The sequence below is a fragment of the Schistocerca piceifrons genome, chromosome 2, assembly GCF_021461385.2.
Source record: "Schistocerca piceifrons isolate TAMUIC-IGC-003096 chromosome 2, iqSchPice1.1, whole genome shotgun sequence".
Lineage (NCBI taxonomy): Eukaryota > Metazoa > Arthropoda > Insecta > Orthoptera > Acrididae > Schistocerca > Schistocerca piceifrons.
The window spans coordinates 154,338,117-154,914,832 of NC_060139.1; the positions used below are offsets into that span (position 1 = coordinate 154,338,117).

A 576,716-nucleotide genomic window follows, 5' to 3' on the forward strand; every position below is an offset into this window, starting at 1 on the left:
TGGAAGAACACTCAATGCTAAAGCTCCAAGTCTTCATGGGACGTCTGGAATTTGTCACAAAAACAAAGCAAAGTAATAACGTAATGTTTAATCTACATCTACATTTATACTCCGCAAGCCATCCAACCGTGTGTGGCGGAGGGCACTTTACGTGCCACTGTCATTACCTCCCTTCTCTGTTCCGGTCGCGTATGGTTCGCGGGAAGATCGACTGTCTGAATGCCTCGTGCGCGCTCGAATCTCTCTAATTTTACATTCGTGATCTCCTCTGGAGGTATAAGTAGGGGGAAGCAATATACTCGATACCTCATCCACAAATGCACCCTCTCGAAACCTGGCGAGCAAGCTACACCGCGATGCAGAGCGCCTTGCAGAGTCTGCCACTTGAGTTTGCTAAACATCTCCGTAACGCTATCACGGTTACCAAATAACCCTGTGACGAAACGCGCCGCTCTTCTTTGGATCTTCTCTATCTCCTCCATCAATCCGATCTGGTACGGATCCCACATCAGTCCGATCTGGTACGGATCCCACACTGATGAGCAATACTCAAGTATAGGTCGAACGAGTGTTTTGTAAGCCACCTCCTTTGTTGATGGACTACATTTTCTAAGGACTCTCCCAATGAATCTCAACCCGGTACCCGCCTTACCAACAATTAATCTTATATGATCATTCTACTTCAAATCGTTCCGCATGCATACTCCCAGTTATTTTACAGAAGTAGCTGCTACCAGTGTTTGTTCCGCTATCATATAATAAAGGATCCTTCATTCTATGTATTCGCAATACATTACATTTGTCTATGTTAAGGGTCACTTGCCACTCCCTGCACCAAGTGCCTATCCGCTGCAGATCTTCCTGCATTTCGCTACAATTTTCTAATGCTGCAATTTCACTGTATACTACAGCATCATCCGCGAAAAGCCGCATGGAACTTCCGATACTATCTACTAGGTCATTTATATATATTGTGAAAAGCAATGGTCCCATAACACTCCCCTGTGGCACGCCAGAGGTTACTTTAACGTCTGTAGACGTCTCTCCATTGATAACAACATGCTGTGTTCTGTTTGCTAAAAACTCTTCAATCCAGCCACACAGCTGGTCTGATATTCCGTAGGCTCTTACTTTGTTAATCAGGCGACAGTGTGGAACTGCATCGAACGCCTTCCGGAAGTCAAGAAAAATAGCATCTACCTGGGAGCCTGTATCTAATATTTTCTGGGTCTCATGAACAAATAAAGCGAGTTGGGTCTCACACGATCGCTGTTTCCGGAATCCATGTTGATTCCTATAGAGTAGATTCTGGGTTTCCAAAAACGACATGATACTCGAGCAAAAAACATGTTCTAAAATTCTACAACAGATCGACGTCAGAGATATAGGTCTATAGATTTGCGCATCTGCTCGACGACCCTTCTTGAAGACTGGGACTACCTGTGCTCTTTTCCAATCATTTGGAACCTTCCATTCCTCTAGAGACTTGCGGTACACGGCTGTTAGAAGGGGGGCAAGTTCTTTCGCGTACTCTGTGTAGAATCGAATTGGTATCCCGTCAGGTCCAGTGGACTTTCCTCTGTTGAGTGATTCCAGTTGCTTTTCTATTCCTTGGACACTTATTTCGATGTCAGCCATCGTTTGTGCGAGGATTTAAAGAAGGAACTGCAGTGCGGTCTTCCTCTGTGAAACAGCTTTGGAAAAAGGTGTTTAGTATTTCAGCTTTACGCGAGTCATCCTCTGTTTCAATGCCATCATCATCCCAGAGTGTCTGGATATGCTGTTTCGAGCCACTTACTGATTTAACGTAAGACCAGAACTTCCTAGGACTTTCTGTCAAGTCGGTACATAGAATTTTACTTTCGAATTCACTGAACGCTTCACGCATAGCCCTCCTTACGCTAACCTTGACATCGTTTAGCTTCTGTTTGTCTGACAGGTTTTGGCTGCGTTTAAACTTGGAGTGAAGCTCTCTTTGATTTCGCAGTAGTTTCCTAACTTTGTTGTTGAACCACGGTGGGTTTTTCCCGTCCGTCACAGTTTTACTCGGCACATACCTGTCTAAAACGCATTTTACAATTGCCTTGAACCTTTCCATAAACACTCAACATTGTCAGTGTCGGAACAGAAATTTTCATTTTGATCTGTTAGGTAGTCTGAAATCTGCCTTCTATTACTCTTGCTAAACAGATAAACCTTCCTCCCTTTTTTTATATTCCTATTAACTTCCATATTCAGGGATGCTGCAACGGCCTTATGATCACTGATTCCCTGTTCTGCACTTACAGAGTCGAAAAGTTTGGGTCTGTTTGTTATCAGTAGCTCCAAGATGTTATCTCCATGAGTCGGTTCTTTGTTTAAATGCTCGAGGTAATTTTCGGATAGTGCACTCAGTATAATGTTATTCGATGTTCTGTCCCTACCACCTGTCCTAAACATCTGAGTGTCCAGTCTATGTCTGGTAAATTGAAATCTCCACCTAAGACTATAACATGCTGAGAAAATTTATGTGAAATGTATTCCAAATTTTCTCTCAGTTGTTCTGCCACTAATGCTGCTGAGTCGGGAGGTCGGTAAAAGGAGCCAATTATTAACCTAGCTCGGTTGTTGAGTGTAACCTCCACTCATAATAATTCATAATAAGAAACAAAAGGACAAAAAAAATCACTAAAAGGCCAAATCACACTGCCCGTCACATCACTTCCCGTCATATTCCATCAAAACATTCTGCAATGCATTTCAAATGGTGGTATCCTCACTGGTAGACCCGCCACGTCACATCGCGTTGCGGCACCATGTAAGTTTCTCGGGGAGAAAATTTTGAAAGCTAACTTCATATGCCTCATCGATCCGTGATCCCCAAGCTCATTTTCTCCCAACACACAGCCCTGTGCACATCTCCATATTTCACTTCATCATAATTAATGTCTTTGATATTAGTTGTTTGTCATTCGTTATTTTTGTTGTCGGTTATAAATTTTTTCGTTCGATTATTTCTTTTGATTAAATTTATAATTTTATTATGAATGACGAAAGATTAATTGCAGAAGCGAAGCAGCAGTCGCAACTGTACGACACTAGCCTACTAACTTACTTGCCCCCTGCTACAATTATAAAGTGGATTTTATTTCATACCAGTAATGTATTTAATACTTTATAACAACAGGATTGTAATATGGCTGCTACTTGAAGTGAACTGTGGGCAGAATCAGTTTGCTTAGTAAGTGGAATTTATTTGTATGTTGTCAGGCATCTGTAATGTTTCATAAAGAAATAGACTGAAACCTTCAGACACAGGCACAATGTCAAAATGCTTTTTTTGTGAAGCATGCATCAAGTAGTGTATTAGCGTTATTTTGTGTCAAGCTTATTTATTGTTAAGAAGCTCTCTGAATTGTGTATGAAACAGTTTTATAAGCATGTGTGATCAGTATTTACGTTTTTTCACTAGCTAAACTCAGTACAGATAAGGCGCTTGAACCATTAACATTGAGTAAACGCAACTGTGTTTAAAGTGCACCTAGCACAAATAACATTGTCTTGCACTGTTCCATTGTCGTTTCACAATTGTAAACCCATATCTACTCCTTCATTACTGGCTCAGTTAACACAGTAATTAGCTTGGTGTCATACATCCAAATAAAGCACTATAATATAAAATAAACAGCATACTACGTGACCCGAGCAAGAAAAGTAGTACAATCCCACAGTGAGGCAGGTGTCTATGAAATAATTAGTGATCACACAAGCAGTTGGGATCTGAAGTAACTGCACTGTTTATTGCATCGACTGTACCATACCTGTGGGATAACACTTGTATGTGCTAACAGAGTGATATAATGAATATTTATTTTAATATTACTTAATTAAACAGTACTGTAACTCATATAATGTGAGTTTATTGTGTCGTTGTTGAATCAAACTGAGATTAAACTGTGATATTGCTCATACTGTTTACCTTGGTAACATGAAGACAGCTATTCTTTATATGTCTATGAAGTACGCCGCATACTTGTTCCTGTTACAAAAAACAGCACAAACACTCGAGGGTTAAAAGCCAAATGCAAGACAAAAGAAAACTTATAACTCTTGAAGGGAAAAGTGTTGAGGGAAATACAACTTCTACACAAAAATTTGCTCTGGACTGGAAACTAAACTTAAAAAAAAAATCATGGTATGTGATGGTAGCTCATAAAACTGTGTATCTGTTATTAACTTTGGTTGCAATTTATGTAAAAATAAAAAACCTGGTGCTTCAACTTTCTAAAATATCTATAAAATGCAAATTCCTCTTCCTTGAACTCCTTGTATAGTGTGTGAAATTCCCCTTCTGTCCATGTAATGACATTTTTTGGACCCATACTTTTTTAGGGTTGTTTTGCAATTCTGCCTTCCTTCTCTAATATACAAGCTATCCCTGCAAGCTGCAGACCATTTGAGACCAGTGTCATTTTCGTGTAAATGCAGACTCCAGCATCTATGTATATATGCTACCGTGTTGTGTATGTGCACTTCATGTGTAAAAACAGTTGAAAACCATCTTGCGAAGATCGCAATTCCCGGACAAAGACGGCTAAGGAAGGCCATGCAAGTAAAGATCATATGACTGGAATTGACTTGTAATGCTGTGGCATGACGGACAGTGTGATTACACTCTGACGTGACAGTGCCATATACGGGATGGTTCTGTGAGGGTCAGTATGAATTGGCCTGTGGCAGGAACGAGCACAGGGAAAATGGCTAACTTTCGGTGATAGACAGTCATGACATATTTTCCCTAAGCAACCTCACCATCTTGAGAAACCTTCATGATGATGTGACCTGACATGATGTGCCAGCCTATGTGAGTGCTGCCATTTGAAACGTTTTGTGGAACTGATTGACATAAAGTGACAACTAGTGTAAACTGGCCTTGGTGGTAACTACATATTATGGCGGAACCTGTGACAGAATTGTGTACAGTGAACATAGTCTTGACAGTAGGCCTATCTGCTCGAATATACATGACAGTGCAAGAAATATTTGTAGTGCAGTGAAAACCAGTGTATGCAAAGAAATTTAAGTTGTGCTAAGCACCACCTGGGGAATCGTGTCATATAGTTGAAAGAACATGTGGGACACTGATGGATATGAAAGTCATTGATGTACTCTTAGAGTTCCAGCCCAAAAACAACCTAGGAAATCGTTGCAGATTCCGGAAAAACGCTGTTCATTGGTATTTCAGCAACCCACCACAGTGTAGAATGTACTGCTTGTCAGGCATTCCTTACTTCCTTTTTCAATAAATCTGTTTTACTAATCTCTCTAATCCCCAATTCTTATTTTTTGTAGAAAGTTATTTCTTGGTAGAAAATAATCTTGTGAGTTTCATGCATATTTTTTCCTTGTAAATGTAAGTTAAATTTATTTCTTACTTCATGGTCAATAGAGATGTTTATGCAGTTAATATTAAGATTATTTTTTGATGTTTAAAACTGATGATAAATGTGCTCACATAGTGTAGCTAAAATATCAAGTCCTTTGAACATTTCTTTACAATGAGCTCAATTACTATTCTTTGTTCTATTCTTATAGCTCTTTTCTACAGTTTGAAAACAGTGGTCATATTTTGTAAATTTGTTTCTCAGAATATATTTCCATTGACTGTGCATATGAATAGCACATAACTAAAAAACGCTGGTTATTACAGACTGATGACAACACTGCTTCAGCAGTATATAGACAAAAAGGTATATTTGATAAAAACTACATTTCTTTACAATAGCAAATAATGTTTTAATATAAAATAAGAGTTTTACAAATTTTACTGGTACAGACAGTTCAAGGAAATGTTCAAAAATCTTTTGTGACAGAAATATATTTTTAACAAAAGTCTCAGAATTCAATTCAGTTCATGGACTTTTTGTAATACAATAATGGAATCTAGCAACAGTCTGAATTGCAGTCTGGGTAAGTATAAAATATAATGAGATACATCATAGGAAGTACTTTAGTTTTGGTACTTCATCAGGTATTTGTTTGCTGCAAAAGTAGATGACTTGCTTTCTTAGTGCTCCCTGATTTCCTCTGCCTTGTGCATGAAAAACTGATGCAACACTGCTCATCTTTGGCTCACTAATGTAGAAAAAATTCAAGTAAGTAAAAAATGCAAGCATCTCACACGTTTATGTATAAGCAAACTTCTAGATTTTCTTTAGTGTAAGACTGCATTGCCACACAAATATATTTCGAAATTCTAGATTGACATATTTTTCTGTATCCATCAGTTTCCTATAATCTTTCATTGATTGTGAAAGGTATCTTTGTAACACGAAATTTCGTGTATTTCTGAACATTGGTAAGTTTGAAACGTCCCCTTTCAACAATTATACACGACTGTGCTTAAACTGACGCGCAATCTGACTTTCAAAAATTCCCTACAAAAGAATGGCCCTGACTAACATTAAACTATACCTTTCACAAATCACTTACCTCACAAAAATCTTCGCTGCTCAAGCTACTGCAATACAGCGAGCGCCACTACTGCCAGCTAAATAAGAGATTCAAACTATGGAAGGCACTAACTACTGATAGGGACAGTTAGCAAATGAAAGATATTAATAGAGAACAAACAATGTATTTACCTTGATATCATCATATATAAATATAGCAGTTCATGACAAATTTCAAAACTCCGCCATCTCTCTCCCCACATCCACCACTGCTGGCGGCTCACCTCCAACTGCGCAACGCTACGCGCTGTTCACAGCCAGCTGCCGCTGCCCAACACTACAATGGCGAGTATTACAACAATGCAAAGCAGCCACAGACTGCACACAGCACAGCCAGCGATTTTCATACAGAGGTGGCGTTACCAATAAAAAAACCTAAACAGCCTACTTACATAGCCCCCATGCTCCCCACAAAAAATTTTACAAATTGGATTGGGCAGTGGCCAATACAGATTTGAAAAAATTTTTCATAATTACAATAACAAAGAAATCAAATGCACACACTTATTGATACAATGTTGGTCAAAAGCTAAAATTTTCTCACAGTCCATAAAGACAGTCCTCATCATTCGTCACAGTAAAATTGCAGTGTTTTTCTCAAAGTCTGACCAGTAAAGGAAAATGCACACAGAAGTAGTGGATTTCCATGCATTCTTGAAGAAGTAGTGTTGTCCTTCCAACGGAATGACAGTGCTGACTCTTGACATGCATGCAGGTAATGGGCCACAACAGAGCAAACCCACAGCAGAGTCAGTCGAAGTTTTGAAGAATATTGGTGGGTAGGTCATCACAGAGCAGACCCACTGTAGTCCTGGTAGAGATTACGGTATTGGTGGGCCACCAGAGGTGCAGACCCACTGCAGTCCTTGTAGAAATAATGGTATTGATGGATCATCAAAGATATAGACCCACTGTAGTCCTTGTAGAGATAGCCAGCAGCCATGTGTTGTGACTGTGCAGGTGCACAGTCACCATTGAAGAGTCTTGCGGATAATATAGCAAGTCCATAAACCACCACTTGTGCACTCACAAAGTTTTTGAAATTGTCCTTAGAACCAGCAATGCTGTTATCCAGTCCCTTGCTGAATCATTAACACACGTGCAAACACTATCAGTCCCTACTTCTCACATATTGTCCATATACTATGACCAACAGAAATGTGTGCAGTGAAATGAATGCTTACAAGTTACTTAGTTTGATAAACTGGTGTCAATTACAATTTTATAACATGAGAATACAATAACAAAGGTACAGAATACATCATTAAAAACATAACAATACAGATAACATTTGTAGTACAGGCTTTACAAAAGAATCGAACTAACATATACATCAGTGGAATTATGACATGAGTACATACATAAAAGATCACAATAACTTTTGAAACATCAACTTCACACATGAGCATTAAACCAAAACCGAATAAATAATGTCTAAACATCTTTACAAGGTAAATAACATATTATTAATGCCAATTATATTCGAGGATAGCAGTATTCCTCATCATAGTGAATGTAGCTTAATATTAAAAGAAGAAAAAATTCTATGAAACTACACAGAGACAGGAAGAAAACAAATACACAAGGGTACACAAACACATAGTGGGATAACACCAATAGGAAAGGACAGGGTTCGTTTTCAGTGTAACATGTGGTACTGCAGTCCAACCCAAAACTTCATATATCTTTCCTCTTATTTCATCCTTTGTTTCCACCAAAAAAAATTCTATCTAAGCATGCTTTCTGTATTTATATGTTCACACATTTCTTACCTCAACATTTATTTCCAAGAAAATCCTACCTAAACCTGTTTTCTGTACTTTTTTTTCGTATAACTTCTCAATGCATTTCTTCCAATTCATCGAAACTCATTCTCTTAGAGGCTACCCCCTCTTAAGCTAACTTAAATCTACTGAGCTCAGATGCTAAACTAAGGAACGAGGCAATGCAGCAGCACAAAATAAGTAACACAAACAACAATGACAAAAAAAATGGAAAATTGCAAAGCAAGCTACAGTAAATCTAAATTACCAAGCAATGCAACATTACAACTAATATGAGATAATGTGCAGCAACAAGAAAAATAAATGAGTAGTAAAATTGGCTTAGCAGAGTAACACAAAGTCAAATTCAGTAACACCACGCCTGGCAAACAGCAGTAACTTATACCTAAACATGATATAGCTCAAGCAGAAAAAATATTACAGTAAAAACAACAATGCAGAACAGGAAAATGTATATTCACATCTTAATGTCTATGTAATTAAAGTGGTGCACCACAACAACTGATTGTAAAAAGAAATATTGCCATGTACTTGAAAAGAAAATTATGTGTTACTGTTACTAGTTCCTTCTTATTGTTCTTTCCTTTCCAAGTGCTCCTTCTTTAAAGAATGTGGATCATAAAATAGTTATTTAATAGATCTGTTGACAGAAAGTGTTCACATTAGCAAATGCATTTCATTTTATAAAAGCAATGCTGCAACACAGCTGGAAACCAGATATCAAATGAAATAAGCAACTATGAAAAGCAAAGCATAAAAATATCATTCAGTAGTCATGTGATATTTCATAAGTTAGTAGAAATTCTCTCAACTCTCATAGAAAGACGCTTGTCATAACCAGGTGTACAGATGTAAAAATATTTCTTGTCATTTTATTAGGCATTTCAGTAAATATCATAAATTACGAGCTCCACAGTATGCTTTCAACAAGGAAATGTCAGTAGCACGGACAATGGCCTCCCCTTTTTTTTTCTACCTGTGCCGCTGAAAGGCTAATGGCTTTTTTTTTTTTTTTTTCGGGCGTCTGTCGCCCTGGTGGGTGCCCGCGACACATTACGTGCAGGTGGTCACCTAACTTTCTTACGGAAATATTTACGACAGCAGTTTCCGCTACAGTGACAGTCTCACATAAAAATATTTCACAGGTCAAGAATTAGCGTTGCAAATCTGTAGAAACAAAATCCTATAAATATAAGTGTCCAAAAAAATTTTCGCCGGCATTGTGATACATTCACGCATTTACACACATTTCATAACTCTTAAAGTACGATTCTTGGTTTCCAACATCCTGTTTCACAAGTCAAGAGTCCCTACCCACTATTCATTACTCCTTACCTTATTCGTCGACACTTCTTCAATATTTCATCATAACAGATACGTAGCATATTCAAATAACTCATATAGCATCAGCTTACTGATCATAAACATACCGCAACAGCATAATACACATAGTCATCGTAATAATAACATCATAACACATCAGTCAACTCTCAAAATCGTCGTAGCTTCCTCCAATAATTCAAAACCTAAAAAAATTCTCTGCTCATGTCAAAAGTGTCATCTGCCTCAAACGTACTTTAAAAATCATGAATCCATACCAAATACATCATTCAAAGCTCTCATAGTATCACAATGGTTCCGAAAAAATATGAAGAGTTCACACAGTACAGACAAAATACAATTTCATAAGTGTGAAGTTATCGAACTGTGTAATTGCGTAAACATCTGTCACTGATGTAATAAAAAAAGTTTATCTCTCAGTTACATGATCAGATAGCTGTGTAATTTGTGTGTTAGAGAAATATGGTACCGATGTGTAAATTTGTATAAGCAAATACCATATTAGCTAGGGCTCCTTGTGTTTGCCAAACACATGGTACACAAAGTAAGTGTGGACCCCCCTGAGGATAAATGTAATTATACTCCCAGGTGTTACAAATTACAGCAATGGAATGAAATGTATCACGGAAAACTTTCTTTGTAATTAAACAAATCTTTAAAAATAAGTGTTTTAAGTATAAGATTAATCACTCAAATGCGTGTACTGTAGCGCTAAACTGTGCATCTTGTCGCAACATAATCTCTGTGGAAGTGTCGTAGTTATCGTCCTCCGAAAGCTAAGTTCTGCAGAAGTCAATGTACTTCCCACATGATAAACAAAAGTGAAATGCTTTGCGTATAGATATCTTAGTTATTACGCTTATTGCCATGATGAAGAAAGTACTGTGCTGTAACGTATTGTTGTGCTACGAAAAGGCTGTCTCATTGTAGCTATACCACAAAAGTTACTACTAAAACATATTTTACTTTCCAGAAGAATTCAAAAAAACTGTGCAGATATAAAGCAGATACAGCACAAAAGCAACAATGTAAATTGTGTCACACATTAGTAGCGTCGTGATATAATTGTGTAGCTGTCAAAGAAACCAAGTGCTAAGTCATCTTTAATCCCACAGAAAGTACTTCAAATAAAGAATGTCTTTTCAAGTAAACCAAAATGTTACATGAAAATCTCATTAGCAGTGCCGGTATATGTTCTAAGTATGTGAGCCTGATAGTTGTTACGTAATCGTGCAACTAACAAGCAAGAATGTACACACACAATAACACTGTGACGTCTGTTCACTATAACAATGCATTCGTCATTTCTGTTTCAATAAGTTCTCTTGGTTCTTGACTGGATATTTAACTTCAAACATTGTTGCATGTTAACAGATTCTAAGTCTGACAAGCATACTAGTAATCTAAAGTGAAAAGTTTTATGGCAATGACAAAGTTAAAAAGTAGATTATCTTTCAATAAACGGTTTTACATGTGAAATGTGGTGTAAACCTTTACTCTTCCTAGTACGCAGAGTTTCAACTTCAACGCAATTATCATGTGGTATACGTCGGTAAAGAATACTGGAATTTTTCTCAAGGTTAGCGTCTATGTTATTTTTCTCTGAGCCAGCCGGCGCACGCGGATGCCTGCGGTGCGAGTCATTGTCTGTTCATTTGTTGGCGCGCGTCGTTATTGGGATTAGGAGACCTAACTTCTACAAATTCACCTTGCCGAGAAGGCCCAGCTCTGTTAGAATCCCGCCAGTTCTGATGAAATTCACGTCTGTCGTTTTGTCGGTACTTTACATAGTTTCTTGTTTGTCGGTCATGTGGTGGAGAATTTCTCCCTGAATCGTAACTCTGCGCCGAACTGTTGCGTCTGAAGTTATTCTGCCTCCCTTGATAATAATTGTTCTGGTTCCCATATTGTCTGTTTCTCTGATTGTCTCTGTGATAGTCATTACTACGGAAATGCGATCTTTCTCTGTAACTATTATTACTCTGCCAGTGGTTGTCATATGGGTGGTGTCTGTTTTGGTCACGATTTGCGTTGTAAGAATAGACTTGTCGTGTCCAGTTATTGTTTCTGTCGTCACGGAATTGTGACGGATGTGACCTGTAGTGATTGTTTTCCTGTTTTCACATCCCGCGACTGTCTGTGTCAATTTCTAATTCCTGTAAGAGTCCTTGAAAAGCTTCAATGTCGTCTTTGCAACGTCCTGCTAAAATAATATGTCGTAAATGTTCAGGCAATTTCATTAAGCAAATGCGGATGAGTTCTGAAGGGCTGTATGGGTTTGAAAGATATTGATTCTTATGCAACATGTCTTCAAAATATTTTACTCGGTCTTGTGTGGCTTGAGACCAATATGCTGAGAGGAAGGCATGGTAAAACTCTCCTTCACTGTGGCAATCGTGAATGACCGATCGCATTCTTACAGCTGGTTCATTCTCTAAGTAGCCACACATAAATTCTAATCTGTGCTCTAATGACCAGTTGGGAGGAAAACAATGAGAGAATTGATGGAGCCACGCTTGTGGATTAATGTCGTTGCCAGAATTCTTAAATGTTTTGAATTTACGTGTAGTAATGAACAGCTTATAGTCAAAGTCATCATGTCGGCAAGTCGCATGTCGGTCATTGTTACGTCGTTTCGGCGGTTCCATCTCAAAATTCGGCGTACCTTGCCAACTTCTTTCACAATATCCGAAGTGCCCTGTGTTGTTATTTTGTGTCTGTTCCGTATTTCTATGTCCCTCTTCCCGTATTGGGGCGCGAGTGTCCTCTGAAATACGTAATTCTTGTACTACTTGTGCCAACTGATCTTGCACTTCCCGGATTTCCCTTTTGCACTGTGTATTGATTTGATTTTGATTTTGTTTGAATTTTCTAATTTGTTCATACTCTTCAGTGTCCGTGAAGGCTACAGGTGTTGTGTCATTCAGATCATCATCTACCTTTGTGGATAAGTTAGTGAACTGATCTGAAAGTTCAGCTACTTTATCCGATAGTGAAATCATTTCCTCTGTATGTTTTTCTGAACCAAGTTTCAGAGTGTCCATTTGTGTTGAAATCGTATCTACTGTGTCCTTTAAGTTTTCCTGAGTTTTTGCAAGTTGCATAACCGTATCAGTAGATGCAACTGAGTCAAATTTTGCTTGCAAGGTCTCATGATTTTCATGAACAATAGTTTGCAGTTCTTTTATGGCTGCTTCGTGATTCTGTAGTGCATTTTCATGACGCGAAAAAATAGGTTGGAAATGCTCACAAATTTGTGTTTTTACGTCATTACAGACTTTTTGACATTTAGATTCAATGTGATGTAACACAGTAGTTAAATCCTCACGTGCTTGTTCAAGAGTTTGCTCCAATGAGTCTAACTTTTGAAGATTTTGTTCCATTGCGTCTAACTTTTTAAGATTTTGTTCCATTGTGTCTAACTTTTGAAGCTTTTGCTGTGTTTGTCCCATTTGTTGTATTAATTGTAATAACAATGCATTGGTGTCTGAAACATGTTCCTCAGTGCTTTTCGGCAGTGAATTTACACCGGAAACATTCACATTTTGACAAGCAGAAAATGTGTCTTGACTTATTTGAGAAAACGGTGAGGATCCAAAACCTGAATCTACAGTATTTGCGAGATTGTGTCCTGTCATTCCCGATTCCTGAGGCGAGCTGTTGCCGACCGATCGATCGATAATGCGTCCCTCTTCACTAATTGTTTCACTGTCCACGCCATTGTTTGCCGACCGCTCCATTTCCCTATGCACAGTTACCAAATTACTACTTTGAATGTCTGTTAATTCATTACTCTGCGGCGCTAACACACTGCTTTCGTCTTCACTGTCATTTCTCAGTTTACTTTGGAGCCTAGTATTACGTTTTTCACACGCCATTATTGTCACAGTATTTCACACGACAACACAGAAGAACACAATTTGAAGAGCAAAAATAGGGGAACACATTAACATAGCACTGAAAATAATATCTAGTTAATTGCAGCTGCGAAATACTTGGTGCAAATCTACATGCATGCCACACCTGTTTTACTGTACAACAATGAAAGACTGCAACTACAAAGGAGATTCTCTCTACAGTTACGCACTAGCAATAAACAAAATCTACACTAATTACACAAACTACAAGAAAAATCAGAAGATTCCAGTGAGGTATCCTAGGCTAAGGGTCGACATATGAAACGTCCCCTTTCAACAATTATACACGACTGTGCTTAAACTGACACACAATATTTTTAGCGCAACGCAATCTGACTTTCAAAAATTCCCTACAAAAGAATGGCCCTGACTAACATTAAACTATACCTTTCACAAATCACTTACCTCACAAAAATCTTCGCTGCTCAAGCTACTGCAATACAGCGAGCGCCACTACTGCCAGCTAAATAAGAGATTCAAACTATGGAAGGCACTAACTACTGATAGGGACAGTTAGCAAATGAAAGATATTAATAGAGAACAAACAATGTATTTACCTTGATATCATCATATATAAATATAGCAGTTCATGACAAATTTCAAAACTCCGCCATCTCTCTCCCCACATCCACCACTGCTGGCGGCTCACCTCCAACTGCGCAACGCTACGCGCTGTTCACAGCCAGCTGCCGCTGCCCAACACTACAATGGCGAGTATTACAACAATGCAAAGCAGCCACAGACTGCACACAGCACAGCCAGCGATTTTCATACAGAGGTGGCGTTACCAATAAAAAAACCTAAACAGCCTACTTACAAGTTCTATGTGAAATTCGTACTATATCATCGATTACAAACTAAATACTGATTTTTAGAAATTTTTGGCAATATCATCCCCATTTAAAATCAATCATTTCCTAATTTAATTGTGTGTTTTGGTGATAGTAGAAATAATTTGAGAATTTTTGGATCCACATGAGTGTTGTGGCCAACATATTTAATGCATTCTGTAAATTTTTGCAGCAGTATCTTTTCAGAAAGCAGAAAGAAAGCAGGTGTTGACATGTGAAAATTACTGAACTATCAGTTTAATAAGTCACGGCTGCAAAATACTAACACGAATTCTTTACAGATGAATGGAAAAACTGGTAGATGCCGACCTCATGGAAGATCAGTTTGGATTCCCTAGAAATGTTGGAAAACGTGGGGCAATACTGACCCTATGACTTACCTTAGAAGATAGATTAAGGAAAGGCGAACCTACGTGTCTAACATTTGTAGACTTAGAGAAAGCTTTTGACAATGTTGACTGGAATACTCTTTTTCAAATTCTGAAGGTGGCAGGGGTAACAAACAGGGAGCGAAAGGCTATTTACAATTTGTACAGAAACCAGATGGCAGTTATAAGAGTTGAGGGGTATGAAAGGGAAGCAGTGATTGGGAAGGAAATGAGACAAGTTTGTGGCCTATCCACGATGTTATTCAATCTGTATATTGAGCACACAGTTAAGGAAACAAAAGAAAAATTCGGAGTAGGTATTAAAATCCATGGAGAAGAAATGAAAACTTTGCAATTTGCCAATGACATAATTCTTTGAAAGACAACAAAGGACATGGAAGAGGATCTGAATGGAATGGACAGTGTCTTCAAAGGAGGATATAAGAGGAACATTAACGAAAGCAAAATGAGGATAATGGAAAGTAGTCGAATTATATCAGGTGATGCTGAGGGAATTAGATTAGCAAATGAGACACTTAATGTAGTAGATGAGTTTTACTATCTGGGGAGCAAAATAACTGATGATAGTTGATGTAGAGAGGATATAAAACGTAGACTAGCAATGGCAAGGAAGAGCAATTTGTTAACATTGAATATAGATTTAAGTGTCAGGAAGTTTTAAATGGAAGTATTTGTATGGAGTGTAGCCATGTATGGAAGCGAAACATGGATGATAAATAGTTTCGACAAGAAGAGAATAGAAGCTTTCGAAATGTGGTTCTACAGAAGAATGCTGAAGATTAGATCATGGAACTAATGTGGAGGTACTGAATAGAATTAGGGAGAGGAAGAATTTGTTGCATAACTTGACTAGAAGAAGGGATCGGTTGGTAGGACATGTTCTGAGGCATCAAGGGATCACAGGTTTAGTAATGGAGGGCAGCGTGGAGGATAAAAATCGTAGAGGAAGACCAAAAGATGAATACGCTAAGCAGATTCAGAAGGATGTAGGTTGCAGTAATTACTTGGAGATGAAGAAGCTTGCACTGGCTACTGTAGCATGGAGAGCTGCATCAAACTAGCCTCTGGAAACAATCTCTTCAGAAAATCGTTTCTCGTTATTGAAATTTAGGTATGTATGACAATAGTGCAATATTACCAGATTTTCTGGTCATTGACCAGTTTCCTCTACATCACATTAACTTTTATGATTAGTAGGTAAACTTAAGTCTTATGAATTCAATAATTGTATTATAATAGTTTATTCTTAGACGACTTTATTACCAAGCATGACCTTCACAGAACTTTGAAAAACATAGTTACCTTTATGAAATTTGTAAATTTTATACCATGCTTTTCTCTCGTTATTTACACAAACAACTTTCTTGCATGTCATAGCATCATTTCCTAAAGGGAATTTGCAATCCTTATTGCATTAGGCCCATATTACACACTAAAAGGTTTTTAATGGAGATCTTAGAAGCACTTTAAGTAAGACAGCTTTCTTCAAAGATCTTTCGAAAAAGTTAGAGCACCCTTGTAATATCACGTTGTCAATTGACAATTTTTGTCACTGTTATTGATAGTGTGAGGGCGCTTCAGTATATTGAAGATTTGACAAACTAGTATTGTCAATAAATACTGAATGTGTGGAGGCTCCTTAACAGTTCGACATTGTATACTTGACATTAGGTTAATCAAGGAATATTATTCTAACCTCCTTGATTACAGTACAACTTGTGTAATGACTCAAAGGTGTATCTGCTGTGTAGCTACCACCACTGAATAATTTTAGAATATGAGGAGTAAGAGATTCTCCCTAAAGCAATCAAGCAGTTTACAGAAACAGTAACAAGCGATTAGAATCATTCTAGTAAGCCCCTGATTCTTTAATGAGTCGAATTCCTGTGTATAATACAGCTTCAAACTGCTAATTATTTTACAAATAAGTAAATGAGTTAAATATTTGACGTCAAGGATATAAGTGAAAAGAAGTTAGAAAATACTTGACATTATATTTAAAATTTGTTAGAAGTCCTTAAGTGTTTTCATTACCAAACATTATATGAGTGTGGTCTGGGTAACTTGTTCTCAATTTTAATCAAAAGCTAGCTTTTCACACATTTCAATGTTTATTACATCGTATCTCTCAAATTATATGTCCTGCAATAATATAATTTTGTAGGTACATTCAGTGGTATATGTAGACCAGCTGAAAAATGCTCCTGTTGGAGCACAAAAAGGTGAATATGCTCCTTTTAAAATGACTGAAAAGTAGGGAACCAGTTGCCACATACATTATTCTACCTTTCTCACTAAAAATTTCGGCTTGCAAACATATTCATGCTCTTTTAAGACAGATTCTCAATCCTTTTACCTAGTCTTTCTTTGTAGTGAAGCCTTCCTATTCAGCATCTCCCTCTCACTATCGCTCTCCCACTGCCAGTGTATACGTTTCTCCCCCACTATATCCTGTTTCTCCCATTAGCACATTCACCAGTGTGTCGCTCCCACAGTCCCTATCTTCATCCTTTTCTCTTGCTCTTCCTTACCACTACTTCCTTCTCTGTCACTTTCACTCTCTCTGTATCCCACTGGCACAGCCTTTGTCCTATTCTTTTTCTCTTCGACACACACTATCCATTTCTTTCTCACTTACACTTCGTCACCATTGTGTCCTCACCACGCATTTCCTTGGGGATAGTTTGTTCGTGGTTTTGAACCCTAGACCAGAAAACTTTAAGACGTGGGTATAGATGATGGGGGAAAGTGGGCTAATTTTTTCGTGCTAAATTTCGCCAGTATCCTCGCCTCTCTCTCATTTTCACTGTCTACTCACTCTTTTTCTCCCACTGCTGCTATCTCCACCCATCTCTATTTTTCTTTTACTGCCACTGACTCTCACTGACCATCACTATCTCTTCTCTCTTTGGCTCACACTGCTATTGTCTTCATACAACTCTTTTTCTCTTCCACTTTTTCTTTCCCACCAGCAGTGTCTCCTCTCTCTCTTTCTATCCCACAGGCACTGTCTGCTCTCTCTTCCACTGCCACTATCTCTCTGGTACATTCTTCCAGCACAAAAAAGTGTGAATATGTTCATATGCTAAAATTTTTGATGATGAAGGGAATAACATATACCGAGTAAGTTGGATCCCCGCTTTTCCGCCAGTCTTTTAAAAAAGAGCATATTCGCCTTTTTTGTGCTCCAATGGGAGTATTTTTCAGCTTATTTTCCTTGTTACAGCAGGGTATGTTGCTTATATAAAACTAATTCTGTAGGTCAGCAAATTTTTGATAGTTCATTTATACACTTCAACACATTTACATACTTTGACATATACATAAAATTAATAAGTATGCATAATATGATGGTAACAAAAAATCGTGCGCCATCCAATGCAAATTCAGTTTACAGTACATAAAAATGCTCAACACGTTTAGGCTGCACCTGCAGTACATAAAAAAATGTGTTGTTTGATTCACGTGGACAGAGAATTTCGTACCACGAAATAATTCTTTGTAAGGAGCTTACACCACCAGGTGGCAACATCATATAAGCGACAGGGCAAGACAGCATGTTTGGGCGTGAATTGCCCATCATACAGAGACAGTGTGTCATAAAGCTTTATTGATAAACGAGAGCTGACTAAAAACATAGTTTGGTGACATTAGGACCCTTGTGATGACTGCAGAACCGTTGCTACATGTTCACTACATCAGTTAAGACTAAATTTACACCACCTGAGACCAGATATTATGTTCATATTATGTACTGTAAAATCCTTAAAACAAATTATTCTAGTGTTTATGGTAACATATCAACAATATTAATCATTGAGTGCTCATGTGAGTTGAGTTGTGTAATCAGTCCCTTATCAGTCTAACATTTCCAGACTGGCTAAAATATGTTAAAATTAGGCCTCTTTACGAGAAGGGGGATAAAGAAATAGCATCAAATTATCGACCAATTCCACTTTTTCAGGATTTTTCAAGCACCTTCTTAAGCATCTGGATGCAAATAATATATTGTCCAAATCAGATTTTAGGTTATTTATGGATTCTGATATAGAGTAGGCTATTTGCATGTACAGTGAGAATGTACTTTATTCATTAGAAAGCAAGTTAGGGGAAACTAGCACTTTCTGTGGTGTGTCAAGTACCTTTGACTGTGTGAATCACAACATTCTCTTAATTAAATTAGAAAATCATGGTTCCAAAGGCATTGCTGCAAAATGGTTCGAGTCTTACCTAACTAACAGGAAAAAATAGTGTCGTTGCAAAATACCTGTGGATTAAGCCACCAGACTTCATCTTTTTGGGAATTAATTACATATGGTGTTCCTCTAGTTTCCATCTTGGGTCCATTTCTTTTTCTACTGTACATTAATGACCTCTCATCTGTTATATTGCTTGATGCTAAGTTTGTTTGTTTGTAGATGATACAAACATTGCAATAAATAGCAAATCAAGTACACATTTGCAAATGGCTGCTAATTAAATTTTCATTGAAGATAATAAATGGTTTAAAGCCAATTCATTGTTATTAAACTTTCAAAAGACCCACTATATGTAGTTCAGAGTCTGTAAGAGATTTCCATCCAGCATGTGTATAACATGTGAAGACATGCAGATAGAAGAGATTGATGGTGTTAAATTTCTTGGATAACAAGCTGACAATAAATTCAGTTGGGAAGGGTGTACCACAGAATTCCTGAAGCACCTGAAAAAGTCTGTATTTGCAATGTGAATGATGTCAGATATAGAAGGTAAAAATGTTAAAAGAACTTGTATACTTTGCGTACTTTCACTCTATTATGTCATCTGGGATCATATTCTGGAGTAACTCATCAAACCGAGCAAAAGTTTTTAGTATGCAAAAGAGTGTAATAAGAATCATTTGTGGTGTAAATTCAGGAATGTGATATAGAAACCTGTTCAAGAAACTGGGTATTCTAACGACTGTTTCTAAGTGTATTTATTCCTTAATACTGCAGCAGCTGCACCATTTTTTGTATCATTAGTAGTCACTGTGAACTGTCTGCATCTAAATAAACATAGATGTATTATTAAAAATCAACAAAGTAATTGTGAATATATGATTGAGTACATTTAAATTTTAATGGCAGCTTGGAATTGCACTTCTGAAACAGGAAGATAAGACAACAGGTGCAACAAATCTCTTCCCCTAGTGCAGCTGTATAAGTTGTTAGTAGCATGAATTACTGAAGGACTGATATCTTTAAGAGTCAACAAAGAATAAAATATAACCATAGGCCATCATTAGGTGTGTCTTGTACATTGTAAATGTCACATATACTGTTACATATGTCTGCATTTCATTTTGTCTTGCTGAAAGTGCTTGTCATTTCTGCTGTGCACATTTCTTTATCAACACTATCATCATGGTGGAGATCAGATATGAGGACAACAATTTTACCATTCTTAGGAATATGTGATTTATGAGTACAAGATTTTCTGATGACAAACATATATGAATCCTCTGGATGCTTACTTGACTTCATAAATTCAAGTCACAATTCCATTCTGCAACAATTTATAAACAGAACAATTAACTAGCCTGTACCTAACAATAACTAATAGAAAGTAACTCTGCAGTAATAAGACACCCTAGACAATAAACTATGTGGCTATAGTGGCTTCCACTTTACTGTATATCCTAAATGCAACAATGCACATTATATTGAAAGCTGTTGCTCACATGAGACTGTCAGTCTGCAGTTACTGACCATTTCACCACTGCTGCTCTAATCCAAATAAAACAAAGGAATAACATGGTATTGCTGATTGCAGGAAGGTACATGGGTCATGTGACCCGAGGGTCCAAAAAGATTAAAGGCAAAGGAAAAAATACACTCTTGCACACTATCAGTCTGCGTGTGACAACTGCAGGTTAAATGAAATTTGTTCCAAATAATATGTCTCTATTTCCAACCAATAGCTGATCACATAGTATCAATTCTAGGAATAAGAACAATCTACATAAAGACTTAAAATTACTTACCCATGTCTAACAAGGGGCCCAATATTGAGGAACACAAATTTTCAATTAATCGCCAGCAACCATTAAAATGTTGGTTTCAGATAAAGCGCAGTTTAAACAGAGTTCGAAATACTTTTTGCAAGGCAATTCCTTCTGCTCTTTGGATGAATATCCTAACAAGGACTGTTAGAACAGCTTAAGGGGACATTGTATGTTAAATTCGTTGAAATTTGACATTTTCTGTTTTCTACTCCATAATGTACTTTGGACTTTCCTGGACGTTTTGGTATACAATACATTAAAATCAGACAATCGTGAGACCTTCAAATAATATTTTGATTGTTGACGTGTGACTGTCAAATTTCGCGGCTACGCATATACTGCCACAATTCAGCAGTCATATCTTGGGATCTACACAGTCTAGAAGGCTGTGAATTGCTTTGTTTTGAGCCTCCTGCTACGTCTCAGAAGTTGACATTACGAATAAACAAATCAGTCCTTTGTTTCTGATACTACTTGTCGTTGAAAGTAGTGTGATTTTCGGCTATTTTTGTAGTAAGCTAACTTCTATTGCTTTTTATATGCAAATAAATAGACTAAGCGCAAAAGTAACTTCAAGAAACGCAAATTTGTGGGTAACAGATATGTGAGACCTGCATTTTCTTCTAAAGTACTTGAAAACACGTGTGCTAGCAGTGAAGGAAACCATGATAATGTTTCTGAAGTGACCACTCCCTCTAGTGCATCGAAAAGGAAAGTAACTTTAGAAACGGATGGCAGTGGTAAAAGTAATGGACAACATCATTATTGATCTGCAAATCCTTGCACAAATTCTTTCTGAAACTGTCTCTTGTTGTCTTTGTGGTGGTGAAGTTAAACTTTATGAGGATATTGGTGCTGGAATAGTTGTTGTGGCTAAATTAATTATTGAATGTCTGAAGTGCAAAAACGCAAAAGCTTTTCTTACTTCATCAATATATATATATATATATATATATATGTGTGTGTTGCAGGACTCCACATTAAAAATAATGTGGCAGAACTTGTTGTCAGGGGGGAAGTTCATGACCACAATATCAAGGCTAAGTCGAAGTTAGATATACCTAGGCACAGGTTAGCAATGACTGGAAATTCTCACAAAGTAAACCCACTCAGAATTTTCAATAAGTTCCGAGTCTTTGCTTGGACCATGGATATAATTCGTTTTAAACATAAGTGTCGCAATTGGTTTATAATATTAAAGAATACTTTGATTTATCAGATTTTATATTAACTTTTAAAAAGTGTTACTTTGATTGTATTATTATGTACTGTATAAACTTTGTAGAACTAATATTTAATGCTACACATTGTACTATTGTGCATTGTATATACTTTATTGTGTATCAAATTGACAAAACCCATATCATTATGAAATGATTTATGGCGAATAAAGATTCTTGATTCTTGAGACATCAGCATTGTTGTGGATGGATCCTGGGCAAAAGCATGGGTTTAGTTCTAAAAATGGTTTTACATTTGCAATAAGTACTGACCCTGGAAACGTTTTGGATTTTGATGTTCTCAGTAAGTACTGCCAAGGTTGTACAGTGAACCAGAAGAACAGATTACTTCATAAGCAGCAGCATATAAAAAATTATGATGGCAGAAGTGGAGGAATGGAGGTAAAAGGAGCAGTTAACATTTTCCAGCGTTCACAGAAGGATGGAGGTGTCAGATACGTGAATTACTTAGGTGATGGAGACGGCAAGGCTTTTATTGCAGTACAAAACAGTAAGCCATATGATGTTCCTATACAAAAACTTGCGTGTGTAGAACATGTCAAGAACAGGATGGGAACACGCCTGTGTAACCTAAAAACCAAGCTGGGTAACACAAAACTGTTTGATGGCAAGACAATAAAATGTGGTAGAAGACTAATGGACTAAGTAATTGACAAATTACAGGAATAATATGGGAAGGCCATTAGAAATAACTGCGACAATTTAGAGAAGATGAAAAGAACTGTGTCAAGCACTTTCTTTCATTGAGTATCAACCGATGAAAAGCCATGTCATGCTTTGTGTCCACCTCCACTAAACACTTGGTATAAATATAGGCAAGCTGAATTTTCTGGCACCCTGCATGAATTTACACGTAGCATTCTCTTCCTTTGGCAATAATGGAAGCAATCGAACCTTTTTACTTAGATTTGGCAAATCCTGAGCTAATAAAGAAGTGTTTACATAGGAAGACCAAGAATGTGAATGAGTCCTTCAGTAATGTTGTGTAGTGACGTGTACCTAAAATGTAGTTGTTGTCCTTATGACCCTATAGTTAGCAGTGTCTGATGCTGTAATAACTTTTAATGGTGGGAACTATGAAAGACTTAAGGTTCTGGAGAAGTTAGGGGTACGTTTTGGACAGAACACAGCTAAAGGACTGTAGGAAATGGATGAGCTTTGTGTATGTGAAGCAGAGCAAATAACAAAAGAAACAAGAAAGAAATGGAGGAGGTAAGCGTTGGACTGTTGTGACACTGAAGAAGACACAGAGTATTGGCCAGGGCAATTCTAGTGTATAAAAGACACAGAAATATAACTATAAGAATTTGTAATAAAAAAGTTTTAAACCTCAATACATCTGAACTACATTTTTTGCAATAAATGACCCATTTTCTAAGAAAGTATGGATGGTAGAGACATGAAATTTTCACAGCATGCCAAGTGTGTGATTCAACACATATGGAACTAGACTAATTAAAATATCCTGAGTTGTTTTGTTTTTATGTTCATTTATTTACAAAATTCTGTCAAAAAATTGAGTGCTTGAAAAAAAAGATAACATGCACCACAATACAGTTTTAGTAATAATTCTAGTTCAGTGTATCTAGAAAGTTGCATTCAATAATTATGGAAAATTGTAAATTGGTGTCTTAAAAAGTTTCCAAGATAATTTAACATTGGTGTCATAGGACACACAATATCCCATTAAGCAAAAATGTCTGTTAGATTTCAGTTTTGTCAGCACTTGGTCACAACAGTCAAGATTAGGTAGTGTGTTTGATAGATAAAAGTGCATAATCAAGTTTCTTTTTGAGAGTGTATTAATTTTGTATATATTAACAGTTGTACTTCACTATACTGTATTCACATATTTTGTAAATCTCCTGACAAATATGTATATATTAACAGTTGTACTTCACTATACTGTATTCACATATTTTATAAATCTCCTGACAAATAATCAGGGGAGTGAGTGTTTTATTCAAATGTTCTACATTTCTTGTGTTATACTTTCTGTCATGTTCCACACCCATGAGAATCACCTCATTTTTGGGTCTGTCGAACGAAAACTGAATCTAATCTAACAAATGGTGCTTTTAATAGCTGTCTAGGACTCAGCCTGGACCATACATGAAAGAACCAACCGATTTGCTCAATGTGCCTGAGTTGAGGGAAGTGTCTAATGTTTAAATTTTGACCCTATACTGTAGCTATACAAATGATTGATGGGCAAAGGAATATCCAAAACACTTGACCTATTACGTCTGTGATCAGAAGCTGAGATATGACTGCCTGAAAAACCACATTTTTTCTCTCAGCTTTTAGGAATGTATTAGTACCATGTGCTCTTGTGCATGAACTGATAATGCCTGGAAAATGTGTTGAAAAAAGAGTTAGTAGTATAGAAGTAATAAATTAAAATTTAATGTCTGACGCTGAAAGATTGCTGCATGAACAGCGAAAATATAGTAAATGCTAAACTTTTTTCCTATCAACATTTTGTAGTCGGTACAAGCGATACAAAGTCTCGTAGAGGTTTGACATAATATGCACAGAAAGCCTGAAGTCACTAATTGATCTTATTTTCAAATACTGGATGAATACAGACAGGGCACTTCCGTGTAGTGAGCTATGCTGCTGCAAGGCATATACACAGTTCCTAACAATTATACTTGACTTATTGTGTAACCCTTAAGTATAAGATTACACTTCTTAATGAATAGATTACGACAGCATTTTGAATTTTTAAAACACTCAATAATTATATGAAATACTGAAAATAAAAATTTTCGTTGCTCCTGGAAGCATTTATATAGGCAACATGGAACTGCCACTGGTTGCCAAGAAGCACGTTACCCATTTATTGATATAAATAGGCAAGTAGCTGCAACTATCAGATGCATCCAATGTAGCTTCATTGTTGATGATGCTTAAAAAATGAAATTGGTTAAGGGGTCAATATTTGCCAGAGAAATTGGACACAAGTACACAGAACTGCAGTTAACACAGTAAATACGAAAACTACGAGGCGTGTTTTTTAAGTAAGTACCGTTTTGAAATTAAAAAAAAGACGTGCTAAGAATCTCAATAATTTTATTTTTATATGAAAGCCTCTACCTTAATCTACTATTCTACATAATTTCCGTCAATATTGAGGCACTTGTCATAATGTTGTACCCGTTTTTGAATACCCTCCTCATAGAAGTCTGCCACCTGACTTGTTAAACACTGTGTCACCACTGTTTTGACTTTGTCATCGTCTTGAAGGCGCTGACCGCCCAGGTGTTTCTTCAAGTGCAGGAACAGATGGCAGTCACTGGGCGCAAGATTGAGGCTGCACAGAGGATGATCTAGAGTTTCCCATCGAAAAGATGTGATGAGATCTTTGGTCTGATTCGTCACATGCGGACGGGCATTGTCTTGCAGCAAAACGATGCCCAATCTCAACATCCATGGACTGTTGCTTTGATTCTGGTGTGATGTAGACCACACACGTTTCATCGCCCGTAACAATTTGGCTTAAGAAATCATCATCATCGTTGTGGTACCGCTCAAGGAAAGTCAATGCACTGTCTAAACGTTTGGTTTTATGCACATCCGTCAACATTTTCGGTACCCAACTTGCGCACAGTTTTCGGTAATTCAAGTGCTCTGCCACAATGCCATACAAAACACTACGAGAAACATTAGGAAAGTCATCCCGCAAGGAGGAAATCGTAAAGCGTTGGTTTTCTCTGACCTTATTGTCCACTTCCTGCACCAAACTTTCATTAACGACCGAAGGACGCCCACTACGTTGTTCATCATGCACATTTTTGCTGCCATCTTTAAATGCTCTCACCCACTTTCTTACAATTCCATCACTCGTAATGTTTTCTCCGTAAACAGCACAGATCTCACGATGAATATCGATCGCTTTTAGGCCTTTAGCACTAAGAAATCTTATAACAGCCTGTACTTCACAGTCGGCGGGACTCACGATCATCGGAGGCATCTTAAACACTCAGTACACAACGTAAACAAGGAAGAATCAGACTGTAATGGCGTCAGTGCGTAGACTAAGGTACAGACTTTCATGTAAAAATAAAATTATTGAGATACCTTAGACGTCTTTTTTAAATTTCAAAACTGTTTACTTAAAAAACACGCTTCATATATATCTACATCATGCAGGGTAATGCATTACAGCAGACTGTCATCATCAGATCAAAAACTTAAAGACTCAGTACATCGTGTTATGTCAAATAGTGCATGACCATATAGAGCACATCCATGGTTTGAGAACAATACTTTGCATCCAAATAATATGTTGCAAGGGAGCGCCACATCACTTTGCAGTTTCTGTACACACTATTTGGAGAACTTTAATCAATTTTAAAAGTCATTGCCATGAGGCAGTATGTGGAGGGAAATGCAGGAGAAGTGAAATGAACTACCTAGTAGCGACATTAGGTTCAAGGTGGCGGCTAGTGGGAGGAGGTTAATTTCACAAGTCAAGGTGACATGTGATATCATCACGAAACATACACACTGTATCAAAGACAACAGAGGGCATGCATCGACTTTTTTGATTGTCTGAGACACTAAACTGCAGTAGCCATTCTTTCACACGAATTAAAGGAGCAGATCATTATATCGTCAACTGGCATATTCACTGCAATTTTAGAAGCTATTGTTGTCTTTATTTTCTTTGGAAGTGTGAACCTGCCAACTTTCGGAAAAGAATGACATCGCAAAACGATGTGTAAATAGTGAAATTGTGGCTTTGGAAGCAACATTGTTGTGGCTCAGTCAGTCTACCTGCAGTAGTGACACAGAGCAGAACATGCATGAGAACACAACAACCTCTCACTGGTGTGTGTGTCTTGGCTGTTTATTTATGCTGATTTAGCCAAGTGTGTTTGAGGTGTTGCGAATAACGAATATGATGGCACATTCATATAGATGTTAATGTTAAAATTTAGTTTCCATAATGATTATTCATGACTGAAGGCTTGTATGACAGAATGATTCCTGAGAGATGAAGTCAGAATAGAGTGATGAGAAATAGTGGGGATAGGATACATTTATCCACTGTATCTAGCACTGTCTATGCGAAGCTTATAAAAGAGACAGGAACGACTTCTACAGTGATCGAAGGACAGTTATCAAATCTGCTATGATGAACATTGGCATGGTCACAGACGATCATGCAGGAATAGGGAATATATACAATATGCATCCTCAAGCTTCTGTGTGAGCTCCTGGCAGAACTAGTGATGGGCACCCCTCACCCTTATGGGAAAGTGCTAGACCATATAGCTGAAAAATGAGCGAGCTTTGACACATACCCAATTCTTAATGGGGTGAGCCAACTGTGGCTTGAACTCAGGAAGCATGTTCCATCCTATTTGTATATAGGAGTCCACCTGATTAGTTGGGTGGTACAGTGCTCGCCTCCCATGCAAGTAGGCCGAGGTTCAATTCCTGGCCAGGTTGAAGATTTTCTCCACTCGGGGACTGAGTGTTGTGTTGTCCTCATCATCATTTCATCCTCATCACCAGTGCGCAAGTCACCCAATGTGGTGTCGACTGAAATATGACTTGCACTTGGTGGCCGAACTTCCCCGGATGGGGCCTCCCAGCCAACAATGCGTTCACTTCCATTTTTTTTTTTGTATATAGGAGGGCGCTGGTAATCATAATTTATTATGGGCAGCCATGCACGTGTCCTAGGTTCGGGTATGAGGGAAACATACACTTGGCCTGCATACAGCGATGACTGGTACAACTTCTGTGGGATGACTTCCGTCTGACGCAACATGTGACAGCGCTATCATTGACGTATGTGGAGGCACTGTAATAGGTGAAATTGCAGATGTGCGACAGTAGAAACGATCAGTGATGATCACGAACATCAATGGTGTGAATCTCCACTTCCTGGCTCACCAGTGGCAGCCACTGAACCAATTTTGCACACTACAGCTGCAGATCGCCCCTGGACAATTGGCAGTGATGGCTGATGCATCCTATGTGGGAGCAGCAGCATGGCAATAGGCAATGGAAGTGACGACCAACCTGCGGATGTGGAGATGAGACAGCGAAAGCAACGTGTGCCAAGGAGGAGGTAGAATAACAGATTACTTTCTGCTGATGACAGCATCAGTCATGAGGGGATGGCAGACTGCAACGATGATCCCAACCCATGTCTGTGTGACACTACAGGCAATTAGTCAAAGATGCATAAGCTAAAGAGATGATGATCTGGATGTCCCAGCTGGCAGCCAGACTGCAGAAATGGAAATGACAGACACCCCAAACAAGAGTAATACTGTTGCATACCATCCTCTTGAGGCAGGGACTGGAGGCATGCTGCAGCTTGGGCAATAGAGATGGAAAAACAGCAAGGCAATGAAGTTATGGCAGAGGCATCCAGAGTTCCTCCAGACAATACACTGGAGGGGACTGATATGTGATGAGATACTTGAGTTTGAGATTGGTCGACTAGGAGAATCAGCACAGGAATGCCATCCAGTTCCTAGTCGACACCCTCCCCCCCCCCCTTTTGATGGTGTCGTATGCCTACTGATAGGTGTACAAAAGTATACCAAATTTGGACAATCAATATAAATGTTATATGGACACTGCTTAAGATTCAAATGCTGAAGTACATGTTAAACACAGTGAATGTGGACATTTCATTCCTGCAAGTAGTGTGTTTCACTTCTCCACTGGAATTTTATTCTTAAGGCGCGCATTACACAGTTAATGATGAGGGTGGCTGCAGTTCTGCTATTCTCACCTCGGAAGGAATATGAGTGGCGGAACTGATGCCCCCCTTCAGCATGAGAAATAGATGTCACTATCGATGGTATTCACTTCATAAACGTATATGCCCTGTCTGGTTCCATGAAAAGATGGGAGACGGCAGACTTTTACACTGCATGTGTAGCACCATTGTTCGCCAGACGATATGGCGATTGTGTATTGGAAGGTGACTTCAGTTGTTTCGTCACCAGGCAGGCCGAAGTACTGACTGACATTCCATGTGAGGAATAGCATAGTTCGGTCATTGAGATCGCACTTTTCGACACCTGGGAACTGTGATATGGTGAGAATTCAGGATTGATAGGGTGTACGTGACTGGCGATGCTGGACATTGAAATCTGACCCACGGCATTCACAGAACATATCGTGTACATCTGTACAGTATCCTTTATGCTGCAGACGATACAGCACAACAGGTGTCAGTGAAAATTAAATATCATGCTACTGCATCATGAAGAACTCCGATGTTCCAAAGCAGAGAGCTGGGAAACCTGTGAGTGCGCCAATAGGCATGCACCTTTGTACTATGATGGTGGATCCAATATGTGAAACCAGTGCCACAATGGACTTTAATGCATTACAGACAAGAGAAGTTGCAATGGCACCGCATGACAGTTGACTTCTATTTTACAGCCGTTAGAGAGTTGATGGTTCACACCCTTCACCGGAATGGCAGGCGAGCATGTATAAAATTCAAGCCTAGATTTTGCAATTAATGAGACGATGAATGGAAGTGGTCATGGTGAGGGAGAGGATGACTGACTCGCCTTCATTACTGAACCCCCTCAATGCATCATGTTGTTTGAGAATGCCATCACTGTTGCAGGACTTTGATCAAGGAAGTAGAAACTCAAGTCAGGCGCCATTGTGTGACACAGCATGACATTGCGTGAGTGTTCAAAGACCACTTCCATCAGTTCTTATGGCAGTGAAATAGTGGACTATAAGCTAGTGCACAAAGTACTCTCCGAATTGCCAGACAGAGTCCAGCCGCTGGAGGAAGAACCTTTCCTCCCAGCGATCAAGCAGGATGAACTAATGGTGGCCATAACTCAGGGAGCATCAAACAAATTGTCGAGGTAGGATGGTTTATCGATGGACTTTATTGTACATTTGGTTACCTTATGGGCTGCACACGGATTTCGATGTACAATGAACTTCTGTCGCCAGTGGTCGAGACACCCAGTGGGAGTGACAATGGCAAACTTGACCTTTCAATGTCACACTTATGCCAATTATGTGATGTTATTAGTGTGGACAGCAATGAAGTATGCACAGCAATGTGGGATGGTTGTGTGAAGCATACTCAACCTCTGCAAATCGCTCTGCTTGGAATTTGGTTGATGGTTGTGACATGGGGATGAAGGTCCTCTCAAGTTTGAGCCAACCGCTAAATGCTCAGATATAACGTTCCATACAGATATACAGCAAACGTTGGCAGAGAATTACCAGTGTATCTTGAAGATGATGTAGAATTTGGTACATTTACAATGTTTGTGGGAGTTAGACATGGTACATAAGTCACTTACGAAAATGTGCACTTGGCACCAAGATTCACGCATCCAGCTCACATTCTATCTTCAATACCTTCAACGTGCACAGTGGTGGTGGGACTGCAAGTGATGTGCGGCACCTATGCGAGTGTGGGCCATCTGTTCAAAATCCAACTCTCATGCTGCTTCCAGGTGAGAGTAGCCTTGGACTGCTGAATATGTATGGAAACACATAGGATTTATATGTCTACATGATGTCCTGTCTGCAGCATGTGCAATCACAGTCTCACTGGACTACTGGCGAAAACACGGGTGCCCACATCAATAGTGCCAACAATTACTGTGGGTCATACACTGAAGACCCAAAGAAACTGGTACACCTGCCTAACATCGTGCAGGGCCAACACGAGCACGCAGAAGTGCTGCAACACGATGTTGCATGGACTTGACAAATGTCTAAAGCAGTGCTGGAGGGAATTGCCACCAAGAATCCTGCAGGATCATCCATAAATCCGCAAGATTACAAGCGGGTGGAGATCTCTTCTGAAGAGCACGTTGCAAGGCATCCCAGATATACTCAATAATGTTCATGTCTGGGGAGTTCGGTGGCCAGCGAAAGTGTTTGAACTCAGAAGAGTGTTCTTGGAGCCACTCTGTAGTAATTCTGGACATGTGGGTGTCACATTGTCCTGCTGGAATTCCCCAAGTCCGTCGGAATGCACAACGCACATGAATGGATGCAGGTGATCAGACAGGACGCTTACATATGTGTCAACCATCAGAGTCATATCTAGGTGTATCAGGGGTCCCATATCACACCAACTGCACGTGTCCCACACCATTACAGTGCCTCCACCAGCTTGATAGTCCCCTGCTGACACGCAGGGTCCATGGATTCATGAGGTTGTCTCCATACCCGTACATGTCCATCCACTCAATATAATTTGAAAAGAGAATCTTCTGACAAGCCAACATGTTTCCAGTCATCAATAGTCCAATGTCAGTGTTGACTGGCCCAGGTGAGGCATAAAGGTTTGTGTTGTACAGCCATGAAGGGCACACAAGTGGGCCTTTGGCTCCGAAAACCCATGATGCTTCATTGAATGGTTCACACATGGACGCTTGTTGATGGCCCAGCACTGAAATCTGCAACAGTTTGCCGAGGGGTTGCACTCCCTTCCCGCTGAACGATTCTCTTCAGTCATTATTGGTCCCATTCTTACAGGATATTTTTCCAGCCGTAGTGATATCAGAGGTTTGATGTTTTACTGGATTCCTGATATTCACAATACACTTGTGAAATGGTCGTACAGGAAAGTCCCACTTCATCACTACCTCAGAGATGCTGTGTCCCATCCCTCTCACACTGACTATAAGACCATGTTCAAACTCACTTATCTTGATAAGCTTCCATTGTAGCAGCAGTAACCGATCTAACAACTTCCCAAACACTTGTTGTCTTATATAGGCGTTGCCGACAGCAGTGCCATGTTCTGCCTGTTTACATATCTCTGTATTTGAAAACGCGTGCTTATATCAGTTTCTTTGGCGCTTCAGTGAATGTCCCCAGTGATGTCTCACTACAAAACGTTCTATTTGGACCTAAGCTATGTTATGTTGGACTTCCCAATGACTAGACCACATACATCGAATGATATGTACTGCATTCTGCAGCAATGCCACCCAAGGAATGTAGTGGATGGCAAATACCCAGATAAAAATTGGGGACAGAAATGATATATATTACGAAACATTTATCTCCCAACAATGGTTGAATTGTGGTGGCCCATAGTGGTTTATTCCCTATTATGTCTCAGTTATGGTGGTCCATAGTGGTTAACTGAAAATTCGCCAGTAAACAACGGTTAATGCCGAATTCCCCGTTATGTCTCAGCTGCATTATGGTCGACACTGATAAACATCACTTAGTCTGAAGTGAGGCAGTAAAGGAGCTCCATCTGGCCAGGCAGATATTGGATTTCTTCTTATGTACCGTCTCCACAAATGTCCTTTGCCATATTGGCTTCCCCAGTGCTCCACACTCTCACTTCAAGGGGGGGGGGGAGAGGGGGGGTGAACTTCACCAACGATAGCAGCAGCAGAGTAGATGAGAGTCTCTGACCAGCGCAATAGTGGCTGTGAGTGGAATATCTTGAGGAAAAGAGTGGGATCTGAGCTGTTGCCACTAGAAATAATGAAGTACATTTTACACGTAATATTATTTGTTGGCTTTGTCCTTTCCTGGAGTAAAATCTGCACGTTAGATGTTTGGTTAAATTAAAAAACAAGAGCATTAATTCAATAACACAAAAAAATGTGCAGTAGATAGCACATACAGGGTCTAGATCCATTTCTGAGAAATAATGGGCATGATTACATAATACATAACTGTAATCCAATTCTGTGACAGGGTGGTCCCACTGGTTTTCTTTTTAATTTAATTAAGAAGAATGTGTCAGTGTTGTTAGTGGGTGATAATGTGGATTGTCTTATCTGGAGATGTAACAGGATTTCTCTCGGAAATTCCACAAGCCAGCACCAACAAAAACAAACATCCAATAAGTTCCAAAGAATTGGAAATGTTGCCGATGAGTCACAGTCTGGAAGACCTCCTCTGCAACAAGAATCTTTTCAGCGAATCAGAGATGCACCCGGAAGAAGGCCAGATGCATCAACTCGTCGTCTAAGCGACGTGCATGACGTGCCAAAATCAACGGTTTTGAAACTTTTACACTTTACGCTAGAGAGATCAGCGTACCACATTCAGGAGCTCCACAAATTAGATAACAAAGATTATGCAGCTCGCCAAGCTGCGTTTCATGATTTGATATAAGATGTTTACTAAAGAGGCCACGTTCGACATATGTGGAAAAGTTTCAAAAGGAAGTGGAGCATAAGGAGTAACAAGCTACCCCTCGCTACCACTGAATGGCAAAGAGGCACATCAAAAGCGAGTATGTAGCTTGTATTCACAAAGACTACAGTTTATGGACATTTCATTGCCGCAGAAGAGACTGTTAAAAGAAACATTTACCTTGATATGCTGGAGGAGTTCCTGAAACCACACTACAGCAAGACGATATTGCTGGTACTGTTATCTTCGAGCAGGATGGAGCATCCTACCATTTTACTCTCATAAGAATTGAGTACTAGTACCTAAATCGCAGATTCGTCAACAGATGAACAGACAGAGATTCGGCAAGATTGTGTTCATCATGTTCACCTGATTTGATTTCCCGGGATTTCTTCACTTGTGGGTACATGAAGTCAAGGATGCGCAAAACATCAGTAAGAGATCTACAGGATCTAAGAGCTCCTATCCAGGATGCAGCGTCGGCTGTTTCACAAGATATGCTTCAGAATGTGTTCTAATCTTACTTCAAAGATGGAAGTAATGCTCTGAAATGGACGGAGCCGGAGACATTGGTATCGGTAATTTGTAAGTTACCGTTGGTGCCTTGACTTGTGGTATTTGGAAACTCTGGTATCTTCGCATAAATGATCTATAATTGTTTTAGAAAGTTATGGCGTGTGTGGTAATATTGCTTTTTTTCTGTTTTAGAACTCTAAAACTTACTTGTTTCATCATACCTGTCTCAATCTGGTGGGAAGGCCTGTTGAGGCCTGTGGTGAATGTAAACAACTTTTGTACCAGCTTCTGGACGAAGGGATGATTATTCAAATTCATACATCTGCTATTGGCGTGCTGTTTTAGTATTATAATTAAACTGCGGACTTTTTATTGGAGTTTTGCCAGTTACTAGTTTTGAATTAATTGAACGCTAAAGCACAGAAATCCTTTTAAGGGAAATTATTTTGATGTTTAAAGTTTTCATTTACTTGTTGGTGAGTTTATATTATACAGTAATTACCTCAAGAATTTTTAAATCAATGATTAAGTGTGCTTAAGTTACCAGTGTGTGTCTTAAGTAATGTTACCGATATGAAATAAAGTGTGAAATTTTATGTTGCTTGGTGTGGGCTTAGCAGCTTACCACTCCTGGATCCCAATACCCTTACCATTTCAATGGCAGCATAATGCTTAGTTTTCAGTATGTGAACATTCACACTCGCTGGTAGTGTGCAAATGGTGTTCTCAGTGGCTATTGTTCTGTTTGTTTTGGCAGAGAAAATGGCGATGGGAGCAAGAGGTGCGGTGGAGTTGGCTCATTTACGGAAAACTGTCCACAGTATGAGATAAATATTCGTAACGAATCAGAGGGCGGCAAACTCGCTGCTTTTGTCAGCAGTTGCTGGCTGAATCAAGTCATCTGGTAAACATCACAGCGGAGACAGCATGGTATGGAGCCGCCTGCTCCGCTTGCAGGACGTTGCTTTCCTGATGAGAAGGGAAATGTTAATCTATTAGTTGGCACCTCACCATCTCGCACACAAATGTTTCACTTACAAGCGCTCGTAGATCTTGTCGCAATTAGAGTCTGAGATGTGTGTGTCTGCCTAATGTGGATTCCCAAGTTCTTGTCGGAAATTCAGGCATTGGAAGAGGAAGTTCTATTATTGCCAAAACGAATTTCTTTTCTCGGTTCACAGGCAGAGAACGAAGCACTTAGTACTGATTATGAACAATATTTCAATATGGTCGAGGGCCCAAGACGGGCCACGGGGAAAGAATTTAGTAAACTACCGCATCCAGTGAGCTTGATTTTTCAGAATATTTGGAGGTTATTTATTGAATATATAAACCAACTCTCTTTCAAATTCTGAAGGTGGCAGGGGTAAAATACAAGGAGCGAAAGGCTATTTACAATTTGTACAGAAACCAGATGGCAGTTATAAGAGTCGAGGGGCATGAAAGGGAAGCAGTGGTTGGGAAAGGAGTGAGACAGGGTTGTAGCCTCTCCCCGATGTTATTCAATCTGTATATTGAGCAAGCAGTAAAGGAAACAAAAGAAAAATTCGGAGTAGGTATTAAAATTCATGGAGAAGAAATAAAAACTTTGAGGTTCGCCGATGACATTGTAATTCTGTCAGAGACAGCAAAGGACTTGGAAGAGCAGTTGAACGGAATGGACAGTGTCTTGAAAGGAGGATATAAGGTGAACATCAACAAAAGCAAAACGAGGATAATGGAATGTAGTCAAATTAAATCGGGTGATGCTGAGGGGATTAGATTAGGAAATGAGACACTTAAAGTAGTAAAGGAGTTTTGCTATTTAGGGAGTAAAATAACTGATGATGATCGAAGTAGAGAGGATATAAAATGTAGACTGGCAATGGCGAGGAAATCGTTTCTGAAGAAGAGAAATCTGTTAACATCGAGTATAGATTTAAGTGTCAGGAAGTCGTTTCTGAAAGTATTTGTATGGAGTGTAGCCATGTATGGAAGTGAAACATGGACGATAAATAGTTTAGACAACAAGAGAATAGAAGCATTCGAAATGTGGTGCTACAGATGAATGCTGAAGATAAGGTGGGTAGATCACGTAACTAATGAGGAGGTATTGAATAGGATTGGGGAGAAGAGAAGTTTGTGGCACAACTTGACTAGAAGAAGGGATCGGTTGGCAGGACATGTTTTGAGGCATCAAGGGATCACAAATTTAGCATTGGAGGGCAGCGTGGTAAAAATCGTAAATGGAGACCAAGAGATCAATACACTAAGCAGATTCAGAAGGATGTAGGTTGCAGTAGGTACTGGGAGATGAAGAAGCTTGCATAGGATAGAGTAGCATGGAGAGTTGCATCAAACCAGTCTCAGGACTGAAGACCACAACAACAACATATAAACCAAATTTTGGAATTACTGTGGCGAATGTTAGACTGTAAAAAGAAAAAAAACACACGTGCCGACGTGTTGCAGATTCTGCATGGCATTCTGTTCCAAATTATTTATCCATTAGTGGTCAGTCGATTAAGATTCCCAAAGTTTTGCGAGGTGTTAGGTCACTAGGTGAGCTCTGGAGGAACATTCTTTTACGGGCTCGTAAACGATAGGAACACAGTGACCAGCATTTTTCAGCGTGCAAAGGGTAAATGAATCTTTAGGGGATTATATTGATAGTGAACATAAACAATGATGGAGGAGCGCTGGCGAGGAACATTAGTCGCGTTTCGCCGACGAATGGCTGTCGTAATGTGTATGCTGTTGATAAAGTGCGTCTGACGATTGTTTGTGCCACGCTCTGTTCGCAACCAGTTTGTGCATCCTTTGAATCTGGCAGCAATGCCTCTTTACTTGATTATCGCTCGTATTGTAGCTATTACCGTGTAGGGAAGTTTTCAGGTTGTTTGTGAAAACTGCCGATCTGTTTCACGTGATTTATTATGTGTACTAAGGCAGGCTCGTTTTAATTTAAGAACTGGAGATTTTACATCGCGTTCAAAATTTCTTGTAGCCAAAGGGCTTACAATTAAGGTATTGTTGGTTTGAGATTTTTGCGTGCTACTCACTGTGAGTGGTGTTATGCTGGGAAAAGTCGTTCTTTTAATTCCAGGACGAAAAGAGATACTGATTCAGAGATACAGATTCTTTAGTAATGTCGAGGTTGCTAATGTATTTAGTATCCTGGCTAGCAACCCTAAATTCAAAGTCGTTCATTTAGCTGAACCTGAGACCGCACAGTTATTACAGCTGCTTGCTGAATTTCTTGAGGTGTAACACTAGGTGCTACCAACAAGATTCAATATCAGATTTGGCTGATTAGATTCTGGATCAGTAGAATCCACACCGATTTTCGCCACCAAAGATGAAGAAGTCACGTAAAATCGTAGATGAGCTGATGGAAGATGGGGTTAATAAACCTTCTGTTCCGCCCTTACGTGGCTCCTATGTTTTTGTTGGCGAAATCGAATAATATAGGGTGTACACCAGTCATCGATTACCATGCTTTACATCAGGAGGTATTGTAATCTATTCCGCTTCCTGACCTACATAACTGCTTTAAATAAGGAAGTACTGTAAACTGTTCCGCTTCCTGACCTATGTAACTGTTTTACGTGGTTTACAGGGGTGCGCATTTTCACCTTGCTGGGTCTTAACCAAATTTATTCGTATTACCAGATACACCTCACCGAAGATTCCAATCCTTTAACAGCATTTTGCACTGACTACAACCGTTTTGAATTTCCTTTTAGAATTTGGGTTGGGGACCTTAAGCTCAAGTCTACGGTTACTTAGATCAGACGACATGGGCAATTAAATAGCAATCTTTGCTGATCATTCAGAACTTCTTAGCCAAGTGTTGGGGCATGTGATGGAAGCGGGCTTCACTGTTAACTCGTCTAAAGTAAATTAGGTCCATAGGAAAAGCTCATTTTTGGGCCATATAGTATCACCTGGGGAGGAGGGTTAGGGATTATTAATACATCAGGGCTGTACTCAAGCTGTTTATAAGATCCCACTGCTCAGGTCAAGAAGTGCGCTGCTCAGTCCATAGGCATGGCGAACTGTTTTGGAAAATTTATCTCCAGCTTTGGCCGCGCTTAATCAACTGCGTCCGAAAAATGACAAATTCCAATGGGGAGATTCCCAACACGGAGCCTTTGATGTCTTAAAACATGCGTTGAGCAATGCTCCAGTACTGGATATTCCAGATTTCAATTTGCTGTTTGTTGTGCAGACAGGAGCTTCAAATTCCAGCGTTGTTGCCTAGAGCATAATAAATTTAGATTAGAAACTGATAATTGGGCGTTGAGCTACGTCCTTGCTGGGCCCTCAAGACGAGAAGAATTATGCAGTGGGCGGTTTGAATATCTGCCTTCCAGTTTGATGTAGTACATTTACGGGTGAGCGCAAAATCAGGTCGTGGATGTGCTTAGTCACATGTTTCAGGAGAACATACCGGAATCTGTGGAAGAAGCAGAGGCACTGGAATTGGTGATACCCACAGTAGTTCTCTCTGAGATTCCTTCACAGTCTGTTGATCTTAAGGAGAGACCACAACAAGATAATGTTCTGTGTGAAATTTAGGTAAAGCTGAAGGTGGATAATTAGATGGAAGGCAATTCCTTGGAGAAGGCAGTGCTGTGGTAGAATACTCGTTATGACAGGAATTTTTCATCGTTCATTGTGCATGGGGCACTTGGGGTTTTGTAAAACCGGGATGAAGATTAAAGAAGGTCTGACCTGGAAAAGTATGAACTCAGATATTAAGAATTTAGTAGGTCAATGTCAGGAATTTGAGACTGCTACTGTATCACTAACACGAGATGTTTTTGCAACCCACTATGGGACATCAGCCCAGGGATAAAATTTTTATTGGTTATTTAGGACCCGTCATGCATCCCAAACATGGTAATACACACATTTTAGTGGTGATCAGTGCTTTCACAAGGTATATGCAGTTGGTGCCTAGTAAAGGAATGACAATTGCGCTTAGTATCCAGCGCTTAACTGTTATTTTTGCCAGTTTCGGACCTTGGTAAGTGACCACACGCCTGCATTGACGCCATGTGAGTTTCAAAAAATTTGTTTTAATAATGGCACTTTTCAGGTGATTACTACTCTGTATTATCCTCTGCTGCCTTTTTCAGTGCCTATTAACAGAAATTTGGACTAAGCCTTAATAATTTAGAATTCTCGTTGGCAGTAACAGTGGCCAGTTCAGTGAACTAGCTTAGTCTTGCCTTTAACACCGGCTGCCATGAGGCACGTAAGAAAAGACGTGCCACACTAAATAATTCGCTGTTGAGTAATCTGTGGGCGTTGAATGATCTATTACCAGAGCGTATTGACGCTGAGGTCATCAGGGCTAAATAGGTGGCAGCGAAAACTAACATTTCTCTTGCACATCAGAGAGAGGCTCATAGGTACCTTCAGGTAAGATGTACAGCTTTCAGTGACGGTGGGAGATATTGTTTATGTGCAGAATATCTGGGGCACAGGGATCACAGGGAAAATGTTGTCTTGATTTCTCAGGGCGTATAAGGTTATTAAGATTTTGCGTCTTGTCAGCTTCTTGCTCCAAGACCTTGAAACGCCTAAGAAAATCAGGTCTCATTAGAATCACCTAAAATTTGGTAGTGCCAAAGCAGAAGCTGGTAGCCAATCAAATAAAGAAACTGCGCTGCCCTCCCAACTTGAGTTTTATTGGGGGATGAGGGGGGGACTGATTTCTTCGTATCGATATACTGTGGTAGGCTAGCCTCATTGCCTTCACTTTTGGTGTCTGGAGTTAATTTGGAGCATCGCGAGACAGTGTGATTTCAGCGTGCGCCTGTTTTAAGATGGTGTACAAGCGTGGTACGGGACGTGAGCTATGATTGGTTTTGTTTAGTTTTGCTTTAGGGTGCAAAAAACAACTGGGGTCATACGCCCCAAGTCAAAACTATAGAACACGAAGCCAGAGAGCAGTTAAAAAACGATTATACGTCAGTCTCAACTGACATAATAGAAAACAGCTAAAAACAGGCACGTGGAAAAGGGCTAAAAAAGACACCATACAGAAACGGAGGTCCAATACTAAAAATTAAATGGCCTTCGCCATATTGCTTTGGCGGGTAAAAAGTAAAACGCGGTAGACAGCCCGCGCGTCATTTGCTAAAACGACCGATAACACAAACGGCAAACCCAGGCGGGAACGTAAACGGTTAAAAAATGGGCATTACATCAGCAAGTGGAGGGCAGTTAAGGCTTGGGTGCAATGTGCACAAAGTAGCGACATTTATCAAAGTACGATGACTAAAAAGGCAGTGCCCAATACGCAGCCTAGTTAAAAATGACCTCCTCCCGGCTAGAGAGCCGAGAGAAGGTCGTCCAAGCCGCTGGGAGAGGCTTAATAAGCCGGAGCTTATTCCCGTGAAGAGAGGACCATGGGCAATGCCAAAGGGATACCACCTCTTGACAGACGGCAACACAGAGATCATCGGAGGGAATATAGGAACTCACGGCCTGAGGTACGACGACTGCAATCTTGGCAGCAGCGTCGGCAGCCTCGTTTCCTGGCAGAACGACATGACCAGGAACCCACAGAAACATCACACTGGCTGCAACAAGAGTGAATAAGTGACAGTTTTCCTGGACCTGCTGCGACCAAGGCTCTGAGCACTATGGGACTTAATACCTGCGGTCATCATCCATATCCGAGGCAGGATTCGAACCTGCGACCGTAGCGGTCGCGCGGTTCCAGACTGAAGCGCCTAGAACCGCTCGGCCACACCGGCCGTCCTGCACTAAGGGATGGGCGGTGTACAGCGTACATAGACTTTGAAGGGCGCTGAGCAAGTCTGAGCAGAGGACACAATCGGAAAGGCTGTGTCGCCAGTTGTACTCCGTGGGCTGATACATGACGAAGAGCTCGGCTATAAATAACAAGCAGTGTGCTGGAAGCCGACATCGAAAGACACGGGTGCCAATGACGAAGGCACATCCGACCCAATGTCAGTCCGAGAGCCATCAGTGTATACAAAGGTGCTATCGCAAAGTTCCATGCGAAGGTAGTGAAACTGAAGGCAATAGACCGAGGCTGGAGTAGTGTCTTTACCACTTTACGAAGCCAAGGTGGTGAAGGGTTCACACCCACCTCGAAAGTTGCAAGTAGTGTGAAGTTAAACCGCTGTAGCAAGTGCCGAAAGCAGACTCCAGGAGGTAACAGAGAAGAGGGACGCGCCTCTTACTGGTGATCAAAGGAATCATCAAAGAAGGAGGCATAGGATGGGTGGCCTCGTGTGGCAGATAAACGGCATGCATACCTGCTGAGGAGAAAGTCACGGCAGTGGGACAGTGGTAGTTCAGCACACAGACTGACAACCGGGCTAGTGTAAAAGCCGCCCGTGGCCAAACGTATGCCACAATGGTGGATATTGTTGAGACGGCGTAAGAGGGATGGGCGTGCAGAGTACATTGACCACAGAGTTTCCTGGCAGCGGCGAGCACGTCAGCATAGCCAACAAGCAGTGACTGTTGCCATTTGGAAAGGCGGCTGGTTTTTCAGTTTGGAGCTGGCTATGTGATGGGTAGCAGAGGTAAATTCTGTAGTTCTTTAGTTGTGTTTCCACTGCTGGTCTGGAACATTTCCTTGCAATCAAACCAGGTTCGGATCCTGCCAGAAAAACAGTTCACTGAGGTGTATCTGCTGTGAGACTGTTGTGGCAGCCATTATCATCATCATATAACAGAAGTTACGGATGAGCTTCCATCTGCTAAGTTACATCTTAAGGGGCTCTGTTGTACGAAAGCAAATGACCATACTAGTACATCTTGATAGTGCTCGGGCGAGATCAGTTGTCCCATCATTTAAGCATCCACGACAGTTGGTTCTGTGTTTGGTGTATTTTATCACAAAAGTTGACAACTGATTCCTATCTGGTGTCAACTTTTGTGATAAAATATGTTAAATTTATGTGTTTCTTTTATTTCAGACTAGATTAATACCCGACGTTGTCTGGATATGTATTTATTTCAATTCCATTAGTCCATCTTTTCTTTCCCCTTCTCCCTGGCTGTCTCCTCCCAGCCCTCTCTCTCTCTCTGTCCATATACTACTCCCCCTCTGTCTATCTAGTCCTCCTCATTTTCTCTGTCCCTTTTCTCCTCCTCACCCTGTGTCTATTTCCTCCTCTTGTTCCCTCTATCTCCTTCTTGCCCCTCTATCTCCTCCTCCCCCTCACTCTGTCCATCTGCTCTTCCCCCTCTTACTGTCCATCTCCTCCATCTGTCCATTTCCTTATCCCTGTCTCTCTGCCGATCCCCTCCTCGCTCCTCTCTCAGTCTGTCTCCTCCTCCACCTTCTAAGTCCATCTCCTCCTCATCTTTTCTATCTCCTCCTCTTCCCTCTCTCCCTCCACCTCCCCTTTCTCTGTCCATCTCCTTATTTTCTGTCCCTCTTCTCTTCCCTTTCTCTGTCCATTTCCCCCTCTTCCCCTATATCTGTGTCCATGTCCTCCTTCCCTCTCTCTGCTCCCATTCTCTCAAAACATTACCATCTCCACCCGAATAGGATGATGCTGGATCTTAACTCCATAGTATTTCTTTCCAGAGAGTAAATCATGCACTATGTGATCAAAAGTATCCGGACACCTGGCTGATAATGACGTACAAGTTCGTGGGGTCCTCCATCGGTAATACTGGAATTCAGTATGGTGTTGGCCCACCCTTAGCCTTGTTGACAGCTTCCACTCTCGCAGGCGTACGTTCAATCAGGTGATGGAAGGCTTCTTGGGGAGTAGCAGCCCATTCTTCATGGAGTACTGCACTGAGGAGAGGTATCGCTGTCGGTCGGTGAGGCCTGGCACGAAGTCGACGTTCCAAAACATGCCAATGGTGTTCTATAGGATTCACGTCAGGAGTCTGTGCAGGCCAGTCCATTAGAGGGATGTTATTGTCGTGTAACCACTTCGCCACAGGCCATGTATTATGAACAGATGCTCGATTGTGTTGAAAGATGCAATCGCCATCCCCAAATTGCTCTTCAACAGTGGGAAGTAAGAAGGTGCTTGAAACATCAATGTAGGCCTGTCCTGTGATAGTGTCACGCAAAACAACAAGGGGTGCAAGCCCTCTCCATGCAAAACACGGCCACACCATAACACCACCGCCTCCAAATTTTACTGTTGGCACTACACACGCAGGCAGATTGATTACGTTCACTGGGCATTCGCCATACCCACACCCTGCCGTCGGGTCGGCACATTGTGTACCGTGATTAGTCACTAAACACAAGGTTTTTCCACTGTTCAATCGTCCAATGTTTACGTTCCTTACACCAAGCGAGGCGTCGTTTGGCATTTACCAGCGTGATGTGTGGCTTATGAGGAGCCGCTCGACTATGAAATCAAAGCTTTTTCACCTCCCGCCTAACAGTCATAGTACTTGCAGTGGATCCTGATGCAGTTTGAAATTCATGTGTGATGGTCTGGATAGATGTCTGTCTATCACACACTACGAGCCTCTTCAACTGTTGGCGGGCCGGCCGCGGTGGTCTAGCGGTTCTAGGCGCTCAGTCTGGAACCGCGCGACTGCTACGGTCGCAGGTTCGAATCCTGCCTCGGTCATGGATGTGTGTGATGTCCTTAGGTTAGCTAGGTTTAAGTAGTTCTAAGTTCTAGGGGACTGATGACCACAGATGTTAAGTCCCATAGTGCTCAGAGCCATTTGAACCATTTGAACTGTTGGCGGTCTCTATCAGTCAGCAGACGAGGTCGGCCTATACGCTTTTGCGCTGTGCTTGTCCCTTTACGTTTCCCCCTCACTATCACACCAGAAACAGTGGACCTAGGGATGTTTAGGAATGTGGAAATCTCGCGTACAGACGAATGACACAAGTGACACCCAATCGCCTGACCACGTTCGAAGTCCGTGAGTTCCGCGGAGCGCCCCATTCTGTTCTCTCGCGATGTCTAATGACTACTGAGGTCGCTGATATGGAGTACCTGGCAGTAGGTGGCAGCACAATGCACCTAATATGAAAAAGTATGTTTTTGGGAGTGTCTGGATACCCTTGATCACATAGTGTATGTGTACCAAGTTCGGCTAAGTTCATCCACGGTTTTTTTTTTTTTTAATCCGAGGATTTGCCCACATTCACATGACACATATATTTAACATATGTGACCTGCATCTCTAGAGAATTGCGCACTGCAGCTTCTTTTTCACACATCTCAGCGTTCATGACGTCATATCTCGTGAATTATGGGTCGTACAATTATTAAATTTTGTCTGTACAAGCAGCGGCATATATGGATACTGTCTGCGAAACGTGTTGCGAATTGATTTAGTGGCAAAGAAGTATTAATTTTAAACGTAATGCAAAATGCGGCAGTTTTTCACGCACATCAGTGTTTATGACGTCGTATCTCCTCAACTATGTGTCTTACAATGATAAAATTTGTTAGGTACATTCACCGGCATGTGTAGATACTGTCTGCAAAATGTGTTGCGAGAGTTATAACCAACATTTATACGCCATGCATAGTGCGGAAGTTTTTCATGCAGCTCAGACTTTTTTCCTTTCATCATTTTGTGGGGGTTGTTACTGAGACAAAGTTTCGTAAAGATTTGAAATTACGTCTAAAGTATGTTGCGTGAAGCTAAGTGCTCTCATTCTCATGTACTGGATGAAGAAAGTCTGGGAATTCGCGAATCTTGGGCTATACTTCTTGTTCACCCCGATCCCTATCCCTTTGATAGGTAATGGTTGTTGCCCCTACGGCTTTTCTTTCCATACAGTGTGTGATGTATGTACCAAGTTTGGTTAAAATCGGTCCAGTGGTTTAGGAGGAAATGTGGAACATACATACAAACATAAATATGTATACATAGACACTGATGTAACAAAAGTCATGGGATTGCGATATGCACATATACAGATGGCGGTAGTATCGGTACAATAAGATCAAAAAGGGCACTACATTGGCGAAGTTGCCATTTGTACTCAGATGATTCATGTGAAAATATATCCGACGTGTTTGTAGATGCATGACGGGAATCATCAAATTTGAACGCGGATTGGAAGTTGGCACTAGAAGCATGGGACATTCCATTTCGGAAATCGTTAGGAAATTAAGTATTCTGAGATACACAGAGTCAAGAGTGTGCCGAGGATGCCAAATTTCAGGCGCTACTCCTCGGCAAGGACAACGCAGTAGCTGACGGCCTTCAGTTAACGACCGTGAGCAGCGGCGTTTGCGTAGAGTTTTCACTGCTGACAGACAAGCAACACTGCTTGAAATAATTGCTGAAATCAATTTGGGACGTACAACGAACGTATCCGTTACGGTATAGCGGCGAAATTTGGGCTATGGTGGCAGACGACGGACGCGAGCGCCTTTGCTAACAGAACATTATCGCCTGAATCACCTCTCCTCGGTTCGTGATGACACCGGTTGTATCCTAGATGACTGGAATCTGTGGTCTGGTCAGATGAGTCCCCATTTCAGTTGCTAACAGCTGGTGGTATGGTTCGAGTGTGGTGCAGACCCCACGAAGCCATGGACTCATGTTGTCGGCACTACGCAAGCTGGTGATGGTTCCATAATGGCATGTTTGCATTGAATGGCCTGGGTCCGATAACTGACTGGAAATGATTATGTTCGGCTACATGGAGTCCATTTGCAGCCATTCATGGACTTCATTTTCCAAAACAAAGTTGGAATTTTTATGGTTGACAATGCGTCGTGTTATCGGGCACAGTTCTTTGTGATCATTTGAAGAACATTCTGGACAATTCGAAAGAATCGCCCAATATGAATTCCATTGACATTTACGGAACGTAATTGAGAGATCAGTTCGCGTACAAAATCTTGTAGCGGCAACACTTCTGAATTATGGACGACTGTAGAGGCAGCATGGCCCAGTATTTCTGCAGGGGACTTCCAACGACGCCGAGCAAAAGGAGGTACGATACGATATTCGAAGGTAGCCCATGACTTTTGTTACGTCAGTGTAGATGCGTATGTATATCTGAATGGTGTACGACGCTCAGGGACGTAGTGATTCATGTAATACTATGTAAATGGATTTTCTGAGGCGTTAAAATCGAGGTACATGAACGTACACGTGCTTCTCATTCGTATCCGGTGACCGGAATGTACTCGTTCAAAGATGCCTTTCTTGTTGAAGTTAGTATGGTTAGCTTTGTGGCGTTCAGCGAGCTTGTGATCTAAGCAACTGCCACAGAAAAATTCAAAAGTAAATGATGCAGCATTTTATCCGCAGACCGTTCCAATGACGAAAGTACCTGCAACTCAGTGAGGTTGGAATTTTTTTTCCAGCCCATCGTTACTTTCATTCACAATTATTCGTATTCCTATTAATTATTCATTTTAATTGAAGTATTTTGTAAATATAACATAGGAAATTATTTTATATTTCTTAGGTGCTTGTTCCAAAGACCGTATTCTTCAAATGAGGTAGTTATTTGTAGTAAGAAATATAAAATTAAATTAAGGGTGCTGTAATACGACGCAATGAGTGATAAACATTTCTGATCGTGTCTCATGTTGCGTAGTGCATTTAAATATGCGTACAATTATTATTAGCAATTAATCGTTCGCTTACACAGAGAAGACAACAACACTTCGTCAGGCAACTACAGTGCCGCAACTTTGGACTCTGAGGGCGGCAGCAATCTGAACAGACAACAGTCGACACGAAGTGTTCCAAATGGTGACGACGTTTCATGATCACTACCTAGGGACAGGTGGAAAACTTAACGGGCCCTTGAAATAGCTAGTCTATTGAGGGCTTGTAATATACCAGTTTATGTAAGTAACCAATTATTATAAGAGCTGTACGTATGCGGTGGTAGGTACCGCCCACAGTATCAGTATTGGCACTTAAGCGAAAAAGTTTGGCGACTAATCATATGAATGTTTCAAAATATTTCTAGCAATGAATGGCGTTATCTAATAACGCAATTCACTGACATTGGGTGTGATGATGATACTGAAGAACGAAGCAGGTATTTATCACGTCTCATCTCTGTCATCCTGTAGCACGGCGCGCACCGAGGCAGACTGAATAAAATGATAGGTTAAATGACAGCTCCTACAGCTACAAAGTTAGAATGACAACGGATGGTGAAGCAGCAGAGGTACCAGTATGTTTTAAAGCATTTCAGTCATTCTTTGGGATTAAACCTTTCCGTTTACACACAATTAAAACATCTTTAAGAAAAACTGGCAAGTCACCTGTTGATGGGCGAGGAAACCACACTAATCTACCTGATAAGTCCACCGAACGGGCTCGTGAAGCGCTAATGCAGTTTTTGTGACTTAACAGGAAGAAAAGCACATTACATTGTAAAAGACTTAAAAAAACCGTTTCTTCCCGTCGACTAAAATGTCAAGAACCTCTTTCAATTTTTTGACCAAGTATCGCAGATACTCGCATTTCTTATGATACATTTAGACACATTTTTGTTTCAAAGTTTAACATCGCTTTTGGCTTCCCTCGAAGCGAAAAGTGATGTTGGTGTGATGAATGCAAGGCTAAGATAATTGATCTCAACAAGCAAATATGCAATGCCTAAAGAGAAGGAGATAGGAAAGTGCTGCAGGATAATCATAGAAAGCTGGAAGATGAAAACATATTGCAGCGTAAGAAAGCTGAATGGGTCTACATAAAGAAAAGAACTGCCAAAAAGGCGGCTCAAATGGTTCAAATGGCTCTGAGCACTATGGGACTTAACTTCTGAGGTCATCAGTCCCCTAGAACTTAGAACTATTTAAACCTAACTAACCTAAGGACATCACACACATCCATGCCCGAGACACGATTCGAACCTGCGACTGTAGCGGTCGCGCTGTTCCAGACTGTAGCGCCTAGAACCGCTCGGCCACATCGGCCGGCCAAAAAGGAGGCAAATCAGTCACCAACTACTCAGGCCATTGAAATTGATTTCGGTAAAAACCTCCCTGCACCAAATTTAACTTCAAGTGAGGTGTAAGACAGCTTTTTTTCTACATTTTCAATGCCCATATTCTATCAGCTGGCTCATCATTTATGACCATATCGCGACAAAGAAAGGATCAGATTATGTTGCGTCAGTGCTTCATCATTTTTTCAATAATTATCTGAACAGAAAGGTTCAAACGCTTCATTGCTTTCGGCGACTCGTGTAGGGGACTAAACAAAAACCACACCATCACTCGGCTCTTGCACTACGTCACTGTTGAATTAATGTGACGTGAGAAGGTGACCTCTACATATATGAGTGCGAACCATTCTTTCAAGGGGATATAAACATGGCATTGATCCTCAAGTGTGCAAAGCCTGAGACTACTCATAGTTGGAGATAAGTGACCGTTGGGGCCAGAGTCAAGCCTAGTCCGTTTAATGTTGTCCGTGTGAACAGAGCATGTTTAAAACCCAGAGTAAATTTTTTTCTTCTAAGTTATACAAGAAAAAGGTTTCTTTTACTGTTAGGCCGGTGAAGAAGTTAATATCCCTTCAAGTAAAATAAAGAACCATAGAACATAGAGACACTTATAACGGACCATTCTTCGTAGCGTTGATAAAGGAGCAACGGAAGAATCAGACGAGTCAACAATGTGTTCCAGATCTTCATGAAAGTGAGCCCAGGCGCCTATTCTTCTGCCCAGAGGCAGGTACAAGGCATTGAAGATTCTGGGTCCGTGAAGACGAGGGTTCCAGGGAATTCTACAGCCAACTTCTTGCTGCCCAATAGCTCGGACTACTATCTGAACGAGGCTGCACAATAGCTAGGACTGCTATCTGAACGAGGTATCTCCGATGGTGAATGTTATTTTTAAAGTTATTGTCATTTTGTTACATACGTTTCCTGAACTTGGTTTATTTTCTGAAATTTGACTATAACAGGCCAAAAATTTTACAGACTTAAATAATACTCACTGTCAACACAAGATCATGTAGTCTCAAACAGTGTTATAAGGAGTTCCAGCTTCTTAATTGCAAACTGCAAGGGGAAAATCAACTGGGTTCACTCATTATTTATACCGTTAATTAAGTATTGCAGTAAAATAAAAACTTAATGCTTTTATAATTTCGGAGATAAACAAGAAAGAATTCAACGTAAGTTCAAAAATATTGTTGGACAAAAAGGTACAAACATAACACAGTTTAAGCATATGAAAGTTTATTTTACTTCTACCGCAAAAATTTCAGTTTTTGGACTCTGTTTGTCTTCCTATACCCTTCAACTTCACCTGCTGTTTGACATGGAACCCTTCTTGCTGTTCCACAATGTAGCGGTCATCTGCTGCTGTAGTTGACCGTGGCAGCCACCTGCTCTTCTTCGGGAACAGTGCCTGTGGTTTAGAACGCTCCCCATGCACATGAAACAAAGCAATACGCAATACCTAACTCCTGGGTTACAATCGTTACACTTCGTCCTTGTTCCAGACACCCGGCGAGTATTTCTCGTGTGAAATCACCTAAATGTTGTCTCCAGGAAATGTAATGAAGAGCACCACCATGGTTTCCTGCAGTCACTCGCTGACTGACACATATTGTCTTTTCGCGTTCTTTCAGCTGAGTCATGTCTTCGGGCGAGCCCCATTTAGCGCTGTTTCACGCCATGTGACGTTTGTTCAGCTTTGTATGGACTTTTGGCAACATGCTCCCGTACTTCTAATCATTTGACTGAGTTGTTAGTGTGTTATCTTACTTAATCCATTTCGTCCTTAAGTTTTGCAGAGCAGGAGTTTACTTAGTTGAGATTGGTTGAAAGTAACAGTGTTTTTGTATTGCTTTTCTTCACTAATAATAAAAGTGGTTATTTTACTGTTTATTAAAGCTCATGAAATTAATACCAGATGCAGACTTATCAGCTAACCGAGAATGTAACTACTGTTGGTTTTTATGTCTGGAGGTGTACACCATTGAGAAGTAATTAAATGATTTCAGTATTACACAGGAAGTAAATGACATGTTATTTGGTATTGCTAAATGACAGCAGTATTACAGAGGAAGTATAAATGATATGTTGTTTGGTATTACAACACTGTTAGTGTACATACACATCTTGAAGTTACTTGAAGTTACTGTATGACTGTTGCTTTTGCTTGTACACGACACACTGTAGTAATTCTCAGTGAGTCTATGAAGTTTAACTTCCTTGTAGCCTCACATTCTTAACTTCGCAAGTAAATACATTGCGTTAGTAGGCTGTTAAATTCATGGTGAGAGATAGCTTTAAAGCCCACATAAATTTTAATTGAAATGGTATTGTATTTAACACAGAAAACAATAATTCAGTATTTTCACATTCTGAGACACTGTAGTAGCTTTCCAATTCATAGCTAATGCTTGTTTACACAAGGTTTATGCCACTTTTCAGAATTAAAGTTAACAACTATAAGCAGATTCTGGCACAGTCATACTTTTCAAATAAAAGACTTTTACAATATTTTTAGCATCATTTAACTTTTAGGTGGATGGTTTAATGGTAAGTACTGGTTTCTGTCTCGGCTCTCTCTGCACTGCCAGAAACTGTACTAAAGAAGGATAAGAAGGTTGGAAGTGATGGTGTTGATTAACAGCCAATTGACAGTGTATCATTGTGTCTTCGGATGCTGATACCTATTGGTTACCTAGATCTCCGTCTATGCACACAGTAACCCTTTCAAGAGTTAACTAGCTAGCTGGTGTGAAAACAAAGAGCTCTCGCGCATTTATTCTTTTCTTGACCTGAAGTAATTAACTACATTACTTTTCTTTTATCAAACAATGTAGTTTCTTTAAAACCGCTCTGTAAAGGCGACCGTTTATTTAAATTGATGAGAGTGATTAATTAACTTACTCAAGACCACAGTACTAACTAAGCGACTGAGATTTAGAGAAAGAAAAGCGAGATGGGTCGTTAGATTTGGCTGTCGGTTTATAGAAGAGTTTGGATATGGCGGTTAGAGCATGACGAATTTATGTCCAATAGAACCGGCGTGGCGAATATTCGGCTACAGCAAATGTAACGATTGATGTGCCTTGAGCAATATTCTCACTGTACAATACAGATTTTTCAGATGCATTCAAAAGTACTACCAGATTTCAAATATTTTATAAGGCAGTTACTAATGACCAATAAATATTTTTTTAAACTTCATGGTACATGAGCTGTGTGTCTTGAACTTCACACGCTGTTCGCTATCCATCTCGCTAGTTACAGAAAATCACCGTCGCTAGATTGTAATAAGGAAATAAAGAACGACTTAGGTGTTTTCTTTGGCGTACTGAATGAATGTCAACTCTCTTTATATACTGGTGAACATATGGCAGTGCTCTTAAGGAAGAAGAACCCTACTGTCGTATTCGATTTTAAGATCAGTGGTTATTTTAATGAACCTGTTAAAATATCCAGCTTTCATAAAATTAGGCGACGTGGACTTGCACGAATACTAGAAATCATTAGTAGGCAAGGCGAATATAGACACAACTTTGCAGGCAGCTTTCTGGAAAGGAGCTGCTTACCAGGTCATGGAAACCGAATCAATAATCTAGAGATACCTAGATTACCTTTGTCAGCATTTGGAGTTTGTGTCAAATAGAGATAATGGAAAATACCTAACGAAATCAGAGATGCAGTGCTAGAACCAGGGTCAGTCCAGCGTATGGAACTGAAATGACCGATATGTGCAGAAGACTATACAACATATCTACTGCATTCATCACATATTCTGGGTAGGAGTCGTGAAAATAATGTAAGCTAGACGATGGCACGTATGGGGAAAAGAACAGCCATTTTCCTTCGCTTTATATGTGTATGGAATAAACAGACAAAGTTGCTAATGCCTCTATCATGCACTTCATAGCGTCTGAAAAACTTTTGTGTGGACCTAACTGCACTCAGTGAATTTCTCGACATGCAGCAAAACAATGCGACGTAGTAAATGATCATTTGGAAAATTAGAAACACAAATTATTTTAGTTTCCTGTGTTAGTGGACGCAGCACTTCGCACTACATAGTCATACGGACTAAAATTAGAAATCACAATATTCCCAAGACGCCTAAAGTCACTGGAATTTTAAACACATTTTCTTAAAATTAGTGCGAGTAGAATACTTTTATATGGTACTGAATGTATGATACATTCACCAAAATTTCTTTGTCACTGTATGTACATTTATGCCATGAATATATTAAAAAAACGGAGAAATAGTTCGTAAACTCAATGTATTCATCTTGTTGGTGTCTCTTAAATGTGCATCCGTCTCATTAACAGGTACCAATATAAATAAGCTTAGGCCAATCTCATCTTCAGGGGAGCAGCACTACGTAGATAGCAGCCTTTTTTCTTTTAATTTGCACAAATCTTTTATTTTTACGAAGTAGGATTTGTGCTTTGATTAAAACTGAGTCCTTAGTTGGGAATGGATTGCATTAGACGATATGGCCAAAATACTGAGCACCATATCAGACAACACAGGAAAATACGCTTTAACGAAAAACAGTGTTTAAGGAATTCCTACATTGCGATATTCCATAGGGGTTAATAAATGGACTCATGAGCTACATTTCGAGACACCTTAAAAAATCGTTTAGCAGATGAAATGTTATTTGACTGTTAACACGCTCTACCGAAAGCACAGACGTACTACAGTCTGAATGTAAACACAGATAGATGTTCGTTTGGTTCCTGTCAGAATCTTTACTTACCGCTGCGGTACCATTTTCTATAGCCTGTGCATAAGAAACACAGTGAGCATTAAAGTTCGCAGACCTTTGTTCCATATGCAACAATTTTTTTCCAGAAATAGCGTCTGCCAAAGGTTTCTTAAACCAGAGATAGCATTCGACGCATTGACGAACGCTTAACAGTTGAAGAACTGGGAATGTATTCGCTGAATAAATCTTTAAAAAAAAAAGGGGCGTGGCCAAATGGAGCAGTCAACAGTACAGAAAGTCCAGCTGACTTCCGAACGACATACAGGAAAGAAATCTATAATAGTTTTTCCTGTCTTTTTCATCTTTTTTCTTCTTGTATTTCAGCTGCAAGTGGATTCTCTTTCTCTGTTTCTCCAAAGCTGTTACCCATCCTTAAGCTTGCATCTGCTGATCACTGTCATCAAGAACCAGAGCATTGCTACATCGCAAATAGTAACAGACAAGAATAAATACTGTTTCTATCAAAGACTGATTAGATCAAGGACTGAGTTCTATTCCTTTCATAACTTCTTAATTCGAATATATTGCTAAAATCATTAAAGACAAGAAAATTCAGCTGTAGCATTTATTTCGGAATATATATTTTACATGAATATTGGCTACAGCAATTGGAGGATGTTTCCAGTTCCGGCATTCGCCTTACAACCAAGGAAAACCTCCAGAAAACCTTGGTCGGAACTGACAGTTCGTTGTTGACACATTCCCAGGAGACATGAAGCTATGGATGCAGATGCGCAGAGTCGCCGCCATCGTCGCCATGATCACCGACACTGTGTGAAGCTCACTAGCAGTAGATTTGCAGCTCTGTAGACTCCTTGATGTGTACACTCCCAGAGGCATAAACTGAGCAGGCATGTAGACAAGCAGACAGGTGTGGCCTAAGCATGTATGTGTGGACTAAGCAGGCAGTGTCGACTAAGCAAGTGCATGTAGACCAGGCATGTGTGGACTAAACAGCAATGTGTGAAATAAGCAGACATTTGTGGAGTAAGCACATATTTCTGGACTAAGCAGGCATGTGTAGACTAAGCAGGCATATGTGAACTAAGCAAGCATGTGTGGACTAAGCAGGCATGTGGGAACTAAGCAGGCATGTGTGAATTAAGCAGACATGTGTGGACTAAGCAAGTGTGTGTGGACTAAGCAGGCATATGTAAACTGTGTGTGCATGTGTAAACTAAGCAGGCATGTGTGAACTAAGTAGACATACGTGGACTAAGCACATATCTGTGTACTAAGCAGGTATATGTGGACTAAGCAGGCATCTGTAGTCTAAGCAGGCATGTGTGGACTAAGCAGGCATGTGTGGACTAAGCAGGAGTGTGTGGACAAAGCAGGCATGAGTGATCAATGCAGACATATATGAACTAAGGGGACATGTGTGGACTAAGCAGACATTTGTGAACTAAGCAGGCATATGTAAACTAAGCAGGCATGTGTGAACTAAACAGACATGTGAGGACTAAGCGAGTAATTGTGGACTAGGCAGGCATATGTGGACTAAGCAGACATGTGTAGACTAAGCAGGCATGTGTGAACTAAGCAGGCATATGTAAACTAAGCGGGCATGTATGAACTAAGCGGGCATGTGATGACTAAGCACATATTTGTGGACTAAGCAGGTATGTGTAGACTAATCAGGTATATGTGGACTAAGCAAGCATGTGTGGACTAAGCAAGCATGTGTGGACTAAGCAAGCATGTGTGGACTAAGCAAGCATGTGTGGACTAAGCAGGTTGTGTGGACTAAGAAGGCATGTGTGAACTATGTAGGCATGTGTGAACTGTGGAGGTATGTGTGAACTATGCAGGCATATATGAAGTAAGTGAGCATGTTTGGACTAAGTAGGCATGTGTGGACTAAGCAGGCATGTGTGGACTAAGCAGGCATGTGTGAACTAAGCACACATTTGTGAACTAAGCACGCATTTGTGAACTAAGCAGGCATATGTAAACCAAGCAGGCATGTGTGAATAAACAGACATGTGAGGACTAAACACATATTTGTGGACTAAGCAGGCATGTGTGGACTAAGCTGGCATGTGTAGACTAAGCAGGCATGTGTGAACTAAGCAGGCATATGTAAACTAAGCAGGTGTGTGTGAACTAAGCAGATATGTGTGGACTAAGCACATATTTGTGGACTAAGCAGGCATGTGTAGACTAATCAGGTATATGTGGTCTACGCAAGCATATGTGGACTAAGCAGGCATCTGTAGACTAAGCAGGCATGTGTGGACTAAGCAAGTATATGTGGACTAAGCAAGTGTGTGTGGACTAAGCAGGCATGTGTGGACTAGCAGGTGTGTGTGGACTAAGCAGGCATGTGTGAACTATGCAGGCATATTAACTAAGGGGACATGTGTGGACTAAGCGGGTATGTGTGGACTAAGAAGGCATGTGTGGACTAAGCAGGCATGTGTGGACTAAGCAGGCATGTGTGGACTAAGCAGGCATATGTGAACTAAGCAGCCATATGTAAACTAAGCAGGCATGTGTGAACTAAACAGACATGTGAGGACTAAACACATATTTGTGGACTAAGCAGACATGTGTGGACTAAGCTGGCATGTGTAGACTAAGCAGGCATGTGTGAACTAAGCAGGCATATGTAAACTAAGCAGGTGTGTGTGAACTAAGCAGATATGTGTGGACTAAGCACATATTTGTGGACTAAGCAGGCATGTGTAGACTAATCAGGTATATGTGGACTAAGCAAGCATATGTGGACTAAGCAAGTATGTGTGGACTAAGCAAGCATGTGTGGACTAAGCAAGCATATGTGGAGTAAGCAGTTTGTGTGGGCTAAGCAAGTATGTGTGGACTAAGGAAGCATGTGTGGACTAAGCAGGCATGTGTGAACTATGCAGGCATATATGAACTAAGGGGACATGTGTGGACTAAGCAGGCATGTGTGGACTAAGCAGGCATGTGTGGACTAATCAGGCATGTGTAGACTAAGCAGGCATGTGTAGACTAAGCAGGCATTTGTGAACTAAGCAGGTGTGTGTGGACTAAGCAGGTGTGTGTGAACTAAGCAGATATGTGTGGACTAAGCACATATTTGTGGACTAAGCAGGCATGTGTAGACTAATCAGGTGTATGTGGACTAAGCAAGCATATGTGGACTAAGCAAGCATATGTGGACTAAGCAAGCATGTGTGGACTAAGCAAGCATGTATGGACTAAGCAAGCATGTGTGGAGTAAGCAGGTTATGTGGACTAAGCAGGCATGTGTGAACTATGCAGGCATGTGTGAACTATGCAGGCATGTGTGAACTATGCAGGCATGTGTGAACTATGCAGGCATGTGTGAACTATGCAGGCATGTGTGAACTACGCAGGCATGTGTGAACTATGCAGGTCATATGTGGACTAAGAAGGCATGTGTGGACTAAGAGGCATGTGTAGACTAAGAGGCATGTGTGGACTAAGCAGGTGTGTGTATACTTCAGGTTCGTTGACTCACCAACGTCACTCATTGACTTCTCTCGTTGCTGGACTGGTCTGAACTCTGTGCCTGTTACGTTCTTTATATAGCCTCTGTGCTCTGTTGAGATGTCATTTCCTCGGTAACCAATCACATTATTGTTGCTCAGCCAACCTTAAAATAACAATGGACAATACGATTAGCCTGCAATCATGCTATAATTTCCTATTTGCTTACACTCCATCTCAACAGTTCTAATAACGGCGGTGTTAAGTGCTGTTTTCAATTATTAAGTTGCAAATACACAGCGATAATATACAGCGTTCGTAAATGTTGGTAGCTTCTTATGTCAATACTACGAGAGCCGTTAAGCTACGTTTTCTTAGCTGCGGGAATTTTCCGCATCGTGCTGTATAAAACGCCTGCGGGACCGCGTTCTCCATTTGCACAATGCAACGAAAACGAGACCGTTTTCCTAGAATGTGAACAACTTCATTATTACTGACTCAACTGGTCAGAAAGCTGCAGACGTAATCGATATATCTTTCTAAAGGAAACTTTAAAATTATGTTGTTGTGCGACACATAGTTTAGGAGATATGGCGTGATAAATATTGGGTAACTCGAAAATTCAACTTGTCTTGAAAGCTTAAATATACCTCTATTTCAATAACAAGAAATTTTCATCGAATTAAAAGAAAGGTGGCTGAAGGCAATGTTCCTATCAATCTATTGTGTACTAATCGCAAATTATAAAAATCATTACTTTCGTTTTTTACGTTCTGATGCGCGCCGCCCCGCGCCTAGGAAAACGGGCGGTAAACTTCCGCACCTAGGAAACGATAGCTTTAGGTGTGAGCTTTGATTTATCTTATTTTATATGATGATTATTTCTCCGTAGGTTGGCGCCAATAAAATATTTTCGCAATAGGAGGAGAAAGCTGGTGATTGAAATTTCACGAGAAGGTCCTGTCGCAACGAAAAACGCCTTTGTTTTGATGACTGCCACCCCAACTCACGTATCATTTCCGTGACGCCCTCTCCCGTATCTTGCGAAAACACAAAAGGAGATGCCCTTCTTTCAACTGTTTCTTTATCCTCCGTCAGTTCCATCTAAAGCGGATCCAACACCGCACAGCAATAAACCAAAAGAGGACAGACAAGCGTGGTGTAAGCAGTCTCTTTAGTAGACGTTAAGAGTTCTGCAAGTTATCTGTTGTTGTAATCCCTAAGTACATTGTTGAATTTACAGCTTTAGATTTTGTGTGATTAATCGTGTACCCGAAATAAAGGGCAAAAGTTGTTAGTGAAAAACCTCGACCCGTTTATTTCAAATTTTTACACGATAGTACAATAAATGTTCAGACAGAAATATGTTACATATTTTAATACATATGATACATAACAGTGTATGCAGTACTTAAAGGGGAAACGTTGTCAGAAAGTCTCGGAAAGTTCTTGACCAATTTATTTAAAAATTTTTACTCGAACCATTAATAAACATTCGGACAAATGTTACCCGTATATTTTTAAGTACGCGTAATATATAAATACATATTTGGTATGTAAAGGGGAAATGCTGTTAGAAAAAATCTCCAAAAATTCTTGACAGTTTTATTTCATGTGATTAGGCAATAGTCTACTACCATTCAGACAGACATATGCTGTGTATTTTTTTAAACAACGGTATACAGATTTTCAGTTGAAAGTAACTGCGAAAAATAAAATGCTGTGCTGTGAAAATGTGCAGTTTCGTTTTCTTTCTCGTAATCACTTTTAACTAAGATATCAGTCATTTAAGCCATCAGACAACAGTTTCTTCCAGATATAGTCTTTATCCTTATGTAAAACTTTAAACAAAAATCATTTACACTGCAGCGCACTGTCTGGTGTTCTTCATCGCAAGCAGTTTTATGAGAAAAGAAGAATCTAGTATTTAACACTTATCGACTTATGATTAGAATACTACTATGGAGTATGAATCATTCGAAACTGTGCAATCCGTTCCGTTCACAGTTTAAAACTACGATAAATACTACTGATTGAATCTATTATCCTCAAATATCCAGCAGCTAGAGTGATCTCTCCTGTACGCCTTATATTAATTATTCCAACCGATTTACCAATTCATTTTAAGTGCCTTCATTTTACAATCGTGATTTCGTTTGCAATAACAATAAACAAGGCTAAATGCCAGAGAGAAAGGAGGAGGTGGATAGAGAGGGGGAGAGGGAGAAAATGGACAGAGAGAGGGTGAACGAGGTGAGAGACAGAGAGAGGAACGAGAAGCAGATCCAGAGAGAGGAGGAGATGCAGAGAGAGGATGAGATGGGCAATTAGAGGGTGTGTGAGAAAATGGGCAACGAGAAGGGGAGGAGGGGGGAGGGGGGGAAGAGCAGGAGATGAACAACGAGAGGGAGGGGAGAAGGAGGCTATGACTGATACGCAATTCCCATACCTATTCAGCCATCACGATGACAAGTCGTTTAAAGTTGTTGCCAAACATCACTGAAAGTTCTTGACCAATTTACTTCAAGTTTTTACATGAAATAAAGTTTCGAACGGACCACACGCACACACACACACACACACACACACACGCCGATAAAGGAAAAGTTCTTAGCACGAATCTTGGATAGTTCTTAACCGATTTACTTCAAATTTTTACACAATACTGTGATAAACGTTCAGACAGACATAAGTTACACATTTTTAATGTATATGGTATATAAATACATATGTATATCATGTAAAGAAGAAACTTCGTTACCAAAAATCTCGAAAAGTTCTTTACTGATTTACTTCAAAATTGTACACAATATTCTAATAAAAATTTGGACACACACGAAAAGAGTAAGAAATTTCGAAAGTTTGTTTTTAATTGGAGGAAGTTTAGCCAGCATACACTTGGCTGGCAGAACTTAGTTTTCTGATCTTTCCCATTATATGAACGAGTTAAAAAATAAAATCTTCTGCCTCACTTTCTGCAAGACGTAGGCCTTTTTCTGACAGTTTGGACTAACAGAGCTCGTTTTCCGTTTGGAACGCCTTCGCCGATTCTGATTTAAAGTATTCATAATTGCATATTTGAGGAAGAAAGGTTCTCAAACGCTTGACTTTGCATCTACAGCGGAGGCCATTCGCCACTGTTTCTATTTTTTTTTTTTTTCAAATTTAGCGGTTTCTGTTCGACATTAAAAGTAAAGTTTCCGCCTACTATATTTTCGTCGGTATTGGCGTCCTGCCTGCGTGTAACTAAAGAGAGCAAAAATGGATAGGGGGCCTTCTTCGTGACGTAAAAACACTAAAAGGTTTCTCTTTGATGTGTTTATCGTCGTAGACATCTTGCTCCCTTGTGAAAACAAAAATTATTTTCAGGTTGGTCTCCGTCATCTTGATCGACGGTTGTAGTATAATGTAAAATCGACTTAGCAATTGTAAAAAATGAAACTGAATGACACTGATTTATATGTATAATCCGCTCCTATTCATTACTATAAATTTCTTTGCTGGTGTTGCACCAATATTTGTAATTTACTTATACTGTATTACACTTTTAAAAAATTGGCACTGGACTGGTGCACTGGGGGTTCCGTGCAAACTTAATTGTATATATATAGTTCATCCATCCTTGGAATCGAGAATCTCAACGATTTTTGCCTGTTTTCGGCATAGATACTGGCGAGATATCGGTCTCGGGAGTTCCAAGACCATATCAAAATCTCCACTGGTTTATATATGTAGATAAAAAAGGTTTAATAAAATATTTTAAATTTACTACGACTTACTTTTAAAGTTTGCATGCAGTACTGTTCGTCTATTGTGCTTTTGATAGCTGATGAATGCAATGTGTGTTTTAATGACAGAAAGATTTTTTTGTGGTATCATTACAATGCAACAATTTTCAGATTTTTTTTACTTTACTTGTTCTGTGAAACCTTGCTTCTTGCCAAATTTCATGAATCTACGTCAGCGGGAAATACCCCATAGGTTTTGATGCTTGAGTTTGAGAGTATCTTTTGATTGCATTTACTTAGAAGATTAAAATTTGTACAGCGCCAAGGATCTATAGACCTAAGTATGTGACATAAATTTGAATTTGATACGATTGCCTATTGAAGAGAAAAAGTGGTCTCAACAGACGGACAGACGGATAAAAAATGACAAAAAATATTTTTCGTGTTGTGTAATTACAAATTAAAAATTTTCGGATTTTTTCTTAAATTTTTACTGTGAAACCTTGCTTCGTGCCAAATTTCATGGTTCTAGATCAACGGAAAGTACCCCGTAGGTTCTGATGAGTGCGAATTTCGAATATCAAAATATGTGACATAAATGGCCACACCTTTTGATGACATTTAGTTAGAAGCTTAAAATTTATACACTGCCAAGGTACCACAGACCTTAATATGTGACATAAATTTGAACTTGGTACGTTTACCCGTTCCTGACGAAAACTGTTATGAACAGTCGGACAGACGGACTGAAAGACAGACGGGCAACAAACCGATCCTATAAGGATTCCGTTTTTACAGATAGAGGCACGGAATCCTCAAAATTAAGACAGTTTTCCGTTTTTTCGTAGTAAAGTGAATGCTGAAGAAAAACTGAAGGGAAAAAAGATGCACGACGGCGTCAAATTTCCGTTCCCCTCTACAGCTGAATTTAACCGTCGGGACGAGCACAGGCAACAAGTTTCCGAATGAATCTAGTATTATTCCGGGACTTCTCTTCCCATGCGGCATGAACATCTTCGGACAGCGCTATCTTGGCTATTGCTGCAGGTCTTCTAATAATTGTCTCCATCTATTCCCAAATGCTCTACAGGACTCGGGTCAACACCTTTTGGAGGTCAGTCCAAGGATCAGCGTCTCCGTTGATTTGAAACCAGTGTTTTACACAATTCTCTGTGTGGGCTGGGGAAGGTCGTAGTGGGTGATTATTCTGACTCCCGAAAATCCCTGGAGAACAGAAGGAAGCATTTTGTTCTCTTGTATTTGGCAACAGAAATCACTAGAAATCAGCTAGTCCTGTTCCCACAAAACACTGCAAACATTTGCTGATATCTATTCCCAAAGTGTGACAGATGTTTGACGACACCTTTGTCTCTGCTTGGACATATTTATGGTCGAAGCTCCTTCCAGTTGGGCGACATACAGGGGCTGACTATTTGGTTTAGTATAAAATATCTTCTCGTCCTTAAATAAGACTTGGTTCCCTTATGAAAGCGGCTTGCATCCGTTCGCCAGTGCAAGGGTTAATCTAATAGCCTTACGTTGTCCTTTCGCATTTCCTTAACCGCTGATTTTCGTCCATAACTGCTTTTGTCACTGAGACGGTGATGTATGGTCGGCCTGCTCATGCTTTAACTGTCAGATATTCTTAATTTCTGTGCTGGTCCTGAAAGGGTCGTCATAACTGCAGTGGAATTTATTACTGTCTAGATCCACCGAGGTAGTGCGTGCACGTCCAGGGCGACGACGACCGTTGATGTGACCTTCACCCGCCTTCGTCTTCACCCAGAGATGAATCGTAGCTTTGCTGTATGATACGGTATCATAAATAGTAATAATGTCATCGTTTTCAGAGAGCAGAAGAAAAATTTAGATTCACATGCTGACACTCTGTAATATTGCTCCGGCTATAGTATGTTTTTAAGCAAATGTGTTACCTCACACATTACACAATACACGACGGCAATAGGAAAGCACCCAAGTCGACGTATAGCGTGGGGGTTAAAACGGCGATTTTGTAGTCAGTGACTATCGGTTGTGTCCTGCTACTTCTGTAATTTTTAAATCGTTGTAATCAAAGAATTACATGTTTAGGACCACAACGTCAATTACAGTGTTCAAAGTATTCACTGTATCGCATAAATTTTGTGTATAAGACTTCCAGTGCTCACTGGAGGAAAGCAAGGACAAACCGTCTCATAACTTCTGTGTTATAAATACAGCACGCTGCAGTTTGAGAAAGAACTCGACATTTGGTTGATAATCCGCTTGTACTTGCAGCAGTACCACATTTTAAAGTGTTAAACACGGTTTCAGTTAATGGTTTCCACAGCTACAGAAAAACAATTTGTCGTCTCTCTTAGGCCAAATAATCAGTTAGTGCTATTAGTCAGATTAATCCGCCCAGGAAGTTTCGCATAAGAGCACACTCCGCTGCAGACTGAAAATTTCATCCTCTACATCTACATATATACTCTGCAAATCATATTTAAGTGCCTGGCAGAGGGTTCATCGAACACCTTCACAATTCTCTATTATTCCAATCCCGTATAGCGCGCGGAAAGAATGAACACCTATATCTTCCCGTGCGAGCTCTGATTTCCCTTATTTTATCGTGGTGATCGTTCCTCCGTATGTAGGTTTGTGTCAACAAAATATTTTCGCATTCGGAGGAAAAAGTTGGCGATTGGAATTTCGTGAGAAGATTCCGTCGCAACGAAAACCGCCTGTCTTTTAATGATTTACAGCCCAAATCCTGTATCATCTCTGTGACACTCTCTCCCATATTTCGCGATAATACAAAACGTGCTGCCTTTTTCTGAACTTTTTCGATGTACTCCGTCAGTCCTATCTGGTAAGGATCCCACACCGCGCAGCAGTATTCTAAAAGAGGACGGACAAGCGTAGTGTAGATAGTCTCCTCAGTAGGTCTGTTACATTTTCTGAATGTCCTGCCTATAAACCGCAGCCTATTTGCTATGTGTTCTTTCCAATTTAAGTTGTTCGTAATTGTAATACCTAGGTATTTAGTTGAATTTACGGCTTTTAGATTAGACTGATTTATCGTGTAACCGAAGTTCAACGAGTTCCTTTTAGCACTCATGTGGAGGAACTCACACTTTTCTTTATTTATGGTCAACTGACACTTTTCGCACCATTCAGATATTTTTTTAAAATCGTTTTGCAGTGTGTTTTGATTTTCTGATGACTTTATCAGTCGATAAACGACAGTGTCATTTGCAAACACCGAAGAAGGCTGTTCAGATTGTCTCCCAAATAGTTTATATAATTATATAGATAAGGAACAGCATAGGGCCTATAACACTTCCTTGGGAAACGCCTGAAATCACTTCTGTTTTACTCGATGACTTTCCATCAATTAACACTAACTGTGACCTCTCTGACAGGAAATCGCGAATTCAGTCACATAACTGACATGATATTCCATAAGCACGCAATTTCACAACAAGCCGCTTGTGTGGTACAGTGTCAAAACCCTTCCGGAAATCCAGTAATACGGAAGCTATCTGAAATCTCCTGTCAATAGCATTCAGCACTTCATGTGAATAAAGAGCTAGTTATGTTTTACAGGAACGACTTTTTCTAAACCCATGTTGACTGTGCGTCAATAGATCGTTTCCTTCGAGGTAATTCATAATGTTCGAACACAATATATGTTCTAAAATCCTGCTGCATACCGACGTGAACTATATGGGCCTGTAATTTAATGGATTACTCCTACTACCTTTCTTGAATATTGGTGCGACCTGTGCAACTTTCCAGTCTTTGGGTACGGATCTTTCGTCGAGTAAACGGTTCTATATGATGTATAATGCATCAGCATACTCGGAAAGGAACCTAATTGGTATACAGTCTGGAGCAGAAGACTCGCTTTTATTAAGTGATTTGAGTTGCTTCACTACTCCGTGGAAATTTACTTCTACGTTACTCATGATGGCAGCTGACTTTGATTCGAATTCTGGAATATTTACTTCGTCTTCTTTTGTGAAGGCATTTCGGAAGGCTGTGTTTAGTAACTCTGCTTTGGCAGAACTGTCCTCGAAACAGCACGCTTTCTTTCAGGAATACTACAGGGTTATTACAAACGATTGAAGCGATTTCACAGCTCTACAATAACTTTCTTATTTGAGATATTTTCACAATGCTTTGCACACACATACAAAAACTCAAAAAGTTTTTTTAGGCATTCACAAATGTTCGATATGTGCCCCTTTAGTGATTCGGCAGACATCAAGCCGATAATCAAGTTCCTCCCACACTCGGCGCAGCATGTCCCCATCAATGAGTTCGAAAGCATCGTTGATGCGAGCTCGCAGTTCTGGCACGTTTCTTCGTAGAGGAGGTTTAAACACTGAATCTTTCACATAACCCCACAGAAAGAAATCGCATGGGGTTAAGTCGGGAGAGCGTGGACTCCATGACATGAATTGCTGATCATGATCTCCACCACGACCGATCCATCGGTTTTCCAATCTCCTGTTTAAGAAATGCCGAACATCATGATGGAAGTGCGGTGGAGCACCATCCTGTTGAAAGATGAAGTCGGCGCTGTCGGTCTCCAGTTGTGGCATGAGCCAATTTTCCAGCATGTCCAGATACACGTGTCCTGTAACGTTTTTTTCGCAGAAGAAAAAGGGGCCGTAAACTTTAAACCGTGAGATTGCACAAAACACGTTAACTTTTGGTGAATTGTGAATTTGCTGCACGAATGCGTGAGGATTCTCTATCGCCCAGATTCGCACATTGTGTCTGTTCACTTCACCATTAAGAAAAAATGTTTCTTCATCACTGAAAACAAGTTTCGCACTGAACGCATCCTCTTCCATGAGCTGTTGCAACCGCGCCGAAAATTCAAAGCGTTTGACTTTGTCATCGGGTGTCAGGGCTTGTAGCAATTGTAAACGGTAAGGCTTCTGCTTTAGCCTTTTCCGTAATATTTTCCAAACCGTCGGCTGTGGTACGTTTAGCTCCCTGCTTGCTTTATTCGTCGACTTCCGCGGGCTACGCGTGAAACTTGCCCGCACGCGTTCAACCGTTTCTTCGCTCACTGCAGGCCGACCCGTTGATTTCCCCTTACAGAGGCATCCAGAAGCTTTAAACTGCGCATACCATCGCCGAATGGAGTTAGCAGTTGGTGGATCTTTGTTAAACTTCGTCCAGAAGTGTCGTTGCACTGTTATGACTGACTGATGTGAGTGCGTTTCAAGCACGACCTACGCTTTCTCGGCTCCTGTCGCCATTTTCTCTCACTGCGCTCTCGAGAACTCTGGCGGCAGAAACCTGAAGTGCGGCTTCAGCCGAACAAAACTTCATGAGTTTTTCCACGTATCTGTAGTGTGTCGTGACCATATATCAATGAATGGAGCTACAGTGAATTTATGAAATCGCTTCAATCATTTGTAATAGCCCTGTAGTTTTACAAAGTTCTCAGGAGGGCTGCTGTGAAGTTTGGAAGGTAGGAGACGAGGTACTGGGGGGAGGAAAGCTGTGAGGAGGGCTTGTGAGTCGTGCTTGGGTAGCTCAGTCGACAGAGCACTTGCCCCCAAAAGGTAAAAGTCCCGAATTCGAGACTCGATTCGATATACACCATCAATCTGTCAGGAAATTTTAGATCAACGTGACTTAGATTATGCAGATTTAGGTCTCAAACCTCTTTCTGTCTGGTCAATGATCTTTTTTATTCGAAAAGCTTTTGAAAGTTGTTGGTTAAGTCGTTTTTAGAGGAAACAACACGGACGGAAAAAATCGCAGCACTGAGAAGGAGTTGTGCGACATAAACGGAAGTTGGTGGGTGTGTTTCTACATCTGAATGACGATGTGTATCAAAATTTCGCGCCAGTCGGATAAGACACGTGCTTGTAGCGCCACTATGAGATGCAAACCAGGTTTGCTTTAAATACAAGCTATCATTCCCCTGGGAAGCGTCCTAAGACCTCTGCTGTTCCTGATCTATATAAATGACCTGGGTGACAATCTGAGCAGTTGTCTTAGGTTGTTCGCAGATGATGCTCTAATTTACTGTCTAGTAAGGTCATCCGAAGACCAGTATCAGTTGCAAAGCGATTTAGAAAAGGTTGCTGTATGGTGTGGCAGGTGGCAGTTGACGCAAAATAACAAAAAGTGTGTGGTGATCCACATGAGTTCCAAAAGAAATCCGTTGGAATTCAATTACTCGATAAATAGTACAATTCTCAAGCCTGTCAATTCAAATAAATACCTGGGTGTAAAAATTACGAACAACTTCAGTTGGAAAGACGACATAGACAATATTGTGGGGAAGGCGAGCCAAAGGTTGCGTTTCATTGGCAGGTCACTTAGAAGATGCAACAAGTCCACTAAAGAGACAGCTTACACTACACTCGTTCGTCCTCTGTTAGAATATTGCTGCGCGGTGTGGGATCCTTACCTGGTGGGATTGACGGAGGATGTCGAAAGGGTGCAAAAAAGGGCAGCTCGTTTTGTATTATCACGTAATAGGGGAGAGAGTGTGACAGATATGATACGCGAGTTGCGATGGAAGTCATTAAAGCAAAGACGTTTTTCGGCGCGGCGAGATCTATTTACGAAATTTCAGTCACCAACTTTCTCTTCCGAATGCGAAAATATTTTTTAGCTCAACCTACATAGGCAGGAATGATCATAAAAATAAAATAAGAGAAATCAGAGCTCGAACAGAAAGGTTTAGGTGTTCGTTTTTCCCGCGCGCTGCTCGGGAGTGGAATGGTAGAGATAGTATGATTGTGGTTCGATGAACCCTCTGCCAAGCACTTAAATGTGAATTGCAGAGTAATCATGTAGATGTAGATGAGCGTTAGTTACCTTTGAGATCGGACGTGATGAGCTGATGACAGTCAAAATTGCCTTTAAGGCGACAAAGATGCCACTATCAACACCTCACTGAGTTTGAACGAGGTCGTGTAACAGTACTGCGAGGAGCTGGATGTTCGTTCTGCGATATTACAGAAAGAGTTGGCAGGAATTTAGCCACCATACATGACTGCTGTCAGAGATGGTCACGAGAATGTACCATCGCAAGAAGACCGGGCTCCGGAGGGAAGAGGGAAGACCATCATGTTCGATGTATGGCTCTGGCGCATCGTACTGCATTTGCAACAGCAATCTGAACAGCAGTTGACACCACAGTGACACAACGAGCTGTTACAGATCGGTTACTTCAAGGACAGTTTCGAGTCAGACACCCTGTAGCGTGGATCCCACTGACCCCAAACACCACCATTTGCGACTTCAGTTATATCAAGCGAGAGCTCGTTGGAGGACAGAGTGGAGGTATGTTGTGTTTTCTGATGGAAGCTAGTTCTGCCTCGATGCCAGTGATGGCTGTTTGTTGTTTCGAAGGAGGCTTGTTGAAGACCTGCAACCAACCTGTCTGTGTGCCAGATACATTAGACCAACACGTGGAGCTACAGTCCGGGGTGCGATTTCATATGACAGCAGGAGCAGTCTCGTGGTTATCCCACGCACCCTGACTGCAAATCTGTACGTCAGTCTGGTGATTCGATCTGTTGTGCTGTCATTCATTAACTGCATTCAAGGTGGTGTTTTCCAACAGGATAACGCTCGCCCACATACCGCTGTTGCAACCCACCATGCTCTACAGAGCAGCGACATGTTGTCTTGGCCTGCTCAATCATCGGATCTGTCTCCAATCAAGCACACATGCGACGTCATAGGACGACAACTCCACGTCATCCACAAACAGCATTAACCGTTCCTCTATTGACCGACCAATCAACAGGCATGGAACTCCATTCCACAAACTGACATCTGGCTCCTATACAACACAATGCATGCACGTTTGCATATTACTGTCTGGCGTTTAAACCGATTATTAATGTACCAGCATTTTACTTTTGCAGTGGCTTATCTCGCGCATACATTATCTTGTCATCTTACCTCTGGTCGTAATAACGGCCTCGATACGCCTGGGCATTGAGTCAAACAGAGCTTGGATGGCGTGTACAGGTACAGCTGCCCATGCAGCTTCAACACGATACCACAGTTCATCAAGAGTAGTGACTGGCGTATTGTGACGTGCCAGTTGCTGGGCCACCATTGACCAGACGTTTTCAATTGGTGAGAGATCTGGAAAATGTGCTGGCCAGGGCAGCAGTCGAACATTTTCTGTATCCAGAAAGGCCCGTACAGGACCTGCAACATGCGGTCGTGCATTATCCTGCTGAAATGTAGGGTTTCGCAGGGATCGAATGAAGGGTAGAGCCACTGGTCGTAACACATCTGAAATGTGATGTCCACTGTTCATGGTCGTAACACATCTGAAATGTGATGTCCACTGTTCAAAGTGCCGTCAATGCGAACAAGAGGTGACCGAGACGTGTAACCAATGGCACCCCATACCATCACGCCGGGTGATACGCCAGTATGGCGATGATGAATACACGCTTCCAATGTGCGTTCACCGCGATGTCGCTAAACACGGATGAGACCATCATGATACTGTAAACAGAACCTGGATTCATCCGAAAGAATGACGTTTTTCCATTCTTGCGCCCAGGTTCGTCGTTGAGTACACCATCGAAGGCGCTCCTGTCTGTGATACAGTGTCAAGGGTAACGGCAGCCATGGTCTCCGAGCTGATAGTCCATGCTGCTTCAAACGTCGTCGAACTGTTCATGCAGATGGTTGTTGTCCTGCAAACGTCCCCAACTGTTGACTCAGGGATCGAGACGTGGCTGCACGATCCGTTTCAGTCATGCGGATAAGATGCCTGTCTTCTCGACTAGTAGTGATACGAGGCCGTTGCGATCCAGCACGGCGTTCCGTATTACCCTCCTGAACCCATCGATTCCCTAGTCTGCTAACAGTCATTGGATCTCGAGCAACGCGAACAGCAATGTCGCGATACGATAAACCGCAACCGCGATAGGCTACAACCCGACCTTTATCAAAGTCGGAAACGTGATGGTCCGCACACGAGGCATCACAACAACGTTTCACCAGGCAACGCTGGTCAACTGCTGTTTCTGTATGAGAAATCGGGCCGGCCGGATTCGCCGAGCGGTTCTGGGCTCTACAGTGTGGAACCGCGCGACCGCTACGGTCGCAGGTTTGAATCCTGCCTCAGGCATGGATGTGTGTGATGTCCTTAGCTTAGTTCGGTTTAAGTAGTTCTAAGTTCTAGGGTACTGATGGCCTCAGCAGTTAAGTCCCATAGTACTCAGAGCCATTTGAGAAATCGGTTGGAAACTTTCCACAAGTCAGCACGTTGTAGGTGTCGCCACCGGCGCTAACCTTGTGTGAATGCTCTGGAAAGCTAATCATTCGCTTATCACAACATCTTCTTCCCGTTGGTTAAATTTCGCGTCTGTAGCACGTCATCTGCGTGGTGTAGCAATTTTGATGGCCAGTAGTGTATTATTGAACTGTGGGACGTGTGGAGCCGTTTAGAATATGGTAATACACACTGAGTGGTTGAGACAGCTGGTGAAGTCCAACAAAATTGTACAAAGCCAGGAAATGAACGTACTGAACAGGCTGGGATCCACTTCTAGCGAGTGAGACATAACTCTCATACATTGTCGCTTGTCTTCCATTGCTACACAGTAAGAAGGGTGCACTACGAGGACTTCAGTATCGTGGTAGATTGATCCTCGAGTGATGTGTGCAGAAATTTGGCTCGATTCCCACTTCAGGCATCCATTTTTTAACAGCCATGAACAGACCCCCTTCAGCTAAGGCAACGCCAAGAGTAGAATGTCAGGTTGCACCATAGTCCAGAACCCACATTAAACATGATATCATTTTGCTACCGACTGAGGCTACTTCCGCTTTGCTTCAGGCTGATCTGCGGCAGCTGGGTTGTGTAGGGTTTACTCAGGAGCATTTCCTACTTCTCTCTGGGGGGTGGGGTTGTGTGTAACATCTTTATTTGCTTGTGTGTCTTGGGGGTGGGCGGGCACGAATTATACCCTGTCTTTGGTGCAGATTCCGTCTTATTTCGGATTATTTACATTACCGTTCCAGCATGGCAACGGGTCGCGCATAGCCGTTCCCTTGGCTGGTGCGGCGCTCCAAGGTTTCGTATCAGGGGATTGGCGGAAGTTCCAGTCCTGGTGCAGAATCTTCGTGCTATCTGTTGATGTCGTTGTGGCACTTCCAGTTCATCTGCAGCTTCATGGATGTACCGGTGCGGGAACTGCGGGGGAACGTGGAAAACACGACGAAGTACCTTATTTTGTAGCGATTGAAGGCGCTGAAGACGTGTCTTTGTCGTGTTGCCCCATACCTCGCAGGATAGTCAAAAATGGGGCGGATGTACATTCTGAATATCAGTAGACCGTTTGCTATCGAGAGGTCCGAACCTTCGTTTATGAAGGGGTAGGGCAGGTTTAGCTTAAGCCATGACATGGCGGAATTCGTGGTTAACTGAAACTCTTTCGCCGGGAAGTTTTCTTACTCTGAAATTTTATTTAATAAACCGGCCACCACGAAAACCATTGTTCACGTAAGATCACAGGATTTCTTATTTTTTATTTTTTAACTTGACAAAATTAGTGGAGGCACAGCTCCACGAGATACCATCACTGTCGGTCGAGGCGGCTCTGGCACAACAGACTCTCTGACTGTCAGTTGGTCTGATGACTTGATTGTGTTCGCACTCTTATGTATGTATACTCTTAATAAATATTGTTCTACAGTGCATAAGGACCATGTAGTTATTCGTCGTAATCAAACCATACACCCTGTTTAGCTACATAGGTAACTCCCGACGATCGCGATCGCATATAAATTCGACAATCAGTCTATTCCACAATGACAGTGCTGCCGGCATGCTCACGTTGTGCTGCGCAGTTTTCAATGGCAGACAGTGTTTCTTCAGGCGCGGCGCTAGCTACTATGGAAAGCACCTCACAAGCAACTCTTGTGATAAAATGTAACCTTGAGACTCTCTTGAACAGAGCTACACTAGTGCGCAACAGCACCGATCAATGGAAGGTGACAAACAATTGGATTGGATTTTTGGGGAAGGAGACCAGACAGCGAGGTCATCGGTCTCATCGGATTAGGGAAGGACGGGGAAGGGAGCCGGCCGTGCCCTTTCAAAGGAACCATCCCGGCATTTGCCTGGAGCGATTTAGGGAAATCACGGAAAACCTAAATCAGGATGGCCGGACCCGTGATTGAACCGTCGTCCTCCCGAATGCGAGGTCAGGGTGACAAACAATGTACTCTGTGGTTTTTTCGCCAACTGGGCTACAACCGTGCCATGGCAGTCCAACAAGTTGGATGCGTATTTCATCACTTTCGATGAGACAACTGCACCACGCACGGAACTCATGCATCCGGCCCCATCACCAACCACATCATATTCCGTGCATCATGTACCGCCACTACGGACTATACTTTTTCGGCAGATCTTCCAATGTGAACATCGCCCAGATCAATATATTTTGAGGTGCACCGTAGTGATCGATATATTCACATCGAGTGACATCAGCGATGACGCCAAATTCGTTATGTTGTTAAACCACTTCGGAGAACATACGGACACAATACGTGAAATCATCTTCGCCTCTCCAGCAAATAAGAGACAGTCAAAACTGCTCTTCTCCGCCGCCTCACCTGCGCCCCACAGACGCAAATTCATATAATTTAAGATGGAGTTTTACGTGACAAGAACCCATTACAATTATGGTGTCGCCTATTCACACAGAACGACATTCGTCTCATACCTGAACGCACGCTGTGGACTTCGCGGGTTGTGAAGTTCCTCACACAAGAGCAATTAGCAGTGAACTCTTGTAAACACACCTAAAAGCTTCCCGATCATATACATTCGCTCATGTGACACAAACAACACATTAATAATGCCAACAATAATGGCAACGGGCGTAATGTATTAAAATTCTGAAATCATCAGTAGCATTTATTGTTATTATTATTAGTATTAGTATTACAGTTTTTGTGATTACTTGCAACATTAATAATGTCAATCACAATAGCAAAATCAAAATTATAAATTATATAAAAAGTTTTCCTTGTTTGTATATATCGATTTCATTCTGAAATAACAACTTCGCATAGCTAACTATATCTCTACTCACTTTTTTTGTTTTTTTTGTGCATGTCTGTGGTTGTGAGACAAGTGCGTTGAGGCCTGATGTGCGGACATGTTTGTTGGAAAGTTTTGAATTTTGCAGTTGTGTGTATTGTGGATTGTACTTCAAAAGGAGTCATTAAAAATGAAAAGGACCATGAGAAAAGTCTTCCAATGATTCATTTTTTATGTTCGTGCATATCTTCAATCGCAGTCTTAGATTTTTCTTCTTAAAGCAGGAATTATCAAGCCTAGAGACGTACTGTGCCAACAATAAACTATGAATAAGAGAAACAGATAAGTAGCAAACAGTTTACACAAATTTTGAGAATCATTAAATCATGAAACGTCTAACCAGCAATCTTTTGTGTTCTAGAGGTATTGAGAATTATTCGAGCAGACCACAACACTGTTCCCAGTCAGGTTTACTGAACATTATTAAATCTTATTATTTTCATGCCATTACGAAAAGTGGGTTAGACGGCAATCATTGTACCAAATGCTAAAAATCTGAGTCTTTCTGGATTTTACAACAATATTTTTTTTCAAAATTGGTATCTTGTATAATAGTATCATTCATAAACAGTCTCATAAAGCTACCGTCGTTATTTAGTAAGTCATTCGTACATATCTGAATAGCATCAGTCCTCCCATAATTACCTGAAACGATTCTTTTGGTTATAACAGCTGCAACCCAACGAACCCTATGCGTATTGGGAGTGCTAAACCAGAACCGCACAAACAGGTACACAGACTTCTCGATCTCGTGAACAGACACGATTGTGGATCGCGTATTATGAGTGGCTTCCTACATAAAAATTTGTTCGCCCTCCTAAATAGTGCTCGTATGGGAGCACCAAGGACGTCTCAAATTCTGCGATAAAATGGCGAGAGCAGTAGAATTTGCTAATTTGGTGATCTCTGCAACCATTCTTAAAAACAAGAATGACCTGTGCCAGGAAGCTGCCTGTGCCCTTTATGGGACCGACCCTGCGTTGCCCCAGTGACCTTTGATAAACAACTGCTAGAGGAGAGGTCAGTCTTGTTGTCTGATCAATAGGAAATGTAACAGGCGGTACACACAAAGTTAGTGGCCCTGACATTACAGTGGGACTAAAATTGCTTTTGAACTCGGCAAATACTTATCTTCAAAAAGGAAGAACAGATTTCAGTTGTTTATTATAGACAAACTGTGAAAAATGGAAACACATTGCACATATCAGTGTATAGTCTTATGTTCTTACAGACACTATATCATACACTCAATATGAGCACCATGCGTTGCTCGAGAAACATCGAAACGTTAGTCTATTTAATTCCGCACCCAAATCAATATGTCCCTCTTTATTGAATCGACAGGTTCAACAATTCGATTTCTCAGCTTTTGAAGTGAAGTGTAGCTGACATAGGTGGTACAAAGACTCTGTCTTTTGTGTGCTTCCACAGAAAATAATCGCAAGTAGTGAGGTCTGGTGACCTGGGAGGCCAAAAGCATTGAACAAGATTTTGTTGTGCACCTCTCCCAATCCAGCGTTGTGGGATGATGTTAAGATAACGTCCCACCTCAAGGCGAAAATGAGGCGGGGCGCCGTCCTGCATAAAAATGAAATCGTTGGAAACTTTTTACAGTTGGGGTGAAACAAATTTTGCAGCGTTACCAGGCGTGAGATTCCTGTCACAGTTTCCCGCACGAAAAGAAAGATCCTTAAACTTTGTGAACAGAAGCGGCGCAAAACACATTCAGTTTCGGTGAGTCTCTTTCATGTCCGACGATAGCACCAAGATTTTGTGATCCCCAAATTCTTACATTATCGCCGTGTATTTTACCCGATAGATGAAATGTCGATTCGTCCGAAAAGATGAGCCGGTCGAAGAAAATGTCCTCTGCCATATCCTGGAGAACTGAAATACAAAATTCGTACCTTCTGTTATCGTCACCGCGACGTAATTGCTGCTGTAACTGTGCCTTGTAAGACTTCACATGCAGACTGCGTTTCAGGACACGCCACACCATTATCTGAGGACGTTGAAGCTCCTAGCCTGACCGTCTTGTGGACTTCCGAGGGCTCTGTATCAACGCATACCGAATAAGATAAACATTTTCATCAGAGCTGCGTGGTCGATCAGTGCTCTTCCCTTTGCCTATACACCCAACTTCCAAGAATTCTGTATGCCAGTCATAAATATGGTTGTGCAGACGTGGCTTCTTGCTGAATCGACTGCGAAACGCACGTTGTATTTGAACAGTGGATTGATTTCACCCAAATTCCAACACACAAAATGATTGTTATGCAGTCGCCATGTTGCTACAAAAAAACAAGAGCGCAGCTATTTCAAAACTTTGAACGTCCGTCTGCCCACTGATATGTGCAATGCGTTTCTATCTTTTGTAGTTTTTCTGCAATAAACAACTGAAATCTGTTCTTCCTTTTTTGAATCAGCCGGGTGAAACTATGATTTAGACCTATTAACTGAACTGAATAAGACAAAAATTTCCTAGGATGTTTGACAATTTATTAAACTGAGCTTTTGTTTCTGCTCGTTTAGTCATTCCATTATAGCTGTGTTAATGCTTGAGTTTAATTCCTTTTAGCGTTTCTCTGTTATTAACGCTTTGACAAAGTCGAAGATGTGGCTCTCTTCTTCTTCCAAGTAGCTTTCTAATTCGATTGTTAAAACATGATAGGTCATTGATAGTTTTGTGTGCAAATGCACTGTGTGGTCAAAAGTTTCCGAGAACCCACAGTGTTTGTACCATCTCGGTGCAGGCGCTTCAGCTTTTATCGAAGACTTCTCATTTGGCCTCACAGGGCTGTAGGATCCTACTCCCCGTTTCCGCTACAAAAATTTGAGGTGGTAATGGGCGTCGAACCAAGAATTTCCACATCAGCTGCCAACAAGGCTAAGCATTTTTTTCTCGTCCTTTAAAGATACAGGGGCGGCCCGAGAGAAGTATTAAACTGCACCCTTGGTGTTTCATAATCATAAAAGTGTTTTCCATCAGCACAACTCGCTCGAGACGTTCGAATGATTATAGCGGCTCTTGTTTTGGCATGTTGTGAGAGATATCACAGAAGTCAACTGTGCTCAAGTCCACAATTAGAGACTGAACATCAGGAAGCACTAAGTGCAGTTGTCCACTCTGGTGGATGGTGTCATCAGTCGCACGACTGCTCTGCAGTAACAGCTCTACAGGATGGTCTATCTTATGCATACCTACGTAACAACTACATCTACGAGCGTTGCCCAGAAAGTAATGCACCGCATTTTTTTCTTCAACAATTCATTATTGAACATAATGAGAATTGCACACACGAAAGAATGGTGTTTTATCTACACACCCTATTTTTCCACATAATCTCCATCCCGGTCTATGGCCTTCCCCTAGCGCGAAACAAGGGAGTGTGTGTGGCCTGTGCCGGCCGGGGAAGCCGAGCGGTTCTAGGCGCTACAGTCTGGGACCGCGCGACCGCTACGGTCGCAGGTTCGAATCCTGCCTCAGGCATGGATGTGTGTGATGTCCTTAATTAAGTTAGGTTTAAGTAATTCTGAGTTCCGGGGGACTGATGACCTCAGAAGTTAAGTCCCATAGTGCTCAGAACCATTTGAACCATTTAGTGTGCCCTGTCGATACCAATCCTTGACCTGGTGGCGGAGCCAGTACTTCACTGTGTGAATCACCTTCTCATCATCCTCAAAAATTCTTCCTCAAATGGCACCCTTTAATGGCCCAGACCAGTGGAAGTCCGAGGGGGCTACGTCAGGGCTGTAGGGAGGATGGGGTAACATTGTCCAACCCTGTTGTGCGATGTGTTCAGCAGTCCTCAAACTTGGGTGGGCCTGAGCATTATCGTGTTACAGCAAAGCATCTCCTGGCTTGCTGTAGCGCCGAAGTCGCTGGAAGCGCGTCTTGAGTTTTGTTAATGCCTTGACATACGCTTCTGAATAAATGGTACAGCCTCTTGACATCATATCAATGAGAATCTCGCCTTCACAGTCTCAGAACACGGCGATAATTACCTTACCGGCGGAAGCAGAAGGTCTCGCCACAGTTTCAGAATGATGCAACAAATAAAGACATGGTTTTCTGTGCGATTTGTGATCCACCGTTAGACACCGCGGGACCCATCTTGCACACACTTTTGAATATCCCTGAATGCAGATAATTGCATCCTCTCTTTCTTTGCTGATTGACAGATGCAGCGCCAACTGCCGAGTCGTAATGCGTCTGTTCTCACGAATGACAACATCAGCTCGCTCCAACATGTATGACAGCCGTGGATGGTCTCCCCCACAGCTGCAAATCGTGGAGCTCCGGCGAACGCCGTCTGATGACCTCACCCTCCGTGCCCAGTGACTAACTGTACTTCTGTCGACAGCAGATTCTCCATAGACTTTGCACAAGCGTTTGTGAATATCCCCCACAGTTTCTTTCTCTGCAGTGAGAAATTCTATGATGGCACGTCGCTTGTAACGTACATCACCTACAGACGCCATTTTGAAACTGTCGTATGCTATCTGTCGGAAGTGACGGAAACTTGGCGCGCTCACTCAGGAGACTTCATATAATACGTATGTAACGTTTGGCGTTCGCAGCATTATTTTTGGCTGGGAGTAAAAAAAGGTGCAATGAGCAACCCTCGCATTTTACCCCGCTTACTATAGTCAATCTTGGCCCCACCCTCTTCCGTTATCAAATTAACAAGTCCTTGTGGCTTCAAGATGTTTTTGTCATCTACTCTTTCTTTTAAGCCAATCACCTTCCCGCAGTGGTAACCCCAGTTTCCGTCAGATTACCGACGTTGAGCGCTGTCGGGCTGGGCTAGCATTTGAATGGGTCCCCATCCGGTCTGCCGAGCGCTGTTCCCTCAGCCCTTGTGAGGCAAACTGAGGAGCTACTTGATTGGAAAGTAGCGGGTCCGGTCTGGTAAACTGACATACTGTAGGGACAGCGGTGTGCTGACCACATGCCCCTCCATATCCGCATCCAGTGACGCCTGTGGGTTGAGGATGACACGGCTGCCGGTCGGTATCGCTGAACCTGCATGGCCTGCTGGGGCGGGGTTTAGTTTAATTATTCTTTCTTTTAATTAAATTGTTCATAAAGTCCTTTCCACTCCAATTTTCTTTAGTAACTCTTATTAGTTTCTCGATCAACCCATGTCACCCTTAGCATTTTTCTGTAGAACTACATTCGGGTACGCCTGAGAAATTAACTTGTGGATACCAACAAAATCCAAAGAATACGGGAAAGTTGGATAAGATGGCGAACTTAAGCTTCGGATGTTTTTTCCGAACTAAATGTTTGCCACTAAGAGAAAGATTCTTCTTACTGGTTTAAATTAATACTTCTTAAAAATTTCATTTCCCAAGTTGTGTACTCTAAAATTTAGTTCTTCAGAAAAAAAAATCAAATTCATCATTTCACTTCAACATGTACGTATGATGACGAAGAGAACAGGGTAAGATTGCACGTTAAGACAAAGATTTATTTAGTTCGGCAAAGAAGTACAGTGACCTTTCATCTATGCTAAGTTTTCGTGACTTAAAAAGCAAGCCCTAAAAACACAGTGAATCAGTTAGCGAAACCTAATAAATAAGATGACTTTAAAAATCTGGTAGGGTCTGCGAAGTGCTTGTCACTCCTGAGCTATGCCGCTTCCCAGAAATATGTCCTTTGCCGCATGTAGCGACGAAACTCTCAAACTGCCTACAGCAAGTCACTTTGGAGCTCTTAGTGGCGCATTATAATGTCCCGTTCACGTCAACACATTACGAAGAACTGAGCCTTGTTTTCCATCAACTAAACTGACGCAATTCTCTTTACTACATTGTGGCTAAAGCCACAAGTATCTTCTGCGTCTGTTCACCTCCTGGCGTATTCATTCGTTAGGGCTACGAGGCCAGATAAGTGTCGTGGGTGTGTCAGCGCTTATGTGTGATCTGAAGGAAACTCTGTCTTCAGCACGTTGAACCGTAATGAACAAAGACAGGCAGAGTCCATGTGCGTCGAAATACGTCCACAGATCCAGAAGTGTTTAATTGGTGCCGTACATAAGCCGTCAAAAATCAGTTCAGTGACGTTTTTCCAGTCAGAAAGACATTCACTTCAACACAGGCACTGCATCGTAATGCCAGATGTAACATTGGTTTAGTGAGAAGCACTCCCTCCACAGTAAACCTAAGAAAATTGTTTAACTGCAACAACTTCACCACTCTTCCATTGCAGCACACACAACATTGGACGCACAGTACTTTTTAGATGTCATCGTAACAAAAAAGATTGACAAAGTAGGACATGAAGGTCGAACTTTGGCTTCAAATCTCACACAATCAGCACGTGATGTAATATTCTTGGACTATTCCTCACAGTCCCCAAAGCCCAGATACTGTTATGTAACTTGTAGGAACATTAAACATGTATATCATCAGAAATCCAGTGGCATAAAATAATCACAAAGCCCATAGTAGACGGCAAAATTCAAGAACTCACTAATAATCTCATGGTTATCTATGACAGACGTGCTGCTAGATGTATACACTACTGGCCGTTAAAATTGCTACACCACGAAGATGACGTGCTACAGACGCGAAATTTAACCGACAGGAAGAAGATGCTGTGATATGCAAATGATTAGCCTTTCAGGGAATTCACACAAGGTTGGCGTCGGTGGCGACACCTACAACGTGCTGACATGAGGAAAGTTTCCAACCGATTTCTCATACACAAACAGCAGTTGACCGGCGTTGCCTGGTGAAACTTTGTTTTGGTGCCTCGTGTAAGGAGGAGAAATACGTACCATCACGTTTCCGACTTTGATAAAGGTCGGATTGTAGCCTATCGCGATTGCGGTTTATCGTATCGCGACATTGCTGCTCGCGTTGGTCGAGATCCAGTGACTGTTAGTAGAATATGAAATCGGTGGGTTCAGGAGGGTAATACGGAACGCCGTGCTGGATCCCAACGGCCTTGTATCACTAGCAGTCGAGATGATAGGAATCTTACCCGCATGGCTGTAACGGATCGTGCAGCCACGTCTCGATCCCTCAGGCAACAGATGGGGACGTTTGCAAGACAACCATCTGTACGAACAGTTCGACGTCGTTTGCAGCAGCATGGACTATCAGCTCGGAGACCATGGCTACGGTTATCCTTGACGCTGCATCACAGACAGGAGCGCCTGCGATGGTGTACTCAATGACGAACCTCGGTGCACGAATGGCAAAACGTCATTTTTTGGGATGAATCCAGGTTCTGTTTACAGCATCATGATGGTCGCATCCGTGTTTGGCGACATCGCTGTGAACGCACATTGAAAGCGTGTATTCGTCATCGCCATACTGGCGTATCACCCGGCGTGATGGTATGGGGTGCCATTGGTTACACGTCTCGGTCACCTCTTGTTCGCATTGACGGCACTTTGAACAGTGGACATTACATTACATATGTGTTACGACCCGTGGCTCTACCCTTCATTCGATCCCTGCGAAACCCTACATTTCAGCAGGATAATGCACGACCGCATGTTGCCGGTCTTGTACGGGCCTTTCTGGATACAGAAAAAGTTCGACTGCTGCCCTGGCCAGCACATTCTCCAGATCTCTCACCAATTGAAAACGTCTGGTCAAAGGTGGCCTAGCAACTGGCTCGTCACTATACGCCAGTCACTACTCTCGATGAACTGTGGCATGGTGTTGAAGCTGCATGGGCAGCTGTACCTGTACACGCCATCCAAGCTCTGTTTGACTCAATGCCCAGGCGTATCAAGGCCATTATGACGGCCAGAGGTAGTTGTTCTGGGTACTGATTTCTCAGGGTCTATGCACCCAAAGTGCGTGAAAATGTAATCACATGTCAGTTCTAGTATAATATATTTGTCCAATGAATACCCGTTTATCATCTGCATTTCGTCTTGGTGTAGCAATTTTAATGGCCAGTAGTGTAATACGATTAAGACAAACTCGTCCTCCTTGGCTGACAACTAACTTCTTATGGTACATCAAAGGATGGGCAACAAGAATGTCGCTCGTTCACACCAATACAGGCAAAATCGAGTTACGCCAGAGGCAGATGCAGGAAGCGAGCCAATATGTCGTAAGCGGGTCAGATCGTCGAACATTACAACACCGTCTGTTGAGTGAGAATACACAAATCATCAGGAAGGAAACTGCGACAGAAAACCAAAAGAAGAGAGAGAAGCACATTCGTAGCTCATAAGACATGTTGCAAGAACGAGACCGTCGTGCTCGTTAGCTCATAAGACATGTTACAAGAAATTCTATCACTTTCACAAGATCACACAGTGAGGAACTGACAAAGCAGTTAACAGCCTGTTAAGTGAAAACAGCTGAATAAGGAGGAGACATACAGCCATTATGAACCTAGCCACCAAGACTTGCTTCATAGTTTCTTGCTAGCTCTCTTTAAATACCCGAGCTCTCCAGCTCACGTGATTGGCATTGACGGCATTCGCAGTAATAGCACTCAATTCCAGGATTACAATACTGTAGTGGATCTGTGTCCTAGATGCTTCACCACAGTCTATGAACTAGCCAAAGATGTACTCAAGATGATGGTCTTCACCTGCTGAACTTCACGCAGCTTGCCGCCTACAATCTACTGATGGAGGAAGTGACTGTCTTCCAACAACATCACATCACACTTTACTGACAGCACCGAACTTCAATGTCGGAGCCAGCAACAGGGAGTCTTGGGGTCCACGTTCCTGTACAACATATGGGTGCCTTTGGATGCTGAAACCAACGAGGATAGAGAGGAGATCAACTGACCACATGACTATCGACACCCTGTACATCGCAGATGGGTCATCAAAATTCATCGAAGAATTCGGAGTGGAACCAACGACACTTCTGTGGGATTACTTTATGCTCAGCTACGGCTTCCCCTGCTGGCTGACAACCCGCCTCTGCGCCGATATCGCTAAATCTTGCCTGGGAGTGCAACTACTGAGCTGACTGTACAGACGTCAGCTAGAATCCAATATGCAGCTGAATGAGCAACAACCGAGGCTGATGTGGAGAAACGCTGACTTGTAAACATTGAGAATAAACTATTGAACTCAAGCAATATGTTACTTGCGTTGTTAAAACTTCACAGGTTCCCAACAGCTATCCTCACTTCACGCAACAGTATCGCTACTTGGCCCTCTGATAAGCTATTGCCCACAACAACCATAACATTTTCCACCTAAAACGCATTACAATAAACACAACAAAAAAGTATTAATGAGAATCTCTTCTCGAAAGACGTTATCAGCGTAGCTATGATCAAGAATGCCGCAGAGAAATTAGTACCAGACTTGACAGACATACTCAGTTTTCCTCTTACGAATGTGCTATATACCCCTTAATGCAAGTAAGCGTGGTTTGATCTCTCTTTAAGAGTGAAAACTCACAATCACCTTATGGTCACCAGCCAATCAGCACCTCACTCAGTGTATCCAATGCCTGGGAACACGAGAGTATGTTGGAAACTAATGTCTCCGAATTATTTTTTTTTGTAAAAATTCTTAAAGCTTTTCAAATGAAACAAACATAATTAACATTCAATATCTTTATTCTTAATGTCTACCTATCTATGTCTCAACATAGCGATCCTGGTGACAACCATATTCCTCCCAACAACAGACTAATTTGTTGACACCGTCAGTGTAGAATATTTGATATTGATTCATCTCTGCTTGCACCGCTTCATCACTATTAATGTGAAGCCCTCGAAGGTGTTCTTTAAGTTTCAGAAACAGGTGAAAATCGGATTAGGCCAAGTCTGGACTGTACGGAGGTTGGTCGAAGACAGTGAACTCAAGGCGTCGGACGGTTACAAATGTCGCAATGCTCGTATGTGATATTAGCATTGTCATGGTGAAGGAGAGGGTGCTCCGTGTGCAGGCGAACTCTCCAAACTCGAAACTCGATTACAGTTCGCTGTTTCTCATGCACCAACATAGTTACGTTACTCACCGCCATGCTACAATACGAAGCCCTGTGACGGCACAGGGCTGCAAATATGTAGACATGAAGAAAAAGATGTACAATGTTAAGAGTTTTCACATACAAAATTCTGAGGCATTACTTTTCAGCACGCCTTCGCATGGTAGTCATGATAAACTGACTGAATACTTTCACAGAGCCATCTTATGTCACAAATATCAGTCCTGTTGTCAGGCTAATGCCACACTAGGTGATATTTTCCGCTGAAGATCAACGATTTGGAAATGGAACTCCATGTTGCAAACGGAAGGTGCCATACTGGGGTGTAATTGCCGCACCGTTAAGTTTCTTCGCGCGACTGTCGCTGTCGAATGAGTCCTGGCCTATTTCTGGGGCGGCAATAATCGTCGGCATCCCTGCCACACTTGAATGTTATTATTGCCAGTCGCGTAGCAGCCACAAGGATACTGCACTCAGTTCTGCTTCGTCTGTGTGTAGCAATGTCCCAAAACTCTGTAAATGTCGTTCCCATGGATCATTTGGACAAATGGTTCAAATGGCTCTGAGCACTATGGGACTTAACTTCTGAGGTCATCAGTCCCCTAGAACTTAGAACTACTTAAACCTAACTAACCTAAGGACATCACACACATCCATGCCCGAGGCGGGATTCGAACCTGCGACCGTAGCGGTCGCGCGGTTCCAGACTGTAGCGCCTAGAGCCGCTCGGCCACTTCGGCCGGCGATCATTTGGACAGTGAACTGATAATAATTGAGTTGGAGAAATATCCCTGTCTCTACAACATCAAATCACAAGATAATAAAGACTGTCTGCTGAAGACACAAGCACGGAAGAAGGTGTGTGCAGATGTTGTTGGGGCTGAGAGGTGGAACTCGTTATCCCTGGATGCACAAAATGCAATAGGTAAGATGATATACGTACATACTTGTATATTGAAAGACTTGCACCAGGCGAACGGTCTACCCATCGGGAGGCCCTAGTCACACGACATTTATTTGGTCCATTGATAGTGACCGGGCCAAATATCTCACGAAATAAGCATCAAATAAAAAAACTACAAAGAACGAAACTCGTCTAGCTTGAAGGGGGAAACGACATGGCACTATGGTTGGCCCGCTAGATGGCGCTGCCACAAGTCAAACGGATGTCAACTGCGTTTTTTTTTTAATAGGAACCCCCATTTTTATTACATATTCGTGTAGTACGTAAAGAAATGTGAATGTTTTAGTTGGAAAACTTTTTTCGCTTTGTGATAGATGGCGCTATAATAGTCACAAACGTATAAGTACGTGGTATCACGTAACATTTCGCCAGTTCGGACGGTATTTGCTTCGTGATACGTTATCCGTGTTAAAATGGACCGTTTACCAATTGCGGGACAGGTCGATATCGTGTTGATGTACGGCTATTGTGATCAAAATGCCCAACGGGCGTGTGCTATGCATCCTACTGGGTATCCTGGACGACATCATCCAAGTGTCCGGACCGTTCATCAGATAGTTACGTTATTTAAGGAAACGGGAAGTGTTGAGCCCCATGTGAAACGTCAACCACGACCTGCAACAAATGATGATGCCCAAGTAGGTGTTTTAGCTGCTGTCGCGGCTAATCCGCATATTAGTAGCAGACAGATTGACCGAGAATCGGGAATCTCAAAAACGTTGGTGTTGAGAATGCTACATCAACATCGTTGCATCCGTACCACATTTCTATGCACCAGGAATTGCATGGCGACGACTTTGAACGTCGTGTACAGTTCTGCCACTGGGCACAAGAGAAATTACGGGACTATGACAGTTTTTTGAACGCGTTCTATTTAGCGACGAAGTGTCATTCACCAACAGCGATAACGTAAACCGGCATACTATGCACTCCTGGGCAACAGAAAATCCACGATGGCTGCGACAAGTGCAACATCAGCGACCTTGGCGGGTTAATGTATGGTGCGGCATTATGGGAGGAAGGATAATTGGCCCCCATTTTATCGATGGCAATCTAAATGGTGCAATGTATGCTGATTTCCTACGTAATGTTCTACCGATATTACTACAAGATGTTTCACTGCATGACAGAATGGCGATGTACTTCCAACATGATGGATGTCAGGCACATAGCTCGCATGCGGTTGAAGCGGTACTGAAAAGCGTATTTCATGACAGGTGGATTGGTCGTCGAAGCACGTTCACCGGATCTGACTTCCCCGGATTTCTTTCTGTGGGGAAAGTTGAGGGATATTTGCTATCGTAATCCACCGACAACGCCTGACAACATGCGTCAGCGCATTGTCAGTGCATGTGCGAACTCGCTGTTGAGAGGAATGTCGTTACACGTATTGCCAAATGCATTGAGGTTGACGGACATCATTTTGAGCATTTATTCCGTTAATGTGATAATTACAGGTAATCACACTGTAACAGCATGCGTTCTCAGAAATGATAAGTTTACAAAGGTACATGTAGCACATTGGAACAACCGAAATAAAACGTTCAAACGTACCTACGTTCTGTATTTTAATATAAAAAACCTACCTATTACCAACTGTTCGTCTAAAATTGTGAGCCATATGTTTGTGACTATTGCAGCGCCATCTATCACAAAGCGAAAAACGTGGTCCAACTAAAACATTCGCATTTATTTACGTACTAGCGAATATGTAATAAAAAATGGGGGTTCTTATTTAAAAAAACGCAGCTAATATCCGTTTGACCTATGGCAGTGCCATCTAACGGGCCAACCATAGCACCATCTGGTTTCCCCCTTCAAGCTAAACAAGTTTCGTTCTTCGTAGTTTTTTCGTTTAACGCTTATTTCGTGAGATATTTGACCCGATCGCGATCAATGGACCACCCTGTATTGCGAGCTAACATCCCAAGGATGTTCGGGGTCACATGCAGTTCCTCTCCATCGAAATGTCTTGGCTCAAACTCGTCTAGAGGTTGAACCACAAGTGTCGCATTACACGCCCTAAAGTAGACACTTGTGACAAGTGGCTCCCAGAGAGACCTGGTTCCCCTCCCCCAGCACATCCGACCCGAATCCAACACCACTCCCGATGTGGTCCTTGCCTCTCCCAACCTCCTTGGCCGCATCACTGCAGATGTCCTTGACCTCATTGGCAGTGACCATGCTCCCATTCTCCTCACTATCTCTAGTGGTCGCCATCCCCGCCCAGCTCCTCGCCCCGACATCCCTCCTAAACTTGTCCATGATTACTCCCGTGCCAACTGGGATGCCTACCGGGACTCCATTCACACCCAGGTTGAAGGCCACGAGCTTACCCTCCAATCTCCTGATGAAATCTCTCGCACTGCTGCCTTCCTGCACCAGACCTTGTTGGACACCATCGCCCCCACATCCCCACCAAGGCCATCCACACTCACCGCCCAGCCCCGCCCCCAAAGGCTGTCCTTCTCCTTCGAGAATCCCGCCGCCTCTTCCGCTCTTTTCTCCGCACTCGTGACCCGACACACTTACCTGCCACCAGCAATTACGACGACACATCCGCAACCTGCTTACTGCGAAGAAACGCTGCACCTGGCGCCAGACATGTACACAACTCAACACCATGCTTTTAATAAACTCTTCCAAGTATTGGTCTGCTTCCCACCGCCTTACTGGGATCTGCCCCAGCCCCACTACCCTCTCCTCCTTGATGACCATCCCTTTCCTGACAACCTCAGTAAGGCCAACCAATTTGTCTCTCACCTCTCCGATGGTTTTCCATCCCAGATGATCCCCAATTTGATTATTCCCTCTTCCCTGACATCATCGACCATACGAATACCTCTGTTCCTCCTCTTGCTCCTAACTTCCAGTACTTGGGCCACACACTGCCATCTGAACTTAACACTATCATCACTACACAGAACATCAGCCTCACACTCCGCAGTAAACGCAACACTGCTCCCGGCCATGACCGCGTTACCTACCGCCATCTCAAACACTGCCCTCCCTCCTTCCTTTCAGTTCTTGCCACCCTCTACAACGTCATCCTTGCCACCGGCTTCTACCCCGACCTATGGAAAACCTGCCGTATCCTGCCTGATGTTTCCAAACCCAACAAGCCTCCAACTGATGCCTCTTCCTATCATCCTACATGTCTCACATCGGTGTTCAGCAAGCTCTTGGAATCCATTCTTATCTGGCTCATCCATCACCACCTCCACCGAAACCACCTTTTCCCCAACACCCAATGTGGCTTTCGACCTTCCTTCTCTGCGGATGACCAACTCCTATGCCTCACTCATCTCCTCTCCCTCCAGCTTAACTCCCATCGCTCCGCCATTTTTATCTCCCACGAGCTCGAAAAGGCCTACGACTGTGTCTGGCATCCCAGTCTCCTGTTTAAACTCCAAACCCATGCCCTTCCTGTCAACTACATCCATCTGATGGCCTCCTTCCACTCCCACTGCCCCTCCTATGTTACCATCCATAATGCCCATTCCCACACCTTCTACCCCTCCGCAGGTGTGCCCCAGGGCTCTGTCCTCCCCCATCTCCTCTACCTCCTGTACATGGCAGATATGCCCCAACCCCCCCTCCCCTCCCCACCAGTACACCTCTTGCAGTATGCTGATGACACCGCATTCCTTGCCCTCGCTTCTACCCTCCAATGGTCCCAACGCCTTCTCCAGAATCACCTTGACCTTTTTGCCGCATGGTGTAACCAGTGGCTCCTGAAAATCAATCCTTCCAAGACCCAGGCAATCATCCTTCTGGCTCCTGGATTTCTCCCTTACCGCCTGTGCCCGTCCTGTCCACCTCTCCCCCACCCTCACCTACCTTGGCCTCACCATTGACCCTCACCTCACCTGGATCCCTCATCTCCACTCCATCCAATCCAAAGCTCACAACTGACTCCGGCTCCTCAAACGCCTCTCTGGCCAGACATGGGGGTTGCACCCCTCTACCATCCACCACACCTACAGATCCTTAATCCGTCCCATCCTCTGTTATGCCAGTCCCACCTGGATATCCGCCCCCCCCCCCCCCCCCAAATTATATAAGTCCCTCCAGATCGTTGAGCGTCATGCACTCTGCCTCACCTTTCATATATGCATCCCGTCCCCCACACGGATCCTTTAAGCTCTCATTCCTTTCCCTCATCTGCTCCTATTCCTCAAACATATCCACATACTCTATACCTCCTGCCAACTTGATCCCCTTCACCCCCTGGTTTCTCCTCTCTTATCCTGTCCCCGCCCTCTGCCACGCCTTCACTGTTGTGTACCCCCTACCCTCCACCTCTACACCCTTCATCTCCTTTCCCAAGGTGGCTTCCGTCAACTCCCCCTCCCAGATGATGCCCTCTCTCTCTCCATTTATCCCTCCTATCAACTCTGATCCTCACCCCCCCTCCTTTCCTCTGCCTGTCCCATGGGCTCCCTCTTTCCCCCCTTCCATCCTGTTTTCTCCCCGCCTAACCTCTCCCTACCTCCCTTCTCCCCCCCAAGTCCTCTTGTACTCCACTCCTCTGCCTTTCCCCAATCCCTGTCGCGTCCGCCCAGCACCCTCCCTCCTTACGGGTCCTCATCCTCCATCGGCTCCTTTCCCCCCTTCCCCCCTTCGTTTTTCCTCTCCTTCTTCTCCTTCCCCCCACCTGCCCTCGGCTGTGGTATGTCATATTTGCCAACTTTTTAGTGCAGTGTTCAAGTGAATCTTCAGTGTTGTTCATCTTTCCAAAGTGTTGCGAACAGAAGTCATGCTATCGCTGGGTGTGAATTTTATGTCTCTTGCAAACAGAAACCAGACTGTCGCCGTGTTTTTTAATTGTCTGTCTATTATTTTACCTGCCTGCTTCATACGTATTTTATTAGCACCATCATCCCCTTGCTCTATGTTTTTAAGTTCCACGATTTTTCCCCCATGTTACCATGTAAGTCTCCATTTTTAACATCTGTTTTTATTATTTAGTATCCTCATCTTTTTAAAACAAATTCTGTAGGCTGAAGAGCGGCATACTAAGCCGCTGCCAGCTCGCCCCATTCGGGGGGAATTCAAACTCAATAAATAAAAAAAATAAAGAAAAAAAAAACAAATGGCTCTGAGCACTATGAGACTTAACATCTGAGGTCATCAGTCCCCGAGAACTTAGAATTACTTAAACCTAACTATCCTAAGGACATCACACACATCTATGCCCGATGCAGGATTCGAATCTGCAATCTTAGCAGTCACGCGGTTCCAGACTAGAGCACCTATAACCGCTTGGCCACCCCGGCTGGCCGCACTTGTGACCCTTTGGTTAAATTGTCTAGCTGGTGGCAAGTTTGCGAAATTGTATGAAACACACAACGTTAATATAACTTATAACAACAGTAATAATAATATCAGGAGTTAAATTAACGACCCATAAAAGATGTAGGCCACACAATTGCAATTCGGTTAGAATAATCTTTATTCAGAAAGCTAGCTAATAGCGAAAGTGGTCGTATCTAGAATTACAATTACACTCGAGTGCATATCGATTTGACACAGTTTGATCATTCGCAATCTCATTGTGAATTACAAATCCAGTGCTCCACCTCGTTAACTATGTGAAAAGTTAAGAGTTCACACCAGGCGCACAGCTTCTCACCGCTCAGAAACTAAGTCCCGCGATATCACACAATGCAAAATTTTCTAAGTCGTTTCACTTCCTAGCTGCCTAAAGACCGACCATCTGCTTTCGCGTCTCCACCAGCACTGTCCCTCTACTCATCTCCCAGCCGCGTTTCCAGCACGCCGAACATCCTCGCTCAACTGACAAGGGCAGTTCCCTTTCCTGAAGCCGTCCATCTGATTGGCTACAGCATACTCTACATTATTTTACATTTTAACATATTTAAATAACCAAAGCTCGATTACTTTCACGTTCTATATGAAGTCATATGAATAATATCCATTACATAATAAACGTTAAATTCTTTTACATAAAACCGATACAATTTCCTTCTTAGCTTTGAATGTCACAGCCAGCAGACTTGCACCAATTTGCTTTCTGATAAATAAATGAAGAACAAAAGTAACTATTATGCACTAAACTTTACAATAAATATCATGTTACCTAATGATTCAATAAGGTGTCATGCTGCCATGGTTCAATGTGTTTTGCGTGGAGGAAATGATGATCTGATGCTTAACTGAAAATACTGATAGGCTAATTTAAATTTAGCTATGAAATCTTCACGTCTTCTAGGTGCAATGTTTCAATGGATTTACTGTATCTTTTAAACAAATAAAGTTACAGTGTTGATGTTTACATCTGTCATTTTAATGATGCGCTTCCATATGAAATGCTAACCGTTAAGATCGACCAAAGCATTCAGATTTTAGCATTCAAGTCTTTGTTACAAAATATAAGGAGTTTGTTTGTGTTATTACCCCCGGATGATAATTACACAAAATATTTGTCAGGATTCGTAAGCAATGGGTCCCTGAAGTACAGAATACGCAAACACCAAGAAGAAAGTTTAAATAGTTTATTAACAAAAGACTGATTATAAAACACGCACACTACGCGCACCCATCATCACTGTGTCTGACATCCTAACACCAGCTAATTACGGTTGTATCGAAAGGCTCCATGGTGAACTAAGAAAAGACACACATTCGCGCCAGAGGCCGCACTTGTTATACGGCACGCTGTGGACGGCAGCCTGTGGCTTACTCCCTTGTGGCACGCTGCAGCCGGAAACACGTCTACTGACCAAGTAAATTGTCAGCATTCCAAGAAAGGTTGGCTGGCGAGCGCGTGAACGTACTGTACAGCTACGTGCAAACCTGTAGAACCTTACAAAACCTTGTTAATTTCTCTTTAACAGTAAATCTTAAACTATTATAGATACGATCAATACGAAAGTTTTATTGGGATCACCATGAAAATTTATGAAGGATGGTAGATTAAAATTATTGTGGCTTAATTCCCTGAATTACTACAGAATTAAATTGTTTTCGTAAGTGTTTCCCCTTAGGTCCGCCATATTTAATACTGTTACGTCTCCCTGGCCACAGACAGCTTCTACAGGATTTCCCTATGACATCGGTTCTCGTCTGTCTCACTCGCACACTACAGTGCTTAGGCCTCATTCAGCACAATAGACGCCTGTGAATTGCCCCATCTCATGGCAAATCTGCGCTCTTTGTGGCACACAGTCCTGCACGACATGGTTCGTTTCACAATTCTTGAAGGCTGATTCTTTCCGCCATAAATTTAAATGAGAGCGGAATGTTCGTTAATTCACAATGTTAATGACTTACCACTCTATGCTGGAGTCTGTGGCTCGTGGTCTTGCGGTAGCGTTCTCGCTTAGCGCGCACGGGTCCCGGGTTTGATTACCGGCGGGGTCAGGCATTTTCTCTGCCTCGAGATGTCTGGGTGTTGTGTGTCATTCATCATCATTCATCATCCTCATTCACTCACAAGTCACCGTAGTGATGTTAAAGAACTTGTTGAGCGGCGGCCGAGGGGTCTCCCAACCACCTATGCCATACGCTCATTACATTATTCTGTGCTGATGAAGATTCAAAGCTAGTTCTTTTTCTGATGATACAAGTATACTTATCACACTCAACAAACAAGAATTAATTGAGGAAATTGTAAAGAATGTCTTCCAGAAAATTATTAAGTGGTGCTCTGCAAATGGACTCTCACAAAATTTTTAGAAAACACAGAATAATCAATTCTCTACAGTAAATGGCATAACACCATTAATATGTATAGACTTTGAACAGAAGTCTGATGCTAAGGCAGAATATTTAAAGTTTCTGCATGTGTGCACTGCCGAGAAATTGACTTAGAAGAAAGGCGCTGACGATGTACTGAAACGGTTAGGTTCAGCAACTTATGCTATTAAGGTTATTGCAAATTTTGGTGGTAAATACATCAGTAAATTAGCCTACTACGCCTATTTTCATTCACTGATTACTTGTGGCATGATATTTTGGGTAATTCATCATTAAGAGAAAAAGTATTCATTGCACAAAAGTGTGGAATGAGAATAATAGCTGGAGCCCATCCAAGATCACCTTGCAGATATTAATTTAAGGAACTCCTGATATTCACAGTACCTTTGCAACACATATATTCACTCATGAAATTTGTTATTAATAATGCATCCCAATTAAAAAAAAATAGCGAAGTGCATATCTAGAACACTGGATGAAAGGATGATCATCACTGTTTTGGGTTAAATCTGACTTGGTACAGAAAGGGGTGAATTATGCTGCCACAAAAATCTTTGGTCATTTGTGAAAAAGCATTAAAAGTCTGACAGATACCCAATCAACATTTAAAAACAAATTAAAAGAATTTCTGAATGACAACTCCTTCTACGCAATAGAGGAAGTTTTATATATGGAGTCGGAACTGTGAAAAAAGCGTAATGAAAACTTATATGTTAAACTGACACTTTCCACATCATTATGAAATGTCGTATTCATGACCAGTGGAACAAGTGTTAATGTAATGTGTATTTGATACATAATCATATTGAGCAAGCACATACTTCATTCATCTGATGTTTTTTGCGTTTTTGTGTTTTGGAATGGTTCAAATGGCTCTGAGCACTATAGGACTTAACATCTGAGGTCATCAGTCCCCTAAAACTTAGAACTACTTAAACCTAACTAACCTAAGGACATCACACACATCCGTGTCCGAGGCAGGATTCGAACCTGCGACTGTAGCGGTCGCACGGTTCCAAACTGAAGCACCCAGAACCGCTGGGCCACACCAGGCGGCTTTTGTGTTTTATGAGTCTGTGACCGCTAAATAACATTATATTAAATAGTTACTTCTTATATACCCATGCAAGAATGCACAACTTTATTTCTCTTTTTGGTAAAACATAAAAGCGAATAATCAAGCATGGAACATTCTAACTCCGTGGAACAAAAGCAAGAACAAACAGTACTCAAATATTTAACGTCTTTGCCGCCGACTGATGCACTGTGCGTAACTGTTTATTTATTTTGTCTATCTTCCCGCTCCCACAAGTCCTCTGCAGATGAAGGTTTCATCATAATGTGTCATGGGTCTCATGTGGCTCTTGTAATATTAACCAACTGTATCGTTTGGGTTTCGATAATCAACTGAGAAATAATCTTTTACATTTCTTTGCAAGTCGTCCCCTAATCAAATTAAGTATAAATGTAGATTAGATTAGTTTAGATTAATTATTCATTACATAGACCCATAAAAGAGGGAATCCTCCTGGGTGTGAAACATGTCATATAAACACATTATAAAAATGTAATCAGAAAAACTTGAGTTTCATTAATTTTGATGATCCTCAGTCAATAAACAGTAAAATTATGTACATGAATTAAATTTAAACTTCTAATATTTACAGGTTTAATACTTACATCTGCTTTCGTTAAATCCATCATTCAGACATTTGCTAGTTTCTTGGCTATTACAACCAAGTATTGTCAAAAATTAAAGTAAATTATTCATTTCAGTGATCCTCAAGTTAAGAACAGTCAGATTATGTACAAGATTTAAAATTAAACTTTCACTATTTACAGACTGAAGACTTACATGTGCTTTCCATACATCCATCATTAACACAGTAGGTAGTTATTTGGCTGTGACAACCAAATATTGTCAAAAATTAAAGTATAATAAATTTTCATTAAAATGGTCTACTGCACTTGTTGAGAAACTCATGGATGGAATAGGAGTTGGCCACCAAAAATTCTTTTAAATTATGTTTATATTGTGCCTTGTCTGAAACTAAACTCTTAATGGTTGCTGGTACCTTATTGAAAATATGCGTTGCTGAATACTGGACTCCTTTCTGGGCAAGAGTAAGTGATTTTAAATCTTTATGTATATTGTTCTTATTCCTAGTATTGTGCCTGTGTACTAAGAAGTTAGCTGGAAAAAGAGATGTATCATTTACAACAAACTTCATTAAGGAATAAATATACTGAGAAGCTGTGGTTAATATGCCCAATTCTTTGAATAGGTTTCGACATGATGTTCTTGGATTTACACTACTCATTACTCTTATTAAATGCTTCTGTACTCTAAAATTTTTTTCTCTGTTTGTGGAGTTACCCCAAAATATGATACCATATGACATAATGGAGAGAAAATAAGCAAAATATGCCAGTTTTTTATATTTATATCTCCAATGTCTGACATCATTCGCATTGCAAACACAGACTTGTTTAGGTGCTTTAGCAGTTCTTTAGTATGTTGCTCCCAAATGTACAATTTTATAACATGTGTCTTTGAAGATCTATGACCCTGTATTATACACAGTGTGCCTGTGTTTACAAGAAGCACATTTTAAAGCCACTGACACTCCTGTGCTACGCAGCTATACCCTTCACCGGAAGGATGACCTGACTGGAGACAGGGCCAAGGGGTGTGTTGCTGTGTTTGTCAATAATGTGCATCACTCCTGTGTTCTCCCCCTTGCTACCAACCAGCAAGCAGTTGCTGTCGAAATTCATCTGTGTCGGAGGATCACTGTTTGTTCGCTGTATCTCCCTCCACAAGACGCGATCGACTCTTAGGCTCTCATAGATCTTGTAGAACAACATATTTACGTATGTCTGCCTGTGTCTGTATATGTGCGGATGGATATGTGTGTGTGTGCGAGTGTATACATGTCCTTTTTTCCCCCTAAAGTAAGTCTTTCCGCTCCTGGGATTGGAATGACTCCTTACCTTCTCCATTAAAACCCACATCCTTTCGTCTATCCCTCTCCTTCCCTCTTTCCTGATGAAGCAACCTTGGGTTGTGAAAGTTCAGATATTTCAACAGTGTGAGACTGCTTACAGTATTCTAGTAGATTTCTTTTAGGTGACAGAAGGTAAGTTTCCACCGAGAACTTCGGGCCAGCAGTGACAGTGCCATGTTTCATGCAATGTTCTAGGAAAAATTATGTGTTCTCAGCTTGTTCAAAGAACAGTGTTGTGAATTACAGTCTGCAGTCAAGCATGCTCCTTGTACCTTGTTTGCCAATAAGGCATAACATAGGATGTGTTTGTAGGATCACATGTTGTATTGTATTGTATAGTATGTTAACCGGGGGCCTAGAAACAATGGAGAGACTCCGTCCCCGCCACAGCTGCAGTGGTCCACAACCCCACGATGACTACTGCAGTCCACTTCACCCCTCCACCGTCCAACGTATGTGGAAAACTTTTTTGTGCAGTAGTCACCGACATAGTGCAGGTGAGGTGGAATAAGGAGAACCAGCTCACATTCGCCGAGGCAAATGGAAAGCCGCCTAAAAACCATCCACAGACTGGCTGGATCACCGGACCTCGACACAAGTCTGCTGGGCGGATTCATGCCGGGGATCAGGTGCTCCTTCCCAATCTGGAAAGCTGTGCATTAGACTGCATGGCCAATCAGGCGGGCAGGATCACATGTTAGATTCTGTGATAGGAAGGTTACTCACTACAAAACAGTAAGTAATTCAGAAGCCCAGTATTATCATGGTGGCTAGTGTGTTTGTATGTGCTAGATAATTCCTGAAGGGTAGTCATTTTGTGGTATGATATTATTTTTAGGGTCAATATTCTTAAAGGAAAGAAAGTATCTTTCATCTGGGCACTTTTCTGTGGCACTTCACTGCCCGCTAATCCAAATCAGTGGAACTCACAGAAAGCCTGCTAGTTTTTGTAAACACCATAGCCCAAACAATGCACCAATTAAAAGAACTGATATGCTGAAATATGCCAAGGAAGCCACGAGGTCACATTATTGACAAAGCACTTGATACTGTCACCTATGACTTACTGTTGAGAAAAATGCGACAGTGCAAGTAGCAGGAAGGGCTTAGCGTCAAAATTAGTTTTTCTGTGTAGATCCTGCAATAAATCTACCTCAAAAATTACTTTGAACATTGTGCATAATTCATATGATATGTATGCAATGTGTGCAATAGGAAAAGGAAAAAAGACTACTCAAACATTTTGTGGTTTGATGGACCTTCCTCCTCCTCCTCCCAGTAGGTTCAGCAAGTACATAAAAATACTTTTAGGTGCCTTGGCATTTGTGTCTAAAGCATCTGTGAAACGTGCAGTAGAAGAAACTGTAAATATTAGTGGAACCAGGGACATTGCTATTGCACTTGATGGGACATGGAAATGCCGAGGACATCGTTCCTTGAATGGTGTTGTAAGTGCTACTTCTCTGGAGAATGGAAAAGTTGTTGATGTTGAGTGCTAAGTACTGCCACACCTGCCATGGTAACAATGAAGGACATATTGAACATCAGAGTTCTAAGAATTATGATGGTTACAGTGGAGATATGGAGTGTGATGGAGCTATAAAAATATTTCCCTTTTATAATGTTAGATATATGAAGTACCTAGGCAATGGGGGCTCTAAAGCTTTTAATACAATTAATGAGTTCAATATTTATGGTAATACCTAGGTAACAAAACTGGAGTGTTGTGGACATGTGCAAAAGAGGATGGGTGCTTGATTGAGGAAGCTACAAAGAGAAATTAAAGGAAAGTTGCTATCTGATGGAAAATCTCTGTCTGGCCATGGCAGATTGACAGAAACTGAAACAGACCTTCTTCAGAGTTATTATGGACTGGCCATTAGACCAACTGCACCTCTGAATGATGTCATAGCAATGAGAAAAGCTGTATGGGCCACCTACTTTCGTAAGTTGTCCACTGATGACCACCATGTTCACGACTTTGCCCTAAAGGTGCAGATTCTTGCTGTGGTTACCAAAAAGCAAAAAGAAAGTGGTCAAATATACCATCATAAACATTCTCTTCCTGAGCCTGTTATGAATGAAATAAAACCAATTTTTAGAGACCTGAGTGACCCTGTTTTGTTTAGTAAATATCTTCATGGGGGCACTCAGAATACAAACGAAAGTTTCAACCACTGCATATGGGAAAGATTGCCAAAGAATGTTTTTGTAGGACTAAATACATTAAAAGTTGGTGTTCTAAATTCAGTGATATGTTTCAATGATGGAGTGATAGGAAGGTTGGAAGTCCTGAGAAACTTAGGCATAAAATGTGGCTCTAATATTGAAGATCATTTGCTTGCGTGTGACAGACAATGGGTGCATGAAGGTGAAAGATTCGCTCTTCGAGTTACCAAAGAAGCAAGAAGTGCTAAAAGGAAAGCCAAGAGGAAGCTTGAAGATGAAAAAATGCTGCAGGATGATGACTATGCTACAGGAATGTTCTGAGGCACAGTTTAATTGGACTCATATCTTCATTTGCAATTTCCTGCAAGTTGTATTTTTCAGAATTCATGTACAGATATTTCCCAAAGTTTATAAAGCATTGCTCTAATTTTTTTTCTGTAACTTGCAATATTCCATACTTATGTAGTAGACCTAAGCTTTATTGCAATAAGTCTAGTATCTCAGCCATCATGTCATGCATATATGCCAAAAATTTGGTCTCCTTCAAATGTATAACATTGGATTAAATGGTACCTCAATTAGAGGAAGCATCATTTCTTTGTAATTTTTTAAATAATCCTTAGCAGGTTCAAAAACATTCTAAATGCTTCTAATTTGTTTAGTAACTGTGCTGCATTACCTGATATCAACAAAAAATCTGTAAAACATTTACATTATAAACAGTGCCTGAAAAATAGGTGTTGATTTTTACATAACATTGAGCCATAAAAGTACCCTGTATCCTTAAATCCAAGATTTTTTAGAAAATCTTTTCTTTTCAGTTTTTGCTGTGATTTACAAGGAATAGGATAAAAGTATTTATTGCTGCCTAGTCCAGTATTCCATAAAACATCCAAAGTGGCTAGCGTCATGTACTCCTCGAAACAGAGTATGCATGTACCATTTTCTCAAATACATCCACATCTCCTTTTGTACTATCATAAAATTCAATAATCTCAGGTTTATTTGTGATCTGATCAACATCAGGAGCACTATGCATTGTAGACAAAAGAACAACAGATTTTTCTTTTCAAGAGTGAAGGAGACAAGTGTTTTTTCTGATGGAAAGCAAATTCTGATGATAGCACTTTCTTTTTTCTATTGGGTAGGGAGCTTGGAGGGATTTCCACCTTATTTTTACTCAGCGTACCAACAATTGTCAAATTCTCTATCAGCAACATGTCTGCCAAAGATATAGATGTGAACCAATTGTTGACCTGTCCCACAAGTAGTTCTGGGCAGAGTTTTCACATAGTATGATGGCAGACTTTATTTGTGTTTCTGTTCTCCTTCACAATGTATGGAATAGCATATATCATATAGTATGTTCTGGTGTCACACATTGAGCTTATTTTTGTGCCATATTTGTCTGGTTTCAAAACAATGTAAACACAGAATGGGCATTTGCCATGAAATCCTAAAAGCTGCTCATCGATTATTAGATACATTTGAGGAGAATAACTTGAGCAGCAGTTACTAACAAAAGCTGCCCAGAGCTCACGAATACGTGAAAATTTGTCGTCCTTATTTCTCTTGGTCTTATCATCAAATCTCAGACAATTTATAAGAAATTTGAACCTCATTTGAGACTAATACATTTGTACACAGATGAGCCACACCACATTTCTTCATTGTTGAGATGACCATCTTTTCTACTACCTGACATAAAGCAAATACATTAGTGCACATATTTCTTCCTTGTACGTATCACCAAGAAACCTCTGGTCAGTATATGTATATTTTTTTCTTTGGGTCTCCTCATTTGTATGATCTACAGTCGTATCAACTATCCTTGTATCTAATAATATTTCCAGAGCATCTTCCTCTGAGTCAATGTTTTGACCAAAGTTACCCGCTTTAGGAATTTTTGCAATGTTTCTACTTTGGATTTTGCCTTTCTTAGGCGGTATTTTAGACCATAAAAATCCATTCTTACCCTTGATTGTGTTTGTTGATGATACCTCCTCCTCTTCCTCATCACCATCTTCTGACATCATAGCTTCACACTCAGAACAGTGAGAGTTGAATGTAAAGTAATGCTACCACCTTCATTAATTGGATTTGGATGGGAGTATTTTAATAAATCAAATGTAGAAATAATCCTTAGAATATGATCTTTAATTACCAATATTCACTTTTCCACATAATCACCAGACAATTGGATACATTTCTGCCAACAATGAACAAGTTTTCTGAAGCCATCTCAGAAGAAGTCAACACTGTTTCTGCAACCACAGTCTCACAGTTCTCTCAACATCTACAACAGAAGCATAATGATGTCCCCACAGATCGTCTTTCATTATCAGGAACAGATGGAAGTCATACGGTGCTAACTCTGGGCTGTATGGAGGATGCCGTACGGTGGTGAGATTCAGTCTCTGAAAGTTTGATGTGGCGGCATGTGAAGTGTGTGGTTTGGCATTGTCATGCTGCAGGAAAACATTTCCCTTTTCCTTTCGGACCCTTGTTACCCGTCGTTTCAGAGCATTGTGATGCAATGCTCTAAATTTATTGTTGTTCCACAATCAAGGAAATCAACATGGACAACACCATCTGCATCCCAGAACACTGTGGCCATGGTTTTTCCAGCTGAGGGCTGCGTCTTGAATTTCTTTTTCTGGGGTGAGTCTTTGTGTCAATATTCCATAGACTGACGTTTCGTCTCTGGGTTGTAATGATGTACCTATGTTTAATCTCCTGTCATAACTGAATGGAGAAAGGCGTCACTTTCATTCTTGTAATGCGAGAGAAGTTCCTGGCAAACACTTTCATTTCAGGAGTCATCATCTGGGGTACCCATTGTGCAGAGATCTTACGATAGTCAAGCAAAGCAATAATGTGACCCGTACGTTCTTGTGAAATGCCGATTGTGCTTGCAGTTTCTCTCTGAGTGATAAGACAACTGTCCTGAATCAATCTGTCAACATTTTGTTTGTGAAACTCAATGGTTGCTGTCACAGGACGTCCAACTCTTTGTTTGTCATGCAGGTCAGATATTCCCGCCTCAACATCTTTAAAATTACTCACCCAGCGATGTGCAGTACTCACATCAACACAATCGCCATAAACTGCTTTCATTCTCTGATGAATCTCCTTTGGTGTAACACCTTCTGCTGTCAAGAATTCAGTGACTACACATTGCTTAAATCGCATTGACTGACCATCTGTGCAGGTTCCATACTTTACACTGTAACAACACAGCCGTTCAATGCTAAGGTTTCCCACAACTGGAGATGTAGAGAAGAGGCTACGGAACAAGCCAGTACCTGCTGCATACCAATGCTGTCAACTGTTGAAGAGTTACAAAGATGGCATTACTTTTCTGTCAACCCTCATATGTTCAGATTGTATTTCCAAAGTATTTTCCTCGCTTGAAAATAAGTCATTTTCACTGCAGTCGTCATTGTCTTCCTCCAGAACACTTCTCACAAAGTCCTCAAACCTTGGATCATTCACATTTACAGATTCCATACTTGAAAAGCTTATGAAATCTAACAAATATATTTCAGCTAGGTACGAAAATGGTAACAGGGGTGACCTATAACCCCAAGAACTGTTCGATCTCAAGTAGCAGCTGAACACAACTGACCAGCAGCATGACAGACCAGTAACTGATTTATACAACAATGATGAAAGAATACACAAGCCTGCCAGAAAAAATACCATTGTTGTCAGCTTAACAGAAGTAACAAACTACCACTGGGGTGATGCATCACCCCTGTTACCATCGGAGAGTTGAGTATCGAGCAGCTACTGTCCATATCATTTCATGTGACTTACATGTAATAGGGTGTGTCGTCAGCACTGAAGGCAGCAATTAACATGAGTATTGTTTTCATCAGTGACGTCTCCTGGGAGTGCACAGGTTGCCCACCAACATCTGAATAAAATTAGGGAATTATGATGTCATTCTTAAACCTGCTGTTCTGTTCAGATCTATACGACCTGAAATGGTTATATATTTCATTTCTTATTATTTAAATATCACAATAACTTTATGAAATTTGGTAATAATGTCTGAAAATGTGAGGGTCGTACGTGGTTTAAAAAGTTTTAAAATATTTTAAATCATCTGGTCATAAACATCGAGAGTTACATATGTAATGCTCAGAGCAATGTGATCTGACATTAATATGGTTACTCTGAAGTCAAATACTTTCTGGTTCTCTCTTATTTTATAATAGTAATGACTTTCACTGTTCATACTTACTCTCAACATTCAACAAGTCAATAAAGGCGCTGCATTTACAGCAATGGAGTTCTCATTATGACTTGTGAACTGTTGTTAGCCATTGTCTCTGCTCAGTTAGGGTTCTCTATCGTTTGTGATCAGTCTGAATTGCAGCATCATGGTGATTACATCACTGACTGACACTGAGTTGCAAGAATTAGTAAATAGCTCAACAGGCCAAGGATCACTTTCTGGGTTTGAAGATCGTGTCAATAATGCATCTGAAACAGAGTGTTTTGATGACAGTCCACAGCCTGTTCAAATTAGTGAACACACTTCTATTTCTAACATAGAATGGTTGTTGCAACCACGTCCATAACATGGCCGCTTACCTGCTTTGAATGCCATTAGGAGTACCCTGGGAGTGACCAGGTATGCAAGCAACAAAATAAGAGACGTGAGGTGGACGCTCGGGTGAGATGCACCAAACAACACCTTATAATCAGGAGTTCATTTATTTACCTCTTCACACAAGTAAGGCTTACAGAGAACTGGATGGCGGAACTACACAAAGATAATGTTTTGCTAGGTTCAAAGATGATGCTCAGATTGATACTGGTGTCAATCTCATCAGCACCACATAGCCGGCCCCCCTCCCCACAGTACGGAGTACTCCTGAGAGGCCCGGGGGGGGGGGGGGGGGGGTGCGACTTTGGCGTTGGCAGGGGTGGTCCGTCCGCGGGAGCCGAACCATGGTCAGCTTGACAGTGTCGTCGGGGAGCTGTGCTGGTAGATGACGTGAAGGAAGGTCCGGCCACCGAACCTGGAAGTTGTGGAAGCGCCCCGGGTGTCGTACTGGGCGTGCTGGTCATGCGGTGACAGGTAGGCCAGCGGTTTGCGGGAGGAATGGAGCGATGACGACGATGTCTCCTGTGGCCGTGGCGAACACACGAAGCATGTCAAGGTTGACGTCGGGTGAGAGGGGAACACATTTCATGAGGTGGCAGGGAACGGCAGAGGTTGTGTCATGAGCACCGGATGAAGGGAAACATATGACAAACAGTGTGCCATCGCGTAGTATTATAGAGATGTCATGGATTATGTCCAGGGGGACAGGCACTAACACCTCGAGCGAGGGCATGTTCAAGATGGGGGGCCGTGAGAAACCTCGACAGGGCGAGGCAGGCAACGGGGGAGAGGTCGAAGGGACCAGAGAAGGGCCCAGCGGCGAGGGCGTGATCGTAGGTAAGCTCGACGTGGGGAGCATGTGATCACTCGATGGAGTGCGTGAGACCGGAGTAGAGGGCGAGGTTGGAGAAGAGCTCGAGGATTGGAGCTGGAAGTCACTCGACCGAATGAGTAAGTCCAACGTAGAGGGAATAGTTGGAGCGTCGTGAGTCACGACAGTGAGTGGTGTGGTCGTGGCCTGAAGGGGGGTAGAAGCGGGCTCCACATGAGCAGGCTTAAGTCTGTTGAGAGAGGCTGTAACAGCTGAATCTTTTATCTGGATGTCATAGGTGTTGGCTGAGCGCTGGATAACTCGATACGGGCCAGTATATAGGGGTTGGAGGGGAGCACGGACAGTGTCATCTCGGAGCATGACGTACTAGCAATTGTTCAGAGATTTCAAGACGTGAACCTTAGGGTGGGAATGACTGGTGGGCGGAGGGATGTGGAGGTTGATTAAATGGCGTCTGACATGGTCCATGAAGGAAGGTAAGTCAGACTGAGGGAGAGAAGCGGAATGCTCACAAGTTCGCCAAGGAGAACAATGTTCTGGCCGTATGCAAACTCGGCTATTGTGCCTTTGAGGTCTTCCTTATAGAGTACACGAATGACGAGTAGCACAAGGGGAAGGGCCTCTGTCCAACGAGAGTCGTGGCATCGAAGAGCCGCTTTGAAAGTGCGGTGCCAGCACTCAACTAGCCCATTACTTTGCGGGTGATATTCTGTGGTATGGATGCGCCAGGTGCCACAAATGTTACAGATCTCATAGAACAGGGCTGACTCAAATTGTTTGCCCTGGTTAGCCGTGATGATAGCAGGACATCCGAAACGTGATACCCATAACTCGATGAAAGCTCGAGCAACAGTTTCTGCCATGATATAGGGGAGGGGGACAGCATCAACCCAGCGAGTTGTTCGGTTGATAGACGAGAGAACATAACGAAAGCCGTTAGAGGGGGGGAGCGGGCCGACAATGTCAATGTGAATATGATGGAAACGCCCAAGAGGGATTGAAAAGGCGCCGAGGGGAGAGGGGGGGGGGGATGAAGTGTGCTTGTGTACTTTGTAGCGTAGGCACGCGACGCATGAGCGTGCCCATTGCTAGCAGTCCTTGTTGACATTTCTCCACACAAAGCGCTCCACTACGAGGCGGGCGGACGCACGAACACCGGGTTGGGCTAAATTATGCAGTGCGTTGAAGACAGCTCGATGGAGCGTGGTTGGGATGAGGGGGTGTAACCATACTGTTGTCGCACCAAATCTCACCAGAAATGCCAGGGAAGGGGGTGCGGACGAAGTGTAGTGAAGTGGTAGAGTCTGAAATCAGGTTTTGTGTGTCCTCATCAGCGGGTTGGAGGTTAGGCAGGTCAGAGAGGTCTAACAGCGAATGAACGGCGTCAACTCATGAAAGGAAATCAGCAACTATATTGTCAGCATCCTTTATGTGTCTGACATCGGTAGTGAACTGAGATATGAAGATCATGTATCTGAAACGGCGAGGAGGCAGGTCAGCTGGCGGGTTTGAAATGGCCACATCCAGGGGTTTGTGGTCTGTTAAAACATAGAAAGGGCGACCCTCAATGTCGGTCTTAAAACGCTTGATCGCTTCATAGACCGCGAGCAACTCCTGGTCAAACGTGGAATATTTCTGTTGTGCATTGGTGAGCTCGCGCGAGAAGAACTGCAGAGGCGAAGTTTGGCCGTTGACTGTCTGGCTAAGGACAGCGCCGATGGCAGTATCGCTCGCGTCTGTGGTGATGAAAAGCTGCGCATTGGGATGAGGATGCGCGATGGTGCAGGCCTCGGCAAGAAGATTTTTGAAGGCAGTGAAAGAGTCAGTCATAGCAGGGGTCCACGGAACGGGCCGAGATCCAGAAGTCTTGGTGCTTGCCAAGGCGTCCGTCAGTGGAGCCTGAATCTCTGCAGCCCGAGGTAGATGACGGCAATAATAATTAACCGTCCCCAGAAAGCGCCAGAGCTCTTTGAATGATGAAGGTCTGGGTAGGTTTAGTATTGTTTGTACTTTGTCAGGGGGCGGTGAAATGCCATCGGCAGAGACCCGAAAACCAAGAAAAGTGACAGCGGGTTGATGTAGCTGCAATTTGTCCTGGTTGGTCTCGATGCCAGCTGCCGCGAGAGTGTCCATAACAGTTTGCACATGTTGAATGTTGTCCTCAACAAAGGAGCTGAACACAAGAACGTCATCAAAATATGCAAAGCAGAATTTTAGGCTGAATAGCACTTCGTTGATGAAACGTTGACAGGTCTGGGTTGCGTTTTTTTAGCCCGAAGGGCATGAATCGAAACTGAAATAACCTGATTAGGGTGGTGATTGTTGTCTTCTCGATGTCTTCAGGAGCCATGGGGATCTGGTGGTAGGCCCGTTTGCAATCAATGACAGAGAACATGGTCGCACCTACGAGGGAACTGGTAAAGTCAGCAATGTTGGGAATGGGGTAGGTGTCCATAATTGTTCGTGCATTTAGTCGACAGTAGTCTCCGCACATGTGCCAGGACCCATCTTTCTTGGGTGTCATATGAATGGGCGAAGACCAGCTGCTGGCAGAGGGTTCGATGACGCCGGAGCTTAGAAGTTCATAAATCTGCTTTTTAAGGTTGGAGAGGCGCTCGGGACAAAGTCGACGTGGTTTACTGGAGATCAGGGGGCCTGGCGTGAGGTGAAGCTTGTGAACAGTGCAGTTGGTTGCGACAAAAATGTTGCCGACGGCACGGGAGGCGGTTTGTTTACAATGTGAGGTGGGCGGGACAGGCGAGGCGAGGTCGTGGTGTTCGGAGCCACTCGGCAGATCCGACCGGAGCCGAGGCGGCGAAGTGTCCCAGGAGTCAATGTGACAAGATGGCCACCGGCCCAAAGCAATGGCACCGTGGTCGGGTGAGCCCAGTAGAGCTCGTGAGCCGTAGTGAGTCCATTGTCCGAGGGCGCGGCCTGTGGCAGCACGGTCGCGGGCGAAGCGCTTGGCGAGACTGCACTGTTTGTGTTGTCAGTGGCGTTCGCACGGCGGCGCGCAGGAGCCGAAGTTGCATAGTTTGAGGTGCTGTCCGCAAGGGGAGGGGTAGGAGCTGTCAGTACGGGAACACGTGACACTCGTCACGCATGCGCACTCGTGTCCGGCCGAGTGTCAAATGCTGCCGTGTTAGGGGGGTGTGGTCCTGTGAAACTGTCAGTACACGTTATGGTAGACTTGATAGCACAGTTGCGAGGGGTAGCGGGCGGTAAGCACTGACCTTGCTGCAGTGTAAGTAATTCCTTTGCTGCGTCGGATAGCTGGAGCTGATTTTCATGGAGCCGGAGGGAGAGCTCGAAGTTTTCCTTGTGTAGGCGAGCGACGTTTTCAAGCTTGACAAGGCACTGGTGCATTGTTTCTTGTAACGTCGTTGACAGAGCCGAGCATGTACAGATGAGATGAGCCCGGACCGACGTGTCACGGGGGGGGTTTGCTCGACGGAGAACAGGGGAAGTGAGTTTTGGACGGGTGATGAAATACGGTTTTACGGACTAGGTCCGGTGAAAGTTTGTGATGTCGCAAGAAGTCAATGCCTAGTACAGGTTCCTCAATATTGCACACTAAAAAGGTCCACTCGAGTTTGCAGTTTGCGGAGAGTGAGACGACGTGGGAGGTTGAACCTGAGCATTGTAGTTTAGTAGAATTCACAGCTTGCAGTGAAGTATGATGAGGGCGACACTAAGGACGTAGGCAGCAGCGAAACATCAGCGCCTGTGTCCACTAGGAAAAAGTATCCCGACTAAATGTCTTTAATATAAAGTCGTCCATAATTATCTGATTGTTCGCGGACAGAATGGAGCACTGGGAGGTGCCTGTCATGTTGTGCGCAGGAGGCGGTACCCGGACCTACCTGCGATTGGTGTTTGGTAAGCAGCAGGATGGTCTGCAGTTCTGTGCCACCTCACCAAACCGTGTGTGGAAGTAACAGTATAAGTAGTGCAATTGCATTTCCTGCGGAAAGTTTGTTGCCAGAGGCGGCGGTTGAGGTTCGGTGGCCGCAGCCGGTTCGGTTGCAGGAGGGGGCGTGACCAAGGGCGGAGCCGTTGATGTCCCAGCTGCTTTTTTACTGCGTCCCAGAGTGAGCGGAACAGTCGGTACACTGCAGCCCCAGTCGCGTCCGGCCACAGGACGAGGAGCCTGAACCTGAGACTTGCCAGGTAGGCAGTGACTGGCGAAATAGAGCAGAGATGCCACATGTAGTTTGTCGGCAATTGTCATTCGTTGCTTGACAGGTTCGGGAGACCTCTGAGCCAGAGCAAAGCGGATGTGAGGAGATAGTTTATCTGACCAGATGACCAGGAGAGCTGTGTCAGAGAGTAGATCATCGCTGACCAGGGCACGTAGCCGTCTCCAAAGTTGTGAAGGGTTGTCATTGCCTAGTTGCTCGACGTGGATCACTTGCTGGCACAGAAATCTGGTTGATTCGTCGAGTTTGAAATGGTCGAATACTTCGTCCACAATTTTGAACCAGGTTGTTGCCCTGTCAGGATTGAATGGCGGCAGCGTCGGTAAGTGTCGTAGAACGTTCAGAAGAACAGGGTGAGTTGAATTTGTCGGGGCACTGCCTGAAATGAGCTGTTGTTGCTGCAGTATTCCAGGAGAGTGTGTTCCAGGGTATGTGGCGACGACAGCTGGTTGGGTGGCAGCGTGAAGGTGACGCATTGTGGATGAGCGCGATCTGTCACGACGCGGAAGGCCGATACCGGTGAGACACCGTAATGTGTCCATTGCGATTGCGGAAGTTCGACTGGAGCCAGCGCAGGGGTGATAGGTGAGAAAAAGTTCAAAGTTTGAAAACGCCTGCCAGACTGTGGAAAACTTGACGTGCGATCAGAGTCAGAGCCACTTGTGTTGCAGGGAGGCTGCGGAGGTGCGGACTGTCCAAAAGCACAGTGAGGAAAATGATGTCGAACGTTGGGCGAAATGTGTGAATGTTCACTGTTGATAGTCACTTCACTCAAAACAGTGTGCGGAAAAGGTGAATGTCGTGGCACAAAACACTGAGGCATAGCAGTAGGACAGAGATGGAGGTCAAGCACAGATGACAAGCCATTGTTCCTGTTGCAGGCCAAGGTATTGAAGCAGAAAGGCATGTGCTGATGCTGAACCGAGGCAGGCGTGGGCGTGGTCGGATGCTGAGGAGGTTGACCTGTGAACAAAGCAGTTCCGGCCACGTGGCAGGAATCCATGTGGTACTGCATGGATTGCGGCATGGCAAACCATTGTCCTGGCAGTGGTAGATTATCCAATGGAGCATTTGCAGAAATCAGCATTAATCCTGCACTGCACGGAGATCTGTAAGAGGTAACTGCACTGTCGATGAGGGAGGGCACATGTGGCAGGAACAAAGGCATCTGATAGCCAGAGTCATGCACACTCCTAACCTCACTTATTGTTGTAGGCCCGAAAACGTCTGACGAAATCGGCGTAATCGACGAGTGAGAGGCATCGTGTTGAAGTCCTGGTGGGTGTACATCGCCCACAACACGATGCATGTCAATCACAAAATCGGGTGTTAGGCGTTGGGTCGAAGCCATTGTTTGAATGTTGTGTTGATGTAATACATGCAAAAATAACTGACACAGAGGCCGCGGACACAGTAAAATGGCGAAAACGGAATACGTTACAACTCGGAGTCACCAATGAGGTGGATGCTCGGGTGAGATACACCAAACAACACCTTATAATCAGGAGTTCATTTATTTACCTCTTCACACAAGTAAGGCTTACAGAGAACTGGATGGTGGAACTACACAAAGATAATGTTTTGCTAGGTTCAAAGATGATGCTCAGATCGATACTGGTGTCAATCTCATCGGCGCCACAGACATAAAAAGTTCATTTGAAGTTCTGTTATCTACAGCACTTCAGAATGAAATAATAGAGATATCAAATATTTAGGGGCAACGAGTTTATGGTAAACAATGGAACAATTGATGATTCTCTTTTTCACACATACTTAGGAGTCCTATTCCTTGCGAGTGTATGTCGCTCACATGGGGAATCTACAAAAGTTTATGGAATAAGGATACTGGGCCATGTCCCTAGAAACATTCTGTAAAACATTGTGCGACTTCTGATTTGATAAGAAATCCACAAGAGAGGAAAGATGACATACTGATAAACTCGCCGCAATTCACAGTATCTGGGAGAAGTGGTTAGAAGTCCTCCGTAAACAGTATGCTCCAGGAGCAAATGTGACCACCGACGAGAAACAGGCAGTATTTAGAGGCCCCTGCCCATTCAAGCAGTACACACCAAGCAAACCGGCAAAATATAGGATCAAGCTATGGATTCTGTGTGACAGCAAATCTTCAGATGTACTGAAAGCCCAAATTTATGTAGGAGAGTGGAGCAGCGCCAGAAAAAAATCAGGGTATCAGACTAGTTGCTTATCTTACCTGTGATACGCGAGGTGAAAATGTAACATATGACAATTTTTTTATGTCATACAATTGGGGACAGCTGCTCCTGAAAGGAAAGTGGCAATGTTAGGAACCATACGTAAAAATAAACCAGAGCTTCAACAAAATATGACCAACAAGGAGATTCATAGCTCTTCATTTTACTTCACAAGTGACACTAAGGTGGTCAAGAGAAATGTGAATGTTGTACTAATGAGCACTCTCCACCATGGTGGGAAAATAACTGACAGGCCTGATAAGAGGCCAAAACTAATTTTAGATTATAATTCAACCAAAGGGGCTGTAGACACACTCGATCAGCTAACAGGTAAATATACATGCAAATGAAAAGCCAATAGATGGCCCATGATAGTTTTCTACAATATTCTTGATGTTGCTGCTTATAATGCATATGTCTTGTGGTCTTTGATTGACCCTGACTGGAATGCAAGAAAATTGACTAGAAGAATATTTTTGGAGGAACTTGGAAAGTCACTGACTGCAGAGCACATTGCATCAAGGAAGCATTTTCCAAGAACAGAAGATTCTTTGAGAATGGTCAGGAGCTTCCAAGACCCTGAAGGAATGGCAGGTGTGGCTAAATCAGTAGCAAGAAGAAACTCTACTAAACGTGCACGCTGTAAGTTCTGTCCTTCAAGCAATGACAATAAAACAAACATGTTATGTGGAAAGTGTAATAAACATTTATGCAAAACATAGGTCACCTATTTCTGTCAAAACTGTAGTGAGTAAGAAGGTTAGAAAGTGATGTGGGCAGACAGACAAATGGTTGTTGAGAATGACTTTTTGGTGGAAATGTCTGCTGTTCCTAATATACCCTACATGAATATTAAAATAATAAATCTTCTTTAGTGAATTTCTGTGTATTATTATAAATATTACTATTATTATTATTGCTATGATAATTAACAACATAATGTAATATAACAACAATGTCGATGGCTTACAACTGTACGAAAAGTTTTTTCAGCATCATATTGACCCAAAAAGTTCATTTGTATAGCAAAAGTGTACGGAACAGCAGGGTTAATCAGTATAAAGTAGATTACGTCTGTGATTTTGCAAGATAATCCTTCAACTCAACTGTTTACTGCCAGTGTAGCCCTTGGTGTATGCAACATGCTCAACATGAGCCAAGGCGTTGGGGCATGGGTTCGGTTTCGCCGCTGAATCCCTCACTGTGCAAGCTTCGTCCATTGGTCGGCCAGATCGCAGCGAATACTGCAGCCAGGATGTTGTTTCTTTTATGAATGACTCAGCACGTTGCTGGCTGGGTGACTTCTTTTGTGCTGATTATGTCTTCTGGTTCTTCGTACTTGAAGATCGCGGTAGTTCTGAAATGGGTAGTGAAAGCACTGTGCAAAAACTATTAGCCAGCACTTTTTTGTTACTATCTTGCACAGAGAAGAAAAAAATTATTGACAAGTGCTGACCATGTCCTAACTTAACAGTATCAATGTGTGTAAGGGCAAAATGTGGTTCTTCTGGAAAGGGCTGTGAGAGGTATTTTCGTAAGGAGTTGTACGTGTGAGTTATCGAACCAGCTTTGCAGCTGTGACGTGACTAACGGATTTTGTTGTTGGACCTGTCTGTTATTTGCTACAAAGAAAACTATTTGGAATAAGCGAGGGTATTGTTTGTGATTTAAATCATTTAATATTGCGGTGAAGAAACATGGTGAGTCTGAAATTTTTATAGCATACAACCGACTTTTTGCCTGCTAGAATTGATGATGTTGTGAGTTTTCAATGAATGATAGAAATAGAACTACACAATGAGAAAGAAAGAAATAACAAGGGAATATTGAACAGGTTAATTAATGCAGTTTGCTGTTTAGTGAAAAAGGGACTATTCTTCCGAGGCCACGAGGAAAATTCAGAATATGTGAACAAAGAAAACTATATGAAATTTCTTCTTGCAAATGCCGAGTTGGATCCTCTGTTGAAAGAACAATTAGTTACCGGTGCATCTATGGTTTTCTGTGGCACATTGGTAAGCATTCAAAATGATTTAATAAATACAGTAGCTGACAGTTTGAGAGATGAAGTCTGTAACAAAATTAAGAATATGGATTTTGTGGTTACTATGCTTGATACAATATCAGATATAAGCAATAAATCACAGTTTGTACTTCAACAATCATTAAAATGTAACAAGGACCTCAAAGTATTTTTTCTGATCATCACATCCACCAGAGGGGACAACACTCGTCCTGTAGTCATCATAGTTTTCAGCACCAAAGTGAGATTGTAGTGATGTTCACTTCAGCCAGAACTAACTGTGGAGATGGACACATGCTCAGTAGTAAAACAGGCGAGCGAGTGAAAAAGGTTTATTTAAGCCATTTCGTTGTCTTCACAAATACAGCAACAGGGGTGCTTTCAATGAAAAGATGGGGACAGCCTAATAGTGACTTCAACTGACCAGCTGATGTTCATCGTCGCCATTCCTGAAAACCTTTGCTTAACTGCTGCTGAGAGAAAGAATACCACGCTTAGTGGCACCGACTCGCAAGTTCATCGGCGACATCTCGTTACAATCCACAGCATAGGTCTGGAGTTTCCTAGTCTTGCTGCTTTCAAATGAATAAGATCTCTGCTGATACATGTTATATTGTATGTAGGCTTGTTTGTAATGCCGAGAATTCACATTTATCAAACAGCTTCATAGCTTTGGCTCCAGTTCATTCAAATAGTCTGTCAGTTAGGTATGTAAAACCATCTTTTTGTAAATAATAATCTACTGGGACCTCACCTGTTTTCAATACCGGTATTCATTTATCGCAGGCGCGTGCGCACGTGCCAGAAAGAGAGAGAGAGAGAGAGAGAGAGAGAGACCTACCATAATTTTTGTTGAATGAAATTAAGATATCACTCACTCACCAAATATGAATAATTTTTGTATTCTTACTGTAGATGTAAGTCCAGATTTAAGAGCAATAAAATGTTGCAAAACTTCGGTGTCTAAGAAGTTTTGGCTGTTTTACTTTATTTTATCTATATACATGTGTTGAGAGTGTATCCTTGATAAACATTATTATATTGTAGTTTAGTAGGTCAGATAAGTTTTCAGGAAGCCCATCCTGTAGGTTCAACTATCCTACAAAATGCCTCATCTTTGTTTTATTTTATTAATTGTACAGTGACGATCTGCATTAGTGGACTAAAATGGCCTGGCACACGATTTCCTTGGTTAAACTCATTGTTCTTTATCCACGTCTCCAAGAGTCAAAACATCGTCACATCCGTTAAATTTAGATATAAATGTGTCCTCCCTTCCGTGGCCATTTACACCACAGTTTTTGACCTGCGCTGGATCATAATTTTGAGAAAGTTTTGCAGTTAACCACACGGGACTGGGAGCCTCTCAAAATTTAACGCTATTTATCCTCAAAAATAAGATTCCTCCGAGTCTCGCAAAAATAGATCTAAGCTGTAAAGCATGATCGAGTATTTTTTTCTTTGGCAATGCTTTAATATCCAAATCACAAGATGCCACTGGTTTTCAGTATCTCTGTTAATTGAGGCCTATGTTTGAGGTTGTCCTCTCAGGCGATTAGCTTCATTAGTGCATTGAGTTGAAACTTCCAAGTATCTGTCATTGCTCAGGAAAATTATTAACCTGTTTAGTATAGTGGTGGCTAGAGCTGTGAAATTGGTTTAAAACATTTTTTTGGTGGTGTGTGGCCAAGGTCCAGATTAAAAAAAAAATTTTTTTTGTGGTATTACTGAAGTTAAAATGGCTTATGCCGATTCAAATTGGTGAATTCATTGGAGAGTTTAAAGACAGCTAAGTGCCAAGTTAAACTTAAAATGTAATCTGGTTGTGTAAGCAGCTTGTGTAGTATGAGAATTTAAACCGGTAGGCCGATTCAAGCTGATTCAAAGGCAGCTAAGCTCTGAGTTAAACTTGATGTTTTGTTGTTTATGCACTCTTTAGAACATTAGTAAATTTATCTCATTTCATATTGTATGTACTTTGCAGTTTAAGTGGTTACTGCTGGCTCGAGTAGGGAAGTCGAGTTAAGAGTTTTAAGGTGGCCACACCTGATTAAAGTTTTAATGTTTTTAGTGTTGTGTAATCATACATAGATGCTTACAGCTGTTGCTGGTTTAAATTATTCTATGGCTTATAGAGCGGATAGGGCCAATTAGAACTGAGAATCATAAATATTCCTTTAAGGCAAGACTGCTGAGAACTGTGGAGAATATAGTGGTCATATTGTCTTGTAATTATTTAGTAATGAAAGGCCAGTCAAATGTGGATTACTTGTTAGCTTGTGTCATTTGTTTTAAAGGCAGCTTGGTCTGGTTGAAACTTAAGAAACTTGGTTGGTCGGGTCTTGTCGAATTAAATTGAAAACTAGAATGTGTTATTATGTAATGTGGCTAACAGCAATTGTATGTTGCTTTTATTAATAACTGTGTGCATTGCTCAAGTGCCAAAGTACAATTTTGTTAATAAAGTGAACTTCATTTTTTGTTGCTAGTACCTTTCATTCCATGACCCTTGTATCTTAGCTACCCTGCCCCAAAGCATGTCCACATTCCTTGTCTCCATGGTAGGACAAATGGGAGAGAGGGGGTGAGGTATGGGAGGGTTTCAAACAGAATCAATGTTGGGCAATGATCAGATTCCAGCAGGCAAGAAATGTTGTTGGATATAGAACAATTTGTCTACAAGTATTACTTGTTGGTTGGAAAAAATATTCAAGGATAGTAGGAATTCAGTGCACCTGAAAGCTTGGCTTGAACAATTCAACCAATGCTTCCCACAATTGTGCTCATTAATGCATTGGTTAGAATTTATCTGCAGACTTCTGGAAGGAGACACCACTCTGAGAATGTGACTGATCATATTGCTGTGCTCTGCATATAAAGAATTGTGAGATACATCCTTAGGAAACTATCGGTTGGAAGCTGTACAATAAAGGATGAATGTGAAAATAATTATGGGATGTGATCTCGAGGGATCCAGAGCATGAAGCCCTGTAAAATTCCTGGAAGCGATGCTTAAGAAAAGTCAGTCCCTGATGTGCCATACAGGCCCTCATAATCATCATATTTCGCTACCAAAAATTACTGTCACATTTTCAGCAGATCCGTGGAGGACACCAACAACAGAGGAGAAGATATAGAGACTTTAAGAATCTACAGTTTGTCTAGCTTAGAGGCTGTAGTTGGCAACAACCACATGATTCAAAATGCAGTTTTTTGGGCCTGTAATAACCGCATAATGACTGTAGGATCAACTGGGTTCAACTGAACTGTGGTGGCAATTTTCAACAGCCTCAACCACACTTGAGCAGATGGAATGGTTTCTAGTGTCACAACAAGACAAATAAACAGGGAGAAAACCATTGGGCACCACCTTGATATTCAACAGAGATTGTTGAAATATGTTCACCCAACTCGCAATCAAAACCTGTTGTTGGCTCATAATTGCAACATTGCTGAGGAGTTTGCATGGGCAAGTGGAAGAAGCATTCTTGCCAGACCTCAGAGTAAACAATATAAATGTCTTGCAATAAGAGGATTCATGAGAGATGTTACTAGAGGAAAAGGAGAACACATCTAAGCAAAATGTACACCCAGGGGTATTGGTGCTAATAGGTGATATGGGGCTGCCTGAGATTACAGGTGATGGGAGCCAAGTGTCAGCAATCTCAGAATCTACATGTAATAGATTCCTTAAGGATTACCCAATTGGCCTTCACAAAATAAAAACATATGGAGTGCTAGTAGAAAAAAGTATGGGTGTAAGACAGCAAGTTCAACTAGAGTTCTTGCACCAGGGGTCCAAACTAGAATGGAGCTTCTTGGTCAACCCTAAACTACCCATTTCCTGATCCTAGAATTGGATTTCCTCCATGAGCATGTGGCGCTAATGCATATAGGACTTGGAGAATGTGTGCTAAAGAAACACGGTTTAGAACACGTTCATTATGAGGAGCAAGTACCTCAGGGAACAGCTTCCCACTGACTGTTTGAAACTGTGTTTAACATTGGAAGAATTAAGAGTTGAGCTATGCAAGTATTACAGTAATTGAACGGACCACCCATTTGATGTATAGGATATCACAGAGGATGAAATTAAAGTGAGAATTCAGGAGAAGCTGGATATAATGACGAAATAAATCTCGGGTGAACAGCCTGGTATGAGTGTGCATGGGACAAAAAGAATCACATCAAGGTGGATACAGTCCAGAATGCTGGTGTAAGAGAGAAGGAAGAATTATATGGAATTTTACATGAGCACCTGTTACTATTTTTGCCAAAACTTGGAGCCATTAAGCACTTCCAATATAAATTTGAGGTCAGGGAACATATGAAGTTCTTCATATGCCATTCCATTGGCTTACAATTAGAAGTTAGAAGGTACGTGACAGCAGGACATCATACAATAATCCATTATGCATGGTGGAGAAAAGACAGCATGATCTGGTTAGAGCTCAACTTGCAGCAAATTAACATAATAATAAGACCAGAGACTGATTGGTTGTAAAGCATGGAGGAGCTACTCCAAAATTTCCACAAAGTACATGTCTTTTCCTTGTTGGATCTTTTGTAAAGTTACTGGCAGATGAAACTGGTGCTGTCTTGCCGCCAATATATGGCGTTCCTAGCTTTTGGACGCTGCCATCAGTTCAAACATTTGCTTTTTGGTCTGAATGTGTCATAAGTTGCATTTATCTGCAGACTTGACAGCATACTATATGAGTTGTTACATTACAGAGTGACACAATATATGGACGACATGTGGAAAGTTCATGGACCAAGCCTAATAAAGTGCTAAGGGTCTTACTCAGTACTCTTGGTAGTCATGCAGTCAATGCTAATACAGAAAAGTCGAGCTTCAGTGTGTCCCAAGTTAAGTTTTTGAGACACCTAATCGTTAGAGCTGGAAACATATCCCGCCCATTGAAATTAAAGGCAATAAGCCAATATCTGACACCAAGGATGAAGAAGCATTTGCCTGGCTTTCTTGGGCTTGTGGACTTCCACAAGACATTTATCAGCATGGAAACTTTGTCGACACCACTATTTTGCAAGTTGCCAAGAAAAAAGTCACTTTGGATATGGGATGATGCCACAGAGCATGACTTTCAGGCAGTGAAAAGAGTACTGATGGAACCACCTATCCTTGTGCATCCCTCTTTATCTGGGGATTTTTGTATGATTATGGACAGTGCAAGGACTGGATTATTAAAGAATAGCTTGTGAGGAAAGCAACTGCATAAGGAAGTAGAGTCCTGTCAAAGTGTGAGAAAAACTATTTCCTTACACAGCTTGAAGCACTTGCAATCAAGTTTGGAAGAAAAACGCGAGTCTTTACTAATCACAAGGTGCTATAATTCTTGTGAACTGCCAGACTATCTCATGGGCGATTACTTCATTGGGCATTGTACTTGCAAGAATTTTCATTCACCATCACACACATGCACAGGACAGTGAACATTCTAGGCAGTGCACAATCTCGCTCTCATACTGAGTTAACAGAGTTAGAGAATAACATCTACAGCCATTCTTATATGAAGAATGTGACATTCAAGAACTATATAGCCACATCACTGCATGACAAAACACGAGAGAACAGGATTGAGATCTAGCCCTTAGAGAATTGAAGAATAAATTTCAGAACAAGGAGGAGATGGCAATTCAGCAATTTCTTATGATGCACTAGGCATTTTGTACTTGTCTGCGAAATATTGATGACACAGTTTGGCTACTTTGCATAACTGAGGAGCTAATCAACATGCTTATCTGGTATAATCATTTGAGTTATGCCCATTACAGACTGTGAAGTTGTTTCCTGAAGTTGCAATCCATATGTTACTTTAATAACATGGAGCAGAGGATCCGGAAGGTATTATCGGTAAGCAAACCATGCCAGAAGGCCAAGTCATCAATTGTTTCACATCAGACATTCTGGACAAAGCACAGTCTAACACTCCAATTGGGTTTCCACATATACCACAGAGAATGTATCAGCTGGGGAAAACTTATCTCCTAGGAGCATTCCCAAGGACAAGAAGTGGATTCTGCTACGTGTTGGCCATGATGGAGCTGATGTCTAAGTTCATGATCTAGAGCTACTTGGAAAACTGTAACAGAGGCACTTCAGAAAGAATTTATGCAGCAAGTGAGGAGGATGGAGAGACTGACCTCCAATAGTGGTTCACAGTTTTGATCCTATAAGTAAAAGACAATGTTGAGGACTTACAAGATAAGCCCTGTATTCATCTTTACTTTCCACCACAGTTTGAATGCCATGGCAAGAATTATGTTTGGATTGGGTAGTCTTTGCCAGTTTTATTGTGCAAGATATCATACATCTATCTAACTTTAAGGATGTAATCAACAGTCTTCCCCATAGCATCATTGCTCTTCCATTGACATGGTGCTTAAGAAACAAATGGCAGAAGATAGAATTCAAGAGCTGGTGGTATTCCCACTTGATCAATATCGACAGCATAAAGAAGAGATCTCCATGGCCTTATAGAGAATGCTTGAGGCTGTGAAGAAGAGAAAGGAGTGAGCTGATAAGAATGAAAATTTTTGACAATACAACACTGGGCAGAAGGTGCTTATCAAATCACATAAGTGGTCCAACAAACGAAGGGGCTTGTGCAATGTTTTTTCCACTGTGCTATTGGCCATTATGTATTCGTTGATTTGTGCACACAAATGTCATTGAAATTGAATCTATGATGTACTGTCAAACCCTTCATGGAATACGTATGTTAGAACTAAGTGACAAGCATTTAAGATGGTTTCATTATAGAATTAGGCTAGTGGGGGTTAATTAGTTAATAAGATATGTCAATGCTGATTGAAAGTTGATAGTAGACTTCAAAAGGTACAAGGTGCATGTGGTAAAGTATATGTTCTTCTGGTTGAGTTGGGCGATGATTTTTCAAGAGCATTTAGACTGATTAGTGCATCAGTTGACCAGATATATCTTGACACCAAGTTTGTCACTGAGGTTCAGTCTTGAGTGATTCATGGATATTGTTTTGTTGATGGTGGTGGTGTGCATGTTGTGAGGTGAAGCATGTAGTAAACTGAGTTGTGTTCAAGCCACACTAGGTGCGGACTTTATTAAGATTGAGAATGTCACAAAATTGTGGTCATTAATTATAAGAGGTGACGAGGATGAGTGCTCAAAAAGGTTAATGGAATGAGCACTTAGTATTGGTGTTAACTATGATACAGGGTAGTCTTTGTTGGCTCAATTGCATTTTTGGTTTTTAGATCTGATTAGGTGATGTCTGTGAGGTATTAGGATTTAAGTATTAGATGAGGAAGAAAGTAACTGAGCTATGGCTGCACTACAGAGTTTGAGGTTTATTGCCCATGTCTAGGGATGCATGGACTGTGTCATACTGAAATTTTGTTTTAGTTTCAATGAGCTAGTAAAAGAGTAATGGGCAGGAAAGTGACTAGTCATATTGTGGAGTAGTCATTGATGAGAGAAGAATTCAAAGAACTTAGTGAGGCTTCCAACAGAGGCATAGGTGTGAGGTTTGATGGTAATCATTTAACACTGTAATGTCCTATTTCTTTTAGTTCTGCAGTAGATGCAAGAGAACCACCCTACGAATAAGTTAAGGAGAGGGAAAATATACGAGATAAAATCAGGACAACCATATTTTGAAAGCATCAGTAATTTTCATCTGTGAAGAAATCAAGAGATAAAAGTTTTATGAAGTGAATAAAGAGTCAAACAAAATGTTTATGAGAAGGTCAAAAAAGAACAGAAAAATGAGGCGACCTGGGGTATAGTAAACTGTTATGAAACAAAAAATTGATGCTTGTCATATATCTAAAGTTATAACAGGTTTATGAACATTGGATCGGTAGGGCGAAGATGATTTGGTCACAAAAAGAAACAAAGAAGCTAATCATTTTGAGGATGTTGGTTTGTGTGACAAGTGTGTTGCAGGATGGAAGCAAGAGGTGGAGAAGCCAATGCAAGGCATACTGACTGTAAGGAGGATGATTTATAGTAACCAAAGGAAATTACAATTGTTTATTCAGTGTAAGGTCTATGTTACAGTTGTGACAGTTTGGAAAACTGTAATTATGTTTATACACATGACTTGAGATCAGGTGCATGAAGTGGCATCACATGTTTATGATATTGGCAGTTAAAGTAACATACGAACATTTACACATTAACCACTAACTTCATTGCAACAAGTCCCTTACGAATGGTTGATAAGAGCCATGTGCTCACTGTCTGTTTGTTTTAATCAAAGGCTAGTGCCAGAGTCGCTGTAACATTTTAGCATTGTGTCTCTTAAGGACTGAAGAGAGCCAGAAGTTCATGTTCATTATTGTAAGTGGGCAAAGTTGTCACTTTGAACATAATAATTTCATTTTCATCACACAGAAATTAGAAAGAGGTAGATAATAAATTTATATGCTTTATATATAGTTTTGTTTCAATAATTTTCAGAAATGTGACAAACTGTAAAGATAAGTTACTTCATTGTTGTAAGATCTGGGCAGGTGATGCACTGAGCAGTAAATACTATGGCCATTAAAAGCAAATGGTATGGTGCAAAATATGAGCTCGCCTTTGGGTGCAGTGGACTCGGCATGACATGGGGTGCCAAAGACATGTCATTTGAACCATGTGTGTGTGAGTGGATTTTTAAAGAGTAGTCTTGGAATCAGCTGCTGACCCAAGAGCCTGACTACCAACAGCTCACAATGTCTGACACAGTGAGAGCTGCAGCTTACAGTGAGTGCAGTGAACCAGGCCAGTACACGTGTCGAGCCACCTGTCAACAAACGACCCAGCTGGGGCATCCTAGGTCATAACATGGCTTGCTACGGAATAACTGAATATTCTGATGGCAACTGCTAAACCTCATGTGAGTGCAGAGACTGGGCATTAAATTTGCATCTGCAAGCATCGCTGAGTCTTGAAGTTTTGGCCACCAAGGGATACACATTTATTCTGTGGTTCACGCCACAACTGTGCCAAGGGCTTTGATCTGTCATTCTTCTCTGTATGGGAAGAACCACCATCTTTTCTGTCGATATGTCTGGTGACTGGTGAGCAAAATGTATGAGACAGGCGAAATACCCTCAGACTTCAAGAAGAATATAATAATTCAAATCCCAAAGAAAGCAGGCGTTGACAGATGTGAAAATTACTGAACTGCCAGTTTAATAAGTCACGGCTGCAAAATACTAACGCAAATTCTGTACAGACGAATGGAAAAACTGGTAGAAGCCGACCTTGGGGAAGATCAGTTTGGATTCTATAGAAATATGGGAACACGTGAGGCAATACTGACCCTACGACTTATCTTAGAAGCTAGATTAAGAAAAGGCAAACCTACGTTTCTATCATTTGTAGACTTGGAGAAAGCTTTTGACAATGTTGATTGGAATAATATCTTTCAAATTCTGAAGGTGGCAGGGGTAAAATACAGGGAGTGAAAGGCTATTTACAATTTGTACAGAAACCAGATGGCAGTTGAAGATTAGATGGGTAGATCACATAACTAATGAGGAGGTATTGAATAGAATTGGGGAGAAGAGGAGTTTGTGGCACAGCTTGACGAGAAGAAGGGACCAGTTGGTAGGACATGTTCTGAGGCATCAAGGGATCACAAATTTAGCATTGGAGGGCAGCGTGGAGGGTAAAAATCATAGAGGGAGACCAAGAGATGAATACACTAAGCAGATTCAGAAGGATGTAGGCTGCAGTAGGTACTGGGAGATGAAGAAACTTGCACAGGATAGGGTAGCATGGAGAGCTGCATCAAACCAGTCTTAGGACTGAAGACCACAACAACAACAACAACAATAATTTTTGTAATCTGTGCCAAAGTTAAGTGCAGGAATTTAGAGTCTTGGCCAGTGGATTTAGTCATTTAATTCAGTATTCCCTATGTCACCTTACTTTGAGTGCCAGAAATAATGTACTACCTGTACCACTGACTTGTGCTCCTCTTCCTGTTAGAATTGTGGGTGCCAAATATTAGCAGGGCTTCCCGATCTGCCACAGCAGCATGCTTTACAATTATCAATCATAATTTTCAAAATATAAGTATATATATATTTATGAACTAAACCGGCAAAAATATAACTGTCAACAAATAAAGAACTACAGTTTTAAAAGTATTTTTTTTTCTAATTTCAGTTTATTTGCTTTTAATTTGGTTACTAATTCTGTGTTAACGAAAGGCTTATGAGCTTGTTGCTGTGTGTTAGAAATTATATAACAGAAGCTACTCCGAAAAAGGTTGTGAATTCCACACATTTCAATAAATTTTTTAAAACTTTTTTGTCTAAAATAAAACACATTTTTGCAATTGTTTGATATTTTTAGTATCAAAACAGCTTAAAACAGTAGTTTTTGAAGGTTTTTTCCTTAACTTTCAGGGAGAGGATCCGTGGGTCTTCTTTCTCTTCTACGCCATCTCCACCCACGAAACTTCATTAATCTGCCCCTGTCCAGACATCTGCTGAGGTGACATATTTGCGCAACTCCACCCTCCTTGGTGCCACCTTGTTGCTGTACCCACCGCCTTGTTGCTGTACCCATGATGAACCCATTATTAGAACAAGCACATGAGGTGTAGCTGAGCTTCACATCTCACCATGGCGATGTCGTGAGCCTGGTGCCTACACAACCTGCATCACTGGAGGGACTGCAGCTCCTACTACTGTGGGCGAGTGATCGTCCTTACCCCATACCCTTACGCCCACAGTCTGAGTGGCTTTCCCACCATAGCAAGAATACACGAGGGGGAGTAGAGCAGTCGTACTTAACATATGCATTCTCCCTACACAAGAATCCACCACAGCCACATCTTGATGCCAAAAGGCTAAAATCATGTGTAAGAATCTTGTTCTCTGATATTGAGTGATCAGAACTGCTGATGATTTGTGTATAGCGTAAAATGCACCAAAACTTACAAAGCCATCGTAAGTGAGGTATTACATATTGAACTTAAGTAATTGCTTTTGCTATCTATTATTGTCTTGTCCACACCATCATATTAGTGGGGGCACGGGGTGGAAATCAAGTAACGAGCAGAGATACACATTGATTTTAATGAAACACACCAGCCAGCTACTGGCAGAGACCATTTCATCACCGCCTCCATACGACTAAAAAGTGTGCCAATGGATGTGTCATATGTAAACACTATTTCATCACTATATTATTATTTTGTTGTTAGCTGTGGTCAGGTTTAACCTGCCACCTTATCTGATTGGGGATGAGACTGAAGGAGTGCAGTCCCACATTATTTTTATTTATTACTTATTCCTGAATACTCTTTCATTTACTACACCTGATGCTCGGAATTAATTTACAAATACAAAAGCATAGCACCAGAATATGATCTCATGCACTCAATCACTCACTTTTACGATGTGTACATCATTCATACCAGGAATATCACATTCCTAATTCTTGAATTCCAGTAACCATTTCACAAAGTGCTGCACCCTTACTGAGAACAAACACATCCACACTTTAAATTTTCCTTTTGTTATATCAGCTCTCTTATCCATTCATTAAACATTACAATTTTTCCATTCATATTTTGAGTATAGATTATGTACATACAATACACACCTACAAAAATGACAAGCATATTACAAGAAAATTAACCATCATAAACAACAGAAACACAAATTACGTTACTAGTACATTATACAACTGTGGCACCTGAAAAATCATTTTTTACAAAAATTTACATATCGCAGACATCAAAATCTACAAAACAATCCTTCTAAGGGAAAATAAATGATGACTTTTGGTCATGAGTATCTGCTAATCACAATCTAAACTATGCCTAAATAAAACAATACATGACATTGGTGCCCTTCCGGCAACATTATCAACAGGGAAACCTTTCATCATGAAAACACTAGGCCTAATAGAATAATACATTACAATCATGGGTTCAAGCAACATTATTAAAACGGAAACTTATGTCATGAAACACTGCACGAAAACATCAAAATATTCCAGGGAATGGCTTCTTTAAAGAAGTGTAGTGGGTAAATACTCATCAAAAATATGACTGTGCATGTTTTCAACAGCAGCCAGTCAATGAGAGGAAATATCTAATTCGTGTAGTTAGTGATGTCTACAAGAAAAACATACATTCTACATCTAAATATGTAAAGTTTTAAAATTTTTGCTAGAATTTTCCTGTAATAAAAACGCAAAGATCAGACTAATCCTCATACAAAGCTCATAATTATTAGTTTGCTGTTTAATTTTACAGCAAGGTTTTACACTGTCTCATTCAGTATCACTCATCCAAGTCCCTCCCTGTCTCTAACATCCACTTCACGATACTACCTGATAGTCTGTGTGCAAAAGGAAGTCACATCCTAAAATTCTGTTCAAGCAGCACACTTGCATGAGTTTGGCACATAGACACAGTACCTTTGCAAATGGGGACCAGAAAAATTGATTGGTTCTGATTGAAACAGTAACAAATGATTCACTTCAGAGTGTGCTGAGAGAGTAAAAATGGGATGTACGATTTTCCTGCAACTTGGTTTGCAGTGAAAGAAAGAGTAGGTACAAATTAGTAGTACATTGATCTCAATGATCTGTTAACTCAGAAAGTTCATCACGTGGCTCAAAGGCATACACAGAAGAATAAACAGTAGCCTAGTAGTTTGACATTACATAAAAGGTATACAAGCAGATTTGTATTGCTGGTTGGCATCTGAATTTTACATGTCAACCATTAAACTAAATGACGTTAATAAAACAAGGAGGTGTGATATCTATTTGAAGACGAGATGTAACCAAATATGATCATTACATCAAACCAAATGGTAACTTCTTTCTTGACTGAAACTTCCTGGCAGGTTAAAACTGTGTGCTGGACCAAGAGTCGAACTCGGGACCTTTGCCTCCCACAGGCAAGTGCTCTATCGACCACAGCCAAACAAGAAAGTGAATCTAGCATGTCTGTTTACATTACTGTGCTGTTTGTATGTAATGAACAGGCAAGTAAATGGTAGCTACCCTATCAAGTCAGGTTCATATTTAACTACACTACCATACAGACACAACAAAAGTGCATCAGTGGGCACATCTCTCCACCTTACTGCAGCCAACAACTCTCCCCTTACAAAATGTGGTGAATGTGCAGTAACATTTGTCCTGGGTTTCAGTCAAAGGTTCAAATGGAGATTTGTGCTAGCCGACGGTACTGAGCTACTGTTAGCGGTGTATTTCATTTACCACCAAGAAATGGAAATAAACCTCCACATGGCACAGATCAAGATGGGCTGCGAGGTGGTCACAAGTAATATAGGCAAAAGTGCTACTAATACCATCACATCACCCTACAATCCCAAGTTACTTGCCACTTAGGAAAAGTACCACGTACCACTGTGCACCACATTAAGACAGTACTGGACCTACCAGTCTCTCAGTGGTCCTGGAGATTGGCAACTGACTATTTTTTCATGGCAAAAGCAGAATTTGAGGAAATGTTACAAATGGATATCATATGCAGATCTGACAGACTGTGGGCATCACCATTACACCTAATTAAGAAGAAAGACAGTATCTGGACGGCCCGTCGGAGATTACCGTGCTTTGAATGCATTTAAAATCACCAACTGCTACCTAGTCCCTACCAGGGATTTTACAACTGCATTGGCTGGAGCTGTGATTTTTAGCCTGATTGACTTAAAATGCTTATAACCTAATTCCTGTGACAGAAGACGACATCCCCAAGATTGCAGTGCACTTTTCAAGTACCTACATATGCCATTTGGTCCAAAAAATGTGTCCCTGTCATGGCAGTGTTTTGTAGATGAAGTTCTAAGGGGACTGAATGTATGTTTTGCCTATGTAAACAATATATTGGTGTTTCCCAAGACAGTATCATTACACAAGAGACTCCTCACTGCAATGTTTGACAAGGTATGAAAATGTGGTTTGATAGTTAGTTAAACAAAATGTCTTCTGTGCCAAAAACAAGCAACAAGCCTTGGCCTTACGATTTCTGCAGCCAGAATTGGTCCACTTAAAGAGAAGATATAGGTCCTCCAAACATCCCATGTAAAATAGATTTTCAGCAGATAAGAAGATTCCCAGGAATCATTAACTTTTACAGTCAACACCTGCCAGGAGCAACACCATTGAATGGCACTCCTTGTCATGGATGCCAGAGATGCAACACATCATTGAGAAGGTAACAACCAGCTTACAAAAAAAAAGTTATCAAGTCTCACTTGGTCTGTAATGCGTTGTTAGCATCAGCAGTAGACACTAGCCAGTAGGCTATTGACCTAGCCCATCACCAATATGTTGAGAAGTATTGGAGCCGTTCAGATTTTTTTCCTCCTGGAAATGGATGGAGACAAACCAACTGTAATGCAAATGACTGAGAGCTGCTAGCCATCCATGATGCTGTGTGGCACTTCCACCCTCATGCTACATAAAGCAATGTTAGTCAGCATTCACAACCTCGTTCACCCCAGAGCTAAAGCCACCCTTAAGCCAATAACGGAGAAATTTGTGTGGCCCAGCATCAAAAAAGACTGTTACCAGTTGTCAAGAATGTATATTGCATGTCAACAATGCAAAGTTGGCAGTCCCCTAGCCAGTGGGAGAATTTTCAGAAGCAACAGGCCACTTCTCACATGTACACACATTCATAGATCTTGTGGGCTTGCATCCATCATTGGAGGGGTATCGATATGTATTATAGCTATTGATACATACACCTGCTGGGTGGAGGTGATACCAATTAGTGACATCTGAGCAGAAACAGCAAGAACACTTTTAATGACTTGAATTTCCCGTTATGGCTCTAAGGCCCATATCATTATGGCCCAAGGGTGGCAATCTGAGTCGACACTGTTCCTCAAACAGCCCAAGTTCTATGGGTTCCAACAAAATCATATGAGCAGCTACAATCCTGCAAGCAATGGGATGGTAGAGCTTCGGAAAAGGACATTAAAAGCTGCACTTTTGTGCCATGAGAACAGCTTTACCATTGTGCTGCCCCTGGTTCTTACTGGGCCGCCACAAACTTTCATACCACAGATACTGGAGCATCGACAGTGGAAATGGTTTATGGGGTGACGTTATGCCTGTTGTCAGTTTTTTCATCACAACAGATGGCAGTCAAACCAGGACTGCCATTCTTACTGATACAGTCTCTAAGCTACAACCTTCGGCAGCATCCCACCATGGAGACCAGAAAGTTTTTGTCCACAAGTATCTTAAAATGTGCTCACATGTTACACTAAGGATAGATGCAGTGCTCCCACTATTAAAACTGGAGTACTCTGGACCTTTCCAGGTACTCAGATGTGTTGAATGCACTGTGAAAATAATGTGCAATGACAAAATCACTGATGGTATCACTGGAACATGTCAATCCAGCATACTTGCTGACACCAGATGACCCCCTGTTCAACAACAGAAAACCTCAGACTCCATATCAATGACTTCAAACCAACCCAGTAATTGGATTGGTCATTCAACCCCACTGCGGCCCTCGCCTCAGATAACAAGCCTGTAGACAGCACCAGAGACACCAACAGTTTACATTAGAGCAGGCACATGAGTGCATCATACATACTTGCACATTCTGCTAACTCCATTCTACTGCAGGGGAGGAGAGGGTGTGTGGGGATGGGGAGGGATTTGGGTTGGCAGTGAAGTTCGGTGTATATATTGTGCTTTGGTCTACCAATCAACTTTACTGATGTGAAGTTCTTTCTTTGTTTTTTTAATGTGTGGTAGCTCCTGGTTTACTTTTCATTGTGAAGGTGTATCTTTGTGATTGTAAGAATAAAATGAATTTATTTGGTTACTTGTGTATTACTGTATTGTTACTACTGGTATTACAAAAGAATCCTATAGGTATATCTGGTCTAATAAGATCAATTATGTATACAAAAAAATGATTTTGTACTGTGTCTCAAAATTGTAATTGATCCTGCTGTTAGTAACTATCAAAACTGTTTGACCCTGATGAAATTATTATGTGTGAAACAAGGAATTGTTTAGAAAATTTATTATTTTATTGGCGAGCATTATTATTTACTTCAAATTCTTCTTAAGTTTAATCCATTAATTTGTACATGATGCCAACATTTCAAACTGTATTTGTTTAACATAAAGTTGCATGTTGCAGAGGTGTCGCATGAATTTGTAGTAGTTATACTGGTTCTAACTGTGACCATGGTCGGTCATGCCATACTCCCATACATTTATTGAACCATAGTACACCACGAAATTGGTGCTTATTCAACCTGCTTAAATCAGTAGACTTGAAGTTAGCATTGACAAATTAATTTATTCCCTGACCTGGATACCAAAAAACTGATGTCTCATAAGATGTGATTGTGTGACGTACAACAACAGATTTCAATGAGAGTGATCATTTCATGACAATACTAGCATTGCACTTGGCCTACCTGGCTATTATTGGAAACATACAGTGATATTACAGTAAACAAATTTAGTGGTGACTACGGAAAATGCATCACACCGTGAATGCTTTCAGGGCTGTCGTACATGTATTATCAAGTGGTTTGTTGTGTCCTCCTGAAAAATCATGATAAGCTGACCCAAGTGCCCTCACTTCCAGGTGTAATAACATTGTTGCTGACTATTAATTATAAATTCAAGACTTATGTTCTCTTCTTCATTGTTAATTTGGGATCACTGAATCATCCATCTGGTGTATTCCTTGAAGCTGTGGATGGCGATGAGGAAACGCTGCTGGAATTGTGCTGACGTCACAGCATCGGCTACTGTGGCCCCAATGCCACTAACAACCCAACAATACCTCAAACAGAAGTAGATATAAATGTTGTATACAACACATATAAAACTTGGGTTTGCAGAATAACATCTTACATAACATTAATCATACAAGAACAATGCCATAACATTTCATGTTTATTCATTCATACACAACTTTGGGGGAGCAGAAATTTCAGCATAATATCATTCATCATATGTATTTTAGGGTTACAAGTACACAAAATTCCTGAACCCTTTCCCTGTGTGTTTTTAGGAATATGCAACAATGTATTGCTACATTTTAAATCCATTTCATTCCTGAAACAGAGAAACAATAAAGGTTTACTGTAAGCACAGAATGTGACAGAACAAATGTGAGCGACGCCAAGTAAAAATTAAGCAAATGGTTAAGGGAAAGGGACATAGATAAAAGAACTGAATGGGGTACAGGGACAAGATTGTGGGGAAATAGGGGTTAGCACAGTAGTACAGGGATTTCCACAAGTTGGAGAGCAGTGATATAATGGTAGATTTTGATGGAACGAAGTAACAGAGCTTATTCATGGAACTTATACAGGAGACTATTTAATGAGTTATGGATTCTTACACTGACTTCACAGTATATCTGCTTGTTTATGATATTTGTGGTTAGCAACATAAACTTGTTTAAAAGTAACAGCAGTGAACACATGACAGAAAAACAATGTGTATGCTTAACTATCATTCAAGCAAGTGTGCATGTGGGGAAGCAAGTAAAGCTTTCTCCCCACTGCCACAAGTTTTTACAGCCAATGGCAATCGCTCCGTGTCAGCCATCTGTGCCCACAGCTGAGCAGTATCACACCATGTTGTGCAAACAGTTAGCCCCATTACAGAAAGTTTATGCAGATATATTCAATATTAATAATGCATAGAGCAGGGCTGCCAACAGTTTTTGGACGTGAATAACTATGTTTTTGCTCACTTAGACAACTTGGCACCTATTCCATCCTGCTTGAAGAATGAATCACTTCTCACAAAAAAATCTGCCTGTTGTCCTTGGGATGATGCACAATGCAACAGGTTGTTGCAAAAGGAAAAACGACAACTGGGAAGTCTGACACCACACTTGCAAGCCCCAAGAATGTGTAAATGTTTTAACTTGCAAAGATTACCAAATTCAAATTTGCATGAACACTTTTCTTGTAAATAAATTATTTTTACTGTCTCACTCTTGCTCTGCTACCATGCTATCCAAATCACTCCAGAACGCAGAAAAAGTGACTTCTAACAAGAAAAAGTAAATAAAATTGAGCAAAAAACATTTTGCCAAGTAACTTCAAGATTAGAAACTTACTTTAGGAGGTATTTATATTCTTGCTATTCATTAATGACCAGCATTGGCTATCGTTAGAGAGTGTAATTAAGAAATAATGTGTATTTCAGTAAGCTTTGCCATGCACATTTAAAAATATCCATTTTGAGGAATTTATCATGCAGTAATTGATGTTTATTAAATACTGTAAACATCTATTTTCAATGCTTGACACAGAACTTTGCAAGTATTATATATTGGAGAAATTCCTATGGATGTATGAATCTATAGAGGTGTTAAGTTAATATTCCAGCTTCAATGAAGATTTATTGCAGTCCTTTCAGAGACTGCAGGTGACCTAGTTGCATCTTCCCTATGAGTGATTTAATTGTTAGGATTGTCTGGATTTGCATGGGGTCGAAGCAGTTACTGGTGCAATGAGAGGGGGCATCCCTTTACTGTTCACTCTGTCAAATGGAAGCTGAACCTCTCACTGGCAAGTGAAGAGTTGTGGAGGGTAAGGATGCCATTACTACATCACATCCTGGAAATCAAGTGTCGCGTGTGCATTTACTTTGAAAATTTTTCATTATACTAGATGGTGGACTTACGATTTGAGAAGAGTGTATCTGTGTTCTGACTTTTTTATGTCGCTGAAGCACTTCAATAGGTTTCTCATGTGATATCAGCATGTGTGGCAAATGGATTCATTTCCTTATTCAGGTACTTTTTTATTTTAGAAATATCCACTTTAGGGAAAGCTCTTAAAATGAATTTTATTGATGTAATTTCTTCATCAGGATGTAAACCAAAGGCAACTGCAGCTTTGAAAGTGAACACTGAACAAAGTACTTTGTTGTTTTACTGCAGAAACAGCTCCTGTAAATAACTTGATCGCTTTACGTGTAACTGAAGTATTTTTTCAGAATATATGTAGTGTTCTACAGAGTGTGTCATCTTCTAGTAGTTAGTGCCACCTTACTGAAAGCATTTGTCACAGAACTGCAACAGAGGAGTTGTTTCTCATTAAGAAGCCAGCAGCTAGGTAGGCAATCAGAGCCACTGTTTTCCCAGTCATTTTCAAGTGAGAACACCATCTGTTTGAGCTGTCCGTGTAGCTGTAGTTACCAAAGTGTTTATAACATGGAAGTATTGACAAAACTGACCTATCAATAGAACCAAATGCATCTCACATTAGTTTTCAATACATGTGAAGGCAGTTTTTGGGACCTGCAGATTTTTAAACTCAAGTTTAATGCTTTCCTTGCAAAGTCCACTTAATTAAGGTGTAGGACTGTAATTCACCAAACTGAAGATAATAATGGTCAATACTGTTACACAAGAGTACTTTAGATTCATTTGATTGCAGCGAATTGAGAAATATGAAAAGTTGGTGACATAAAGTTGAGTCTGGAATATTTCTCTGACATTATAGCCCAGTTTTGGGTTTTTGAAAACCATTTTAGGCAAATTATGGATGATACCTATGCATAGGCTGTACCTTATGTGGTCCTCTTGGTAATGAGAATTCTCCCACATTATTTGGAAGATGCAAATCCTGATACCTCTTCTAACTAAACACTCATTTTCAGAACTCCATTTTTATTAACAAAATGTGTAGTTGTCTAGAAGCAACTGAAAACTGTCACACTGAAAGATTATACCAAGCAGAGCAGTAATGACACTGACAATTCTTCATCAACATTGTTTACTAAATTTCCTGGCAGATTAAAACTGTGTGCCAGACCGGGACCTTTGCCTTCCCAGGCAAGTGCTCTACCGACTGAGCTACCCAAGCATGGCTCGCTACTCATCCTCACAGCTTCAATTCTGCCAGTACCTCGTCTCCTATCTTCCGAACTTCAGAGAGGCTCATCTGTGAACCTTGCAGACCTAGCATACCTGGAAGAAAGGATGTTGCAGAGACATGGTTTAGCCACCACTGCCTGGGGGAAGTTTCCAGAAAGGTCCCAAGTTTGTGTCTCGGTCCGGCACACAGTTTTAATTTGCCAGAAATTTTCATATCAGTGCACACACTGCTGCAGAGCAAAAACCTCATTCTGGGGACATTGTTTCCAATCACTTGTGAACAAAGTGTCATACCTTTCAACATGTTCAAAGGAAGCTGCTGTGCAGCAATATTTTCATTTTGTCTATGGTGGGTAGGCTTTTGTGTGTTCAAATGCCTTTGACTAATTTCTGGTAGTTTCTAGGTGACATCATTTATTTTCTCTATGTTGTGGCCTCATAAGCTGATGCCATCCCCCTCACTTGCCCCCTATTTAGATTTATAAAATGCAGCACATTGTTATGTTGTATAATTATTACTATTACAATGATATTATTACTTTTATTTTTATTTTCATTCTTGAATTTCCTTGTTCAGAGATTTACTAATATTCTTTTCAGAAGTTTTGGATGTGTAACTTGCTCTATGAATATGTGTTATTGATATACAGGTTCAACTGAATAAACAATAGGTACATAAAAAGAAATTTAAAAAGATAGGTGACCTAATTTGTCAAACATATTAGTTGTATGATTTTCTGAGAAGAATTCAGCAGTGCAATTTGCTGGCAAAGCTTGCATTCACTTATAAGGGGCAGTAACAATATCAAGGAGAGTATTTCATCCAAACACAAGAATTATAGTTGTAGGGATCAAAGTTTACCACAAGCGACAAGGTCAAACAAACAACAGACAAAATACAGTAAATAGATTTGAAACTTTAGCTTAAAAGATTAAAAACCCACATGATAAAGTGAGAGAATGCATATGCACTGCTATGGCTATACAGTGGCTGTTTCAGTTTTCCATGTGAAAGGAATGTAGTGTTACGGGGAAATGGATGGAAAAAAGGGAGGAAGTAAGGGAGGATTTTCAGTTTCAATTTCAAACCAGTATCCGGGTCAACTAAGATGCAGCACAAGTTCTAACTGGTCAAAGATGGCCAGGGAACCTACAGTGAGCATTCTGGAGGACTTATACTAGTATCTGCCTGCAGTGATTTAGGTAAACTACAAGAAATGTAAATCTAGATAGCTTCAAGGTGATCTGGAAATCACTTCTCCCAAGAATGTGTTCAGTGACTTTAATTACTGCATTGTCTCACCTGTGACTACTGAAAAAGACAATATGAACAAAGGGAATGGAAGTGAGCAGATGAGAAAATGCCCTGAGAAAGTGCAACAAAGAGCTAACAAGATGTACCAGAGAGAAAATGATGGCCATATGAGTCAAAGAAGAATTGGTTACCTAATAAACTATTTGGACAAATGTCAATAAAAGAAAATGTTAATGTACACATTTGAGATATAACTGATTTTGACTAATAGTACTCCATTCAGTGCTCAAGTCTTTAAATAGAATGTGACCACAAGCTATTCTTCAGTTAGATATTCCCACATTTCTCATGATTTCCATTACAGTGATATGATTTTATGAATATGAGACTCATTATCTGAAGATGAATGGTGGACATTTAAACCAGCCATGAAGTAAAGAAGAAGCCACCAAAAGTAATAAAGGTCTAGATCACTGCAATTACCTTACAATATGCTGCTGAGGTTACTGTCAAACATTAAAAAAATAATACAATATATTTGAAATACTGTTTATTAGTTTAGCAAGTAAATAACCATGATCTCTATTAAACTGAATGTTATCTAAAATAAATTACAGCAACAAACAAGACTATTATTCGTCATTCAGATTTGTTCTGTTACATGTGTAAATGACTATTGCAAAGAAAAAAGTGAGACAAACAGCATACATTTTCAATATTTTTGCTGTGAAAAATGAAGGCAATGAGTAATAACAAAAACAAAAATGCAAGATTGACTGCTAATCACATTATAACATTAATCATTATCCACAGTTACATATAAAAATGTTATTGTACTTTCAAATTTAACACTTGGAGTCAGATGTTAAATTTATTCCAGTTCTATTTGGGTCACAGATGCTTTGTGTACATTAATATTGCTGATTTGATCTTAAATTAAAACATGCACATAAACTGCAGAATAAAATAGAACTGCAGAATGTAAGGGTATTTGACCTATGGCACAGAGAAAAATAGAATTAGTCACATTTATTTTCTTAACACTGGCTGCTTTAAATTAAGATGCTCATGAGACAGAAAAATGTCTTATACTTCATTATACAATGCTAATGATTCACACATACAACAAGGATTTTATACTTTTACTCTGCATCATGAACTTTCAATAACTCTTCAAGTATATTTAAAAATCATTTGTGCAGGACATACAAAAATATACACTTAAAAATAAATTTCTGATCACATATAAATCTGAGAGTTACAGACAATTTTTGCACACAGTAACAAGGGATATTGTGCACTTGTTTCTGTTTTGGAACGAAGAGACTAGAGGAATGGCAGTGAGGAAAAAATGATACATCCATGTGGGCTTACAGAAACATTAGTAGTAACTGTTATAACTACTTCTATTACAAACTCATTTTTTTTTTGCAAATGGCAACTGCTTTTCCAAGGTTTCAAGTAAAACATCATACAAATTACTTTTTTTTTTTTTTTTAAAAAAAAAAACCAATCATACAATTAAAAGATTCAATAAAAAAACATAAATCTTAAAAACTTTACCTGAACAGTTAGCCAAGACACACTAAATAGAAAAATTATGGTTTGCTAACAATGTCATTATAAGGTAGAAACTGAAAATTGAAGAACAGAAAATGCTGAAGAATGAAATATGATGTAGAAGATGTAAATGCATATGCAGTTAATCTAGGGAAGTACGTGTAAGTGCAGCATCACGAAGTAAATGTGAATGGTATTGTAGAGAGATACTCAATTACCGAAGAGAAGTCTTAAAAAGAAAGTGAGTATTTAGTAACTGATCAATTGACAAACTCTATGGAACAATAATTTTGTGTAGAGAAAGCCAGAATTATGAACAAGGGGAAAAAAGGAGTTAGCCACAATGGGTGCAAAGAAATATTTGGGAAGAGCAGAGGGGATACTATAAATCTGATATAACTACATGAACAGTCAATATTTGTTCGATATTTTAAGGATGTTTCCAATATCTTGTATTGTGATGAAATATAAACCATTATACCCTTCTGTTTATAACAGCTATAAAACTATGATGACATGAATCATTTAACACCTGGGCACAATGCAAGCCAAAAACGGCAGATCATATTTCACTTATGTTGCTGGCTGCATTATGAGAGTGTGAGGTGATGCTCCCTCTCTTAACTTCAACACCTCTGCCCTCCTTGCCACCTCTACAAAAAGTGTCAAAGAAATAGTGCATTTTATATGTCTGTCAAGTATATCATTTAGTGGGTATGTTTGCCATGATGTTCCATAACATTCTTTACGGAGAATAATGAAGGCAGATAATTTACACAATAACAGAATCACAGCAGTATGAGAAATGGGACTAGTACACATGGTAAGGAAAGTTCTGGTAGAATGTAACTAACTTGCAACTAAAGGAGACTATTCACCGAACAGTAGAAGCATTGAGGCATCAGCAGACATACAGAATGAATGAAAACTTGGTAGCTTTTAGAAAAATTCTTTAACCAGCTAGTGAAAACACACATATGTGCAATGTGCATGCACATGCCCCCCCCCCCCCCGCCCCCCCCCCACACACACACACCTCTGCCTTCTTCCTTGTGCTGGCTCAACACACAATGCTGGGATTGCAGTTCACTAGGTAGGGTGGAGTGAAGTGCTGTGTCGAGTAAGGTGGGTAGTGTGAGAAAGAGGCAGGAAGAAGGAGGAAAGGTTTTGGAGGAGTAGCTGGCAGCTTGGAAGGGAGGCAGCAGGAATGTGGGAGGGAAGGCAGCAGGTGTATGTGACAGGAATGCGACACAAGGGCACCGCAACCGATGAGTGTGAATGACACACCATAACAATGGCATGAAGATGTCGATTGAGAGTGGGTGATAGGCCATAGGAAGGAGAGACTGTTAGGTAGAGCATTTGGGTGCCGTGTGTCAGCTTCTGCCTGCAGTCTCCACTTAATCCTCCTGACCTTAATTTTTATTAACCCATTGCACCCACATCCATTGTCAAACAGTCTCCCTATCCTCTGTCCTTCCACACCTCCCAATCCACACCTTCATGTCATCTTCACAAACCCACAACCACAGTACCTGGGAGTTGCATTCCTACCTCAAAGCATCAGCTGCCTCTCCCTCCCACATTCCTATCTTATGCATCAGCTTCACTTTCCTGCATTCCTATCCTGCACACCTGTTGTTTCCCTACAAGCTGCCAGCTACCCCACCTCAATCCCTTCTCCTGCCTGCTGCCTCTTTCTACCTCTACCAAACCCACCTGATACAATTCCTCACCTCAGTCCATCTGCTAACCTGTAATCCGAGCACTGTGTGCTCAGCCAGCACAATGTAGCTGCACAGGTGTGTGTGTAATTTTGATTAATCAGGACATGTTAAAAATAAATTTTTTCAAGAAATCTCTTGAAAAACATGGGGATCATCTTATACTCAGGTAAATACAGTAATACCTTCTTACATCGTCTTACCTCATGCCTCATCTGTACTGTAGTACAATGTCCTTCAAAAAATGGATAGTTACACTGGTTTTAAGAATGTTGAGGATAGGGAGTAAGAACTTGAGGAACTTTCTTATGGTACAACTTAAGGGCTTTACAGAAATAATAGACCTCAAACATAGTCAAGAAAAATATTTTAATCCAGTTCCTCCTGAACACTGAGGAAGATTTCAGCAGTGTATTGTTATACCATTTCAAGTGAAAGGAGATATAAAGTTATAAACACAGAGCACGGAAAACAACAGAAAGGATATAGGTATGAAAGAGTGCTGAAATACATAATGAAATAATGATGAGAAACACACACAACATCAAAGCTACCATTAGTGTTTTGTGTTACATACCATTAGACGTCATTATGCAGAACAGGATAACAGTACACAGAGACTTGAACCCAGCTTTTCACATTTGTGTATTTTGATTGTTATAACTGTGACTCTGCAAAGTAAAACTACAGAAATTTAACAATTCAGTGGTCACTACATGTTTGTTCCAGGGACATCAAGGAAGAAAGTGAATCAGAAATGAAGATAAAATTGAGAAGCAATGTGTGTTACCAGGTACAGAGTTACAGATGTGTTATAAGGTTTGCTAGGGACACAAAGTGCAAAACATGTTTCCAACTGCTGGATCATGCAGCACCACAGAGAAGTACTGCACTGAACTCAAGAATAACCAGAATATAACAATAACAACTATAACTGATTGTTTTGCAGTAGTAATATAATCACTGAACTACTGTTTGACTGAAAACTAAGTTGGTCAACACTTAGCCAGTATATTATCTTCAATTTTACTACAGCTCCCAAGAGTGGTGTTTACTGATAAACACCGAGCGAGGTGGCGCAGTGGTTAGCACACTGGACTCACATTCGGGAGGACGACGGTTCAATCCCGTCTCCAGCCATCCTGATTTAGGTTTTCTGTGATTTCCCTAAATCGTTTCAGGCAAATGCCGGGATGGTTCCTTTGAATGGGCACGGCCGATTTCCTTCCCAATCCTTCCCTAACCTGAGCTTGCGCTCCGTCTCTCATGACCTCGTTGTCGACGGGACGTTAAACACTAACCACCACCACCACCACCACCACTGATAAACAGTTCTGCAACTTTTCAGTAGTCTCTATGACACTTAACCAAAGGTAAAAATTACATGTAGACCAATGAATTCAGTATTGGAGAATTTAAATAAGCCAGGTATAATGGATCATAATAGAAATGAAACAATCCCTGCTCAGAATACAACGTTTAACAAAAGACATACTGCTAACTAGGTAAACTCCAACATGAATGATACAGACATGACATTATTAAAATGTAAAAATTAACTGCAGTCTAATAGAACTTACATTATGCTAACAAATACAAATACTTTACAAAAACTGACATTTTGTTGTACAGATAGTGACTAACTATTTAACCATACAATTAATATTTTATCTTTGATACAATCACAGAAAATGCTTCATATCATTAAATAGTACTGGCCACCATTGGCTATCAACAGAATGACTGAAAGCAGCATCTGATGGTCAGCAGGTAATGCGTAATTCATTACTGTTTGACAAAGCATTACTTGGTGATTGTCTGATGCACCTTCCAATCATTCTGATGATAGCCATTGGTGGTTGAAGTCAGTTAACAATAGGCCTATAAAACATTTTTTGTTACTCTGTCAAAGAAAAAAACATGAAATGTAAAAATACAAATAGGGGGACATAAGTTTTTAATATAGATACAATTAAAACATAAAAGGAATTATTCAAGAATCAGACAGAATATCACAGACAAAGTTTACATTACAAGTCAGTCATTCAGTTCAGATCAACAGAATCTTCACTGTTTTGTACATATACACATGGATTGATAGTTATGGAGTTAGACACCTGGTGTTGTTTGAAGACACCCACAACCCTGTGAGCAAGTTCAAACATGCCTGAACGCAAGGAGATGATGATGAACTGAGAGTTTTTCACTCTTGTCTGTAAATAAATAAGCAAAGAAAAATATTCACAACTGTGATATTTAGAGGTACCATGCAAAATTTCATATAAATGATGTCACATAAATTTATATGAAAGGCGAATGAAAACTTGTTGTTATATACTGTTCTTAGAAATGGATTACTACTGCCTTTCTGTTAAATGTAGAGGACATGCCATACAAGATTTTTTAAAAGAAATTAGTCACACAGAAAGTATACTAGGCTGCTGTCACAGTGGTGTTTAAATAAAATGAAGAGCTAGAAGGAAACTTTCATAGCTACTATGTGGGGAAAACAGATGATTTTGTATGTTAGTTATTCACTCAGCTATGTAAATACTCTGTAATTGCAAATTTCAAACATACCATCTACATCTATGACAAACACTGCACCACAATTACATAGACTGTATGATTTATGGCAACAATGTTCTATTTCATTGTAGCACATTAAGTGTGGATTCAGAGTGGCAGGACAAGCCTGGCTCCACAAAAGCTCTGATTAAAGGAGCAGTAAGAGAACTGCAGAGTCTACCCTACACATCAGAGAATGTGCCTAGACATGTAGGCATGGCTGTTCCACAGAATCTACAGATGAAAGTTTCATGGACAAATGAAAGATGTGGTAATCATTCTGGAAGTTTTTATATACTTAAAATTGTGATAAAATATAATTAATTGGAAATATCATTTGTTTGTTAATAATAGGACACAAAAAAACTGAGTTTACTGTATGAATGCTTGGTCTTGCAGAATTATAATGAATAACATCGCCACGAGCTTCCAACCATGTCGAGTGGTTATACAGTCATGAGCTATTCCTCAAATATTCCTTGGCCATTGCCAAGTCTTCAATGACTGCCATGTAGTTGCTGGCCTCATCCTTACATAGCTGTGATTCTGGCTGTGAGATCACTGATGATCAGTCCATCACCATACAAGACAATGCATTAACCCACTTTAAACTCGCAACTGCCAGGCTCAATGCTGTGCTTAGCTTCAAGTCACTGTCTTTGCTGGGAACATTATTAGATACTGCAATTTTGTCAAATGATGACATGATGGATACCGTGGCTGTTATTTGAAGACAAATGTTGATGGTGTTAGGATATGTATGTAAGCTCTTTGTATGTATCAAAACATGTGGTGTGTGGTAGAAATCTCGGTGACAAATCTAAAGTGTTCAGTGAGAAAAATTTACGCGTGCAACAATAAGAATGCAGTGGGAATGTATTCACATCTGTTGGACGAATGTTATGAAAACAAACACTCCAAACCGACATTTCACGGCAATTAATCTGTAAAAAACACACCACATGTCATAAGGAAAGCGTGTAAACTGTCTGAAGATGAATCACAATGATTCGAAACCAGTAACGGTACCCTTTGAATAAAGGAACTGAAAGTAAATTTGTGGCTAGTTGCTGTCCTAACACCATCAACATTATTAGATATTTTGATACTTGTAGCATATTTCATTACAGTATTCCAGAAACCAGCCAAAAGCTTATGGACGTATAACCCAATTTTATAAAGCTGAATTTATTGTCTTCAAAAGTTAAAGGTGAAGATGGGTGGTCAACTTGAGTACATAATGACCAAGATGGAGCTCATCAAATGGATTTACCATGCAAGAACCTCTTTTTTCATTGTGAAAGTGTGAGCAGAGGAGGAGAAGGGGAAGGTTGATATTGCCTCAGAAAATAGCAAGATAGTAGCTATGGTATCTATTGCGACTTAAGGAAAATGACAGAAGACAAATATACAGGTCACAAAAGTGCAGTTACCTTAATGTAAAGCCCCACAAGTGCTGTGTTTCTTGAGTCTAAGGCAGCATCAACCTCATCCAGGATGTAGAAAGGTGATGGCCTGTAGCTATGCAATGCAAAAACTAATGCTAATGATGAAACTGTTTTCTCTCCACCAGAAAGTGTTGAAATATTTTTCCATGATTTCTGAGGAGGGCGTACACTGGAATAAAAACAATAAACAGAACAATTATCATAAATATACCTCATTGCTTCACTGACTGTATACACCTTACATTAGTACACCAATGAGTTCTTTGATGACTCAGTGTAAGCCACTTTGGTCAAGTATTCTTGTTTGATGAGACCAATATTCTACCTTGATTGAAATTTAAATTGTCTTTTTGAAATACATTCTACATTTTATAAATAATCTGCTATAAAACCAGGCAATTTTTTATATACATAAAGTTCAGCAGTAATATTCTTTGTTCTCACATAACATTTCACTTACAGCATTGGAGTTTGCTGCTTTGACAGCCTGAAGGAAAGCAGTGACCCAGTATATTATTATTATTATTATTATTATTTATGATTGAAAAAGGGATACAGATAGCTTTCATGCTTCACAAAAGACTTCGTTGAAGTAGTCTTGTTCTCAGAAAAGCCTAGGTTCTTCTGGGGGAGGGGGGGAGGGCAGAGAGAGAGAGAGAGAGAGAGAGAGAGAGAGAGAGAGAGAGAGAGAGAGAGAGAGAGAGAGAGAGAGAGAGAGTATGAATTAATGCTATTCCAGCCAAACAACTTGCCAGAATGTGTTGATACATCTCACAAGCTGTCAACTATTTTCGTAAGGGAAACATAAAGGTGTTAATGAACAGGACAGCTTTCAAACCTAGAACTTGATCCTGTCACCTCTGAAGTTCATCAATAACATACTCTGTGAAGCACTGGACACCCAAATGAAAAGATGGATCTTTTTCTTATGGTGATCTAGTGTACAGAACAGCTTACTATGGCGTGAGTGTAAAGGTATTCTCAGAAAGATTCTGAAGAAAGGGGATGTCCAAAGAACTAGAAGTGTAGATCATTGTCATTTTTAAGGAGGGTGGTTAGGCAAGTGCACATAAACACAGGCTTGTATCACTGACGTAAAACTTTGGAACGTTGTTTATGCTCTCGTAACTTGACCTTCTCTGTGACCGATAACCTCTTCTGCAGGTATCAATATAGATTCAACAAATGGCAATTTTGTGAAAATTAACTCTCTCTGCTCATGCTCATGGAACTGAAGCTAATGGTGCGTTCTTCGAATTCCAGGAGGCAACTGACACTGTTCTTCACTGTCGCCTTATAAACAAATTAAGAATGTGCAAAATTTTGGATCAGCTTTATGATTGGTGTCAGGATTTCCTAGCAAATAAGAGATGAAAATGTGTTCTTAATGGGGAAAAATTGTAAAATGTAAAAGTAACTTTGGAGATAGACCAAGGGAGTCCCACGTGGTCATTACTTTTTATGATAAACATGAATGATGCTGGCTGATAACATCAGAAGCTCTGTGATACTGTTAATGGATAAGGCAGCTGTATACAGGGCAGTCACAACACTCGAAAATTGTAATGAAATTCAGGATGACCTGTAGAGGATCAATACTTGCTGCAGAGGCTGACAATGGACCCTCAGTATAAATAAATATAATGCAATGTGCACGAAAAGATGAAATTGTTTGCTTAGATGATTGGCAATCAATCAATGGAGACAGTAACAACCATAAAATACCTCGAACTATGAGTGCAGAGTGAGCTAAAATGGCACTACTGCATAAAACTCACCATAGGCAAAGAGGACGCTTGTCTGAGATTCGCTAGAAGAATTCTAAGAAAGTGTAATCCATTTGTGAAAATTGTAGTTTAGAAAATCCTTGTTTGACTGATTTTTTAATATTGCACATAAGTTTGGGACCGTTATGATGTAAAATTATTAAAAGAGAGAGAGAAAATTCAAAGCTAAGTGACACATTTCCTCATTGTTTGTTTACATTCATGGATGGAAAGAGGACAAGTGGTAGTGTGACCCAAAGTACTTCCTGTAATACAGCTTGTGAAGTGTAGGTATAAATGTAGATGTAGTGTAGGTCTATAAATCTGCTGTTTATCCACAGTTAAAGTCTAACAATGATGCTTCTCAAAGTGATGAACAGTTAGGATCAAACAAGCTGGATTTAAGAACAGAAAATCATCTAGATCACATCAGTACTACACAAAGCAACAAAGAACTTTTTTCCTGAGTTTCAAACATATCTATTTTTAATGCACAACCATGAGTAGGACACCAGTGTTTATTGATATCAATATTGCACCAATTGGTAACTGGACACTGGTTTGAAGGAAGGAATGAGGATTTGTCAGGGGAATCCAGCATCAGCAGAAAAGGTATGGAGCAGGTAAATGTTGTATGTTAACCTGCCAGCTGCAATGCAGGCTGTGATAAGCATTAACATATGTTCAGTTTCCTACCAAAAAGACAAAGGGCTCCTCCACATAACTGGGACCTGCCTGTAAACCACCTTTAACAGAGTACGAATACCAATGATAAGTCAGAACTCCATAATAGACATGAATTTTGCAAAATTAACCAAAGAAATAATTAACAAACTCAAAGTCTACTTGAACAGATGCTTGAGTTCCATAGCTGGAATAAGTGGCTAAGGCTAACCTCCAACACAAAATTTTAGTAAACTGCCAACCAGAGACTAATAAGGAAAAAGAAGAATGACAAGCAGTTTGATACACCCTAAGATAAGGCAATGGATCAGTAGCAAACAGTCTCTTGTTTAGAATTAGATGGGAATTGACAGCTGTGAGTAATATGCAACAGTTTGTAAAAGGTACAGGCAACAACAGAGGTGGATTGATTTGGAAATATTTAGCTGGAAATGAAAGGTTACGATGACCAGTGAGCAAGCATCTAGAACTGGCTGTGCTAAATCATAATGAGTATTTTGTGCAGCTATTCTAACGAGTCGGTCTCAGAAACTGACATACGGCTGGGAGAGCGGTGTGCTGACCACATGGTCCCTCCATATCTGCATCCAGTGACGTCTATGAGTGGAGGATGACACAGTGGCCGTTTGGTACCGTTGGGCCTTCATGGCCTGTTTGGGAGAAGTTTAGTTTAGTTTTTATTCAAATGAGATTGAGCAGTTAATTTATGAAGCAGGTACCAACATCTACTACGATTAGAAAATGTGTTTTGCTACAAAGTATGGTTAACCATGGCAACTAAGACAGAAACAAGCAAGACAAATATGGATAGCATCAGATACCTTAATGTCAAAAAGAATGTAGATCACAAATGGAAATTTTAGTTAGATAAATAAGTAGCAGCTTTAATTTAAAAAGAACTAGCACAAAATGTTAACTAAGATAAACATAGATCTTCATGGATGAGTTCCAAACAATGAGATAATGTTCAGGAATGTATATGCAGAGTCCTCCAGAAAAAATGTATACACACGCTAAGGAATGAAAAGTATTACTTATGTGATTATTTTACATGTAATAATTGATCACACATGTTGTACAACCTTCAGTTTAGCACATGGTTACTTTAAATGTTCAAAATGTTTACCATTGGCAGCTATACACATAAAAGAATGACGAGCGTCAGTCAATGTTATAGTGGAGAAAAATGCACATGTTGCTGTGATCTCCTGGTGAAGTTACTTCACCGTGTGTGGCTTACGTCGATATATGTTATCTTTCACAGTTTCCCACAAGTAAAAGTCCATAGGTGTTAGATCTGGTGACCGTGGAGGGACATCCAGGAAGGTTCGTACGGTTAGGTGGTAGTGTGGTGGCGCCCCATCCGGTTGGTGGAAGACCTCTTCATCAGCTCCATAAAGCACATGTATACATGGTAAAATTGATGTGCGTAACATTTCCAGCTACACTTCTCCTGTGACAGTAGCATCAAAGAAAAAGGGTCCTACAAAGTCACTAGCTGATAGTCCACACCACACATGAACCCCTGGTAGATGGACCACTTTTCCACATAAACATGCACATTTTCCAGTGCCTAGTACACACTGTTATGCTGATTCACAGTTCCATTAAGTTCTAAATTGTGCCTCATCACTCCACACAACCTTTGCCACAAATTGTTCGTCATCAGTTACCATTTGCTGATACCATTTGCAAAATTGCATTCAGTGATCAGAATCGTCATCATTAATTGCGTGTAGTAATCACGGAATGTAATCTTTTCACTCTGCAACTTTCAGAATTCTTCGTACACTTGTACCGCTAACCCCCACTTCAAATGCACATTGCATAGCAGACTTCTGTGGAGAATTAACAAATGTTTCCAACACGAGAGCCGATAAAACAGAACTTGTAGCTGTATGCTGTCTTCCCGATCTTCCTTTGAGAATATCACAAATAGTTCCATGCAATTCAAACTTGTCTATGACGCAGTTAATTGTTAGGTGGGTTGGCGCTTCTGTTTCAAACTCCCACCTCCACTGACGTTGCACTTCAGTGGCATTATAGAACTTGAGAAACCACTTCACAATACATTTTTGTTGCTCAAAAGTCAAGTGTGCTCCAGCCATCTTGTTTTCTCAATACAGAGATGAAAGTATTCACATCTGTTGAGCCAAAGACCATACTACAACAGACTCTTAATTCATATCGAATGACAATATTGATATCTCGATAGAGCCTGACGAAGAGTGTAGTATTTTTTGGTGGTCTGTGTATTAAAGTTAAAATTCTGAAAAGGAGTTTAGCAGAGGTAATACAGGAATATTAAAATAAGAAGGCTCTAAATAACAGATCACAGTACAAGCAATGCAATTTTATACGGCATAACTTCCTTACCTGTACCCAATTCCTTCAGTAAATGGGTCCCTTGAATCAACCAACTCAAATTCTGCTTCTCCTCCTAGGGAGATAAGCTGATAGATCTCTTTCAGTTTCACACAAAGAAACCGGAAACCATTCATAAATCGTACAAAACGTTTCTTCCAGCGTAGCTCAAAGCACTGTTGTAGTTCATCCCTCTTAGCAATGATTTCTTTATATTCTGAATCTAGTTGGTGAAATTTTTTTTCCTGATCCAACAGATTGAGAAAAATTACACAATAAATTAATATACACACAGACTTATGGATAATGAAAATAGGTTATGAACATCCAACACAATATAAAGTCAAGTCACTGAGGAACGGCAAGAATTGCACCAAATGTTCTAGTCTGAGGGGGACAGCGAAAGAAAAGACAAGATGAAAATGCAATAATGGTACTACTCAGCCACAGTGTTATTGCTCTTGGCCATTATCGGAAAAGTGTGGTGGGATTATAATAAACAAGGACAGTGGTGATGAAGGAAAACACATCTCACTGTCAATGCTTTCAGATCAGTTTTGCATCAACTCCGGTTACACACTGACTCACGATACACCGACGAAATGTCCTCACTCTCAGTTACAATAATACTGTGGTAGACGAATACCGGAAAAGTTAGAAGGTGCAGTCAGTAAGCCAAAGTTACAGGAATGACAGACTGGAAAAAGGAGCATGTTAGAGACAAAAAGTAGAATCATGCAGGTGAAAGAGGGAAAATAAATGAAACAGTAGAGCAGAGAACGATAAATCAAATACAACAGAAACAGTAAACCATTGAAAAAGAGGAGCTTCAACTAACAACCAAAGAAAACATCACATGTGTTTTTTCGGTCCTGCAAGAGTTATTTAAATAGTGGTTTAAAGTAACTGTTACTTTAATTGAAATCAGCAGTACTATAGTTTAGTTCATGAGGGTCCCAGCAGTGTAGTTAGTTTTAGTGCACGGGCTAATGTTCCTGTGTATGTAACCTGACTATAGAAGCTTTGTTGGCATGGTGAGCTTACCAAATGGTTACAATGTGGTGCTGCACCAAAGCTACAGTCGCACAGAAAGAGTGTACAATTGAAATCGCCATGACCCAATCACCTCAGACAACACCAGCAATTTTGAAAAACATCTTGTTTCTGTTGAAAAGCAGTTTCATCAGACATTCTGAGTATTATTCACACCACATCTTGAGTTCATTTTGGTTAGAGAAACTTTGTCTCAACATAGTACAGTTGCAACTGCTTGGGCTGTACTGATCTTGAATTGAACAAGTTGTTGCTACCACAATGAAAAGTCTGTATCAGCAAGCATCCCTTGCAAACACGAATATGTGTTTGTTTGTGCCAAATTTCACTCAGAGATTTAGTTTTGACTGTGTAAAGTCTGGATAGAAGAGGGGGTGGGTTTTGATCTGACTGGTCCTTGTGATTCAGATGCCTGGAGATAATAGGTGACTCATTGGGTTATTTTTGTTTCTTGTTAGTGTCATGTCAAATGGCTGGCAGGAGAGTTGAAAACAGTACCAATGATCTGACCTACATCATTGTAACAATCTTGGGAGTCAAATAATAAGACAGCAAAGATGTTGTGATAAGTGTTTCATTTGTGCTACAAATATGTATTTAAAAAGTGTGATGATGTAATTGGTCAAATTGATATGTAAACACAAGAGAAAGGACAATATGTAGAGAACTCTAAATAATTTGAATGTGATACTGCAATCACAGCAGTTTAATTTTGCTTCTTATTTGTTTATTGTATTTGTGAGGTATGTTGTACTCAGACATTCACACAAAAACATGGGAATTTAGAAGTATTAGTTATGCAGGATTTTGATGTTTATGTTTTTATTCACATATATGTACTGACTTTTTGGTATGCAAAGGGTTACAGATGTTTAAATATGTTTAGCATAATTTTTGTGACAGAAGATGCTGCCACGTAAGTTAGCGTTTTCTTAAACTGTTAATGTGTTTAAAAAAATATGAATATAATTTTGTGGGTATATTACAGACAGTGTTTGGTGCTACTTGCTGAAGTGAAGAACATCTCCAGCTTCAGAAAACAGTTAATGATATATCTATTGAAGCAACAATGACTACCATTGGCCCTGTACACACTAGTTAGCCGTGTACACCCTCCTTTTCAACCCTATCTTCCTCTTTTTCCAGTCAATTTAAATTTTATTTCCTCCTAACTCGCTATATAAGAACACATTTATGTTTTACACCTCTAAATTCTTTTTGTATCTGCCACTACTATTATTATCAGCAGTAGTAGAAGTACTGCCAGTATTAACTTTTTTAGTCCATAGTCACTATTATTTACTTAAACTGTCTCTACAGACAATCAGATCAATTTAATACTATGTATTTGCCATATTCAGATTGTTATTTTATAGGTAACTATGATGTGTGTGTCCTCTCACCCCCCCCCCCCCCCCCCCCCCACAACTTGCACCACCCACTATATGTATGGAGTAGCAAGTGGAGGCATAGAGAGCATGCCTGTTACTGAAAGCTGAGGAGGAGTGGAGGCCAAGCCAGATGGAGCTCAGTCGCCACACAAGTATCACAGTGTCATCAATAGATGGCAACACCCTTTGAACCTCAGTGATTGGCAGACACTCTGACTATGAAAGTTACCACGATCACAGGACAGCAGCTAGCAGATAAGCCCATATTCTGGCCATCGGACACACAGCCACTGGTGTGAAACATGGAGGCATAATCACCGTGGCAGAATTGAGTGTCCAGAATAAATATCAAGTAAGATTAAACCCAACAACAACTGAAACCAACTAGATACAAAGAATCCTGTTACATAGTTACAAAGACAAAAATAAGATGAATGCTTGGGTGAAAATGTGCCCTTGATTTGAAGAATAGTTTTTAAGTTATTTCATGTTAAACATTTTGTGCATAACATGAACTTTGAAAATTGATATCTCATCACCACCTTAAGCGAATATCACAAAGTGTCTATGGATACGTCTGACTAAGCACTATTGGTCTATCATAGTATATTTTTTTATGAACATTACCTATTTTGAATTATATGCAAGAATGTGCATTCCACATGTGACAATTCACTATTCACATAAATAACAGATGAAACATTAAAAGTAGCAGCGACATTACTGAGTAAACATAGACAAGAATTTATGAAGGTTCTTGGTTTTAACTGTTAACAATATTAGTAATGACACAAGCTATTTAACTTAGAGAAAAAACACAAACAGCAATAGAAAGCTGAGGAAATTTATGTATTTTTGATGTATGATACGTGTATATGATATTAAATCCATAGTCTTTAAGTATGTTGTGGAAGTTAGACATGTTTGTGTTTGACTCATGTCAAACTGCGGGGGTTAAACAGGGTCAGCCATCTTGTGAGGAACACTGTTTAGTTCGCACTTGTTTAGAAGTGATTGAGATCTAGGACACACAGTACGTATATGCAGCAGTAGGTTGTGTTTCTAATGAGGTGGCATTTTTCTAAGTGTTGAGTCTTGGACTGGGATTATTTGCATGTGTCAATATTCTTCAGCTTGTGGTCTTAAAATATTTCATGTTAGGCAAATAGTCTGAACTCTAACACTTTACTGGGGTTGTTTATGCGCGTGATTTGCACTTAGAATCTAGTCAGTTCACAACTGTGGAACTTTAACTTTATACTTACACTAAATGAACTTTGATTATTTTTGAAGATTTTTCCAGAAATTTATGTGGACATGAGATACTGCTCCATTTTGTTTAAGCCCTTCCTAAAACATTCACTAGTTCAACAATTATTAACCTGTCATGGGTGTTATAGTAAGTTAAACTCAGTTTTCTTAAAAATTTAAAATGTTGTGAGTAGTCAACATTATTTTTCACCACAAACTCAAACATTTATTTGAACTTTATGACTAGATTTTTATTTCATTTTATTTATTTATTTATTTATTTTTTGCAACAAGTGTGTTGCTTGGCCCCTAGATTGTAGCATCACAAACACTTAAAAATCTAACCACGCATTTGGAGGCATTATAAACAGTGATTTTCTAACCTACAATTTATTATTCATGCAGTTGCATAGGGGGCCCTCATGTGCTAGAAGTTTACTGAACAATTATTTTTGTGGTACCAACAAAATAGTCACAAGTGTCAGCTTCCCCATTTTTTATCCATACAGTCACAAGATGCTCTGTGAAAGAGAATGAGCTGAAATTATCAAAGGGCCAGTCACAAAACATTTTTTCCACTGTCAGCTCACCTTATGATTAATTTAACTGGGCTCAGAAAATTGAGGTTTTACTACTATCAGTTCAGGCTAGTTACTAGTGCTGCTCGAAAAATAGATCAGAGGGTGACTAAACTGTGATCAGTCCTTTCATGGCTGTCGCACAAACTTAATAGTGTGAGAGAAGAGCTAAGAAAAAGTATTACTGAAAAGGGGTCTCATAGACTTAAAAATGCAAGAGAAGATTATTACTGAAAAGGGAGGCTGCTGGTGAGTTGACAAACCAATTTATGTAAAACTATACATGAACAAATTTCACAAATTTTGTAATATGATAAACTGCTCCAAGATATGAATTATTTTATTACTCACTGAAGTAAAAACCACTGTTCTGTCTTAAAAATTTATGTACCATATTAATGTAGCAATGCAAACTGTTTACCTGCGCAGGGTGACAGCACTGTCATGTTTACACCCAAGAAGCAGCAAGGGCAAGTGGTAAGAGGGTACACTCCAGTATTTTTACAGGTGGAGCTCTGTCACACATTACATATCTGTAAGTGCCACTGACTGAAGTTCCCGTGTGGAACCAGAGAAGAAACAAGAGAACGGATGTTCACAGTGCTTCACAGGTACCAATTATGAAAATATATTCCCTGGGGAAGTGGCTATTTTTCATAGCTGTCTGTTGATTCATTGTCTGCTCTTTGAGTTGCAGATAATAATGCTGACTGTTTGAATCTATGCCAGATTACCTTATTAGATTTTCAGTTTTCTCGTTCATCAATATTTCTCTCCTCCATTAGTCATTACACACATTTTTGGTATGAGATACTGTACATCTAGTATTCTAATGTTACAACAGTAGAAATTAAACAATGGAAAATCCAGGATGGAATGTAGCAACATTATGAAAAGGAAAGTTGCTACTCACCATACAGGGGAGATGCTGAGTCGCAGACAGGCACAACAAAAAGACTGTCACAATATAAGCTTTCGGCCAATAAGGCCTTTGTCAAAAATAGATCTCACACACACACACACACACACACACACACACACACACGATTGCAGCCACAAAGTGTGGTTTCAGCTGCCAGAGGCTGCAGTTGTGTGTGTGTGTGTGTGTGTGTGTGTGTGTGTGTGTGTGTTTCTTGTCTATTTTCAGCAAAGACCTAAGGGCCTTGTTGGTGGAAAGCTAATATTGTGACAGTCTTTTTGTTGTGTCTGTCTGTGACTCAGCATCTCTGCTATATGAACATTAGAAATTAATGCCACCACAGCAAAAGTAAACTGACTGCATGGTCTACTGGTTAGTATTTTTGGCAAGTAACGGTGAGGTCACAGGCTTGATTCTCAGTGGCGGCCACAAATTTTGTTTCTGGTGGAAAGGTCTGGAAAGAGATCTACGCAGCCTTTTGAGACCAACTACTAAGCGACCTGAATACAAAATGTAGTACTTGCTGGTTACTACACCTACCACCCACAGCGGACATACGAGTATGTTGGGTCACTATGGCAAGCTTACCGTGTGCCAACATTCAAATGTCGTCCCTGCAAGTGATTCAAGCGGTCTTCAGAAACAGCCCAGCCACTGACAGCCGTCTCCAGATCCTCCATGTGTGCGCAGCACTACATCAGCAACAACTGATTTAGATAGCAGCCTCATAAGAGCATGCAGGGGTCCTGAGCCCTCAGTTGTTAAATGTGTTTGAGATGTTTAAACTACATTTGAGGGGCGAATATTTGTGTGTTTTGGATTCTGTGGTTTTTCTGCCATTCGGCTCTACTGTAGAGGCTTCACTTAGGTCACTTCTGCTACAACAGCAGGCACTTAAAGCTGTGTTGGAATAGTTATTGGCTACACTGACCCAGCTCAGGGAAGGGCAAGGGACGGTAGTGTATGGGTGGGGAGAGAGAGAAACACTGTCTGGTGGAGTGTGCAGGGACTAGACTGCCAACAGGCACAGCATCAAGAAGTTGTGGGGCAGGGAGGCAGGGAAAAAAAAAAGTAGCAAAAAAAGGAGAGGAGCAGGGAAAGACGGGCAGATGCGCTGGCAGGGGACTGCAAATAAACATGGTGGGAGATGAGAATGGGGAGGAGATGATAATACAGAGGGGGTGGAAACTGTTGGGAGGAGGGTGTGAGAACACTATGTTAGCATAGGTTGAGGCCAGGATAATTACGGGAACAGAGAATGTGTTGTAAGGATAGCTCCCATCTGCGCTGTTCAGAAAAGCTGGTGGTGGAGTGAAGGCTCCAGATGGCTTGGGTAGTGGAGCAGCCATTGAAATCAAATGTGTTATGTTTAGCTACATGTTGTGCCACAAGGTGGTCTACTTTGCTCTTGGCCACAGTCTGATAGTGGGCTTTCATCCTGGTGGACAGCTGGTTGGTAGTCATACCAGTATAAAAAGCTGTGCAATGATTGCAGCAGAGCTGGTAAATGACACGGCTGCTTTCACAGGGGGTCTGGCCCTTGATGGGGTCCTGTGACAGGACTGGAATAGGAAGTGCTGGGTGGGTGGATGGTACAGCTTTTGCAACTGTGTCTCCCACAATGATATAATCCTTGTGGCTTAGGGATGGACTAGAATGTTGTGGAGGTTGGGTGGGCAATTCAACACCATATTAGGTGGGGTGGGAAGTATCTTCGGTAGAATGTCTCTCTTTTCAGGGTGCGATGATAGGTAATCAAAGCCCTGGCAAAGGATGTGGTTCAGTTGTTCCTGTCTGGGGTGGCACTGGGTGATGAAGGGGACATTCCTTTGTATCTGGTTCTTGGGGGTGGTGGGATAATTGGGGGTTTAAGGGGAAATGGCATGGGAGATCTGTTTGCGGACTAGGTCTGGGGGATAATGCCTTCATGAGACACTCAGAACACTGAGCAAGGGAGTTTTTGTCACTGCAGGTACACTGTCCCTCGGTGGCCAGGTTATGTGGGAGTGACTTTATGGTGTGAAAGCACACCTCCTCAACCCAGCATCCCACCTTCCTAGATGTTGACCTCCTCCTCTCTGATGGCTTCATGCACACCTCTGTCCATATTAAACCCACCAACCACACCAGCTGTCAAAATGCAGGTGTGGTTGGTGGGTTTAATATGGACAGAGGTGTGCATGAAGCCATCAGAGAGGAGGAGGTCAACATCTAGGAAGGTGGGATGCTGGGTTGAGGGGGACCACGTGAAGTGGAAGGGAGAGAAGGTGTTGAGATTGTGAAGGAATAAAGATGTGGTGCCTTGGTCCTGAGACCACATCATGAGGATATCATCAATGAACCTCAACCAGGCTAGGGGTTTGGTGTTTTGGAAGGCTAGGAAGGCCTCTTCCAGATGTTTGTGATGGACAACCTGTGTCACTTTGAGCAATAAAATGCTCTGAAAAGTATAAAGGCATATTTTTTACTCAATTCACTTACCATGCTAAATGGATTATACATCTAAATGGTCCAACTTCTGGAGCAATATTTTGTGATCAACATAATCAAACACCTTAGTTAAATCAAAAAAAGATACCTAACATTCAAAATATTTTGATTTAATCCATCCAGTACCTCACAGAGAAAAGAGAACACAGCATTTTCAGTTGTTAAACAACTTCTGAAACCTAACTGTACATTTGATAGCAAACCATGTGCAATAAATTTATCAATTATCCTTACATACACAGCCTCTTCAATAACTTTAGCAAACATTCATGGCATAGAAATATGCCTAAAATTGTCTACATTATCCCTTTCTCCCTTTTTATAAAGCAGTTTTACTACTGAGTACTTTAACCGTTCAGGAAACTGACCATTCTTCAAGAAAAAATTACAAACGTGGCTACATAAATGGCTAAAATGTGCAGCACATTACTTTAATATTCTGCTAGGCGCTCCATCATATCCATGAGAGTCCTTTGCCTTCAGTGATTTAATTACTGACTCAATCTTCTCCTTGTCAGTATCACAGAGGAGTATTTAGACATCAATCTTGAAAAGGCATTTTCCTAGAGAGTTATATGATCCCCTGTTTTTATTTAATTCACCAGTAATGCCCAGAAAGTGACTGTTAAATACTGTACATATATCTGACTTATCAGTAACAGAAATATTTTTACTACAAACTGACTTTATATCATCAACCTTGTGCTACTGATGAGACACTTCCTTCATGACTGACCATATGGTTTTAATTTTATCCTGTGAATTAGCTATTCTATTTGCATAACATGTACTCTTTGCCTTCCTAATAATATTTGTAAGCACCTTGCAGTATTGTTTGCAATGGGCTACTGTAGCTTGACTGTGACTACTTCCCGCTTTGTTCTACATGATATCCTTATCCCACTAGTCAGCCACCCAGGCTGCCTTTTAATGCTAGTACCCTGCTTAGAATGTTCTAATGAAATGCAACTTTCCAAGAGTATGAGAAATGTGTTAAGGAAAGCATTGTACTTGTCATCTATGTTACCAGTACTCTGAACATCCTGCCATTCTTGTTCCTTAACGAGGTTTAAAAAACTCTGCATTGCTGTTAGATTAGCTTTTCTACACAGTTTGTAATTATATTAAACATTTGTTTGAGTACAAAAACGTTTTAGAGTTAAAATTTGTGCATCATACTCTGAAAGGCCATTCACTCTTTTACTAACAGAATGCCCATCTAGTAATGAAGAATGAATAAAAATACTGTCTATGGCGATGCCACTGTTCCCCTGCACCCTGGTTGGCAAAAACACAATCTGCATCAGATCATATGGATTTAGGAGATCTTGCACACCACATATAACTAATTTCTAGTACTTCCTATAAAGTGAACCAAGAACACTTTCTAGCTGGAGCAGAAATGCTCTGAAGTCAGAGTTCATGGACCTATAATAATAACAATTAGAAGTTTAGTTTCATTAAATTCAACTGCCCCTGCACAACATTCAAATACCTGTTCAGTGCAGTGCTGTGATACAGCTATGGACTCAATACTGTTTTTACGTATCACTCCCCCACTCTGCAATGAACTTCTTCTGCCCACCATTCACCACTGATACAAGAAGGGAAAGACAATGACAATACCAACATATGCCACAGATTCAGATACTAAATCTCAAACTTTCTCATATGATAGTTCCTTCATCAGGCAAAAATGGCAACAATGAAAAATTCAAACATAACAGCCACGCCTTAGTACTTGTGAATGCTCAAGGTTATTTCCGTACCTGACAGTAATAACCCATCAAGAAAAGAAAGCACTTTGTGCTGGAAAATCTACAAACAAACAAATAAGTAAAAATACTCAACTGCGGTTTTATTTGGTAACATGCAGCAATGTAGTGTACCTGCTAAGAGTAACGTCATAAAATGTTAGGGCAATAGCTTCGTGATAATAAGGATAAGGAAGGAATGGGTCACTGGCTCATTGCAGCAATCATCACTGTATTTGCCAGTGTGAAAACAGGGAATCAGAAATGTTGGCAGCCGGTTCCTCTTAGATATATATATTCTTTGTCAGATATTTTTTATAGAGAGTTACAAACACAAAATCACATAATGTGTGACTGTCATTATGCACATGCATGGTGAAAAGACTAGCTAATATTAGTCATTATCTTACCTTCTGGATGAACTCTTCAATCACTGCTACATTTACAAGTTCAGAACCAATTCTGCTTTTTAACACTGCAATGTCGTTTTCCAGTTTTGCCTGGTTTATGTACTGTAATTCATCTGACATAAGAAGGCTAAATTCCTCTTTGACCTCTATACCAGGGATAACTTGTGGCTTTAATGACTTTAGCTAAATGGAGAGCAAATGATTGCATTACTTTATTTCAATCGAAGTGGCATCTCATATAAACAAAAGGACATAATTTTATAAAGCAAGATCAATCAAATAGAGAAGCATTATGTTCAAACAAAGGAAGATAGATTGGCCAAAATTTATATTCAAAAGATATCTACATCAATTCAGCCAAAATAAAACACACATGAAAAAGAATTATAGGAAGCCTAGCTTTTGAAACCACAATAGCAGAGGAAGAAGCTGAGGGCATGAGGGCGGCCAGAGGTGAGAAGGTCAGATCACTCAGAATGCAGAATTAAAATGAACACAAAATGTGCTTGGAGAAATGGTGTCAGAAATCAAGGGACTAGGAGAGGGTGGGGAAAGGGATCAAAAGATAGGTATACATACAGTACAAGGAATGAGCACGAAATGGAAAGGTGGATGATTAACACAGATTTAATCTGGAAAAGGGGAGGCATGGGATGTGATGAAGACCTATTCTTGATCTCTGAAATCCAGGGAAACTGATATTAGGTTGGATTAAATGGGTGGCTTTATGGCCCAATAAGTACAATGCTTAACTGTGTATATGGAGTAAGATATATGTGTCCAGACTAGAGTTCTGTTTCTGACATTTATGCGCGCTCAAAATTGTTCAGTGCATGTAGTTCCATTTATGTCCAATATACGCCAATTTAGTTATTTTGTTCATTTGGAGCAACTGTATTTGACTTCCCTCATGCTAATTTGAGCGTCTCTTGCTCAAATGGCCAGATCACTTGCTCGAATGGCCCGACCATCTAGGTGAAAGGGGGGAAAACCATTTCTTTGATTTTAATGCTTTAAAAACACTTGAAGGTATGTAAGACTACACCACACTGTATTATGAACTTATTTTTTCATCAAAAGCCTTACTTTCCTTGTGGGAAAAGAAAACTGCTAATTTTCATTTTACATGATTTCTTAGTTCCATAACTCTTCTCAAGTGATTTTGAAGAAAATAAGCAGTTATAAATATGATTTTTTCACACCTGATAGTGTGAAATCTTAGCTTCTTAATAAACCATTTACCTTTCCCAAAGTCCTAACAGTCATTGTGAAGTGGTGCTATTTGTTTAGCACATGAACCAGATTTACAAGTCTCATGTTGAAAAAGAGTGATAGCGTGCAATTTATTGATCCCTATGACATTGACCCTACACCACTGGGAGAGAAATAAAGCTACAAAAGTTTTTGAAATGGTAGTGACACTGACATCCGTCATGTTTCCCAAGTTAATGTGAGTTATTAAATGGCATCAATGCAGTGAGCGCAAGGTGACGGAGTTCACGCAGGTTTAGTGTAGTGCAGGAGAGAAAAACAAATAGCTAATGAGCAGTGCGGGTCTATTATCAGACTGCTGTGATTTTAATCCCACATGTTCAGAAATCTCCAAATATAACCAATTTTCCCCTCAGTGGTGAAAGATTACACTGGAGAATCATCTGCTATGGCCTTACAGAAGCCCACACATTATATTATTAAAGCAATTAATTCTTGTCCGTTTCTTACAACGCAGGAAAAATATTCACCAAGCTCTTCCTGCATCTCCCTTTTCAAGTGGATGTTTTAGACCAATCCTTGTCGCTGACTAGTAAGCCGTTCAACATACCACTCATGAAGTCAAAAATTTCTCTTCTATGTGAAGTAGATAAGACACTAGTTCTTTTTCCAACTCTGCACATAATACAAGTTTTCTTTCAATTTTCCGTGATTTTTTTTTAAAGGAGTAATGTTGCTCATGGCACGTTAAATATTTTAGCACACATGTCTATATAGTTTTATTTCTGATTGCACAAGTTTTCTGGTCATATTCATTTTCATCCCATTTCCTTCTTTTTACCTATGGGATGTTTTGTGACTGTTCTTGGCAGTCTAAAACGGAAACAGCACAGGTTATAATGTTGACAAAGTAGCCCAAGATCTGCCTATAGCCCAAATTTAGACTATATGTAAGTGCCCAAATTTAAAACTCATGGCCTAAGCAAACCACAACCTCATGATGTGTAATTTTTATCTGAGAAAATGGCGATCAACAGTCTGCAGCAGAACTAAAATCACGATCGCTTTGTTCACAGTGATTAATGCTAACCTTATGAACAAACTCAAAACAGAAAAAAATCAGTTTCAACACTAAAAGCAAACTGTAATTTCTTTCTATCATTGGTTCCCTGAAACTGCCCTTAGCTTAGCTAGACGAGCTGCTGCATTACCAACAGATGAGTAGGCCTTGTTGGCTCTTGGTTGCAGAATATAGGTGACATGCAGATTCCAAATGACAAAAGAATGATAGAAAGAAAAATAATACAAATACAACAATGAAAATGAAGCAGCAGACAATTAGAAAGAAAAACATTACATTTAAACTAATTAAGTAAATAAAAATAAAAGTCTTTTGATTAGATTTACAAATTTTAATTCACTATCTTTGGCAAGATTTGAACCGATGAACTTCTACATGTGAGGCTGATACACTAACCTTTACACTATACCACAATGTCAGGAGAAACAATTACGTTTATGATTGTGGTGCTCCAATCACAATGTTGAAATTGCAGCCTTCAAAAATTCGGCTTCATACAATGTCATGCAAAGATTATCTAATGTAATGATAATTGTATATGTGATACTGAATCATGTCTTGCATGCAAGTGTGTGTGTGTGTGTGTGTGTGTGTGTGTGTGTGTGTGTGTGTGTGTCATTTTGGTGTGGGTATCATGTGTGATGAAATATAAAGTAAAAGTGTCTGACCAATGAATTAGAATCCAAACACATTAAGAAAGAATGATGGACATGGAACTGGAAGTGAAATGACCAACTGTTGTGGCAGTTTGGCAACGGTGAACGGTTCAGGCATGATGCTGAGTGGTCTGATTGGAGGAATCCAGTTCCAGTGCATGAAGTATCAACTACCAAGTAACTTTAATTGGACTATAGAGAGAAGAATATTCATAAACACAGAAACTGTATGGAAAGATAATGAATGTGTACATGCAAAAGTTTTCAGATGGTTGAGATGGAGTTTATGTTTGTTCACAACCACATGCGACAGTGAACTGATATGGTGATTTTACAGAACAAGTGATGAGGTCCGTGAGGCTTTTAACTGTTTCCACAGCAGTAGACACTAACATGCAGGAATATATATGTACAGCATAACTAAACTGTCAGTATAGTTCCATCAGTTGGAGGAAGTATATCAAAAGAAACACCAGTCTGCAGTCACACAGAACCAGCAGACAAATCAGAGCAACGAGCGCACCATGCTGGGTGGCCTCTCCCTCCCCGCCCCAGAGCAACTTGTTCGACCTCAGCCTGCCTACACCAAACATTCATACTTGAAAAAGTCGTGCTTGAGTGGCGCACGTTCGAGTCAGTATGAGCAAGCAAAATCCCCAACCTGCAGACCTCCAGTCATGACCTTTCATAGTTGTCCATTCCTGTAGTCCACATGTGGGTTTGCTTACAAAAGTTTTTGTCAGCACAGGGGCTGAGATACATAACTGACAGTGGATGTGTAAGACATATGTAACTGGCCGCTTTCTTATCTGCCAATGAATCAATGACACATAATAATTCCAAGCTCTTGTACATTTCTCTCTGAACAACCAAGACTGCCAAACTGCGAAACTTATCTTGTGTCACCGGAGTTCTTACATCATTATTAGCCATTTGACATCAAACTCTGGATAATGGCCACATCTATAATTTCCCATGCATCGCAGTCTTCAGCTATGCACATCCCTGTGGCTCTTGCACTTTTTCTAACGTCATCTATCCATCTTCCATCAGGCTGTCATCTCAGCCTTCACTTTAGTCTTCGAAATTCCTTTGTCCATCTAACAACCATGTGCCTGGCTACATGACCCATTCATTTCCATTTAATTTGCATCAGTCATAATTACATCTTCCATTTCAATCTATTCTCTGATCCATTTGTTTATTTTCTTATCTCTCGTAATTCCCTATGTGCATATCTCCATTAGTCACTGGACAGCCCTCTGTTTTTGAATGGTTTCTGCAGTAAACGTCCAGGCTTCACTACCATAAATCAAAACTGGTGATACACAATGATTGTGAAATTGAGATTTCATGCTCACTGGAAAACTTTGTTTTGAAAACTATATTTAGTTTCACAAAATTAGTCCAGGCCAACTTATATAGTTCTGAAAAGAAACAACATGTGAAAAATGCACTTGGCTGGGGAAGCACATATGTCAGGGGCTCACATAATGGGCAGGAATGCGTAACTCATACAGGCCAACAAACACCGCTTTCAGCACAAAGTTATATTTTTAAAATGGCACATGTACATTTTTCTACTGAAATGAAACTAGAAGTACAGTTACAGTAGGCAGACTTGGTTTCAATGTTGTAAAACTCACACAGTATGAAACATTAAACTTTAGAGGGCAAAGGTTTCCTGCACTGTCCTGCAGCCTGTTATCAAGGGTTCAAACAACGGGCATGAATGTACAGTCCATAAAAGTAAACAAACATCACTTTCAACACAAAGTTACATTCAGATAAATTGCACATGTATGTTTTTTCTACGGAAATGAAAATTAGAGGTACAATTTAGTGATAAGATGTGGTTCTAGTGTTCCAAACACAATTATTAGCGGCATATAACCCACAGAAATTTCAACTTTGTGCCTGACATTGAGCACTTAAAACAACTCACAGATAACCAGTAAAGTCATGTCCAATGAAACTGCAGCGCCTCAACAGATGTTCAAAGTGCTCACTATTTGCATCAATACACTTGTGGAGATGATTAACAAGTAAGTAGTGTACATTTTGTAGTGATTGCACTGATATTGCTGCACACACACACGCAGCAGTAATACATTGTTGCGTATGCTTTGGTGGCATTGGGGGTCCTGCACGCCAGAGAAAGAAGTCTTATAATGTCACAACAGGAGACTGGAGTGGCCCGCTCACAGGACTTTCTCATCCTATACATCTATTTGGAAACATTGCATTCACAACTTCCTTGGAAACATATGCTTAGTGTGTGGGGCATCCATCATGCTGGAACCATTTTGATAGATGTGTTCCCAATCCCACATACCCCATGAGAAGGGGCTGTGGGTCTTGCAGAAATGATGCATACTGCCATCTGGTTATTATTCCCGGATAAAAATAGGCACCTACAATATGGGTACCAATGATGCCACACCAAAAACTGACATCGCACTGTTATTGATGAGCAATTGGAGGAAGCTAGAAGGGATTTTGTACAGACCAGTAATGCATATTCTGCAGATTTACATGAGAATGATTTGTGAACGAAGCTTCATCCATAAACAACATTTCACATAGGAAGTCAGGACCACCTTGCAACTAGTGAAGTGCAAAATGACACAATTCAGTGTGGAGTTCAGAGTCATTCCTGTACAGTTATTACTGGAGCGAGATATGACACAGATGAAACATATGACTATGCAGTTCTCCACACACTACTACAGCTTACTGTAGAACTGCGTGCAACCTGTCATACTCTCACCTCGGCACCAGAACAGCAATTTGTTAATTGATGTATTTGCACGCTGACACTTTCTGGGTGCCCAGCTGATTGTTTCCATGAGACTTGTGCAGATGTTGGAAATGGTATGATCAGCCTGGGTAGCGTTCAGTATACACGGTTACAGCTGCAGTTGCATTTCTGTGACATAGCCCTGTAGGCATCCTTTAAAGTCTAATACTTCAAAATGTATGAGGTTAAAACAGTCTACATCAATACTCTGTAATCCTCCTTACGACATGTGGCAGAGGGTATCCCATGCCACAACTAACCATTTCCTCTCCTGTACCACTCAGAAATAGAACGAAGGAAAAGCGACTATCTATATGCCTCCATATGAGCCCCAATTTCTCATCTCTTATCTTTGTGATCCCTACATACAGTGCATATTGGAGGCAACAGAATCATTCTGCAGTCAGCTTCAAATGTCGGTTCTCTAAATTTTCTCAATAGTGTTCCTCAAAAAGAATGTCACCTTCCCTCCAGAGATTCCCAATTGAGTTCCCGAAGTATCTCTATAACACTTGCATGTTGTTCAAACCTACCAGTAACAAACCTTAGCAGTTTGCCTCTGAATTGCTTCAATGTCTTCCTTTAATCTGGCCCAGTATGGATCCCAAACACTCAAGCAGTATTCAAGAATAGGTCATATTAGCATATTATATGTTGCCTCCTTTACAGATGAACCACACTTTCCTAGACTTCTCCCAGTTAACTAAAGTCAGCCATTCACCATTCCTACTACAATCCTCTCATGGTCCTTCCATTTCATAAAGCTTTGCAACATTACACCCTGATACTTAAATGACGTGAGTGTGTCAAGTAGGACACTACTAATGCTGTATCTGAACATCACCGGTTTGTTTTTCCTAGTCATCTGCATTAACTTACATTTTTCTGCCATTCATCACACCAACTACAAATTTTGTCTAAATCATCTTGCACCTTCCAACAGTCACTCAACTTTGATATTTTGCTGTACATCATAGTGTCATCAGCAAACAACCATAGTTTGCTGTCCAACACTCTGCCAAATCATTTATTTATATAGAGAACAACAGCGGTGCTATTACACTTCCCTGAGGCTCTCCTGATGATACCCTTGCCTCTGATGAACTTTCGCCATTGACAACAACATACTGGGTTCTATTACTTAAGAAGTCTTTGAGCCACTCACATATCTGTGGGCCTATTCCATATGCTTGTACTGTCTTGGGGCACCATGTCAGATACTTTCTGGAAATCTATAAATATGAAATCTGCATATTGCCCTTCATTCATAGTTCACAGTATATCTTGTGAGGAAAGGGCAAGCTGACTTTCGCACAAGCAGTGTTTTCTCAAATCATGCTGATTCATGGATATAAGCTTCTCCTCTCATGAAAGTTTATTATATTTGAAATGAGAATATGTTCAAGGATTCTGCAGCAAACCAATGTTAGGGATATTGGTCTGTAATTTTGTGGATCCATTCTTTTGCCCTTCTCATACACAGAAGTCACCTGCACTTTTTTGCAGTCATGCTGGGTGAGAGATTCACGATAAATGCAAGCTACATACGGGGCCAATGCCGTAGAGTACTCTTTGAAAAACTGAATTGGGATTCCACCAAACCTGGTGACTAATTTGTTTTCAACTCCTGTTGTTTCCCTATGCCAGGGATGCTTATTACCATGTTGTCCATATAGTAATCTGTTCAAAGGTCAAATGATGTTATGTTGGTATGGTTCATCTGCATGAACAATTTCTTGAATGTGAAATTTAAAACAGCAACTTTTATTTTGCTATCTTCAACTGTCACTCGAGACAGGTCAATAAGTGATGGATGGAAGCCTTAGTCCCACTTAGCAATTTTACATAGGACAAGAATTATCTTGGGCTCTCTGCCAGATCTTTTACTAGGGTATGATTGTGGTAGTAGTTGTGTGCTTCATGCGTAGATCTTTTCACAGGGGCACAAATCTCTAATAACCTTTGTTTGTTGTCATTTGCGCATACTCTTATGAACCAAGAGTGCAACAGCCTCTGCTTCCTCAACAGTTTCTGAATCTCATTATGAAAGCATGGCAGGCCTTTTCTGTCCTTAATCCACTTATTAGGTACATAATTCTCTAGACCAGTGAAACCAAGTCTGCCATCACTAACTGTATCTCTAGTTCTCATTTTTGTAGAAAAAGCACAAACATGCCTTTAAAAAAACCTAACTTCATGCTGACAGTGATGTCTGTTGACCTTTGTGGATTATGCATTTCTAAACATTTTGTGAGGCCCTGAAATAGGTGCACCCTGGCCAATTGCATTTTTAACATTTTTTATCTTTTTGGAAAGGTGTGAAGTGACAGTGTTAGTATACAATAAACAAAGAATGGGTCTACATATTATATTTTCCACAAAACAAAACTGGTTAAAAAAGAGATGTCACTCTACACCAGAATGGTGGAGAAATGTGGTAGAGGGTAGCGGGAGAGAGGAAGGGTTGACAAAAGAAGATTGTACGTTCTGTGATGAAAATGTAAAAATATTTCCAGTTAAAAGATACAATAAGGCTGTTTTTAAAAGAAAATAAGATTTTTATTATTATTATTATTGTCATTGTCATTACAAATCACTACTTTTTTGCAAGATTTGGTTAACAAAAACAGTAAGACAACCAACTTATTTCTGATAGAGACAGCTTTCACAGAAATATTTTTGTTGAAATCAGCATCAGCAGAAATATGTCACATCTGGAAATGGAGGGAGACTTAATCAATCATTTTTAAAAATAAGTAAAATATTTACTGATGATCCACTTCCAGTTTGTAAAATTGTTTCTCTATGCAAATTCACATTACAGTACGTTCTACCATACAGAGAACTAGGCTCTTCAGTTTTCACCTGCAGCAATTACAGTGTAGTACAATGAATTGACGTACCTTTTTACTCAAAAAATTTATTGTATTTTTGTGCATCTCTGAGGTTGTCTTCTTCTCATTAAGCTTACTGGTTATGTCTAAAATCTTAAAATTCAGATCTCCCTCTTCATCAGTGAGGAGTTTTAGGTTATGGCTATGTACAGAATCTTCCTTTTCAATGTTCTGTAGTGCTAACTAAAAAAAAAAAAATATTTATATAGTTTTTCAATTGATCAAAAAGACAGAGTACCTTCAACTGAAAACTGTATAATAAAACAAACAAAAATAAAAAAATACAAATGAACTCTGTAATCTGGAATGAAGAGTTGTTAGTGCTTCAGAAATTCAAAGCTCTAGATATTAACTGAATATTACGTACGTGAATCACCTACCAGTAAAAAAAAAAAACACACCAAACATGTAATAAATATTATAATACATCATAAATGAAGTATTCAAAATATACACATATTTAACTAAAAACTTTCATACACAAAGGGTGTCCCATAAGGAACGCAGCTTTTGAAATGCACGCCACTTCTCTTCTATTTAGTTCACAGCACTGAACACTACACAATTTTCATCTGTTTTTTCTGTGATTAGTAACGGAACAATTCACAATAGAACCCAGTATTGTCACAGTGAATACGTATTACAAATGTGGCGAACATTTTGCAGAGATTGTTAGAAAGCTCAGTGCAACATAATGTACCAATAAGTGAATTGTGATGAGACTGATTGCAAAAGTTGAGAAAATGATTTATTTGAGGACATTAAACCCACAGGCCATCCTCGTGTAAGTTGTTCCGGGGATGGGATAACATTGCCACCATGAGTGACAATTTTGCAGGAAGTCTGATAAAATCTATTCACTGACATTCAGAAGCAGTATGAAATGAATTCTGAATGAAGATCTGCACCCTTGGACCTATAAAATCCACCTGGCACATAAGAACTGCAGCCAAATGATCACTAAATGTGCTGAGCATTTATCCTTTGGCGCTTGCAAAACAAAGTGTGGACAACAATTTCACCAAGAAAATAATATTCTCTAATTAGGCACACTTTCCATTGAATGGCTTAATGAAAAAGCAGAATCACAGGATTTTTGGCGCAGAGAACCCTCAGGTAGCTACGGATAAGCCATTATATCCACAATGGCTGTTTAGTGTGGCATTTGGGCTCAAGACATAACTGGACTCCACTTTGTTGAAATAGAGCCGGAAATGCAATAACAGTAGATAACAACTGCTGCACTATGTTAAGAGAGTTTTGTCTAAATTGGATCGCGTGAATGCTGAAGAGGTTTGGGCTCAACAATATGTTGTAACCTGTCACACACTGATTGCAACAATCAAGCTCAGTGCTGAATGATCAGACACAGTTACCTAACTCACAACTTCTAACTGTAGATACTACTCATAATCCTATTCAGGCCATGTTGTAAATTACCCTGCTCACTTATGCCACATTTTCCTTTATTTCATTTACTATAATTTCTCTCAAGTTAAAAATTTTACTTCATGTAATCACAGCTGCATCACTCACCTGATTAGTATCACTATTATATCTTATATGTTTGTAATTTAGGACCTATTAAAGATAAGATTATTTTGTTCAGCCACACCTTTGGAATACATCACCTAAGTTTATTGTTCAATTATTTACTTCCATGTATAACTGCTGTAATTTGTCTATGATTCATTAGTTAAAGGGTCACTTACTTTATCTTAGTTAAATAATTTTACATTGCATTTACACTGAAATAATTGCTTTGTTTTATTCCTGATTCTAACATTAACATTTTTCATCTCTGCAAATGGAGATACTCTGTAGATGCACTAGTTTAAAATCTTTGACACAACAAAATATCTATGAATGACATACTTATCTTTCTCACTGTTCGTGTAACAAATAATAAATACTGAGGAATATTACACCAGTGTTGTGTGTGTTTCATTCATATGGTATAAAATATTCTATCAAGAACCAATGGAACACTCAATCAACACAACAATTAGTCCAGTCAACAAAGGAAAATTAGAGGGAAAAATCATGTAATCCCCAATTTTTGCACAGTGCTAGGAGGAAGTATCCTGAACAATAAACTAAAAGTCCTGAACAGTGGGGTGTTAGCGTTCGGGTGGGTGTGCATTTTAAGATTGCTTTTTAAAATGTTTTTCTCAAATGTCTCCAAAACCACTGCTTCCATCAAAAACGGTTCCCAGTACAAAATTAACCTACTTTACATTTCCTACAAGAAAAGGTCCTATCCATTTTTTCTCAAGGACTAATAGTTTTTGCATTGGAGGGGATGGAAAAATCACAGATTATTAAAAATATTGTTTTACCACTATAAAATTAATGTTTATTGTTAAATGAAGTGGGTTACACACAACTATTTAAGGTACGTACTATGCCTAAGTGCTGAGAGCTGTATTACGGGAAAAATTGTGTTCGCGGGGATGTGAGACAGATGTGCAAGGGATGACAGATCACTGGATTGTGTTCCTTTATTAAAAGATTGCTTACTTGTCCAAGAATCATTTTTAGTACATTGTTTATACATGTGATATAGGACAGTGGCAAACCTAGTTAATTTATGATACAGTAGTCATTTTGACTGCATTGTTGACATAATCAAAATCATAATAATGTAGGTTGGTGTACCACATTGCTTCTACATGTGATAATAGCACTTATTAACTGAGATGACATGATAAGCACAACATAAACTATATTATGAATTGACAATTAGTAAAATTTGGTAAATGAGGTTAACTTAATATAGTGTTCCATAAATTCCGACAAAGAATAGAAGCAATGTTCAAGTGCTTCGCTTATTGCTAGGTCGGCAAAATGAAGATCAAGCAGATGATTCCCCACTCTGTCTACCCCACTAAGTCACAAGAAGCAACTACAAGGTTTCTTACAAAGTTAAGCTGACCCTTCACCACACACCTTATGAACCACTGACTACACAGTGTGCAGACATGCCCAGAGGATGTTGATTTTCCACAGAATGCATTATCACTGCATGGACAGTAGATATGAGTTACTAATAACACAAACGCAAGAAACACATATTGAAATCTCCCCACAGTCATCTACACTGCTAGAGGGGAGTATGGCAACTGTAGTGTTCTGCCGGGAGAGGCAGCTTCCACCATTACGAGAGCCGTTCGATTTTCAGTTTACACAGAGAGTATACCTCTCAAGCATTGCCTGTCCAGTGCCCTTATGTGAGCACAAAAAATAAATTCACTCAGCTCATGTTTATATAATGGTGTTACTTTCAGTTCATTAAATGAATACTTTTTTTGCATACATTCAGTGAGATTTTATGTAAAATATGTTTCTGTAAATAATGGCTAGGAAGTGTTTATTTTGTAAATGTGAGGGATTGCAGTCATAAGCATATTGTAATGACATGCCATTTTGCTGTAGTCTCTTGGTAGTGAATTAATAACAGACCAGAAAGTTACTGCACATCTCTCACCATTAATTCAGTTAGTGGTAGACTGAATAAATCTCTTCCATTCAGGAATTGGTGGCACATGCAGAGGGGTTACTCTAAGTGGAGTCACTTACCACACATTCACAGTACATCTTTCAAGATGAATGTGAATATGTCTGATGGAATTGGACTGATCATACACAAGTCTGGAAAAGTAATCTACTGCAATGGATTGCTTGCCTTACATTGTACTCTCTGAAGTTCTGTAACAGGTAGGTGACCTCCTTCTGTTATAGAGGTACGCAATTTAAACCTCTGGTCTCTTCAGATGTTGGGAGAGCTGAGGCTGGGAACATGAATTTCATACTCCTCACGCTTTGCAGGTATTTCAGACAGTGATAGTGGAGTTAGAGAAATCTACATTGTCAAATACATAACCAATAGACCTACATTGTCAAATAAATACTGACAGCATGTTACACCTGGGGCAGACTCTTCAGTGTGCTAGACAGTTGACAGCTCCAGTTGAGGTTTTTTACATAATAGCGCAATTAGCAACTGCAAATAAGTACTCACTTAATAAACCGAAAATAACTCCACTATACAAACACGAGCTCAATGAAGCCATGTCTACTCTCTTTGGAGAACTGGACAGGAAATGCTGGAGAGGCACAGTTTGCATGTAAACTGCAAACTGGGCAGTGCTCATAGCGTTGGTATTTGCACTATCTGGAAGAACACTATAGCTGCTATACAGGACAACTACAAAACAGTTTCCCCTTTAGCAGTGTAGAGGGGTGTACAGAAATGTATATAGATTCTGTCCATATGCGTTTCTTGTGTTAGTGTTAATGCATTTTGTGGGGAAAAGAAATAGCCACCCGGCATAGCTTTGTGGGACACCCTCTAGTTGCCTTTTGTGGCATAGTGGTGTAGAGAGTATGTGGAATCACGTGCTCGATCTTCAGTTTGCAGACCTATGAAGAAAGGCAGTACATGACCACAATCTAGTGACTTACCTTCCCTTGAGCTTCTACCCCACATATATTCCCCTTCAGCCTGCCACACCCCTCAACTGATTCCTCAATACAGCTCTTGGCACTTCGGTTCAGTAGACATATATAATATTTGTTTTTAATCCACTTAATTTAAAGATAAACATTGATTTCATACCATTAAAATAATATTTTTAATAATCTGTGATTTCTCCATTCCCCTGCAACGTGGAAACTATTAGTCCTAGAGAAAAAATGAATAGGACCTTTTTTGTAGGATATCTAACGTAGTTTAATTTTGTACTGGGAAGCATTTTCGCTAGAAGCTGCAGTTTTTGAATTATATGAGAAAAATATGAAAGAGTGACCCTTCAATGCCCCTCCTATCCCAAAGTTCACATTCAACTGGTCAGGATTTTTACTAAATTGTTCAGGATGTTTCCTCCTAACATTGCTCAAAAATATGGGACTATTTCCCCCCCCCCCCCTCCCCCCCCCCCCAACTGCTACAGGGCAGATACCTCATTGGGTGATTTCTTGCAATGCTGATGTGAATGGACCAACCAAATCTTTTTATTTGACACCATATGATTTCTTTCTGAGAAGGCATTTCAAATCCCATGTGTAGACCAACAAATCATGATCATTTCCAAGACCAAAATTCAGTATGTAATTTCAGAACTAGAGGGTAAAGTATGTTGATAAGTTATGGAAAAAATTCATCAAAAGATGAATGCAGAGCCAAGGAGGGCACTTGAGTTACAATGTATTTCATACATAATCACAGGTAGCATACACTGCAGTAATTAGTGGTGCACTAATAACCCTGGTGCTAAGTGCCCTGTAAGCTTCAATAATGTGTAATTTGCTTTATGTTATCAATAGATTTGTATGTTGTTATGCACTCAAAAGTTGTGTTTTTTATTGATACCTTTAACACATAAATGAAAGTGTTTATGGGTAAAGTTAGCAATACCCTGAAAACCACCCATTACTAATGACTGCTTTTCATGTTTGGTGCTAACCTTCATTCCTCATTGCGCACTATATTGGTTACATGGTGGCAGCTGTTGTGACTGTGGAGATGTGAGTGTTTAAGGAGGTCCCTATCACATCTTTTGAAACATATTTTCCAATGGAAAGAATTGAGATTATAGAACAATGTTCTTGTGATTTTATGAATATTCTCAAATGTTAACAAATGTTCTAGAAATTGATACATTTCAGCTAGTCTTAAGTAAATATGTAAGTTGCAGTTATTATCTAATATCAGTCAAGAATGAAAACTGTAAAATATACATAAAAAAGATGCCATGTTACGCTGCCTGGGAAAAAGAAACAACACAGAAAACAACAATAACTAGCCTTTTCCCTGCAGCTTCTGTTTATCTCCTTCTCCCCCCCCCCCCCTCTCTCTCTGTCTCTTTGTCTTCTCCTCCTCTCTCTATCTATCTATTTTCTCCACCTCCTTTTCTGGCCCTCTCCCCTCTGTCTGACCATATCCTCATCTCCTCCTCTTCTTTTTCCAGCTGTCCACTACACCTCCACATCATTATGCACCTCCCCCTCCTCTCCTCTCTCTTTACATTTCCTCCTGCCTCTCTCTCTGCTCATTTGCTCCTCTATCCATATCAACCTGCCCCAGAAGTGCTCATCGGTACATGTAGCCCCTGCAATACAGTGCAATAAAGCAGGCCAATGCTACACCCACATCACACGTGTCATGCAGGGCAGGCCACACATCAGGGGCTCAAAAATTATTTATTTACCACTGGCTTACACGCCACCGCACAAAGCTGGACGATAAAGAAGACCAATACCACTCTAACACAACATGCCTGTCATGCAGGGCAGCCCACATGTTGGGACTCAAAAAGCCACTTCTTGCCCTGACATGTAAGCTGCTATGCAAAGCAGGTTGATTTGACAGGTAGCCTACACAACATTCCTGCCAAGTAGGGCAGCCTATGTTCTGGAGACTGGAAAAATACGTTTTTACCTTTACCTCTGCCCCTATTGGAGCTAGGAGGTTACAAACCTCATACTTCCGAGTCTCTTGAAGCCTGCTATTTTTGGCCAAATCTCGTTGAAATCAATCCAGGGGTTTCGGAACAGATCCAGGACTCTCACACACACACACACACACACACACACACACACACACACACACACACACACACACACACACACCTTACTGTCTGGCAACAATAGCTGTGGGGGTAAGAACCACCTTACCTGTCAAAGGGGTGGGGGTGGAAAAGAAGTGTAGACCAAGACATGAATTTCCAGACTTCATTAATCCAGTATTTGAGAATGAGACACTTGCGTGCTTGCAACAAATTTTATACATAATTCCAAACCATTAAAAAATGTTTTCTTAATGACAACCCCTACAAAATAATGAAAGGAGAAATGTTTATCACTTACTACTTTTCTGCTGTTCATGCAGGAAAAGTACCACAAGAGGCACAATGTTATAATTTATTACTTCTTTACTACTAACTGTATTCACGATGCATTTTACAAACAGTAAGTAAATGTTCCACTGAACATAAACGCAAAATTATATCACTGTACAACACCTAGCTCAGGGGATATGATGTCATAAACAATGAAATCGTGAAAAACGGACACAACCAAGAATAAAGTTTAAATTTATTCCTTCTTTGCTTCGAACTCTGTTCGCGATACATTTTGCATACAGTATACACGTATACCACTGAATGAAACTACAATGTTATATCTTCGTACAACATATAGTTCAGGAGATATGACATCATAAACATTAAGCACACAGCCAGATGCTGCATGGTACAGATGCAGACACACAGCTAGAAATAAATACCTCGGTAACTGGACAATGCCAGATATCTCTGCTAACCCACACAAACACACATACAGAAGTGAAGTAGATAATGAGACAACATTAGTAACTGAAAAATGAGTAAGTAAAAAGGACCAGATATTCAAAAATTTGGTGATAAATAAAATTTGTATGGAAGAGAACAAAACAGGGGAACAGAAGTGGTGGCAGGTGGGGTGGGGGGAGGGGAGAGTGGGGATGAAGAGAGAGGGGGAGAGGGGGAGGGGGAGAAGAATGAGAACTAGAAAATCAGTCACATTCAGTTAAGATGTCATGTCTACAACAAAGTATTGCTTCCTCCCCTCAGGGCTAAGACATTAAAAACTTTGAGGGTTTCTAAAATTATTCATAACATATACTGCTTTTACAAGAAAAAGAATATAATTATGAGTTAAGGTGGCGACTGTATTGAACCTTGGAGAAAAAGTGAAGGTCCATTCAAAGGACTGGTATTACCTCCATCAATTTTCAATTTCTTCACTGTAGACTTCCACAAAACATTTTATCTCTCTACCAAGGTGCTATGGTATGCTGATAATATATTCAGCTACCCAACTGGCAGGAGCATGTCGCAATGAAGACAAGAATGTGTCCGGCACAATGCTCGTTTGTTGGATCAGTCTGAACTCATTAAATTTATTTATTTATTGTATGGCTCTTTGATACATCAAAACAAAAAATACATACAGTGTAGAGCATAATATTTACAATATAAGAAGCTATAAACATTTACAGCACTTATGTAGTGCCTAGTCACCAGCAGGAAGTTTTCAGATCTACCATCATATGATTTTGTGGGTTATGTCACATGATCTGTGGTTCTCTGCACTCACAAAATTGGGATGGTTGCTTTCCCCGTTTTTGTATTAAATGTGAACATCTGCTGTGTCAGGCTCTAATTCTGTTTAATACTGACCATGTTTCGCATGGGAAGTCAATCCTGGTGGTTTTTGGGTGGTTCCTGAAGAGGGGCAGCAGCCTTTTCAGTAGTTGCTGGGGCAACAGTCTGGATGATTGACTGATCTGGCCTTGTAACACTAACCAAAACGGCCTTGCTGTGGTGGTACTGTGAACGGCTGAAAGCAAGGGGAAACTACGGCCATAATTTTTCCCGAGGGCATGCAGCTTTACTGTATGGTTAAATGATGATGGTATCCTCTTGGATAAAATATTCCGGAGGTAAAATAGTCCCCCATTCGGATCTCCGGGCGGGGACTACTCAAGAGGATGTCATTATCAGGAGTGTGGAATGCCAGATCCCTTAACCGGGCAGGTAGGTTAGAAAGTTTAAAAAGGGAAATGGATAGGTTAAAATTAGACATAGTGGGAATTAGTGAAGTTCGTTGGCAAGAGGAACAAGACTTTTGGTCTGGTGAATACAGGGTTATAAATACAAAATCAAATAGGGGTAATGCAGGAGTAGGTTTAATAATGAATAAAAAAATAGGAGTGCAGGTAAGCTACTACAAACAGCATAGTGAACGCATTATTGTGGCCAACATAGACACGAAGCCCATGCCTACTACAGGAGTACAGGTTTATATGCCAACTAACTCTGCAGATGATGAAGAAATTGATGAAATGTATGATGAGGTAAAAGAAATTATTCAGGTAGTGAAGGGAGACGAAAATTTAATAGTCATGGGTCACTGGAATTCGAGAGTAGGGAAAGGGAGAGAAGGAAACATAGTGGGTGAATATGGATTGGGCGAGAGAAATGAAAGAGGAAGCCGCCTGGTAGAGCTTTACACAGAGCATAACTTCATCATAGCTAACACTTGGTTCCAGAATAGAATCATGAAAGAAGGTTGTATACATGGAAGAATCCTGGAGATACTAGAAGGTATCAGATTACATAATGGTAAGACAGAGATTTAGGAACCAGGTTTTAAATTGTAAGACATTTCCAGGGGCAGATGTGGACTCTGACCACAATCTATTGGTTATGAACTGTAGATTAAAACTGAAGAAACTGCAAAAAGGTGGGAATTTAACGAGATGGGACCTAGATAAACTGATTAAACCAGAGGTTGTACAGAGTTTCAGGGAGAGCATAAGGGAACAATTGGCAGGACTGGGGGAAAGAAGTACAGTAGAAGAAGAATGGGTAACTCTGAGGGATGAAGTAGTGAAGGCAGCAGAGGATCAAGTACATAAAAAGATGAGGGCTAGCAGAAAGCCTTGGGTACCAGAAGAAATATTGAATTTAATTGATGAAAGGAGAAAATATAAAAATGCAGTAAATGAACCAGGCAAAAAGGAATACAAACATCTCAAAAATGAGATCGACAGGAAGTGCAAAATGGCTAAGCAGGGATGGCTAGAGGACAAATGTAAGGATGTAGAGGCTTATCTCACTAGGGGTAAGATAGATACTGCCTACAGGAAAATTAAAGAGACCTTTGGAGAAAAGAGAACCACTTGTATGAATATCAAGAGCTTAGATGCAAACCCAGTTCTAAGCAAAGAAGGGAAAGCAGAAAGGTGGAAGGAGTATATAGAGGGTCTATACAAGGGCGATGTACTTGAGGACAATATTATGGAAATGGAAGAGGATGTAAATGAAGATGACATGGGAGATATGATACTGCGTGAAGAGTTTGACAGAGCACTGAAAGACCTGAGTCGAAACGAGGCCCTGGGAGTAGACAACATTCCATTAGAGTTACTGACGGCCTTGAGAGAGCCAGTCCTGAAAAAACTGCCATCTGGGGAGCTAGATGTATGAGACAGGCGAAATACCCTCAGACTTCAAGAAGAATATAATAATTCCAATCCCAAAGAAAGCAGGTGTTGAGAGATGTGAAAATTACCGAACAATCAGTTTAATAAGTCCCTGCTGCAAAATACTAACACGAATTCTTTACAGACGAATGGAAAAACTGGTAGAAGCCGATCTCGGGGAAGATCAGATTCTGTAGAAATATTGGAACACGTGAGGTAATACTGACCTTACAACTTATCTTAGAAGAAAGATTAAGGAAAGGCAAACCTACGTTTCTAGCATTTGTAGACTTAGAGAAAGCTTTTGACAATGTTGACTGGAATACTCTCTTTCAAATTCTGAAGGTGGCAGGGGTAAAATACAGGGAGCAAAAGGCTATTTACAATTTGTACAGAAACCAGATGGCAGTTATAAGAGTCGAGGGACATGAAAGGGAAGCAGTGGTTGGGAAGGGATTGAGACAGGGTTGTAGCCTCTCCCCGATGTTATTCAATCTGTATATTGAGCAAGCAGTAAAGGAAACAAAAGAAAAATTCGGAGTAGGTATTAAAATCCATGGAGAAGAAATAAAAGCTTTGAGGTTCGCCGATGACGTAATTCTGTCAGAGACAGCAAAGGACTTGGAAGAGCAGGTGAATGCAATGGACAGTGTCTTGAAAGGAGGATATAAGATGAACATCAACAAAAGCAAAACGAGGATAATGGAATGTAGTCGAATTAAGTCAGATGATGCTGAGGGAATTAGATTAGGAAATGAGACACTTAAAGTAGTAAAGGAGTTTGCTATTTGCGGAGCAAAATAACTGATGATGGACGAAGTAGAGAAGATATAAAATGTAGACTGTCAATGGCAAGGAAAGCGTTTCTGAAGAAGAGAAATTTGTTAACATCGAGTATAGATTTAAGTGTCAGGAAGTCGTTTCTGAAAGTATTTGTATGCGGTGTAGCCATGCATGCAAGTGAAACATGGGCGATAAATACTTTAGACAAGAAGAGAATAGAAGCTTTCGAAATGTGGTGCTACAGAAGAATGCTGAAGAGTAGATGGGTAGATGACATAACTAATGAGGAGGTATTGAATAGAATTGGGGAGAAGAGGAGTTTGTGGCACAACTTGACAAAAAGAAGGGACCGGTTAGTAGGACATGTTCTGAGGCCTCAAGGGATCACAAATTTAGCACTGGAGGGCAGCATGGAGGGTAAAAATCGTCGAGGGAGACCAAGAGATGACTACACTAAGCAGATTCAGAAGGATGTAGGTTGCAGTAAGTGCTGGGAGACGAAGAAGCTTGCTCAGGATAGGGTAGCATGGAGAGCTGCATCAAACCAGTCTCAGGACTGAAGACCACAACAACAACAACAACAACATGGCATGTAGTACAGTACATTCTCGAGTCCATGCATCAGTAAGATTGAACACGTTTTCCATGGTGAACTCTACTATTCTTGTTAGTGGTTGTCCACAAAAGAGTCGGTTATTGTTTGCATCATCAACATTTTGATGGATTGTTAGATTTTTATTATCCATGATCTTTTATTCTCATTTGTAAGAGCACTGATGCATATTAGTTGAGAGGATGGAATGTGGTTTAGTACTGGCAGCCATTCTGTAGGTGTTGATTTGTTTTATCAAAGTGAGGCATAATATTTAGCAGCTGAAAAGGCAAGTCACAGAGCAGAAGAATGTAAAGTGGATGCCAATGTTTCCCAGGTCATATCATACAGCTTTTGAATACAAAGTTTCCTGTTTTTAATTGTTCAGCTGTTTCCATTATATGCTCTCTGAAAGACAGAGTTCTATCAAGGGATCCTCCCAGATACTTTGGAGATTTATTGTAAGTGCAATGTTTTCAAACTGTATGTTCGGTTTTCTTCTAGCAAATTTATTTTTTAGGTGGATGCAGGAAACCTCTATTTTGGAGGCATTTGGTTGGAGTCTCCATTTGTGAAAGTATTTTCCTCACTACATGTAGGTCCATTGTTTGGATTTCTTCTGACTGTTGAACTAAAGTACACCTTGTTGAAATTACCCAGCCGTTGGCATAACCAAACTTCCTTGGATTTGTTTTTGGCACATCTGCAATATACAAGCTGAAGAGAAGTGGTGCAACAACTGTGATAGACCATTTTTTAATTTCTTTGGGGAGCTGATGTTGAAACACACAACTACTTGAAACAGTCAGTTATTTAGCATATTGCTGATTAGGTGAGTGATTGGTTTGTAAGGAATTATGTGAAGAAGTCTGTGTATCATGCCTTCTCTCCAACTGCACAGCTGTTACTGAATACATCAGATGAATTCGCAATTACGAATAATGACTACCATCAGCTATAGAATGGAATGACGACAATGAAAATTTATGCCGGACCAGGACTTGAACCTGGATTTCCCGCAAATCGCTAGCGGTCACCTTACCATGTGGCTATCTGTGCACGACTCACGGCCAGACCCAAACTTCCATACATCGTCAACCATACATCTACTATCTGTATACGATCTGTACTTGCACATCCATTATATGAATTCCCGTACAGAGCAGATGCTGTGCATGAAAGTCACATGCCCGGTATTGGCAGATAAATACGATATTGCAGTGTCGGTATTATTCTGATGACGATGTACTGCAGCGACCACAGCCGTTACTAAACACATCAGATGAATTCACAATTGAAAATAATGACTAACGTCAGCTGTAGAATGGAATGACAACAATGAAAATTTGTGCCGACCGGGACCCGAACCTCGATTTCCCAAACAGTTGCCTTACCATTTGGCTACACCAGGCTCATCCAAGAATTGCGCCCGGGGCCGCAAGACAGTGTAGTTCAGCATCCCGTCTGCGACTGTGTGTCGCTAGTGTTGGCAGAGGAGCGAGAGAGAGAGAGAGAGAGAGAGAGAGAGAGAGAGAGAGAGAGCTGCAGAGCGAGTGAGACCGCACAGCACTGCTCTGCGCTCGACTGTCCCGCGGTCAGAGCTAACGGAAACAAAATATTCTATTTTAGAATTAGATTTATGTAAGGGATATAGAGTCTCATTGTTACTGTTAGTAGTTACAAGTAAGTATTTTTTGTTATAGTTCGTGCTACAATTTTTTGTATCCCTTTTCATAGTTTACAAATCGGATCCTTAGTTTGCTGTTTTCGACGTAATAATTTTAACTGATTAAGTTTGAAAACTTATTAAAATAGAATTAAGGTTACAAAGCTCTTTAATTCTTACAGTCAACATTGTTAAAGAAAACAATTAACATTTTACATGTTTTTTCTTTTTTGAGGAAACGTTTTTGTCTAGGCTTGGTACAATATTCCGTGAAACTGCAAACCTCAAAGAATTGGTCAAATTTTTATAGTCAAGGAATGAACGGTTCTTAGTTTTAGCAAGCTTTGAAAGAGAGAAAAAGCGCTCACAAATATACGTGGAACCTAACATTGAGAGAACTTTGGCCTCGTGCTTCAGCAAAAGAGGATATTTCTCTCGTGGAAGACAGCTGTAAAAGTCATCCAAAGTTTTACATATAAGAAAGCGGTCCTTCAGGTGGATATGGCACTGTAGGTCAATCAGCTCTAGTTGAAGCACTTGTGAGACGTCCTCCGCCCGAAGGGAAAACGGGCGAACAAATGTATCTATCGGCTGGCGTTCAGGCGGTCCGCACGCCCAGCTAAGCGGCACGGCTGGGCCGCTGCAGCAACATACGAATTCGACCGGGGCGCTGGCCGCGGGCGATCGCGCCCCAGGGTCACAGTTTGGACGAGCTTGGGCTACACAATCACAACTCACATAATGGATGTGCGAGTACAGATCGTAGACATATTGTTGACGACGTATGGAAGTTTGGGTCTGGCCGTAGTCACGCACGGTAGCCAAATGGCATGGTGACCATTTGTGATTAGTGGGAAATCCGGGTCCAAGTCCTGATCCGGCACAAATTTTCATTCTTGTCATTCCATTCTACAGCTGATGGTAGTCATTATTCACAATTGCGAATTCATCTGAAGTGTTCAGTAACAGCTGTGCTCACTGCAGTGCATTGTCATCAGAAAAACACCAACACTGCAATATAGTATTTGGCTGCTGATACCTGGCATGTGACTTTCAAGCACAGCATCTGATCTGTACGGGAATACACATAATGGATGTGAGAGTACAGATCATAGACGTATGGTTGGTGACATATGGAAGTTTGGGTCTGGCCTTGAGTCGTGCACGGATAGCCAAATGGTAAGGCGACTGCTTGTGATAAGCGGGAAATCCAGGTTCAAGTCCCGGTCCGGCACAAATTTTCATTGTCATCATTCCACTCTACAGCTGATGGTAGTCATTATTCACAACTAGAATTCATCTGATAACTTCTTTTTGTGTGACCAAGGAAAAGGAGTAGCCATTGCCTGTCTTTCATCTGTAACTTTTTTAAAAATTTCTTCTGCTTGATTTAATGGCTCATTCTTAAGATAACTTTGAATCTGCACTGTAAGGAAGTTTACATAAAACTTGTGATTTTCACATTTCTTCCAAAAATAAAACAAGACGGGGAGGCTCTTAGTAAGTAAGTAAGTGCGCCTCCATGTTGTCAAGTGTCCAGTCACCAGTTGTAATGCATTGATGGCCATCGCTCTTCAGAGAAGCGCTCACATATTGTGCTTGTAACCTCTGATTGATGTAAGCATATGACCTCCCCTTGATATCTCTGTGAAATTTGCATGTTCTGACATGTACGACATGAGTTCAGCAGTACAGATTTCTTTATGCCCAAGAAAATTAGGGGGCTCAAAATATTTATCTTTAAGGTTCTATAAGCAAATTGGTAAAAAAAGAACCCCTATAGGATCAATACTTGCAAACTCACTCATCAAAACCTATATGGTACTTCCCGGTGATGTAGAATCATAATATTTCAAGAGAATCAAGGCTTCACAGCACAAGTACAGGAAAACAAAACTGAAACATTGTTAATTTGTACTTATATCACACAAAACATTTCTTTTATAACAATGAATCCATCTTTTATACACTCCTGGAAATTGAAATAAGAACACCGTGAATTCATTGTCCCAGGAAGGGGAAACTTTATTGACACATTTCTGGGGTCAGATACATCACATGATCACACTGACAGAACCACAGGCACATAGACACAGGCAACAGAGCATGCACAATGTCGGCACTAGTACAGTGTATATCCACCTTTCGCAGCAATGCAGGCTGCTATTCTCCCATGGAGACGATCGTAGAGATGCTGGATGTAGTCCTGTGGAATGGCTTGCCATGCCGTTTCCACCTGGTGCCTCAGTTGGACCAGCGTTCGTGCTGGACGTGCAGACCGCGTGAGACGACGCTTCATCCAGTCCCAAACATGCTCAATGGGGGACAGATCCGGAGATCTTGCTGGCCAGGGTAGTTGACTTACACCTTCTAGAGCACGTTGGGTGGCACAGGATACATGCGGACGTGCATTGTCCTGTTGGAACAGCAAGTTACCTTGCCGGTCTAGGAATGGTAGAACGATGGGTTCGATGACGGTTTGGATGTACCGTGCACTATTCAGTGTCCCCTCGACGATCACCAGTGGTGTACGGCCAGTGTAGGAGATCGCTCCCCACACCATGATGCCGGGTGTTGGCCCTGTGTGCCTCGGTCGTATGCAGTCCTGATTGTGGCGCTCACCTGCACGGCGCCAAACACGCATACGACCATCATTGGCACCAAGGCAGAAGCGACTCTCATCGCTGAAGACGACACGTCTCCATTCGTCCCTCCATTCACGCCTGTCGCGACACCACTGGAGGCGGGCTGCACGATGTTGGGGCGTGAGCGGAAGACGGCCTAACGGTGTGCGGGACCGTAGCCCAGCTTCATGGAGACGGTTGCGAATGGTCCTCGCCGATACCCCAGGAGCAACAGTGTCCCTAATTTGCTGGGAAGTGGCGGTGCGGTCCCCTGCGGCACTGCGTAGGATCCTAAGGTCTTGGCGTGCATCCGTGCGTCGCTGCGGTCCGGTCCCAGGTCGACGGGCATGTGCACCTTCCGCCGACCACTGGCGACAACATCGATGTACTGTGGAGACCTCACGCCCCACGTGTTGAGCAATTCGGCGGTACGTCCACCCGGCCTCCTGCATGGCCACTATACGCCCTCGCTCAAAGTCCGTCAACTGCACATACGGTTCACGTCCACGCTGTCGCGGCATGCTACCAGTGTTAAAGACTGCGATGGAGCTCCGTACGCCACGGCAAACTGGCTGACACTGACGACGGCGGTGCACAAATGCTGCGAGCTAGCGCCATTCGACGGCCAACACCGCGGTTCCTGGTGTGTCCGCTGTGCCGTGCGTGTGATCATTGCTTGTACAGCCCTCTCGCAGTGTCCGGAGCAAGTATGGTGGGTCTGACACACCGGTGTCAATGTGTTCTTTTTTCCATTTCCAGGAGTGTATGTGTGTTCTGCAACTGCTCGGTGAGTAGATTTTTTTATCTATCCTGTAAAATATTTCTTTTGTCATTAGTTATTGAACTTCAGATTTAAAAGTTTCTTGAAAGTCTTGAAATTCTCAGTGCCGATATCTTGCCAGTATCAAAGTTGATAACAAGCAAAAATCATTGAGATTCTTGTTTCCTGGGATTGAATACATATTTAAGTTTGTATGAAACCCTCAGTGTGTGATTCCTGCTCACACTTACCTTTTTTTTTTTGTTGATGTTCTTGCTGACGTTGAAAATTTATAGTTTGTCACTCAAAGTTTGAAGTAGCAGCTCTACAGAAATTATGTATAATGGATTTTGTAAAATTAATTCAAATTAAGAAAGGACCATCAGTTTTAGTAATTTTCAAAATTTACTGTTACTTCTGGCTCCACTCACACTGAGGTGAGAAAAGTCATGGGATAGAGATAGGCACATATACAGATGGTAGTATTACCACGTACACAAGGTATAAAAGGGAAGTGCACTGACCGAGCTGTCATTTGTATTCAGGTGATTCATATGAAAAGGTTTCCGACATGATTATGTCTGCATGACAGGAATTAACAGACTTTGAAACTGGAATGCTAGTTGGAGCTACACACATGGAACATTCCATTTCAGTAATAATTAGGTAATTCAATATTCCGAGATCCACAGTGTCAAGAGCATGCCGAGAATACCAAATTTCAGGCATTACCTCTTACCATGGACACTGCAGTGGCCAATAGCTCACTTAATGATCAAGACCAGCGGCATTTGCATAGAATTGTTAGTGCTAACAGACAAGCAACACAATATGGCATGAAACCAATGTGGGATGTACAACGAATATATCCATTATGACAGTGTGGTGAAATATGGTGTTTAGTTGGCCATAGCAGCAGGTGACCAAAGTGAGTACCTTTGCTAACAGCACGACATTGCATGCAGTGACTCACCTAGGGCTTGTGACCATATTGGTTGGACCCTCAATGACTGGAAAACTGTGGCCTGGTTAGATGAGTCCCAATTTCACTTCATAAGAGGTGATAGGGTTTGAGTGTGGTGCAGAACTCACAAAGCCATGGACCCGAGTTGTCAGCAAGGCACTGCGCAAGTTGATGGTGGCTCCTTAATGTTGTTGGCTGTGTTTTTGTGGAATGGACTGGGTCCTCTAGTCGAACTAAACTTATCATTGACTGGAAATTACGTTCGACTACTTGAAGACCATCTGCAGATGTTCATGGACTTCATGTTCACACACAATGATGGAATTTGTATAGATGATAATGCGCCATGTCACCAGACCACATTTGATCGCAATTGGTTTGAAGAACATTGTAGACAATTTGAGTGAATGATTTGGCCACCCAGATCGCCCAAAATAAACTTCATCAAACATTTATGGGATGTAATGAGAGGTCAGATCATCCACAAAATTCCACACTGGCAACACTTTCACAATCATGGATGGCTATAGGGGCAGCATGGCTCAGTATTTCTTCCAACGATTGGTGGGTCCACACCACATTGAGTGGCTGCACTACACTGGGCAAAAGAAGGCCTGACATGATATTGGGAGGTATCCAAAGACTTCTGTTATCTCAGTGTTTGTATTACACACAAAGTTCAAACATGAGTGCTGACATTACTCAAAACTTCGACACACACTGAGATTACAAAACATTTCTTTCCCTTAACACACCTGACAATCAACTCCCTTCTCAGGATCAGACACAAAACAGCTTCACAAAGTCAACACAGTTTTTATGCATGGGCTTTTTCTTATGGTCACCGTTAATTGTTCAAATGCAGATTAAATACCAAGCAAACGTTGGTAACTTTAACGTAATATCTACACTTCTGTGTTATAATCCCGTTCTACATAAATACAATTAAGCATTCCAATTTCTAGAGGCCCTAGTTATTTGACTGGAGTAGATGCTGTTGATATCCTTAAAGACAATATTGAAATTTAATGTTGTCTTTTTTCTGAATGTGGATTTTTTAGTTTCTGAGTAGTGTTTTAGTGTTACAAAAATCCAAACATGTTAGTACCAGTATTTGTATGGAGCATGTTTCTAAAATTTAATTTGAGACACAGTTTATGTATCTACTCAAATTTTATCCCAACTCAACAGTTTAGACACAATGTAAAATGGACTGTGTTTACTCTGCCCTCTAAGCTTTGCACTGAGACACTAATTATGAAAAGTTTGTAACTTCTGTAAACAAGTAAATTTTGAAGCTATGTGTTTCAGGGGATTGTGTATAAAGTAGTATTCCTTATTGGCAAAGTAAATGAAATATTAGTCACAACTAAACTGCTTCTCAAAATATGATAGTTATATATGTATATAAGAGTAGGTGAGGATGCTCCAGGCTAAATACTGGAGAGTGCGAATCCTATGATTTCACACTATATTACTATGTGAAGATACATCAGAGAACATGTATACACTACATTTAGCTCCGAACAGACTAGCTGATGGGGTGTATATGCAGACAAGGGAGGAAAAAATTTCCCTGGATGGTGACGGAGCTGCTGTAGACCTTATCTCTGTGCATGCATGACCAGACGTGTCGTGACTGGCTGCTTATGCAGAAGCATGACTGAATCATTTCTTGCTTCTCTGAGTATGTGGCATGTGCATGATTGGCAGCTGTCAAAAAAGATGGTATTGTGGATATTGTTTGAGGTGAGGGGTGTTGTGGATATTGGGTGAGGTGAGGCGGTAGCCGGTGAGATAATCTGAAACGGGGGTAGAAGTTGGAGTTGGCAGGTGATGGAAGCTGAGGTAAGTAAGGCAACAGTGCCATAGTAGGGATTTTGTCTTGCTCTGGTGGTGAAAGATAGAACTAGGTATGTTTTCTATCAGCCATGACTATGATAACTCCGTCTGCTGAAAATGATGGAGTGATGCAATCTGGATCAATTTCCAACGAGAATTTTCCTAGAAGTGTACTGTCATAGACACGTTGCTCATATTGTTCTCCTCCAACGAGATCACTGATTAGTTTGATTGAGATCTCCTCAGGCTGAAAGTGCCACAAGTCAAGTCGCACAATAATTTCATTGCCATCCAGGTCACTGTGCAGAATGTCACCTATAATGTTAATGCTACTTCAAAACGTGTCAGTGGTGTTTAGCAGTGTCCATGCACGTTAAGTCTGTTGGCTCCAATAGTAGTCACTTTGCCATGCAGTAAAATGTCACTTTGCCATGCAGTAAAACGTCAAAGGTGTTGTCGCCCCATCTAATCACTTTATGTGGACCTGAGTAAGGTGAGTATAATGCCAGTCAGACAGTACTGTCTCACAGCATGATGTGGACACAGTCCTGCAGAGCTTTGTGGACAAAGATTTTAAGGAAAAAGATTTTCTGAGAGCCACACATTTGCAGGAGTGGTATCTCAAGATTCACAATGTGTTGCTTGACTTTGCAAATGAGCTGCGACTGTTCTTTGTCTGTAGGCAGTTGGGATGGCTCTGTGAATTTCGCCAGAAGAGTGAGTGGTTCTTCATAAAAGAGTTGTGGCAGTGCGTCTTTCCATTTCCCTCCATGAAACATGAGAGCTGTTTTAAGAGTGTGGTACCAGTGCTCCACCAGTCCATTTCTTTGTGGATGGTAAGCTGATGTTTGGAAGTGCTGAACATCGTGTAAGAAACAGAATTCGCTAAAAAGTGCTGACTTGAATTATCTGCCCTGATCTGCTGTTATTGAGGCGGGACAGCTGAAACTAGAAATCCACAGAATGACAAATCATTTACAGTGATCTTAGTAAGGAGGTCTGGAATTGGTATAGCCTTGACCCAGCATGTTACTCTGTCACCACTGAAAGTATATGGCAGTAATGATTTGAATTGGGGAGAGGTCTAAGTGGACATGCTGAAAATAGCTGTTAGGGACAGAATAACAGTCGTGATGTTGTTGTGCTTTATGTTAGAGCATTGACATGTGATACATGCTTGCATCCAAGATTTACAGTCTTTCTCGAAACTTGTCCATATGAAGCAGTCTGTCACAAGCTACATTGTAGCTTGGATCCCAGGGTGTGGTAGGCTGTGTAATTTATTGAAAATGCCTCATCTCATGGTGATTGGTACTAGTGGATGAGGGCAGTTTTGTGAGACATTGCATAGTACTTGTGTTGCATAGTACTTGTGTTGAAGAGCTGGTAAAATCATTGTATTCAATGTGCAACATGTTGCCATGTTGGAATTCATGTAACTGTGCACCCAGAAGCTGCCTTGTTGCAAGGGTGTCAAAATCAGTACCTACAGAGAGAGAGTGCTGATCCTTGAAGGGAAATCAGCCACAACTTTATCCAAGCCATGAAGATGTCGGATGTCTGTTGTAAATTGCGCGATATAATACAAATGGTGGAACTGCCATGGGCAACAATATTGTGCTGGGTTGCAAACAGAATACCTTAGGGAGCAATAATCCACAGACTGTCAAAGGTCTGCCATCATTTTTAAAGTAACGTATTCTTTCATACACTGTCAACAGTCTCCACCAGAGGCTGGACACTTACATTGGGAGTCTGTCATCCTTTCCTTTTGCATGTGTGTGTGTGTGTGTGTGTGTGTGGGGGGGGGGGGGGGGTACGCAGTGGCTGTTGCATGCCTACTACTGACTGTTGGAGAACAGCACCATTCACAAAATTGGTCTCATCAGAGATGATCGTCAGATGGGCAGTGAGTAGTGAGTGTGCCAACGTTGTACCCTGAGAAAGGCAGTCTTTAATATTTTCAAATGCTCATTGATCTCTGTGGGGTACAGCTGATATTTGGCCTGAGGTGTGCTTGCCCGGTAGTTTGTTTAGAAGAAGTGCCTGGATGGCAGCTGCATTAGGCAGGGGGTCCATGATAAAAATTTACCATGCTGAGAAATCAGCATATTTTGTGGGTGATCTGTTGTCACAGTAGGTGATGAAGGAGTTTGGCACATTGTGGTGTGGGCCATATGCCATCAAGGCAAACTGTTTGGAAGAAGTGCCTGGATGGCAGCTGCATTAGGCAGGGGGTCTATGATAAAAATTTACCATGCTGAGAAATCAGCATATTTCGTGGGTGATCTGTTGTCACAGTAGGTGATGAAGGAGTTTGGCACATTGTGGTGTAGGCCATATGCCATCAAGGCAAACCAAGTGGCAAGAAAGTTAACCTGAGACTGTTTCAGCTGACACTTATCATCATTGATGATAAAGCCAAGTTTGTGTAAAGTATCAAAAACTAATTTGAGATGCTCATCATGCTCCTTTTGGGAAACAGGGAAGACTAAAATATCATCCAAGCAAGTATAGCAGAAGGGAAATCTGAAAAGAGAGTTGTCTATGAATCTTTGCCAAATCTGCGCTGTATTTTTAAGTCCAAATGGCATATAAGGAAATTCATAAAGCCTGAAGGAGGTGATAATAGCTGTCTTCTGAATGTCCTTTATGTTCACAGGGATTTGCAAATATGCTTTCTTACAATCCAACATGATGAATATCAAGGCACCTGCCAAATAATATGCAAAGTCTGGATTATTCATGACAGGATAACTCTCCAACATCATGTGGGAATTAAGAGCCCAATAGCTGCTGCACAGTCTGTAGGTGCTGTCCTTCTTTGGTATGAACCAGATGGGTGAGGCCCCAGTATTATCAGACTGTTTAACATGTAATAACTCCTCTATAACCAACTTAGCCATGCGACGTTTACCTGGAGCTAATCTTCAAGCCCTGTGTCAGACTGGTGGGCCCAGCCTCTTATTTATTTTAGGATCAGTTCCATTACTTGTTGCACATTATCTGAACTGCATACATGAATGTTGCAGGGTGGGAGAAACACTCACAACAGGTACGCGGGCACGAGAAGAAGGATACATCTGACTGACCAGTGCTGCTGCCAGCAAGGCTGTTGCAGGCTGCTACGATTGAATGTGAGTGTCTGAAGCTGGCTGTCCTGAATCTGCTGACTTCATTTGTGATGGGCTGGTTGGAATGATGAGGCTGTCTTGAGTGAGCTGTTCCAAGTGCATAAGGGTGGCTGTGAGCTCGTCTGTAGATCCTTGAATTTTGTGTTGTATAGTGCGTTTCTCTTCAGGTAGGTGAAGTGTTTCTTCCTGTATGTTGAGGTATTGCTGAGTAGTTCATTGTAATTTCAGCACTAATGACAGGCAGACTCACAGTATCTGTTGATAGAGTTTGTAAGTGTCAATGAAACTGACAGTCCGTGAGCTGGGGACCATAGTCATTGTTTGCTTGAGGGTCAGTGGAGTGCCAATGATTCCAGTCCCAGAAAGTCCACTGTTGTGATGTAACAGAATTCCATGTGCTAAATTGGAGGAGAGATGAAAATATCTTAGAAAGTTAGCCTCCAATGCGTGTTCATTGATGTCAGGAATGAAAAACTGCCAAGAGAACATGTCTTTTAAATCGAAGTCCAAGGTTCAAGATGTGTTTCCATCCAATGAAATGTGTGAATTGTTCACCGTATAGAGTTGAACTGTACATAAAGTTTTTCCTTCAGGGGTAGTTCACATAGGATGACACTCACGTCACACACAGTGTTGATAAAGAAATATTGGTTGCATGTGTGATCCAAGATGAATAGACTACTGCAAGAAGAAGGCGTGCAACAAGATGGCCTCAGATGTTGAGGCAGTAGGCACCTTGTCTTTGTGTCTAAGTGTTCATCATAAATAACGTGACACAACTGTTGTTCTGATGGTTGAGTGAGACGCTGGATGAGCATTGTCTTTGTCACATCACATTTATTTGTAGTCAAGTGGGTCAAATAACATCACTACTGAGGTGGGTGTGCTTGCCAAGGTGGCACAGTGATGTTACTGTCGTCAGAAATGCCATGATTGTGGAGAATGCACTCGACAACAGCAAACCACATAGCTGGTTGGTTTGGCCGGAATAGTGGAATCTTGGGTTGAGAGTCAAAATCCTGGTATGCCTGTAACACTACAGCTGGATGGAGAGCGCTGTTGGATGAGCTCTCGTGTGACAGCTGTGGTACAGACAGAAATCCTGGGAAAGTGTTTGTGCATGGCCCAACCAAGTGAACTCCATTTGGTGTTGTGAACTAATTTGGTGGGACCATAAATGACATGATAGGCACGATATAATCTAGCAATGATATTCTTTTTTCATGACCGTTTCTTGAAAACCACACCGCTGGTATGCTAATTAGTTGCGTTGATCACTGTAGTTAATCAGAGGATTTGTAGTTGGCATGCAGTGTTCAGATTCATGTGGGTCTTCTTTGACACTGGAACTGCTTAAGTCAATGTTAGTTTCATGATTAACCCAAGGTAAAGGTTGTTGCTCCTGATGCGAAGCACTGAACAGAGAACCACAGAAGTCACTATCTTGGATTTGCTTGTCAGTGGCATTAAGGCTGTGAGATGGCTCCATTGTTGTTGCAAGTAAGATGAGTTGAAGAAGGTGGAATAGTCTGTAGATCATAGCACTGTCCAAAGCAAAGTCACTACACATACAGAAGAATGCCCTATATTAAATAATGGGGATCGCAAATACCATGAATATACATACACTTTATTACAAGGTGGAGATACATCAGAGAACATGTGTAAACTACAGTAGCTCAGAACAGACTAACTCAAAGATTGTCCTGCAGTGGAACCATAGTGCTGGCCAAAGATTTTCCTCAGGTTGCATTACGTAGTTGCTGCTAGGCTGCCACATGTAGGTGGCCAAAACAAGTGTTTGTAATTACTGTGCCAGAAATCTCTCTTTCTTTTATCAATAGACAAGAATTTAATGTGAACATTAAGAAATATATGATAAGAAATATCAAGGATAGTAACCTGATGTGCATTTCTTCACTTAAGAGTTTTATTTAATGATATTTGTGGGCACAAAACAGTTTGTAATATACTATGCATGGCCAATTTCATAACAAGCACCAGAACAACAAATATAATAATGACTCTATATAACTTCTTGTTCTGTCTGATTGTCTCAAAAATTAGTTCATGCTGAGGCTCATTCTTGTTAGTTTCTATCAGGAGTGGGCATAAAATGGTAATTGTATCCTTTTAACCCCATCAGACTCATCTCCTGATGTAACTGAAAACTTTAGAGAAAACTTCAGTTCACTTGCACGTAAGTTCCCCAATTGTTCTGTAATCATCACTGGAGACTTCAATAATCCAATAAATCAATAGAGAAAATTACAGTTTTCTTAGTGGTGGGCATGATAAGACATCCTGTGAAACATTAATCAACACCTTCTCTGAAAACTATGTGGAACAGATAGTTTGCAATCCCTCTCATTATGAATCTAATAGCATCAAATAGACTTGACTGCTTTGAGGACATCCACATCGAAACTGGTATCAGTAATCATGAGAGGGTTGTGCCAACAAAGATTACCAGAGTACAAAAGACAATTAAAACAAGGAGATATACATACAGGATGGTCCATTGATCATGATCGGGCCAAATATCTCACGAAATAAGCGTCAAACGAAAAAACTACAAAGAATAAAACTTGTCTAGTTTGAAGGGGGAAACTGGATGGCACTATGGTTGGCTTGCTAGATGACACTGCCAAACAGATATCAACTGCATTTTCTAAAATAGGAACCCCCATTTTTATTACATACTCGTGTAGTATGTAAAGAAATATGAATGTTTTAGTTGGACCACTTTTTTCACTTTGTGATAGAGATGGTGCTGTAATAGTCACAAACATATGGCTCCTAATTTTAGACGAGCAGTTGGTAACAAGTAGGTTTTTTAAATTAAAATACAGAATGTAAGTATGTTTGAACATTTTATTTCGGTCGTTCCAATGTGATACATGTACTTTTGTGAACTTATCATTTCTGAGAATGCATGCCGTTACAGTGTGATTACCTGTAAATACCACATTAATGCAATAAATGCTCAAAATGATGTCCTTCAACCTCAATGCATTTGGCAATACGTGTAACGACATTCCTCTCAACTGCGAGTAGTTCGCCTTCCGTAATTTTTCGCATATGCATTGACACTGCGCTGACGCATGTTGTCAGGCATTGTCGGTGGATCACGATAGCAAATATCCTTCAACTTTCCCCATAGAAAGAAATCCGGGGATGTCAGATCCAGTGAACGTCCGGGCCATGTATGGTGCTTCAACAACCAATCCACCTGTCATGAAATATGCTATTCAATACCACTTCAACCGCACACGAGCTATGTGCTGGACATTCATCATGTTGGAAGTACATCACCATTCTGTCATGCAGTAAAACATCTTGTAGTAACATCAGTAGAGCATTACATAGAAAATCAGCATAGATTGCACCATTTAAATTACCATTGATAAAATGGGGTCCAATTATCCTTCCTGCCATAATGCTGCACCATACATTAACCCGCCAAGGTTGCTTATGTTCCACTTGTTGCAGCCATCGTGGATTTTCCATTGCCCAATAGTGCATATTATGCCGATTTATGTTACCGCTGTTGTTGAATGACGCTTCATCGCTAAATAGAATGCGTGCAAAAAATCTGTAATCGTCCCGTAATTTCTCTTGTGCCCAGTGGCAGAACTGTACACGACGTTCCAAGTCATCGCCATGCAATTCCTGGTGCATAGAAATATGGTACGGGTGCAATCGATGTTGATGTAGCATTCTGAACACCAACGTTTTTGAGATTCCTGATTCTCGCGCACTCCGTCTGCTACTGATGTGTGGATTAGCCGCGACAGCAGCTAAAACACCTACTTGGGCATCATCATTTGTTGCAGGTCGTGGTTGACGTTTCACATGTGGCTGAACACTTCCTGTTTCCTAAAATAATGTAACTATCTGGTGAACGGTCCGCACACTTGGGTGATGTCGTCCAGGATACCGAGCAGCATACATAGCACACGCCCATTGGGCATTTTGATCACAATAGCCACACATCAACACGATATCGACCTTTTCCGCAATTGGTAAACGGTCCATTTTAACACGGGTAATGTATCACGAAGCAAATACCATACGCACTGGCAGAATGTTACATGATACCACGTACTTATATGTTTGTGACTATTACAGCACCATCTATATTTCTTTACGTACTACACAAATATGTAATAAAAAATGGGGGTTTCTATTTCAAAAAATGCTGCTGATATCCGTTTGACCTATGGCAGCACCATCTAGCGGGCCAACCATAGCACCATCTGGTTTCCCCCCCTTCAAGCTAGATGAGTTTCCTTCTTTGGAGTTTTTTCATTTGATGCTTATTTTGTGAGATATTTGGCCCGGTCACTATCAATGGACCACCCTGTACATATATAAATAAATAGTGTCACATCTCAATGAGGAACTTGAAACTTTCAGCACAGGGCAGGGTCATGTAGAGGAACTATGGTACACGTTTAAAAGAATAATTGACCATGCACTGTATAGATATGTACCTAGTAGAACAGTTCATAATGGGAAGGAGTCTCCATGTATACAGTAACTATAAAGAAACTTCTAAAGAAACAGAGAGATTACTGCATGATAGGTGAAAAACAAAGCGTAAGGCTATAGAAAGAGATATGTTGAATGAAACTCGTTTGGCCATTAATCCAGTCATATGTAAAGGCCGTTAGTAGCAGCAAAGTTAGTGTCCAGTCCCTAGCGAATGAGACAGAAACTGTAATTGAGTACAGCAAAGCAAAAGCTGAAATGCTTAACTCTGTTTTTAGATGCTCCTTGACAAAGGAAAACCCAGGAGAATTTCCCCGACTTGTGGCCTGCCAACTGCATCATCAGCCACCTGCCCTTTTGGCCCAGTGTGGGAATGCTTTTGTGTACCACGTATAGAGTCCACTTATTCACCTCATCTAAGAAACTAAATAACTATGTTAAACATTATCTGTTTTATTCCAAAAGTAGTACAGGACCTATTGTTATTCAGACAAACAGTGCGACAAAATTTGATACTGCTACCTATAATAGTTTCGGAGATATGAAAAAGCCATTAAAAAAGTACTTGACGGAAACTTAATAAAGTAAATTCAAATAGGAACAATAACAGTTTATATTTCCTTTGTTATTTGAGAACAGTACTAGCACTCCCAGTGTGCCAATTTATTTTATAAAGATTTTCAATTCTCAACTTTCGATAATTTTTCTTTCGTAATGAAAATAACACTTTAAAAGTTAATATTTATATTTTGTGTTAGGATGAGAGTAAATGAGAGTGAATGTGAGTGCGTATGGGAGACGGACATCAAATTTCAAATTTATATGGTAATACGCCTTATGTAACTAACAAGTGTTATGCCACCAGGGTGTCATGAAAATTGTAAATCCCCTTAATTGGCAGATGGCATATGTCTATGAGTGTTTGCTTTTGTAATAAAGCAGGCAGAAAGTTGGTAATGATGTAATAGTTTTCTAAAGTTATCTCAAGATTAGCTTTCATTTAGTGTCACTTAATAAACATTACAGTAATAATTTGCTTGTCGAAGTGATGCCAATGAATCTGATATAGTGATTGCCTCAGAACAGTTTTGGCACGAGTAAGATCTAGAAGGTGTAAAGAGATTGGCTGTCCTTTTCGAACAGCCAATCGGAAGTCAGCATGGTTCCAGCGCACTGCGAGATACTTAGGTTGCATTAGTAGCTGGAGGGGGTAGCCGTGGACAAGCTTTTCAGACACAAAGGTCATGTCAAATGTGTCCGTCTGTAAAATGTGTAACATGAAGAAATGTTTGGTCCTTTGCATTCAGATGGTTTTGAAATGGTAGCTTTTGTTGCTATGAACAATTTGCAAAAGTTTGAGTCGTGGGATGTTTTGTTTGGGAGATATATGCACGTGACTTGTTGGACTTAGAAAATTCCACGTGGCGATGTTCTGTGTTCTAGTACAGAATACATTCGGCGAGCAATCTTTGTGAAAGAAATCCACTGAATGATTTATGTAAGAAATCAACAATATGTGTAGATTAGATTAGATTTATTTTCATTCCAATTGATCCGTTGTGAGGAGGTCCTCCAGGATGTAGAACATGTCAGGAAAACAACAATACATGACAAATATTTACAACTAAAACAAATAAGCTAATGTAGAAAGGGACTGTATATTCACGCGATTATTTTCAGAATGGACCTTAGGAGAATTCTGGCTGCTTTACATGTGACATAAATTGGGAACTTATAATAGCAATTTTGCATACTAATAGTGGACTGATGACACATGTTTAAGCAAAGAAAATAAAACCTAACAATGGAAAATCCAGGATGGAATGTAACAATACCAGAGAAGGAAAGTTGCTACTCACCATATAGCGGAGATGCTGAGTTGCGATAGGCACAACAAAAAAATTCACACATTTATAGCTTTTGGCCATTACCGGCTTTGTCAGCAGTACACACACACACACACACACACACACACACACACACACACACACTGCTGACAAAGGCTTTAATGGCCGAAAGCTATAATTGTGTGAATCTTTTTGTTGTGCCTATCGCGACTCAGCATCTCCGCTACATGGTGAGTAGCAACTTTCCTTCTCTGGTATTGAAAATAAAACCTACTTTTACCAGATTTCCGAACTTTCAATGAAGATCAGGACTCTGTTTTTCCACCTAAAAATTTATTATGAATATTTACAGAAACAGCCATAACGAGATTTACACAGCCTCAGTAATTGTAGATATTAGGTGCTGTTTTCATCAACGCTGCTTTTTCATCACCTTGTAAGTATCTACATTGCAGAGTGAAGGGACACTGAGAAGACATCAATCTGAGGTAGGCGAATATCAATTTGCAGCTTGCTTCATGGTGACAGTGGACTAAGAGACAGTTCCGTCGCAAATTGAAAAATCAGCTTAAAAGAGAGAGAGTGAGAGAGAGAGAGAGAGAGAGAGAGAGAGAGAGAGGAAGCATAATATTCTACATTCAAGGCGATTGTGGATCTAGTAACAGTGAAATGGTGAATATTATAGCTAAGGGTGCTGACCATATTGGATAGCGTAAAATTCCTGAAGGTATCTTCATTTATAGCACTGAAATGCAGTTCCTGACAATATGGAACCACCTAGTAGAACTGTTTCATCAGATTGAAGGCACATGCTATGCTGATTCTGAACCTGCAGTTCTGTTGCCTAAGTTACAAGAGCAAGAAGTGTACCTGTAGTTTATGGGTGACAAATACCAAGCTATGATTTAAACACAAGAACTTCTGTCAGCGCCTTTACCGCCCTTGTTGGTGCTCTCTCTCTCTAACTGTGAAAGTGGCATTATCAAAGACCTTGGTCTCCTTTCTTTTTGTACACCAAATGCATCACCGGGACACTTTGGACCCATTAGTAGAAGTAGTGAAATTGTCTTATTTCCTTCCTACAAATGTCAAGATTTTGCTTGCAAGAATGATGGGTGAATGAATGAATGATATTATGTATTAATTTTTAATAAAAATGCATATCTTAAGAATGAATTTTAATGTTATGATATTTTTTCTACATTATTATTTCATAAATCATGAGATGAATATGTTGTAATTTCACAATGATACAAGTTATATTTGTGTATGTGTAACTACTACTTTGTAAGTTATCATTTCTTTGTGACCATCTGTGTGAGAGCCTCTCACTGCCACCTTCGTAAGTAGAAATTAGTTACATCAACATTCTGTTAAGGCATCTCATCTTGGAGATGGTTCCTTTTTGGATCAAAGCTCTCAAGAGTGGATAATAATCATTTTCTTGTTTTTACTCATCTTGTAATTATTTACGGTAGGCTTTTTATGAGGAGCCATCATTGTTTTGGTTTTATTACCAAGAAACAAACAACAAGTACCACAAATTAAGAATGACAAGAATAGAGGACAATTTCCTGAAAAGACTCAATACACATGAAACCAGGTATATTTGTTTCAACACAGTCATATTCCTTTTTTGATAAACAGAACATAGCCTTATTCGATATAAAAAATTATGCTTCAGCCAGCTACTTAAGACAATTAAGTTATTTTAAACAGTCAATATTCAATGAACTATTTTATATTGTTACCACATACCTCCAATTCCTCCAGTTCGTTCACAAATTGTGAGTGTAATTGTTTCCAGTTTTTCTTTGACTCGTGAAGTCCTTTTACTTTTACTTCAATTCCATTGATAGTACTTTTCAATTCATTTATTTCTCGCATGACACCTTCTTTTTTCCTGATATGGGAGAAAACATTTTAATTCATTGATCTTACAAAAATCACTATCACACTGTCTGCGTACAGAAACCTTTCACCATGCTTCAACTTTTTATCTATTAAGTGTTGCTTTCATTGGTCCAACTTAAAAGGTCTACCCTCATCATCACAGCAGGTGGGTCCTTCTCATCCTAGAGTCTGAATGACCTACCCTTTCTTTTAACCTCCCCCAATCTATCCCTCTCTCTTCCCCAAGAAAGGAACTATTAGTTCTGGAAACTAGTACAGTGTGTGCAGTTTTATATACTGATCACCCAGAACACTATGACCATCAACCTACTATCTATATTCGCCCGTCCAGATGATTGCAGTATCACCTGGCAAGGAATGACTGCTAGTCAGACATACACACAGTGTATGCAATATCAGTGTGCATGCTGCTCGTATGTAGAATGTGGAAGGTGCGCAATCTGCCCAAGTTTGACTGAGGGCAGACTGTAATGGTCCGGAGATGTGGTACAAGCATTTTGGAAACTATATGACTTGAAACTTCCTGGCAGATTAAAACTGTGTGCCGGACTGAGACTCGAACTCGGGAACCTTTGCCTTTCGCGGGCAAGTGCTCTAGCAACTGAGCTACCCAAGCACGACTCACGTCCCATCCTCACAGCTTTACTTCTGCCAGTACCTCGTTTCCTACATTCCAAACTTTACAGAAGCTCTCCTGCGAACCTTGCAGAACTAGCACTCCTGAAAGAAAGGATATTGCGGAGACATGGCTTAGCCACAGCCTAGGGGATGTTTCTGGACTATATGACTTATCAGGAGTTCAAGGAGTGCTGTGGTGCATGCATTCAACATGTGGTGAAACCAAGGTGAAACCAAATCCAGACATCTTGGGGTTGGACCACCACACCAACAGATGTAGGGTGTTGTAGGCTGGGCAGACTGGTAAAACAGGACAGGCAGCAAACTGTAGTGGGACTAACATCAGACTTTAATGCTGGGCTGAGTGCAAGTGTGTCTGAACACACAGTGCACTGAACACTCCTAATGATGGGCCTCACAGCTGATGACACATGCATCCGCCAATATTAACACCATGACATCGCAACTATGACTGAAATGGGCACATGACTGTTGGCACTGGACATTGATGCAGTGGCAGAGCACTGTACGGTCTGATGAATCCTGATACATTCTTCATCATGTCAAAGGGAGGGCATGAATTCATAATCTTCCAGGGGAACAGCACCTTGACACCTGTACCGCAGGACAGAGACAAGCTGGCGGTGGCTTCATTATGCTCTGGGGAACATTCATGTGGCCATCAACGGGTCCAGTGGAGCACATGCAAGGCACAAAGACAGCCAAGGAGTATTGTACACCAGTTGCAGGCCACTTACACCCTTTCACGACAATGTTTCCTGATGGCAGTGGCATTTTTCAGAAAGATAATGTGCCATGTCAAAAGGCCAGGAGTGTGATGGAGCAATTCAAGGAACACAGTGGCAAGTTACAATTGATGTGCTGATCCTCCAACTAACCAGATCTGAACCCAATCGAATACATCTGGGACGTGACTGAACATGGCGCCAGAGCTCATCACACCTCCCTCCCTGGAATTTATGGGAATTAGGTGACTTGTGTGTGCAGATGTGGTGCCAACTGCCTTCAGTGGCCTACCAAGGACTCACCATTTCCAAGCCACAATACACTGCCACTGTTATCTGTGCCAAAGGTGGACATATCAGCTATTATGTAGGCAGTCATAATGTTCTGGCTGATCGGTGTGTGTGTCTATTAGCAATAACTGGTCATCAATTCTGTCTGTTCCCTCGAGAGAATTTTCCTTTTGGTACAATCTAGAGATTACACTCTTCTGGCATTTTTGGTAACTAAACTAACATCATGGTAAGGCAAAAATTAGAAAGATTATTAATCGTGTCGTATTATTTCTACTAGCAACTAAGAGTATAAGTTTTATGTCACATGCAATATTTTTTAAATGCAATGTATTGCTGCTGGATACATGGTGACTGACCTCCAGCCCTACCCCACATGTTGGGTGTATGAAGCTCTCAACAGTCTTCTATACTGAAAAACTACTTCAAGACATTCCTGTATTTTGAAGTAATATAAGCTATCATAGTTGAACACTTTTTAATTATACCCCTCTTAAATGTTCAGCAATATGCCTCAGGAGTAAGTGATTTCTAATGATTTATTTGTTACTTTATTATCTCAATTTGTTTCTTAGTACAGTAAATAACATGGCAAGCACAGATGCTCCATAGAGAAGCACATGAACGATCTATCCTCTATAATACTTTGAAGTACATTTTGCATGACAGACATAAAATCAGTTGTATGGAAGTCTAAGATATGCTGTAGTGGACACTCTCAGACATCATGATAATGAAAAACTCTTTCAAGAAAGACATTTGGAGAAGAAAAACTTGCCTACACAAACAATGAATTTTCCATTATTTTCTATATGATAAAAAACTTATTAAGAGGAAGAAAATTGAGGATCCAGCATAATTAACAAGAGTAAACTAGAAAAACCAACAAATCAGGAAATAATAGTCATAAACAGAAACACATCAGTCATACATATAAACTCAATTTGCATTATTTATGCATGAAATACCCTTATTGATTAAAATATGTCAGTAACAACCAACAGTTTTTATACTCTGTTTTTGTCTTTCACTCCATCTCCCTCAAACAGATGCGAAAGGCCAAAAAAAGGTTAGGAGTAACACCTAACCACTTGAGGTAATTGTTTTTGAAGAACAAACACTCATTTAAAAATTTAACTCATTTGTGTTTCTGATAAATGTAGGATCACTTCTTATTTGACTAAAGACCATATTTAATCTATGTGTGATTGATATTAAGCAGATATTTACATTATTTACCAACCTTTTAAACCATTTGTTTCATAATGAAAATTTTAAAATCAGTGAAACACAGTACTAGATTAGAAGCAGGCATTGTGAACACAACCTACCTTCCTGATGACTGAATTGCAAATGTTAATTTACGTATTTTTTTATCTATATCATTATATCTAGCTTTAACCTCACGGATTTCTTCTTGGGCTCTGTTGTAGCTTACAGTCTTAATTTCATGAAGTTGTCTCTTTACTTGCTTACAATGCACATCAATGTCATTAAATTTCTTCAGAGCTGTTTCATGTTCTGGAATACATAAATTTCAGTAACAATGAGTTCAGCAATAAAAATATATAAAAGAGAAATCTTTATACAAAGCAAATTGCTATATTAGCTTCCCATTTTAGACTTCTACATCTACACTCATACTCCACAAGCCACCATATGGTGCATGGTGGAGGATATCTTGTACCATTACTGGTCACTTCCTTTCCTGTTCGACTCGCAAATAGAGTGAGGGAAAAACGACTGCCAATATGCTTCCATGCATGCTGTAATTTCTCTTATTGTATCTTTGTGGCCCTTATGCAAAATGTATATTGTTGAAAATTTTCTTAACAGTGTTTCATGGAAAGAACATTGTCTTTCCTCCTTGGACTCACATTTGAGTTCACAAAGCATCTCCATAACTCTCTCATGTGCTGATCGAACCTACCAGTAACGAATTGCTTCGATGTCTTCCTTTAACACAATCTGGGGGGAATCCCAAACACTCCAGTGGTACTCAAGAATGTGCCACATTAGTGTTCTATATACGGTCTTCTTTACAGATGGATCACATTTTCCAATAATTCTTACAATAAACTGAAGATGGCCATACGCCTTCCCTACTAAAGTCCTTACATGGCCATTCCATTTCTTATCACTTTTCAACGTTATGCCTCGATATTTAATCAAAGTGATTGTGTCACACAGTATACTATTGAAAAACTTATCACAGTTTCTTGTCACCTACAATTTCTCTTATAATTATGTGAAAGCAACGATGTGATTTTAAGACCAATTTTGGTTATTTTAAAATAGCAATTTGGTACATAAATTGTATTCGTAATAAGTGATCATAATTTATATGATTTGTCTGCATATATTGGCTATCATGCTGTCATCTTCAGATGCTTTCACTTAATTATGGTAATGCACAATTAATGGTATCAAAAAATCCCATCTGCTTGTCATCAAGGGAAATGATGATTAGTAGCAGTAGTAGTAGTCACATAAAGAAGGTGCTAAACACAGTAATTCAGCTTCTGAGCAAGTACACACACACACACACACACACACACACACACACACACACACACACACACACACACACACAGAGAGAGAGAGAGAGAGAGAGAGAGAGAGAGAGAGAGAGAGAATAGTTTTTTTATTTCATTTATTCATTTTGTGTTCCCTGGATTAAAGCTTTGCTCGGATGTGGAATTATGTCATATGTTTCGGCTACACCATTCACTGTTGGGAACAGATATGACTTTATGACTGAATTTCTATGGACATAATTATTGAGCATAATGCAATATTATTGAACATGTATTATATTAATAACATATGTAGTGTGGCGCCACCTGACATTACCAGGGAAACCAGGTAGGCAGCACAATATTACCGTCAGCTGCCATGCCGCCACTACTCAGAAGGCATCCGCCATCAGGAGTGCCCTCTGATGGAACATGCTAGAACACACTATATATGCTGCCCTAGGGTTAATCTGAGTCAGTTGTGATAAGAGCAGTGGAGTACAAATCAAGTGTGTTACGAGTTTGGCTGCTGTGTTACTCTACGAACTCTAATTGTCGTAGATGGAATTTTGAAACAGTGTGGACTGGACTTAGCTTTGAAATATGGACTTATGTTAGCCTGCACTATGTTGAACTATATCCTGTTGCAAATAAACTGGGAAAAGTCCTCGATAGATTGTGTGTAATTTCCCTTTTACAAAAGTGGCAATCACTCTGGACTTGTGATACACACAAACTAGACTTGGAACATTTTTGTAACTAGATTAGGGTTTGTTTTGCTTTCAGTCATGAAGGAGCTGCAACAACTAATACCTCAAACAAGCCAATGGCAAGAATATTACAGGCAGTGCAAGCATTAGACAGTGTAGCAGGAAAGTGTCCCATGCTACCCATTTTTACAGCTTTTCCACCATTCAACGAACAATGTGAAGAGTAGCAGCCTTACTGTCAATGCTAATAGTTATTATATTTTGTACAATATGCCTATTTTGGCAGTACTGTCATTGCCAAGTACACCTGAGAATATTAGTCAGTAAATTTAATTTACATTTGCAATACTTGTATATGGAGTTAACTATACATGTCTAGCTCTGTATGATATACCTATTGTGTTGTTGATGAATTCTTTTGTCAATTGCCACTGTTTTTATGATGGTAAAATAAAGTAACGTAGTAATTCGATAGCAAGTTCACCATTCTCAATGATGCAGTATGTTTACAAAGTGCTTACAACTAGCCAGCGGTAGTGTACGAGAAAAATATAATTTAGTTGTTTGTGTAATCTTTGGTTGTTTATTTTTTATCCACTCAGAATGTTAATAAAATTTTCTAGGTGATATTTATGCCTGAAGTGTCTGTTCATTTAATATGTTCATCACATGTCCTTTTGGTATATGTGTAGATTTGAACTAGTATGTTTTCTAATTCTAATGTTAAAATTTCGCCCTGTTAGTCCAATTTTAAAAGTTGTTACAATTGTCATTTGTAATCTTCTATATGCCTGTATAGCATATTCTGGTATTTTGATTCTTCCAGAGTGGAGTTCTGTGTTTAGGTTGTTGGTAGTACTGAATGCTAGTTTTATGAGAATATTTTTAGTACATTTTTCATACTGTTTGACAGTTTTCCCATGCATGCTGGTACATATGTGGTATTTTTGTCTGGCTAAGATTTCTCTTGTTAGTGTTATATTAATGTGTATTGACTGGCTTGTGGGTTCTGTTTATTCTTTCTATAACTTTCAATCAGAATTGTTATGTCATCAGCAAAAAGAGTGAAATGTGCCTTCTTTTTGGCTTGTACAGATAAGGTCGTTTATAAAGATAACAAAAAGTAAGGAACTCAGCATGGAGCCCTGCGCACCCTGCAAGTCATGATGCCACAGTCAGAAGATGCTGGCTTTCCATCTGACTTGTTTATGACTACCTCCCCTCTTTCCTGTCTTATTTTACTTTTTCATGTGTGGAGATCAAAGTACTGAAGTCCAAATAAGGACCACATCCATTGCTTTCTTGCTTTCCTGCCATAATTCAATGCCAATTTAGTGGAACAGTTAGGACAGGCTAGGGCATATTCCATATCCTAATATTCTCCACAATCACAACTGTCATCAAATTAATCTATAAGGACCCAGATGAACATTTTTGCCTTCACTAGTGCTACACCAATTCTGATCTGGTTCAGACTTCTCCAAATCTTCCATCTCAAGTCCTCGTAATTAGGCACTGTGGGTAGTGCACGGCAGACATTTGGAAGTTCGTTAAGTTCTTCATTCAGGAATCTCTTTCAGGATTTAAGTCTTCTAGATCCACAGGAATTGCTAAATAAGTGGTGCCATTAATCAAAAGTATACCTAAGCTTCTCACTGTGTTCTTGAGTCGGTCTTCAGGAATCAGCAAAGTCACCCGCTTTATAAAGTTTATTGAGTGACTTAGGTTTCATGCAGTCAGTTATTAGGTTGCATATTCCATTTAAGCTTGAGGTCACCTTTTTAGCAGATCTGGACCACACACACCATGTGAGCATATTCCATCATTGCTCCCTGTCACTTAGACATGATTCTAGTCAAACTCTGCTTTTTCATTTAAGCCATGGTGTTCAGTGTGTGTGTGTGTGTGTGTGTGTGTGTGTGTGTGTGTGTGTGTGTGTCTATATACACAATTTTGTGATTCACACAGTTGAATGCTTTAGAGAAGTTGTAAAATAATCCCACTGGTGACATTTTATTGTTGAAGAACTCTAAAACTTGATGTACAAATGAGAACACTACATACTCAGCTGAAATGCCTTTTTTTTTTTTTTTTAGGATCCCTTGGTTATTAAGATGTTCCATAATCAATTTGAACATAATGTGCTAGACTCTCCCATGCTGCACTATGATAAGAGCGAATAATTCTCTTGGATGGAGTGAATCAGATTAACATGAAAGAGGTGAGCGTTATGGAAGGGGAGGAGCAAAGGGTAGGGGGAGAGCTGGATAACAGAGAATGAAACTAGGAATATGTGGGAAAAGGTAGCTCTCCAACTGTACGATGAGCCACAACCAAACTGTGGCCTCAAGTTAGGAAAAAAGGAAACTTTACTTCTCAACTATAGAGAATGCTGTTGGATATAGTGTAGTAACACCTTCAATGGCAACTTCATAACCTATGTCATGAGGACCCCTACAACCACTTCCTACAAACTGTATAGGTAAAGTCTATCATTCCAACACATCCCTAGCTCCTGAAAGTTTCCCAGCCTCACTCTCCACTTGTCCTTACATGCTCTGCCTTTTCTCAGCCTTTTGCCCACACAGTGGTTCTATATACTACCTTAATTGTTTTTAGAGATCTACATATCCATCTTATTATACTCTTAATTTTTGAGATAGATGCATGGTGTCCACAAGATCCATTGTCGGTATCACTTCTTGTTAGTACTACTTTGTGATCCTCAATAATTTATTGTGATGGCTCCCCAAATGAACTTTTCATATATGTGGTATCTGTTCTTTAGGACACGTCTGAAAGAACATACACAATGTTGACCCTGCAGCCATCATACATCAAGATACAAAGGAATGAATGACATTTAGCTGCATAGTGGGCATTGATGTACATCAGTAGGAAAAGTTGAAAATTTGTGTTGGACCAGGATTCAAATGCAGGTCTCCTGTTTACTATGCAGATGCTCTGACCACTAAGCCTCAAGGTAAATGGATCCTGAATTTCCACAGTCAATGATGTAGCCAAAGGGTGGGGTGGGGGGAGTGTGGGTGGGGTGGGGGTGGGGGAGGTTGTCCATGGGGTCTGGAGCTCTCGTATCACCTACATGAAATTACACCATCTTAGCTGCCATGTCGTGAAATTGAAATCTATTTTGATTTTCAATCATATGACATACAAGCGATATGAAGTACGATAATCAACACAGTCATCAACAGATTTAAGCTATCGCTATATCTATAGCAGTTATCAGCTATTGCCAATACATATGCCAAGACCAATAATTGTACATTGTTGGTCTTACTTGAGCCCAATCGTTTTATTAATGAGTCCAGTTCTTGCTTGCAATTGAATTTAATTTAAGTGCTACCATTTGTTGTTTTTTTGCTGTGTGCTGTTGTGATAGTTTCTAATTATGGACAAGTTTGTAATAAGAAAGAAGAGGAAAGCCAATTTTGATTCATCCACTGGCATTACGGTAAGTTAAAAACATGTATGCACTACAGTAATAGGCCAATTATCTTCATAATTCGGTTTAATATTAGCACTGAAGTTGATATTTGAAGACTGGTAGAATTATGTGGTTGCATTATTTCAGTATTTCACAAGGCAGCGGAGCAGTAAACATCATTACAAATCACATTAAATTAAAATCAATGCATAAAAAATACACTTGGATTTTCCTGTGTCACCCAAAATCACATTGCTCAACAAAAATGCCGTCCAAATGATGATCGTACCATTTCCTTATAAAAACTTGCTCGAAATTCTCAAATTACTAGACAAAATTGGAAAATATCGCCCAATCTGGTGATCTAGGTGGTACTCAATTATGAAAACCAGCTGTGATACGGAATAATGGAGAGGGGTTTGTGGACAGCGGAAGGGATATGTGATAGCAGCACATTCTATAGTTTGTTTGTAAAGGATTTTTTTTCAGCTGGCTGGCTGAATTTGTCCCAACTGCCTGCACCCTGCATAGCCCCCCTCCTTCCAAATCTATTTACACTCTTGTAATACTACAATAACTGGAAGTCTTGATCACATAAGGAAATCGAAGAATTTTAATGAAATGAAAGCTACTTTAACAAAATTTGATATTGAATTGAGCAACCTAGCTTTGATGTGCTGAAGGACCTATGACTTGGTTTCAGATAAGCCATAAATTTACATACAAGACTGTAATATGAGAATATGTTTATTGACCAAAGAGATATGGATCCATTTAATTTTTTAAGTAATTCCGTGCAATGTTCAAATCAAAGATTGCTACTTACTGTAAAGAAGACATGTCAAGTTGCAGGCAGGCACAGTTAAAAGACACCCACATACAGCTTTTGGCCACAGCCTATGTCAGTAAAACGCGCGCGCGCGCGCGCGCGCGCGCGCGCGCACACACACACACACACACACACACACACACACACACACACCATGCATACACAACTGCCAACTCTAGCATCTCTGGCCAAAATGCAGCATGAAGTAGGACACAAGCAGCAATCTAGAGGAGGAGGAGGGGGAGGGGGTAGGGGTGGAGAAGGGGAAGGGAAACGGATAGTAGTCTATGGGTGGGGAGAGAGATGAACACTGTCTGGTGGAGTCTGCAGGGACTAGGCTGCCAACAGGCACAGTGTCAGGAGGTTGTGGGGCAGGGAGGTGGGCAATAAAGGAGCAAAAAAGGAGAGAAGCAGGGAAAGACAGGTAAATGCAATGGCAGAGGGCTGCAAATAAACAAGGTGGGAGATGAGAATGGGGAGGAGATAACAGGACAGAAGGGACGGAAACTGTTGGGTGGAGGGTGTGGGGCAGTATGTTACTGTAGGTTGAGGCCATTATAATTATGGGAGCGGAGAATGTGTTCTAAGGATAACTCCCATTTGTGCAGTTCAGAAAAGCTGGTGTTACAGGGAAGGACCCAGATGGCTCGGGTAGTGAAGCAGCCATTGAAATCATGTGTGTTGTGTTCAGCTGCACGTTGTGCCAAAGGTTGGTCTACTTTGCTTTTGGACACAGTTTGGCAGTGGCCTTTCATCCTGGTGGACAGCTGGTGGGTAGTCACACCAATATAAAAATCTGTGCAATACTTGCGGCAGAGCTAGTAAATGACACGGCTGCTTTCACAGGTGGTCCGGCCCCCAATGGGGTACAATAAACCCGTGAGAGGACTGGAATAGTAAGTGCTGGGTGGGTGGATTGGGCAGGTTTTGCACCTGGGTCTCCCACAGTATGACGTTCAGTTTTTTTGCTCTACTATAACAAACCTTATGTTAGAAGACAGAAATGTGTTTTGTTAGCAAAGAGGCAATACATTATACAAGAATTTTATTTCATTTAGCAAAAGAGTCAAATTCTCATATTATCAAATTAAGCAATAAAAGCTTTCCTTAAAAAATTATAGAGTGAATCACTTGATATTCAACCTCTATGGATACAGCCATTCATTATGTGTCCTCTACCCTCTTCCACAACAGCCTTGCTGAATCCCTAGCCTTTCAAATTTCATCATAAGGACATGGACAATACAGAACAACAAAGAAAGAGTAACAAGTAGACAAGTTGATAAGAAGGGAAGTCATCTGAAATCTAGATCTGGAAAAACAAAATATACAAGTAATGACTTAGTAGTAACAGTGGACAAATAGCCAAGATTCTAAGCTTACAGTATACAGCAGAGGGTTTTTTTAACACTGGCTACTCCTGAATACAAGTTTATTGTATTAATCTTGAAGCATTTTGGTGACTAGTAGAGACATAAAAGTTACTAAGTTGCGAACTGATAAGGAAAGGAAGATGACGGTCTATCAGTCTGATTCCATGTTTGGAAAAAAAATAATTGGGATGTGAACAAAATATGTTTAATTTTGTACAGCATGCGTACATATCATTAGTTGAGGACAGTTAAAAAATTTACCAAGGTCAAATCATAAAACCATAAGCAAAATATATTAACTTTAATAGTTAAATGTCAAATTATGCAAGGTATCTGATTTTAATAAATGTAATAAATATGAGAATACATAAATATATCTAAAAACAAAGATGATGTGACTTACCAAACGAAAGCGCTGGCACGTCGATAGACACACAAACAAACACAAACATACACACAAAATTCAAGCTTTCGCAACAAACTGTTGCCTCATCATGAAAGAGGGAAGGAGAGGGAAAGACGAAAGGATGTGGGTTTTAAGGGAGAGGGTAAGGAGTCATTCCAATCCCGGGAGCGGAAAGACTTACCTTAGGGGGAAAAAAGGAAGGGTATACACTCGCACACACACACATATCCATCCACACATATACAGACACAAGCAGACATATTTAAAGGCAAAGAGTTTGGGCAGAGATGTCAGTCGAGGCGGAAGTGCAGAGGCAAAGATGTTGTTGAATGACAGGGGAGGTATGAGTGGCGGCAACTTGAAATTAGCGGAGATTGAGGCCTGGTGGATAACGGGAAGAGAGGATATATTGAAGAGCAAGTTCCCATCTCCGGAGTTCGGATAGGTTGGTGTTAGTGGGAAGTATCCAGATAACCCGGATGGTGTAACACTGTGCCAAGATGTGCTGGCCGTGCACCAAGGCATGTTTAGCCACAGGGTGATCCTCATTACTAACAAACACTGTCTGCCTGTGTCCATTCATGCGAATGGACAGTTTGTTGCTGGTCATTCCCACATAGAATGTGTCACAGTGTAGGCAGGTCAGTTGGTAAATCAAGTGGGTGCTTACACACGTGGCTCTGCCTTTGATCGTGTACACCTTCCGGGTTACAGGACTGGAGTAGGTGGTGGTGGGAGGGTGCATGGGACAGGTTTTACACCGGGGGCTGTTACAAGGGTAGGAGCCAGAGGGTAGGGAAGGTGGTTTGGGGATTTCATAGGGATGAACTAAGAGGTTACGAAGGTTAGGTGGACAGTGGAAAGACACCCTTGGTGGAGTGGGGAGGATTTCGTGAAGGATGGATCTCATTTCAGGGCAGGATTTGAGGAAGTCGTATCCCTGCTGGAGAGCCACATTCACAGTCTGATCCAGTCCCGGAAAGTATCCTGTCACAAGTGGGGCACTTTTGTGTTTCTTCTTTGGGGGGTTCTGGGTTTGAGAGGAAGTGGCTCTGGTTATTTGCTTCTGTACCAGGTCGGGAGGGTAGTTGTGGGATGCGAAAGCTGTTGTCAGGTTGTTGGTGTAATGGTTCAGGGATTCCGGACTGGAGCAGATTCGTTTGCCACGAAGACCTAGCCTGTAGGGAAGGGACCGTTTGATGTGGAATGGGTGGCAGCTGTCATAATGGAGGTACTGTTGCTTGTTGGTGGGTTTGATGTGGACGGACGTGTGAAGCTGGCCATTGGACAGGTGGAGGTCACCATCAAGGAAAGTGGCATGGGATTTGGAGTAGGACCAGGTGAATCTGATGGAACCAAAGGAGTTGAGGTTGGAGAGGAAATTCTGGAGTTCTTCTTCACTGTGAGTCCAGATCATGAAGATGTCATCAATAAATCTGTACCAAACTTTGGGTTGGCAGGCTTGGGTAACCAAGAAGGCTTCCTCTAAGCGACCCATGAATTAGGTTGGCGTATGAGGGGGGCCATCCTGGTACCCATGGCTGTTCCCTTTAATTGTTGGAAATTGAGGAAAGAGGTTTTAGATTTTTCATTACCTTAGCCAGCTTCATCCTGACCCACAACTTCTTCACTTTTGAAGGCCAAACATACCAACAATTAAAGGGAACAGCCATGGGTACCAGGATGGCCCCCTCATACGCCAACCTAATTCATGGGGCGCTTAGAGGAAGCCTTCTTGGTTACCCAAGCCTGCCAACCCAAAGTTTGGTACAGATTTATTGATGACATCTTCATGATCTGGACTCACAGTGAAGAAGAACTCCAGAATTTCCTCTCCAACCTCAACTCCTTTGGTTCCATCAGATTCACCTGGTCCTACTCCAAATCCCATGCCACTTTCCTTGATGGTGATCTCTACCTGTCCAATGGCCAGCTTGACACGTCCGTCCACATCAAACCCACCAACAAGCAACAGTACCTCCATTATGACAGCTGCCACCCATTCCACATCAAACGGTCCCTTCCCTACAGCCTAGGTCTTCGTGGCAAACGAATCTGCTCCAGTCCGGAATCCCTGAACCATTAAACCAACAACCTGACAACAGCTTTCGCATCCCACAACTACCCTCCCGACCTGGTACAGAAGCAAATAACCAGAGCCACTTCCTCTCAAACCCAGAACCCCCCAAAGAAGAAACACAAAAGTGCCCCACTTGTGACAGGATACTTTCCGGGACTGGATCAGACTGTGAATGTGGCTCTCCAGCAGGGATACGACTTCCTCAAATCCTGCCCTGAAATGAGATCCATCCTTCACGAAATCCTCCCCACTCCACCAAGGGTGTCTTTCCACTGTCCACCTAACCTTCGTAACCTCTTAGTTCATCCCTATGAAATCCCCAAACCACCTTCCCTACCCTCTGGCTCCTACCCTTGTAACAGCCCCCGGTGTAAAACCTGTCCCATGCACCCTCCCACCACCACCTACTCCAGTCCTGTAACCCGGAAGGTGTACACGATCAAAGGCAGAGCCACGTGTGTAAGCACCCACTTGATTTACCAACTGACCTGCCTACACTGTGACACATTCTATGAGGGAATGACCAGCAACAAACTGTCCATTCGCATGAATGGACACAGGCAGACAGTGTTTTTTAGTAATGAGGATCACCCTGTGGCTAAACATGCCTTGGTGCACGGCCAGCACATCTTGGCACAGTGTTACACCATCCGGGTTATCTGGATACTTCCCACTAACACCAACCTATCCGAACTCCGGAGATGGGAACTTGCTCTTCAATATATCCTCTCTTCCCATTATCCACCAGGCCTCAATCTCCGCTAATTTCAAGTTGCCGCCACTCATACCTCACCTGTCATTCAACAACATCTTTGCCTCTGCACTTCCGCCTCGACTGACATCTCTGCCCAAACTCTTTGCCTTTAAATATGTCTGCTTGTGTCTGTATATGTGTGGATGGATATGTGTGTGTGTGCGCGAGTGTATACCCGTCCTTTTTTCCCCCTAAGGTAAGTCTTTCCGCTCCCGGGATTGGAATGACTCCTCACCCTCTCCCTTAAAACCCACATCCTTTCGTCTTTCCCTCTCCTTCCCTCTTTCCTGATGAGGCAACAGTTTGTTGTGAAAGCTTGAATTTTGTGTGTATGTTTGTGTTTGTTTGTGTGTCTATCGACGTACCAGCGTTTTCGTTTGGTAAGTCACATCATCTTTGTTTTTAGATATATTTTTCTCATTTGGAATGTTTCCCTCTATTAATTTATATGAGAATACATAAAGATATACAATCCACAATTATCAGTCTGATTCCATGTTTGGTAAAAAAATAACTGGGATGTGAACAAAATATGTTTAATTTTGTACATGTGTACATACCGTTAGTTGAGGACAGTTAAAAATTTAACAAGGTCAAAACATAAAACCATAAGCAAAATATTATAACTTTGATAGTTAAATGTCAAATTATGCAAGGAACCTGATTTTAATAAATGTAATAAATATGAGAATACATAAAGATATATTTTTCTTGCCACTAAAAGATGGGCATTGAAGAATACCTTTTCTTGAGTTCTCCAACTCCAATACAAGAGTAGCTTGTAGTTGTGGATCAGGCAATGTCTGACTTCTCCCTTGTTCTGTTTCCAATTGTCTGAGTAGCACTGACTGCATTTCCACTTTGTGCTGCAAAGACAATGTAACATGATCAGACTCATTATTCTCTAAGATCGACTATCAACAAACACAATCGTCACAGTGCTACAGGCATAAATTCATAAATTGTAAAGCATAATGAGTGAATTAAACATAGCATATTCACAGATTATATGATGAAGCAAAAGTATTGAGATCAAGGAAGAAAATAAGTATCTGTTAAGAGGAATTGTGAATCGAGAGAGCTCCATGAGATATTCCATGAAGAAGGGATGGAATGAGGAAAGCAAAAAGGATTGGGATCCAAACTAGCTGAGACTAAAGGAACAACAGTTAAAAATGTAACAGTACTACTTTATGTTCACAAACACAGTGGAAATAAAATAAGGGTGATTATTACAAATATGACACCCTTTAACAAACATACAATAGTGTTGTGTTAGCAAAACAACACAAATAACTTAGATGTCTGTCAAATTTTCAATTTCAAAAGCTAAGGACTGGCCATCCACCATATACAGGATAAGCTTGTTCATGAGTCCTTCTTACATGAATGTAAGTATGATCTAGATTGGTTTCAGACAAAAATATTTTTCTTATTCATGACATTTTTACATTAGTAAATTTTTAATCTAGAATGAAATTTTCACTCTACAGCGGGGTGTGCGCTGATATGAAACTTCCTGGCAGATTAAAACTGTGTGCCGGACCAAGACTCGAACTTGGGACCTTTGCCTTTCGCGGGCAAGTGCTCTACCAACTGAGCTACCCAAGCACGACTCACGCCCTGTCCTCACAGCTTTACTTCTGCCAGTACCTCGTCTCCTACCTTCCAAACTTTACAGAAGATCTCCTGCGAACCTTGCAGAACTAGCACTCCTGAAAGAAAGGATATTACGGAGACATGGCTTAGCCACAGCCTAGGGGATGTTTCTAGAATGAAACTTTCACTCTACAGCGGAGTGTGCGCTGATATGAAACTTCCTGGCAGATTAAAACTGTGTGCCGGACTGAGACTCGAACTCGGGACCCTTGCCTTTCGCGGGCAAGTGCTCTACCAACTGAGCTACCCAAGCACGACTCACGCCCCGTCCTCACAGCTTTCGCAGGAGAGCTACTGTAAAGAGCGAAAGGCAAAGGTCCCGAGTTCGAGTTTCGGTCCGGCACACAGTTTTAATCTGCCAGGAAATTTCATATCGGTGCACACTCCGCTGTAGAGTGAAAATTTCATTCTAGAAACATCCCCTAGGCTGTGGCTAAGCCATGTCTCCGCAATATCCTTTCTTTCAGGAGTGCTAGTTCTGCAAGGTTCGCAGGAGATCTTCTGTAAAGTTTGGAAGGTATGAGACGAGGTACTGGCAGAAGTAAAGCTGTGAGGATGGGGCGTGAGTCGTGCTTGGGTAGCTCAGTTGGTAGAAAACTTGCCCGTGAAAGGCAAAGGTCCCGAGTTCGAGTCTCGGTCCGGCACACAGTTTTAATCTGCCAGGAAGTTTCAAATTTTTAATCATTTAGCAAGTTTTGAACCCATTTTAACCTCAAATAGGAACATTCTAAATCAAAGTACAGTAAATACATTACAGTGATTAATTACATAAGAAATGTACTTTTTTGAGTTTAATTGTGGTAACTAAGAGGCATGAGACAGTGGCCGAAGTAAAAAAAATTCTCTCTCTCTCTCTCTCTCTCTCTCTCTCTCTCTCTCTCACACACACACACACACACACACACACTTGTAAAGGTGATCTGCAGCCACGTTTCATGATGTGCAGATTAGTTTCACATGTAAGCTGATTCCTGTTCCTCAGTTTTCATAGGGGAAACCAGAATTTTCTGCTTGATCTTGAGGACTTAAACTGTTCCATGGTTTACAACCATTTGGTGCACCTTACTACGTCCAAACTATGTAGAAGTCCATTTCCAGCCTCCCTACTTCCATCGTCAAGGAACAGGTTATGAGCTATTGAGGGCAAAGTAGACTTAAAGTCAAATTTTATTTAATAGCATTTAGTTTTGTATTTTTATTTTGTTATATTGAAAGTGACTGGCTGCTGATGGTAGGTATGTGATTTCTGGTCCAATAATATTTAACTGTCAAAAGAATAGCACAAGGATAAAGCTGCCTGACAACAAAGGCTGAAGCAGCATTAGGGCTGGTGCTGTCTTAGTACTTAACTGTGAGCAGCAGCACTAAGCAGTAATGGAAAAGTTTTATTCTGATGATTTCATTATTCTCTGAACAAAGCAGGAGTGAATCAGACTGCAAAAAGAAGTAATGCATCCTCACTGAAAACAGATATGCGATCTAGAATTTAAGTGTGAAAAGTTTTTATAGTGTCTTGTAGAACACAGCCAGCTATGTATTTTAACTTGGTTGAGCGCTGGACGATGAGCTAAAAATATTCCACTCACCTTCTTAACTATCACTATTCTCATAATAGAACCATCACTGGATGGGAAACTACTTGCGGTAAATATGAATAACTTAAAAGTGTTGCAAAAAAAGGTAAGAATTTATTTATTTTTTTGTTTTAGTTATCATACTACATTCATTGACAGACTGTGTTCCCTTATCTTATCAGATCTTTGTAATTTACATGTCGGATGTTACAGAAGTATGTACTTATATCTTCCTAGCACAACTTTTGTATACCCTGTTCCATACTTCAAAATTACTCTTTCATCTAGACATCACATTCTTAGGTCATACAAATCATGATTTACAATATTAGGTAAAGAATACATTACAAATCATAGAGAAGAGACGCATTTAATTGCAGACAGACACGACAAAAAGTTGGTTACAATTTAACTTTCATCCAAAGCCTTCTTCAGAAAAGAAAACATATACACATTCATTCATACAAGCAAGCACACTTCATGCATACATGACCGCCAACTCTGGCAACGCATTCCAGTCCGAGCTACCAGTCATGTGTGTGTGAGGTGTTCTTGCTTGTGTGAATATGTATGCATTTTCTTTTCTGAAGGGCTTAGGCTGAAAGCTAAATTGCTAGCATTCTGGTCCACACTGCCACAGATGGTGGTCATGTGTGTGAGCTGAGCCTGCTTGTGAGAATATATATTGAATTTTGTGTGTATGTTTGTGTGTCTGTCGACCTGCCAGCACTTTCATTTGGTAAGTTACATCATCTTTGTATATAATGGAAGGAAACATTCCACGTGGGAAAAATTATATATAAAAACAAAGATGAGGTGACTTACCGAACAAAAGCGCTGGCAGGTCGATAGACACACAAACAAACACAAACATACACACAAAATTCAAGCTTTCGCAACAAACTGTTGCCTCATCAGGAAAGAGGGAAGGAGAGGGGAAGACGAAAGGAAGTGGGTTTTAAAGGAGAGGGTAAGGAGTCATTCCAATCCCGGGAGCGGAAAGACTTACCTTAGGGGGAAAAAAGGACAGGTATACACTCGCACACACGCACATATCCATCCACACATACAGACACAAGCAGACATATTTAAAGACAAAGAGTTTGGGCAGAGATGTCAGTCGAAGCAGAAGTGTAGAGGCAAAGAAGTTGTTGAAAGACAGGTGAGGTATGAGTGACGGCAACTTGAAATTAGCGGAGATTGAGGCCTGGCGGATGACGAGAAGAGAGGATATACTGAAGGGCAAGTTCCCATCTCCGGAGTTCGGATAGGTTGGTGTTGGTGGGAAGTATCCAGATAACCCGGACGGTGTAACACTGTGCCAAGATGTGCTGGCCGTGCACCAAGGCATGTTTAGCCACAGGGTGATCCTCATTACCAACAAACACTGTCTGCCTGTGTCCATTCATGCGAATGGACAGTTTGTTGCTGGTCATTCCCACATAGAATGCGTCACAGTGTAGGCAGGTCAGTTGGTAAATCACGTGGGTGCTTTCACACGTGGCTCTGCCTTTGATCGTGTACACCTTCCGGGTTACAGGACTGGAGTAGGTGGTGGTGGGAGGGTGCATGGGACAGGTTTTGCATCGGGGGCGGTTACAAGGATAGGAGCCAGAGGGTAGGGAAGGTGGTTTGGGGATTTCATAGGGATGAACTAACAGGTTACGAAGGTTAGGTGGACGGCGGAAAGACACTCTTGGCGGAGTGGGGAGGATTTCATGGAGGATGGATCTCATTTCAGGGCAGGATTTGAGGAAGTCGTATCCCTGCTGGAGAGCCACATTCAGAGTCTGGTCCAGTCCCGGAAAGTATCCTGTCACAAGTGGGGCACTTTTGTGGTTCTTCTGTGGGGGATTCTGGGTTTGAGGGGACGAGGAAGTGGCTCTGGTTATTTGCTTCTGTACCAGGTCGGGAGGGTAGTTGCGGGATGCGAAAGCTGTTTTCAGGTTGTTGGTGTAATGATTCAGGGATTCCGGACTGGAGCAGATTCGTTTGCCACGAAGACCTAGGCTGTAGGGAAGGGACCGTTTGATGTGGAATGGGTGGCAGCTGTCATAATGGAGGTACTGTTGCTTGTTGGTGGGTTTGATGTGGACGGACGTGTGAAGTTGGCCATTGGACAGGTGGAGGTCAACGTCAAGGAAAGTGGCATGGGATTTGGAGTAGGACCAGGTGAAACTGATGGAACGAAAGGAGTTGAGGTTGGAGAGGAAATTCTGGAGTTCTTCTTCACTGTGAGTCCAGATCATGAAGATGTCATCAATAAATCTGTACCAAACTTTGGGTTGGCAGACTTGGGTAACCAAGAAGGCTTCCTCTAAGCGACCCATGAATAGGTTGGCGTACGAGGGGGCCATCCTGGTACCCATGGCTGTTCCCTTTAGTTGTTGGTATGTCTGGCCTTCAAAAGTGAAGAAGTTGTGGGTCAGGATGAAGCTGGCTAAGGTGAGGAGGAAAGAGGTTTTATGTAGGGTGGCAGGTGATCGGCGTGAAAGGAAATGCTCCATCGCAGCGAGGCCCTGGACGTGCGGAATATTTGTGTATAAGGACGTGGCATCAATGGTTACAAGGATGGTTTCCGGGGGTAACAGATTGGGTAAGGATTCCAGGCGTTCAAGGAAGTGGTTGGTGTCCTTGATGAAGGATGGGAGACTGCATGTAATGGGTTGAAGGTGTTGATCTACGTAGGCAGAGATACGTTCTGTGGGGGCTTGATAACCAGCTACAATGGGGCGGCCGGGATGATTGGGTTTGTGGATTTTAGGAAGAAGGTAGAAGGTAGGGGTACGGGGTGTCGGTAGGGTCAGGAGGTTGATGGAGTCAGGTGAAAGGTTTTGCAGGGGGCCTAAGGTTCTGAGGATTCCTTGAAGCTCCACCTGGACATCGGGAATGGGGTTACCTTGGCAAACTTTGTATGTGGTGTTGTCTGAAAGCTGACGCAGTCCCTCAGCCACATACTCCCGACGATCAAGTACCACGGTCGTGGAACCCTTGTCCGCCGGAAGAATGACGATGGATCGGTCAGCCTTCAGATCACGGATAGCCTGGGCTTCAGCAGTGGTGATGTTGGGTGTAGGATTAAGGTTTTTTAAGAAGGATTGAGATGCAAGGCTGGAAGTCAGAAATTCCTGGAAGGTTTGGAGAGGGTGATTTTGAGGAAGAGGAGGTGGGTCCCGGTGTGACGGAGGACGGAACTGTTCCAGGCAGGGTTCAATTTGGATGGTGTCTTGAGGGGTAGGATCATTAGGAGTAGGATTAGGATCATTTTTCTTCGTGGCAAAGTGATACTTCCAGCAGAGAGTACGAGTGTAGGACAGTAAATCTTTGACGAGGGCTGTTTGGTTGAATCTGGGAGTGGGGCTGAAGGTGAGGCCTTTGGATAGGACAGAGGTTTCGGATTGGGAGAGAGGTTTGGAGGAAAGGTTAACTACTGAATTAGGGTGTTGTGGTTCCAGATTGTGTTGATCGGAAATTTGAGGTTTTGGAGGGAGTGGAGCTGGAAGTGGGAGATTGAGTAGATGGGAGAGACTGGGTTTGTGTGCAATGAGAGGAGGTTGAGGTTTGCTGGAAAGGTTGTGAAGGGTGAGTGAGTTGCCTTTCCGGAGGTGGGAAACCAGGAGATTGGATAGTTTTTTGAGGTGGAGGGTGGCATGCTGTTCTAATTTACGGTTGGCCTGTAGGAGGATGCTCTGAACAGCCGGTGTGGATGTGGGAGAGGAAAGATTAAGGACTTTTATTAAGGATAGGAGTTGATGGGTGTGTTCATTGGCTGAGTTGATGTGTAGGTGAAGGATTAGGTGGGTGAGGGCAATGGATTGTTCAGTTTGGAACTGGTATAGGGACTGATGGAAGGAAGGGTTGCAGCCAGAGATGGGAACTTTGAGTGTGAGGCCTTTGGGGGTGATGCCAAATGTCAGACAAGCCTGAGAAAATAGAATATGGGAGTGTAATCTGGCTAGGGCGAAGGCATGTTTGCGGAGGGAATGTAAATAAAACTTAATGGGGTCATTGTGGGGGTGTTGTGAGGGTGACATGGTATTAGAAGGTGGAAAGTGTAACATGAGGTGAAATGAAAATGAAAATAAAAATATATGGGGAGAGATAAAGGTGAACCGGAAAGAAACTGGAGATCTGGAATGAAAAAAGGCGAATAGGTGTTGGTTACAGCTGGGCTATGTTGGACTTGGGTTGGTAGACAACGATGTGCATAAAGGTTAGGTGGTTGTGTTGCCTCAAACGGCCCCTTCCCTACAGCCTAGGTCTTCGTGGCAAACGAATCTGCTCCAGTCCGGAATCCCTGAATCATTACACCAACAACCTGAAAACAGCTTTCGCATCCCGCAACTACCCTCCCGACCTGGTACAGAAGCAAATAACCAGAGCCACTTCCTCGTCCCCTCAAACCCAGAATCCCCCACAGAAGAACCACAAAAGTGCCCCACTTGTGACAGGATACTTTCCGGGACTGGACCAGACTCTGAATGTGGCTCTCCAGCAGGGATACGACTTCCTCAAATCCTGCCCTGAAATGAGATCCATCCTCCATGAAATCCTCCCCACTCCGCCAAGAGTGTCTTTCCGCCGTCCACCTAACCTTCGTAACCTGTTAGTTCATCCCTATGAAATCCCCAAACCACCTTCCCTACCCTCTGGCTCCTATCCTTGTAACCGCCCCCGATGCAAAACCTGTCCCATGCACCCTCCCACCACCACCTACTCCAGTCCTGTAACCCGGAAGGTGTACACGATCAAAGGCAGAGCCACGTGTGAAAGCACCCACGTGATTTACCAACTGACCTGCCTACACTGTGACGCATTCTATGTGGGAATGACCAGCAACAAACTGTCCATTCGCATGAATGGACACAGGCAGACAGTGTTTGTTGGTAATGAGGATCACCCTGTGGCTAAACATGCCTTGGTGCACGGCCAGCACATCTTGGCACAGTGTTACACCGTCCGGGTTATCTGGATACTTCCCACCAACACCAACCTATCCGAACTCCGGAGATGGGAACTTGCCCTTCAGTATATCCTCTCTTCTCGTCATCCGCCAGGCCTCAATCTCCGCTAATTTCAAGTTGCCGCCACTCATACCCCACCTGTCTTTCAACAACTTCTTTGCCTCTACACTTCTGCTTCGACTGACATCTCTGCCCAAACTCTTTGTCTTTAAATATGTCTGCTTGTGTCTGTATGTGTGGATGGATATGTGCGTGTGTGCGAGTGTATACCTGTCCTTTTTTCCCCCTAAGGTAAGTCTTTCCGCTCCCGGGATTGGAATGACTCCTTACCCTCTCCTTTAAAACCCACTTCCTTTCGTCTTCCCCTCTCCTTCCCTCTTTCCTGATGAGGCAACAGTTTGTTGCGAAAGCTTGAATTTTGTGTGTATGTTTGTGTTTGTTTGTGTGTCTATCGACCTGCCAGCGCTTTTGTTCGGTAAGTCACCTCATCTTTGTTTTTATATATAATTTTTCCCACGTGGAATGTTTCCTTCCATTATATTGATATCATTAATTTGAATCCAACAATTACGTTTGTTATTGTCACTGTTGCATTTCGAAATCTTTTCTGTCGTCTTATTTTCCTCTTTCTGTTTTTGCCAGTAGTTTCACTTTGTATTCACCTTCTCCTTTTTACCGTAATCTGCTATACTATTTTATCCCGCCTATATATATACTCAATAATACGTAACCCACTTCCAAACCATAACCAAAAAACTTTTTTTGCCGCTTTCAGCACTACCGCCGCTATAATATCCACCGTTTCTAGTTCACAAACAGCTCCTTTCACCTTTTAAACAACCATTTCGGCCAGTTCTAATAACTTTCGCTTTATTTCCATTTCATTTTTTCCCACACCACTGATCATTTTTAGCCGCTTCCCACAGGTTTTAACGCGATTATTTCTTCGTCAGACAATTGTTAGCCTCATTTTCATAATCTGCCACCACAATACCACTCCTTTTAATATACTACACGCAGTTTTATCAAAATTTTCCCGAATTTCTCCGTCCTTTAACGTGTTTTGGCGGCAACACAACCACCTAACCTTTATGCACATCGTTGTCTACCAACCCAAGTCCAACATAGCCCAGCTGTAACCAACACCTATTCGCCTTTTTTCATTCCAGATCTCCAGTTTCTTTCCGGTTCCCCTTTATCTCTCCCCATATATTTTTATTTTCATTTTCATTTCACCTCATGTTACACTTTCCACCTTCTAATACCATGTCACCCTCACAACACCCCCACAATGACCCCATTAAGTTTTATTTACATTCCCTCCGCAAACATGCCTTCGCCCTAGCCAGATTACACTCCCATATTCTATTTTCTCAGGCTTGTCTGACATTTGGCATCACCCCCAAAGGCCTCACACTCAAAGTTCCCATCTCTGGCTGCAACCCTTCCTTCCATCAGTCCCTATACCAGTTCCAAACTGAACAATCCATTGCCCTCACCCACCTAATCCTTCACCTACACATCAACTCAGCCAATGAACACACCCGTCAACTCCTATCCTTAATAAAAGTCCTTAATCTTTCCTCTCCCACATCCACACCGGCTGTTCAGAGCATCCTCCTACAGGCCAACCGTAAATTAGAACAGCATGCCACCCTCCACCTCAAAAAACTATCCAATCTCCTGGTTTCCCACCTCCGGAAAGGCAACTCACTCACCCTTCACAACCTTTCCAGCAAACCTCAACCTCCTCTCATTGCACACAAACCCAGTCTCTCCCATCTACTCAATCTCCCACTTCCAGCTCCACTCCCTCCAAAACCTCAAATTTCCGATCAACACAATCTGGAACCACAACACCCTAATTCAGTAGTTAACCTTTCCTCCAAACCTCTCTCCCAATCCGAAACCTCTGTCCTATCCAAAGGCCTCACCTTCAGCCCCACTCCCAGATTCAACCAAACAGCCCTCGTCAAAGATTTACTGTCCTACACTCGTACTCTCTGCTGGAAGTATCACTTTGCCACGAAGAAAAATGATCCTAATCCTACTCCTAATGATCCTACCCCTCAAGACACCATCCAAATTGAACCCTGCCTGGAACAGTTCCGTCCTCCGTCACAGCGGGACCCACCTCCTCTTCCTCAAAATCACCCTCTCCAAACCTTCCAGGAATTTCTGACTTCCAGCCTTGCATCTCAATCCTTCTTAAAAAACCTTAATCCTACACCCAACATCACCACTGCTGAAGCCCAGGCTATCCGTGATCTGAAGGCTGACCGATCCATCGTCATTCTTCCGGCGGACAAGGGTTCCACGACCGTGGTACTTGAACGTCGGGAGTATGTGGCTGAGGGACTGCGTCAGCTTTCAGACAACACCACATACAAAGTTTGCCAAGGTAACCCCATTCCCGATGTCCAGGCGGAGCTTCAAGGAATCCTCAGAACCTTAGGCCCCCTGCAAAACCTTTCACCTGACTCCATCAACCTCCTGACCCCACCGACACCCCGCACCCCTACCTTCTACCTTCTTCCTAAAATCCACAAACCCAATCATCCCGGCCGCCCCATTGTAGCTGGTTATCAAGCCCCCACAGAACGTATCTCTGCCTACGTAGATCAACACCTTCAACCCATTACATGCAGTCTCCCATCCTTCATCAAGGACACCAACCACTTCCTTGAACGCCTGGAATCCTTACCCAATCTGTTACCCCCGGAAACCATCCTTGTAACCATTGATGCCACGTCCTTATACACAAATATTCCGCACGTCCAGGGCCTCGCTGCGATGGAGCATTTCCTTTCACGCCGATCACCTGCCACCCTACATAAAACCTCTTTCCTCCTCACCTTAGCCAGCTTCATCCTGACCCACAACTTCTTCACTTTTGAAGGCCAGACATACCAACAACTAAAGGGAACAGCCATGGGTACCAGGATGGCCCCCTCGTACGCCAACCTATTCATGGGTCGCTTAGAGGAAGCCTTCTTGGTTACCCAAGTCTGCCAACCCAAAGTTTGGTACAGATTTATTGATGACATCTTCATGATCTGGACTCACAGTGAAGAAGAACTCCAGAATTTCCTCTCCAACCTCAACTCCTTTGGTTCCATCAGTTTCACCTGGTCCTACTCCAAATCCCATGCCACTTTCCTTGACGTTGACCTCCACCTGTCCAATGGCCAACTTCACACGTCCGTCCACATCAAACCCACCAACAAGCAACAGTACCTCCATTATGACAGCTGCCACCCATTCCACATCAAACGGTCCCTTCCCTACAGCCTAGGTCTTCGTGGCAAACGAATCTGCTCCAGTCCGGAATCCCTGAATCATTACACCAACAACCTGAAAACAGCTTTCGCATCCCGCAACTACCCTCCCGACCTGGTACAGAAGCAAATAACCAGAGCCACTTCCTCGTCCCCTCAAACCCAGAATCCCCCACAGAAGAACCACAAAAGTGCCCCACTTGTGACAGGATACTTTCCGGGACTGGACCAGACTCTGAATGTGGCTCTCCAGCAGGGATACGACTTCCTCAAATCCTGCCCTGAAATGAGATCCATCCTCCATGAAATCCTCCCCACTCCGCCAAGAGTGTCTTTCCGCCGTCCACCTAACCTTCGTAACCTGTTAGTTCATCCCTATGAAATCCCCAAACCACCTTCCCTACCCTCTGGCTCCTATCCTTGTAACCGCCCCCGATGCAAAACCTGTCCCATGCACCCTCCCACCACCACCTACTCCAGTCCTGTAACCCGGAAGGTGTACACGATCAAAGGCAGAGCCACGTGTGAAAGCACCCACGTGATTTACCAACTGACCTGCCTACACTGTGACGCATTCTATGTGGGAATGACCAGCAACAAACTGTCCATTCGCATGAATGGACACAGGCAGACAGTGTTTGTTGGTAATGAGGATCACCCTGTGGCTAAACATGCCTTGGTGCACGGCCAGCACATCTTGGCACAGTGTTACACCGTCCGGGTTATTTGGATACTTCCCACCAACACCAACCTATCCGAACTCCGGAGATGGGAACTTGCCCTTCAGTATATCCTCTCTTCTCGTCATCCGCCAGGCCTCAATCTCCGCTAATTTCAAGTTGCCGCCACTCATACCTCACCTGTCTTTCAACAACTTCTTTGCCTCTACACTTCTGCTTCGACTGACATCTCTGCCCAAACTCTTTGTCTTTAAATATGTCTGCTTGTGTCTGTATGTGTGGATGGATATGTGCGTGTGTGCGAGTGTATACCTGTCCTTTTTTCCCCCTAAGGTAAGTCTTTCCGCTCCCGGGATTGGAATGACTCCTTACCCTCTCCTTTAAAACCCACTTCCTTTCGTCTTCCCCTCTCCTTCCCTCTTTCCTGATGAGGCAACAGTTTGTTGCGAAAGCTTGAATTTTGTGTGTATGTTTGTGTGTCTATCGACCTGCCAGCGCTTTTGTTCGGTAAGTCACCTCATCTTTGTTTTTATATATATATATATATATATATATATATATATAAATGTCTGCTTGTGTCTGTGTATGTGTGGATGGATATGTGTGTGTGTGCGAGTGTATACCTGTCCTTTTTTCCCCCTAAGGTAAGTCTTTCCGCTCCCGGGATTGGAATGACTCCTTACCCTCTCCCTTAAAACCCATATCCTTTTGTCTTTCCTTCTCCTTCCCTCTTTCCTGACGAGGCAACCATTGGTTGCGAAAGCTAGAATTTTGTGTGTATGTTTGTGTTTGTTTGTGTGTCTATCGACCTGCCAGCGCTTTTGTTTGGTAAGTTTCATCATCTTTCTTTTTATATATATATATATATATATATATATATATATGTGTGTGTGTGTGTGTGTGTGTGTGTGTGTGTGTGTGTTTTCATTTCTGAAGAAGGCTTTGGCCGAAAGTTGAAAGTAGCAATCTATCATCTCCGTTGTTGTTGTTGTGGTCTTCAGTCCCAAGACTGGTTTGATGCAGCTCTCCATGCTACTCTATCCTGTGCAAGCTTCTTCATCTCCCAGTACCTACTGCAACCTACATCTTTCTGAATCTGTTTAGTTTATTCTTCTCTTGCTCTCCCTCTATGATTTTTACCCTTCCACGCTGCCCTCCAATACTAAATTGGTGATCCCTTGATGCCTCAGAATGTGCCCTACCAACCGATCCCTTCTTCTAGTCAAGTTGTGCCACAAATTTCTCTTCTCTCCAATTCTATTCAATACCTCTTCATTAGTTACGTGATCTACCCATCTAATCTTCAGCATTCTTTTCTAGCACCACATTTCGAAAGCTTCTATTCTCTTCTTGTCTAAACTATTTATCATCCACGTTTCACTTCCATACATGGCTACACTCCATACAAATACTTACAGAAAGGACTTCCTCACACTTAAATCTACACTCGATGTTAACAAATTTCTCTTCTTCAGAAATGCTTTCCTTGCCATTGTCAGTCTACATTTTATATCCTCTCTACTTCGACCATTATCAGTTATTTTGCTCCCCAAATAGCAAAACTCATTTACTACTTTAAGCGCCTCATTTCCTAATCTAATTCCTGCAGCATCACCTGATTTAATTTAAATACATTCCATTATTCTCATTTTGCTTTTGTTGATGTTCATTTCCTTATACTGTTGATATTCCAACCTGTAGTTTCCATTGTTTGAAACATGATTTAACATTTTCCATCCTTGAACTTACAGTATATACAACAGAACCTCTGTTCTTTTTCTTAAGTTATTATACTGTGGTTTACAGCACACTAATTCATTTTACATTTACGAAATATAGTAAGGAAACTATTGGTTAGAGGATGTGGGAACAGTGGGTTAATGGAGATCGAGGCCAGGAGGGTTATGGAAGCGAAGGATGTGTTGCAAGACTAACTCCATCTATGTAGTAGTATAATGAAAAGGATAGTTGCTATTACCATATAGTGGAGATGCTGAGTCACAGACTTGCACAACAAAAAGACTGTCACACAGTTACCTTTTGGCCAACAAGTTTTTATCAGAATTAGACAATACAAACACATATACACTCAAGCATACGCAACTCACGCACACACACATGACCACAGTCTCTGGTAGCTACAGTCAGAGGCAGTCTGACTCTAGCCGCCAGTGGGTGTGGTCATGTGTGTGTGTGTGTATGTGTGTGTGTGTGTGTGTGTGTGTGTGAGTTGCGTTTGCGGAGTGTGCGCCTGACTGTATGTTGTCTAATTTAGACTGAGGCTTTGTTGGCCAAAAGGTAATTGTTTGATAATCTTTTTGTTGTGCCTATTTGCGACTCAGCATCTATGCTATATGGTGAGTAGCAACTATCCTTTTCATTATATTATTACATTCCATCCCGAATTTCCCATTCATGTAGTTCAAAGAAGCACATGTTGCAGGGAAGGATCCAGATGGCTTTATTTATTTTGGAGATGTGGTGTGTGTAGATGGAGTTGCACAGTAACAATATCTTATGGAGTGTGTGTGTGTGTGTGTGTGTGTGTGTGTGTGTGGGCGCGTGTCCTCTAGCTCGTCAAAGGATTTTTTCTAAACTTCAGCAAAGTTTTCCTTCTCCTTTTTTTGTGTGTGCCTGTCGATGACTCAACATGTCTGCTACTCAATTAATGGTCTTCCATACTCCTAAATTATTTAAATTCATGAAAATGTGGGTACTGGCTACATATGGAAAAGCATTATTTATTTATTTCTATTTATGTATTAAACATTATTTTATTTCATATGCAAAGGTATAGGGTGCTACTGATTATTTGCATTATTAGTATCCAGAAATTTAAGTTCCAACATAAGTGGCTAATAAGATAAACTTCTAATTTTTCTCAATTATCTGTCAGTCTCATAAATGGGGGATGCTATTTAAAATCAAACACTGGAAAATCCAGGACGGAATGCAACAATATTATGAGAAGGAAAGTTGCTACTCATCATATAGCAGAGATGCTAAGTTACCGATAGACACAACAAAAAGATTCTCACACTTACAGCTTTCGGCTGTTAAAGCCTTCATCAACAATAGATCACAAACACACACGAGTTTTGTGTGTGTGTGGGCCTTAACGGCCAAAAGCTTTAATTGTGAGAGTTTTTTTGTTGTGGCTATCTGCGACTCAGCATCTCCGCTATAGGGTGAGTAGAAACTTCTTTTCATGATATTGAGGATATCAGTTCGATTTTTACATAAATATTTTTAATAAGTATTTGAATACATAAAAAAAAAAAAAAAAAAACGGGTAAAGCATGTGTGATAAGTTCGGTATGTCTGTTCCACATATAATATAGTCTGACTATTGATGAAATCAACATATGAGTAAGTGCTCTGTAACCTAATTCAATGGAAGGTGCCCTTGGTGATGTTTATATCTGCTGACTGGGTATTGACTTTTCACAGAGTGGTTACAGCCCAGTTCTCTACACTAAACAGTGAATTTAACACCTAATCAGCCATAAATTACCAAGTACACAAAAATGAAATGAAAAGCATACTACCCTATCACTTTATGCACATGCCAAGACAGAAATGAGTACATATAAATAAAAGGAAAACATAAATATGTTGTCTATTCACTAATCTGATGCCACTTGAACTCCTGAAAATTGTATGTCATTTAATTTGTGAGATTTGTAAATGAAATTGTGGTTGATGTGAACTCTTACTAGTTTTTGTAGTTTTAATATGTGTGGCTCAAAGGCTAAATGGGCGAGTGTCACACTATAAAGGTCTATGATTCGGTTCACACTGGTACAAAATTTTTTGTCAGATATTGTCTTTTTTAGCCTCTAACAATGAGTTTTGTATGTGTGTAAAGCAAGGCTTACTGTAATTTGGACCCACTTTTAGCTGGTAGTTCTCTTATAACTGGCTGGGTACATCAGTTCAAAGGTCAGAGAAAGGCAAGGGTACACCACCATAAATAGCATGGTGCCTGTCATGATTGTACTGTATTGTATTTATTGGCCCTGTTGTTTAGAAAAGCATCTTTTGCATAAGACATTGGACAAGTCAAGTCATGAGGATGAGTCAAATGAAAACCTTAAATATTTTTTTAAATATTATTTATTGTGCAGAAATGGTACAAAGCTGTATCACTTTTCAACATAATCTCCCCCACGCTAAATGCAAGTCCTCCAGCACTTACAAAGTGCATAAATTCCTTTAGAAAAAAATTCTTTTGGTAGTCTGCACAACCACTCATGCACCGCGTGGCGTAACTCTTCATCAGAATGGAACTTCTTTCCTCCCATTGCATCTCTGAGTGGTCCAAACATATGGAAATCACTTGGGGCAAGGTCTGGTGAGTATGGTGGATCAGGACAACACTCAAAATGCAGATTTGTGATTGTTGCAACTGTTGTACGGGCAGTGTGGGGCCTTGCATTGTCATGTTGCAAAAGGACACCTGCTGACAGCAATCCACATCACTGTCATTTGATTGCAGGCCGCAGATGATTTTTTAGGAGATCTGTGTATGATGCACTGGTGACGGTGGTCCCTCTACACATGTAATGCTCCAAAATGACGCCTTTTTCATCCCAAAAGAGAGTCAGCATAACCTTCCCTGCTGATGGTTCTGTTAGAAACTTCTTTGGTTTTGGTGATGAGGAATGGCGCCATTCCTTGCTCGCTCTCTTCATTTCCGGTTGTTGGAAGTGAACCCAAGTTTTGTCCCCAGTAACGATTCTTGCAAGGAAGCCATCACTTTCTCGTTCAAAGTGCCAAAGAAATTCTTCACAAGCATGAAAACTTCGTTCTCTCATTTCAGGAGTCAGCTGCCGTGGCACCCATCTTGCAGACACATTGTGAAACTGGAGCACATCATGCACAATGTGGTGTGCTGACCCATGACTAATCTGTAAACATGCTGTAATGTCATTCAGTGTCACTTGGTGGCTTTCCTTCGCTTTAACTGCTGAAATGTTCTGTGGAGTCACAACTCGTTATGCCTGACCTGGAAGAGTAGCATCTTTGACTGAAGTCACACCATTTGCAAACTTCCTACTACATTCAGAGACTTGCTGCTGTAACAAACATGCATCACCGTACTGAACCTTCATTTGCCAATGAATTTCAATAGGTTTCACACCTTCACTACGCAAAAACTGAATAACAGAATGCTGTTCTTCCCTGGTGCAAGTCACAAGTGGGGTGGCCATCTTTATACTGATACTGCGACGGTATGTGTGCATTTGCAGTAAGCTGCCACCTACAGGCCATTCTGCATGCTGTTTGTAGCACACTTACCAACTTACAGGATAACGGCTCAAAATTTCGATTTGTTATTACAAATTTAAGGTTTTCATTTGACTCACCCTTGTATAAGCACACTTCTGAAAGTGATTTCTAGGCATACTTATTTAAGGTTACAATAATAAACTTTATAATATTTATACAACATACTTCATTAATTTAAATATTTTTCGATGAAGTAAAAGCAGAAATGTTGTAAATATGACTTTAGATTTTCCAAAGTTTTTGACCTCAGTAACAGCTTTTTTACGTTTTCAGGAAGTTAGTTACAAAATTTATCTCCCATGTGGAAAGTACCTTTTTGGCACAGAGATGTGTTGATTTGGGTGATATGTAAATTTTTGTTTTGTCTGGTAAACTGATCACGCACATCACAGTTTTTTTTCCCCTTTTCCTTACATATTACATTTATTTTAAAGAATATAAGGATCCCATACTATACACGCATGGTAATGGAGGAATGTCAGATATCATAAACAGGTTTGCAAGAGTCTCTAGATCTGCATCCAAACAAGATTCTAATGGCCCTTTTTTGTAGCATGGAAGTGCTATTAGCTGTTTCAGAGTTTCCCCAGAAAGTGACTCCATATTTAAGGTGAGAATGGAAGAGGGCATGATAAACATTCATTACTGTTTTCTACCCACAACATTCAGTGAGCAAAGACAGTACCATGGCTTGCTCAGTTCTGCTTTAAGGTATTTAATATGCTTCATCTACATCTACATCTATGTGATTAATCTGCTATCCACAATAAAATGCCTGGCAGAGGGTTCAATGAACCACCTTCAAGCTGTCACTGTGCCGTTCCACTCTTGAATGGCATGCGGGAAAGATGAGCACTAAAATTTTTCTGTGCAAGCCCTGATTCCTCTTATTTTATTCTAATGATCATTTCTCCCCATGCCAACAGAATGTTTTCGCAATCGGACGAGAAAACTGGTGATTGAAATTTCATGAGAAGATCCCATCTCAACGAAAAATGCCTTTGTTTTAATTATTGCCACTCCAATTCACGTATCATGTCTGTGGCACTATCTCCCCAATTTCATTATAATACAAAACGAGCTACCCTTCCTTGTACTTTTTCGATGTCATCCGTCAGTCCCACCTGATGCAGATCCCACACTGCACAGCAATACTCCAGAGTGGGGTGGACAAGCATGGTGTAAGCAGTCTTTGATTTGCTCTACCAACAACATTATCTATGTGATCGTTCGAATTTAGGTTATTTGTAATTGTAATCTCTAAGTATCTAGTTGAATTTACAGCCTTCACATTTGTGTGACTTATTGCGTAATCGAAATTTAGCGGATTTCTTTTAGTACTCATGTGAAGAACTTCACACTTTTTTTATTCAGGGTCAGTTGCCACTTTTTGCACCATACAGATATCTTATCTAAATCATTTTGCAATTTGTTTAGGTCATCTTCCATTTTAAATTGCTCTGCAGCCAAAGTCCTAAGGATTTGGTTTCCAAACTGTTACCAAACAGCTCATCATTGATAAAGACCTATGAGATAAACATGTCCTTGTTTGGAGTTTTGTGGAATTTTAGTGCAATGGTTTTTTTTACTATTTATTACAAGCTCTTATTCCATGCTCAGCTGCTAAGTTATTATGTGACAGTGTTTACTGATTGCTGTAATTCCTCATTGGTATCTCCTTTCAGTAGCATTGTGGACTGATTCTTGGAGTACACTATATTTAATTTGTTTATAGTCTGTTAAGTGTTCAGGTACAGTTTTTAGGTGGATATTTGTGTGCTTAATACACACTGCCTTCTTACGATTGCTCGGGAAGGAACTGATACATCAAATACGATATTTTTCAAGCTTTGACAGCTGCAAATCTTATGGTCCACCATGTCAAAAGCTTTTGAAAGGTCAATAAATACTCCCACTGATTCCCATTTCTTGTACACTTGGCTTGATACGGAACTGATGTACTCATAAATAGCAGTTGCTGTCGACCTTCTATTTTTGATTCCATGTTGTTCATAACATAAGATACTGTTTTTATTTACAAATTTCATAAATTTGTCATACATAAGTTTTTCTAATGTTTTTGAAATGCAGGAGGAAATTTTGATAGACCTGTAGTTATTTACATTATCTTTCTCACCTTTTTTATATAATGGAATGACTTTAGATATTTTCAGTACATCAGGGAAAATGCCTGCCTGGAGTGAGCAATCGCATAAGTGTGTAAGTACTTCAATTAGGTTTGATGCACTCTTCTGTAAGATTGTTGAAGGGACACCATCAATACCTGCAGAGTTGGAATTTTTCACTTCTTTCATTGCATAAGCTACTTCATCTTGTGAGATAGAACTGATGTACATTGACCCTCTACAAGCAGTTATTTTATATTCATTGGCTTGGGTGCTCTTATGTAAGTCTGATTGTATCATATTATCGACAAACCCGTGAAAAATTTGTTAAATGTGTTGGCTACTTTTAAAGGGTTTCTTACTTTTTTATTTTTTTGTGATTGTGTTATATTTTTGCAGGATGGTCTGTGTTCAGCAGATTCTTTTTCTTTTTATAACACTCCACATAGCCTTCACTTTATTAGCTGAATTATAAATGTGTTCATCATTATGCATTATTTTTCCACTCTTATTACTTTTTTAGTATTTTTATAATATATGTGTATTTAAAGTGAGGAATTTTTTGATTTACATGTTACATGAAGTAGTCTTTCCTTCTGGCATGGAACCCTTATTCCACTTGTGATCCAGCTGTTTGTTCTAGAATTCCCTCTTATGATTACAGTTTTCAGTGGGAATGCAATTTTGTAAGAAATGGGTTATTGTATCAATGAATGTGCTGAATTTTTTATTTATATAATTAATTTTGTAAACCTGTGACTATTTTTCTTTCTGTAATAAGCTGTTGAAGTAGTTTACATTATCCTGATTATACCTTCTACATGTGGCACTTATAAGACGATGTTGTTACTAATACTGCCTCTCATTTTGAAGCCTAATATGCATTGTAAATATTTAAACCTTTTCTTGATTAGAAATTGATCTAAAGCTGTTTCACAAGTTTCTTTTATCCAAGTAGCAGCTGTTACTTCAGCAGTTAAATTGAAGGATGCTGCAAGGTTCAGAAGGGCCTCTCTGTTTCTATTATTTGTGAGGAAATCAATACTGAGGTCATCATAGATTATCAACTCACAAACCATTTTATTTACTTTATTTAGCAAATATTTCATTTCATTTAGGAAAAGTTGAAAATTTCCAGACAGTGAAAGGTAAACTGCAGCAATAACGAGGTTGAAGTGAATACCTACAATTTCATAATCCTTTTCAATATCTGTTCTAGTTAAGTCAGATAGGGTAGAAAAATCTATATTTTCCTTCATGTAAATTTCCACCACAGCTTGCTTGTTTTTCCTGGAGTTGCAGGAAGACAAAACGATCAAACCAATCTCTGAGATAAGTTTGAAGTTTTTCAGAACAGCCGAAAATCACACTCAATAGGTTTTATTGGCTGGTTTTGCTTCATAATAATACAAGAGCATCATCATAACCTCTGAAATTTACAGTTTAAACTGCAGTAGTTGGCTGATTTCATTGCTGGCCCAAGAGATTAAGTTGGGTTTCAGTTAATGACAGTTTTGTGTTTTACCTGTGGCCAACACACAAATCATCATGGCATGACATGAAAAATACTGCTATCAGTGTTACGCTGTAGCATGTAACAAACGCCTTAGTGCAGAGTCACTTGCACCTCCTGGAAGTAATGATTAATGAGGGCATGGACCTGCTAACAAACTATTTGATGCTATGCTTGGATATGCACGAAAGTATTATCAATTGATGGGTAAGAATTGTTCACTGGAATGTGCCAGGAACACATTATCTGAATCAAAATTGAAGAGTAGGACAATCAAAGAAATGAAGAACTGATCTTTTATTTTGTAATGATACTGAAATTTTGACCTGCATCTAGAACTGAACCTACAGCTTACATTTTTGTGGACAACAATCTTATCAACTGACAAACAAGCACAGCTCAGAGTCTGACTCCAAGTATCTAGTTGCCAGTACATCTATTACCTTCTTTGAAAACTGAAGAGAGGTGTTAATTCATACCTTGCTGGACAAGTATTGGTGGCAAAAAAGAGGTAATGACACAGAACACTTGTCATAACCTGGGATTGTTTCCAAAATGAATAATCCATTCTGCAACTGAGTTTTCACTATTATGGAACTCCCTGACCATATAAAACAGTGTGTCAGACTGAGGCATGAAACTAGATCTTTAAATATTCGTGAGTATGGGCAATGAGTGCAAAACCTACGCTAAAAGACCAGATTTGATTTCTGATACAGCACACAGATTTAGTCTTAAGTTGGCGGTGGCCTGAACACAGATGAAAAGCTAGACACTGCATCTACAAAATGTAATATCCAGGCTGTGTCACAGGTTTCAATCCACTGGAGACATTCATGTTTACATATAGCAGTTTAACCAAGAATCTCACTGAGCAAGGTGGCACAGTTATTAGTACACTGGACTCGCATTTTGGAGGATGATGGTTCAAACCGGCAATCAGCCATCTTGATTTAGGTTTTCCGTGATTTCCTTAAATTGCTTCAGGCAAATGCCGGGATGATGCCTTTGAAAGGGCATGGCCGACTTCCTTCCCATCCATCGCCAATCCAATGGGACTGATGACCTCGCTGTTTGGTCCCCTACTGAGAATCAACCAACCAACCACGAGTCCCACTGTTTGAAAATTACATCAGAGTCTGTAGCAATGTTTCAGCTGTCACCCAATGGATCCATACAGCTGATTTGTAGCCACATGATTGTTACTGCGTGTCCCACTCTCTTCTGCACAATGGCAGATCTCCTTGATCATAAAATACAGGCTTTCACAACCAGTATATGCATCCTTGATGAATTTTGTTATGTAAGCATTAAGTTACTGTTGAAGACAGGCATCTGGGCCTAATGTTTCGTGTCCTAATGCTGGAGACATCATCAGAGGCTATAAAGACCAAGATAGTAGTTTCAAACTCAAACAAGTTCGGATAGTTTGGCTTGCTGTGCTTGTTTGAATTTGAAACTATTATATTATTACCTGAGTTTTTGGTCTCTGATGATGCCTACTGCATTAGAAGCTGAAACATTATGAACAGAAACATGCCTCACACCATATGCTAATCCCCATATAATAAAAGTCACCAAAGACCTCCTTCAGATGAGGAGGAGGAAGATTATCACTGATCTCAATTACATCAAGTACTGTCCTATGATTGAAGCCACGTAACACCTGGGGCAGAGAGCAGTGGCACAATGATGTCAGCAGCAAAGACTGTTAAAACTTAATATAATCTCTTATACTGCTAAACTAGTACAGTACATCATGTCCACCAACAGTGGCAACTACAGAAACATAAAATCTGAAAGTTGTTACACAATGAACTATTTAGAACCATTGTTAAGACAATGAACAACAGTGTCTCATGAAAAATCAATATTTAAAACTAAAACATTCAAATAGAACTATAGATGATCACAAGATGTATTCCATCCCAGTACCTGGGAAGAGATACAATAGCTGCCATAAACACATGCTGGCCAATCCTGTTGGTCAATACATTCACACAAACTGAAGTATGCTGAGATAAAAATAAAACAAAACAAAACAGCACAGTATGATCAGAAGCAACATAATCGATATGCATAGGACATGAAGTGAGCAACATACAGATTAGCTACGTGTTGGATGTATGAAAACCAACTATAGTAACTTGTGCCATTAAAGACATTATAATTAATTTCTTCAAACGTATCCAATCTGCAGAGTAGTATGTCTTCAAAACATTGAATTAGAATTTCCCCTTCAAGAAAACTAGTTTACATAAGAATGTAGAATCACATAATGGTAACATTGAATAAAATACTTTTGGGTTTCCAACTGTGTCAAATGGTCAAAATGCCATGAGTTTCTGACCAAGTACTCCTTGGCTATCATAGCATGGAATGATTGCTGGTGGAATGCTGGTACATCCTTGTATGCACAATGGGCATATGTTGGCTCTGAGTTTGATGTGCCAGTTTCAACCTTGCAATTTCTGTAGCCCATGCAGCACTAGGCAGCTATTAAGAGTGCTGTCAATGACTTTTATTTCAATGACTTCTTAATGTATATTGTCCTAGAAACTATTAGCGTCTGCCATGAGCAAGTTCAGCTAAAGCAGATTTTTTTTTTGGAGTGGTGGTGTTCTCCAGTGTGCACTGTTTGTCTGACGTAAGACTGGCCACACTTGCCAGGTATTTTGCAAACCCCAGGGTCCTAAGATCTGCCCCATCTTTAACTGGTTGTACAGTGAAATACAGCAATTACAGGGGTGAAGTGGGTGCATCGAATTCAAAGTCAATGAATGTCCATATTGTGTGTGTGTGTGTGTGTGTGTGTGTGTGTGTGTGTGTGTGTGTGTGTGTGTGTGTGTGTGTGTGTTTTCCCCTTCACTGCTTGGTGAGTAACTGTTTTTTATCTATCCATTTACATTAAATGAAATAAACTGATTGATGGCCAGTGTTTCCTGGACTGTGTGACTTCTCAATTTTCTTTTATAGATATGTAAGCCCCACTAAATTATCTGTGATGCTTTTTCTTAGATGTATAAATGTCTGAGGTACCTCTGGGGCCATTCAATCTGTGTTTATTGCACACTGAATAACTGTGCCATAGTTCTGGACACTGGAATATTTGCTCTCTCTCTCTCTCTCTCTCTCTCTCTCTCTCTCTCTCTCTCTCTTTCTTTATGTTGCTACAAGGAGATGTCAGTCAAGCGATGGGGATGGTATCAGAACAATTAAGTTCATGATTACTAAGTAAAACTTACTGTGTACACAAATTCAAAGCTCAGCACAGCAACAAAAATGGCAACCAGATCATTTACAGTATTTTGTTCGATCAACCAAGTTTATAGACTCTTTAATGGTTGACCAAGTTTATAAACTCTTTAATGGTTGACTATTTGAAATTGGTGTTAATCAGGGGTGCTACTGGAATCGGTCTAAATAAATCTAAAGGACTTGGCATTTGATCATGTATTTTCATTTCTTTGCTTTCATCTGCTTCCACAAGCAATTTGCTTGGTTTGGTAAATTATGAAATAAGCTTAATGGAAATGGAGACAGTTGTGAAGTATTGATTCCAGTGAACCAACAAGACAGGGAGAATAATGCCTATTTCATCTGGAAGGTTTCTTTTTGAGAAACAATTATTCATCAATATGAAGATAAATACAACTCTCCACTCTGTGCACATATCACAACCATCTATACCATACAGTCAACTTAAGAAACTGTATTCTGCTTCACAAGGTGGCATAGCTATGAGCCATGGAACTACTGCTTAAGATTTCCCTGCAAATGGTACCATATGACATCAATGTACCTTTATTTAAAAGATACAGCAACTTTCAGTTTGAAAAGTATGTCTGTCATTTACAGCTCTTCCTTTCAACAAGAAGCGAAATGTTTATTTACTTTAATCAAGAAAAAAGTTTTCTATATTCACTGATGATGGAAAATATTTGTGTTACACATCTTTTTCTTATTTATTCACATGGTGTACTCACTTGTATGTCTTCATTTAGCTTGCAGATGTCTAACTTTGCCGACTGTAACCACCTTTCTTTGGAGGTAATGGTATTCTCCAAGTCTTCCAAAGATGAACAAATATTAGAGAATTGGTTTCCCACATGAACATATTCTTCTTCTATTCTTGAAATTTCATTCCAAGTTACAGCGTGTGTGGTAGCAGTTGCAGTTTCTCCCATACCAACAGGTCTATTTGTCCTTTTTCCACCTGTCATTGTGCCTTGAAATTGTGAAAAAAAGGAAAAGAAATCAGTAAATGAAGACGTTATAAAACTCTAGCACTGTCTTTAGTGCTGAGAACAATGCTTGTCTCTTCACTGTCAACAAATGAAACTGGATACACACTATCTGATCGAAAGTATCTGGACACCTACTAGTTGACATTAATGTGGGGTGTGACCATCCTTCACCTTTATGATGACTTGAACTCTGCTAAAGACACTTTCAATGAGGTGGTTGAATGTCTGTGAAGGAATGGAAGTTCATTCTTCATCAAGAGATGAAACCAGAGAAGGTACTGATGTTGGACACTGGGGTTTGCAGTGAAGTAGACATTCTAACTTACGCAAAGGTGTTCAACTGGTTTCAGATCAGGACTCCAGGCAGGTCTGACCATTTCAGGATGTTATTGTCTACGAATCATTGCCTCACTGATGCTGCTTTACGACAGGGTTCATTGTCATGTTGATACAGACAATCATCCTTCTGTACTCTTTCTCTACTGTATGCAGCACACAATACTGTTAAACGTGTTCCTATCCTTCCACATTCAACACTTTCTTAAGTGCAATCAGGGACCAAGCGTTAACCACAGAAAACACTTCCATACTGTTACACATCCTTCACAACTACCTTCCACATTGCTTGATGGTCTCTGTCTATCAGTACATGAGGTCTGCCTGGTCTTGGTTTAGCTGTGGTTGTTACTTCATAGTTCAACTTCAAAATCACATCACCAACAGTTCACTTGGCAGCTTACAAATTTAAATAATAAAATATCACAAGTTTTTTTTTTGTGTGAGTGTGATCTTTCCAAGGTATTTGACTGTGTTTTCGCAGCATTTTTCGGTGTGGTGAAGCAGATGGCTCTTGTGGATAACTCAGAAAACTGATGTCCTACAGAGGGCATTGCAGGCCACCTCAGTAACTAGGTGCCATGTTACAAGAACACACATTCGGTATGCTAGAACCAATATTCAGCAAACTGACAATGCATAAGTCACTGGACAGGACTTCTGACAAGGAGAAATTTTGACACCTTTACAGTACCGCCAGGACTGTGAAGTTGCTGATATGGAATAACTGGAGAATGATGTCATGGTTGCTCAATGGCTGGGCCTGATACCTTGGCTAGAGGGCAAGACTGCTACTGCTTTTGTTGCAGAAACTACAGTGGATGTGGCTAATGTAAATACCACCAAATTTAGGTGCATTTTCTCAGTCAGCACCAGTGGCTACCTGAAGGAAGGTCCACACCGGTCTACGCACCAGGAACAACTAGCCAGCTGCCATCACCAGATTCTGCTGTCATAAGCTGCAGGCAAATTGTCAGAGTATAGGGTTGGACAATGGGTGACACTAACTAGCTGCCACATACCAAGCAGAATGATTAAAAAATTTATTATTCAGTATCAGCAGTCACACCAAGTTGTGCAAATGACATAACTGATACATTTTAATTTGCAAATGCCAACATCATTGAGAAATGAGCATGCACGGTCAGAGAGTAAGAGGACTTGCAAGCTTACAGTGGTTGAGAATGGATGCAAAGTGGCTATGGTGGAATGCACAATTAAGTGCATTGTCGATGTGATATCCAAAGTGCAACAAGGCAATTTAAATTGATGAGCGAGCATTTGTACGGGTCACATAGTACAAGGTTTAATCGAGATGAATTGGTAAAATGGATCATTGGAAAAAGAGTACCACATGGCAAAAGCTAACACGAACTGCTTGTTACTGAAGGAAGAGCCTATTGCCAATTATTGTTGCCGAGAAATGCATAATGTTATACCACCAGCAACTCGTCGCAAAGTACGACTGAAGATTCAATATTTGTGAACATTATAGTGTTTATTGGTAAACTGCAAATAGTATTCATTGTTAATGACTAACTAGTGGAATAAAGATTGAAGGTGAACAATTGAAGAAGGTGTAGAGTGTCAAGTGCTTGGGAAATGTGATAGAGGAAACTGGAAGAAACGAGAAAGAGTATGCATGTCAGATAGGCAGAAATCCTATTTCATGGATGAATATTTATTTAAAAACTGGTAGCCAGTAAAAAATAAAAGGGGAGGGGACAATGAGAGAGAGAGATAGAGAGTTAGATAGATGGATAGATAGAGAGAGAGAGAGAGAGAGAGAGAGAGAGAGAGAGAGAGAGAGAGAGAGAGGGGGGGGGGGGGGGGGGAAGAAAGAAAGATTTTTATTTAAAAGCTGGTAGCCAGCAAAAAAATAAAATGGGGGGGGGGGCAATGATAGAGAGGGGGGGGGGGAGAAAGAAAGAAAGACAGACAGAGAGAGAGAGCGAGATGTAATAGCACAAGTAGGGCTAAAAAATACGTACATGAATGTTAACACTAATCATGTATACATGCCCTGTAAAATGACTCATTCCGTTTGATTTCAATTACAGGATCATTCACATGATCTATGGAACATGTAATCAACTGACTAGCTTTAATGGAAATTCCAGGATGGAGCATCACATAAAGTAGATGAAGGGAACCACTCAACTATAGTGGATTGCTGTGCCAAGCACAGAAACATATAACTGAAAATACCATTCACAGTGGCTTTCGAGCACTAGGTCTTTTTCTAGCAGAAGTTTTGTCATGGCCATGGGGGTGTACATTTGTATTTGTGGGTGTGTGAATGTATGCTAGGGCCCAAAAGCTAGTGTGAATCCTTTCACTTATTTTATCTTTACTAAATAGTTAGAAGGGTTGAAATGTCCTTTATGGATTTGTTACTCTGGTGACATCCAATGACAAGTCTACGTCACTGAGCCCTTCTGACAAACCCAATCGCTTATTATAGCTTCTCTAATGACAACACAATACGCCCCACCTTCTTTTATACTTGTGGATCCACCTTTCGTGACATATAGTGGTCAGGTCTGCATTACACAGAGGTGTCCAGATACTTTTGATCAGATAGAGTACTCAAATTTGTTCAGAACAGTGCCACAATAATATATCTTCAAGTATACTGATGCTAGGTTTTATCCAATGACTTACATCATAAAGTTAAAGCAAAATAAAATTCACCAGTGAAGAAAATCTTGAGGCTGGATATTTGTAGCAGTGTTCAGAACATGAGCACCATTTTACAATTTCACTCAGCTAGAAACTAAAAGGCGAATGAAATCATTTTTTCACATAGCGAGAAATCAAAGAGAACTCATTAACAGGTCATCTAAAAAGCAAAAAATTCTACGAAGCTAAGCTCCTTCTGGAAAAAAAACCCCTCCTAGTAGTGGAACACTATGTAGAAAGGGCTCCTAATAAACACAAGGCAGCACGGCAAATAATAAAACAAGGGGACACATCGAAAGGCACACGGGCAGCTCTGATCGATCCTGAGAAATTAAAACACTATTTTTTAAACATGGTTAGTGAAATAGGAAACACTATTAAATCATCAAGTTCATCTGCAATGGACCTGACTGGAGCCCTATTACCAGGTGAGTACTATCACATCTGCTGATTACAAAAGCTGTCCCCAAATTTTCAAATTCTAAAGGTACAGACTGTTATTAGTTTTTAAATTGAATCATTAAAAAGACAATACTCTCGGGAGAGGTGGGGGGAGGGGGGCTGTGAGAAGGGGAAATTCATGAACACAGCAGCAGAACTAAGCCTAATTTAGATATATCAAAGCACAGGTTAGCAAGAACTAAAAATTCACACAACATGAGCCCATTCCAAATTTTCAACACATTACCAATCTATGCTGGCTCCAAAAATTTTTAAAATTAAGTGGTACCGCTGGCTAACAGAGCAACCATTTTACTACATTACAGAATTATTTGAGTGGCCTGAAGAGGATACTAGCATTTATCAAATTTTCCTATAATTTATTTTATTATTGTGTGCTGTGGTTATGTCTAGTATAATTATGTCCTGTATGCTCTGTCCAATTATTATGCACAGGGTTTATACCATATTGTATTACAGTATAGCTTATTGATACTAGCTATTAGAAATTTTTCTGTAGTGTAATTTATTATAGCTATTTCTAATATTATACTGTAGCTCATTGACGTTAGTTTATTTTATTAATATATATGCATTACTACATCCTGTATTGTACTCAAATGTCGATGCCTCCTTCACTCTAAAATGATCAGTAGTGAATAAAAATTCTTGATACCTTTTATTAGGAAGTGAATATGTGAGACCTAGTCACATATTAGTTTAGAGCAGACATTTGTTCAATTCTAACTCATTCTAATAGAATAATAGTCAGTAAAGAGAGACCCATTTGAGTTTTGGTAAAGAAGAGTGGCTGTATATATGCATAGTGAAAGAACAGTAGAAGCTGTAAAAGTCAGGTAGTTAGACAATATTAACCGCTTTACTCTATATGAAAATATGAATCACGACAATAATAGTAACCACTTTACTCTATATGGAAATGTGGACACGGATACGGAAGCAATGTGTCTATTTATTAACTACAGTAAGAGGGAGGAACTGCACGTGACATCTTTGACTTGTTTCTACATCCACAAGATTACTTCTGATAGAATCTATGAAATACAAATTATGCAGTGTAACGCAAAGTCATGCAGAAGAAGCAGCTTGCACAGGACAGGCTGAAGAGAAAAACAACAACAAGGCCAAGTCACACAAACAAAGCAGAAAAAGATGAAGGAAAAATAAAACTTTGAAAAGACGTTTAATATTTTTGATGTTATGTACAACAAGAACGAAAGTAATTAGGTTTTCATCTTTGAGTGACAAAATATTTAATGCTCACCCATACTTGATTGCTTTTTATTTACAAGTGTGTTATTGCTGTACTATTTTTTCTACAAGGAGCTAAGACACCATTCTTATAAGGGACGTCTTTTATACAATAACACTTTTGTTTCTCTGGTTGCATTTTACTATGAACAAGAAGAACTGGGATAGGTCACAGAAATTGCTGATGAGTACAGGGTTCTCGTTTAACTCAGAAAAATCTTATCAGCAAGGGGAAGTGTGACATCATTTAAAAGGTACTATCTTGTGAAAAGAAAAGGTTAAGTATTCCATTATATGGTATTTTCTCAAAACGTTTTTAAAACAGTGGAACTTAAGATTTGGGTATAAAACCACAGGGTTATGTGATCATTTGCTAAGATATACTATTAGTGATATAATTGCAGCCAGAACAATTACTGGTCGGTAGTGATCTAATGATTTTGCAATATTTCATAATTGTATCACTTATACTAACATCCTTTAAGATGCAAGTTGTGAATGATTAAATGCAATGATATTTAGGTTTTGTCTGCTTCAACAGCTAAATGGTTAACATGACTGGCTGCTATTAGGAGGATGTGGGTTCAATTTCCAGCAATGTCAAAGATTTTTCTTTGGTGGGAGGAGTGGGATGGTGTTCACTCTGCCTCATGATGCCAATTGAGGAACTGCTCAGGTGAGAAGTAGCAGCTTCATGGTCTAGAAAGTCAACAACAACTGGAAGACTATTGTTCTGAGAGCACACTCCTCCATACCGCATCCAAATGACGTCACTGGCTCAGGACGACACAGCAGTTGCTCAATCCCAGGGTTGGGCCAGAACACAAGAGCTTTGCTTGCTTTATGTTTAAGGATTTACCTTTAGTTCATATACTTGATGAGAATTATTTCAATCTTGCTTTGTCTCACGTGTTACTCGTCTCAGGAAACTAAGTAATTCATATACTGATTTATAATGATCACACTATTTTTGTACACAATGTGTGCCCATCAATTGACTGGTGACAGAATGAAGTGCTGTTTATAGTGAATCCTCAGCTATCAAATAGAGACTATATACATTCTCATTTTGAGCACACCACTTGTGAAAGTGAGACCTAGTGAATTGTGGCACATCACTGAGATAAGAGGGGATGATAACAGGGGACCATTTTTGTTATGCATGTATCTCTACTTTCTGGACGAGCTTAACATGTTACATTTTTCATTTGTATAATTTATTCTAGATGTAATTTATATTACCTGACTTTTCAACAAGATTTCCTTGCAAAGTAACAACTCTGTAGCGCAGGCCTCCATAGAAAGCAATTCTATTAGCTTGAAACAAGTCATGTGCCACCAAAGTGTCTCCCAAAGCAAAGTAAAATGCTGGGAGTATACGTTCATCCTCTACACGAATGAGGTCAAATAATCGTGGCACTCCTTCTGGACTGCACAGAAACAAACAGAAATATTATCAATGAACTTCAGAAACCAAACAGGAGAAATTCTACGTAGGTATGACAAGCAAAACTCCCAACGACAAAAAAAGTTATAAAATTTCTGATATACCTAATGGAAAAAAGGCACTATAAATCATAGAAACAACATATTTCATGAGAAAAACTTCCATTACAGATAAACATACAAAAATAAAAAGATGGTTTCACATTTTTCGTAACGGGAAAGTATAAATGTTAAGTGAAAATGGAAAGACAACAGCCTGTATGAAGGTACAAATAAAACTTTCTTTCATTGTAAAACAACACTGATGGTGGTTGGCTACAAGGCAATTTCTATATAACTTAATGCTTGCTGAAAGGTAATGTAACCTCAACATTTACGTTGCAGTATATAATAAGAGCAACCCACATGCAAAGTAAATTTATTCTGTTTTAACAAACTCACATTTTCAACTGTCCCCATCCTGAAACAAATTTAAAGTTAAGGATTACAGCTAGTTTCTGGAACATCCATTCTATAAACTAAGAGAATAATGTGGTGTAACTAATAGCAGTACCATTTTTCAAGAATATTTGTACAAGTTTAGTCTATTGTAAAAATACATAGCTTGTTTTATGATGATGCCAATCCCACCATATGTGGTAAATCGAAAATAAGGATACACAGACTATGCGTGCTTAAGAAAACACACTGTCTTCTAGGTGATCTGAGACTGACATATATATCATATTACTAAAATTACTAAATTACAGTCCCTTGCTGCAATGTTCTGTCTGTACGTGAAGGCTAATCTCAGGAACTACTGTAGGTATTTTGATACAGTTTTTACTAACAGATACAATGATTTACGAGGAAGGTATGTGCATATAATTTATTCTTGGTATGCCACAAGAGTTATCTGGTTGTAGATACATAGTGCTAAGTGTAAGAAGCTGGGGCAGGTTACTACTGTAATTTCAAGAAGAGAGGGAAAAAAATGAACTTAAATCAATTAATGTGTACATAGGTTTCAGTTAAGTAGCATTTCTTTTTTTATTGTGAAATTTCACACACTTGAAAGGCTTTGTTTGAGGCTTATGATCTCTCTCTCTCTCTCTCTCTCTCTCTTTGGGGGGGGGGGGGGGGGGGGGGTGATAATATGTGCATCAAAATAATGCACAGGTGGAGGGTAAGGGCAGCAAGGGCATACAGATAACACAGTTATAGATAGACAACAATGACAAAAAGTACCTGTTAAAAGAGAAAATAAACACAAAAAAATACAACATAAGAAAATCATTTTACATATACTCACGTTTGGAAGGGTTGAGTAAATCTGTATATCAGATGCTGATGCTTATCCAAAGGTATAAATGTTCCCCTACCAATTCTCTCTCTCTTCATTAACTCCATACATAGCTGAGCTGTATATACAGTATCCACAACAATATTGTCTAATCTACCACAAGCTTCAGAAACTGCAACATGATATTTCTTATCCAGGCCACCCAAATCTCCCTGTAATCATATAATAACTAGACTGCAATATCAATAGCAGACTGGTCTCTGTAATCTTACATAATATTTCTAAAGTATTTGGAACAACAGTTGGGACTACCCATTACAAAACACTGACTTTACCATAGCCTGATATTATAGTTTTTCAGAAATGCACCCGAGTCAGGAAATAGGAGACAGAAATCTGTTTTAAAAATACAGTTCAATTTAAAACAGTAGTTGCACCCATACTTGCACCGTAAAGTTACGTTTACTAGTATCACATAACACTCGCGCACTTTGTTAATACTGAAGCAACTAAGAAGATACCAGAGGAAAACTACTGTAAGAATTATGACACTAAGTAGATGAAATGGTATAAGACATACAAGGTAAGTGGAAGTGGGTTCAGACAGGGACAGACGAGGGAGACGGCAGGGAAGGGGTGGGGCAGGGTTTGGAACATCTCAAGGAATAGAGACCTGCAAGAAATGCTCAGAGAAGTCCTTGACTATTTGGAGCTATATGTCATGTACAATTGTATGGTTCAGAAATGATGAAGAGAATTTTGTATATTAGTGTCCAAAAGTAAAGCATAAATGGGAAAAGAAAGAGTTGATTATGACTATAAATGACTGTTATAATTTGTTGTGAACTAAAACTGTGTAGTAGGCTGTGCTTCAAATAGGAATATGATTCAAAGATGACAAAAGGGACTGCATTACATCTGTAATGACTCAGTCTCTTTTGTTATGAGCATTTTATAGTCTACTGCTGACATCTACAATTCGGAGACTGTTTGTCAGGATAAATTCTCAGATGTCTTGAAGCAGTGAGGTCAAGCACAGACTTCAGGTTCAATAGCTTAACAGTGGGAAAAAAAGTGTTGATAATGGTTTGAGACACAGGGAACGTTCATTGAAGCCAGTAAACAGTTGACTAGGCGTAAGCACTTCACAACATGACCGCATCTGTCCTAAGATAAATGCATTACTACCACTGTAGAGACTACAGCTGTCACAGGAGTTACAGTTTCCTGTGTATTTGAAGCTAAGAGCAACTGATCTGTGTCAGGTGGCAGTGTGTACCCTACTTGTTACAATGCAGAGTAGAGCTGATATATTGTTGTGTCAGCAACATACCAAGACTGGACGGAGCTTAACCCCTTAACTTAAAACTCTGAGTTATCTTGCTGTTATTATTATTTTGTCAGAAACTTAAAAGTTATGAAAAGACCTTAGAAGAAATAAAACCCTGCGTATATCTGTTTCAGCACTGATAGTTAGGTGTTCAGCTGCTAGACAGCATATAGTGCTACATTCGTAGCCTGGCTGTCATGTTTTGGTTGACTTGGTTGCCACCAAACATTGTCTTTACTTTGTGCAGCTTCAGATACTCAACAACAAAACGTGTGCTTTTGGCCTCTCTTGTGTGTTGTTGTTTAAACGTTGCTTTCAAAAAAAGGATGGCTATAGTGATCCTGGGTTTGACATTAAATTTAGTGGCTCAGAAAGTGAAGAAGAATGAGATGTTACTTCATTAGAGATTGAAAGTGATGACAGTTCATCAGTTGAGTGACAAGTGTGTCAGTGGTACATCCACTGTGCTCCAGCCAGCTCCTCCAAGCTTCATTTTCACAGGAAACCATTGTGAAATACATGGTTAGACTTCATAGCTACACAAAAACCAAAAAGTGACTTCAAAATTCAGGATATTTTGGTCAAAGTCCAGTGCACAAGTGGACATGGGATTCTATTATTAGTGATTTAATGTCATTCATTATGGAATGTTTTCATTAATAAAATTTTTTTTTTTTTACAGAAATATTCTCATTACATATTTGACTGAAAGAGAGAGATAGAGAGAGGGGTGGAGTAGAGAGAGGGGTGGAGGGAGGGAAAAGGGGGGGGGAGAGGGGAGGGAGGGAGGGAGGGAGGGAGGGAGGGAGGGAGAGAGGGAGAGAGAGAGAGAGAGAGAGAGAGAGAGAGAGTTGGTTCTGTCACAAGACCATTGTCAAAAGAGATAACTGGTAGTGGTGGGATGCAGGTATGGAGATGCATTTTGTTGGATGGGTAGAATGAATTTGATATCTTCAATGTTATTCAGTAGAATACTGTCATTATACAGAAATATCCTAGCACACTTTTTATGGATTGACAAAGTAATTAACGATTTTATGTTTCACCTGACATGATTCTCTGAATTCTTTTATGAATCTAATGATGGACAGATGACTGAAACTGGTTGTATAAATAAATAACTCTACCAGCAGCTCAAGGCAGTAATAGAGCATCTTTCAAATACATAAGCGCTGTGGGGAACCATCTCCTGAAAATATACAGGAGGATTTTTGGGCTACCAAAGAGTATTCTTTGTCGGCCCAGATATTGCCTTTAACAATGACAAGTCATTATGGTGATGACACTGAAAGGGTCAATACATGTCAGTTACGAACATGCAACATTTCAAGATGACATACTGCAGTATCATTATAGAAAAGGATTCTATGTAGAAGTGGTAGCTGACCCTTGTCCAGAGGTTTTGGACAAAATGCCTCTTTCAGAGTGGATATCAGAATCTGGTTTCATGAGTTTGGAACTAAGTTCTGAAGAGAATAACAATCTCTAAAACATGTTGGATGAATGAAGTCGGGCTCTGGGAATCCTATAAAAACAATGATATGGAAAAAAAAATTAATCTTACGAAAACCAACATAGAAGACTGAAATGTAACATTTGAAGAAGATGAGACTGTACTGTTTCAGATTGACTATGGTATTAAGTTGTTGTTGTTGTGGTCTTCAGTCCTGAGACTGGTTTGATGCAGCTCTCCATGCTACCCTATCCTGTGCAAGCTTCTTCATCTCCCAGTACCTACTGCAACCTACATCCTTCTGTATCTGTTTAGTGTATTCATCTCTTGGTCTCCCTCTACGATTTTTACCCTCCAATATTAAATTGGTGATCCCTTGATGCCTCAGAACATGTCCTACCAACCGATCCCTTCTTCTAGTCAAGTTGTGCCACAAACTTCACTTCACCCCAATCCTATTCAATACCTCCTCATTAGTTATATGATCTACCCATCTAATCTTCAGCATTCTTCTATAGCACCACATTTCGAAAGCTTCTATTCTCTTCTTGTCCAAACTAGTTATCGTCCATGTTTCACTTCCATACATTGCTACAATCCATACAAATACTTTCAAAAACGACTTCCTGACACTTAAATCTATACTTGATGTTAACAAATTTCTCTTCTTCAGAAATGCTTTCCTCGGCATTGCCATTCTATATTTTATATCCTCTCTACTTCAACCATCATCAGTTACTTTGCTCCCCAAATAGCAAAACTCCTTTACTACTTTAAGTGTCTCATTTCCTAATCTAATTCCCTCAGCATCACCCGACTTAATTCGATTACATTCCATTAACCTCGTTTTGCTTTTGTTGATGTTCATCTTATATCTGGCTTTCAAGACACTATCCATTCCGTTCAATTGCTCTTCTAAGTCCTTTGCTGTCTCTGAGAGAATTACAATGTCATCGGCGAACCTCAAAGTTTTTATTTCTTCTCCATGGATTTTAATACCTACTCCGAATTTTTCTTTTGTTTCCTTCACTGCTTGCTCAATATACAGATTGAATAGCACCGAGGAGAGGCTACAACCCTGTCTCACTCCCTTCCCAACCTCTGCTTCCCTTTCATGTCCCTCGACTCTTATAACTGCCATCTGGTTTCTGTACAAATTGTAAATAGCCCTTCGCTCCCTGTATTTTACCCCTGCCACCTTCAGAATTTGAAAGAGAGTATTCCAATCAACATTGTCAAAAGCTTTTGTCTAAGTTTACAAATGCTATAAACGTAGGTTTGCCTTTCCTTAATCTATCTTCTAAGATAAGTCGTAGCGTCAGTATTGCCTCAATTGTTCCAATATTTCTACAGAATCCAAACTGATCTTCCCCGAAGTCGGCTTCTATCAGTTTTTCCATTCGTCTGTACAGAATTCGTGTTAGTATTTTGCATCCGTGACTTATTAAACTGATAGTTCGGTAATTTTCACATCTGTCAGCACCTGCTTTCTTTGGGATTGGAATTATTATATTCTTCTTGAAGTCTGAGGGTATTTCGCCTGTCTCATACATCTTGCTGATCAGATGGTAGAGTTTTGTCAGGACTGGCTCTCCCAAGGCCCTCAGTAGTTCTAATGAATGTTGTCTACTCCCGGGGCCTTGTTTGGACTCAGGACTGTCAGTGCTCTGTCAAACTCTTCACGCAGTATCGTATCTCCCATTTCATCTTCATCTACACCCTCTTCCATTTCCATAATATTGTCCTCAAGTACATCGCCCTTGTATAGACCCTCTATATACTCCTTCCACCTTTCTGCTTTCCCTTCTTTGCTTAGAACTGGGTTTGCATCTGAGCTCTTGATATTCATACAAGTGGTTCTCTTTTCTTCAAAGGTCTTTTTAATTTTCCTGTAGGCAGTATCTATCTTAACCCTAGTGAGATAAGCCTCTACATCCTTACATTTGTCCTCTAGCCATCCCTGCTTAGCCATTTTGCACTTCCTGTCGATATAAATTTTGAGACGTTTGTATTCCTTTTTGCCTGCTTCATTTACTGCATTTTTATATTTTCTCCTTTCATCAATTAAATTCAATATTTCTTCTGTTACCCAAGGATTTCTACTAGCCCTCATCTTTTTATCTACTTGATCCTCTGCTGCCTTCACTACTTCATCCCTCAGAGCTACCCATTCTTCTTCTACTGTACTTCTTTCCCCCATTCCTGTCAATTGTTCCCTTATGCACTCCTTGAAACTCTGTACAACCTCTGGTTTAGTCAGTTTATCCAGGTCCTATCTCCTTAAATTCCCACCTTTTTGCAGTTTCTTCAGTTTTAATCTACAGTTCATAACCAATAGATTGTGGTCAGAGTCCACATCTGCCGCTGGAAATGTCTTACAATTTAAGACTTGGTTCCTAAATCTCTGTCTTACCATTATAAAATCTATCTGAAACCTGTCAGTATCTCCACGCTTCTTCCATGTATACAACCTTCTTTTCTTGAACCAAGTGTTAGCTATGATTAAGTTGTGCTCTGTGCAAAATTCTACCAGGCGGCTTCCTCTTTCATTTCTTAGCCCCAATCCATATTCACCTACTACGTTTCCTTCTCTTCGTTTTCCTACTAACGAATTCCAGTCACTCATGACTATTAAATTTTCGTATTAAGTATTGTACACAAATATATAGGCCACACTAAACAATACCCATGCTGGCCAGCATTTTGGGTGGAAGACCAGCGAAAGTCAGGTTGTTGAACTATACACAAAATACTAACTGGTGATGGGACAAAGTTATGGAACTAAGTGTTTACAAAGCTTCCAATTAAATGACAATCCTGTTTGATAATTCTCAAAGCATGGCCTGCTCATGTAGTCATCACTTAGGCTTTGAATATGGATACACATTACACAATAACTGCTGAGTGGTGCAACACAAACCATTGCCTCGTGTCGTTCTCTTGAATTTTCAGGTGTCTGACGTTAAAGAAAAGCCATTTTCTTTTTACAACACAAAAACACACCACTCATACAGCTGTGAGAAGCGTGAGGATTTTTGCACATTGACTACTCTTCCTTTCCTAATAATAAAAAGGTAAACAAGAATATTTCAGGGCTATATTTTTCTAGGGAGAAGGAGATGAGTGTTGAGTAACACTGTACAAGAAGGGTGGGCAGATGGAGACAAAAATGAGAATAGGGACATAAAAAAGATGATACAAGACACTTTTTTGGAAAAAAGGGGGAGAGGGGAGGGGAGGAGAAATGTAATGCCACATTCTTGCACAGGTTCATTACAACTGAGCCAGCTAAAATCTTTCCGCATGGTTCACATACATTAAATTCTGTTTCTTGAACTGATAACATGAGGATATGCATTTTTGTGAACTTGTCTGCAGGAATGTTAGTTTTTTTTATATACTCACCAATCTACCATAAACGCCCTCTGGAAGTATTCCTTCTCGTTTTGCTTTAAGAAGATGAGCAATGGGGCCTCTCATTGACTCAACAGCATGGAAAGAGCTTTTTGTTTCTTCCAATACTTTTTTAATTCTCTGCACTTCAGACTGATGAGCAGTATGATTTTGTTTAAGGCATCTGTGCTCTTCATGTTTTTGTTGTAGATCAGTTTCAACAGAGAGGATCTGTCTATTCAGCTCTTCCAGAACACTAGAAAGAAGAAATGTTCAATAATAATAATAATAAAGAAACAGTAGCTACTGACACCCATACATTCGGTTTTGTAGATAACAACATTAAGGAGAATGTCCAGAGAAATTGAAAAAATGAAAATTGTTGTGGTTTTATCTGTAACCATTTCAAAAAATCTAAATGCTTAACAAATGACTTCCTATCAGTCACTAGCAGTAACTAGTCTTATATTGCAATATTAGTTGTGGAATTGTACCTATTATCAGCTTGAAATGGGACTACCTTCTCAGTCCTACTTGAAATTACTACCTCATGTCAACACTCTCTGAAGAGGTCAAATTAGCTCGAATTTTTAACTTTCCGGACTTTGTACCGTTATGACTATACCCAGTTTCAGTAGTAAACTGCCCTTTAAAAAATTAGTATGAACAAGTTTACTATCTCAGATTAAATTTCACATTAATATGTTACCCAATTTTAATTAGCAACTAAGGGGAGCAAGCCGTTTGTTAATAATCCAACTTTGAATTTTCGTGATACGAACTGTACAGTCATGTTGTACCACATAATCTTGAAAATTCACTTCTTCCCTGTTTCTGAAAAGCCACAATGTTTATTCATTATGGTATTTAAAATGATAGCTATCCAAAATACTGTTAACAATAATTTGTTCAAAGTGATTTGTTTATAATTAACTATAATGTAATTTAAATTGTTGTAGCGTAAAATTCATTGGAACCGTATACAAAATTAAGTAAGCTTTTCCAAACTGAATATCAGAACACGTAGGGCAATATGAGCCCATTTTTTAATGTAAATAACGAAAGTCATCTAATGACTTTTAATTGTTATTTTGTAAATCTTACATTCAACAATGTATTCAATTGTATAGTTTTATATAAAAGGAAGTGGTGCATGAGCTACAAAAGTTAGTAAGGAAAACAGGCAGCAGAAGTAAGAGACAGTCAGAGGCAGTGAGAGAGTCAGTCAGTCAGTCAGTCAGTCAGTCAGTGAGTCTGCATTATTGTCTTTTGGAAGCTATTTGTATGAGACTCTTTTGAAGTCTGTCAGACAAGAAATGCACACATCATCAATGAACATCCAAATCGGTCATAATACAAAACAAGAAAAGTGATATACTTTGTGTTTCACTTAAAAATTAGTACATCAGCAACGTCGAACACTGGGACTTTCTGAAGCAACAACCCCTGAAGATTCAAAGCTGAGTATCTCATTATATGGAGCAGCTAAGTTATTATGTGAACTTTCATTAACTGTGACTGAAATTTTCTAGTTTTCACTCATCTATGTATTTGTGAATGGTAGATGTCCAAATTATTAAGTTTCTCTGATGGTATGATTGAGAATTCACTATTACCACTGTCGAATTATATCCTCTTGCACTTTCAAGGGTGGGAATTTATTGTGAAGTTACTGTGTGCACACTTTTTGTCTAGCATTTCTCATTCTGAACCGGAATAAGATGGAAGACTTTGGGCCACTACTGTTTTGTGTCTGATCATTGGCAATCTTAAGAACTGCAAATGATACAAGCAGTAGTGCTGCAGTAACCATTGTTGAATATTGTGTTTAATTTTGCTGTACAGTGTATACACTGCTGGTAAACCTTCCGGGGTATAAGGTCATGGTCCATAAAACTCTTCTGTTCCTAACGTTTCATCCAGAACTGTGCTGGACATCTTCAGACAGGTCTGATATCTAAGAATGACATATATTCTGTAGAAAAAGGAGCATGGCCAGAGTTACATGTGATAAGCAGAGATGACCCTTGTCAAAGATGAACTCTAAGTAATGAATGTCATCTTGTCAAAGATAAAAGAATGTTTAGCAATTCTGCAGAGATACTGTCCATATGTAGCTAAGTTTCATGGTCTCTTCTTTCCCATTAAAATCATCCCTATGTTTATATACTTCAATGGTTTCTCTACATAGCCATGGATAACAGTTCAGCACAGTAGACAAAATTTTTATTTCAGAAAACTTCACTTCTTGACTTCTTGGCTGAAAACCATGCTTTGCTACAGCCAACTTAACTATCTTCCTCAGCAGAGACTTTTGTATTCCTTTAGCCATGTTTTCACACTTATCTTGGTTGTTCCAATATAAGCTGTACGACATGTACATGGTATTTTATATACACCACATGACGACAGTGGAGGGCATTTATACATCACAGATCAGAGTGCCTTACCTGTTTTCTTTGTTGGTCTAAAAACTGGCTTAATATCATGTTTCTGTAAAATCTTTCTGATCAGATCTGTTACTTTTTTAATAAAAGGGAGAAAACTGTATTTTTCCATCCTTCTTTTTCATGCTTGTCCTTCAGCTTTCCCTTATTTGGTCACAGAATTCTGTTTAATTCTTTCCCCGAGTAGCAATTTTTCTTGGAAATCTGGTTTATATGTTTTAATTCAGCATCCAGGTATTCGGCATGCAAAAACTTTTGGCTCTATTGGCAAGACTTTTAAGGACACCTCTTTTGGTTTTGGATGGTGATTAGAGTTCTTATGTAAATATCTATCTGTGTGCATTGCTTTTTGAGAAACCTTATGTTCTAAGCTTACATCGGTCTGTCTAATAACAAAAACACCCAAGAAAGGTATTTTGTTGTTATTTTTTATTTCCATGGTGAACTGCATTTTTGGAATTATTTGTTCTATCATGTGTTTAGGCTTTCATTGTTAAAAGAGTGACGAAGCTTTTCCTGTTTTACCATGAGCACTACATATGACTCCCTCTTGGAAAAGAAGCTAACTGTCCAGATTGAAACTAAATGCTTGTTACAAAGCGGACAGCGTAAGGATAGTGGTTGCACTATGTAAAGGAGGTAAGGATTGGTTCCTCAACACTGCTCTTCTCCAATGGCAGCGCTGGGTGACAGTTTTTTCCTGTGTTCCCAATGTGTTCTTCTAAAACTGGCAAAGAAACAGTGCATACAATATTGCAAATTCAGATAAGCAAAAAGAAAACATCATTATTTTAAAAAATCCAAATTTATGCAAATAACATTTCCTACAAACTAATGATAGTGTGGAATAGCTAATACACAGACATTTACACCCTTTCTTTCTAATTAACACTGATGTCACAGTAACAAATAGAAATTATTTTATTCTTTTCGTTTGAATTATTTTGGATTATTGCCTTTATTCTGTTTATGTTGTTATTAACAAGCTTTAGCCTGCTTTTCACTCTGCAATTGAGTGTGCACTGATTTGAATCTCCCTGACAAATTAAAACTTTGAGCCAGATTGGGATTTAAATTGGGACCTTTTCCAAAGATATTGTTTATGTGCCATTCTGACACAGATTTTTAATCCACTGTAAGTTTCAAGCATTAGTTTGTTTCAATCATTGCAATGAACATCTTAATTAGTAGAACAAGGGCTTCACCAGAAGGAAAATAGCATATGAGGGCATTTTTCAGATATAAAATACAGCCATTATTTAGCAATCACTGCTCACTAAAATTTATGTAAGTGTAGGGAGCCATTTATTGATGATAAAAAAAAGACGCTTGCTGCAAGAAAGTGAGCTTATTTTTCTACATACATTACTCCTTACAGTACCCTAATTTGTAATTGCGGTAACCAGATATTTGGATGATTTACAAGAATGTGCGTAACGAGGCATGGTTTTAATTTATTTTTGAATTATTGGGAACTTCCAAGTTACTGTCTTTTGTCTCTGGATATCTCATTAACGAATTTTCTGTATGACTTGATAAATCCCCATTGATCTCTTAGGTTAGGGTACAAATACAGTTTGTAAACATTTTTCATGTTCTGGTGTGAAAGTGTAAAAATTACAACAATTTTAAAAAAGCATTTGCAAGACTTTTTTAAAACTGATACCAAAAAGACTGAACATATTACTTCCTTCTACACATACCACATTTACGTCATCCTTTTTTTGTTTTACCATATGCACTGTTCAAAACTGGGGTGTTCGTAGGATTTGATGGCGCATTACATTTGAGTACAAACTTTAATCTACCATTCAGTGGCAACATCATTGAAGTTTAGGTATTGTTCCTTATATCACAATGCATTGCTGTAAATCTCAACTTTGTTATATTATTCTTGGCTTATTCCTGCGTAGTGTGTTTGCATTAGGTAGTCACAAAATGGAAAGCAAGCGGAGAAGAGAATTGTATGATACTACTTTCAAGTGTTAAGCATTTCTTTAGGCTGAAAAATGTGGTAACAAGAGGGTGGGACTAGTGATGTGGGCTGGAAAAGACGACCAGTGGGCAGGACATTTATAAATGGTGTACTTGCACAGGAATTTGTCCAAAGCTGTTTTAAATGCCCAAATTCTGGGCTTTTTACTGCTAGAATGTTTTTTCAGAGGGAAAGAGAGAGAGAGAGAGAGGGTGGGGTGGAAATGCTTTATTGTCAGTTGTAACGACATTTGAGACAGACTATTGTTTTCTATTTGCTCCTTTCTTCATCTATGTTCGTATGACTGCACTGCTGTGAAGATAAAATGAGAAAACAAACATAAAAAGGATTTAATAACAAAGAATCAATGCCCACCTTGCAGCTAATCCTCTAGATCCAGCAGTACAAGGTAGTAACCTGAAGCCTATCGAAATGTTTGATGCAATAAGCTTTGTTTGTGGCACAGCAAAGAACACTGGACTAAATTTTATTCACGTCAGAGAGAACTTGCCTAATTATAAGGACAAACAAGGAATTTGGTCTAGACAATTTGTGTGGAAAGGAGTGCGTTCTCACCCTCAGGAACATAAAAATAATTATGTAAATCCTTTATTTTGGTGGAGAGTTTTAAGAGAAACTTGTGAATAGTCCGAAATTGCTATAAAAATTGTGGGCGCACCAGTTACATCTGCAGCTACAGAGCATTACTTCAGCACTTTTGGATGGATCCACAGCAAAAAAAGAAAGAGACTCACATCAGAGACAGCTGCAAAACTAATCTACATCTCCTAGAAGTGGAAGCAGATAAATGGAGCAGGAACACAACGTAAGCCTGTTGATCCCAAGCAAAAATCCATACCGAACAGTCTACGCAAAGACAAAATGGAAAGGAATGCAGTAGCTGCATGAGGAATCAGTTTCAGGAGAATCTGAAGCAGAGTTGAAACTTCATGATTCTTCTTCAACTTATGAAGATAAAAAAAACTTATTGGAAACAGTTTTTAAACTTTTTTGCAGTAGTATAGTATAAGTAAAAATACAACCTACAGGCTAGCTACTTAATATAAAGTATACTTTATTTCAAAAATTACTTTTAAACTTGAGTGTCATTTTCAAATAATGGAAATTGCAGGATGGACTGTAACAATATTATGAAAAGGGAAGTTGCTACTCAGCATATAACGGAGATGCTGAGTCACAGACAGGCATAACAAAAAGACCGTCACAAATTAGCCTTCGGCCAGTATGGCCTTCATCAAAAATAGATGACAGAAACACACACACACACACACACACACACACACACACACACACACACACACATATGCAAATGCAACTCATGCACACATGACTGCAGTCTCTGACAACTGAAATCACACCAATTGTGGCTTCAGTTGCCAGACACTGCAGTCGTGTGTGTGTGTGTGGGGGGGGGGGGGGGGGGGGGGGGGAGTTGCGTTTGTGTGTGTGTGTGTGTGTGTGTGTGTGTGTGTGTGTGTGTGATTTATTTTTGACAAAGGCCATACTGGGAAAAAGCTAATTTGTAACAGTCTTTGGATGTTGTGCCTGTCTGTGCTCAGTATCTCCTCTATATGATGAGTATAGACATCATTAAAGATGTAAAAAGTTCTGTTTAGAGTCCAATTTATTTCCCCTAATAATGCTCCCCTTAGTTTCAAGCAGCTTTTTCATCTTGCTTACACAACCAATAATAGAACAGTGTCACAAAACACCTTTTCCCATACAAAATTTCAACTTAAAATTTTTTATAAGCACCACTCATCAATTAATCTTTAAAATGTATAAATGCCTGGGCATTTATGAATTTTGGGCATTCACCCAGGCATTTATCTTGGGCATTTGCCCCAATTTATGAATGCACAGGCATTTTAAACCACTGGGTGGGATGAGAGTTCAGTGTAGCTGAGAGTAATATTTTCTGATGGAAGAAACAGAAATTGGCATTATTTTCAACTACTGCTACTAGAAAGTAGGACACCCTGGTGTTGAAGTAAAAGTTTTGGACTTTTCGCAGTCCATGGCAGTGTGATACAGCAAGGAGAGGTAACAATATGGAAGATGTAACAATATGAAAGAACAAAGAGTGTTGACTGCAGAACTTGATTTTTATAGCATTTTCAGGTTTTCTGGCAAAATATGGTGCTAACACATAGGATGCTGCACATACAAACATCCCACCAGGAACCTGCTGCGGTCTGCATTTGGAAAAAAAAGCACATTGTGTGGTGTCTGATACAGAAGATGTTAAAGATGTTAACTACTGGAAAACAGAGCCAAAAGCCCATGAAAGCCCCAGCAAATAATTGCCCTTGTAATTTTTTCTGAAAAAAAAAAAAAGGCCTTGCGCAGTGTCCATGTCAGATATGTGGTGCTGTCAACATCCACTAAAATGGGATCAAGCCTACATACAAGCATCACACAGTCAGTCATCACTGTGTGTTGCATCGATATAGGCTTGATCCTGTTTTAGTGGATGTGGGCAGTGCTGCATATCTGACAAGGACACTGTGCGAGGCCTTTTTCAAAAAAAATTGACAAGAGCATCTACCTCCTGGGACTTTCGCGTGTTTTAGGCACTGTTTCCTGTATATTTAACATCATCTGTATCAGACACCACACAATGTTCTTTCAAATTCTGACCACAGTGGTTTCCTGTTGGGACATTTGTATGCACGGCGTCCTATATGCCAATCTGAAGATGCCTTGTATAAGGCAAAACATGTCATTGGAGATAAATAAAATGAAAATTCCTGCTTTGCAACCAAGACTATTTGTTACTTCATAAAAGTTTTGGAAGTCGCCTGTGAAAGGAGGAAGAATAGATAACCTGTGTCTAGTGACACCATAAGAAACAAAGCAAAAGAGGGGGCTGCAGCTCTTAATACATACCTCAGCAAGAGTTTAAGACTAGCCACAGATGGGTTGATCACTTTATGAAATGGACAAGCTTATTACTACAATGCTGTACAATAGTATGCCAAAAGCTTCCACAGGAATTTGAGAAAACACGTCAAGAATTACAGTGGTATGTCATCACATTTTGGAAAGAGAAGAATTTTTTGATGGGCCAATTAGGCAATTTGGTTTGATGTGTCATATAAATGCAGAATTGATGAGAAGAGAACAAAAGAAGTTACCATTAAAACATTCAGGTGTGGAAAACAGCCCATAACTGAAATGCTTGCAATTGCAGCAGATGGGAGCAACCTTTCGCCTTTCTTAATCTTCAAGTGGAAAAGAAGCCACAAGAACCCTACAAATGAAAAGATTTTCCCTGATGAAATCACTATTGGAAGTCAAGAGAAGGACTGGAAGGTTGACACTCTAATGCTTGACTGTCTCTGAAACACGCAGTACCCCGTCCTTGTGGGCTTTCCAAACTATCATCAATTCTTTGTCCTTATGGTCATCTCACTGACAACATACAAAAGAAGATCCACAGCCTAACCAGTAAGCTTGTTATTGTGCCTGGAAGAATGACTTTTGTATTACAGCCCCTGGACGTCAGTATAAATAAAGCTTTCAAAGGTTACCTTCAGGAACGGTATGAAAAATGGTTTTGTGAACCAAACTGAGAACAGGAAAAATTAAGCATGCCTTACCCCACATTATTATACACTAGATTTTGGCTGTGAATCTTCAGGTTTTGGCGGCGCAAAGACTGTTCCATTAAGTTTCGGGTGTGCAGCCGCAAGAAATCTCCTTCTTCTTCTAATATTTCGGCTGTAAAACGTTCAGCCATCTTCAGAGTGAGCCGCAAGACTGCCGTTCTAGTGCTTGCTTCGTCCCTTTATACTGTTGTACCGCGCGACTGCGCATGCGGCCACAGATGCAAATGCGCCAGAGACGTTGGTTGGTGGCAGAGACGTGCATAATGCGTGAGTTGTATCTATGACTCCGCAGTTGATCTTTGTTGGCATATCGATATATCATTGTGAGCTGCACTGTGACGACGTCTTTGCGAGTTTATTACAGCAAGTACCGAATTCCAGGATTTATCAAGGTTGAAACCACTGTCTCTATTAATTAAGTTCGTCGTCAAGCGAATTTCAATTGCCTCCTTTACTATCGAGTCCCAAAATGACGATGTAGTTGCCAAAATTTCGACGTTGTCATACAACATACTGTGACAATTATCAATACAGTGCTCTGCCACGGCCGACTTGTTAGGTTATGTAAAAGTCGTGTGTACCTCTGGTGTTCTGTACATCTTTCTTGGACAGTACGAGTTGTTTGTCCGATGTAAGAACCGATGAAACCGAAAGAGGCCACAAAGAAAGCAGAAGAAGATGAAGAAACCTTTAAATCGATGGCCTTCCTGCCATATGTGGGTAGCCTCTCATCAAAAATAGGTCGCATTCTCGGCAGACACAAAATAAAAGTGATTTTTCGTCCTCCACCTAAGACAGCTGCACTCGTGGGTTCTGTCAAAGATGATTTGCTGCTCCGAAAATCTGGAGTTTACAAAATTCACTGTGAATGTGGCCTTTCTTACATCAGACAAAGAACTCGTACTGTCCAAGAAAGATGTACAGAACACCAGAGGTACACACGACTTTTACAACCTAACAAGTCGGCCGTGGCAGAGCACTGTATTGATAATTGTCACAGTATGTTGTATGACAACGTCGAAATTTTGGCAACTACATCGTCATTTTGGGACTCGATAGTAAAGGAGGCAATTGAAATTCGCTTGACGACGAACTTAATTAATAGAGACAGTGGTTTCAACCTTGATAAATCCTGGAATCCAGCACTTGCTGTAATAAACTCGCAAAGACGTCGTCACAGTGCAGCTCACAATGATATATCGATAAGCCAACAAAGATCAACTGCGGAGTCATAGATACAACTCGCGCATTATGCACGTCTCTGCCGCCGACCAACGTCTCTGGCGCATTTGCATCTGTGGCCGCATGCGCAGTCGCGCGGTACAACAGTATAAAGGGACGAAGCAAGCACTGGAGCGGCAGTCTTGCGGCTCACTCTGAAGATGGCTAAACGTTTTACAGCCGAAATATTAGAAGAAGGAGATTTCTTGCGGCTGCACACCCGAAACTTAATGGAATAGATTTTGGCTGTCTGGAAAAGCACTGAAGCACCAGTGAACGTGAAATCATTCAAGAAATAATGTATTTCAAATACTCTGGATGGCAGTGAGAGAAAGTCAATCTGTTTCTGATGTAGACTCGTCTGAGGATGCCAGTAATTATGCCATTAGAGAATAATGTTGGGAAACACCCTTAATTTATGGTATGTCTGTTTGCATATCATGTAGGTTATCAAGTTGGGCATTCTCTTCTAGTAATAACTGTGTCACTTAACAATGGGTCACTTAAAATGGTTGTTGTTTTGATAGTACATTTATACATCCATTGTTGTGTAAAATAAATTTAGTCTACAAGTGATGCACAAACAAACTCTATTTATAATTTTAATTTTTAAAATTGGGGTGCACATTACATTAGATGCCACATTGAAATTGTGTGAAATGATATCCCAAAATGACCATACTGGTAAACCAGGAGAAACTAAAGGTCATGCAAAAGCTTTCTGAGAATTTTTCATCCAGCACACTACTTGCAAATGGAAAAGTAGAAAATGATATATAAATTTTTAAATTTGAGTCAGCAAGCCACAACATTAAGTGCAATGAAAGGAGGTGTAATTTCTATACAAATGGCATGTTATTTCATAATATATGTTTTGAATATCATCCATAACAAAAAGAGCATTATGAGACATACCTTCTTTGATTTTTGAGTTGAGATTCATTTTCTTTAACTTCTTTCTCCAGTTGCTCTCGTTTTGCATTATCCTGCTGAATTTCTTTTACATATGAATCAAGATTTGACTGAGCTGTATCCATCTGAAAAATATACAGATTAACTACAAAAAATTTCTAATTAAAAGGAAAAGAGGATATGTTAATTTGTTAGTGATGTCTTACATTTATCTTCTTTTCTAAAACTGCATCCTTCAATGGAATTAATTCACTCAGCAATTTTTTGTGTCTCTCCATCAGATCTGTAATATAAGGTTGTTGTTCTCTCACCATATCATTAAATTTCTCTTCCTTTAACTGTTGTTCCTGCCTAGTTTCTTCTTTAAGTTTCATGAGGTTTTCTATCTCTTTCTCACACTGTCCTGGAAACAGAGCAGCTTGCTCCAACTGTTAAAGTAAACAACATACAATAAATAAACGTATCACATCTGACAAAACATAGCAAACAGTGAGTCTACCTTTCAAATTAAACTAATAATTAAATGAGGGCAGGAGGGAGGGAGGGAGGGAGGGAGGGAGGGAGAGAAAGGAACAGAGGGGTAAATGGTATCCTGAAGATGAAAGTACACTATCTGATAAATATGTTCACTGTATGGCATTCTCTTTATAATTATGTCTTAGAGAGATACACACTTTGTTACCACAGGAGAAGAGAGGAATAATAAATATGAATTTCATTAATTTCACCTCAGACTACCACCATATTTAAGTTCTCTCCCAGGCAGGCGATTTTTGCTGTACTTCCAATTTTCATTCTTATGAACATCGGTTTTGAAGCAAATGATCAATCATCCTTTAATTTTGTTGCTATGTTTAACATGTGCCGACTGTATTGCTTTCCGTCATAACTTTGCACAAATTGTGAAATCAAGGACCTTACCACAGTATCTAAAAACAAATAAGGGACAATGTAATAAGCACTAAAATGCTATTTCTCACCCCAGGTTTTTAATGTATTACAGGTAAGTACCTGTTTCATTTGAATTCCTTTTCATATGTTTATGATTCTTCACTCACTGGATTTCAGATCCCTTTTTATTTCTTTTTCACTTATTACTTAATTTAGTTTTTATGTACCTCAGCCCAGTGTCCTACAGTGCCTCAACTGCTCCATTTTCTCATGTGTTTCTTGGCCCTTCTCTTTCTCTCTTGTAAGCTGCCTCACTCTCCTCTATTAAAATGAGCAGGAGATCTTTTGAGATTTGTTTTCGAACTGCTGCACAATATTAGTTTCGTGTAAGGGGGAGAGTTGAAGGAAACAAAGCACAGTTTCCCGTAAAATTGAACTCCAAACTATTAACACCACCACTTCTTCACCTATCTGCATCTACATCACTACTCTGTGAGACACCATGCAGTATCAGAGGGTACTTTCCACTACACATGTCCACCTGTTATGGTTTTGTATACAGAGTGCTAGAACAATAACTGCATACATGCCTCAATACCCTGTAATTAGTAGAATCTCATCTTAGTGGTCTTTACAGAAGCAATATGTAGGGGTCTGTAGTACATTCCTAGATTCTTCACCTAGTAGTATTTCATGAAACTTCGTAAGCAAGCTTTCATAGGATAATTTATGTCTATCTTAAACCATCTGTAGGTTCAAGTTTTTCAGCATTTCCGTGACACTCTCACGTGAGTCAAACAAACCTGTCAACATCTGTGCTACCTTTCTTTGTATATACTCAATATCCCTTGTTAGTCATATGGGTCCTACACAATTAAATAATGTTCTACAGAGGGCCGCACAAATGTTTTGTGAATCATGTCCCAGAATGACTGCATTGTACCAGTATCCTACTAATGATATAAAGCCTACCACAAACTTTACCTATGTTTGATACAGCTCTCCACACTGGTCTATACTATGCAAGCCTCTTCATTTCCAAATAACTATTGCAACCAAGATTCAACTGAATCACCTTACTGTATTCATCTTTTGGCCTCCCTCTACAATTGCTACTGCCCATACTTCTCTCAGTATTAAATTAATAATTCATTGATGTCTTAGAATGTTCTATCAACCAATCCCTTCTCTTAGTAGAATTATGCCACAAATTTCTTTTCTCCCCAATTCTATTCAGCACTTCTCCCCACTTCTACGCACATAATCATCAGCTTTAATCTACAGCATCACATTTCAAAGGCTTCTATATTTTTCTTGTCTGAACTGCTTGTCATCCACATTTCACTTCTGTACATGGCTCCACTCCAAATAAAGTACCTTCAGGAAAGACTTTATAACACCTGAGACTGCAGTCGTGTGTGTGTGTGTGTGTGTGTGTGTGTGTTGACGAAGGCCAATGGCCGAAAGGTTTAATTGTGAAAGTCTTTTTGTTGTGCCTATCTGTGACTCAGCATCTCCGCTATATGGTGAGTAGCAACTTTCCTTCTCATAATATTGTTACATTCCATCCTGGATTTTCCAGTGTTGAAATTTGTATTTCATTTTAACAAATTTCTCTTCTTCAGAAACACTTTTCTTGTCACTATCAGTCTATATTTTATTTGTGACTTTTCCTTACATCAGTCATCATCATTTACGTTACTGGTCAAATAGCAAATCTCATCTACAAGTTTTAGTGTCTCATTTCCTATTCTCAGTGGTGAATCAAACCCAGGTCCACGAATTACCAGTCTCTGTTAAACAACTCAGCCAGAGGGTGGGTACAAGGGCTCCTCAAAAATCTCTCATACTCTATGCATAAAGCTTCAGAGATCAAACAACGGAAAATACAGTATGGAATGTAACAATACACGAGAAGGAAAGTTGTTACTCACCATATAGCGGAGATGCTGAGTCGTGATAGGCACAATAAAAAGATTCACACAGTCATAGCTTTCGGCCATAAGGCCTTTGTCAGCAGTAGACACACATACACACAAGCACACACACGCAAGTGCAACTTGCACACACATCTGCGTTCTCAGAGAGCTGAAGTTACACTACGAGCAGCAGCACCAGTGCATGATGAGAGTGGTGACTGGATGGGGGTAAGGAGGAGGCTGGGGCCGGGAGGGGGAGGGATAGTATGTTGGGAGTGGCGGACAGTGAAATATTGCAGTTTAGACGGAGGGTGGGAGAGAAGGTGCGGAGGGGGGAGGGGGGATGTAGCGCAAAGGACAGAAATAAAAATAAAACAAAAAATAAAAATAAATTAAAAGACTGGGTGTGGCGGTGAAATGACGGCTGTGTAATGCTGGAATTGGAACAGGGAGGGGGCTGGATGGGTGAGGACAGTGACTAATGAAGGTTGAGACCAGGAGGGTTACGGGAACGTAGGATGTATTGCAGGGAAAGTTCCCACCTGCGCAATTCAGAAAAGCTGGTGTTGGTGGTAAGGACCCATAAGGCACAGGCTATGAAGCAGTAATTGAGATGAGGGGTATCATGTTTGGCAGCATGTTCAGCTACACCGTGGTCCACTTGTGTTTTGGCCACAGTTTGTCGGTGGCCATTCATGCGGACGGACAGCTTGTTTGTTGTCATGCCTACATAGAATGCAGCACAACGGTTGCGACTTAGCTTGTAAATCACATGACTGGTTTCACAGGTAGCCCTGCCTTTGATGGGATAGGTGATGTTAGTGACCGGATTGGAGTAGGTGGTGGTAGGAGGATGTATGGGACAGGTCTTGCATCTAGGTCTATTACAGGGGTATGAGCCATGAGGTAAGAGATTGAGGGCAGGGGTTGTATAAGGATGGACGAGTATATTGTGTAGTTTCGGTGGACGGCGAAATACCACGGTAGGAGGTGTGGGAAGGATAGCGGGTAGGACATTTCTCATTTCAGGGCACGACGAGAGGTAATCGAAACCTTGGCGGAGAATGTAGTTCAGTTGCTCCAGTCCCGGATGGTACTGAGTTATGAGGGGAATGCTCCTCTGTGGCCGGACTGTGGGACTTTGGGAGGGAGTGGGAGACTAGAAAGATAAGGCACAGGAGTTTTGTTTTTGTACAAGGATTGGAGGGTAATTACGGTCAGTGAAGGCTTCAGTGAGACCCTTGGTATATTTAGAGAGGGACTGCTCGTCACTGCAGATGCAACGACCACAGGTGGCTAGGCTGTACAGAAGGGACTTCTTGGTATGAAACAGGTGGCAGCTGTCGAAGTGGAGGTATTGCTGGTGGTTAGTAGGTTTGATATGGAAGGAGGTACTGATGTAGCCATCTCTGAGGTGGAGGTCAACATCTAGGAAGGTGGCTTGTTGGGTTGAGTAGGACCAGGTGAAGCAAATGGGGGAGAAGTTGTTGAGGTTCTGGAGGAATGTGAATTGAAACCTTCAATCTAGATAGCAAAGATATCATCAATGAATCTGAAGCAGGTGAGGGTTTAGGATTCTGGGTTTTTAGGAAGGATTCCTCTAGATGGCCCATGAATAGGTTAGCATAGGATGGTGTCATGTGGGTGCCCATAGCCGTACTGCGGACTTGTTTGTAGGTTATGACAATAGCTTCTCAAAAATCCCTCACACTTTATACTTGCACTATATGCTACATGCTATTTCAAAGAAAAATACTGCTAAGATGATTGTAGCGCGGCTGACCATCACTTCAGCACTCGACACTGGTTTCTAGTTATTGCATAGTGTGTGCTTCAAAACATGTTTTTGTCCATTTCATTTGCATACTTGCATGCATTCAAAGAGAAATGGTATAATTTTAGGGCAGTTTCTGGCTTTCATACGATGACAAATGGTGTAATTTTAGTGCAATTTCCAGACTGCATTTGAACAGAAATGGAATATTTTAGTGCAATATTTACAGTGTGCTGTAGCACATAGTAAATGACCACCTCTGCCTAATCTAATTCCTTCTGCATTGGCTGATTTAATTTGAATTCATTCCATAGTCATAACATACAAATTTTATTTGTTTTGCAAAGTGAACAATTTTACATTCCTTAAATTTTAGACAACAAGTGGCAATTTCTGCACTGCTTTGGAAGATCTGACTGGAAACATGTTTAGCTTTTATCAGAGAGTTCCTCATTGTAGCTAACGGCATCATCTGCAAAAAGTCTGATGTCACTATTAATATTGTCTGCCTGATCATTATAAACAACATGGAAAATAAAGGTCCTTCCCTGGAGCATACCTGAAGTTAACTTTTACATTTCTTGATGATTCTCCATCCAAGATAACATGCTGTATCCTTGATACCCAGGAATCCTCAATCTAGTCACTAGTTTCTTTTCATATCCCTATTATCTCAATTCTGTTAATAAATACTGGTATGGTATTGAGTCAAATGCTTTTTGGAAGTCAAGAACTACTATATCTACTGAACTGTCTTGATCAATGGCTTTTAAATTGTTCTGTGAGAAAAGGGGGCAATGTGTTGCACATGACCACTTTTTGAAACCCATGTTGTTTGGCGTGGAGGAGGTCATTCTGTTCATGATGCCTCACTACATTTGAGCTCAAAATATGTTCTAACTATTATTCTAATTATAAGATGCATAGACACACAGAAAAAGGTTTCTCATATCTCATGTTCATGTGAATGTTAATCTCAATGGTTCCAGTTTTATTTACAGATGTTTCAAAAACTTCCTGTACACATCAAGATCCCTGAAGTCCCTCCTTGGTGTTCTGCTACACCAAATAAACTGCAGCCTCTATACTAAACATCCCTCTATGACATTATAATGTGAATGCAATTGATCATAGTATAACTTTAGCTATGGATGAAGAGTTGCAATTTCCCCCATCAAGCTTATCTGAAGAACCAGCATTCATAACATATCCTCAATAGAAAACACAAATTTGAGCCGTGATGAAAGCTTCAGAACAAATTCAGCCATGAACTATCTTTCTAAAGGTTGTGTAAATGAATGTTTCACAATGTAGTTAATCAGGTCACATCTGACACATCACTGTGGCCAGATACTGATTTAAATATCTGGCAAAAAAACATTTCACCTGTAGTGTGTGAACATTTAGAGTCCACTCAAAAATTGCCATCATACACTAAACAATTTCTGATAGGTGTCAACTGTCATTTCCAGCTTATTCTATTGTGCACCATGTATGCTGCTACAGATGTTATTTGCAATAAATAGTACATTCAACACTGGAAGTCCATGACAAATATTTTGAGCGTACTTGAATTAAACTCCTTAGCAGCTTTCCTAATTACCAAAAACTATGTCTGTTTAATCCCTTTATATCATACATCTTTTTGTAAATAAGTTTTCTTAAATCTCTTGCTGCTGAACACCTGATGCAGTTTCTGTGATTCTACTAAACAACTTTCTATACTGCTATAAAAGTCATGATTTATTTGTGTTTCAATCCAGCCATTTTCAACCATTCAAAAACAGCTTCATTTCTGCAATGAACTAAGAGTTCTTGTCTTGAAAAACTTCACAGGTGACAGTCAAGTAAGTTTCTAATCACATGCAGGACCAGTAACCTCAGTGAGTCCTTAAAAATTTAAGTGTTGTGCCCATCATATGCAGTGAAAGTATATTCAAAACATGATGGGTACAATTAAAACTAAGAAAAGTTTCCTCAACTGAGAATTTAGATCAACTTTTTCCACCCACATCTCAGGCACTAACTGGAAACTAATACAATTAACAATCACTGGCTAGAAATTTCACAGTGCTTGATGCATTATTAGCAACAACAATGAGACAAGAGAAACTTAAAGTGATCTCCTGAAATGCCTCATTATATTGAATAAAATGGTATGAAAGCATAACTCCAAGTACGTATTACAAGAATTATTTCGGAAGGAAGGACAATATTAAAACACAGAAGGGAGACTGTCCTTTGAATAATGATTTGTATAGGTCACAAAGAATGTTGTACCATCAGTTAACACCATATGGTTTTCCTCAGTCCAGAAACAACCCAGCCAGATGTCTTGTCACATGTAGATGTCTTGTCACATGTAAGGGAAAAATCTGTTGAATAGTTTACTCAATGTGAATGATACCTAGACTAGAATAATATATTTGAAACATGCAAATAATTTCTGGTGAAAAAGATGAGCAGTCACTTGAGAGTCTCCATTATATATCCAGCACACTCACAGAGATGTAATCCTTCTAGGGTCATAAAACAGAAATTATGGTAATTTACTTCCTTGATTTGCATTAGTGCATAGACTTAATCTTAATATAAGATTGCAGAAAGTGTTTTATAGTTACACAGTTCACATGTTACAACATGCCTTAACTAATGTCATCTGACCACACTTGGTATTATTAACAGCAGCTGGTTAGGGATTAAATTCTATGTACAAACATATAGTTGAAAACCAAAGGTGCTAAAATTTCATATGTTATCTCTCATTAGATGTTGTTCCAGGAAAGCATATTGCCAGTAACTGTACTGTTACATGGGTACTGCAGTACAACCTTTGTGAACTACATTTTCCTCTCCTATAAATTTTCTTCATTATTTCATATAGTACTGGGTTGAAGAGTTTACTGATTAAATGAATTTTCTCAATATCTTTCCTTGCTCCCTTTATTATATGCCCTAGTTTTGAGCTACCTCTGTCAAATATAGTGAAGGCTTTCATTGACAGTACGAGATTAATTCATGAGTGATGTCTACCTGTTCACAATTGTTAGGTATCATTCTTCATTGTAAAATCGAACATAAGTCAACATGAAAGCTGCTCACTGTTTAGTGATGAAGAAGTCCACTTACTCCAATCCAGTAAACATGTCAAAATAAAAAGAATTTATTTAGTTTGTTTTCCACAATTTCAAAGGAAACAATGACCTAATGACATGTGCAGACTGTCAGGATATACTGAACATTTTAATTTTCCCAAAGAACTTTATTCCACTTTTCATAACAAATTTAACAAGTGCTTTCAAATCATGAGTAAGTTGGAAAAGCAATAATTCGGGACAACATTCTTCGGTTAAAATTTTCTGTTTTCTTGCTTTATCAGGTTCGAGGACAACTCCACTTTCAACAATTTCCTGCATCAGCACTGCCCGGAGCTGAGATTGCAACCAATACTTTAAAGTCAGCCAACATACAGCATGATGACATAATGCCAAGTTAAGGAATTGGCTTACACTTTCAGAGATTCTGTTGAGGTATGCTATGAATGGATGGTAATAACACTATATGAAAGTAAATATTATTATTATTCTAATTATTATTGGAGTATGCCAATAACACAGGTATATTTCCAAAAGTTTCGTACAGTGCTTTGCTCCTTCATGGTGTACAATGATTATGGCTTACCCAAGGAAGACAATATGACATGACTACATTGAACAGGAGCTGATAATGTATGGACACTAGCTGTCGAATAAATAAATTTACACTGCCCTTCCATGACAGTAATTACTTTTTTTCCCCAAGTTCTTTTACGCATTGTTGAAGTATATCAGCACTAGAGACAAACAGTATGTCACCAGAAAAATAATGAAGGTTCACTTTTGTTAGCTCATATTCCTTCTTTACTTATGCAGTTTAAGGATCTGAAAACTTTTCATGTTAAAAAGAATATTTCTCGTGATACGCAATATATTTGCCTCATTTCACTTTCAATAATGAATTAGACAGTTGGTTCCTTTGCTTTATTAAAATTCAGTGTTCTACATCTATAGCCGCACCTTGCAGACCACTATGAAGTGTTAATGGCCATGCCACAGTGGATGTAGCGGTTTCCATCAGATCATCGAAGTTCAGCACCATTGGACGTGACCAGTACTTGGATGCCTGATTATCCAAGTATACCACCTGCTGTTGGCAATTTTCTCTTTGTCTTCACGGCAGAAGGGATAAGATGGATGGTGGCATAGAGTTGGTGATCACCAATCTTTGTGCCAATGTCCACAGTGCCACATGGAGTTATGGAAGGCAACACTGTTGATGGTAATATACCCATTGGATGTGTGCGTTAAGTTCAGCAGCCCCCTTGGCGCTATTCGAAAGGAGTAGGCTATGTGCCGACACAGGATTTTACCCTCTCCCTTCTCTCATCATCATCCCACACATACATGACAGCACATTACATATATACCCATTACAGTCACTTACATTTAACAGTTACACATAAACAAACAACGGTAACACTTCATGAAGAAAAGATGCCTATGAGTGCGAAGGATAGCAAACACCTTTCCAACTCAGGCATCTGAACCTGCCCGTCACGTTGCCCTGCCAATCACACCATGAGACTTTAGTTTTTAATATGAATTGCATGGCAGAGGATTACTTCCACTGTACCAGATATTAGTGCTGCTTCTTGTTCCATTCATGTATGGGGTGCAGGAAGAATGATGGATTAAACATGTCTGTGAATGTTGAAATTAGTTTAATCTTCGTCTCTACTAGATAGCTACTCAAACTGGTGGCACTAATGTGCATTTTGTGCAACTGTTCATTATGATCGGCCTCACCTTAACACGGCTGTTAGACGCGTTAACATGGTGCTGGGACAGGGAAGGGGGGGGGGCTTATGGCAGAGGGCATGTGTCACATTTCAGTGGTGCCAGTTGGATCTATCAGGTAGATCAGGTTTCACTATGCATGGCCTGCACCTCAATAGGTATGGAAAGGGGAGGCTGGCTAAGCTTATAGGTGACAGTGTAGTGGGTGGTGGTAGTGGTGTCTCTCATGGAAAAATTCTTGTAGTAGTTGGTGTTAGAGCTGCATGTTTTTTAGACTGATATCAGCAAATAGGCATGCCTGCTTAAAAGAAGTCCCTCTAACTAAGGGCTCACCTTCCTAGGATGTAATGTTTCCAAGTAGAGAAGGAATTAGCATATTTCATCAAAATATAAGAGGTATTACAGATAAAGTTAGTGAACTGCTTATAGATGTTGACTCTGAAATTGTTGGTATTTCAGAGCACCACTTAAATAATTTGACAATTTAGAAGCTTCCTTTGCCAGGATACAGATTAGCTGGCTGTTTTTCAAGGAGTTCCTTGCAGTGTGGGGGATTGGCCATGTGCATAAAAAAAAACAGTATTCCATTTGAGTCCGTAGACGTATCATGACACTACACTGAACAGATATTTGAATGCTGTGCAGGGGCAGTTGAATTTAGTGAAACTAAACTTCTAATTGTTGTTGTTTATAGGTCCCCTAACTCCGATCAGAGCATTTCTCCTCAAGCTAGTGAGGGTTCTTGATTCACTTTGTAGGAAGTACCAAAAATTAGAGTTACGTGGTGACTTTAATATTAATTATGTACATGATGGTGCAAGAAAAAGGATGTTGGTAGATCTCCTAAATTCATATGATCTGATGCAGATTATGTTTTTTCCAACTAGGGTGCAGGGGAACAATAGCACAGCCATAGACAACATTTTTATTCATTCTTCATTACTAAATGGGCATTCTGTTAGTAAAAGTGTGACTGGCCTTTCAGACTATGATGCACAAATTTTAAGACTAAAAGGCTTTTGTACTCAAACATATGTGATATTTAATTACAAACTATGTAGGAATGTTAATCCAACAGCAACAGAGAGTTTTTTAAACCTTTCAAGGAACAAGAGTGGCATGACGTTTTTAGTGCCGATAACATAGACGATAAATACAACGCTTTCCTTAACACATTTCTCATGATCTTTGAGAGTTGCTTTCCATTAGAACATTCTAAAATAAGGATATTTAGTAGAACAAAGTGGGAATTATATCAAAATGTTAGAAGTAGTCACAATCAAGCTACAGTAGCCCCTTACAAACAGTATTGAAAGGTGCTTAGAAATGTTATTAGGGAGGCAAAGAGTATGTGGTATGCAAATAGAATAGCTAATTCACAGGATAAAATTAAAACCATGTGGTCAGTTGTGAAGGAAGTGTCTGGTCAGCAGCACAAGGTTGACGACATAAAGTCAGTTCGCAGTAAAAATATTTCTGTTACTGATAAATCAGATATACGTACAGTATTTAACAATCATTTTCTGAGCACTGCTGGTGAATTAAATAAAAATTTAGTTTCTACCAGAAATTATATAATTTTCTTGGCAAATGCCTTTCTGAGATTGATGTCTGAAATACTCCTCTGTGATACAGACAAGAGGGAGACCGAGTCAATAATTAAATCACTGAAGACTAAGGACTCTCATGGTTATGATGGAGTGTCTAGCAGAATATTAAAGTATTGTGCTGCACATGTTAGCCCTGTATTTAGCCATATTTGTAATTTTTCCTTTAGGAATTGTCAGTTTCCTGAGCGATTAAAGTACTCAGTAGTAAAGCCGCTTTATAAAAAGGGAGAAAGGGATAATGTAGATAATTTTAGACCTATTTCTATGACATCAGTGTTTGCAGAAGTTATTGAAAAGGCCGTGAATGTAAGGGTAATTGATCATTTTATATCAAATGATTTGCTATCAAATGTACAGTTCGGCTTTGGAAGTCATTAACAACTGAAAATGCTATATTCTCTTTTCTCTGTGAGGTACTGGATGGGTTAAACAAAAGATTTCGAATGCTTGGCATATTTTTTGGTTTATCTAAGGCATTTGATTGCATTGATTACAAAATATTGCTCCGAAGTTGGACCATTATGGAATATGGGGAGTAGCTCACAATTGGTTCGCCTCTTACTTTAGCAACTATGTTGATAACAGCTTTGACGTGGGGTCTGAGTGGGGTACTGTCAAGTAGGGAATGCCCCAGGGATCAGTGTCGTCCTATGGAACTTGATGTGTGAATAAAATAAATAAATAACAATCCCTCATGGAGTGATACACAGGGAGTTGCAGCACATTGCCAGATTCATTACTTGAAGTTTGTTCTTGAAATTTTGTAATCAGTTTTTTCATGGGATAATATATACTTTCAAGTGCCTTATTTTTATTTTTATTTATTCTTATTTATTTAAAAAAAAATCTCTGTGGTATTCTCCTGTGAATCAAACAGCTGTGACAACTAGTGCAATAGGCACCAACAGCTACCCACATAACATACACCACGATAGCGGTACTCTAGCCTGCACGAGGTGGAAATTAAAACTGGCCAGCTTACTAGCAGATTAACACAGGATGGCAATAATGACCAGGCCAGCAGCAGCTCTAAGCAGCGCACACAGCCCCAATCAGTGCGCACAGGCCAAACTATTTTTTACTTCCGCCAAAAGTAAGTTTGAGCCAATCACAAAGAAGTGTCACTCTGCGAGACCACTATTTATTTAGGCCTGCACTGCACTAGCAGCCAGTAGTTCTGGTTCAGCTAGCCACATTGGGAAGACCTCTCCCGAACGGCGTGCTACCACGTCTTAGTCTTTGCCGCCACCCTGAATTGTGATTTTGCCAAATAGGATACCGCTGAATGGAGAAGACTTGGTATTCTGTTTTGCTACATCTTTGACACTTGGAAAGTTTCAGACTTAGTGTCAGTGTTACAAACTACAATGACATAGACTTTAAAGGATTCAACCAGTGGTTGTTACTTATTGGAACTTAAGTTTATTTGAGCGTTCGCTCAGTCAAGAAAGTTTTTTTATTTCCTTTTCTTCAGAAGTTAGTTTTGTGTTAATACCAAATCAGTGAAGTCATTTCTTCTGTTGCAAAATAAAACTGTTTAAAGTTGTGCTTGGTGAATGTTCCATGTGATTTAACCAAAGGAAGGGAAATATCACAAACAAATCTGTACCCATTCACTTTGTCATTCATCAAATACATTCAAAATCCCGTATTAGTCGCATTTAGTATGGGTGCCACACACTTGTGCAGTATTCTAGAGTGAGCTCTACCAGTGTTTTGTAAGGAATCTCCTTTGAACACTGACTGCTTTTCCCTGGCTTTCAACCAATAAGCCAAGACTGCCAACTGCTTTACATACAACTGATCCTACGTGATTGTTCCACTTCACATTTCCACAAATTGTCATATCCAAGTTTTCATATGAGTTAATTCATTACCACTCTAAATAGTTGTGACTGTTGCCACAGGATACTAGATTTTTTCATTTTGTCAAGTGCTCAATTTTACATTTCTGAACACTGAAAACCAAGTTGCCAATTTTGCACCACTCTGCAATCTTATCAAGATCTGACGGTATAATTGTGCAGCTTTTTCAGACAGGACTTCATTACAGATAACTGTATCATCAGTGAGAAATCTTCACATTATTTTAAGTATAACCTGGAAGGTCATTAATATACAACATGAACAGCATGGGACCCAACATATTTCTCTGGAATACATTTGACTCCTAAATCTGTCGAATATTCGCCACCAAAGATAACATGCTCTTTGTTACAATCATTTCAATGATCAATGTTAAGGACTTTCTATCAATTGACTTCAGTTTTATGAAGAATCATCATTTGCCCTTCGATAAATATGGGTATGTGGGTTGGTCTTCTTTAACTTCAGTAGTGATAATTCATCAAAATTTTCTGTACTGCCATCTTGTTTGTGTCCAGAGCTTGATGAAGACATGGCAGATGCTTCTGAACTCATGAAATGACCAAATACACAGACGATCTGCAGATCTCTCCCACACAATGGCCTCACAGTCACTATGATAACAGCAGTGCATCGCAACTCCCAGCCCCCTGCAGATCTCTCCACACAGTGGCCTCCCAGTCAATAGGATAACAGTACATCATGACTCACTCATCTGTGTTAGACCTAAAAAGTCAACCGTTGTGTATGAATGTATTGGTTACAGCACTAGAACAAGCATCAGAGTGAATAAATCAAATCCACACTCATCTTCTTACGCCCCTGGAATGAACGATGATCCACTGGATTCAATGCTTGCTTTAGGAACATTAGAAGGAACCCTACATGTGACAACCACAGATGGAATAGACCAAAATATCAGACTAGATTATAAGTGGGAACCTTGGTGGATATGATGAAGAGAAGGAAAATATATGAACTTGAATTAAGTGAAACCAAATGGTAAGGACAAATAAAAATAAAAAAAGTGGAGTGAGTCTGGTATTTCAGAGACACTGATGCTATTAGAGATGACACCTGTATCAATGAGAGAATTGTTAAAGCTAGGCTAAATACTGGGACGACTAATTGTACAAGTATATGCAACATAATAAGGATGTAGCCATGAGAGCAAAGAAGTTTTCCTCCAGGAACTGGAAGACCAAATCCAGGAAAATAACATCATGGTACTAGGTGATCTGAATGCCCAGATAGAAGCAGACAGATCAGGATATGGACAGGTGCTGGGTGCTTTGGGTATGGAGGAAGAAATACTGGAAGAGAACACCCATTAGACTTCCGAGTAAGAAATAACCTTTCCACAAAGAATACTTTCTTCAGGAAGAGAGAAAGCCATACCGTCACCAGATATGGCTGGTATGGAAGAAGCAATTCAGTTACTGATTATGTGATAACCAACAAACACATTGGAGAAAGAGTAAGATGTATCATACTGACAGAATCACTGGACAGTGGTCATGGATTCCTTAGAGCTGATATGAAATAGAAAATAACTATCATAACCTGTTCAAGAAAGGTGCCTATGATCAAAGAATGAAGACTAAAGGAAGCAAAAAACAAGAACATCTGTCAAAGTCTGATAACTGCTGAGTTACCAACAAATGAAACAGGTTGTGCAGATGAAGAATGGGAAACATTTACGATAACATTAGTAAACAGTGCTGTACAAGTCTGTGGTAAAACAAGTGCTAAAGCAAACTGAAGAAACTGACTGGTGAAATGACAGGGTAAAGAAAGCTACTGAAGAACCGAACAAAGCAAAGAAAAACAAAGACATGGAGAAAGAAAAACAAACCCACAGGATCTAAGCGATAAATGCTCAAAACCTTCCACATTGGAACAGGCATACAGGGACCAGAAACTTACGTTTAAAAAAGGATGTGAAGGATGAAAAGAAGAGAAGTTGGGAAATATTCATCCAAAGACTAGAGGAGGACAGCAATGGAAACACAAAACTGCTATACATATTGGCAAAGAAGGCATAACAGTGATAGTAAGTGGGAGTATAGTCCAGGATGCAGAAGAGATCAGAGAAGTGATGAAAAAGTACTTCAACACATTCCTAAATGGCAGGGAGATAACAGAGGAGGATCAGGAAATACAGGATTTACCAGAATCTACAGTGGAGAAACCACCTATTACCACGGCATAGACTGAGAATGTCTTGAAGCAGACGAGAGGATGCAAGTGAGCCGGGCCAGATGAATTAACAGCAGATGTGATCAAGGCAGCATGCATCAACAGAATACAATGGTAAAGTAGCAGATGGCTGAAAGAAGAGAATTATAATATTGCTGCCCCAGAAAGCAAGTACAAGAAAGTTTTCCAATTACAGAGGACTCACCTCGTTATCAAATTTTCTTAAGATACTGGAAAAGGGTACTGAGAAAAATTAAGATTGTTATAAGAAAACCAGCCTAAAGAGCAACAACATGAATTCAGAAGCAGCAGAGGAACAACAGGCTGCTTATTTGCACTAAGACTGTTAATGGAAAACTATTGGGAAAAGAGTAAAGATTAACTGGTTTTCAGGTTGTCATGTCATGGGAAAAAGATTGACCAACTAACAAAATGGTAACATTCTATGAGCCAGAGCACAGAATGTCAGAAATCTGAAGTGGTAGGCAAGATAGAAAATCTGAAAAGGGAAATGCAAAAGTCTCAGTCTAGATATAGTGGAGTCTTCGCGAAGTGAAACTGAAAACTGTTTGTCAGACAAATATAGCAGTAGAAAATGGTATAACAGGAGTAGGGTTCCTTATGAATAGGACAGTAGGGTGAACTATAGTGAACAGTTCAGCAATAGGGTTTCTCTCATCAGAATCAATGGCAAACCAATGCCAGCAACTGTAATTCAGGTACATATGCTGGCACCACAAGCAGGGGGTGAAGCGATAGAGAAGGCATATGAGGAAATTCAACAGATAATTTAGTATGTAAAAGGAAATTACAATCTAACAGTCATGGGGGATTGGAGTGTGATAGTAGGGAAAGCAGCAGAAGATAGAGGTACGGGAGAGTAGGGGCTGGGTGGTAGAAATGAAAGCGGAGGAAGACTAGTTGAGTGCTGCAATAAATTCCAGCTAGGAGTAGTGAATATATTGTTCAAGAATCACAAGAGGAGGAGGTATACTTGCAAAAGGCCTGGAGAAATGAGAAGATTCCAGGTGGACTTCAGCATGACAAAACAAAGATTACGAAATCAGATATTGATTGACATTGAAGTTTAAGACAATTGTTCAGAAGTATCAATATTAAAAGAAGAAGTATACTAAAATAGTGAGGAATAGTGAGATGTGTTTGGAGTTATCCAAGGCTGTATATACTGCAATGATGAACACAACAGTATGCAGTTATGTTGGAGAGAAATTGACAACCATAAAAATAGCAATCATTGAGATTGGACAGACAAATACAGGTACAAGGAGGGTAACTGCAAAGAAACCTTGCTTACCAGAAGTAATACCTCAACTGCTCGATGAAAGATGGTAGTACAAAAGCGCTAAAAAAATTACAGGAACACAGTAATAAATGTCAGACAGGAATCAGACAGATAGGTACCAAATAACAAAGAAACCTTGGTTACCAGAAGTAATACCTCAACTGCTCGATGAAAGATGGTAGTACAAAAGCGCTAAAAAAATTACAAGAACACAGTAATAAATGTCAGACAGGAATCAGACAGATAGGTATCAAATAAATAGGAACTGCAGTGAAGCTAAGGTGAAATGGCTGCACAAAAAAAGTAAAGAAATTGAAAAAGAAATTATCCTTGGGGGGGAGGGGGGGGGGGGGGGGGGGGCGGCGACACGACAGATTCAACATATAGAAAAGTCAAAACAACATCCAGTGAAATTAAAAGCAAAGGCATCAACATTAAGAGTGCAATGGGAATTCCACTTTTAAAACACAGAGGAGACAGCTGACAGACAGAAAGAGTAAGCTGAAGGTCTCTACTAGGGGACAAACTTATTTGATGATGTTATATATAAAAACAAAGATGAGGTGACTTACCGAACAAAAGCGCTGGCAGGTCGATAGACACAAAAACAAACACAAACATACACACAAAATTCAAGCTTTCGCAACAAACTGTTGCCTCATCAGGAAAGAGGGAAGGAGAGGGGAAGACGAAAGGAAGTGGGTATTAAGGGAGAGGGTAAGGAGTCATTCCAATCCCGGGAGCGGAAAGACTTACCTTAGGGGGAAAAAAGGACAGGTATACACTCGCACACACGCACATATCCATCCACACATACAGACACAAGCAGACATATTTAAATATGTCTGCTTGTGTCTGTATGTGTGGATGGATATGTGCGTGTGTGCGAGTGTATACCTGTCCTTTTTTCCCCCTAAGGTAAGTCTTTCCGCTCCCGGGATTGGAATGACTCCTTACCCTCTCCTTTAAAACCCACTTCCTTTCGTCTTCCCCTCTCCTTCCCTCTTTCCTGATGAGGCAACAGTTTGTTGCGAAAGCTTGAATTTTGTGTGTATGTTTGTGTTTGTTTGTGTGTCTATCGACCTGCCAGCGCTTTTGTTCGGTAAGTCACCTCATCTTTGTTTTTATATATAATTTTTCCCACGTGGAATGTTTCCTTCCATTATATTATTTGATGATGTGATAGACAAAAAATGGGTGTAGATATGGAAGACACAGGAAATCCAGGACTAGAGTTTAAAAGAGCTTTGGAAAGCTTGCTATTAAATAAGGCAGAAAGGATAGATAACAAGTTTTCCAAAACATTGGGGAAAGTGGCAACCAAAGAACTATTCAAGTTGGTTTGTGAAATCTGTGGAATTGGAAAAATACCATCATCGGAGTTTTGGAAAAATTTCATCCACGAAACCCCGAAGACAGAAGGAGCACATAGTGCAAGAACTACTGCATGATCAGTTCAACTTCTCGAGCATAAAAGTTGCTGACAAGAACAATGTACAGCAGAATATAAAAAAAAATTGAAGATCTGTTAGATTAGGATCACTTGGCTTTTGGATAGGTAAAGGTATGAGAGGGCCAGTTCTGATGTTCAGTTTGATAATGGAAAGCAAGACATGGTTGCATTCTTTTGTCATTACTGTTCAATCTATACACAGAAGAAGCAACGAGAGAAATAAGAGCGAGGTTTAGAATGGAATTAAAATTCAGAATGAAAGGATATTCAACAATAAGTTCATTGCTGACATAGCTACCCTCAGTAAAATACTGAAGAATCTTAGGTCCTCTTTAATGGAATAAACAGTCCTATCAGTGCAGATTATGGAGTGGGAGTAAACTGGAAGTAATGAGGAGTAACATAAATGTGATTAGTGATAAACTTAACATATAAGCTGGTGAGCACAAAGCAGGTGAAGTGAAGGAATTTTGCTACTTTGGAAGCAAAATAACACAGGACAGACGAAACAAAGACATACTGACCAGACTAGCACAGGGAAATAGGGTGCTCATGGCCAAAAGACATCTACTGCTATCAAGTGTATGACTTAGCTTGAGGAAGCATTTTCTGAGAATGTACCTTAGAAGCACAGCAATTATATTGTACACAATCATTCGTTGACTATGGGAAAACAAGAAAAGCTGAGAATCAAAATATTTGAGATGTGGTGCTACAAAGGGATGTTGAAAATTATGTGGACTGATAAGACAAGGAGTGAGGAAGTTCTCCACCAAATTGATGAAGGATGGAACACATGGAAAATATTGGCAAGACGAAGGGACAAGATGATGCGATATATGTAAAGGCATTAGGGGATCACTCCCACGGTACCAGATGGAGCCACAGACAGTAAAAACTGTACAAAAAGACAGAGATTGGAATATATCCTACAAATAATTGAGAACACAGGCCACAATGATACTCAGAGACAAAGAGACAGTGGGTCATAGCAAACAAAGTTAGAAGATTGATGACTCCATAAAAAAAGCTTCATTACATCCGTGATGACACCACGACTCAATCTCCAGCCACCACTCGTGCCAGGAACGCATTCCCTTCCTGATCATACATTCTAAAGATTCTACACGACACAGATGTCAAAAACAATGAAAGGTAGTTCCTTGTATTATGTTTGGTTTCCTTCTTGTAGATGTATGTGACCTGTGATTTCTTCTAACCACCCTCCTTCCCCTCCTTATGGATCTACAGCATATTATGGTTAAAAGAGTGGCTAATTCAGCTCCAAATTCAATATAGAATCTGGTAGGGATTTAATCGGGCCCTAGACCTTTGTTCAATTTAAGCAATTTCAGATGTTTTTCAACACTACTGACTAATATCTATTTCACTTGTCTTTGAAGTAGGTGTAGAATAAAATTGGGGCGATACTAATACATTTTCTGTCGTAAAGGAACATTTAAAAGCAGAGTTCAACATTTCTGCTTTTGCACGGCAAACCTCAATTTCAGTTCCTGTCTCGTCTCTGAGTGTCTGGACACTAACTTTGGTGCCACTAACCAGCTTCACATATCACCAACAATATTAGGAAAAGGACAGATTGCTGTTCACTGTAACGACAACATGTTGAGTTGCAGACAGGTGCAGTGAAAAGACTGTCACACATTTAGCTTTTGGCAAAAGCTTTCTTAAGAAAAGAAAACACTTGCATTCACACAAGGAAGTACATGTCACACACACACGAGCACCACCTCCGGCAGCTCTGACTGAACCAGACATATCTTCAGCCTGAAATCTCATTGATTAGAGTAGAATTGTCTTTAGTGATGAGTCCCACTTCGAACTGAGCCCCAATGAACAGCAAAGATGTGTCTGTTCCCCACCATACTGCCCAACAACCAGTAGCAATGGTCTGGAATAGCATTCTTTTTCATCTGTGGCACCCTTATAGCACAGTGGTGGATAGATGATATTCCATGATAGGTTTTGTTGCCCTTTGTGGCAATCCATCCTGGACTTACATTTCAGCAAGATATAAGGGGCATTCAAAAAGAAACGAGCTGGAGGCATAATTACAGAAACCAGTACCTGTATGTTAGAAGTATTGACCCTGGCTGTTGAGACACTTGTCCCACTGTGACACAAGGCGGTGAATGGTTGTCTCACAAAATTTCTGGGCTGTGATGTTAACCAGTTTCGCACGTACAGCTGCACGTTGTCGTCCAAGGTGAACTGTTCGCCCCTCAGAGCCTTTTTATGGGGACCATAAATGGCATAACCACAAGGAGAGAGGTACGGACTGTATGGAGTGTGGCCGAGAACCTCCCATTTGAATTTCTGCAGGAGTGCCACGACTGTGTTGGCCGTATGAGGCTTTGCATTGTAGTGGAGCAGAATGACCCCATGGGTGAGATTGCCTGGTTGTTTTGATTTGATTGCTTGGCGAAGGGTGGTCAAGGTTTGCGAGTAACACTGGGCATTCATTGATGTCCTGTGCTGCAGGAAGTGAATCAGAAGGGGGCCATCTTGGTCAAAGAAGAATGTCAGCATAACTTTTCCTGCACTAGTGTGGATGGCCTTGGCTTTTTTTGGTGGTGGTGACCCTGGATGGTTCCACTGGAGACTTTGTTGTTTTTATTCTGGTTCGAAGTGATGACACCACGACTCAATCTCCAGCCACCACTCGTGCCAGAAATGCATTCCCTTCCCGATCATAGTGCTGCAGATAAGCAAGACAGTGGGCCATTCAACATGCTTCCTGGTGTGGTTGAAGGCTGTGGGGCACCCATTGGGCACTCACTTTGCGCATGTGCAGCTGTTCCTTCATGATGGTGTGAACACTTCCGATGCTCAATCCGACCACAGAGGCTATGGCTTTCACTGTCACCTGGCGGTCCTGGGTAATGAGTGCATCTACCAGCTGGATGACGTCATTGGTAATGCTGTGTAGTGCTCCCGACCATGCATCATCATATACAGTTCGAAATCTTCATGTTACTGATAATGACAAAATTTGAAGCACTTGTCCTTCAGTCAAGATGACTGGTAGCAGTTTAATGAAGAATGACTTGAAATATATTCAGAAAAAATGTGTGGACAGCTAAACATAAAATGTTTCTCCTCTGAATGGGTATCAGTTGCCAACAGAATTTCATTACTCACTTATCACCACAGGTTTCAATACTCATCTATTCTAGTCATCAGCTGATTAATTTGGTGCCATGTCCATCTCTTCCTCTCTTGTGCTAATCAGGTGTACATGCACTAACGCTCAATATGCTTGATAATCTTTTTTGCAAATATAGCTCTCCCTATGCATACAATAATCAGTACCACTCCTTCCAGTGAGAAGTTTTTGTCCAAGGATCCCTTTGCACAGTTACCACATGCCCGGCCTCGTTATCTGGTAAGGGCTTTCCGTACTTTTGTTTTAGAGCCTGTTATTTCCAGTAGTTTATCATTCCTTATTTTAGCTGTATATTTAATTTTTATATACTTTTGTAGGTGCTACTTCATTTACTTCTAATTTATAATTCTCCATTCTCTTACACACAGAATGTTGGCTTCAGATGCGAATTTTACAAACTCTGTCAACTATACGTCAACAGTTAAAATCAGTAAATGATCTGTTCAAAAAAGGTCTCTTTGCTGCTGTCAATTTCTTTTTGAGATATCATTTGGTGTGGTCATATTGTGTGTTTGTCCTCTAGGCGGTAGAAAGATTTCACTACTTCTGCTACTATGCTAAATTTTGAAGTTTAGTGTAAGGCAATATTATCATCTATACTACTTTTCTGCTTACCCTTATTTCCAATGTTACGAAGTAGTCCTTCGATTTCATTCAACATTTTTGTTCATTACTTCAACCCGGAATGGACATGCTGCCTGGAAACCTAAGTATTTGAATCTGTTCCACTTGTATAGTAATTCTCCTTCTGAAATATTCATTCAGTTTATTCATTGCTTCTTCACATTTAAGATAAGACACATTGGTTACATGCTGTAGCTCCTTTCAACATGACACTGAGTTTCAGTTTTTATTAGTCTCACTTGGTTTCTGGAGGTCACTCATTTCTTTCTATATTTCATTTGTCTCAAGACTGTAACATGGACTAAGACATTGAAAATCATGAGGAACATCCTAGGTCCACAAATGCTATTGGAGTATGTTTCTCTTTATTTTTTTGTCCATTACTAAACACAAAATCAGAATAATTTTTATGGTAGCTTCATGTTTCTTTCTAAACAAAAATGATTTTCATATAGCAAATCTTCAATTTTTTATGTACTGTTATATACATTATTCATACATAAAATAACCAGCTGGTTCATAATATTTTTATTGGTTTTAGCAGCTCAGAAAGCAGCTCACTTGCTTCAACTCATATAATTCACTGATAATAAACTCGAGGTGCAACCCTGGATAACCTGTTTCCTCTAGATAAAACATCTTCACTGTCTATCACAGGACTCAATGTGTGCCCTCAATTTTACAGATTCTCGATATACTTATGCCTACTACATGCTCTTGCTTCTGCACTTAAAAACATTTTTCTGTCCCACTTTGTTAGTTATGTCTTACTTCACTGACCTTGTGTTTAATTTTCATGTTTGAATGGTTAAGTTTCCCGTCACCATTGATTTTTCCATATTGTAGATATTGTCTATTTTATTCAAAATTATTGTTTTGTGCTTGCTGATTTTGTTTCTAAGTCATCAATCACAAAAAATATATTATACTTTAAACCATGCATTTTGTGGGGTTACTGGTTCTGTCAGACATTTTCTAGATAAGCTTTCTCATACAATGAGACAACTGAACGGAAAGTGGAATATCATGGCCACATCTGTAGAATGGGTTCTTCATTATTCATTAAGCTCAAATATTCTTCACTCTCTCCATCACTGTTGCATTAAGGCTTCCAATTGAATTTCTTTCAATACACATCATCCAGTTGTTCACATAAATGCACTGAAGATTTTTTCATATTAAATAACGTTAATAACTGTAAACACAATACAAGTTGTAGAATCAGTTCTTCATTATTCATCACTCTTATATATTCTTTACTCTCTGTGTCACTTTTGTATTAATGCTCCCAACTGAATTTCTTACAATATATGTCATCCGACTGTTCTCATAAATGCACTGTTTTTTCATATTAAATAATGTTAGTAACTGTAAACACAATACATTAGGCTAGGATGTTGCTTGTGCATTATCATTTTCTATATGGAAGATACTATTTGATAAATTTGGGTGTAACACTTTTTCCTCCAGAATACCTCTTATTACAAATGCATCATGTACAACTCAAATTCAGCTAGGCATCATGTTGCTTATCACAACACTGATAATGTTTTTCCTACAGATCACAGACTGCATATTGTGCCTGTTGTTAAGATTCCTTTTCTAAATCTACATTGTTCTTCTTGTCTCAACAGCCGCAGCTTTCCTTCAGTAGTTCTCTTGTATTGCTTGCTCCTTGGCACACCAGGGTAAAACCTATATACTGAAATAATGTCAACATACCCAGTTGCCTTCTCTTGCAACATTGTGTAGATTGGCTTATACAGTAACGATTTCCATCTGATATCAGTATGTCTCCACTGATTTCATCAGTGTCTCAGAATGGTTTGCATTACCTTGTTCTTCAAAACTCCATGTCCACAAAATTTTATCCTTGTATGTCTCAGTTTCTCTCACACTGCTTTACTAAACTATTTCACTAAGCAGCCAATGGGCACTGTTAATCAGTTAAGGTGGTATCATGAACATATCCAATAGTTTTGTAAAAAAAAAGAGTAAGAAATATAAGTTATTGCACTTGTCTCTTTAATTTATCGCTCTTCTCTTTGTTAAACCAAGTGTTGGCAATTGCTAAGTCATTATGTATGCAGAATTACATTAACTTTTTTGCAGCTTGCTCAGATTTGCAAGTTGGCAGAATATACTGATGACTGTAGTACACACCAACCCACTACACATCACAGGTTCACGCAACCCCCATGATGAGCACTTTCTACTGGCAATGTAGTAAGTCTTGCTATTATGATCTTACCAGATACATGACATACTTTCAGCATGCTGATTAACTGTGTGATGTGGAAATTCAGCGTCTATCAAGTGTCCACATAAAATATTGGGCTTGATAGTGAATCACAGCTGGCTGCAAGCAATCATGGATCATCACTACTGAGAACACCTCAGTGATTTTTATCTTCTCCTCTCAGACTTGTGTCCACCAGTCTCTATTTATGCTTTTACAAGCTCTATAACTGTCACATTTTCTTGGTCTGTTTGCCAATTATTCTTTCTTCAGATTAACAAATACTGTCAGTGCACAAATGAATGATATTTTCATAATTGATATTTCAGTCATTATTCTTCTTCAACAGATCTTCAAGGACATGAGACATGTCTCAGTTTCTTGTATTCCAACACTTACCATTCCGATTTACTTCTTTCATTTTCTTCCCTCCTCTCATACTTCTTACACGACTGTATTTTCTGAAATCATCACGACGATGAATGATGTTAGTGTTACGTCAAGTGGACCTAATTTTTTCAATATTGTGATGTCCAAGAATTCTCTTTACACTGAAAATAGGTGCAATTTATACTACCCACTTGCCTAATTTGCATTAGTGCTTGATACCTATTAAAATGTGAGTTTAAAAGCTAAAACACATGGTAGAGCAACGGTCAGTAAGACTGTGTGACATGAAAAACATTTACTGTTGCAGCCTACAATACAAAGACGAAGTTTTTTTTTTTTCTTTTCTTTTCTTTTTTGCTACTGTACATTACATGTACATCACATGAAAGGTACCTTTTTTATATAAAAATGTCTTTCTTACAACATAATAAGCTGTGGAAGAGAACTGTAAGTAGATTTTACAGATATGTCAGTTGGTTTACAGAAGACATTTCGTTTTCCTAGTATACTCTCATCTTATTAGCCACATTCAGGTAAAATCAGTATGTGTTATGTGGCTTTTCATTTTATTGCTTGCTGTTCTGTAATCACACATCATAAAAAAATTATTTACAACTTTTAGTGATTTACAAATATCACAATGCAATAAAATTATTCCTGCATACCATCATTTCTGCCAAAATATCGCTTTAAAAATGACAGAAAGTTAGGTGTAAGAGTGTAAGCTAATATATCAAGTAATAGTGTTGAAGGGGAACATATTCGTATTGCTGATACATGTCAGTCATGCAAAGAGGACGGGAATTCGTAAAGTATACATAGCCATACATGTATTTATTTGGCATAAATGATTAAATGAACAGCTAACAAAATAAATTCTAATAGCAATGTCTATTAACTGGCAGTTGCAGTAAATAGTGTTTGAATGACAGCTTCACTCAAATGCTGATCTGGAGGGAATACACACCTCAGTGACTAGAGCACTGATTTCTTTGCAATCATGGGGCGCTGTGTACTTAACGGATGTGATAAAACAAAAAAGAATGTAGAATGCTACATTAATGTCTGTATGCAGTGGTGGGGAGCTCCCGTTAATGCTCGACCAACACGGTCTGTGGCTTGCAGAAATAAACTCTGGAAAAATGCATCTGCACTGAACGGTGGCTCAGCTCACACCACAGTTGCTTTTTGCTGACCCATGCCCATGCATGCTACATAAGTTACCAGAATTTTGCCTATTGGTAAGTGTGCACACCGACAGAAACCTGACACAGCTAGCTGTTAGCAGTTCTAGTCCATTTCATGCAGTTCAGTGACACAGCTGCCACAGTGTAAATGCATGATAAAGATGGTGGGTAAAGTTATAGATCACAGACTGATAACAACATTGCAGTCATGAGGCATCTAACGGACTCAAACATATAAAAATACAAATGACCACTGAATTCACTATTTACATATGAGAAGAATGGTAACATAAATCAAGAATGGCCTACAGCCTCAAATTATCTGTCATAATAGCTGCTGCTACTGCAGTTGCTACAGTAAGTTGTTCATCTCTTTCCCTTGATGTCACTTTCACTACAAATAAGTGAAGCAATTATCCCTTGTGGTTGTACATTGCAGTACAGAAGTGATTGTTTAACTTTGATAAATAATGTACAGGCAGAGAGAGAGAGAGAGAGAGAGAGAGAGAGAGAGAGAGAGAGAGAGAGAGAGAGAGAGAAATGAAACTGAGAGCGAATAATTAACGTGGCAAGTATATAGTGTAAAAGCATTTGGGAACTGACCTGGCATCTACAGTGTTTATAAAAGAATTGAAACAAATCTGATATCTAGATGTGACAGAGAGAGAAGGAGCAAACAGAGTTTAAATCTGTTTCCAGATGTTCAGTGCTGCAACCTCGAGACACATTATATGGACTAAGGTAGCCTAACAACATAAAACTTTTTAAATTATTGCTTTAGATCAGCAAATTTTAAAGTCAGGCCTAGTTATAACTAATACTTTTTTCCCTTCAACCTCTCATGTGTTGCTTGGTCATATAAGAGAAGCATAAATTTGTGAAGTGCAACAGTTACCCAATTGAAACTCCCTGGCAGATTAAAACTGTGTGTCGGACCGAGACTCGAACTCGGGACCTTTGCCTTTCGCGGGCAAGTGCTCTACCATCTGAGCTACCCAAGCACGACTCACGTCCCATCCTCACAGCTCTACTTCCGCCAGTACCGTCTCCTACTTACCAAACTTCAAAGTAGGAGACGAGGTACTGGCGGAAATAGAGCTGTGAGGACGGGGTGTTGTCCTGCTGCACAACAATTCCTGATTGTGAGGCGCTTCATGAACTTAATAATTTATTCAGTGATTTAAGTAGAAGATTGTAACATTTCTGGATGGTTGTAGCTGGACAGCAGTCAAGTCCAATTCTCTGTTCCTCCACCCAGAAATGGAAAATTGCAGATGCCACAACACTGCCTCAAAAGGAAACAAAAAAAGAATGGGCATGCGAAGAGATACCAAAATCTGGAAGAAAGAACAGCTTCTGAATGGTTGATATATTTGGTGCAAAAAAGAGAATAATATGAAAAAGAAACAGGAAACTTTAATGTGTGTAAAAAAAGAGGGTTCTGAGAGTAACTGTATGCATGCAAATAATGTCACTGGAATAAAAAATAAAAAATCACAGTCAGAGAAATGAAAGGCTTTCTCACGGTAAGCAAGAATGCCAGGGCCAACTTAGAAGCAGAGAGGGACAAGGCAGAAACTAGGCTAAGATGGACATCACGCTCATGCCATGCAGGCAAATAAAATGCTAGCAGTATTTAATCAGTGTAATATTGTGAAGACAATGTTCCTGCGAATAAGGTTATGCACACAGTCAGACAGTGACAACCTCAAATTAACAGTGTTTAAGTGATTTTTCCTTATAAATCTATGGCAAAAGTATAGGAAGGTGTTCGTATGTGATGCTATCCAGACTTCCCACAATGAGCTTCAACTGCCTCGATACTTCAAGTAAATGCAAATTTATGTTGCAAGGAAAACTTAAGTTTCCGAGTCAAAGTAATTAACACAAGCAAACGAACATCCAAAATTGCAGCTCTGCCATGATAACACCATACACATCAGAATCACTAGTACAAGTTGCGTTCAAAGTCATCAAAAGTACGGTATTTTAAAGTGAAGTTTAATCAGGAGTGTAAAAGATCTTCATTCACAATGAAATTGTTTGTTATCAAATACAATCGCAAAATTTTATCCCTTCACATCTATTGACTGTTTTCTCAATATTCCTTATTTCCTTCACTCCCAACTAGCATTGTTTACAGCATTTCAGTTTTCAGGCATAAGTCCCCATGTTTAACAAATTGGTGTCAATTAAAACTGATCATTATTGGGCACAGGATAATTGTCATTAAAAGTCAGTAAAAACTTTATTACTTAGGCTGCTCATTCATGGATAGTAAAATTCTGAGGTGCATCATTTGCATGATGAAGTCTTGATAAAGTAAATTTTATATGACACTTAATGCTAATCGAAGGCACTGTCTTACTTGCAAATATTTTTCATTGGTCGTGTTGTTGAATTTTTCTATTTACTAAATTTCATTGTGGACAGTTACCGTAAACATAATGAAAGAGTGACCTAAAAGAGAGGAAGAAAATACTGAGAACAACCACATACACTTGTATATATGGTCACACTTAAACCCAACATCTATCTATGTCCTACTTCTTGGATTAGCATCTTCTCTGATGATAGATTACTATTTCGGCATTGCAGAACATGAGATTTCAGATACTTAAGGTAATATGGTTTAGAAACACCAGCAAGGGATCACCACAGACTTAATCTTTGACAAAATTTGGAGGAACATGATAATGCGGAAAGTGATGTGAAGGGAAGTGACAAGGTTTCAGAGGTGTGAACCAGACGAGCATTTGGAATTCAGTAGTGCTGTTGAATCTTTTTGAATGGTTCCTTCACAAGGAAATGATGACATGCTGCTAGAGGGGAAAGGACAGCAGATAGCTAAGTGAAAGTGAAGAGCTGCTCAGCAGTGATGCCTGAACATTCACACATGGATGTCGGTACTGACTGTAAAAGAAACACAGTTGGGAGTAGTCAAGAACCAGATCACTTGTTTTGCAGTAAAACTAATGCAATCCCACCATAAAGACCAACACTATAAAGCTCAGTATCATTGGGCAGGTGGAGTTACATGGATGACATGTAGACCACAGCTCCCATTAAACAAAGCACAAATCACTGCGTGGAACACGTTCTAACTGGTTGTCTTTACCAAGCGAGAGTATTAAAGATGATGGGTTACCCTCCTGACAGTCCAGACTGTTCTGGCGATGAAGAAGCTGTTGGGAAGATGATGCTTCACTTCAGGTGAAGTTCAGGGCACTGTGACACTATGGCTCGACAGACATGCTATAGACATTCAACCAGAGAAGAGTGTAAAGTGCTACACTATTACAGCAAACATCTTAATCAGCATCTCAATGTTATGTTGAAAAACACACAACCCGTGTACACAGAGTATTCATCCATAAACGCTTTCAGATGTTTATACTTGTTTTAAATTCTGGGTTAATTGGAATTAAAAAGCTACAGCCCTTGCACAAGAAAATGTGATTTCTGAAGCCACAATTAGTATATAGAACTAACTGCCTGTCACTGTTGTTATTGAGAATGTAGTGTTCGAGCTCTAGCATCAATGGGCTGTTACTTTCTTTTTGAGCAAGGGTAAACATGGTGTCACTAGATTCAAACTTGCTCAGATCAGAGCCTAGTACTATGGTGTCCCTGCATTTGAAACTGTAGCAGAAGACAAGAAGTACACTACAGAGGGTGTGTTTACAGCTGGCATGGGGGCATTTTCCAATGAATATCAGGCAAAAGAAGACTTCAAAACAACAATGAATTTGTATGGATAAGAAACAAACTCAAAACTAAAAGAAAAAGACACATGTTGTGATACATACCCTCAAGAAACTGAATTTTGAGGCTAACATCTCCTTGCAACTGACAAAGAAAAACTATGTAATGGATTAGGACTCAACTGAGCCTTCCAAACATCCCTTGCACAGTGAGTCATGGTTTCAACCAGCCAGTACTTTTCTCATGTAGTTTCTAACTAAGTATGTAGAGATGGATTGAGAGCTACTCATGAAAAAAGAAAGATCCATTTATTGTGCTGCCTGCGAATAAAAAGAAGAGGTTACTAATCTGTTATGATTTTAAAGTAATTTTTAAATGACTAAAAAATAAAATAAAAAAGGCCCCTTATGACTTTGACTTAGCCATAATTTTGCTTATCAAGCAGCTTATGGTAGTGGTATCTCAATAACTTATTAGCAAAGTGAAACTGTGCACACATTTTTTGTGTTGTCAGTGGACTGTCAGGCCATGACACAAAGCTCACTACATTAATACAGATTTGTTACACCCATAATTATTAAATCCAGGCTTTTAAAAGACACAACAAAAGTACTGACAAAAACTGTGCCAAATTCTAGTATTGAAATCAATCAATTGCTTTTTTTATCAGGTCATATCTACTTACAAAAATAATTTTCCTGATAAAATTATTAAACTGAATGTAACAAAACAGTTAAAGGGAAGTTGGATTTGACTCATATTACAACAAAGAAATTTATAAATTAAGTGGAGAAAATAACTAATGAGATATACTTTTGCAGCACAAGAACTATCATAATACACAAAGTAACTTTTAAGAAATAACTAAATGCATAAGCTTCATGTTTGAAGTTCACAATCAGGCAATAAAATAAAATCAGTATGGTGAAAGAAAAAAACGTAGTGGAGGCATATGACATCATTTCAGAGGAGCTTGACTGCAAATGGTTCAAAGTGAACACACTACCTTATGAAACAAAATTTTCAACATTTTAACAAAATTAACTACTTTCACATCCCTCTCTACATTAAATAAAACCTCGTAATGGGCTAGTAAAGTATGGAAAGTTGTTCTACAGCTTGCAACACTCTCAGATATGTATGTTCACAATTAATTCATATTCAAAAGAAGCCACACATTGTCCTGATAGTTAAACTTAGCTCCACCGTGATCTACAACTAAAGTGTTAGACTGGTGACAGCGTGTAACATGTAAGTGGTAATTCCATTGCCACTATCATTCACATTGGATGATGACAAAAATTTCAAATCCAAACACAGATTTAGATGACTACTGAAGACCAAGAATAACATATTGAAGATATAATATAGAACATAAAAATGGTGACAAAATTATTTAATGAATGTTTATATCTAAACACAAAAAAGAAACAATAGAAGCTAAAAGTGAAAGTGCTTGCAAGTCACATAACCAATTTCATTAAAACTGACTTTAGTCCAAAAAGAGGTGAACAATAGTGCTACCAAAGTCATTGATCACTTACAGAACAATATTAAATGCCTGGCAGGTAGCAAAGCTGAAATTGAAAGTATACTGTAAAGATCCTTCTGTGCAACTCCTCAAAATTATTTTTACATCAGAACTTCTAGTTTATTTAGTGTGAAAGTATTAATTAAATACTTACTTTTGTTATTATACATTTTTTCTGTAATATGAACACATCTCTAATGGTCAGCTTGTAGTCATATAAAAACATAAATTAAATTGCAAACTGAATTGCTTCACATCATTAAGATGTATCACCTAATTGAAGCATGGAACTCACGACTAACATCTTTACAGTGGAAATTACTTCACACAAAAAATAAGCAAAGACTTCTGAAATTGAAGACATTGTGCACTTACACTACACAAAATTATCTAATAAGACACTAAAAATATTAATCAAAAGTGCAAAAACTGGTGCTCCAGATGAGTGCTTGCTGTTTTTTAAAATTGTTAAGTCAGTGAAGACAGCTAGTCAAGGGCAATAAAAGTATGAGACATCACAGAAAAATCACTGTTTGAAAACACATAAAACCTTATAGATGTATAAAGATCTTCTTGTGGCTTCAAAGAAAACATAATGCAAAAAAAGAACTGTTTGGGAAACAAAAATAATACAAACAAGAGAAATGTTAGTCAACAAAAGTAAAGTAAGTTTCACTATATGACTGCAGGTAAGGATGATGTACTTCAGCACTACATGGCCAAAGGAATTTGTAAACAAAGGTAAGGAACAAAATAATGTGAACACCCTGGTATAAATATCTCATTTCTAAAGCTTCTTCTGAGTGATTATTAATGATTTAAAACTGTCTTGTTGTGTGTTGTGGCACCAATACATCTTTGACAGTTGTACCAATTTACTGTCAAGCTGGACTATTCAGACATTAAATGAGGATAATTTGTTTAGTAGCAGTTTAGTTTGTGCTTTTATGATAACAAAATCCACAGTTGCTTTATTTAGTACCATGACTGTAGACAAAGTTCGTGGGAGAAATTCATCTGCTAAAACACCATACAGAATTGAAGAATACTGTTACATTTAATAAAGACAACTGATATGAAAGTGACTCCTTAGATTAATGTGCCTCTAGATAAAGGTGTGAATGAAAACAGTGAATTAACTGAGGACAGTTAATAGTATAAAATCTATTGTAAACCCAGCTGAATTTAAAGCAAAGGCTTCATTGTCCTAAAAGTGCAAAGTTTCAACAACTGTCCAACAGAAAAATAAAAATATTGCACTGATCCATACCACAAGGCATGTTTCTGCATAGAGTTTTGTACTGATCCATATCGCAAGGCATGTTTCTGCATAGAGTACACCAGTCAAAGTACATAATCTACACTGTTTTCATCCAACAATGAGTCATCATAGGGTTTCTGCAACAGTTAGGGTTGTCACAAGTTGGTTTTCAGTGGGTTCTCCAGTCACAATGAAATTAAGTGCAACTGATAAGGCCTCTAAACTGTTTTACGTGGCCACGATCATTAAAGGAAGTAGGCATTGTTCCACTAAAGGACTGCACAATAATGTGTATGCTTGCACAGCTGGATATGGCAAAGACTGGTTTTTGTTGTTGCAGATGAAATGACATTTACTTTAGTCCCCTCAACAACAAAAGTAAAACAGCAAACTCACTCAACTTTATGATTTCTCAGACTGGTCCTCTGTACACAAAGAGGTGATCATCATTATCAACAACAACATTGCTGTCTAAAGAAATTCCAAGGTGAATTCCAAAGGGAGCTACCAGACCTAAAATGATTAATGCTTAGTATGTAAAATTCTTAGCCATGGGGAATGTACATAGAAAGTCAGGTTCTGGCAGGAAAACCACCTCCGATGAAATGATACAGGAGATCAGAGACACCTTCCAAAGAAGCCCTCAAATTCAGTTCAATGAGCATCACGAAAGCTAAACATCCCTCGTTTAACAGTTTACAAGGTGCTGCATAAACAACTTTGCTTCCACGCATAAAAAGTTCACATAGTTCAGGCATTAAAGTGGAACGGCTTTTAGTTACACCACAAATTTGCAATTAAGAAGCTGCAATGGATTTGGTAAAACCCCAACTATTTAGTAAATATAATTTTTTCCACCAAAGAAAACTTCCGCAAATGTGGGCAGTATGATTGGCACAACATTTGCACTTGGGGTTTGGAAAACACTCACAGTTTTCAATAACGTGTCAAAGACAGTAATGCGAATGTGTGTTGTGTGCTGATGAAAGACAGTGTAGTTAAGACAATTTTGCTTATGGAGCAAACAGTAATGTGAAACATTTATCGGGGCACGCCTGAGCAATTTGATGCCCCTCAGCCTCTTGCCCTTCAGCCAAATGCAATCACCCAGCAGGATGGTGCACCACAGTATTGGAGTTTACACATTTTTGACTTCTGGAACAAACATTTCCAAAGCGATGGAGAGGGTGTGATGGAGCACCCAAGTGTCTACCACGATTCCAGTCACAATCCCCTCTGGATTTCTCCCAACTGGATTATGTGAAAGACATTGTGCACGTCTCATCTGTATGTGCCTTGGCAATCTCCACAGAATGGATGGATGATATACTCTCCACCACCCCAGGCATTCTTGTGTGCGCATGGGTTGAGATAGAGTATCATCAAGACATTTTTAAATGTTACAAAAGAAAATAATGCAGCAGTATAATAATTTTTTGTACAAAATGTTTTGAGTTACTTTCCATGATGCCACAAATTGCATCTATGTGCCATACTTTTTTTCTTAATTGTATCTGGAAATTAGGCAAGTTTAAATTGGACACCCTGTATAATGTACGTATTCATGGTGGTTACTTACATCACTGGTGCACTGCAATTAAAACACTCGTGGATCAGGCTAAAAGAATCTGGGAGCCACAGTACTTGAAAGAAAAGCTCCATCATCATTTATGAATTAATTTCAAAAGAAATAGCTGCTAGGAGAAATAAATAGGGCACTACATCCTAAAATATCTGGAATTTCTGGTGGGGAAAACAAGAAAAGAAGCAGCTAAAAGTTTTCCTCCCATTCACAAAAACTGTCACTGATGGCATCAGGAGAGTGCTAAGGAGAAACGTTATTGACAGAATGTTTAAAGATGCACGAATATCTGTACACTGCAAAGGACCTGTGTCCGCTGCTTGCTACAGCAGGAATACACAAAAATGCTTGCACATGTGGTACAGTATACATAGAAATTACTAAAAAATGCATTAACAGGTGGCTTAAGGAACTCAAGAGCTACTGTCATCTGGGCAATAAGGATTAATTGGCAGTATCCATGTCTGACCAGGTGAAGGTACTACGGAATGAATAAATTCATTTCAAATTTCATCCTGGTCGAATTATTACTGCACTGTGATGTTCAGAGAGGCCGCAGAAATTTAAACATGCATAAACAACTTTAACGGAAAAGGAGGAGGACTGAAATTAGACAAGTTGTGGGCTTTAAACATATATGAAGTGAACACTGATAATTCTGTTACCTTAAGCAGCAGTCAGATAATGTCACAATCCAACCAGTGTGTAGTTACATATAAACAGTTCACCTTGTGGAACTTGTTTAAGTTTGCAAATAGCAACTGAATCTTTATAGCCTCCGAGAATGTCTTTAGCATTAGGAGACAAAACCTTAGGCACAGTAATTTACCTCATATCACAACCTAACAACCGTATAACAAAAACCATACAGCATAACCTATCTCTGGTTTGTCCTCTCCTCGACTACTTTTCTCTGTTTATCTTTTCTTTGGCTGACCAAGCTTACTTCATCCTGGTTTTGTCTTATAGCTTGGCAGAAACTTTGGTAGTTCGCTTTCCTGCATTCTCATTACATGCTCTTTAAGTTTTTCCCTTTTATTCACTATTTCTTAATTAAGATGAAAATATTTCATTCTTTTCTAATACCTTCATTTGCATTCCCATAAAATAATATGTAGTCAGCTGCTACTCTCAGAGAGCACATCTCTGCAGTTTCTATGCTTTTGATCTGTCATTCAGTATGTGTCCTTTCACATCTATACAAAAATTTTAGTACTGTCATACTTTATTTAGTTTAAACAATTTAACCCTCCTGTGACATCTTAAGTGCCATTTGACAACCTCATACAGTTAATGGAATTTCTGTAGCTTTTTACTGGCACTAACATGCAGAGAAATGCCCTGTAATTTCTTAACAGCTCGTCTAAGAAATTCTACTTTTGCTGTGATAACCAACTGTATTACCTTTCATTTTGTACCACCGCTGTGGCTACAACATTTTGTGAGGCATAGATGCGAGCCATCACAATTTAATTCACCCATGCCAATGCCGATGCCAGGTGGCCAGCTGCCAGCTCGCGACATGATCACACATCAGAGGATGCACTGCCTCAGGGCCTGTGTGTGCCACCAACATGCAGCACCACGTCAAGTCACTGAGCAACAAACTAACTTCATATAATTCACGAGTTAAACGGGCTTTCTCTTATTTCGCTGTTGTATTTGCTCGTAGTAACTTGAACTCTGCTCCAAGGATGAATTGTGTTTGTATCTTGGACTTGGCATGGCCTTGTACTCTGAACTTATATGGACTATCGGAACTGTGTTGTTGACATTGTAGAACTTTGTGTCTGTTCTTATTTTTGTGTGAAATCACAACATGTATGACAAGCAAATATCATGTATGGGGTGAAATGTAGATCTATGGTGCCTTCAAACTGGGGCACCCTTGCTCAGGGAGACACACCAGACAGAAAAGCAGGCACATCTGGAAGTAAAAAAATGTGGCAGCCCCCGTCAGAGTAAACCTGCACAGCACTCTTAATGCAGGCAGCGGATAATTTCTCACTGAGAATTCTCAAGCTACCTTGGATAAGACTGGTCACAGCCAGGCAATAAAACAAATAAAAAATTGTGGAACTGAATAAAAGTACACATGGAGATTGAGGAGCTGAATCTGAAGCCATTTGATTTTTTGCTGGAAAATCAAATGCATAGCACAATGGACCTTACATGTTATCACAGATTTTTTTCCACTGTCTGTGAATATGGACAGGCCAGGTAAGTATAAATTTGTCAATGATATAATGGTTGCTAAATACAAAATTTCCATTAGACAAGGATCTAGTTATTCTGAAATTATGCCAGGGGTGTAATTGCTGTATGGGCATGAGAATTTATCAGTAGAAAGGATGCAAGAGTGCACCACATATTTTTTTAATTATTTTCTTCCGCTCTTTCCTTTATGCGTTACTGTACACACGAGAAGAAATGAAGAAGTACAAAGTTAAATAGGAAGAATGACACAAATAAAAAGGTAGCCTCCAAAGAAAGTTAGAAATAATACACTCCAGGCAAATGGTAACAAAGTTGGCACAAAATTAATCTCAGGCAATTAAGTACCATCAATTGAGAGTGAAAATGGCTATAAAAGACTGAGACACATATCGCATTTACCATACATTGCTGTACACTTGAAATCAGTGATGATTTTTACAGCGCTACAATTCCGAGATAAAATTTTATTTTAATCCTTCACCCCTGCACTGCAATTGATTGCTTACCACTTGTTCTATCAAAAAGAAGACACAAAGGTTCAATATTATGCAGCTGTAAACAATACTTCCTGTTTGCTTCCTTTCCTTACATTATTTGCTGACTGTGTGTCAAGTGAAAAACATTATTCCAATAGTCAATTAAATACCAACACCATTCCCATCATGACTAACATCACCCAACGTGGGGTGACAGAATTTAGAATTTAAAATAAATGTATATATGAACATTGGTTCTTACCAAACAAAAACTCACCCTTGTCAGCAATCACAATAGTAACAATTGCACTTAATGATGAGTAGCCAATACTCTGAATGTACACCAGTCACTATAGGTGAAATCACTCAACACTCAAAACTGCAACTTCCTGAACAGCAACACCTAACAGAGCCTGGTTGAAGAGAGCAATATATGATGTGATAAACATTTGTAATAGATTATGTTCAATATAATGTAGTAAGCCATCAGGTAGCTTTATTTGAAAATTAAATTGTTCACTCAATATTGAAATGTATGATAGTTGTCAGTCCTATTAATTATTAGGTTTCACTCACATGTCTGCACGTGTGTTTTCTTAATACAGCCGGAGAACAGGACAAACTATTGTGTATCAAATGACATACGTACATTTCTTCTACTGCCCAATCAGCACTTAATAAAGTATGCCCATGCAGAAAAAAGTCCACCAAAGATGATGAAATATCATTAAAGGAAGACAAAACCCAGAAATGAAGTCTTCACAGCATAGATAAGGGCTTCTTATTTACCTCAGATGAAAATAAGTTTAAAGTCATAGAAGACAAGTGATTTACCATCACCTGTACGTACCCATATTCATTCTTGTGAAATATACACTTTATGTTAAGTGTTAAAAAAGATGAACGAAGAGATAATAATACTAACCCTGCCGAGAGGGACTCACTATGAAAGTAAAAATGTCCAGGCAGAAGTAAGAGCTTTGGGAGGCAACAATATAGGCTCTATACAAACATATCCAATGGACAATTTGTCTTTTGCGGGAATGAACATCCAAAGTCGATAATCATCCGTATCTCAAAAACAAATATTTCATCTGATTGTAATCTGTTAGGTACAACAGTCCACATATATCGTAGATGAAATTCTATACTGTTTATTGCAACTGCTACTAGAAACAGTTTTTTCATGTGTTTACTTAGTTGCCTGAAGAAAAAACGAAAGCAGTAATTAGTTACTACAAAACATTAGCTGTGTATTCATGAACCTCTTTAATATAGATCCTGCCTTAACTTATTCAGTTTTGCAAGAGTGAAAAAAATAAATAATTTAAACAAACCACTCACATAAAAATTTCATTTTTACATATTAACTAACGACAAAATAAAATAAAACAAAATTATATTTTCAAGTGTCCTGCAGAGTTTATATTCCTATTTATGCACGACATTTCATTGACTTGCGTAGTCTCTCTCTCTCTCTCTCTCTCTCTCTCTCTCTCTCTCTCTCATGCACACGCACACACACACACACACACACACACACACACACACACACACAAATACATTGTGCCACAGTATATGTGTTCATCTGCACAATGTAGCCATACAGGTGGTGTGTGTGTGTGTGTGTGTGTGTGTGTGTGTGTGTGTGTGTGTGTGTGTGTGCGTGTGTGGAATGAAAATGTACATTTCTTCTGCTGCCAAATCAACACCTAAAATAAAGTGTGCCCATGAACAAAAAAGCACACCAATGATGATGAGATGTTGTAAAAAAGAAATCAAAACCCAGAAATGAAGTCTTCACAACATAGATAAGGGATTCTCATTTATCTCTGGTGAAAATAAGTTTAGAGCTGTAGAAGACAAATGATTTACCATCACCTATACAGCTACAATGAGTAGTGTGTGTGTGTGGGGGGGGGGGGTGGGGGGGGGGCAGGGGGGGGGGGGGAGTTGCTGTTTGCAAGCGCCTAGCTCATTGCTGATTAAAGGATTTATCTGCAAGCTAATAAATTTTTCAATTTTTTTTGTGTGCCTGTCAATGACTCATCGCATGTGCTATTGGTCTCCTTTCCTCATTCTTCCACAAGTCTGCCATATCAGAATCATTATTTCTCATTACTATTCCATTTGTAGATGGTAAAGAATTAGAATTTTGTTAATTTTAGATTCATGATTATTGGGTAGAAGCATCTGGGATTTCCAAACCACACCGCTTTCAAACACATCCTTGTGCTTCCAGAGATTAGCACCACCTCCAGGAGTCAATCCAGATTTGACAGGCTGTGAAACAGCCATGCCATTACTGTTGAGCATGCTGTGGTCATAGTAATATTCTGCCAATGGGTGGTCAAATTTTCTCTTTGTCACTGTTTGGCAAAACCCAGCAGAGTTGATACATAACTAGACTGCTTTCGTGGGTGGCCCTGTCACTGATGGGGTAGATTATCCCTGTAATGTGAGTGGACGGATGGAGTATGGGGTAGGTCTTGCATCTGGATATTTCATGTCGCCCATGTGATGAGAGGTAGGGGCTAGGAGTGACTTAAGGCTTAAGTAGGTGAAGGAATAAGGAATACAGTTTTGGGAGAGGTGAAGCATGAGGAGATGATGACAGAAGAGACAAACATAAAAGTACGAGGAAAGAGGGGGTAGGGCTGGTAAAACAGATTAAAGGAGTGGAACATGTACACTGAGACAAGCAGGAGAAAGAAGCGGGAGAGCAGCAACAGAACACCCATAACATATGTATGTGAAGGAAAGGACAGAGGAAAGTGAAAAGCTACTATAGGTTACATCTCGGAGAATTGCAGCATCTTCAGAATTTATTGAATAAATTTTACTCTCTCTTGTGTTCAGAGAAACTGAGACAATCCACATGACCCCAAATGCTTATCTGAAGGTCCCCTACTTTGTCTTTTGCAGTCCATAGGTATATCTAATCACTGTTGGGTTCCTTGCACATTAATCCTAACCTGTAATGTTATCTTCTATTTTATCTGTAGTTTCTAATGAAAGAAAAAATTAGTCTTAATGCTGAGAATTTATTGGTTTTAAATGTTTTACATTTCTGTCATCTCTGCATTATGTGATGCAGTTTAAACTACTGTTACATGTAATTTATATTCCACACATTGACACAGTAGTAGACGTCCAGGCATTCTTTGAGAAGATCCTATCTTCTGGTATGTGAACGTGTTAGCATAAGAAGCAATCAGTTGCAGTTTGAGAACCTGAGTTAAGTCACAATCAATGTCCCCTGGGAAGAATCAGTATGAAGATACATGTAAGAGGGCTACATGTTAGGAATTTGTTGTTAACTGTGTGATTATTAGGTCAGAAATTACCCTTGAAAACAAAAATTCAATTCTGTCAGTTACTTTTGTAGCTAATTGTCTCTAACTGTGAGTAAGCTAATGCGTTAGTTTTCTGTTAGACAGATAACATTAGAGATAATCTTTATGTTATGAAATAAGTGATAAAAGTTTATGCACCATTATATTCTAGTCACCATACAAAAAAGAAGTACAGACAATGAACCTTAACACTAACATCAATAAATCTTGTCTTTCTTAAATTAATTGTGCTTGCCAGCATGCATCTATGAATGTAAGCACGAACATTTGTGGATAAAAGTCATGTGCTAAACCAAGACTCAAACCTAAACACCTGCAAACATCGTTCTTCAAATTCAGTCATTTCAACACATCACACTGATCTACAGACTGATTCACCCTCACATCTCTCCCTACATTACAAACTCAACAGAGGCTCACTTGATGTTCTTTTAGGGATGCCACCTATAATGGAGCACGTTGTTCAGACTTTGGCCCCCTCAATTTGTGAAATGTAAGTGTCTGAGTTTGAATCCTGGATTGGCATAAAGTTTTAATTATTAGCAAATTTTGTATTTTCATTTGATTTTAAAAGTGTTTCTGTCATTTGTCGACACTGAGCAGATAATTAAAATTTATGTTATCTTTTCCAATACATAATGTCAGGGGAGGAAAGTGTAGATCATTTTAAATCACAAAATAGATTTATGGACATTACTGTTGCTTTTCATGGTGAAATCACTTGTTCATACCAAATTTCATCACAAAATATACCCAATTAATAACAAAAAAATCTGCCTTGTATACCACTATATCTATAAAGCTAAACATGGAATATTTGAGACCATGAAGTTAGTAAAGCTGCTGACTATTAATGTGTGTACATAAAACTTGAGGTTAAGCAGTAGTCCTCTCAATGAACTGACTACACAATTAAATATCTCAAAACCATGTGGTAGGATGTGCAAGTTTTGTGAGTCACAGACAAGCTATCGTGTTTTTTACCGTTATATAAGTAAACTAATTCTTTGGTCTCTCAGCATAGGCATATATCACATGTCAGAATTTTATTCATCTTCTCACTTTTCAATTTCTCTGTGATCAAAACCTATTTTATTTCTTACAGTTACAATTACTTTGACAAAAGATGATGACAACAACAACTGTAATGTGAAATTTGTCCCCCATAAATTGTCAAAATTATAATTAATTTTCATATCGACAGTCCTTATAACAATCCATTATAACAAACTACAATAATGAAAAAACTTTGCAATGAGAAAGAAAAAGTACTAATACAGAAACAAGCAAGTACACAGCCCACCAGTGTAAACACCCTAACAGAAAGTGTGCAGGTATGTTTCTATTTAGAAATGTTAGGATTGTTTTCTACAGCAAAGTCTAATACCACCTTTCTTTCTTCATTAGCAAGCCGTTTCTCGCCTCTGTCTCGCATTTTGTTTGCTGACTTTATTTCCTGCCGCACTTTTTCTGTCTGAACTGCTGCAGCATTTAGTGATTCTTTTACAGTTTCTTTCTTGGACAATAGTTCATCTTTATTCCTGTGGGAAAAATATTGCATTAAAATGAATTCATGATGGTAATAAATTTAAACACACAGCCACAGTCTAAAAGGATCAGATGGTAATAAGTCCAACCCTTTCATAACATGTATGAGGGTGGTTTGAAAAGTTCTCAGAATGGAACAGAAAAAAAGTACTTACATCACTGAAGCTTTTTTTATTTTTCAATGTATCCTCCTTGTAGATTAATGCACTTGGTCCAACGATGATCCAGTGCCTTGATCCCATCTCAAAAATGAGTTTCCTCCAGGCATGCAAAATAGTTGTCAACTCCAGCTATCAATTCTTCGTTTGAAGTGAGTCTTCGTCCACCAAGAAAAATTTTCAATTTTGGGAAGAGATGGAAGTTTGGCAGAGCCATATCAGGTGAAAAAGGCGGGTGTGGTAATGATTCATACCTTAGTTCGTGTAATTTTGCCATGGCGATGGACACGTGTGCGGGCGTGCATTGTCTTGATGCAGCACCCATCTTGCAGATAATTTTTTCATTTCTAATTCTTCAGTTAAAATGTGATATACACTTTCAGATGACATCTGGCAAGCATGAGCAATTACATCCCCTTTCATGAACATTTTGTGCACTTTCGGAATGATTCCTGGAGTAGTGACACATTTTGGTCAACCACTGTGCAGATCATCATCTAAGCTCTCCCGACCAAATTTAAATTCATTTGTCCACTTGGCAACAGTTGAATATGAAGGAGCAGAGTCCCGCAGTGTATTCTGGAAATTGACATGAATGTCCTTTGCTTTCATATCTTTCTTTATGAAGTACTTAATCACTGCCCGAATCTCGATTGTTTTCCATCTTCACAAATCACTACGCAGGAACGACAGAGCCACGGGTGCCATAGCTCTCTTCCTAGAGCACTGACGTGGCACGTATTTACAGGCAACAGTCCAATGAATATCGTGTGAACAACTAGTTGCACTAGCGCTGACCTCTCATGGTGATTCCGAAAACTTTTCAAACCACCCTCGCATTTAGTTCCATTGCACACTGTCATTCAGACATAAAATGAAGTTTCAGGCTTGCAGCCAGACGACACTGATATCTTGCCACAATATTACCGCTGACAACCATTTAACCATCTTCACGTGAATTTTAGTGAGTTTCAGTGTGAAATATTGCGGCAAGATGTCAATGTTGTCCGATTTTAAGCCTGATACCTCATGGAATACTCATTACTCCACAAAAACTATAAGAAGATGTAAGAGAAGTTCTTGAAGTTCTCAGCACTTTCAATAGGTGTTGTCGCTGTATACAGAAGTCACTTGTCATCTTCGCATGTGGATGTTGGTAATTTGCAATTGTCATGATTTATGTCCACGCTATTTATGATGTGGAGTATGTCAACTGGCTCACTATTTTTAATAATGCATGGAAAGTTCTGGTTGAGAATAACAAATTATTTAGGAATACAGAGACGACTCACCAAAAGGCAGAAGCGCTGTGTCATCAACAGATACACAAACGAAAGGTACAGAGCTTTGCTTTGCTAGCTTTCAGAATGAAATTCCTTTCTCAAGCTGTAGGAAACACACACACACACACACACACACACACACACACACACACACACACACACACACACACACTCTTTCTCCCTAAATCATGCTCATTCGACTGCCAGCTCTTTCCTGGCCCATGGTGAGTGTATTGGGTGAGGTGGCGCTGCAGGACAGGTTGGGGTCAGGGATGGAGAGAGGTAGGAGGCAGGGAGGGGGTTTGGGGGGGGGGGGGGGGGGAAGTGTCCAGCAGCTTGTCTGCGGGCTAGCTAGTGGTGCAGTTAGAGGGGGCAGATGGCAGACAGATGAGCATGGACACACACACACACACACACACACACACACACACACACACATACACACACACACACACTATTGGTTGGGGGTACTGCGAATTACATTAGGTTTAGGCCAAGGGGGTTACGAGAGCAGAGTGTGTACTGTAAGGAAAGCTCCCATCTGCGTAGCTCGAAAAAGCTGGCAGTGGTGTGGAGGATCCAGATGGCAAGGCTTGTGAAGCAGCCATTGAAATCTGTCATGTTGTGCTCTGCTGCATGTTGCAGCACTGGGCAGTCCACTTTGTTTTTGGCAACAGTTTGGCAGTGGCCATTAATTCTGGTTGACAGCTGGTTGGTTGGCATACCAATGTAAATCGTTTTGCAGTAGTTGTAGCAGAGCTGGTATTTAACATGGCTGCTTTCATAGGTGTCCCAGCTTCTGATGGGATAGGATAAGCCTGTGACGGGACTGGAGTAGGAGGTACTGGGTGGATTGATGGATAGGGCAGCTATCCTTAAGACACATCCTTTGCTCCCGTATGCCCCTGGCTTAAACCTAAGGTAGCTCACTGCCCCCCCCCCCCCCCCCCCAAATCCAATATTGTGTTAATTTGTGTGTGTGTGTGTGTGTGTGTGTGTGTGTGTGTGAAAGCTAGCAAAGCAAAGCTTTGTACCTTTTGTTTGTGTATCTGTCGACAACACAGTGCTTCCGCCTTACCGTGAGTCATCTCTTAACTCCTAAATAATTTGGCTCACTATTTTTCATATACAAGATGTTAAAAAAAAGTGTAAAATATTTTCAGGGATGGTAGTACTCATTGAACATCAACAATAAGACCCATAAATATGGGTCTGGAAGAACATCCTTTCTGATATCCGAACACATGTTCACAGGAGGTGCTGAAAGATGTTTAGTTGTAGGTATGAGCACAGTGGAGGGTAGCCCTGGAGAAAAGAGAGAGAGAGAGAGAGAGAGAGAGAGAGAGAGAGAGAGAGAGAGACCAAAAATGCAAAGAAAGGGTAATGAGTTGCAATGGGATGTGAAAGAAGTCTAAAAATGGTAGGTAAATTAGATAATCTGAAAATAGAGATGAAAATTTGAATCTAGATGCAGTAGTAGCCAGTGAAATGACAGAATTACAATAAAAATTTCTCAACAATTGGATATAAGGCAACATCAACAGCAGTAGAAAGTGATGTAAGGGGAGTAGGCTTTATTATTAATAGGAAGGTAGAGTGAGGAGTGAGTTACCATGAACAGTTCAGCAAACGAATTATTCTCATCAGAACTTTAACTAAACCAATGTCAACAAGAATACTTCAGATATACATTCAGACATCACAAGCAAATGATTACAAGACAGAGAGGGTATACAAAAGGAACTGAAAGAGCAAGTCACTATGTAAAAGGAGATAAAAACCTAATAATCACTGGGCTTTAAAATGCTGTAATAGGGAAGAAAAAATTCTGTAACAGTGAAGAGAAGGCTGAAGTTCAACCTTTCAAGCAAGTAGTTTCTGTGGACATGCCTAGCTTATGGGTAGTAGTTTAAGCAGCTGCTGATATGTGGCTGCAGAGTTTTCTTTAAATTAATGTAGCACAGTTATTATCGGTTTAAAATTACTTCAATTTTTAGGAAGTGTTATCAGTTAAAATGAATTTTGATAGGAGTTTGAAACAGGTTCCTACATTGCAGTTCCTTCCTGTGAGTTTCCAGCAATTCTGTTATTAAAAGCAGCCTGAATTTTACGTGTGATCTTTTCTTTGACTTCACACTGGCTTGATAAACAATAAAGGTACTCTGCACTGAAACACTCTTAGTCTTCAAAATACAGCATGTGACCCAGTGGGCATAAATGTTATTTCACCACAAAGGCTACTGGCATGATGTGTGGTTCCTAAGATCTCTGGCTCTTGGTAGTGTAGGGGAGCGACCACAAGTGGCCACACGCTGTTCCAGTCAGGTGCAAAGTTTCTGCTTCTGACAGCAGTGATTTTTAAAATATAGGAAGGCTGTAATCAATAACTCTAGGTGACACAGGAGAATTTGTCTGTTGTTCTATTTAGTTAACAAAATTTGACAATAAATTTTAGTGGTTTACTGCAAAGAATGGGCACATGAGTATCTAGTTCAGCATAAGATTGTGCGAGAATGAGGTTACATTTCAGATTTAAGCTACAGTTTTATACCAAATAATTCTAAATATTTCTGTACTGTAAAGCCGAAGGCAAATGACCAGTAATATTCAGAATACAATTTGTTCACTGCGATTCTCCAAAGCTAGTGCCGCAGCATGAAAATTCTGCAAGTACAAAATTTGTGCTTTCTTCAAAGTTCCACACCGTGGCATTCCAGCTGACCATCGGTCACCGCAACTTCTAATAAACATTTCTGAAGCCCATTCAGGGAACCCATGGTTGACATATTGTCCCTCACTCTGAGTTCCCAATTCCCATATACACTATGTGATCAAAAGTATCCGGACATACCCAAAAACATATGTTCTTCATATTAGGTGCATTGTGCTGCCACCTACTGCCAGGTACTCCATATCAGCAACTTAAGTAGTCATTAGACATCTTGAGAGAGCAGAATGGGGTGCTCCGCAGAACTCACGGACTTCAATCATGATCAGGTGATAAGGAGTCATTTGTGTAATATGTCTGTACGCGAGATATTCCCACTCCTCAACATCCCTAGGTCCACTGTTCATGATGTGATAGTGAAGTGGAAACGTGAAGGGACAAGTACAGCACAAAAGCATACAGGCCGACCTTGTCTGTTCACTGACAGAGACTGCCAACAGTTGAAGAGGGTAGTAATGTGTAATAGGCAGACATCTATCCAGACCATCACACAGGAATTCCAAACTGACTCAGGATCCACTGCAAGTACTATGACAGTTAGGTGGGAGGTGAGAAAACTTGGATTCATGGCCGAGTGGCTGCTCGTAAGCCACACATCACGCCGGTAAATGCCAAATGATGCCTCGCTTGGTGCAAGGAGCATAAAAATTGGATGATTGAACAATGGAAAAATGTTGTGTGGAGTGACGAATCATGGTACACAATGAGACGATCTGATGGCAGGGTGTGGGTATGACAAATGCCCAGTGAACATCATCTGCCAACGCGTTTAACGCCAAAAGTAAAATTTGGAGGCGGTGGTGTTATGGTGTGGTCGTGGAGGGGGCTTCCATCCCTTGTTGTTTTGCACGGCACTATCACAGCACAGGCCTACATTTATGTTTCAAGCACCTTCTTGCTTCCCACTATTGAAGAGCAATTTGGGAATGGTGATTGCATCTTTCAACAAGATCAAGCACCTGTTCATAATGCACAGCCTGTGGCAGAGTGGTTACACGACAATAACATCCCTGTAATGGACTGGCCTGCACAATGTCCTGACCTGAATCCTACAGAACACCTCAGGGATGTTTTGGAACGCCATTTGTGCCAGGCCTCACTGACCTACAACAATATCTCTCCTCAGACCAGCACCCCATGAATAATGGGGTACCATTGCCCAAGAAACCTTCCGCACCTGACTGAATGTATACCTGTGAGAGTGGAAGCTGTCATCAAGGGTAAGGGTGGGCCAACACCATACTGAATTCCAGCATTGCCGATGGAGGGCGTCACTAACTTGTATGTCATTTTCAACCATGTGTATGGATACTTTTGATCATGTAGTATATATGCACACCCAATATGCTTCCAAAATCCATTACTTTCACTACCCAAACACAGAACTACATCTTATAACCTACATTAAAGCTACTGGTGTGACTATGTGCCACTTCCAAAGCTGCATCTGCCAATACCAAACATGGCTGTGTTTGTGTTAATTGTTTGGCTTCAGTAAACAATTATTAAATTTCACTTATCATAAAGTACAATCTTTATTTTATAATTGTTATTGCCTGCTTTGGCCCAACTATAGAGGTACTTGTCAGTATTCAGCCTCTTCTTTCTTCTTGTTGACAAAAGAAAGGGCTTATCTGGAACCAAAGTACCTTAGCTAGATTTCCTGAAGTCTCTGTTACACTCCATGTCTTCCATAAAAGAATATTTGGATTAGGGAAAGCTTCAAGGTCACTGTAGTCTGCATGGTTGCCCCATACAAGAGGCAAGGTCAACCATGTACTGCCTCCAAAACAGCAGTAACACCACATGTGAAAGGCAATCTCAGTCCACAAAAGACATTTGGACCACCAATAAGCTGTTGCTTATTGAATTGGCCAGCAAGGTCAATGTCTATTGCCTTCAAAGACTTGTACAAAGGCACAATGCACCACAAATGGCAACAATAATAATGTCGCCCAGGCACTGCAGAGGTACATTAACACAAGTGAATGTTGCAATCCAATGGCAAGCAAACACCAAGAGAAAACATCTGCACTTGTCGACATCTGATGATGACTACATGTCCCCAACTTTAAAAGTTCTTACTCAATATTCCAATTAATTATATATATATATGAGCGAGGTTTCTACGGCTGCTGCCGCCTCTCGCATCCCAATCTCCATCATTCATGGTCATTCCAGTCTCCTTCATTTAAGACCTCTCACCGCCATTGCTTCATTGACGTCGTCTTTCCAGCAACTCGCAGGTCTCCCACGCTTTCTTCTTTGATGTGGAGTCCATATCTAAGATTTAAAATCTAATTAATTCTGGAAAACAAGCATCACTTTGTTTCTTGATAGATTCGCAATTTTTAATGTAACTGTCCTCTACAGTATTCTATAATTTCCTGTTGAGATCTGATGTTACATTACTCTAAAATCATGTAACTACACTCCTGGAAATGGAAAAAAGAACACATTGACACCGGTGTGTCAGACCCACCATACTTGCTCCGGGCACTGCGAGAGGGCTGTACAAGCAATGATCACACGCACGGCACAGCGGACACACCAGGAACCGCGGTGTTGGCCGTCGAATGGCGCTAGCTGCGCAGCATTTGTGCACCGCCGCCGTCAGTGTCAGCCAGTTTGCCATGGCATACGGAGCTCCATCGCAGTCTTTAACACTGGTAGCATGCCACGACAGCGTGGACGTGAACCGTATGTGCAGTTGACGGACTTTGAGCGAGGGCGTATAGTGGGCATGCGGGAGGCCGGGTGGACGTACCGCCGAATTGCTCAACACGTGGGGCGTGAGGTCTCCACAGAACATCGATGTGCACGTGCACGTGCCCGTCGACCTGGGACCGGACCGCAGCGACGCACGGATGCACGCCAAGACCGTAGGATCCTACGCAGTGCCGTAGGGGACCGCACCGCCACTTCCCAGCAAATTAGGGACACTGTTGCTCCTGGGGTATCGGCGAGGACCATTCGCAACCGTCTCCATGAAGCTGGGCTACGGTCCCGCACACCGTTAGGCCGTCTTCCGCTCACGCCCCAACATCGTGCAGCCCGCCTCCAGTGGTGTCGCGACAGGCGTGAATGGAGGGACGAATGGAGACGTGTCGTCTTCAGCGATGAGAGTCGCTTGTGCCTTGGTGCCAATGATGGTCGTATGCGTGTTTGGCGCCGTGCAGGTGAGCGCCACAATCAGAACTGCATACGACCGAGGCACACAGGGCCAACACCCGGCATCATGGTGCGAGGAGCGATCTCCTACACTGGCCGTACACCACTGGTGATCGTCGAGGGGACACTGAATAGTGCACGGTACATCCAAACCGTCATCGAACCCATCGTTCTACCATTCCTAGACCGGCAAGGGAACGTGCTGTTCCAACAGGACAATGCACGTCCGCATGTATCCCGTGCCACCCAACGTGCTCTAGAAGGTGTAAGTCAACTACCCTGGCCAGCAAGATCTCAGGATCTGTCCCCCATTGAGCATGTTTGGGACTGGATGAAGCGTCGTCTCACGCGGTCTGCACGTCCAGCACGAACGCTGGTCCAACTGAGGCGTCAGGTGGAAATGGCATGGCAAGCCGTTCCACGGGACTACATCCAGCATCTCTACGATCGTCTCCATGGGAGAATAGCAGCCTGCATTGCTGCGAAAGGTGAATATACACTGTACTAGTGCCGACATTGTGCATGCTCTGTTGCCTGTGTCTATGTGCCTGTGGTTCTGTCAGTGTGATCTTGTGATGTATCTGACCCCAGGAATGTGTCAATAAAGTTTCCCCTTCCTGGGACAATGAATTCACGGTGTTCTTATTTCAATTTCCAGGAGTGTATAATTACAATCATATTGTGTGAAGTGTATCATCAAATGACGTTTTGAGTGAGCCGTGAGTTTTTTCTATGAAAACTATTTATTTTCAAAGTAAATGTTGAAATATGTTCTTGTCTTTTTTGTCAAGCCATTTATTATGCATGTCATGTCATTTGTTATGCAATGAAAAGAGCTTCTGTTTTTAAAAAATTGTATATTTCTTGTGAGTCAAATGGTGTTTTAGATTATTAAATATTATCTATAGTGGTGACGGTATCACAGTTTTATGTTCATATGTATCGAAATGGCAGTATTTTCTGGAAGCGCCTACTGACAGCCATCAGCTACAGTCGTGGATGCAAAGTTCTGGGAATCCCACCCGACATGAAGGCCTGGTCCATGGTTTGCCAGTGCTTTACTTGCACGCTCAAGGTCTCTGGATAGGGACAATGACACCTGCTGTCATCTCACTGGGGAAGTCAGACATGCTCACCGTTGTTCAGGCTTGCCTTTCATTAGTTTTGGACATGTACCATTTTGGTTGTGTTTCAGTTAATGTCACTCGCCACTTAACCCTTTTTTCTTTCAGTAAGGAAAGTGTGGTTCCTTGTCTCTTCTAATTAACTCATCTGCTGATAAAGATCTTACTGGGGCATCAGCACATTTAACGGAGAAAGTAGTGTTTCCCATTGTCTATATGCATGTGTGTAGTGACTAGTGAGGAAATTTGAACGAATATTGTGGCATTAATTTTTGTATTATCAGAAAATGTGTTTGCCAGCAGTATGTATAAAAGAGCTTTGCACAACTTGCAAAACTGGATATGTATGTAATTGTATGTTGACATGTATCAATCTGTTAACTTTTAATTGTTTTCTTTTTAAAGTTTGTGTTCCATTGTTAACTACAAATTATCTTTTTTTTTTTGTTATATTAATCTGATATGCCTGATGTCATTGTAAAACGATTGGAAGGTGAATCAACATTGTATAACAATTTCTAATTTACAGAAATTGCACATGCATCCTCTACAATAACAATATAATACATGAAATATCAATGTACTAACTGAAAATACAAGGCTAGATAAACTTAACACAGCTATTGCCTATACTGATTATAATCGATATCCTCTATCTGTGAGACAGACACCAACCTTCATTCATGTACCTGTACAGCATGAGGCAGCTAAGAGAAGCCACCCCAAATATACCCAGAATGAATAAAAATATCAATGTGTGGTTTTTACCAAGTTATAGTGGATAATATGGCGAATTTCCTGACATTCACAAGCAATTTTTATCATTTATAGTTGCTGAATTATGACAACTTTGTTTCTTTTTTTCCCTAATGGATCTACAGGGAAATACTTTCTTCTGTGGCACTTGAGAGAAGCTCTTAAGAAAATTTCAGTCACATAACATGTAGGGGACTTTATCAAATAGTATCGAGATCACAGCCCCGCAAACCACTGTCCTGCCATCAAGAGAACGTATTCCACAAATGTCTGCACTTTTTTACCAAGTGTAACAAACACATAACTCGGGTACAGTTTTTGTGTTTATTATTATGACTGTCATACCAATTGATCAAAATGTTGATTTTGAGCATTGCTACATGTTGCAAAGAGATTCTGGAGAAAAAAAAATAACGGTGTCTTGAATTTCATATGGAGTTAACGGCAGCACAGGCCAGTGTTATAAGGCATTTCATGGCTTTGAGGGTCATTGTTGTTTTTTAATAGACCTCTTTACATGTGCCAAATATGAAGGACATCCATTATGTTGGTACCACACTGATAGCCTTGTGTATCATGGGATGTCGTCCAATAACTGTGACAGCAGCATATCTTAAGAAAATGAGATACTTGAGTGTATTTAGATTTCCATCAATAAAAGGGGACCAATATTTGGGCCTTGAAAAATGTGCAACAATGCAACCACGAGCATTGTTTTTATCCACTTCTTTGAGTCGATGTGGATTTCCAACTGATGATTAGTGCTTATTGCAAAGAATGACATGCCCATGGTTTGTAAATGATGCTCACTCCTTAAACAAAATTTTGCATAGATATTCTTTGCACTTTTCATAGATAACATTCAGAGAACTGTAATCAATTTTGCAAGTCATTACCAGGAAGCTAACTGCTACCGTGGTCTCGGGTTGTGTCTTTGATTAGTAATCAAAACGTCCTCTGCCCCGGGTTCAAAACCTGCCATTGCTTAAATTTTGATTAATAATCAGCATTTGGTGGCCAAAATCTTCTGGCATAAGAAGTCACCTTCATTCTGCCAATGGTCTTGTCACAGAGGGTGGAGGAGCAGACAGAGGTTCAGGGCACTATCTTGTCCTTGGGGCGGCAAATTCACCTAGAGGCGGAAGCAACTGCAGTGATCAACGACATGAGGATTCAGAAGGCAATGGAAACCACTGCATCAAAGACACATAATGTGTACCCAAAGGACATGTGACCTGTATTGAAACAGTGTCATGATTATCTCTCCATTGGCAAAAGATTTCAGAATAGTCCCCCCTTCGGATCTCCATGAGGGGACTGCCTAAGGGGAGGCGAACAAGAGAAAAAGATTGAATAATCAACAAAAGGATAATGTTCTATGTGTCACGGTGTGGAATGTCAGAAGCTTGAACGTGGGTGGGAAGCTAGAAAATCTGAAAAGGGAAATGAAAAGGCTCAATCTAGATACAGTACGGGCCAGTGAAGTGAAATGGAAAGAAGAAACGGATTTGAAGTGAAATGGAAAGAAGAAATGGATTTCTGGTATGATGAGTTTAGGGTAATATCAACAGCAGCAGAAAATGGTATAACGGGAGTAGGATTTGTCGTGAATAGGAAGGTAGGGCAGAGAATGTGTTACTGTCAACAGTTCAATGGTACGATTGTTCTTATCAGAATCAACAGCAAACTGACACCGACAACGATAGTTCAGGTATACATGCCAATGACACAAGCTGAAGATGAAGAGATAGAGAAAGTATATGAGGATATTGAAAGAGTAATACAGTTCGTAAAAGGGAGACGAAAATCGAATAGTCATATGGGACTGGAATGCAGTTGTAGGTGAAGGAGTAGAAGAAAAGGTTAGAGGGAAATATGAGCTTGGGACAAGGAATGTAATAGCAAATACTCTGTTCAAGAACCACAAGAGGAGGAGGTACACTTGGAAAAGGCCAGGTGATACAGGAAGATTTCAGTTAGTATACATCATGGTTACACAGAGATTCTGAAACCAGAAACTGGATTTTAAGGCATACCCAGGAGCAGATATAGACTCAGATCACAATGTGGCAGTGATGAAGAGTATACTTAAGTTTAAGAGACTAGTTCGGTTGAATCAATATGCAAAGAAGTTGGGTACGGAAGTACTAAAGAATGATGAGATATGCTTTAAGTTCTCTAAGACTGTAAATAGGCCAGTAGACAGTGCAGTTGAAGAGGAATGGACATCTTTAAAAGGGGCAATCACAGAAGCTGGAAAGAAAAACATAGGTACAAAGAAGGTAACTGGAAAGAAACAATGGATAACAGAAGAAATACTTCAGCTGATCGATGAAAGAAGGAAGTACAAAAATGTTCAGGGAAACTCAGGAATACAGAACTACAAGTCGCTGAGGGGTGACATAAATAGAAAGTACAAGGAAACTATGACGAAATGGCTGCATGAAAAATGTGAAGACATCAAAAAAGAAATGATAGTAGGAAGGACTGGCTCAGCATATAGGAAAGTCAAAACAGCCTTCAGTGAAATTAAAAGCAAGGTTGGTAACATTAAGAGTGCACCCGGAATTCCATTGTTGAACACAGAGAAGAGAATGGATAGGCAGAAAGAGTACATTGAAGGCCTCTATGAAGGGGAAGATTTATCTGATGCGATAGAAGAAGAAACAGGAGTCGATTTAGAAGAGACAGAGGCTCCAGTATTAGAATCAGAATTTAAGAGAGCTTTGGAGGGATTAAGATCAAATAAGGCAGAAGGGTTCAATAACATTCCATCAGAATTACTAAAATCATTAGGGGAAGTGGCCACAAAATGACTATTCATGTAGGTGTGTAGAATGTGTGAGTCTGGCAATATATCATCTGACTTTCAGAAAAATATCATCCACACGATTCCGAAGACTGCAAGGGCTGACAAGTGCGAGAATTATCGCACAATCAGCTCAACATCTCGTGCACCCAACTTGCTGACAAGCATAATATAAAGAAGAATGGAAAAGAAACTTGAGATGTGTTATGTGGTGATCAGTTTGTCTTTGGGAAAGGTAAAGCCACCCGAGAGGCAATTCTGACATTGCCGTTGATAATGCAAGCATGACTAAAGAAACATCAAGACACATTCATAGGATCTGTCGACATCGAAAAAGCATTTGACAATGTAAAATGGTGCAAGATGTTCGAAATGCTGAGAAAAATAGGGGTAAGCTATAGGGAGAGACGGGTAATATACAATATGTACAAGAACCAAGAGGGAATAATAAGAATGAATGACTAAGAGCAAAATGCTCAGATTACAAGGGGTGTAAGACAGGGATGTAGTCTTTCGCCCCTACTGTTCAATCTGTACATCGAAAAAGCAATGGTGGAAATAAAATAAAAGTTCGAGAGTGAAATTAAAATTCAAGGTGAAAGAGTATCAATGATATGATTCGCTGACGACATTGCTGTCCTGACAGAAAGTGAAGAAGAATTACGTGATCTGCTGAATGGAACGGACAGTCTAATGAGTACAGAATATGGATTGTGAGTAAATCAAAGAAAGACGAAAGTAATGAGAAGTAGCAGAAATGAGAACAGCAAGAAACTTAACATCAGGATTTATGGTCATGAAGTACATGAAGTTAAGGAACTCTGCTACCTAGGCAGCAAAACAAACAATGATGGACGAAGCAAGGCGAACATCAAAAGCAGATAAGCACTGTCAAAAAGGGCACTCCTGGCCAAGAGAAGTCTTCTATATAGTATCAAACAGAGGCCTCAATTTGAGGAAGAAATTTCTGAGAACATACATTTGGAGCACAGCATTGTATGGTAGTGAAACATGGACGGTGGGAAAACTAGAACAGAAGAGAATCAGAGCATGAATATTGAAAATTAGGTGGACTGGTAAGGTAAGGAAGAGGAGGTTCTGTGCAGAATTGGAAAGGGACGGAATATGTGGAAAACACTGACAAGGAGAAGTGACATCTGTTAAGACACTGGGGAATGACTTCCATGGTATCAGAGGGAACTGTAGAGAGCAAAAACTGTAGAGGAAGACAAATATTGGAGTACATCCAGCAAATAATTGAGGAGGTTGGTTGCAAGTGCTGCTCTGAGACGACGAGATTGGCAAAATGTGGAAAGGATGAAAGTTGATGGAATTTAATATTTACAGAACAAGTCGTTTGGTTGATCCTACTTGTACCTCCAAGATGCCTCTTAGTGACATTTGCACTGTGTGTTACTGACGCTAAAATGTTACGTTCATTTCTTTCATCAGTTGTTGTTTTTTTCCCTAGGCATATTTTATTCTCCACACTTCCAGGTCTGAGAACTAAGACTGATTGTGAGTGCTTGACACAATATTCACATTTTTGATTGCTGCGTATCTCAATAACTATATGAGCAAGTTATCTGAGTGCTACAACAGCAGAACATACACTGGTGGACTTCAAGCATGCAAGTAAACACAAGAACCATACCTTACTTATGTATTTGCTTACTTTTGGTACAATAGGGCAAAGAGTTTTTGGAACCTCTTATCCTGCTGGCAGGACAGTGGTTTGGAGTGCTATTTTCTTAATACTACTTGATCAAGTCTCATACATGTTATGTCACTGAACTTCTCTTATAGCTGCCTCACCATGTATAACCTGAAATTATCAAACAAAAGAGGTGCATTTTAAGCTCCAGTATCAGACTATGCCTTCCAGAACTTACCTTTGCAAATCACTGACTACATTTGTGATTTCATTTTTCTTGTTTTGCAGTTCTTCGTGCCTTTTTTTATGGTTTTCTAAATCTGCCTGAAGTTGACAAATTTCATTCTGAACATTTTCGAACTGTTGTTTGGCAAGGTACCTACAAATAAAATTTTTGTCACACACTCGTAACAACAAGAATAATCACAGGAAGCAAGAGTTTAATTTTAAATGTTCAATACATAATTTAAAATAAATAAAATGCCATTTATAATTGATTCATCCTTGTAAATAAATCTGGCCAATCTGTTCTCATACGAACACCAAATGTCTAACGTGTCTACCAGAAATGTTGGCTGAACTACTCACAGCAACGTAAACCAGTATATGAACAGTGGTTGTAAAAATATTCTAACCAACAGGGATCAGAAATGAGTGTTGTGCATAACAATGAGAATTAGTTTCCAACCCAACACAAATTGATGCCATCAGTGAATGCAGGTCCATTGCAACCAGTTTATTAGCAAACATTGTATTGGAACTGCAAATGATGGACATTTGTGTTTGGACATCTCACAAATGGCCATGGTTCACAGAGTCACATAAAGCTGCATATTTTCAGTGGCCAAAACAGCATAGAAGCTGGACGATAGCCAACTGGAGGCATGTACTGGGGTCCAATAATGTGCACTTTTGGCTCTTTTTAATGATGTAAGATGTCAAGTCTATCAATGGTACAATGATGTATTTATACTGCAATGAGTGGAGCTGTAGTTGAGGACAGAGGTGGTTCTGTGTGTTTTTTCATATCATGATTTGGACCCATTCATTCAGGTTACTGTGAACTTGAACCAGGATGTTTGCTTCAACATTCTCAAAGGCTAAGAGTTGACTTTTCTTCTACATCTTCATAATCAGTATGCTGTGGACATTCACATCTTCCTACATGACAACAACCATTTTCACAGGGCCAGCATACATGTGTTTCTGGTTTGACTAACACTCAAGCACCCTATCATTCCTCAACTGGCCTCCTAAATCATCTGGTCTTAATCCCATAGAAAATGTGTGGGAGTATTTGGAACAGTGGGTGTGCCATAGCAATCAACATCTCTGCAGTTTGGTAGCTCTACAACATGGTTTCCCTAACTTTTGCTTGTTGAGCCCCTCTACTGCTGAACATGAAAACTTTGTGCACCCCTTCACAGTAATAATACTGTATTACCTACAGCAAGCACCTGAAAGTGCAACTGATTAGCTCTTGTCTTTGGGGGGGGGGGGGGGGGGGATTAATAGGGAAAGCATTAAGGAGTGGGTGAGGAGAGGGGGTCGTGAAAGGGGAATTAATTTCTATCTCGGCACTGCCAACATAAATTTGGTACGTGTCCCTCATACCAATCAGCCACTACAGTCTAAATGCTGCATGGAAGTAACATGGATTCGTAAAGACTCGATATTAGGGCCCTAATGTCAATGCACTATCATATCTTAAAAATGTGCATTCATGAACTGCCACAAGACCAAAATTGCACAATGAAGCAAAAAACATTAAAAATACACAGTATCAAATTTCAATTTCAGTTGTATATTTATTTTTACTTCACTTTCACACATGCTTTTATCTAAAATGTTGGCCAACTGGCACCAGTTCGGTTCCCTAGGAACTGCACATACCTGTGGGTTGGCAGCATCGATGTGGAGCTAAGTCAACATCCCCCTCTTGCAAACACGGTGGCTAAACAAAATTCCCTCTGCATCACACACACCTTTGAGGTCTATGTGTACAACAACCACAACAACAATGTCCATTCTTAAAAATTATTTCCTCAGTTCATTTTTAGACAACATCTCATCTTGCAATACTGGTAAATGCGATGAGTACACTTCACAGTTCTATGCAAAATTATCCCGATGTTCATGCGTTCATTGGATTACAAGCAATAGAGTATTTGTTACAGTACAAAAATTTGAAGTCAATGTTTTATCTCCAGGGCACATAGGTGGAGCAGAGTGAGAGAATACGATTGTCGCTGCGCTGAGGGGTTGGAACTGCCAACTGACAAAGTTCGTGCGTATCATACCAAAAGGCTGCAATGGTATAAATTTGACATGGAAGAAAAACACATTTGAGATTGCGCATTATACACATAGACATTCATCTTCAAATGCGTTACTCACATATATCGAGGAAAATGAAACTGTTTTAAAGATGATATAGCACTAAGCAATTAGTAGAGAAAAATGACATTTCAAAAACATATTGAGCACTTTAGGTTGTATTAAATAATTTTGTGTGAATACAATTATTACCATTAGTAATTAATTGCTCATTTCATTATTATTTAAATTGCAGTGCCACACAATACATAACGACACAGCACCACTCCCTCACATCTTCAGTGCCATAACGGTATGATTTTGATGATAATGACAATGAGAAAAAGAAGTTTATTGATACGAAATCTTCCAACTTGTTCTGACATGCCACTGAAGCACAACTAAAAATATGCGTACTGTACTTTCCTTGCCCACTTTCCTTTGTGGGCGACAAGGAAACACTTTTGTTTTGTTGTCTAACATCTTCACATACAATGGGAAAAATGGCTTAGGCCTATGTGTTGTATTTTAAAAATGATTCTAAAAAAATCCCTCCAAAAATTGACAAAATTTTTCCATTCTGAAATAATAATTAGTTCAACCAAATTACCATAAATTTGGTATAAACTTCAATTTGGTCACAATGCGCATGAGAAAAGAAAGAACCTATTATGCTTATCCAAGTTATCGCAATATCTCCAATGAAGGCAGGAAAATTACACTACTGGCCATTAAAATTGCTACACCATGAATATGACGTGCTACAGATGCGAAATTTAACCGACAGGAAGAAGATGCTGTGATATGCAAATGATTAGCTTTTCAGAGCATTCACACAAGGTTGGCGCCGGCGGCGACACCTACAATGTGCTGACATGAGGACAGTTTCCAACCAATTTCTCATACACAAACAGCAGTTGACCGGTGTTGCCTGGTGAAACATTGTTGTGATGCCTCGTGTAAGGAGGAGAAATGTGTACCATCACGTTTCCAACATTGATAAAGGTCAGATTGTAGCCTATAGCGATTGCAGTTTATCGTATCACGACACTGCTGCTCGCGTTGGTCGAGATCCAATGACTGTTAGCAGAATATGGAATTGGTGGGTTCAGGAGGGTAATACAGAACACCGTGGCAAAACATCATTTTTTCGGATGAGTCCAGGTTCTGTTTACAGTATCATGATGGTCGCATCCGTATTTGGCGACATCGCAGTGAATGCACACTGGAAGCGTTTATTCGTCATCACCATAATGGCATATCACCTGGCGTGATGGTATGGGGTGCCATTGGTTACACGTCTCGGTCACCTCTTGTTCGCATTAATGGCACTTTGAACAGTGGACATTACATTTCAGATGTGTTACAACCCGTGGCTCTACCCTTCATTCGATCCCTGCGAAACCCTACATTTCAGCAGGATAATGCACGACTGCATGTTGCAGGTCCTATACAGGCCTTTCTGGATACAGAAAATGTTCGACTGCTGCTCAAGGCAGCACATTCTCCAGATCTTTCACCAACTGAAAACGCCTGGTCAATGGTGACCGAGCAACTAGCTCATCACAATACGCCAGTCACTACTATTGATGAACTGTGGTATCGTGTTGAAGCTGCATGGGCAGCCATCCAAGCTCTGTTTGACTCAATGCCCAGGCGTATCAAGACCGTTATTACGGCCAGAGGTGGTTGTTCTGGGTACTGATTTCTCAGGATCTATGCACCAAATTGCGTGAAAATGTAATCACATTTCAGTTCTAGTATAATATATTTGTCCGATGAATACCCATTTATCATCTGCATTTCTTTTTGGTGTAGCAATTTTAATGGCCAGTAGTGTATTTATATCCATTATCAATTTCTAAATACAAGACATTAAATAAAAAATTCTTCAACATACGCATTTATGCCCTAAAATGGTCAATACATGTATTTGCATGGAAATTTAGGCTCTACTCATTACAGAGAAGGCCAGTTTCAAATGCTTATTTGTAGCAAATATTGTGAAAATAGTGAAGTCTGTTTGAATACATCACAATGGAAAATATATATATTGGTGAGGCTGCGAGCAGTTTGAAACAGAAAACAGTTTCCACAAAAAGCTTCAAATGGGAGCGGTATTGGATGGCCGAACTATGGCCTGTCACAACTATTCGTATGGCTAAGGGTAAGAAAAAAAGTTCATAAACATTATAATAAAAATAATTTATTGTAGATATATACAATTTGCACGCATACTTGGTAACAAAAAATGAATACATCAAAGTTATGGACGAACTTGCATATTTTTGCAAAGATTTCAATTCTTGGTTGAACAGAGGAAAGTGCACAATGCAAATCACTAGCAATACTGAGTTTGCTTCTGTAATTCACTTTCATTGCTACATCTGCTGGAAACACTCTTTCGCACAAATAAGTGCTTGAAAATTTTTAGTACAGTTGCAGTGCTTGCTTTGCTATGCTGGGATAAACTTTCAGATACTTTACCCAAAATAATGACTTATCCATCTTCTCAAAGTCACATTTGGCTGCAGAATCATCTTTAATTTCCAAAGCTTGTTTTTGCAGTGTTTCTGACAGCACATCTATGTCCATGTGAAAAGGATCTATTCCCATCCTGTAAATGTTACCATCACATGAGCTACAGAAGTAGCATTTGAATTCACCAGTTAGATGTTGCACATGATTTGATATTTTATTCATAATATCAGTTTGCTTAAAGACTTCCCTAAAGAGTGCTTTTTCCAGGATTCCAAATAATTTGGAAAAGCAGGAATAACTGCAGGCCACAATTTTATGTTTCCAAAGTTGCAGCTTACCAGTGTATGCTCCGAGGGCATCTTGATGATAAATTATGTTCCAATCTTCACCTTGCAGTTTCAAGCTCAGCAAGTTCAATAAATCAAAAATATCTGACAGATAAGCCAAAACAACTCGAACACTTGGCTTTTGGAGTTTCACACACAATTCAGTTTGGTTTTGAATTTCCAAAACCTGAATCACTTCATCTCTATGTTCAATAATCTAGATAACATATTTCCTTCTAGGAGCCAGCGTACATCTGTATGAAACAGCAATATTTTATGTTCTGTTTCCAAATCTTCACAGGCAGCCGTAAAAACGTGAATATTTAATGCACTCTTTTTAAGATGATTCACAATTTAGATGCGTAAGTTGAGGACGTTGAGATCATTTGGAAATGTTTCCACTGCCAAGGCTTTATGCTGTATAACGCAATGAATGGAAACAACACTGGATTTTTTTTCTCTGGTCATATGCATGAATCCTGAGCGAGAACCAAGCATTGCTGGGCACTGCCTGTGCATACACCAATCAGCTTTTGCCAAAATAGTTAATATTTGCAAAAGATTTCACATACCATTGTCATTACATGAATTGCTTTTGAAGTAATTGTTAGCTCTGTGGAAAATAGCATCTTGTTTTTAATTGTTTCATTTTGTATGTATCAAACAAAAACTTAACAGTTGACTACAATTTGCCACACCTGTACTCTCACCTAACTGTATTGTGAAAAATTCTGGTTCTTTCACGGCCCGCACTAGCTAGTTTGTTATGTCTTTGGCCATATCATCGATCCAACGTCTCACAGATTTGTCAGAAAGCGGTATTTGTGAAAGTTTTTGTTTACTTTCTGGTCCAAGAACAATTTCAGCTGCTTTCAACAAACAGTGTTGGACAAGTGTTTCTCTGACAATATTGGCTTTTCTTAGCCTCTCAGATGAGTGGTGGTAACAAATAGGAAGCTAGGATCACTTTTTCAGAAGACTGACCAATGGATTCAGTACTATCCAACTTCATACATTTTAAACTGACACATTTTGAAGCAAAAAACTCGGTCTGCTTACCTTCTAAAGTGCTATGTTTAGTCCACAAATGTCCTTCAAGACAACAAGATCTCATGGCATCAATGCTCAATACCTCATAACAAACAACCTATTGCAGCTGGTCGACATCATTGTTTTGCACAGCAATAAAACTGTATTTAATGTAAGTATCACTGTATTTTTGTTTCTTCAACAAACTCATGAGTAACTAAAGAAAAAACAGCTTTACAAGTCAACAGTTCACTTTCACATTATTAGTATACACGACTAAATTGCTTGTTTGATCAATGCTGACTGAACAACACAGTCCAACTAAGACTTGAGCATAAACGCTGCTTAGAAACAAAGACGCTACTGGCAACAATTGCTGTGGGAAATCCTTTACAGAAGACAGCTGGTACAAAGTGTTCCCAATCGAGCCGACATGTTATGATAGCCCAAATTTTCAAATTTCTACTGTGCTTGTACACTACGAATTCCAGTAGTCAGATTGGCTATGATCAATTACTGTGCTTATATTCAGACTGATTAGCTAAGATGAAAATACATGTCGGAGTACACAGGAAATATTGGGTACCCAGCAGACATTTCATTGTAAGTACTAACACATTTGTATTGATTAAGTACCTACTTTTTTAATAACATAATGCATTTGTAGCGATTGCCCCGGCTACACCCCCTTTTATACATCTGCATGGCCATACTTGGGGAGGGCAACCCCCAGTTTGAAAACCAATGCTCTACAGGATGTAGTCATCAGTGAGTGGCTTCAGCTATATATGGAATGCCTGAAGATACTTGTGGACCCTCTTCCTCAAGAAACCGAGGTCACTGTCGAGGCAAGAAGTTGTGATACACAGTATTAGTGTGATGTCACTGAGGGAGGGGAGTTTGACTAACTATTTGTCCACTGAGCTTAGTTACAGATGGTCACTATAATACATGCACATATACCTACAGTATTAATGTGCAATAAGAACTTTGAGCCATAAACATTTTTTATGAAAAATGATAGTTCAACTTACGATCCTTTATTAGTTGCACTATAACTGTCAAGTACGAATGGATTGTTCTTTACACTCATTACTTTAGTTGGTAGTAATATTTATTCTCTCAGAAATTTTATGCTTCTTTGTTTTTTTGTTGTTGTTGTGGTCTTCAGTCCTGAGACTGGTTTGATGCAGCTCTCCATGCTACTCTATCCTGTGCAAGCTTTTTCATCTCCCAGTACCTACTGCAACCTACATCCTTCTGAATCTGCTTAGTGTATTCATCTCTTGGTCTCCCTCGACGATTTTTACCCTCCACGCTGCCCTCCAATACTAAATTGGTGATCCCCTGATGCCTCAGAACATGTCCTACCAACCGATCCCCTCCTCTGGTCAAGTTGTGCCACAAACTTCTCTTCTCCCCAATCCTATTCAATACTTCCTCATTAGTTATGTGATCTACCCATCTAATCTTCAGCATTCTTCTGTAGCATCACATTTCGAAAGCTTCTATTCTCTTCTTGTCCAAACTATTTATCGTCCATGTTTCACTTCCATACATGGCTACACTCCATACGAATACTTTCAGAAATGACTTCCTCACACTTAAATCAATACTGGATGTTAACAAATTTCTCTTCTTCAGAAACGATTTCCTTGCCATTGCCAGTCTACATTTTATATCCTCTCTACTTCGACCATCATCAGTTATTTTGCTCCCCAAATAGCAAAACTCCTTTACTACTTTAAGTGCCTCATTTCCTAATCTAATTCCCTCAGCATCACCCGACTTAATTAGACTACATTCCATTATCCTCCTCGTTTTGCTTTTGTTGATGTTCATCTTATATCCTCCTTTCAAGACACTGTCCATTCCATTCAACTGTTCTTCCAAGTCCTTTGCTGTCTCTGACAGAATTACAATGTCATCGGCGAACCTCAAAGTTTTTATTTCTTCTCCATGAATTTTAATACCTACTCCGAATTTTTCTTTTGTTTCCTTTACTGCTTGCTCAATATACAGATTGAACAACATCGGGGAGAGGCTACAACCCTGTCTTACTCCCTTCCCAACCACTGCTTCCCTTTCATGTCCCTCGACTCTTATAACTGCCATCTGGTTTCTGTACAAATTGTAAATAGCCTTTCACTCCCTGTATTTTACCCCTGCCACCTTTAGAATTTGAAAGAGAGTATTCCATTCAACATTCTTTGTTTTAGTCTCAATATATTGATTATAGTGTATTTAAAAAATAACTATTTTCATGAAAAAAATGGAAAGTCATGATAGAATAACTTCAGTATAATGAAAAGGATAGATTGACACACACTACATAAAGGAGGTTTTGAGTTGCAGATAGGCACAAGCACAACTCACACAGACATGGCCACTGTCTCTGGCTGCTGTGGCCACAGTGGCTGGAGATGGGAGCCATATGTTTAGCAGTCTTTTTATTGTGCTTGTTTGTGATTCAGCATCTCCTCTATGTAGAGCATAGCAATCTATCCTTTTCATAATGTTACATAATTTTCCCTCCACCCAAACAGGTCTTAAAGGCCCAATTGTACCAACTGCCAGCCATGCCATCCTCAGCAAACAGGCATCACAAATGCTGATATGGAGGGGCATATGGTCAGCACATCACTCTCCCATACCTTGTCAGTTTTTGTGACCAGAACTGCTACATCTCAATCAAATAGTTCCTTAATTGGCCTCACAAGGATTGAGTGCACTCTGCTTGCGAGCAGTGCTCGGCAGACCCAGACAGTCACCCATCCAAGTGCTAGCCAACACTGACAGTGCTTAACTTCGGTGATTTGATGGGAACCAGTGTTATCACTGCAGCAAGGCCATTGGCGATATTATATAATTGGATAGATAAAAAAATCTGCTCATCAAGTAGTGACAGGAGGAAATACACAGAAACGATATGGAAATGCGCAAGCTTTCGGAGCCAGTGACTCCTTCTTCTGGCAGAAGGGTTGAATGGAAAGGAAGAGGGATGAAGGGAAAAGACTGGTGTGGCTTAGGAAATGGGGAGAGTTATGGAAAAGTCACCCAGAACCCCAGATCATGGGAGACTTTACCGGACAGGATGAGAAGTCTGCCCTAACAAGGGGTTCTGGGTGACTTTTCCGTAACTCTCCCCTTTTTCTAGACCTCACTGATCTTTTTCCTTTGCTCTAGCTTTCCCTTCAACCCTTCTGCCAGAAAAAGGAAACACTTGCTCTAAAAGCTTGTGCATTTCCATATCCTTTAGAAGTGCTTTCTCCTGCTGCTGCTTGGTGAGCAGACTTTTTTCTCTATCCAATTATATTAAATTTTCTAACATTGATTTCATAATATTTTTATTTCATGAAAACCCTTAGGCAAATCCCAAAACCTTTCCCCAGAACTTATCTCTCACCTTAACCCAACCATTTCCTGCACTCCCATCTTCGTAAAATCCACAAACCCAACAACCAAGGATGCCCCATTGTTGCCATTTACTGTGCCCCCACTGAGAGAATCTCTGCTCTTGTAGACCAACACCTTCAACCTATTAATCACAACCTACCCTCCCACATAAAAGATATCATTGCCTTGTTGCTATTCGACACTATCTTTCCCAATGCCTGATAGATTTGAAACATACAATCAGTTTCCTGGTCACCACAACCAACTACATCCTCACCCACAATTACTTCTCATTTTAAGGCATCACATACAAACAAATCCATGGTATGGCAATGGGCACCTGTATGGCATCATCTTTTGCCAACCTATTTATGAGTATCTAGAGGAATCCTTCCTAATCAACCAGAATCCCAAATCCCTCACCTCATTCAAATGCACTTAAGACATCTTTGTGATCTGGATTGAGGATGAGGACACCCTATCCAATTTCCTCCAAAATCTCAACACCATCTCCTCCATTCGCTTCACCTGGTCTTGCTCAACCCAACAAATCACCCTCCTTGATGTGGACCTCTACCTCAAAGATGGCTACAACAGTACCTACGTCAATACCAAACCTACCAACCACCAGCAATACCTCCACTTCGACAGCCGCGACCCATTCTATACCGCCCTTCCACACAGCCTAGTCATGAGTGGCCGTCACATCCATAGTAACAAGCAGTCCTTCTCCAAATGCACTATGGTGTTCACTGAGGCCTTCATAGATCAAAATTACCCACCCAACCTTGTACAGAAACAGATCTCCTGTGAATTGTCTCTCCAGTCACCTGCCATCTCCCAGGCACAAAGGAGCACTCCCCTTGTTACTCAGTACAACCCAGGACTGGAGCAACTGAATCATATTCTCCATCAAGATTTCAACTACCTCTTGCCATGTCCCAAAATGAGGAATATCCTTCCTATCCCTCCCACAGTGGTATTCCACCATCCACCAAACCTGCACAATATCCTCATCCACCCCTACACATCCCCTGATACCAACCCATTGCCTCATATCCCTGCAACAGACCTAGATGCAAGACCTGTCCCATATATCCTCCCACGAACACGTAATACAGTCGGGTCACACACATCACCTACCCCATCAAAGGAAGGGCCACCTGTGAACTAGTCATGTGATCTACAAACTAAGCTATATCCACTGTGCAGCATTCTATGTGGGCATGACTACCGACAAGCTGTCTATCTGCATGAATGGCCACTGGAAGATTGAGGCCAAGAAACCAAGAAACAGCTGCAGCACCCAGTTGCTGAGCACACTGCCGAACACAACGCTCTTCATTTTACTGACTGCTTCACAGACTGTGACATATGGATCTTTTCTATCAACACCAGCTTCCCTGAATTGTGCAGTATATCCTATGTTCTCGTAATGTTCCTGGCCTCAACCTTTGTTAGTTATTGTCCACACCCATCTATCCTCTTTCCTGTTTCAACCCCAGTACTACACAGTGTTTTATTCCACCAATGCACCCACAGTCTTTTTACTTCTCTCCTTTTCCATTCGACCCTCTACCTCTCCCTTCAATCTCATGACTTTCACCTAGCTGCCCTACCCTCTCTCCACATCATCCCTGTATGCTCCCACTAGCAGCACTATACAGTCCCCCACCCTTACCCTACAATCCATCCTCCTACGTGTCCCTGCCTCCTCCTTAATCCCACCACTCAGATTATTTCTCCCACCATGCGCAGCTGCTCGCAGTCTGGCTTTGGCAGCCAGTGACAGTAGTTTTGTGTGTGTGTGTGTGTGTGTGTGTGTTTATATCTAATTTGGAAGAAGGCATTTTGGCAAAACGTTTACTTGTCAATGATCTTTTTGTTCTGCCTATCTGCGATTCAACATCTCCGCTACATGATGAGCAGCAATCTATCATTTTTATAATCTAGACTTAATTAAAATTAAGAAGAGTTTTCAACATGCTGAGAGAGATTATAGAGATCTATATCTTACTTGAATTTGAAATTTTCTACATAATTTTTGTGGAAGCTACAAGGCTTTAAGGTAATTTTTTATTGCCGCAGAGAGTGATGCACTGTGGCACCTGCCAGTAGACAGTAGTTTATGTGACAACGCTTCCACTTTAGACCTTATATGCTAAGTTGCAACTAGTTTATATCAACTATAATCTGTTAGTGGCATCTATCTGTATGCAGAATAAAAATTATTATAATGTTTACGACAACTCTTTGCGGCTCACAACTGGGCTCAAATATTCTCAGCTGAAACCATTTCATTAATGACAATGGTGCTCTCACTAGTAGTCATCAAACCCACGTCCATCGTGCCCCAAGCAGCTGCTAGTGTCACTTGGGCCTTAAACAAGCCTCAACTGCGACCAACTATTTTAGAGCCAAGTCAAAGACTGAGATAACACTGAAACATGCAATCACTGCCGTGATACAACTTCTTCATGGTAAATTCAATTACAATTAACTTTCATCATACACAGCACAGTTACGTAACAGTTTCTTTGACACAACATATTTAATATTCATTCCTAAAATTAATACCCTCATAATATTTTATGAGATTTCCTTTTTATTAAGATAAAAGCTTGTTTTCTTCTGTCTCTTGTTATGTTTAACACAATAATTTTTATACTTTAATATGGCCGTAACACTTGTCTACACATTTTCATTAGTTCTTTATAATTATGTAATGTATGCAAGCTTCTTTTCTTCAAAAAATTCGTGGTGTTAATGAACAGTGTTCTTTTACAAACCACTGGAGAGTGAAGTACCTAGTATCAGTAGTTTTTTGTTTTTGTCAACTTTTACATTTACGAAAAGGAATTAAAAAATAAAGCAAAACCTTACTAACAGCAGCAAATAAAGTTAATTATCTAGTTAAATGCATAACAAAATTCCAAAGACAAATTTTAGATCTAGAAATAAGCATGTACCAATTGCTTCATTAGTCTTTTGAATCAGATACTGCACTAAACTCTGGCACAGGCACTTATATTTTAGAGGTCAAATGACCACGTTGTATTAATTTTAGACAATCTACATCACTGCAAAGTGTCTCGTGTGCTCTACTAAGAGTGTGACTAATATTACACCTAGTGAGCCAGAAGAAACAACACCTTATTTTCTTCTCCTATTGTGGAAACAAATGTATCTCTGCCAACAAAACACAGGGTCTTGCACTCACTTTGCAAAGCACAATTTATTTATTAGGATGATAGGTACACACAGAAATTTTTCCACCAGAGGTAAGATTCTGAAATTGCCAGTTTCTATATCACTGGTTCAACGGGTTTTAAAACATGTTGGCCCCAAGATCTAAATTTGAAAAGAAGTAGAAGGAATTGTGAGTGTCTGAAACGATTTATAGTTATCTACTCAGTATATTTATGGTAGATTCCTCAGATACCTAAACACTGCCTACATTACACTAATATTTGCAAACGACAAAGAGGAGAAATTGAGGAATTATTGACATGGAAGCAATAGTGATAGGTGACTTAAATGCATAGGTGAGAAATGAAAGACTAGGGAAGGAAGAGATGATTAGTCCATACAGATATGCAAAAAGAAATGAGGAAGGAGTTAAATTGGCTGATTTTTGTAAAAGAAATTGTTTGATTGGGGGCAACATGTGATTCTGGAAGAAAAGCAGCCAAAACATAACAATATAAGGTTTGGGAGAAAAAAGGACAAAGACTGTTATTGACTAATTTCTGGTGGAACAGTAAAATTGTAGACAGTTAATGGATGTACCTGCTTTCGATGGATAACATCAACTAGTGGTGGCAACAATGAGGACGTATAAAATGTGGAAATTAAAATATAGGAAGGTAAAAGAAAAGTAAATGGAATTATTTAAGCTCAGAATCCCAAGCACTGAATGTTTAAGTGTAGAATGGGGTAAGTTGAAAGAGGCATTTTGTAAGCACTGCAGAGAACATGTGTGGCAGATTATCTGGAAGAGAGAAGGATAAGGAGAGATAATGGCAGAACAAGCAGGTGAAAGTAGCAGTAAAAGAAAACAAGAAAACATGCAATAATGGAACAGAGACAAAGAGCAAAGAAGTATAAGGAAATTCCACAAAAGCAAAATGAAATGTTAGAAAGTGGTAGCAGAAGTAAATGCGAAAAGTTAGAAAAGGATGTTAATGATGTGAAAGGGTGCCGTATGCAATTACAAGGAGTATGGGGAAGGGAAGCACTTACACAAATCTGGTGAAAAGGAAACGTGGAGGGCTGATAATGTAAACAGAGAGGATAAAGAAAACCTGGGAAGAGAGCTCTGCCAAACTACTAAATGTGAAAAACAGTAATGAAAAGGGAACAGAAGTAACACAGGACTCCTTGATGAAGAGAAAAATATTAGCATTGCAAGTGGAACTAGGAGTTACAAGAATGAAAACAGCAAAGGCAGCTAGAATTGATGAAGTAAGTGTCGACAAGATAAAGGCAGCTGGACCTACTGGGCTACAATGGTTATGTAGATTGCTAAGATGCACGTGCATTCAGAAATGTATGCCTGAAGAATAGGGAAAGGAAATAATAATTCCATTGTTCAAGAAGGGAGACAAATATGTACATGATAACTATTGAGCAATCACACTCATATTGTAAGTAGCAAAAATAGTGGAGAGGGTACTGGAAAGAAGATTGAGGGAAAAAGCGGAAGGTCAGTTAGAAGAGAAGCAGGCTTTTGACATAGTACATCAACAACAGTCCAAATCTTTAGTATGAGAAAGTTGATGGAAAGGCATTAAGGGCATGGGAAAGTTCTGGTGATGATATTTATTAATGTAGTGAAATCATACAATAGTGTCCCCAGGGGAAAAAAATACGGGAAATGATGAAGAGAAAGGAATTGGAAAGTCAGAAGAGCTGATTAGTTTAGGAATATCACAGTGTTGAGACAAGGAAGTGCTGTGTCACAATTATTATTTATAAGCATGATGGATGAAATCATAAAAGATGCAAAAGAAAATCACAGAGAAAGGGAGATAAAGTTATTGCTATTTGATGATGATGACGTTCTGTTGTGGGGAACCAACAGTAAGGATGTACAAGAACAACTAGACATTTTCTATGGAAAAATTGTGAAATACGGCATGAACTGCAATGTGGAGAAAAGCAAGACTATTATGGTAACCACAGGAGACAGAGAAGGGAAAGAACAAATTAATATTAAAGGACAGGCTATTGTAATTGTGGACAACTTTAAATATTTAATGCAGAATGAAAGGACTTAGGCTAGATTAACAAAAGTGTGCAACAGAGCAATGCATTTTACCAGTGTTTGAGGTACTTAGTCTGGGAAAGGGAAGTGCCAATGAAGTGTAAGCAAGTGCTGCACAAAACATAATTTACACCCATATTGACATATGCATCAGACACCTGTACAGTTGTAAGAAAAGAAGAGAGTAGAAACCAAGCCAGTGAAATGAAATTCCTAAGAAGTTTATGTGAGAAAATGAAGAGACAGGTTGAGAAATGAAGATGCTAGGAAGTAGAAAAGTTGAATTGAAAGGAGTAGGTTGGAATGGTTTGGACACGTAAAAAGAATGGGAGATGGAAGAATACTAAAACAAATGACAGAGACCAAGTTTTAGAGGAAGGAAGAAGGAAGGTTATTAGAGATTAACGCCTCATAAATTTGAGGGCAAGAGGGGGACCCAGATCACGATGGACTGACTCGATGAAGAACAGATTACAAAGAAGGAATGTGGACTGGAAAAATACAGTTTTAGAACAAGAATGCTGGAGAGGTGTGGAAGTCAAGAAGTAGCATAAATGTCTCAATCTGGCCTAGTGATGGATAAATGGGAAACTGAAGATGATGTGTAAAGTACATTTTCTTATGTTACTCATACGGACTTGGGTGCCGCCACTTTTTGATTCCCGGATTAGGCTACATCCTCATATGATTAAATACTAGATATCAAAAACATTTAGAGATAAATGATATGAAATATTTACAAAAAATGTATTCATATTGCTATGATGTTAGGTGAAAACTAAAAATTAAAAATCTGAAACAGACTGGGAAAAAGTGAGAATGACTGAGACAGTCTTGTTGGTCATCAACACAAACTGGAAATGTATATTCCTCAAACCAGAGAAACAGAGAATAAACTTTTTAAAAAAGGTTCTTCAACTTTGATGCCATATGCAACACTTTTCTTGGGAAACTTCAAATTTGGGCATGGATTTATTGCATTATTTTCGTGCTTTATTGCTTTATTTTTATGTTTTCTGTTTTCAGTACTGACTAGCCATAGCTAAAGTTGAATGAAATGTATTTTGAAAGCTACATTCTTTAGATTGGATATGCAGTGGTATGTATATAACTAGATGAATGTGGGAAATCTTCCAAAACCACCCTCAAATTGGATGATAGAACCAACTTTTATCAACCAAGGACTGAACCAAGGCAATCCTTATCTTTCCAGTTTGGTATCACTGTGTAAATGTGCCAACTAGAATGCAGGATTCACAGTTCTATGAATACATATGATACTGTGTTATATCCTCTAGAGCTGAGAAGGTCCCAGTTCCTGGAAAGGACATCTTTCAGACCTTGACATTCATACTTTTGTCCTCTCTTCTAGCACAGAAAATTGTATTCTCTCTTTTGACTGGTGCATCTGGGCTTACAGATTAAGTATAGATGTAGACCATATATGTCCAAGTTCTTCAGTGTCATGTAAAACTGAATGTAGAATCAAAGTGTCTTCTTTGTCCACATACAAATGGTAAACTATTGTTATCATTCCATTGTGCAACAAGGAAAGGAGCACAACGGACTCATACGCAAAATAAGCGAAGCTGGTTCCCCGGACGGACCCGTACGTCTCGTACACTCATATCTCATGAACAGGTGTTTCAACACTAACGTGCAGGTTAAACAATCAACACAACATGGTATCCAAGCTGGAGTACCCCAAGGAAACATCCTAGGGCCCATTCTTGTTTAACCTGTACATTAACGACTTCCCAGCAACACAAAACACGACGTTAGCCATCTACGCGGATGACACTGCCATCCTTGTGCAAGATTGGAAACCGTCGAACATCAATTCACGAATACAGACAGCACTCAGAACAGCTGAGCCTTGGTTGGAGTGATGGTGTATTAAAGTAAACGTCGACAAGTGCGAAGCAGTTCTGTTCATACGTAGACCGAAACTACTGCGCAAACATCAACACAGTAGACCGATAACACTACATACACGCCCAATACGTTTCCGAGAGAGAAAGTCAGATACCCAGGTGTCTGGCTGGACCGGAAACTTACATGGGGGGATCACATCGAGTACGTTGCCAACAGAGCACACGTGAGGCTCAAACAGCTGTACCCAATGCTCAACAGGGAAAGCACACTGAACAGGAGGGTGTCGAGGTCCATATACATGACACTGATTAGACCTTTGATGACGTACGCAGTTCCCGTCTGGGGATATGCAGCTCCTACACGACTGCGCCGCCTGCAGATCATACAGACTGCTACGAATCATTAGCAACGCTCCACGCTACACACGCACCATGGATCTCCACCATGAATACAGCCTTGATACCCTCAAGGAAGTATTCAAAAAACCCGCCACACGACTATACAGGAACTCGAGACACTCGAACAATTCTTTCATCCTCACTCTAGGAAACTTCGATCACAACCATAGGTGGTAGCACAAGCGGCCAAAGACACTACTAGCTAGGGCATAGCCACCTATGGTAAACTATCATACACTAACAAGCGACAAACGTCGGCAAGCCCCTGCATATCAGCAACACTGACTGGTAATTACCAGCTGCTATTAGAGCCGACCAACAGGCCACAGCAGGGACACTGACGAGCTTGCCCACAGACGCACAAACAAACTGCCAACATTACCTTTCACTGTGCACCCAATATATGACCTATCGGACACAAAAATGATAATAAACCTAACTGTTGCAGGTTGCTGACGCTGAACGAGAGTTCTACACCGGCACCCAGCGGCAACCTCCGAGCAACACAGCTGCACAACGTCAAAGATATCGACATGCATGATACCCACTACTAACAAAGCCTACCCTTGCACGACCTATCGCAGGCAGCAAGACATCCGCTACTGTTCTTACCAGCCGACCTAACTATCGCAGACTTTTTTTTCCCTTGGCTCTTGCCTTGGCACTTTTTTTCCTTTGCCCTTCAAACTGCTACCCTTTGTTCAAATTCTACCAAATCTTATCTCCAGATGAGCACATATTAATGGTTAACCTTAACCAGATATACGCAAACATTGCAGTACCCACATCCTACGACACCTCACATTAGTGAAAACTATCCCTTATGCAGAGATGGCAGTAGACCTATTGAGTTGGCCATCATGCCAGTGTGGGTGTGGAGGGGCACCACCATTTTTTTTTCTTTCTTTTTTTTTTAAGGGAAAGGAGCGTCATTGTGGGGATTGGTCACAGATGGAAAACAGATATACTGCTGCCATTTTTATGTTGCACAAGGGTTCTGCATGTTAGGGTGTCGGATTGGTCCCTGTGGGCAGCCTAATAAGGGCTGTAAGAGGAAGCAACAGAGGAAAGATTGAGACCACTACTTCAGCACTGTTCTGTGAAGGTTTGCTTTGACTACAGAATAGTGTCAAAGCTGTCACTGCATCAAGTAACCCACATAATTTCATGAAGAAAGAGTGACAAGATTTATAGTGACTGCAAAAGCCAAAATATTTCTTGTCATGCTAGGCAATATTAACTCTGCAGTTTAACAAGAGTTGCATACAACCATTTCCAGGAATCTGTGAGAATTCTGTAATGAAGAGAAAGCCTTTACCTATATTCCTGGTGAGGAACAAGTGCATCATCTTGCTCCACCTCCCACCCTTATGCCCTCCTCATGCCTTCATAGACATATATGGCTGGGAGGTGCCTCATTTCCCAAATGTAACTTTGTGGTGTAGAGGCATTGTCTTTGACCAGTAATCAAAATGTCTTATTTCCCAAAACTGATCCCAGCCACTGATTAAATTCTGAATAAAGCTCATTACTAATGGCAGCTGAAGATTTCTGGTGGTGTCACCTTTGTTGTGACAGTGGCTTTGTCGAAGAGGGCAAAGGAGCGGAGAGAGGTTCGGGGCACCCTACTGCCCTTGGGATGGGAAACTGTCCCTAAAAGGCAGAAGAACCAGCAACGAGCAAAGGCATGAGGATCTGGAAGACAATGGAAGCCACTGCATTAAAGACACACAATGTCTAGCCTCAGGACAAGTGGTTTGTAAACGGAAAAGTGTTGAAATGATTTCTCCATTGGCAAAAGACTCCAGATTAGTCCCCCACTTGGAATTCCAAGAGGGGACTGCAAAGGGGGAGGTGACAATGAGACAAAGACTGAACACCCTATGAAATGGTAACATTCTTCAGGTTGGAGTTTGGAATTGCAGAAGCTGGAATGTGTAAACAAAAATAATGAATTTTTGAAAATATTATGTGGTGCCTTTGCTTTTGTAAATCTAAACTGATCATCATCCAACAAATCTCCTTTCTTGTTCAGTCTTCTATATATTATTGTCGTTGTGGCTTCAGCTGCCAGAGACTGCAGTCAAGTGAGTGTGAGTTTCGTTTGCACGTGTGTATGTGTGTGTGTGTGTGTGTGTGTTTGGTGAAAATGTTGGAATGAGGCAGATATAGGAGACAACTGTAGAGGAGATGAATCTGTCACATGGTGTTGAAGCAAATTGGATGTAGTTGGTGTCTGATGAGAGAAGTTATCTTGCATGAGTCAGTGAGTGACAGAAGTGTTAGGTATAAATGGGTAGACAAAAATTATAGTGTGTTATCGCATCAGCCACAGGCAGGCTATCACAACCACAAAAGGGATATGCAGGCTAGCCACTTGCACAGTTCTGCAGCTGGGTGCAATGTAATGAGGGCCTAGCTTCTGCACTGTAGAATTTTACTATCAGCAGTGGGATAGATTGCCATATGTTGTAGAACAAGGCAGAGTTTCCATAGCCGACTATACCTGTACAAATTCATGAAGAGGTATTCAACTGGTCAACATAATCTCTACCCACAACATTAGAGATCCCCCTCGATATTGGTCTCTTTTCACAATGTTTGGATAACGAAATGGTGTTACACATTCCCTAGAGATGTGAATCCATCGAGGATCACTATCCAGAACAAATCTGGCTCAGCTGTGAAAAGAACATTGGCCCACAGTTTGACCGTCCAGGTAGCATGTTGGCAACTCCACTCTAGACATTAGCTTCTGAGAAGAAGCATCAGAGGTACACATGCAGTAGATCTCTGACAATTAAGACCACTCTGCCAAAGCCTTCTGTACACTGTTTGCTTCAATGCAACGAATCAACTGGACGCTGCAAGACAGATGCCACTTGCCGTGCAGTACTAAGGTGGTACCGCCATGCCCTTACAGCCAAATACATCCTCTCTTCCTGATGTCACATGTGGTCAGCCCTGCCCTGATCTTTGGGATAAAGTTTTGGTCTCTATAAACAGTCGCCACATCTGAGAAACAACAGATAGATTCATGTTAAGGCATTAGGGCACATCAGTTGCGATTATCCTGCTCGCATTCTTCCTACGGCTCTCTACCACAGAGAGTCTGGTAGGCGTCTTCTCTGTGCCATACTGTACCGTCTGTGACTGTGTACACAGTGATTGTGGAAGTGTAACTACCCAGAAAACACTACCCCATTTGATAGGCCCCCCTTATGTCTCCATTGGCGTGGTTGTCTGTTGACTGAAATGCTGTCTTCCTTGAAGAACGTGATTGTACAGGCATGTACTGATAATTTGTTTGATTATATTGTGAATTAGACACAGGACAGGGAAACAGTGGTTTGTTGCTTTAATTTTGGACACCCATGTAGATGTCCAGAGGCTACCTCTAGTTATAAAACACCCTACCACAGTGAGCATAAATACTCCCAACTTAGAAGCTGGAAGACGCACTTCCACGGATGTCTTACACTCAACCGGCACCATCTCTGTGCCAAACATCAGCCGATTGTGTGGCCCAGTAGCTACAGCTCCATTAAGCAGCAGCATCAACTAGATGAAGCCAATGATCTACGAGGCATCATCTAGTCCTGATGGTACCAAGCTTCAAACTTGATCCGCCGAGGGAAGATCACTAATTGGGTGCCATTGCCTGACACTCCATCCAGTCTCTAAGAGTCCTGGATTCAACTTGGGGCATCTGCATGCCCCTGCCAGCCTTCTTGGGCAGTGTGCTGTTTATGCCAGCACAGCCGTCTAAGCTCACTGTACTTTGGGTCACCATGGGCACCAGCCGCTGCTTTGCTGTCACAACGTCCCACTGCTTTGCTGTCACAACATCCTGATATCACAGTGAACTGACTCACTGTCCACTAGCCACAGTTGGTTCCAGAGTTGCAGTCACTGACCTCCTACACAGAACAATCGATTAATAAGGAATATTGTTGTTGATTCAGCATTCTTGACTCCACACTTGCTGTGGTAGTGGAAGATCCCACCCCACAGCCCCCAAAATACATCACTTTAGGGGCACTACTGGCCACCCTGCAACAAGTGTCAGTGTAGAAGTCATAGCACAACTCAATCACTACAACTGCTATGATTTCTTTGTTAGTAAAAGATTAGATCTCACTTTCTCCTCATATAATGCTGCCTTCTTTCCTTGATAAGGAGTCATTATGATGCACAAGGGTCATTTATTCATTCATCATGTTACATATATCCCATTAGCCCACTGGTTACTACTGGCTTCTGTTGGAAACCACCATTGTAAGACAAAGATATCTGATGGTACACTGAGGTACTTCTACAAATGTAGTGCATTGTAGCAGTCACCAACAGCATTCAAATCGAAGTTGGCATGGAAACAGTGCTACATGAATGTAGGAGATTGTGACATACAGTAAGTGTATTCAGAGCTATTGTGACATAAATTTAAGTTTTTACCACTGATTTTATTACTGGTTTCAAAATGAAACCACTTGGGCAGTATGTAGTTTCAATACAAAATTTATTAAAATTTAGGCCCATTTTTGCTGGTTACTTAGTATTTAGGACTATAATTTGTTTTGGGTATTATGAGTTCATGGAAGCTTTGAGCTGTGGGATTGGGCCTAGGAAAAATGTGAATTTACTTTCAGATATATCACATCACATGGTTGTGAACAGTATGTCTTAGTGTTCCAAAGTGAAACAATCTCCTTAAAATAATCAATTCTTTACTTTTTGCCAATTTCTTCTTGTATTCATTGCTTACTATGATAATAAATGTTAATTTCATAAAAATTTTCAAAATCATATGCCAAAATGAAACCATTTCCTTAAAACAACTGGGCAATTATTTTTGCCGATTTCTTCTTGTATTGACTGCTTACTACAATAATAAAGGTTACTTTTCTGGAAGATTTACAAATTATATATATTTTTTCAAATTGTTCGGACTCAAAGGGTTAAGGAGAAGAACTTTCAGGAAAGACTGCAACATCATTCAATAGCACAGGCATAAAAGAAACGCAATGTCTCGAAGGAATGAAATAGGACTACTACTGTCCAAGCTCTATGTTACTCACTTACAAATTAATGTTACTTTCAATTCCAAATTTATGCATATACAAGTACATGTGGTTATCTGTGAAGAAATGTTACTCTAAAGAATAGATGCAAAATTCTGTACACGTGAACCTTGTGTGAGCTAGCGAGTAGCTGTAAATGCAGAGAAATATAAGTTTATACAAGTAATGAATTATAAAAACCTGTCACCTTCGATTACGTGATTAATAACTCTCAAATGGAGTCAGTCATATATTGTACCTGGTAATAATAATGTCTAACAATACGAAGGCTGGGTACAAGCAACACTATAGGACACGGGCTGATGTCTTCTCATTTATAAAAAACAGGGCCAACAACAAAATTCCAAATTCCAACACTGAACACTAGTCATGCTCCTTGTGACACTAAACAAATCATATGAGTAAAGTAAAGGTAGTCCACTTTTCTTTTTGGTTATAAGGGAGCACTTTTTCAGGTAGGATCCATTTTCCAAGGTGCTGAATTGTATTAAATCACATTTCAGGTCTAGTTTTCTGAGGTGGCACTGTGTATATCTCAGTCATTTTAAGCAAATTATTTCATAACTTCATTTGTGAACATCCTTGTTGGTTAAGTAAACAGAGTACAAGCTCTGTTTGTTAAAAACTTAGGGTCATACGCAAATGTACCCTCCTTAATTACTGCTATTTTGACAGACATTTTACTTGGCAAACACTGGCTAGCTTGAGAAAGGCCATAGCCTGATGTCAGTTACTGACTAAATAACATCTGTTTCAGTTGCAACCCTGGTTTGTCTCTTTTTGCATCACAATCTAAAAATGATTTTCTGCCCCACTGTACCCAGCACACTGGAGTTATGAAATAATTATGTCTTTAAGCTGTGGACTAATGCTGTGCTTAACCTGTAAGAACTGGTTTCATGAACAGTAAAAATCTGGTCTTTGTCATCCCTGTTATGTTATCTATAAAACAATGATCATTTTATGGGAGAGAGAATTTTCTGGTCTTCAGGCTATGTGAGCATCATGTAACAAAAATTACTATGTTTTCTATTGTTATTCAATGAGTGGCAAAAATAGCTATGCTAAATACAATACTAAAGGTAGAGACTTATAAACACATCTTGTTTAACACGATGACAACATTCTACTCACCAAGTGGCAGCAGGAGAAAACACACACAAAAGTGCAAGCTTTCAGAGCCAGTGGTTCCTTCTTCTGGCAGAAGGGTTGAAGGGGAAAGGATGAGGGATGAAGGAAAAGGACCGGCAAGTTTTCCTAAATTATATTATCAAAAATTAATTATTTTGTTGATATGATATAAAAAAGAATACCAAAGAAATTAATTTTGTATACAGAGAATAAACTTACTCATATTTTTGGTGCAAAATGTGTGTTAAACGAGCTATTTCATTCTTTGCTTGAAGATGGAGAACAGTTCTTTCTCTTTCTTCCCTCAAATTTTCCATTTCATCTTTTGCTATATTTCTTGCATTTTGTTTTTCTTCTACAATAGATTTAATTTTTTCTAGCTTCTCAGAGATGATCTGGCATCGATACTGCAAAGAAAAGTGTCATTAGGTTACAACTGTTTTCAGTAAATGTAACTTGGCTTCTCACTGAATAATATATCATGTCTAGATATGATGGTGTTTCCAACAAAGTACTAAAGATTGGTTCCTGTATAATAAATCCTGTCTTATCTGAAATATGTAACGCATCACCAACACAATGTATTTTCCCAGAGAGACTGAAATATCCCGTTGTTAATCTCCTCTTTAAGAAAAGTGATAAGAGAGGTCAATAGCTAACAGTCTGTTTCCCTACAGGTATCATTTTCCAGAATTTTAGAGAAGAATATGTATTCTAGAATATTAACTCTCCCGAGCAACAATAATATCCTTAGTAAATCACAGTCTGGATTTCAGAAGAGTGCTCTACTGAGAATGCCATTTAAATGTTCATGTACCAAGTTTTACAAGCATTAAATAACGAAATATCGCTGTTTGGTATTTTCTGGGACCTATCTAAGGCATTTGACCGTGTGAATCACAATATTCTTCTACATAAACTGCAGTTTTATGGGACTGATGGGTACATCTAACCAAAGGAATGCAGAAAAAATGGAAAGTACTGTGCCGCATGTGTTCTACAGGCTTAATTTATTAAGGTTAACCAGTTTTGACTTGCGAGGCACTGAGTAATTTAACCAATGTAATCCGAGGACAATATTCTGACTGGGGAGAAACCACTTAGGATCAGTCTTGGGTCTGCTACTGTTCCTCATAAATGTAAATGATTTTCCAAATAGTAATAGTAGTAGTAGTAGCTTTATTCATCCGTAGATCTCTTTTTACAAGGATATAGGAGATGTCAAATTATTTACAAGTTTAGACCAATTTAAAATTAGCTAATTCATATACACATATATTTAAAGACTCCTGGTATACAATACTTTTTTTACAAATAACTTATTAAATAATGTAATGCCACACCGTTCACTCATAACTCACTATCAGTCACTGCACACACTATACACACATTGTTTCATACCCCCCCCCCCCCCCCCCCACACACACACAGGTGATCTCTGGGCCATTTTCTGTACTGCAACTTCCCACTTGCTATCCTGAAAAACTGAGTCAGAATCCCTCCACAATGAGTGAGATGTTGAGCTGAGAAAGAGGAAGAGGTGTTAGTATCGTACCATGCACAGCTTGGGGGTAAGTATTTCTAGAAAGGAAAAAAGAAGGAAAAAACATAAAGTGAAGGTGTTATGTGAAATGTTTTATAATCATTATCATTATTATTGTTATTTATTTGTACAACATTTTTTTATCAAACTCCTACTCTGTTTTATATAAGTAATCCTTCAATGTATAAAATGTATTGCATAATGTATTTTTTCAATTTCTTTAATCTCTTTTGGTAATTTACTGTACAGTTTTATTCCTTGGTAGAAAATGCTGTTTTGAGTTTTATGTTTATTTTTTCTTGGTAAATGTAAGTTGAGTCTATCTTTTGTTGCATGGTCATGGACAGAGCTGTTTGTGCAGTAATTACCAATGTTATTTTTGATGTGTATAATTGACTGGTAAATGTATTCACACGGAGCAGTTAAAATCCCCAGTGTTTTGAACAGATCTTTACAATGAGCTCGACTAGTATTTTTGGTTTTTATTCTTAAGGCTCTTTTCGGGAGTTTGAAAATTGTGTTCATATTTTGTGCGTTTGTTCCCCCAAAAAAATGCCATAGGTAAGAATTGAGTGTAAATATGAATAATATGTAACTAAAAGACACTGCATGTTACACGCTAAGGGCATAACATGCTGATGACATTCTGTTTGCAAGTACCTTTGTGTATTCACACCACTTCAACTGAGAATCAATATTCATTCCTAGAAATTTTACATTTGTTACACTGTCTATGGAGGTGCCATCTACATTTAATTTAACATTGTCATTTTCTCTCTTCAAACTGAAATTTATGGCATTTGTTTTCTTTATGTTCAATGTCACTTTATTGCTTATTGACCAATCATAAACTTCCTTGAGAGTTTCATTTGCTTTCTCGGCAAGGAATTCTCTTGTTTTCTCAGAGACTATAATATTGCTGGCATCATTGGAGAGAATTTTTTCACCATGGGTAACACTAGTGGGAAAAGCATTGATGTATACCAGGAATAGTATTGGTCCTAATATGCTACCTTGTGGAGCCCCTATATTTATGTATTTTGGTTCTGATAAGTGTTTTACTAAATGTTTACATCTTTTTTGAAGTATGTGTTATCTCTACTCTTTGTGCCCTACCTGCTAGGTATGATCGAAACCAGTCATTAGATGCCCCTCTTATTCCTAATGCTTCTAATTTATTTAATAGAATCTTGTGGTCAACTGTATCAAACACCTTAGAAAGATCCAAAAATATCCCTGTGACACACTCATCTTTATCAAGAGCGTCAAGTACAACTTTTGTGAATTCTACTATGGCTGACTCCGTATTTTTGCCACTTCGGAAATCAAACTGTGAATCCTTTAAAAGATTGTATTTATTCAGGTGATTCATTAACCTATCTTTCGTAACTGCTTCTATTATTTTTGAGAATGCTGACAGCAGGGAAATGGGCCGGTAATTTTCTGTGTGTTCTGCAGTACCTTTCTTAAGCAAAGATACAACTCTTGCCTGTTTTAACTGCTCTGGAAATGTCCCTGATGTGGATTCATTTATTATATTTATCAAGGGGCCTTGTATAATCCCTATGCATTGTTTCAGTGCACACATTGGTACTTCATCTAAGCCTGCTGACTTTTTATTTTTTAGTTTTTGAACAGTTTCATTGACTTCATTCTCTGCGGTTGGAAGTAACATCATTCTATTTAGTGCAACATTATTTACAAGTGTTATATTAGTTTTGGGGAAATTTTGCTGTAACTTCTCTGCAATACTTGAAAAATGCTCGTTTACATAGTTTGTTAAGTGTTGTTGATCATTTATTACCTTATCCCCCTCCCTTAGCAGTATGTTATTCTGCGATTGTTTGCCTCTCCCCGTTTCCTTTTTTATAACATCCCAGACTGCTTTGCTTTTATTCTCTGCATTATATATTATTTTGTCATTAAATGATTTTTTTGCAGCAATCAGCACCTTCCTATAGATCTTTTTGTATCTGTGATAGAAATTTAAGAATTCTGGATCACTGTAAATCTTTTTCATGGAACTGAGGTGTTTAAGTGTTTGGGAGGACTTCTTAATACCTGCTGTTATCCATCTGTTTTTGTGAGATGTTGATACAGACACACATACTTTTGGAAATGCCTATTCAAAGTTCAATTTAAACAATGTGGGGAATTTAGAGAATTTCATATTCACATTGGTTTCCTTATACACTTCATCCCAGCTTTGTTTTTCTAGTTCTTCTGAAAAATCTTTTATTCTGATTTCTGATAGATGTCGTTTGTAGGCTTGTAATTTAGGGAATGATTCAATGCCTCATTTTACTGTTGTTATTTGACAGAGATGGTCTGACAGTCTGAGATCTTTTACAGCTACATCACATTTTTACCTGAGCATATTTGTGGCCACATGGTAAATTACTGATGCAGTCATTGTAGTAACCCTTGTTGCACTATTGACCAATAGGGACTTGCCAAAACTTTGAAGGATGTTTAGAAAGGTGCTGCTGGATTCATTTATGATATTAGTGTTGATGTTAATGTCCCCACATAAAATTATGTTGACTTTTGTACTTGAGACTTTATCTAGAACTTCTGTTAATTTATTGAAAAATGTGTCCACACAACCACTGGAAGATCTATACACACACAAAATGAGTAATTTCTTGGTGATATCAAGCCCAGTTAATTCAATAGCTGATATTTCAAAGTGTTTGTCTTCACTTACTGTACTGAGGTCATGTCTTGATTTGATCTGTGTTCCTTTTCTGATATAAATGCATGATCCTCCAACCCTCTGCAGTAAGAGTTTGCCCTTTCATACAATGATAATACTACATGTTGGATTTGTGTGTGTCTACACCAGTGCTCAGTAATAAAAACTACTGTGCAGTCTAACATTCAAACAGAATTGTTCTTTTAGCAGATGACATTAATATTGTAGTCAATCCAAGTATACATGCAGCTGCACAAGAAATGGTAAACAATGTTCTTAAAAGTATCACTGACTGGATTTCTGCAAATGTCTCGTCTTCAATTTTAAAAAGACGTATCATATTCAGTTCTGCACATCTATGGGTACTACACCAATGAATAAGCATAACACATGGTGAGGAAATTATAGGTGGGGTGGAAACTTCTAAATTCTTAGGGGTCCATACTGATAAGAATTTAAACTGGAAAAAGAAAATTCCTCAACTCAAAAACTTAGTCCAGCCACATTTTCACTTAAGAGTCACTGCAAAATTTGGGGAGAGAGAAATCATTAAGTTGACATATTTTCATTCAATAACGTCATATAGAATAACAATTTGGTGTACATGTTCATCTTGTAGACATCAGTTTAAGGTGTCAAGGCTTTTCAAATATTTCTTTACAGTTATTTATTCTCTCATGAATTTCGTTGTAAATAATCCACTGCAGTTCAAAAAGAACAATGACGTATACAATTATGATGAGAGAACAAAAAATGTCATTCATTATGTTACATTAAGATTGCCTTTAACACAAAAAGGGGTGCACAATGCTGCAACCAATATTTTTGATTCCTTACTCGGTGACATAAAAGCCCGAGAGACAGGAAAGTAAAATTTAAAAATAAACTGAAAAAGTTTCTCCTAGACAAGTCCTTCTATCCTGTAGAAAAATTTCTATTATTGTAATTGTAAAAGGTGGTAGTTAGGAATTACTAGCTTGCATTTGATGTCTTATATATATATAACTTATGCAACATCATTATGTTTTGTCAAGCGAATGGTCCATGGAAACTGCAGTGTGACACCACAGATTACACATCTTCAGGTTAGCAGTGAATAACACTTTGCCACAAAATGATCAAATACTGCTATTTTAGAATAATCGTTTATCTCTGGAGTACTTTCATTCAACTGACAGTCTTCTAGCAAGTAAACATTCGTAAAAAATAACAGTGACAGTAGCTTTTCCTGGAGATGTAGTCACAGCCAAATTATGCAAACTTATTATCCAGTCACCACATTATTGTTTTACAGAATCTATATCTGCTTTTTAGTTGGTACTGCACAAATATCATTCTATTATGCACGTGTCCTGAAAGTTAGAATCCATGAAGATCAAGATCAGTTCAAAAAGACTGTGGCCACACGGCAAAGGTTGTTTGTGACGAAATAGTTCATGAGTGAACAACTGTATGGCAGTGTCCAATGGGTACAATATTTCTGCAAGTGACATGTTGCTATCACTGAGTGTGCTGATGAACTGACTGCATCAGAGCTAGTGAGTAGCTTTTTATCTCCTTCCCCCATTCCTCCAAGCTGCTGCTTCATTCACAGTCCATGCTTGGGAATGAGTGCCTAGCTGATGTTTCCTTCCCCCTCCACTAAAATCATCACTTTGTCCATATTGAGCACCCAGTAACATGTTGGTGACGTTTTCACTGTTGCTCCACCTGCTCCTGATGTCAGTTTGTTATGGGATATTTCCTTCTTTTCTTTTTCTTCTTCTTCTTCATTAGGCGAAGTGTGGGTTCATAGCCCTTACTAAAGACGCTGCCACTATCACTATGGATTGGCTGTTCCCTTACTAGAATCTGTATATATCCTTTAATTTCAGAGTCCCAGATATTAGACTTATGGGTCAGAACCTTTGCACGGTCGTAATTCATTAATTCTAATTCCAATAGGTAGCACTCCTCAACTGCTAACTTGTTTGGCGACAGCAGTCTGGTGTGTTGCTGGTGTTCACAGCAGTGATCTTCGATAGTACACACCGACTGACTTACGTATGTTCCACAAAATTGGCAGGTGGATTTAATAGACCCGGACTTGCAAAGTCTGTGATCGTTCTTGTCTCTTAAGATTTTTTGTAGTTTTTTCCATTCTTGCAATTCACACAGTTAATTAGGAATGCACGATACTTTATTATCATAAGCAAGGAAAACAGCTGAGGCATGAACAGAGATTAAGGCAATAAAGTGTTGGCAGTTCGCACCAGCCTAGGTCTGCTAAACCTGCTGAGTTGCTTAACATAGCAGGACTGGATATCAACAAGGAATTAATAATTTTCTATATGTATTGACCACATAGATACTTTTTTATGTAAATTAAGCAAAATTCTAAATAAAGAGTTGGCCACAAAAGTTAATATAATTTTGTAGGGAGACATAAATACTAGGGTCACAAATAAAACTAATATGACCCACAAAAATATCTTTTACAGTTTCAGCATGTACCTTTTGGTCAACAGCTCAAGAAGAGTAGCTGTAACAGCACCAGTAATTGACTACATGCCCACAAATGTGGACACTGAAAAGAGAGGTGTAGCTGTAAAATATCTTGGACTCTCAAAACATTTCTGCCAAATAACAACAGTACAATCAGATATGAAAAAAAATCTGTCAACTGCACACCTAAAACAGACTTTTACCAGAAGCCAAAATGCAAGATTTTTGAGGAGGACTAGCAAATCAAAGTCGGTATGAAGGGTATACAGAAAGCAATGTCAAAGTGAACAATTTGAATTTTGAAAAGGTGTAATCAAAAGTAACCGCATCAGCAGCAATGTCTCACAAAACTGAATAGATAACACAAGATGTCAGACAGTCCTCTCAGACCCTTCTGTACCCCAGTTCCAAGAAAAAGTGTCATAATGGACCAGAGTTCTTAAATTTCTGCCATATAATTATAGGTAATATACAATGCAGTGAATGAACACAAAACATCTGGGATGTCATTAAAAAGGTAACACGGAGAGACCAACGAAAGAATAACAATATACAGATAAGGGAGAAAGGTCCACACCACCTAGCAAACTTTGTGTTGTAGAGAAATTACAAAACAATTTTCCCAAAAAGAAATATAACACCTATAAATAATAATGTATTAAATGCAATTATGTAATTATCAACCATAGAGCATAATGCCAGTAAAACTGTACAAAACAGAGAAATTTAGAAGTAGTAGTCATAGACGGGGATGACGACATCACAGCGGACTCCTCTCCAGATGTCAAGATAGGTCCATCCTTGCAGTCACGGTCTCTGGCTGAGCTACCTGTCACCACCTCCCTCTTCCTGATGTGTCACCACTGTCACTTGCCAGGGCACCACCTGAATAAGGGGGGATGGATCTTGTATCTTAGACTAATAGCAACTCAGCCTCTGACTCAGATGTCAAGACTGACACAGAAAATTGCTGACATAACCGCAATCTGAACTAGGAAGTGCTTGAAACATGCTGTGACTCAGACTAAGAGGTGGTCACAGCGTGGCACATGGTTCCCTCAACTACAGTGCACAGCCAGTATGTATGAAACTATATTGGTCATGCAAGAGCACTTCTGATATCATCTTAACTCATCATGAAAACCTGCCATTGCATATAGACTTGGGCACATTCGGTAGTACTACACTGGAGGACTTCGGCTATTGATATGTTGACTTTGTTTTGGATCGCTGGACTCATAATTCACTTGTTGTACTGTGACTTTTATTTCAGTGTGAGAATAAATCACAGTATTCATCAAGTTTAACATCACTTCCCTGAATTCTCTTGTGTCCAAGTACCCTGGACAATCGCACATTTTTTCCCTTGTCATTGTAGGAGGAGAAGGGAGTATTGAATCTTCTGGGCATATATATTTGCTGAGTACATGCAGAATTTCTTTACTTTTTTTTTTTTTTTTTTTTTTTTTTTTTTTTTTTTTTAAATATATGGGGCACTCAACGTCATGGTCATCAGCAAGTACATGTGTTGCATAGACTTAAGGGTATTCAATGAATCAGAGCAGATGAGTACGTTCTCAACAGTAATATGTGTCATGTGCTCCACAATTCATCCATGAAAGTTTCCATATGACTGTGGGGCTCATTTAAATATAGAATTAAAAACATGTGCCGAAGTGCCTTCTCTCATGAAGTTCAATAAGTTTAAATTTACTCTCAACCTTTTCAGCAGCCAGGATGGCTGTCAGCTACAGCCTTGGATCAGTGTCGAAAGCCTTGAGATGCATAGGTCTCACTGGTGCGTAAACCAGGCATCCATAATCTAGCCAGGTTTGTACAAAAGCTTTACACAGTCCTCAAACTGCACACAGGGCCAGACTGTGATGTGCTGGGACAAAGAACACATTATTTTGTATTGTGGTGGCCACTTGGGTAGATGGGCCAGGAAGGGATGGGGAGGACCTGGCAGGGGCCATACTGGTGATATTCAGACTGTTTAATATTTCTGATGCAAGATAGCAGAACTGCACATCAGCTTCTGCAATGAACATATCAGATATCTCCTGTCTGATTTTATGAGAACATCACTGCAAATATTAATCAACTTTCTGTAACTGCATCGTTTCATAAACAGGTCTTGACAAGTACAAGAAACACTTTGTCCTTGCGCTTTTTCAATTGGGCAAAAAAAAGGTCGTGGTTCAGTTTAAGCGCAATTACAAGTATCAGTTATATACCACCTATATTTTCTCTTGTGTGTGCCATAACTCTCAGGGAAGCTCTTTCTGATTTATTGAAATGATTAAAATATGTTACTATAACCAAGGTACCATGAGCCACCATTTGTACTTTTCCTCTCTCTGATTTCTTGAAATGATTAAAATATGTTACTATGACCAAGGTACCATGAGCCACCATTTGTACTGTTCCTGCATTGATCATCTCTTCCTTCATACACATGCTACCTACAAGTGCACATCCCCCACCACAGACACACACATATATACATACATTTACATTGTTATGCATTCACATGTGCACTGCTTGTGTGAAGGATGGGTAAGCATTTCCACCAGGTGACAATGCCTTAAGATCAGGCATAGTAGCTTAGTATCAGCTGTTGTCTGTGACATATCTTTGTGTGTCCTTGTTGTCAAGAATGTGGAACAATTTATGAATGAAATTAAGCTGTGTCAACTGCATTGTCATCAAAGATTGGACAAATACAACTGTGATGCAATTTATAACTTATGGATGAAATGGCAAAGGAATGGGCATTTATGTGGTAGGCTTGAATATAAATTATCATTCTTTATAACCAATTTTATTTTATGATGAACCAGTATGTATGAGGAATATAGTAGATTGCTAAGTATTTTAAAACTATTTTTGAAAGGTTATTTAATAAATTTAAGTTGAATGTTTAATGAAATACACAACAAAAGAGTTTCTGACTGTCTGAGCTTAATGTAGAAATCCTCTTGAATTTTTGCATACCACCACGGTTACCAAACTTTTCAGCTTCAATACTGAATCCTTCCCCGTCGATAACAATATTAAGGAGGCGGCAAATGCACTTAATTATGCGATCAGTTATGTCAATGGATGTTTCAGTTTCCTTTCTCAGTAATCTCCGTTTATCTATAATTATACCAAATGTGTGTTTCAACAACTTTTCTTGCTCTGGAATGCTTATCATCTTACAGGCTCTTCTTGTTATTCAAACATCAGTGAGAAAAGGAATAAGTTTCATCTCCCAAAATGACGCATGGTAGTTCACGACACATTTTTTTTAAGTTCTGTTGGTGGTCATAGTAACAGTTCCCCATTCATAAAGTTCTTATTTAACATACTTGCTTTGAACCTACCTCCATCTGACTGTTTGCTATAGGCACCAACACCTACAGCTATAAATTTGTAACTGGCACCAGCAATTGTCTCACTTACAAATGAATATACTGCTTGTAATTTCAGAATATGCTGCCAGAATGTTCACGAATTTTTGAAGAGATATTTTAATTCCAAGAACTATGAACAGTTCCTTGTTAGAGGAAACAGAAGTACTGAGACAAATGGAATCGTTTACGAATTTTGTGTGTCTCAAGACGAAAATCATCCTGTAAGGTACTCACTGGCTCCAGTCGATGGACCATTGCCACTACCAAGTACCACATCACTGTAGAGAGAAAAATATTGAAGAAGAATTTTTTGAGCTCACAAATGACTATGGGTTTCAGAGTTCAGTAAACTCCATATCTCTTCAAAGGCAAACATACGTAAAACTTGAGATACAAGACCCTCTTTATAATGAACTGAAGCCTGTGAGTTCTACTTCAAAACAGTGACACTGCAATAATTTACATTACAGTACCATTATACACACTTTTTCTTCTGCTGTTACAGTCCCACAAAAATTGGTGTTCTGTTTTGAAATTTTGTGTTGAATGTTCTGCAGCACCCACTAAAATGTATTATGATTATGAGTCATATGAACAAAAATTTTCAGGGGAATTTCTTAGCTCTTCTTGTAAAAAAAAACACTTCTAAATTTATCACTTTACAGGATGAGCCAATAATCTCCTGTTTTTTCTGGGCTTCAAAATTCTGTAAGTGACAGCACTGTCAAAGCAATATCAATACAACAATGAAGTGATTGTTCTATAAAAGAGCACAAACCGACTGGCAGTGAACAAGTGGTGGCTGTATCTATGTTATCTATTAAGTTGTATGTCAGCTGTTGAAGAATAGGAGTTCCTTTGATGGTGCAGTTTAGCCTGCTAAGCAGGAAAGGGGGTCGGGATAGGAAAGAGGAGGGGGATCTATGACATGTACTTCTCGCAGTTTAAAGTGATTTGAACTGCGTGAGGACAAAACAGACAGTAATTCATATACCTGTCCTGCAGTGTTTGAGGCTACACTGAAGCTGCCCAGTATCCTTTCTATTAAAACAGAAAAAATCAAATGCATTGGCCATAGATCAGAGAGAATAATTTCAAAATTTGGCAGGGTGATATCTGGCGATCCAGTACCAAGTCTACAGAAACACTGTTCTACTTGTCACTGGTTTTATCAAATTAATGTCTTAAAATAAATATTGTTCCCAAGAGTTATGCACAGTTCTTTGAATGTGGAGATAGTGTCAAACAAACAGTGTGGTATTACAGAACGCGCGCACGTGCGTGCATGTTTCTCCTACAAACTGAGAAAGAATTTCATTCCAAAAGCTAGCAAAGCAAAGCTCTGTAGCTTTTGTTTGTGCATCTGTCGACAACACAGCCCTTATGCCTTTCGGTGAGTCATTTCCTTTTCTCCTAAATCGAATGTCCATCCCATTAATGCCAGTGGCTCCAAAAGCTTGCAAATTTTATTGCATTTGTATGTGTGTTCTCCTGGCACCGCTTGATGAGTAGATTTTTTATCTATACAGTTATATTTTATTTTCAAAAAGTGACTACTTTTGTTGATACATTCCACTAATTGTAGGATATGGACAAGAATTAATTTCTCATCTTTTATAATATAAAGTGTAAGCTACCATAAGACCACAGCAGATGATTAAATGGTCTTTTCTGAGGGGGAAAAATCAAATATAGTTTGAATTTTTTTATACATGAATGATTACAATCACATGAGAGTCCAATACTAGGCCTGCACTGGTCACCAGTAATGTGCTTTTCTATCCTGTAGTATCTGACACTACACTAAATCCAAACACTTCCCATCGGTAAGCATGGTAAGCTACATGCTATCACAATTTTTCAATACGAATTTGTAAATCAAGTCCATGTGCTTGACAAATAGCATCATTTTGCAATGATCGCTACCACAATTACGAAAAGATAGTTTATTTAGAAGCTAACGAAAGATGCTTCATTACTAGACGTAAAAATATTTTTTAGCCAAATATTTTCTTCAAAATTTATTGAGGAAGGTTACAGAAATAAAAAAATTCTTAAAATGAAGAGTAGCCTATTTTTTCACAAGTAGAACTTTTATTAAAAAATAAGTTGAGAAATGGCTGTAATGTGGTCTTATATACCTTGAAGTGCTTCACAGCATCAAAATCAGAAAAGCAGATTTTCTCCCTTCACCAGACAAGTCCTGTGACTAGGGCACTTCAAACTGTTCAGTGCCCTTATGGACCTCATCATCAGATGTCTTAGGTGTGGTAGCTACAACAGCTTTGAATCAAATGCCAGGCCCAGAAACATCACCAAACCTTCAAAACACAAAATTGTATTCCTCTTTTGCAGTTATGTGAAATACTATTTCACAATTGTCTGCAGAAACTCCAAAATCAGTATGAGTAACCCACTCTTCCAACCTTCTAATTGAGAGTTGCAACTGTTGACTTTCTGTTGTGAAGTAGGAAGGAGGGAAAAATGAACTATAAAATTATCTTCAAATAAGGAGTATTACACTGGGCTCCTTTATATACTCATTACACTCTTTATAACAATACTGAAAATTGTTATACTTAAAACACTGAATCAGGACACCATTTTCGTTCTCAAATTTAGCCACTCGATATCCTAGAAAACATTGGGATAGGAAGGACTGTATAAGTATAGCAGTAATTCATGGAGATACGTCTATTAGATGTTGCCTCCAAAGGAAGCCTGTTACACACCTGCCTCCTTTTGGTCCAAGTTGCCAATACTGCATCAGTTTCTCTACAGTCCACACTGAGAGTGACTAAGGGGCCTCCTGGTATCTAGAATCCAGACCTGGTGATGATTAACTGTACACTCAAAGGACACAGCATTGTTGGATCTGGAGATCAACGCACCCCTTTTCACAGCCGCAGAATGGTGATTGGATGCCACATCACGGCTGATGGTAACAGTAGACTAGGTGATGCCTCTGGTTGTAGTTCGGGGAGCTCCCCCCCCCCCCCCTCCCTCCTCCATCACAGGGTCCTTCTCTTCACCTCCCTATAGTATAAGTGCTGTAAGTGTTCCATTATGCTTTCTGGAAATCCTTACTGACAGCATCCAATACTTGAGTTAAACTAGTGTAACAAATCTCTCTCTCCTTAATAACACTGCAGCATGCTCAAAAGGTATAACATTTCCAAAGACACGAGGCTCTCAGTAACTCAGGCTCAATGACATGTTGTGGTAGATCCCTGCAGCACATTGTGTGCATAACAGTTCCCAAAAGGAGGAGCAGGCATGAGAGTCACGCAGTAACATCCCTGAGACCATCTTAAACTAAATCTTCATTAGTGTGCAGCAACTTGGAAAATAGCATCACCCTATATGGTGAATGGACTATTACAGCAGTAACTTGCAAGTTGCTATTGACGAGGGAAGACAAGGAATAGTATTCATCACTGACAAACATGGTCACACGATTGGCAGCCCTTTCCTCAGTGATCGTACTTTTGTGTAGCCTGCATAATCTCAGTACTGGTATATTAGTATCTTTAAAATGTGTCACTTGGAGAGAGATGAACAAAAGCCCTAACTGTGCTAATACCAGCTTCTCTACATTTCTCCCGAATATGATCAAATTCCACTACAGTATGGGAGCCACTTTATCAGTGACATTATTCTATGACTACTACTTTATCTTGCTGCTGAGATTATACCCATATCTTAGCTGACAGTTCAGAGGATGGACTGGTTCATTTCCTCTGACATTCATATTCCAGTACTTCTGTAGACGGGTCCTCTTTGAGCTTGACTGTCAAATGAAGTACGGAATGGTATGATAGTTTCTGAACTGTTGTTTTGTTTCTGTCTGTACAACAATTTTATTTCAATGGTAATTTTGGTGCTGCTGAAAGTTTTGGCATAATGCTTGCTGTAATTTGTGACATTCTTTGTTGTGGTTTAACTTGCCTTTTTTTGTCCCCCAAATTCTGCATTTCATAGGCCTCCTTTCTCTTCTGAAATATTTTGGTTTTGATTCCATGCAATATGATCAACAGAATAATTGAAGTAGAATTCAGGAAGTAGCATGTGACTCCAGCTTTGTGAGTTACCTTTCTACATTTGTCAGATGATGTTATTGTGGGCCACAGTGTTGGCACATGAAATAATGCAGGATATTTGGTACATACAGCTACACTTTTAATCAGAGGAAGCCTGCCTTAAAGTACTGTTGGAATTTCAGAGTAGTCAGAACGTTATTATAGTGGTTGCAGTCTTCTCTAGCTCATCCACTGACCCATTTCATAATATTTCGGACACCTGTTTTGTCTCCATTGGACCCTCCTCCAGAAATACCACGGCATCAACATAATGTCACAGCAAGAGACCAAGACTGCTGAACTTAATGACTTTCAGGAGTATACTTGTTTTTTAGCTGTGGATAGTTCAGTAAATCGTGTAGGAATAAAGAGATGACTCACTGAAAGGCAGAAGCGCTGCGTTTTCAACAGATACACAAAAAAGAAGGTAGAGAGATTTGCTTTGCTAGCTTTCGGAATGAAATTCTTTCTCAAGTTGTAGGAGAAACACGACCCCCCCCCCCCCCCACACACACACACACACACACACACACACACACACACACACACACACACACACACACACACACAGAGAGAGAGAGAGAGAGAGAGAGAGAGAGAGAGAGAGAGAGAGAGAGAGAGTGAGTGAGTGAGTGAGTGAGTGAGTGAGTGTGTGCGCGCGCGTGTACGCGGCATGTTTCTGCTGTAGCTTGAAAAGGAAATTATTTCATTACAAAAGCTGGCAAAGCAAAGCAAAGCTACGTAACTTTTGTCTGTGTATCTGTCAACGATGCAGCACTTCTGCCTTTTGGTGAATAATGCTCTTTATTCCTGAATAATTCATTATTCTCAACAAGAAATTTCCGTGCATTATCAGTAAACAGTGTATCGCTCTTCAGCCTTTTTACTGATTATCGTGATGTACTTATCTCTTTTAATAAATAAATTCTGGTGCAGATATACGCTGTGTTGCAGTGTGGACAGAATGCTGCCACACAGAAAACTTTGGGACATAGTGATCCACTTACCATTCAGAAGGCATGCAGCCGACAGTTGACGACACATCTGACCTGCTAGGCACACACATCATTATACCAGTGTGTGGCAAGACTCCTGTGACTGCAGCATCAATGTAGCATTTCTTCAATTGTTTGTGTGTGTCACAGCTGCCAACAGCAAAGTGACTCAGGCAGGGCATAAGGACGTTACAAATAAACACACTCAGTGACCCACTGAGTAATGAAGAGTTTGGCAACAGAGCTCCACTGACCAGTTTGTTGGTCAGGCAACCTCCACCAGGCAGCCGCCTGTCACACTCCTCGAGGTATGAGAATTAATGCCAACAGGCTGTTAAGTCTTTGATAAGCTGCCTCCCGCCATGCTAAGCACTAAGTTCCTACCACATGGCTGCTGCATACTGTTCAGCTGACTACAACCAAACTGCTGTGTCAGCATGTCCATCCCAGAAGGGCATGTGGCCTTCAGGTACGATTGTCTCTGCTACACTCGTATAAAGAAGCCATGGGTCGATGAAAAGCTGTGCCCACTGGGCAAGGGTGCCCACCTGTATCTTTTACAGCTTTATGCAATTATAAAGATTTTTATGTAAACTGTCTTTCTTGTTGTGGTCACTGTTACATCTGACACATTCCTGTCTCCTTGCCTGCTGATTGAACTCACAATGCCCAAGTGAGAGCGTGACTACATCATTCTGAAAATGGAAGAACCTCTCCCCACCCTTCCAGCAATGTTTCTGTTGTCACGTAAGTGTTGACAGAAGTGGAATGGCCCAAGGGAAGATGGATTTCGTTGTTGCCTTATGACACTATTTCAACTAGTATCAGAAGGGCTGGATGATACCTTTGCCATTACAACTGGGGTCAGTGTGTCAACAGACTGACAAGTGGAGCCAAGCAGCAACACCATTATGAGTAAGTGGCAACATGTACATAATGTAACTACATGTAAGTTCCTTGTTTCTGATATTGTGTCCATCATATTTCCTTGCACTGATGTACAATAGGCAAATATGTCAGGACTAGAGGGATGAAGCCATGAAACCAGGCAATATGCACACATTGTAGCCTATTAGGTCATGCGATCCCCATGTACAGTCCCCTGATGTAGTGTGCTGGATGCTTTGACGGAGAGGCATTATGTCAGGCAGCGCAGAAAAAATAAATAGCTAAACCATGATAAGCTTAGAGTCCCTAAGGAAAATAGGTAGGTGTGTGTAGGTTAAATTTAGGCAAGATGGAGCTTGTGTTTTGGCAGACCTAAAGACACTATACCAATGTGGCAGATACCATATTCACTAAACAATCCAATCCATATTATGTATCATTACATAAATTTGGAGACTCAAATATATCTATTCATTTACGTTAATTAGTAGTACATGTGATACCACTGACTACAATACAATACAATTCTTTTCGTAATTCTGTCGTATCTTAAACAGTATCAAGTCCAAATCTGAAAAGAGGGGCGTCAATCAGAAACAACAGTTAGTGCTGAAAGCATATTTATTATGAACACCAACATACAGCCAGAACATAACTAACCTCCTGGATAGGGAGTGCAGCAATTTATACAAACACTGAATATTCCAGAATGACAAAAACCAAATATTCTAGAACATACAAACATAAGATATTTGGAAAACTTTCCAGCAATGATAAATACTAAATAAAAATAAATGCTGATGTTGAGTTTGAACTGGAATCTGCAGCATATCAGCCAGCAATACTAACCACTGTGCCACACTGTATACTTCCTAGCTTGGGGCAGTGCTCCCTCTCCTGGAGAAACAGTGACCCGTTGTTTCTTAAGTTCTCGTTGGAGCCAATTGCAGCACCCTCGATCTAGATCTTTTCAATGATCCTCTGTATGGCGGAACTGGTGAATCCTTGTGTTCTGGTCATGCTGTTATATCCTCGTCGTTACAATGAGCACTGAAGGTAGATCCTCCTGCCAAAGTCTTGCAATCATCGAGTGGTCCTTCAGTTTCCCTGAACTTTTCATCATTGATTTGCACCACTGGAGTGTAGTAGAGCTTCATATGGAGGACATGGATGTCTCTCACTTTTGTCTTCTTAATCAAGGGCCATAATCCTCGACCATGTATGTGACATCTGACAAGCAACAAAGGATATAAAATGACCTGAAGTATCAGTTTGTTAACTTTCTGATAGTCTCACTTTCCACAAAGGCATAAAAATCTTCTGCACAGGTGTAAAAATCCATATCAAGTCTCGCAGGTAGTGCCTCACTGGTTGGTACTTGGTCTTACAGCACTCTCACTCTCTCTCTTGAGTGTTCAGGGTGTGTTTTCGAGCCAGATCACTAGCTTCTTCAGTCCTGGAGATGGAGTGTTCCACACAGTAATCCTAACTATCATATGGTTGAAACAGGAATAGTGTATCCATTGTCGTTTCTGCCTTCCGGAAGTGGAGCACACTGTGAAGTCTGTAGCGTCTTGTTTCACTACGTTGTATGCAAAATGTCATGATGGGCAGTACTGCATCACATTCTCTCTGCTCGAGATCAACGTACAACAAGAGCACATCTACCAACACGTTATTAAAGCATTCTGTGAAGCCATTTGTATGTGGATGATCGACAGTTGTCATCTTGTGGACACAACATGGAATTATCTCCGATGCTAATCTCAACTGGAAAACTTTTCCACGATCAGAGATCATCACACGGTATGCTCTGTGCTTCTGTGAGAAATTTCACAACATCTGGACTTCTAGCAGCCAGCACAGCATTGGTGACAGCACAGCAGGTGAGGCAGTCAGTACTATTATCCACCGATTCCTGTTTGTCAGCTACGGGAACCTTAGTAAGAGGCTGATTCCAATTTGGTGGAATGGTGCTTTGCCCCAGAAGTAACTGTGGCACGTGACATTTCTTACAATAGCTAACATAGTGGATCAGTAAGACCTGGCCAGTGACACCTGTGTTTGATTCCGTCTAGACTCGTCACAAAGCTCAGATGACCAGATGTTGGAGCATCATGGAACTACTTCAGGATCACTGGCCACAGATGAGGTGGGATGACAGGCAAACATTTCCTACCCACTGGGTCATAGTTCCTCTTATGAAAAGTTCTGTTTATTAACTGTAATCCTCCTTTGGTCAGTTTCTCATTCTTCAAGGCTTTTATGGTTTTCAATAATGCTGGATCTTCCCTCTGTTCAGCAGCAATGTCGTTTAATGATGAGTGAAATTACATCCACACTGCTGTGTCACACCTAAGGATTCCTTGAGAGGTAGTCAGCATCCTTGCATTTGCATCCATTTTTGTATATCATTGTAACACTGTACACGTGAAGCCTCAGTGCCCATCTCACTAGTAGACCTGAAGGATCCTTCAGGCTAGTCAGTCAGCATAGTGAATGGTGATCTGTCACAATGATAAATGTTGTTCCAAATAAACGCAGCCAAAACTTGATGATGCCCCAAACAACTGCAAGGCACTCTTTCTTGGGTATAGAGTAGTTAGTCTCAGTCTTGGAGAGTACTTGAAGCATAAGCTATCACCTTTTCAGCATCTACCTGAATTTGTACTAGGACGGTCCCTATTCCACAACTGATACTGTCAGTGTGAAGTTCTGTCCCAATGTTCTCGTCATACGATCTAAAACTGGAGAATATGTTAGCATCTCCTTAAAGACTACAAAACATCTATCTTGTACCTTGTCCCAAGAAAATTTGGCATCTGCCTGCAGTAGTTTTTTAAAGGGATGTGTTTTTGCAAGGGACATGCCTTGGTGCAGAAGTCATTTATGAATGGCCAGCAGTAAAAGCACATTCCGAGAAAACTTCTCACATCACGAATGTGCTCATGAGTTGGTAAATCTGTGACTGCTCTGATTTGCTATGGATCACCAACAGACTTCATCGCCAGTCACTAGGTGCCACAAGATTTTTATTTCTTGGGTGACAGAGAGGCAATATTTCAGATTCAGGCAGAGACTTACATTCTGCATACAATTAAACAGTGTCGTCAGGTGGCTTAGATGTTCTTAAGTGTCTTAGAAAAACCATCATCTCCACATAGCAAAGACACATCGTCCATTTAAGATGCTGAAGTAGGTTTCCATCATACATTCGAAGGTGGCTGCAATGTTACATAGTCCAAACGACATAACTTAAGAGGTCATAGAGGCCTTCAGGGGTTTTGACAGTCTTTTGAGATGCAAGTAGCCAGGCTATATGTCCATAGCTGAGAAATACTTTGCTCCTTTCCAGCAGTCTAGGACGCCATCAATCCATGGTAATGAGTAGACTTTTTTTCATTATTTTGTTCAGTGATTGGCAGTCATCATGCCATACTCCATCGTTTTTCTTCACAAGGATCACATGAGAGGGACAAGGACTCTCTGAAAGTTCAACTAAGTCATCTTGCATGATCTCCTCCATTTCCTCCTGGATTACACATCATGCAGTTGACGACAACCTATAGAAGAACTGATTAATTGGTGGATGGTCCTCAGTGTTGATACAATGCTTTAAATGGGCCAGTTGGTCTGCCTTTTCTGCACTCACGATCTAAAGCATCTGAAAATTGGTGTAGAATGGCTATCACTAGCTGACATTATTCCTCAGTCAGGCCAGATCTTAGTGACAGACAGTAGCTTCCTCCCCTGCACTGTAGTAGCAGTGAAGCACCATTCTTCATCACTGACACTAACTTGTTCTTCCTGGCTTGGTTCAGATGTCCCCATGCAGATACCTTTAAGGAGTTGTAGCTGCTCATGACATTTACTGATCTAAAGTTATCCTTGATCGCCTACAGTGTTTATGACCATCACTGGCATGTGATTTCTTTTGTGAGCCTGATTAGCTTTTCATTATTGACAAAAGCTTCAGAGTTTAACTAAGCTTCTTGACTCATGACTGGAACTCATCTCACTGATGGCAGCAGGATAACAATAGGTTCAATGCAAACAACCACCCAGAGCATTCTTTGTTATGTTGCAATAGCACCATCAAACTGAAACTCTTATCTTCTGCAGCCTATGACTGTTTATGATGTCTTCAAGAATTCCCAAACGAGAACAACAATATGCCTATATTCTGTTAATATGACGAATTTGGAGAGCAGTGTTCAGTGATTGATAGTTATTCTTGGAATTCATGTTCCTGCTGGCTGGGCATATTGCCCATTTGCAACCTCCAGCACAATCGCTTTTGTGTCACAGAACATAGTCTTCTTTAGCTGGCAATAACAAGCATTTAACTTTATAGGAAAAGAAACCTGTGTCGGCTAGCACCCAGACTGGTTGGCCGTTGATGATGATGTCAATGAGATTTCCTGTCATCTTAATTACTGTCGTCCTTGGTGGATTTTCATTTGTGGTGGCCTCAACTTCACAGATGATTACCTTCCTCAGTTTTCCTGAATTCCGCTGTTAGGAGAGTAGCTCCTAACTAGCGTGAATAGGACTGTTGTGATGTTTGATGTCTTGCTGCATACTAGTAGTCTTAACAGTCGTATTCTTTCTCTGTAGTAGCACACGTATCCAGGGTATCATCATTGAAAACAGACCAGTGTGCTGTCCTCCATCCTCCAAATGTCCGTTCTTTTGCAGGATATTTTTCTTGGTGGAGGAGCTGATTGTACCAGCATTGTCGAATGCTGGGTTGTCATTTGTTAGTGGCAGTGAAAGTCTGAAACAGCTGAGACCAGTCCTCCTGGCACATTTGCTTGGTGGTGGCAACTGGTGCCAAAGCTAAATCAGTTGTTCAAGATTTTCTATTACCTTCTGAAGTATGGATTTGACATCTGTAGCTGCTAGCTCTGGTGTACTCAATACAACACTTGTGGCTACCATAAAATGCTATAGATCTTCTCTTTCAGTCTGGTGTAAAGAGAAACTAGGTCATCTGGGCCACATTCATCAGACTCTTTTCTGTCGCATTTCCTCAATGCACTGGCATCACTTAAAGAATTTTTCTGTTTTTGTGACATCCTTTACCTGAGGAGCTCGGTACGCATCTTCTGTGACTCTTTTCATTACACGTGATATTTTTTTGGCTTCTGTCATATTTAGCTTCACAATTCTGTATGTACGACTGTGTAATTTTTCCATGACGTTGGGCAATGTTCTTCAGTTTTTCTTCTGGTACTGGACTTGCTGTTGATTGTCACCAAATGATCTCTTCAGTCAGCCAGGAATTTGCTCTAGCCGTTAAGCTTCTCTTCATTGCTCTTGAACCATAGCTGGACTGTGCTGTACACATAAATATTAGCATTTGCCAAACAAGTCACTGTTCCATCAGTTGACTGATGACTCGGTGAAATCCTTTCACCCATTGTGTCAGGTAATCTCCATAAAACAGCGATGGAAGTCTCATGTGCAGCTGACTTACTGCTGGCTACGAATCCACTGATCGCCTGAATATATGGACTTCTAGAATGATGTATTGCTTGTATTCTGGTTCTAGTATGTTGAGTCAACAGTTAATGTTGCTTAATAAGAGAGGTGGTGATTTAAGTGTTTTTGAAGTATTTAGGGTCTCCATTCAACAATATGTCTTAACCAGAATGAAGTCCAAATCCGAAAACAGGTTTGTCAATGAAATACAACATTTAGCATTGCAGTCAAGTTTTAGCTTTCATTACTGCAGCAGTACATCAGAGGACATGGTTTTTGTCTGTGAGTTTGACACAGCTTCTAATAAGAAGCTACTTATTTTAAATTTCCTCTGTGCTATTTACTTTAAACTCATTAATTTCGTTAGTGTTGAGTCATGCAGAGTCCTACATTAATTAACAGTTTAGAGTATACTTTCGTCTTGCTGTGATTGCTGCATTCATATGTGAGCTGATTTGGTAACCCTTTGCTCGCAGCTCCAGGCAGTGTTTGCTTCGGACACACAACTAGAAGCCGCTGCCAGTGAGTGAAGCGCCAGATGTGGAAATCTGGGGGACGTATAGCACATTGACCATGTCTCTCATAGGTCCACTATTGTGCCACTCCAGGTACTGCCAGCACTGAGGATGATACCTCACATACGGTTGAGTGGGAGGTCATTCCAAGGTGTGACAGGCAAGAGAGGGACTTTCCAGGGGGCTAATAAGAGGGCTTTCCCAGTTCATGTGACGAATAAGTTTCTACATCTACATCTACATTTATACTCCACAAGCCAGCCAACAGTGTGTGGTGGAGGGCACTTTACGTGCCACTGTCATTACCTCCCTTTCCTGTTACAGTTGCATATGGTTCGCGGGAAGAATGACTGCTGGAAAGCCTCCATGGGCCTTTTACATTCGTGATCTCCTCAGGAGGAATAAGTAGGGGGAAGCAATATATTCGATACCTCATCCAGAAATGCACCCTCTCGAAACCTGGACAGCAAGCTACATCGCGATGCAGAGCACCTCTCTTGCAGAGTCTGCCACTTGAGTTGGCTAAACATCTCCGTAACGCTATCACGCTTACCAAATAACCCTGTGACGAAACGCGCCGCTTTTCTTTGGATCTTCTCTACTTCCTCTGTCAACCTGACCTGGTACGGATCCCACACTGATGAGTTTCAGGTGCTCTCTGTGGTTGACTAAGTCCCTGAGGCAGATGCAGTAACTTGTCTTGTTCTTGGGCTGCAAGGTCTTGGCATTCACAGAGGGTAGGTTTACTGATAGCTGAGAACTCCAACGTTAGGCACATAAAGGGCACCATTAGGGACATAACTGCCACAGAGGGGAAGGAGTCTAATGCACACACTGTGTGTGTACTGGAAGGAGTCATTCCAGAAGTGGAAAGGGTGCTTCCAGATGCCATGAAGAGCACAGGGTGCAACAAACTGTAGATGGTGGCTCATGTCAGTACCAATGATGTGTGTTGCTTTGGATTGGAAGAGATCCTTTCTGGCTTCAGGGAGTGGGCTGAAGTGATACAGCTTGCCAGTCTTGTTCGAGAAATTAAGGCAGAGCTCACCATCTGTACCACTGTCAACCAAACCGATTCTGGTCCTTTGGTATAGAGCCAAGTGGAGTGTCTAAATCAGATGCTCAGATTGTTGTGCAACTGTATAGTCAGCAGATTCCTTGACTTGCACCATCAGGTGATGGGTTGCCAGGTTCTGCCTAATACGTCAGGTGTCAACTACACACAGAAAGTAGCTATACAGGTAGTGGGGTCTGTGTGGACACAACTGGGCAGTTCTTCAGTTCTTTAGGTTAGAGCATCTCAGGAAAGTACAGAAAGGATCTCGTTGAATCGGGTGTACTGCCGGTGGTCTGTGTTTTTCTAACACAACATTTCGACGTTGTACCTCGGCGTCTTCATCAGGTGCTTCCTGTGACTGAATGACAGGCTGACCATGTCCCATATTCATGTCTGGATGGTGTCTGGTGTTTCCTATGCCATCCGCTCCCATTGCGAGCGTGTCGGTTGGTCGACAGATGTTCCGCCTTCCGTCCATGCCTGCTTCCGCTGTTTTCCCCAGTGGCGGCCGTTTCATGGCGTACCCTACTAGGTCCGTGCCTGCCAGGCGCATTCCTAACACTGTCAACAGGCTGCGTTTGCTGTTGGTGACCATTCTGACTTATGACTGCTGCCTACAAGCCGACCTGTTTCTTTAGGTACGTTGATGACACATTTGTCATCTGGCTACATGGTCGAGAAAAACTGCATGAGTTCCTTGACCATCTGAACTCAAGACACCCCAGCATTAAGTTCACAATAGAACTATAAAATAATGGTCAACTACCTTTCCTGGATGTCCTGGTGAAAAGGAAGACAGACGGCATATTAGGCCATAGTGTATATAGAAAACCTACACACACCGACTTAGACCTATGGGCTGACAGCTGCTATTATACGGCACAGAAGAAAGGGATGCTGAGAACACTTGTTCATCGAGGCAAAACACTGTCTGACACAGACACCTTGGCAGAAGAGTTAGAACACCTACAGCAAGTATTTGCAGACAAAAGATACTCAACAAGGGACATCTTCAAGGAGCTACATCCCTCCAGATGACCTGATACTGAAGGAGAAGGAGAAGGAGAAGGAGGAGAAGAAGAAGAAGAGACCAGGAGGACAGCCTTTCTACCGTATGCAGGACCTATATCTGCTAAGATCAGCAGAATACAGAAAAAGCACAATATCAAGAGTGTGTTCTGCTCACCTAACAAGATCAGGGCACTTCTTTGAACGGTTAAGGATGATCTGGGATTGAGAAAACCTGGTATCTACCATATACCATGTGAATGCGGTATGTCTTACATTGGCCAGACCACAAGGACCGTTGACAGAAGATGTAAAGAGAACCAAAGGCATACCAGGCTACGACACGCCACTAAATTGGCAATAGCGAACATTGCTTGGAACTTGAGCACACAATGAATTACGATAAAACCAGGATCTTATCTCAGACCCCCAAATTTTGGGACACCATCATCACTGAATCGATCGAAATCGAGATGACAGAGAAATTGATAAACCGGAAAGCTGGATACCAACTCAGCATGGTGTGGAACCCGGCTTTGGACCTATTACAAAAACAATGGAAGAAAACACAAGACCAGGAGAATGACAGGGGCACTGGAGAAAGTCGGAACGGTCATCAACAGAAAACGCGGCCTATTGACAGTGCGAGGAATGCGCCTGGCAGTCCTCGACCCAGTAGGGAAGGCCGTGAAATGGTCGCCACTGGGGAAAACAGCAGAAGCGGGCACGAACAGAAGATGTAACACCTGGCAACCAAGCGACATAGTCGTGCTGGAGAAAGTCGGAACTGTCACCAACAGCAAACGCAGCTTATTGAAAGTGCAAGGAATGCGCCTGGCGGTCATGGACCTAGTAGGGTACGCCATGAAACAGCCGCCACTGTAGAAAGCAGTGGGAGCAGGTGTGGACGGAAGACGGAACATCAGGCAACCAACCGACACGGTCGCAGCGGGAGCGGACGGCATAGGGAATGCCAGACACCGTTCACACACAAATACGGGACACGGTCAGCCAGTCGTTCAGTCACAGGAAGCACCTGATGGAGACGCTGACGTACGATGTCGAAATATTGTGTTAGAAAAACGCAGACCACCGGCAGTACACCTGATTCAACGAGATGTCACAAAATTGCTGGGAAAGTCTACAAAATTGCTGGGAAAGTCTAAGAAATTACAATACAGAAAGGATGTCAGTCTACAACAATGCAGAGCAAACACAGGAAAGTAAACCTAGCAACAATCGGCACTGTAGTTGTAAATCGTTGTAGCTGTGTTGGGAAAGTACAAGAGCTCTATGCAATAACAGAAAGCACTGAAGTTCAAATTGTTGTAAGTACAAAAAGCTGGCTAAAGCTGGAAGTAAGTTCTGAAAGGAAAGATTAAATACAGTTGGTGCGGGAGTCGTGAAATTGAAAGAGATGGTTCCTGCGAGTTATACTTGACAAGCAGAGTAAGTTAATACTTGGCTCCTTTGCCAACCCGCTGACTCAGATGATACAGTTGCTGAACAGTTCAATGAAAACTTGAGTGCTATTTGAAATAAGTATCCCACTCATACAGTTGTAGTTGGTGGTTTCTTCGAGCTACCCTTAACAGCCAGGAAAAAAACATGGTTAAAGCTGACGGTAAGCATAAAATGTCTTCTGAAATTGTACTGAATGCTTTTTAAGAAAATTATTTTGAATAATTAGTTCAGGAGCGGAAAATACTTGACATCTTAGCAACGAATAATCCCGAACAAATAGGGAGCATTAGAATGGATACAGGGATTAGTGAGCACAGGGTTGTAGTAGCGAGACTAAATACCACAACCTCCAAACCCATCACAAATAAATGCAAAGCACATCTACTTAAACAAATAAAGTACATCTACTTAAACAAATAAATAAATATATATGTAGATGCAATTCGCTTGATACCTTTATAAGACACAGTGTCCACTACTACTGATCTGACTGTGAGCATAAATTAGATGTGGTTTAAATTCAAAGAAACAATATCCAAGGCAATTGAGCAATGTATACCAAATAAATTAATAAGAGATAGTGCTGATGCCCCAAGGTACTCAAAACAATTCATAACACTATTGCAGAAGCAATGGAAAAAGCATACCAAATTTAAAAGAAGGCAAAATTCCCAAGATTAGCAAAGTTTTACAGAGGCTCCAGATTTAACATGAACTTCAATGCATGATGCTTTTAATAGTTTTTGCAATGAAATTCTGCCTTGAAATCTGGAATAAAACACTAAGAGATTCTGGTCATATGTAAAGTACATCAATGACAAGACGCAATCAATACCCTCACTGCACAATAACAATGGTGATGTCACTGATGACACTGTCAGTAAAGCAGAGCTATTGAACAATTGTCTGAAATCCTTCACCAAGGAAGACAAGGTAAATGTTCCAGAATTATAATAATTGCTAACATGAGTAACTTAGAAGTAGCTACCCTTGGCACAGTAAAGCAGCTTAAATCACTTAATAAAGGCAAAATCTCCAATCCAGACTGTGTATATTAGCGTCCTTTCAGAGTATACTGATACAATACCTCCATACTTAGCAATCATATACAACTGCTCGCTTGTTGAAAGATCCGTACCTAAAGACTGGCTAATTGCACAACTTGCATCAATACCCCAGAAAGAAAAGAGGAGTAATCCACAGAATTACACAAACATATCAGTAATGTTGATTTGCTTTGGACATTAACTGTATTCAAACATCATTAATTTACTAAAAATAGTTAGCACAGATTGAGAAAATATTGCTCTTGTGAAACACTCACTAGCTCTTTATTCTCACAAAGTAATCAGTGCTATAAACAGGGGGCGTCAAATTGATTCCACAATTTTAGATTTCCAGAGGGTTTTCGACACCATTCTTCACAAGTGACTTCTAATCAAATTGTGTGGGTTCGAAGTATCACCTCAGTTGTGCAACTAGATTCGTGAGTTCCTATCAAAGGTTACTTCATACTAATTACAGAAAGTCATCGAGGGAAACAGAGTAATGTTTGGCATTCCCCAAGCATGTGTTACATATGCTCTGCTGTTCCTGATCTATATAAATGACCCTCTTAGATTGTTTGCAGATGATGACCATCTTGCAGAGTCAATAGATCATCAACATCAATTGCAAAATTATTTAGGCAAGATATCTGTATGGTGCAAAAAGTGGTAATTGACTCTGAATAATGGAAAGTGTGAAGTTATCCACATGAGTGCTAAAAGAAATTCACTAAATTTCGGTAACACAATAAACCACAAAAATCTAAAAGTTGTAAATTCAACTAAATACTCAGGGATTACTATTACACATAACTTAAATTGGAGAAATCACATGGATAATGTTGTGGGGAAAGCAAACCAAAGACTGTGATTTATTGGCAGAAAGTGCAACACATCTGCTAAAGAGACTGCTTACACCATGCTTGCCCACCATTTTCTGAAGTACTGGTGTACGGCACCTGCATCAGATGGGACTGACGGAGGACACCAAAAAGTTCAAAGAAGGACATCTCACTCTGTCATGAAATAGGGGAGAGAGTGCTAAGGATATGATATGTGAGTTTGTGTGGTAATCATTAAAACAGAGGTGTCTTTCATTGTGGCAGGATCTTCTTATGAAATTCCAGTTACCAAATTTTCCTCCGATTGAGAAAACCTTCTGTTGGTGCCCACCTACAAAGAAATGATCATCATGATAAAATAAGAGAAATCGGCACTCACACAGAGATATTTGTGTGTTTATTTTTCCCGCGTGCCATTAGAGAATGGAACAACTGAAAAGCTTCAAGGTGGTTTGATGAAACCTCTGCCAAGACTAATAATGCAGATGTAGATGAAAGGACATTTATGATGAAGACCGACATACAGCCAGAACCAAAATGACCTGGATGGAGAGTGCAGTTATTTATGAAAACAACAAATATTCCAGAATTTTGGTATTTACATCAACATCAAATGTTCCAGAATATAGCCTAGAAACATAAGATATTTCAAGCCTTCCACAAGTAACAAATGCTACATAATGAATAAATGCTCGAGGTTATGTATGAACTGGCAAACTGCAGCATGCCAGTCAGTGACACTACGCTTCACTGCACAAACCACAGCATGAGGCAGTGTGTAAAAGCTCAGGTTACCTGTCATGTAAACATTACTGAATTTAGTGTGCACACACAATTTGTGATGAAGAAATGTTCATGGCTGTTCTCCCAAAAGAAAAGTTTCTTCAAAGACAAATTTAATTATTCTGAATTATGTAAACAGTAACAATCAAATCAGGAGGCAACTAATGAAAGGGGAAATTTTGAGGATTAGGGTGATTATATAGAAGAGGATTTAGTTGATGAACAATATTACAGACTTACGATAAGAAGCAGAACTGGAAGAGGCAAAAAAGGTAATCCTGAACAATTTGAAAAATTAAGGGTCTCTGTTATGGCGATATTATGATGAACCATTTTTTATTAAGCTATAGGGTGTACCATTTTCAAAAAGAGACACTGTACAAAAGGAATTACAGAGATGGAAAATTGGGGTAAACTTAAGAAGAGTTGTAGTGCATACAGCAACCCTGTTGTGGGGGGGTAAGACTAAAGTTTGATTTTCCACATTTAAACAAGTTTCCAGAAAGAGAAACTGATCGCAATGAAAATACTGATGAAATAATGCATAAATTTCAGCATATAAAATTCATGACTGGCCTGGACCTTACTTCTGGATTCAATCAAATTCCTTCTGAGCCAAGTTTCTTATATGGGGATGGATGTTTTCAATACTGTGTTGTACCTTACAAACTTAATTTGTTGGTTGCTTAATTTATTTGCATATTAGATTTTGTTTTGGTGAAAGAATTACTTGCCAAATTAATCACTTACGTTTTTTATATTTTAGTTACTGGGAGCAACTGGGAAGAACATTCTCCATTGTTAACGTAAGAATGTGAAAAAGTAAGGAAGGGATGTACCGTATTTACTCGAGTCTAAGCCGCACTCAAATCTAAGCCGCATCTGAAAAGTGAGACTCGAAATCAAGGAAAAAAAATTTCCCGAATCTAAGCCGCACCTGAAATTTGAGACTCGAAATTCAAGGGGAGAGAAAAGTTTTAGGCAGCATCTCTAAATCGAAACAAAGTTGGTCCACTGTAATATGAGACAATTTAGGTCGAATGAATGACGATACAGCTACAGTAGTTTGGTTCGAGTCGTAAGCTTAGCAGTTAAGCTTTACCAGGTAGCCATTGCTATGCGTCAGGCGCTCCGTCCGTATTTATACGGGTACCCTTCCTTTTTCACGTGCTTCGTCTGGTTTGAATTGATTGCTTATTTTTCTTTGATCTGATAAGCGCAGTTTTCTTTGTTATAGGTGTTTACGTCACTCTACGCTGAAAATGCATTAATGTACTGTGTCATGTATTGTTTGTCGTACTGTGATACTGCTTATTTACGGCCTGTCGCCGATAGCGGCATGGCTTGCTTTTGAGCGCGCTATCGCCGCTTACAAATAAAAAAAAAAGAAAATGAGAGAGAGAGAGAGAGAGGAATCGTCTCATTAGCGAAGCAATGGCAAGAGACTGCTACTTGTTGTTACTTACACTGCTGCTTTCTTTGATAATGATTAACAAGAACCAAATAATAGACTGCGTATGACAGAAGATGTTCTGAACGAGAGTTTAGCGAAAATTTTTCTCCGTTTGAAAATCTTTGCAGGCGCCTCTTTAGTACGTTACATTCTGCACAGAAATTAGAGTCATCTTAGATTTAAAAATCTAGGCAATTGCCTCGCTTCATTTCTGATTGTATCACTGTTTAGCATAAGAATAATACGTATATACACATGACATGATATGTATATTCTTCCGCGTTTGCTGTTGTCTCACTCTAGTTTTGCGGTTTATTACGCAGACAGGATTTAAATGAGATAGTAGCAAACACGAAACAATACATGGCAAAATGTTTATATTCGTATTATTCTTATGGTGACGAGAATACTGCATGTGATTCACAATTTATAAAAGTTCGTATTAGCAACCATCTCTTCTCACAGATAGGAAAAAATTCAGAACGTAGAGTTGGCCATATTGACAAACATCCTAAACATTCTTGCCAGTCGGGTTTTCGTAGTACATTGAAATGCTGCTACATTCGAAGATGAACAATACGGAATTAGTATTTACTTCGTTGGATAATGTATGAAAATGCAGTGGTCGAAACTCGGCGCGGAGAAAAAAAGCTTGTCTTCCACCTTTTTTTTTTTAATTTATTTACTGACGCAGAGGTTTTGGCGCCAGTATTTATCTTTGTGCCTACAAACAGCACCCTACAAAGCATGCCTGTGTAGCGCTACGCATATTCGACGGCAGAACTAAGTTGTGGCGGCACCCACCGACATTTTTAAGAACTTCCGCTTGCTTTGCACTCGATTCTAAGCCGCAGGCGGTTTTTTAGATTACAAAAACCGGAAAAAAGTGTGGCTTAGATTCGAGTAAATACGGTATGTCTCTGAAGCTAGAAAAAAATAAATTTGCTGTGAGACAAATGAAATTTCTGACAATGATAAAATCGAGACCAATGAAAAACTTCCTGTCCCAAGGACGAAGAAACAATTAAAATTATTTTTGGGCTATGTAGTTTTTACCAGAAATTTATTAGTAATCAGCCATTAAATCCATCTTACTTGAACAACACGTTAAAGAAAAACATCATTTCAGTTTGTGATGATAATTGCCGGAATTCTGTTGAGATGAAGAGAGAGAGAGAGAGAGAGAGAGAGTAAAATGTCACAGAGGCCAGACTTGATATTACCATTTTTCCTTATGATGAATAGCAGTGACACAGGAGTAGGGACAAGTCTACTACAGAAAAAGATCGAGGATGGAAAAATAGAGCATTCACCAGCAGAAAGTTACAAAACCATGAGAAATTTATAGTTACAGAAAAAGAACCTTTGGCAGTCCATTTGGCATTCTATAACTTAAAAATTACTTATTGGAACACAAAATTATAGTCTATTCATACCACAAGCCTTTGATTTATTTACAAGATTGCACATTGTATTCTAGCAGAATAACTAGGTATGCACTATTTCTACAGCATTCCAGTTATACCATAAACACATAGAAGGAAAACTTAGCTGCTGATGCTCTGTCATGACTACCAGTGGAGGCGGGGACTGAATTTGGAGACAGCAGCAGGGAATATGAAAAAATATTTAAAAGGGATTAAGAAGGGAAGGAGATAAGGAATATTTGCAATTAGATAAGGAGAAACCAAAATTATTATCAAACTTGGAGGCTAATAGTTATTTGGGGGAAAAAGGGAAAAGAAAAAGTTGGGCAATGCTACAGGGTTTACGAGGCAATACTTTGGAAATTGTGCTGGTCAAGCAGTTTAGTGATGCAATAACAATATATAAAATAAAAGTTCTATGCGGGGTTCAAAAAGACACTAAGAAAATTAAGGAAAATATGTATTTCCACAACATTTCCTGGAGAGTTAGAAAAAAGTTAGCAACATGTGAAAGACGTCAGAGTGTGAAGGACAGTAACCAAACATGTAGGGGGTTTATGCAGAACATAATACGGTACGAAAGAAACAGATGGACCTTGTGGCCACGGATATTTATGGACCATTGCCAAAAACAAAACATATTTTCTGTTATATTTTTGAAATGGCAGCTCTATTTCCCAAATTTATAAAATTATATCCACTTAAAAAAGCATCTAGCTAAAAACATTATTTCAAAAATTATCAGAGATTATTTTCTTAACGTGGATACACCTAAAGTATTTCTTTCTGATAAAGCGACACAGTCCACTTCAAAAACTTTGTAAAGTGAGAGGAATTAAATCAAGCAGTCCTATGGCAAGATATATGATGGAAACTAGGAGACTATGTAGAACTGATTGCATAAAAAAAAAAAAAAAATCACTCAACTTGTCTCAAGCAAGTTAACTGTTCTGAATATGTTTAAACAGCTTATAACAACTTCAGCTGGATTTTCAACTTCTGAAATACTGTACGACAAGAAACCTGTCAACATTATAATCGAAATAATAGGATATCATGATTGCAAAAGTCTTGATCACAGGAGAGCGAAGAAATTGTTAGGAAAATTATGGAAAAACAATGAGAAATAAGGAAGCAGAGGCATGATAAATTAAAAACACTGCGATTCAAAGCAAGTGATTTACTTCCAGCCATAACTAAGGAAAAGTCAATATCTATCTGTAGTGATCTGAAACATCCTTTCAAATTTATATTGGGTCCTTTGATGGTGACTAATGTGGTTAACTAATATGTATATGCATATCATGGTAACCTGTTTTTGGGCATTAACCCTCAGGAAGGCATATTGTCGTATGTCATATGCATGGCCAGTGTAAGGTCACATAGCTTGGTAGCAATTTCTTCAGTTTCAGTTTTCATTTTCTAATTAAATTATAGATTCTCCTCTATTCTATCAACCTATCCTAATATCTTCACTACTTATTCTTTATTAATTATAAAATTATGATTAATGATACTGCAGATTACGTGACCAATGTTACTATGACTTTGCATTGGCTAACAGACTTAGCGAACATTACGTTTAACTTAATGTTACTTATGATAACATATTTATAGACCTTCAAGTGATATAAAAACATCAGATACATTAGACACTATTCCTGAGCTGTGATAATTCCGCATATTGCAGGCCAACAACAGGACATACCAATGGTGAGAGCATTTATGCTATACTGCACACATTAATGTCTTTACTGATGATTATCTAATATTTATTGTGATGTTCTACCTTAATTATTTAAGAGTTATGTATATTTCATGGCTTCCCCATGAAACAATGACCATGCCATTAGTGGGATGGCTTGCATGCCTCAGCGATACAGATAGCCGTAATGCAGGTACAACCACAATGGAAAGGCTAGACAAACATGTGGCTGTGGAGGGGCAGCAGCCTTTAAAGTAGTTTCAGGGGTAACAGTCTGGATGATAGACGGATATCGCCTTGTAGTATCAAGAAAAACAGTCTGACAACATTAACAGAGAGGATGGTCCAATTTTTACACAATCCAATCAAGCCACTGTCATGAATGATGATGACGATGATGATGATGATAACACAAACAAGAAATCATAACAAAATGTAAAAATGTGGATAAAATAGAATTTTTGTTAGGTGAATATGCAATTATATTTCAGGTATTTTGCAAACTTCATTACGTGCAAATACAAATACCATAAGAATAATGATTTACTAAGTTAACCAGTCTGCTTATGGAAACATGATATTTACAAAAGACCTGCAGTAAGAACAGTATAAAATGACATGAACTATGTAGAAACACAATACAAGATGCATCTGAATAATTCAGCAACTAGTCTCAGAAAATGAATGAAACAAGAGTTACAAATATAATGCCTTTACTATCCTTGAAAGTAATCACTATTAGCTACACCACACTTCTGACATTGGTTGTACAGCTGTTGGAAATCGTCAGCAACTACTTCTTATGGAATCACTTGATGCACTGCACTCAGACTTAACATCAGAGAAGTGCAAGCCTTTAAGGGCTTATTTCAGTTGGGGAAACAAAAAGACGTCTGCCAGCGCCAAATCTGGAGAATACAGAGGGTGCTGAAGAACAGTCACCTTGCACTGAGCAAGAAAGTTGAGCAGGCAGACGTTAAGATGTCCACAAACATGTGACCATGGTGATGTGAGCGATTCCACAAGAAGCATTTGCTCACAGTTTCCAACAGCTCTATAACCGATATCAGCTAATTGTAAGTAAATAAAGTTACCAACGTTGAAATTTTGTCAGAAAGGAACCTAAAGAATTTCCACAGTGAGAAAGAAGTGACAGATGAAAATCAGCATATGGTATTGTATACGTTCGACTGTGTGGAAAATGTATATGAGAAGTACAATGACGACGATAGGTGCCCAACAAGTAAAAGTGATACTGAAACAGGTTTTCAGCCATGTTGTTCATCATCCTTGTCAGACAGGGAGCCACAAATCCCGTCACCAGTGAAACATAACAAAGGACAATCTCTGTCCAAGGAGTGGGTCCTAAATATAATTATATACAAGGGAAATCATCTGCAGCACAGTAAAAATACAGTTATGAACAGATTTTGAATAAGTGCACAGCAATATGACCATGTAGTGCATAAGAAAAACTGCAGTTATTCAAGAGAGGACAAGGTGTATTTGTTACAAAATCTGGTGTTTCCACATTTCAAGGATGCTCAATATACAGGATGGGCATGATAGTGACCTCTTATGTTATGCACATCAAACTGTGCGCACCATAGATTACAGCGATTTCAAGGGAAGGAGTGGATGGTTGCACAACTTCAAACAGTGCTACAGAATTGGAAGATGTAAGATGACAAATTTTTTTAAAAAGCGTCAACTTGACGATATATACCAATCTGTGGAATTGGCCTGAAAATTTGTTAATGAGATAAACAAACTTATGCCATCGTTCAGTAAGGAATTTGTTATCAGCTTGGATCAATCGGGATTTGAAGATGAAATGCATATGAAAGAAATCCTGTAAATTAGAAGTACCAGGAGTTGTCTCAAGATCAGCTAACATCAATGCCTTAATGCTTTTGTATACAATTAAGGCGACTGCTAAACTGAATGGTAAATAGGCTGTAAATTTATTTATCTCGCTGCAAGACCTTTGAGGCACTCTGTTCCCTGCAATTCATTCTCGTGTTCATGATCTTGCGAGGGCAGTAGGGAATATTTACATCATGACAAGCAAGGCTGGGAAAATGGGCATAAGAGAAAAACAATAGTGACACGAGCACTGTTTTTGGCCTATAGCTGGACAAAATAACTTGCTTTTGCTTGATTCTTGGTCCGCTTATAAAATCATACTCCTTTAGAACAAACTAGCCCTCCTGAAAAGTGTGTGACATTGAAATTTATACCACATGGAACCACTGGAAAAATGCAGCCTCTGGATGTTTGTTTTTTCCATACCTGTAAAACACATTATTGCACTGTCTCCAGCTATGCTTTACAGGATAGCTAGTTTCACTATAAGCTCCATCACATCCTGTTTTGAATTCGATTGCATGCCATCGTATTCCATCAGTTCTCATCATCCCGTTACACCATGCTATATGCATTCTTTAAAGGTGGATAGCTGAACGTCCTACATGGGTTTTAGCTCCCAAGGAGTTCGCCTTTGATCCTGATGGTGTGAACCTTCGTGATCATGGTGGCGTGCCATTTTTCATTCGGTGTTCATGGTGTAAGTTACTGTTTTTTTTATGTGGGTGATGAGCATTTTGTTAAGTGTAATACATTCATCCTATAGAATTCTGTTGCCCTCCTTATGTACACGGTGAGTCATTACCAGCTAACGTTTTCCTTGTCATAATTGTTAACACAATACTTTCAAATAAGGCTTACTAAACATGGAACCTGCGGCCTCACACTCATATATTGTCACTATAAATAACACAAGTTAATGAGAAATTGCATGTAAGTAGAGAGAAAAGAAGTTGGAAACTGTAACTGTAAGAAATTTAGAGAATCTTGTTTAAGTGCAAGCCAATGAAGATATTATCGTTACCGGCATGCTTTTAAAACAGCCTTGCAGTCGTGTGTCTCAATTTGTACTAGTAGGACTAAGTCATTTAATTCTAATGCTAAAAAATTGTACATGCACTTGATTATGTATGATCTAGATAATTTCTTATGAGTCCTGTGACAATGAGAATGATGCTGAAATCCACATGGATTTATTCATGTTGTAAATATTTACAAGAATTTTTGTCATTCTTTTAGTAGTTGTACGTGTAATTTTGTCTAACATTAGCTCACATTTGCTTTATTCTAATATCAATGCATCTACACTACTACATACTCTAAAACAAATTTTGCCTATACTATGTAATTAAGAATTTAAGACGAACTACACTGCTGTTTCAAAAATGGTACATAATTATAAGTAAAACTGGTTAGTTGCTATTTTCTTTTAATTATACAAATTTTGTACTAATAGCCCTGTCATCTCTGAGGCACAGCTGTTTTGGCTCACTCTATGCATTGCTTTTGCCCTGATTATACACTGACAAGCCAAAATATTATCACCATCTACTTAATAGCATGTTTGTCCAGCTTAAGGCATGGGCAGCGCACACACCATAGGGGTATACACGTGAGCCCAGAAAAAAGTGGGAGAGGGAAAAAGTCAAGCACAGAGAGAAGAGACCAGATGCGAACTACAATCGAACACCCTGACTGGGGCCGCCGTACAGGAAGATGGACGACCAAGTTACGGAACAGGAGACGGTAATTGGGATGCCTGGGCAAGCTACAAACATGCGCAGCATAAGCGGCCAGTAGTTGTTGGCTCACGATCCGCAACAGATGGACACCAGCCTCTACAAGTAGGCTGTCGAAAGGGCTCATATAGAAAGCCCCAGTGGCGAGTCGGATCCCGCAGTGAAGGATGGGGTCAAACAACCACAACACTGAAGGCGATGCTGAACCATAAACCAGGCTCCCATAATCAAGACGGGACTGGATTAACGCCTAATACAGTAAGAGAAGGGTAGACCGATTGGCACTCCAGCTGGTGTGGCTCAAGCAACGAAGAGCGTTAAGATGGCGCCAGCCCATTTGTTTAACCTGCCGAATATGAGGGAGCCAAGTCAACTGGGCATCAAAAAGCAAGCCCAAAAACCGATGCGTCACCACAGCAAGAAGTTCGCCATCAAGATAAAGCCGTGGCTCAAGGTGAACAGTGCGATGTCCCAGGGAGATAGGCATCTACCCTTGGCGTACGTGGGGAGTTAACGGTGCAGGCATCAGCAGAGCGATCCCTGTGCTGTCAGGGGGCTACAACCAATGGGGTACATGGAAGCCCCACCACTATGGACTGGCTACCGTGCTGGATATCAGGTGCAAATAAGTCCATGGTCATCATCAGCACAGAAAACGACACTGCACTGTGCATGGGGGAAACCGCACCCAGGAATTTATTCTTGCCCAAGAGAAGGAGAATGAGCAGGACTGCAATTCGACAACAAGAAAGGGGCTTAAAGATCTCAATGCACTATGGACACAATGCACCATGTAAGGCACCCTTCCCCAATTGCCTCACTCTTCAGGAAAATTTGGAAATATGGAGGTCAAACCCTACAGGGGACCATCACATAAAGGCCGAATTATGTGAGACTCCTTTTAGGCACACGACAGGAAGGAATACCTCAGGCCTATTCTAACTGCTGGACCCGCAGGGGGCATACAAAATGAGTCCAGTTTTCGTGTGATAGGCTACTCACCATTGAGAAAATTGTGGCCCGAGCTATACTTGGGAGCGGTCTCTTGAACACAGTGTTACGGCCTGAGCTATGCTCAGTCTTGGTATGCAAAGTGTTATGGGAAAATATATGACGCTGAAATTCATGAATTATTTCAATGCCTGATTAATAATTTTTTTCTGTGTTATATTTAGGTTATTTAACGGGTTTTTCCATTGTGTGATAGGGTCTTCGTTATGCTGAGAACATTTGCTAATTTCTTGAAATACAAAACAAATTAGGATTCATTTTTTTTTATACCCAATGCAAACAACCACTTTTCCCAAGAAAATCTGTAGCAAATTAAGTACAAACAAGAAATCCTACACTGCCTTGCTCTGTTCCATGCATGCTATGGCAGTCTCTCGTGCATAAATTTTGGGCAGCAGATTCTGAGGTGTGTGTAATGAGGTAGACCATGAGACCCAATACTGAGTTGACCGACATCATAATCACTAAACAACCCAAACTATATTACACTTCATTTCACATGTATATAGACTCATAGATATGTCTGCTCATTTTCATTAACCACTTGAAAAACTGATGAGACTGGCTACAATACAAGACAATACTTTTGATAGATAAGTAAAAGTTCAAGTTACCTGCTACGTAAATGTTACTTACTTAGTTTTCACACACAATTTGTGATGATGGCATAGACATCATTCAAAAATATATATACAAAAATGTACTGAAAATGAATTAATTATGATTTAATGACTTCATGAAATGAAATGTCGTGTGGCTAGGGCCTCATGTCGGGTAGACCGTTCGCCTGGTGCAGGTCTTTCGATTTGACGCCACTTCGGCGACTTGCGCGTCAATGGGGATGAAATAATGATGATTAGGACAACACAACACCCAGTCCCTGAGCGGAGAAAATCTCCGACCCAGCCGGGAATCGAACCCGGGCCCTTAGGATTGACAGTCTGTCACGCTGACCACTCAGCCACCAGGGGCGGACAATGACTTCATGTTGTTGTTGTTGTTGTTGTTGTTGTTGTCTTCAGTCCAGAGATTGGTTTGATGCAGCTCTCCACGTTATTCTATGCAAGGCTCTTCATCTTCGAGTAACTACTGCAACCTACATCCTTCTGAATCTGCTTAATGTATTAATCTCTTGGTCTCCCTCTGCTGTTTTTAACCTCAAATTCCCTCCAGTACTAAATTGGTGATCCCTCGATGCTTCAGAATGTGTCCTACCAACTGATCCCTTCTTCTGATCAAGTTGTGCCACTAATGTCTCTTCTCCCCAATTCTATTCAGTTCCTCCTCATTACTTATGTGATCTGCCCATCTAATCTGCAGCGTTCTTCTGTAGCACCACATTTCGAAAGCTTCTGTTCTCTTCTTGTCTAAACTATTTATCGTCCATATGTGGCTACACATCATACAAACACTTTCAGAAACGACTTCCTGACACTTAAATCTACAATCAATGTTAAGAAATTTCTCTTCTTCAGGAACGGTTTCCTTGCCATTGCCAGTCTACATTTTATATCCTCTCTACTTCGACCATCATCAGTTATTTTGCTCCCCAAATAGCAAAACTCATTTACTACTTTAAGTGTCTTATTTCCTAATCTAATTCCGTCAGCATCAACCGACTTAATTCGACTACATTCCATTATCCTCGTTTTGCTTTTATTGATGTTCATCTTACATCCTCCTTTCAAGACTGTCCATTCCATTTAACTGCTCTTCCAGGTCCTTTGCTGTCTCTGACAGAATTACAATGTCACCCCAAAGTTTTTATTCCTTCTCAATGGATTTTAATTCCTACTCCAAATTTTTCTTTTGTTTCCTTTACTGCTTGCTCACTATACAAATTGAATAACATTGGGGGGAGGCTACAACCCTGTCTCACTCCCTTCCCAATCACCGCTTCTTTTTCATGGCCCTCGATCTGTGTAACTGCTGTCTGGTTTCTGTACAAATCGTAAATAGCCTTTCACTCCCTGTATTTCACCCCTGTCACCTTCAGAATTTGAAAGAGAGTATTCCAGTCAACATAGTCAAAAGCTTTCTCTAAGTCTATAAATGCTAGAAACGTAGGTTTGCCTTCCTTAATCTATCTTCTAAGGTAAGTCATAGGGTCAGTATTGCCTCATGTGTTCAAACATTTCTACGGAATCCAAACTGATCTTCCCCAAGGTTGGCTTCTACCAGTTTTTACATTCCTCTGTAAAGAACTCGTGTTAGTACTATGTAGCCGTGACTTATTAAACTGATAGTTCGGTAATTTTCACACCTGTCAACACCTGCATTCTTTGGGATTGGAATTATTATATTCTTCTTGAAGTCTGAAGGTATTTCGCTTGTCTCATACATCTTGTTTACCAGAAGGTAGAGTTTTGTCATGGCTGGCTCTCCCAATGCTATCAGTATCTCTAATGAAATGTTGTCTACTCCCGGGACTTTGTTTCGACTTAGGTCTTTCAGTGGTCTATCAAACTCTTCACGCAATATCACATCTCCCATTTCATCTTCAACTATGTCCTCTTCCATTTCCATAATATTGCCCTGAAGTACATCGCCCCACCCTGTATACATTGCTTCCACCTTTCTGTTTTTCCCTTCTTTGCTTAGAACTGGCTTTCCATCTGAGCTCTAGATATTCATACAGGTGGTTCTCTTTTCTCCAACAGAGACTACACCTGCCCCCTTGATGGTGGCGGGGTGCTTCCCTCCCTCTTGCTTCTGCACCACCTACTTCAGGAGCAAAACTTCTGTCTTACCATTATATAATCAATCTGAAACCTTCGGGTGTCTCCAGGTCTCTTCCACGTCGTATACAACCTTCTCTCATGTTTCTTAAATTCAAGTGTTAGCTAGGATTAAATTATGCTTTGTGCAAAATTCCACCAGACAGGTTCCTCTTCCATTCCTTTCCCCCCGTACATATTCACCTACTACTTTTCCTTCTCTTCCTTTTTCTACTATTGAGTTCCAGTCGCCAATGACTATTAAATTTTCGTCTCCCTTAACTATGTGAATAATTTCTTTTACCTCATCATACATTTCCTCCACCTCATCCTCATCTGCAGAACTAGTTGGCATATAAACTTGTATTACTGTGGTGGGTGTGGGCTGTGTGTCCATCTTGGCTACAATAATGCATTCACTATGTTGTTCACAGTAACTTATCTGTATCCCTATTTTTTTAAATTCATTATTAAATCTACTCCTGCATGACCCCTATTTGATTTTGTATTTATAACCCTATATTCACCTGAGCAGAAGCCATGTTCCTCCTACCACCAAACTTCATTAATTCCCACTATGTAACTTTAACCTATCCATGTTGTTGTTGTTGATGTTGTTGTGGTCTTCAGTCCTGAGACTGGTTTGATGCAGCTCTCCATGCTACTCTATCCTGTGCAAGCTGCTGCTTCTTCTCCCAGTAACTACTGCAACCTAAATCCTTCTGAATCTGCTTAGTGTATTCATCTCTTGGTCTCCCTCTACGATTTTTACCCTCCACGGTGCCCTCCAATACTAAATTGGTGATCCCTTGGTGCCTCAGAACATGTCCTACCAACCGATCGCTTCTACTAGTCAAGTTGTGCCACAAATTTCTCTTCTCCCCAGTCCTATTCAATACCTCCTCATTAGTTATATGATCTACCCATCTAATCTTCAGCATTCTTCTGTAGCACCACATTTCGAAAGCTTCTATTCTCTTCTTGTCCAAACTATTTATCGTCCATGTTTCACTTCCATACATGGCTACACTCCATACAAATACTTTCAGAAACGACTTCCTGACACTTAAATCTATACTCGATGTTAACAAATTTCTCTTCGTCAGAAACGCTTTCCTTGCCATTGCCAGTCTACATTTTATATCCTCTCTACTTCGACCATCATCAGTTATTTTACTCCCCAAATAGCAAAACTCCTTTACTACTTTAAGTGTCTCATTTCCTAATCTAATTCCCTCAGCATCACCCGACTTTATTCGACTACATTCCATTATCCTCGTTTTACTTTTGTTGATGTTCATCTTATATCCTCCTTTCAAGACACTGTCCATTCCGTTCAACTGCTCTTCCAAGTCCTTTGCCGTCTCTGACAGAATTACAATGTCATCGGCGAACCTCAATGTTTTTACTTCTTCTCAATGGATTTTAATACCTACTCCGAATTTTTCTTTTGTTTCCTTCACTGCTTGCTCAATATACAGATTGAATAACATCGGGGACAGGCTACAACCCTGTCTCACTCCCTTCCCAACCACTGCTTCCCTTTCATGTCCCTCAACTCTTATAACTGCCATCTGGTTTCTGTACAAGTTGTAAATAGCTTTTCGATCCCTGTATTTTACCCCTGCCACCTTTAGAATTTGAAAGAGAGTATTCCAGTCAACATTGTCAAAAGCTTTCTCTAAGTCTACAAATGCTAGAAACGTAGGTTTGCCTTTCCTTAATCTAGCTTCTAAGATAAATCGTAGGGTCAATATTGCCTCACGTGTTCCTATATTTCTACGGAATCCAAACTGATCTTCCCCGAAGTCGGCTTCTTCTAGTTTTTCCATTCGTCTGTAAAGAATTCGTGTTAGTATTTTGCAGCCGTGACTTACTAAACTGATTGTTCGGTAATTTTCACATCTGTCAACACCTGCTTTCTTTGGGATTCGAATTATTATATTCTTCTTGAAGTCTGAGGGTATTTCGCCTGTCTCATATATCTTGCTCACCAGATGGTAGAGTTTTGTCAGGACTGGCTCTCCCAAGGCTGTCAGTAGTTCTAATGGAATGTTGTCTACTCCCGGGGCCTTGTTTCGACTCAGGTCCCTCAGTGCTCTGTCAAACTCTTCACGCAGTATCATATCTCCCATTTCATCTTCATCTACATCCTCTTCATTTTCCATAATATTGTCCTCAAGTACATCGCCCTTGTATAGACTCTCTATATACTCCTTCCACCTTTCTGCTTTCCCTTCTTTGCTTAGAACTGGGTTTCCATCTGTGCTCTTGATATTCATACAAGTGGTTCTCTTTTCTCTAAAGGTCTCTTTAATTTTCCTGTAGGCAGTATCTATCTTACCCCTGGTGAGACAAGCCTCTACATCCTTACATTTGTCCTCTAGCCATCCCTGCTTAGCCATTTTGCACTTCCTGTCGATCTCATTTTTGAGACGTTTGTATTCCTTTTTGCCTGCTTCATTTATTGCATTTTTATATTTTCTCCTTTGATCAATTAAGTTCAATATTTCTTCTGTTACCCAAGGATTTCTACTAGCCCTTGTCTTTTTACCTACTTGAGCCTCTGCTGCCTTCACTACTTCATCCCTCAAAGCTACCCATTCTTCTTCTACTGTATTTCTTTCCCACATACCTGCCAATTGTTCCCTTATGCTCTCCTTGAAACTCTGTACAACCTCTGGTTTTTTTCAGTTTATCCAGGTCCCATCTCCTTAAATTCCCACCTTTTTGCAGTTTCTTCAGTTTTAATCTACAGTTCATAACCAATAGATTGTGGTCAGAGTCCACATCTGCCCCTGGAAACGTCTTACAATTTAAAACCTGGTTCCTAAATCTCTGTCTTACCATTATATAATCTATCTGAAATCTGTCAGTATCTCCAGGCTTCTTCCATGTATACAACCTTCTTTTATGATTCTTGAACCAAGTGTTAGCTATCATTAAGTTGTGCTCTGTGCAAAATTCTACCAGACGGCTCCCTCTTTCATTTCTTCCCCCCAATCCATATTCACCTACTACGTTTCCTTCTCTTCCTTTTCCTACTACCGAATTCCAGTCACCCATGACTATTAAATTTTCATCTCCCTTCACTACCTGAATAATTTCTCTTATTTCATCATACATTTCTTCAATTTCTTCGTCATCTGCAGAGCTAGTTGGCATATAAACTTGTACTACTGTGGTAGGCGTGGGCTTCGTGTCTATCTTGGCCACAATAATGCATTCACTATGCTGTTTGTAGTAGCTTACCCGCACTCCTATTTTCCTATTCATTATTAAAGCTACTCCTGCATTCCCCCATTTTGATTTCGTATTTATAACCCTGTATTCGCCTGACCAAAAGTCTTGTTCCTCCTGCCACCTAACTTCACTAATTCCCACTATATTTAACTTTAACCTATCCATTTCCCTTTTTAAATTTTCTAACCTACCTGCCCGATTAAGGGATCTGACATTCCACGCTCCGATCCGTAGAACGCCAGTTTTCTTTCTCCTGATAACGACGTCCTCCTGAGTAGTCCCCGCCCGGAGATCCGAATTGGGGACTATTTTACCTCTGGAATATTTTACCCAAGAGGACGCCATCATCATTTAACCGTACAGTAAAGCTGCATGCCCTCGGGAAAAATTACGGCTGTAGTTTCCCCTTGCTTTCAGCCGTTCGCAGTACCAGCACAGCAAGGCCGTTTTGGTTAATGTTACAAGGCCAGATCAGTCAATCATGCAGACTGTTGCCCCTGCAACTACTGAAAAGGCTGCTGCCCCTCTTCAGGAACCACATGTTTGTCTGGCCTCTCAACAGATACCCCTCCGTTGTGGTTGCACCTACGGTACGGCTATCTGTATCACTGAGGCACGCAAGCCTCCCCACCAACGGCAAGGTCCATGGTTTTTAAAATTTTGTGACCTACGTGCCCAATTAAGGGATCTGACATTCCATGCTGCAATCTATGGAATGCCAGTTTTGTTTCTCCTGATAATGATGTCCTGAGTAGTCCCCCTGCCCAGAGATCTGAATGGGGGAACGATTTCACCTCCGGAATATTTTACCCAAGAGGATGCAATCATCATTGAACAATACAGTAGAGCTGCATGCCATCGGGGAAAATTATGGCTCTAGTTTCTCCGTCTTTCAGCCATTCACAGTACCAGCACAGCAAGGCCATTTTGGTTACTGTTACAAGGCCAGATCAGTCAAACATCCAGACTGTTGCCCCTGAAACTACTGGAAGGGCTGCTGTCCCTCTTCAGGAACCACATGTTTGTCTGGCCTCTCAATAGATACTCCTCCATTGTGGTTGCACCTACAGTATCGTTACCTGTAATGCTGACGCACACAAGCCTCCCCACCAATGGCAAGGTCCGTGGTTCATGGAGGACATTACTGTTACTCAACTTAATTTGTGCGTTATATGATTACTTATTATTATTATTTAAGGAACCCCAAAACAGAGTTAGAATCTTATCTCTCATGAAAGAACTTCTGGCAAATTATAATGTTATGAGCTGGCCAAGAATTCTAAATTACCACTGATACAGCTCTACAGGAAAGGAAGAGTAAAATGGGAATCAGAAGTGGGCCAGTGACTTGATAGACATTGCAATGTTGTGGTTCTACTTTAAAAAGGATTTCTGACATCATCATGTTTTATTTATTTATTTATTTATTTATTAATGGAGCTGAGACACTGAACAGATAGAAGACAGTGTTATAGGCCATACCAACATCACCATACCTACATCTGTTGTGTAGAATTAACATGATAACAAAACATCCACTACTGATAATAATATACCAGCATAGCATGTCATGAAGAAGAAGAAGAAGAGGAAGAAGAAGTTTGTAAGGATGGGAGGACTGGAAAAATTATGTAGGCCTAATATCAGGTGATTTAAATGGTGATGATTCAAGTGCTATTTGCGTGGTGACCGATGAGTGAGGCTGTCCACACACAGAGTGACAGAAAAGGAAAACAATGGGTAGGCTATCTGAATCGGCAACCGGATGGTGGCACAATTCTGTACACAGCACAACTCTGCAACAAGAAACGACAGCTGCCTTGTGAGTGTAGGAAGAGAGGGACAATTTCTTCACACTTCAGCATCTTCTGGTTGAACTTGACTTACTGACTATAGATTCAAGCGGAGAGGAAGATGTGGTTCTCTATTATAATTACACATGAATGAGAAATGAAGAAAATTCTTGATTCTTTCATTCAGCCACAGAACCATAAACTGAAGCCTGTATGTAGCATTTAAGGAGCTGTAACATACAGACTCAAAATTCATTGCTTTTTGCAGAAAGACTGAACTGCTTTGAAAGCCCAAATGTCCTAAGATTTTTATATACAGAAATGTGGTGATGGTAGTTTGTGCACATTAAATCATTTGTACCTGGACACCACTGCACTTACATGTATCAAAGATTTTGTGGCTGTTCTGTCATTTTCCTGTCATTTCCACTTGATAACGTACAAGGGTGTGCTGAAAAATAATGTCCCAAATTTTTTTACTTGAAAACTCATAGTTCTTTTTAAATAAAACAAATGTTATTAACATTCTGCATCTTTATTCTTTATGTCTACATATTTGCAGCCCTTTGCCGCTAGAGCGATCCAGTGTGTAACATGGCAGCGTATAACATAATCATGTTAGTACGTGAAAAACAGCATGCTGTAACCAAGTTTCAAATTTGAAGAGTTCATCCACCTGCGGAGCATGCTCTCCTTCAGCATGACAGTACCAGACCACATACGACCACTGTGACATCTGCAACAATCCAACACCTTGGCTTCACAGTCATCGATCATCCTCCATATAGTCTGATGAAATTGGCCCAATCCAATTTTTATCTGTTTCCAAAACTTAAAGACCACCTTCGAGGACATCACATTGATAATGATGAAGTGGTGCAAGCAGAGGCGAGATTGTGGCTCCAACCAAGTCAAACATTCCTACAGTGACAGTATCAACAAATTGATCTCTTGGGAGAAATGTGTTTGTTGCCAGGGTGATTATGTGAGAAATAAATATGTGCACATGAAAAATAAATATGTAGAATGTTAACAACATTTGTTTTATTCAAAAAGCTTTAACAGATTTCACATAAAAAATTTGGAGGCATTACTTTTCAGCATTCCCTCATAATTTTACAGAATGACACAGGCTGCTACTTGCACAAAAGAATAATCCTAGTATCATTTAAATATTTTGTCCATTTGTTCCTGTTAACAAACTGCTGATTTTATTCTGAACAACAGATGTACAGTACCTGAAATTCTTTTCCCACTTCACACCATGGTTTCTCTGGCATATCAATCTGGAATAACATATTAATGTGCTAATAGTAAACTGAAGGAGCCTCTATAGAAAGGTCCCAGAACTGCTCTCATTAATAAACGGTCACAACGCCCATTTAGTACTAGGGACAGAAAGTTGGCTGAAACCAGACGTACACAGTAATGAAATTCTAAACTCAGATTGTAATGTATACCGCAGAGACAGGCTGGACAGTGAAGGGGGAGGCGTGTTTATAGCGATAAGAAGTGCAATAGTATAGAAGGAAATTGACGGAGATCCAAAATGTGAAATAATTTGGGTGAAGGTCACGGTTAAAGCAGGCTCAGACATGGTAATTGGATGTCTCTATAGGCCCCCTGGCTCAGCAGCTGTTGTGGCTGAGCACTTGAAGGATAATTTGGAAAATATTTCGAGTAGATTTCCCCACCATGTTATAGTTCTGGGTGGAGATTTTAATTTGCCGGATATAGACTGGGAGGCTCAAACGTTCATAACGGGTGGCAGGGACAAAGAATCCAGTGAAATTTTTTTAAGTGCTTTATCTGAAAACTACCTTGAGCAGTTAAACAGAGAACCGACTCGTGGCGATAACATATTAGACCTTCTGGTGACAAACAGACCCGAACTATTTGAAACAGTAAACGCAGAACAGGGAATCAGCGATCATAAAGCGCTTACTGCATCGATGATTTCAGCCATAAATAAAAATATTAAAAAAGGTAGGAAGATTTATCTGTTTAGTGAAAGTGACGAAAAGCAGATTACAGAGTACCTGACGACTCAACACAAAAGTTTTGTCTCAAGCACAGATAGCGTTGAGGATCAGTGGACAAAGTTCAAAACCATCGCACAATATGCGTTAGATGAGTATGTGCCAAGCAAGATTGTAAGAGATGGAAAACAGCCACCGTGGTACAACAGCTGAGTTAGAAAACTGCTGCAGAAGCAAAGGGAACTTCACAGCAAACAAAAACAAAATTTCCAGACACTCAGTGACCAAAATGGTACTGAAACAGAGGATGACAGACTAAAGGCCGAAATACTAAATGTCTTTTTCCAAAGCTGTTTCACAGAGGAAGACTGCACTGTAGTTCCTTCTCTAGATTGTCGCACAGATGACAAAATGGTAGATATTGAAATAGACGACAGAGGGATAGAGAAACAAAAGAGGAAAGGCCGCTGGACCTGATGGGATACCAGTTCGATTTCGATTTTACACAGAGTATGCGAAGGAACTTGCCCCCCCCCCCCCCCCTTCTTGCAGCGGTGTACCGTAGATCTCTAGAAGAGCCAAGTGTTCCAAAGGATTGGAAAAGGGCACAGGTCATCCCCGTTTTCAAGAAGGGACGTCGAACAGATGTGCAGAACTTAGACCTATATCTCTAACGTCGATCAGTTGTAGAATTTTGGAACACGTATTATGTTCGAGTATAATGACTTTTCTGGAGACTAGAAATCTACTCTGTAGGAATCAGCATAGGTTTCGAAAAAGACGGTCATGTGAAACCCAGCTCGCGCTATTTGTCCACGAGACTCAGAGGGCCATAGACACGGGTTCACAGGTAGATGCTGTGTTTCTTGACTTCGCAAGGCGTTCGATACAGTTTCCCACAGTCGTTTAATAAACAAAGTAAGAGCATATGGACTATCAGACCAATTGTGTGATTGGATTGAAGAGTTCCTAGATAACAGAACGCAGCATGTCATCCTCAATGGAGAGAAGTCTTCCGAAGTGAGAGTGATTTCAGGTGTGCGCAGGGGAGTGTCATAGAACGGTTGCTATTCACAATATACATAAATGACCTTGTGGATGACATCGGAAGTTCACTGAGGCTTTTTGCAGATGATGCTGTGGTGTATCGAGAGGTTGTAACAATGGAAAATTGTACTGAAACGCAGGAGGATCTGCAGGGAATTGACGCATGGTGCAGGGAATGGCAATTCAATCTCAATGTAGACAAGTGTAATGTGCTGCAAATACATAGAAAGATAGATCCCTTATCATTTAGCTACAAAATAGCAGGTCAGCAACTGGAAGCAGTTAATTCCATAAATTATCTGGGAGTACGCATTAGGAGTGATTTAAAATGGAATGATCATATAAAGCTTATCGTCAGTAAAGCAGATGCCAGACAGATTCATTGGAAGAATCCTAAGGAAATGCAATCCGAAAACAAAGGAAGTAGGTTACAGTACGCTTGTTTGCCCACTGCTTGAATACTGCTCAGCAGTGTGGGATCCGTACCAGATAGGGTTGATAGAAGAGAGAGAGAAGATCCAAAGGAGAGCAGCGCGCTTCATTACAGGATCATTTAGTAATCGTAAAAGCGTTACGGAGATGATAGATAAATTCCAGTGGAAGACTCTGCAGGAGAGACACTCAGTAGCTCGGTACGGGCTCTTGTTGAAGTTTCGAGAACATACCTTCACCGAGGAGTCAAGCAGTATATTGCTCCCTCCTACGTATATCTCGCGAAGAGACCATGAGGATAAAATCAGAGAGATTAGAGCCCACACAGAGGCATACTGACAATCCTTCTTTCCACGAACAATACGAGACTGGAATAGAAGGGAGAACCGATAGAGGTACTCAGGGTACCCTCCGCCACACACCGTCAGGTGGCTTGTGGAGTATGGATGTAGATGTAGATACAGTAGCCTGGGGGCTTCTAGCTGTATAAAATGGCATGGTTTTCCACTTCCCATACGAAGCTAATCTTTGAATGATACCAATACTGAGCTGAGTTTGAAGACACAACACAAAGGAGATCACTTGACAACTGGTGGGAAACATGTTACATGCAATTTACTGGTGAGCCACTCTGCAACCTTGCTGTCTGTGGAGTACTATTTAACTACACAGAGATTCGAGATCACCACCGTTGGTGCTGCTGCAATTCTTCATCTCACAGAGGGCAGCTCTTCCGTTGCTCGCGCACGCGCAACAGTATAAAGGAGCCACTGAATCTGAAGTCTCTTCAGTTCCGGCGTGATTGTGCACTCAATCTCACCTGAAGATGCCGGGCAGATGGTACACCGAAATATCGTGTTGTCGTCAGGACGATGGGACCCGGCTGCAAACCCATGAAAATCATCAGTATTTGATACGCCGGGAAAATCTACGTTATCACATCAAGAACCTCTAGGGGAGGAGATGGTTATTCTTATGAAGAAATTTGATAAATTACGCAAGAAGAAAAGAAAATTGCCGAGTGCACTGGTGTTCTTATTGAGATGCAGGGATGAAGGTATCATTCCGAAATTTGCTAAAATTTCTCATTTTATTGATACTGACATGGCTAAAAAGATCATGAAACGTGCTAGTTTTGCTTTGATACGTGAGAGAATTTGTTTTACACGTCAACAATTGGATTCAGTATCCAAATATTTGTATTTTTTACATTTGGAACTTTCTTCACATCTGTCTTCTGCATCCTGGAATTGGGTTGACTAAGCCTCATGGGCATATTCGGAGTCTACTCAGAAGAATACTGTGAAAAAACAATCTTCTAAATTTCACCGACTTCGCCAACAACCATCCACATCTGATGACATCAGTCGCCGCCGGACTGATATTAAGTTTACCGACAAGACATTGGACGAAGCCACTTTGTCGGTTTTGGAGAAAGGCTTGAATTTCGCTCCCACACCGAGACATTCGCCTACTGTCGATATTATTAGTGCTGTGGAGCTGGCCATCGCCCATTTTCCCGAAGATCAGGCAGAAGAAATTAGACAGGAAGTGTCTCATCATCTTCGTCGAGCACCACCACCACGGAAAAACATTTCTTCTAGTGAAAGGAAGGCCATTCGGTGACTTAGAGAAGATAAGGATATTTTAGTTCTTCCTGCTGATAAAGGCAGTGCCACTGTTTTTCTTACTCGTGAAGATTATCTGGCAAAAATGGGTTGTTTGTTGGAGGATTCTTCATACCGTAAGCTACGGAGCAATCCTACCGATCGGATAAAGCGGAAGACCATCTCTCTTATTAAGAAGAGCTCATTCCCTGAGGATATCATTTAGAAACTTCATCCAGGGGCAGCAGTACCACCCAAGTTGTATGGTTTACCCAAGGTACATAAACCTGTGGCACCTCTTCGTCCGATTGTTAGTAATCTGGGCGCCCCTACTTATGATTTAGCCAAATTTCTTGCTTCTGTTCTGAGCCCACACGTTGGTAAGTGTGAACACCACATATCCAACTCATCCGATTTTATTCAACGCCTGACGTCTCTATGCCCTGGACCATTTGACCTTCTAGTGAGCTTTGATGTTGTTTCACATTTTACTCATGTACCTTTGGAGGAGTCTTTATTGCTAATTGGTCGGCTCTTGGATGACAAAACTAGTGAGCTGTGACGCCAAGTATTGACATCGACGTATTTTTTATTTAATGAAGCAATTTTTGAACAAACTGATGGTGTGGCTATGGGGAGTCCTCTTTCCCCTATTGTCGCCAATCTCTTTATGGAAGATTTTGAGCTTATGGCACTTAGGACATCTTCTCTTAAACCAACATGTTTTTTGAGATATGTGGATGATATTTTCATCATTTGGCCACATGGAATGGAATCTCTTCATCGATTTTTAGATCATTTTAACTGCCTTCATCCACGAATCAAATTTACGATAGAAACTGAAAAAGATGGCAAATTACCTTTTTTGGATGTCTTAGTACTTAAGAAAGAAAATGGGACTTTGGGACACAGTGTATACCGAAAACCTACACATACGGACCGCTACCTCCATGCCACAAATTGTCATCCACAACATCAATGCTTGGGAGTTTTACGCACACTGGTCATGAGGGCTTATGCTGTTTCGGATTCCGTTAACTTGAAACAGGAGCTGGATCACCTTAAGGTTATTTTCAGGCAGAATAGGTATTCTGATCACTAAATTACTCGTGATTTTCAATTTGGACCCCCACGAGAACCAACGGTGGACACTTACAAATCAGTTGCTTTTTTACCCTTCGTGGGAAGTATTTCTTCGAAAATTTCAAAAATCCTCAGGAAATATGATATTAAAAGTGTCCTTATGCCTTTGGCCAAAACTAGATCCCTTCTTGGATCAGTTAAAGATGATCTGGGACTGAGGAAGCCAGGGGTATACAAGATTCCCTGTCATTGCGGAAAGGCCTACATTGGACAGACTATTCGTACAGTTCAAGATCGATGTGTGGAACATCAACGGCATACACGTCTGGTCCAGCCGGAAAAATCAGCCGTTGCTGAATACTGTCTTAATGAAGGGCACAATATGTCGTATAATGAGACGCAAATTATTGCCTTGGCTTCCCGTTACTGGGATTGCGTATTCAAAGAATCAATTGAAATACGCCTGTCTGATGATATTATTAATAGAGATAAAGGTTTTCCTTTAAGTAAGACGTGGAATCCTATTTTATCACAAATAAAACAACAACGGTCTGGTTTCCGACTGGCTGCATTTTAATTTTGCGATTCCTTGCTTTTGACAGTTTTCACCGCTGGCGCTGCTGCAATTCTTCGCCTCACAGAGGGCAGCTCTTCCGTTGTTCGCGCACGCGCAATGGCCAGTACCCGAGGTATAAAGGAGCAGCCGAATCTGAGGTCTCTTCAGTTCCGGCATGATTGTGCACTCAATCTCACCCGAAGATGGCGGCCAGATGGTCCGCCAAAATATCGTGTTGTCGTCAGGACGATGGAACCCGGCTGCAAACCCGTGAAAATCATCAGAACATGTCAGCATGGTGGTAACAGTGAGTCACAAGCCGTATAGTGCACGCAGAATATCGTGGCCGGTATATGAGCAGACAACATAGCATGCATGGGGAGAACGGTAGTGGTGGGGGCTGCGGGCAGGGGCTGTAGGGGAAATACTGAGTGCTGAACAAGAAGTGTTATTCTAAACTGAAGTGTACGCTCACATGTTTTTTATATATTAAGCGGAGTGCCTTCAAATCCACACCTGTACGGTGACTGTTCAAAAAGATCTGTCACCTCTGCTTTGGTTAGTATCTATAAAGAATTCCACCGAAAATGCAGCGATTTATTTTCGTCTGGCTTTTTAATCCTTTGTAACTTTCAGAGAAGTGTCATGAGTGACGAATTTTGAGTAAAACATACACATTTCTGTCCATTATAATTATCTGGGCTGTTATGCCGTGGTCGGTTGATGAATTTGTGTCAATTCCCAACATTTCGTCTCCGACTGCGGGAGACATCTTCAAGGGGGTCCGTAGCTCGAAGGAAGGTACAACACACCCACTGGCTCGCTACTGACTGCCGCTAAATTCCGTGTCCGGACGCTCCCGCGCCGCGGCGTGATGTCACGTGTTTTTAAAACGTCAGTGCAATTGGCCACTGTCCGTCACCATCGATCGCTGTTGCCATCACCCAGTAGTGGACGGGTGGTACACATCATCTTTAACACTGGCATCCATATACCGTTTAATTTCACACCCTCCTCCTTTCGACTGAAATTATTAGGGTGTTTAGTTTTGATTGCCTCCCTGTAGAGCCTTTCATAATATCCGCTTGTTGCCGTTAGTACTTATGTCTCCTCGAAACGAATATTGTGATTCCCTGGCTGGAAAGCATGCTCCGCAACAGCTGATCATTCCGTTTCTCCTCTTCTACAATTGCCCTTGTGCTCTACCAAACGTTTAGAAACAGTTCTTTTAGTGGTACCCACATAAACATCTCCGCAGCTGCATGAGATCCTATACACTCCAGCTTTTTCCAATGGTTTGTGAGTGCGGGAGCACGCGGGCACGGAATTTAGCGGCAGTCAATAGCGAGCCAGTGGGTGTGTTGGACCTTCCATTGAGCTACGGACCCCCTCGAAGATGTCTCCCGCAGTCGGAGACGAAACGCTGGGAATTGACACAGAATTCATCAACCGACCACGGCATAACTGCCCGGATAATTATAATGGACATGATATTTCCGGCTGTGAAAGTCAACATTTTAGTATAATACACATTTCTGTTGTTGCCATGATAAAATTTGCTGGTTTTGCCAGAACTCAGCAAAGTTTACACAGTCTCAACTTGCTAACATGTTGCACAGACGCAACTGCGAGGGAATTCTGAAACAGTGACTTCTTAAGGGTTTTTTTTTTTTTTTTTTTTTTTTTTTTTTTTTTTTTTTTTTTTTTTTTTTTGTGGGGTTTAAGGGCGCTCAACTACTGAGGTCATTAGCGCCCAGTCACAGTTATTAGGGCACATGGAATCTAGTAAAACTCAAGGGGAGGGGGGAACACCAGAGAGGCTTGACAAAGATGCAGATAAAATAAGCAAAAAAGTTAGATGTCTTCGGACAAGCCGGTCAAAGTTATAAAACGCAGAACTCGAGCAGCGGCTCGAGCATCATCAGCTAAAATATCCGGTAAAGTAGATGGCAGGGACAGGACAACACGAGATTGACTAAAGCGGGGACACGACAATAAAACATGGCGCACTGTTAATGCCTGACCACAAGGGCACTGCGGGGCTGGGTCACCGGAGAGCAGGTAGCAGTGGCTAAACCGGCAATGCCCAATCCGCAACCTGGTCAGAAGGACCTCCTCTCACCGAGATGGTCGGGAGGAGGTTGTCCAAGCAGTTGGGAGCGGTTTTACTGCCCGGAGCTTGTTTCCTTGGAGGGATGACCAAGCATCCCACCACGACACAAGCCTCTTACAAACATCCCCACGAACGTCAGATGACGGGACACAATGGGAGGCTGGCCGAGGCAGGAGGACTGCAGCCTTAGCTGCAGAATCCGCAGCGTCATTCCCAGGCACTCCTACATGTCCGGGAACTCACAGAAAGCTGACAGGAGAACCAGTATCAGCGAAAGAATGGAGGGACTGCTGTATCCGTTGAACCAAGGGATGGACCGGATAGGGAGCTCCAAGGCTCTGAAGAGCACTGAGTGAGTCAGAGCAGTGTACATACGATGAATGGCGGTGGCGGCGGGCATACTGAACGGCCTGATGGAGAGCAAAAAGCTCGGCCGTAAAGCTGGAACATTGGTCGAGGAGCCGGTATTTAAAGGTGGCGGCCCCGACGACAAAGGCACAGCCGACAGCATCGTCAGTTTTGGAGCCATCAGTGTAAATAAAGGTGTGACCGGCAAGTCGAGCACGAAGTTCGACAAACCGTGAGCAATACACTGCAGCCGGAGTACCCTCCTTCGGGAGTGAGCTGAGGTCGAGATAAATATGAACCGGAGCCTGGAGCCAAGGTGGTGTCGGGCTCTCTCCCTCTCTGAAGGTGGTAGGGAGGGCAAAACCCAATTGTCGAAGCAGGCGACGGAAGCGGACTCCGGGGGGCAGCAGGGCAGACACATACAACCCGTACTGATGGTCGAGAGAATCGGCGAAGAAGGACTGGTAAGAGGGGTGGTCGGGCATAGACAACAGCCGGCAGGCATACCGACACAGCAGTACGTCGCGCCGGTAGGTCAATGGTAATTCGGCAGCTTCAGCATAAAGACTCTCGACAGGACTAGTGTAGAAGGCTCCGGTCGCAAGACGTAACCTCCGATGGTGGATGGAGTTGAGACGGCGTAAGAGGGATGGCCGAGCAGACGAGTAGACGAAGCTCCCATAACCCAGCTTCGATCGGACTATGGACCGATACAAGCGAAGCAGGACAGTGCGAGCCGCTCCCCAAGATGAACCACTAAGAACTCTGAGGACATTAAGGGAACGTGCACAACGGGCCGCCAAATAAGAGACATGCGGAGACCAACACAGTTTCCTGTCCAACGTGAACCCTAGAAACTTAGATGTTTCCACGAATGGGAGAACAACGGGACCGAGATGTAAGGATGGCAGAAGGAACGCTTTACATCGCCTAAAGTTGATACAAACCATCTTCTCTTCAGAGAACCGGAAGCCATTTGCCACGCTCCATGAGTATAGGCTGTCGAGACAACGCTGAAGGCAGCGCTCCAGGAGGCATGTTCTCTGGGCACTGCAGTAGATCGCAAAGTCATCGACAAAGAGAGAGCCTGAGACATTAGGTGGAATGCAATCCATAATTGGATTGATCGCGATGGCAAAAAGGGCTACGCTCAAGACGGAGCCCTGAGGCACTCCGTTCTCCTGGAGGAAGACGTCGGACAATACGGAACCCACACGTACCCTAAACTTTCGATCCGTTAAAAAGGAATCAATAAAAAGGGGCAGGCGACCGCGTAGGCCCCACCTGTGCATAGTGCGGAGGATGCCTCCTCTCCAACAGGTATCATAAACCTTCTCCAAATCAAAGAACACAGCTACCGTTTGGTGCCTTCGCAAAAAGTTGTTCATGATTAATGTCGACAAGGTCACAAGGTGGTCAACAGCGGAGCGGCGGCGACGAAAGCCGCATTGGACATAGGTAAGTAGCCGTCGAGATTCAAGAATCCAAACTAACCGAGCATGAACCATGCGCTCCATCACCTTACAGACACAGCTTGTAAAAGAAATGGGGCGGTAACTAGAAGGAAGGTGTATATCCTTCCCGGGTTTGGGTATAGGAACAACGACGGCGTCACGCCAACGCATGGGGACCTGACCTTTGGTCCAGACGCGATTGTAGGTACGAAGAAGGAAGCTTTTGCCCGCCGGAGAAAGGTGTGCCAGCATCTGAACGTGAATGGCATCAGAGGACCGGGACAGTGCAAGCGCACGTTCGAGTTCCCGCATAGTGAAGGGGGCATTGTAAGTTTCCAGATTCAGCGAGTGGAAGGAAGGTCGCCGAGCCTCTTCTGCCTCTTTCCTGGGAAGGAAGGCAGGGTGGTAATGGGCGGAGCTTGAAACCGCCGCGAAAAACTGGCCGAAAGCATTGGAGACAGCCACAGGATCAACGAGGACCTCATTACCTGAGGTCAGGCCAGGTACCGAGGAGTGGGCCTTAATGCCCGACAGCTGGCGCAGGCCACCCCATACGACAGAAGAGGGAGTAAAACTGTTAAAGGAGCTGGTGAAAGAGGCCCAACAAGCTTTCTTGCTGTCTTTGATGACTCTACGGCATTGCGCTTGGAGTCGTTTGTATCCAATACAATTCGCCAACGTAGGATGGCGGCGAAAGGTGCGTAAAGCATGTCGTCGAGCACGGATAGCGTCTCTACAAGCCTCGTTCCACCAGGGGACGGAAATGCGACGTGAAGAAGAGGTAGTACGAGGAATGGGGCAGAGGGGGCGGGGGCCACGGGGGAGGGATTTGGGAGGCGGAGGCAGAGACCCCGGATGGGGGGAGGAGGCAGAGGGGGGACAGGATAGGGGTGAGGATACCGCGGAAGGAGTGGACACAACTGAGGCAAACGAAGTGGTCAACGGCACGGGATGGAGGCGCTCATACTTCTTCCTGGCCTCAGAATAAGAGAGACGATCCAAAGTTTTGAGTTCTTGTATCTTCTTCTCCTTCTGATATGCAGGGCAGTCTGAGGATCTAGGCGAGTGGATGCCAGGACAATTAACGCACCGAGGTGGTGGGGTGCATGTATGTTCCTCACGAAGAGGACGTCCACAATCGCCACAAAGGGGCTCAGCCTCACACCGTGACGACATGTGCCCAAAGCGCAAACACCGAAAACAGCGCATAGGAGGCGGGATGTAAGGTCGCACGTCGCACCGGTAGCACATCACCTTTACCTTCTCCGGGAGAACGTCCCCCTCAAAGTCGAGGATAAAGGCCCCGGTGTCGATGCGACGGTCTTTGGGGCCGCGCTGGACTTGCCGGACGAAATGCACGCCTCAGTGCTCCAGGATGGCCCTGAGTTCCTCATCAGATTGCAGCAGGAGGTCCCGGTGAAAAATAACCCCCTGCGTCCTATTTAGTGCCAGATGCGGGACAATGGACACTGGGATGTCCCCTAGGCGGTCGCACACCTGGAGCGCCGCCGACTGTGTGGCGAAGGTGGTCTTTATAAGAACGGACCCCGAACGCATCTTACTGAGAGCCTCGATTTCCCCGAAGATGTCCTCAATGTGCTGAACAAAGAACATGGGCTTGGAGGTGGCGAACGTCCCCTCATCGGTTCGAGAACAGACCAAATAGCGGGGGAAGTACTTTGCCCCAAGCCGGCGGGCCTGTCCCTCCTGCCAGGGAGTGGCCAAGGGGGAAAGGGCAGGAGAACCAGAACCAGAGACAGTACCTTTCCTTTTGAAAGACTCGGCCGCAGAGCGACCTGATACGTGTTGACGTTTCATCTGCGAAACGTCCGCCCCGATACCACCCACTCCGACCAAGGGCTCTCCCCACGGGCGCCACCCAGCCTCAGCAAGGGCCACCTGGCAGGATGACCGTTTCCGGGAGTCCTGATGCCCCAAGGAGACGGGCATCTACTCCTTGGCCGCCGTGGGGAGGGTGCAGCTCAGGTATCGGCAGTACGATCCCTGTGTTGTCAGGGGGCTACAACCTAGAGGGTACATGACGACCCCACCACAACGGGCTGGCTACCGTGCTGGATTTCTGGTGCCATGGAAAGTCCATCATGATCGTAGGTGCAGATGGGGACGCACTATGGGCATAACGTTTACAACCCATCAGGCGTTTAGGCCCAATTTGAGGAATAGTGGGTATGGTTACAACGCCGGTACAAAGCTGAGTGCCAAGGTCTTAGTGCACTGAGGACCAGTGGTACACCCCGTAAGGCGTCCTTCCCCAAAAGGCTCGTACTTCTGTAGAATTTTGAAAAATGGAGGTCAAACCCCAAGGGGGACCATCACATGGGAAGGCCGAAACGGTTGAAACTCCTTTTAGTCGCCTCTTACGACAGGCAGGAATACCTCGGGCCTATTCTTACCCCGGACCCGCAGGGGGTAACTTATTAAGTGAGGAACTGGAGAAAAGTAAGGTTGGCATGTTATGAAAAAGCACACCCTCGATACAAAATAAGCATGTAATGACTTCATTTACCTTGTTCCAAAACCCATGGCATTTCTCATTTCACCAGCTGTCAATGCCACTTAAAAATTAAATTCTTTCATCGAAAGAGTCTGTAGTTATTGGAATAACATGATAGATAATGAAGTTCTGCATAATAATCATAAGGCAAAATACTCTCCTCTTTGTCTGCTGGCATTTGCCAAAATCTCATTTCGATATCTCAAACCGTTTATGAAATATGAGGAATATTGTGGATATTTTACTCTGGCTTTATTGCTGGCGTGATGCGATTGCAAACGAGTGCGCTATGCCAGATCAATTTTCTTTAGATTGGTGACAGATACAGGCCTCCACCTAAGTCTAAAGAAAAACTCACAATGTGTTATCTAAATTTCATACACAGCAACATATTATGTAATATGCACCAAACAGAAAATCATAACAGCCTCTATTTTTCATTGCAAAGTAATTTTGCACAGTGCCTTACTTCCATTCAAGTATCGCAACTATGGCCATTATTGAAATGATGGGCACACCACACTGAATCTGACACATAGCAAAGTTCAAACACAGCAAAAATGAAATTTTTTACTGAATAATTTCTGTAAAATCATTTGAGGAAGACTGCAGGCCATGCACCTCGATTCTGTCATTGCCATCTGGAAGGTGGCAAACACTTGTCGGCTTCCCCTACCAAACAAACAAATGAATTCGCCCAGGGTTTCGGACAAAGCCTGGTCCACTGTGCATCCACTATATCGTGTGGGGGCTGTGCCAGCTTCAGGTGATATGCATATGAGAGAGAGAGAGAGAGAGAGAGAGAGAGAGAGAGAGAGAGAGAGAGAGAGAGAGAGAGAGAGAGAGAGAGAGAAAAAGGGGGGGGGGGGACGGGGACGTATGTAATGAGTACTAGGAAAGGCATGGTTCTCCTGACAAATTAGGGATCGTTAGATTATGGTTTAATAAAATGAGGTAAATTGATAGGGTTGCCACCATGGATTCTTGTTGTATATAATCTAATCTCTAAATCCTTTTATGTGTCAGTACTTTTGGAAGTGTGTAAGTGGTTACTGGTATCTTCCATAACATGGGGCACAGATTTCATAATGTAGACGCAGAAGAAAACCATCAACTCCAGACCCTAGTAACCATATATCTGTAAATCTATACTGACACTGCTGGACACACAAATGACTCCGATAGTAAAACCCAATAACATCATTGCTGCATTGACGAATGTTACCTAGTGATGTCACAGCACAGTGCCAATAGCTAAAACGAGTGCAAGGAGTCTGGACAACAGTAACAATTGGAGACCAAGTGTACATATGTATCGACTGACCTAGTATTTGCTCACAGCACGTGGGCATAGTATTCAGAACCAGTCACTGACATTGTATGAATTCAGGAGAGACCTGGGTTTCTAAATAGGACGGTGTGTCAGACTCCAGCACTTTCATAGCTAACTTTTGTTGGAGTAGTATTGTACTCAATTTGGTGACGGAATTTCTTCGAAGAGGGGGGCTTTGTTGCTGTTCAGATGGAATGCCACAAAGTAGAAGTATTTTGGGACACAGTGATTCAATTACCATTCTGAAGGCATACGGCTGACAACACACAACCTGATAACCACTCCTGGTATTATGTCAACATATGGTAAGACTCTTATGACAAGACATCGGTATAGCATTTCATCAATTGGTTACATGTGCTGTAGCCACCTGAAAGCAAAACAATTCAGCGCAGAGCACAGCAACACTACAAATAGGCAAGCTCAGTGACCCAGTAAGCAGTGAAGAGTTCAACAGACTTGTGTGTCAGTTCGGGCATGCCCCACCAGGTACCTGCTGGCCATACACCTTAGGTCTAGGTATTGGCATGAATAGATTGCTTGTGGAATTATGTGAACTTGGTGAGCCTTTGGCTTGTGTAGAGCCCCTGCTTCACCGTCACTGCATACACTCCAGTTGACCATTATTGCACTACTATGCCAATGTGCTGCCTAACAGCAGCATTTGTGGCCTTCAGGCGTGATTATCTCCACACACCATGTTCCACTGGTGCACTGCTTCATGGTTGCTGAAGCGTGTACAGAACTTACAGTTATGGAGAACTGGCAGTGCACATCAGTTCCCAGTTCAATAGCCCTATGTTCGCCACATCTGCCTAAACAGAATGAGGTTCATCTTCAGATTTGCCACACAACAGTAGTGCAGCAAACACTGCTGCATTAGGCTGTTTACTTTCCTTCTCAACCTCTTTGCCCTGCTTTTCTCTTTTGGTGGAGATGGTAGTGACTTCGTCATTGCAAACCCACTGCTCTCCTTTGTCTGTCTGCCTTTAGTGTTGCACTTGTAGCAGCAGGAGTGAGTTTGTCTGTGAGCTCAGCTACCTGAATGGTAGACAACTGTCTGTGGCAATTCTATCATTGCAAGTGCATTTGCATGTACAGGTTTTTGTGGGAGCTTCAGTTGGTGACGTGTGTTGAGGAATGCTGTATCTGAACCACAGTTTTGCCCACCAAAGTAAATGATGTCCCAAATGTTAGCTGTTTCTGAACCACTTACATTTTTCTAGCTACCAAGTAGGGTATTGTCACTATGACTTTTCTCGCCTGTATTTTCTTTTTGTCAAAAGTATGAAGACTATTCATAAATTAATATCTGACTGGATATTAAAAACAGAAAAAATAGATATTTTTTATATACAATCTGTATTTACATGTTAATATTGCTTCTTCACAAAGTCACCTCTCAAGTATAAATATCTGCCATTCCACGATATCAGCTCCTTAATCACTTCATCAAAGAATGTTGGCACCTGGCGCTCCAGCAACCTTGAGCTCACTATCGGTCATGAAGAGCTGATTATCAAGCCAGGGCTTCGGGAAGTGATAGTCCCTTCGCACTATGTCTGCATCCACACTCCACAAATCACCTTGTGCTGTGTGGCAGAGGGTAGTTTGTCTGCTACTGACACTTCCTTTATTTCCTATTACAGTCACAAATAATTCACGGGAAGAACTATTGCTCGTAAGCCTCCATGTGGGATTGAATCTCTCTAATTTTATCATCATGGTCTTTTCGCAAGATGTACTTAGGAGGATACATTATATTTGTTGACTCATCGTACCGGTACTTGGTACAGAACATTGAATCGTGCAACGACAAGTTGGACACAAAACAAAGTAAAATGACAATTGTAAAACTCTGAAAATGCAAGTGTAATTAACTGTCATAACGGTAATTTGTAAATAATGGTACAAACAGACTTTATAAGATAACTGTATAGAATCTATGTAGCAATGTAATTGTTCTTTTACTCGCTGGTCCAAGAAACCAAAAAGACCAGCATTATTACTCACTCTATATGCTAGTCTTGAAGATAACGCACACTACGGCAGCCATTTCACATTTTAAGTTGTAAATTTCAAATAATATATTTTAATTTATGCTAATAGTGCATTTTTCTTTCATATGTATGGTGACCTTCATGCAGAAGTAAGAACAAGGTTTATTTTCGAGATTTTCATTACACTAGATAAACAACAAGGACAGCCGAACAATCTACCATTCTTGGCAGACATCTTGCATAGGAATAATTTCATTGCGTTCCGTCATCAACGGACGCTTTAAAAGACTCGCATCATAATTAGTAATGAAAACAAAGAGAAGGCATTAATTTATATGGTATTAAAGTAAAAACTAAGAACATTCAGTTCAATGCAGACATTGGCCACTTATATCTAAAAACAAAGATGATGTGACTTACCAAATGAAAGTGCTGGCAGGTCGACAGACACACAAACAAACACAAACATACACACAAAATTCAAGCTTTCGCAACAAACTGTTGCCTCATCAGGAAAGAGGGAAGGAGAGGGAAAGACGAAAGGATGTGGGTTTTAAGGGAGAGGGTAAGGAGTCATTCCAATCCCGGGAGCGGAAAGACTTACCTTAGGGGGAAAAAAGGACGGGTTTGTTTGTGTGTCTGTCACACACACACACACACACACACATATCCATTCACACATATACGGTCTTCAAATATGTCTGCTTGTGTCTGTATATGTGTGGATGGATATGTGTGTGTGTGTGTGTGTGTGTGTGTGTGTGCGACAGACACACAAACAAACCCGTCCTTTTTTCCCCCTAAGGTCTTTCCGCTCCCGGGATTGGAATGACTCCTTACCCTCTCCCTTAAAACCCACATCCTTTCGTCTTTCCCTCTCCTTCCCTCTTTCCTGATGAGGCAACAGTTTGTTGCGAAAGCTTGAATTTTGTGTGTATATTTGTGTGTCTGTCGACCTGCCAGCACTTTCATTTGGTAAGTCACATCATCTTTGTTTTTATATATATATAAAAACAGAGATTACTTTTTTTGTCACCATAAATGCTCCACATAGACATCAATTTCTACAAATTCTAAAAGTGCCTCACGCAACCCTATATTAACAAGCTGGTGAGTTGTGTGCTGTTAAATAATCAGAGCTCAGAGAACTATTTTACGAAAGTATTGATTCTGGTCCCCCATATTATCATGATTCTTTCTTGTGTCCGCTCCGCCAAATAAGTGCTCTATTCACAATCTTGCTGGGCATAAATATGAATAAAGTTAGGCGTTAATTTTTCTTAGACTCTTTTCGTCACATTCGTTGAATACACTGTACGTATACTTGAGACGGTATCCAGACCTGGGCAGTAGTGGTAAATCCTCTAAGAACATATGCTCTCGGAACTTTAACAGTAAACCACACCGTGATGCAGAACACTTCTCTCGCAGCATCCCATGAGAGTTCATTGATCATCTCTGTGATGCTTCATGCTTACTGCATGCTGCTCTTCTTTGGATCTTCTCTATATTCTCTATCAATCCTATCTGGCATTGATCCCATATTGATGAGCAATATTCAAGTACTGCTCGAATGAGGGTTCTGTACGCTACCTCCTTTGGTGACTGACTACATTTTCTGAGAATTTTTCCAATCTGCTTTTCCTGCAATTACTTTTATGCAATAGTTCCACTATAAATCATTTCATACACATACTCCTAGATATTTTATTGAGGTAACAGATTCCAGTGACTTCTGCAATTTTGTAATCATACAATAATGTGCCTTTCTATCGATGTGTATGCGATACATTGAATCTGTTTATGCCGAGTGTCAACTGCAGTCCCTGCACCAAGTGTCAATCCTTCTACATTTCCCTATAATTTTCTAGTATTGCAGCTTCTCTCTATACAATGGCATCATCTATGGAAAGCCTTGTGGAATGTTCATGTTTTCTAGTATGTCACTGATCTATGAACTGTGAGAGTAATGGACACACAGCACTGCCTTGGAGAATGCCCAAAGTCTATTTTACGTCTGATATTTCTCTCCATTGAGAATGACGTGTGTTCTTCAGTCCAATAAAACATTTGATCTGGTATTCCATATGCTCATATTTTCCTCACTAGGCAGCAGTGCATAACAGTATTGAATTGCTTAAAGTAGTCAAAGAACACAGCATCTAACTGGGCACCACTACCTACCAACTACCGTCTCACGGACTGCAGGGGGGATACTGAAAAATCTCTCAGCTAAAAAGGCTGAGGTTTTCCTTGGTTTGATTCACAGTCAGAGTCACATCTTTTTATGTAGGAGAATGAATCCTTCGGCAATCCATATATTGCCATTGTTTTGGATTGGCCTTTGGAGTTTCTTAGGAGGTACATAACAAATCTGTGAGTTCACAGAATTATCATGTGTAGCTTTGATGAAATCTGTTGTCAAAATTCCTTTACAGTGCCAGAGAACTGTAACCATCATTTTACAGTTTGACAGTGTTGCTTGAATTTTCTCAGCTTATTGGGAGAATGTGTGTGCTTCCACTGTTCAAACTGTTCCATAGTTTCAGAATTCACATAGTGCAGCCATGTCTCATCCTGTCACAATAATGTTCAGAAATTCCTCCCCCTCCTCACGGTAATGTTGAAGGAATGTCTACAGCTACATCTACATCTACATACATACTCCGCAATCCACCATACGGCGCGTGGCGGAGGGTACCTTGTACAACAACTAGCACCATCTCTCCCTGTTCCGCTTCCAAACAGAATGAGGGAAAAATGACTGCCTATATGCCTCTGTACAAGCCCTTATCTCTCTTATCTTTGTGGTCTTTCCGCATAATATAAGTTGGCGGCAGTAAAATTGTACTGCATTCAGCCTCAAATGCTGGTTCTCTAAATTTCCTCAGTAGCGCTTTATGAAAAGAACGCCTCCTTTGCTCCAGAGACTCCCACCCGAGTTCCTGAAGCATTTCCGTAACACTCGCGTGATGATCAAAACTATCAGTAAAAAATCTAGCAGTCTGCCTCTGAATTGCTTCTACGACCTCCCTCAATCCGACCTGATAGGGATCCCAAACAATCGAGCAGTACTCAAGAATAGGTCGTATTAGTGTTTTATAAGCGATCTCCTTTACAGATGAACCACATTTCCCAAAATTCTACCAATGAACCAAAGACGACTCTCCGCCTTCCCCACAACTGCCATTATATGCTCGTCCCACTTCATATTGCTCTCCAGTGTTACGACCAAATATTTAATCGATGTGACTGTGTCAAGCGCTACACTACTAATGAAATATTCAAGCATTACGGGATTCTTTTTCCTATTCATCTGCATTAACTTACATTTATCTACATTTAGAGTTAGCTGCGATTCTTTACACCAATCACAAATCCTGTCAAACTCATCTTGTATCCTCCCACAGTCACTCGACAACGACACCTTCCCGTACACCACAGCAAACAGCCGCACATTGCTATCCACCCTATCCAAAAGATCATTTATGTAGATAGAAAACAACAGCGGACCTACCACACTTCCCTGGGGTACTCCAGATGATATCCTCACCTCCGATGAACACTCACCACCGAGGACAACGTGCTGGGTTCTATTACTTAAGAAGTCTTCGAGCCACTCACATATTTGGGAACCAATCCCATATGCTCGTACCTTAGTTAGGAGTCTGCAGTGGGGCACCGAGTCAAACGCTTTCCGGAAGTCAAGGAATATGGCATCCATCTGATGCCCTTCATCCATGGTTTGCAAGATATCATGTGAAAAAAGGGCGAGTTGCGTTTCGCAGGAGCGAGGATTTCAAAAGCCGTGCCGATGCATGGACAGCAACTTCTCTGTCTCAAGGAAATTCATTATATTCGAACTGAGAATATGTTTGAGAATCCTGCAACAAACCGACGGCAAGGATATTGGTCTGTGATTTTGAGGATCCATCCTTCTACCCTTCTTATATACAAGCATTACCTGCGCTTTTTTCCAGTCGCTCGGGACTTTATGTTGGGCAACAGACTCGCGATAAATGCAAGCTAAGTAAGAAGCCAATGCAGTAGAGTACTCTCTGTAAAACCGAATTGGAATCCCATCATGACCTGGCGATTTACTTATTTTCAACCCATTCAGCTGCTTCACAACCCCAGGGATGTCTATCACTATGTCCTCCATACGGGAATCTGTACTAGACTCAAATGGCAGTATGTTTGTACGATCCTCCTGTGTGAAAGATTTCTCAAATGCTAAATTTAAAATTTCAGCTTTCATTTTGCTGTCTTCCGTTGCCAGGCTAGATTGATCAGTGAGTGACTGGATGGAAGCCTTCGACCCACTTACCAATTATACATAAGACCAGAATTTCCTTGAGTTTTCAGCAAGATCTTTTGCTAAGGTGTGACGGTGGTAGTGGTTGTATGCTTCGCGCATCACTCTTTTTACAGTAGCACGAATCTCTACTAACTTTTGCTTGTCCTCATTCTCCCGATCTTTCTTGTACCGCGCATTCTCTGAATTGCGCATTCTCTGAATTGCGCATTCTCTGAATTGCGCATTCTCTGAATTGCGCATTCTCTGAATTGCGCTGTTAAACCACGGTGGGTCTTTTCCGTCCGTAACCCACTTTTTCGGCACATACTTTTCCAATGCGTGATTTACAATGTGTTTAAAATTTGCCCATAATTCTTCCATGTCCATCGTACCGGAGGTAAATGAAGTCGATTCATTTACTAAGTGGGATGCTAACAACAAGGCCGAAACCTTTCTTTCAGATTTGTGAACATCACTTAAACATTTTAGTACCCACCATACACAAAATTTATGCTAACCTAACCTGTCTGTGACAATGTTAAAGAGGGCTGTCATCAGAATCTGAAGCACATCTTCAGAAAGTTTAGAAATTGTGAACCAACGTCTTGCACACACAATCTCGACAGGGCTACTGCCATGAATTTTCTGCACCATTTCCTCACAACACCATCAGTCATAGCCTCACCCCCCACATAAACCAATCAATGATGAATCTCAGCACCATTGACTTTTCCTGCTTGCAGAAGACAAACAGCAGAACATACCTCACAGCGTGCGTGGCACACAATACCAGTGTCCAATCGCTTGGTGCTTACACACTGATGAATGAAACAGAGCTGACTGATGCAATGTAACATTCAAATCCCTTTTCCAACCATGCTTGCACCAAGAAGCTTTGAGCATCTGCTTATGTTTAATGGCCAATCAGAGGCTAACTTATGACTTGACAGTCACAGCTCCAATCAGCATGATTGTTTTTGTAGTTCATTCATTCAGAGGAGCTGAACAAGGTTCCCATCTGCAGTTTGGCTCCAGTTCCCACATGTTTGCTAACCATCACATGTGGTGGTGGTGGTGGTGGTGGTGGTGGTGGTGGTGTTGGTATGTCCACAGTGCTGACACTTTAAACAGTACAATGGGTTATGGTCATATGGTTTCACTTTCAGGCTTGAGTCCTGTTATACACTCGAGCAATGCTGGAGTTCTGAAGGTCAGAACAAATGCAACTGTCTGTCTAGTTTGTCATTCACTTGCATTATTATGCTTTTGACTTCCATCATGTCACTGACTTCCTACTGTCACTTTAGTTCCAGCACATCTACACGCATTCTCTACACGATATGACCCCTGGCTATAATTAACACTTTGAAGTCTAGCCGCATAGAAAAATTTAGGAACATTATTTAAAATGTTACTGGCACATCTGTGTTCAATTTACCTTAATGGACAATACACATTAATAATGACCAAGCTTCAAGATTTATTTTTTAATTTTTATTTTAGTTCTGTAATACATCACAATTTTACAATAATGATGGCTGAAAGTATAATTACCTTTTCAGAAAAAACCTGTGAGGTGACTTCTTGTGCAGTTTCACACATAACTGGCTTTTGTATGGTAAAGACTGAAGCATTCTGAAATGCAAAGGAGTTTGTTGCAACAAGGCAATACTAACTTATGTCTTTCCTGCTTGCTTTGCCAGCAGATCATTTAATCTTCTCTGAACATATGCTGTCTTGGGTTGGACACTGATTCATTTCAGCTGCAGGAATTTTATAAAGAAAGTGTTGATAGATGCTGATACAGGGTGAGGCAGTGAAACGGCACGATTTTGTAAAACCACCAAAGATTTATTTACAAGTAAAATCATAATAGTTGAACATGGATCTCAAGTACAAGAGTGGAAATTAAAGATTTAACTTAAAAACAATCATTTTTTAAATATGGTGTCAGTGAGGTGTCGTCCTAGGTTTTGCACACATTGTCTAAGCCTGAGATGAAATTGTCCCATGACGTTTCGTAGCATCTGTACTGGTATGTTGTTAATTTCCTGTCGAATTCGCTCCTTCAGGTCTTCTTTTGTTCTTGGTGGATTTTCCTGGAAGACTTTGCACTTGAGGTAGCCCCAAAGAAAAAAGTCTGGTGCCGTCAGATCTGGTGAACGGGCAGGCCAGGGGAAATCGCCATTCCTGCTGATTAGACGTCGTGGAAATGCAAGTCTGAGCAATTCCATTGAGACATTAGCAGTATGGCTTGTTGCACCATCTTGCTGGAAGAGTGTTTCAGCATCTGGATCATGTCGATCAATTCCAGGCAGACCAAAAATGGTCAACATGTCAGCATAACGTCCAGAGTTTACCGTCACTGTGTTGCCATCTTCATCTTCAAAAAAATAGGGCCCCACGATTCCACGAGATGACATTGTGCACCAGACTGTTACTTTTTCAGAATGGTGAGGTTTTTCATGAAGTTCGTGCGGGTTATCTGAGGACCAATATCTGAAGTTTTGCTTATTTACGTACCCACTAAGATGAAAGTGGGCTTCATCACTCATCCATAAGTTATGCACTCTTTCTTCATTTCGTTCAATAACGTTAAGCATTGACTGGCAAAAGCGTATACGGTTATTGTAGTCATTAGGTTTAAGGGCTTGCACTACCTGAATTTTGTATGGATGATAGTGAAGGTCACTCTTCAAAATCCGTCTTACTGATCGATTGCTGAGACCAAGTTCTGCGCTGTGCCGTCTCGCGGATTTTCGCGGACCTCGTCCCAATGCTTCGCGCACACAATTAATGTTCTCGGGTGTCCGGATTGTTTTTGTGCTGCCGCCTCTTTTCTTTGTTGTGCTAGCAGTAGCTTCAAAGGTTTTAACCCAAAGGAGAATGGCTTTCCTTGATGGCACGGGAGCCCGTGGCGGCAGGTTGAATTCACGACGAAAGGCGCGTTGAGCACCAACCACACTATCCGCGTTTTTGTAATATGCCTTTACGGCATATGCACGTTGCGCACTCGACCAACGCTCCATGGCTACTGAAACTTCCACCACTCTAGACGCCCAAGGTCACTTCCCCCACTCTCGCAACCCCCCTCCGCGCCCGACAACCACTATCGAAATCGTGCCGTTTCACTGCCTCACCCTGTAGATGTACAAAGAACAATTTTTTGAGACAATGTTGTGCCTTCCTGGAAGTGTCCTTAGCCAATATGCCACAAAAACGTGGAATAATAGCGACCACTCTTTTCGTTAGCATTTCTACTCCCATGATTCAGAACAAAAGCATTTATTCCAGCCATTTTGAACAAGTGGAAGGATAGTTTTTCCACCAATTCATTTGTTTTCTCTTAAAAGAATAATAAGAGATCATCTGATCACTTCTATCAACCCGTTTTGTACGTATTATAATCACAAGCAGCATCTGGTTTTCTTGGTCTTGACACCATCCTTTGTACAAACAGAAATGTCAGAGATTGTAATTTTGTGCACTGAGGAAAGCCATGGTACATTGTTCATGTCCTTCCATTTCAAATAAAGCAGGTGATTTCTCCTCACTGACACAAGACTCATGTCTTCCGAATTTCTTTAAAAACAACTTATTTTTACAGTACATTCCAGTACATGCAAGTACCTACAGCTATCATTTTATTTTGTTGTAAAGAACAAAAAACTGCTGGCGAACTACAAAGTCTCTCCATACAAACGGCATGGCCTTTACCCAAATAATTAGCAAGCAAGCTCTGAAAGATTGCTACTATTTTGTCCTTTACCAGTGTACATTTCGAACAAAGGACATAACCAGTCTTAGGATAGCAAACAATTAACAGTCTTGTTTTCAGTTTGTTGTAAACCAGTTTTGCATAGCTGTTAGTTGCTGATTTAATGTGTTTCACAACAGAATGGAGAAATAAAATATAAAACACGTCCAGTGGAATGAATCTTTCATAATGGCTGCTCTTGCTCCACTTATTTCTGAGAACTGTAGCACAAAAGACTGTCAGTTCTCGAATGCCCCGCCTAATTCAGCATCAGTTGACTTCTTTTGAGAAGATCGTGCCTCTTTCTTAGCAGTGCAGAATATTGCATTACAGAGGATGTACTAATAGCACACTCCAAAGTGGCCATTTGTGGAGGATGCTGGGAGTGAAAGCTTGATATTAGCTCACAGCACAATGAGTGATAAGAGAAGCCCTGTCTCCTCCTCCCAGGACAGCCAGCTGGTAGCTTAAAAAAGGAAATTTAATGGATTAATGAGTCACAGAAGTGGCATAAGTATTGATGACAAGGTGATAGAATGACCGGGTACAGCCATTTCATTCAATTTTCTAAACAACAACAACCACCATGCACAACAACACACTTGAATCAACAATGTTTGCACAATGGTTACTTATTGCAACAGTGCACAATATGTCTCTAAAGTTGGTCACAACAACAAACATTCTGTAGTGGCCCAAAGTCAGCTGATTTTCACCAATCAGATTAGTACTTGGTTGAGTAGAAGATATTAGAACAGCAGCTGGTTTGTCATCAGATTTCTCTGTAAAAAAGTGAAATGAAGACAAATAAAACACAACGAAACTGCAACTGAGCACCATGTCTGTGGCAAAAATACTAGAGATGAAAAAATGTTGCACACCGTAGCTTACCTGAATATGAATCCTCTCACTTAGATGTGCTGTCTGACTAAAAAAGTGAAGCACTCAGAAGGAGAGGAGGAAACCAAATGAAACTTCATGGGTTTAGAGTGTATGCGATGTTATTTCAGCATTACAAAATCAAGTAAAATTTACGAACAACTTGGCAGTATATGGTTACTATTCGTTATGATGCTGCCCTCCCTCTTGCCTGAAGACAGGCACTGATTTTGTTAGGAGAGGTGTCACACAAAGCTGTTGTATCCTTCACTAAGACAAGCTAACCCACGACAGTTTTAAATGGTCCTTGATATCCCGGATACTGGCACTGGAACAGCATTGATGTCCGAGCTGGTCCCACACTGTCTATCAGTGACAAAGCTGGGAATCTTGAAAGCCACCGGAGTACCTCACCATTACACAGACAGTTTATAGACACACATGCCAAGTGCAAAAGAGCATTGTCCTACTGGGAAGTGGTACCACGATACTGCTACATGATAGGTAACACATGAGGATGCAGGATGTCCATGATACACTGTTGTGCCATTTGGGTTCCCTACATCTGCACCACCCATGACCTGAAGCCACACCTAATGGCTCCCCACACTATGATGACTGGAGATACTCTACTACGCCTCTCCAAAACACTGGAAAAATGACAGAACCTCTGCCCAGATCAATAACACACTTATTAACTGTCATCTGGGGTAGGCAGATCCACAATTCATCACAGAACACAATGTGACGCCATTTATCAGTAGCTCAGGCTTCCTGCTCACAGCACTACTCCAGACAAAGCTGTTTGTGTTGTGGTTTTAATCACACATTATGCATGGGGTGGTAGTCCTCTAGTACAGCTGATTCTAGTATGTGACCAACAGTGCAGGATGACAGAGAACATTGCAGGCAAGGATGCAAAAGGGTTATGATGTGCTCTCCTCCTTTATGGCGGTCAGACATGGCTGACAAGAACACTGCCAACAAGTAGTCCTGCCCTCATGTATCCATGCAGTCCAACACTGGGTCACTGCAATCAGGACTGGTTCAAGAACATTTTTCCACAGAAGCAACTTATCATTTGGCACCCCCTAACCCCACTCCCCTTTTCATGTGGATCAGTTTTGAAACTAATTGTGATACGCACTGTATATGACTCTTGCACTTGGGCAGCCCTGGCGCCCCTCTCAGCTTGGCGCCCCAAGTGGCCACTACTAATTGTGATACGTCCTGTCTAGATATCCTGTTTGCCTGTGTGTGTGGGCAATGGGTTCACTGTTGGATCTGCGGTCCGGGTGTGTGTATTTGATCAGTGAACCTCTACCTGCTAGCCCTGACTGCTACCTGCCAGCCAACACTCCATCAGTGCAGGCAAATAGGGTCTGCCAATCAGGTAGACATTGTCCAAATACACAGTCAGATGGATCCATAAGTGGGTCTGCGAGTGAGTCAGCAGACTGGTCGGGCTATGAATGGTCAGTTTCACAATTGTGGTTCTCTGGCCCCCCTCTTTGCTGTGTGACCCAAGTGACAGCTTGTGTGATTTGAGCCTTAAACTGGCCCTGACTACGACATCCAAGTGCCCCACAAATTTGGATATCAACTGGCCAAATGGAGGCCCATGACGAGGCCCATTTCAACCTCATTCGGTGCTGATAATGCTGTCTCATATGAGTAAGTGGCATCTATGTGACCTTCATAGTGATCACTCAACATGTTACACAGTATACACCCATTACATACACTACCAGGCCTGGCAACAACATGAAACATGAACACCACTAACGCACTCTCATGTATGTTCTACCTCATGGAGAGAATTGCAATTTTAATTATTTACATACCCAACCATGGTGTGCATGTGTACGTACAGTACACAGAATTGTTGCTGTACCACTGTGGAACTTTGGAATACAGTGAATATACTGTATAATATGTTATATATGCATGTTAATAGCTTTTACAGTAGTAACAATTCAATACAATTCAATGCAAAAAAAGAACAAAGTGTTTGTTTTGGGTTTTCTTCCTTGCATGAGTGATGCAGAAATCTTTGGTGAGAGCTGACAGCTCTTCTTCTTCTTCTTCTTCTTCTTCCAGCATGGAATTTCACATCACCAGATCGTCGGCTTTTAAAAAAAAGCCCAATTTGTAACTTTTTTAACTTAGTGTTAACGATGAGTTCAGTTCTCATGTAGCCATGACTCCTTTTACATATATACTGAGTAACTTATATGGCAATGAAATGCTTGTTGCCAGAAACAACAAACAACAAATCTATTTCAAGTGTTGAAGAGGTGTGTGTGTGTGTGTGTGTGTGTGTGTGTGTGTGTGTGTTTTGAAAATGTTCAAATGAAAAATATTTTTCAATTTGTATACTGGAAAGATGCTTAACAATCACTACTAGTACTGAATCAATTATAAAGAAGGAAATATGATGCAAAACTGTAACAGTACAAGGATCTGGTCTTGAGATATTAAAGACAGGATGAATTTATGACATTATTTTAATATTGCTGAAAGGAAAGGAGCTGTAAGTTATCTATCAGTAAAAAGTGCAACTCTTAATTACCTGGAAAGTGATCATACTGAGAATGAGTCTTAAAACACAATCTGAATTTGTTTGAAAATACTATTAATCTGTATCCACAGAGTAATATAAGATGCTGCTCAGCAGTAATATAGCATATCTCTGGTTGTCTAAGCAACGCAAAAATCAACAAGTGCATTACGAATAATTACATGCAAATTTATAACAAGAAATGCAAATTTATACCCATGAGTCTTCATATAACAGTGCCAATATTCCAGCTGATAATGCAAGGACGTGCAAAATAAAAAAACCACTAATAAATCTAAAGTAGAGAGTTTTCATGTAGCTATACACGGTCGACGAAGAAATTTAAAGAGATATTTTCAATAAGAACGACTTCTCAATGCTCTCTCTCTCTTAAGCCACACACACTTCAGTAAGAAGTTACACTGATATCCAACAACGTATTCTGAGTGTGTCACTTCTTTGTCAGACATTGTATTTCTCCTTGTGATCCAGAATCATCCAACGCTTCCTCCAGACTTTCCAAAATTTCTTGCTCACTCAAAAAATGTGGTGTATTTATGGCAGAGTTACAGCTAACGACAAAAACCTACACAAATCTTGTGACAACACGAGTACACAAAGGCTCTGTTGGTTGCGACAGCAGCACTTACGTATGCTATAGCTTCTTTCAAATTAATTGTAAGAGGTTGACAATAAAGTGCAGCTGCTGTCAAGGAACAAGTAGCAAGGCGTCCATACAATGTTCTCATACAAAATCAGTCCAGTTTTCGTGCAAATGGTGGCTCGTGCACTGCGAAACTGCCAGAGAGATACTCGGGTGTTGTCCTGTGAATTCAGTGTTGTAGCCTGGGTTGAGCTATCACTTGGTCACTAAAGTGTTAAGGGTGTTGTGCAATTCAGTTACAATTGGGTATTAGTCTAGCAGTTTTGTTTTCTGTGTCAGTAGTATGATGTGCTGTAGCTATCTGCATCAATTTTATTCCATTTATCAAGTGTTTGTCAGATTTCAGTGCATCTACTATACATTGGTGTCCCATATTAAATAAAAAGGTGACTTTTTTGACGATTCTCACCTGTCTTTTAATAATCAAAAACATTTCACAATGACATTTTACAAATTATGATTTGTGTAATTCCTGTTTGTCTCATACTGTACCGAACAGATAAAAAGAAAGTTTAAAGTAGTACTGATATCAGCATCTTTACAAAAGGTATACTTGGTCAGCAGTATGAGGGTGAGAGAAGGAATCATTCATGAACTTGTAAACTGAAACATACTTGTACCCAAACAAAGTGATTTACGCAAACCAAAAACTTTTGGCTAGAAACATACTCTTACTCAATAATAGTCATTCGGTGATGCATACTTCAATAAACACTCAATGAAAAAAGGGGTAAACTCGATAATCTTACCTTGTACTTTAAGGATCCAAATATATCTTCCAAATATTCTAAGAAGCCAATCTCTTTCTCATTTGCTGCCTTTGGTTTCATCAGTGAAATTTGCTCCACTTCTCCCTTCAATAGCAAGAGTTCATTTTAATATAGACACGGCAATTACACATACTGAAAATTGAAACATCTTTGAAAAGTTTACTTACACTAAATGTTCCTCATAAACATACATTTACCTGTAAAATTAAGTAACGACCACTAACTACGTCAACACCATGACTTTTCAAAAACATTTTAATTGTGTCAAATTTGGCAACACTACCATTCATCTTATAGAATGATACATTGTCCTTGTTCACAGTTCTTGAAATTGTTACTTTTGAATCAGGAACAACCTCAAAGCGTTCTTCATTCTGAAAAAAATCATCAATAAATATGTATATGTTTTGATTTAATACACAGTTCTTTTTGTCAACAAGATTTACTGTATACAATAAAACTAAAAGCAATATTACAGATATTGAAGGAAGCTCAGACAGAACAGTATCACTTCTTTCAACAATCAACAAAAGATATTAATATAAATCATTCAAGTTTAAACACCATATTCACTATCTGATGAGGCAGAAGGATTACAGACACTGATAAATGTCAGCAACTCCCACCACAAGATAATAAGAAAGGATTTGAGTGGAGAAAAAAACTAACGAAAGATTCCAGAATGAGATTTTTACTCTGCAGTGGAGTGTGAACTGATATGAAACTTCCTGGCAGATTAAAACTGTGTGCCCGACCGAGACTCGAACTCGGGACCTTTGCCTTTCACGGGCAAGTGCTCTACCATCTGAGCTACCGAAGCACGACTCACGCCCGGTACTCACAGCTCTCCTCCAGGAAAGCTTCTCTAAAGTTTGGAAGGTAGGAGACGAGATACTGGCAGAAGTAAAGCTGTGAGTGCCGGGCGTGAGTCGTGCTTCGGTAGCTCAGATGGTAGAGCACTTGCCCGCGAAAGGCAAAGGTCCCGAGTTCGAGTCTCGGTTGGACACACAGTTTTAATATGCCAGGAAGTTTAATGAAAGATTCATCAGTGGGAAACTTCGATTATGATAGCAGAAACGGTAAAATGGTAGAAGACATGCACTTGTAAAATTTTCCGAGGACAGCAGTATTTTTTCAGGAAATGTGGATTATGAGACTATAATTTAAGAACATGGTGGTAAACCAGATTAAACTAAGTAATAAGTTTAGGATTCCACGAATTTATGCTTATGCGGACATAAAGAGGAGGGACAGTTGTTTTAACAGGTACTTACCCAAACAAAACAAGATAAAATAGCCATAAAAATGGAAAAGATAATCCGAAGTGGAACAAGGCAACTATTTATAAGGTGCTGGGCTGCCGAATATTCAATAATAATCATAATATAGCATAGATACCTAGAATAAGAAAATGTGTCCAGTAGTTGGTCCTCTGTCAATGAGAACTGCAGCAGAAGTGGTCCACATATATGCATCTAGATACATATTCTGCAAGATGGCAGAGGGTATCTTGTACTGCTACTATCATTTTCTATCATGTTCCATTCACAAACAGAACAAGGGAAAAAGACTGTCTATAAGCTTCCGTATGAGTCCTTATTTCTCTTATAACAATACCAGAGAAGGAAAGTTGCTACTCACCATCTAGCGGAGATGCTCAGTCGCGATAGGCACAATAAAAAGATGGCTGTGTCAAGCTGTACACTACTATCGCTATATTCAAACATTACAGGGTCGTTTTTCCTATGCATCTGCATTAACTAACATTTTTCTATGTTTGGGGGCAAGCTGCAATTCATCACACCAACTAGAAATTTTGTCTATGTCATCTTATACCCTCCCATTCATTCACTTGACGACACCTTCCTGTGCACCACAGCTTATTTCTCTTATCTCATCTTCATGGTCCTTAAGCCAAATGTATGTTGGCTGCAGAAGAATCATTCTACACTCAACTTCAAATGCTGATTCTCTAAATTTCCTGAATATTGTTCCATGAAACGAATGTCACCTTTCCACCAGGGATTCCCACTCAAGTTCACAAAGCATGTCTGTAATACTCATGCGTTAATCAGACCCACCGGTAAGCAAATCTAGTGGTCCACCTCTGAATTGTTTCAATCTCTTCCTTTAATCATGTATGGTGGGGATTCTAAACACTTGAACAATACTGAAGAATGAGTTGCACTAGTCTTCTACATGCAGTCTCCTTTGCTGAGGAACCACAATTTCCTAAAATTCTCCCAATAAACCAAAGTGGATCATCTACCTTCCCTACTACCATCCTTAGGTGCTTGTTCCATTTCATATCGTTTTACAGTGTTAAACCTATTTATTTAACCTACACGACTGTGTCAAGCTCTACTATCGCTATATTCAAACATTAGAGGGTCGTTTTTCCTACGCATCTGCATTAACTAACATTTTTCTATGTTTAGCACAAGCTGCAATTCATCACACCAACTAGAAATGTTGTCTATGTCATCTTGTACCCTCCCGTTCACTCAACGACACCTTCCTGTGCACCACAGCTTCATCAGCAAACAACCACAGATTGCTGCTCAACCTGTCTGTCAGATTATTTATGTATATCTAAAAACAAAGATGATGTAACTTACCAAACGAAAGCGTTGGTATGTTGATAGACACACAACACAAACACACAAAATTCAAGCTTTCGCAACCCACGGTTGCTTCATCAGGAAAGAGGGAAGGAGAGAGAAAGACGAAAGGATGTGGGTTTTAAGGGAGAGGGTAAGGAGTCATTACAATCCCGGGAGCGGAAAGACTTACCTTAAGGGGAAAAAAGGACGGGTCACTGAGTTGCTGCTTTGCCTGACTGACCAGCGCTAGCAGCGCGTATCGATATATCCCCTCTCGTAATATCTTTGCTTGACTGCTATTACTTCCCGGTCGTGGTCTGTCTTAGAGCAGTTCAACGCGAGTTCGGGCTGCCAGTTAGTTGGAATGCATCTGGAGCGGCACTAGTGCAGTCAGGTTGGAGCAGCAGTGAGGTCTGCGTTGACATGGCTCGCCCGACCACCGCCGCCACGCATCACTTGAGCCAGGCCATGGTCTTGATGGATCGTTGGTCTTCGTGCAAGTGTTTGTCAGGCTGTGTGTGTAGTTGGTGTTATTTCCTTTGGCAAGTTATTTTAAATGTTGTCGGCGTATTGCCTCTGATAGGTCAGTTGTCTCATGAGGTGACATGTAATTGGTTCTTCAAGTACTTCTGGGCCCCTTCAATTACCATCTTGTGGAACTTGAGTCTGTCCTTTCCTGGTGCAGGGATGTCGTTTAGCCAGTGGGCATGTTTCCTCTGCATGGTTGGGTCCGAGCCAGTATTTCTGCCCTCATGTGTCTCGAAGTGAGTGGGAGACGCACCAGCAGTGCAACCCCGATGGAGCAGCAGTCGCGACAGACCAGCAGGCAGTCGGTCGGTTGCTACGGACCAGGGAAGATATCTCCGTGCAGTGCAGTCGCTGGGTCCACTGCCGGTCCCTGCATAGTGTCGGAGCGTGTATGGAGCTGTCCAATTGCTATGAGTTTCGTGGTTAACTGACCCAGGATGTCAAAGCTGAGTGTTGTTTTAAGTTTCAAGATTCGTCCATTCAAACACCGAGTGTTTCTATTGCTGAAATTTAGTCGCCATGTGGTACATCTAACTGTTTTGGTTGACTACAATTCGAGTGCACCAGTGGACTTATCTGCCTTGTGGCCATTAGTGTTCCGGCTACCTGCCCTGGGCACTAACACAATTTCAGGCAGCGTCCTTTCCTCACCTGTTGTCGCTGTCCAATATGGTGTGTAATTTGACAGCTAATACATACTCCATTGCAGATCATCACGTTTGTAACCATTTTGTGTTTGAATCCTCATGTACCGATTGGTGGCAAGCAAGTCATTTGTCAGTTGGTCCGTGGCTGTCCCCTGGTTGCGTTCTGAAGCATCAAGTGTAGTTGGGCTCGCCACCTGTCTCACCTAAGTGAACAAGGGCAGACCGACCTCCATGGATGCTTTTGAGTGCCACTGGTGTTTAATTATCTGTTTCCAGCTACTTAAAATTTAAGGCTTATGGTTATTTTTCTTTTTCCTTAAAAATTTTGCAAATTAATTCTTAAATTCATCTTTCAAGCTTAAACACTGCGGCCTTCTGCCTTTAAAAGATTATGGTAATATATTTTAAAATTTTGAAACTTAATTGTGGACTTCTGCCTTTGGTATTTCGCCTTGCATATGTTTGTCTTATCTACTTTGCTGAGACTTTTTTTTTAATTATTTTATTGCTATCTTAATTGGATTTTATCTTGTTGATTTGTTAAGATTTTTTGTTTGGAGGCCTTCAGCCGTGAAAGAGTTGCATTTGGTAAAGCTCTGGCTATGTGCCGCTTTGGTTGTAACAGTTGTTAAGTTACAATTGGAAGGCGAAACTGACCTCAACCTATTTGGCCCTTTCCACAATCACGTTACCTGTTCTGCCCAGCGGGTTTAGCGGGCGTATCAGCAACAGGCTGAGTTCAATCTGCAAGAAAGTCTTGAATCCAATCGCAAGTCTGCTCTGATACTCCATAAACTGATATTTTTTTCATTAAACAGCAATGCAGCACGGTGCCAAATGCCTTACTGAAACCAAGAAATAAGGCATCAACCTGAGCGCCGGTGTCCACTGGGAAGTGGATCTCGTGGAGGAACAGAGAGAGCTATGTTTTGCAGGATCTCTGTTTGCAAAACCTATGTTGATTTTTATAGAAGTGATGTCCATTTTCCAAAAATGTCAATTTTTTAGCATAAAACATGTTCCATAATTCTACAACAGACTGACATCAACGATATAGGTTTATAACTGTGTGGATCTGTCTTACGGACTTTCTTAAAAATCAGAACGACCCGCACTTTTTTCCAGTCGTTAGGTACCTTTCAATGCTCAAGCGATCTATGGTCAATTACTGCTAGAAGGGGAGCAAGTTCTTTTGCATAATCTTTATAGTATCTTATAGGTATCTCATTTGGTCCTGACACCTTTCCACTACTAAGCAATTGTAGCTGCTTTTCAATTCCGCGATCGGTTATCCCAATATTTGCCATTTCGACATTCGTACGACGACTGAAAGGAGGGACAGTGTTATGATCTTCCACAGTGAAACAACTTTGGAAGACTGAATTCAGTATATCGGCCTTCTCTCTGTTATCTTCGGTTTTGGTGCCAGTGTGGTCACAGAGAGTGAATAGATGATTTTGAACCACTTACTGATTTTACATACAACCAAACTTGCTTAGGGTTTTTACTCAGGTTGGTTGACATCTTAATTTCAAAATCATTGAACGATTCTCTCATTGCTCTCCTTACGCTCATTTTCACTTCGTTCAGTTTTTGTTTGTCAGCTAGGTTTTTACTTCTCTTGAATCTGAGATGAAGTGCTCTTTGTTTATGTCGCACTACTCCAACAGAACTATTAAACTATGATGGATCTTTAAACCTTATTCTGAACATACTCGTCTAGGGCATAACACGCGAGTTACCTGCACTTTTTTCTCGGTCGCATGGGACTTTGTGCTGGATGAGAGATTCACGATAAACAGAAGCGAAGGAAGCGGTCAATTCCATAGGCATTGAGTACACTATATAACCAAACTGGGATGCCATCTGGGCCTGGAGATCTGTTTGTTTTCAAGTATTCCAATTGTGTCCACACCAGTGATGCTTATTACTATGTTCTCCATATGGACATCTGTACAACAGTCAAACAACAGTATGTTAGTAGGACCATCCTGCATGAATTTTTCTTAAATGCAAGATTTAAAATTTCAACAGTATTAATATAATATTGTTACATTCCATCCTGGATTTTCCATTGTTAGATTTAAAATTTCAGCTTTCCTCTTGCTGTCTTCTATTGCCACACTGGACTGGTCAAAGAGTGACTATACAGATGCCTTTAACCTCCACAAGGAACTTACATAGTACCAGAATTGTCTCATGTTCTCAGCAAGATCTTCTGCTACAGTGTGACTGTGGTAGTGTCTTGTGTTTCAGATAGCGATCTTTTTACTTATGCACAAATTTCTAACTTTTGTCTGTCATCACTTCAACATTCTTTTTGAATGAAGTGTGAAAAGTCTCTGCTTCCTACGCAATTTCCATTTTTTTTTATTAAACCAATGTGGCTCTTTTCCATCCTTAATCCATTAGTACAGCACACAACTATCATCCAATATAACTGATATACACCTGTTCGATAATATTATGAAATGGCTTAGACTAGGTAAAGGATGTGGCACACTTCCGTTTATTGACGGGAAAATACAAGCAGTTTACAAATCGGATTGCTTATATAACTCTCATGTTACTCATTGCAGAAGACTGCTCAAGTGTATGGTAACTCTACCAAATACGACTGACTGGTGATATTGAACATATACAAATAAGAGTGAAAGGTTTGTTTAACTCAAAGTAGAATGATGCAATTGTGAAAACCCTGGACCATGGCCTAATGCCCATACAACTAAACTGAACTTTAAAGCCTGTATTGTATGACCTACTCACAAAGTTCAACGAATCACAATTTAATGAAAAATCTCGATATATATGACTTCCTCCTCCATATCGGTCTCCTGAAGACAAGAGCAGACTGATTACAGGATGCAAAGAGGCATTTAAGCCATCATTCTTCCCTAGCACCATACATAAATGGAATGGGAAGGTACCCTAATATGTTGTACTACAGGAACTACCCTCTCCCATGGACTTCATAGTGGTCTGCTCAGATGATTAAATTTACTAGTACATCTGCACAGGAAAAAAAGGAGAAATCTACGAAACCTTGAAAGGTGAGCAAACTCCACAACATATGAAACGGATTTTATGTCATTTGCAGGGATGATGATCTGGAATAAAAGTAGAAAAGATACATGTGATTTACTAGCCAGCTGATGGCTGGTCTTTCTGCACAATTATGATACTTGTTTAATGCCCACCAAATTATTTGGCAAAGTGAATGCAATTTAACCCTCTGCTTACCAGAAAATCTGTATAGCGTTACCTACCAGTTGGGCCTATCAGGCCCGTGTAGTTTAAACTGACATAAATTGACACTATTTTGACCACTTACAATAAGAACAACTTTTGAGGTATAAAATATGTTTAAAATACTTTTATTTATTTAAAGTTTACATAAAAAACACAATAATTTTTATGCTTTTACTTGTGGTTTTTATTCTTACTGCAAATCTGTGCACGGTCTATAGACAATAGCAGAATGCTCTGGTCATGAAGATTTGGTGCACTATATCATGTAATTTGACTTTTTCTACCTTTCTTCTCTACACAATATGCACATATTATCCTACTAATAAATTCATTGGCTTCTTTACCCCTGCTAGTTGCTTTCAAAAATTGATGATTAAAGTCCAACATCTCATTTTTTTTACTGGTAGCCAGCACCACCCAAATTATGCATGCATTCATTACACTTACATCAATCACGTTAAAGAAAACCACCAATGACCAGTGCCTTCTTTATCTCATCACATTGTAGCATCACATCTTCTGATCCAAGGTGTCAACACTGTCCTTTATGGCACTGTATGTAACTGTAAATTCAGGCTCCTTTATTTGTGATGATGAAACCACTGGTTGGTCATGAAGAGAGCTAAGTATGGTAACAACTTTGTTTTTCTTAGGAACGTAAGAGTCCTGAGACTGGTTTGATGCAGCTCACCACAACAAAAACAACAACAGGAACATAAGAGCCTATTATCACATCTGGTTGATAACCAAATAATGTGGAGTATACTTCATGTCCTTTAGATGTAATAAAACCAGCAGGTAGTTCACCTTTGTTTTTCGGATAGTACTGACTAGTGTCAGATCTTTTGACAGCAAATAATGAGCTAAATCAAAAGATGTAAAAAAAAAAAAAAAAAAAAAAAAAATACCACATGTGATATTACGTCCAGACTTTTGAAGTTCGATCACCAGGGTTTTCACAACAAGTCACATGGCCTGGCTGCTTCCTCCTTCCTCAAATACACGTTCATCTTCCAGCAATAGCTTGTTGCACTGTCACAAATTGCCCAGAACTTTATTCTGCACCTATGAGGTTTTAACGGGATGTATTGTTGAAATGGACAGTGACCTAAAATGTGATCAATTATTCATCCACAGTCATGCACTGTCCTGGAATATAGGCATCCTACAGGTAATTTTCCACATGTCAAAAACATCTCTGGCTGATTTGGTTCCAATTTGTCACTTGACCTATGTTCATGTTGGGCTGCTGCAGTGTCAAAGCATGACACCCTCAGAATAACATGGAGACAGTTGCCAGATATACACTCCTGGAAATTGAAATAAGAACACCGTGAATTCATTGTCCCAGGAAGGGGAAACTTTATTGACACATTCCTGGGGTCAGATACATCACACGATCACACTGACAGAACCACAGGCACATAGACACAGGCAACAGAGCATGCACAATGTCGGCACTAGTACAGTGTATATCCACCTTTCGCAGCAATGCAGGCTGCTATTCTCCCATGGAGACGATCGTAGAGATGCTGGATGTAGTCCTGTGGAACGGCTTGCCATGCCATTTCCACCTGGTGCCTCAGTTGGACCAGCGTTCGTGCTGGACGTGCAGACCGCGTGAGACGACGCTTCATCCAGTCCCAAACATGCTCAATGGGGGACAGATCCGGAGATCTTGCTGGCCAGGGTAGTTGACTTACACCTTCTAGAGCACGTTGGGTGGCACGGGATACATGCGGACGTGCATTGTCCTGTTGGAACAGCAAGTTCCCTTGCCGGTCTACGAATGGTAGAACGATGGGTTTGATGACGGTTTGGATGTACCGTGCACTATTCAGTGTCCCCTCGACGATCACCAGTGGTGTACGGCCAGTGTAGGAGATCGCTCCCCGCACCATGATGCCGGGTGTTGGCCCTGTGTGCCTCGGCCGTATGCAGTCCTGATTGTGGCGCTCACCTGCACGGCGCCAAACACGCATACGACCATCATTGGCACCAAGGCAGAAGCGACTCTCATCGCTGAAGACGACACGTCTCCATTCGTCCCTCCATTCACGCCTGTCGCGACACCACTGGAGGCGGGCTGCACAATGTTGGGGCGTGAGCGGAAGACGGCCTAACGGTGTGTGGGACCGTAGCCCAGCTTCACGGAGACGGTTGCGAATGGTCCTCGCCGATACCCCAGGAGCAACAGTGTCCCTAATTTGCTGGGAAGTGGCGGTGCGGTCCCCTACGGCACTGCGTAGGATCCTACAGTCTTGGCGTGCATCCGTGCGTCGCTGCGGTCCGGCCCCAGGTCGACGGGCACGTGCACCTTCCGCCGACCACTGGCGACAACATCGATGTACTGTGGAGACCTCACGCCCCATGTGTTGAGCAATTCGGCGGTACGTCCACCCGGCCTCCCGCATGCCCACTATACGCCCTCGCTCAAAGTCCGTCAACTGCACATACGGTTCATGTCCACGCTGTCGCGGCATGCTACCAGTGTTAAAGACTGCGATGGAGCTCCGTATGCCACGGCAAACTGGCTGACACTGACGGCGGCGGTGCACAAATGCTGCGCAGCTAGCACCATTCGACGGCCAACACCGCGGTTCCTGGTGTGTCCGCTGTGCCGTGCGTGTGATCATTGCTTGTACAGCCCTCTCGCAGTGTCCGGAGCAAGTATGGTGGGTCTGACACACCGGTGTCAATGTGTTCTTATTTCCATTTCCAGGAGTGTAATTTCATTGAACAGTGGTTGCCCATTCTCAACACTCCAAAGCTGACTGATATCTTAATTTCTTGACTTGTAAACTCCAGTCAAGATCAGAATGCCAGGAAACTTTCATTTCACATATCTATTATCAACCCAGACTTGTAAATGATTCGACCTTCCTTATTGGTCCACATACACACTTCGCCAATAAGGGGCACACGAAAGAACAACATAAAACAAGATTCTTCATTATCACAGTTCCTAATCGATTAACTTGTAGGTCCCTGGTATTCTTTCAATACATCCTTTTTGTTCCACCTACTAGAAATTCCAGCTTGAGGAGCTGTGGCCCATATTTCTTTCCTATTGAGAAAACAGTAAGTCACACTCAACAGAATTTGCACGAAATTGTTCTTCTCCATCTTCATAAAGGGATTTTTCACAATTTCATTTTTGTAGTTCTGAATTTTCAGCAAAATCTACCTCATTATCATCATGTAAGATTCACATTCACTAGATGAGTTTTCAGATTCAGAAAACTGCTCCAACAATTCCCTTACCTCCTCATCTGATAGTCCTCTTCTTCAAAACATTTTCAGTTTGTAGAACAGACAACTGTTAAGAAATAACGCACCAAAATAAACATCTGCTTGTGACAAGGCAGACTGTTTTTAACAGTGGAAGAATGAGCATGAGTCCACAATAGCAATTGATGTAACAAATGCTGCACAGACAGACATCTGGTTGTTGAAAAATCGCTTCTAAACACGTGGGCCTTTGAGGCCAGTATGGGTGGAGCACCAACATTTTAACACTAAGCCAAAGGTAAATTTTTATAATTTTTTTCCAAAATCATGGCTAACTTGACAAATTACAAAGAATCATAAAATTTCATTCAAGTAAAATGTATAGTTACTAATAGAGGAGATATTAAACATCACAGACAGGCCCCTGAGGCCCAATGGTAGTAAAAAGGCTTAAATGTTTTAAATTTGTACAAACTACACACAAAACATACTAGTTCAAAACTAGCTTCATAGAACATTCATCATTGCCAATGTACATGTTAGATATCCCTGGCAGTTACATCAGTTTGATCTTCCCACTTTAAACCAGTAACACGCTTCTCTAGGATACATATAACAAGTAATTTATTAGGCACTAAGAGAAATAAAAAAATCTGAGGACATTTATTCACTAAGCATTTATCACCTTTCCAGATCCTACATGACTAAATACAGCTCTACAGTGCATACATTTAATTAATCTGGATGACCCATTGTAAAACATTATCATGAAAAACAACTGATTGAGCGACAGCAATCCACACTTTTTGAAACAGCAGTAGACATTTGTCATATAAGATTCATACACCGAAGATTTGAAAGCTACGTCCAGAATGAACTGTTTCCTGAACTCTTGCAAATCTGAAACAACATTCTGCCTCCTAATTGACTCAGGTGGCAACTACTCCAACCTTGCTAAAGGCATTAAGGCCTATAACACACAAATTTTGGAAATCTGCTTCTTGCATGAATCCCCAATGGTCTCACTGTTCAATTACGATGTCATCCATGGATGAGCACAGAACAGCATGAACTGTAGTGCATCAACTATAATTTACTCATTCATTCATTCATTCATTCATTCACACACACATTCCCATCTTCCAAGAAAGTCTTCAAAACGCTGTAGACTGAAACAAGTTACAGGCAGAAGCAACCACTGCAGACAACTTCTGTAACATATGATGTGTGACAATAAAGTAATGAGACTGATGTGAAAAAGTCGCCTACCGTTTTAGTCAAGTTTAGTGCTGTCTCCTTCAAAGTAGTTCCCTTCTGATTGCACACACTTTTTCCAGCGCTTCTGCCATTGATGGTAACATTTCTGGAACTCATCTCCTGTAATATCCTCCGAGACCTTCGTCACAGCTTTTTGGACATCTTGTGTTGTTTGAAAATGGTCTCCCTTGACTGCAGTTTTGACTCTTGGAAATAGAAAAAAGTTGCACGGAGCAATATCTGGTGAATAAGGTGGCTGTGGTAGTACTGAAATTTGTTTTGAGGTTAAAAATTGCTGTACTGACAGAGCAGCATGGGATGGCGCATTATTGCGATGCAGAATCCAATTATCAGCAATGTTGGCACAGGCACGAAGAACTCTTTTACAAAGTCTTTCTAAAATTTCTGTGTAGTAATATTGGTTAACTGTTTGTCCAGAAGGCACCCACTCTTTATGAACAATTCCCTTGGAATCAAAGAAGCACAAAAGCTTGCATTTCACTTTTGACTTTGACATGCGAGCTTTTTTTTTGGTCTGGGTGATCCCTTTGAGCACCATTGCGAACTTTGGCGTTTTGTCTCTGGATTGTACTGAAAAAACCAACTTTCATCACCAGTGATAACACGGCTCAACGTTTTGTCTCTGGATCGTACTGAAACAACCAACTTTCATCATCAGTGATAACACGGCCCAACAATTTTAACAGATCGACTGCCATATTTTTCCGTGTTTCTCGCTGTTGTGGTGTGAGATTTTTGGGGACCATTTTTGCACAAATCTTTCTCTTACCAAGATCTTCAGTTATTGATGTTCAGTTCTTCTGCAATCATTTTCACAGATAATCTTCGATCAGATCACACGAGTTCACGCACCCCGGCCAAGTTGACATCCGTCCGTGAGGTTGATGGTCGTCCACTGCGGTCTTCATCTTCAACATTCGTTCTGACTTCACTAAACATTTTATGCCAACGAAAAACTTGAGCTCTTGACATAACCTCCTCTCCAAAAGCCTTCTGAAGCTTACCGTAAGTTGTCGTCGTGTTTTCACCCAATTTAACGCAAAATGAAATGGCATACCGTTGCGCAATATTATGCGGGTCCATTTCCATGACAAGAGACACAAACACGTGTTAACGTATTACACCACAACTCACGACCGAGCAGTTGCATCTATGTGCCGCTTGGACTAGCAGCAGCTTACAGACCAAGGTCAAAGATATTGTGCCTACGCAAGCCTGCAGGGTTGCCACATCTTGCAAAGAAAATCAGTCTCTACTTTATTGTCGCACCTTGTATATGAACAGTATATTAAGATTAACATTAATCCACTCTTCCTAAACCACTGGTAGACACAAATACTCAACAAGGGACATATTTTTTCTTCTAGTTGTGAATTTTATAGTTCACTCGAAATTCGCTCTAATTAATAACAATATAGTACATATATTGGCACATCAGTGTTAGAATCACAGGGTTCTCAACTTTACATAATGGTCTTACAGCTTATTTCTGTAAAACAACTTTTTTATGTTAGCTGCCACAAGACAGAACTGGGTGAAAGTATGCTAGCCAAATTATCTGCACATCAACATGACAAAAGAGATTTTTATGAGCAAAGCAGGCAGAAATGAACATTTTGGTTAAATTAGCCAAGAGCTTGAAGCACCTCCATTTATTGTCCACATGGATGCCTACTAACTTTACACATGCAGTTCTACCCGGTATAAGCTAATAATCCTTCCATATGGTGCCTGTAAGTCATTTTTATGTCTCTGTAACTGCATAATAATACATAAAAACAAAGATGAGGTGACTTACCGAACAAAAGTGCTGGCAGGTCGATAGACACACAAACAAACACAAACATACACACAAAATTCAAGCTTTCGCAACAAACTGTTGCCTCATCAGGAAAGAGGGAAGGAGAGGGGAAGACGAAAGGAAGTGGGTTTTAAGGGAGAGGGTAAGGAGTCATTCCAATCCCGGGAGCGGAAAGACTTACCTTAGGGGGAAAAAAGGGACAGGTATACACTCGCACACACGCACATATCCATCCACACATACAGACACAATGGTCTGCTTGTGTCTGTATGTGTGGATGGATATGTGCATGTGTGCGAGTGTATACCTGTCCCTTTTTTCCCCCTAAGGTAAGTCTTTCCGCTCCCGGGATTGGAATGACTCCTTACCCTCTCCCTTAAAACCCACTTCCTTTCGTCTTCCCCTCTCCTTCCCTCTTTCCTGATGAGGCAACAGTTTGTTGCGAAAGCTTGAATTTTGTGTGTATGTTTGTGTTTGTTTGTGTGTCTATCGACCTGCCAGCACTTTTGTTCGGTGAGTCACCTCATCTTTGTTTTTATATATAATTTTTCCCACGTGGAATGTTTCCTTCCATTATATTAACTGCATAATAAGCTTTTAATTAAGAGTTAAGCTGTTTGCTGTGAATCAGTTGTAAGGCTGTTTTGTTAATCTACTGCCTGTGTCTAACATGGATGTGTTTGGGCTTTTTATCAGTATACTTCTGTCATTACCAAACATTACAGATTTTTAAAGTGTTCTCCAGTGTCTCAGGAAAATCACTTTCATAGGTCAAGAACAGAAGTGGACCAAACACCAAACCTTGTGTGTCACCGAATTCTATGCTTCATCACTCCAAATTTGGTCTTGTTGCTATGGCATCATTTGTTTATGCAATTTTGTATTTTCTATTGTTAACAGTTGATCCACGCAAGAGGAATGCCTTTAATGCCATACTTAGTTTCTCTAGTGAAATTCTATGGTTTGCAGAATAAAAGGCACTGGCATAATTACAGAAAATTCTAACAGGGCAGTTTTTCTCATTTACTTCTACCACAATCATGTATTGAATCCTTATGGAGGCCACCCTGAGCTGTTGTTAAAATACATATTGTACACTTATTCCATTGTGTCAACAAATTGATCCTAAGTAGCAGTGATAGTAACATCCCTGAAATATTTTGGCATTGCCAGAGCATTATCTCTCACAAATCCGGAGATGTTTGTTTTTCATTACAATAACAGCACACAATATATCACTCAGATCATTGTGTCATACTCTGACACTTTACATCAGAAGCCAACACGTGATCTGCTGCAATGGTTTATGGAGTTCTGGAACACTCATTACAAACTTTTCTTGATCTTATTTATAATACAACTACAAACCACTCTTGGTTCATGAGAGGTAGAGCAGTTCTCTGCAGTTGGTATGAACCTGAACATTTACAATGTTACATATCTTGATTGTAAACTAGCACATATCATTCCACCAAGAAATGGGAGTAGAGCAATTTTGCCGTAGTGCAACTTGATGATCACACACCTCAAACTCTGGAACTCTGAAATCTCATCCCTGGGGCAGAAACACACACACACACACACACACAGTCAGTAAGCTAAGTGATAATATTAGTGAGACTCTCCTATCCAGGACCATGCGGCAGCAGGCAAAGAAACATTGTGTTACATAATCAAATTAATTAATTGTGACAGCTACTGCTTGTGAGGCAGAAATCAAGGACAGAGGTGAGAAATGGTTAAGGTCATTGGTACAGATAGTCACAGTGTCTTTGGACCTCCTCCCAAACAGCTCACTCTTTCTGTGGCTGCAATATCTTCTTGCCATCTGGGTTGCACAACACGTAAAACATTAATTTAAAACTAACTACGCAGGTTGTCACCCATAAAAATTTCTGTTTCTCTAAGCCTACCACACAAACACTGTGGTATGTGAGCCTTTGTATTCAAAACGTTTTATGTATTCTTCCACTTTCAGTTTTATAAATTTTCCAACATCTACCTCCTGAGAACGCATACCAGTCCGTGTATCACTAAAATCTGCAGTCTTTTGCTGGGCCTAGAGGATATAGTAAGCCTTTTTTGGAAATTACAAGTGTAATTGCAAGCACAGAGATCAGTGGTGGCATTCATCGAATGTTTCTTTGGGGAATTACGCAAACTGGATGTGTCTGTCATTATTATATAACTGAGTGAAGTAAGACAGTGCGTATTTTCTCCACATACATTTAGTTTCCCCATAAGAAATCAATTTATAGCTTCAGTTACACAAACACTCACACTCTCTTTTCTGTACATGTGGAAGTCAGTTTTAACTTCACTTTGACCTCCTATCTGACCCAGCTGTAGCTTCATGAACCTTTTGTTTGCTATTAAGGAGTTTAGTACACATTCTGCTCCTTTTCTATAAGGCATAAAACCTGTTAATATATCTACTGCAGGCCTTGTATTGGTAGGGTATTGTTTGCTTAGTCTGTTTCACCAGGTAGATTCATAGTTTCACCATGAATTTGCATTGTGTTATAGAAGGAGTCTGTCCTGAATTGTTTTACACTGACATTTAAGGCAAATGATTTCTCACAATGAAAACAATGGATCAGGAAAGTTAGAATTTGTTTAATATTTAGGTTGGAACCAATTATAGGCCAAAATTAAATGATGATCATGTGTAATCCAATAATTAAATCACAACAGTTGGTTAATTATCTGAATAAGCTATCTTAAAGCTCTTAAATTTCTTTCTATTTTCCCCATATTTCTTTTACTGTAGTTTCAAATAAAATGCCCATGTGTGTGTGTTCTAAATCAGAAGGCCTTTTGGCCAAAAGCTTCCTTGTTTAGCAGCCTTTTTGCTGTGCCTGTCTGCTACTCCACATCTCCACTATATGGTGAGTACGATTCTATCCTTTTCATATTACAGTGAAACCCCTATTTTATGTTTTCATGCAGTCCAGACTTTAAAAAATGCAAAATTGAGGAAAATGCATTCTGCTTTGATAATTGAGAGAGCTATGGTGATTGTTGCCTCCTGCTCCAAGAACTTGCAGACCCTAATGATCTAAACAGAAATCTCGATGTTGACTTTATGTTCCCCTTGTCTCTGCGCGCTCCACATCTCAGTACCCAGTGATGATCTATTGCAAAGAAAACTGAAGTTTTAAGTTCTTTCAAATGGTTCAAATGGCTCTGAGCACTATGGGACTCAACATCTGTGGTCATCAGTCCCCTAGAACTTAGAACTACTTAAACCTAACTAACCTAAGGACATAACACACATCCATGCCCGAGGCAGGATTCGAACCTGCGACCGTAGCGGTCACGCGGTTCCAGACTGAAGCGCCTAGAACAGCTCAGCCACACCGGCCGGCTTTAAGTTCTTTGTCCCTCTCATACATTTCAAAATTCTTCTAACTGTTGTCAGCTAGACATGCCTGGATCACTGCTGAAGCAACTTACAGCTGCAATTACGTGGGTGACATTAAGTCTTATGTTTATCTGTGCATAAATGATACTGCCTGTAATTTATCATCATGGGTCTCTCTTTTACCTGTCATTGAGTGCATACTCAATGAAAGTATTTGACCATCCAGAAGTATCAGTTGATACAGGACTGGAACTATTCATGTTGTATCTACCTAGGATTGACCTAGATAAAGAAGCTGATCCATTCTTGCTTATCCCCTTTTAATATCTGTTGTGATTATGACGTCCAAGCAATTTGACACTTGTACTCATTCACATCAAACTGTCCTCTGCATTTATTTCTGAAGCTTACTTTCTCTTTTGTGTTGTTAATAATTATCAACAGATTATTTAAACAAATTTCACCAATTAACATGTTAGTTCTCATGATTCTCCAAGGATCTGCTGCTTCTCTTTTCTGAAGCTCAAGCATAATAGTGCGCCACTTCGCTTAATATTCCAGTTTCAATTACCTTATTTAAATATAAAGTGTAATCGTATACCTGATGAAACCCCTTTTTTAGTGACAAAATCAGTTTATGGGACTCTAAATCTGCTCTCCCATATTCCCTTTTAGGACTGTCATAACAATATCCCAGTATTTAGATCATGTTGAGCAACTAAATCAAACACTGAATGAATTATTGTGAATTATTGGGGCACATGTCTCATCCCCAGAATGTAAATTTTTATTAATGTACTGCCAGTGTAGTGTGTTTATAAATACTGAGTACGTCGATGCGTTATAATTCGAGAGTACCTTCACTAAAATGTGCGAGACTTGTGCATACCCAGCAATCATAATCATCAGATTGTGCAAATTAACAGTGTGTGTAGAAGAAATTATTCAGTTGGTAGGGCATAGTCCAACAAACACACACAGAATTTCTACACATTATCAGTGTTCCACATACAAGAACACGGCAGACATTACGTACACACAGCTTCTAGCCTAACCATTTACAGAGAATCTTCAAGAAAGAGATGAAGGTATATGACTGGAATTTTGTCGATGAGCAATTGCAAATCGCAAAGTAGTCCCATAATACTGTCTACTGATGAAGCCATTTCCACTTTGTGTACCAGTAATATTTGTACTAATGTCAGTGATCCAGTGAGAAACCACATGGAGAGATTCTCAAGAACCCTCCTCTGTGAATGTGTTGTGTGGTATGATAAATCAGTTATTTGGGGCTGTTGTGTTACCATACCATCTTACAGGTCTCATTATCTAGATTTTCTTGAACACGAGCTTCCAGCATTAATGGAAGAGGTTCCTTCAGCAACAAGAAAGGGTATGTTCTTCCAGCAGGATGAGGATCCCTGCACATTCTAGTAGTTCAGTGATATACCGTCTACATCTAAATTATTACATGTGGAAATGCATTTAAAGACGTACAGGTAGACCCCGTAATACGCAGACCCGTTATCCTTGTTTCTGCAGATACACAATTTCAGCTTTAAGTCCAGTGGTGCAATTTGTTAACAGTACGTGGAAGCAGTAATGCACCAGTGCCCCTCAATGCGCATCTTCTGTTGCATCTGTTGACACGTAAATCATCAGTTCAGGTCCGTAGAGCACTTGAAGGGTCTGCACTTAAAATGTCATGTAAAAGGAAAGAAAGTGTCCCTGTCGCAGGATAGGAGCTTCCAAGGAGGTCGTAAACAGTAGAAACAAAGTAAGAAGTTTTTAATCATTAGACATTCAGCACGCTATGGTACTTGTTACTGAATCCACTGCGAGAATTATTCATGACAATGCAGAATCAATTTGAAAAGTATTTAATCTTCAACTAACTTAAGCATGAATACAGTGACCAAATCTCACTCTGAGGCAATGGAAAGAATAGAAAAAATGTTAAGTCAACACATTTTGAGCCCCAAAACCTACAGCACAGGCCTTTCTCTAGAGCTGCTATTCAAGCTAAAGTCAAGACATTGCATGCATATTTAATGAAAAAAGAAGCAATCCAACATCTTCCTTGTTTTTCGTGTGGGTTTGATCACTTCAAGTATCGTTTTGGCTTTCATTACATTAAAATAACAGAAGAGGCAGCTGCAGAAGATGAAGTTGGAACCCAAGAGTTTAAAAAGATTTGTAAAGGAACTGTGACTGAGAAAGACTACTGGAATGCTGTTACACAGGTTTTCAACCTTAATGAAACAGGCTTATTTCTAAAATGAATGCCAAGCTACACCTTGATTTCTATTGGAGAAAAAACTGACAGGATTTATGGCTGCCAGTGATCGATGCACCCGTTTCGAAGGAAATCTTTCAGAGGATTGCAAATTAAAACCCCTTATGATCTAGTACTCTAAAGGGTTGTTGGGAGTTCATTGGAGGTGGAATATAAAAGGTTGGATGTCTTCTGTTATTTTCAGCAATTTTTTTTAATGAATTAAACAGAGAACTGAAGGCCTTCTCTGAGAATGGAAAAAATCCGTTTCAAGATTCTCATCCTCTTTGAAAATGTTCCCAACCGCCAACTTTCTATTACCGGTTCAAATAAAAGCACTTAATTTCTGTTTCTGGCACAAACACTACATCTACCCTACGATCAATAAACCAGAAGTTATTTCTACATTCTACATTCAAGGAATGCTACCTGCTTAAAATGTTCTCCAGTCTCATAGAAGAATGTAATTCAAGTGATGAACTTATCAAGATTTTTTGGGGATCATTGAATATTAAAAAGGCAACTGATGTTATCAGAGATGGATGGTCTGACATCACTCCAAAATGTATGAATGAAGTGTGGAGGAAATGGAGACCCGATGCTGTAGATAAAGTCATCACTGATATGACCACTGCAACGACAGAGAGACTGTGGACATGGCATGGCAGATTGGATTAAAGAAGATAATACGTGTGACTTTCTGAGCTCTCTTTCCATGTATCTGAGTAACGAAGATTTGATAGTTTTCACTGAGAATAGTAATAAATAAGAAACAGAAGACAAGGTAGTTCAGCCTGTTAAAAAGCTGACAACAAAGAAAATGCCGAGTCCTTCAAAATGAAACTGGAGTGAAAACTTTCGGAATGTGATCCTGAGGAATAAGGAGTGCAATAGTGATGAGCGAAGTTTAACATTCACTTAAATGTTACAGAGTTGTATCATCAACTGTCAAAGAAAACTTACACAGTTGAATATTAAAGATTTCTTTGGAAAACAGTTTTACGCTTAAAATGAATGTTAAGTGCCTAGCAAAATCTTTTTTGCTACAAAGGATTTGCATGTAAGGAAATATGTTGCGGAAACTAAACCAACTGTAGCACCATCAAATTCTTCTGATGTAGATCATCAGACACTATATAGTATGTAGACTTTATGACAATGGTTTTACTGTATTATTTTGTGTTTTAGTGTTAAATTTTGCACTAAAAGACGAGAGATATGATAAAATGAAAATATACATGAATGGTCTATCTCACCCATAGGTGTATGAGTGAGATGGACCATACAAAAAATGGCTATACGTGAAGATAAGTTCAACTAAAATTACATGTCTCTATATGGAAGACATTATAATGGTTACAGAATTATGCTAATAAATATTTTAGACCAAAACAATTTTATCAGTTTATTATAAAGCCTCACTGAGCATAGGCTTTTCTAATGAATTGTTGGTTTTGTTCAAGCATTGGCCTATCTTTCTCTTACCAAAACTATTGCATGTATTACCAAATGTTGACAAACACTTGTGGGACCATCGTGAACAGGAAACACATTGAATCCAATCTTCTTTTTTATTTGTTTCGTAATAAGTCTCACCACAACCGACACATTAATCTTCACCCCTTTTAACAAAGCCACTTTCGTAATCTTCTATAATGTCTTCACTGTCCTGCATCTGGTGATCACAGTGAGTTATTTGCAGTATTTTTCTTTTTAGGTTCTTCTGTCTCTGTTTCTCTTCACCAGTAATTTGCTTTGGTGGTCTTTGTTTCTGTTTTCTGCTTCTTTTCTGAAATTTGTGATTATAATAACAGAAGAAAAAGATGATGTTTCTTCCAAATGTTTAGTAGGTGCTGGGTTGGGAGTGATCAGTTTCAAAGTGGTAATTTTGGAAGTTTTAGGTTTAGTAGGAGTAGAGTCCAAAGTTGTGTGAGTGAATGAATTTGACTTGTGCAGATAACTCTGTAATTTTGATGTGCTTTGATTCACTAGGTCTTTTGATGAATTTTGAAGTGGTTTGTTGGACTGTGTGTGAGATTCAGTTCTTCCATTTGTTGGCACACATGCATGTTCCAACAAATAAGCATGGTCTTGGACTGCAGTCATTGTTGCATTTCCCTGAAGCCACTTTTACCATTTTCACCACTGGCTGATGTAGCCCAGACTGAGTTGAGCAGTTTTCGAAACTGAAGACGATTAATTCCTGGCTGGATTATTTATCACGAAAGTGCTGCAACCATTGTAAAAATCACTTTTAATTTACTGCAACCATTGTAAAAATCACTTTTAATTAACTTGAAAAATGAGTGGTCCAGGGGCTGCAACCAGTGGGATGTACATGGAGGTACACTCATTAAAATAATCCCTTGCTCCTCTGCAAACCAACGTTTTCAAACAGGTTGTGTGAGATGTGTGTCAATGAATACTTGTCCAGCAGGTTTCCTGGGTGTGAAATAGTTTTTAACCAATACCATTATAAACGATGAAAAAATGTTATTCAGTCTTTTTTCAAAATATAAATTAAACTTCCATTTCACCTAAGCTAAATTTAATTGTGGTCCATCTCTCCCAACCGATGGCGATTCATCTCTCCCAACTGTCTGGGAGAAGTGTGGACCACAGCAACTTCCATTTGCAGGTAGCGAGCGCATTGGCCATTTTACATTACTTTCATGCCCAAAAATTAGTCAAGCTCCCAGTAAAGAAACTGCATCAATATTGTGCGAACTAACAGTTAGAATTAAAATTATGAACCTACACAATAATATTAATTTTTTGGCTTATCGGAACAGAGAATGTGATTTTTCACAGAACTAACACAAAATAACAGCAACCCTTTTGTATTCTGTTCGTTCACACAAGCAGCAGTAGCTACTCACTGGCAGCACATTTGTAAAATATGCCTCTGGTCCGTCTCACCCAGTGGTCAAACTCTCCTTGATTTGCCTTGTCATCAGGCTTGTTCTAGCATCTCATCTCTTATGTCATTTTGTATAAAATACATTTAAAAAACTGTAGAAGGTATGTTTTATGTCAAACAATGACAAATTGTTGTTCTTCTTCTGTCCAGTTTTTCTATCAATGGTAATGAATTTGTACTGAAAGGGCCCATAATACAAAAGTTTTGCTGCTGAATCTTATAACAGAGACAAGTGTTTTTCTTGCTTCAAATACACTTATTATTTTTAATATCATTTAAACAATCTACAATTACACCTCTATCTATATTCTGCAAACTACTGTGAGGTGCATGGCAGAGGGGTATATCACAATGTACCAGTTCCATTTAAATATGGAGCGTGCGAAGAAAGACTGTTTGAATGCCTCCGTGCTTGCAGTAATTACTCTGATCTTGCAACATTCTTAAATCAATAACAACAATACATTTAGCATTTAAATAATAACCAAGCACAGCACATGAAAGGTCAACTACAGCAATATTAAGTATCAAAAAGGGTTATCTGCCACTATGTTATGAAAATACATATTTTAGAGGTTATATTCTAAACAAAAATTCAATTCAGATGTTGCCCTAACATCCCTGTGTTGCAGACAACATGCTATATTAATATAAACTTGTGACTGATTTCTGTTGGCAGCTACAGGGCACACACAATGTAAACACAAAAAGGGAAATACATAATTATGTAATCTAATCAGCAACCAACTCTGATATCAACAAATTCCTAACCTACATAAAATTTTTATGCATATTTATCAGCAACAATAAAAGAAAAGATCCACTGTAGTTTCCACAACTGTGTTTGGGGATTAAACAAAACAAGAAAAAAGGTGAAACTTCCTGGCAGATTAAAACTGTGTGCCAGACCGAGACTCAAACTCAGGACCTTTGCCCTTCGCGGACAAGTGCTCTACCAACTGAGCTACCCAAGCATGACTCTCAACCCATCCTCACAGCTTCAATTCTGCCAGTACCTTGCCTCCTACAGTTCTAATCTGCCAGGAAGTTTCATATCAGCGCACACACTGCCGCAGAGTGAAAATCTCAATCTGAAGGAAAAAAGTGGTCTTAAAAGAATACAAACACTCTAATTAATTATTGTGCATGTCTTGGGCCCACAACTTCTTATTTTACTGTAGATTCAAAGAAAGTAATCAAGGATTGAAGCAACTCATAATGTTTATTACACTCAGAAAGCTAATAAAATGTGCATGCCCTCATAGACATACAAATAAGTGGGAAGTATAACTCTCATTCTTAACTCTATATAATTATTCATTATTTAATCTTAGCCCAACAACATTCTTTGTCATCTTGATAATTTTATATATAGCAATTCCGTGTATAGAAAATGTACTTCTTTGTGTCCTAGACAATAGCATTTTTCTCAGAATTCAAAACCGTCTAGACATGTTGCTATAATCCACACCGTCATGTCACTGATTCTGTACTCAGGATTTGTGCGTTTAAATCAACAGAATGGGTAGACAGTCACACTTGACATGTTTTCTGTTTAAATTTCTTGTATATATTTGATATACATACCATATAGTCAAAACCAATTTACATAAGTAGTACATCGGATGAGTAAAACATTTGTGTTTGGTTTTGATTAGGGCACAAAAACAACTGGGGTCATACGCACCAAAGTCAAAACTATAGAACACTAAGACAGAGAGGAGTTAGAAACAGTCCCAGTTGACACAATACAAGATAGCTAAAAACAGGCACGTGGAAAAAGGGCTAAAAAAGACACCATACAGAAACGGAGGCCCAAAACTAAAAATTAAATGTCCTTCGCCTTATTGCTTTGGTGGATAAAAAGTAAGACGCGGTTGACAGCCCGCGCGTCATTTGCTAAAGCGACCGGTAAGTCAGACAGCAAACCCAAATGGGAACGTAAAAGGTTACAAAAAGGACATTCCATCAGGAAGTGGCGGACAGTTGAAACTTGAGTGCAATGTTTACAAGCTGGTGGGGTAGCGCCACTTAACAAATGACGACAGCTAAAAAGGCAGTGCCCAAGACGCAGTCAAGTTAAAATAATCTCCTTCCAGCGGGAGGGCTGAGAGGTGGTCCTCCAAGATGCTGGGAGAGGCTTAATAAGCTGGAGTTTATTCCCATTAAGGGAGGACCATTGGCAATGCCAAAGGGACACCACCTCCTGTCAGATGGCAACACAGAGATCATCAGAGGGAATATAGGTACTCACAGGCTGAGGTACGAGGACTGCAGCAGCATCAGCAGCCTCATTTCCTGGCAGACCAAAATGACCAGGAACCCACAGAAACATCACACTGGTTCCACCAAGAGTGAGCAGATGACAGTTTTCCTTGACCTGGTGCACTAAGGGATGGGCGGTGTACAGTGCACATAAGACTTTGAAGGGCACGGAGTGAGTCTGTGCAGAGGACACAATTGAAAAGGCTATGTCACTGGATGTACTCCGTGGCCTGATACAAGGCGAAGAGCTTGGCTGTAAATACTGAGGAGTGTGCCGGAAGCCAATATCGAAAGACGCAGGTGCCAATGACGAAGGCCATCAGTGCATACTATCACAAAGTTCCATGCGAAGGTCATGAAACTGAAGGCAATAGACCGAAGCTGGAATAGAGTCCTTAGAAAGCAAATGAAGGCCAAGGTTAACATGGGCCACTTCACGAAGCGAAGTTGGTCAAGGGTTCACACCTACCAGGAAAGGTGCAGGTAGTGTGAAGTTTAGCCACCGTAGCAAGTGCCGAAAGTGGACTCCACGAAGTAACAGAAAAGAAGGATGAGCCACATACTGACGATCAAAGGAATCATCTAAGAAGGAGGCACAGGATGGGTGCCCATGCATGGCAGACAAATGGCATGCACACTTGCTAAGGAGAAGGTCACGGTGGTAGGACAGGGGTAGTTCAGCTGCTTCAGCATACAGGCTCTCAACTGGGCTGGTGTAGAAAGCACCCATGGCCAAACGGATGCCACGATGGTGGATAGTGTTGAGACGGCGTAAGAGGGATGGGCATTCAGACACATAAACAAAGCACCCATAGTTGAGTTTTGAACGGACAAGGGACTGGTACACACGGAGGAGTGTGGTCCGATCGGCACCCCAGGAAGTACCATTGAGGAACCATGTAAAACAGACTGCCAGGTAAGACACATGGGAGCACCAAGAGTATTTCCTATCAAGCATGAGCACCAGGGAATTTTGTAGTTTCAACGAAAGGAAGGGCAACAGGCCCAAAACATAAAGATGGTGGGAGAAACCTATTTGCTTGTCAGAAATTCATATAGACAGTTTTGTCAGTGGAAAAGCGAAAGCCATTTTCGATGCTCCAGGAGTAAAGATGATCAGGACACCATTGAAAAGGCCGCTCAGTAAGACAGGCCCGTGGAGAACTGCAATAGATGGCAAAATCATCAACAAAGAGGGAGCCAGAGATGCCCAGTGGGAGACAGCCCATGATAGGGTTAATGGCGATAGCAAAGAGGATGACACTCAAGATGGAACCCTGAGGCACACTGTTTTCCTGGATAAAGGAGTCCGACAAGGCAGAACCCACAAGCACCTTAAAAACTGGGTCTTTTAAAAATGCCTGAAGGAAACAGGGCAGGCGGCCACGGAAGCCCCATGTGTAAAGAGTATGGAGGATACCAGTTCTCCAGCAGGTGTTGTAGGCCTTCTCCAAATCAAAAAAACATGGCTACAGTCTGGGATTTATGCAGAAAACTGTTCATGACATGGGTGGACAAAGTAATGAGATGGTCAACTGTAGAATGCCATGCTCGAAATCCACACACTGTCAATAAATTGCGAGACTCGAGCCACCATACCAGCCGGCCATGAAGCATGAATCACACGTTCCATCACCCTGCAAACGCAGCTGGTAAAAGAGATGGGGCGGTATCTAGAAGGAAGTTTTTTGTCCTTACCAGGCATACATATGGGTATGTCAGTGGCTTCATGCCAGCAACCGGGAAATGTGCCCTCTGCCCAGATGTGGTTGTACGCGTTAAGCAGAAAGTGCTTGCCCGCAAGAGAAAGGTGCAACATCTGAATGTGGACGGCATCCGACCCTAGGGCGGAGGATTGGGATGAACTGAGAGCCTGATCAAGCTCTTGCATAGTGAAGGCGGCACTGTAGCACTCACAATTTGGAGAAGAGAAGGGTATCACCTGAGCCTCCTCCGCTCGTTTCAGATGGAGGAAGGCAGGGTGATAGTGGGAAGAGCTCGAAACTTCCGCAAAATGGTGGCCCAAGGTTTTGAAGATAGCAATAGGGTCCATGATAACATCGTCTGCCAAAGGGGATGATGCGCACTTAAGTCACTGAGTAGCAAAAATGGGGGCGGTAGGTGCCCAATAAGCTGAAATGAGGGTGGAAATGAGGGAATGGATCTTAGTCCCAGCGAACTGTTTGAGGTTGGCCCATACGACAGAGGAACTGTTAAAAGAACTACTGAATGAAATCCAGCTAGCTCATTCGCTATCCCAAAGGACGTGATGACACTTTGCACACATCTGTTTATAATGAATGCAGTTAGCCAACGTAGGTTGATGGTTAAGAACACAGCATGTCTCAGTTCACCAAGGGACTGGGACACGACGTGGTAAAGAGGAAGTACAAGGAATGGAACGTTCTGCAGCATTAAGGATAATGTTGGTGAGATATTCCACCTGGTAATCACAACTGGGGAAATATTGTTCTTCGAAGATCACTAGGGCAGGAGTAAAGCTGCCAGTCAACCTTAGTAAGCTGCCATTTGGGCATGCACGCAGATGGTATAGGAGTCAGCAAATAGATAGCACACACGAAATAGTCACTTGAGTAGGTATCAGAAAGAACGGACCACTCAAGATGATGGGCAAGCTGGGCAGTGCAAAAGGATAGGTCCTAATGGGAATAGGTGTGCGAGGAGTCAGAAAAGAAAGTGGGTGCTCCAGTGAAAGTCACCCAAGAGGGCACCTTTCTGACAGGTCCTGGGAGAACCCCAAAGGGGATGATGCGCACTTAAGTCACCGAGTAGCAAAAATGGGGGAGGTAGGTGCCCAATAAGCTGAAGGGAGTCTGCCCCAGTGACATCAAAGGACGGAGGTACATAAATGATACCGAGGGAAAAAAGTCAGGCAGGGAAGCAAAAGTCAAACTGCAACAGCTTGAAGACGGGTAGTCAGGGAGATGGGTTGACTATAAACGTCATCCCGTATGAGCAGCTCGATGCCCCCATGAGATGGAATGCCGACCTCAGTGGGACAGTCAAAACAAATCGGTAACTAATGTGAAAGCTTGAAGTGGTCGTGAGGGCATAATTTCGTTTCCTAAAGGAAGAGTACAAGGAGATGCTGCGATGCTAATAGCAGCCGTAAATCCTCTTTGTGGGACCAAAGGCTGTGAATGTTCCATTGGAGGACAGTCATGAGGAGGAAGAGATGCACGGCTGTCAAATCGGCAGTGTAGAGTCGCTACTACAGGGCACAGAAGCAGGACAACCCTTCTCCACGGAAGCATCAGCTCGTTTGTGCAGTTGGTCCGTGGAGTCCAACACCGAAAAACAGTTGGTAGTGCACACTGGCGATACAGAGGCCAGCCAGGCTAAGGTACCACGTGGTGACACCGTTGAACAGGATCTTCGAGTTGGCAAAGGAGAAGACCGTTTGCCTCTGGTGGACTTCCTCTAGTCTTTCCGGTTAGAGAAAGACTCTGATGTTTTTTGCCTGGAGGGACGGACAAAGTCTCCACGGGAGTACTACTTCTGTCCTTTCCTGCCTACTGGTGGTGTAGCTGGTAGCTTTGCCCCTTGAGGCGAGAGTTTGACAGTTTGTTGCACAGCGGGGAGGGAGGGATGGTGATGCTACCTTGGCACTGGGCAATTTCACAACCTCAGAGCTGAATTTGAGGTCACATGCTTGTTTAACCATGTCCTTCATGGAGTGAGGGGTAACAAGAACAGAACTATAGGTGCCAGATGGGAGAACACAGGGTTTGCAACTAGCCAGTAACTGGCGAACTCCTGGGTAAATCACTTTCTCCTTTAGCCAAAGCTCTTGGACAGACCACTCATCAAGATACACGGGACAACACCAAGAGGCGACAGCGTAGCTGCCATTGCAATTGTACAACGGGGAGAAGGAGGCGGACAATCGCACCTCGTGTGCATCCCTACCACAGGTTACACATTTGGGTGGGTGTCGACAAGACATTCTAGTGTGGTAGAAACAACAACACTGGTAGCAGTGCACTGGGTTCGGAATGTAAGGCCGGACTGTGACAATTTCATACATCTACATCTACATGGATACTCTGCAAATCACATGGAAGTACCTGGCAGAGAGTTCATCAAACCACCTTCATAATTCTCTATTATTCCAATCTCATATAGCGCGCGGGAAAAATGAACACCTATATCTTTCCGTACGAGCTCTGATTTCCCTTATTTTATCTTGGTGATCATTCCTCCCTATGGAAGTTGGTGTCAACAAAATATTTTCGCATTTGGAGGAGAAAGCTGGTGATTGGAATTTCACGAGAAGATTCCGTCGCAACAAAAAACGCCTTTCTTTTAATGATGTCCATCCCACTCTCCCCCATATTTCGTGATAATACAAAACATGCTGAACTTTTTCGATGCACTCAGTCAGTCCTATCTGGTAAGGATCCCACACCGCGCAGCAGTATTCTGAAAGAGGACGGACAAGCGTAGTGTAGGCAGTCTCCTTAGCAGATCTGCTACATTTTCTAAGTGTCCTGCCAATAAAACGCAGTCTTTGGTTAGCCTTCCCCACAACATTTTCTGTGTTCCTTCCAATTTAAATTGTTCATAATTGTAATACCTAGGTATTTAGTTGAATTTACGGCTTTTAGATTAGACTGACCTATCGTGTAACCGAAGTTTAATGTGTTCCTTTTAGCACTCATGTGGATGACCTCACATTTTTCATTATTTAAGGTCAACTGCCACTTCTCGCACCATTCCAATATTTCTTCTAAATCGTTTTGCAGTTTGTTTTGATCTTCTGATGACTTTATTAGTCGATAAACGACAGCGTCATCAGCAAACAACCGAAGACGGCTGCTCAGATTGTCTCCAAAATCGTTGATATAGATAAGGAACAGCAAAGGGCCTATAACACTACCTTGGGGAACGCCAGAAATCACTTCTGTTTTACTCGATGACTTTCCGTCAATTACAACGAACTGTGACTTCTCTGACAGGAAAACACAGATCCAGTCACATAACTGAGACGATATTCCATAAGCACGCAATTTCACTTCGAGCCACTTGTGTGGTAGTGTCAAAAGCCTTCTGGAAATCCAGAAATACGGAATCGATCTGAAATCCCTTGTCAACAGCACTCAGAACTTCATGTGAATAAAGAGCTGGTTGTGTTTCACAGGAACGATTTCTAAAACCATGTTGACTATGTGTCAATATACTGTTTTCTTCGAGGTATTAATTATGTTCAAACACAATATATGTTCTAAAATCGGGGCCTGTAATTTAGTGGATTACTCCTACTACCTTTCTTGAATATTGATGTGACCCGTGTAACTTTCCAGTCTTTGGGTACGGATCTTTCGTCAAGCGAACGGTTGTATACGATTGTTAAGTATGGAGCTAATGCATCAGCATACTCCGAAAGGAACCTAATTGGTATTCAGTCTGGACCAGAAGACTTGCTTTTATTAAGTGATTTAAGTTGCTTCACTACTCCGAGGATATTTACTTCTACGTTACTCATGTTGGCAGCTGTTCATGATTCGAATTCTGGAATATTCGTCTTCTTTTGTGAAGGCATTTCGGAAGGCTCTGTTTAGTAACTTTGCTTTGGCAGCACTGTCTTCGATGGTATCTCCATTGCTATCGTGCAGAGAAGGCATTGATTGTTTTTTTCCACTAACATACTTCACATATAACCAGAATCACTTTGGATTTTATGCCAGGTTTCGAGACAAAGTTTCGTTGTGGAAACTGTTGTAAGCATCTCGCATTGAAGTCCGTGCTAAATTTCAAGCTTCTGCAAAAGTTGGCCAATCTCGGGGATTTTGTGTCTGTTTAAATTTGGCATGTTTGTTTCGTTGTTTCTGCAACAGCGTTCTAACCCGTTTTGTGTACCAAGGAGGATCAGCTCCGTCGTTTGTTAATTTATTTGGTATAAATCTCTCAATTGCTGCCGACGCTATTTCTTTGAATTTAAGCCACATCTGGTCTACACTTATATTATTAATTTGGAATGAGTGTAGATTCTCTCTTAGGAAGGCGTCACGTGAATTTTTATCTGCTTTTTTGAACAGGTATATTTTTCGCTTATTTTTCGAGGATTTGGGGATTAACAATATTCAATCTTGCTACTACAGCCCTGTGTTCACTAATCCCTGAATCGGTTTTGATGCTCGTAATTAACTCAGGATTATTTGTTGATAACAGGTCAAGTGTGTAGCCTGCTTTGATCTTGGGCTGCAGCATCTCTATCAAAGTGAGGAAAAAAGTGTGGGTGGCCACTAAAGAGGAATTAATCTTTTTCATTACACGATGGATGGCAATGACACCCTGATCAGAGAGGTAAGATTGGATTTTGGCCTCAGTTAGACCGTCAAGCAGCCTGGTGTAAATTACACCATGGGTGAATTCAAAGTTCTATGGGTCTCAACAGGGTAGTCGTGGAGAAGCGAGGCAGCAAGCAATTGTGCTTGAGAATCAGAAGCGGTCTCCAAAAGTAAAGTGCCATATTTGTGTAAGTACATACAGAACATATATGGCTGATAACAGATCATTATGGTAGCTTTTCATTTTGTTATTGAAAGACACAGACACAAAGTACAAATAAACTGATGTGTTCTGAACTGATATTTCTGCATTATAGTATACAATACCTTCCATGATGTAAGGATTAACACCTGACAGGCAGTCCAAGGTACGCTCTGTAAGTACAGATACTCAATTACATGTGCAAGTTACATTCCCTTAAAAAGTCTTTGATGATTCTATATATTTTTGTCTTATTTGCTGTAAAGGACAACTGTAATACTAGTGAGTAATTGCATAATCTCTTGCACAGATGTGATTTATAGAACCTCCTAATGAAATGTTCATCAACAAGTGTAGAGGGCAAGGTCTCTGTGATGAAGGAAATACTTATGATGGGCATTTTGTATCATCCACCACATGTTTAGTCCATAACCACAATCTTCTGGGGGCAGCCAGATTGCAGATTATACTAATGGCAGTCTTGTTTCTTGCCACTCTTGTTCCACCTGGTTACAAGCTTCATTTTAACTTCACGGATGTGGTCACATGCATGAAAACATGCATAAGTAAGGACCTATTGCACACTGCATCCTTGGCTATAAGGCCCAGGCCACATAGTTATTTTTTTAACAAGTTAATGGAGTTAGCATTCACTGCATAAAATTTGTCCATGATAGTGGCTTAATAAATGATAGTGAAAACATATGCAGAATATGCTTTCCAAATTTGAGACAATTATGAAAAGTCTGAACTAAAAGTTAACAGTCAAGAAACGAACATTTTGACACTAGGGAAATCAAACATAAGAAGGACATCTATGACGATCACCATTTAAGTTTCTAGAAAGAACCATTAGCTGGAGCTAGTGATGTATGACATTACTATCACTTTACAGCGAGACATTTTTATTGGTAAAAAAGAATGGCGGGTCAAAAAAATTGGCTGATTAATTTCTTTACATGCAGCATTTAAATATACAACTATGCGAAAAAATGAAAATTTCATGGGAATATTTTTGTTGTGTGATTTTTCACAGTTTTTGTAGTAAGAGCCGAAATGTGTTGAATGGCTTTGAGCACCATTTGGGAATCAATCACCTTCAAAACTACTGTTTATAACTGATTTGCAGTATTTCATTATAATCATCCTTCCATTACTGACGAATTTCAAGTAGGCCAAACAAATTCAGTTGTTGATCCAAAAACAACAGTGCTGTGGGAATCATGAGTGGAGATGATTGGCACATGACTTACTGTACAACAGACACATTGTTAAGCACATCAAGGACTGCAATACATTTTCATTTTGCATTAACATTTAACAGTAAAAAAATACCTGTTCCCAATAGATTTCAAAAATTTGACCAATGCTCAAAAATAGGCTACTGGTATGTCAACTGAAGATTGTAAATGAGAAATATTGAAGATGGCACAATTGGATACTTTCAATTTTTTCCCTGTAAACTGCTGAATGTGCCATGGCTAACTTGAGATGGGTTGGAAATATTAGAGAAGCATCCCTGTATGGTTGTTGTTGTTGTGGTCTTCAGTCCTGAGACTGGTTTGATGCAGCTCTCCATGCTACTCTATCCTGTGCAAGCTTTTTCATCTCCCAGTACCTACTGCAACCTAAATCCTTCTGAATCTGCTTAGTGTATTCATCTCTTGGTCTCCCTCTACGATTTTTACCCTCCACACTGCCCTCCAATACTAAATTGGTGATGCCTTGATGCCTCAGAACATGTCCTACCAACGGTACTTAAAAATATTTCCAATAGATTTTGCAGTGTGCAAGTCCCTTTATCATGACACGAGAAACACTGAACGTGCCAAGTGCGGTCCCCAACAATCAGTCTTTCCTTCTCATCCCGTCCGGTAAGTATCCCCCGACCTGCAGTTCTGGGTGACTTTTTCAAAATCTAGCCCTTTTCCTAGACCACTCCAATCCTTTTCCTTCATCCCTTCTGCCGGAAAAAGAAACTGGCTCCGAAAGCTTTCATAATAACCACCTTTTTTTATGTGCGTGTTCTGCCGCCGTTTTTTTTATCTACGCAATTACATTACACTGTCAAAAATTGATTGTTTTCATTGTTATAGTGGCCAACATGGCCGTCATTTCCTCTTACACAACCCTCTTGTCGATCTTTGTTGTTTTCTGTCTTGTTCAAACTGTCATCCATTTTCTAGCTTATGTGCTAGTCCGTTCATTTATTTATCTGTATAACCAAGTAATCAACACTTTGCCCCTACATATTTTCTAGTAACAATTTCTGTGCACTTAGATGGGTCCATTATTATTCACAAATTTTCATATAACAATTCCATTGTTATTTACGAATCAATTTACGGTTCACTGCAGTGCAGGGCCTTCTCCCGATCATCTTTCACCAATTTATTTGCAAATTAGACAGCTATTTTCTTTCCCACTCTCCATTTATCTTGTTTATATGTAATTCTTTCATGTTTTTGTGCATATGTTTTTCTTCAAACTGTTCTGATTGTCTTTTACTGCCATCTCCTACATTACTTTATTTGCCAAGCAAAATAGTTTCCATTTTCTCCTATGAACTTCTCTTTCTGTTTACCCTGTTTTTAAAATTTTGCCTCTTATCACAACTCTCCCTCTTTTTTTTTTTTTTTCTTTTTCTTTTCCAATAATTTTTTTCTTATCATACAGACTCCCACCATTTCTAACACTCCAAACTGTCCCCTCTTGTCATGATGAATCACATCACATATTACATCCGTTCTTTTCAAAAACAAGCTTTTGCACTATTGAAACTAAGGTCCTGCATTCTGTTTCTTGAAACCTGCTTGTCCCTTGGAATTACTTCAAAAGACCCGAGATCGAAAGTCCCTATTTCTGGATGTATCCTCCCCTACACCACATTCTTTTACAGTTTCAAATACATCAATCTGACCTGCCAATTTCCACTCCACCAGACTTCTCTCCCACCACAAAATCCTAGTTATCTGCTCCTCATGTTTCCTTGGACGGTATCATCTAACGAGCTAAGTTCAAACTACAAAACATGCCACACTTCACCTCAAAAAGCTATTCCACCTTCTCCTAAACAACCTCAACAATGGTGTTTCCCTTCCTGTTCCTCTGCAGCTTCCTAAATAACCATGCCATTAATCACCACTCCTCTCCTACAAACTGAGTTTGGACAGCCCCTTAACATCCAACAACCTTCACACTGCCTCCCAGACCAACAACTCAATCACAAGAACCAGTTACAACAATACAGTGTTCTCACAACCTCTCCTCTAACACACTCTCCCCTCCTGAACTATTCATATTATCCAAGGGTCTCACTTCAACCCCAAACCTACATTTGATCATGCTGTTTTGGTGGAGGACCTACTTTCCTTCACATGTAATGTTAACTGGAAATATCACTTAATAACACAAACCCAAAACCTTTGCAACAGCAAACATGACACTGAACCCTGCCTTGAACAGTTCCGACCATGATCATAACTTGATCCACCACCACTAGCTCAAAATAATCTCTTACAAGACTTACAAGAATTCCTCACATCCAGCATTGCTTTACAACTCTTCTTCAGGTCCCTTGCCTACAACGTGACCCCAACGTGTCCCCTACAGAACTCCAGGTTCTCCATTCCATAAAAACTGATGACTCCATCATTATTGTCCCAGCAGACGAAGAACCTACAACTTTGGCACTTGACCGAACGGTAAAGGTCTACACCAGCTGTTGGAGACCTCTGCATAGCACCTGCCAACAAGATCCCATCCCTGTGATTCAACTGATCTGCAGTCCCTTCTTAAAACCTCAGGCCCCTCACTACTTGGACTAACATCTCAATCCACAGAACTTCTTACCCACCCAAACCACGCACCTCCACCTTTTACCTTCTTCCTATGATCCACAAACCTAGTCATCTTGGCCGTCCTACAGTTGCTCAGTTACTGGCTTCAAAGCACCCACCGAAAGTATATCTGCCTTAGCTGATCAGCACCTGCAACTCATAGTACTAAGACTTCCCTCCTATAACACAGACACCAACCATTTTCTAGGTCTGAATCCATGCCCGTCCCACTCGCGCTACACACCTTGCTTGTCATCACTGATGCCATCTCCCTCTACACCAACATCCCCATGTATACGATCTATTTACTGCTGAACATTTCTTCAGTCAGCACCCACCTGATTTCAAATCAATGACATCCTTCCTGCTCACCTTAATCAGCTTTATACTTTCAAACAATTACTTCACCTTTATGAAGAAGACATACAAACATGTAAGGGTACGGCCATGGGAACCAGGATTGCCAATCTTTTCATGGATCGCTTGGAGGGGGCTTTCCTGGGATCCATAAGTCTTCAGTGCTTGGTTTGGTTTCGATATACTGATGACATCTTTGCCATATGAACTCTTTGTGAGGCTGACCTGTTAAAATTCCTGGAATCTCTGAATATCTTCTCCCAGATAAATTTCACATGGTCCTATTCCAACTCCCACGCCACATTCCTTAATGTTGATCTCATCTTCACAGAAGGCCAGCAACACACTTTTGTCCACATTAACCTACCAACAAACAACAGTACTTACAGAATGAGATTTTCACTCTGCAGCGGAGTGCGCGCTGATATGAAACTCCCTGGCAGATTAAAACTGTGTGCCCGACCGAGACTCGAACTCGGGACCTTTGCCTTTCGCGGGCAAGTGCTCTACCAACTGAGCTACCGAAGCACGACTCATGCCCGGTACTCACAGCCTTACTTCTGCCAGTATCTTGTCTCCCACCTTCCAAACTTTACAGAAGCTCTCCTGCGAACCTTGCAGAACTAGCACTCCTGAAAGAAAGGATATTGCGGAGACATGGCTTAGCCACAGCCTGGGGATGTTTCCAGAATGAGATTTTCACTCTGCAGCGGAGTGTGCGCTGATACGAAACTTCATATCAGCGCACACTCCACTGCAGAGTGAAAATCTCATTCTGGAAACATCCCCAGGCTGTGGCTAAGCCATGTCTCCGCAATATCCTTTCTTTCAGGAGTGCTAGTTCTGCAAGGTTCGCAGGAGAGATTCTGTAAAGTTTGGAAGGTGGGAGACAAGATACTGGCAGAAGTAAGGCTGTGAGTACCGGGCGTGAGTCGTGCTTCGGTAGCTCAGTTGGTAGAGCACTTGCCCACGAAAGGCAAAGGTCCCGAGTTCGAGTCTCGGTCGGGCACACAGTTTTAATCTGCCAGGAAGTTTCATAACAGTACTTACATTCTGACAGTTGCCATCCTTTCCATGCCAAACATTCCCTCTCATACAGACTTGGTGTTCGAGGCAAACATATTCGGATGCAGACCCTTTACAGCAGTACACCACCACTCTCACCTCAACCTTCCCTGGACATAATTATCCCACCAACCTAGTTCAAAATCAGATTTCCCAAGCCTTCACATCCAATCCTGGTACTGCTGATTCTTCCGAAACACAGTTTCGAAGCACTTCACTTTTCACTCAGTATAATCCTGGTCTGGAATGTACTAATCAGCTACTTTGACAAGGCCATGACTTCCTAAAATCATGCCCTGAAATGAGATCCATTCTGTCTAAGATTTTACTCACAACACCTCGAATAGCTTTTTGTCATCCAATCAATGTCCGCAATACCCTATGCTCCTGCACCCATCTCCCTACCTACGGCTCCCACCCCTGTGACCATCCCCGCTGCAAGACTTGCCTTATGCACCCCCGTATCACCACCCATACCAGCTCTGTAACTGGCAATACTATCAAAGTAAGAGCCACTTGTGAAACAACACGTCATATACCAGGTGTTACATTAACACTGTTCAGCCTTTTACACTGGCATGACTATCACCGAATTATCAGTTAGGATGAATGGGCATAGGCAGAGAGTGTATATGGGCAATACACAATATCCTGTTGCAGAGCATGGTCTACAACACGACATTCATGACCTCGGTGCCTGTTTCACCACATGCACCATCAGGATTCATCCCCTAGACACCAGTTTCTCAGCACTCCGCAGGTGGGAACTAGCGCTACAACATGTCCTCAGTTCTCGCCACTCATCTGGCCTTAATTTACGTTAATTTCTTCCACCTTGGCATTTCTTCACAGCAACTACTCCTTTCTTCACTCTGTTTTAGTTTTCAGTCTATTTCATTTTCTTACCTGTCTGTTTTTCACCATCCCATCCCACCTCTGTTACCTACAAAGCACTTAGCTTTTCCTCTTATTAACTCATGCACGTTGTTTTAGCAGTAATCTGTTTTGCATATTATGATGTCTTCCACCTTTAAGCTCTCTGATTTTCAAATCTCGTCTGGTGTAGTCCCCAACAATCAGCCTTTCTTTCCATCCCATCCAGTAAATCTCCCCTGACCCACAGTTCTGAGTGACTTTTCCAATATCTACCACTTGTCCTAGACCACCTCAGTCCTTTTTCTTCACCTCTCTTCCTTCCCCTTCAACCCTTCTGCCAGAAGAAAGAGCCACTGTTTCCGAAAGCTTGCATAATTATAACCTTTTTTTTATGTACTTGTTCTGCCACTGCTTGCTGAGCAGATTTTTTAATTTATCCAATTAAATTATACTGTCAAAAATTAATTGTTTTTGATGTTACTAATAGTTTGAAAGGGACCAACTGCTATTCAGCACATAAGGGAGGTATTGAATGGCAGACACACATTGAAAAATAGACTGTTAGATATTGTTACACACACACACACACACACACACGGCCACTGTCGTCTCTGGGCATTAAGGCCTGACAGCGGCTGCATCTGATGTGAACAGCAATCGTTGCTGGTGTAGCTAGTTGGGGTACAAAAGAGGTGTGACGTGAGGAGGGGACAGGATAGCATGGTAGGGGCGGGGGAAGGTGCTAGTGCTGCCTTTGTAAAAGGGTGTAGGGACATGACTGGCACAATGGTGGACTGCTAAGTCAGCATTGGGAGGCTGTGCAGGGGAGGACAGGAGAGTGGAGGGGATGTTGGTTGGGTGCTTTGGGGGAGGGGACCAAACAGAGATGTCATCAGGCCCATCAGATTAGGGAAGGTTGGGAAAGGATGTCGGCTGTACCCTTTCAAAGGAACCATGCCAGCATTTGCCTGAAGCGATTTAGGGAAATCACAGAAAACCTAAATCAGGATGGCTGGATGCAGGTTTGAACCTTCGTCCTCCCAAAAGTGAGTCTAGTGTTCTAACCATTGCACCGGCTAGCTCGGTGGGATGGGAGGGGAGTGGGGGGGGGGGGGGGGGGCAGAGGAGGCCAAAGGGAAGAGGAGATGTGTCGCAAACAGGAAAGGACTATGTAGATGGGCTAGTGGGACAGAAGGTGTGTGTAGGGCTGCAGTGGGAGTAGGGTAGGGAATAGACAGATGGGGGACAGGGACTAGTCACAGTGGAGGACAGGATGGCTATGGCAATATGTTGCAGGGAGAGTTTCCCTGTGCACAGTTCACAAAAGTTGGTGTTGGTGGGAAGAATCCAGAAGGCATAGGCTGTGAAACTCCTTTGTGTTGGGTGGCATGCTCAGCAACTGCGTTACCTGGCTGTCTCTCGGCCACAGGTAGGGAGTGACCATTCTTGCAAACAGGCAGCTCATTGGTTGTTATGCTCACATAGAATGTGACACAGTGGTTGCAGCTAAAGTGGTATATTATGTGGCTGCTTTCACAGGTGGTTCCAACTTTAAAAGGGTGGGAAATGCCTCTAAAAGGACTGGAGTAGGTAATAGTAGCAGAATGTGTGGGGTCAGGTCTTGCATCTACATCTTTTCCAGGGGTATGAGCCTTGAGGCTAGAGGTTGGGAGACATAATGGAATAGGCACTCACATGGACATTACATAGGTTGGGTGGGCAGCAGAGTAGCACCATGGGAAGGATGTGGGGGTCATTGGAGACGATATTTATCATTTCACGATGTGACAATAAGTCAGCGAAACCCTGGCAGAGAATAAGATTCAGCTGCTTTAGCCCTTGGTGGTACTGAGTCAAGAGAGGGATGCTCCATGGCGGCCAGATATTGGGTATGTGGAGGATGGTAGGTGACTGCAAAGACAAAATGTGAGACATCTGTTTCTGGACAAGATGAGAAGGGTAATTTCACTCTGAGAGGGCACCATTGATACATTCTGCATATTTGGAAAGGGAATGCCAATCACTACAGATACGACAGCCATGGGTGGCTAGGCTGCATGGCTGGAACTTCTTTGACTGGGATAGGTGGCAGCTGTCAGAGTGGAGGTATTATTGGTGGTTGGTATATTTTATGTGTACAGAAGTACTGATGCGACCATACTTTTAGAGGGCAACATCGAGGGACTTATTGGACTGAGAAGGACCAGTGAGGTGAAAGAGGGAGAAGGTGTTGACATTTTGGAGGAATGTGAACAAGGCATTTTCAACCTCAGCAAAGATCCCAAAGATGTCGTCAATGAATCTGCACTAGATGAGGGGTTTGGGATTCTGACTGTTTAACCTACCCTCCTACAAAAGACGCCCATCATTTTCTCTTCCAACTCTCCACAGTATCTGTTCCTTTACCACCCAGCACCCTGCTCATCATTATCGATGGCACTTCCTTTCACACTAACATCCCTAACGCCCACGACCTTGCTGCTACTGAAGACTATATTTACCGATCCCCGATTGACACCAAATCTACAACCTCCTTCCTGGTCACTATGACCGACTATATTCTCATCGTTACTTCTTCTTCTTTGAACGCATCACCTACAAACAAATTCATGGTTTAGCAATGGCCATACATCTGGCAACATCCTATGCCAATCTATTCATGGGTCATCTAGAAGACATGTCCCAAACCACACATAATTCCAAACTCCTCAGCTGGTTCATATTCATTGATAACATCTTCAGGCCTATTCATATTCCACCTGAACATTCAATTGGTCCTTCTCATCCCAACAAACCACCTCCCTCGATGTCAACCTCTTACCTCAAGAATGGCTACTTCAGTATCTCCGTCCACATCAAACCTTCCAACCACCAACAATACCTCCACTTTGACAACTGCTATCCATTCCACACCAAAAAGTCCTTGTCATACAGCCTAGGGACCAATGCTCGTCACATCTGTAGTGATGAGCAGTTCCTCTCTAAATATGCCAAGGACTTCACTGACGCCTTCCCAAACCAAAATTAACCTCCACACCTTGTCCAGAAATAGACCTCCCATGCCTTTCCCTCTCAAGTCAGCGATCATCCTGCACAGGCCCATTGTCTGGCTACAAAGGAGCACCCACTCGTGACTCAGCGCCACCCAGGACTGGAGCAATTGGTTCATACTGTCCATCACAGTTTCGACTCTCTCTCATCTTGCTCTGAAATTAGAAATATCATCCACATTCATCCTGCACTGATTAATGTCACTCATTCAACCTACAGAATATCCTTGTACATCCCTATTACATCCCTGTTCCCTATCCCCTGACCCATGGCCCTTTTGTCTGGAATAGACTTAGCTGCAAGACATCATCCATTAAATGGTCCCACTACAACCTACTCCAGTCCTGTCACTGGCATTTCTTATCCCATCACAGGCAGGTCCACCTATGAAATCAGAAACATTCTTTGCCACTGCAGTCACTGAGTCACATTCTATATGGATATGAAAACTGTCCACACTATGATATGTTTCAACATTACCCACAACTTTTCTATGTCCATCAAATTCAAATTAAATGTTGTCAATTCATTCTTTGCTAACAACTGCTTCTCTCCTCTGCCAAAACTGAAACTCCTGGTCTTCTTAATGGATTTATCGACTCTAGTAACCGCTGTCAAGAATAATAGACAGCACAATAGAAAAGAAAACTGAGGATCTGTAAGACAACAATCACTTTGGCATTTGGAAACAAATACACCAGAGAGGCAGTTCTGATCTTGCAACTGATAATGGAAACAAGACTTAAATAAAGTCAATACAGTGTCATAGGATTTGTTGACCTGGAAAAAGTGTAAACGTAGACTGGTATAAAATGTTTGAAATTCTGAGAAACGTAGGAGTCAACTATCGGGAAAGATGGACAATATACAATATGTGCAAGAACCCAGAGGGAATAATAAGACTGGAAGACAAAGAATGAAGAGCTCAGATTACAAAGGGTTCAGTGTACACATCAAAGAAGCAGAGACAGAAACAAAAGAAAAATTCACAAGTGGAATTAAAATTCAGGGTGAAAGGATCGATATCCTCAGTGTAATTGAAAAAGTTATAGAACCTGCTGAACAATATAGGGAAGGAAGATGAAAGTACTGAGGAATAGCAATGATAAACTTAACATGAAAATTTGGAGCTACAAAGTAGATGAAGTTAAGAAATGTTGCAAAGTAACACATGATGGGCAAAGCAAAAATAAATAAAGAAATAAAAAGCTTACACGCACAGGCAAAAATAGGGCATTCCTGGCCACAAAAAGTAGACCAGTAGCAAACATCAGTCTTAAACTGAGGAAGAAATTTCTGAGAATGGAGCATAGCGTTGTACGATGTATTGTGGAGAGTGGGTAAAACAAAAAAGAGCATTTGAGATATGGTACTACAGAAGAATGTTGAAAAGTAGGACGACTGATACGATAAAGAATGAGGAAGTCCTCTGCAGAATGAAAGAGGGAAGCAGCAAATGGAAAACTGTGATAAGAAGAGACAAGACATTAGAACTTGTGTTAACCCTTCACTGCACTGTTTTGCAGATGTACAAATCAAAGTGTCAACTACCTTTTCATCATTTTCCTTGAAAGTTAACACTGAAAGCTGCTTTGCAGATGGGCAGTGTTGCTTTATGGAGGTAACTGAATAGAATCTGCCATTAGAATGTGCTACTGAGTGCATGATGCGACAATGTGTGCTGTGCCATGTAGCACTGGCAGTCTGGGACATACTGCTCTTTTTTGATGGTGGTTGTTGGTAGTTGCAAGCAAGAACAAGTGAACACTAAAAAAAATGTACGGTGCTTCTGTAACCTTTGGACAGGATACTGTCACATTCACGTTGTATTTCTGCTAATTAAAACATAAGCACTACATGAATCAATTTGTTTGGATATGTGCAACAGAGCGTAGTAATGCTGCTATCCCCACTCAAACAACAAGAAATTAGTGTTTCCTTCATTCTGCTTTCTTGTGCTAGTTCGAGTGTTGTAATGGAAACCCTCTCTTATTAAGAAAACAAATGATGTAAAGTGGTTACTTGTGAAGGATTCATGCCTTTAGAATGTCCATCTGACAGTGGAAATGGCTTAGATTTTGATGTGATGGAAGATTCTACTAAAACTGTAAAGAATCTGGAACCTGCAGATAGTGACAGCAAGCCTGGGACTATTAGAGGGCCTATCCACAATTCAAATAATTTTTTCGAGGATGACGATAATGAACTTGTTGCTGATATACTGATACAACAAGCTTCTGAAACACACATTTTTCTGTATCTTTACACAGAAAATGAACCATTTGAAAAAAAGTGTTCACTTCATATGGAACCAGATATTGGAACACGTTTTAATTCCCCTTGTAATAGAAACGTGATCAGAACTATATGACCTATTTTGACAGATGATATACCTCCACAGATTTAGTTGGATATCTATTCATGCTAGAGATGCAGCGTGTAGGAACTGTCCAAAGGAATAGAATACCAAACTGCAATTTCACAATGAAAAGGGACAGAAGAAATAAGTACGTGGGTATTTTGATGAATACATTACTGCAATTGACAAAATGGACATTTCCTCCGTTTTGTATAAAGACAATAGTATTGTCAGTTTTCTGTTCACTTTTGTTGCGAGCTGACAAAAACTGAAGTGAAAAGGTCTGACAGCAAGAAGACAATACACAGGATGGTACCGTATTTGCTGTTTCTGTTTGCAACTCACATATGGGAAATGTAGATTTATTTGATAGCAACACTGGCAGATGATAAAGATTGGATCCACACAATATATTTATTTTTCAATCTGACTGATATAATTGTAAAATTTGTGGATTCTCTTAAGACGGGTACTCCCCGAAAAAAGAACAGCAGACGTGCCAATAAGCAGGAGGTAGTTTACAACTGAATTGCCTCAAACTCTTTGCCAGATTGGTCTTAGGACCGACACTGACAAGCAAAAGAGACAAGCTAGTACAGAGCCAACAGGCTTGAATATAAGGGAGCACCACTACCTCCAAAGAATATAAGAGTAGAACCCCTTAATCACTTGCCAATATGGTATGAGAAGAGAATAGCATGCAAATGCCCTAACTTCAAAGGTTACACCTCTGTCATATGTGAGAGGTGCAAAGTAAACTACTGTTTAAGTAAAGGCAAAAGCTAGCATCTAAACAAAGTTGTATCCATCCATTTTCGATAGTATCTTTAACTGCATCTTAACTTTTGTTCATTTGGAGTTTAAAACTATGTTTTTATACCTAATGTATGTTTATTACTGTTGTAAATTTCAAATGGTTTTGCAAAAGTTTAAAGTCTCACTTGTGAGTGACTGGTTAAGTTTCAAACAATTTTGTATAACCGCAAAGTGTAAAAATATATTCTTTCCAGATCTAGGAATGTATTATTTTTTCAGCATTTTTACTGACATCCTTGAACAATTAAAAACTGGCACTCTAAAAATAAAAAAAGTGCAGAATGAAGGCTTGAGGAATCAGGGAATCGTTTCCATGGTGCCAAAGGGTGAAAACTGTAGGGGAAGACAGATTTGCATACATAAAAGAACTGAGGGCATAGGGTTCAACTGTTACTCTGAGGTGAAAAAGTTGCTGCAAGACGGGAATTTGTGGCAGCCTTGATCAAACCAGTCAGAAGACTGACGAGTCAATAAAATAAATAAATACCATTGGGCCTATAATGAAACTGTGTACACTATTCCCTGCCTGTTTAATGATACTATCAATAGGATAAAGAACGTTTGTAACCACAAGGTCTCCAATATTTATATTGTATGTGGGCTATCAATGTCGTTAATGAGGACTGTTTTCAGAGAAAGCAATCAAAATGACTTTTCAGGATGGCCTGTCTAGCTAAGAAGTAGTGAATGCACACAAGCAGACACCTCCTTTTATACTATTCAGTGTAATTAATGTGACCACCTGTCAAAAGCCACAGCTTTCACAGCAAGAGACATGTAAGAAGAGAGTCAGTGAGGTTCTGGAAGGTACAAAAAGGGACATGGAGCCATGTTGATTCCAGTGTTGTGACCAGCTGGTTACATTTCTCAGTTGAGGGTTCTTGGTGCAAACAGCCCGATCAAGGTGGCCCCACATACTCTCGACTGGGTTTAAATCTGGGGAGCTTGATAGCCAGGGGAGTATAGTAAACTCATTCTGGTGCAATTTGAACCACACACATACACTGCAAGCTGCGTGACATATTGCATTGTTCTGCTGGTAGATGCCACTTTGACGAGAAACAACAAATTGCATATAGCATGGATATGCTGTCCAAGGCTACATGCACTCTTCTGTTGATTCATTGTGTCTTCCAGAATCACAAGATCACCCAGAGAATGCCCCTCACCATAGCCCTCCCTCCTGGTGGCAGGTTGTTTTCTTTCAGATGTTTTGCACCATGCAGACCAATGGTCACCTGTCCGATGGAGCATAAAACATGATTCATCTGAAAAGCCTACCTGTTGCTACTCAATGGAAATTTAGTAGCAGTATTGGCCTCCAAATTCCACGCTTTGTCACCAACAACCTGAAGTCAGAGGCCCCTAAGCAGCAACATTCACTGAACTGTTGTATTATCCCAAAATATGAGAGAGAGTGTCAAAGAAATGATTCAGGATTTGGGATGGACATCGTTAAAAGAACGGCTTTTTCGTTGCAACGGAATCTTCTCACGAAATACCAATCACCAACTTTCTCCTCCGAATGTGAAAATATTTTGTTGACACCGACTTACATAGGGAGAAACGATCACAAAGATAAAATAAGGAAAATCAGAGCTCATACAGAAAGATATGGGTGTTCATTCTTTCCGTGCACTATACAAGATTGGAATAAGAGAGAATTGTGAAGGTGGTTCGATGAACCCTCTGCCAGGCACTTAAATGTGATTTGCAGAGTATCCATGTAGATGTAGATGAGATGCTGCTTGTTGCTCCCCGGTTCACATGGGCAGTCAGCTGCTCAACAGTTGCACTTCTACTGGCACATACACATCTCCACAGCTGTCGCTCGCCCTTGTCATTTGTGGCCCAAAGTGCACCACAGTTTCCTCAGCATTGGTTGTTGATAGCACCATTTCTCCTCTTCAGGTTCACTGAGGATAGTGATGTCATCAATGAATCTTATCATTGATATCCTTTTTCAGTTTTAATCCCACTCTTGAATCTTTCTTTTATTTTGGTCTTGAGTCATTCCATGTCAAATCAACACACCTATTTTACCTCACCCTCTTAGATCTTGCTGAAAGTTGGTATACTTATAGTGGCCACTGAGACTATGAAAAATACCAAATTTCAATTTTTTATCTCAAACCATTCCTGAAATATGGCTATGTAAACTTTTCAAAAACCAGCAAAAAAATGTGTGAACGGACTTTTTTTAAATTGTCCTATGAGCTGCCCTAATTGAGCAAGAGAACTGGGAAAGGTGTCATTTTGCAGCATTTAGCATGCTCTTTCCAGGGATATACAACAAAACATAGCTTCTAATTAATAACCTTTTTTCAAAATACTAATTTATTTTGTTTTAATTTTTTTACAAAAGTACATAATTGAAAATTTTCAAAATATTTCCGTAACTACTTCATACTATTGTAAATCACATGGCAAAATATAAATCTGGGATGATGGGTTTATTGTTAAAAAAATTACTCCGGACTCTTGATCTTCACTAACGACCCTAGTTTGACCAAATTGACCTTTAACAAACAGGAATTTCTTTAAAATATACTGAAAGGTAAGTAAAAAAAGTATTAGAAATATCAAAACATCACCTTATTAAACCAAAACTAATCAGCATATTTTATAATTAAGTTGATTGCTTATTTTAATTTCATACAACTTCACTAACAGTATATCAACTGATATAACAAAAACAAGAAATTGAGCACTTAACTACAAACTGAAATAAAGTATGAATAAGTACATGTATTTACATAATAGTTCTGGTCCATGATGTTTGAAATGAAACTATCAAACAAATTAAATACGTAATGCTTGTTTTTAAGTAACAGGTATCTGTACATAGCTAAATTTAACACAGTAGGTACTAACAATAATTTTGAAACAACTTTCTATAAAATATACATTAGCACTAACCTGAGACAAAAATTAAGTTTTGAGTTGAAAGCAGTTTCCCAATAAATTGTCTTGGAACTTCATATACTACATTTTAATAAAGCTGACTGGGTTTGGTTTACATCACTTTCATTAAGAATGTATGTTCTCCCTGTCGGAATGGATTCACTTTTGTGAGAACATCCACAACTGACACCCACAGGACATCTGCATGTGCAGGATAAGAGAATGACTTAGCTAGTCCACATGGATGAAGAAAAGTTATTTTCACTTCATCAAGTTGTTTGTTTTTTCCTAAAATGTACCCAAGCCACCAGTTTCTGCCATATACAGTGGTGACATATCCTGATACATCTTGTAACTTCAGTTTGTCTGGTGATCTAGTTACTTCCCTCTCCCAACTCTGCATATCACCTGAGAAGTATTTGATTTTAATTTTGATGTAGTGTTGGGAATGAAAGCATGAAATTGCTGTGTTCCTTTGATTCTCAATGCCTCTTCAAGTCGGCTTTTTAAGAACATTTCTGAAGCAGCATAGTCCTCTTGAGTGGAATATGCAAAATCAACATTTGTGATATTATCTACTGCCCACTCAAATAGATCTCGTGTGGTTTGGATCTGATTTTGGTATGGCCTTTGCAAACTTGCACAAGCTGCCAGTCTCTTTACTGAACCCTCTACTCAATCACAAGGCCCTTTCCCATGTGCTGTTGCTGAAAAGTGCCACTCAGCTTTTATGTTGAAGTCTTCCTCATGAAGGCAAAGGTTCAGGAAGTTTTTCTTATTTTTATACTGAGTGGCAGAACCGTCAGAATAATAGTATATCTTCTTTGGAATCTTTTGAAATTTATTTGTTAGATATGAAATTAGCTTCTTTTGAAAGGTGTAAACCACAGTTGTATTGTGCTCCAGGCAATCAGAAACAATGACAAAGCTCATATGCTCAATTTTGTCTTCCTGTTTGTAATATATAACAAAAGGATGAATGGTAATCTGTTTTGTCCAGTGGAAACTCTGAGCTTCATCCTGTAGAACTATACTACAATTTTCTGAAAAATCACATATGACAACAAATTCAGATTCCATAAGGTTTTCTCTTGTGGAGTTAAGGAATGTTCGTTGTTGCTTGGCAATGAAGTCATGCCGAATCAAGTCGACATCTTACTACAAAATAAACCTATGAATTCTTCAGAAGTTTTCTGAACAATTTCCAGATTACATCGGTCAACTGACATCCACTGTCGGAACTGAACTTGTTCAATTAAGTTTTCATGAAAAGAGTCTTAAAATTTTACGTATGACAGTTTCTCCTGGGCAGTATTCACAATCTCCCATGTTGCAATCAACTGATGATGGGTTGCAAAGCATTTATGCAATGCACTGCTTATAATTGTTTAAGCTGCTGTTTGTTAGTGTATTTAGTTTGGCATTTTCTATCATTAATTTTATGTTATGGTGAGTTGTGCACACGCAGACAGTGTGTGTGCCACTCCGGCCAGCTAATACACAACGTTTTGGTCTCAACTCAGCAAATTTAGATAAACATATTTTTATGTTAGGAAACTTGTCTTTAAAATGCTTGTAAGCTTCTTTAAGGTTACACAAAATAAGTCTTTTTGATATTTTTGTTTTATTTCCACTTGTTTCTGTAATTGTCACACAATCTTTAATACCTGGCACTGCCCTGCTAACTTCATCATTTTCATAAAATGAATGTACAGTTTTGACAGTTTCCGTTGGTAAAAACTTACCTGGTTTTGGGTTTGGACCTTCCATGAATCCTTTCTCTTTCAAAATTTTTTTGAGCTGCCAAACAATGTAATTAGGAGCATTAAAATCCCTCATTATTTTCCTGACAGTCCACTTTTCAGGTAAACTTGCAAGAATCATTAGTTTTTTTGCTCTACTTATAGAATTTATAAAGTTTCTTTAAGATTTTCAAGAACGGATTCATCAGTATCAGTAGAAGAAGTTTCAGGAGCAAAAAAAGTTTACGTGTCATCAAAGAGATTTTCTTCACTTTTGATTTGGCATAATGCCTAGATGTTAGTTTTCTCTTGTCAATTGGGGACTCACCTAGTTCTTGAAGTGTTGTGTTAAATGTTTGAACAGCTACTGAAGCTGGAGTGAAGTCAGGGTCTTGGTCTCGGATGATTATCTCTGATCCAGAAGATTCTTCAACACTTTCATCACTGATAGGCTCTGGTGTATTTTTCAATTTGGTTACATCTTTCCTACATTTATCACAAATCTTGGCACCACTTGGTATTTGAGGAAATAATTTGGGCAACCATGTTGTGACATTTCTGTTTTTTTCTGTCTCTAATAAAATGATTTGACTTCTTCAATGGATTACAACACTGCACTCTTACAGCACTGCTCTTTTTACTTGGCTCCACATTTATACAAAAACCACTTATAAGTTGTCCTTCAATGTATAGATTTACTTGAAAATGAACTATTAAATATAATAGATACAGATTGGTCAACAGAGGTAACAACTGATTTGCACTAAAACCTCAGTGCACAATAATGCTGTAGGCACACAAAGCCTTAGAAGGTAACACTGCAGACTACATCATCTCAACAATGGCTCCAGTCTCTGAATTATTGTACAGACATCAAGCCCTATGTATACGGTCCTCTACTGATGTACTACCTTAAAGGTCAGTTTGGTCAAACTAGGGCCGTTAGTGAAAAACAAAGAGTCCGGAATATTTTTTTTTAACAATGAACCCATCACCATCCCACATTTATATTTTGCCTTGTGATTTACAACAGTATGAAGTAGTTATGGAAATATTTTGAAAATTTTCAATTATGTACTTTTTGTAAAAAAATTAAATCAAAATATTAATTACCATTTTGAAAAAGGTTATTAATTAGAAGCTATGTTTTTTGTCTATCACTGGAAAGAGCATGAAAAACACTGCAAAATGACACCTTTCCCAGTTCTCTTGCTCAATTAGGGCAGCTCCTAGGGGAATTTAAAAAAAGTCCGTTCACACATTTTTGGGTAGTTTTTGAAAAGTTTACATGACCATATTTCAGGAATGGTTTGAGGTAAAAAATTGAAATTTGGTATTTTTCTTAGTTTCAGCACCCACTATAAGTATACCAACTTCCAGGAAAATCTAAGAGGGTGAGGTAAAATTTTTATTTAAAGTGTGTTGATTTGACATGGAACGACTCTCTTCAATCCTTTGATGTATAGGCTGAACCCTTTTTAACCTGAGCTTTTCTTTCTTCATCTTCCATTCTGATTGTTCCCTTCTGGTTCTTGCAAATATTTTATATCAGCCATCTTTCTTGATGGTTTATTCCTATGTTTCTAAGAATTTCAGGCATTTTGTACTAGTTTACATTTATGTTTTTTCCAGTTCAACAAATACTGACACTGTATTGATTTTACTTAAGTCTTGTTTCCATTATCAGTTGCAACATCAGAACTGCCTCTCCGGTGTCTTCTTCCTATACTTTAGCCACAGTGTCACAAAAACAGTTTACAAACTTAGCCCGGTAACATTTCCACCCTTGGCACCAAAGCCAACAATCATGCCCTTTTGGAAGTCAGATAAACTGCTCCATTTCTGCACTACGACAACGACTGCTCTGTTTTCTGGGTACCCCCCCCCCCAACACACTTTATATATCCTCCATTGCTAGTGCTACCACCTGCCACCTGAGTAGTTACTGCACATTGACATAAAATGTAGGCTGTGGTGCCATTAATGCGAATGGACAATATATAACTGATAGGCTATAGACTCCTGCACAATTACTGTACTTGTGATGCATTGTATTCTTACATTAGTGAGAGCTCTCTGCAAAGTGGCTCATTTCCTCTGATATCTGTACTGTTAGTTTTGCTGCACTCTTGATCAAAGCGTTGTTTTAGCAACTGATTCCTGCACATTACGTAATTCGGGTAGATGTTACATCAATCACTGTGAGCATTGCTTCATAGGTTATGCAAGAAATTCTGCACAGAATACCTTATGTTTACAATAATGAAGTGTGCATTATTTTGTTTAAAAATAGCCATTTGTCACCAATTAAATAATTTTCAATACCAGTACTTACATGGTTAGCAGCACTTTATTCCGTTCAACCTGCCCCATCGTGTATGCCTGTCTCTGCCCTGGTAACTTACACATTATGTCTTGTAAAGAAATCCAAGTAGAAATATATACATTACACTAGAAAAATAGATGTTTGCTATTCACTTCAACTTTGGGATCAGAAGCTACTTTTTTATCTAAACACGTATCTTCTTCCTCCTTGGTCATTAAATGTGATAAATATCCTAAACAAAGACATTCTGTTTCATTATTCCAAACAATTTTCAAAAAGTGTAACTTCACTTAAGATAATTAAATTTGTAATTGAACATCTTTGTACAAATTCCTTTCTTTCAAGGTGGAATACATTTAGTTACTGGCATTAGGAAGCAAATTCACAGTGATTCGTGATGTGGTAACAACAATGGAATACACGAACAAATTAAAAAGAGCTTCACTGACATTTGCTCGAAGGCCAGAGCACAACATGTTGCTCTGCAAAGCACTTTAGGCATGCTAGCACAAGACTTAACTCTTATTACTAGCGGGATTTCCTAACTAATGGGTGGTATCTTAGTATTTAGAATCCACAAGAAGTCTTGATGGCGGTTCAACTGAACCTACCGATTCCAGATGTCGGCTTCGTCCAGTGCTGTAATGATATGGCATCTCATAAAACCGCAAAAAACGGCCCGAGGTCTTGGTTAGATTTAAAGGTAATGGTTTGAATTGGCGCAGCGGCATCGCTCTCTCTCAATACAGAAGAATAATTTACTACTGGCAAAAACAATCTTGATTACGTGATTCGTAAATTTACGTACCTGTTCAATAATTTGTCTGAAATGGAGCTCCACTGTACAACTGTCCAGATTGGGGAATTTTTCCGAACAGTGGATTACAGATGCCGCATTCTTCGCACGAAGCTTATAGCCTTTCAGTCCGAATACAAACAGAATTGCGTCAATAACATTACTTTTTCCGCTTCCATTGGGCCCCACCACAGCATTAACTTTCTGTGACAAAATATGAACTATTTTATAAACTTACGCGAGGCACGGCCACAAGGTACTACAAAGTAAACTTCAGCTTATACTTTAAAGAACTTTCAAACATAATATGTCAGTTTACAATATTCAGGACGGTAGTATATCTCTACTTGTTCATATTGTATAGTTAAGTATAGCTCTTAAAAGCAAAAGAAAATACCTCATGAAACGGCCCAAGTGTGCGTGTCCCAGCGAAGCTTTTAAAGTTTGTAATCACTATGTACCAAATAATGAGTCTCCCTCTGTCTTGCGCAGTTGAGACGGCGGCAAGGTCTCCAACGCAGTTGACGCCGGCTAAATCTAACTCACAATCACTCTCATCTTCAGACGGCAATAATTCGTCATCGCCATTCACCAGAGGAATTTCCATGCTGGCAATGGCAGTACCGCAGTTCGCGCTGAACTTGAGTCTCACGCATCATTTCTTTCACAAACAGACAAGGTGACAACTCCCTGTCGCACAAGCGTCCACAGATCCAAAATCCCTCCCACTCGACATTTGTTTTCAAACCGGTAGTTCCAAAGAACATCAAAAGCAGACTGAAGATGAAATACATATAAACCGTTATCCAAGGTATCTACATTCTTTGACAACGGCATAGGTATCGATCACTGGGAAAGTTATCGATCTGAAGATGCTACAGCACTCATCAATTTCAATAGACACCGCTATCTCTTAACCCCGCAGTAGTTGGGCCGTGTTTCGTAGCGTTAATAGTCACTACGGACTGTCAGTCCGCAAGGCGATAAATACAGATTTACAAGTAAAAATCAACAAAGTAATTGAGAGTACGCAATTAATTACGCGCCATTTTAAAGTGTTAAGTGTGTGGTTATCACGGAAGATTAGTTGAGAGATAACACACTTAATATTGAATACACATTTATTGGTCACTCGTACATATATGAAACAATGGCTGTTACACATCTGTGTGCCGAAAGTTCACTCAAGAGGTTCGTTTGAGCAGTTGCCTGCGCGCTCGTGCACATGCCCAGTGCTGAACTCACATATGAGCAGTGCCTTCTGCCGTTTCTGGCTACTTGAAGCGTGACTGTTTGGCGTATGAACGGTAGCAGCAAGTAGCTAGATGCTACCCGGAAAAATTTTTCTGGCGCGCCCAAGCCCCCAGATTCGCCCAAGCATAGAGCAAGGTAAGTTGTAGTGGTGTAGGGGGGGGGGGGGGGGGGCGAGAGTCATTCTCCACGTTACCCGTGTATATGATTAGTGATATTGCTGGCCTCTCTTCGTTTACAGCTCCCACGTCAAACGAAAGCAAAACAGATTTCTGTGGCTGGGAGCCATCAAGTGAATTAAAATACATTCTCATAACCATGAAAGACTAAAATAAGTTAGTATTTTCCATTTTCTGATTTTATATTATCTCCACTTTATTAGCAATCAACCATTACTATTTTAATGAAGTTATTTCTGTCGGTTTTGTACAGAAATTTGCCACTATTAACTTAGTCGCCGAGGCAGTCAGTTTATTTAAAATGAAGTGTTTCATTCCACACTACTGGCTACTTTCAACTTCTCTCGATTTAAAGCACACATTTTCATTTTCTGGGCTGAATGACATTATACCATAATAAAGAACCAAACATGATATAATACAGTACTGGTACTTCAAGAAAATTGGTATCCCGAAAACCACGTAGAAAAGCTGAATATCAGGTACCTCCAAGTGCACCTGGACATAGAAATGCGCACTTAGAGCAGAATGAAGCATTTTAGTATGGTTTATGAAATTCAGATACTGTTGGAGTAGTCTCTGATGTCCTGTTTCCTTTATGACACTGTGATATCTCTTAATGCTATGTACGTATGAACATACGTAAATATTCACTTGAAGCTGACTAAGCATGCAAATTCAGTCAGTAGTTTTGAGTTAAATATTTTGTTTCAAATATATTGACAGCTGTAGCAGAATTTTACAAATCTGCCTGTCGTGAAATAGTGAATTGTCTAGTACTTCCTCTGGGCCTTAAGTTATTTCTTAATTTGTGTAGCTTACATCTTAAATTTATGGAAGAACATCCTATGGTAAATTGTAGACTGGCTGCAAACTGTGTTTTATGGTGTTAACTCCCCATAAGGCTTTATATTTATTCCTAAAGTAGCATATAAACTGTCAGTTGAACAGTTGCTTTGCCTCACAGAAAACCTTGTTAATTTTTTACATTTTTTGCAAAAGTCATGAAATAATTTATTGTCCTTTATTCTGGTGTAAGCTACACAAGGAAATGTTTATTTCATTTTTGCAAGAAATTTGTATTCCTTCACACTAGCTTTTTGCAGTGCTGTGTAGATGTGAACTTCATTGGAATGCCACATAACAATACGCAGTGTACGAAAAAAAACAATCTATGTCAGTCGACACATAGCAAAATATTAGGATACTTTGAGCTGTGGAATCTAGCTTTGTAATGAATATTATGCCAAGAACTACTCCCTTACTTGCATTCCTTATTTGGGTAGAATTGACAAAACAATTGCTCCGGGTACAATTCTCTAAGTCCTCTCAGCAACATGCTGCAGCGCTGCACATGGCCACATGATGCCCCACCACGCACGAAATTCCACACAGAAATGCGACGAAAAGCATATGAGCAGAGTAAACACCAAGTTCGGCTGCCTACATCATTGTAGCTGTACATGCTCAGTACGGCCTTTTTTCTGGTGCTCTCTGGCAACTGCTCAAACGAACCTAAGAACATACTAGTCCGAAGAAGGAAGGTGCCAAAGATAGAGCACTCTGCGCCAGAGACGCCACAGGTCCTTCCTCCCCCCCCCCCCCCCCCCCCTCAAGGTAGTGTGGAGCTCAGTGGAGAAAAGGCTCATGAGATGAAGTCGCAATCTTGGCAACAACAGAGCGGTTGTAGGCGGCGGCCGGGGCGGGAAGTGGGGCGGCAGTGTCGGCAGTACTGCAACCTGGTGGTTCCAATGGCTGCACATGAGAGGTGACAGCAGGCGGAGACGAATCGGCCGAAGGCAGGATGGCTGCATCGGGAGGTAGGTCGTCGTTGACTGACCACACTGGCTTAGGTCTATTAGCTGAGACTGTCTGTGGCTGTCCGTGAAGGTGGATGACGAGCATGTTGGTACCACGATGTAGCACATGGTGAGGGACCAAATAGGGCGACTGAAGAGCTGCCTGCACAGTGTTGTCCTGCAGCATAACAAAGTCACTTGTGGACGATCATGGAAGGGATGCTGAGGGGGTGTGGCGGGAGGGGGATGCAGAAGTGCGCGACATACGTGCAGACACACTCGACCAGGCTGGTGAGATCCTCAGGTGCGGCAGAAGGTGAATCCTCAACGAATTCGGCGGGGAGAAGGAGAGGTTCACTGTACAGAATCTCAGCGAGGGAGGCATCAAGATCTTCTCCATGAGCCGAGCGAATACTTAGCAGGAACCATGGGAGGGCCTCCAACCAGAGGTCTCCATGGCGCATTAGGATGGCCTTGAGTGTACAGTGCCACCACTCGATGAGACCATTCGACTGCGGGTGGTATGATGTGGTATGAAACTTGGCGATGCTGCAGAGTCGTGCGAAGAGTGTGGACCCAAATTGACATCCCTGCTCAGTGGTGATAGATAGGGGATAGCCGAAATGAGCAACCCACGCCAAGATGAAGGGACAGGCGACAGTCTCGGCCGTGGTGTCAGTAAGTAGGACCACCTTGAGCCATCAGGTCACATGGTCAATGATCGACAAGATACATCTGTAGCCTTTGGATGGGGGAAGGGGACCAACGGCGTTGATATGGATGTGCCAGAAATGCCCCCTTGGGATGTCAAACTTGCCCAGAGAACGTTGAGCATGCCTGCCGACACACAGCTACAAATGCAACAGTCGTGCTACATGCCAGGCCAGATGAAGTGCTCTGTAACCAGCCATGTCGTGGCTCACATCACAGGGTAAGCTAAGCCACTAGGCGATAAAGACCCTATGGCGAAGGGTGGCGGGGACCAGGGGCGAAATGTGGTTCAAATGGCTCTGAGCACTATGTGACTTAGCTTCTGAGGTCATCAGTCGCCTAGAACTTAGAACTAATTAAACCTATCTAACCTAAGGACATCACACACATCCATGCCCGAGGCAGGATTCGAACCTGCGACCCATAGCGGTCGCTCGGTTCCAGACTGTAGCGCCTAGAACCACACGGCCACTCCGGCCGGCAGGCGAAATTTGCCTGCAGATGTGTCATAAAGGACAGTGATTGTCGAACCAGGTAGTATATGGCGCTGGACAGAGAGCAATGAGCCGTTGTCTGATTTTATTTGCTCTATATCATCGTCATTGGTTTGTAGTCAGGCATGTTCCTCCAGATTCAGTGGTGCGGTTAGCACACAGATGAGGTAAAGGTAGTCTGCCACAACGTTCTCTGTGCCACGGATATAACATGCATCAGAAGACTGCTGACAATTGTAGTCCATATGGCGGAAACTCCTGGGCGGAAGGTCCTTAGCAGGATTATGAATAGTGTCCATGAGTGGCTTGTGATCAGTATAGATTGTGAAGGATCGCCCCTCGAGGTCACTACAAAAATGTTTAATCACCTCGTACACAGTGATAGCTCATGGTCAAATGGCGACTACTTGCACTGGCTCTTAGTCAGTTTCTTGGAAAAGAAGCAGAGGGGTTGGGTGGAGTCGTCAGTGTGCCGCTGTAAAACAGCAACCACAGTTGAGTCACTGGTATCACTTGTGATCGAGACACAGGTCTCAGGGTCAGGTAGAGCGATTGTGACAGCTTTGGCTAGGGCAGTTTTAAGGTTACCAAAAGTGTCGATCATCAGCTGGGTCCACTCCAACTTCCGTTTTCCAGTGGTGTTTTTGCTGGAAGGGCATTGGTGAGGGCCATTTCGATGTAGGCAGCTTGAGGAATATGGAGGCGGTAAAAGCTTGCCATACCCAGAAAACGATGGAGCTGAGCATAATCCTCAGGGTGAAGAAGTTTAAGTAAGATTTCGACATGTGAACTCGTCGGTTGGAGGCCGTCAGCAGAGACAAAATGGCCAAGGAAGGCAATGGATGCGGAACACAATTGAGATTTATCATGGTTAATCACCACGCCGTTGGCAGCGAGGGCTGAATGGACTGAATCAAGGTGAACTTGATGCTTCTCAGCGAAGGAAGAAAAATATAAGGATATCGTCTAAGTAAGTGTAGGCAAAAGGCAGAAGGAGCAAAATGGAATCAATGAACCGCTGCCATGTTTGTGCAGCATTTTTCAATTCATAAGGCATGTAACAGTATTCAAATAGGCCAGAGGCTGTGATGATGACCATCTTTGGAACATCCAGTGGATGCATAGGAACCTGGTGATATGCTTAGGAACAATCTAATGCAGAGAAAAAGGTAGAACCATGAAGCAACTGCGTGAAATCTTAGATATGTGGATTGGGGTAGTTATCGATAATGGTGCAGGCATTAAGGGACCTGTAGTCCCTGATCATGCATAAAGTGCTGTCCGTTTTTGGGAACAAGGTAAATAGGGGAAGACCAGTTTCTATCAGAGGGGAGGAGAACACCCGAGGCCACGAGCATAAGTTTGGAAGCGTTAAGGCACCTAGCCTTATAACAAACAGGTGGGTCGTCGGTGGTGCGAATCTTATGGCAAGTGCCATTACTGTTGGCCGACAATCGTGTAGGGAAATCAGCATGACAGGTCAAGAAGGTATCCTCAGGCAACGTCGGTTTGCTGACCTTGATGAACCGGAACAATGTAGGTGGGGCGTCGGCTGCAGTCAGCGACAGAAGGCGCGATGCAGGGGTGAAGAGGCGAGAAGAACCAGGAGAGGTGCATGCAGATGCATCTTGGAAATTCGTCCTTGGCAATGCGAAAAGAACAGCAGGCGGTGGAGTGCTCAGCACTGGAGAGGTTGACGAGAAGACTCAGTAGAGGCATGTACTGGGCTGGCTCGCTGTGGGGCTGCAGATAGGCGATGTATGGTATGTTGTGCATGTGACAATTCAGCGGAGGTAGAGGCGATGCGGACGCATAAGTCATCGCTCTGGGTGAGGAGTTCGTCGATCTGAGAACGCACGTATGACAGATCAGAGAGTCGTGTGGTTATGCGCTCGACCAGGGTAGTATATGTGGAAAGAGTAGCCAAGGAGGCAGAGAGTGAAATGGTCCTGAAATAGGGTGAGCACGAAACTGTAGAGCCAGATGCGTGGCAGAGTAAAGTGGCCTATAGGTCTGGTGAATGTTCATAATGGTGTAGAAAATCCAACCCGATCACAGGTCCGTCCGTGTTGGCAGTGTGGAAGGTCCAAGGGATGATGTGAACCAGTGAGAGGTGAAACGACATCTTGATGGGGCCATGGACTGCAATGGGAGAACAGTTGGTGGCACTCAAGATGGTTGAGGGGATAGCGTGTCGACGACGTGCTTTGCCAGTATGACGCTAACGTTAGCGCCAGTGTCAACGAGAAAGTGGGTGCCGTTCGAGATATCTGTGGCGTAGAGGCGTCTCGTTGCTGAAGTGAGTGGCGTAGCATCAGAAGATAGGCACCATGAAGGTATGTGGCGGGACGTGATGCTTAAACGTGCCTGTGAGTCTCGTTTGGGTAAGCACAGGGCGCGCAGCAGTGCGGGCAGCGTCCCCTAGGTAGTGTGGAACCAGCACAATGGGTACGCTGCTTGGCGGGCAGGTGCAGTGCAGGCAGGGATTGTGGCTGACTATGGTGGGGCCGATGGCCGATCACGCCGACGACTGTCGGGAGCCCATTGGCAGTACCTCCTGTAGGCTGCTGGGTGGCAGCTCCTGATGGGCAGCTGAGGCACCGAGGCGAGCACGCTGGCCTCTGCCGACAGGGTGTAGAACCGGAGGCGCAGGTGTGCCAATTGAGGATGGTGGAGATATTGTTCGTGTCTTGCAGTGTCGGTGACGAATGATGGCGTAAGTCTGATCCGCCATGTGTAATCGAACCTTGAGTGTGTCAGTGTGTCAGTGATGTGAGACAGTAGATGAAGCTGCAGATCCAAAGGCATTTTAACCAGCCATCAAATATTTGTGCAAGGTGAATGGTGAGAGGAGCAAGTCGCTGATGAGGTCCATATGTGTGTGGAAATGGCTCACCAGGCAGACAAAACTGGCGCCATCGTCGGAAATGCTGTGGATGTGCAGGAGGTGGTCCAGTAAGGTGAACCAAGTTTTTGGGTTTTCTTTTTGCAATGCAGGTAACTTGAGGAACATGTCTGGCTAGGCGGTAGTGGTAAGCGGTGCATTGCCCGAGGTCAGGGTGAGGCAGTGGCCGCAAGCAGCACACAATAAGGAGTGGGTGGAGGAGGCAACATGCATATAAGCCGGCAAGGTGTGTCCAGTCAGCAAGCCTGAGGAGGAGCGCAACGCATGTGTAACGGACGGTGCCGTAGCAACAGTGGGCGGATGGCGGTCGTGGTGAAGCTGCGGGGCGGCGGACCTGGTAACTGGCGCAGGTGGAATGGCTGGCGCCGTTATGAAAGCGAGTGGAAGGCGGTCGTGGTGCTACCATGGTGCGACGGTCGTGGAAACCAGCGTGGTCGAGGCGACCAGTGGCGCCGAAACGGCGTGCGGGGAGGGGGGGGGGGGGGGGCGTTGCAACACTATGTAAATGAGAATGTGCTACCCCATGTACAGAAATGTTCGATTCACAGTCCGGGAAATTTGCTGGCACTTCAAGCCATTCGAAAGGTAACAATGTACATGGAGGTTAAACCACAATGTCTTTTTCTGGAAGGTCCTACAAGTTATTGTTAGGTGGTGGCTGTTGTTGTGTTGCCACGCTAGGCGGCGGCCATGTTGAGCCAGGTAAGTTTAGGTGGCCGCTGGCGTGGCTGGGCGTAAATACCTGTTCACTTTTAACCAGGTTTGAAGGAGGAACGCTTGTCCACTCATGGTCGCAAGCGGCAGAGTTGACATGGCCTGTTACACTTGCACCGCAAATCACAGGTAGATCCATTGTGGCGCAAACAATGCAGCGGCACAAGATGGGAGTGAATGACGAAAACAAGCACAAATAACGCTGAATGAGACGTCGACGGTGTGGGGATCACCACTGTGGTTATCACAGAAGATTAGTTGAGAGATAACACACTTAATATTGAATACACATTTATTGGTCATTCGTACATATAACAAAGAATGGCTGTTACGCATCTGTGTGCCCAAATGTTCACACAAGAACATACTACTCCAAAGAAGGAAGGTGCCAAATATGGGGCACTCTGAGCCAGAGATGCCACAAGTGCATACCTTTTATAAAACTACAACTTCTGTCCAATTCCACTGACAATGTAAGGTTCCATACATGTTACAGTACTTATTTTTGAGTATGAGGAATACATGTAACAGAATCGTAATCAAGATGAAATGCACATAATGGTTGCCAGTACAACAGTTCTCCAGTTTATACAATTCAGTCTTCCTTTTTTAAACATTGTGAACAAATAACACTTGCATGTTCCAAACGGAGATATTTACTACATTTGCAGCAGCTATACCTGGTAGGTCCGTTCTTTTTCCTGTCACAGTACGCACAATGCCTTCTCTATTTGTTAGCATGTTCAGTGGGCCTTGCATTTGCTTAAGTTTGAAAAATTTCACAAAGTCTTGAAGGCCGTTCACACTCACACGTGCTCTGAAAAGAGATGATAAGACAACTGCCACAGAAAATCTCCTTCTCAAGTGTTGCTGTATGGGTTTCTTGCAGCATGAATCACTTGAGAATTGAGAATTGATACCTCCAACATTCAGCAGGAATTAAAATATGACCACAGGCCATCAGCGAGCTTTGTGCAAGTGCAGACTGCACACAACTTGTCCCAAAAGCTTAAACCTCCTTTCATCTTGTTGTACATAACAACTATTTCTGCTTTGCCCATCTCTTCATCAACAATGTCATCATGCTGAAGACTGGATACAAGTACAACATTATTGCTGTTCTTAGGAATATTAGAGTACAAGAGTTTTTGAAGGCAAATAAACTTGAGTGCATTTGACACTTACTCTGCTTCATGAATTCAAGAAGCAAATCCCTTTTTTTTCGTACAGTTCCTAGTAAAGTTAGCTCAAAATCATTTTTCAGTGGTTCAAACAAATGAAGACCTATTAACAAGATATCCACTGTTGTATTCTGGCCAGTTCCTTTGATAGAGATTCTCAGTCTCTGAACTAGTTGGAGTATTACCTGTGATGATAGAGACACTCAGTCTTTGAACTACAGTAGCTGGAGTATTACTTGTATAAAATAGCTATATCCATAGTATAACACATCCTGGCATCGCAAAGGTTTAATATTTTTATTCCTTATTTGTTAGCTTTCTGGATATATACTGTCTAAACTGACAATTACCTTGAAATACTTCTAACTTATCATCGACTGTGAGATATGTGGAGAGAATATCTGCTGTTTTGCAATTTTCCACAAACGTGTCAAAAATGTTTCTTATTGGAGCTAACTTGTTACCTGTTAAATTGTCATCAAAAGGGCAGATATCTGAGAAGGAAGCCAAATCTAGACAGCCTCAAAATTTCTACTTCTGTGGCACCAGTCTTCCACAGATCGTCTACGTTTAGATGGCTAGCCTTCATCATTCCAGCCAAATATTCTTTCAACAACAGATGTTTTAATTCAGGACAACTTGAATAATGATTAATACATTTCTCATTTGTTTTTGAATACCTTCATTATGAAATTCATTACCATTATTTGTTTGTAAATTTCATGAACGTGGTTGCTTTAAAATATTTTCAAAAGTTTCTGAAATATTTTTTCTAGTTTTATCATCAATTGAAATAGCACAAGCATATTTTGAATAACATCTGTTCTGTATTGGTGCAACGTGCCACAGGGGCACAGCAGCGACCGGACGCTCGCTGCAGGTAAGAATTTTCTCTGCCCACTCGTCCACACAATACATGGTCGAACTGGCCAGGGCAGGGGAGACAGTCCATGACCGCCAAGCAGCATGCACGCATGTGTAACTGTGTTTCGCAATGTGATGTCCAAATACAGTCCATTTTAACCAACCATGTACTTTCATTTTCAATCGCCTTTCCTTTGCAACGAGTGATATGCATTCATTTGGACTGTGGAAAGAGCAAAGCAGCGCAGAATTAACCACGCGTTTTGCAGCTGTCTACATTTTGGCCCTCCGGGCCGGATGTATCTATTCGAACATTTTCCAGCACAAAAGTTACGTGCTTTGATTTGCACGTACCGCGGATTTCGAGTATCTGGTTATCTTGGCTTTCTGTGCGATTTTCTGAGATCACCATATGCTCTGCATGTCTCTCAAGCATCAGCCGTGACAGACGTCCGCGCTAGAGCTCTCCAAGGTACAAATGCCACGAGAATCGAGTTGTGAAGTTCACCTCAAGCCAGCAGACGCCGCAACACCGCCAAGCAGTTCCGGCAACATGACACCAGTGCATCAGTGAGCGCCGTCCGTCGCCGTCTCCAGCAGCAGCTGCAGTCCAGGTAATGTCGTCCTGCTCTGTGAGCAGCCTGGCTCTATTTCCTTAATCTATTATCCTTTGTGCTAATCTTCTGAAGCATTGACCCTGTCGAGAAACGAAATTTCGTTATGAAAAGAGTAGTAATCAAGTCAAGAGTGACTAGATTCTCCACATTTGTTAATAGCTGTGAAGAAGGATCCAATCTCAACGACATCCGAGTAAGGCAATTACTACTAAATACAAGCAAAGATGAATGCAACGACATCCAAACTCATTTAGAGGTTAACGATGTAGAAGAATCTCACGATGAAGACAGGGAGTCGTTTGAAGACTTGTGCTTACATTTAGAATCAAAGATAGCGACACTGCTCCAATCAAATGTTGTCTTACCACCTAAGTCTGCAAGTTCATGCAGTGCACGTGAAATAAAGCTCCTAGCAATTTCATTACCAAAATTCAATGGTAACATAGCAGAATCCATGCATTTCTTTGACGCATTTAGTCACTAGTTATTAGCAATGAAACCATAACTGGTGTCCAGCGATATTATTATTTATTGTCATGTGTGTCTGGTGAACCTCGCAAGCTGGTTGAAAACTTACTGGTTACAGAAAGTAACTTTAAGATTGCATGGGATTTGATCGTCCAAAGGTATAACAATCCCAAGTTAATTGTTGATTTGCATGTAAAAAGAACTTCTGAATCTGCCCACCGTAAAAGTTGAATCTGCTAAGAACTTACAGATGTTAATTAATCACCTAATGAGAACTCTGAACGCGGCTGAGGTAATTCACGTCGGCGTTCCGTTGCAAGAAATATTGCTCTAGCACATTTTGTTGGATCACGTAAGTGTGACTCTGAGGAAACAGTGGGAATGTAAAACAGCTGACACCACACTTCCTCGTCTGAAAGATTTGGTGGCATATCTAAAAATCAGCTGTCAGATGTTAGAGCTCATTCACCCAGACAAAATGCTGCCCCCAGTTCCAGCAGCCGGCCGCCAAGCATATTAAGGCAGAAGGGAACAGTTCTCGACGTACATTTTTAGCGACTGCTCCTGACTGTCCGTTCTGCAACTCAACGCATAAGCTAAGTAGTTGTTCAAAGTTCAAAGAGAGCGACACTGCTAGCAGAATAGACTTCGTGAACAGACGAAAACTTTGTTTCAACTGTCAGGACTCGAATCGTAGGCAGGAGAAATGTCGTGCTGGCAACTGCCGAGTTTGTAACAAGCACCACAACACATTATTGCACAAAGAACAAGCCAGTAATAGTGACAGTAGACACCAAGAAACGGATGTACAAGAAGAGCAAACATACTGTACAGTGAAAGGATACCACCAACGTGCAGAAGTATTATTATCTACTGCACTTGTAAAAATCGCCGACAAAAATGGGGAGGTGTACAAATGCAGAGCACTTCTTGACAGTGCATCACAAATGAACTTTATGTCTAGGAGCTTAGCAGATCAGGTGGGAATACAGCTGAGTCGCCATTCGATACCAATAGTAGCATCAGCGATGTTCAAACGGTAGAATCGTGGCATGTTTGCAGTGTGTACATGTCCTCAAGAATTGCTGATTATGTCACATATGCTGTCTGTGCATTATTACCACGTATAACAGGACCACTGCCAACTGTATCTCTTGAAACCTCCACCTGGCAGCTTCCTAAGCAGGTAAGGTTAGCAGACCCATCATTTAACAAACCTGATGAGATTGATCTTCTGCTTGGAGCATCGATCTCTTATGATGCATTGCGGCCTGGTCAAATGAAAAGAGATAACCACCCAACCTTACAGAAAACATCATTTGCTTGGATTGTGTCAGGAAAGAAACCTCCTCACTCAGTTAAGTCCCATGCTCGAGGAGTACTGTCATGCCTTGTAAGCAATACCAACCTTAACATTCAGGTCCAAGGGTTCTGGCAGCAACAAAAAAATGAAGTCTGTTTCTGTGCACAAAAGAGAAGAAAGTGAAGAAAAGAATGATGGTGAGGATAACGAGGATGTTGACGGAGAAAACGAAAACTCGGGGGATGAAACAGTTCCATTGCTGGATCAACGCCTGGAAATATCAGGTGCAATAGAGAGAATGGAGGTGGAAAGATTCACAGAAGAATTCAATGGGCCTAAAGAAACGAAGGCAATTGAAATACCAAAAGGTAAAGGATCTCCCCTAGGTGAAATACCAAGAACTGAGGCATTTATCAAGAAATTCAAGGCTGATGCTCTAAAGCAGCTTGACAGAGTTCTGTTCAGCACAGCTGGGAAGGTCACTCTTATAAGAAACAACATATGGTAATTCTGCGTGTTTGACGTAGACAAAGGGACAGACCTGTATGAAAAAAAGAAATAAATTCTGTGCAAGATGGAAGTGAGTGTATTGAAAACTATTTGCAGTGTTTTAGACATCGAGAAAAAAGGAAAACGTGATGAACTTGTAGAGAGAATTGTAACATTTTTGTTAGAACCCAAAAGCTTTGGAGCGCTTGTTCCTGACAGCAGATCAAACTGCTCTACAACCCAAAAGGCCAACAACAAGAGATATTCAGAATCGGAAAATGAAACAGAGAAACGAACACCACGTTCAAAGGGGGCTAAAGCGCATAGAAAAATCTTAAGGGAAGATTCATCGGATGGCGAAGACAACATGGACAAAGACAGAAAGGACCTTTCGAATTCAGAAAATAAGGCAGCAGACAAAGAAGATGAAAGTGATAAGGAAGGTGAGGAAGATGAACCTGATGAAGAAGATACCAGTGGTGATTCAGAATCCAATTCAGAATCAAAGAAAGGTCATAGAAGCCAATCTAAAAAAACATCCAAGAAAGCTAATGCTAAGAAGACTACAAACAGAGAGCCTGAGAAGAAATCTTCAGCTAAAAAACGGAAATCCTCTAGTAAGAGTGATGACAAGTCATCATCTGAAGACAAACCCCTCTCAAAAAGACAAAGGCACCACCTACAGATGAAGAAACGAAGTTGTATGCAAAGAAATTTTGGAAGGAGCTAATCTCGAAGTAATAACAATGAAGACTGTTTGTAAACAAGTATATGCCAATTATCCACATTTTGACCTGGCACACAAGAAGGGTTTCATTAAAGTAACAGTAAAATCATTAATATCTACGATGAAGAATACGCTGCTGCAAGTTTTAGTGATTATCGTACATGCACTTCACATGCATCTTGCAGAATAATATGCAATCGTAAATAAAAATGACCACATCAAGAGAATGTTGTTTGACTTAATTTTTGGTTTATAAAACAACAAGAAATAATCTCTTGCAGTGGGAAAAACCAAAAAAATTTAATCGAAACATAATAGGAATGAGTCCAAATGTCTACTGAAGTGTGCATGTTTGCTTCAGTGTTTCAACATTCTACATTAACAGAACTGTATATCTCTAAGAGCAGTTTTAAATTATCTTTATTAGTGAAAGTTTTTCATTTTACTGATAAATTTTAGAAGCTTATTATTTACATAATATTCCAGAGAAATTATAACTTGTCAGTTTCTTCAAACTTTGACGTTCCACACTTAATGTGAGATAAACAATCTTAGATGGCAAGCCACCGAGAGGCATAGTGGAAACCTAACAGCAGAACTTCACACAGCATCGAAGGCAGTCATTCGTATGGTGCAACAGCAAGATTATTACAAGGAAATTGAAGAATTACAACATGGCTGACCAATCCCCAGGAAAAGCATACTGGACTCACTTCATCCCTTTCTGAATGATGAACAGTTGTTGAGGTTGGGTAGCAGATTGGAACAATTAAAAGTTTTTTACAGTCAGAAACACCCCATGATTCTTCCTCCTAAGCATCATGTCACTAAATTAATGGTCACGAGCGAGCATCTTCATTTGTTGCATGCAGGATCTCAGCTGCTGTTAGCAAGCCCCAGACAAAGGTACTGGATACCCAATGGAAGGTCTGTGATCAGACAGTAATCCACAAGTGTCTTTCTCGCTACTACTTGAAGGCAACCACTGCAACACAGCCCATGGGACAACTTCCTTCAGTGTGGGTAGAGCAAAGCAGACCTTTCCTTAATTGTGGGATTGACTATGGCGGGCCACTACACGTAATGAATGGGAGAAAGAGGAGCAAAACTAGAAAAAAGGTCTACATTGCCTTGTTTGTTGCGTGACAACAGTATACATCGAGCTTGTTACTGATCTGTCCTCCCAAGCTTTCGTTGCTGTGAAGATTCATTTCAAAACGAGGTGTTTGCACATTTGTGTACAGTGACAATGGGGACACGTCTGTGGGTGCAAGGAATGAGCTGTGTGAACTGCATAAAATGTTCAGCTGTCAGTTTCACACAACCCAGATCCAGAACTATGCATTGCAGAATGGTACAGACTGGCATTTTATCAGACCTCAGGCCCCACATCTTGGTAGTCTGTGGGAAGCAGGCATAAAATCCATTAAGACACATTTGAAAAGAGTCGTGGGGAACAAAGTGCTGAGATTTGAAGAATTATACACTTCTAACACAAACTGAATCATGTTTGAATTCCCGACCCATTACACAACTTCCTCACAATCCAGATGAATTCTCATACCTTACTCCAGGCCATTTTCTTATTGGTGATCCCTTAACAGCTATCCCAGATCCAGACTTGCTTTTAGAGCCATCATCCAGGTTGTCAAGATGGCAGCTTATCCAGCAGTGCAAGCAGCACTGTGGTGGTCTGGTGTCATTGTTGGTACACACCATCGTCCTGATGGTATGGTGTGATTTGTTTCAGCGTGCACAGCAAAGGTAACTTATAAACGATCACTGTCGAAGATCTTGTTGTTACACAGGAGACACAGACTCTAGTGCAAATAACTATAAAATTACTAACTGAAGTGTTTCTTTTGTTTACAGTGGACACAATTTCTTCAATCATCTTATTTCGTTGTTTGTTTGGTGTGACTTGTGGTGTCTGTGATTATTTGTATTTTTGTGATTTATATAAATTAGATGGGTGGAACATTATGTATTGGTGCAATGTGCCACAAGGGCGCAGCAGCGACCGGAAACTTACCACAGGTAAGAATTTTTTCTGCCCGGCAGTCCACACATTGTACGGCTGGAATTGACTGGGATAGGGGAGATGGACTGTGAGCACCTAGCAGCGCACATGCGTCTGTAAATGTGTCTCGCAATGTAATCTCTAAATACAGTCCAATTTTGCGAATCGTGTATTTCATTTCAATTGCCTTCTCTTTGCAACGAGTGTATGCATTCGTTTGGACTGTGGGAAGAGCGAGGCAGTGCAGAATTGAGCGTGCATTTGCGGCTGCCTACAACATCAATTGTAGTTAAGAAGTATTTATAAGTTTTATTTATCTTTTAAAATTCCTTTTAAATTACCTGAATCAGTTTCTATTAATCTGCTTGCCATAAATTATCTATACCAAAAGATATAATTATCCTCCTTTACATTTTTTTAATTGGTATATTAAATCCATTATTATTTCTTCTTGTTTATTATGTTGTAAACCACTACAATTTTTTTGACAATTTGCTCTTTCTATTTGTTCAATTCCTTGTCTTCCATTTGTTTGTTGTTAAGTTCAGATGATGTGTTTCACTAAATTTTTGCATTTTAGGCACCTAATATAATTGTCCAAAAAGTGATGAAGGTTTTTCATCTATATAAGATGAAGTTTGAACAAACAAAAATATTTTCGCATTTACTGGAGAAGTTTTAACTTTATGTTTCAATGTGAAGGTTAGAAAATTTGATTTATGGAATATTTTTAGTGATTCAGGGCAGTAGTATTTCATAAAGATTATTAGACACACTTAAAGAAATATCTAAATCTGTACATGATAAATGGCATTACATTTTTGTATAAATACTGACACAATCTGAGTATTAGTATGCACATGTTTAACCTGACGATGATTTATATCAGAATATTTTAATGGTATGTATGGCTGCCATACATGGCTATAAATATTTTGTATTTCATGCATCAAAAAGACTTGTATAGATTTAATCTTAACTAATTAAACCTGGTCACCTACACTATATTTATATTTGCAAGAGATCTGAAGATGGCGATAAGCAAAATCTATGTGATGAAGATGGACTTGAGAATATAAAAGTGTTAAAATAAAATGATCATGGACTCATATACAGACTTCATGCCTTCAATTGATAAATTTTGCTGTGTGTTTGCGTAAGGAGGCAAACACTGCTAGTTCATGAGAAAAAAAATTGATCAAGGAACACATCACTCAGCATAAAGCTGTCAACAATACTGGTGCAATAAACTATAGACCATTGTTAGGCTCTGTAGCCCTGACTGCCATGGAGCAAAAGGGTGGGAGGGAAGGTCTGTCACCTGCTCCCTGCCCTGCCAGTCGTGGATCATGGCACTTACGTGTAGAACACAGGTAACTAGGCTGCTAGCTGTCAGAGATCTAATCTCGCTTCACGGAATATGGCACAGCACTTTTATTTTTATCTCTCCCCTCCCTCTCTCCGACCTGCCGCTATATACTAGGTCTGTGCCCAATATCTCCTTCCCCCTTCCTGCTGATGCATTGCTCTGTCTGCTGTTTTTCGACTGTTGCTGTTGCTCTGCCTGTCCCCGAAGCCAATTCGTTGTTGGGTATCTCCTTCCATTTCTTAATCAGACCAAATGCAAGTTCCCAAGCCTTCCCAAGATTGTAGCTGTTCCCTTCCATAAATATCAACACTTTCAGTAATGATGCAGTCTCAGATTTTACATGTCTGTGCCAGGACCTTCTATGGTCACAGACTATTCCAGTACTTCAAGTAGACAGTGTTCCCTAACTACCACCTTGATAGGCTGCTGCAGTCTGTTGTCCCATTGGTGCTCATGGCAGCAGTCGTCGACAGTACTCACAGTTTGACCTCTGCATGCAATGCCTCATTAGCACAGAATCTGATATACTCAAACTTCCACAGCCTGAGGCCATCCTTGAAACTAACATGGAGTGCTTGTGTTTTCGCTGGTGGATGCAAGGTAGTCTTCACCTGGTGTTTCCAGTGAACCGTTCTCTTTCCGGATAATGAACCACAAAATGGAGTAAACGCAATAGCCACATCCTCCTGAGGTTTCTCTTCTATTTTCGCCGGTTATACAGTTGGTTTACAATATAAAACTCCGTGAATTTGCAACTATGTGTAGCCACTCTTCTGGAACACCACTCTCAGATGTTAAAGTGTGACTCCTATATACTAGTATTATGGGCACCATTCCTTTGTGGTGGGTATTGGCAGCTGTCCAGGCATAGGTCAGTGTACATCTTCTTATGGTACATGCTGTGATCCAATATTCTGTCTGTTCTACTTTTTACTAGGACATCCAACAAGGGAAGCACTCCATCTGCTTTGACTGCCATGGTAATTTTGATGTTCTGGTGGATGGAACTGAGATGTATGAGGAAATCATTCAACTTATCTCTTCCATGTGGCCATATGATGAATGTTTTGTTGACACATCAGAAATAGTAGGTTTGTTTCCATGGGGCTGACTCCAGGGTTTTCTCACCAAAGTACCCGACAACTGGTGTAAGCGAATTACCTGTGCCTGCTTCTTCCATCTGCTCATAGAAACCACCATCCAAAAGAAAGTATATCGACATCAAGAAACGCCTAAAATAGCTGATCATGTCTATATCAAATTTCTGGCGAAGGATTCTTGTAAAGGTATTCTGGTGAAAAGACAGACAATGTCAAAACTCACAGTGGTGTCGGAATCCTTAAGCTTAAAGTTATTATGACGTCCAACAAAATCCATTCAGTTGCGAAAATGATGGGATCATTTCTCAGTAAGGGGTAAGCATATGACGTTGGGGCACCAATGTTGCTAATAGTGGGCACAAAGGCAACTTATCTTTGTGAACCTTCTGAAGTCCATAAAATCTCAGTGCAACCAGTGCTCTCTGTTACAGCTCCTCAACAACTTCGTCTGCCAAGCCGGATCCTTTGAGAAGCTCCATAGTCTTCCTCTCCACAATGTTGTTAGAATCAGTGTTGATCGTCCAGACCGTCTTATAGAAGTCTCTGTATCTTCTCAATATTATCCTGGCGAGACAGAACCACAGCTGCGTTGGCTTTGTTGGTTGGCAAGAACTCAGTGTCTGAATCTTTTCTTTGCTCCTGTATGGGCGCTATCTCCCTACTAAAGATGTTCAGTTTCACATGTTCCGTTCATGTGAGAGCATGACAGGTTTAGCAAACAGCGTTTTTCAACTGCTTCAGACCGAAGTCATGCAGTTGCCTGTTCTGCTGCACTGATATTGTCAGTGATAGGTTCGAATTTTGGGGTGGGTGCAAAATTGAGTCCTCATCCAGTTGCATGGCCATGAGATTGATGATAATCTTGCAGAGAGCATCAGAAGGTAGCCTCTCTGATATATACTCAAATTTCAATTCTCGATGACTAGTGGCCTTCCTTTATATGTAGTCTGACGTAGCCCAAGTGCCAGCATCAGTTCATTACCACGTTGAGGAACTAAGCTAGTTAGCCAACTGTAGATGTAATTTGAATGGAAATCAACCTGTTTTTTCCAGTATGCTGACGACAGTAGTAGGGCAGTGTCTGTTTTGGCTCAAAATGCTGATTCAGTAGCTGTTAGCAGGTTTTACAGTGTTTTATTGCAGCTGAGACAGTTGTATATGTTATATTTCGCTGACAGCAGCATCAGCACTTGTTTATGTCCAAGTTGACACCAGGCACATAATATCCTGCCACATGCTGAGGTCAAGGTGAGGTTGGGGGAAGTGGAGGAGAGGGAAGGGAAGGCAAGGGGAGGGCCCTCCTGTCCATCTGCACTCCTGCAATTTGCGTGAAGCACATCTTCCCACCCTGAGCGTCCCCCTCCCCCCCCCCCCCTACTCTGCAGCCACAGTAATGTGCCTGAAATGCTAAAAGAATTATTAAGTATTTTCACTTTACTGACTTCCAAAATTCTTTTAAGGACTGGCTCAACTGTGACATTGGTAATTTTGATTTGAAGCTATATATCATATGCCATGGAATATTAGAATGAGTAGACAGTATATCTTTCTATAAAAAATTAAAAACCAACATTTACTTATAACTAACAGAACAGGAATTCGTATTTGTTGAAAACGCGTTTTCCATAACATACTATCCTGCAAGTGCCATAAATACGAAATAAATCTAGTTCTGTTTCACACTCAAAGAGCGAATTAATTTCCACATATACATATATTCGCCTAATTAGTGCCCAAGAATTTAAAGTATGTACCCCAATGATTGATTTCCATGTCTACTAGCAATTGACATTTTAGAAGTCAGGCCTAATAATTCGATGTTGTGAACTAACCTGACCACGTTTATAAATGCAGAAAAAACGATTACCTAAAATACTACGCTAAGCAGGCAAAGGGACGCAATCTAGCTAATCAGGTCTACTCTTGGTTTAAGTCACAATACACCCTCAAAGTATATATTCCACATTTAAATTGTTTTCGTGCACCATTATAGGAAGGACAGAGACATTGCATCATGTTATTCACTAAAAAATATAATCGAAAACTGATTGAAAATTACCACTATTATTACAAATATCACAAGCCTACAGGGGAATAAGTAAGTAACAGCAGTCTGCAGTCATAATGCTCTCTAAAAGTTTTACGCACTGTGTTTGTCCTACATAATTTTTTGCAGTATTCTAAAAATACATCAGCAATGTGAAAAGTGTGATGTTCACGTTGTAGCAGTATCTTAATACGTAAAGTGTGTATTCAATCTGTGGATTTGCTTTTCTGGAAACTACAGCTCGAGAAAACAAAGCATGTAATCAACTACATCACGTATGCACAACACAATTTTCACATTAGAGATGGAAGGAATAAGGTGTTTTCAATATCAAAATATCACTTACACTATGTAGGCACATGGACTGCTTGTAATGTAAACACACTACCAAAGATGTTAACAGTGCGAATAGTGACATTTCCAAAGACAATGTCAGAGTCGATATCTCGGAAAATTAATAAAATTACTTACTATGTATTGTGAGATGTCTGATAGTTGCAAGCACAAATTTAATGTTGCTACATCTAAGTTGTCTGTTAACTACATGTTTATCGTAATCTAACCAAAATTGGAGTTCGTATGGCTTGCAAGGACAATGAGCCACCAAAATGCGTCTAATTCAAGACATTGTATGATGGCCCCCCCATTACTATAAATGCCAAACAAATGTCATAACACGAATTAAAGTAATGCTATTCTCTATAATACACAGATATGGAGATGTAGCTATGGAAGTTGGCATGTACTAAAATTTAGCAGAAACGATGCTAGAAATTTTACCAACGCATGTTAGGACTTCCTACAAGCAATGTTCAAACAGAATGGCTCTAAATATTATGAGGTATGGCAACTCAACATTGCAGTGCAACAGTATAACAGTACCAGTTCACAGACACAAAAATGTCAGTGCCATAATACATGGAAAACAAAGACAAAATAATATGATTACAGCAGCAATAGTGGGGAGGTTCAAATGGTTCAAATGGCTCTAAGCACTATGGGACTTAATATCTGAGGTCATCAGTCCCCTAGACTTAGAACTACTTAAACCTAACTAACCTAAGGACATCACACAGATCCATGCCTGAGGCAGGATTCGAACCTGCGACCATAGCAGCCACATGGTTCTGGACTGAAGCGCCTAGAACCACTTGACCACAGCGGCCGGCAATAGTGGGGAGGAATTACATATAATTGCGGAAGTGAGGTAATTATATTCCATAACAGAGTAGAGTTGAAAAGAAAGGCATAAGTCATCATGTACATACCTAAACAGTCTTTCACAGGGAACACACACACAGTCCATTATGTTGTGCTCTCCAGCCTGGTAATACCATGGTTTTTAGCCAAGAGAGTCAAAGGTTTCAAATAGTCATATGTCTGGACACTTTATAAAATCTGTAAGGTGTTACCAATAACTTTAGTTACATAGGGGTTTGTGATTTGACACATATGTATATTATATAAGTTTTACTCTACATTTGGAGGACATTCACGTTAACAGTCAACTCCAACTGCCTTATCATATAATATAATCCTAGGTGCCCTGTGTGTAATGCATACAAAAGAAAATAAAACCGGAAATGCAGGACCCCAAAGTCATGTAGGGAGTCACTATCCCTTTAACTACCTGGTATCAGCTACTTTTCAAGGTCATGCAATTAACCACATCCCATACACATAGATTATCATGAATGGGAGACTTTTTAAGATTTTGCCTGGGCAGCGATTAAGAAAGCATAATGCATTCCCAAACTTCATTAATTCTTGCAGTTACGTTCACACATAGAAAACAACTAGCTCTTTATTTTTATTTAGTGTTGTACTAATAACATCCAGCTTAGTTTTTAACTTGTAATTTAAATCTACATTGAACTCTTCTAATTCTTTCTCGAGCCAGTGATTTGACAGGTACAAAGAAGGTATGTTCTCTATTTCCAATTAACATCAAAGTTGTTTTCTACATAGCATCTCTTTTATGGCTTTATAATTAGCTCTGTTCTTTCCTACAGTTCTTCTAGGCGAGAGCATTTGGGGATTTTAATTTTACCTCTTATTTCCTCCACAACCCTTTTGTTATAATTCTCCACATCTTCCTGGGTGTACAAGAATACGACCCCACTGATAGGGTGGACAGAAAAGCTTGGACACTGTGTAAGGAAACAGACTGGCCTGAGAAAGTTGTCAAGCAACTGGAATCCAAGGCACTGGTACCACCAAAACTATATGAGTTACCCAGAATACTCAAAGAAAGTTTACCTATGTCCCATTCTTAGCAACATTGCTGCAGCGAATTACCCAACAGCTATTTATCCCCTTAAGAAGAAGTTAGCACCATATGCAAGAAATCACATCTGCAATTCGTCAGACTTCATGGAACATCTCCAAAAACTTATGCATCTAGGATGTAGACATCACCGTCAGTTTTGAAGTGGAGGCCCTATTCACCAGTGTACCAGTCCAGAACACACTTGATTTGATCAGTGAGATGTTTGACAGAGTTTTTCAAGCATATTTTAACATCGGCATACTCCCTATGTGGAGGCCGATTCTATGAGCAGAATGAAGAAGTGATGTTGAGTAGCCTTTGTCTCCAGTGGTGGCCAGTCTGTTTATAGAGAAGTTCAAGGATGAGGCACTTACAACTGCAACCTAGCAACCAATGTGCTTCTTCAGTTACATGGGCAACATGTTCATCATCTGACCCCATGGCCAGGAAAGACTGAGCTCACTACATCTGGAGATAAAGTTCACCACAGAGGTAGGGTAAGAGGGCAACTTCCGTTCCTGGGTGTCTTGGTGAAGAAGAAGGCCGGTGGTACCTTTGGCCGCAGTGTGTATCAAAAGCCAATACACACTGTATCTACAGGCCAACAGCTGCCATCACCCAGCACAGAAGACTGGGGTGCTTAAGCATTTTTACACCAAGTCAAGACACTTTCCAACTGTGACATCTTGACAATGGAATTAGAAAATCTTCAACAAGGGTTCACTGACAACAGATATTAGACTAGGGATATCAGCAAAGATTTATATCCCACCAGATGAGTTGATACACTGGAAGAAGAACAAGAAGAACAGACCATCAAGGTAGCTTCTCTATGGTATTCAGGGCCTGTCGCTGCCACGATTAGCAGGGCCCTGAAGGAACATGAAACAAAAACTGTGTTCTAACTGCCCAATAAAATCAGGGCTCATCTTGAAATGGTCGAGAGTGATCTGGGGTTAAGAAAACCTGGTATTTACCATATACCTTGTGCATGCAGTATGTCTTGTATTGGTTAGACCATGAGAACAGTGGACATAATATGTAAGGAACACCAAATGCACATTAGGCTAGGGCAGGCCAGAAAATCAGCAGTAGCCAAACACCACCTGGAACATGAACACACCTTGGATTATGATAAAACCAGGATTATGGCTAAAACCCCCAGATTCTGGGTTAGTGTCATCAAAGAATCAATTCAAATCAAGATGGTGGAAAACCTAAAGAGTCGGCAAGCAGTAGACCAACCCAGTACTGCATGGAGTCTGGCATTTGAACTACTGTGAAAACGCCAGAAGGATTTCTCAACCCCAGTAATGAACCTCAGACAAGCGTAGATGATAGTTTCACACCATAGACAGGGAACTTGGAGGCGGCCGCCGCTATGGGAAATGCACACAGTGGACGCAGACGAGATGTGGAGCAATGTCGACAAACTGATATCTCAGGGATCGCACCTCACAGGAGCAGAACCTGATATGGAACACTGGATGGTGGTCTCTGCCACAATGGCTGCTGCATTGGGAATGGATGTAATATGGAACACCAGAAGCAGTGCGAGATTGCAGGGAATACGCTTCACAGGCGCAGAGTCAATACGGAACACCAGGGGGCACCTGTTGCTGTGGGAGAAAGCTGCAGTGGCCGTGGACAGAGTAGGGAACAACTGGAGCAGCACGGAACGGAAGCGCGCCTCGCGGGCGCAGACAAAATATGGAACACCAGGAGATGGGTACTACCATGATAGTCAGCCACAACAGGTGAGGACGGCATAGGGAACTCCTATAACAGTGCAAGACTGCAGAGAATGCGCCTCGTGGGCGCGGACAGAATATGGAACACCATGAGGAGAGGTGGCCACCGCTACAGGAGACTGGCACAGCAGGCACAGATAGAGTAGGGAACATCTCCAACAGTGTAGAAACACACCTTGTGGGGCAAACTGAAGAGGGAACATCCGATCCAGAGCAGATGACAAATGGAACTACAGGCACTGGCATGGCATAAATATGGGACCTTGTTAGCCAGAAAACCAGTCTCAGGGAACACCTGATGAAGACATCAAGTTATGGAGCCAAAATATTGTGTGGGGAAGATATGACCCAGTGGCAGAACACCTGATCTCAATGAGATAACACATTCTGTGCAATTTTTGTTCCACATGGTAACTTCTTCTTCTTTTGTGGTAACGGTGATGGTAGTTACAGCAATGCTTCAACAGTACCCTTAAAGTATCTTACCAACCTAACGCATGCTATCGATGTTTTCATTGGTAACTGCAACTTGATGTTGACCACTTCTGATATAATCCTTGGAAATTCGTCAAGAATTTCTTAGTTTTAATTTTGGGGTATAAGGATAGGCCATTAGGACCCACTGCCCTACTCTCTACGAGGTAATTTACTCATACCTTGCCTAACGTGTTTTGGACCCTCCAGTGCTTTTGTGTTACCACATTTTGCCCACTGCCATACTTCTTTTAATGTTTTCACGAATTTCTTTACATGTTCTTCCTGTGTTCCCATCTTAGGCTGGATCACATTAAAAGGTGACAGCATCTTTCACCCATATACTACTTCATATGGTGAAAGACCTGCTTTTGTGTACTTTTGTGCTTTTTTGTACGCACTTGAAATAAAACTGGGCTCAAGTAAATACACTGTTTTTGTGTGTGTAACAATTGTTAGAAAATAATCATCTACGTTTCTGGCAAACTGTGCAGTGGCTGTATGAGAATTGTATCTACTCCATCAAATATGCCGCAACTTCCTTTTTGCTAGATGATCTGGTATGTCAAGAGATATCTCATGTAGTCAGGTTGGCATAAGTTCTGCAATCACATATTTAATACTTCGACTGGCACAGGTTTCATGTACAAAAATTGTTACAAAACTGGCTGTCTTGAAGCTGATTCGCCAGTGCTTGTATATCGTTTCAATAATTATGGGTGCCATCATCCGTTATTACAAAGAGAACATTTGAGGATACAATCAAAATCATGTTGGCATTCACAAACTGACATCAGAATATCAAGTAGTAATTCACTCTTACCATGCTGCAACAACAATTTTGCTTCGTTCGTAGTTTTTTAGTACCGAAATTTACAAAATACTTTCCCAAACAATGCGTTTTACAAAATCACTTTTATCACGAAAATTATTGGCTGGAAAATATTCCCAACGTTTACATAAGTTCTTTACCTAAATACCAACGAAAAGCTAGTTTCACTTCTTGTAAAAAGGATCCTAGAACTAGAAAATGAGAATTGCAGCGATTTTTGTTCAAGTATCGATTAAAAGCAGTCAAATCACAGCAGTGGTGTTTTTGCACTCGATAATACTGAAATGATATTAAAGACGAAATGTGAAGCAGTATAATAAACTGAGTTTGAAAATGACCTGATAAATGAAATTACAATATTTATATAAGTCTGGCACCTGAGATCTACACTTCATATTATACTTATCCTAATTATCATACATTGGGATGTTACACACTCACCACAAAATTAAAATACATATCCTAGTCTAAGTGTAGCTTATTAACATTGTGACTTAATGTTTTCACTATTGTGTGATGGAATCATTCTGTATGACTATTTGTTTGTGGGTGGAATGGACCAGTAGTCTATGTAATTTCTTCACTCTGAAAAGGCGACATAAATGCTTCTGAAAGCAGACATAAAATTAGTTCCTTACTCTGTGATTATAGTTACCAGTACTCCAGATTTAAGTACCCATGGCTTGAGCTACAGGGCTCGCTTTTTGATCTGGTACTGCTGTCATTACTAGGTATCTCGAAAATCATCGATAATAGCCAGTATGTACTTATTCCCTGGTAAAATTCTACTAAACGGTCCTAACATGTCTATTCCTACCATCTGGAAAGGTTTTCAGGATTCTGGTAACCCCTGGAGTTGTACCTTTTAGTGACTAAACTCTGTTCATTGAGCACTTGGAACGAAATTTCTAATGTATTGCTCCACAGTACTGTGTTGTATTCTGCACGAAAATCTCTCTGCAACCTGTCTGTCAGGTTGCACCACTTCTGCTAATTCTTTGAGGAATCATCAGTAATATTTTACTAATCCAAGGAATGATTACAACTATTTTACCGTCTGTGGCACTGCAAAAGCATGCATGACTGAAGTGAGACGAAGCTCAGTCCTCACTCCATCTTCACTAATAACATGCCCAAGGAAATTAACTTGTGAACATGTAGAATGACATGTATCAATGCTCAGCATGAGAAGAACTGGTCTAAATCTATAAATACTTCTCTTAGATGTTTTACATGTTCGTTTAGATCTTTAGCGGGAACTGTGACCTCGTTCAAGTAGGCCATGCGTTTTTTCAGTTTTAAATCTCAAAGGACTACATCTAATAAGCGTTGGAAATTGTAGGTATGTTCTTTAACTCAAAAGGCATTCTACGATATTGGTAGTGATGAGGCAGTGCTGTAAACGCTGACTTAGGCCTAAGTTTCAGATATACTTTAATTTGGTAATAACCGCTCCCAAAATTTATTGTTGAAAAGAATTTACACTGTCACAGGTTACCCAAAATTGGGTAGCGAATATGCAGTGGTTACTCTTCAGTCACTTAAAAATCTGCTATTGTAACAGAATCGAGATTTCTTTATGGTGTTGGGTGGTTATTTGTGTAAAATTATTATACTTACTGACCAAGGTCCATCGCTGTTTTCTGCTTTTCTCAGGATGCTGATATATGAACCGCTCTATGAATGGCTGAAGGTGATTTGTTAACCTATACTGCTTTCAGTACACTGGTATACGAGTGACCTTAGTAATCTGATGCTGTCTGATGCATATGGCTGGCAATGGACCTTCTCAATCAAGTAAGTCTTTGTGCTGAACTGACATTGACTCCATAATCGATCAATTGCTACCCTACAAATGAATGACTTTCCTAAGCAATGCAGCTGTGCTGATTGTTTGTTTGACATTTTACTCTATCACTGATCTATCGACGTCTTCCTCATAGAGTACTTTTATTGTAGCTGTTACAGACCTGTTTGAGAGACTGACTTCATACATTCCGAAATTATCGAGACTTTTTAGAACCATGACCTGGCCATTTGTGTACCAAGCATGTGCTATACTTATTAGTGTAAAACAATGTTGTTCAACCAACACGTCATTACTAGACAGTGGTTCTATTGAACATAAAGCTTGCTGTGGTACATTGAGATCTACTGTAACCCAAAATAGCTTTCCTGTGCCTGATGATACTCTGTCATTAAAACAACTTTAAATGACCTAGTATAAAGTTTATATGGTATTACCTTAGCAATGGGTGTGCCTTGTGCCATAGGAACATTTGCAACTGATGTATCCATCAGAAACGAATTGCCACTAGGCTCAATTGTTTGTTGCCAAAGGTCAATTTAACCAGAAAGTGCAATCGAAGTATTGCAGATAATTCTTGCTCCACAGTTGGAAAGACTTCCATTTGCTCACGAAAACATTTGTTTCCTATCTTAAACATGAGCTGTTCCTACTGACTCTGTCCTATTACTTCCTACTACCTGGAATATGTATCTTGGACTTTTTAGTCTCCTCTTGTCCGCAAGGTACAGAATGGGTCAGTTGGTAGTCGATGGTTGGAGAGACGACATCACAGTTACAGGTAGTCTGTGTAAACCAGTCGTTGGGCACTGATGCATCGTATATATGGATCGTGATAAGTCCTTTAGCATCAGCTAAGGCCTCAAGATAGTTCATTGAGCGCTGAAACTGGTAGCTATACAATAAATGACAACACAAGGACCGCTGTAGGTGTTTCATTTTCTTACAGTAGTGAATGGCTGTGGTCCCCCAGTCCTTCTGGCACGAGGATGGACATGCAAAAACACACTCTACCTATCCTGTTCTTGTCAAAGTAGACCTATAAGCGTACAAATTGCTGTATTTATGAATTATGTGTTTCTTTGTTATTAAACTGTAACACCAAGAAATTCAAATATTCTTGTAAAAGTGATCCACTAATGAATAATACTTATACTACTACTACTACTTCTATTACTGCTGGCAGTAGTAGCACAGCCGAAAAGTCATTAATCCGCTGTGCAGATTCCATCTGGGCCTGGATCAACTCGCTGCCCCACAAGGTAGTGGGATATACCAGTAGGCTGATCATGTAAAAGCACCGGTGTGCCAAGATAGCGATTTAGATCCTTGAGAGGAATTAGGGCAGCAGTAGATTCAGGTTTCCTTGTTTCAAGACAACATGGACTGTTTCGTAGGATTTGGGGCCTGCGAATGTTGTCAGTCAACGTTTAGGGATATCTGAATCTTACATTTCTCACTGACTAACTCGGCTGTGTAGTTGCTTACAGGCAAGATTGTTTCCAGAGGTCGGATGCAGTTTGTACTGAGAAGACAAAAGGCATGGGATAGCGATATGCACGTTTACAAATGACAGTGGCATCAAGTACACAAGGTATAAAAGGGAAGTGCGTTGGTTGAGATGTCATTTGCGCTCAGATGACTCATGTAGAAAGGTTTCTTACGTGATTATGGCCGCATGATGGGAATTAACAGACATTGAACGCCTCCAAGTTGGAGGTCAGTAAAGGACATTGCAGGACACGACCACACACTCCTTGTTTACGCCATAGATTTTTCTGTTGGATGCTGTCTTGACTTATAGCTACGTGGCACCTACTTTGGTTAAACTGGTTCGCAGTTAAATTATTCTTCGGATTAATATAAAAAAATCTCTGCAAGGGATGTTACATAACTTTTTGAAGTTAGTAATACTACAAACCATTTTTCCAGAATGTATACAGTGAACTGAACTGGATGTTTTTAGTTTTCATAAATAAATCTGCACAATACAAACATGTGTACTATATTCTATATATTTAAATATAAATCTACAGAAACTTAACTCAAACTGCCTATTGGCTTCTGTCTCGGGTTCTTCGGCCGACGTTCACCTAATGATTTTTCTGACGTTTCGCCAGCACGAGTGGCTGGTATTGTCAAAGCTTCACCCTCCATTGCCGGTGGTGAACTGGAGTCGAGCTCGCGGCCGCAGACTATATGTACCTGGCGCGCCAACGTCCGAGGGCTTCTCCGCGGTCATTTCCGGTGCGGTTCTCCTCTGGCTACCTGCGACGGTCGTTCGCTGCAGTACGGGAAGCCAGGATCCGTTTACCTTAAGGCTTTCCTCTTTCTTGTTGAAACTATTCGCGTGTTTTTGTATTTCTACAGCTTCTCTAAACAAGCGCGTGTGATAGTGCTTCTCTACAGCCAGAACTTCCGTGTCGGCGAATTTTATTACGTGGTCGGTCTCATTCAGTGCGTGCTCTGCCACGGCCGATTTCTCCACCTGCCCCAACCTGCAATGTCGCTTATGCTCTTTGATCTTGGTGTTAATTGATCGTCCAGTCATTCCGACATAAACTTTTCCGCATGTGCATGGTATACGGTATATTCCCGACATTGCAAGTGGGTCTCTTTTCTCGTTCGCCGATCTAAGACACTCTTTGATCTTCCTTGTCGGTTTGAAAATCGTCTTTACGCCATGTTTGCGCAATATACGGCCGATTCTGTCCATCACTCTGGGAATGTATGGCAGAAAGGCCGTACCCGACATTTCTTTTTCTGGTTCCTTGCTTCGCCGAGTGTTTGGCTCCGTTACACTTCTAATGTAATTTGCGGAGTACCCATTGCTCCTCAGAACAGTTTTCAGGAGTTGGATTTATCGTTTGAGGTGTTGCGGCTCACATATTCGTCTTGCTCTCGTTACGAGCGTACTAATCATGCCTCTTTTCTGGCTCGGGTGGTGGTTTGTCAGTTTGTGCAGGTATCGGTCCGTGTGTGTCGGTTTTCGATACACGCTGTGTCCAGGTTTTCGCCGTCCCTTGTGACCAGCACATCTAGAAATGGCAGTTTCTTGTCTTTTTCTACTTCCATGGTAAATGTTATGTTGGCATGGAGGCTGTTCAAGTGTCTTAGGAAGTCACCGAGCTGTTCTTCACCATGGCTCCACACCACGAAAGTATCATCGACGTACCTGTACCACACCTTAGGTTTGCAAGTCGCCGAGTCCAGTGCCTGTGCTTCGAATTGTTCCATGAAGAAGTTGGCCACCACTGGACTGAGAGGACTACCCATGGCGACGCCTTCCAGCTGTTCGTAGAAATCACCATTCCACGTGAAATAGCTCGTGGTGAGACATGCATGGAAGAGCTTTTTGATGTCTTGCGGGAATATGGAACCGATGTGCTCCAGAGCGTCACTGAGTGGCACTTTCGTAAATAACGAAACAACATCAAAGCTGACCAGTATGTCGTTTGGTGCAAGTTTCAGTTTCTTCAGCTTCTCAATGAAATGCCCTGAGCCCTTAATGTATGTGTCGGTCTTCCCCACATGTGGCTGGAGCAGAGAGGCCAAGCGTTTTGCCAGTTTATACGCTGGTGAGCCCGGAGCGCTATCGATCGGTCTCAGTGGAACGTTGTTCTTATGGATCTTGGGTAATCCATACAGCCGAGGTGGTAGGGCTTCTGTGTTGCACAGGTTTCTCCGTATGTCCGCCGGCAGAGAAGACGCCTTGATTAATCGATTCGTATTCCGAGTGATACGCTGCGTCGGATCTGCGCTTAGTTTTCGGTACGTCGTGGGATCTAATAGGTCTCGGATCTTTTGCTCATAATCTTCGGTCTTCATTACGACGGTCGCATTCCCCTTATCGGCAGGCAGTACCAATATACTCTTGTCGGCGTTGAGATTCTTAATGGCTTGTACCTCTTCTTTCTTCAGGTTGCAAGCTGGTGGTTTTGCTCGGCGCAGTATCCTGGCTGTTTCAGTGCGTATTTCCTCTGCCCTTTCAAAAGGAAGGGTCCGAATGGCTGCTTCGGTGTTGGCAATGATGTCCTCCACAGATATAGTTCTAGGGACGATAGCGAAATTCCCTCCTTTTTGAAGAACAGACACTTCCTCTTCGGTCAATTGTCGTTCAGTGAGGTTGACCACTGTGTGTGACATGTCGAGAATCGCCTTGTCGGTCTGTATCCGGCATCTTTCAAACTTTTTTTTCTGCCGCTCGGTGCAGCGCTCGAGTTCGTTCTGCATGCTGTTGTGAGTGATGCTGTCGATCTTGTCCCAGTCGTCTCGATGCATTCTGCTACTTAGTTGATAGAAAATGTCCAGAAGTTCCTGATCCGTTCTTGCCAAGTCTCTCCGTGTTGTATGTATTCGCTCACGAAGAAAAGCTCGTTCCATTCTGTCGTAGATACGATGTGCTTGGGCGGTGGTGAATAGGCGCTTACATCTCAAGAACTTCGGTGTAGCGCATTCATCTCGGCACCGTGACAGAAAGGCGAGAGAGGACATCAGTCGCGCTTCCTTCTTCCGTCGTTGGTCAAGGCGTCGGCACAATCTGCAAATCTCCTCCCCGTAGAGGCGTAATACAAAATTGCTAAGGCTTTCGTGGCCACTTGTTGACAAACTGCCTATTGACTTCTGTCTCGGGTTCTTCGGCCGACTTTCATCTAATGATTTTTCTGACGTTTCGCCAGCACGAGTGGCTGGCATTGTCAAAGCTTCACCCTCCATTGCCGGTGGTAAAATGGAGCCGAGCTCACGGCCGCAGACTATATGTACCTGGCGCGCCAACGTCCGAGGGCTTCTCCGCGGCCGCAGACTATATGTACCTGGCTCGCCAACGTCCGAGGGCTTCTCCGCGGTCATTTCCAGTGCGGTTCTCCTCTTGCTACCTGCGACGGTCGTTCGCTGCAGTACGGGAAGCCAGGATCCGTTTACCTTAAGGCTTTCCTCTTTCTTGTTGAAGCTGTTCTCGTGTTTTTGTATTTCTACAGCTTCTCTAAACAAGCGCGTGCGATAGTGCTTCTCTACAGCCAGAACTTCCGTGTCGGCGAATTTTATTACGTGGTCGGTCTCATTTAGTGCGTGCTCTGCCATGGCCGATTTCTCCACCTGCCCCAACCTGCAATGTAGCTTATGCTCTTTGATCCTGGTGTTAATTGATCGTCCAGTCATTCCGACATAAACTTTTCCGCATATGCATGGTATACGGTATAATCCCGACATTGCAAGTGGGTCTCTTTTCTCGTTCGCCGATCTAAGACACTCTTTGATCTTCCTTGTCGGTTTGAAAATTGTCAGAGCACGCATTGAATGAGACCGACCACGTAATAAAATTCGCCGACACGGAAGTTCTGGCTGTAGAGAAGCACTATCACACGCGCTTGTTTAGAGAAGCTGTAGAAATACAAAAACGCGCGAACAGGTTCAACAAGAAAGAGGAAAGCCTTAAAGTAAACGGATCCTGGCTTCCCGTACTGCAGCGAACGACCGTCGCAGGTAGCAAGAGGAGAACCGCACCGGAAATGACCGCGGAGAAGCCCTCGGACGTTGGCGCGCCAGGTACATATAGTCTGCGGCCGCGAGCTCGGCTCCAGTTCACCACCGGCAATGGAGGGTGAAGCTTTGACAATGCCAGCCACTCGTGCTGGCGAAACGTCAGAAAAATCATTAGATGAACGTCGGCCGAAGAACCCAAGACAGAATCCAATAGGCAGTTTATCAACAAGTGGCCACGAAAGCCTTAACAATTTTGTAAACTTAACTCACATTAGACCAAACAGAACCAGAGATGAAATAGTAATGAAGAATAAAGAAAAAATTGAAAAATCAAACAATTTGCTGAATGTTTGTGTAGTTCAAGGAATAAATCAGAAACACACATACATAATAATCAAAGTAATGTCATTGCTGAAACAATTCCAGGCGAGTGGTGTAAAGCCATTTCCTATGCAAAGACAGCAAAGATTTTTGAAGATAATGGTGTCCCAACAGCAATGGTTCAAGGTGGAGGAGAACCATTCCAAAAGGAACTTGCAAAATTATTTAAAGCATGCCTGTGGAGTAAACTAATTCCCTAAGACAGGAAATACTAAGTAAGTTTTCCACTTCACATTGAATTTCCAGACAGTCTGCCGCTGCCTGCCTGAATGAAAATGTATTATTCAATTTATTTCAAATTGTAACTCATCTGTAAACAAGACTGAAGGCATAAACAACAGATTACCATTTTATGGACAAAACCATTGACACATGTTCGCCCCCTGTTGACGCCAGTCAGGTGAAATACCTCAAAGATGCTGAAGGTGACACATATATGTGGCCTGAGCATCAAGTACTCTTCATGTGTTACTATCTCAAACGCAAAATATTAAGAAGGCTTATCACCTGCTGATACTTGCATCTTCTTTGACAGTCTGGAGAATGTGTCCTACCATACAGAGTCCATGTGTTGGAACTAGCACTTATAATACAGTCTTTTATCTGTCTGCCTTTCTTATTCTAAGATTCCTAGCTGTAATACAGATTACATTACACGTATAGAATGTCTGAATGCAAATGAGTTTCATCTGCTGTAGCGACTTTTAATACTCTTTCATTCATTGATTGATTGAATTTAACAGCTTACGTCTGACCCACCACTGCCCACACCGAAACTAGATTTATTGTGCGGTATCGCTCCCCGTATATCTAGTAAAGCCAACCAGTGCCCTTAAATAGTGCAAGGAGTCCCTCTACCAGTTAGATTTTTGTTAGACACATTTCCTTTAGGTCTAGTTGTCCCGAAGATTCTGTATCTTTTACTCTCCAATGCCATGCATTCAAAGATTAGGTGTGACGCAGTTTCTTCTCCCTCATCACAGATCTTACATTTAGGGTCCTCTTCAATTATACCCATTGTGTGTAGGTGTTTTTTGAAGTTTCCATGGCCGGCCATCAATCCCAGGATTACAGAGCTTCTTTTAAAACATGGCTTGGGCATCATTACCTTACTATGTTTTTGTTTATGGACCTTGGTCCAATATGTTACATGCTGTTTCCTAAGCCTGTTCCATAGTTCTAATTTGGTCATAGCCTTGGTGATTGCCAAGACAGGTTCTGGTCCAATACATGGAGTTGTTGCCCCCATCCTAGCCAATCTATCGGCTTGTTCATTGCCACAGATCCCTGAGTGGCCAGGGACCCACACTAGGGACACCCAATTGCTTCCCCCTAGCTCCACTAGAGCCCTGTGGCAATCTCAACAATCTTAGATCTTGTTGCAGGAGCTGCCAATTATTTCAGCGCTGCCTGGCAGTCTGAATTGATGTAGATGCTATGGTCATTGTAGCACAGCAGGCACTCCGTCTTCAGGCCACAAGTGGCCCATCTGGACCATCCGACCGCCGAGTCATCCTCAGTTGAGGTAGCGGATATGGGGAGCGTGTGGTCAGCACACCGCTCTCCCGGTCGTTATGATGGTTTTCTTTGACCGGAGCCGCTACTATTCGGTCGAGTAGCTCCTCAATTGGCATCACGAGGCTGAGTGCACCCCGAAAAATGGCAACAACGCATGGCGGCTGGATGGTCACCCATCCAAGTGCCACACGGTCATTGTAGCATCTACTCATATTCCCCTCCACACATGCCCTGATTGCAGTAATTTTGGCTTGGACTACAGAGGCCAGTTTCCCTAGAGAGATGCTGCTCTCCAGTCTTGGCTGAATCCCATACAACCCTGTCCCAACACCCTGATCTGCTTTCGACGCATCGGTGAACCAAACGATGTCCCCCATATGGTGTCGAACTGTTTTCTCCTACTGCTCCCTACTTCCAATTATTATGTTGTAAGGCTTGTCAAAGCAGTTGGGAGTTATTATATAGTTGGCGGGCATTTCCCCAGGCATACCTATATTTACCTCACTCACTATGTTAGTGTATGATTCTGGATATCCGAATGAGACCCAGTTTTGGACAGTTTTAAGTCTGTATGCCCCAGTTGCTGCCTCCATCTTAACCCAAAGGTGAAGTGCAGGCATGCCCAGCATGGTTTCCATTCCAGCGGTTGGTGTGCTGCTAATTCAGTCCATTACGGCTAAGCAGGCCAAACTCTGCACCTTAGCAAGCTCTTTAGCTGCAACCCGCTGTTCTACCTTCTTCCACCACACTACGGCCCCATAGGAGATCCTAGGTCTAGCCACTGTGGTGTATATCCAGTGCATACCCCTGGGGCTTAGGCCCCAGTTTTTGCCACAAGCCCTCTTAGTACTCACTAAAGTGCTTTTTGCCTTGGAGCAGATACTCTTAATATGAGGGGTCCAAGTTAGCTTCTCATCCAAGGTTACCCCTAGATATTTCACTGTCCCCTTCACAGTTAGAGTTTCGTCAAAGAGCTTTAGATTCCAACTTGCGTGCTGAATATGTCTCTTCGTAAATGACACCACAACAGTCTTCTTAGAATTAACCCTCAGATCCTGTTTAATGTACCATTTTTGCACAATGTCCAACCCTCCTTGTGCCATATTCTTGACTGTATCAGTGAATCTGCCAAGTATTACTATGACAAGGTCACCTGCGTATCCTTGGCAGAAGTATTGTCTGGAATTTAGTTCCTCAATGATTTCGTTCACCACTAGATTCCACAATAGAGGAGACAAAACTCCTCCTTGTGCACAGCATCTAGTGGTCTTAATTACCATCTTTTCATTCATCCTGATAGCGTCTACCTTCCTTCCACTAAGCATGGCTCTGGTCCACCTACATATAGTGGTCCCCAGGTCATGCACCTCTGCTGCTCTTACCATGGAATCGAAGATCATGTTACTAAAGGCCCCCTCGATATCCAGGAAGATGCAGAGGGCTATTTCTTGGAAGTGAAGTGCTTTTTCCACCTTCCCGACGAGTTAGTGGAGGGCTGTATCACATGATTTACCTGGTTGGTATGCGTGTTGGTTCAGGTGTAGAGGGACCCTACTTAGTCTCCTCTCCGCAAAATATACATTAACCAGTTTTTCCAATGTTTTGAGAAGTAAGGAGGACAGACTGATTGTTCTCATATCCTTGGCCTTGCTATGATCAATTCTCCCTGGCTTTGGAATGAAGACAACCTTCACTGCCCTCCAAACATTGGAAATGATTCCTACTGCTAAGCTAACCCTAAAAAGTCTGCATAGGACTCTTATAAACTTTCCTCCTGTCTGTTACAGGAGAGCAGGACAAATTCCATCTGGTCCAGGTGACTTGAACGATTGGAATGTTCCCACCGCCCACTGGATGTTGTTGAAGTTCACACACTCCTTGGCCGATTCCCAGTCCTCTCTTCAAGTGCCTGATAACCGTTGTCTCTCTGGGGTCACATACTGGTCTGTGTTATCTGGCAGAGCATATTGAGGAAAGTGAGCTTTGAGGAGCAGTTCCAGCGTCTCATGTGCTGTCTTTGTATATTCCCCATCCTCCTTCCTCAATGTGCCTTCTGGATTAGTTGGTACTCTAGTGAGAATCTTGTGAAGTCTGGCTTGTGCAGCCGTGCCTTCCACTTCCTCACAGAATGCCTTGCAGGATGCCTCGTTTGCTTGTCTTATAGCAAGATTGTAACTGGCAAGGGCCTCACGATATTTAGCCCATTGTCCTTTACGTCTCGCAATATTAAACAGTCTCTGTACCTGTTTTCTTTGCGTTTCCAATTTGTTATTCCACCAAGGAACGCTCGTATTTGTGCACTTCCTGGTGATTGTGCAATCATCCTGATATGAGGTCACTATGGCAGAGGTAACAGCCTCTGCTACTTCCTCAAATTCTACTGGCTTCCTTACTGTGGTTTTAATTTCCTATAATCCTAGGCCAAGGTCCCTCCTATATGTCTCCCAGTCTGTTTTCCTGGGATTTCTATATGTCATGGTCTGTCTGATTCACATTTCAACCTTGAATTTAATGTACATGTGGTCCAATGAGGATGGCTCCAACACCACATGCCATTGTTTGACATAGCTACCCATCGTCATGGAACCAAATGTTATCTCAATTACTTCTTCCCTTCTGCTATTCCTGAACGTAGGTTCATTGCCCCTATTCAGGACCTCTACGTTGTTAGCTAAGAGGAATTCAAGAAGGTACTCATCTCTACTGTTGGTGTCCTTGCTGCCCCACACTAGGTTGTGGGCATTGGCATCGCACCCCACCAGCAAATGGTCACCTTGCCTATGGCAAGTCTCTACCAGTCTCCTCACCTCCAAGGGAGGGGGAGAGCTGTCTTTGTAAGGAAGCTATGCTTAGGCCAAAATAATTTCCCTCGTGATAGCTTCGTCACATTGCTGCATTTTGATGGTCACTAAGTCCCTAGAGCAGAAATCCATCACTGACAAGAAAGAAATGCCATTTCTAACATAGATGCATGTTCTGGAGTTTCTTAGATTCCTTGCATAGATCAGCTTACCTCCAGTGCCTCCGAGGCCCGATGCACTCCCTTTGTATAAACAGTGTTCTTGTATCAGGGCCATATCCACTTCCTGTCTCCCCAGGCAGCCGCTCAGGGCAGCAGAGGCCCCTTTACTGTGCTGCAGATTAATCTGCAGCACCTCCAGGCTCTGTCTTACTGCCACCTTTGAGGTCTTTGAGAACCCTGATGGTGACCTGTGAGAACCCTAAAAACAGTTTCAGGTCCTGCTCCTGCATCGCCTTCAGGGACTTCTCACCAACCTCCACCACCAGGGTTCGTCCTCACGGAGCAACTTTCTGGTTAATCGCTCTCCAGTCTTCTGTCGGGACTTTTGGGTTGTGGGCCCCCATTTTCGCGAACAGAGTCTTGGGAGAGACTTCTTTAAGGGTCTTGAGTACCCATAATGATATCTTTGCGGTCTTAAGAAGCTCTGCTGCCGTCTTGACCAGCAGCTTTGCATCTTTCCATGGGTATATCATGGGCACCTCGTCCTTGAGCCATTCTACTGTGTGCACCCCCTCACAGACAAAAATGAAGCACCACGATCTAGATAGACCCTCCTGAAGTTGGGACCAGGGCCAGCGTCCCCCCCCCCCCCCCTCAATCTTTTCAAAGAGGGCCATCTGTACTAGTTCCTCCCACTGTGAGGTAATGGCCACCAGTGGATAACCTTCCTGGATAACTGCCATCCTAAAAACCGAGACTGCAGTACTATAGGCCTGTTTCCCTATTTCGTGCCTTAGTTTTTTCTGGACTCGCTTATCCAGGGAGGAGGGAGTCTTTGATTTTTCCCTTATCCGCTTACTACCTGTCTTTGACGTTGTGGGGGTCTGCGTGTCCCCTTCAACCTGAGACAGTTTTTTCTTGGGGGTCTTGGGTTCTAGTCCCTTTACTTCCCTCCACTTGTGTTTAGGAAGCCATTCTTTTCCTTCCTTTTCCCTCTGTTCCCTGAGTAACTTCCTCCTTTGGACCCCAGACAAGCCTTTGATCTTAATCTGGTCTAGCTTCTCAGCTACAGTTCCCACTTCTGGCTCTGGTCTAGACCCTGATTCAGTAGTGGAAATGCCTTCCATCGGTTCAGTCCCCAGTGTTTGGGTATCTGAGGTCTCAATTTGCCCCTCAGTTTCTTTTTCTTTTTCTGTAGTCGTGTCCATGTTGGTTCCACGAGATCTGGGGATCTAGAAGGTTCACACCATGAATACTCCATGCAGTGTAAGGCTAATTACTCAGGGAGGTCACCTGGTATCCCTGAGGCTCTGTTTGCGACACATCTTCCCATGTGCCATGCACCCCTCAGCACGGATCGCATCACACCTTGGGTTGGGTCAGGGAATAGGGTAGGGCTAGGAGTGGATAGGGAAGATGGGACGTTGTGGGACACTCTTAGTCTGATCCATTGGCTGAGCCTTTCCAGCAGTAGGTCCTCTACCCTCGGCATAGCCCTCAGATTCCTGCAGATACACAAGCCTCTCCACCCACATGGACAGTGCTTCGTCAAGGTGGTGTCCCCTGGAGAGGTAATACTGTTTACACCATTATGTTCATTTCCAGATGACACTGTGATGTTGCCAGATTCCTCATGAGGATACTAATTTACGAACAAAAAATTCAAAGCTACATAAAACGAGGGAAAAGTAGCTAATTTGTAGATAGATCAATATTGTTGGTAAGTTTATTTGTGCTGGAGGTATATAAATCTTGACTTCACTTACAGTGGGAAATTCAAAGATTGCTGAGAACTTCAAAATTTGACTAGTTCTCTCTCCCTCCCAATGGTTTTAGCATCGAAGGTGGCTAATTCAGATACTGGCAGAAATTCAAAAATCCAATTTTCTGTCTGTTTGACACAGCTTTGATCGCCAGAGATGGAAATTTTGGAATATGCAACTTATCTCTCTCTCTCTCTCTCTCTCTCTCTCTCTCGCTTGCTCTCTCATTCTCTCTCACCAAATATTTAACTTTGTGAGCTACACATTCGAGTCTCAAAGGAGAGATCTTGTATTTTCATGTCCTTTGACTGCATAGCTGGGAATTATAAATTTCAGTGTACAAAAAAGATAGGAATATAAAAAAATGGCTCTGAGCACTATGGGACTCAACTTCTGATGTCATTAGTCCCCTAGAACTTAGAACTAGTTAAACCTAACTAACCTAAGGACATCACACACATCCATGCCCGAGGCAGGATTCGAACCTGCGACCGTAGCGGCCACGCGGCTCCAGACTGCAGCGACTATAACCGCACGGCCACTTCGGCCGGCTAGGAATATAAAATTTCTACTCATTGTCTACTTAATGTTTTCCAAAGAATTGTTTGCAATCTTTTTAGAATGAGTATTTTACAAATAATCCTGACTTTTTTCGTAATTGAAACAGTGAGAATTTCTTGATCATAAAACGTTATTTCTAGTGGAACCAGTAGCACTATTAGAACATATTTCTGACCATCTCTTCTCGTCAATTTATAGAAGATCTGAAACTCAGATATCGTACCCCTTCATATTTTTTGTGGCTAGTAATAAAAATGAATTTCAAAATAACGACAGCTTACACAACCACTATGCAAAGCACAAAAATAATTCCACCTAGTCCTTGTCTCTTTGTTTAGAGTTTAAAGTAACGTTATGTATTCTCGTATTCTAATACTCATTAACAAACTGCCTACAGAGACAAGGCAAGAAATTGAAAAATTCGAGGCAGTTAAAATGAAAATTAAAACCATAAACTACCAGCCACTTCCCAAAATAATTATCTACACTGAATAATTCAAAACACGTATTAACGTCACGATAAGTGCTAAAACTTTCTACAGTTACCTAACCACAATTTATCAAATGGGAAGGAAGTGTACAGCCCGTGTTAATGCATGTTTGTTATTACTTATTGTTCTCTTGATGGAATTTCTTGCAAGCAAGATACCATTTTTCCTTCAGTCTGGTGCTGTAACTGAAGACTGCTTTCATACAGGTGTGTCCTGTTTAGAGTAGCTTTCCTTAAACAATGATGGAAAGCAAATTTCACACTTGAGTATCACTATAATGCACAGGCATTTCGTTGATAATGGCTCTGCTGACACTGCTCTTCATACAAACTTCAACAGGAACCAAGCAATGTATATCAGTAATGGATTGCATAGGGGAGCAGTTAAAGTTCAGATTCTTCACAAATTTAATGATGAAATGCTTCCAAGTCGGGTATTTCACTTGGATTCATTTTTCTTCTAACTCAAAAAAAAACTTCTGTTAATTTACGAACAGCTGTAACTGATTGAGGTTGACGCGGGAACGCCTACCTGTAGCTCGTTCGATTTGCTCTGGGGAGCGGTGAAGGAAGGTGCCTAGCAACGAGTGGCAGCTCCGGAGCAATCAATAACTGCTGCAGCACGTGGCAGCAGGTGACCCCGATTGGCCATTATCCATGACCTATCATCCATTACAGCCGTCCTACATTTACCTTAACTGTTCATGTTCATGGTTTTCACTACAAGAAGTGTCCATCCTCTGCATTTTGCATTTCATTCCGTAAGCGTGACGTCAGTCATAACAACTGCTAGGAACACAGTAATCTGTAATCATTGTTACGACAACGGGCACAAAATAACTAGAGCTTTGAACAAAATTTAATAGCCACGGTCGCATTCAGTACTATTTATTCCTCGTAACTGGTCTCTACAGTTAAGGCTCATTTACTGACCTATAAAGTGACGCATTATCGTAGAGTACATGTACAATCATTATTTGTATTTGCCATTTGACTGTACATGTAATCAATGTAAATATACCACTCCACAAATCAGAACATGACAGTCTTAACCGCTGAAACCAGCCATCAGGAATAAATAGTGTAGAATGCGAACTTGGCTATTAAATTTTCTTCAGAGGAGTTACAGATCGCTCCTTCGTGTCTCTAATTGCCTGAAATTTCAATAAAACATGGGCTCTTGTTTGAATAAAGCGAAATTCGTTGGTTCAGAAAGTAGTAGCAGTATTGAAACTTCCTGACAGATTACAGTTGTATGCCTGACTGAGAATCGAAACAGAACCCTGCTTTTTGTGGTCAATACTCTTATCCACAGAGCTGTTTCCAAGCAAGACTCATAATGCGGCCCCGGATATTTGCTTCCACCAATATCTTATCTCCTAACTTCCGAGTTCCACAGAAGCCCCCTTGCATACCTTGCTCAACTAGCACTCCTAGAAGACAGGATTCTGCGCAGAAATGGCTTAACCACAGTACGCGAGATTTTTTCCTCAGTGGTTCTTCCCTGCTGTAGCGGAATGTGTTGTGTTTTGAAACTTCCTGGCAGTTTTATTCTGCCAGGCCGTTTCACATACAGTCTGCTGCAGAAAGAAAGATTCATTAAAAATTGTATTGTTTGCAATATTACTTTCGTTCTTCCTCTTGTTATTACTGTTACAGATCGCAATGGGAGGGCAATTACAACGTTATTACTTCTCAGACATTACCTCAAAATACTCATTATACCATGAGTTTTATGTTTCCAAGCTGTTGAAGCTGTGTTTCAAAATGGTTTTGCTCATTTATGAAAGCCTGACATGAAGTCAAGAACTGCATACAGTCCCAACGAGTCGTTTTCTTGATATATCGGAGGAACTTGAAATTTTCGAGTATCACTTGGAGGAGGCAGACGAACTGCTCAAGGAACAAAACGATTTTCAGATGCATAACTTTTCTGAACTTTATAAAGACATTCTATGGACATATACCGAAATAGCCTCAGACTTTAAGAATAGTGTAATAATTCCAGTTCCAAAGAACTCAGATGCTTACAGGTGTGAATATTACCAAACTACCGGTTCAATAAGTCATGGCTGCAAAATACTATAGCAACGCGAATTCTTTGCAGAAGAATGGATAAACTGGTAGCAGCCGGAGTCGGGGAAGATCAGTCTGAATTGCGGAGAAATGTAGGAAGACGAGAGGCAATACTGACTCTACAATGAAATTTTCACTCTTCAGCGGAGTGTGCGCTGATATGAAACTTCCTGGCAGGTTAAAACTGTGTGCCGGACCGGGACTCGAACTCGGGTCCTTAGCCTTTCGCGGGAAAGTGCTCTACCAACCGAGCTACCCAAGCACGACTCACGCCCCGCCCTCACGACTTTAATTCCGCCAGTACCTCGTCTCCTACCTTCTAAACTTTACAGAAGCTGTCCTGCGAAACTTGCAGAACTAGCACTCTTGAAAGAGAGAATATTGCGGAGACACGGCTTTGCCACAGCCTGAGGGATGTTTCCACAATGAAATTTTCACTCTGCGGCGGAGTGTGCGCTGATATGAAACTTCCTGGAAGATTAAAACTGTTTGCTCGACCGAGACTCGAACTCTGATCCTTTGCCTTTCGCGGGCAAGTACTCTACCTTCTGTGAAGTTTGGAAGGTAGGAGACGAGGCACTGGCGGAATTAAAGCTGTGAGGACGGGCCTTGAGTCGTTCTTGGGTAGCTGGTAGACCACTTGCCCGCGAAAAGCAAAGGTCCCGAGTTCGAGTCTCGGTATGGCTCACAGTTTTAATCTGCCAGGAAGTTTCAATACTGACTCTTACAAACTGCTCAAACGATTTTCAGATGCATAACTTTTCTGAACTTTATAAGGACACTTCATATACATATACCGAAATTTCATCAGACTTCAAGAAGAGTGTGATAATTGCAGTTCCAAAGAACGCAGAGGCTGACAGGTGTGAATATTACCGAACTATCAGTTTAATAAGTCATACTTACAAAATAATATAATAAGAGGAGCTCTTTACAGTGGCAGAAGCCGACCTAGGGAACATCAGCCTCCACTGCAGAAAAATGCAGGAACACGCGAGGCAATACTGTTCCTATGACTTCTCGTAGAGGATAGTTTAAGGCAAACCTACGTTTGTAGCATTTGTAGACCTGGAGAAAGCGTTTGACAATATTCACTAGAATACTCTCTTTGGAATTATGAAGGCAGCAGGAGTAAGGTACAGGGAGCGAACGGCTATTTACGACTTGTACAGAAAGCAAACGGCTGTTATAAGAGTCGAGGGCCATAAGAAGGAAACAGTGTTTGAGAAGGGAGTGAGACGTGGTTGTAGCCTATCCCCGATATTATTCAGTCTGTACATTAAGCACGCAGTAAAGGAAACCAAAGGAAAAGTTGGAGTAGGAATTTAATTTCAGACTGAAGAAATAAAAACTTTGAGGTTTGCCGATGGGATTGTGATTTTGTCAGAGACTCCAAGGGACTTGGAAGAGCACCTGAACAAAATGGACAGTCTTGAAAAGAAGATACAAGATGTACATAGGCAAAAGCAAAACAAGGATAATGGAATGTAGTCGAAAATAATCAGGTGACGCTGAAGGAGTTAGATTAGGAAATGAGACACTTAAAGTAATAGAAGAGTTTTGCTATTTGGGTAGCAAAATAACTCATTATGACCGAAGTAGAAAGTATGTCTACTTCGATCATCATCAATTATTTTGCTGACATACCCGATAAACAGTTTAGACAAGAAGAGCGTAGAAGCTTTTGAAACATGGTGCTACAGATGAATGCTGAAATTGGATCACTTACCTAACGAGGAGGTACTGAATAGAATTGGGTAGAAAAGAAATTTGTGGCACAATCTGACAAGAAGAAGGGATCGGTTGATAGGACACATTCTGAGACATCAAGTGATCACCAGTTTAGTACTGGAGAGAAATGTGGAAGTAAAAGTCATAGAGGGAGACCAAGAGACGAATATAATAAACAGATTCAGAAGGTGTAGGTTGCAGCAGTTTGTCGGAGATGAAGAGGCTTGCACAGGATAGAGTAGCATCGAGAACTGCATCAAACCAGTCTTCGGACTAAAGACCACAACAACAACAAACCCTCGTATTCACGCTAATCAGCAGCGGCGCTACTATGTTTACACTGGCTATGGGGACCACGCTGTCAGTGACCAGACCAGACCATCCACTGTAAGTGTTCCCGGTTCACGAAACACGAACGCCCTCTGGCGGAATACCCACAAAAATAGCATACTAATATGCAAGTCTGAAGAAAATGTGTTCGAGATGTGAACTCCAAAGTACTCTTCCATCCTAGTTTCAGCTTCATAGTGTTGTTGTTGTTGTGGTCTTCAGTCCTGAGACTGGTTTGATGCAGCTCTCCATGCTACTCTATCCTGTGCAAGCTTTTTCATCTCCCAGTACCTACTGCAACCTACATCCTTCTGAATCTGCTTAGTGTATTCATCTCTTGGTCTCCCTCTACGATTTTTACCCTCCACGCTGCCCTCCAACACTAAATTGGTGATCCCTTGATGCCTCAGAACATGTCCTACTAACCGATCCCTTCTTCTGATCAAGTTGTGCCACAAACTTCTCTTCTCCCCAATCCTATTCAATACTTCCTTATTAGTTATGTGATCTACCCATCTAATCTTCAGCATTCTTCTGTAGCACCACATTTCGAAAGCTTCTATTCTCTTCTTGTCCAAACTATTTATCGTCCATGTTTCACTTCCATACATGGCTACACTCCATACGAATACTTTCAGAAATGACTTCCTGACACTTAAATCAATACTGGATGTTATCAAATTTCTCTTCTTCAGAAACGCTTTCCTTGCCATTGCCAGCCTACATTTTATATCCTCTCTACTTCGACCATCATCAGTTATTTTGCTCCCCAAATAGCAAAACTCCTTTACTACTTTAAGTGCCTCATTTCCTAATCTAATTCCCTCAGCATCACCAGACTTAATTAGACTACATTCCATTATCCTTGTTTTGCTTTTGTTGATGTTCATCTTATATCCTCCTTTCAAGACACTGTCCATTCCATTCAACTGCTCTTCCAAGTCCTTCGCTGTCTCTGACAGAATTACAATGTTATCGGCGAACCTCAAAGTTTTTATTTCATCTCCATGAATTTTAATACCTACTCCGAATTTTTCTTTTGTTTCCTTTACTGCTTGCTCAATATACAGATTGAACAACATCGGGGAGAGGCTACAACCCTGTCTTACTCCCTTCCCAACCACTGCTTCCCTTTCATGTCCCTCGACTCTTATAACTGCCATCTGGTTTCTGTACAAATTGTAAATAGCCTTTCGCTCCCTGTATTTTACCCCTGCCACCTTTAGAATTTGAAAGAGAGTATTCCAGTCAACATTGTCAAAAGCTTTCTCTAAGTCTACAAATGCTAGAAACGTAGGTTTGCCTTTCCTTAATCTTTCTTCTAAGATAAGTCTTAAGGTCAGTATTGCCTCACGTGTTCCAGTGTTTCTACGGAATCCAAACTGATCTTCCCCGAGGTTGGCTTCTACTAGTTTTTCCATTCGTCTGTAAAGAATTCGTGTTACTATTTTGCAGCTGTGACTTATTAAACTGATAGTTCGGTAATTTTCACATCTGTCAACACCTGCTTTCTTTGGGATTGAATTATTATATTCTGCTTGAAGTCTGAGGGTATTTCGCCTGTTTCATACATCTTGCTCACCAGATGGTAGAGTTTTGTCAGGACTGGCTCTCCCAAGGCCGTCAGTAGTTCCAATGGAATATTGTCTACTCCGGGGGCCTTGTTTCGACTCATGTCTTTCAGTGCTCTGTCAAACTCTTCACGCAGTGTCATATCTCCCATTTCATCTTCATCTACATCCTCTTCCATTTCCATAATATTGTCCTCAAGTACATCGCCCTTGTATAGACCCTCTATATACTCCTTCCACCTTTCTGCTTTCCCTTCTTTGCTTAGAACTGGGTTTCCATCTGAGCTCTTGATATTCATGCAAGTCGTTCTCTTATCTCCAAAGGTCTCTTTAATTTTCCTGTAGGCAGTATCTATCTTACCCCTAGTGAGATAGGCCTCTACATCCTTACATTTGTCCTCTAGCCATCCCTGCTTAGCCATTTTGCACTTCCTGTCGATCTCATTTTTGAGACGTTTGTATTCCTTTTTGCCTGCTTCATTTACTGCATTTTTATATTTTCTCCTTTCAAATTAAATTCAATATTTCTTCTGTTACCCAAGGATTTCTACTAGCCCTCGTCTTTTTACTTACTTGATCCTCTGCTGCCTTCGCTACTTCGTCCCTCAAAGCTACCCATTCTTCTTCTACTGTATTTCTTTCCCCCATTCCTGTCAATTGTTCCCTTATGCTCTCCCTGAAACTCTGTACAACCTCTGGTTCTTTCAGTTTATCCAGGTCCCATCTCCTTAAATTCCCACCTTTTTGCAGTTTCTTCAGTTTTAATCTACAGGTCATAACCAATAGATTGTGGTCAGAGTCCACATCTGCCCCTGGATATGTCTTACAATTTAAAACCTGGTACCTAAATCTCTGTCTTACCATTATATAATCTATCTGATACCTTTTAGTATCTCCAGGGTTCTTCCATGTATACAACCTTCTTTCATGATTCTTAAATCAAGTGTTAGTTATGATTATGTTGTGATCTGTGCAAAATTCTACCAGGCGGCTTCCTCTTTCATTTCTTAGCCCCAATCCATATTCACCTACTATGTTTCCTTCTCTCCCTTTTCCTACACTCGAATTCCAGTCACCCATGACTATTAAATTTTCGTCTCCCTTCACAATCTGAATAATTTCTTTTATTTCATCATACATTTCTTCAATTTCTTCGTCATCTGCAGAGCTAGTTGGCATATAAACTTGTACTACTGTAGTAGGTGTGGGCTTCGTATCTATCTTGGCCACAATAATGCGTTCACTATGCTGTTTGTAGTAGCTTACCCGCAGTCCTATTTTCCTATTCATTATTAAACCTACTCCTGCATTACCCCTATTTGATTTTGTGTTTATAACCCTGTAGTCACCTGACCAGAAGTCTTGTTCCTCCTGCCACCGAACTTCACTAATTCCCACTATATCTAACTTCAACCTATCCATTTCCCTTTTTAAATTTTCTAACCTACCTGCCCGATTAAGGGATCTGACATTCCACGCTCCGATCCGTAGAACGCCAGTTTTCTTTCTCCTGATAACGACATCCTCTTGAGTAGTCCCCGCCCGGAGATCCGAATGGGGGACTATTTTACCTCCGGAATATTTTACCCAAGAGGACGCCATCATCATTTAATCATACAGTAAAGCTGCATGCCCTCGGGAAAAATTACGGCTGTAGTTTCCCTTGCTTTCAGCCGTTCGCAGTTCGCAGCTTCATAGATTGATCATACATTTATTCTGTCGCGTTTTAACACAAGAACGTTATCGTATTTGTTTACCACATGTAGAGGGCGGCACTTCGTAACGTCCTTCCCCACATTCCTTTATGATTCCAGACTTTATAATGTTGTACAGTAGTGACTTAAGAGGCTGCAAACAGCAAATAAAATTGAAACTTCCTGGGATATTAAAACTGCGTGCTGGACCGAGACTCGAACTCGGGAACTCTTGCCTTTTCCCGGCAAGTGCTCTACCAAATGAGCTGCCCAAGCACGACTCACGCCCCGTCCTCACAGCCTTACTTCCGCCAGTGCCTCGTCTCCTACTTTCCAAACTTCACAGAAGCGAGGTACTGTCGGAAGTACATCTACATCTACATCCATACTCCGCAACCCACCTGACGGTGTGTGGCGGAGGGTACCCTGAGTACCTCTATCGGTTCTCCCTTCTATTCCAGTCTCGTATTGTTCGTGGAAAGAAGGATTGTCGGTATGCTTCTGTATGGGCTCTAATCTCTCTGATTTTATCCTCATGGTCTCTTCGCGAGATATACGTAGGAGGGAGCAATATACTGCTTGACTCTTCGGTGAAGGTATGTTCTCGAAACTTTAACAAAAGCCCGTACCGAGCTACTGAGCGCCTCTCCTGCAGAGTCTTCCATTGGAGTTTATCTATCATCTCCGTAACGCTTTCGCGATTACTAAATGATCCTGTAACGAAGCGCGCTGCTCTCCGTTGGATCTTCTCTATCTCTTCTATCAACCCTATCTGGTACGGATCCCACACTGCTGAGCAGTATTCAAGCAGTGGGCGAACAAGCGTACTGTAACCTACTTCCTTTGTTTTCGGATTGCATTTCCTTAGGATTCTTCCAATGAATCTGTCTGGCATCTGCTTTACTGACGATCAACTTTATATGATCATTCCATTTTAAATCACTCTTAATGCGTACTTCCAGATAATTTATGGGATTAACTGCTTCCAGTTTCTGACCCGCTATTTTGTAGCTAAATGATAAGGGATCTATCTTTCTATGTATTCGCAGCACATTACACTTGTCTACATTGAGATTCAATTGCCATTCCCTGCACCATGCGTCAATTCGCTGCAGATCCTCCTGCATTTCAGCACAATTTTCCATTGTTACAATCTCTCGATACACCACAGCATCATCTGCAAAAATCCTCAGTGAACTTCCCATGTCATCCACAAGGTCATTTATGTGTATTGTGAATAGCAACGGTCCTATGACACTCCTTTGCGGCACACCTGAAGTCACTCTTACTTCGGAAGATTTCTCTCCATCGAGAATGACATGCTGCGTTCTGTTATCTAGGAACTCCTCAATCCAATCACACAATTGGTCTGATAGTCCATATGCTCTTACTTTGTTCATTAAACGACTGTGGGGAACTGTATCGAACGCCTTGCGGAAGTCAAGAAACACGGCATCTATCTGGGAACCCGTGTCTATGGCCCTCTGAGTCTCGTGGACGAATAGCGCGAGCTGGGTTTCACACGACCGTCTTTTTCGAAACCCATGCTGATTCCTACAGAGTAGATTTCTAGTCTCCAGAAAAGTCATTATACTCGAACATAATACGTGTTCCAAAATTCTACAACTTATCGACGTTAGAGATATAGGTCTATAGTTCTGCACATCTGTTCGACGTCCCTTCTTGAAAACGGGGATGACCTGTGCCCTTTTCCAATCCTTTGGAACGCTTGGCTCTTCTAGAGACCTACGGTACACCGCTGCAAGAAGGGGGGAGGCAAGTTCCTTCGCGTACTCTGTGTAAAATCGAACTGGTATCCCATCAGGTCCAGCGGCCTTTCCTCTTTTGAGCGATTTTAATTGTTTCTCTATCCCTCTGTCGTCTATTTCGATATCTACCATTTGTCATCTGTGCGACAATCTAGAGAAGGAACTACAGTGCAGTCTTCCTCTGTGAAACAGCTTTGGAAAAAGACATTTAGTATTTCGGCCTTTAGTCTGTCATCTTCTGCTTCAGTACCATTTTGGTCACAGAGTGTCTGGACATTTTGTTTTGATCCACCTACCGCTTTGACATAAGACCAAAATTTCTTAGGATTTTGTGACAAGTCAGTACATAGAACTTTACTTTCGAATTCATTGAACGCCTCTCGCATAGCCCCCCTCACACTACATTTCGCTTCGCGTAACTTTTGTTTGTCAGCAAGGTTTTGGCTATGTTTATGTTTGCTGTGAAGTTCCCTTTGCTTCCGCAGCAGTTTTCTAACTCGGTTGTTGTACCACGGTGGCTCTTTTCCATCTCTTACGATCTTGATTGGCACATACTCATCTAACACATATTGTACGATGGTTTTGAACTTTGTCCACTGATCCTCAACACTATCTGTACTTGAGGCAAAACCTTTGTGTCGAGCTGTCAGGTACTCTGTAATCTGCTTTTTGTCACTTTTGGTTGGTTGGTTGGTTTGTGGAAGGAGACCAGACAGCGAGGTCATCGGTCTCATCGGATGAGGGAAGGACGGGGAAGGAAGTCGGCCGTGCCCTTTTGAAAGGAACCATCCCGGCATTTGCCTGGAGCGATTTAGGGAAATCACGGAAAACCTAAATCAGGATGGCCGGACGCGGGATTGAACCGTCGTCCTCCCGAATGCGAGTCCAGTGTCTAACCACTGCGCCACCTCGCTCGGTGTCACTTCTGCTAAACAGAGAAATCTTCCTACCTTTTTTAATATTTCTATTTACAGCTGAAATCATCGATGCCGGAACCGCTTTATGATCGCTGATTCCCTGTTCTGCGTTAACTGTTTCAAATAGTTCGGGTCTGTTTGTCACCAGAAGGTCTAATATATTATCGCCAGGAGTCGGTTCTCTGTTTAACTGCTCAAGGTAGTTTTCGGATAAAGCACTTAAAAAATTTTCACTGGATTCTTTGTCCTTGCCACCCGTTATGAACGTTTGAGTTTCCCAGTCTATATCCGGCAAATTAAAATCTCCACCCAGAACTATAACATGGTGGGGAAATCTACTAGAAATATTTTCCAAATTATCCTTCAGGTGCTCAGCCACAACAGCTGCTGAGCCAGGGGGCCTATAGAGACATCCTATTACCATGTCTGAGCCTGCTTTAACCGTGACCTTCACCCAAACCATTTCACATTTCGGATCTCCGTCAATTTCCTTCGATACTATTGCACTTCTTATCGCTATAAACACGCCTCCCCCTTCACTGTCCAGCCTGTCTCTGCGGTATACATTCCAATCTGAGTTTAGGATTTCATTACTGTTTACGTCTGGTTTCAGCCAACTTTCTGTCCCTAGTACTATATGGGCGTTGTGACCGTTTATTAATGAGAGCAGTTCTGGGGCCTTTCTATAGAGGCTCCTGCAGTTTACTATTAGCACATTAATATTGGTATTCCTTGTTGCATTTTGCCTACTCCTACCTTGCCGCGTCTCAGGAAGCGTCTTGTTGGGGCTAGGGAGGGAATTCTCTATCCTAAAAAACCCCCATGTGCACTCCACACGTACTCCGCTACCCTTGTAGCCGCTTTCGGCGTGTAGTGTACGCCTGACCTATTCAGGGGGACCCTACATTTCTCCACCCGATGGCGGAGGTCGAGAAATTTTCACCCCAGATCTCCGCAGAATCGTCTGAGCCTCTGGTTTAAGCCTTCCACTCGGCTCCAAACCAGAGGACCGCCATCGGTTCTGGGAACGATACTACAAATAGTTAGCTCTGATTCCACCCCGCGAGCGAGGCTTTCCGCCTTCACCAATTCCGCCAACCGCCTGTACGAACTGAGGATGACTTCTGAACCCAGACGGCAGGAGTCATTGGTGCCGACATGAGCAACAATTTGCAGTAGGGTGCACCCAGTGCTCTCTATCGCCGCCGGTAGGGCCTCCTCCACATCTCGGATGAGACCCCCCGGCAAGCAGACAGAGTGAACACTGGCCTTCTTCCCCGACCTTTCCGCTATTTCCCTAAGGGGCTCCATCACCCGCCTAACGTTGGAGCTCCCAATAACTAATAAACCCCTCCCCCCGTGTGCCTGCTCGGACCTTGCTGAAGGAGCAGCCACATGTCCACTCACAGGCAGAGCGGGCGATGCCACGCGGCCAGCCTCCACATTTACCCTCCGCCTCGTGCGCCGCGAACGCCGCTGAACCCGCCACTCCCCTTGGGGAGAGGGTGGCTCAACCGCGCCCGGTACCCACGAAGATGTCTCGACAGCAGGGACAGTGGGTGAAGCATGTAACACCTGGGGTGTACCTTGCGACGCACCAGACTCCCCACTGCCGCTACACTCCGAGGCAGCAGCCTGAAGACGGCTGACCGTGGCCATCAACACGTTCAGCTGTTCGCTAACAGTGACCAGCTCCTCCTGCGTCCGTACACAGCAGTCACACATCCTATCCATCCTAAGAAATCAATTTACTGTAGAGAGTTAATCAACTTTTAAGTAGACTGCTAGTTCACTAAAGGCGGCTGATTGTTGACTAAACTGTGGTTGCTAGCCACTTCTTGTAGAAAACAATGAAAATAGCACTACCTGTCTCTGGACTGTATTGAAAACAAACACTAGCACTACTGGCACTATGGTTGACTAAAGGGACTCTCTCTGACTGTATTCAAAACAAACACGAAATCTATGGAACATTATTAATAGCACTCGACTATTAAAGCTTCCTAAAAGCAAAAACACACGGAAGAAGAAGTCACAAGTAAGAAAAATACAGTTAATACTTAAATTAAGGTAGCTCGCTGCTCAGCAGACGTGAAGTAGACGGCAGTTACGACGACACTGACACTACTGGCGCTATGTCTGGCTAAAGGGACTCTCTCTGACTGTATTCAAAACAAACACGAAATCTGTGGAACACTATTAATAGCACTCGACAATTAAAGATTCCTAAAAGCAAAAACACACGGAAGAAGTGACAAGTAAGAAAAATACAGTTATACTTAAATTAAGGTAGCTCGCTGCACAGCAGACGTGAAGCGGACGGCAGTTACGACGACACTGTAAAGCTGTGAGGAGGGGGCGTGAGACGCCCTTGGGTAGCTCAGACGTTAGAGCACTTGCCCACCAAAGGCAAAAGGACCCGAGTTCGAGTCTCGGTCCAGCACACAGTTTTAATCTGCCAGGAAATTTCATATCAGCACACACTCCGCTGCAGAGTGAAAATCTCATTCAGCAGATAAAACTGATCGGCTGCTGTGCAACAGCAATGGGTATCTTTTATATTTGTCGCACGCGTGTTTCAGATTAGTTATGTGAGATCTTATTTGTTTTAACAGGTCTGAAGATTCTGAAAATTTGAACAAAACTGGTAATCATTATAAAAATAAATGCGCTAATAGACTGCCATAAACATCTATTTTGTACATGATGTACTTAGCTTAATTTCTGAGTCCACTGTTGCTATTCCTTATGAATTCACTCCGTCATCGACAAAAAATAACCAAATTACTTCTGGCGATATTTAAGAAAGCATAAAGTCCTTGTTATGTAAGATCATAACATTGTAATACATGTACGACATGTCCAGACTAGAGAAATTTCTTATTGCCCATACTGCTTTTTCCTTGGAACGATACCCACTACATATGATTTTCGATCTTATCTGTCACATAACCAGAAATTGGCTGCGATTAGGAAACTGCAATTCTTGGCAATAAAGAGCGAAAAGAATTGTGTCGACACTAAATGGAAACCGATTGTTCATTTGAAAAACATTGATAGACGTGGACAGCCAACGTATGGAGTCAGCCAAAAAGATGTCATAAAATTAATACGAAGAAAATAGTACCTTAAGTTTTGCACACCAGACAGATAAGATCGAACGTCGTATGTAGTGGCTATCGTTCCAAGGAAAAAGCAGTATGGGCAATAAGAAATTTCTCTAGTCTGGATAGATGGCTATTCGTATATGTATTACAATGTTATGACCTTACATAACAAGGACTTCATGCTTTCGTAAATATTGCCAGACGTAAGTTGGTAAATTTTTGTCGATGACGGAGTGAATTCGTAAGGAATAGCAATTGTGGACTCAGAAATTAAGCTAAGTACATCATGTATAAAATAGATGTTTATGGCAGTCTACTAGCGCATTTGTTTTTATAATGATTACCGGTTTTTTTCAAATTTCCAGTATCTTCAGATCTGTTAAAACAAGTAAGATCTTACATAACTAATCTGAAACACGCGTCCGAGAACTATAAAAGACACCCTTGGCTGCTGCACAGCAGCCGATCAGTTTTACGTATTGTTTGCAGCCTCCTTAAGTCGCTACTTTCGCATAAAGTGTCACTGCCAAGTAACTCTACTCGAGGAAAGTTGGACCATACATACAAAGAACTGCTACAGTATTGAACAGAAGGTAACTGAAAGAAATACGCAATGAGATGAACAGAAATGACACTTTTATTCAAAGACAGTAATTAGATTGAAGACACCGCGATTTGTGATGGTCCCCTGGACATTACAAGCGACGGGACGTGGTTCTTAACGGGTTTGTGACCACCACGGGTGGCAGTGAATCCTCTGCAACGTGCTCCCACGCTGCCCACGGGTTTGGTAAGGAGTTCTTGCTGTAGGGCGTTCCGTTTCTCCACCAGAGAGGTTGGTAGCTGCGGGATGGTCGTTGGTCCTTGTGGACGTGCTGCAGTACGTCTACCCTAAGCATCTCACACGTGCTCGATAACGGGAACGGGGGAACGGGCAGGACAATCCATCTGCCGAGCATCCTCTCTTTCGAAGGGCTCTTCCACCTGCTCTGTTCGACGATCGCACATGGTCATCCATAAAAATGATGGCATCGCCGAATGCCCCCCCTGAATAGGTACTCATGCAGAAGAAGTGCAGTGTCAGCTGCCGAGAATTCTTCCGAGTTGTATGGCCGTGGTCCATGCAACTCTTCTATCCCTGACGTTTCGTCCAAAGCTACGTTGGACATCTTCGGAGGTGCTCCTGGTTGTGCTGAGTCTTGAGTCGGCAAGACTCAGCACAAACAGGAGCACCTCCGAAGATGTCCAAAGTAGCTTTGGACGAAACGTCAGGGATAGAAGAATTCCATGGACCACGGACATACAACCTGGAAGAATTTTCGGCAGGTGAAACATCCGGTCGTGAAAGCCTTCATTGTATGAGTGTAGCCTCACTTTGTAGTGTTACTTTTATTTCACATCATTTCATTATTTTCAAGTGATAATAGTTTTGATGTCGATAACTGAGATATCAATAACCATATCGTACTTTTCGTTGACATAATTCGCCTGATGAAGGAAAAGTTGGACTCAATTATTTTGTTTTATGTGTCATATTCTCTTTTCTCCTTTTCGCCTTCTCCATCCTTGTATGAATGATGGTATGAGCGTTTTACATGTTGAATTTAGCAGGATAAGGGCGTACCAGAGGTAGACAGTCTAGAGCCAATACCAATATAACCTGGTGGGCAAGTTCAGCAAAGGGAAGGTAGCACGAAAGATAACGTAGTTGGCAGAGTATGAGTCGTCAGGGGTGGTCGTCGCACTCCCACCACCAAAGCTTGAACGGGAGAGCCGTTGTCGAGGATCACGCTACGTCCAGGTCTAGCGGCAGGCCGTGGTGACCGAGCGGTTCTAGGCGCTACAGCCTGGAACCGCGCGACCGCTACGGTCGCAGGTTCGAATCCTGCCTCGGGCATGGGTGTGTGATGTCCTTAGGTTAGTTAGGTTTAAGTAGTTCTAAGTTCTAGGGCACTGATGACCTCAGAAGTTAAGTCCCATAGTGGTCAGAGCCATTTGAACCATTTGAACCTAGTCTAGCGGGACCTGGAGAGATGAGCGGACGTAGCCGGGTGCAGCTATTCATATTTAGGTTATAAAGGAAGGTGTTGTTGTTCCGGTATTCAGTCCAAAGACTGATTTGATGCAACTCTCCATGCTGCTTTATCCTGTGCAAGCCTCTTCACCTTCGGCTAATTACTGTAACCTACATCCTTCTGAATCTCCTTAGTGTATTCATCTCTTGGTCTCCCTCTGCTGTTTTTAACCTCCACGCTTCCCTCCAATACTAAATTCGTGATCCCTTGATGCCTCAGAACGTGTGCTACCAACCGATCCCTTCTTCTACTCAAGTTGTGCCACAAATTTCTCTTCTCCCCAATTCAGTACCTCCTCATTAGTTACATGATGTATTCGTCTAATCTTCACCATTCTTCAGCAGCACCAAATTTCAAAAGCTTATATTCTCTTCTTGGCTAAACTGTTTGTCGTCCATGTTTCACTTCCGTACATGGCTACACTCCATACAAATACTTTCAAAAAAGACTTCCTGACACTTAAATCTATACTCGATGTTAACATATTTCTCTTCTTCAGAAACGCTTTCCTTGCCGTCGGCAGTCTACGTTTTATGTCGTCTCTACTTCGAACATCATCAGTTATTTTGCTGCCCAAGTAGCAAAACTCACCTACTACTTTAGGTGCTTCGTTTCCTAATCTAATTTCCTCAGCATCACCTGATATGATTAGACTACATTCCAATATCCTCGTTTTGCTTCTGTTGATGTTCATCTTATATCCTCCTTTCAAGACACTGTCCATTACGTTCAGCTGCTCTTCCAAGTCCTTTGCTGTCTCTGACAGAATTACGATGTCATCGGCAAACCTCAAGATTTTTGTTTCTTCTCCCTGGATTTAATTCCTACTCATAATTTTTCTTTTGTTTCCTTTACTGCTTGTTCGTGCCCTTCGACTCTTATAACTGCCGTCTTGTTTCTGTACAAATTGTAAATAGCCTTTCGCTCCCTGAATTTTACCCCTGTTACCTTCAGAATGTGAATGAGATTATTACAGTCAACATTGTTATTAGCTTTCTCTAAGTCTACAAATGCTAGAAACGTAGGTTTGCCTTTCCTTAACCTGTCTTCTAAGATAAGTCGTAGGGTCAGTATTGCCTCGCGTGTTCCTGCTTTTCTACGGAATCCAAACTGATCTTCCACGAGGTTTTTCGAATTCTCAGTAAAGAAATCATGTTAGTATTTTGCAACCGTGACTTATTAAACTGATAGTTCTGTAATTTTCACACCTTTCTGCACCTGCTTACTTTGGATTTGTAATTAGCGTATTCTTCTTGAAGTCTGAGGATATTTCGCCTGTCTCATACATCTTGTTCGCCTGACATAGAGTTTTGTCATGGTTGGCTATACCAAGGCTATCAGTAGTTCCAACGGAATGTTGTCCCGCTTTCCTACTTTTTTTATTCATTATTACACTTACTCCTAAATTATCCCTAGTTGATTTTGAATTTATAACCTTGTAATCACCTGACCAGAAGTCTTGTTCCTTCTGTCACCAAACTTTACTAATTCCCACTATATCTAACTTTAACCTATCCATTTCCCTTTTTAAACAGATCTGACATTCCACGCTCCGATTCGTAGAACACTAGTTTTCTCTCTCCTGATAAAGACGTATTCCTGAGTAAATTAGAATTACATTAATGCCTTCAGCTGCTAACGGGCGTTGATATATATCAACAGGGACAGGTGAAAATGTGTGCCCCGAGCGGGACTCGATCCCGGGATCTTCTACTTGCATGGCAGACGCTCTATCCATCTGAGCCACTGAGGGCACAGAGGATAACGCAACTCTTACGGGACTTGATAAGGATGTCTTCCACGAGTAATGAGTATGTTGGGGTGGGACACTACGAATGTAGTGTGTGGACACACAAAGTGAGAATATGGGTCTCGCGGGATGCGTGCGTGAGATAGTCCCTGCAGTCTCGCTGTACTCTGTGCCCACGGTGGCTCAGCTGTATAGAGCGTCTGCCATGTAAGTAGGAGATCCCGGGTTCGAGTCCCGGTCGGGGCACACATTTTCACCCATCCCCGTTGATACATATCAACGCCCGCTAGCAGCTGAAGGTATTAATGTAATTCCAATTTCGTTCTAGACAGCTGCAGGTCTTGATATATCCATATAAGTATATCCATATCCATATAAGTAAATCCTCCTGAGTAGTACCTGCCTGAAGATCCGAATGGTGGAGCATTTTACCCAGGAGGATGCCATCATCATTTAACCATACAATAAAGCTGCATGTCCTCGGAAAAAATTACGGCTGTAGTTTCCCTTTGCTTTCAGCCGTTCCCAGTACTAGCACAGCAAGGCCGTTTTAGCTGATGTTACGAGACCAGTTGAATCAGTCATCCAGACTGTTGCCCCAGCAACTACTGAAAAGGCGGTTCCCTCTCTTTAGGAACCGTACGGTTGTCTGGCCTCTCAAAAGATACCCCTCCGTTGTGGTTGTACCTACAGTACAGGTATCTGTATCGCTGAGGCATGCAAGCCTCCCCATCAAAGGCAAGGTCCATGGTTCACGGGGTAGGCAAAGTACATTAATGATGATATGTGGAATAATCGGGTCTACTGCCAGATGTTTGTGTCGCTCTGGCACAATATTTCGGCCACATAACTCATTGCTTGCTTCAGGTGCTACCTGAGACTGCCGTATTGGAGGATCGTGTCCAGTAGAGACAACACATTACAGGCAGCGCCAGGCGGGCGTGGACGGCAGAGAGAGCACCCAGCGCCCTCTGGGCATAAATACTGGACAAGATCCTCCAATATGCCAGTCTCAGGTAGCACCTGAAGAAGGCAACGAGTTACGTGGCCGAAATGTTTTGCCAGAGCGACACAAACATCAGGGAGTAGACCCGATTATTCCTCATGTCAAGATCTCACCAGAAAAGCCTGAAGAGTTACAACACAATTCTTGTTTATTAACCTTGTGACTGCAACATGTGAGTACATAGCTAAATCTAGGCAGTGGAACACTGCTGGCTGGAAAGCCTGAAGAGTTACATTAATGATGCTGGTTTTAAACGTAATTTAGTCAATGAAAGTTTTAATTTCTAATTAATTATCATGGTTTTGCTGGAATAAGTGATAGAAAGTAACGACTCAGTCGTGAGTGGAAGTGGAGTGTGGACCTTCAGTTCACGCCCCTATTTCGTTTGATACAAGCTTTTATTTGTTGTTAGTTTATGCATCTGACTTTCGGAAAAGCATCATCCACACAATTCCGAAGAGGGCAAGAGCTGACAAGTGCGAGAATTATCGCACAATCAACATAGCAGCTCATGCATCGAAGGTGCTTACAAGAATAATATACAGAAGAATGGAAAAGAAAATTGAGAATGCGCTACGTGACGATCAGTTTGGCTTTAGGAAAAGTAAAGGGACGAGAGAGGCAATTCTAACGTTACGGCTAATAATGGAAGCAAGGCTAAAGAAAAATCAAGACACGTTCATAGGATTTGTGGACCTGGAAAAAGCGTTCGACAATATAAAATGGTGCAAGCTGTTCGAGATTCTGAAAAAAGTAGGGGTAAGCTATAGGGAGAGACGGGTCATATACAATATGTACAACAACCAAGAGGGAATAATAAGAGTGGACGATCAAGAACGAAGTGCTCGTATTAAGAAGGGTGTAAGACAAGGCTGTAGCCTTTCGCCCCTGCTCTTCAATCTGTACATCGAGGAAGCAATGATGGAAATAAAAGAAAGGTTCAGGAGTGGAATTACAATACAAGGTAAAAGGATATTAATGATACGATTCGCTGATGACATTGCTATCCTGAGTGAAAGTGAAGAAGAATTAAATGATCTGCTGAACGGAATGAACAGTCTAATGAGTACACAGTATGGTTTGAGAGTAAATCGGAGAAAGACGAAGGTAATGAGAAGTAGTAGAAATGAGAACAGCGAGAAACTTAACATCAGGATTGATGGTCACGAAGTCACTGAAGTTAAGGAATTCTGCTACCTAGGCAGTAAAATAACCAATGACGGACGGAGCAAGGAGGACACCAAAAGCAGACTCGCTATGGCAAAAAAGGCATTTCTGGCCAAGAGAAGTCTACTAATATCAAATACCGACCTTAATTTGAGGAAGAAATTTCTGAGGATGTACGTCTGGAGTACAGCATTGTATGGTAGTGAAACATGGACTGTGGGAAAACCGGAACAGAAGAGAATCGAAGCATTTGAGATGTGGTGCTATAGACGAATGTTGAAAATTAGGTGGACTGATAAGGTAAGGAATGAGGAGGTTCTACGCAGAATCGGAGAGGAAAGGAATATGTGGAAGACACTGATAAGGAGAAGGGACAGGATGATAGGACATCTGCTAAGACATGAGGGAATGACTTCCATGGTACTAGAGGGAGCTGTAGAGGGCAAAAACTGTAGAGGAAGACAGAGATTGGAATATGTCAAGCAAATAATTGAGGACATAGGTTGCAAGTGCTACTCTGAGATGAAGAGGTTAGCACAGGAAAGGAATTCGTGGCATCGTGGCAGGCCGCATCAAACCAGTCAGTAGACGGATGACCAAAAAAAAAAAAAAAAAACTTTATGCAAGATGTTTATTACCATAGCAGTATAATTTTGGTCCAGTACTTAAATAATTTTAGGCCTTTTCTTTGTATGATGTAGTTGGGCATATGTTGACGCCATTTGTTGCATGCCAGCTAAAGTGCGGTGAACTATAATGTCATGTCTCTTCGATCGTGTTCTAAACTCAATTAAAGCGAATAGTCACAACTACAGTAATTTTGTGAGGTAGTTTTATTTAAATTCCAGTGTTTCTTTCATGATTTGTGACTGAGTACATGTTCGCGCATTTTGCCTTACATGAGCCTGTTTTGACCGGTATTATGTGTTCTTGTTACCACCTTTCCATTAAAACTAAAGTAAATTCAAAATATTTCACAGAGCAGTAATTTTAAGGAGGAGTCTTAGTTTGTTTGTGCAATTTTCTTTTTGTGTTATGTTCAACCACACAGCACATGGGTGACCTGTCTTAGATTATATAGTGTCTATTGCCATCCCCCCCTTTTTTTAATGTTAAGGCCCCTGTAAACTTAGCTATGAGAATACGAGCTATGTTAGAGAGATTTCTTGTGATAATTTTAATCGTTTTTACAGTGTTCTTTGTGCCTGGTGTATGAACACATTCGTGTTACATACGTTATATGCATGTTAAGGTTACCTTCTGCAATCCTATGTAAAGAATTGTAGTGTTGATCCATACTATTTGAGATACAATTACAATCAATGACTCATTTTAGCCAAGAAGCTTAGTAATTTTAGAGATTGTTTTGAAATGAACCGAGTTTATTCAAGAATTCCAACCATCTCATATTTTCCTGCAATTTTGTACTGTTTTAATAATTTTTCTTCTTAAAGTAATCCTTTATATCAGATCGTGCCCCCATTTCCGTGGTAAAGCCAGCAGTGTTCCACTGCCTAGATTTAGCTATGTACTCACATGTTGCAGTCACATGGTTAATAAACAAGAATTGCGTTGTAACTCTTCAGGCTTTCCCGGCGAGATCTTGACATGTGGAATAACCTGGCCTGCTGCCGGATGTTTGTGTCGCTCTGGCACAATATTTCGGCCACGTAACTCGTTGCCTTCTTCGGGTGCTACCTGAGACTGCCTTGTTGGAGGATCTTGTCCAGTATTTATGTCCAGAGGGCGCTGGGTGCTCTCTTTGCCGTCCGTGCCCACCTGGCGCTGCTTGTAATGTGTTGTCTCTTCCCTGGTGTTCCCTCGGACGTCCGCGCCCGACTTGGGCGCCATCTGTGGCAGCTCTCTGAGGCCCGTCCTGTGTCGGGCGTTTCGTTCGCGGTCCGCGCCCGCCATGTCTCGCACAGTCTTCGAGATCACGGACCTGCTGCTCCTGAGGTTTTTACCCCTCCCTGGTGCTCCCACGGACGTCCGCGCCCGGCTCGTCCACCATCTGTGGTCGTGGCAGTTGTCTGGGGCCGGACCCGCGTGTGGCGTTCCGTTCGTGGTCCGCGCCCGCTTGGCGCTGCTCCCGAGGTGTTGGCACTTCCTTGGTGCTCCGACGGACGTCCGCGCCCGCCTAGTCCACCATCTGCAGTTGTGGCAGCTGTCTGAGGCCCGCCTCGCGTCGGGGGCTCTGTTGGCGGTGCGCGCCCGCCTGGCGCTGCTTGTAAGGTGTTGTTTCTTCCCCAGTGCTCCCTCGGACGTCCGCGCCCGACTTGGTCTCCATCTGTGGCAGCTCTCTGAGGCCTGTCCTTTGTTGGGCGCTCCATTCGCGGTCCGCGCCCGCTTGGCGCTGATCCTGCGGTGTTGGCACTTCCCTGGTGCTCCGACGGTCGTCTGTGCTCGGCTCGTCCATCATCTGCGGTCGTGGCGGCTGTCAGAGGCCCGTCCTGCGTCGGGAGTTGCGTTTGCGGTCCGCATCTGCCTGGCGCTACTCCTGCAGTGTTACTACTTCTTGAGGAGTTTGTTGGTTCATTTTGTTGAGCCCTGATAAGCTCCAGAGCCGGACTCCACGCCGAGCTGAGCTGGTAATCGCTGTCTCGGTTTATTAGGTTGTCTGTGACCTTGATCTCGATGGCCTCCTTTATGACACCGTCCCAAAATCTTGGCGTATGTGTCACAATTTTGGTGCTGTTATAGTCCATTGAGTGGCCGAGCTCCAGACAGTGCTCCGCTATGGCAGATTTTGTTGCCTGTCCGAGTCTGGTGTGCCTCTGGTGTTCTTTGCACCTGACATCCACTGTCCTGGTTGTCTGCCCAATGTATGACTTTCCACACTGGCACGGGATGTTGTAAATGCCTGGTTTACGTAGGCCCAGGTTGTCCTTCACATTCCCTAGCATGGTCCCAATTTTGGAGGGTGGACACAAGATACTCTTTATATCATATTTTGAAAGAATTCTGCTGATCTTTGCAGAAATAGGCCCAGCATATGGCAGGTATGCCACCTTCTTCGCCTCCTCTGGTTCCTCTTGTGTACCCTGTGGTTGACTGGTAGTACGAAGTGCCCTTTGGATGTCTGTGGAGGAGTATCCATTTCTGCTGAACACCAGCTGTAGATGTTCTATCTCTGTGGCCAGACTTTCCGTATCTGACAGAGCTCGAGCCCTGTGAAGTAATGTTTTCAAGACTCCATTCTTCTGTGCCGGTTGGTTGCAGCTACTGGCTTGAAGGTATAAGTCAGTGTGGGTGGGCTTACGATACACACTGTGCCCCAAAGTGCCATCTGCCTTCCTCTTGACCAGGACATCCAGGAATGGGAGTTGTCCATCCTTCTCTAGCTCCATAGTAAATTTTATACTTGGGTGGCGTGAATTCAGATGTTCCAAAAAGTCATCTAGCTTCTCCCTACCATGGGGCCAAATGACAAAAGTGTCATCAACATGCCTAAGAAAGCACTTGGGTTCGTAAGTGGCTGATGCAAGTGCCTCCTCTTCATACCTTTCCATGAAAATGTTGGCTACCATTGGTGATAAAGGGCTGCCCATTGCCACTCCTTCCGTTTGCTCATAAAATTGACCCCCATAAAGAAAATATGTTGAGGTCAGTACATGCTTGAACAGGTCGAGCAGGGCACCATCGAACTTCTCTCCAATGATATTGAGTGAATCGGTGAGTGGCACTCGTGTGAAGAGCGACACCACATCGAAACTGACCATGATGTCAGAATCCAAGATGTGTAGCTGCCTTAGCCATTGTAGGAAGTCCTCCGAGTTCCGAATGTGGTGTGCACATTTGCCCACATATGGTGCCAATATCTTCTTCAGGTATTGTGCAGTGAGGTATGTCGCTGTGCCGATGTTACTGACAATAGGTCGAAGAGGGACCCCCTCCTTATGGACCTTGGGGAGTCCATAGAGTCTGGGTGGTACAGGTGCTTTGGGATAAAACTTCTTGGTGACCTGTTCAGGTAGACCTGTCTCCTTCAGCAACTTTCGGTCTTCTTGTCCACCTTGTCAGTGGGGTCACCATCTAGTGGTTTGTAAGCAGTGTCTTCCAAAAGCTGTTGCACCTTCCTATCATACTCCAACTTGTTTAAGATGACCGTGGAGTTACCCTTATCAGCTGGCAGAACTACAATGCTGTCATCCTCCCGTAGCTGCCTGTGTGCCACCCTCTCCTGGCTCGAGATGTTGGCTTTGGGGGGCTTCGTCCTGGTGAGTGCCCTGCAGGTCTCCCTGCGGATCTCTTCAGACACGTTGGAAGGTAGCGTGTTTGCGACTTGCTCAACTGAACTGATGAAGGCTGCAACAGGTACGCTTCTGGGAGTCACTGCAAAGTTGAGGCCCTTGCTGAGTGCTCTTGAGGTGGCCTCATCGAGCTGCTTGTCACTCAGGTTGACCACTGTCTGTTTGTCCCCATCCTGTTGTACCTTCTTGTTAAGGTGCTCAAACTTGGCCTGTTGACATGCTATTGATTTCCTCATGGTGCATTCCGCCAAAGACCAGGAGGCACCATCAACCTGGTCCCAGTCTTCACGGGTCAGGGTGGCTGCTATGGAAAGGTGGAGATACAGCAAATCCCTGGACGTGACATCTAGGTGGTGGCACATGTCACGCACTCTTTCTCTTACCAGCGCGAGGCTGGCTCGGTGTTTGATTCTGTTCGCCGTTCTGGTGTTAACATGATGCTTGAACCTGGCGAAGACAGGAACTACATCCCCTTCGCGGCATCTCAGAAGGAAACTGAGAGAACTCAGCATCCTCACCTTCCTCTGTCGAAGCTTATGCAGCTTCTTGATATTAAGGTACATCTCCTCCCCGTAGAGTCTTCTGATGTAACTCTTCAGGCTTTCCCGGCGAGATCTTGACATGTGGAATAATCGGGCTTACTGCCGGATGTTTGTGTCGCTCTGGCACAATATTTCGGCCACGTAACTCGTTGCCTTCTTCGGGTGCTACCTGAGACTGCCTTGTTGGAGGATCTTGTCCAGTATTTATGCCCAGAGGGCGCTGGGTGCTCTCTTTGCCGTCCGCGCCCGCCTGGCGCTGCTTGTAATGTTTTGTCTCTTCCCCGGTGTTCCCTCGGACTTGGGCGCCATCTGTGGCAGCTCTCTGAGGCCTGTCCTGTGTCGGGCGTTGTTCACTTCAGAAAGTAAATTCCGTTCATTCTACAGGTAATGAACCATAAAATTAATTAATATGTGTACACTTGATAACGCTGCAGAAATATGCTCACAACTTTCCGATAGATCCCGGGTCCAAGCCGTATGTTGTTGTAACGGCATGTGCATGTAGTTGAATTGGTGTGTACAGTGTAGTTGAGTTAATCGTCCATCTCTCTTTCCACTATTTTCCAAGAGAAGGAATACGTGACCATAATCACCTACTTAGTGACACAATTGCCGGTAAATTCTGCAATTGTATCTTCGAGGTAGTTAAAAATGTGTAGAATAGAAAGCATTACAAATTTTGCAACTACTTTTTTGCCAGTTTTAGGGTCAATAAATACACTCCTGGAAATTGAAATAAGAACACCGTGAATTCATTGTCCCAGGAAGGGGAAACTTTATTGACACATTCCTGGGGTCAGATACATCACATGATCACACTGACAGAACCACAGGCACATAGACACAGGCAACAGAGCATGCACAATGTCGGCACTAGTACAGTGTATATCCACCTTTCGCAGCAATGCAGGCTGCTATTCTCCCATGGAGACGATCGTAGAGATGCTGGATGTAGTCCTGTGGAACGGCTTGCCATGCCATTTCCACCTGGCGCCTCAGTTGGACCAGCGTTCGTGCTGGACGTGCAGACCGCGTGAGACGACGCTTCATCCAGTCCCAAACATGCTCAATGGGGGACAGATCCGGAGATCTAGCTGGCCAGGGTAGTTGACTTACACCTTCTAGAGCACGTTGGGTGGCACGGGATACATGCGGACGTGCATTGTCCTGTTGGAACAGCAAGTTCCCTTGCCGGTCTAGGAATGGTAGAACGATGGGTTCGATGACGGTTTGGATGTACCGTGCACTATTCAGTGTCCCCTCGACGATCACCAGTGGTGTACGGCCAGTGTAGGAGATCGCTCCCCACACCATGATGCCGGGTGTTGGCCCTGTGTGCCTCGGTCGTATGCAGTCCTGATTGTGGCGCTCACCTGCACGGCGCCAAACACGCATACGACCATCATTGGCACCAAGGCAGAAGCGACTCTCATCGCTGAAGACGACACGTCTCCATTCGTCCCTCCATTCACGCCTGTCGCGACACCACTGGAGGCGGGCTGCCCGATGTTGGGGCGTGAGCGGAAGACGGCCTAACGGTGTGCGGGACCGTAGCCCAGCTTCATGGAGACGGTTGCGAATGGTCCTCGCCGATACCCCAGGAGCGACAGTGTCCCTAATTTGCTGGGAAGTGGCGGTGCGGTCCCCTACGGCACTGCGTAGGATCCTACGGTCTTTGCGTGCATCCGTGCGTCGCTGCGGTCCGGTCCCAGGTCGACGGGCACGTGCACCTTCCGCCGACCACTGGCGACAACATCGATGTACTGTGGAGACCTCACGCCCCACCTGTTGAGCAATTCGGCGGTACGTCCACCCGGCCTCCCGCATGCCCACTATACGCCCTCGCTCAAAGTCCGTCAACTGCACATACGGTTCACGTCCACGCTGTCGCGGCATGCTACCAGTGTTAAAGGCTGCGATGGAGCTCCGTATGCCACGGCAAACTGGCTGACACTGACGGCGGCGGTGCACAAATGCTGCGCAGCTAGCGCCATTCGACGGCCAACACCGCGGTTCCTGGTGTGTTCGCTGTGCCGTGCGTGTGATCATTGCTTGTACAGCCCTCTCGCAGTGTCCGGAGCAAGTATGGTGGGTCTGACACACCGGTGTCAATGTGTTCTTTTTTCCATTTCCAGGAGTGTACAAAGTTTCAGCAAACTAAATTTCATCAGTTCTCGAACCCCCCTTACCTAATTCTAACCCCAGAATTTAAACGATATGCACAATTATTAAATTAAGAGTTACAGCAGAGTTCAATGAATCAGTTAATGAATGAACCTATGCCAGTTGTAATGATAAAATTACAAGCTCTCGCTACATTTACGTTTTTCTTCATGGTAACTCGCCCCATTAATGTTATCCGTTGCGCATGTAATTAATTTGTTTAGCAAATTTGGTAAGAGGTCGATGTTGACCTCTGTTTGTAATACTTTTTCGGGTGTTTGCCTAGAACAATTGAAGTCTAGTTCTTAACCATGAGCTAAACGAGTAGCGAGACTAGGAGCGAACCTATAAATATAATATCGTAGAGTCATTTATAGAGAGAAATCGGGCGTAATCTTACAACTTTAACATTTACTGGTGAGTGTACTTGTTATGTATGAGGCGGAACTAAGGGCCTCATGGAAAAAGGTGACCCGGCTGAGTCACGCAATTTGACTCTTAGTATGATCACGAGGTGTGGCCATTAATTGCACGCGTTGATCACGTGGGCTGACGTGAGGATCAATAATGAACTGTACTTGACGAGATGTATCTAGAACATCTTAGGTGAGTAGAAAGTTAGTAGACAGGAACACAATTAAATACTTAGCTTTAATTCAGCATCAGCGGTGAACGTCGATCTTGACTTTGTACAATAATAACTGCACAGATCTCACGATGAATATCGATCGCTTTTAGGAATAATAACTGCACAGATCTCACGATGAATATCGATCGCTTTTAGGCCTTTAGCACTAAGAAATGTTATAACTTCACGGTCGGCGGGACTCACGATTATGGGAGGCATCATAAACACCCAGTACAAAACGTAAACAAGGAAGAATCAGCGCTGTGGCCGCGGTGTGGCAAAACGGTACGTACTTAAAAAACACGCCTCGTATAATGACATTTCTGGAGACCGGAAATCTCCTATGAAGGAATCAACATAGGTTCCGGCAATTAATGGTCCTGTGAAACCCAGTTCGCTCTCCACGAAACCCAGAAGGGAGTAGATCTACATCTGCACTACTGGCCATTAAAATTGCTACACCACGAAGATGACGTGCTACAGACGCGAAATGTAACCGACAGGAAGAAGATGCTGTGATATGCAAATGATTAGCTTTTCAGAGCATTCATACAAGGTTGGCGTCGGTGGCGACACCTACAACGTGCTGACATGAGGAAAGTTTCCAACCGATTTCTCATACAAAAACAGCAGTTTACCGGCGTTGCCTGGCGAAACGTTGTTGTAATGCCTCGTGTAAGGAGGAGAAATTCGTACCATCACGTTTCCGACTTTGATAAAGGTCGGATTGTAGCCTATCGCGATTGCGGTTGATCGTATCGCGTCATTGCTGCTCGCGTTGGTCGAGATCCAATGACTGTTAGCAGAATATGAAATCGGTGGGTTCTGGAGGGTAATACGGAACGCCGTGCCGGATCCCAACGGCCTCGTATCACTAGCAGTCGAGATGACAGACATCTTATCCGCATGGCTGCAACGGATCGTGCAGCCACGTCTCGGTCAATGAGTCAACAGATGGGGACGTTTGCAAGACAACAACCATCTGCACGAACAGTTCGACGACGTTTGCAGCAGCATGGACTATCAGCTCGGAGACCATGGCTGCGGTTACCCTTGACGCTGCATCACAGACAGGACCGCCTGCGATGGTGTACTAAACGACGAATCTGAGTGCACGAATGGCAAAACGTCATTTTTTCGGATGAATCCAGGATATGTTTACAGCATCATGATGGTCGTATCCGTGTTTGGCGACATCGGAGAGAACGCACATTGGAAGCGTGTATCTGTCATCGCCATATTGGCGTATCACCCGGCGTGATGGTATGGGGTGCCATTGGTTACACGTCTCGGTCACCTCTTGTTCGCATTGACTGCGCTTTGAACAGTGGACGTTACATTTCAGATGTGTTACGACCCGTGGCTCTACCATTCATTCGATCCCTGCGAAAATCTACATTTCAGCAGGATAACGCGCGACCACATGTTGCAGGTCCTGTACGGGCCTTTCTGGATACAGAAAATATTCGATTGCTGCCCTGGCCAGCACATTCTGCAGATCTCTCACCAACTGAAAACGTCTGGTCAATAGGGGACGAACAACTGGCTCGTCACAATACGCCAGTCACTACTCTTGATGAACTGTGGTATTGTGTTGAAGCTGCATGGGCAGCTGTACCTGTACATGCCATCCAAGCTCTGTTTGAGTCAATGCCCAGGCGTATCAAGGCCGTTATTACGGCCAGAGGTGGTTGTTCTGGGTACTTATTTCTCAGGATCTATAAACCCAAGTTGCGTGAAAATGTAATCACATGTCAGCTCTAGTATAATATATTTGTCCAATGAATACCAGTTTATCATCTGCATTTCTTCTTGGTGTAGCAATTTTAATGGCCGGTAGTGTATTAAGAACCATGTTCCACATTTTGTAATAACAGGGGCCCATCCTGGATAGTGGTGACTTCAGTTTAATTATTGTCTTTTGAATACAACATCATTTCTGTCCGTTAACTCTGTGGCGCTGTTCTCTCTCGGCTCGATGGTGATGTGTGTCCCAGTCGACATGGCGTGGGACGGTGTCCGTCGATCACGACAACGCCAATCTGTAACTATTAAAAAAAGCTCCTCGCGTGGTTTGGTTATTTTCAGATACTGTATCTCGAGAATGGTATCGTCTCGATGGAACAGCACGCCGGAGTGTGTGCGCCGCCCTTGTTTGTAATGAAAGCAATTATGTTCGTTGTCTGTCGGTCTTCTTCACTTATAAATGCAGCGACTGCACCATTCGATAACGCGATGCCTCCATTGACCTGAAATAACCAAATGTCCCTTGCGTGTTCGCGGCAGACCCTTCAGTTTACGCGTACTTGCTGACTATAGTTATTATGGCCGGTTTGAGAATGGTTATTCAAACGTTAAAACATAGTGTCTTGAATCATCATTCCATCACCCAAGCCGAGGCCATATTATGAATTTTGTGAGGACATTAAGTTGTTAATTATTATTCCGTTGTCAAGGCGTCGCTACGTCGTGTATTCAACTGCACGACGTAACTCCAAAGATAACGTACCCTTGAGCAATGTTCAGAATGCGTCGTAATTTTGGTGTAAAGTTATTGCTGTTCACATTTAAATCATCATTAATTCACTTGACACTTTTATGTTATCCGAAGACTCAGTCAATTCCACAAATACTCTTTAAATGTTCATCAAATGATGCAGGTGACACGAAGAATTAAAGTTGACTTACGGTTTATTGTCTTTCGTAATCATTGTTTGTCCCTACGCTCTGCACGCACACCGATATGTCATTCAGGGAATTACATATGTTAACATCAGTAATTCTGACCTTGACGTTTACTTCTGACAACACGGTGAAATTGTAATTTCTTCGTGATTGCGTTTAGTTGTAGCCTACTCAAGTCTAATAATCGAGTTTATGTAGGCGATCAGTCTCTTTCTGTGTCCTTTGATCTTCGTGACTATTAAGTATCACGAAGGCTAAGTCCCATCACAAATCAGTAATCACACGATTCTCTTTTCTGTCACATACATCAAAATCCCGTTATTTGTCTAACGGTAAAGATGATCCTACTTTAGTCCGACTTCTGACTAATATTTCCATTCTATATCGTAAAACTTTTAACTTCAAATCAGTTTTAAAACAATCTAGCAGCACTTAACATGCTTACTACCGTTGCCCGAGTGCAAGAGAGAAGTGAAGTTAACATCTCCATTGCCGAGTTACATTGTAGTCACAGCGAACTTACAGCTCAATGCGGCTATAACTCTCTTCTAGAATAAAAGTTATCTTTCTTCGATTTTGTGGTCTGGGCTTTAACCTTCGTAAATAATAATTTTTGAATTCTTTCTTTAAAGTTTCTGTTTTGAATCGTACTGTATTCTTTCATTCAGTCCTTTCTTTATGATAAGCATTTGTATTTATATAACAGTCCTGTTAATCAAACTGAGAAGAGCGTAAATTTTGTTGCCAGCAGCCGCTGTCACTGTCAGGATGACTAATGTTGCTCTTTCTTTTGCAACAAAAAGGGTGATTATTATGGGTTCTATATTTGGGGTGTTACAACTATACTGTAGTGGTTATTTCTATACATGGTCCAAGTCCTATCGAGCTATGTTACTTGGTAATGACACATCATGCAAAAGATACTTTCGTCCTTAAGTATTGGACACCAGTGGGCAAAAGCTGACGCGTTTCGCGTCATTTCGATAAAAAAAAATATCGTTCAAATGGCCTATGGAACATGTGACTAATCAGCTAATTCTTTTTCTCAATAGACTCATTAAAACAATTAAGGGATTAACAGGATTTTCAGATGGGTGTGTTGCAAATACACTTCTTAGCTTAGCCGTCGGATAACATCGTGCAAGTTCACGATATTTAATCAGACAACTGTTCAACATCTTCGGGTGGTGGCTGAAGCTGTGTTCAGCGCTGCAAGGCGCGACTGGTGACAATCACTCGGCGAGGTCGAAATTTGTCGGAGCCAGGAGCATACGCGGAGAGGCACTATTCTGAATGAAAGGAGCGCTTGTAGTGCCCCCAGCCTGTAACCGAAGAGAGGCCTTTTGCGCGCTTGGTGTGGGCTATGACTGTGCTGCCGAACGCTGTTGTGGTTAAATGGTGAATTAACTCTCCGCAATGCGCTGCATCGGGTCAGACATCGGAGGTTCTTATTTGCCCTGTTTCGATTTAATGGCAGCCAGAGCTAGATTCCTGATAATGTTTAGCTGAAACTCTTGCATCCCTGCTGACAAAATTGTCTGCAAACAGATATGTATGACGTAAACAGATATGTATGACGTCCCTAAAAACAGAATCCCAGAACGACGAGCCGGCCGCTGTGACCGAGCGGTTCTGGGCGATTCAGTCCGGAACCACGCTCCTGCTACGGTCGCAGGTTCGAATCCTGCCTCAGGCATGTATGTGATGCCGTTAGGTTAGTTAGGTTTAAGTAGTTCTAAGTCTAGGGGACTGATGACCTCAGATGTTAAGTCCCATAGTGCTTAGAGCCGTTTGAACCATTTGAACCAGAACAACGACAGTGAGAAAAAAAGCTTACCTCTTTTCATGGGACAAGCGTTTTCTACGCCCAAGATCGTCGTTAATCTAACACAAAAGGCTGCTCAGTTTTGCTCATGGACGGAAAACGCATTAAATATATTTCTTGAGGATCCTTTCAATTCTCGAAGATATGCCGCTAGACCACAGTCAGAAGGCAGTTGCAGTGGTTGGTATCCGCAGCTCAGTTTATATCCCTACAATGAACTCGCTTTGATCTGAATGCATTACGTATCTGTTTCTCAGAGTAATTGTTTTGTGGAGCACCTTTTTTAGGCGCTGCAGCCCACATCTACATCTACATCTACGTCTACGAGATTACTCTGCTATTCACAATAAAATGCCTGGCAGAGGGTTCAATGAACCACCTTCATGCTGTCTCTCTACCGTCCACTCTCGAACGGCACGCGGGAAAAACGAGCACTTAAATTTTTCCGTGCGAGCCCTGATATCTCTTATTTTATCGTGATGATAACCTGGCAGGCTGTTGGGACCTGAGACCACTAGCGAGCGTAAGACGCTACCGCATAGTGCAGGGTGATGACAGCTTTTTGCTGGAAATGTATGTGTGAGTCAGTCGGCGGCAGACATTGTGTGCCAGCTTTCCGTCGCCTTTTCTTCTGACTGTAACATCTAGAAGTGGTAAGCTACCATCTTTTTCCACTAATATGGTGAACTGAATATTCGAACAGAGCTAGTTCAAACTCTGGAGAAACATAGGCGGTGTCTCTGTAGAGTGGGGCCACACACAAAAATATCTCACAATACCTACTCGTTACATACACGCCAGAGCCCGGCTTACAAAACAGTTATGGCGGAACATTGCCTGAACACGCTCGCCTCGACGAATTGCTTAATCTGCGCCTCACCCGAGCCAATAAAGGGCCAGTAAGTTTAATCGTCAGCGAGTACCAGCAGTCGCGTCTTGCAGCGGTGAACACAGCAACAACCACCTCATGAAGAGGTCGAACAGTTGTTTCGTTGAAACATTGTGGTGCTTCTATAAAGTTAAATTGTAACATAACTCAGTAGTGAATTGTACGTAATTACGTGATTAGTTGACGTATTCCAGATCATCTTATGAAGGCTACTGTATAACAATAGTAAGAGAAGGCATCACGGACAAAGCAAGGACGATATTAGAAGCAGACTAGCATAATCAAAGGGGGCATTCCGCGCTAAAAGACGTCGGGCAGTGTCAAACAAGGGTACTAATTTTGGGAAGAAAATTCTGAGGATCTACTTCTGAGGCACAGCATTGTGAAATATGGAATGGAAAAAGACAGAAAATAAGAGAGGTGAACAGGTTAAGTTGTCGTGTTATAGCAGGATGCCAAAAATCAAGTGCACTGACAAAATAAGAAAGGAGGTGGGAGGGACAGAATGCTAGCACATCAGAAAACATCTTCCATGGTAGCAGAGGGAGTAGTTGAAGGCAAAAACTGTTACGGGAAGTAGGTATTGGAATATATCCAGCAGATAACTCAGAGCATTGTGAGTAAGTGCTACTATGAGGTAAATAGTTTTACCCAAGGGAGAAAGTCGTTACAGGGCACATATAACCAATCAGAAAACTGAAGACCTAAAGAATAGGCAAGAATATCACTTGATTATAGTGATCATCTTATTTCTCAGACTTCGATGCTATTGAATAAGTAGAATTCCTTGGAAGGCGAAGGCATTCACATCCCACGACTGTTCCAGTGCTAGACATTCCTCCTTCTTGAGAAGTGGAATTCGTCAATAAACTAGCCGAATCCATACCTCAGTAAGTTACATGACTTCTCTCGACTCGACTCGACTCAACTCTTGTCACCTCACCTTGCCTTGCCTTGTCTTGTCTTGCCTTTCCTTTCCTTATCTTTCATTAAACATCACCCAATGAAATGAGTATCAGTGATAGATCTAAATTAAATCTCTTATAATTAAATTTTCCTCTAGACATACCATCATTATAGAAGATCTAAATTATTTTGAGATTAGCTCATGAACCAAACCATGTGACCAACAGCTCAATAAAGTTTTGGTCCACCTTTGGAACGTCATACAGCAATGATTCTGTAAAGGTTTTTTTAAATTACCGCTGCCAGTCACAAACTTTGTCAACTATTGTATTACTTATTTATTTACCGACATGTTTCGAGGGTTAAACCTCAACTTCAGGCTAAATGGCATTACAAAAACAACTTTACTATAAGGTCATACTGATATTACATAGTCTTTTCGTAAATGCTGTGGTCATCATGTGGAAGAAGAGAAAACTTAGTAAGAGGCGATGTCACTTTGGAAGCAGGACTGATGTTTGCACGAAAATGTTGTGTAACGGTCACTCACTTTGCTCTTCTGGCGTGGCAGTCTCGTTGTGATGAGTTGCCGTGTATCCATTTCCTTGGCTCTCTTGGTCACTGTTCACAATTTGTCACTAACATAGCAGTAACTTGGAAACACGATCACAAACAGTTCTGTAGTGCAGTGGACGAGATGGCGGTCGAAATACACCTGTTTTCGATTTGACTATCGATTTGTCGATCTATGTGGTGTCAGATGTTTACATGTCTTCTTATAGAAGATCTAAATTATTTTGAGATTAGCTCATGAACCAAACCATGTGGCCAACAGCTCAATAAAGATGTAGGTTGACGAAATACATTACAAATTGAGCTGCTGTTACAATATTACGATAACAAGACGTGCAGAAATCCTGTAAACATCTGACACCACATAGATCGACAAATCGATAGTCAAATCGAAACCAGCTGCGTTTCGACTGCCATCTCGTCCACTGCACTACAGAACTGTTTGTGATCGTGTTTCCAAGTTACTGCAACGAGACTGCCACGCCAGAAGAACAAAGTGGTACAACAGACAGTTATTCTGGTGGAAGATGTCATCACCATCGCAAAATATATCAAGAATGAAGAGATGCTTGTGTTTCACGGCTACCATGGTGCCTTCGATTACTACCACAGGTCATATGAAAGCCCAACTGAATGTCCCCCAGCATAATTCTGTCTCCCCCCCCCCCCGGACTTGGATCCGTGGCGTGGTGGATGTTTCGAGTAGCTGCTTGCCTGGATCACAGTGTAACCAGACACGAACACCGACTTGATGTAACAAGAAACGTGATTCATCCGACAGAGTGACACATTTCCGTTGATCCATTGTCCAATCTAGAGCTCACTGCAGCTGTAATCGAAAATGTCGTTCAGTCTATGTGGGGGCATGTAGGTGTCATCTACTGCAGTGCCCTATGTTTAAAAATGTGCACTGAACGATGAACTCTGAAACACTTGTGCCTGGAGCAGCATTATGCTCTGCCGTCAGATATCCCACGTATGGTCGCCTATCCTACTTTACAGAGTGGGCAAGCCTCCAACATCCACGTTCTGTGGACAGTGGCTGATCATACAGCTTGTGTAATAAAAATCATATAACAGCGATATTTCACCCGTTTTTATTTGTGTTTCTTTAAGCTACCAGTTTGTGCACTTCACTGGTTCCACCTCAGGACCCTGTACATTAGATCATCAACAAGTATTCGATGTAGTGTAAGTCTTGTGTATAATCAAAATAATAACACAGACACAAAGTAACACTGGGAAACGTCGCTAACTACACAAAGTGTAACATAAAGGGAGATAAAGAGATAAATGTGCACACAAACTGGACTATAACAGGACATATTCACATACTGGTTGGCGTCAATAAACTAACACATCAGATCTCCAACAGAAACAGCAAAAAAGTGAGATGTGACATAACCAATCAAATACATTAAATGATCACAAATCAGAACACATACTACGAAAGGGATGCATGTTTTCTATTTCTGTTTATTTTTTATGTACGTTCATATCACCCAGGTAAAAACGATCCTAATTCTAAAAAGAAAACCATCCTCGTCCGTATGAAACGTAAAGTTACAACTTACGAAGTATGTCATGGTGCTTATTACCTATCACCCACGTCTTATGCACCCTCATGTAAAAAACTGAAATAGCAATCACACTGTCAAAGAAAACGTATTCAGTGGCAAACCAAATAGCCCTCATATTATTATGTCAGGGACGGTATATAATGAACTAGCGTGGAGGAACTCATAAACCTGCACGACATATGCCTTGACACCAGACTAATAGTTATGCATTAAGCATAACTTCAACATAGAGTAATCTAAACTGACCGGCGAATAAGTACAAGGATGGGGTAACGAGAAGCTCCAGACATCATATCAACAAGAGAGGAAAATCACTTAGAAAACAGTTACAATGTTGTAAGATGATTGTGTGACAACCATTTCGGCTTTCCCACCAGGCTACATACTTCTCCCACTACGGTGCCATGCTATCTGAGTAGTAGGAGGGGGAAACTGCGAACGTGTTGCATTTAAAATTAATGGTAATGTTGCCGTGCACGGAACATTGGATGTGGCTCGATTTCATATTTCTCAACAACCGGGATCACAAACGAAGCAAATTTGTAGCATTATTTCATTATTTTTGATTGAAGACGTAATGAAGTTAATACCTGGTACAAAAAGTCAGCATACGCACAGATGCAGACAATATCACAGATTTTCGTCATTCAATTTGTCAGGTAATCGGGGCTTATTTAGTTTCCTAATCGGAAACAGCCTTTCATGCACATAATAAAAAATATTGTATCACATTTGCGACCTCATTATGGAAGTGGAAACTCTTCCTGAGGAAAACAACGTAGAACTCCTGGATAGCTTTAACTTAAAAGATTTCGTCTTTTAAACGTGGATGACATTACAGATGGATCAGTTCCGTCTACATCAACATCTGCACATGAATAGGAGCGCCTTCATATGACTCTGCAAACAGTCTAGGAAACAATGCAAAAACATATGTAAAACAGGCAGTGTTCGGAAAACAACCATTACAATTCTTTCAACGCAAGAATGAATTCTACAAAATTCTCGTTTTCTTTGACACCAGTGAACTTACGGAAATGGAAGGTGCTTTTTGTTAGAATTTGTCCCTTTGACTATTCGAATCCTCACCATATCAGAAACACGTTGTTTCTCAAGTTGCGCTAGCTTACTGTGGGCTGCGTGCTGTCAAGTGCACTTAAAATGACAGGACTACAACCCGTTTCGAATGTTCTAACTTTTGTTCCTACTTACAATTTCTTTTTCCTTCATAAATTCAATAATGGCGGCTTTTAGATCGATAAAACCGTTCCAGACTTGCCCCTTGACTTACTCAACGTACTTTGCAGTAACTTGTAAACTCTCCATATTTTTCGATCAGTTTTCTCGAAAAGTGTTGCAACAGACAGTGTAATAACGTGCCCCCGTTAGCTGAGTGGTCAGCGCGGCGGATTGACACGCCAAGGGGCCCGGGTTCTCTTCCCGCCGGGTGTAGATTTTCTCCCCTCAGGGACTGGGTGTTGTGTTGTCTTCATCATCATTTCATCCTCATCTCCGACGCGCAAGTCGCCCAATGTGGCGTCGAATGCAGTTAAGTACTTTCCCTCAGCGACCGAACATCCCTGAATAGGGGACTCCCGGCCCACAATGCCGTACGCTCCTTTCCAATGTAATAACGTGTGCTGCTTCAAAAAATTTGCTTTTAGTACCACCAATCATGTGCTCCATTCCTGCAAATTCAGTTCAAAGTGCTTCTTGATATACGGAACAATGAATCCCGTACAAATCCTCTGTCGATTGTTCTAATTTTTTGCTCTTTCATCGTCTGCTAAATCTTTAAATTCTTTCTGCCTGGTGTTGTAATGTCTATCCATAGCAGATCTGCGACACCCATCGATATGCGACCGCATGACAGTTATTGAGAGCTCTCATCCTTCTCTTCTGTCATTCCCATTCGTTTTTAAAGGCTTGCATCGATAGATTGCTAAACTCGCCTCTTTCTGTACGAAAAGCCATCGGACCTGTGAAATTTTTTTATATCACTAACAAATACGAAGGATAAACAGAACTGACGCCACAGTTCTCTTGTACTGATTCATGTCGTGCCGATCGAAAATGCCGCGCCCCACTGCTAAATCAAATGCCGTGCTGTGTCGAGCACTTCCGAGAAGCATCGAGCAAAGCCGGGACAGACCGAGCCTTGGACAGCACACGAGCAGTACGTCGTGCTCGCTTATACACTTAAGAACTGAAGAAACTCGTACACCTGCCTAATATCTTGTAGGGCTCCCGCGAGCACTCAAGAAGTGCCGCAACACGACGTATTGACTAATGTCTGAAGTAGTGCTGGAGGGAATTACACCATGTATCCTGCAGGGCTGTCCATAAATCCGTAAGAGCACAAGGGGTTGGAGATCTCTTCTGAACAGCACTTAGCAAGGCACACCAGATATGCTCAATCATGTTCACATCTTGGGAGTTTGATAGCCAGCGGAAGTGTTTAAACTCAGAAGAATGTTCCTGGAGCCACTCTTTAGCAATCCTGGACGTTTGGGATGTCGCACTCTCCTGCTGGAATTGCCCATCGGAATGCACAATGGACATGAATGAATGCAGGTGATCAAACAAGATGCTTATATACGTGTCACCTGTCAGAGTCGTATCTTGACGTATCATGAGTCCCATGTCTCCCCAATTGCACAGGCCCCACACCATTACAGAGCCTCCATCAACGTGAACAGTCACCTGCTGACATGCAGGGTCCGTGGATTCATGAGCTTGTCTCCATACCCGTAAACGTCTATCCGCTAGATATAATTTGAAAGGAGACTCGGCCGACCAGGCAATATGTTTCCAGTCATCAACTGTCCAATGTCGGTGTTGGCGGGCCCAGGCGAGGCGTAAAGCTTTGTGTCGTGCAGTAATCAAGGGTTCATGAGTGGGCCTTAGGCTCCGAAAGCCCATATCTATGATGTTTCGTTGAATGATTCGCAAGCTGACACTTGTTGATGGCCCACATTGAAATCTGCAGCAATTTGCGGAAGAGCTGCTCTTCGGTCACGTTGAACGATGCTCTTCATCCGTCGTTGGTCACGTTCTTGCAGGATCTTTTTCCCGCCGCAGTGATGTCGGAAATCCGATGTTTTACTGGATTCCTGACATTCACGGTACACTCTTGAAATGATCGTACGGGAAAATCCCCACGTCATCGCTACCTCGGAGATGTTGTGCCCCATCGTTCGCGCACCGACTTTAATACCACGTTCAGAGTCACTTTAAATCTTGAAAACCTGCCATTTTAGCAGCAGTAACCGATCTAACAACTGCGCTAGATACTTGTTGTCTTATATAGGAATTGCCAACGGCAGCACTGTATTCCGCTTGTTTACATATATCTGTATTTGAATACGCATGCCTATACCAGTTTCTTTGGCGCTTCAGTATAGTTTTGCATGTCATGACCGACCCTCCTCCACTAGCGCTTAGTGTTGGTGTTTCCAGACCACAGGATCCCGCTGGCTCGGAGATTTTCTATGCTCGTGGACTGGGTGTTTGTGTTCTAATCATTTCATCTCACCTTTACCACAAAGACGAGTGAGTCACCGAAGTAATATCCATTAGAAAGACTTGCGATTAACTGTAGACGGGGTCTCTCTGCCAACGATTCCATGCGATCATTTCACTTCGTTTATACTGCGTCCAGTAGCCGCAACACTCATCACCAGGGGGCATTCAATCTCGTGGAGGGCAGTGCTCATAAAGTTTTGGCTCATAAGTCCCTACTGATGCATTACGTGGCATGATTCTATAAAATTTGATAATTGGTACGTACGTCCACAGAAGGGAGTCCTAATACGCAGGGTTACTTGAAATTATATAACTAACGTCAAACATCATCCAGGCGTTTGTACCGTGTCTCTACAACATAGTGGAAAATGAATAACGCCAAATGGAGCAACCTAAATAAAAACAGAGGAAAATGTCATTATGGCTGCATTAAGACAAGTTATGTGAAAGAATGACGACGATGACAGAGAACTGCAAGACGGTCGTCATTAAATTCATGGGAGAATTTTGTTCTATTAACTACACTGGAAAGGATAACGGCGGCCAGGTATCTATATTACACTGAGGTGACAAAAGTCACTGAATACATCCCAATATCGTGTTGGACCTCCTTCTGACAGGAGCAGTGCAGCGGCTGGACGTGGCATGAAATCGATATGTCTTTGGAAGTGCCCGAGCCATGCTGCCTCTATAGGCGTCCATAAAAAATGGTTCAAATGGCTCTGAGCACTATGGGATTTAGCATCTGTGGTCATCAGTCCCCTAGAACTTAGAACTACTTAAACCTAACTAACCTAAGGACATCACATACATCCATGCCCGAGGCAGGATTCGTACCTGCGACCGTAACGGTCACGCGGTTCCAGACTGAAACGCCTAGAACCGCACGGCCACACCGGCCGGCCGTCCATAACAGCGAAAGTGTTGCCGATGCAGGATTTTGTGCACGAACTGACCTGTCGATTATGTCCCTCAAATGTTCGATGGGTTTCATGTCGAGCTATCTGGATGGCTATATTATTCCTTCGAGTAGTCCAGAATGTTCTTCAAACCAATTGCGAACAGCTGTGACCAGGTGATTGGATTGTTTTGGGGGAGGAGACCAGACAGCGAGGTCATCGGTCTCATCGGATTAGGAATGGAAGTAGGCCGTGCCCTTTCGAAGGAACCATCCCGGCATTTGCCTGGAGCGATTTAGGGAAATCACGAAAAGCCTAAATCAGGATGGCCGGACACGGGATTGAACCGTCGTCCTCCCGAATGCGAGTCCAGTGTGCTAGCCACTGCGCCACCTCGCTCGGTGTGTGGCCATGTGACACGGCTCGTTTTCATCGATAAAAATTCGATCGTTGTTTGGGAACATGAAGTCCATGAATGGCTGCAAATGGTCTCCTAGTAGCTGAACATATCATTTCCAGTCAATGATCGGTCCAGCTGGACTAGGGGACACAGCCATTTCTATGCCAAGTCAGCTCACGCCATTATGGAGCCACTACAGCTTGCATAGTGCCTTGTTAACAGCCAGGGTCCATGGCTTCGCAGGGCCTGTGCCAAACTCCAAACCTTCTGTCAGCTCTCACAGGACTAATCTACCAGTCTAAGGTCTTCCACTCGTCTAGGGTCCAACCGATATGGTCATGAGTCCAGGAGAAACGCTGCAGACGGTGTTGTGTTGTTAGCATAGGCACTCGCATCGGCCGTCTGCCAGCATAGCTCATTAACGCCAAATTCCGCCTCACTGTCCAAACAGATATGTTCGTTGTACTCCCACATTGATTTCTACGCTTGCTTCAAGCTGTATTGCTTGTTTGTTAGCAATGACAACTCTATACGCAGATGCCGCTGCTCTCGGTATTTAAGCGAAGATTGTCTGCCACTACATTGTCCACGGTGAGAGGTAATACCTGAAATTTGGTATTCTCGGCACACTCTTGTCACTGTGGATCTAGCAATATTGAACTGACTAACGATTTTCGAAATGGAATGTCCCGTGCGTCTACTTCCAACTACTATTCTTCGTTCAAAATATATTAATGCCCGTCAAGCGCCCATAATCACGTCGGAAAGTTTTTCGCGTGAATCACCTGAGTACAAATGACAGCTGCACCAGAGCACTTTCCTTATATACCTTGTGTACGCGTTACTACCGCCACCTGTATACATGCATATCGCCATCCCATGACTTTTGTCACCTCAGTGTGTAGGAAGTGCAACGATAGGCTGTAATTTTGAAACGTCCCCTTAGAAAAATTAAGCATAAGAATGCTGGAAAAACTCTTACGTTCAAACAGCTGAGCAAAACTCAACGTACTCGAACAGTTTTCTCTTTACTTCTTCTGATCATCACTAAACTGACACACAATATTTTTAGCGCAACGCAATCTGACTTTCAATAATCCCTACAAAAGAATGGCCCTGAATAACAATAACCTATACCTTTCATGAACCACTTACCTCACAAAAATCTTCGTTACTCGAACTACTGCAATACAGCAAGCGCCAATACTGCCAGCTAGATAAAAGGTTCTAACTACTGAAGGCATTAACTACTGATAGGCATAGTTAGCAAATGAAAGATTTTGATAGAGAACAAACAATGTATTTACCTTTATATATATATATATATATATATATATATATATATATATATATATATATATATATATATATATTCCTGACATCCAGTTTGACAAATTTCCTTTTTCTGACAGACACACGTCCAGATCGTCTGCTCTCAAAACTCTGGCATCTCTCTCCCCACATCCACCACTGCTGGCGGCTCACCTCCAACCTCCAACTGCACTGCGCTACGCGCTGTTCACATCTAACTGCCTAACACTACACTAGCGAATATTCCAACAATGAGTCCAACCAGCCACAGACTGCACTCAGCGCAAGCAGCGATTTTCATACAGAGCACTACGTGGCGTTACCAACATTAAAACCTAAACAGCCTACTTACAGTTTCTAGACCACAAGAACGACAACAGTGACCTAGAAACCCATGACGTAACACACAATTCCTATGCTTGTGCCTCTAGGGCACTTCTAACGTGAACGGACTCCACCGGCAAGCTGACGTCACTACGGCTAATTTGGTCACTCATTCATCGCTTCCCGCTCGCTCTCACGGCCGCGCCTACGAACCACGCTGGCGCTGTGTTTTGCTCGTCTCCGAGTGATGACACTTAAATTGCCCAACGTTAAACATTTGTTCCTGACTGCGTTTCGGGCATGCCGAGGACTAACAGAGCAGACACCTCATTTTACACTAAGGGTCTGCGGAGCAAAAGGCGGTGTAATGTCATCCACCAGTTAATTTTAATAATCATAATTATTTTGAATTGTGATGATACGCTGAGCTTCAAACAACAACGTCCTTTTAAAGGCGCAGAGGGTTTATGACATAGACGGAGTTGCAGGTGAAAAGTATGACAGACTTACATTCATTGGTGGTATAGTGGAAAACTGTATATTGTCTATAATGGAAACTGCAAAGCATTTGTACCGTACTGGAATAGTGCTCAAGTGAATGGCGTCCCTATCGTATCGGCCTAAAGGGGATATCGAGTGTATGCAGCGAATGGTCACTAGCTTAACTGACTGATGAACGCGTGAAACAGAAATAGTGAATAAATGTGAACAGGCAGACAGTCGAAGAAAGAAGGAGTATAATTCGGGAAGCATACTTTCAAAATTCCAAGTATCTAAGTTCTGAGCAAAATCTACTAATAATCTTGTACAGAATAGCTGACAAGCCGTTCCCCTGTCTAACACCGTTTTGTATTTCAAATGGCTGAGATACTTCTCCCTCAAAATTAATTCAGATACTGCGTTTGTTAGAGTTTCGCGAATTGTGTGTTCTAATTTTACTTTAACATCAAATTTTCTAATAATTTTATCTATTGTTTCTGTGTCTACTGATTCAAATAATTATTTGAAATCAATACTGCACCTAAGTGCCAAAGAACTAGTATAGGCAAACGTATTCAAATACGGAGATAAATAGACGTGTAAATTGGCAGAATACGGCGCTGCGGTCGGCAACGCCTCTGTAAGACAACAAGTGTCCAGCGCAATTCTCAGAGCGGTTACTGCTGCTGCAATGGCAGGTTATCAAGGTTTAAATGACTCTGAACGTGGTGTTTTAGTCGGCGCACGAGCAATGGAACACAGCATCTCCGAGGTAGCGATGAAGTGGAGATTTTGCCGTACGACAGTTTCACGAGTGTACCGTGAATATCAGGAATTCGATAAAACATCAAATCTCCGACATCGCTGAGGCCGGAAAAAGATCCTGCAAGAACGGGACGAACGACGACTGAAGAGAATCGTTCAATGTGACAGAATCGCATTTCTTCCACAAACTGCTGCAGATTTCAGTGCTGGGTCATCAACAAGAGTCAGCGTGCAAACCATTCAACGAAACATCATCGATATGGGCTTTCGAAGCCGAAGGCTCAGTCGTATACTCTTGATGTCTGCACGGCACAAAGCTTCACTCGTCGCCTGGGCCCGTCAACAAAATGGTTTAAATAGCTCTGAGCTCTATGGGACTTAACATCGGAGGTCATCAGTCCCCTAGAACTTAGAATTACTTAAACCTAACTAACCTAAGGACATCACACACATCCATGCCCGAGGCAAGATTCGAACCTGCGACCGTAGCGGTCACGCGGTTCCAGACTGAAGCGCCTAGAACCGGTCGGCCACTCTGGCTGGCGCCCGTCAACACCGACATTGGACTGGTGATGACTGGAAACATGAAGCCTGGTCGGACGAGTCTCGATTCAAATTGCATCGACGTGTATGGTTACAAAGACAATCTCATGACTCCATGGATCCTGCATGTCAGCAGGTGACTATTCAAGCTGGTGGAGGCTCTGTAATGACGTGGGGAGTGTGCAGCTGGAGAGATGTGGGACGCCTGTTCGAATGATATGGGACCCCTGATACATCTAGATACGACACTGACAGGTGACACGTACGTAAAAATCCTGTTTGATCACCTGCATCCATTCCTGTCCATTGTGCATTCCGGCAGACTTGGGCAATTCCAGCAGGACAATGCGACACCCCACACAGTTTAAACACTTCTGCTGCCCACCAAACTCCCCAGACATGAACATTATTGAGAGTATCTGGGATGCCTTGCATCGTGCTATTCAGAAGAGATCTCCTCCTCTTACTGATTTATGGATAGCCCTGCAGTATTCATGGTGTCAGTCCCCCCCCCCAGCACTAGTTAGTCGAGTCCCTTCCACGTCGTGTTGCGGCGCTTCTGCATGCTCGCGGCGACCCTACACGAGATTAGGCAGGTGTACCAGTTCCTTTGGCTCTTTAGTGTACTATAGATTTGCTGCTTAACACTCAGTGGCGAATTAGCTGAAATTTTGTTGTGTGCAGCATCTACCCTTTCACAAATCTCACATTCTGCGTACTTCCTTAACAACAAGCAACACAGTAATAATTTGCTTCTTTTTGCAGTGATTTCCTCATTTGGGACGGTTAGCGGGTTGTTATTCGCGACTGAGTTACTCTGCTTACATTACAAGAATTTCTCTCAATTTAATAGCAATATCAATACTACCATCCATCGAGACGACAGGTCAACGAAGTCCATAAATCTAAATATCAGAAGGCTTTTTTGCAGGTTTACTTGTGGACTTCTGTTGCAGTGCCACATTTACTACTTCGGACTACACTGTGCAACACAGTTAAAGGGTCACTTCTTCGAAACCATGCAATTGGCTCCCATCGTGGCGCAGAAGTTTGAAATTTGACTCAAAGGTGCCTACAACGGAACCGTGACATCCTGCTTCGTCACCCTCGGGCTCAGCGACGCTTCAAACAACAAGGGTACAACACATGCGAAAAATACGCCAGAGCTGAGAGGTTCATGTGGGTTGTACGGTGGGTTAATGATGTTACATTGCCACCAAACTTCATCACAACTCTGCCCAGTGTCGCAGTGGACGTGTCACATGACAGGAAGGTCGTCACACCTCTTCTCACGAACGTTTCACCCCCTTCTTTCGACGCCTCTGTGATGGAGGTCAGAACCGCTACGGCCAGCGTCGAAATCACACGGTTTCCTTACGGGTGGCCGAGGAAAGCATTTCAGACACAGCACCGCTTAGTATCGTCACGAATAGGCTTCAGGGGTGGTATAAAAGGCATCTATGAAATCAACTCTTCCTATACATTTCATGGTCGAAAACGAAAATTCGCATTCCGATGATCAACAGGAAGGCGTTCTTCATAATCTTTGACACTGCTGACACCCCCGGACGGTTCTATCTTGTTCTAAGCACATTGTTGGCCAGAAACCCAATTGAACGTGATCACACCCCTTTGAAGTCCAGCTTGACAGCAATTTTTGCGTTTGAGTACAGTGCAGAACCACTAATGTAAGTAGGCTGTTTAGGTTTTTATATTGGTAACGCCACGTAGCGCTCTGTATGAAAATCACTGACTGTGCTGTGTATAGTCTGTGGCTGGTTTGCATTGTTGGAATATTTGCTATTGTAGCGTTGCGCAGTTGGAGGTGAGCCGCCAGCAGTGGTGGATGTTGGGAGAGAGATGGCAGAATTTTGAGAGCGGACGATCTGGACGTGTGTCCATCAGAAAGAGTAAATTTGTAATATTGGATGTCATGAACTGATATATATATGATGACTTTTGAACATTATTAAGATAAATACATTGTTTGTTCTCTATTAAAATCTTTCATTTGCTAACTATGCCTATCAGTAGTTAGTACCTTCAGTAGTTAGAATCTTTTATTCAGCTGGCAGTATTGGCGCACGCTGAAAATCAAATAAGTAGAGGTTTTCCAGCACTGTCATATATAAAATTTTTCGAAGGGGATGTTTCACTAAGAACCGTTCAAAACTGTTCGACGAAACCTGAACATTATGCGAAGCAGAAAAGGTTGTTTAAGCTTTTCCAGCCCTCCTATTTCGCGTCCCACTGTGAGATTATCATCTGGCAGGGGGTGGGGGGAGGGTTACTTTGATACATGCTTGACTAGAGCGGCAATGGGTGCTTCTAAGACCCTCCAGTTCAGCAACATCCTCGGAGTGTCCCGCGCACCTTTGTTGCACACTTAAAAAAAAAAATACCTGTACAAAGAAAACCAGTCACTTATTACTTGGCGCCGGAATGACAGGCAGCCATTTCGACACCCCTGAAGTGGGTGACGCTACATCACTGAACTAATGCGGAATCTAAGAGGTGTCGAAAGGAATGCTTATCTCGCCAGCGCCTAGCAATCAATGACTGACTCTCTCTATACAAGAACATTTTTACAATGCCTAACAAAGATGCACGGATGGAACCGACGGGGGTCTTAGAGGGACCCTTTGCCGTTTTCTACTCCGATGTGTCAATGCTGCACCCCTCCCCTCTACTTCACGTGATTAGGTCACAGGAGGGCGCGAAACAGGAGTGCTGAAAAAGCATGAAGATCGTTTGACCCTTTGCTGCTTCGTATCATATTCAGATTTCGTCGAATGGTTTTGAAAGGTCCCTAGCAATTCTACTCTGTACACCAGAGCAAAAATCGCAGACTTGCTACACTTCAAAGCGATGCAGTCACTTGTAATAAGATTACAGGGCCACAATGTCCTTAGCGAAGGGTTGGATCTTCCGGGGTAGGTCAGCAGTGTCAAAAGTTGTCAAGAACATTTTTCTATCGCTCGTCGCACTTCAAACTATCGTTTCCGACCTCGAAATGTATGTGAATCAATGACCCAAGGGTAGCGGTGGTTTCACTGAAGACATTCACGCCACCTCCCGTGATCTATTTGTCTATACTGAGCGGCGGTGTGGTTGAAATGTTTTCATTGGCCAACTGTAACAATACGGCGTGATTTCAACGCTGGGCGTTGAGGTTCTGACCTCCATCGCAGAGGCGTCGGAAGAAGGGGTTAAGTGCGTGGAAGAAGGTGTGTGACGACCTCCACCTTGTGCGACAAGTGCAGATTTGTGGTGACAGTCGGTGCCAATGTGACAGATTTACCCCAGCTTACAGCTCACATGAAATTCTGAGTTCTGCTCTTTTTCTCCCGTGTCACACCACCTTGCTGTTTGCATCGTTGTTGAGCTCGAGGGTGACGTCGCATGGCATAACGCTTTTGCACCGTTACGGAGGAAGGCTGTAGACACGTTTGATCAAGTTTCAAACTTTTGCGCCGCAAAGGTAGACAGTTGCGGGGTTTCGAAAAATTGAGCAATTTATGTGTTGGATCGATTATTTCTACGTCTGCTTGCCTGAGATAAAGTTCATGTTTGTTCATCACTAGATTTTGAAAATACTGCTGTCTGTTCCTCATCTGTATAGATAAACATTTTTCATTCCTTTTTACATTTACAGAGCTTTATCTAGGAGCGCAAATACAACTAACTCATTGAGTGACTTTTGTTGTCACTGCTATCTTATCCAAAGCAAGACACATAATTAGCCAGTATTTCTTTTTTTTCCACTTGCAGTTCCATATCAAACGACAGTTGATAATGTAGGTGCAATGAAAATCATAAGCTTTCTCACATTTTTTCTCTTTCCTTGTGTAAATATAATGGCATAAATGCTCTCGCACTAGATGATCAGCTTTTTATATAGGAAAAGACAATTACGAATTCATACGCCATCTCACACGTCACATGCCATATCACACGTCGCATAAAGCTTTCAGTTCACTTTGATACTATACGTACAAACTCGTATGTCTGAAAATAAACGAGATAAAAGCTCAAGGAATACAAATCTTTAATGAAAAAAAAAAAACGATTTTACAAGCTTCGGCATATTTTCAGTTGCGGTTGGTATGAAAGTCTTCATTCGTCTTTCACAAATGTTCAATGTGCTTCCCTCCGGTCACACGACAAATGTTGAGACGATACTCAAACTCGCTCCACAGTTTTATGAGTATGTCTTGAGTTACAGCTTTCACAGCTGCTGCTACGCGGACTCGCGTTTCACTCAAAGTTTTGGTCAAAAAAGTGACCGGGGGGGGGGGGGGGGGGGGGCACTTAGAAGGAGTCTTTCACAAACGCCCACGAAACATCATATACAGTGGGACTGGGCGATCTTCCTTGGAGTCCAGTGGTACGATGCGAGATATGTATGCCCTACATGTTTTAGGAGGTGCTGCACCATACTCTCGACGAAAATCATGCCGTACAGTTGTAACCAAGTTGCAACATTTGAAACGGAGGATGTAAAACGCCTTTTGTTGCTATGTTATCGTCATTTCGACTCGATGCACATTGTATAATGAACGAACGAGTGAGCCAGCTGCAGCAGGGAGACTCCTGCCGTCAACCACACGATGTTGTTGATGGCAGACAACCTTACCTGATCTCCTTCGTAGACTTCTCGTTGTATCAAGGCAGTCCCACAGACGAGAACTTAGACTCTGGGACTTTTTAATTACCTTATCCTCAGATAGTAACGAAGTGAATAGTGAGATGTTACAATATCTGGGTGAGTCACGCCGCACGCTCTCTACTGGTATATTAGTGATCAGAAGCTTAAAGACTCTTCTGGCCGAGCGTATCTTTCACAGTTCGTAGGTCAAGTATGTCCACACTCTTCTTCACAGAGATCGCGCCTAACGACACCTCTGTGTATCCGAAGATTAGTAAAATTATAGTTTAGACAGGTTCACTCCGCTCTAGCGGTCGAATTGTGGGCACTGAATAATATAAATACTGCAGAAAAATCATCTTTTGGCTTAATAATGTCATTTGAAATCAAAGATCTTCTTCTATTCGTTTATCGTTACTATGTGAACCAGAGATGACTTAACACCAAGATCAGTAAGCACTGTTATCTCTGGTAAGCGTATTAAAATTCTCTACTACAGGAAATTATTAATTATGTAATTGATTTCAGTTTAGACGCCTCTTGAATAATAGAACTGATAATGTTTGACTGATGCACCCTATCAGACCTTTACGCTTTGAAAATCATTCCTATATTCGCAGTTTATATCACTTCTCGTAAACTCGGTAAATCAGGGATCAAACATCACTCTCTTTTAGCGTCGTTAGGTATACAAATCACCGTTCTTCCTGATCTTCAATCACATTTCAATATAAATAAACTGGAGTTACCAATTTCCAAAATAATTAATTCTTTAACACTTTTCTTTTTAGAAGACACAGAACGTTTTATTTCGTAACACCATACACAGATGACTACTACGTTAGTATTTCAATGTACACTTGCCGTCAAGCGTGACTCTTTCAGAACAGCTAACTTCAAATCTGACATAGAACCGAAGTTACAACATTACGTACTCGTTGACGAAACATTATTTCATTGTTATAAACATAGGCCACAGCATCTAAGGGAAGCTTCCGACGTCTTCCCGATCACGGCCGTCAACTCTCTGTCTGCGTCCGTCGACATTGACATTCCGGCCCAAGTGGAAGATTCCTTCCGCTTCGATTAGGTGGTGCGCCGCTCATGAAACATAAGAAACAACAAACACATACATCTGCAGATTTCAAAACAGAAATTAACGTAACTTATAGACACATTGTGTTGTACTATATTTAACGTGAACAAGTTCAGCCGGTCACTTGCCATAATTGCGATAATTGATAACTGTAAAAAGCCCTGTATCTACACACCGACTGAGAGCGAGGAAAATGACAGATGAGCCGGGACTGCAGCGGCGCTTCACATACAAGCGAGTCTACATACCATCACAGCCTTGTGAAGTGTACACACCTGAACACCACCAAGAACGCCAGGCAAATGGGAAATGTCACTGTGAAAATTAATTGAAAATTTTCACTGACGATGGCATCGGAAATTCCAAGACAGCCGAAAGCTGCTGGAGTTTCCTGAATGCACTAGCCGCCTACTACGTCGAACAAACGATTTTGTTCCCTTCAGCTTTTCTCTCAGCCGCTCTCTTGGGCGTTTCACTGCTCTCGCAACCACTAGTCACGAAAGAACAGTAGCGATGATCCGTTGCGCCTACACTGGCTGCACTGTTCCCGTCGTTCATTGTCGCTGCACTACTATTTGTTCACAACGTCCCAAACCAGGACACTCTTACGTCTGTATCGGTAAAATTCAACAGAATTCGGTCGACAAATATTTTGTGTCTGGCTGCTGCCAATTTTGGCGAGCAGCAGTACAGTACCCTTGTGACCTGTAGCCTTTTCGATTGGCTTACCATGCCGTGCTGTGCCAAATCAGTAAGCACATGTTATGTGCCAGCACTGCTCATTCTGTGCAGGGACTTCTGTAATTTTACGAGTATGTAGGCGACTTATACGTCAACCTAGAGCTGGTTTTGAGGCGAGCTGAATTTGTTTGTTTGGCTGGGTTTTAATCGGCGGGACGAGGACGTCGCCGAGCGATCCAGGCGAGCGCTGGTGCAGAAACAAGAAACACGTGGCTGGAAACGGGGAAAATCCCAAAGCTGGGAATTTGGTTGGCTGTCACTCGCATGGTCTTTGTACAGGAGATGCTGCAAGAAATGGCGGAGTGCCGGGCAGTGTTAAAGATCGCTAAGCTATTTGAGATTAGCTAGTAACTCACATTGAAATATTAATGTAAATCTGAATACACCTGCAATGTCACAAAAATGAGACACTTCAAATGACGCAACAATATTTCAATAGCTTTAAAATTACAGAAGTTAATATTTCGTACTGAATAAACAATTACACAATGAACTTCTGAATTAACGTTTAACCGCTTTATACGATTTCAACAAACGATACCTCAGATGATAGCATTGGACTATAGCTACCATCTCTGAAGGCCATGGACCTGTATCTATTTTATTCCTGGATTAATTACGTCTTTTGTATCATTGGTTTTAAGCAAATGTTTGTCAGATCATCATATTCTTCATATTTACACAGCAAATGAGCATAGCAACAGCATACCATATTTGACATACTTGTGTATTTATTTAGTGAACAGTTTACTATTTTGCCAGTGTGCTGGCATACACTGGTGCCGGCACACCATGCAGCGCAGAGGTTACAAGAGTGTCGATAGAGGCCAACGACAAGACTCGCTGGAAACGCGCCGCCAACGCCCCATCAGCCGCCAGTATTTAGGACCGCCACCGCGGACTGGAGGGCCAGTTTAGCCAGTTAGTTAATTTTGAATGTGAACATTTTAGGTTAGGCTTTACCGTGACTGTTATTGACATTAAATGAAACAACAAGTTTACTGTTACCAGTCACCGTTTTATTTATTTCCACGACGCGTTTCAAAGGTTTAAACCTCCATCATTGGGTGGGTTTACATTAGTTAGTATGACATTTGTGTGTGTGTTGTGTTACGATTTTTTGGAGGAACGTGTAGTACTGTCTAGTGGAGAAACAAGACACTATTTCAGAACATGGTTTTGGGTTTCTTCTGACAAAAATTAAACTAATATCTAGCGGTAAACACAAAATAAGTGAAATAGAGTACCTCCAGTGGTCACAGGTTCTTTCAGTTGTCGTAACACATGTATACTGTCATATTTGTAAACAAATATGGCGTCTGGAATCTGCTGGGTGCAAGGTTCGTATGGCAGAAGAGAAGACATAATCGCAAAGTACAAAGAATATACATTGTAAAAACATTATTACAGAATAATTATTTAACGGATTTGGAGGTGTTTGTTTTGAGGTGTCGAATACATGTGTGCACTTCAGGTGGCATATAAATCCAATTTTATCAAGTTAAAACAGCTTAAACTTCATACTCGTTTATACAATCAGGTGAAATGTTAAAATGGCTTAAACTTCATACTTGTTAATGACAATCAGGTGAAATGTTACAGACTTTGAGTACAATAATCATATTGGCTACAGCAGTAAAATTACATAAATGACAATATTTGATTGGGATTAACAGACAGATGTGGCAGGCTGGAGGCAGAAGGAGAGGAAGAGAAAGTGTGTGTGTGTGTGTGTGTGTGTGTGTGAGAGAGAGAGAGAGAGAGAGAGAGAGAGAGAGAGAGTGGAAGGAGTGATTGTATAAGAACAAACTTTACATGGCAATGGGTCGTACGATTGCACGCTACATATATTAAGTTAGTTAATTCCAGTAAATTCGAGTCTGTACGCCATGGAGTTCCAGAGTGTCACCGAGACTGAGCTGTAGACTTAACAACTAGCACAGAGACAGGCAACAATTAGCAACCTTATAGTGATCATAACGGACTTCTATTTCAATAGCATTGAGGCTACGTGGACTATACAGAAGAAAGCTTGTACCACAGCACAAGGAAACTTAAAGTTAAGTAGCTCTATGTTTACCAATAAAGAACCCACTTATTATCCTCATGTTACAGAACCAGGAACCCGGCTATCAACCAACATCCTCTCCTTGCTTCCCATGGTACAGCTCTACATATAAAAGCGGCTAAAGAGAATACAACAACCAGTAACTGTATGCCAATGTCAATTGCAAGTGTCATTAAAAAACTGTGCTAATTTAAAAGTGGTCAATCGTATGTGTTAGCAGTCACCACAGTTGAAAAGAGAACGAAAAGACACTTCTGTCAAGAATGCATAAATAGCTGTTTAAACAAAATTTAACAATAATTCGTTATCATTTAACATGAGCACACTTGCACAAGAATACTAGATTATTTATTTGTGAACAATCCTTTATTTGCAATTTTTGTGAATGATCTGAGTGTGACCGAATGTTTATGTCATTTCTTTATTAAATATTGATGTAATATATGAGTTTAGTCTGGGAAGTGCTCATGATGAGTCAAATCATGTTTGTAGAATGTAAGAACGATGTTTTTTAGTGCGGACGGCCTTCAGCCAATGGTAAACTGGACAGTGGTGGAACACTACAGGAATCAAGTGAAGACAGGGACTTCTCGAGTGAAGAGCTCAAGGGAGCCGGCCGGAGTGGCCGAGCGGTTCTAGGCGCTACAGTCTGGAACCGCGCGACCGCTACAGTCGCAGGTTCGAATCCTGCCTCGGGCATGGATGTGATGTCCTTAGGTTAGTTAGGTTTAAGTAGTCCTACGTTCTAGGAGACTGATGACCGCAGCAGTTAAATCCCATAGTGCTCAGAACCATTTGAACCATTTGAGCTCAAGGGAGCGATTATGGATATTTGACATCGAGTTCTTGAAGAAGGCAGACCTGCTTGAGATAATGTGTGTGATTCAGTTGTATAAGTGTTTGAGTCTGGGCGCTGAATGGCCGCTACGATACCTCAACTTCTGAAGGGCCTTAAAGGTCTCAATGTGCTCCAGAGGAGGACTAACTTTTCGCTAGTATCATGGAACTGGAGATAGACACAATATGAGTTACTATTCTTTGTATTGTGTGTGATGATTTGTAAATCATCATGTTGAGCTCTGAACTGTTTTGAGCTGGTGAATATTTCGTGTATTGCGATCACAAAATTGACTTAGTTTTCGAGTATCTTTGATAACTATTTAGTTTTGTGATTTTGCTGCCATTCTCGTAACGCTTTCAGTGTAACTTTACTGCATTTGTATATGGTATATTCTGTCTGTATTTATTTGAGATGTCCTATCTTGAAAAAAATCTATTTACTGCAATTCTGTCATCTACATCAATTACAGATGATAGAACAGAATCATTGTTATTCAAGTCTTCATTTAACTTCTATTTTGTATTTCCTAGTTTTTTATTAACTTGCAGTTCTAGCCAATGCATAGACTATTTGACTGCAGGATCACAGCCTCAGGTTATTATTTGCAGTGAATTAGCTGTGGGGCATGAAGGAGACACGTGTGGCTCGACCCTATGACTACACCTAGTTATTCTTTTTAAACACGACCATACCTTAACTTCTGAAGGGATAGCCCAAGTACCTAAAGTATGAGTAATCACAAGTAAAGACGCAACTGGTTTGCTTATATGGGATGCTGTATGGAAGAGCAACTACTCAGCTGTAACGATAAGGTACTGTTGCAGTCTGTGGGCAGAGGTTGCATCCCCCTGAGAATTCACTAAGGACGTTGTAAATATGCTATGCAACTATAGCCTTACTACTCTGTCACTAGTCACAATGTTGACCGGCTACCTGTAGACTGCATCTCTCTCTCTCTCTCTCTCTCTCTCTCTCTCTCTCTCTCTCTCTGCCCGAACAGGCCATGAAGCCCTCCGATCGGCCGCCGTATCATCCACAGCCCACAGGCGTCACTGGATGCGGATATGGAGGTACATGTGGTCGGCAAACCGCTCTTCCGGCCGTATGTCGGTTTACGAGACTGGAGCCACTACTTCTCAGTCAAGTAGCTTCTCAGTTTGCCTCACAAGGGCTGAGTGCACCCTGCTTGCCAACAGCGCTCGGCAGACCGGATGGTCACCCATCCAAGTACTAGCCCAGCCCGACAGCGCTTAACTTCGGTGATCTGACGGGAACCGGTGTTACCACTGCTACAAGACTGTTGGCTGTAGACTGCATGCATTATCGCTATTCCTCATGTAGTTATACAGTGTGTAACAGACACAAGAGCAGATTATTTTTGTTGACTGAAGACGATATACCAAACAACATTACAACAATATTTATGTCATTTGCAGACTAATAATTATAGACATCACACATCGTATGTTTTTAGGTTGGTTAGTACCTCCAAATACATTTGGCAAGAGCAAGCCATTAATGCTTATTTTTCCCTGGGCAGCAGGTCAGGTGTTGAAATTCGGATGTGTGGAAGCAAAATGGTTAATCTATACTGACAGTTGTAGTCCACTCAGTGGTGCAGTACAACTGTGCAGAAAAAATCAAGTTGTAAAGTTTGTGATGTGTTTGTGGGAAGAACGTCCAACACAGAAAAAAAGACCAACACACTGATGCATGTACATATTAATTCATCACCAATAAAAATATCTGCCTTACCCATTGAACGCTGTATGTATCAACAAGATCCCTTGACGGTCCTCTTCTTTTCTTTCCTTTTTTTTTTTTTTTTTTTTTTTTTTTTTTTTCTACACATCAAGTTCTGTAGGACCAAATTAAGGAGCAAATCTCCAAGGCCACAAGGCCAGTAAGTGAAATTACAACATCAAAGTAATAACAAATAAAACAAAATGTTTATAAACCCAAAAAAGTCAAGCCAAAAGTTTAAGTAAATGCAGTCAACAATATAAAATAAGAAGGAGCTTAACGTTTCAAGGAACTCCTCAACAGAATACAAGGAGCGACCCATGAGGAACTTTTCAGTTTCAATTTAAAAGCGCGTGGATTACTCCTAAGATTTTTGAATTCTTGTGGTAGCTTATTGAAAATGGATGCAGCAGTGTACTGCACACCTTTCTGCACAAGAGTTAAGGAAGTCCGATCCAAATGCAGGTTGGATTTCTGCCGAGTATTAACTGAGTGAAAGCTGCTTATTATTGGGAATAAGCTGATATCGTTAACAAAGAACGACAGTAAAGAATATACATATTGAGAGGCCAACGTCAAACTACCCAGACTAGTCAACAGGCGTTGACAAGAGGTTCCCGAACTTACACCGCTTATTGCCCGAACTGCCCGTTTCTGAGCCAAAAATATCCTTTTGGAATGTGAAGAGATACTCCAAAATGTAATACCATACGACTTAAGCTAATGAAATAAGCAAAGTAGACTGATTTCCGTGACGAACCATCACTTACTTCAGATACCGTTCGAACAGTAAAATTGACTGCATTAATCTCTGAACATGATCCCGAATGTGGGTTTCCACGACAGTTTACTATCTATCTGAACACCTATTTGAACTCTTCACTTTCACTAATCATATGCCCATTCTGTGAAATTAAAACATCGGATTTTGTTGAATTAGGTGTTAGAAACTGTAAAAATTGAGTCTTACTGTGATTTAGCGTAAGTTTATTTTCTACAAGCCATGAACGTATGTTATGTGTTATGAACTGCACACAACATCCTTTACTACCAAGTTAGTGTCATCAGCAAACAGAAATATTTTAGATTTACCCATAATACTAGAGGGCATGTCATTTATATAAATCAGTAATAGGAGTTGCCCCAACACCGATCCCTGTGGCACCCCCCCCCCCCCCCCCATTTGACCATACCCCACTCAAACCCCATATCAACACTCAACACTGTGAATAATGACCTTTTGCTGTCTGTTGTTAAGAGGTGAACCAATTGTGAGCTATTCCCTGTATTACGTAATGGTCCAATTTCTGGAGCAATACTTTGTGATCAACACAATCAAAAACGCCTTAGTTAAATAAAAAAATATGCCTAGCGTTCGAAACCTTTTGTTTAACCCATCCAGTACATCATAGAGAAAAGAGAATGTAGCATTTTTGCTAGCAAATTATGTGGTAGAAAAGGATCAATTATCCTCACATACACATCCTTTTCAATAACTTTAGCAAACACTGATGGCATAGAAATAGGTCTAAAATTGTCTACATTATCCCCTTCTCCTTTTTTATAAAGCTTCTTTATTACTGAGTACTTTAATCGTTTAGGAAACTGACCACTCCTAAAGGAAAAATTACAAATACGGCTAAGTACAGGGCTAACATGTGCAGCACAGTACTTTAATATTCTGCTAGACACTCCATCATATCAAAGAGAGTCTTTAGTCTTCAGTGATTTAATTATTGACTCAATCTCCCCCTTGTCTGCATCACAGAGGAGTAATTCAGACATCAATTTCGGAAAGGCATTTGCCAAAAAGAGTTATATCGTTCCCTTTAGAAACTAAATTTTTATTTAATTCACCAGAAATGTTCAGAAAATGATTGTTAAATACTGTACATATATCGGACTTATCAGTAACAGAAATATTTTTACTACGAACTGACTTTATATTGTCGACCTTGTGCTGCTGACCCAGCACTTCCTTCACAACAGACCATACGGTTTTAATTTTATCCTGTGAATTAGCTATTCTATTTACATACCACATACTCTTCCTAATAACATTTTTAATCACCTTACAATACTGTTTGTAATGGGCTACTGTAGCTCGATTGTGACTACTTCTAACATTTTGATATAATTCCCTTTTTTTCTATATGATATCCTTATCCCAGTAGTCAGCCACCCAGGCTGTGTTTTATTGATAGTACCCCGTTCAGAAGGTTCTGCTGGAAAGCAGCTCTCAAAAAGCATGAAAAATGTGTTAAAGAAAGTATTATATTTGTCATCTATGTTATTCGCACTATAAACATCTTGCCACTCTTGTTCCTTGACGAGGTTTGAAAAACTCTCTACAGCCACTGGATTAGCTTTCCTACATAGTTTATAATTATATGTTACATTATTTGTTTGAGTACAAAAGCTTTTTAGTCTTAAAGTTTGTGCATCATGGTCTGAAAGGCCATTCAACCTTTTACTTACAGAATGCCCATCTAGTAACGAAGAATGAATAAAAATATTGTCTATGGCTGTGCTACTGTTCCACTGCACCGTAGTTGGAAAAAACACAGTCTGCATCAGATCAATATGAATTTAGGAGATCTACCAACATCCATTTTCTTGCACAATCATATTGAAGTCACCACAAATAACTAATTTCTGATAATTCCTATAAACTGAATCAAGGACCCCCTCTAGCTTGAGCAGAAATGCTCTGAAGTCAGTGCTAGGGGACCTATAAACAACAATAATTACAAGTTCTTTACGACAACAATTAGAAGTTCTTTACATGAACGTGATGAACATGATGTGGCGTTATGTTGACAGTCAGCATAAAAGTACAATGGCCTGGCCATAGCCAAAAGTCGACGAAAATAACAAACACGCTAACTTTATAGAATGATAGAGTGACCCAAAAGCTTGACAGTAGCATGTATACTGTCAAGGCAGGAATAATAAATCAGATGACACAAGGGTTGTTTGGAAACTACACTCTTAGAAACAACTGGAGGTTTACTTAAGTTGCTTGAAACCTGAAATATAACCACACAGAGAGCATACACATGATCATCACTCAAAGCATTGGACAAAGATGAATAGGTTAGTTGTCAAAATACTGTGCATAAAACTAATATAGTCTACTTCATTATACAGTCGAAGATGCAGTATTGTAACTGCCTGGAGACCAGAAGGTATGTTAGGTGGCGGTGTTATGTTGTCACTGTCAGGGTCAGGCAGCTGTCACTCCTCAGACATGGGTGAGCTGTGACTTGGTGGGAGACGGCCGGCTCTGCGCCAAAATGTGCTACTAAAACATCATTTATTGTTTAAAATACTGTTTGTCTTCATTCACGGCTGTCAGCAGTGACTGTCGGCAGCATGGAGCTAGCCCCACCAAAATGTGCTGACACTCACGTGCGCCACCCCGTCTTGGCAGTCACAGTGGTGGGGGTGCATAATAGCACTCTGCAATGTCATGGTACGTGGGCCACAGCTTGGCTGGTACTGTCTGCTGCGCTGCATCTGGTGTTAGCAGCATGGGGCAGCGGGTTACCAGAATGCTCTCATTGACATCGTAGACTGTGCCCCGACAAGGAGAAAGGGCCGTAGCATCGAAGTACGTCCACAGGAATGGAAGACGAGCACCAGTTGCAGCAAATCCCTCTGCGATGACGATTTTGACAGTTCTCGGGTACCACTAGTTGGGTCTCCGGAAAGCCTGATAGTGAATATCGGCCACAGCTTCCCATCAGTCTTGACTCGAACGGCAGCACTGTGGCTTGCAGTGGCGAAGTCCTCCTGACAGTTCTCGATGTTCCATCAGAATTTGAAGACGGTCTCAATGAACAGAGAACTGAGTACAAGTAGCTCAAACTAACGGACAGGACTAAAATATATACAAGAACTCTCTCACGTTTGTTACTATCGCAAGGCGATGATGACTTCACTTGGCCTTCTTTCCTTGCTGGTCAATTTTCTAGACGCTTCAGCTGTTGCTGAGAGGTTCCTTAACTTTTGTCTTTGAGAAGCAATGGTTGATGTATTCTGCAGCATAGGTAAGATAAGTAATCGCTCTCAGCTAGTCAGCTATCTGGACGCTCCAGCTGTTACTGAAAGATTCCTTAACTTTACCTCTGAGAAGCAATGGTGGATGTATTCTGCAGCATAGGTAAGCTGAGTAATCGTTCTCACATCTGACTTAATAGCTTTTTACTTCAATGTACTTCGTCAACACAAGGACGACATCTTCCTCTTTCTATTGTCGTTTCGGACACACGGCTGTAACGGTGAGTAGAGTTTACCTCTGTTCTGTGGCCACATTACATATAACGTGCCAATTGAACAGAATTTGCGATAATATCCCTGAGAAGGACTTACAACAACTCTGTCAATCAATGCCAAGCCGAATAACTGCTTGTCCAGAGGTGAACAAATGCATTATCGACTTGCTCAGTTTGTGAAGCTCTTTCTCTTGAAAGAATCATCCATTTTTTCTAAAACTGCAATCATTTGTTTGTCTGTACATGTACAACACATCTAGCGGTTGCTGTCCCATTCGGTTAATTCCTTACTTTTTGTGTTAGAGTGTATAATGCTCTTAACTTCAGAAGGAGAAATTGGTGATACATTCATACGATTAAAGTTTATGAGAGTTGCGGTTTCATCATAATACTGTGATTTTTCTACTGCCGGTGACAGATCATTTCTAGCCCTTCCATTTAATTCACTAGTAATGTTATCCTGTTCTGTGTTCTGTTGTTCTGTGAACTGAAGTATACATCACTTTCAGTTGAGGATCTATTGTACTAATTTATGAGGTGATCTGGAATGTGTGAAAGAAATCAAGGCTCACTGCAGATACAGACATAGTATTGCATCCAAATGCAAGGACGACACTTGGAACATTTTATTTAACAGTTACGAGTGTACAGTTAACTGTAAAATGTAACTTGCTGAAGTTATATAGTACCTCAAGCTAGGGTAGGCTATGGGCGAAATTTGAGTGCAACTGGATGAGGGACTTAATTCAAAAGTTACTTTTCAAATACACTCCTGGAAATTGAAATAAGAACACCGTGAATTCATTGTCCCAGGAAGGGGAAACTTTATTGACACATTCCTGGGGTCAGATACATCACATGATCACACTGACAGAACCACAGGCACATAGACACAGGCAACAGAGCATGCACAATGTCGGCACTAGTACAGTGTATATCCACCTTTCGCAGCAATGCAGGCTGCTATTCTCCCATGGAGACGATCGTAGAGATGCTGGATGTAGTCCTGTGGAACGGCTTGCCATGCCATTTCCACCTGGCGCCTCAGTTGGACCAGCGTTCGTGCTGGACGTGCAGACCGCGTGAGACGACGCTTCATCCAGTCCCAAACATGCTCAATGGGGGACAGATCCGGAGATCTTGCTGGCCAGGGTAGTTGACTTACACCTTCTAGAGCACGTTGGGTGGCACGGAATACATGCGGACGTGCATTGTCCTGTTGGAACAGCAAGTTCCCTTGCCGGTCTAGGAATGGTAGAACGATGGGTTCGATGACGGTTTGGATGTACCGTGCACTATTCAGTGTCCCCTCGACGATCACCAGTGGTGTACGGCCAGTGTAGGAGATCGCTCCCCACACCATGATGCCGGGTGTTGGCCCTGTGTGCCTCGGACGTATGCAGTCCTGATTGTGGCGCTCACCTGCACGGCGCCAAACACACATACGACCATCATTGGCACCAAGGCAGAAGCGACTCTCATCGCTGAAGACGACACGTCTCCATTCGTCCCTCCATTCACGCCTGTCGCGACACCACTGGAGGCGGGCTGCACGATGTTGGGGCGTGAGCGGAAGACGGCCTAACGGTGCGCGGGACCGTAGCCCAGCTTCATGGAGACGGTTGCGAATGGTCCTCGCCGATACCCCAGGAGCAACAGTGTCCCTAATTTGCTGGGAAGTGGCGGTGCGGTCCCCTACGGCACTGCGTAGGATCCTACGGTCTTGGCGTGCATTCGTGCGTCGCTGCGGTCCGGTCCCAGGTCGACGGGCACGTGCACCTTCCGCCGACCACTGGCGACAACATCGATGTACTGTGGAGACCTCACGCCCCACGTGTTGAGCAATTCGGCGGTACGTCCACCCGGCCTCCCGCATGCCCACTATACGCCCTCGCTCAAAGTCCGTCAACTGCACATACGGTTCACGTCCACGCTGTCGCGGCATGCTACCAGTGTTAAAGACTGCGATGGAGCTCCGTATGCCACGGCAAACTGGCGGACACTGACGGCGGCGGTGCACAAATGCTGCGCAGCTAGCGCCATTCGACGGCCAACACCGCGGTTCCTGGTGTGTCCGCTGTGCCGTGCGTGTGATCATTGCTTGTACAGCCCTCTCGCAGTGTCCGGAGCAAGTATGGTGGGTCTGACACACCGGTGTCAATGTGTTCTTTTTTCCATTTCCAGGAGTGTACATTTGTACTAACTAGGACTATATTTGATATATTAGTCGATGGCGGCTTGTAACCATACATTTACAGATAGCTAGCAAATGGCTCGTATGTGGCGATGAAAGGCGTTACAGTACCGTGGTCTATTGTACCCCATCCGTGCTTAAACAAGTATAAATCCAGGAAGTCAGCTGGCCTATCTAGACACGTAATGATCGCATACTGCGAGTACCTGGTAAACCGGCCAGCCCTGTGTGGTCTTGCTTTATCACTTATAAAATATAACTAAGGTCCTTATGCAACAAGAGACAGGTGCACATGCTGTTGCAGATTCTAATTGTGAGTAGAGTGCATAATTTTACATTTCTGAACATTTAAAATAAGTTGCCAATTTTTGCAGCACTTTGAAGTCTTATCAGGACCTGACTAAACGTTTGTGCTCTTATTTTAGCTATTACTTACTTATAGATAAATGCATCATTTGCGAAAAGTCTGAGGTTACTATTGACATTTTCTGCAAGGTCGTTAATACACGACATGAACAGCAAAGGTTCAAACACACTTAATTGAGACACGCCTGAAACAATAAATTATTAAGATAAATTGGTTTAATGGTGATAAGGGACTGAAATCCTGTAGCAGGAAATGGAACAGAAGGGAGAAACAGCATGAGGAAGTGAAAAAGGAGGGAAAGGAATGAAAGAGGAAGTCACCTGTTAGAGCTCTGCACAAAGTACAATTTAGTCAAGGGTAATACTTCATTTAAGAATCATTAAAGAAGGTTGTGTATGTGTAAGACACAGGATGGATTCAGATCGATTATAATATAACGATAAGAAAGAAATTTCGGAACCAGATTTTAAGCGGCAGGAAATTTCCATGGACAGATGTGGACTCTGACAATAATTTATTAGTTATGAACTGCAGATTAAAACTGAAGAAACTTCAAAAAAATAGGAAATTAAGGAGATGGGAACTGGATAAGTTAAAATAATCAGAGGTTGTTAAGAGTTTAAAAGGGAGCATTAGGCAACGATTGACTGAAACAGGATTACAGTAGAAGACGAATGAGTAGCTCTAAGAGATGAAATAGTGAAGGCAACAGAGGATCAAATAGGTAAGAAGACAAGGCTTAAATCCTTGGATATAACAGGAGATATTGAGTTTAATTCATCAAAGGATAAAATTGATATAAAAATGCAGCAAATGAAGCTGGCGAAAGTGAAAAGAGATTGACAGAGCTGGAAAATGGTTAAGCAGTAATGGCAAGAAGACAAATACAAGTCTATAGAAGCGTGTATAACTAATAGAAAGCCGGCCGGAGTGGCCGTGCGGTTCTAGGCGCTACAGTCTGGAACCGAGCGACTGCTACGGTCGCAGGTTCGAATCCTGCCTCGGGTATGGATGTGTGTGATGTCCTTAGGTTAGTTAGGTTTAATTAGTTCTAAGTTCTAGGCGACTGATGACCTCAGAAGTTAAGTCGCATAGTGCTCAGAGCGATTTGAGCCAACTAATAGAAAGGTAGAGACCGCCTAGGGGAAAATTAAAGAGGCTTTTGAGAAAAGAGGAGCAGCTGTACGAATTTCGAGCAGTCAAATGGAAAACCAGCACCAAGCGTAAAAGGGAAAGCTGGAACGTGGAAGGGATTTTTAGGGAAGCATACAAGGGAAATGAACTTTAAGGAAACACTATAGAAAGGGAAGAGTGCGAAGATAAAGATGAGATGGGAGAAATAATACTGAGAGTAGGATATGACAGAGCACCAGAAAGACCTAAGTCGAAGCAAGGCCCCTGAATTAGATGACATTCTTTCAGAGCTACTAATAACCTTAGGAAAGTCAGCAATTCCGTCTGGTGTGAAAGATGTATGAGACAGGGGAAATACCTCCAGTCTCGAGAAGAATGTACTAATTCCAATTTCAAAGAAAGCTGATGCTGACAAGTGTGAATATTACCGAACAATCAATCTATTCAGTCATGTATGAAAAATGGTGACACGAATTATTTACCCAAGAACGGAAAAACTGGTAAAAGCCAACACCAAGAGAGATCAGTTTGGGTTTCGGAAAAATGTAGGACTATATGCGAGACAATATTGAACCTACGACTTATCTTACGTGATGGATTAAGGAAAGGCAAACCAACTTTATACTATTTTTGGTCTTAGAGAAAGTTTTTGATAATGTGTGCTGGTACACTCATTGAAATCTGTAGGTAACGAGGTAAAATACAGAGTGAAAGGCTAGAGAAAACTTGTACATAAACCAGACGGTAGTTAAAGTGGACGTTCGCCCATGACATTGTAATACTGACAGAAACAGCAAAGGACTTGGAAGAGCAGTTAAACAGAATGAACAGTTTAATCATATACACAGATACACAGCTGATGTTCATGAGGTATATTGAGTCTCACTTTTACTGAAGTAGGCTGAAGCAATGAACTGAAATTTGTACCAGCGCCAGGCTAGAATCTTGAAAGCAGGACGTAAGACGATCAGTAACGAAAACAAAACAACCGTAATGGATTGTAGTCGAATTACATCCGGCGATGCTGCCGGAATTAGATTAGGAAATCAGACATTAAAAGTAGCAGATGAGTTTTGCTATTTGGGCAGTAAAGTAAATGATGGTAATAGCTTCCGAGGGCCAGCTTTATTTCTTGTCATCCATGTCTTAGATGGCAAACCTACATTTCTAGCATTTGTAGACTTAGAGAAAGCTTTTGACAATGTTGACTGGAATACTCTCTTTCAAATTCTAAAGGTGGCAGGGGTAAAATACAGGGAGTGAAAGGCTATTTACAATTTGTACAGAAAGCAGATTGCAGTTATAAAAGTCGAGGGACATGAAAGGAAAGCAGTGGTTGGGAAGGGAGTGAGACAGGGTTGTAGCCTCTCCCCGATGCTATTCAATCTGTATATTGAGCAAGCAGTAAAGGAAACGAAAGAAAAGTTCGGAGTAGGTATTAAAATCCATGGAGTAGAAATAAAAACTTTGAGGTTCGCCGATGACATTGTAATTCTGTCAGAGACAGCGAAGGACTTGGAAGAGCAGTTGAACGGAATGGACAGTGTCTTGAAAAGAGGGTATAAGATGAACATCAAGAAAAGCAAAACGAGGATAATGGAATGTAGTCGAATTAAGTCGGGTGATACTGCGTGAATTAGATTAGGGAACGAGACACTTAAAGTAGTAAAGGAGTTTTGCTATTTGGGGAGCAAAATAACTGATGATGTTCGAAGCAGAGAAGATATAAAACGTAGACTGGCAATGGCAAGGAAAGCGTTTCTGAAGAAGACAAATTTGTTAACATCGAGTATTGATTTAAGTGTCAGGAAGTCGTTTCTGAAAGTATTTGTATGGAGTGTAGCCAAGTATGGAAGTGAAACATGGACGATAAATAGTTTAGACAAGAAGAGAATAGAAGCTTTCGAAATGTGGTGCTACAGAAGAATGCTGAAGATTAGATGGGTAGATCAAATAACTAATGAATAGAATTGGGGAGAAGAGGAGTTTGTGGCACAACTTGACTAGAAGAAGGGATCGGTTGGTATGACATGTTCTGAGGCATCAAGGGATCACCAATTTACTACTGGAGGGCAGCGTGGATGGTAAAAATCGTAGAGGGAGACCAAAAGATCAATACACTAAGAAGATTCAGAAGGATGTAGGCTGCAGTAGGTACTGGGAGATGAAGAGGCTTGCACAAGATAGAGTAGCATAGAGAGCTGCATAAAACCAGTCTCAGGACTGAAGACCACAACAACAACAACAACAACAACAACAATGTCTTAGATTTACATGTTGGCATTTTTGGTATGTTGTCTACGCTGATATTACATCATATTTTGCCATTACATCTTTCGTAGGTATGTTGTGATTTTTTTCCTACTTCACCGCTTTCATTGTTACCATTGTTTCTTTGGTATGTTGCAAGAAACTAACAAAGAGACATTCGGTGACAACGTCAGAGAGTTGTTTTTATGCTGCTGTTGTACGGCGAATTTAACTGCCGTAGTTGGTGCACTACTGAAATTAGACCTATACAGAAGAAGATGTGTTGAGCACCTTATGACATGCTAAAACAAGCATCTCCTTTTGCGTGTTTTATTGATTTTTTGCGATTATGTGGACAATGTTACCTTTGTTACACTAAAGAGCATGACTGCTTCCCGTACAGCACTAAAATCTATTTTGTTAGGAGTAAAATGGTTTTGGGTGTGTTGTAGCGTGATGTGAGAGAAAACTACAGACGTTTCGGCTGCTACGGACGGCAGCCTTCACACACACACACACACACACACACACACACACACACAGAGAGAGAGAGAGAGAGAGAGAGAGAGAGAGAGAAGAATTTTACTTGAAAAGGATTCCGGCCGCTAAAACCTATGCATTTGTATCACTAAAAATATATTTAAGGCGTACTATTAATAGAGAAGCAGATAGGACTCTGATTTGTATCACATTAGTTTGATTATTGCATTACGAGTACGATTAAATCACTTTCAGCAAATGTAACGTATCTTATCAAAAGCCAAGAACGGAAAGAGCTTCTTCATTGACAGTTAACGCCAGTCAACTACGAATCTCTAATAATTTCAGACTGTTCTTGCGCGGCATCTATAGTACAACCGGTTTGCAAACTTTCAGTGAATGCCACAGATTACTGCGCGAAGATACTCAGCGATTGATACAGCTGTTTGCCTGACCAGTGAAGGGTGCTGAAAACTGGCGGCTGTTACCAGACAAGACAGCGCTAAACACGCGGTAGCAAGTCGGGACCTGACAGCCGGCGCTTGGTGTGAATGTGCGTTCGTGTGTGTGTGCGTGCGAGAGCGCGACGCGTCTGCCTGCCTCATTGTTTGCGTTACGCGGCGCCGCCGGCCTTGGGCTGTGGAAATAGCGCGTGGGTCTGCCGGCTGCCGTGTGAGCCAGCGAGCACACCGTCTGGCTGGCTTCACGCTATCCCGCCAGCCGGTCTGAGGCGGCTCCTCGTACAATACTGCAGGCTACTTCGCCTCTGCGCATTACGTGCCAAGTTTCACGAACGGAGTCGTACGAAAAGATAGGATTACTGAAGAATGGGATACGACCCGTCGGCTTTGACCAATGACGTCAGAAGTTACCAGAGATGATCTATTGCACAGATCTAACAGCAAAAACGAATGTTGACAAACAAAGAAATGCAGGACAGAGAAAACCATGGAGGTAAGAATTACCTCCATGGAGAAAACAGGTGGTAGTCGTATATCACGTACATTAAGGTGACCATATTTTCTAGACTCAAATTCGGGACATTAACATATTTCCTAGGCCCAAATCCGGGACACATTAAAAATTTTGCAAAATAGGCTATATTTATTTATTTATTTGTTATATGAGAAGAAGGTTTCAATTAAATGTAATTAATACAAAATATCAATTAAATTTGTTACAAAGAAAAGCACATTTACATTTTATTAATACTTTCTAAGATGAATGAGTGTGATCAGGGCAACTGTATTTATCAGTGCTGTGAATTTTCTTTATCAAGTCTGTATGATTGTGCTGAATTGTACGATGCGCAAAAACGCTCTCAGTTGCAACTAACCTCTCCTCCTGACCACAAAGTTTCTCTGATGTAAAAAAAAAAATGACTTTAATGTTGCACTAGACGCTGCTGCAGAGACTGCTCTTTTATGTTTGTCACTTTTTAAATGTAGTTGTATATCACCACGTCCATTGTGACTTAGTGAGAAACTAGAAGCACATGTGTTGCACCTCACTTTTCCTTTTGAGTCCGAAGAACTAATGTCACTGCTGAATCGAAATTCTTCCTGCAATTGTTCATTGAAGGAGCACTTGCGCTTCTTTGAACTCATTCTTGCGAAGAAGTATTGTTATTGTTACTGACGAGGAAAAACAACTAAACTTATCAAACGTAATATACCAAACACGACGTAACACAAAAATTCCATCTGATATAATATGGCGCACACAGGTGACAAATGGTAGTATTCTAGAGACCAGCATGCACTGCGTTGGCGACGCCAAAGTCAACGAGAGCGTATATTACTGTTCGTCTGTTCGAGTTACTTTGTATTTCGTCTGCATGTTTGCCGTAAAACCTCCTCTGCCTCTTCCATGGCTATCAGAAAATATGCAGATTTCTTCCTTCTTCTGTTCGAGTTACGGTTAGAACCGTTTCGACCGCGCGAATGCGTTCGAGTGCGACTTTTTCCCAGTTGCCCGTGGTCTCTGAGTGCCCATTAGCTGTTCGAGCTGCGGCCAACACGTGTTTGCACAGTAGAAACAGTTTGATAACGGTTTCGACAATTTGTCGTACCATCGTGTCAAACAATTTCCCACCATTACTAAAACTAATAATAAAATATACCGATACAGGTGAAATGAATGTCTAATTCAGGGCAAATTGGGTCATGATTGTTAATTTTGGGACAAACAGGTGGCCCCTTTCGAAGGAATCATCTCGGCGTTTGCTGAAGCGGAAAACAGAAAATACGGAAAACCTAGATGTGGATGACCGGACGCGGATCTGAACCGTCATCCTCCCGAACGCTAGTCCAGCGTGCTAAGCATTGAGCCACCTCGCTTGATCATTCTCAAACATTCAGCCACTACTGCTGGTGGCGGGGTATAGTCGAGCCTTTTTCTCAAAAAAAAAAAAATAGTTTAGTAATAATACTGAGAAGTCATATGAAACGGAATTGTTGTTTTGACTAAGCTTATCCATTACGGGTACTTTAGAGCTCGTGACCGTTTATTCGGTGTAAATACATAAAATTGCAACCAGTCATTTTTTTGAAATAGTTATTATTATTCCATGAGCCGATTTCCGAACCTTTTCAGTCTCATATTCAGATTGTTTTCCGGAAGTTACATATGTATTTCAAGCATAATGCTGAGTGCCAGTTCGCGGCAGTATGGGCATTTTTTTAATCCATCTGTCTGCTCCCATTGTGATGGCCAGTTGGTACCATAGTACCATACCACATACTTTTACAAAATATGTATGCATTTACACTGTGATAGCGAAACTTTGCCAGCATCCATATTGTATTGTACAACACTTGTATAGCACATGGAGGATACTGGCAAAGTTCTATACAACCCTCGTATAGCACGTGTTGGATACTGGCAAAGTTTCTCTATCACAGTGTATCTGCATACATGTTGTGTAAAAGAGTGTGATGTGGTACCAACTGTCATCACAATGAAAGCAGATAGATGGATACAGCATTCAGCTTTATGCTTGAAATAGGTATGTAACTTCCAGAAGACTATCCGAAGATGAGCCTGAAAAGGTTCGAAAACCGGTTCATGGTATAATGAGTAACTATTTCAAACAAGTGAGTGGTTGCAGTTTTACGTATTTACATTGTTATTTTGTCCATATATCTGGGTGCTGTCACCCACTAATATAGTCCCATATAGGAGATAGTAGACAGAAAGCGGTTGAAGAGTAGCGGTTTTTAGTGCAGACACAAAAAGTGCCATGGCAAGCGCTGCAGGAAAAAAGGAGAAAACGCTGTTACTATGGTGATAATCTGAGAAGATTTTATAAATGAAATTGCCGAGAAGCCAGCCAGCATTATCATATTTATCTTAAGATCGTGCGAAGTTCCCCGACATATCAGTCAACCAAACGAATCTCTTTATCCCTGAGATTGTTCCCACTTTTACCCTTACTGCTAGTTGGATGACGAATATTCGTTCAGTCTGGATTTGGCACTGATTATGTAACCGAATACTGTTTGGTGTTACTTGGCACACCCTTTCCTACTCCTACTGGAGAAAAGGGGAAAATTTCACATGCGCTGTTCGTAACACACTGTTAGCTATTTGCTACTATGTAATACAGATTTACGGTGAACCTCCTTTTTAAAAGATAATTAGAGCGTTAATGAGCTCCCATTTGCCAGTGACTTGCTACCAGAAACGAGCTTGCAATGAGTGCTTCTTGCAGGTAGTGACTGGTAGACATATCATGGTGCCATGGCCGGGATGTCACAGAGAAGTCCGGAGGAAATGCTGAAGTACCTAGACACAGGATGAATCGATGGAGGATAGGCACTCGTGACGTGATGTTAGAGAAAATAAGGAATGTTAAAGCCCATGACGTCAAAAAATGAGTAAGAGACAACGATCTGTGTTATTCATTACAAAATTTAATGGTCTTGGTTGCCGTATAATGTAATAAATAATAACGGGTATATGTTAACTGGTTTCAGTTGGCTAAAAACCATCCTTAGATAATGCTTACGCAATAATCGGTACCTAAATACATCGTTAACCACCACAACAACCTTAATAAGTGTAATTTGTCAATATCTAAAAACTAGTTCGAGCATGGCTGTTGTATGAATCCAGTAAGCGACTACTGTTTCTAGATGTCGGCTCGAGTACTGCAAAAAATATATGTAGCCCTCCGTTTCATGGCGTATCTGTACAGTTTGAGACTCTAACTTCTCGTACTGTATCATGTAATCTCAACAAACGTGTCCCAAAATGAATTCTTTAATTAAACAAATACACCTACTGTAGCTACACCGATATGAAATAACAAGTGCATGTAAACACGAAAATCTTTTTAGTGCAGGAAACTAATACCCTAAATGAGTCTGCGATGATTGCGAATTCTCGTCAATAAAGCCGTCTAGATCATATGATATATTTCCATTCACTGTTACAATGAATCTTGGTTGATGGCATCTGAGTTTCGATCTGATGATGGTAGTAGCCAAAACGTCACATTAAATGAAAATACAATTTTATGGCCGGCCGGGGTGGCCGAGCGGTTCTAGACGCTACAGTCTGGAACCGCCCGACCGCTACGGTCGCAGGTTCGAATCCTGCCTCGGGCATGGATGTGTGTGATGTCCTTAGGTTAGTTAGGTTTAAGTAGTTCTAAGTTATAAGGGACTGATGGCCTCAGAAGTTAAGTCCCATAGTGCTCAGAGCCATTTGAACAATTTTATGGATGTTCGGCACTGTGCTGCCACAGCTTTTAATACTAAAAGATGTTTGTAAAACACCACCTTAGCTGGTTTTCAGAAGTGCTTCAATTTCCACTATCTGTTACTTTAATTGAATATCCCAGGTGAGAGGTGCTAAGGAATTTGCTAAGTGCTCTGGTAAATGCACTTCAAAATCTGGTTTCGAAGTTTCTATCTTGGCATTACGTAATTATCTGCAGGGTCTCTAGGTCTTTTCCACTTACGCAACCTTCTTCCATGATTCTTAAACCAAATGTCAGGCAATGATGCGTAAATTGTGCTCCTTGCAAAACCTTGCAAAAGTATACGTAGTCGCTTCCACTTTCATTCCTAACCCCCCCCCTCCCCCCCCTCCTCACCTCATATTTCTCTCCTTCCCCCTCCAAAGTCAATGTTCTCTGACTATTGTCCCTCCTCTTCCTTTTCCTACTGTTTCTGCTGTCGGACTGCATTCCTGTGTGAGTGAGTTATCACGAACAGATAGCTATGATAGACAAAAAACCAAACCCACCAATGCAGTATAACGTTATATGCCTATTAGATCTACAGGGGATGGAAAGATTGAAAGAATGTATTAGAGAGAAAAGAAATTATTGAATAGTTTAAGGAGATAAAAAATTAATGTTGAACCACATAGTTGCTTTTTGATTCAATAAATATAAATATTTCAATCTGAAGTACGCAAATTAATCGGGAAACAGGCGTCCACACAGAATGCGAACGTTCCCTGGACACAAATCAATTTGAGTGAATGAAAGGTGACTGGTTCTCTGGTTCTCTCGTCCGCTACTCCGGTTTGAAAGCGTCGTGCAACCGACAACTCTTGGGGAAAGCGCAGGTGCAGCAGTTATATTTGCTGAGGGGAACAGATAAGGAGCGACGTTATGGGCAGCTATCTCGAGGTCACAGGCCGCGGTGACGGTTAGAGATGACTCTGGATCCTGTCTGCAACGTACAGCCTGGAGAGCTAAGAATGTTCTGGTTAACTGTCGACTACAGGAGTTCGTCTGATACCACTTTGAAGTCTAACGGAAATATGTATAATTCCATAGTCAAGATTACTGCACACTACCATCTACGAACTCTTTATTAATTTTTCTCCGATACTCTTCAAAGGTCATCTCCAACAAGACTACGCTGTGTCTTAACTAGGTGAACGCCAGCTTCGTCAGCAAGTCATGGTAGGGTTTTCCGTTTATCTGCCTAAGACATGACATGCTCTCTCCCAGGATCCGGTTGTTAAACAGTTTTATACTGACACGTTATTTCGTATGGATCAATTGCGATTACAAAGCAACTGCAATTTTCATTGTTTCTGATTTTTACAGTACCCCTGCATCTTTACCTCAAGTTCTCTTTTACTTTATTCTGTTCATGTCGTTTTTGATTTCTTGTTGTTTTCTACTCTGAAAAGCCCTCTGAATCTGGTATTTTGTTCTTATAAAGTTTTTTTCTGTTACTTCAGAGTCTTTGACATTGTTTCTTTCTATTTATTTTCGTATTTATCTAATCTATGTTATTCTCGACTCCTGTTTCCATAAATACAGAATATTTTTTCGTTAGTCTGTCTTCATTTATTAGGTACACGTATCTAAAAAACATAAGTGTTCGCTTTGCCATTACTTCTGATATTTTCTGTAAATTTTGATAGATCTTCTTATTAATTCTCATTTTCCAACCATCTGTACTTTATATTGCATTCATTTATTTTCTAACAATGTGCCTTGTAAGTACCTCTATTCTGCCCAGAGTATAGTCCATTGTTAAGCGTTCACATGCATATAAACGTTCTGGTCTTACCACTGTCGTACAGTGTTTTACTTTTTACTGTTTTTCATTCTTGTATTTATTGCTCTATCACACATGGCAGATACGTTGAATATTTACAATCGTTACTGTAATTCAACATTTATTGAGCAAATCCAATTTCCAGGCTAGGCAGCCATTTTCAGAGGCGTACTGTGTGTTATATACCCAGAAAAAAACAGGACAAAACGTATCACATTCTTGTGGAGTGTCATAACATTTCAGGAGAGATTAATTATACTTATATATCTTCAATGACGGAAATAAAAGTTCAAGAGTGGGGATTAAAATTTAAAGTGTTATCAATGTTAAGATTCGCTGATGACAGTGCTTTCCTGAGTGGAAGCGAAGAAAAATTACAGGACTTGTTGAATGGAATGAACAGTCTAAAGAGTACAGAATAAGGATTAAGACCCAATCGAAGAAAGACGAAAGTAATGAGGAGTAGCAGAAATGAGAACAGCGAGACACTTAACATCATAATAATTGGTGATCACGAAGTAAACGAAGCTAAGGAATTCTGCTGCCTAGATAGCAAAATAACCCAAGACGGACGGATCAAGGAGAACATAAAAAGCAGTGCATTCCTGGCCAAGAGAAATCTACTTGAGTCAAGCACGGGTCTTAATTTGAGGAAGAAACTTCTGAGAATGTATGCTTGGAGCACTGCATTGTATTGTGGTGAGACATGAACTATAGGAAAACCGGAACAGAAGAAAAAAAATCTTCGCTTTGGACGTTCTTGATACATCCGATGTTTATCGTATTTTGATTCTGGCGTGGTTTATACTAATCTCCAAAACAATAAAACTGTTCACAGCGTGAGGATGTACTTCAAATAGCTCTTAAGGATGATTTACCCAACAGCGTGTTTAGTAAGAATTGTTTAACAGCAGACGAAAAAAAAGAAGGGTAGAGTTTAACTTCTCGCTAATATCCAGGTAACAGGGGTACGGAGCTGATAAGAGAAGAACGGGAGAACGATTTCCGCGTGAATTAGATTCGATTTCCTGTAGTTTCCCTATGTTACTTGCGTTAATGCAGGGAAATTACAGGCAGCCTAATTCATGTTTTTCCTTCAACCACCAGAATAGTTTCTGAAAAGACTTCCCAGCCTAAAGAGAAGTACTCAACATGCGATTGCTAATTGGACGGAGTATACTTTCGATAATGGATTCTGTACTCCAGATTGAAGACGCCTGTGTACAGGTGGTAATGACAATTAGGAAAACGTCTGAGCATACATTAACCTGAAATCGGTAACATTTACACTAAACGAAACACTTTGCACTGTCAACAAATATTTTCCATTCAAGATAAGTGGCCTACGTAGAAAGCCTTAAGATGAAGCTGACTGCGATCAAACGCCACCGACGAATTCGAGAAACGTAAAACGTTTCTAATAATATTAATCATTACAGTCAAACTGTTTCAATGTAAAACTTTTGCTAAAGTTTTTTCCGTCTTTTCGTTTATTCTATCTAATGCTGAAACCAGTAATATCCACCCTTTGTATAGTCCACAGCTCGCCCTATGCTGTATGCTGAGACAAGTTTTCGAGCAGTCTGTAGCAAATACTGTGCTTCTGTAATACAAATGTGTTTGTTTGGTGGCAAACATGAGAATGAAGTGATCTGATTTGCGAGTGATTGTATTTGCATGTGATAAGATTATCTATACAGATACAGACACAGTCTTCTACCAAAATTCGTGCGAAAGGAAGGCACATTACCACCACATGAAGAGATCTTTCTAGAAAGTAGTTATCCATTTTTGGAGAGCGCAGCTGCTCCGAAACTTCTTATTGAATTGATGAATAATCGCTTCAGTTGCTAAAACGTTTATTGATCGTCCGGTGGCTTGGCAGACCTCAATGAGCTCTAACGTCTTAGGCCGTACACTTGGACACAGGAACGTCTGTCCCTGGAGAACGACAGTAGCAGGGCAGAACAACTGAGTATATCAAGAACACGAATCGATGGTAACGTGGCCGCGATAGAAAGAACTTTCCCTTGGCCAGAAGTATGTGGCAGTCAAACGTGAAAGTGCCGATCACAGGGTGTTTCCGTGGGATTTTGTTTGACGGATGCACAAAGCCGCAACAAGGAGAGTTAATGCAAGCCAAGGGTTCGTAACGCAAAACTCAGGCTGCTGGAGAACGCATGAACGACGGAGAGAAAGTCATGGAAAATAAACAACGTGAAAACAGCGGCCGTCTACTAACGAAAATTGTTATTGTATTTTTCAACTTCAGGTCACACAAATAGTCGAGTGGTGAGCGAATAAGGGAGCTACGGCAGTGGCGAAAACGAGATGGAAAAACGGCGTAGAGCGATTACCTAGCTGGCCCATCAGGTTTACATCGTACAGCTTGTGATTTATCTATTCTTTCAGCATTAGACTACTTTGTGGAAGCAATGTATTAACGGGATTGATAACCAGATTACATAATAATACGAATCATTTGTAATCATTTCACCTTGAAGTTTTCACGGAAAATCTACAGTGCGCGCCCGAATTGCGCACATAATTATTTTTCCTCTTATTCAGTGCGAATTCGTTTCTGGTTGCTAACCAGATAGAAAAACCGTGATAACCGCAAATATTTGCTTCTTCACAAAAACGTTATCGCTTCTTGAGGAAATAAGTGATTAGTTCTCCAATTAAATAAATGCTATTATGAAAATAAATTCTTCTTCTTAAAATAACCAGATCTTCAAAAAAGGTGTTCTTTTTGTTTGTGTTCTTAAATGAAAAAATAAAATAAATAATATAATATACCTGATTCTGCATTATATTATTACGTTCTTCAGATAAAAAATAATGAATGTAAATAAATGAAACTGCTTCTTCTTTTGAAGCCCCTAATATATACTGTTGAATTGACATGAATTAAACAAGTGTCAAATCACCTACATAAAGTCGTTTAATCAGAGGTAAAAGAAAATGTAAAATGTGCAGTGTACCTTGTTCATGGACTCTGGTAGCCTTCTTTACACAGATGACATACACTGATGTAATTAACACGTGATTTTCATCTTTGTTTGATATTTTACTAGCATAATGTATATCCTGCATCAATTTTATTACAGTAGTAACCCATTCCTTGCCTATGAAATAATATTTTTAAGTATTGTCTTGGATTCAAATCCAGTATATTTGTATTCATGAACTGAGTCGCATCCTATTTTATTGATCACATAGTTGACAAGTTACCGACAGTGACATTCAAAATTTAATTAAAGTATGACATCTAAGGAACTTGAATGATTTCTTCCTGAAAGCCAGCAACGGAATTTAATTTCCACTGTTTATTCCAGTGACACAGAATTGATTCCATGAAAGTTGTCTTCGTCATTTCCAGTATGGAAATGAGCGTTTGGCGTCATTGGCCGCGAGGTCCCTTACGGAGCAGGTCCGGCCACCTTGGTGCAGGTCTTATTACATTCGACGCCACATTGGGCGACCTGCGCGAAGGATGGGGATTAAATGATGATGAAGACAGCACAACAGCCAGTCCCTGAGCGGAGAAAATCCCCGAGCCAGCCGGAAATCGAACCCGGGCCCGTAGGACGGCAATCCGTCACGCTGACCACTCAGCTTTCGGGGCGGACATAATTTCCAGTATCAATTGACATTTGAAGTGATCAATTGTTTGTTGAAGTCTGATTTTTTTTCCTCCTCAACTTCCAGTGAACCTAAGGTTTTATGTTCATCTCCACCTTCTTGGAATGAGACCGTTGGTTACCGGGTCTTCTATGATGTCTGTTCTTTCAGTTGGGGTAAGAGAGGGGTTGCTTCCGTTGACTTCCTTGAACAGACTGGTGTTGGAATTGTGGGAGATGTCTCTTTTTTAAGGTTCCATACCTCAGTCGGTAGAAACGGAATGGTCATAGGATCACTTTGTTGTCCACCAGTCCGTCCGCCCGCGAAGACCGCTTTTTCTCAGGAGTAGGTAGAGATATAAAGTTTAAATTTATATCGAATACTAAGATTTAAACTGGAATACTCTCTTTCAAATTCTGAAGGTGGCAGGTATAAAATACAGGGAGCGAAAGGCTATTTACAATTTGTACAGAAATCAGATGGCAGTTATAAGAGTCGAGGGGCATGAAAGGGAAGCAGTGGTTGGGAAAGGAGTGAGACAGGGTTGTAGCCTCTCCCCGATGTTATTCAATCTGTATATTGAGCAAGCAGTAAAGGAAACAAAAGAAAAATTCGGAGTAGGTATTAAAATTCATGGAGAAGAAGTAAAAACTTTGAGGTTCGCCGATGACATTGTAATTCTGTCAGAGACAGCAAAGGACTTGGAAGAGCAGTTGAACGGAATGGACAGTGTCTTGAAAGGAAGATATAAGATGAACATCAACAAAAGCAAAACGAGGATAATGGAATGTAGTCAAATTAAATCGGGTGATGCTGAGGGAATTAGATTAGGAAATGAGACACTTAAAGTAGTAAAGGAGTTTTGCTATTTAGGGAGTAAAATAACTGATGATGGTCGAAGTAGAGAAGATATAAAATGTAGACTGGCAATGGCAAGGAAATCGTTTCTGAAGAAGAGAAATTTGTTAACATCGAGTATACATTTAAGTGTCAGGAAGTCGTTTCTGAAAGTATTTGTATGGAGTGTAGCCATGTATGGAAGTGAAACATGGACGATAACTAGTTTGGACAAGAAGAGAATAGAAGCTTTCGAAATGTGGTGCTACAGAAGAATGCTGAAGATAAGGTGGGTAGATCACATAACTAATGAGGAGGTATTGAATAGGATTGGGGAGAAGAGAAGTTTGTGGCACAACTTGACTAGATGAAGGGATCGGTTGGTAGGACATGTTCTGAGGCATCAAGGGATCACCAATTTAGTATTGGAGGGCAGCGTGGAGGGTAAAAATCGTAGAGGGAGACCGAGAGATGAATACACTAAACAGATTCAGAAGGATGTTGGTTGCAGTAGGTACTGGGAGACGAAGAAGATTGCACAGGATAGAGTAGCATGGAGAGCTGCATCAAACCAGTCTCAGGACTGAAGACCACAACAACAACAACAACTAAGATTTACGGTCCTGTGTTCGTGTAAAAGATCTAAGCTTTTGAGTCGATGCAGTCAAAAGACAGGAGATTTGTGAAACATATTTTGATACAAACTCACTCATCAAAACCTAACGAAGAACTATCCGTATACGTAATTAAGTTTATACAGAAGCCTCAGAGCGCGAGTCCAACTCAAACTTGTCAGGTTTTTTTTTTCCTTCTGATATGTCGTGAGTTTCTTCTTTGTCCTTCACTTCGATTCGACGTGATTTGTGTATCGTTTTGCGAGTCTCAGTTCCAGCTGCTGGAACTTGTGTGGTGTTACAAAACGGTTTTCAGGAACATTACTGTCCGTTTCAAATGTTCAATAGTGTGTGAATTCCTAAGGGACCAAACTGCTGAGGTCATCGGTCCTTATACTTACACACTACTTAAGCTAACTTACGCTGAGGACAACACACACACACCCATGCCCGAGGGAGGGACTCGAACCTCCGACGGGAGGGGCCGCGCAGTCTGTGACATGGTGCCTCAAACTGCGCGATACTGTTCGTTTGCACGACGTTTGTCTCATTCAGCACGGAATTCGGTTGGAGAACTTCATAGTTTCCATTGTTTTCTGTTGGTCCCGTTTTCTTTTCTTATATAGAATCGGCATGCCCAGACTCCGCTTGCGTTTCCAGAGTCATTGTTGCCAGTGCTGGCCGAGCGCTCGTCCGTCTCCCTGGGCTGTGCCACGCACAGCCTCAATCACTCATGCTCAAAGGAGTTGCGTACTGTACGTTTCTTGGCTGTCCTCGTAGGTAGCCAGTTCACGGTAGCAAGACACTTTTATCAGTTTCTGGACTTGTTTCAGTAAATCGATCTTGATTTCCTTAGCTCAATCGAGAGACCTGTTTTGGAGAGATCCAGCGGTGTTAGTCCTGGGGCAGCCATCGGGTCACGGCTGATAGTGACTGAGGGAACTCGGACGTCACGAACGTACGTCTCCGACTTCCTGCGTTCCGAGTGTGACGTGGGACCATGCTCTTCACCAGAAGTCAGGCGTCTCTATGAACATTCGTCTTGATGTTGAGATACTCC

At 41.0% G+C, this 576,716-nt stretch overlaps 1 protein-coding gene, 1 non-coding gene and 2 pseudogenes across 2 annotated transcripts; 2 read left to right on the plus strand and 2 right to left on the minus strand.

Moving 5' to 3' along the window:
• Nucleotides 1-134,946: 134,946 nt before the first annotated feature.
• Nucleotides 134,947-458,946, minus strand: LOC124778026 (structural maintenance of chromosomes protein 4-like). The gene is made up of 21 exons (XM_047253608.1): nt 458,599-458,946; nt 458,214-458,405; nt 407,594-407,770; nt 407,376-407,480; nt 332,987-333,174; nt 309,707-309,847; nt 295,628-295,778; nt 254,839-255,060; nt 254,636-254,757; nt 244,458-244,701; nt 238,279-238,481; nt 236,784-236,971; nt 230,550-230,791; nt 206,220-206,343; nt 194,693-194,882; nt 191,551-191,695; nt 161,069-161,242; nt 152,417-152,599; nt 142,583-142,815; nt 137,742-137,925; nt 134,947-135,953 (listed from the first exon to the last, which is right to left on the minus strand). The coding sequence occupies exons 1-21, from the start codon at nt 458,806-458,808 to the stop codon at nt 135,786-135,788; spliced, it is 3,786 nt and encodes a 1,261-aa protein (XP_047109564.1). The 5' UTR covers nt 458,809-458,946; the 3' UTR covers nt 134,947-135,785.
• A 12,315-nt stretch (nt 458,947-471,261) lies between these two features.
• LOC124775211 lies at nt 471,262-472,093 on the plus strand (annotated as a pseudogene).
• Nucleotides 472,094-515,922: 43,829 nt separating this feature from the next.
• Trnat-ugu lies at nt 515,923-515,997 on the plus strand. Its single transcript has one exon. It is a non-coding gene; the product is annotated as a tRNA-Thr (tRNA).
• A 36,796-nt stretch (nt 515,998-552,793) lies between these two features.
• On the minus strand, nt 552,794-552,911 carry LOC124778836 (annotated as a pseudogene).
• Between the last annotated feature and the right edge of the window lie 23,805 nt (nt 552,912-576,716).

Bases quoted from the DNA above. Each gene is read 5' to 3' on its own strand.
- LOC124778026 (XM_047253608.1), bottom strand. From the start codon at position 458,808: ATGGAAATTCCTCTGGTGAATGGCGATGACGAATTATTGCCGTCTGAA. The intron at 407,771-458,213 runs GTACGTAAATTT...GATTTTTTTCAG, and splicing joins TCAGACAAATTATTGAACAG to AATGAAGAACGCTTTGAGGT. The intron at 238,482-244,457 runs GTGAGTATATAA...ATATGATTACAG, and splicing joins AGGGCGTTTATGGTAGATTG to GGAGATTTGGGTGGCCTGGA.